Below are 576716 nucleotides of genomic sequence, written 5' to 3'. Positions count from 1 at the left end.
CCCCTAAAGGCGGAAGAGCCACTGGATGGCCAACGGCATAGGATCAGGAAGGCAAGGGGAAACCACCTGATTATCATCCCATGAGCGCATCATGCAGAGTCAAGAAATGAATATTGGTATGCTGCGCGACCCGAGTAGCGATCGGCGTCAGTTTGGGTCCGGGCCGAACGATGTGAAATGTGCGACCGGACGTGCAGAGGTGAACGATCAGGCCTCGCACGGTAAATCTGCTACTGATCGACCAAATACAGACCAACTTCGCAAAGGTAAAGCAATAGCTACATGGAATGTGAGAGGGTTACTTCAGACAGGAAAACTTCGCATTGTAGAAAGAGAACTAAAGAAACACCAAATAGACATTTGTGGACTGTCAGAAACTCACTGGAAAGGATGTGGGCATTTTGAAACAGATGACCATGTAATATACATCGCCGGGGCAAATGATACAGGTCAGAATGGCGTCGCGTTTCTTGTTGATAAGCGGATATCCCAATATGTTGAGGAATACAGACCTATCAATGGAAGAATACTGACCCTCACTCTCAACACTAAACCATATAAACTACACCTGATCCAGGTATATCTACCCACCACCGCTGCAGACGACCAAGAAATCGAAGACTTCTGTGCACACATGGAAAATACAATAGCATCACTTAAACCAAAAGGTATTACCGTCATATTGGGAGACTTCAATGCAAAAGTAGGAACCACCTCGATGGACAACCACTTGCGAGAAACTATAGGATAGTATGGCCTGGGTGCACGTAATGAGCGAGGCAACCGGTTGATACAGTTTGCAAGCGAAAACAATCTTTCCATTATGAATACCATGTTTAAACACCACAAACGCCGTCTCTTTACGTGGACCTCTCCGAATGGGCATGTTAAGAACCAAATTGATTACATCCTTGTCGATAAAAGATGGAGAACCTCCTTCCGTAATATGAAAACAAAACCTAGTGCCGAATGCGGATCGGATCATCGTTTACTCTGGGCCTACCTCAGAATCAAACTGAGCAAACCAGTTGTCAAAATAAACTCGAAAAAGTTAGCGGCCGCTGAGCCAGTTGCTTTCCAAGAAACACTACGAAGCACTGGGCCACCTGACCTAGAGGGAAATTGTGACATGGCTTGGAAGAGAATTGAAGAATGGATCACAGACGCAGCGAGCAAGGTCCCAAAAATGAACACTATAGTGAAGCGACAACACTGGATGACTGACGAAACTTTGGCACTAGTTGAAATGAGACTTAACATCCGGCTCACAGTTACAGATCCAGAACAACAAGGAAGACTAATGAAAAAACTGAACAGTGATATCAAACCTGCTTGTAGAAGAGACAAGAATGAACACATTAAGAAACTGTGTGCAGAACTAGAGGCGCATGCGACCAAAAATCACAGCACAGAACTGTACGACAAGGTAAAATACTTAGCACGAGAGTTTATGCCTAAGACTCAGATTATTAAAGATGACCAAGGGAATATCATCACAAATGCAGCGGGCATCGCCAAAGTATGGAGAGAATACTGCATCAAGCTGTTCACTGATGACCCACAACCAATGCCAGGTCACCAGAACCCAACAGACTTTGAACCAATGATCCTTAGAGAAGAAGTGGAACATGCAATAAAAAAGCTCCGGAACAGGAAAGCACCAGGCCAAGATGGAATCACTGCTGAAATCCTAAAGAACATGGGTGACCTAGGTGTCGACATCCTGCACAAGCTATGTCAGAAGATATGGACATCTGGAAATTGGCCGGACCAGTGGTGCCACTCCGTCTTCGTACCACTGTTCAAGAAAGGTTCTCCGCTTGACTGTGCAAATTATCGAACGATAGCCCTCATCTCCCATGCAAGTAAAATCATGCTCACGGTGCTGAACGAGAGGCTGAAGACCTTCTTACTTCCACAAATCTCAGAGGAACAAACCGGGTTTGTTCCAGGCAAAGGAACTCGTAAGCAGATCCTAAACATCCGGCAGCTCATAGAGAAGACAAGGGAATATAATATCAAGATGTTCCTGTGCTTCGTGGACTACAAGAAAGCCTTCGAGAAGGTAAAATGGTCAAAGCTCTGGGCTATACTCACTGAGATGGGGACGCCAAGACATTTAGTGTACCTGATCCAACAATTGTACTCTTCGAACACTGCGACAGTGAGAGTTAATGGCGACCTCTCAGACGTCTTTCCTACTTGTGCTGGTGTGCGACAAGGTTGCATTCTTTCCCCCCTCTTATTTAATGTATACAGTGAGTATATTATGAGGGAGATCCTCGAGGACTGGAGTGACGGCATCACAGTTGGTGGCAGGAAAATTAACAACCTCAGATATGCAGATGACACCGTGATTATTGCAACAGATGATCATGAATTAGAAACCATCATGCGGAGGCTAGACGAGCGAAGCAGAGAATATGGTCTTGAAATCAACAATAAAAAGACCAAAGTGATGATTGTAGACCGTTTTAATAACAACAGACCTGCCATCACAAGGATTGCGGATTATGAGGTTGTCAGTCGCTTCGAGTATCTAGGATCTAATGTCACAAATACTGGAGACTGTGAACCTGAGATCCGCAAGCGCATTGCAATTGCGAGAAATTCAACAGCAAAACTTACTCGCATCTGGAAGGACACCTTCATCACTTCCAAGACAAAGCTCACCCTCATGCGAACTCTGATCTTCCCTATCGCGACCTATGCAGCAGAAACTTGGACGATGAAGACGGCGGATCGCCGCAGGATTGATGCTCTAGAAATGTGGTGCTATAGGAGATTACTGCGAATACCGTGGACAGCACACCGTACTAATGAATCGATCCTGCAACAGCCTGGCATCAGAACAAGACTGTCGACCCTTATCAACCAAAAACAACTCGGATATTTTGGTCATATTGCCAGAAGGCAGGAGGCAATGGAAATACTTATCATAGAGGGAAAAGTCGAAGGCCGAAGACCTAGAGGACGTGCGCCGTTACGATGGATGGACCAGATCAAGAACTTAACCAGGATGAGCTTACAGCAAGCAAGTCACCATGCCCAATGCAGAGACTCCTGGAGGAAGATCACCAAAAGGATTGTCGCTTGATGCCACTACACCCTTACGAAGGGTTGGACTAAGAGAGAGATTCATATTAAGGTGCTCGCTAAGAGAGGATTTTTGGATATTCCTTCGCTAAGGGGGTGAAAAGGGGGGTGAAATTTTAAAATGAGTGTACCTATATCTCAAAACTTTAAACGTTTACACATGTAAAAATTGGTATTTAGAATCTTCTTTAAAAACAAGGAAACACGTATTTTTCTGTTTTCAGAAAATCCCAATAGGAGGGGTGAAAAAGGGTGAAAATGGGGAAAAATGGGTTGAATGCCTTTAATCAGGATACCGGTACTTATATCTCAGAAACTGAAGGTATTACAGACCTGAAAATTGGTACTTTTGATCTCTTTTAAAAATAAAGAAACACGTATTTTTTGTTCTTGGAAAATCCAATTAATGGGAGGGTTAAAAGGGGGTGAATTTTTAAAATGAGTGAATCTATATCTCCAAACTTTTACAGTTTGCAGATGTAAAAATTGGTATTTAGAATCTTCATTAAAAATAAAGAAACACGCATTTTTTGTTTTCGGAAAATCGCAATAGGAGTGTAAAGGGGTGAAAAAGGGGTTGAATACCTTTAATGAGGCTACTTATATCTCAGAAACTGAAGATATTACAGACCTGAAAATTGGTGTTTGAGATCTCCTTTAAAAATAAAGAAACACGTATTTTTTTTGTTTCTGGAAAATCCAATTAAGGGGGATGAAAAGGGGGTAATCTTTTAAAATGAGTGTATCGATATCTCAAAACTATTAAAGGTTATAGATGTGAAAATTGGTATTTAGAATCTCCTTTAAAAATAAAGAAACACGTATATCGTATATTTTATTTTCGGAAAATCCTAATAGGAAAGGTGGAAAAGTTTGAAAAAGGGGTCCAATGCCTTTCATGAGTCTACTTATATTTCAGAACCTGAAGATATTACAGGCCTGAAAATTGGTGTTTGGGATCTCCTTTAAAAATAAAGAAACGCGTATTTTTTGTTTTTGGAAAATCCAATTAATGGGGGGTTAAAAGGGGGTGATTTTTTAAAATGTGTATCTGTATCTCAAAACTTTTACAGTTTATAGATGTAAAAATTGGTATTTAGAATCTCCTTTAAAAATAAAGAAACACGTATTCTTTTGTTTTCGAAAAATCCCAATAGGAAGTGTGTAAAAGGGTGAATAATGGGTTGAATGCCTTTAATGAGGCTACTTATATTTCAGAACCTGAGGATATTACAGACCTGAAAATTGGTATTTGGGATCTACTTTAAAAACAAAGAAACACGTATTTTTTAGTTTTTGGAAAATCCAATTAATGGCGGTTAAACAGGAGTGACAAACTGGGGTGAATTTTTTGAAAGACTATATCTACAGAATATCTTGGAAACGTAAAATGTTATAGACGTAAAAAGTGGGTGTTTGGAATCTCCTGTAAATGTAAAGAAATATAGGTGATTTGTTTTTGGAAACTCCACTTAAGGGGAACACAAAAGGGGTGAAATTTTAAAATGAGAATTTTTACAGTATATCTAAAAATACTTAACATGTTACAGAAGTGAAAAATGGTATTTTTTCATCTGTATTAAACATAAAGAAACGCGTATTTTTAGTTTTCGGAAATACCACTTGGGTGGAGCGGGGGGGGGGTTTAAAGTGACTGAAAATGGTGTTGAATTTTTTTAGTTAGGCTACTGATATCTCAAAAATGAAGACGTTACAGACGTGAAATTTGATATTTGCAATCTGCTTTAAAAGTAAAGAAACACGTATTCTCGGAAAATCCAATGAAGGGGGGGTGGGGGTGAGAGAATTGAAAAATTAATTGACTTAATTGTATGAGAATACATACATCTAATAAAAACTAAAGTTGTTACAGACGTGAAAATTCGTATTTGGATCTCCTTTCAAAACAAGGAAAAACGCGTTTTTTTGGGGGGGGGAACCATCTTGGAGGGCTGGAGTGTAAAGGAGTTGAATTCCTTTCATGAGGACACATAAATCAAAAACTGAAGAAGTTAGAGTCGTGATAATTGGCATTTAGAAGATCCTTTACTATTAAAGAAACAAGTATTTTTGCGGGAAAATTCACTTGGGGGGGGGGAGTAGTGTGAAATGAAGTGAAAAAAGTAAATTATTTTGATGGGGATACTTATTTCTCAAAACTGAAGGTAATAGACGTGAACATTGGTGTTTGGAATCTCCTTTAAACATAAAGAAACAAGCCTTCTTTTAATTTTTTTGTGGGGGGGGGGGGGGTGGCGGTAAATAAACCTAACGGCGGTGGGGTGTAGAAGGAGGTGAGACCAATTGATTTTACTGTTCTTAATGTACTTATAAGGATCCTCAGTTGCTCAGGCGGCAGCGCGCCGGCCTCTCACAGCTGGGTTCCGTGGTTCAAATCCCGGTCACTCCATGTGACATTCGTGCTGGACAAAACGGAGGCGGGACAGGTTTTTCTCCGGATACTCCGGTTTTCCCTGTCATCAGCCACTCCAGCAACACATAATAGTAATAATAATAATAATAATAATAATAATAATAATAATGTTCCGGACCGTCGTCAAATGTGCGGACCGCGCTGGAAACGGCTCCTGGACGGGTAATGACTAAGAATGCAGTCCGGCCGCGGGTTCAATATGACACCACGCCGGATCTCCTGAAGGATTTTATCCATATTAAAAATGATTATAGGAAAAGATGGCATATATTTACGGACCCAGCTGACCAGGAGGAATACCTGAGCCTAGCTCGGGAAGTACGAAATCCATTGCTGGAAAGGAAGATTGTAAAATGGGAGGAAACGTGCCGTAATCTAATAGAAAACGAGTCAGATCGGGAATTTTGGTGGATTCTCGCAGAAAACGAGTCAGATCGCGAATTTCGGCGGATTATATATCTAAAGCAATAAGCATTCAATTATAAATTTCAGTATAATACCGTAGCGAAGCACGGGTATCTTGCTAGTTAGTATATATGGCATCAATCGCAATCCTATCCGGCAGGTGCGTCGAGTGAAAACAATTTAAAACCTTTACTGCATGGGTTGCCTTCCTTACACTAACGACGTACTGTAGCAGCCTTGACTGCTTACTCCTACATAATTTTCAGCGAAGACAGCTGTGAGGACTGAAGGCATTGCTCCTGTTCTTTTCTTGTGTCTGTAAACGAAAATCAGTTATTGCATTATTGTTCAGCGATAAACCGGTGAGCTGTACAAAAGCACAGTTGCGTAGTTTGTCTTCTTTGTCAAAGATGAAGGCTTTGTCACAGCTTAGAAATAGTATATTGTTTATACGATACTCAACAGACGTCCACTAAACACGCTGCTGCGGCACGGCCTTTGCTGTAAGGTGGGCAGGGAAGGAGTGTAACATTGTTTTCACTATTACTCACCCGCCAGAGAGGGTTGCGAACCATACCATATGTTGTATACTAGGATTTATGAGGTACTTACCAATCAGAGACGTTATTCATTCGAATATGTATATTTGTTCGTAACAAATATTATAAAGAATAAAAATGCCATAAAATTTGCATTGGATAATTTTAAATTTTGGGAACATTATAGGTTGTATGTATTGACGTCCCACACTTGCCTGATACTTCCCGGAACGTTCCTACCTCAGGTCTTACAGAGATGCACTTAGGCCCTACCCGCACGTTCAAGGTGATACTTCCTCTCAGGGTATCATTGGCGGTTTGCAAATTGGGAGGAATATTTCTCTGATGAAGGGGTAATAACTTGTCCGAATTGACTCAAGGACGATTTTTGCTATCTTCCCGGCTACAGCCTCTTTTTATAAATATGTGTAAATTATAGAACCATATGGAAAGGGTTTGCTTTGCTTCTGTACCATTGAAGAGGGACTCGTGTTAAAATCAAGCAGTATTAGAAAAATACTTAACACAATTGAGGAGGGTCTGTTCAAACGGCGCTATTTCCACTGTTTCCAATTAGAGGCATATGGAACGTACCCATGATCGGGTATGGTACTACTATTAAGGAATTACATCTTTCTGGTCTGGATTACTCATGATATTCGATGTATTCAACTTCTGCAATCTATGTGGACGAAATACAAACTTTTTTTTACAATTTGCTTTACGTCGCACCAACACAAATAGATCTTGTGGCGACAATGGGATAGGAAAAGGCTAGGCGTGGAATGGATACGGCTCTGGCCTTAATTAAGGTACAGCCCCAGCATTCCTGGTGTGAAAGTGGGATACCAGGGAAAACCATCTTTAGGGCTGCCGATAGTGGGGTTCGAACCCACTATCTCCCGGATGCAAGTTCACAGCTGCGCGCCACCAACCGCACGGCCAACTCTCCCGGTATGCTAAAAAATAAAATACAAAAATTGAAGAGGATGTAGCACCTTTTGAACAGACACGCCTCAGTTTTAACAATGATTTGACGTGTTATCAGAGTTGCGTACTCATATCGTTTTCAAGGACTGGAAACAATACTTTCTGCGTTGACGTCAGTTGAGAAGAAATATTGAGTATTTCCAGGCTTCACTCCGTGGAACCCAGTGCACGGACGGTGATAAATCATGATGTCGAACACTGTTGGGTCATGTTCTCCATACGAGTGATCACAACCAGCTCTTTCATTAGCGAGCATAATGCATCAAGTGTAGTGAGGTATTCTTGTCCGTCAGCGAACATATCCTGTGAGGAGGCGATCGATGATATAATTTCTGCTAATCGGATAAGTACTTGGAAGGCAAAAGGCCCCCATTTGTAACGCCTTAGTGCCTAGCAGGAACCAGGCTTTTTTTTTACCTCCGGTAAGAACACAAAGATGGATAAAACTGACATTTTAAGGCTAATGATTACCTGTGCCGTGTCAATCGATCAGTGAAAATATTCTGAATTACTTCCGTGAATTTTTAATTGTAAGACAGAAAAAAGCATCAAATGTTCGCCAATATTATGACCCTCTTCCAATGGAGATTCCTTATTATTGTCGATCTCAGTAAAGTTTCCTGCAAGAAAACGGGCTCAGTGATTCTCAAATCACTGATTGTCCATCAGACCCAAAATTCAACATCATGCAACGGAAAAATAACAGTGCTTGGTTTTTCTGAATTATAATACTGTCGAGCGTTAGTGCTACCAATAAGGCGAAACCAGACCCCGTCAAAAACATATATATTTATGGGATGGATAACACTATAATTTACATACTGCAAAAAGAGTTACCACAGAAAACCCTAGGTCCCTGGTTTAGTTTCGCAGTTGTATACATAGTTATGGGTTTGTTTGGTCTGAGCTTAAGTAAATTCGTTATCTTTCCCGCTGATATCTTAGAGAGAGACAATATTTATTGCAGAATTGTCCAAACCAAAAGCTACAAGAAAGTTTCAGTTATTAGATCGAACCTCTGGTCTAATTCTGTAATTATATGCTTATGTAATTATATGTTTTGTACGGTTTTAGCTTATGCACCTACGTTGCTTTCTGGGTTGACATCTTTGATACGCCTAATAGTTCATCTGACTAGGTTAATGATTTCTCGTACAATTATTCAAACCAAACGTCAATATTGACAGCTATTTCTCCACTGACAATGAGATTAATATGCTGCCTATTTTTATTAAAAATATACAGTACGTTTCACTTTTTAAAAGTAAGTGCCTTAGTTGTTGGTTTTCGGTTGACAATATTCACTGCGACATTTTGGAGGAATTTTTCTTCATGTACGTATCGTAGAGAAACATTCTTTGTTATAAACTTCAACGTGCTAAAATTCACCCAAAGTGACTATACTCGATAGATATGAGAAAGAGTAATTTGGCCGGATATGAGCATACATTTCCTTTTATACTTGGGAAGAGTTGTATTGTAAAATTGATTATATCCTGTGCAATCTAAGATAAGCAATAGCAGAGCTTCGTTTTCCGCTATAATTCTGTGGGATTAGTTAAGTCTACTTTAGTGGAGTACATTGTTATGGGTGTTTATGTTGATTTTGCATGCTCCTAATATTATGTTCAGTTTCGTATCGTACAACCATGATGAAAATGAAGAACTCATATTCTTTACAATTAATTAAGAATTTTACTCAAACATATTTAAGGTGCTTTCAAAACCAGAAAAAACATTCAAGACTGGTTGAATCCTCATCAGAATGCCCAGGCGTCACCGAAGAGGCGGACAGGGGAAATGAGTGAGTAAGTTTACCGTTAATTTCTTCGCCGAGCCAGAAGTTGTTGTTGCATATCAGTCTGCCAAGCCCACTAAAATGCATGCAATAACAGACACTATGAGCAACACCTTAGCACCATTCATCACAGGGACTGGCTGCGTGGGAAGTGGCACCGATCATACCTCAGTCGCTTTCCTATTCTCAACGCCAGGGATGAGACTGAGACAGAAAATGAAAGTAACAAACTTCGTATAGCCCATATCAAAAGACACAATACAGCCTGCATACTGTATCTCACCAGAAATGGATCTGGGCTGTGCTGGAGCATAGAGAACACTTATTACATCACTCCACCCAATCCCAACGCTGCTTGGCGTGAGCTGCCGGAGGCCTATGGCAGTCGAAGTTATCAGATAGAGAGTGAATGGGTTATCTTTTCCTACGAGTGCCGTGGAAGTTACCAACTTCACTTAATGTAATAACATATTACGTGTATAAATCGTAATATTACAACATATGTTGTACACTTTCTATTGGATTCTGTTAGGAACAGCTCTCAAGAAAACTTACTTCCTCTCTTTTTTAAATGTTTACCGAACAAACAAAGACATGTTTTGATTTTATATTGTATTTTTGAATAGATTATGAACGTTCCCCTATCACAGAAAACTATTAACATTATGACTCTGAAATAATTCCAAAATATCTGCGAATTCTGTGAATCATCATTTATATATTTAAAACACTAGGCTGATTTGTTCTACCGCGAGGTTGAGAGAACGGTTGAACCGATTGACATCGTAAAGCATTCTAACGAAAGCTCTTGGCCTCTAGATATGCACAGTGCCTTAAAAGCATAAACATTTCTTAGCACGTATTTTTAATTTCTTAAATAAAAGTCTAGCATTCTAATTGGCCAAAACGCTCGCCAGTACGTCAAAGCTGCAGGAACAGTGGAAGCGCTGAGTCATGTGGCACGATAGATGGGGTGGAAGAGGGAAAGCACGCATGCGCACTCTAACGTCTTCCTAGTTAGCTGTACTCCAGCTTCTTCCAGAATCTGTTGCAGCGAGTCGCTTGGCCAAGAAGAACTATTTAGCGCAATTTAATTGTCTCTTCTCTAGTTCTCCCTATATTTGCTACCTTGAAGTAATTCTGGATAAATGTAAACGTTTTCTTCCCCAAGTCGTCTCTCGCTTTATTTGTTCGCTTGAGTGATTTCTGAGAAAATTTAACTTTTTCATGTTGTAATTTTAACACTGAGCCTGTCTTCAATTCCTGTAGTTAGCAAAGTGAGTAGATCCTCGGTGACATACAATGTGATAATTTTCAATTTTGATTTGGCCGACATGGTACTCATAACAAAACAGGAACAACTTTCAGTTGTTAATGAAATCATTGACGTGCTCCAACAAAACAACACAAATGTCAAGAATCCATTTTTCATCCGTGGTCCCGAGGGCACTAGAAAATCATGTACATTACATTTATTACAAAAGTACTTCAATTTAGGGCTTCATGTTATATCAGTAACGTGGACAGGAATAGTCGCTATTTTGCTTCCCAGCGGATGAACAGAGCACATTACATTCAAAATTCCCCTAAAATTTAAATGAGAGTTCGGTATCTGGATTAAAATTAAATTCCAAAGCAGCTGACGATATTCGATTCATACGGCTCAATATGGTATAAAGTCCCAATGGCAAATAGTCATTCATTAATGTGTGTATGTGAACCGTCTTCTAAAATATATAATAGGTAAGGACATTCCGTTGTTTCTGATGGGAAAATTATTGTTCATGGTGGTAGATTTCATAAAGGTTTTGCCACATGCTTATCGCCAAACAATTATGTGTAATTGTATTAGATACTCCCCTCTATAGCCCTTCTTCAAAATACGTCGATTACATAATTATATGCGGGCAAAACCACATAAAGATGGAATTCGCTGATTTTTTCCAAGAAGTCGGTAACAGCAACTACCCCACTGTATATGGTGACGGGTCAAATTCTATTGAACAACCGGCCCGAATTTTAGCACATGATGATATCGTGATTGAAATTTGTAGCCTAACGTCATCATTTTCTCTATAGTTGCCGTCCTTAATTAATTAATTAATTTGAAAGTCATTGTGCTTACACGCGGTAGTTCAAAACCATACACTGGCGTCAACAGATTAATACTGAAGATGAAAGGTAGCTACTTCAATTTCCTACATAATTCTTCAATTCCTTTGAATTAATGGTTTACCTCCACATATTCTTATTCTAAAAATTGGATCTAGAGTTATGCTCCTTAAAAACCTGCACGGGTTCCAATGGCTCCTAAACGGAACCAGATTAGGGCCTAATTGTAAGAAGTATCTACGAATATTGTTTAGATTTTGAAATAATAAGTGGAGATAAACATGGATAGAGAGCTCTAATTCCTCGAATTGACCTATCAACATCCGATAAAACACTTCCATTTTCTATCAAGAGGCATCAATTTCCAACTAGCTTGACATTTTGCATCACGATGAATAAACCTCAAGGGACGTGAAGGTCTCTATTTACCTCAGCCGGTTATTAGCCATCGTAAGTGAAATGTTTCAATGCAAGGGAGCGATATTTTAAAGTTTCATTAGTATCAAAAGGTAATTGGACAAGAAATGCAACGAGCAAATCGCTGCATGGTTTGGGTCATGTAGCTATCAGATTGCATTCGGGAGATAGTGTGTTCGAACTTCACTGTCGGCAGCCCTTAAGGTGGTTTTCCGTGGTTTCATATTTGTACACCAAGCAAATACTGGGGCTGTACCTTAATTAATGCCAAAGTCGCTTCCTTCCCAATTCCAGCCATTTCCTCCCCCATTGTCACCGTATTTCCTATCTATGTCGGTGCGACGTAAAGAAAACTGTAAGAAAATAAGGTACAAGGAATGTCGTATATAAGGAAATTATTCCAAAATATTGACAACAAAGAATGCCTGTAACACGGAAACGAAAGAAAAAATAAACCATATGTTTACAGGACATGTTCTTCTCGTTGTCAGGTCCTCTATCGAATCCCCGGAGCTTTCCCACATATTGAGTTACACCGTGTATACTGTAAATTCTTTTGCATTTATATCCTAACAGATTATTATGTAAACGACAACCTCAAGTGGGTGTACTGAACTGTTTCATTTCTTAATGGGGTGTTGCATCCTTTATTTTGCATGAGAACCTGTGGTGTTGTGTTAGTTTGCACCTGATTTTTTTTATTTTATGTAGTTTTCAAGAATTTTCTGTTCGCTCAGTAACATTTAACGTTTATTACACTTTAATCTATATTCTAAAATAATTCTGTGAATTTCGTGATGCTAACATACTGTATGTACAGCAATAGGTAATATTGTTGTGACCTTGTTTTCTTCATCATCTCGGTTATGGTGCATGGTGCCGTTGCGTTACATCCCCTTGTTCTAATTTTGCTATTGTTGTAGGCAGGAGCGTAGCCAGCTGGAGGAGTGGTGGTTACTGGGGGTTATAACCCTCCCTCCCCCCCCCCCATGGAATGTTTACACAAATAAAGTAAACAGAAGCTAACAATAAACTAAATAATTTGTGGAACCAAAAGATCTGTCGAATCTATTTTCCAAGAAGCCTCGAAAGTTCGATGTTAAATTGTAAATTGAACACACCATTTGATGTAAAATTGTTTAGTTCGATCGAATCGTTCTCTTTCTGTATTTTAATGTAAGATTTTGTAGTGCACTGCAATCTGAATATCAATATAATTCACTTCTAACAGTGTCCTTATACTCATGCATGCGCGCACCACACAAGCTCCTTCGTTGTGTTCTATCATCATTTTGTAACTATAACCCCCATCCCCCCACCTTCATCGGCCCAACATTGACTGCGCTAGTGGTTGTAGGCCTGTTTCCTGGTTCGAGGCGACCTTGGCCAGTGTCGTCTTTATCTTATGATTATTACTGTTGTGGCTTTCGACGTGATAAGTTGTGACGTCGACGTGTTGTGGCTGTTTGTGCCGGCTGGTTATGAAATTGTTTCGTGTTTGCAGTGTTGATTTGGGATGTGGATTTATTTCTCTCGCCTCAATTATTTCTTTCCGTAACTTGTAATTTACGGTATCATGATTTAACCGTGTTTTCGTCTGAATTGGTGACTATTTAATAATTTTATTTCTGATGATGTGCCTTGACATACCCCAAATCGGGCATCATGCTGTTTTTTAGTCAAATGTACCTCACTTAAGGTGAACAGTCTTTCATTACGTTGATTTTGTTTTCATGTTTTCTGTGGGGTTCTTGCGACGTTGTTGTGTTTTTGAGTTCTCATCACTCCGTATTTGGTGAGTTAGGTCTTGATGTGTACCAGTGTACCGAAATCATGGGATGTGGAACTCAAGGTCAAATACATATCGTGTAAAGACTAACATTGTCCCATGTACATATATATAATTATGATTATTGCAAAGTACGTGTAATGGAGTTCAAGGTCAAATTCATCAAGTAATGACAAATGTTTTTATATATGCGTTAATTGTAAAGAAAAGGGTATGTGCAATTTTCTATTAGGTCAACCTAATTAACTAATTACCTATAGACATGATACTGTATAGGATTGTGGGCTTATGCCTTCTCCCTGGCCCTGATGAAATTGTTAGGATTTTTACGTATTTCCGCAGTTTCCCGTATAATCCTGAACCTGAGTGTCTAGTGTGGATAAGAGCTCGAGCATCTTGGAACATGACATCATGACCCGACGATAGAGCGTGCTCGGCTATTGCTGATTCGTCTGTCTGGTTGAGACGAATATTACATTCATGTTCCTTGATACGAGTACCAATGGACCGGCATGTTTGGCCGATGTATACCTTACCGCAAGTACAGAGAATTTCATACACCCCAGGATGTAGAAGTGGGGACAATTTGTCCTTGGCTTTCTCAGACTGTGAGCAATTTTAGTGGCAGTGCCAAACACGGTTTTTATATTGTGTTTGCGGAGGACCTTAGCAATTCAACAGGGACACTGGCTATCAATTAAGTAATACCTGGTTGCCAGCCATTAAGGATTTACGTAGGTAGTTAACTTCCCTGTCCCTTCACTATTGTTATTTCGTTTCGGTGTTTTCCAAATTCGCACGTTCCTCGTCGCCAGATGTTTCATTCCAGGCTTGTGTCAATGTCATATGTTACGTACACATGTTATGTGACCCTCTTAGACTGATGCTGATGGTTCGGTCAGCTTCCGCTTCGAACGCTAGCGCTGTACCACATCCGGGGAGCCATCTGGTGACGAATGAACGTACCATTTTCACTTCTATTATAACGTCTACAATTCAAAAGTCATTGTTTAAGAAGCCTTTCTCGTGGACAGTCGAGATTTTCTTCTGATGACGCAGAACATAGTTCTCTGCGATACGCAAAGAATGCACCTTATTTTCTAGGTACGGCGTAAGCCCAATGGCCTATACAGTATCATGTCTATAAGTACGGGCCTTGAAACCATCAATGGCAACTAATTACCTAATTCATTTATTGATTAATTTGTTTCAAAATATTGTTGTTTTACCTTAAAATATACTTACTAGAGTTTATTTACGTTTAAAGTCTCCTTATTTCAACTTGTATTTATTGTAAAGGTTAATTATTTATTTCCCTTTTACATTCCTTCATTAATCTACAGTACCAGGCCACATTGTTATAATCACACCTCGATTTCATTTATGTCTAATCTTATGAACTAATGCTTGCTCTAGGCACGAATTTATTGCTGAGGAAAGTATATTATCTCCCGTCTACGTTTGTTGGCCCCATTGTTAGGACGTTTGTTGGCCCCATTGTTATGCATTTTTAGCTACTCAGTTGTTCTTGGTGAGTGCTAACAAAAGGCGCGTAACAGTTTCAGTCACGGTGTAACTGTTGTTGATATTCTTGTTCCGGGTGCTTTGTTAAAGAGCAGTGAATTTTTCTTTGTCTGTTGTTACAGACTAGAGATGGGCGAAGTTGTTCTTTTCCTGGAACAGTTCTGGTTGTTCCTCTTCCGAAAAAATACTATGTTCCGAAGAACAGTTCCAAAATAAGAGTCAAATGTTTCGGCAGTGGGGAATTAAAAACATCAATGAACCTCGTAAATGATAATTCGAAAGTTCAGTGTCACGCATACTTACCGCGTATTCGCTGTCTGTTCAATTGCTGACTAAGATGCGCGCCTCTTACAATTTCATATTTCGTTGGTTCCCTTCCCCTCCCTCGATGCTACCTCCTGTCCATTTCAGCCAATGACTAGTATTAAAGAACATTAAAATCAGTGTAGAGAACTAGCACTCACGTTCGCGCGGAACATGCGCGGTTCTCAAATATCTAGACCAGTCAAGACCGTTGGTTTCGCCCTTGGACTAATCCAGTTGAGAGCAGGCGATACGGAACACTGTTTTTCGGAACCGGATATTGCTAGATCTATCTCGCTGGAGTGCTGGCAACATGGAACACTGTCCCTTCGAAACAGGATGTTCCAGCGTGCTGTTTATTTAAAGATCAGTTCCGAGTCCGGAACAGTTATAAAATAACTGTTGTATTACTTTTTGCCCTTCTCTAATACAGACCATTCAATTAATACCATTCTCAGTTACTTCTGATGTAAACAGATACTATTTGTTTGATAATTGTGATGGAAAAAAGAAGAGATCTTACACCCAGGAAGAAGACTGCCATTTCAGCGTTATTTTAGCATTGCGATTGTTCACAGCGGAAATTAGCCCAAAAATGGGTATATCTCAAGTGACTATGAGTCAATTAAAGAAAACATTAGAATCTGTGTAAGAAACTGTGGTGTACATAGGAAGACTTCGCCGTGTGAAGGCAGACAAATAACGAGAGCTTGCGAGGAAAATCGGAAGAAGTACATTAATCAGGTAACTACTGAACTCAATACCAGTCGTGTGACGGTATCTGAAATAAATATGCGTAGGAGATAGTATGAACAGGGCTACAGGCGCCATCGTACATCTAAAAAGCCCTTACTCACCGCTGCCATGATGAAGAAAGCGACTCCTGCGGGCAAGACAACACAAATCATTCACTGTGGAAGACTGGAAAAAGGTAAGTATTACGCAATGTTCAAAAAGTTGTAGTTTTTGACGTCTAGTTCACTTCTATGCCTGTTACAACTTTAAACAGTTTCTCCCTCAGGTGTGCTTTTCTGATGAATCGACTTTCCAATACCTGATGGACCAAACTAATTTCATACGACGAAAGACAGATGAGAAACTGGACTCGTCGTGCATTGTTAGAAGTGTTAAACATCCTACATCTGTTAGGTGTGGTCAGTGATATCAGGGAAGGGTTGTGGTCGCCTTAATATTGTTGATGGAACGATGAAACAAGACCAGTATATCAGTTCGCTATATAAAAGACACATTCCACAGTTAAGAGACTGGTTCCCAAATGGTAAAGACCACATTTTCATGCAAGATGGGGCACTTTGCCATACAGCGTAAAGGGTGCAAAGCGTTCTACTGCAGAAAAACATCAAACTTGTGCCATGGCCGGGAAGGACTCTTGACTAAACTCCACCGAGTACGGATGGGAACTTGTGAAAAGAGAAGTTGCAAAAGAGCAAATAACAAGCAAAATCAGATTAATTGAGAAGCTTATACAGGTGTGGAATCACATTCCAGAATCCAGGAAGTGGTCCAGTCCAGCATTAAAAGTATGCATCAAAGAAATGACCCCGTAATTCGTGTGTGGAGTAACAACATCGTGTTTACTACTACAATAGCTAATCTTTAAGTACGTATCACAACAAAAACCCCTAGATAGCGTGAGGTATTATCTTCAGTCCACCACATCTCCTGCCCAACCCTGGTCAATTTCCAGAAGAACGACCAGCTACACCGTTCGACTGATTCTTGAGCCGTCTGGCTGGCGTATGATGATTTTTCCGATATTTCCATCTATCCGTGGGAGAAGCTCCTATATTCTGGATCGTTTCCATAAGTGTCGTGGTCTAGAGTACTCCTAGAGGGGGACAACGTCTCCAATCTTTGGTGAACCCTGTTGATTGAGCGATCTTTTCACAGCATGGTAGCTTCGCAGCTGGAGAAGGTATTCTGCTTTCCAACGTTTCCAGAAATCTTGAAGAACTCGCTGTCTCGTTTGAAATTCCGGTGCCAACTTTTACCTATGGTGGGTTCTACGCCAAACGGGATGGATATTAACCTTTTCCTGACTAGAAAGTGAGATGGGTTCAGAACATCGCTAGTAATCGTGTCCTTGGTGATCGGTCTGCTTTTAAGGGCGGCTTCTATGCTGACAAGTGTTGTGTACAGGCCTTCCTCGTCCTGCTGCGAGTGTCCTACAACCATCCGCAGGCATCGTTTGGTAGAACCAACCGTCCTTTCCCAGAATTCTCCCAACAAAGCCCCCTGTGGCGCGACGAATTTCCATTGGACTCCTTGGTGAGCAGAACAGTGATGCATACTGGCCTTTACTAAGACTCCTTTGGGGGCCATGAGTTCCTTGTTCGCTGCAGGGGAAGTGCGTGCGTTGACCGAGTATATAGTGTGGGGGTATATCCCGGTGGCTGGTGAATCTTTGCAAGGCCATCAGAAATTTTTCTCTTGACATATCGGTGGATAGTTCTAGGTGGAGTGCGCGAGTGGAGGCACAAGTGAACAGAACTATGCACGATTTCTTGAATTCTCTGCCGCCAACGAATTTCACACCTGTTACAGAAAATGACTGTGCAGGTTGTACGCGATCAAGTAGTAGGGAAGCCTCTATCTCGCTAAAGCGAGTGTTTCTAGCTATCTTTTATGGTAGGTATGAGTGGAGTACATTCTTAATTGTTCGCCCAGCTTGGAGAATCCAGTATTCTTCTCGTAGTTCTCCTAATACGATGCGAACTCCTAAGTGATGGAATCAAATACGGGTGTGTCCAATTATCAGTTTTGTGAAGTGATGTTCACCATGCAGTATTATTGGGTGTTTTTGCTTGTTGGTCAACTCCGCACAAAGGAGTCATTCGCCTAGTCAGATTACACCTTGGTTCATGAAGGGGTTGAAGCGTGCAAGCTTAGATGCATTGGGTAGCTGTGCACATTACTACAGTACGCTTACCTCAACAGGAAATTTTCTTGCTGAGCGTATTTGATCCAATATATTAGGGCGGTTTTTAATTCTGCGGCTCTCAGTGCGTTGGAACGGAATGTTTTATCTTTGAGAGCATGGATAAATCTAAATACCCACGCTGTGACGAGTAGTAGATTCCAATAGGCGCTGAAACTTAATACAATTAGGACAGGTTCAATTGTGATGATCGCGAACACATTTGACAACATTCAGATCTCTGTTAGTGGCAGGTGTTCCGTTGTTATGTCAGTTGGCCAGATGTCACTGTGTGTAAGCTAGCATCTAAATGTAGCTGGTCTTCGTCTATTCCTCGCGTGAGATAATCTGCAGGGATTTGGTCTCCGCGACAGTGCTGCCACTGGTTGAAAGTTGTGTGCCCGAGTACCTCTGTTACACGATTGGCAACGAAGATCTTCCATTTCTTTGGGTCGTTTTTTGTCCATCCTAGCGTCACTGTAGCGTCGACCCACAGAATGGTCCTGTTGAGGTCGAAACCTGTTTTCTCACAAAAGTAGCGCAGGAGGCGTGTGTTTACAAGTGCAGCGAATAGACCTAATTTTGGAAGTGTCACCTTCGTCACTGGTGCTAGTCTGTTTTCACTGCAAACGATGCGAGCGTGTATGGTATAGTCCCGTGTTGACCTCACATAAATAACTGCTTCGTTTGCCCTCTCATAGGCATCACAGAATACGTGCAAATGTGATTCGTTATGTGTCTGCCCCATCCCAATTCATCTGAGGGAGTGCGTAGATAACAGGAAGTGAAGTTTTATAATCCAAGAATGCCAATTCCTTGCTATATCCGGTGGTGGTAACTCCTCACAATTTAAACCTCTGAGCCAGGTATCCTGAAATATTAATTTAGCAAGAATTCCTACTGCTCAAAAAATCCAAATTTATCGTAGAACTGGACGGTGGCACGAAGAATGCTTCTCTTGGTTCCTGGTTTGTGTATGGGATCGCTAGCAATCTTCTCCTTGTCGATGAAGAGACAATCTTCAGCAGCATTCCAGTCTACTCCCAGAACGCTCGTCACTCTCGTTTAATCCAACCTTCCTTTGAGCCATAACGTCTTTAATGGCTCCCAGTTGCTCGCCCACTTGGAGAATGGGAGTTTAATCTGTTGCAAGTGTGCAGTGAGTTCCTGATATATAGCGATTACTTTTGAGACATCATTAACACTTGCAGTGAAGCCATACATAAACATATATTTGTCAACTGTATAACTGTCCGAATAAGTGTGGCGGTTTCCCTTATAGTGGCTGAAGGGAGGAACTGACTAGATTGAAATCCAAAGCGCACGGGTTTAAAACGATAGGATATCAGCTCTTTTTATGTGCCATAGTTTCCGTCTTCCATCAGCTCGGCACGGTACCATAGAAATCTCGTAAGATCTCTATCTTCCTCGTTCAGTGTTAATTTTAGGAATGCTCGTTGGCCGTCGCATACTGCACCTTCCTCCGTCACATACGCCCTAGCTCAGTACAGACGTGCGTGGTTACTGTTCTAAAAGGCAAAATAGTCTAATTAAATTTATCATATAAGATTGGGAGAGGACCTAGAGTACATATTCGTGAATGAGAACTCACTAATATAAACGAGGTAAAATCATAACCTATTATCTCATTAACATAAAGATTAAATCAAACAAAGAGAAAACTATATACCCATAAAACTCCAAATTATGTTACATGCAAATTTACAACGGAAAATTTGACACTAAATGTCGGTCAAATGCCTACGATTTGAGAACCCGGGCATATCATTTTCAGTAACTTTTGAAAACCTGAAACTATTTATTTTTTGAAAGAGATGGAAATAAGTTGAATCTTACTAGCCCACAGGCTGCGATTTAAGGAAACCATCCCTTGCATGAATATGTAATTATCGAAACCATATTGGCCCAATTGCACTAATTCCGAAATTGTAGGATATTTACGCATATAATAGAACAATACGTTTGGGAATGCCCTATATTCAACCCATCGAAAGAACACAGATTCTAACACACGATATTCTTATCGTGGACAAAAGACAGGGATTTAGAGACCTCGCAACACAACTAAAACCAACGGGCTGTGGAACCCTAATCAATGCAAATAGTCGACAACACTATCACGTACATGGTACACACAAAACAATAGAACTCAAAAACGCACATCTGAAAACGAAATACATAAACGATACATGCCCAACATCACATTGAGCGGGAGTCACTCTGACGATCGGCGTAGATTCTCCTGACTTAACTTGTCACATACTTTCCTTTCCTCCTTTAGTAGCTCCAAGCAAGTTCTCAGCTGTTTAACGAGGGAAAAATACAATCACTCTCTGTGTAGCAGGGGCACCCTTCTCAAATAAATAATGGAACTATGCGTAACACTTTCATTCCGGCCTTCACCGTATACTTAGCTCGCAGCCTATCTGTGACACACTGCTCTTGGCTAGCGGAATTAATCTCGTCTAAATACGTCCTTAAATGTATTATTCAATATAATATCTGTTATGGGATACACACTCTCACAAACAAGGCACAACTTATTAATTCGGCTTCTAAGACAATCTCCAATTTCTAGGCCTCAGCAAAATCATCACGACAATAATAGCCTCATATTTCATAGTCCCCGGTTCAACTCAAGAGCACGGTTAGGGTCGCCTGCCACTTCCTATAAATGACACTCTCTAAATACAACGATGTTTCTATAAATATGTACGTTGCCGGTCGAATATCAAGAGGTTCTCTACATTCAATCTGAAAAGATGAACTTGACATCGCGTATACCTCAGTGTCCACATGACACAAGTTTAAAAATATCTAAACACATACAAAAACGTAACTATATATCCTGACACATCCCTCGTGTTCCAATTCGAAATGATACTAAAATAAAAGTAGATTATAGCATGCATTCAGCCCAATACATTATTTGCAATATAAATGAAAAACAAATCATTGCCACTCTGGCTTACATTACAATTACTCTTTACATTTTACGAAAGGATCACATATGACTCTGATCACTACATATGCTTAGTAGAAAAATTTCAACTCATCTGTATCTCCATTACTTCCTTCCGCGGTGGCCTTGTGAGCGCCAGACTTTTACGAGTTAGTACATGACAGCGGCGCTGTCTACAGGTCTATAAATCTTCTGGTTCGGTCCTCTTCGGTCCATGGTTTGATGTCTTCCTTCTCGTACTGCTGTTGGTGCCTGCAACCTGGTAACCTTGATCAATACCAATCGTTTTCTCAGCTTCGTTCTTGCACGCATACACAATCGTATTCTTGGCAAGAATACAATTGACGATACCCTCTATCCAGACATTGGTCCGGTCAACGATACTAACCAAATTAAGGGACATTCCACGGTTACGATCGAGTCTTTAATAACGGTACGTCGTCATCAGCCACACTCAATTTATTTCACAGCGCAAACTCGCACTAAACATTTATAAACTAATCAAGATGTTGTTTGGGTGAGCTTAAAAACAGTTACTATGTCTTGTCTATCACTTACACAATTACTGTATACTTTGTTGATTACATCTCGAATATCACTTTGCTACCGCGACACTGACGTACTGGGAATGAGTGAGAGTGTCTTGTAGAATCCGAATGAGTGCAGAATAGGAATCAGAATGAGAGCTTGCACTGACGCTGTCGGCCTTTTATAGAGGAGGTTAGGACCGCACCCGATATTACTGCCCCGAGATACAACAGCCTTTCTTTTGTGTACGGTCAACTACCTCACAACGGATCTTCCAAAGAAGTCGTAAATAATCAAAAGAGGCACAGTTGCATCGTTTTAATTTCTCACGCTACTACGAAAATATAACAATTGTCCTTATATTGAATCTGTGTGATATGGCTCTGCGAATAAGATACAGGATCGAATTCAAATGATTACAGTCCTGGATATTTCGTGTTGGCTGGCAGACTGGCGTTGTTTGGTAGTTCACCGCTTTCAAATTACTCGCTCTGTCTCTAGCATGCTATGTGCATTCTCTCTCTTCCATTCGCGTACCCACGCCATCAACGGGGTCCACATCGGTAAAATCACGGCATTCTGCCTTGGTTCGTCTCAGGGAATGCGCCACAACGAGCTTGCTACGGGTTCGACGCGCATTACCACACGGTCATCGAGCGTTCATAAGCTCGTTCCTCAGCGGTAAATTCAAAATGCTCCACACTGTTAAATTAATTGAATTGGGCTGTGATCGGGACCACTCAGCTAGAACGAATAAACAGTTAGCGAAGATGGATGAACAATTAACCCATGCGATGCAGGAGGTTGAGGACTGAATGACCGTGGATAGCCGCTAAACAAATGAACAATTAAAACAGGCAGTGCAGGAAACTAACTCACGATTAGACCAAATCGCAATAGATAACCAGAACACTAAGATGACGTTGAGAGAGTTAGATACAAAATTGATCTAGTACAGGAATGTTATATGGGAGGGACGGATAGATTGGAATTTTTTTAAATGAAATACAAAGCATTGCACAGGAAGAGATTAACGCACTTGAGGGCTCATGAATGTAATTTATAAGTGAGGTAACGGAAAAGGCAGAAGATACCGAGAGAATATTCGCAACTCTTACCACAAATATCAATGGCACAGTGCAAGAGATAGATAGAACCGGCTTACGGTACAACAATTAAGCAAAGACACTGAGACGCGTCTTATGCTATGTCTAACGAAGTAAGCGACCGAATAGCACACGCATAGGTGTCGACCGCAGATACATTAACGGACGATATAAAGCTAGTACATTCTGAAACGGCGAACCAGCTTGAAGAAAGGAAATAGCAGTTTGCGCAGGGGGTCGGCGAAGAAATCGCCAAGAAAGGACGGGAAATCACCAATACGATTATGACGGATAGTGCTCTTACCAGAGCAAATAACCAGCAGGTAGACGCGGCAATTCAAGCGCAGGCCTAGCTAGGAGAGAAGACAAGTACCAAAGCATCTATGATAGATAAAGAGCTCGAACGCTTGAGGGACAAAATTGAATTGATAGATCATCGAACCAATAACGATTTTAGTAGGATAAAATGTTCGTTGAAACCGAGTAATATCGAAGAAAATGGAAGAAAAGTGATCAAAGGATATAGACAAGTGAGGCAGCTCAGCTAAGCGAGATTTTAAGTTTACCGCGACCGAATGGCAGGTCATCGACACCAGATGCGCATGGAGAGGTGCCATTTTATGATATTATCAGAACATCAGAAGATGAAGTCAAGAAATATACAGGGACAAATGACAGACCGCCGCGTAAATTTCTGCGAGCAATAGAGAACTACATGGCTGAATATACGATACCACCCGAAAGAAAATTAAGGTTGGTAGAGAAATTTCTATGTGACTGTATTAGAATGTATGACGCCATTTATGTATACGTTTTGTACGTTCGAGGAATTTAAGGACGCATTTCTCAAGAAATATTGGAACTTGGGTATGCAAGAAGGATTGAGAAGTGAGATGTACTCCAGAAAATACGCCGCTACGCTTCCTAAAAAATTCGCAGTATTTTGAATCCCAACTACTTAAACTCCGCGATTTGGATGTCCCACCCCAAGAGATCGAACTTATAGACGCCATTTTAGACAACTACAGGTGATGGTACAGAGAACACTGATGGCAGCTAACGTAAAGACCGCCCCGGAGGCCGAATTAACGCTTAGACAGCTAGACCAGACTACAAGCCAGAGTTATCAGAGTGTACGAAACACTGAAGCGATTACACTGTGGACTTAACAGCAACCCACAACCCATCACCGAGCAAGAGAAGGAATGGGACGTACCAGACATTAGGCACGCAGACAAGACAGAGAGAAACATCGAACGGGGACGAAGTACAGAGGAGAACAGCATTGAGATCAAACCGATGGATAAACGACAGGAGAGGTAGCGATAACCGCCGAAATGGAGGAGCTCGAATATTCAGCGAAATCATACCGTTATCGATACGGAAATTTTGCGGTTCAGTGATGGACATACAATACATGGAATGACATCCACGGTCGAAACGAAGGAATGAGAGGAAATTATCACCCAGATCCTGAAGAGAGAAATCGAGATTCCCAGAGATATGTAGAGGAACTCATCCGCAAGCGTCAGAAGGAAGAACGCTGGAAGGCGGCTTTTGAGGGCCAGAACGATACGGAAAGTCATGGAGCTGAAAATGAACAGTACCGAGCTCATAGGCAGGCAAGCCAAGGGAACGATTTGAACCCACACGCTCCAGAATACTGTGCTAGAGGGGGCGCGTTCAAAAAAAACCGTCAACACTAATTCATGCTGATATTGATTGCGAATCCCGCCAGGAACGAGCAAGGGGAAGGATGGACTATTGATTCTATTGATAGCTGGATCATTCAACCGGAAGACCTGATTGACGACCCGATTGAAGTACATTCTAGCTCAATCAAGGAATTGCCCGTAATTTATTTCAGAATAAACAGTCTTCGTGTTCGTAGACAATGAAATAACCTTCACGTGTCACCGCACCTATCTGGAAAGGCAAGGGTAATGTTACTATCTGTACCACCTACCGCCCAATTCATTTCCTCTACCATATCATGAAAATCTCTGAGCGAATGATTGATACACGCTTCCGGAGCATTGTTACTGCCCCATCAAACCAATGTGGCTTCATTTAAGGGTGGGGAAATACGCTGTCCTGGTGCTGGCAGAAAAACACAGAGGAAGATCAAAACAGTCCATATGACACTTCTATATTTAGAAAAGGCGTTCGGTTCGCGCAAAAACTTGTCTGGTATTCTTTCCATACCCCCGGTTTCCCAGAGGAATATATCCGTTCGGTTCAGCTCTTCTGCCATGACTTTAAAAGCTCTGCCGCCCTGCCGTTGCCATCGCAGCAGCCTTTGACATTCAATCGGGAGTCCATCACGTATCCAGCCCTGTCATCACTCCTTGTTCATCCTATGCATGGACACAGTAACCATGGACCAGCAGACACTCCATCCATGGACTCTTCTCTACGTAGATGATGTGTTTACTAACAGAAAACCTGGAATGTGGCTTACAGACAGATGGCAACATATTGGTCGATGACATCTCCCTACCGAATATATCTGTAGTCCTACCTTGGCTCTCACATTACAGTTGACTGTAGTACACTTTTTACTGTCCAAGACGAGTGAATGACCGCCTGGATGAAGTGGTACTAGGACACGGGCGTCCTTTGTGACCGCAAGTACTTGCTGTGTCTCTGATCGAAGATCTACTGCACAGTTGTCCTCCCAGTGGCACATTATGTATGGGGATGTATATTTGCCTGTGACAAAGAGACAGGACAAGATCTTGCACGTAACAGAGATACTCATGTTCAGATGGACGCTGCAACTCCTGTGACAAGACCATACTAAACACTAAGAGATCAGGAACACTTTTAGATTTGACCCAAGTCGCGACAAAATGAGAGAAGCAAGACTGAGATTGTATGGGTATGTGGCCTAGGCTGACGCAGAGGTCACTTACTCTCGGCTCAAATGAACAGCGGCCTCGAGGCCAACCTGAAAAGCGGTGGATGGACTGCCTGAGGAAAGACACACGATCCGATGGTGTTTAATCTGTGCACGCCGATGACTTGGAAAAAAGGATGGTGAGATGCAAGAAGTCAGAGAAGAATGCCAGGAGGAAGAAGAAAAAGAATCTTAAGTGTTCATAAATCGTAATCTACATTTGTCTGAGAATCAGTAACGGCCACAGCATTCATTGCCCTCTTGTGCCTCTATCTACCAGTTCGTTCCGAACTACGAGATAGTTGCTGGCTTTTCAGGTTGCTTATCAGGTGGTTCGGGGTTTGCTCATACATGCTGTAAACAGCCACTCCTTCTCAGGTGAATATGCTGGACTGAGTGTCTCAGAGGGGAAAGCACTGGCCTACTCAACCCAAGTGGTGGGTTCGGATCTGTCTCTAGTGGGATTTGAAATTCCTCAGCCCCATGTCGGTATATTTACCGGCTCGAAAAATCACTCCTGTTGATAAAATTCTAATACCTCAACGTCGCTGAAAACCGCAGAAGAGGTAATTAAGGAGACGAAAAACCAGTGACATAATTATCTATATAATAAATGCACTTATGCGGTTGTCCACAGCTGCCATGACTCAATCCTTGTGCTTAGCAGCTAACGTTTTCTATACAGAAATAATTGTACATCCTCTATCAGATGTGATGCATCTAATTCGATAACTTGATTCCTCAATTAAGACCGTCCGCTTGTATGTCTTGGTACAACTCTAGAGGACTGGGCTTTGGATGGCTGCATCCATCATTGTGATTTGAGCCTCTAACTTTGAACCATGCACTGTTTCATTCTTGGTTTTGAACATGTATGTATTGTTCACCAACAGACCAACGAAATTCGTTGCGACTCGGATTTGAAACCAATACCATTTACTTTCTAATCTTAGAATTGAGACTACCGGGCGAGTTGGCCGTGCGTGTAGAGGCGCGCGGCTGTGAGCTTGCATCCGGGAGATAGTAGGTTCGAATCCCACTATCGGCAGCCCTGAAAATGGTTTTCCGTGGTTTCCCATTTTCACACCAGGCAAATGCTGGGGCTGTACCTTAATTAAGGCCACGGCCGCTTCCTTCCAACTCCTAGGCCTTTCCTATCCCATCGTCGCCATAAGACCTATCTGTGTCGGTGCGACGTAAAGCCCATAGCAAAAAAAAAAAAAAGAATTGAGACTTCTTCGATCTGTTCAACTACTATTACGTAACTGGCAATCTGTCACCCCAGGCAGCTAAAATCAACTACGAAGCTATGAAGATATCTTAATTATTTAGCAGCTGAAATATCTCAGTGGTCATAGAAATAAATAAACACAAAAACAGTATGAATTCAGATGAAGGTTAACAATTCTTGAATGCGTATTATTTACAAATTACCATTATGCAGGATAAAATATCATAATGCAAGGCACATCCATCCACCCGAAGTTACAGAAGAGTTTCCATCTTACTGCGGGGTAAGAAGCATATTCCACATGCACCAAAGACGTCCATGGGGCCCACGTAAGCATGGGGTTGACACTACATTTTGGGACGAGGCAAAGAGACCAACTTCGTAGTCAGTTTTAGCTACTTTGGGAGAATGATTGTATGATACGGACTAGGGGTATATCAGTCGCCTTGATGAAGAATAACTTACTGTAATCCATTCGATATGTTGATATTGTGCATTGAACAACGACACCCTCCTACTCGGATGAAGAATGTAATACTAGTTTTAAATTCAAGTTCTCATCCGTGTGTTATTATGAGTATACTTTACCGACCATATTTGTGTTCTACTTGCATTCATTTCTGTGGTGTATTCACTATGTTTCGAAATTTAAATATCATTCACAACTCCAACTCCCATCTATATATATATAATAACTTGTCCTGACTGACTGACTGACTGACTGACTGATTCATCATCGCCGAGCCAAAACTACTGGACATAAAGAAATGAAATTTTGGGGATATATTCACATTAAGATGTAAGTGCTCGCTAAGAGAGGATTTTTGGATATTCCTTCGCTAAGGGGGTGAAAAGGGGGGTGAAATTTTAAAATGAGTGTATCTATATCTCAAAACATTAAACGTCTACAGATGTAAAAATTGGTATTTAGAATCTTCTTTAAAAATAAGGAAACACGTATTTTTTTGTTTTCAGAAAATCCCAATAGGAGGGGTGAAAAAGGGTGAAAATGTGGAAAAATGGGTTGAATGCCTTTAATCAGGATACCGGTACTTATATCTCAGAAACTGAAGATATTACAGACCTGAAAATTGGTACTTTTGATCTCTTTTAAAAATGAAGAAACACGTATTTTTTTGTTTTTGGAAAATCCAATTAATGGGACGGTGAAAAGGGGGTGAATTTTTAAAATGAGTGAATCTATATCTCCAAACTTTTAAAGTTTGCAGATGTAAAAATTGGTATTTAGAATCTTCATTAAAAATAAAGAAACATGTATTTTTTGTTTTCGGAAAATCGCAATAGGAATCGTGAAAAGGGGTGAAAAAGTGGTTGAATGCCTTTAATGAGGCTACTTATACCTCAGAACCTGAAGATATTACAGACCTGAAAATTGGTGTTTGGGATCTCTTTCAAAAATAAAGAAACACGTGTTTTTTGTTTTTGGAAAATCCAATTAATGGGGGGTGAAAAGGGGGTGATTTTTTAAAATGAGTTTGTCTATATCTCAAAACTTTTAAAGTGTATGGATGTAAAAATTAGTATTTAGAATCTCCTTTAAAAATAAAGAAACACGTATTCTTTTGTTTTCGGAAAATCCCAATAGGAAAGGTGTAAAAGGGTGAATAATGGGTTGAATGGCTTTAATGAGGCTACTTATATTTCAGAACCTGAAGATATTACAGACCTGAAAATTGGTATTTTGTATCTACTTTAAAAGTAAAGAAACACATATTTTTTCGTTTTTGTAAAATCCAAATATTGGGGGGGGTGAAAAGGGGGGTGAATTTTTTAAAATGAGTGTGTCTACATCTTAAAACTTTAAAATTTACAGATGTAAAAATTGGTAGTTAGAATCTCCTCTAAAAATAAAGGAACACGTATTTTTTTGTTTCCTGTAAATCCTAATAGGAGGGGTGTAAAAGGGTGAAAAATGGGTTGAATGCCTTTAATGAGGATACTTATATTTCAGAACCTGAAGATATTACAGAACTGAAAATTTGTATATGGGACCTCCTTTAAAAATAAAGAAACACGTATTTTTTAGTTTTTGGAAAGTCCAATTAATGGCTGTTAAACAGGTGTGACAAATTGGGGTGAATTTTTTGAAAGACTATATCTACAGAATATCTTGGAAACGTAAAATGTTACAGACGTAAAAATTGGGTGTTTGGAATCTCCTGTAAATGTAAGGAAACATAGTTGATTTGTTTTTGGAAACTCCACTTAAGGGGAACTGAAAAGGGGTGAAATTTTAAAATGAGAATTTTTACAGTATACCTAAAAAAACTTAACATGTTACAGAAGTTAAAAATGGTATTTTTTATCTCTATTAAACATAACGAATCGTGTATTTTTAGTTTTCGGAAATACCACTTGGGTGGTGGGGGGTGGGTAAAAGTGACTGAAAATGGTGTTGAATTCCTTTAATTAGGCTACTGATATCTCAAAAATGAAGATATTACAGACGTGAAATTTTATATTTGCAATCTGCTTTAAAAGTAAAGAAAGACGTATTCTCGGGAAATCCATTGAGGGGGGGGGGTGAAAGAATTGAAAATTTAATTGACTTAATTGTATGAGAATGCATACACCTAATAAAAACTAAAGTTGTTACAGACGTGAAAATTCGTATTTCGATCTCCTTTAAAAACAAAGAAAAACGCGTTTTGGTGGGGAAAACATCTTGGAGGGTGCGAGTGTAAAGGAGTTGAATTCCTTTCATGAGGACGCATAAATCAAAAACTGAAGAAGTTAGAGTCGTGATAATTGGTATTTAGAAGATCTTTTACTATTATAGAAACAAGTATATTTGAGGGAAAATTCACTTGGGGGGGGGGGAGTAGTGTGAAATGAAGTGAAATAAGTAAATTATTTTTATGGGGATACTTATATCTCAAAACTGAAGGCAATAGACGTGAACATTGGTGTTTGGAATCACCTTTAAACATAAAGAAACAAGCCTTTTTTTAATTTTTTTGGGGGGGGTGGCGGTAAATGAACTTAACGGCGGTGTGGTGTAGAAGGAGGTGAGACCTATTAATTTTACTGTTCTTAATGTACTTATAAGTATCCTCCGTTGCTCAGGCGGCAGCGCGCCGGCCTCTCACAGCTGGGTTCCGTGGTTCAAATCCCGGTCACTCCATGTGACATTCGTGCTGGAAAAACGGAGGCGGGGCAGGTTTTTCTCCGGATACTCCGGTTTTCCCTGTCATCAGCCATTCCAGCAACACATAATAGTAATAATAATAATAATAATAATGATAATAATGTTCCGGACCGTCGTCAAATGTGCGGACCGCGCTGGAAACGGCTCCTGGACGGGTAATGAGTAAGAATGCAGTCCGGCCGCGGGTTCAGTGCCGCCAAAGCACCCAATATGACACCACGCCGGAACTTCTGAAGAATTTTATACATATTAAAATGGTTATAGGAAAAGATGGCAAAGATTTACGGACCCAACTGACCGGGAGGAATACCTGAGCCTAGCCCGGGAAGTACGAAATCGATTGCTGGAAAGGAAGATTGAAAAATGGGAGGAAACGTGCCGTAATCTAATAGAAAACGAGTCAGATCGGGAATTTTGGTGGATTCTCGCAGAAAACGAGTCAGATCGCGAATTTCGGCGGATTATATATCTAAAACAATAAGCATTCAATTATAAATTTCAGTATAATACCGTAGCGAAGCACGGGTATCTTGCTAGTCACGAATATATGAAATGTGGTGAGAGTAGCTAGCAAATTAAATACTGCGAGAGGTACAATGCAAGATGTTCCCTCGCTATCTACTGTTCTTTCCACTATGTCTAACGTTTTCTGTCAGTATAGTAGTTGGAACAATCAGCACATTTCTCTTCCAAGAGTGTTTAATCCCACGCTCCGAATTACATAGAAGGAATGGCAAGGAGAGACATAGAGCACAGACACCGAGCCGCTAACTAAAATTGGCGGTTTATCACAGTGTCCCCAATGCGACCACTTGGACATTGTCAGATATATTTTCCAGCTTCCTATTATCGACGAAGGCTAAGCGCATACTATTCAGATTCTAAATCCAATTAGACTCTACTGATATATGTACCACCAATAGAGGCTGTTGGTTCTGTGGGGGAGGATATAAAGAGATCCTGAAGTATGAGATGCAGTGGACCATGTTTTATTTCACAATGAAATCAATATATACACTACAAATGAGTATTTTTGTTAGATATTGATTATGTTCGCACTCAAGAGGAAACTGCTGAATGCCAAAGGACGTTTTAGGTAACTGTTGTATCGCAATGGATGACATTTAATTATGTGACAAAATATGTTATTGTAATCATTTAGAAGTAGCAGATAGGGCATTTCTTTTATTTGAATACTTAGTAATGATATGCAGTCTCTTATGTAGTTTCAATTTTCGCAATGAGATATAGTTGAAGACTCCACGGTTTGTTGGATTATTATTATAAATTTTATTATTATTCTTTCTTGGCCTGGACTGGTTCTGTCGTATTCATATTTACCTTATATACAGATTGCCGACATTTCGAATACATTAGTGTGCAATAGCGGTGTGAGATATTGTCACTAACTCCTCACCAAGGTGGCAAAGGATCAAATTCCGGCTGATGCACGTAGGACTTTTGACATGAAAATTCACGTCCTTGTAGTACATATTTCACGTAAAAGTAGAGGTAGCGTTGTTATGATAACAATATCAAGAACCACGAAAAACTTCAAGCCTGCTTGCTTGCTAATTCGCTTGTTTTCCAATACAATACAGTATTCTGTATCAAGGTGAACAAAATCGATACTATCTGCCTTTTGAGAATGATTACCTTGGTACGAGTAGGTGGGATCGAGTAATAATAATATTAATAATAATAATAATAATAATAATAATCCATCAAACCGTACAATCTTCAACTCTACCTCATTAGTTGTTCACATGTGAAAATTTCAGCAACCTACGGGATTGTATGTCATTACCAAGCTTTCAGATTTAAAAGGAGAAGTGCCATTGTGGCCCTATCTGCTCCTTCTAAATGATTACTATGTAAGATTTTGCCACAAAATTAAATGTCGTCCCATTGAGATATCTTCAGTGGCCTTGATAGAGAATACTGTAATGTATAGGAAACGTCGGCATCCTGCATATAACATACATAGAACAACAGCACAGTCCAACCCGGACGAAGAATGTAACAGTAGACAGCAGTGTAATGATAAAAATCCCAGTTTTAAATACAATTAACATCACTATTGACTTACCAAGCACTCATATTGTTATAATCACTTCCATCAGTCGCGGAGTGGTATCGATTTGGACACCTAATGATATTAAGAATGACGAAGACTTGAATGGTATTGTTGAATATTCAGAGAAACCATGGAGTTACATGTAATGTGGAATGCTACGGCGATCTATCTTTCTTTGGAACCAGGTTCACAATGCGATCATTAAATTTATGTCCTTTCAAATATGTCAGTAACGTTTTCTCAGTTGATGAGCATGGCAGTTTATAAATATTGTTTCGCTCTTGAATAACACTTTTACGTGTATATAGTGGTAGTATAGTAAGTGAGATCGAATCAAGGTGTAACAAATCTAATGCAGTGAGCTCGCAGTTGCGATCAACAGCATTCTGTAAGAAAGAAGTCAGCTCCCGGACGAAACTCATAGGTCTGTTTTCAGACCAACTTTGCTTTACAGGAGTGAAAGCTGTGGGGGGACTCAGGATATCTATAAGTTACAAGCGACAGACATGAAAGTAGCGAAAGTGATTGCTGGTGCAAGTAGGTGGGAACAATAGCTGGAGTGTACATGACATGAGGAGATAAAGGCTTAAGTTGCTAAATAACTTACTTAAGTTACTAATTCGTTGCTGAATTCATTGCATTAGACATAGAGAATTCACAAATAATGGAGTTAGACGATTTCATAATTGCTAATGTAAATCTGACAATCCAGCGCGGGTGCATATATTTGTAGAAAGAGGACAGTTGATCTGGGTAGCTCGGCGTAGGATAAGTATCGGATTGTAAGTGGCATATAGATGGTTTCGGCTAAGAGAGCGTTCGTGGGTGAGGAGTTTATAGCTCCTAAACAGAGGCTCATAGATCGATACTGAAGGATGTCAAGTTCGTGAAGAAGATATTGTGAAGCGTGGCCGAAGAAAATGCTTTCGTAATTCGCTACCGGTCGAAGAAGTTCTCGATAGATGTTTAATATTGTGAATGGTCGGCTCTCCTCAACGTGCTAGAAACAACTTGAACTTTGAACACGCGTCCGAATTTTTTTGTCACACGTTTCACATGTCGACTCCATGTAAGGCATCTGTCTAGAAAGAGTCCCAATAGTTCTGCGGGTATGGAGTGGAAATGAATATGGGCCGATTCGAATGAAATGTTATGCAATTAACAGTTGTTTCCTTGAACATCAGTAAAGATTTAGCTTCCGAGAGACTGAGTCCGATTTCATATGTCCATAATCGAGTAAACCAAATGCAAGATGAGTACGCATAGATGCTGATATCGTCCATATACTGAAGAATCTACATGTTTGGTCGGAGTTTAGCATGTAGGTCGGCCGTACGCGTAGCGTATAGTAACGAACTGTGAATGGGACCTTGTCGTAGGCCTGTGGGAACTCTGGGCGTATCAAATGATGTTGTAACTGGGGAAATGGAATCGGCGAAGTTCAAGCCAGGATCGTAGTGGTTTTAGAGAGGTTAGTTTCTTTTTAAATCGGATTATCATACCATACTTGGATGAGGGAGTATCTTTATTTATCTTTTCATAAGAGCTCTTCCAACTATTCCTCTTCCGTCGTTTGAAGAAACCTTTCACTTCGGCGTCTATTTTCCTGTAGGCAGTGTAGTTATCCTACGCTGGGTAGCGTTTATAGGTCCAAAATGAACGTCGTTGTCTGGCGATGATTTTTAACAGTCTGAAGTCCATCGTGAGACTGGTAACTGCTCTGGAGGGTAAACTGGCTGTCATTGCGGGATGGCTAGTGACGCTGCTAAGTTTATGAGGCGTATAAATACTTCACAATTTTCGTAATGGATCTGGAAATGTAATTACACTATATAATTGACCTCTATATCTATTATTTCTCCATTTTACCCAATATGCTATGCTCTTTGAATATCCACTTCGAAGTAGGTTGATGTAATGCTTGTGTGTGCGGCTTTATAACAGATATTTATACTGGATAATGCTTGGAGCCCATAGTATATTGTAGGATTTTCCATTGATAGTATCTAGCTATTGACGAGCAGATTTCCTTTGGTCTTGGACCTGTGCTAGGGTTAGTAATCCGTCAGTGAGGATAAGTAAATTGTTATCTTCAATTATAATTGTGGAGTGTTCCCTTAGATGCCATTTATTTTTCACCCCCAGACACAGTTATATTCGCTGAAATCCTCATAAAGTACGTAGGGAGGTTTTTGGTTACTAATTTTGTAGTTCCACTTTCTTTCGCTAATTATTGCCCTTTGGAGACATTATAAAGGAGCTACCATGAAATGTCTTTGGAGCACTTCCACTCGAGCTGCAATTTACTGAAAACTTTTATATTTTTATGGTAGTTTGGAATGTTATTACGTGATATTGCAGATTGGAGAATTATTGCTAGGCCTCCGTTTCAGTGTTCTCTGTCGTTCCGTAATATTTTGTTACCTCTATATGTCACTACTACTCCGGCCGAAACAAAGTCTCACTGACAAGAGAAGTTTGGAGATTTCGGGTTTGTAACTCTCGCTGTAAAGACTCTCGATCTGCATTTGCAGATCGTGCATTACGATGTAAAAATTTAAAGACCATCTTCCGAGTTGAAGACGATAGTGATCACTGCATCTGTATTTAAAATACCCAATGCTGATGACTGTACCTGGGATACTATCATTAGGTTATTGTAAAACTTTGTTCAATTAGTTGGGAATGTTTTTAGTTGGGTGGAGAATGATTCAGGTGCGGTGCTGGAGAGCATGGATTGTGAGAGAGAAGAGTTACTGGTAGGTTTTGGGGGCATAAGTACGTTCAGGGATTTGAGGTAATGGTGGATAGAGTACAGAAGTAGGCTGAACGAGAACAAGTCACCGTGATTGTTCGATCGAGTTAACCAGGGTAAGTTGACGTGTTGCTTGCTGTGCTGAGGCAGACACGTTATGTGGTATACCAATACCTGGCACTGATGGTGAATGGCCCGTGGTATCTAAATGCTGTTCTAGGTTGGGTAGAGAAGTATATGTCATTCCAGTCGGTTCAAATGCAGTTGGGTTAGAAGTGGGTAAGGAGCGGAATTCCTCTTGACTTCGCCAACATGGTATAGATTGGTTTACTTTGGACCCGTATGACCTGTTTTAGTACAAGTTAGGAGAGACTCTTGCATGATATCGGCAGCCATGATAAGGCTATAATATTTCACCTTGTTGTTCATAGTTTACATGGATCGCCTGCTGAAAGGTGTAATATGTCACGGAGGGATTCATTTCGGTGGACATGTAATATAATAATAGAATATGCCATCAAAACAACACACGAAGCTACAGAACACATTCCCTCAGTAGTGAACTTTGATTTGTATCATGTGAGTCCTTGTGATAGCATCGTGTGAAGCCCAAGTACACCAAGACCATCGCGTCGAGTGTGCGTACAGCGAATATCTGAGTATTTTAGAGAACAAGCAAAGCTATGACTGAGACGAGTACGCAATAAGCGATTTCGTCGCCTACTATAGGTACAGGAGTTGGTGTTAGGTCGTAAACCAGCCATATCAGAACCATATGGTTGATTTTATGCTCTATTTGCCCCTCTGTTTATCGGACCTTATAGGATAAAGGAAGTGTTGGATAATAATTCCCATAAGACTTACGAGGCTATTTATAATGCGGCGAACCTTCAGCTGTACTGTGCACCAACCAGTCATGATACTGCGCCTGCTAGGCATTTAAATCATATGGCTGTCTTTGATAAGCCATCTGCTGAGATTCAGAAGTACCCGGCAGGTATATGAGAAGAGATCCACTATAATTCTAACCTGCATAAAATTTGTGCAGAATGTAGAGAGAGACATGAGGAGATATTCAATGAAATTCGCACAATGTGCCCTATGGCACGAACTCAGGACTGAAACCTACTACAGGAACAGTACCAGTTTTTAAACGAAACAGGCCGCCCACTTTCACGTTGGAATAAATTGCATGATTTAGTTCATCTGAGTGAACATCCTAGATAAACTTATACTTAGGTAAAGATTTAACCTGTTAGCTAAATTCTTTAATCCATCAAGGGAAATAATGTCCCCGTCACATTGACTACGTGAATTACAGTGGTGGTATGGAGCAGTGAGAATGTCATTGTCTCCACCGCGTGAGTGGAACATCTACAGCCGGTCGTCTTTGATCAAACTAAAGTGATAAACAGTTTTTTATGCAGCAGCGTATCGTTTTTCTTTTATTTACCCCTTCGCAGGGTGACATGTGCCAATCTGTAACAACTGGAGAGTTATTTGAATGTCTTATCAATTGATTGCGGGTGTTATCCTCAAATGTTCCAATCGTGAAACATTAACCAGTAAGGCTTCAGTTAATCATCTGTGATAACCAATATGATACATGCGCTGTATTACGCCTGACGAAAGGGTAAACGCATATTAGCGTGTCGAAGTAATTCTTTCCCCTACTTTTGTTCGGCATGCTCCAAGTTATGTGTCCTACACGTCGCTCTGCGTCGTCAATTAGCACGTGGTTCTGGACATTTTACTCAAACTTTTGTGTTTGTTTGAGCTTCCCAGCAAATAAAATGTGGACTCTACAGTGCTGGTTAGAAATCAGATGAACAATCTTTCAATGGGATTTCAACACAGTGAAGCAAATTTCAACCTGTGAAGACTTCATCAGCATGTTCAGCTAGAATAGAAGCGCATTCCCGATTTTATGAGTGGAACCCCGGAGAAATGAAAACACTAGAGGTCGAACGCCATCACACAAGTACGATTAAAATTTTATGCCATTTCTTTCCAACTCTTAAACTTGTCTCGGTCTTTCCTCATTTGTGTAGTGTAATTTTTTCTAATAGAGTTCTTGTAGTGTTAAATTTTCCATTTCTACTCCTTACTTTGGAAGCCAGAATTCGAAAATATTCTTCTGAAGTAGACAGAGCCCATATGCCCATCTGCAAAAACACAGAGGAACATACAGAAAAGTGTTGCACAGAAATATCTCATCGCACAATTTTGCCACTTAACGTTGTTACAGCCCACGCTTCAGTCATAAATTTGTGTTGCTTATCATCTGGATAATAAATCCATTTAAGGATTGCTGTAGTTCAGACTTTAAATTCTGATGCATACTGCTTATATTCGAAAAAATGTGAAGTTATGTGTTCAATTCATTTTGAATTGTCGGTGGAATTAACGGTCTGGTCGTCGTACCTACTGTAGAATTGTGTAGATTACGGAGCAGATTGTGGAACACATATTTTGCCTTGGTTATTTCCATGTGATGAGGTATACTAATAAAATGTACGGAATTGTAAACTTAACTCAAATTAAGGTTATGTTAACCAACTACAAGTGCACGCCAGACGAGGTGAAGGTTATTCAAGAGCCTTTTATTTGATTTTAAAGTGTAATTAATTCTTGTGTGCACGATTTCTATTATTCGACCAGATAAACATACCTAGTGGCTATATGTTAATTCTGTTACAGATTTAATAACAAACGATGAATTTTAGAAAAAAGAATTTCTAAGGTCCTCAATTAATCGATCTTAGCAGATAATGACCTAATACAAGACCATAAAAGTAATGAAATTTTAACTCATGTAAAGTAAATGAATAAAAATCGTGTGTCTTGGGTGTGTTGATTGTTAATGTGATTTTATGATTTATTTTGTCCAGTTCATCTGCTCGTAGTGGTGATTAATATATTTTGCAATTGTGTAGTTGCTGTGTAATGAGGTATCATTGCGTTGTGATATGAAGTGATATTTCATCGTTGTTTACATTTTCTTTATTTGAAATGGAGAGTTTGTAAATATTTTACTGCTACTAAACCTCAGCGTTACTGATAACTGTGGCAAGATCGTAATGTATTTTATGATTTAGGGAAATTCAACAAATGTTTTGTTACAAATGTAAATATGATTGTGTTATTAGAATTATAAATTAATTCAACGAATCTCACACACATGTAAATTTTCAAGACGGAGAGGACTCTTTTATTTTAAATGCGATAGATTGAAGGTTATTCATTCATTCATTCTTTGTATAATTTTTGCTAAGATTTCAGATTTATCTGATAAGTTATTGTGATCAAAGTATTGTTTCAACGAGTTTATTTACCGCGAAATGAAAAATGAGGTTTCATCGACTACTGCTTAATCGAATTCTGAACAAGTTGATTAAGGTAATACATGAGTGGAAGTCAAAGTAATTAACATTTAAAGCTAACTTTAAATTTATAGTACAGTGAAAAATTAATTGATTCATCGAGTATGTTTTCAATTCATGTTTGTGTTTACCTAACTGATTAACTTTTGCGGTCGAATAATTAGCCGGCCCCGCGGTGTAGGGGTTAGCGTGCCTGCCTCTTACGCGGAGGCCCCAGGTTTAATTACTGGTCAAGTCAGGAATTCTTATCTGTATCTGAGGGCTGCTTCGAAGTCCACTCATTCTAAGTATTTACAGTAAATAGTTTGGCCGCGTGCAGGACGTAATGAAAAGGTTGTGGTAATGCAGCAATGAAACAGGACCAGACTGCAAGTGCCTAAATATAGAGTGTTTTAAAACATAAGTGTAAGTGAAAGAAATTCTATTATTTCAAAGTTTAACCTAGCGAAATCACATGACAAACAGTCTATGTATCTTTGTGGATTGATGATGTGCTCTCCTGTCTTCCTCCATCGGCCTAGGAAACCAGATCTGAAGCTGGTTTTCAGATATTTTCATATTCTTAAAAGGTAAGATTAGTAAGGAATGAACAGGTTCTTGAAATCAGTGTATGTTACAAATCTCTTTGTTACTTCATGGCATTATCACTAAAAACGGTTGCAAAATTTGCAAGAGTCAAAAAACAACAGGTTTAGCGCAATTGGACATGCGAGGAAAGCACAATTCCAGTCAGAACAAGCTTCCTGATTATGTTGTAACTTGTGGAATCGAACATATTCAATCCTTTGAAGCAAAAATCTCACAATAGCTTAGCAAAGTCTAAAAAGCGCTATTTACCTGAGGAAATTAACGTTAGTAAAATGGTTTCTCTCTACAAGAAAGCTTTTTCATACAGAATAATGTCGCTTTAAACGTACAGAGGAATATTTAACACAAAATTTAATTTGTCCTTTGATTATCCGAGGATTGAAACCTGTAGTGCCTGTGACGAATTTACTGTGAAAAGGGGTTCAGTTCAATCAAAGCTAAGCCTACCTACTGTTACTCAATATGAAGCTTCAAAACTTAGCTCTGAACTGAAGATATTATTGGAACAAAACGAAATAAGCTTAACGCAAGCAGATTCATTTTACAACCTTAAGACAGACATTAAGTTTGACGCGCAAAAAGGACCAGACCAGAGAAGCAATCACCATGGACTTCCAAGAAAAACTGCTTCTCCCAAATTATCACAAACGATGCTTACTACCGAAGGCATCTATACTTCTACATGATTAATACACACAAACTATCAAACTCTGAAGCTATTTTCTACACGTATGCTCAAATCTACAGCAAAGAGGTGGAGATAAGGTTTGTTCCATGTTCTGGGATTTCATTTTTAACCATCTTGACTCTCAAGTAAAAGAACTTGCAAATTTTGTGACTCGTGTGGTTGTCAGAACAAAAACTACGCCATGTTTCGAGAGTTCCACTATATCGTTCATTACACCGAAATACTAGAAAAAATAGAAATGGTATTTCGTATTAGATGAAATTCTTATCTATAATGCGACAAAAATGGGTAAGGGCACAGCGTATGAATATTATGTTGCGAAAACAACAGGAAATATACCATGGAATAACAAACGCATCAAGGCTTCAGGACCTGACGGCATATATACAAAACATCTCAAAGAAACTTACAATCTGATGGAAAACTATCGGGCAGAATTATTCAATACATGTGTGAGTACAGGATAAATACCTGAACAATGGAGAACATCAACAATGAAAGTTCTTTTCAAAGCGATTGGGGTAACCTGTAACCCAGACTCATACAGAAGGATAGCCCTCGAAAATACTTCCTACAAAATATTCATGGAAATTTTAAACGGCAGCCTTACTGATGAAGTAGATTACCAAATACCCGAAACCAATTTGTTTTCAGAAAGGGAAGAACTGCGAACTGCTTAGTAGAACATGTTCAAGATATAAGACACCCAGGGAGAAAATATTTTGTAGTCTTGTAAGCGTCCAGGCTTCTCCAGCCATACTTTTACATGATATCACTCGATATCAAGATTATCCGCCATCGGCAATTATTTATATGACATATTTATTTTAACTTCAATCATTTGTAAATAAGGTTTTTGGAATCAGATTGTATACATTAGAACATCATTTATTATTTAAATTATTATATTACGTAGGATAGGAATCCATTATGTATTGTAAATATGGTCAATGTTGAGACAGAGTTGTTGTCATTTCATCTCATACTTGTGTACACGGGAAAGTTATTCTTGAAGCGGGGAAGTTGCATGACTCATGGGTTTAACTCATTAGCAAGGCACTACACAGCTACACGCGTGCAAGGCTAGCAAGCTTGGATTCTACTTCATCGCCACGCCTACTGGTTGCTTGTGAAGAAAGAAGAGGGAGATGATAATGCGATCTACGAATCAGATGCTTCGTTATATTGAGATTTTGTATTGAGCTGTTACCAAGAGTGGGGAGAGCCCGGTGATATATTATCTAGCGCGCGGCAATCCTCGACTCCCACACACACGACTACCAGAACTACAACTACTTTATTGATTTTTGAGACAGTGAGTGGTCGCTTCGAGACATAGTTATTTTCCGTACAGTGTGTTGTCGCTTCAACACAGTACTTAGCTGCTGTGATGCTGTCGGATCTACGTGAGACGAAACAAGCTTACGGCTTGTGAGATATTCAGTAATTATTCTGGTCGAAGAACTACGTTTAGTTCAAGTCCTTGGCATTTGGTACAAGTCTGTATAGTATCAGTAGATTAGCTAAGTTGGATTGAGATTTCTGCTAACATGGAAAAATTCATATCTCTGAATTTTCTCCTCCTACGATCAACGCTGATCAATTTTCATAAATATATGGCCAATGTCTAATTTAAAGACTAGGCAATTAGGGAGTGCTAGTCCAGATAGCACAAATCACATCACAGAAGGAAGGATCTCCATGGAGCCAATTCTACAACGAGAAGAGGGGAATGAGTAACCACGGAAAATAGATGACCTCAACGGAAGCTGCAATTTGTGAGCCTCAATTAGATAAAGCAAGCAACAGTTAATTTCAGTAACGTAAATTCTTAAATCCCTCCACGCTTAAAGGAACTTTTCCGATTCATCTCATTTTTTGTATAATAAATTCATTTGTATTTTATATTGGGTTAATTTTCTTTCTCAAGCGATACTTAATGGTTAATTATTTAAAATCCTACCCCTGTGTTTTAAATATAAGTCTCTATGCTAGTAAATATAAATTTTGCTTTACAGTTTTGTTTTAAACTGTAACGCTGGCGCCCAAACATTACATAGGGAAATGGGAAACCATGGAATGATAATTAATTCTATTTGCCTGGCAATTTGCGGGCAAGCCACATATAGTTTATATTTATATTCATGTGTCCCCAGGTATTAACTTTCGTCTCCTCTAATGAGAACCTTAGGAGGGTGAACAGTTAGAGTCTCCATAGATTTCAGAAAATCCTTCGATTTCGTAAATAGGGAAACATTCATCCGAAAACTCAGTATTTTGATTGGCGAAGCACATCAAATAACGAAAATAATTTCAGACATCTTAAAATACAATTTCATCCAAATATCTGTTGATATCGCCTTATCCAAGAGTTTAACTGAAACTAATGGTGTTCTACAAGGAGTTCCGATTAGCCCATTCCTGGTCAATATCATGACAGCAGACATTACATACATCATTAAGGACAGTTCAGAAATACTTTTACTTTATTCAAATGATATGGTAATAGGTTCAGAAGACATAGAAGCGCTCCAGAAAGTACTAAACAGACTCACTTCATGGGTCCTCGAAAATGATTTACAAATAAATCATGACAAAACTAAACAAATGTTTTTAGAAGAAGTGGTAATATCTCTCCAAAATATACACTAACCCTTCAAATAAACCTATAGAAGTAGTACCAAAATTCATATATCTCGCAGTTACTCTTCAAACAACATTGGCAGATTTTAATAACCATATAACAAAAGAACAACATCAGCAATAAAAGCTATTTACAACATTCAACAATCACAAACCTTTCTACGAAAACAGCAATGATACTATTTAAAACAGCTATAGCACCAATAGCAACTTATGGGATCCATATAATCTGGGATAAACTTAAAATTTACGCCCTGATAACGCTAGAGAAAGTTACATGAAACGAATCATGGGTATCGGGAAGACATCACCAAAAAATAAACTTTCTTTATAGAAGACATCAGGATGCTGATACACCTGCCAAACACTAAGGCCTACGAAAACACATTCCCACGAACCTACTACGGTGGCGTAGCAGGGAGAGAGGTGATACTCCCATGTGGCGTGTGTCAGATGGTGGATAGGACGGTCCTAACCGGCTTTCCGGAGGGCTTGAGGGAAATAAAATACCTCTCTCGGACTAAACACACAACCCTCCTGTGGGTGGGGGACGCAGACGAAGAATACACCCACGGTATCCCCTGCCTGTCGTAAGAGGCGACTAAAAGGGGCGACCAAGCGATGATTATATTAGTACCAAGAAACTCCTTGTGACTAGTACCACCACGTGGGGAACACCATGCGTCGCTTTTACTTGGCCGTAGTACCACTATGTTAGGTACCAAATAGGTTTGTAATCAGTAGCAAACGAGAGCGCTACGGCTTTTACAGCACCTGTCATTAGTAGCACAATAAGAGCGACACCATGGAATGACGGAACCCATGGTTCTGGCTTGCCTATGATTAGTACCCACTATATGAGGAACACCACGGGATAGTACGAGTCCCTGTGGTTAGCACACTTAGGTGATGAACACCATAGGTTTGCGTTGCCTGTCAATGGCGCCGCAATGTGTGAAACACAGTAGGTCTGTAATACGTGTGCGAATTTCATTACCTGTGAGTAGTACCATAATGTGTGGAATACCGCGAGTCTACGCTACTCTTGATGCGCAACATGACAAATACCATGGTTCTACTTTTCTAGCGATAAGTACCATTATGAGGGGCCGATGACTTGAATTTTGGACTCCTTTCGACTAGAAGTATCATCGATTCAGTGTCGTGCTACAGAGGCAGTCCCTTGGTCAGTAATACTATTGTTTTACGCCAGCTTCTGTGCATGTGAGGCACTGTGGGCTGGTACCACTGATCGGTTTAAATTCATACCCATCCATCCATTCATTCTTCGTCCTCACGTTTTAAATTGTGGTCAGTGGAGGATTTTGGGTTTTTAATTTGTCATTTCATTTCGTATCATTTCGTACCATTAGGGGCCGATGATCTAGGTATTAGGTCCCTTTAAACAACAAGCATCAGCATCAGAACACATTCCAAATTCTCGTAGAAAAACGCAGCTATATCTGGAACGACTTTTATTCAACAGACGCCATAATGACGGATCATTGGAACCAAGTAAATTACGAGCTTCGACATGTAATAACGCGATATGCAACACATGGTTTTCATCACAAGTTCTGCTGAAATAAGAGACTTCATCACCAAATGAAAATTGTGTGTGAGAATTGTGCAATGAACAGTGTGAAAGATATCATGCACATATCTGCACTAAGAGACAAATATCTATAACAAAACTAGGACTAGAGTAATGTAATATATCGTTTGTATTTTGAACATTGTGCGCATTTTCGTTAATAATACCCGTAATAAAAGCAAAATTTGATGACATTCAACACTTAAAAAACGTTTGTTCTCTTAAAGTCCAAAAGTTTTATGAAGCACCCCCTCATTTGTAATGTCTGTACAAGTTTACTTCCCCAATCAGATCATAACTTTATGAATAGGCCAACATAGGCCTTTGCAAGTAAAGTTCTTAAAAGATTCGAACTAACCTGCCTGCTTTAATACGCTTCGCCAGAAATGACATAAGGTTAATCCCTTTTGCTTAATTTTTGTGGCTTTAATCATTTAAACTGTATTGTTTGTATACTACATTCGTGTAAATACCCAAGAACGTAATGTGCTTGTACCAGAGAAGTTACTGGTTAAAGTAATATCAAAATGAATAGGATTATTTTATTTTATACTCCACATATTTCCTTTAAAGTTGTAAACGCTGTTTTCTCCAAAGATCGTTTTCTGGACACTCATTGTTTTTCTCCTGTTTTCATTTCTTCGAACTCGTTTCAAAGGCTGTAAATTCCTCATTATCACGAATTTTAATTAACACGTAATAAAACCAAAGAAAGTTCCAAAAACGATACGCTAACATTGGGTTAACCAAGCACATTATTACAAAACAGTCAACAGCTGGTTGAACTGAAAGGCGAGCACTCTGTGGTTGGCACAGCTAACAATAGGTTCCCTCATCCTTGCAACTCACTTAAACTGGAAATCTCATCCTTCTTGCCCGAAACCCTTTTCTTAGCTGTATACCTATACATTCATTATTTTTGCATTTTTGGAGCAGTTTACAATATTCTGTTGGAGACAAACTATACAAATTCACCACCAGCTCATTTTTATAAAAAGTGGACCCGCATCCATTTTTCTTTATGTCTTCTATTGAGGAGCTATCTGACGGCGAGGTGGCGGGCCCGGTCTAGAAAGCCAGGAATAACAGACGGGAGGATACGTCGTGCTGACCACGTAATCTGCAGGCCTTTGGGATGAGCACCTGTAACTTGGTAGGCCATGAACCCTTCGGAGCTGTTGCGCCATAGGATTTGGTTTTGTGGTTTGGTCCATTAATTAACGTCACGTCATTGGTACTTCCTTACTAAATGTTGGTTCCATGTCTGTAGATTGTTATTTGCACCCCGTGATGCCATCGTACGTTAATGCCCCTATATTAACAATTTGGCCACCGAAAGGGTTCACCCCGTGAGATCTTCGTGTCTTCCGCTCAGCTCCAACGGAGGCATTAAAGTGACGCTTACTCTGACTCGATTTGGCTAAAAAGTGCATCGCATACTTTAGGGAATGTCAGTGGCTTTATAGTGAAACTCATTTTTGTAATTTTCTCATTTATGTCTTTGTTCAGTGGTAGCAATAATTCTGTTGATTATTTTAGAACTGATTAATAATGTATTAGTGAGTTATGATGAACGCAGTGGCGTATCCTGGATTCGCCACTGAGGCATGCAACTAGTAGCTATGCAATAGCACAATGTAGTATGTAAGTTCCAATTCTACTCACCCTATTTACATGTAGGTGAACTCGACCCTGCGATTCTCTTTGCAGAATTCCTTGGTGACGTCAGTGCAAAAGTTCTCACGTGATTTCATCTCAACAGAAGGATCGTTTTCTATAGACATCACTCCTAATGCAGAGAGACGACTATGGCTTATAACGCAGTGGAGACCACTGGTCAATACCAATTTCTGGATTTGAGCCTCAGTCTTATCTTTGAAGTGTTCAGAAGTAAACATCGCCCTGAATTCGGATTTAAGTCGTAGTATGTCATAATGTTTTCCATAGACTTTGATCAATTTACTGAAATTTTCTTCAGGAAAATCGCCAAAAATATTTAAAATTCTTACAATCAAGCATTTCAATGAAGGACAAACCTCCTAATGAACAGAAGCGATATTTTAACTGTACCAGAATATCATGTATTTTCAGTTAAACAATCCTATATTCATTTTTAACCGAAAATGAAGATTCTTCCTTTCTTGTTTTCTTTGGTGGATCAAATTTCTCTTCTGCTCTATCCCATATATTAGCAAATCCACTGTTTCGCGTTATTTATACTTTAGTTTCTAATGAATTCACTTCTCTGGCGCAAAATTCAATGTAACATCAGTCATGAAATAATTTCATTAAAAATATTTACATGAAAATTGAACTTAAATTACGTTAACTTAGCAAGAAACCCGCTTGCCTCATTGATTGTAATGTTATCCTAGTTCCCAGGTTCCTCCAAAATATTTTCGTAAAGTTCTTGGAGAGGAACGCGATATTCCCCGATGGTCTGTACTAATCAGCTGGAATAGTTCCACATTGTTGGAGCTAGCTCAGGAAAGCTTTTCTTGAGAACACTGTCCAGCATGTTAATTCTCTTAGAAGAGCTGCTAAAAATGCCTCAAAGCCACTCATCGTTGCGAAGAATATACGACATCCTTTCGTACATGAAATGGCTTGAGAGAGAAATAAATTAAGCTTGTGCACGTAGCTGGGGGTGAATACAGCCTCAGGAACCACTTCTTTTAATTTAGCTTGCGCACCATTCAGCTGACCTGCAAGCACCGCCTCTCCATCGAAAGTCTGCGCAACTAATTTATCGCAGCAGTCAATTTGATCCGGACACTCAATTGCAAGTCTCACCAGTGCATTCATTGTCCTGTCAGAACTCACATGATAGAAACCAACAAATCCTTCAACATTACAATTATGAACGTATCTGGGGACATAGACATCTGTTAAAAGTCCGAAACATCGGAAGTATCATCGATCATAATCCTACGAATTTAGTTTCCCGAACCTGGATCTTTATTTCAGTGCAGATGCTTTATATTCAATCGTTCTTTATGAGCTGAGAAAGTTATGTAAATGCACTCGCTATTGTGAAGTGACAAACTTTCCATCAAACTCTGCTAACAATTTAATTAGTTCAATGTAATTTCCCCTGTTGCTGGGCTCACTAGCCTCATTGTGCCCACGTGATGGCAACACTTCCTTTCCAAAAATGCACGTCACCGCAGTCAGCTGTTTCAGAATTTCCATATTTTTCTTAACGGCTTCGTTGAGCCTTAGAACATTTTCCTGCTTCTACTTATCCAAATGCAAATCTATCCTAGTTCTAAGATACCTAATGATATCCATGCGTGGACATGAGAATCTGTGCCTTGCAATGGAAGTGTGCAGATTGTTTAGATCTTGCTGTTCCAAGGGGAATTTTCCGTAAAAAGAACAATAAGCAAGGCCAACAGAGTAATTTGTTTAGTGACTCAGAGACGCACAGAAGAGCAGAGCCAAGCAGTTTTACTGTAAGTTTCTGGATTGAACGTGCGAACACAATTCTTGTTTTCTGTTTCTAAATTTAAATGTTAAATTTTCATAGAACGAACTGGTTGTACATGGCTTTCAAAGACTCTTCCTTTCTTCCTTCCTTCCTTCCTTCCTTCCTTCCTTCCTTCCTTCCTTCCTTCCTTTCTTTCTTAATCCGTTTGCCCTCCAGGGTTGGTTTTTCTCTCTGTCTCAGTAGGTTCCATCCCGGCATGCCTGAAGGAGAAGTGGTAAATCACAGAAAACCACTTCAAGGATGACAGGTGGGAATCAAACGCAGATGACCTCTCGAGGCTGAGTCGATCCGGTTCCAGTCCTCGTACTACTTTTCAGTTTTCGTGTCAGAGCCGGGAATCGAACCTGTGCTTCCGGACGTGGTAGCTAATCACACAAACCACTACACCACAGAGGTAGACCGTTTTAGACTCATCCATCGTTAATACATAAAACATCGAACACGAGGAGTAGCACAGAAACCACACACAAATAATGAATTCACTAGTCAACAAAACACACCATGAATGAACTCACTAGTCAGCCACTACACAAGCACTGGATGTAGATCACCCCAATGGCACACGTTGGGTTTTCGCTAGGGCGTAATCCGTTTTTCACGCTCGCTATAAGTTTGGACATGCTGACTTTCTCCAAGTTGTTATCAGATGTCAGAGGATGGTGACTAACTTTCAATTGCAGTGACATCTTTCGGAGGTTTTCAGACCTATGACTGCCACCGAATGCAATTTAAAGGTTGAATGCGTTACGTCCTTAGCTTCTCAATTTGCTCTCTCTTTCTATCTACAGTGGATTAAATTCCGAGACTACACAAGCACCACACGCAATCAGGCAACAGAACTAGTGCAGTTGCACGGAACGTTTGAACTTCTGAGAGATGAAATTGTTAATACTTGACATAAAACAACCTCAAATTGTACTTCAGACAGTTCTTCGCACTATCATAACGCATGCAAGGAGAATACGCCCCTGGAAAAATGTGTCTTATTTCAAATCAATATTTCGCATGTTATAAGATAAACACTCATTTATGGTAGGAAACATTATTGGATTTCCTTAGCTGGGATCGATGTCGTGAATTAAGATCTCCGTTAGGCGAAACTTATAGAATTATAGGATACGCGCTAGTGAATCATTGATATGTGCATTGCAACTGATGTTGTTGGACAATAACAGGATGAACGATGACAGTTTAGAAGAAAATCTGAAAAAAATCAGGTAAGTTCAGAAGCTCGCCTAAGTAATAATTAGGGGAGTGTAGAGGAAATTTTGAATAATACTCAGAAGGAAATCAAGGGTAGTCAGGATGAGATCAGAAGTAGTTTAGAAAAAAACCATTAACAATTACAGGAACGCATACACTGAAATCATAAAGAATTAAAATGTGAAACTGACGAGCTGACAGCGAAGGAAAGAAAGTAAAGTTAGTTAACGGTAACATGTCTTCAGTTCGAGCGATCATTACTTCTATTGATGAGGGGTACAATGAATTTACTGAATGGATATCTAATGTCAGGCAAGACATTATCAAAGGATTTAATAACTACCAAGAAAATGTGAACGCATATCTTAAAGAAGTGAAGACGGCAGTAGACGAAGCGAAATCTGAGATATCTGCTGTTAAGTTGACCTGGGGTCGATGGTTTTAAGGAAGTTTGTGAAGATATTATTAGGTAGATAAAGGTAATCGTCCCTAAATGTAACTTTCTCAGGAAGATATAATAGATCGGTTCATGCACATGAAGATTATTACGGAATAGAATAAGGAAAAAAAATGAATCGAAATAGACCTTAGAAGAGGTAACCAAACCTACAGACATCGTGAAGACTGGAAATTAAGGTTAGCAGCTTATGCGAAGAAATAAAAATGAAATGGCGTATGGCTTTTAGTGCCGGGAGTGTCCGAGGACAAGTTCGGCTCGCCAGATGCAGGTCTTTTGATTTGACTCCCGTAGGCAACCTGCGCGTCGTGATGAGAATGAAATTATGGTGAAGAAGACACATACACCCAGTACACCCAGCCCCCGTGCCAGCGAAATTAACCAATTATGGTTAAAATTCCCGACCCTGCGGGGGAATCGAACCCGGGACCCCTGTGACCAAAGGCCAGCACGCTAACCATTTAGCCATGGAGCCGGACTGCGAAGAAATGAAGACTATATAGAAGGATATGAAAACTTTAAAATTGTATGATGAAAGCACTAGACTGTTGACTACTTCTTTGTTAGAGAAACGGAATATGTTGGTAGAGAGTACCGTAGGGAACACAACGTTATTAGTTCTACTCAATCAGATGGAATAATGCACAGTATTATTGGAGATGCTGCAGGTCAAAATTTACGAAACACTTCAGAGACATCTACTTTATCAAGTCAGCCTCAATTTTTGGAACATTTACCTTCTCAACTGGAGAAAGCCCAGAATGCGTAGACCAAGCTACAGAAGAGAGGAAATCATATGCAGAAAATTCAAGTCCCTAGTCCATGAAACATTGTGTAAGCGTTCTTGCTTAAACGTATATACACCTTTATTATAGACTGTTATGTCTTTTAGCGTTCAGTGTTTAAATAAATCTAGATTTGTAAACATTTTAAGGAAATATTTGCGTTGGAAGAGGTCAGTTACTTGATTTATGAACGATTCTAACAAAAGCAAACGACAAGATTTTTTAAAAATTCTGTCGTGGAATGGAGAGCGATAATAATGCATTGAACATCTATGCAATTAGCAATGGGAATACATTAAGTATGATTTGCAGTGATTTATTGATTACTTCAATATGAATCCGAGTAATTCAATTGTTTCAACTTTTATTTTTCTCATGTAATGTTGCTTAATAGCACTTTTATCGGAAATATGATTTCACAACTACTGTAGCGCGTGGAATGTACATTTGCCACCTCCTTGTTAATTTATTTGTTACACTCTACATCCACTGGTGAAGTCATCTATAATTATTCACTATAGATAGAATATATTATGATGTGCATTGCGTAAACATTAACTTAGGCCCTATTTATTGAGATTAGAAACGAGTTTCATGTTTCTTATTGGATATAAAGTCGTGTTGCCATTATAACAGGGAATAAATATCGATAACATTTCTTCAATATATCTTTAATGAATTGTAAAGCCATATTTTTTCGAATAGGAAATCGTGAAATCATAAAAGAATATTTCACATCCAAAAATTAATCTTCATCTTCTAAAAAAATTATCTCATTAACAACGAAACTAATTTTGTAGTCGATATCGAATTTCAGCTTATTTACCGGTTACCGGGTGAGTTGTTCACCCGCCCCTTGCGATCTAGTTTTATGCATTCCAAAGATGGTCTTCCATTTTCACACCAGGCAAATGTTGGGGCTGTACCTTAACTAAGACCACGGCCGCTTACTTGCACTCCTAGCCCCGTCCTATCCCTTCGTCGCCTTAAGTTCTACCTGCGTCGGTGCGTCGTAAAGGAACTTATATAAACAAATCAAATATACGTATTGAAGATTATGACGTCCGCCTCTGTGATGTAGTGGTTAACGTGATTATCTGTCACCCCCCGCCACGGAGGCCCGGGTTCGATTTCCGGCTCTGCCACGAAATTTGAATAGTGGTACGAGGGCTGGAACGGGGTCCACTCAGCCTCGGGAGGTCAACTGAGTAGAGGTGGGTTCGATTCCAACCTCAGCCATCCTGGAAGTGATTTTCCGTGGTTTCCCACTCCTCCTCCAGGCAAATCCTGGGATGGTACCTTAAGGCCACGGCCCCATCCTTCCCTCTTTCTTGTCTATCCCTTCAAAATTTCCCATTCCCCCACAAGGCCCCTGTTCAGCATAGCAGGTGAAGCCGCCTGGGCGATGTACTGGTCCTCCTTCCCAGTTGTATCCCCAGACGCAAAGCCTCACACTCCAGGACATTGCCCCTTGAAGCGGTAGAGGTGGGACCCCTCGCTTAGTCCGAGGGAAAACCCAACCCTGGAGGGTAAACTGATTAAGAAAAAAAGGAAAGACGGAAAACTACTTTATATTCACTGTTAAATATCAATAGGAGATTAAAAGTGAGAATTTGTCGTGCATGTTGGAAAAAATGGCCACTTTCGCTTCACTTACCACTCCCTGACATTGATGACATAAGAATGGCAAGCAGACGGAGCTCTTTGAGTGTTCCACTCTGGGGAAGGAAACCGCACGTAGATTCACTGCGAGGCAAAAGTAACTTAATTAGTAACGACTGCTTTAGAGGTACACTGTGTATGTTGTTTTATATCAGATATAACCAGCGTAAAATATTGGATCCAGAGGCAAACAATAGCAACTCCAGTGTAAAAGGGGAGAGAAGATGTATGAGCAAAAATATGGAATATCCAGTTACTTTAGCGTAAAGCTATAGAGGAAAGGGCAGTGTGGGTCTCTAGGAATGTGCTATGGTGTATTACACGTGGAGAAAATCTGATCAGTCTCCGGGCAGAGAGAATGTTCCTTCAGGCTCTGTTCCATTGTACATTTAAGCAAAGCAAAGCAAAGCAAAGTCATCTCCGTACAGGCCTTGAAGGCCCTTGGAGTGGTGGAAGGTAAAGGTTTCCACTATTCGTAACCTCGGCACGTTGTGGGGTAGAGTGGTTAGCTCTACGCCCAGCCGCCCTTGCCCCCAGGAATTAACCTGGTACTCATTTTTGGTGTAGGCTGAGTGAACCTCAGGGCCATATGCACCTGCGGAAGTGGAAATCTCGTTTCTTAAATTTGACGACTTCCTGACGGGGATTCGAACCCACGACCTTCCGGGCAAACTGGGCACGCCTTTACCGCCTCGGCCAGGCAGCGCCTTACATTGTACTATAAGGTCCTATAAGTTTCTAACAGACACAATTATTCTAGGTAACAAAAACCAGTGTAAACGTTCACAGTTTGTATTTACAAGAGTCTTCTTGTTCGCCGAATCCAGGCAGTGAACGTCCAGAGTTAGTATCTACATACGTGTGAGATTTTTCTAGATAACACAAACCAGACGATGTTAGTGTTTGCGTATGAGAGTCTTCTACGTACCTCAAACCAGACAGAAAAATTTCAAAGTTAGTATCTGCATATATGTGAAAGTCTTCTAGGTAACAAAACACGCAGTGTTGGTATTTGCATAAGCGAGTCTTCTCGGTATTTCTCACCGGACAGTAATATTTCAAAGTTAATATCTGCATAGTCCGCCTCTGTGGTGTAGTGGTTAGTGTGATTAGCTACCACCCCCGGAGGCCCGGGTTCGATTCCCGGCTCTGCCACGAAATTTAAAAAGTGGTACTAGGGCTGGAACGGGATACACTCAGCCTCGAGATGTCAAATGAGTAGAGGTGGGTTCGATTACCACCATCTGTCATCCTGGAAGTGATTTTCCGTGGTTTCCCACTTCTCCTCCAGGCAAATGCCGGGATGGTACCTAACTGAAGTCCACGGCCGCTTCCTTCCCTCTTCCTTGTCTACCCTTCCAATCTTCCCATCCCGCCACAAGGCCTCTGTTCAGCATAGGAGGCGAGGCCGTCTGGGCGAGGTACTGGTCATTCCCTCAGTTGTATCTCCAGACCCAATGTCTCAGGAGGTAGAGGTGTGATCCCTCGCTGAGTCCGAGGGAAAAATCAACCCCGGAGGGTAAACAGATTAAGAAGGAGAAAAATATCTGCATATAATTGAGAGTCTTATAGTAACGCAAACCAAACACTGTTACCATTGATGCTTTCACGGCCCGTGGACATGATATAGGCTTTTTGGGCTTATGACGTGTCACGAAAATAAGGAATAATTATTTACGTTTCGCAGAGTACTTTGCCGCGCGTCTTCAATAGAAAATCTCAATGGTTCACAGGGAAGACTTCTCCAAGAATGAAAGTTTGAATTTAGACGTTAGGTGGTGCGTTCATTCGTCACAAGATGGCTCACCGTACGCGGTACAGTGGGAAAGCTGACAGCACCATCAGAATCAGTATGAGAGGGGGTCACATAAGATGTGTACACACACTTTGAAAGTATGACACTGACACGAGCCTGGAATGAAACATATGGTGATGAGGAATGTACAAATTTGGAGGACATCGATATAAAATTACAATAGTGAAGGGGCGGGGAAGGGAACTACCTACGTAAATTCTTAATGGCTGGCAACCACGTATTACTTAACTGATAGCCAGTGTCCCTGTCGAAATTGTTAGGATTTCTACGTATTTACACAGCTTCCCGTATAATCCTGGACCTGTAGTGTCTAGTGTGAGTAAGAGCTCGAGCATCTCGGAACATGACATCATGACCCGACGGTAGAACGTGCTCAGCTATTGCTGATTTGTCTGGCTGGTTGAGACGAATATTTCGTTCGTGTACCCAACTGTCATAATGAGGTGAGATATTTCTTTATACCGCCAATAAAAGAGCGACATTGTTTTGAAGTGGACAAATGCTATTCCCCGGAAGGACAGAAATCTTACTGTATGTGATCTTCATTTTCATGAGAGGCACATTATTAAGGCTGATATACATTTGTGATTAACGGCAAAGAAAAGGAACTTCTCACAAGCTGGTGACTGAGATGGCTGTCATGGATCAACAGGATAAAATTTAACGACTAGCTTCTGGTGTGGGTGAATACCAAGAATGAATCTACAGTAATAAAGTGTGCATACAATCAAGTTATCTACGCAGTGGAAGTAGAAGTGGGACTGACGCAGGAGTTCGTGCCGTGAAGTGAATTTGTACTTTTGCTATATCGTTTACTAAGCGAGTTGGCTACGTGATATGTGCACTGCCTTATGCATAAGATCGCGTTGTAGGTTCGATAAAGCTATGCCTTGACAGAGCAGGAAGAGGAAAAGGAGGTTATAACAGTCGCTATATTGCGCAAGCTCTTCAGAATTCTTGTCTTATTATTTTTTTCTCTTAGAACTAATGTATCCCCCAGATATGTCGTATCGTGTATCGTGTTCTAAACATATCAGTCAATGTTCTGATCATATGGTGTATTGGGTACAGTGTTCGATTCTATTCTTAATCACTTCTTTTGTAATCTGATCTTCTTAGAACAAAGGTATCCCCTGACATGTTCTAATCACATGTTGTATCGAGTACAGTGTTCTAAACACATCAATCACTGTTCTAATCACATGTTGAAGTTAACGACATCGAGTACAGTGTTCGATTTTAGTCTTGTTATGTTTTACTCACTTATTTAGTAATCTGATCTTCTTAGAACAAAGGTATCCCCAGACATGTTGTATCGTGTATCGTGTTCTGAACACATCAATTAATGTTCTGATCACATGTTGTATCGAGTACAGTGTTCGATTCTATTCTTAATCACTTCTTTTGTAATCTGATCTTCTTAGAACAAAGGTGTCCCCTGACATGTTCTAAACACATGTTGTATCGGGTACAGTGTTCGATTCTAATCTTGTTATGTTTTAATCACTTATTTAGTAATCTGATCTTCTTAGAACAAAGGTACCCCCTGACATGTTGTATCGTGTATCGTGTTCTAAACACATCAATTAATCAATGTTCTGAACACATGTTAAAGTTAACGACATCGAGTACAGTGTTCGATTCTAGTCTTGCTATGTTTCTTTTGTAATCTGATCTTCTTAGAGCAAAGGTATCCCTTGACATGTTCTAAACATATGTTGTATTGAGTACAGTGTTCGATTCTAGTCTTGATCACTTATTTAGTAATCTGAACACCCAAATCAATGTTCTAATCACATGTTGAAGCTAACAACGAGTACAGTGTTCGATTCTAGTCTTAATCACTTCCTTTGTAATCTGATCGTCTTAGAACAAAGGTATCCCTTGACATGTTCTAAACATATGTTGTATCGTGTTCGATTCTAGTCTTGATCACTTATTTAGTGTTCTCAACACATCAATCAATGTTGTAATCACATGTTGAAGTTAACGACATTGAGTACAGTGTTCGACTCTAGTCTTGTTTTGTTTCTTTTGTATTCCACAAGTCTAAACATGCACAATAATGTTATCGCTGCACACTCTTGCCTTCGCGATGCATGTTCGATAGAGCTATGCCTTGACAGAGGATGAGGAGGTGGTAGAGGAGGAGAAGGAGGCAGAGGAGGTAGAGGAGGTAGCCATAGCAGCCACCGCCATTTGTGTAGTAGCCTTTAAGCGCTAATTAGCGTCGGAAAGGGCATCTTGTCGTAAACTAAGGATAGGCTCCTTCAAGATGGTAGATGAGAGGTTAGGTTCGCGTATGCACTAAAGTTTTTCTGTTAAATGATGATAGCTAACGGAATTTTTCAAATTTCCGCCACCACATTTTAAAGGTATGTAGCTAAAGATAGCAGATCGGTGCTCTCTGGATTGAAGATGGCGGATGATAGCTGTCAAAAAGCATATGGAATTTAAATTACCCACCATCACATGTCAAAGGTAGTAGCTAAAGATGGCAGCACGATGCTCTGTTGATTAAAGATGGCTGCTGTCAGCTGTCAAAAAAACACGTGGGTTTGATTCCAAACAAGATCACGTGGAAATTGCCACTACCACATTTCAAAGGTAGTAGCTAAAGATAGCAGCACTGCGGTTTGTGATGCAAGATGGTGGATGACAGCTGTCAAAGAAGCACGTGCAATTTTTCAAATTACCCGCTCGTAAGGTTTAGTTCCGTAAAGAGGGCAGCACTGAGGTTAGCGATGCAAGATGGCGGATGACAGCCGACAAAAAAGTACATGAAATTTAAATTACCTACCACCACATTTCAAAGGTATGTAGCTAAAGATGGCAGCACGATGTACTGTTGATTAAAGATGGCCGCTGTCAGTTGTCAAAAAAGCACGTGGGTTTGTTTCCGAACAAGATCACGTAGAAATTGCCGCCACCACATTTCAAAGGTAGTGCTGTAAAGAGGGCAGCACTAAGGTTAGCGATGCAAGATGATGGATGACAGCTGTCAAAAAGCACGTGGATTTTAAATTACCCACCAACACCACGATAAGGTTTAGTACCATAATGAGGGCAGCACTAAGGTTAGCGATGCAAGATGGTGGATGACAGCTGTCAAAAAAGCACGTGGCTGTAAAAAACGCACGTGGCTTTGTTTACAAACAAGAGCACGTGGATTTTTTCAAATCTGTCACTACCACATGCATAAGGTGGCAACAGTGAGGTTTAGCCCCGTCAAGATAGCAGCACTGAGGTTAGCGATGCGTTGTTGTTTAAAGATAGCCACTTGACAGCTGTCCAAAAGCACGTGACTGTCAAAAAGCACGTGGCTTTGTTTACAAATTCAAATCTCGCACTAGTAAGGTTTAGTGCCGTAAAGATGGCAGCACTGAGGTTTAGGCCCGTCAAGATGGCAGCACTGCGGTTAGCGATGCGTTGTTGTTTAAAGATGACGGATGACAGCTGTCAAAAACCACGTGGCTTTGTTTACAAATTCAAATCTCGTGCCAAAATTCAAATCTCCCGCCAAAATTCAAATTTCCCGCGGGAGGAGGAGGCCTCTGCGGAGGGGCAGTGGAGGTGGAGGCGGCCGAAGTGGCCACTTATACTACTCGTGAGACGTTGGGCCGGGGGATATAACTGGGAAGGAGGACGAGTACCTCGCCCAGGAGGCCTCACCTGCTATACTGAACGCGAGCCTTGTGGGGTGTGGGGAGATTTGAAGGGATAGACAGCGAAGAGGGAAGAAAGTGGCCGTGGCCTCAAGTCACGACGTACCATTCCGCCATTTGCCTGAAGGAAAAGTGGGAAACCACGAAAAACCACTTCGAGGATGGCTGAGGTGGGAATCGAACCCCTCTTTGCTCAGTTGACCTCCTGAGGATCAGTGGACCCTGTTCCAGCCGTTGTACTAGTTTTAAAATTTCGTAGAAGAGTCAGAAATTGAACCCAGGCCTCCGGAGGTGGCAGCTAATCATGCTAACCACTACACTACAGAGGCGGACCGCTGGAATTTCCCATTTATTCTTCCCAATAATACCGATAGCCGTGTTTTAATGTTCTTAGCCGCCAGTTCGTTCACGTAGTCAAGAGAGGTAAGCCAGTTGCCCATAGTTATATTTCAAACAGTGCCTATAATTGGCTAGCCTTTTGATGCTTTTGATGACACATCCAGGTTTTTTCTCTGCAGAAAATGGACCTCCGGGTAGTTTGCCTGCGTAAATCTCCATATTTACAGTGTAACACATGCGCGAATCAGCCACTGACAATGCTTTTAGGCCATATTTCTCTGGCTTTCTCGGCATGAATCACCTCAAACTACAGCGCCCGCGGAAGCTTACCAACATTTCATCCAGAGTTACATATTCTGAAACACTGAACGTGTCCTCGCAATTGTTCACGAACCCCTAAAAAAATCACTTATAGCTGAAAGCTTATCTAGTCTCTTCCTCTTGGCCCTAGTTGCTTTTTCATCGAACCGAAGTACACGCAGTTAAAAGTAAACAAGTAACCACGGTTATACCTCATCAAAGGGCGAAAATATTCACGAGCTGTCCCATTCATGGTCGCCGGACTAAGTAGCTCAGACAGTAGAGCGCTGCGCTTGTAAACCCAACTTCGCTGGTTAGATCCCGGCTCAGTCCGGTGCTATTTGAAGGTACTGAAATACGTCAGCCTAGGGTCGGTAGATTCACTGGCACGTAATAGAACTCACCGGGGAAAAATTCCAACACCTCGGCGTTTCCGAAAACCGTAATAGTAGTTAGTTTGGCTTAAAATCAATATTATTATTATTATTATTATGATGATGATGATTATTATTATTATTATTATTATTATTATTATTATTATTATTATTATTATTATTATTATTATTATTATTATTATTACTCGTGGCCTATAGATCTTGAAGATTCTGATGAGAAGGTACAATAGTCAAAGAAGAGCCTTCACTTCTGCATTTGCCTCTTACACGTCCCTTGTGCGACGGTTAAGTCGTCCTTGTTTTCTGTAGCTGCACATTTGTGAATTTTAGGATACACTCCAGCATTTCACCAGAGAAGAACAACTTCCAGCAATCCATAATGGTACGGACACCCCTCCCTGCATATTTTACACTAGTGGATGGGAAACAACGATGGTTTTTTTCGCCACTTGTTTCTTGGGGAAGCTTGAATTTTCTAAGTACCGGTAGTGTTTTTGTCACGTCCTGTATACTGTGGCCCAGGATTTATATTAAAATCGAAGTCGTCTTCATCCTACGAAACTTCTCTCGTACAGTTTTGGTTATCTTCTTGCGGAGCTTTATTAACGGAGTAATCCGTCTGTATGCCTCATATTTACATGAGATAAATTACACTAAAGAAAAATATAATCATTTTGATGGTGTCTGGAATCTTAAAATTGATTCTACAGTAGGTATATTTGCGCTGCTGGTTCCAAAACTGATGTCCATTTTGTTCTAGCTGCTCTAGTATTTTTAGATATTTTTAATTTTGTGATAATGTATTGTCCGCCTCTGTGGTGTAGTGTTTAGCGTGATTAGCTGCCACCCCCGGAGGCCCGGGTTCGATTCCCGGCTCTACCACGAAATTAGAAAAGTGATACGAGGGCTGGAACGGGGACCATTCAGCCTCGGGAGGTCAACTGAGTACAGGTAGGTTCAATTCCCACCTCAGACATCCTGGAAGTGGTTTTTCCCTGGTTTCCCACTTCTCCTCCAGGCAAATGCCGGGATGGTACCTAACTTACGGCCACGGCCGCTTCCTTCCCTCTTCCTTTTCTATCCCTTCCAATCTTCCCATCCCCCACCACGGCCCCTGTTCAGCATAGCAGGTGAGACCGCCTGGGCGAGGTACTGTTCCTGCTTCCCAGTTGTATCCCCCGACCCAGAGTCTGAAGCGCCAGGACACTGCCCTCGATGCGGTAGAGGTGGGATCCCTCGCTGAGTCCGAGGGAAAACCGACCCTGGAGGGTAATCAGATTAAGAAAGGAAGAAAGATAATATATTAATTTATTTCCCACCAATGTTCTTTTATTATTTCTACACATGATACATCTGAATGTGTAAATTACATTTCTGGAATATTTTATTTCTTTGTCGATATATAAAATAATGTCTTCATCACGGAGAAAATTTATTAACAAGCCAGTTATTTTTGTTTCATTTGTGGGGACTACGCGTTCTCACAGTGGAGACAAGTTATAACGTACGTTATGAAAAGAGCCTATTTTGCTTACTTCAAACAGGAGTAAACTCTTGTCCTCATCCTGAGGTGGTGCAGCTTTTTTCAGCTTTTATTTTCAATCCAAGCCACATACCAGCTCTCCTGCCATTCTTAAATTTCTGGCAATACCGGGAATCGACCCTGGGCTACCAGGGACGGCATCTAACAACGCTAACCGTTACGCTACGTAAGAACACTGCTGCAAGTTGAAACTGGGGGACCAAGTATAAGTCATGGACACCACATTTCATGTACAAAATGTCTGCAAAGTACCTGCGACAGTGGGCAAACGCGCAAAGGAAGAGTATGACATCGCCATTCTGATGGTATGGCGTGAACATTAAATATCAACGGGAAAAACCGACGTCAGTGAAAGTATCTTGATTTAGCCCCTGCGAGACGATGTAGAGCGTATTCAGAAGAGATACCGTGTCCAACTTACTATATTCTTTTTGAGCTGTGGGAAACGACAGAAGAGTCGAATAGTGAGACAGAAGGTTGTGAAGGACAACATGATAGTGATTATCAAAGGACCTTCTTCTTCAAAAGGTTTCAGTTAGATTGAATTCAATGATCTCATTAGTGAACAAGAAATGGATAAAAACTAAGTTAAAATTAAGAAACTTAGTCCCAAAAGTACTTGTTATATTAATGAAGTACTGGTGTTCATTTTTCTATGTTGTAGGATTAATCTAATAACCTAATATGCCATAACGTGAGAAGGATAGCCGATATGCAAAAGCGAATACCATTTTCATAATCTACGGCCAAAGAACACCCCAAAAAGGGACTAATATCTTAGTCCCAAAAATCGTGTTCCCCCGTGTATCATCAGTATTTGGCAAGGTGAAGCCTCCGTGGCTCAGAGGCAGCCGCCGACCTCTCACCGCTGGGTTCCATGGTTCAAATCCCCAGATTTGAGCTGGACAAAGCGTAGACGGGACAGGTATTTGTCTGGGTACTCCGGTTTTCCCAGTCCTCTTTCATTCCAGCAACACTCTCGAATATCATTTTATTTCATCTGTCAGTCATGGCTCCAGAGGAGTTGTGATAGCTAGCGGCAGCCGGCACAGTTCCTATCCTGGCCACTAGACGGGGCTTCATTCATTCCATTACTGACTTGGTTGAAATATGTTTTAAGGGGAATCTTGAAGGATTCTCTTGATATATTGGACAATATCTTTGGCGACTCATTTGGCATTTCATCATCATCATCATCATCATCATCATCATCTGTTTACCCTCCAGGTTCGGTTTTTCCCTCGGACTTAGCGAGGGATCCCACCTCTACCGCCTCAAAGGCAGTGTCCTGCAGCTTCAGACTCTTGGTCGGGGGATACAACTGGGGAGTAAGACCAGTACCTCGCCCAGGCGGCCTCACCTGCTATGCTGAACAGGGGCCTTGTGGAGGGATGGGAAGATTGGAATGGATAGGCAAGGAAGAGGGAAGGAAGCGGCCGTGGCCTTAAGTTAGGTACCATCCCGGCATTCGCCTGGAGGAGAAGTGGGAAACCACGGAAAACCACTTCGAGGATGGCCGAGGTGGGAATCGAACCCACCTCTACTCAGTTGACCTCCCGAGGCTGAGTGGACCCCGTTCCAGCCCTCGTACCACTTTTCAAATTTCGTGGCAGAGCCGGGAATCGAACCCGGGCCTCCGGGGGTGGCAGCTAATCACGTTAACCACTACACCACAGAGGCGGACCATTTGGCATTTACCCGACAAAATTAATTAAATCTCTGCCATATATCGCCCACGAGAGATCTAGTTTACTCTGCAGTACGGTAGAGGCACAGGGAGCCTCGATGATGTCCATTCAAAATGTCTGCACTGCAGATGATGCCATAAGATTAATAATAATAATAATAATAATAATAATAATAATAATAATAATAATAATAATAATAATAATGTTATTGTCTTTACGTCCCACTAACTACTTTTTTTGGAGAAGCCGAGGTGCTGGAATTTAGTCCCTCAGGAGTTCTTTCACGTGCCAGTAAATCTATCGACACGAGCCTGTCGTATTTGAGCACCTTCAAATACCACCGGACTGAGCCGGGATCGAACCTGCCACGCTGGAGTCAGAAGACCAGCACCTCAACCGTCTGAGCCACTCAGCCCGGCAATATTATTATTATTATTATTATTATTATTATTATTATTATTATTATTGTTTTTGTTGTTGTTGTTGGTTCATGGTGTATATTACGGTAGTCACATTAAAGTTCGTGAACCATGGGCAACGGCTGAGTGGCCTAGTATAACAGGATGCCAGTTACCATAGAACAAAAGTGGGCACCTCGGACATATTCTGATTCATGGGTCTCCTTGTGATTTTTCTTGTAAAATCTATTTGAAAGTAAAAAATATTTCTTATTATAGTTTTCGTTTCCGGAAGCATCACACCCCCCCCCCCCCCACCTCAAACCCTAACCCCTCCGAAAAAAATCCTGTGCACGGCCTTGCCCTAAGGAATCGTTTCTTTCAGTATTTCAGTATATATGCGTATTCGATGAACTACGTTTGCCGTCGTCCAGTCCGCACTGCATGATTCATCGGAAAATAATCATCAGCAGGTTCGATGATTTTCATTGATTGGAGTGAATCACATATGGATTTTGACTACACCAAACAAATTTATATTGTCAAGTACAGTTGAGGGGTGTCTGTTTATAAGGTGCTATTTCCACTTTATCAAAGTGGTGTAAGAAGCATATGAAAAGAAAATCAAAATCAAAATCAAATCAAAATCTCTTTATTTGCAAATGAGGTGTCTACCTCGGTGGCAAATGGTACACTAAAATACATTATTGTCAAGCACTAAATTTTAAATTAACAGGAGACGAAGAAAATTTTCCTAGAATACAATATTATACAATTTACGCTAATAATATTTTCTATTAAACACACACATCATCTTTAATAAATTTATATTGTTTACAAAATTCTACTTATAATATCTTACAAACATAGTCAACTCATATACAGTACGGTATGTGAAATTACTTCTAATAATACTGAACCCATAATTCTACGGTGAGAAAAATATTTTTTTTTTCTCCAATATTTATTTGGTATTAAGAAAGTACTTTTATGTTTGAAGGCAGCCATGTTGCGCTCCTAAGAGCCCCGATGTCGCGTGGGAAGGTTCTCACTCACGGCAAGCTCGTGAATTGCCGGGACACCTCGGTGGAACTCGAGTGCCCGACAATTCTTTAAATTCATGGAATTCTATACAACGAGGGATTTTGGCAATATAGTAAATAAAGAAATAAATAAGCAAATTTATTCGTACACCCTCCGTGAAGACAGAGACACCAGGAAAAAATATAAATGTAATTAAGCCTAAGTGCAGGTTAGCGTGAGATCAGCGAACCAGCTACACGTGCCAAGGTCAGGGGAGGAAGAAAACGCGCGAAACGCACGGGCAGAAATAATTTATTTCCCATGTTGTGAGTGTAGAAAATTTATAAATTTAACATCTAAAATAAGTGCAAGTTTGTCCGGAGTTCTGGGACAAGTCTCATCAAAATCCGTCTATTAGACGCAAATTTGGCAGATTACACAATCAAGCCTCATAGAGGGGATAGCGTCCATCCTGAGATTATAAAAGAAACCCCCCACCGTGGATTTTTCAGTGTCGATCTGGAACTTGAAGCCGCGGGAGCTTGTGCCCGTCGTCATTGAAATTTCGCGCCAGACTGACCGACAAATAATTAAATACATGTCCGTGGCTAAGGTCCATATACTTGGTTAAGAAGAGAAAGTGATTGGAAAAGTTCTGAACGTTTGCCGACGAACTAGGAAGGTGTAGGCTGGTTGAAATATACACAGCAAGTTTTATTTATATAATCTCATGTACGCTTGAAAGTGAAGAGGGTCTGGGGGAAGCTATTCAGAGTAGTTCTGCTCCCTTTATCTGCTGAACACCTGTTTTTATTGAAGTAACGGAGAGAAACCACTCTGGGAACGCATCAGACAGTTGTAGTCGACTGCAGAACGAGGGAAGTTCGTGGTGCAAATTACAGAGAAAGTGCCTGATTCATGTGGTAATTTTAATATCGTGTGTGTGAAGGGTAGTGTTTGTATGAGTGAGATTTTGGAAATGAAAATGTTATCTGTGAAAATGAGCGGCTAAGCCCGAGGTCAGCTGGTGATGATGTAACCAGAATGCTGGGAATGTCACCATTGTGCAGGTCTGTCTATTTTATATTATGTTGTAGTTAGTTAGTTATTGTTCTGTCCCAACAAATTTTCCAGATGATTGTCGGGTTGATATTCGTAATTATCAGGCGAAAGGTGTTGTAATTTTTGGTCAGCGTGTGAAAATTTCAGTGTGTAAAGTTCATGTCAAGAACGGTAAAATGCGACGCTTAAAATTTTGTGTTAAATGTTCGATGAGATATCATCCAAAGCGTGGATTTTTGGAACGTTATAAGTGTAAATTAGTCGTGGCGAATATCTTAATCTCAGATGTCAGTTGAATTCATAAATGTTGGTCGATAATAATAATAATAATAATAATAATAATAATAATAATGTCTACCGCGGGATAAGGAAATTTTTCTATGTTAGAGTGCATTTAACCAGTATATTATTACAAGGATCGCAGGCATATTTAGATGATTTCGGTGAAATTTGATAGAGTCACATTAAGTAATGGGAAGGAAAATTTGAGACATCGTGTATATCAGTGATACGAAAGGTCGATGTGTGCTCTTGGACTCTCGAGGTTCGAAAGTCGTAATAATAGTAAAGTAAGAGATGTGTTTAATAATGGTTGTCGTTTTCACCAGGGGATCGAAGTATGAAAAGGGGTCTTGAAGGAAAAGGGATTGAGAGCGACGAATTTATATGTATGTGGAGATGAGAGAGAAGTGATACCGCTGGAATAAAGCGAGGAGAAGGAGTTTGAGACAAGCTATATTTTTGAAGAGGAAGTATTTAGGAAACAGGCTGTGTTGAGGCAGGCTGTATTGTTTTCCGCAATCAATCCGAATTTGAGACGACTATGGTGTGAAGCATCGTAAATTTATAGAAAGATCCCAAGTGAAAACGACTCTGATAAAATGTTAAAGTCTTGGTAGTAAACATCCAGTGATTGTCGTTACGTAAAGCCCGTATGGATAATAAGATAATGAGCGACCTCAAGGATCAAAGAGCACTTTGGACACACGGTTGGTGTTGTAATGAATTTGTTCACTGGATAGGTCATTGATAAAAATAGTGGGAATTGATGATAGGTGATTTGTGAATTTCGAATGCGGTAGTGATGATTATTATTTTGAAGGCATCCACCAAATAGTAAACGTGTGTTGGGAATTTTCATTTGCTTCCCTAACACTTCAGTGCACAGGCTGAGATTGTGTTCGAGGTGGAGAATCGTTCGTCACGTATATTTTTTTTTGAGTTCACGTATTGTAATGATAGAGACTTACTGTATTTTTTTCGACTTGCATTCATTTGATAGTAAGAGACGTGGTTCCGTCGTGTGGTATTAGTCTGACAAGATTTAGTGTCAAATGTCGGAGGTGTTTGAAATTGCTAGTTCGCCTGATATGTTAAGGGAGGCGTAGTACGACCCACTTTGACGCCCGACGATAGATTTAGGACGTCAGATGTTATTCTTGGAGTCACTGATGATGAGACGTCCTAGTTCACACCCGACGATAGAATTTGGAAGGCATCATGTACATAATGATTAGTGTTAGAATGTACAGATTTCAAGTGAGCCCGACGATAGGTCTGGGATGGTAGCTGTACACACTCAAGTCTCAGTTTAGATGTTTCGTTTGTTTTTTTGTTGAAGCGGCCTGGATGAAGGTAGCAGTTACAGTACGATATGATTTTATGAAGAGGGTCAATGCGTAGCTCTCCATTGAGATAACGGGACAGCTGTTGACGAGTGAGGGTTGTCCAAGTGTCGGATATCGGCTCGATATAGATTAAATATTTTACTGATTCTCCGTGCTTGTTAAGCGTTAATGACTTCGAGATGTTAAGTTATTTTTACGGACTTTATTGTTTTCTCGTTTTGACGTCCGTTCTCGTTTGATAGTGTGCATATTGACACTCAGTGTATTAGTGTGAGACTTGAGTTGCGAATGCGGTTTCGATTCGTCAGCCAGTATTTTATTTATTTTCAATCTTGTCGTACTTTCATTTTTATTCATAGTTAAAGTAAGTAAGTAATCACTTTACAAGTAGTGTGTTGGGACAGACAGTAAATAGAGAGATCTGTACTGGTAGCATTGTTTTTTCAAGGGAAAGAATTCCTTAAAGTGTAGTAAATTTTAGCGTGGACTGGTAATTTTATTAAGCATAACAAACCCATTTCTAACCTGAAAATCGGTTCGATAATAATACTTTTCAAGTGACTTTCCACTTTTTAATTGTCTTCAGTGTTTGGCATTTCTTCTAAATGCATGATTAGTAATTGTTTCCTGCATTTCGCAGTTTTGTTCCATTAGAACGACATAACGTAAGACCCTCACGGATCCTGTTGTTGTTGGTTCCTTCCGAACAGCTGTTTGGGGTGATGCACATTTAGCATCGGGATTACCTTATCACTTAAGGGTGTCATGAATGACAAATACATGGTGGGATTTTATTTCAATTGTGAATGATGCTGTTAACTTGTAGTGAACACCATGCTTTCCCATAATATTTCGCAACCTATCCAAAGCAACTGATAGTCAGTTTGGTTCGATTAAGGGTCCATTCGGCGGGTGTTCCGTATCCGTTAAGGGTATTCGACTGGTGGATAACCTTAATTGAGAGAAAATCAGGCGTTCTACTTGTTGAAAGTTAGATTTTCCACGGATCGTGTGGATTAACTCTCAGTTCTCGTTTGGAATAATAGGTGCCCGGTTTTCAGGTCTTCCCCTTTTCAGTTTTTCAGTTTCGCTGTCCACTAACATATTAGCTTCTCCGAAGCAACTCTTCGACATTGTAAGAAACAAAGTGACGGTATGTAATGTGACTGTGTTTGGAACATTCAAAAATCAATAATTTATATTTTTTTTATTTTGCAAGAATGCATATTAAATTAATGATGTTATCGTGCTCTTTCAATTTAATAAAAGTTAGTAAGCACATTTTTGCTCCTCATTTCAAGTAGTTAGGCTCTCTTATGAACCCCATCGTTTGGTTAAGATCGTGACCGAATTTATTCCCGCAACGACCCAGGATTTAAGAGTTCTAAATTGTTCTACTGTAGCAGCCGTGGCCGACCAACGATGGAATGTTAAGTTCAAGGGTTCAATACTATACAACTGGTATAAGATTAAAATTAACATTGAATTTATTTACATATTTATATTTTACCCATTTTGGAACCTAAGTAGCATAACGACCTGCTGCGTCTTAACCAGAGCCCCTTTTGCCACCACTTTTCAGAGTTCCTGAAGGGCCTTCACAGCTACCGTAGCGGTCCCAGGGCCCTCGAAGTCCCCACTGTACTTCACCCCTACAGGCAGTCCCCTACTTGGGCTGTCCAAACACCTTAGACCAGGGGATGGAATTAATTTAATCGCACACATTTATTATTTACAATATCCTGCACTGGTCGAATGCCCTCTAACATTTAATTTATTATCTCTGTTGTTGTTTATTCTCTTCTTGAATATCTGTACAGATTTTGGAAAAGGATCAAACACTACCCCTGGTAAACTGTTCCACTCCTTCACGCCCTTCCCAATGAAAGAAAATTTGCCCCAATCGCTTCTGCTAAAATTCCTTCTAATTTTGTACTTGTGGTCAGTTCTACCAATATAATTATTTTCCAACCGAAGCCTCTCACGGATATCTCCCCATGCTTCTTCTCCTGTATAGGCTCTATATAATCCTATAAGTCTACTTTTCTCCCTTCTCTTACTTAAAGTTTCCCACCCAAGTTCCTTTAACATTTCTGATACACTACTCTTTCTCCTGAAATCCCCTGTTACAAACCTTGCTGCTTTCCTCTGCACACCATCTAGTTCTTTTATTAGGTATTCTTGGTGAGGATCCCAAACACTGTTTGCATATTCCAATAATGGACGAACCATACTTAAGTAACTTTTTTCTTTTAATTCTTTGTTGCATCCTTTAAGTAGCCTCATTATGACATGTAACGATCTGTGTGCTTTCCCAACAACGTCATCAACATGACCCTTCCAGTGCAAATTACTTTCAAATCCCACACCTAAGTATTTGCACTTGCCATCTTTTGGGATAACTACCTCATCCGAAGTATATTCAAATTCAGTTTTAAAGCTCCTGTTTGTAAATGTTGTAACAGTTGATTTGCCTCCATTAATCTTCATATTATTTTCTTCAACCCATTCCTGGATACTGTCAAGGTCCCTTTGTAATTCTGAACAATCCTCAATGTTATTTATTTCCCTATAAACAATTATGTCATCTGCATACAATCTTATTTTCGATGTTATATTGTTCCCTAAGTCATTTGCGTATATTAAGAAAAGTAACGGACCGATTATACTACCCTGTGCAATTCCCTTCCAGACTTTCTCTTCCTGTGATATATTATTTCCTACTTTGACTTTCTGAACCCTTGAATTTAGAAATGTTCTTATCCAACGTATAACCCTTACGTCCAATCCTATTCCCTCCAATTTCTTTAATAATATTCCATGTTCCACTCTATCAAAGGCTTTGGAAAGATCTATGGCTATGCAATCTAACTGGCCTCCTGAATCTAACTGATCTGATATGTCCTGCTGAAATCCCACCAGTTGTGCCTCGCAAGAAAATTTCTTTCTAAATCCATACTGGCTCCTCATGAACCAATTTTTATCATCACATATCCCTCTGATGTACTTTGCTATTAAACTCTCCAGTATTTTACAAACTATACTGGTCAGGCTGATTGGTCTGTAGTTCTCTGGTTTCCTTTTATCACCCTTTCCTTTATAAATTGGTATTATTATAGATTCCTTCCATTCCTTTGGTATCACACTATTATTTATGACATAGTCAAAGAGAAATTTTAAATAAGGCACTATATACCACCCCATTGTCTTTAATACCTCCCCAGTAATTTGATCACTTCCTGCTGATTTTCCTTGCTGAAGCAGTTGGATTTCTCTGAAAATATCTTCATTTGTGAATGAGAAGCTTCTTGTTTCCCTCTGTGTCTCTCCCTCTCTACCTTCTGTTACGGTTTCCAAGTCCTGACAATCTTCTACTGAATCTCGGAATTCCCTACTAAAGAGGTTTGCTTTCTCAGTATCTGTTAAATGGTGTTCACCCCCTTCTCCCACCATTGTAGGAATTTGGTTTCCTTTTCCTTTTTGATTCCTAATATATTGAGCCCTGACAGCAATCCCTGTGACCATTTTGCACATCTTAATTCTGTATCTCAGTGTTGGGTTATGCCGCGGCAAAGCAAAGCAGTCGGAGATCCATGAAGCCTCCACTCTAGGGACGTGCAAGTCCGACGAGTCGGGTCACAGGTTCATATAGTGGACTGTTATCAGTGTGGTTTAAACGTAGAAAGTAATCGTCATTTTCTGCCTAAAAATTACGTGAATATTCCGCAACAGAATGTTAAGAGATCTAGGATATTGGCATATTCATCAAGATACATTAACCATCATTTCATTTTATCCTAAATTAAATAACTATCCTAGTATTCCTACGCTACATCAAATGAGAACTCTGTAAAATGTTTCATTTATGGAAGGATTTTCCGTTTATTGACTCAAAATAACTTCGAATGTCAATTACATAATGAGCAAATTATTAGCAACACAAACGGATATAGAAAGAAAAAAAAATGTTACGTTAAAATTGAAATAAACACCTAACTTCTTGCTCTTGTTACAAAGAAATTATAACATCGTCAATCGAAAACAAAAGAGACAAAGTGTCCCACTGCTGAAGGCTTCCAGTGAAAGATCTATTATCCATCACGCATTTCGAAATAAATAACTGGGAATTATTGAATCGTCCACTTCAGAATGCAGTTCCTACTCAAATATCTCATAATATTCCGTCATTCTAATTTAAATCATCGCATTATTTATCGGTAAACTGTCTACCTAGCAACTTGAAAACACCGTTATTCTAAATTCATAAAATCATCATAAATGCAAGAGAAATGTTTGAAAGACACAGGATCGTAACATAATATGTCATCCATCAAAATCATGCATTTAAAAGACAGACTCGATCCTCTCGAACGTTCATCGAAGACTGCACCTAGATAAAGGACATCAATAGACATTGCAGCATCTACAATAACCTTCTCTAACTACGTTGATTCTGCGCCTCCGGATTCCACTGCGACGTTTGGCCTGAAATAACTACATCAGCACTAGGCGTTAATTCAAATGATCTACAAAATATCCAACTAGCAAAGAAATGATTTACTTACCATAGGAGATCATATTCCCTTTACGACATGACCCAATATCATTACGTTACCGTTTATTTTGTGAAGATCCTAACCATCCCCTTAATACCGTGCGCTCTGGTCAATCTTGTATTTAAATAGGATAAATGTGACGACCATCTATTAGTGTTCGTGAGTGCAAAATCCTATAACATTATTCTAAAATACGGCCTCGTGCCTAATTAAATCATTCATCACAACAACATCAAAATTCACGCATGACCAACACAATTCCTAACGCCAATGCCATCATCAGGACCTTCACATTACATCATCATAAAATACGCAATCCTAATGATACGTCTATAACCATCCACATCTCATTATCCACATACATATTTTCAAAGATCCTACCGTATCAAACACCTTATCACGTCGCACAAATCGTCATGCACAGCGAATTCACAATACCTAGGAACAATCTATTCAGGCAATTACGTCAAAACTACTAAATACGTTGCCGCATTAACACCACATCACCACAATAATATCACACTTCCATTATCAAACACCGTATTTCTGCACAAGCACATAATATTTGAAGACCACAGAATCGCACGCCGCAAATACCGAGCTCCTCCGAGGTATTTTGAGCCCCGAGTTAAGTTAACGTTTATCACAATAACACCATTACGGTACCAATAACATCGATGTCGAAAAACCATTCCGTAAAACCTTGCTAGCAGACATTAAAAGAAAACTTACACGAGCCATCGCATATTATCACAACGTAGATTGACTCACCGCACTAGACGCAACGATCTTAATTAATACAACGCAATGATTAACAAATAACGGTCGCCTTCAAGTTGAAAATTATACATGTCAAGTCGACATTAAAATAAATACTACTCTACATCTAAAATAAGCAACTACATGGCGGAATATATAGACGATATTCAAGTACTCATCCTGGGTTGTTGCTCCACGATGGTGTCACCTTCCGTGTTCAGCTCTCACTTATTAACATTATCCATTAGTGTCCATCACATTCCTGGCCAGATCCTTCGAGGTCCCTTTATTTTAGTTGTTCATGTTAATACGTGCAGTCATCTCATATGTATAACCAATAACTGACGGTTCCATGTTACCTGAAACTCAGAGATATCAATTAGGACAGGGTCATACACCTTGATACAATTTTTACAGTTCAATTGATACACTTGCCTTTGCACTTTCGTTAACAAGATATCTTGTTTTACAATATAATATGTGTTTATAATATGCCAATATCACGCTAATATATCTCTTCAACACAATCTTTTCCCCACGAATTTTTGCTTCCGATCCTTTTAAGATACAGATTGAGAGTCAACTTCCTCAGAGACAAAAAAATTCTACAACAACATAATAATCGCAGACGGTTTGCTTTTTAGAATTCTTCTATGCTTCCAGCTTCCATATGTTCTTGACAATTGGAAACATTTGACACATAATGCGTAACGATCTCATATAAATCAGCTGTACTCGCAAAGGAACTTATTTAATAATTGCTGCCTCGTATTTAGGTTAGTAATCGACAGTTTCATTCTTCATCTCGATCGTCGAATCGTGCGAGACTAGATGTACAAGGTATGGCCCTCTCATATAAACTTATTATTCACACATTTCATGGCCCTCAGTAATATTCTGTCATTGACATTCTGCCGTTCATGCATTTCAGAAACTTTACTTGAGAAATGTGTATTATTCATTTAATCCTGCCCTATGTTCCACGATGTTTTATTGTCTACCAATATTTCCCAGGCACCACGGGGTTTAGAGCTTGTTATCAATCCGCTGATATCTTCAATTCAGCGATGCCGTTCACGTAATTAGACAAGTCAACTGAACTCAAATTCACCTGGAGGTGTGATAACCGGACATAAGATTTCATTGACATTATTTCTCAACATAAACTTCCAATGTGTTCACCAATCTCTTCCTGACATACATTGGAAGGTTATAATATGAATACAGCTTTTTCCATTTCCCTTTGTGGTCATTACCCTCTTGAAGAATGCCATTCATATAATTCTCATTTGCTTCCTTTTTCACTCTATTCAGTTCCCTCATTAGTTGTTTTCTAGTTTCTCTATTCTCCCTACCTTCTTTGATTTTCCTGTTTACTATTCTACATTTTCTTTTTAATTTTCTTATTTCCCTTGTGTAATAAACAGGGTCTGAGGTCATTTTACCCTCCTTAACAGGTACAAATCTCTTCTCTCCTTCCCAAATTATTCCTTTAAATTTAGCCCAAAGTGTATCCACATTATTCCCTTCACTTATCCAACAACTGAATTGTGATTTAAGGTAAGTTCCAAATTCATCAACTTTAGTTTTTCTGTATAATTTCTTGTCTTTTGTGACCCTCTTATTAAGCATTTTTGGTACGAGTCCTACATCCATTATTACAGCCTTATGGTCACCTATTCCTTCAATTACCTCAGTTTTATCAACAATTTCCCATGGTTTAACCAAGAATACATCTAGCAAGTTATTGAGACGAGTTGGTTCTTGTACTACTTGTGTAAATCCTCCCTCCCAAATTAACTTATTTGCCAGTTTCTGTTCGTGGGCTTCACTTGCAGCTCCATTCCATTCATCTTCAGGCAAGTTTAGATCTCCCCCAATTATTACCGTATCATTATTGTTTTTATGAGTATAATCTATTATTTTCTCAAATATTTCCATATCTCTTTCCTCTCTTCCAGGCCTATATGTTCCTATGATTCCCACCTCCTTCATATTATCACAAACTAATTTTATCCCTAATATTTCATCCCTTTCATCAGTAAACCATTCATGCGAACAATAAGTTTCCTTCACCAGAATAAATACCCCTCCTCCCTTTTTATCTCCTCGGTCTCTACGATAGACTGTATACCCTTCTGGAAATACTTCTGTATTACCCACCCCTAAACCAAAAGGCACACGGACCGTACCCATGAGCGGGTTTGGTAGAACTTTTAAGGAATTGCATATTTCTGCTCTGGATTCCTCATGGCATTCGATAATATTCAATTACTGTAATACATGTGGACGACAAAATACCGATTTACTTTTTGGAAGCGGAAATATCACCTTTTGAACAGACACTCCCCAAATATATCTGAACTAATTTAGACTAAGACAAATCAGTATAACCTGGGATAAGTTAATTCGGATTAGATCTCATTAGTTTATCCTAACGCGGTTCATATAAACTAGTTTGATCTAGAAGAAACTACGTTCTCCTAAAATCGGGTGTGGTCGGTACTGCATACAGTACACACATGTGACGAGCATGAGAGTCCAAATACTAAATTGATATCTTTCCGAGAAATGTTCGAATTCTCATCAGTACAGTGAAGTTCTTCAAAACTGGAACTATCTTTGAGATGTGTATGCAGTGTAATAGGTGGGCCACACAACCACACGCGTGCGCGTGAACACAATACTATTACTACTACTAGCTAATGCTTCTTTTGGAGTAGACTGTGACAATTTACGCTGTCAGATACTTCACACAAGCTATATGATGTTGTTATCTGTCTAGCAGCGTAAATAAACAGAGGCGGCGCCCGCACCAGAGGAAATGGTTTTATATATATATATATATTTTTTTTTTTTTTTTTGCTATTTGCTTTACGTCGCACCGACACAGATATGTCTTATGGCGACGATGGGATAGGAAAGGCCTAGGAATTGGAGGGAAGCGGCCGTGGCCTTAATTAAGATACATCCCCGGCATTTGCCTGGTGTGAAACTGGGAAACCACGGAAAACCATCTTCAGGGCTGCCGACAGTGGGGCTCGAACCCACTATCTCCCGGTTACTGGATACTGGCAGCACTTAAGCGACTGCAGCTATCGAGCTCGGTGTGGTTATAATCAACGGCACCGTAAGCCTACCGTGAATTCACACACGCACGCACGTATGTACGCGAACGTAACCCTCTTCGAACATGTCATGACTGGCCGTCGCCATTATTCTTGGCAAAACCTCGACTCTTCATAACTTACATTTTCATTTTTATCATACGGAGTTCTTTCTTCCTTGATATTTTGAGAGATTTCTTTGGCTGGTACTAGAGAAAGATATCAGTGTTTTATGACATATAGACACAGGGAATAAAGGCGGAAGATAAAAAGATGTATGGCTCCACATTGATCATGAATACTATGTACGGCTTTACGAGAAGTAATTCCACAGCGTCACCTACAATTGAATCGCGGACACTTCAAAGAAAAACGACTATTTTACTCCTGTGATACCACCTCCTTTCCAACTCCCGTAGCTGATACTAGAATTTATTACAAGGAATGTATTTATGTGGTTTAGATATAACAGCTATGAATTGCCAGAATTCTCAGTTACGTCAATTTCATTGATCTATCGCTTACAATTTGAGGGCGGTAACAGATTCTAAATCTTGTGTGGAGTCAGCAATGTAGAAAGAGGTGGTTCACAGATCGTGCGTATTTAATCATAAAGCTGTCTCCATGGGTCCGGAGAAAATTATTGTTACTTTATCTGAGTGGCTAAGGACATTTTGGTCAACGCCAACATCAACTCAGTGCGCGTCAAATGTTATCTCTTACTTGTGTGGCTATGGTGTCTATACTGGTGTATGCATGTTACTTGTCATTAATTGGCGCTTGTATTAGGACAGGAAAGGGCTGATTATTATTATTATTATTATTATTATTATTATTATTATTATGATTATGATTATTATTATTATTATTGGCGCTAGCCGAACGTTATGCGCGTGATCCGTTCACTTGGCAGGACGTGGGTTGTATTACCCGTCAGAATGTACAGAACTTTAGGAATAAGACTATTCTCTATCTGGAGATTCACTCAGCTTTCAACAGAAATGAGTTGATAAAGATGTTGATTCCCATCGGGAACCTGAAATACTTGTTCCGAATGAGTAAATTTATAATACCAATATAGTTGGTCTGTTATTGGATATTATAAGTTTTCCTGATAACTCATTCCTAGCCATGCGTCTCGGTGAGTGTGCTATTTACCAACTGATGAGCCCAACTTAGCACACTGGGGCGAAACGCTGGCAACCAGGAATGAGTTAGCTGGAAAATTTATAATGTCCAATAACGGACCAACTATATTGGTACAGAAATGAGTGTCATGCAAGTTTCGGTGGGGCAAAGGTGGTCAGGCATAGACCAGAGCTAACCAACCCATCCCATTTAGTGCTGAGGATAAAATGTCTTTACCTTCCTCGCCTCTAGTGGCCTTCATGACCTTTTATTATTATTATTATTATTATTATTATTATTATTATTATTATTATTATTATTATTATTATTATTATTAATGTCGTAACCCTTAGTAATTTTTCTGAAAAGTCAATGAAAGGACAACATATCTCGAAGGGAATATGGGCAGAGGACAATAATAGTCTATCCTTCTTTATTTCGCTTTTATAGGCTACTTCTTTGGGCATAGTAAATATACCTATGAATAGAGCGTAACATTGTACTATAGCAAGATAACGAAGCCAAACATACTGAAAGTGCAAGGAGGTGATCCCTTTCGGGTAATATGTAGAGCTGTGAACTTGCATTCGCGAGATGGTTTGTTCGAATCCCACCGTTGACAACCCTGAAGATGGTTTTCTATGGTTTTCCATTTTCACAGCAGGCAAATGGAGGGTATGTATCTTAATTGAGGCCACGGCTGGTACTGAATCTTCCCAATTGTAGTTCTTTCCCATATTAATCAATCAATCAATCAATCAATCAATCAATCAATCAATCAATCACTACTGATCTGCATTTAGGGCAGTCGCCCAGGTGGCAGATTCCCTATCTCTTGTTTTCCTACCCTTTTCTTAAATGATTGCAAATAAATTGGAAATTCCTATAAACGAATATTTGCCCCAATTTGTCCTCTTGAATTCCAACTTTTTTCATATTGTGATCTTTCCTACTTTTAAAGACACCATCCAAACTTATTCGTCTACTGATGTCCTCCCGCGCCATCTCTCCACTGACAGCTCGGAACATACCACTTAGTCGAGCAGCTCGTCTCCTTTCTCCCAAGTCTTCCCAGCCCAAACTTTGCAACATTTTTGTAACACTACTCTTTTGTCGGAAATCACCCAGAACAAATCGAGCTGCTTTTCTTTGGATTTTTCCAGTTCCTGAATCAAGTAATCCTGGTAAGGGTCCCATACACTGGAACCATACTCAAGTTGAGGTCTCACCAGAGACAAATATGCTCTCTCCTTTACATCCTTACTACAACCCCTAAATACTCTCATAACCATGTGCAGAGATCTGTACCCTTTATTTACAATCATATTTATGTGATTACACCATTGAAGATCTTTCCTCATATTTATACCGAGGTATTTACAATGATCCCCAAAGGGAACTTTCACCCCATCAACGCAGTAATTAGAACTGAGAGGACTTTTCCTATTTGTGAAACTCACAACCTGACTTTTATCCTCGTTTATCATCATACCATTGCCTACTGTCCATCTCACAACATTATCGAGGTCGCGTTGCAGTTGCTCACAATCTTGTAACTTATTTATTACTCTGTACAGAATAACATCATCTGCGAAAAGCCTTATCTCTGATTCCACTTCTTTACACATATCATTGATATATATATATATATATATATATAAGAAAACATAAAGGTCCAATAATACTGCCTTGAGGAATTCCCCTCTTAATTTTTACAGGGACAGATAAAGCTTCACCTACTCTAATTCTCTGAGTTCTATTTTCTAGAAACAGAGCCACCCATTCAGTCACTCTTTTGTCAAGTCCAATTACACTCATTTTTGACAGTAGTCTCCCATGATCTACCCTATCAAATGCCTTAGATAAGTTAATCGCAATACAGTCCAATTGACCTCCTGAATCCAGGATATCTGCTATACCTTGCTGGAATCCTACAAGTTGAGCTTCAGTGGAATAACCTTTCCTAAACACAAACTGCCTTCTGTCATACCATTTATTAATTTTGCAAACATGTCTTATATAATCAGAAAGAATGCTTTCCCAAAGCTTACATACAATGCATGTCAAACTGACTGGCCTGTAATTTTCAGCTTTATGCCTATCACCCTTTCCTTTATATACAGGGGCTACAATAGCAACTCTCCATTAATTTGGTAAAGTTCCTACATGCAAACAAATATCAAACAAGTACTTCAGATATGGTACTATATCCCAACCCATTGTCTTAGTACATCCCCCGAAACCTTACCAATTCCAGCTGCTTTTCTAGTTTTCAACTTTTGTATCTTATTGTAAATGTCATTGCTGTCATAGGTAAATTTAATACTTCTTTAGTATTAGTCACCTCCTCTATCTGGACATTATCCTTGTAACCAACAATCTTTACATAGTGCTGACTGAATACTTTTGCCTTTTGAAGATCCTTGCATACACACTCCCCTTGTTCATTAATTATTCCTGGAATGTCCTTCTTGGAACCTGCTTCTGCCTTAAAGTACCTATACATACTCTTCCATTTTTCACTAAAATTAGTGTGACCACCAATTATGCTTGCCATCGTGTTATCCTTAGCTGACTTCTTTGCTAGATTCAATTTCCTAGTAAGTTCCTTCAATTTATCCTTATTTCCACAGCCATTTCTAACTCTATTTCTTTCCAACCTGCTTCTCCTTCTTAGTCTCTTTACTTCCCTGTTATAATATAGTGGATCTTTACCATTCCTTACCACCTTTAAAGGTACAAACCTATTTTCACATTCCTCAACAATTGCTTTAAACCCATCCCAGAGTCTGTTTACATTTTTATTTACCGTTTTCCACAGATCATAGTTGCTTATTAAAAACTCCCTCATGCCTGTTTTATCAGCCATATGGTACTGCCTAACAGTCCTAATTGTAATCTCTTCCTTTCTTTCACATTTATTTTTAATTACCACAAAAACAGCTTCGTGATCACTAATACCTTCTATTACTTCGGTTTCTCTATAGAGCTCATCTGGTTTTACAAGCGCCACATCCAGAATAATCTTCCCTCTAGTTGGTTCCATCACTTTCTGAATCAGGTGCCCTTCCCATTTTAACTTATTTGCCATTTGTTGGCAATGCTTCCTGTCGTTTGCATTTCCTTCCCAATTGACATTTGGTAAATTGAGATCACCCGCTACGATCACGTTCCTTTCGTTATCGTTTCCCACATAGCTGATTATCTTATCAAATAATTCTGAATCAGCATCTGCGCTACCCTTTCCTGGTCTGTACACTCCAAAGACATCTAGTTGCCTATTATCTTTAGAAACGAGCCTTGCCCCTAGAATTTCGTGGTTGTCATCTTTAACTTTTCCGTAGCTTACAAATTCTTTTTTCACGAGAATGAATACTCCCCCTCCTACCTTTTCTATCATATTTCTACGATACACCCTCCAGTTCCGTGAGAAAATTTCCAGGTTAGGTGTGTTAAACGATCAAATTCCGTGAATAGCCGGTGATGATAAATGATATGGATAATAGTGTACGAATGCTAAACTAAATAGCAATCTGCCTGTGCGCTCAAGCAGAAATGAAACCCTTGGCCAAAGGACGTGTAAAATAGAGACCACAAGGCAAAATAGTTACGTAGCAGACACAAAATATTGCCAAGCTCCAGCGCCAGACCAAAAAGGGAAAAAAGCGCGAAGCATAATCACAATTCAAAACCTCAACATATCATCAGAATTAACGCAGAGTTCGCTAGCCCATTTGTCCATTAGTTTTGACGTGGTAAGCAGGAGAAAGAAAAGAGCGGAAGCTAGGACAGCTAGGGAAGCTCAAATAACAAAGTTCAAAATCACAAAATGTATAGATAAGACCCAAAGAAGAAAGAGTTTTACAATCAGGGATTTCCCCAAATACCAACATTAAATTGTGATATCATTACTTCAAACCATAAATAAAGAATTTAAAATACGTTATGTTGCTCATTAAAGCCCGGTTCACACTAGATGTGCCGAGCCGTTCTGAGCAAGACTGATCAAAAATCGTTTATATGTAATTTAACGGAATCGTTCTCACTTCATGTTCCGAGCCGTGCAAGGAAAGATCAACTGACCATCTCATCGGTCTCCATCCGATCTGAGACCGGAACGGCTCGGCTGGGATCGTCAATGACCGTCTACAGGGAACGCATGAAAGGCCAAGGGCGAAGAATCAACAGGATGCCGCTCCTCACATGTGCGATAACCATGGAAGACGAAAGATGGAGTGCGTGCGTGATTATCAAGAACTGTATGATTTTTCGCACAAAAAATACAGCAACATCAACCACAAGTTGAAGCTGTGGTCCGAAATCTCCAAGAAAGTTGGACAAGGTAAGTAAACAAGAGAGACAATAATTGTTTTTATTTTATTTTGAAATTGCTGATGGACATACAAATTATGTACAACAAGACGTACGAACATATAATAAAATGCATGTACAGTTCTGTAAAAATGGTATAAACTGAATTAACGTATAAAATTGAAATTTTTATGAGAGTCTGTAAAATAAATTCGGAGCCAAACATACGTTATCAACTGATTAATATTTTCCACTTTGACAATTGACATTGGCTGAAGTTTTTCAATTTGTAATTAATTTAAAATGTTTGTAGTTAAACTAAGAAAAAAATTTCAAATTACACTGACTGACAGTGACAATGCAACACCAAGGAGGAGTGGTTCGAAAGGGATGAAAGTTGGAGAAAAAACAGAGACGGCACGGATGAATAATTGATGTTTATTTCGAACCGATATGCAGGTTACACAATGCGCACGGCATCGACTCAGTAGGATGTAGGACCACCGCGAGCGGCGATGCACGCAGAAACACGTCGAGGTACAGAGTCAATAAGAGTGCGGATGGTGTCCTGAGGGATGGTTCTCCATTCTCTGTCAACCGTTTGCCACAGTTGGTCGTCCGTACGAGGCTGGGGCATAGTTTGCAAACGGCGTCCAATGAGATCCCACACGTGTTCGATTGGTGAGAGATCCGGAGAGTACGCTGGCCACGGAAGCATCTGTACACCTCGTAGAGCCTGTTGGGAGATGCGAGCAGTGTGTGGGCGGGCATTATCCTGCTGAAACAGAGCATTGGGCAGCCCCTGAAGGTACGGGAGTGCCACCGGCCGCAGCACATGCTGCACGTAGCGGTGGGCATTTAACGTGCCTTGAATACGCACTAGAGGTGACGTGGAATCATACGCAATAGCGCCCCAAACCATGATGCCGCGTTGTCTAGCGGTAGGGCGCTCCACAGTTACTGCCGGATTTGACCTTTCTCCACGCCGACGCCACACTCGTCTGCGGTGACTATCACTGACAGAACAGAAGCGTGACTCATCGAAGAACACGACGTTCCGCCATTCCCTCATCCAAGTCGCTCTAGCCCGGCACCATGTCAGGCGTGCACGTCTATGCTGTGGAGTCAATGGTAGTCTTCTGAGCGGACGCCGGGAGTGCAGGCCTCCTTCAACCAATCGACGGGAAATTGTTCTGGTCGATATTGGAACAGCCAGGGTGTCTTGCACATGCTGAAGAATGGCGGTTGACGTGGCGTGCGGGGCTGCCACCGCTTGTCGGCGGATGCGCCGATCCTCGCGTGCTGACGTCACTCGGGCTGCGCCTGGACCCCTCGCACGTGCCACGTGTCCCTGCGCCAACCATCTTCGCCACAGGCGCTGCACCGTGGACACATCCCTATGGGTATCGGCTGCGATTTGACGAAGCGACCAATCTGCCCTTCTCAGCCCGATCACCATACCCCTCGTAAAGTCGTCTGTCTGCCTGAAATGCCTCCGTTGACGGCGGCCTGGCATTCTTAGCTATACACGTGTCCTGTGGCACACGACAACACGTTCTACAATGACTGTCGGCTGAGAAATCACGGTACGAAGTGGGCCATTCGCCAACGCCGTGTCCCATTTATCGTTCCCTACGTGCGCAGCACAGCGGCGCATTTCACATCATGAGCATACCTCAGTGACGTCAGTCTACCCTGCAATTGGCATAAAGTTCTGACCACTCCTTCTTGGTGTTGCATTTGCTCTGTCAGTCAGTGTATTTAGTTAATTAATGCAGTTCGAGGAACTTTACTAATTGTAAGTGAAATGAGAGACTATATTCTGTCATTTTGCCATGGTACACTACCTGCGGCGGAATTGAAGTATGTCTTGAATTTCTCTCTGGTGTTAAAAGTGGCCTGTTGGGCATTTGCACAGAGACGTGGTAAGTTAGTCAAAGCACTTGCAGTTTCTTCATTTGATGGCGCACTTTCCATGAGATGTAGTCGATCATAGCGCAAATAATTATGGAGGATGCAAGTGGTCAGAATTATATTTTCAACATAATCGGGCTTAGAATTAATTTTTCTTAGGTAAATGCGAAACCTCTGAGTTAGAATACCAAACGCGTTTTCCACCACTCTTCTCGCACGACAGTGTCGGTAGTTGAAAATTCGTCTGTCAGTATTATCTTGCACTTGATTCTCGGGGTAGGGCCTCATTAAATAGGTTTTTAGCGGAAATGTAGAATCTCCTAAAATTACGTGAGGTGCTGAAATATCTGATCCGGGCAGTACAGTGTCTTCTGGAATGTTAAAGGTCCCGTTATGAAATGCACTTCCTAATGGAGAAGACAAAAAACTGCCACTGTCACTGTTTTTGCCGTATGATCCTATGTCCACTGCTATGAAATTGTAATCAGCATCTACTAAAGCAAGCAGAACCACAGAAAAGGTCTTCTTGTACTTAAAATAATTGGAACCACTATTAGAAGGGGCCATTATTTCGACATGCTTTCCATCAATGCAGCCAATGCCGTTGGGAAAATCCCAGACATTCCGAAATGTGTTTGCAATCCGCTCCCAGTCACTTCTGCGCGGAGTAGGTATGTAGATTGATAGTAAATTATTTATTATCGCTTGGCACACCTGACGAACAATCGCATGCAATGTTGAGTGCCCAAGACGGTAACTAAACGCAATGGTTCGGAACGAATCTCCAGTTGCAAGAAATCTGAAGCAAAAATAGACCAGAAATTGTAATTTAACCCGATTTTTTTGCTGTTTGTTTTACGTCGTACCGACACAGATAGGACTTATGGCGACGATGGGATAGGAAAGGTCTAGGAATGGGAAGGAAGCGGCCGTGGCCTTAATTAAGGTACAGCCCCAGCATTTGTTTTAACCCGAAATTATAATTGCGTACCTATTAAATTATTCTTTCTTATAACATACATCCATTGCATGATATATTAACAATCTTCAACAATCTTCGACAGCAGCCTATACTAGTAGTTCCGCGTCAAAACTGTACAGCGAATTTCGCGTGCCCAATTTCAACCTGTACCGCGTCACAGACAGAAAGACGAACAGATACATTTCTCTAAAATTCCAGATTTATGCATTGAAATGGCCCCCAATATGAGAAAAAGACAGACTAGTCAAATTTCGTCAGTCTCACTGACATTCGTCCAATATGACGACCTTTTCTTGTTACTTACATCACAAAATGTAATTTTTTGTCAATATCGTCAACAGTCTGAAACGTGATTGTCTTTTATTTGCAGAACCGCACAAATGTAAAGGACGCTGGGAATATCTCAGGGCTCAATACCGGAAACATACACGCAGCGCAAAAGCCACAACTGGACAGGAAGCTAACTCACCATCCAAATGGAAATACGGGGAACTGATGGAGTTTCTACGTCCTAATTTAAGGGACAAAAAAAAGACTAACATCCATCATAAGGGATGATGGTGAACATGAATTTCACCCAGGTGAAGAGGACGAGGGTACCAATCAGTTATCACAGGTGAATGAGGAGCTTGATCACTCTTCAAAAGCAACATCTATAGCTAGGAGCAGCCCATCTACTTCACAGTGTAAAACTCCAGTAACGTTCACTCAAAATAATACAAAACAACGAACACAGCAGACTGCAACTAGTGTGCTGATGAAACATATTCTGGAAAAAGAAAAAAGAAAAGAAAGAGAAGACGATGAGATAGACCACTTTTTTTCGTCTATGAAGGGTACCTTCCGGAAATTTTCCCAATTCGATCAATTGGTAGCTAAGCAGCAAATCTTCAAAATTATAACAGATATTGAAGCACAAAGATGTCAGCCACAACATTTCTCTCAGTATAGCCAACAGCAACCTCAGCATCCTCCTTATTACCATCCCTCTTCAAGAACGCCTTCGGAGCACACATTTTCTACACCATCACCCATTTCACCTCAGGAAAGGCTCACTTCACCATCGATGCCATCATCACCCAATCCACAATTCATACCAGCGAGCTACCCACAGAATCAAAACCAAATTTCTGCCCGTTCGGATTCATCTGTTGGGCAACCACCCGCCCGAGGGGACCTTATCCGTTTTATAGCAGCATTTCAACAGAATGAGTGAAATAGGCTACATTTTTCAACAAGCACTTAATTTCTTTTACTGTATTTTTTCTGTAATGTGTTCATTAATATATTTCAATAAAGTTAATTTTCAGACTTTGCAATGGCATTTACCTGAATTTATCCCTAACCATCCCTATACAAAAAACAAAAATTTGGTTAACTTACCTCAAACATACAACAAGTTTTTCAGCCGGCGTGATGCATTCTCGGAACGAAGTATTCATCTGTTCAATATCTGCTTCTATGAACCCCAAAAACCGCATAAAATCATAATGCGACGTACGGAAGTACTGGTAAAACTGTGATTCATCGTCAACTAACTCTGGAAATAAGGTGAAAAATTATCCTTCTCCTTTTCGCTTTGTCAGCATTTGATGCACCCAGAACCTCCGAATGGGCCTATTCTCCTCTTCTTCGTCCAAAATCAAGGCAATTTCAATTAATGATTTGATTGAAAAAGGCATTTTAATGTGTGGCACTGCTGTTTACTAGCGGACCTTTTGGGATAGACTGAACAGAACAGGGAGACCGAGCGTGGATCGGCTCGACCGCGGAACGTATAGTGTGAATCGGCCTGGCTCGATCGACGCCCGGATCATGACTTGCTCAGAACGGCTCGGCACATCTAGTGTGAACCGGGCTTAAGGGAGACGTTCATTAAGATCGTGACTAGAACTTTACAACATTGCTTTGGCAATACAAAGATGACTACAAAAATAGCTGATCAATAGACCATGACTAGACCTAGGTATAATTAGGTAGATACAAATAACATGGCCATGAAAGGTAATGCTTATGAGATCGTGACTAGACTTCTTTGACAATAGAACACTTTTATCGACATTAAGAAGAGATGAAAATGATTATTTATACACCTTAGGAAAATTTGTACAATAGCTAAACACCGATATTCATAGTAGATGAAACACGAAGGCCACTATTACAAATTTGGAATCACGGAAATTATTGAAAAGAAAAAGATTAGATGGACAGGAAAGGAAAGGGCAGGAAATAATAAGCAATGTTAACAGTGACAAGAACAAGAGAGAAAAATAGGAGTGGCGAGGGTGAGAGATGGTAAAGATAAGGCTGCAATAATTGAAAGTTATTCTATCACACGCACACAGGTCGTATATAAAAGTTCCGTATTAGTCAGTCTTTCACTTGATTCAAGATTAAAACGTTCGCCCAGGCTATGTGTCCTTGTGGCAGAAACGTGCAAAATTTAGTAACTAAGCGTTGATGATAAAAGTTAATGAAATACGTAGTGAGAACTGCCCTACAAAGGACTAAGTTTGAAGTACAAATAAGGCCTGAGGGGCAAAGTTGGAGAAGATTAATCCAGAGTATCAGAGTAACATAATAAATTTCTGCTCACCCAGCATAGTGAAGATAACACAAAGTCACGTTGAAGATGGAAACATTTTAAAATCGCAGCGGAACAACCGTGCGTAACAGTTTCTGCTCGCTCCGCTCGAGTTAACACAGAATGCCTGAATGCCGGTAACAGGACAGCGGCGACTTATATAGCGCAAGTGAAGCGGAGCCGGGAACATGCGAGAACATCGTGACGTAGTAGAATGGAGGCCAGAAAGTAGAGGCAGCAAACAGTCGCAGGGGCCGTGTGAGCAGGCGGTGCAAGATGAGTTGAGTTGCAATATAGGCAGCAGCAAGCCGGCGAAGTAGGCAGAAGGTAAGATCAAACATCAACGTAGTGAATATGATTAGGGAGCTCGTAACATCCCTGATGAGGTTGACTTCAGGAAAGGCATCCGGTCATAACAAATCGATCTTGACATGTTCATCTCACCACAAACCAGACGCCGTAGAGAACCGGAACAAGGAATGGACACACGTTAGGTTATAACGTCATGCACCCTTAGCCAGCAGTCCGCGTTTCAAATCATCCACGCTGTGATGTCACAGCTCTGTCAGGGGACGTCCTGAGCGTTCGGTTATGTAAAGATAGGCAAGCACTTTAAGTCGCCCGCGCTTATTACGTCACAGCCCCGTCAGACCTCCGAGGTGAGACGGGCAAAAAGCCTTTGTGTGAGGTTAGGTTACCGTTCGTGCCCAAGGTCAGGTTAACATACATGTTAACACACCTACAAGTCACCTCACCAGTTCGGCTCCTCCGAGGAGAGCCTGTAAATAGAATGTCTGAGGTCAGGTTGGCGTTCCTCGTAGCGAGGTTAGGTCAACAAGTCATCATGCCGTCATAACCTCAACTACCAGTCACCCAACCGATCAGACTCCTGCATGGGGACCGTGTGTATGAGGTTAGTGCTCAAGGTTCGGTTAACACGTCATAATGACGTCTTGGCCTCATCTGCAGTTCACCTAACTAATTTGTGGTTCCTCCATGGGCACGCGATCGATTCGTCTTCACCAAAGCAGTCCGTGACCTTTCCGACTCGGCTCCTCCAACTTGGCCCGTTCGATTCGGCTCCTCCAAAGTGGCCCGTGAGGTTGGCATTGCCCTCGTACGTAAGTTTCTAGCGATGAAAAACTCTCCAGATTGGCCAGTGAGGTTAGCATTGCCCTCGTACGTATGCATATGGCGTCATAACGTCACCTAGGGGTCAAAAGCACCCTAGATCATTCCCTGACCAATTAGGTCACTCCAATGGAGTCTGTGAGGTTAGGCTTGCTCTCGTACGCAAGGTATGTTTACCTCAGTGGTAGAATCTATATGCCTTACTACTCAACTAGGGGTCAATGACCTCATTCTGTAGTCTACATTGCCTTACTACTCAACTAGCGGTCAATGCCCTCGTGGGAAAATGCTGACTCAGCACCCACTGTCGTAGAAGATACATTGCTCATACTACTGATATGAGTATTTTGTTTTGAACAAGCGGATGGGAAAACAGTCCATGATACACGTGGACAGTTCAGAACTCCGATGACGTGGCGTTGTTATTGACCAGGGACCTGGAAGAAGTTCGGGGTGTGGTCTTGGAGAGGAAAGGAGATCTTCGACTCGTGATTGGATGGCGATCAGTACAAATCTAGACGTACTATGAGATAATGGGAGAAGCTGAGGTCTGCTTAGAAGTGTGGAAAAACAGCGAGAGACTTGAAACTTTCGTGGAGCATGGAGTGGTGTACTGGCCTCAAACTGTGGTATTCGATAAATTTTGGTACTTTGGTGTCCTACGGTAATGTATGTTGGTGAAAACTATGGGCTGCTTTATTTCGTACGTTCCATAATATATGGTCTGGAACAGCAATCGTGTGTTGCTGAAGTCAATGTATCATTAAACCAAGTGTTAGAATCAGTGAACGCAGAATTATAAAGGTACAGTATCGATGTGATATACCATGTGACGTTAGTGAGTGTCTGCAAGTTGTGTTAAGACACAAAACCAGTGAAAGGCAATATATAAACTGTACGTAATTAGTGCTCATCGTGCTAACTACAAATGGTACCTCTGTCCTTGCTTTCGTTAGCTTTCGTTTCCCAGTACTGCTTTTTTGATGCTGGACAATTGTGTAAATAAAGAGTCTTCCAGCAGTGTTTTGAGTGTTTATCTTATATATATATATATATATTTATGCATCGATGAGATGCTCATGCACGAATATTATTCAGAATATAGTAAGTTATTTTATAATCAGTATAGTTTAAAAATACAATGAAAATATTTCATTGGTGAACCTAGCTGAAGTTAATACATATCCGAAGCAGATGTACCAGTATGCAGCTTCATGTACACGCCCTGGGGAGAAAGAATTATTATGCTCTCTTAAAATTCGAGGGATCTTTTTAGGTGAACTCTAGCACCCAATTTCCGGACATTTCGATTAATCATTCTATTAATATATGTTATTTCAGTTAATTATTCAGTTATTTATTTTAGCTATTCATGTGATAATTATATTACATCATATCCTTTACGTACAATATTATTGAAGGTTTCGCACGATTATAATTTTCTTGAATATTTGCCAGAATATGCATTATTATTGAACGTTTCGTACGATTATCATTTTCTTGAAATAAGGCCAGTATATACAGGTATATTATAATTGAGCGTTTCATACGGCAGTCATTTCGTGTGATCCAATTGGATATTGATGGGTTTTCAAAATTTGGTTCCCATATTTTGCGTAAGCACCACATCGCTGAAAGAATGTAACAACTCGAAATTTTTATTTCTTTTAACCATGAGGTTACAAGTATATTGCAAACAGAGTCTAGTAAAAACAAATTTAATTTTTCAAAGTGAAGAATATTTCATGGTTTCTCACCTATATTCTCCTTCAGTTTTTACTTAAATATGACTCCTTTTTGGTTCATTCTCGAGCATTCTGATGAGTTCTACCAAATCGTAATTGATCATCCGTTAAGTTATTGAATATGATGTCAGAATAGCTTTATGCTTCTATTCATTGATCACGACACTGAACAATGCAACTCAAACAACAAACACATGAGAGGTACAGAGAAATATTGCGCACATATGTCACGCCTACTGTTCTGACTGGAGCAAACGACTCTTCAATAAATTGCAAATGTCTAAAACAAACAACTGGAAATATCTGCACGAAAATTGGTACAGAGACGCAAAGGGATGTGATCTACCAAATTAACCTGAATTATTGAAAGGTGTGGATTGTTTTAGTGTATCAAGTTCCTTACTTTATGCCATAGCTGCCACTTTCCCAACCCTGGCCTTTTATTTTTTCCAAGTATCGCCGAAATTCTACCTGAGTTAATACGACGTTAAAGAGTAACAGAATAAAAATTAACTTTACACACGTCTATTGACAACGATGTCCCAAGTCTCGTACATGACGATGACAACAGCGGCAACAACAACATATTAGTGAACCAAGATCTGTGTTCCACCAGGACGCACTCTCATGAAAAGGTGCTTGTTTATCGCATCCAATGTTTTATAACATGGAGGTGTGATCTACAGTTTGTGTCAAATGAGAAGCGTTTTGACTTCAAGAGGCTACTTAGAATTGTTCAATCAAGTGGCTGCTATCTTGTGGCATTATCCCACCCGCACAACGCAATGTGTTCCGGGAAAAATTTCACTGCGTTAAATATTACTTGCGCCAGGCCAAAATATTTTTACTTCATTAAAAAAACCACAATTGATGCAACATCCCATCTGACACGGACTATAAAATATTATCGCTGGTTTTCAACGAGGCGCACAAATTCGAAACTAACAAGAGAAGTATAACACCTCTCATTCCGAAACATATCTTAATATTCCAGTGGCTGAAGAGATGTACTATAAGAAAGCCACATCAAAAATATACCTGCGACTTTAAATTGAAAGGTTCCGAAATCTAGCACCAAACCGCACACATACAGTACAGTAACATGCACTTAAACTTACCGACCGGACTGCACGCCCCTGACTGCTTACCTGAAGGTCTTGCGGTGAAAGCTGGGGAGGCAGCATGGAGATAGACTATGCTGTTCTGTTGACAGAAAAATCAGCTGTTGTTGACATTCAACTTAGAGTTAGCGAAATAATTATAGCACAGATTGTGAGTGTAGTTTAGAAGTAGACAGTAAAAAAGTAATGTGGTTTCACTGATTATGAGAAAGCTTCTAACTCCCGTTAAAATTATTGGGCCAGTATTGAGTTATTCCCAAGAAAACGTTTCTTACACCGGAAATATAAACACAAAAGAGAAGGAAATGGATCAACGTATGATAAAACTAATGGAAAATAGTTGGAGTTGGCCGAACTGAGCAGAACGTTCTGCAGGTACGTGAGGAAGACAATGAAAATTATTCCAATGATACCATTCATGAAGCGGGTGAAGTTGCGGGTTCGAGAGAGTTCCAAGCTAGATTTGGAATCCCCAGAATCCAGTCATACAAGTCAGTCACTCTGAAAATCTTCTAGTCCTAGTCATGTTGCGAGTCCAGTAGAATTTATTAAAGTGAATATCAGTAAAGAATATAAGAGGGAAGTTGTGGGATTTTGGCTGAATGTAGTTTGCAAGAATCGACGTTTGTTGCACATGTCCGGAGAAGCTTTCGTATGGTGTCATAAGAGCGACAACTTTATTTGTGGAACAAAGAGTCTTTGTTAGCCTCTCGGTCATGTAGAATGTAAAAAGTATAGTATGAAAACTGTACTCTCGCTTTGAGGAAGCTACAAGTGTAAAACGGAGTGTGAGGCTCACGACAGTGAATCATTGGAAATTTCACAATACTCAATGACAAAAATATAGATTCCTTGTGTTTGGATAAGCCGATTCACAAAGAAACGTACAATCAAGAGCAAGGAAATTATGAAATTCTTATTCGACATCGGGGCTGCCTGGCCGAGGCGGTAAAGGCGTGCTCGGTTCGCCCGGAAGGACGTGGTTTCGAATCCCCGTCAGGAAGTCGTACAATTTAAGAAACGAGATTTCCACTTCCGGAGGTGCACATGGCCCTGAGGTTCACTCAGTCTACACAAAAAATGAGTACCAGGTTAATTCCTGGGGGCAAAGGCGGCCGGGCGTAGAGCTAACCACTCTACCCCATCAAGTGCCGAGGTTACGGATAGTGGAAGCCTTAACCTCCACCCCTCCAGGGGCCTTCATGGCCTGTATGGAGATCACTTTGCTTTTTTGACTTTTCGACATACATGTCCACGATGAAGCAGGAAAGGATAGGAATGCGGAGGAATTTCTTGAATCGCAGGGAGAGATTTATCCATTGCAAACCCTCCTTCATTTACAGCACAGTCCAAAGTAGATTTGAGCACGAAATGCGATAAAAAGGATTCTTACCTTATGTTGGGAAAACATACATACATGATAGCGCAATCAGTTACAGCGTTAACAAATTCGTGCACTTAAACGCCCACTGTGAGCATAGATGGATCTGTATTTCTTTGAGAACTTACAGAAACCTGTGGTCCAATATCTCCTAAAATAATATTTATATCTGATATTGTAATTGTTACTGCCACAAAATCGGGCAAATGGGAAACAGAAGGTGAAACAATGCTTTGCAGAAGCCCTTATCCCTCCTTCTGAAGAAAATTGGACCATGGAGTTGCTTCATATTCCTCCTGTTATTAAGGTAAACGTTCAACTACTGGATAAGATTTTTTGGCAGTGAAAATCTCTTTATCGCTCCCGAACAGAAATAATATCGTAAGTTGAGATCATTTATGAAGAGGTTTCAACAAAGCATCCTGAAATTATAATCTCTTGTACACTTACCAGTTTTCATCCCAGAGTTTCCCGAACATTGTAAAATATTCCTGGTTTGTAAGAAGATGTTTACTTAACAAATCGACCCCCAGAATTTGTTTTACCTGTGAAATATTGCCTGGAAACAAAAGTAAAGCAGTGCGCAGTACAGTGTGTCAAAAATTCCTTGTACATGGTAAAAAATAATTTCTGTTTTCATGATTCAATTATTATTAATCACTTTTGCTCGGCTCTCAGAGCTAACTGAAACCATAAGGTGGTACCTAGTGTGACACAGAGAATGTCTTATCGCGTCAGGTCTTCGTGCGCAGTGCACTGAAACTCCACGCTGGTCTCCACTTGATGCACAGCTTACTGAGTTGCCGTTGCATGATTCCGGCTTCGATTTCGGGGCCTTACAATTTAAAATAGAAACTCGGAATATATAGCAAGTGGAGATATAATTCTCCTCTAGAACGTCGGAACTGCATTGTGAGGGGATTGCTTGCAGTGGTGTCGCTACCCGCGTGCTTGCCGACCAGTGTCTTGGGAAGGTGCGGTATCCAACTGATGAACCCATGCCGCACTACGGCGAAACACTGGTAACTATTGACGATTGAGTTTCTTGAATGTTACCTATACATCTCATGTGGTTCAAGAACTATTAACATAATTTTATAATTTAATTCAAAAGGGGTGAGCTGAAACAGTGGACATCGTCAGAATTTATGTCTGAGGCTTCCTATTTATAACAATTGATAATGGACACTAGGACATCTTGCCAGAACCTCATATTCCCAACTTGAAAGGAAGGTTTGAAGCATTTTGAGGCCATAGGCGAAATCATTTAACTTTATCAAAAAGGCCAGTACGATCCAAGCATTTTCAGCGTGGAAGCTGAGTAAGTATTTTTCAGTCTTAAACTCATGTTAACCTATACACAGGTGAAAGGAATAGGACTAAAGTGATTAAAACTGGCATACGATTACAGTGATTAAAATTGGTCTGGACTATGTTCTTGAAAAATCTGCAAAAAGTAGTCTGAAGATTCACACACACTAAAGCACAGTCAGTGAAACCTCTTTTATTGGAACGCTGTAATAATAGCACAGCGAAGTGGGGTTATTAAAATGTATATATCGAACTTCCCTTAAAACCAGGCTGCTGGTTATGTGTGAAGTGTGGTTTTCTAAATTTCCTTAAAGGGTCTTTTAAAATGTCTATGCATGCCAGATGTTGCCTGCGGACCACAACTTGGAGCGCACTGCTAGTAAGTTGTTGCTGCATTCCGTCTGGTCATGTTGGAAATCTAACTACGTATCTTCATTAATACTGAACCACACTTCAAGCTATTATACTCTGTCAGTTCGTATTGAAACTCCAACTACGTGCTTTCATTAATGTCGAGCGACACAGCTATTGCACTTTGTCAGTCCGTTTTCGAACCCTACTACATATCTTCGTTAATTTTGAATCCCATAGCAAACTATTCGTGTTGAAACCTAGTAGCGTATCTTCATTAATCTTCAACCACACTGCAAGCTATTGCACTCGGTCAGTTTGTGTTGAAACCCCAACTACGTATTTTCATAAATGTTGAAAAAGACGCAAGTTATTGTACTTGCTCAGTCCGTACTAGACCCCAAACTACGCATCGTCATGAATATTAAACCGCACTGCAAAATATTACAATCTGTCAATGCGTGTTGGAGCCCTAACTATATGTAGTTTTAGAGGAGAGCTTTCCTTGAGGTGGTCGTAAATTAAGCGGGCGGCTATCTTTAACTCATCTTCGTATAAATGAAACCTATTTAACAAACGCCATAATCTAAGGCCTCTTCTGGTATTTTCTAGTCTTTCTATGCACTTGCCTTTGATCTAAACACAGATATTGTATATTGAAAAATTTACGAAATTATCGCAGCACTGTAAATTTTATAAGTGCAAGGATGCAGTTTGATTATAAAAAGAACATTATTATCGGTCCTACATGGGTAGGTAATTTACGGTTTCGAAAAGGAAGACTGAGAACTTGTCGGCGAATATCGCATAGAAATATTCACACAGTGTAACATGTAGGAACATATGAACCCATGACACATCGCAAGTTTTGGCTTATAAACATGCGGGATAATTAACAGGTAAATTGTGGCCCAAGGGCATGGATCGGTCTACATTAATGCCATTTGACTGGCACGAAAAAGAAAGCCAGCTTCACATTTATGTATCTATGATCTATACGAGCAAGGGAAGAACGACAGCTTGGACGGGGAGTAGGAAAGTAAGTGTCAAGGTAATTGTGGTTGTAAGAAGAACTGTTCTTAATGTAGTCGTTGCAATGTAGGCATTGGGGGAAATGACGTTATCACCCTTCAGAGTGAAGAGTAACTGATGAGCTGCCTGCTGTCTGGTCCAGCCTAAGACGAGTACAGGTACGCTACAAGGACGAAGATGGAACCTCTCCTTCTTTTTGTTATTGATCCGGATAAATATATCCTGTCCTCCACAAAAGCAGCTTTGAAAATAGTACATTCAGGATCTACCATATATCGTAAATTCAGCACTATCAGCCTGCGAAACTTAATACATTTCAGGCTTTCAACTCTTCTCTTGAGCAACAAAGTCTGAATTTCAATGAGGTTGTTCGATAGTTCACGACTTTTTCACTACCGATATGCAGTTAGTTGTGACCCCACCAGGCGTTACGAGAGTTTCCCAGGGTTCTTCATTTTCACTCAAGGCAATATAAGTGCTACGTTTCCAGTCCTAGCCCCCTCTTATTCCAGTGTCTCTAGAAACTATCTGTGTTAGAGTGACGATGATGAAACTACATTCTGAAGACGCAAACAAAATTGAAAACGGATTCAGTTATATCTTTGTCCCTTACTTGTACGTAACATTACCAAACTCAGTATTTAAGATGAGAGACAGGCTAATTTCTACTTGGCGTATAATTATTTGATTACTGTAGTGTGGGATCTTAGGTTATGGGAGTTTATCCCGAATATTTATGTTTACGTTAGTTCGATTGAAGTTTGTACATTACGAAAGTATTAATGAATGAATACTCTTCTCTTCCAACAACGAATGACCAACAACTCTTTAATCTTTGCTCATAACATACAGTCAGTTTCTTCTTCTTATTATTATTATCATTATTCTATTACTACTTCTTCTACCGGGCGAGTTGGTAGTGCGGTTAGGGGCTCGCGGTTGTGAGCTCGCATCCGGGAGATAGTGGTTTCGAACACCACTGTCGGCAGCCCTGAAGGTGGTTTTCCGTGGTTTCCAATTTTCACACCAGGCAAATGCTGGGGCTATTCCTTAATTAAGGCCTTCCCATCCCTAAGCCTTTCCTATCCCATCGTCGTCATAAGACCTATCTGTGTCGGAGCGACGTAAAGCAAATAGCAAAAGGAAAACTACTTCTTCTTCCGGTCATTTTCCAGTCCACTTAATGTGGATTTTGCCCAGTCTTACGACTGGATATCGTTCCTGACGCCAACCCAATGAGAAGGTATGTATTCAGTACTGAGCGTTTCTGTGGTGGGTGGTAGTATAGTGTCCTGTTTATAGATGAAGAGAATTGTATTAAGAGGAGCAAAAACACTCAGTCCCTGAGTGAGAGGAATTAACTATATGGAGTTAAAGGGATTCGCTATATGGAATGAAAACTAGGATCCTCTGAACCGTGGACCTTTCGCTGACCGTTCAGCCACGGAGCCAGTTCATTAAACCTAGATTATGTGGTTTATTTTCTAGACTTAAATTAAGTCCTGGAGTCTGGCATACACCCTCCCATGCACATCTTCACTATTCGCTATATACTTGTCGTATTTGTTTTCACCTTCCTTCAGTTTTCTTCCCGCTTACTTTACGACAACCTCAAGGGAAGCTGCCCCTAAGACTACATATAGTTAGGGCTCCAATAAGGACTGACATAATCCAAACTACTAAAATATTCTGAACAATATAAAGTATAACACAAATTGAAATATAATTATATATCTTATTTCCGGACTGTCTACAGTATATTGTAATTAAATCTAGACTTTGTGATTTATTTCCTGGACTTAAACTAACTCCTGGAGCCTGGGATATCTCCATATGCACATCCTCACTGTTTGCTATATTCGTATCGAATTTGTTCTCACCTTGTTTCAATTTTCTTCGCGACAGTCCTCTTGAAATATGACATAATTTTGGTGTTCTTCCCGGATTGTTCAATTCTCTGTTTGATAACTCAAGCATGTAAGGTTCAAGTTCATTTATAATTCTACATTTACCTTTCTCGTCCATTTACGAGTATTTTCTCCGATAATTCTTGTCTCTTGGTAGTATTTTAGTAAGTCAGCCACTCTAATATCTTTATTGCAAAAATGCATTGGTTTTCCATATTGTCTTTTCTTTCATATTCTCTAACTACCAAATTAGCTCTCCCAATTAATTCTTAGTTGACATTTCGGAACTTATTACAAACGTCACGTCATAAACATAGTAGAATATGTAATTTGCGTGCTTTATATTTTATGCTTGCTATCAATTTTATCTTCGACAGTCAGTTGAGTAGGTGGTTAAGGTAAATGGAAGTAGGGAATTTTTACTGGTTCGGGGGAATCCTCTTCCTCCAGGATTCTTCTTCTAAGTTAAGCTAACATCACACCTTGGTTAAGTTAAGCAAAACTAACCTCACATCTTGGCTAAACTAAGCTAACCTCACACTACGGCCTAACCTCGCACTGGGACCTAACCCTACACTAGGGGCCTAACCTCACACACTGGCAGGGGTTTAACCTTTTTTTTTTTTGAAAAAATGTTATTTGTTCGGGGCGTCGACCCATGTGGATCTTTTGCCCCTACTGGCACCATATTGTATGAACCTGCGTGTAAGTGAAATGGCGGTAGTGTGGAATGTTGTGTGCGAGGGAATGAAGATTAAGGACGTCAGAAACACCCAGTCCCCAGGCCAGGGATATTAATCATTTCAATTTAAAAACCCTGACCTGGCCGAGAATTGAACCCGGGGCCTCCGTGTGACACGCGGACACGTTGCTCCCCACACCGCGAGGCCGGACGGCTTTAACCTTACACCCTACCTGAGTTTGAGGGCTTAACCTCACACTTTGCTTAAGTTTAAGACCTTAACTTCACACCTTGGCTGGGGCCTAACCTTACACTTTGACCATGATGAATATAATACGAAGTGTGATCACTCCGCTCTCTTAACATTGTAGTTGGTGGTCCTGCCGGAGCGTGGCGCTGAAGTCTCAATCAACCAGCTGCAACAACACGTGCGTCAAATTGTCGGCGAAGGTATAGCGGGTGTGCGTGAAGTCGTGGTGATAATTTAACGCCTATTTATTTGTTTTAATATTTTCTGAAAGTCCATGATAGTATCTGTGCAGTGCTTTGTGTGTGCAATCAACTTGTTTTCTATTATTTCGAGAAAATTTCGTAATGTTTCGTTCTTGGTTGTAAATCGGGTTACGGAAGGAAGCGTGGTGGTATTCGATTCTTTACAACGCCAATAGTAAATAGTAAAGGGTAAAAACAACCCTAAAATTAAAAATTTAATAACTCCTAAACCGATGGTCCTAGAGAATTGACTTTTAGCTTAAAATTCGTGATAAAATATATTCGCTAACTGGTGATAGTGATCAACTCATCCCCGACACTTTCCTTTCAAAGTTTTGGGGTAAAAACCACTTTTGACGTCAAAAAACTGTTGGAGGATACTATAGGCTAAATGATTTTAGAGTAAAAATTAGGTAGGGGATGAAAACAACACTTAACTTTAAAATTTTAATAACTCCTAAAGCGATTATCCTAAAAAATTAATTTTAGGGTTGTTTTCACCCTTTACATATTTTGTAACTCTAAACTTCATTTTTACTTCAAAACTTTAAAACAGTGTAGAGAAGGGCAACCTGGTCCAAAGAAGGGCAGCCTGGCGTAGAGAATAGCCGGCGAGGTTAACTCCGCACTAACGTTAAGTACTTTTCGAGCAGCCAGTTAGATCAGCATTAACTTCAGACTTAGCCCCCGCCTCAGGCCCCGCCTCAGGCCCCGCCTCAGCTTTAGTCAAGCACTTACCTAGCATGAGCCTACAATCTAGCTCCTCCCAAACTTATGTTGGGGAGGGCAGTCAGGCGTAAAAAGCAGCCGGTAAGTTTAACGCCGAACTGTTAGTTAACGTTAAGTAATTTTCGAATGACTTCGTAGGTGATGCCAGGAGGAGCAGTCAGTGAGGTTAACGCGGCACTCTCAGCTAACGTTAAGTTAGGTTAGGTTGGGTTGGGTTATGTTAGGCTAGGTTAGGTTGGGTTATGACGTGGTCAGCGTGAGGTTAAGACATGCAGTCTTAGTCAAAGCATGACGAATAGAATACTCAGTGAGATCACTCACCGATTTCAAGCGCGCTCCCGCGGAGCGGCGCTAGTGGAGCCTAACACCAACGCCACACGGTCAGTTGATTTAATGGAAGATACATTGATACGCAAATAATCACGTACAACACACGAATAATACTGTCAGAGAGTTATAAGTAATATTCTCAGTCCCACGAAGAAATATCTTTGAATTGTAATAAGAGAACACACGAAATAAAGTGAAACATTACAAAAAGCGAAAGCAATATTTTGCTTTAAATACATAAAGAATACTTTTTAAACAGAGCACATTAAACATACACCAGATTGCAAATAACACTGACTCGTTTCTCAAATAAATTAAATGAAGTAAATTACTCACCAAATCTAGTTTGAGGCCACTTTCGATATTTTAGTAGTAGACTTAGCAGATTGTCGAGCTTGCAGTTCTCTGAGGATTTCACTCTCTCTGAAGAAGAATCGGCACCTTAAATCGTGGCAGACCAGTTTTGGAATAATGTCCAAAGTGTTTTCAATACAACAGCCAGCTCCTGATGGCACAACTCAAATCGCCGCAATCGAGTCAAGACTCTCGTAAAAAGTATCGTCCCACTTCGACCTAGACGAGCTCAGTTTTTCATTAATTTTCCTTTCAGTCTGAAAAAGAAGGTCACTCACACCTTTAGACGGACATGTTAGAAAAGTCATGCCACTGTCGGATCTGTAATCTTTAATTTCCGTAGGAACTGAAAAACTACTTCCAGTTTCGTGACGGAGAGAACGAACACAGGATATACACTTCATAAATTTTGAGGATTGAATAACAACATATCTAACCACAGGATAAACTAAACACTTTTGTATCGAAGGATCGGGGGCGGGGCTCAACTCCGGCACAGCACTTTCACAATCTTCAATATTTAAACTGTCTTGAATAACGATTGTTTTAAGGGAAGTTTCCACTGACGTTGCGCACTTTCACATCCCGGGCCAACATTGGCATTTGGTTTACGAAGGACGTCAGGACTAATTCCCTTTTAGGCTCATAGTTTCCTTCAGGTGATAGTGCCTGCTTTACAGGAACGTAGATACATTGTAGTGAAAACAAATTAAGAATACTCTCGTGGATGGATGGTCATCCGAACTGAGCGAAAGCATGATTCTAAAGTGTCACTCCAAGGGATCTTGAGTGAGTTTTCCTGTCAATACATACGCATAACCTCTCTCTCCCTGAGCTACTCATCTCGAATGTACTTTGAAGTGATACCATTAAGGATTCCATGGCCCTGGATGAGGCAAACGTGTTATCTGTAGATTTTCGTGCTTGAAGAAAAGTGAGGATAGTTGTGTGGGATGATGAGAGTGAGAGCCGTGTTCTGCAGAGGTAAAGGAAATATATATATATATACCGAATTTATCCGACATATGCAGTTAACAGTCGTCATGGTACTTCGAATTCCTTATTGAATTCTACTATGCAATTCGCGAACTTTGTTCGAGAATTGAATCTAACGTAGATACATCTAACATCGCGTAGAACTGTTGTATTTATTTCAACAGTCTCTATATTAGTTATCAGGACGTATGAAACTACATAGTATGCCTGGATATTACAGGTTATTTCAGTAAAGTTTTCCAATTTCTAACAATAAATATTAAGTGTACGTAACCCCATTGGAGGGTACTACACTCGGACAGGGAGTGTAGGTCAACCCTAGGTTACATAAAAAGATAAGATAACAGCAGACGGCTTCCGACTTCAACTCAATAGTTTTTTCCCAGGAATTTCAATTTCAACAGTGGTGTGTGCTGACATCAGGTAATTACAGCATCAGACATCTTATGCTTAAATAATATGAAAGAAGAATTTAATCAGCGGACATCTCATAGTTCGATCCAAGTTCATGCCGATAGCTTTCTTTATTTAGATCAAATTTTCTGTATATGTAATAACAAATCTCATAAGGTATTTTATAGTACTAAATTAAAGTACGGCAATGCTAGTTCATAGCGACGTAATGTATAGTCATGAATTCGGTTTCTTAATAATAAGTGATTCTTTTTCCAAGTACAATCCTCAATTGTGGAAATTCAACCGTAATCTACAGTTGTCCTGATATACATTCCTGTATACTGCCATGTGTGTGAGTTTATCACCTCACGACTTGAGATAATTGAGATAAGAGGCATGCTCTCCGAATTTTGTTGCTTATTACAACAACTGGCGCTCAACCAATTTATAGTATATTGTGTGAAGGAGATTAATAGTAAGAGTAGTGGCAGGAGTAGTCACATCTGACTGAATTTTTTGGGTAAAGAATGTGTTACGATGTTTTGTGGATTTGCAGAGGTGAAAGAAGGTGCTGGGTGGAATAGGTCTCAACTTACGAAATTAAAGTTAATTTAAAACTTTAACAAAGGTTATATTTTCTTTTCAAAATCAACAGATAACAACAACAGAGTAACAGGTACCAAGTAGCAGGAAAATAAGTTAAGAAATTACAATAGTTACAAGATTTGGGCTTCGAGCCCCAAGATTAATTTCTGAGCTCTCAGCTCACCACCACAATAGCTAAAGGGCAGAAAATCCCGAAGTACAAGGAGCACTTGCTCCTAATTACAACGTTAAGAGGGAAAGAGCAGACCTGCTCTCAATTTTACAAGCCTATCCAAGGCTACAACACACTTCATTTCTGTCTGCCCTTAAGGCACATCAAGAAACAGGGGTATTTGATACCCAACCTACAGGGCCTTTACATGAGGAAAATAATACATCAGGTTAAGTTACTGGCCCATAATACAAAATAGAATGGAGGCGAAGCTTGCACTCCTAATACACTTTAGAAACCTACTTGGCACTAGGCCGCTTACGCAAGGGCTAATCCCATACTGAGGAGGTGACACGATAAGAAAACTTTATTACATTACGAAGAGAAGAAAAACGGTTATGAAAACGTAGTCACCTCAAAACAATATGAGTGGGAGCTCGAGAGGGTTAGGCACTCTCTATCCCAATTTGTAGTTAAAGAGACGGAATTTTTACCAAATGTCTATTACATTTTAAAGATAGGTTACATGAGAAAAGTTTCGAACCTGCCCCGAGGGTTAAACTGCTGAGCTAGCAAGAAATAAAGTTATTAAACGGCCATTACCTTGTGGATGAACTGCTGCCCGAAAAAAGAGGCGCTTCCCGCCCCCTGCTACATAATCACACACTAAGCAAGATGTCGGTGAAGTGGCCCCGAGACAAGAAAATCAGCAATTTATATATCCTCGGGGAACCTTCGAGACCTTTCAAGAATGAATACACACACCCCCTCAACTTTATTGGATAGCTTAAAGCAACATCTCCATATCCGAGAAGACATACGTTATTGGTCAAAAATTAATTAGAGAAATTCGGGATTGGCTAAATTCAAAACAAGCGGAAAGAGAAGTGTTATACTGCCAACCCAAAAAATGACTGAAAGAAATTTAACAAAGAACAAACTTATGAATACCAAATTTCTTCAAAAACAGTTCCTTCACTTCGCACTAGGGTGCGCAATTATAGTTCTTAAGTAGTGCCATCTAGAATAGAATGTCCACACTTCTTGCTACAGAGCAAACAAATACAAATCGAAATAGACATCGTTCAGCACACTTCAAAATTTACAGTAGAGACATCTTCCGAGAAACCTTTGATTTAATACAGATTTTAAAGTTCAGAGTTTCTCCTGTAGAGAGGTTTCAACTGGAGCAATATTTGAATTCGCGGCGTGGAGGTGTACCGCCCGGTACAGAATGATTAACGTGCATGCAAATGCATTGAAAATGGATAAAACTATTATTTGATAAATGAAAATTAATACAATGCAGACATTAATAATAACGTTCATTAAGTATCACCTGCTCCTCACCCGATCTACTAAGGATCACCCGTTTTTAGCCTGTGGATTACTTGCTTCCGATTTGGGGGATGAACTGCCCAACTTATTAATGGGAATGCATTGCAGATGAATAAAATAATTTCTTTAGAAGTAAAAATTAATACGATAAAACAATCATCATCATCATCATCTGTTTACCCTCCAGGTTCGGTTTTCCCTCGGACTTAGCGAGGGATCCCACCTCTACCGCCTCAAGGGCAGCGTCCTGGAGTTTCAGACTCTTGGTCGGGGGATACAACTGGGGAGTATGACCAGTACCTCGCCCAGGCGGCCTCACCTGCTATGCTGAACAGGGGCCTTGTGGAGGGATGGGAAGAGTGGAAGGGATAGGCAAGGAAGAGGGAAGGAAGCGGCCGTGGCCTTAAGTTGGGTACCTCCCGGCATTCGCCTGGAGGAGAAGTGGGAAACCACGGAAAACCACTTCCAGGATGGCTGAGGTGGGAATCGAACCCACCTCTACTCAGTTGACCTCCCGAGGCTGAGTGGACCCCGTTCCAGCCCTCGTACCACTTTTCAAATTTCGTGGCAGTGCTGGGAATCGAACCCGGACCTCCGGGGGTGGCAGCTAATCACGCTAACCACTACACCACAGAGGCGACTCACGATAAAACAATAATAATGTTTATTAAGTATCATGTACACTTCAGCTGATCTACTGAGGATTACATGCTTCTGACATGAAGGTCACCTGCATATGCTGAAGATCTTGACTAGGAACGAGACTTGTACTTCGGCTAAAGCTGTTCATCGCTCGGCTACGTGTGTGACAGGAGTTTTCACTACTTTACACCCCAGCTAAGAGAAGGGCTGAGAGTAGGGGCTGCTATGAGTAGGGGGATCAACCCTGTCTAAGAGTGAAACTTTACATCTTAGCTCAGGGACTAAACCTTACTAGACAATCTTCCTTACACAAGGCTGCCTTTCTCTACAAATATCTGGGTAACTTTAGGAACTGAGCTAGTGTATAGGCTTAACTTTACGCTGACCTAACAGGCACAAGACTGGGTGATTGTAGAACTGAGCTAGCGTGTAGGCTTAATCTCACGCTGGCACTCACTTAACTAGGCAATTGGGTTGATATAACTAAACTATAGGTTAGTGTGCATAGGCTTAATTTAGTAGTTTCATCTGGTTAACCCGATGTGGCATTTACTTTACTTCCAGTCAGGCTGAGTGGCTCAGAGATTGAGGTGCTGGCCCTCCAGGTTCAATCCTATCTGAGTAGGGTAGTGCACAGGCGGGCACTTAAAATAAACTTCGGAGGACTAAATAGAAAAATAATACTCAGATTAGCTAGGCACCTTCCTGGCAAGGGCTAGTGTGCTGTGCTAATGAGCATGGTCTAATTAGCAGGGGCTAATAAGCATGGGCTAAGGAGCAGTCACTAATGAGCCTAAGCTAATGAGCAGTGGATAATGAGCAAGGGCTAATGAGCAGTCGCTAATGCGCATGGGCTAATGAGCGGGGGTCAATGAGCATTCGCTAATTAGCAGGGACTAATGAGAACTACTTTGCAAATTTCATTACATTTTGCTCCAAAATTTTCTCACTCCTCGGCAAAATTCTAAGCTTACGATGAAAATCATATTAAAACAGAACTTCAATTTCTACCACTTTGGATTTTTAGATACGATTACTGCTAATGCAGAATTAAATTTTAAATTTCACCCCGTAAACTGTTATTTCAGCTAATATAAATACAATTATTTGTAGTCTACGCGATAGCGCTTTATTTCTATTTTTATATTCTATTAAACCATTTTTTTCACACGTTAGCAAAATTCTACATTTACAATTGTCGGTACAGAATAGCATGTTAATATAAAAATGGTTAGACATTTTAAAGGTTTCGGTTATGAATTTTTAATAGAACCTCTACTAACGTAGAATGACATTAAGAAACTTTCTCCCTAAACTACTATTGAGCTAGTTTACTTTTTAGGGGGTTTCTCTTCTTTAATCCGGAGCTTGAGACCGGGAGGCAGATTTAACACTCTAAAGGAAGGAGTCTGCAACATTATAGTATATTTTGTATGTTTATTTTTCATCCCGAAGTCTGGATAGATCCTCATTAACTCTACCATTAGCTGTCATAAATGGCCTAGGCATCACTGAAGACGGAAATGAGGAGTGATGTAGTTTTCATAGCATTTTTCACTGAGCCTGAAGATGCTATTACGTATTAGTTTGCCAAGCCCACTGAAGTGAATGCACCAACCGACCCTATGAGCAAAATTTTCACTTCATTCATAGCAGGGACTGGCTGCCTAAGGATTGGCATCACTAACATCACTCATACCTCAGTCACTTTCATATTGTTTAAGCCGTGGTTAAGATTGCCACTGATCAATAAAAGTAACCAATTTGCTCTAACCCATACTGCAGGGTCTTTATTTATGCTTGGAAGGGAGTTTATCGCTCGACCTTGGCCGCCGATGACAGGTCGCTACCGGCCGCTGGCGCGCGCGGTTTCCGGCATTCTGCAGTTGTTGGGAGCTGAACTCCGAGATAGTAGGGTGTTCAATGAAACTACTGCGGACTGTATGTCGTACAGTGTTGAGCGTGTTTGGTACGAGGATCATAAGTAAAAATCTGTGGGCCCCCTCGTAGCCCAAATTTAACAGCATGCGATTTTTATTTGTGGACAATGTTAAAAAATGTAGTTTATGGGAACAACCCTCACACATTAGATGAACTTAAAGACAATATACGAGTTGCAATTGCATCCATCAGTGCTGAAGAACTTGGTAGAGTAACCGAAAACTTCATTCGGAGATGACGATTATTTTGGCAGCGCATGGGGAACATTTTCAGCATATTGTAGAAATGGTGAGTAAAATGCATGATAATGATTTTTGAGCATAAACTGTAAGCATGGTGAGTAAAATGCATGATAATGATTTTGAGCACCTTATTCTGCCGTACATTCGCACGCGCTGTAGCCGGCTACTGAATCGTCACTGGCGGCCAAGGTCGAGCGAGAAAGTCCCTTCCAAGCATAAAAAAGACCCTGTAGTAGACACAGTGCACTGTAAACACTAGGCCTCTCCAGCAAAGGCGTATAATACTTAAAATGTATTCGGTCTAGAGGTATGAATGTATTGGACTGTGTTTAGGATACAGAAAAATAGCTTACAAGTAAGGTCTTCACTTTGAAGAGCTATTACTCGATAATACCTCTACGATGTAACTCTTGCTATATTTCTTAAATATATCCTTTACACTCTGCGTAACCAGCATTTTGATAGGCTCTTAGCAGTTGGAGAAGTTCTACGAGTAGTTTAGTTTTTTTACAGTATCTTACATTTACAGTACATACGGTAACAGAGTCTTGGTGTGTATGCAGACAGGCAGTTGACGTATGGGAACTTGTTTTGATGTAGCAGGTGTAGCGTTTATAAGCACAAACGTAACTTCCTTTGATGTAAAGAGACGTTGAAATTTAATTCTTGCTTCTCTACTTATTGAGACGTTTGCATAGCGACAGAACGTGTAGTAAGGTTAGAATTAAAACGCTCTGGTAGTAAAGAAACGTTGAGATCTTCTTTGTATCTTCAATGTGTCTATAGGAACAAGGATAAACAATGAGTAAGAATTACAAATATATTGTAGAGGTGTACTTTTCCCAATAAAATCACTATCTGCTTGAATAAACTTGTTTCTCGATGAAGCTACACTATACGCTCTTTCATGACGTCTGCTGTTGTATGCGTCCTTGAACTAGCTTCTACGGTGTTTGCAATGAAAAACTGTTTTACACGATATCTCCTGAACTTTCTTGTTGTATCCCAGGACGGAAGTTTTTCCACATTCCTTGCAAATGTAGATAGGAATGGGTTGTTCTATGACAGACGATTTCTATAGAGTTAAAAAACATAAACTTAAAGGATGAATACATTATAAGCAAACCTGTTTGCGTAATGAATATGAGTGTTAACACATTTATCTGTCCTTTAAGTCAATCTATCCATTACACTTTTTTCTCTCTCTCCAGTACAAGATATACCATGCTATACAGGTGAGGTTTGTGCACGGATTGATTTCAAAAGACGAACCTCTGTTACAAACAGACTTGGTTACCAAGCGAATACGAGTTGCGTGGCTATGACGTTATTACAACGGTCGGGGCTTAATCACAAAGGGCGTGAGTATGACGTCACAGGGTGTGGCAGGTACGCTGCTATCACGTTAAACACGCGAATTTAAGAAGTTGGAACCCGTAGCTTTCAGCAACGAACTTGTGATACATTTGTAGGCTTAACACCACTGTAACGTCATAGTCACGCTAGCAGGTCTGCTTGTAATAGATTCTCCCTTCGAGTGTTGCTGTTTAACTACAAAAATCGTCTGTCATGGAACAACCCATTCCTGGCTATACTTGCAAATATTGTGGATAAACTTTCTTCCGCGGATACAACAAGAGATGCCATGAGATATTACGTAAAACAGTTTTCAGTTCAAACACTGTGGAAGGTAGTTCAAGAACGTTTACAACAGCCAACGTCATGAAAAAGCTTGTAGTGTAGCTTCATCGAGGAAGGAGTTTATTCAAGCATATAGTGATTTTATTGTGAAAAGTACACCTCTACAATATACTTGTAATTCTTATTCATAGTCTAGCCTTGTTCCTATAGACACATCTCAATATCAAAAGAAGCAAAAGAAAAACAACGCGGCTGTGAGCTTGCATCCGGGAGATAGTAGGTTCGAATCCCACTATCGGCAGCCCTCAAAATGGTTTTCCGTGGTTTCCCATTTTCACGCCAGGCAAATGCTGGGGCTGTACCTTAATTAAGGCCACGGCCGCTTCCTTCCAACTCCTAGGCCTTTCCTATCCCATCGCCGCCATAAGATCTATCTGTGTCGGTGCGACGTAAAGCCCCTAGCAAAAAAAAGAAAAACAACGAAGATCGCAACGTTTCTTTACTGCCAGAGCTTTATAATTCTAAGCCTACTACACGTTCTGTCGCCGTGCAGAAATCTCTAGAAGAATATACGCAAGAAGAAGATTTCAACGTCTCTTTACATCAAAGCTAGTTACGTTTGTGCTTATAAACGCTACACCTGCTACATCAGAAGAATTCCCTACACGTCAACTGTATATTTGCAGACTCAGAAAGCCTATGTTGCTAACCTACTCGTAGATCGCCGGCAACTGCTAAAGAGCCTATCAAGATGCTGATTACGCAGAGTGTAATGGATACATTTTAGAAATAGAGAAGAATTACGTCTTAGATCTATTATCGAGTAATAGCACTTCAAAGTGAAGACCTTAGTTGTAAGCTGTTTTTCTGTACCCTAGACACAGTCCTTACCCCTATACCGAAGACTTCTTATGTAGTATATGACTTTATTGGCGAGACCTAGTGTTTAGAGGGCACTATGTCTTCTAGTATGAGCTTGTAACGTGTTCAAATCGCTTACCTTATTTTTCTTCTACGCTCAACCCAACGCACCGTCTCGCTACACGAACTGTCTGCCTTCACGCCTGCCGCTTGACTGCTTGGAGTGTTTCATCGCTCCACGCGAAGACCTGTGACGTCATCGCTTCTAGCATGTTCCACGGTGACCTCGGTTCCGTATATATACGGGCTGCGTGTGCTTTTTCGATGTTCAGGTTTGGATCAAATGTTGTAATAGACAGTGGAAGCTCTGGAAGTGTGCACGGCTGGCCCGTGTAGATACTGGTTTTAAATTTCTTCGTTCTACGTACTGGGTGAGCAGAATTTATATTTCTCCTTATATTAACATCCATTCTATTTTGCTCTTTTTCTTCGGCTTGTTAATTGGAATCCGAACTTTAGTCCTTTTTTAAGGACATCACGAAATTGACATTGTGGTAAAATTCAAACTACGAACTTGAGGTAGAAAGGTGAATCGAGAATGTGAACTGGACTCGCGATGTGTGATGTGTGAACTTTGCCTTCCATTCATGTGATGTGCGAGCTTCGCGGCCTGATCAGCACTTTGTCTCCTTATCCCTCCTGATTTTTCTTCTTTTTTCGCTTTATTGCCCTCCTTTGCCTTTCCCTTCCTTTATTATTTTTATCCTTTTGTTTACCTTTGTTATTTATGATGGTGTATCGCGGTCTGCTAACCCTTTTATGATGTATCTACCACTGGTGTGTTCGATGTTCATATGTTTCCCTATATTGTCTAAGCTGAACCACGAATCTGGGGAGATTGTGGTAGTATCTTGCAAAGTACTCCTTTTTTCGTGTTGTAAACCTCTTTTCAATTAATATTACTGCCAATTGTTTTTAACTATCTTATTCCGGTTCATCAAATGGGCCTCTTATGGGAGCTTGTATGTAAACAAGAACATTGATTTGCTCAGGTTTAACCTTTTCACTCGAATTTGTACGAGTCAAGATATTTGTAATTCACGGGGTATTTACCCCTCTGGTTGTACCTCAAAGACAGTTGTAATTATCTGGGCCTTAATCCCTTATTTTAACCAAAGATAATGTTGATTTTTAGGGGTCATTTTTACCCTTTGTTGTAACTGTGTGTCCCTATCTAAACTAGATTATTGACCATTGAAATGGTCCCCCGTGATTTGTTTATCTCTCTTTTGTATCTATCTTGTTGTTTTGAAAACTTTATTTAATATATATGTTATCTTTTAAAAAAATTCTGTGTTTTGGGAGTTCTCTTTTCTCGTATTCCTTTCCTACGATTTAACATGTACTTACCACGATAACTCCTCTTGGATATGGCCCACCATTAATGTTTTTTTTAATGTTCCGAAGTACGGCTTCGTGTATATTACCTTCCTCTGCGCTCCGCTCTGCTGAGTTTATTGCCTTGTGAGTCAGAACTTGTCTACTGGAGCATTCTGCCTCTTACGCATCGATATTGAGTTGATACTTGCGAAAGCCGTTTCTATTAACGCTCGGCTATATAGTTGAATCGACCTTCCATTTTTGATCTCTTCTAAAAGGGGATTAGTAAGCTCAGGCCACTAGTGTGTAACTTCATGACATTTTCCAAAATTGTACCTAACAAGCTAGAGCAAATTGGTTACTTTTATTGATCACTGTCAGTCTTAACCATGGCTTTGACAATATGAAAGTGACTGGTGTATGAGTGATGTTAGTAATGTCATTCCTTAAGCAACCACTCCCTGCTATGAATGGTGTGAAAATGTTGCTCATAGGGTTGGTTGGTGCATTCATTTCCGTGGGCTTGGCGAAATGATATGTAATAGCATCTTCAGGCTCAGGAAATGGAAAGCTACATAACTACTCATTCCTCTCTACAGTGATGCCTAGGCCATTTTTGACAGCTAATAAAGATCTATTCAGCCTTTGGGTGAAAACTAAACATACAAAGTAAATTATAATATTGCAGACTCCTTCCTTTAGAGTGTAAATTCAGCCTTCCGTTTTTAAACTACGGATCAAAGAAGACAAAGATCATAAATAGTGAACTAGCTAAATAGTATTTAGGGAGAAAGTTTCTAAATGTCATTCTACGTTAGTAACGATTCTATTTAAAAAGTTCATAACCGAAGTCTTAAACCCTCCGTTCGTCGCGCCTCATTTCTTAACGCCGCTGGTCGCGGGTGAGCGGAGCGCTCACCATTAATGTAATATGATTTTTGAGGCCTTTATTGTTATTATTTTTGGTGTTATTGTTTTAATTTTGATACTTGTTTATTCTTTAATTACTTTTTTGTTGACAGGTTAAGTTAAGTACAATATTCATTGAAACAGAATACACATAATTATGCAAACAGCATGGTGACTTACTCTCCTACGAAATAGCAAACTTTACAGCGCTGTACAAAACCCTCAAATATTTCTCGATTCGCTGTCAATTTATCGACGGATTTCCTTTCATTTCTCGTCTGAGCATCATAAAATCGGAGACATCTCAAAAGTAAGTAAAATCTCCGGTATGACGTCACTAGGCGAAATATTTCTGTAGCTGTCCCATCCGTCGCCCACACTGTCTGCGCATTCTGTGTAACACGTGTGACACCTGGTGGATGAAACACGATGTTTCTTTCCTTCCTACGTTTGTTGGGGCTAGGGGGATGGATATTCCACAGAGTAATGTTGTTACGACCAACGTATTGAGGATCAGGCTCGACTGGCTGACCAGGAACGGCTTCGTCCACAGAAACATCAGATGCGCTGTCGTGATCGCTGTTGGCGGGTTGCTCTGTATCTGAGTACTCAGAATCTTCATTATTGCATTCAGGTAAGAGAACTGCTTCATCATCCGACTCCTCTAATAACCAATTACAAATCATGAAATCTTGATTCATGACTTGTAGGCTAATATGATAGGAATAATGTGGAAGTTGGAAAAATGTAACGCCAATGGTCGCGGGTGAGCGATTAACGATTGCCGGGCTGGTAATGAAAGTCGCGCCGCACCCTGCAACATTGTGGACTTGCTCAGAACATTCCAAAAGTCAGCTACTCCGTGATTAAGAAGTATAGTGCTACTTAGCTTCGCATGGCACATCTTTAAAAAGGAAAATGAGCGCCGCGCTCACCCCGCGACCAACGGAGGGTTAAGATGTCTAAGGAGTTTTATCTTAAGATGCTTTTCATGAACTGACAATCGTTCATTTAGAGTTTTGCTGACGTGTTAAAAACTGGTTGAGCAGAATGTAAACGTAGAAATAAAGCAATATCACGTAGATTACAAATAATTGTATTTATGTTAGCTGAAATAACAGTTTAGGTGGAGAAATTTTAAATTTTATTCTGCATTAGTGTCGGCCATATTGAACATCCTAAGTAGTAGAAAAAACATTTTGTTTTAATACGTTTTTCTGTATAACAGGGACGACCAAAAACTTAGAATTTTTCGGAAGTGTGAGAAAATCGTTGAACAAAATGTTAGAAAACTTTCAATGTACTACTCATTAGCGACTGCACACTAGCCCCTGCTCATTAGACCTTGCTATTTAACCCCTGCTCATTAGCCCAAGCTCGTTAGGCCCTGTTCATTAGCCTCCGCCCATTGGCCCATGCTCATTAGCGACTGCTCACTAGCCCCTGCTCATTAGCCCTTGCTCATTCAGCCGTATCCATTAGCCAATGCTCTTTAGCCCTTGCCAGGAAGGTGCCTAGATACTCTGAGTATGCTATTTCTATTGAGTCCTGCAAGGTTTTTTTTAAATGCCCGCCTCTGCCTACCCTAGTGAGCTAGGATTTGATTTGGAGGGCCAGCACCTCAACCATCTGAGCCACCCAGCCTGTTTTCAAGAGAAGTAAATGTCATAGCCGGTTACAAAGATGAACCTGCTAAATTAAGCCCATGCACACCCTCCTGTAGTTTAGTTAGTCTCATCTATCAACCCTATTGCCTAGTTAAGTGAGTGCCAGCGTGATATTAAGCCTACATTCTAGCTCAGCTCCTTAATCTACCAAGACTTTATAGAGAAATACAGCTTAGTGTAAGAAAGAGTAATTAGTCAGGTTAAGCCCCCTATGCATAGCAACCCCTACTCTCAGCCAAGGTGTAAAGCCATACTCTCAACTCGGGTGTAAAGTCGTGAAAGCTCCTTTCCCACACGTAGCCGAGCGATGAGCAGTCTTAGCCAAATTTAAGTGCCTTTCCTAGCCAAGATCTTCAGCATATACAGGCAATCTTCAGATCGGAAGCATGTAATCCTCAGTCGATCGGCTAAAGAGTAGGTGATACTTAACGAATATTATATTTGTCTGTATCTTATAAATTTTTACATATCAAGCAATTGTTTCCCCATCTTAAATGCAGTTTCATTAATAGTTTAAGCGTGTGAACCCCGAAGCCGGAAAGAAGTAATCCTCAGGCTAAAATCAGGTGATCCTTAGTGGATCGGGTGAGGAGCAGCTGATACTTAATAAACATTACTATTACCGTCTCCATCGTATTCATTTTTAGTTTGTTTACAATTTCTTTTACGTCGCACCGACACAGATAGCGACCATGGGATAGGGGAAATCTAGAAGTGGAAATGAAACGGCCGTGGTCTTAAATGAGGTATAGCCCCAGCATTTGCGTTTTTGCGAAAATGGAAGACCACGGAAAGCCATCTTCGGGCCTGCCGACAGTGGGGCTTAACCCACTATCTCCCGGATGCAAGGTCACAGTTGCGCGCCCCTAACCCAGCGGCCAATTTTAAAATTCTGCTCTGTGTTCGTTGTTCAGTTTTACAGTAAAAAATTCAGTCAGGAGTAAGATGATCTATATCACAACAAAGGAGACACCTTTTATATATTGTAAGCTTAAAATCAGTCTTCCAGAACAAATGATTTAGGAATTATTATTTTTTAAAGATACGGGTTGTTTACATTTTCTACGTAATTTTTACTCTAAAAGTATCCTCCGACACTATTTTAACGCCAAAAACTACATTTATCCCTAAACTTTCGAAGGAAACATTCGGAGGTAGGTTGATCTATATCACCGATTAGATGATAATTTCTAATGAATTTTGAGCCGAAAATCAATTTTCTAGGACATCAGTTTATGAATTATGAATTTAAAATTAAGGATAGTTTTCACCGGCCTACCTAATTTTTACTCTAAAACCCTCGTAGGTGAAGCCAGGAAGAGCTGGCAGTGAGGTTAATCTCTTATATAGCGTGAGTTTAAGCCCCTAGGTAGCATGAGCCTTCAGTCTAGCTGAGCCCAGACTTATGTTGGGAAAGACAGCCAGGCGTAGAAAACAGCCGATAAGGTTAACGCCGAATTCTTAGCTGACATTAGGTTAAATACTTTTCGAATGACCCTCGTAGGTGACGCCAGGAGGAGCAGGAAGTGAAGTTAAGCCCTTATCTAGCGTGAGGTTAAGCCCTTACGCAATGTGAGATTCATTCCAACTCAGCCCAGATTTATGTTGGGAAGAGCAGCCACACGCAAAAGAAACAGCCGGTAAGGTTAACGCCGAACTCTTAGCTAACCATAAGTAGTTTTCGAATGACCCTCCTAGGTGACGCCATGAGGAGCAGGCAGTGAGTTTAAAGCGGTACTCTTAGCTAACGCTAAGTTGGGTTAGGTTGGGTTGGGTTGGGTTAGGTTAGGTTAGGTTGAGTTTGGACGTGGTCAGCGTGAGGTTAAGCATGCTGTCTTAGTCAAGGTGTAACGTTAGGTCCACCCAGAGTGTTAAGTTAAGACCCCAAACTTTAGCAAAATGTGAGGTTAAGCTCTCGAACTTAGGTAGGGTGTAAGGTTAAGCCCCTGCTAGGGTCAGAAGTTAGGCCCCTAGTGAAGGGTTAGGCCACAGTGTGAGATTAGGCCCTAGGTGTGAGGTTAGTTTAGCTTAACTTAGCCAATGCGTGAGGTTAGCTTAGCTTTTCTTAGCCCAGGGATCCTGGAGCAGGACGATTCCACCGAACCCGTCAAAAATGCCCTACTAACGGAGAAAAGGAATTTGATTCGGAGCTGGATTGAAAGTATGGTCGAATCTTACGGCTAAAAGAACATTATGATAAGAAACATTCGCTAAAATGTAAAGCACACAGATTGTTATTTTTCAGGACTGCACTGTGCTTGCGATCTACCAGTATCATGTTCTAGTGCTGGCCGCAATTTGCGTTTAGGATCGCTCCATTGTGTTCCGTTTGGTGTGTAAACTTATTTCTATTAGTGCCTCGATAATACGGTTCAAATATCCCGAATACTACGCTGACTGAAAATAAAATTCCAACACCAAGATGGCATTAAGCTAGAGGAATACAATTTATTTTTAGCAATTGTCTAGGAATTTTTTTTTATTAAAGTGTTCAGGTCACAGTTTCAAATACGCACGAGAAGACATGTGACGTGCTGATACATTGATAACCGCTGTAGTCGCCACGATTTTGAATCCTAGCAGCAAACGTGCATGCATTTTGTCGTGCAGGAGCCGTATGTCATTTTGTTGGATAGCGTTCCATGCCTGTTCACTTGGTCAGTCAAATCAACAATGGTTGATACTGATATTGGATGACTTTGATTTGTCCTCCCATAATATCCCATGCGTGGTCAATAGGCGAAATGTCTGGTAATATTGCAGGCTAGGGCAACTGGTGGACTCTGTTAGAGCACACGCTGGATGACAGCAGCGGTTTGAGGATGAGTTGGAAACACACCCTTGAGTTCTGGGAATGAATGACAGCACAAGAGGTTCTAATCACCACTCTGACGTACAAATTCGCTGTCAAGGTTCTTGCGATAACGACGAGAATGCCTCCGTTGTCAAAGGAAATCTCTCCCCAGACCATAATTTCTTCTACAGGTCTACTGCGTCGACGCCGCAGACATCTTGGTTCTGGTCATCTTACCAAACTTCGGCCACCGCTGGCACCAAATCAGAAACGGCCCTCATCTGAGAACACAATAGATCTCCACTCCACCCTCCAGTGAGCTCTATCTTGACCCCACTGAAGTCACAAGAAGGCAGTGATTGGGAGTTAGTGGCATGAACGCTACAGAACATCTGGCTCCGAGTTGTCCCTCAAGTAATCAATTTATTACAGTCCACTGTATCACTCTGCTGCCAACTGAAGCTCTAATTGCGGCTGGGGTACGGTTCACCACAGCCATGCGGCAATTACGGCTGTCTCCCCTCTCCATAGCGGCCCGTGTACGGCCGGACTCCGATTTTCTTGAGAAAGTTCCTTCCCGTGATCATCGTTGCCAATACCGTTGCACTGTTGATTCATCCCTGGCAAGTCTTCCCGTAGCTCTATTACACGACCTCGTCCAATCTCAGTAAGATAGCGATACTGCCTTCTTCATCTACTTAAAGGCTTGATTGACTCACACCTACCTCACAACGTCAACACCGAACGACGATTAACACTCACGAATTGTACGTCACGTATTTAAAACAAACTTACTTTGCATCTTTGCATGGTCATACTGGCATCACTAGCACCACCCTTCGTCAACTGGTGCGCAAATCTGAATAAGTGTCATCTTTCAGATGTGCAAACACTCCTCTCAAATTTCGTTTATCTAACATAACTCCTTCTTCGTGCTGGGAGTTCATTTTCTGCCAGTGTACAATTGATCAGTGTGTCAAGTACCAGCAGCCGAATATCTATCGTCCAGAGGAATGGCAAGATAAAAGAGAAAATTATCTCAATCCCCAACTCCTTCTCGCCTTATATCACAAAGGTTGTTCCTCTCTTTAAGGTAACTCACCTAAGTCGGGCGTCATGAAAAAGGTGTGCTTAGAGCCCACTTTGGGACAGAATGTAAATTCAAATGTTGGAAACGGTAATCTTTCAACTACGATTAAAGTGTGCGGCATGGATAATCAGGACGTACTGTTCTTCTTCTCTTTGTTACAAAAACGTTAGTAACAATAGGACGCAGAAAATAAATGAGAAATATAATATCGTGGATAGCACTGTTTTATTCGTCGCAGAATGAAATTGTACTGCGCATAATATTTGAAATTTTATTTTCTGCAACTTTCATTACGTTGCATTTGTCGATATGACCAGTATTAACGGAGTTATTTGAGAGTTACATTTTAGACATTCCTCTAACTATTACTTCACCCAGCGTGAATAAAATTATTTATAACCTAGACTGAAATGCTTCCTCTCATAGAATTAAATATTTTGGTTCTATCAAGCAGTAATCAGTGACCTGCATTTATGGCTTTCACCCAGGTCGCAGATACCCTATCAATTATTTACAAAGAACTTGGAAATTTATCGAACATTCGCCTTGAAAATCATTCCAGTCCCTTATTCCTCGTCCTATAAATGAATATTTGCTCCAATTCGTCCTCTTGAATTTCAACTTTTTATTAGGATCGTTCCTACTTTAAAAGCTCGACTCAAGCTAATGTCACTTGACGCCATTACTCCACTGACAGCTCGGAACATACCACTTAATCGAGCAGCTCGTCTCCTAACTTCCAAGTATCTCCAGCCCAAAGTTTGCAAAATTTTCGTAAAATTACTCTTTCATCAGAAATTACCAGTAACAAATCATGCTGCATTTCTTTGGTTATTTTGAGTTCTCGTATCAAGTAATTCTGGTGTTGGTATCATACACTGGAACCATATTCTAACTGGAGTCTTACCAGAGACTTATACGCCCTGTTTTACAATGTTACTGCAATCCTTAAATACCCTCATATCATGTGAAGAGATCTGTATCCTTTCTTTACAACCTCGTTAATGTGATTTCCCCAGTAAAGATCACTCCTTATATGAACACCTATCTAGTCTGCTTCTGTGGCTGAGTTATCAGCGTCTCGGCCTTTGTATCTGAATGCTCCGGGTTCGTTTCCTGGCCGGGTTGAAGGCTTCTTAATCGTAAATGGTTAATTTCCTTGGTTAGGGAACTGGGTGTTTTGCGCTGTCTCCAACATTCTGCAGCTTCCATACCACACACAACACCGTCCTTCACGTCACTAACACACGTTTTCCTATACAATGCAGACGCCCCCCACCCTTGCCATGGGTCGGTCTTAAAGAGCTGCGTGCAACTGGCAAGCAATAATCGAACAAAATTATTATTTATGATGATGATGATTATTGTTTAGGGGGCCTAACATCTAAGGTCAGCGGCCCCAGCAAAATAATAATAATAATAATAATTATAATTATAATTATTATTATTATTATTATTATTATTATTATTATTATTATTATTATTATTATTATTATTATTATTAGCCGTCCCCGTGGTGTAGGGGTACCGTGCCTGCCTCCTACCCGGAGTCTCCGGGTTCAATTTCCGGCAAGGTCAGGGATTCTTTTACCTATATCTGATGGCTGGTTCGAGGTCCACTCGGCCTGCGTGATAACAATTGAGGAGCTCTCTGGCGGTGAGATGGCGGCCCCGGTCTAGAAAGCCAAGAACAACGACCGAGAGTATACCTCATGCTGACCACAAGACAGCTCGTATTCTGCAGGCCTTCTGGCTGAGCCGCGGTCGCATGATAGGTCATGGCCCTTCGGGACTGTTGACCCATGGTGTTTATTATTATTATTATTATTATTATTATTATTATTACATACATACATACATACATTATCATTATAGACTGTTATGCCTTTCAGCGTTCAGTCTGCAAGCCTCTGAGAATTTACTAAACGTCGCCACAATCCTCGATTTGCAACTAGTGTTGTGGCCTCATTTAGTTCTATACCTCTTATCTTTAAATCGTTAGAAACAGAGTCTAACCATCGTCGTCTTGGTCTCCCTCTACTTCTCTTACCCTCCATAACAGAGTCCATTATTCTCCTAATTATTATTATTATTATTATTATTATTATTATTATTAAATAGCGATTTTAATTAATTCTGTTCAGTCAATTTCTCGTGATGCGCGTACGTACTTACATACGTACATATTAAGCACAGTTTTAGCGAAATGAAGTCTGGATTGTAAGCAAAAGTCATCTCCCTCATAAATGCATTATTGAACTGCTCATTTTAAGGAGTACGGTAGAACGACAGTCGAGGATGGCGACAGCTTGGCCAGTCCACGACAGAGCTCTCTTACGTATCTAAATAGCCGCAAGAGAGCTCTCTATAATGCATCTCCCCACAATGGAGCTTTGTCACGATGTGTTTTCTAAATTAAAAATATAGGTCTTAGTGTGTACAGATCAAATAGTAAAGTATCACTTGTATGCATAGTTGCTTTAGAAATGAGTTTCTAGTATCGTATGTTCCTCGCACTCAATATTTTATCAGTTTTAATTAGTTTTCCAAGTATAATTCACCTCTCATATAGATACACACCCTGTGGATGCCCACAACAAACTTTATATAATTGATTTTGAGAAACATGTACCTGCGAGAAACTTATAGAGTACCATACACTCATTATATCTTCAGTGCCTGTGCGTGTAAGCCATCATTCCAGTTTGGTTCTGCATAAACATCATAACTGTGTAAACAGAATTCTCTAAGTTTTCGCTCAAAACCTGAAAGAAACAACTGTTTTGAACATAACTTCCAATGCTGTTTTCTTATCTAGATTTTGAAAAAGAACCCGAATTAAGTCAGTAATGGGTCATCTGCCCTCTGCCTCTGACCTGCTAAACTGTTCAGTATATTATTTGAGTCGATCACAGTGGCCCAGTTGGGCAGTCGTCTTTCTGTGCCCAAGATAGGGGTTTTGATCCCGGATGAGGTCAGTTGCATGTTAGGATACTTAAAATATGACAGCCGGCCCCGTGGTGTAGGGGTAGCGTGCGTGTCTCTCACCCGGAGGCCCCCAGGATCGATTCCCGTCCAGGTCAGGGAATTTTACCTGGACCTGAGGGCTGCTTCGAGGTCCACTCAGCCTACTTGATTAGAATTGAGGAGCTATCTGACGGTGAGATAGCGGCCCCGGTCTAGAAAGCCAAGAATAAAGGCCGAGAGGATTCGTCGTGCCGACCACACGACACCTCATAATCTGCAGGCCTTCAGGATGAACAGCGGTCGCTTGGGAGGTCAAGGTCCTTCGAGGGCTGTAGTGCCATGGGGTTTGGATTGGTTTGGTTTGGTTTGTAAAATATGACAACATCGTGCCATTGGCTTCTAGCATGTTAAAGAAATTCTCTAGGACAACATTCCGACACCGCGTGTTCTCTTGATAGGCCTATCTGTTGTAATCGAAGAGATGTTACACAAATAATATTATTAGCAAAAATAGTTTCAGTATGAATTCTCGGAGCCCAAGGACGACCTGAAGCGTGAAGCATCAGTAGTCTAAGTATGTTCGCGGGACACTTTGATGACTGATCTCCTTACTGAAGCCACCTTGTAAAACATCACGAAAGTTGTGCAAATTTTTCAAGGATAACACATATGTCGACGTTCTTTTTATTTACCACAGCAAGGAGAATTACAACAAAACAGAGACATAAAGAACTCCAAAATCAAAATTGTTAAATTTGCAATTATTACTTTTAAATACGGATACTCCTTACATTCATTGCACGCACCGTCGATTAGATTTCCCTTGATTATCGACTAAAATGAGTCATTTCTTATTAGAGGCCACATCCATCTCTGGTAGGATATAGTGTTATTAGCGCGTCGTGTCTGTTGATGTGGGCTAGAATAGCATTTTACTTTGATCGATCTGTCTCAGTGTGTGTCTGGTTTCGAAAGCTTCGAACGTATATGGACCACCCTGTTGTATTGGTAGTGAAGGCTGGAAATAAGGAAGACAGGAGAAGAATCGCCTTAAAACAGAACAAACAACAGATGGTGCAAAATAATAAGAACGAGCTGGACTGAAAGAAAACAAACCGAGAATAAAGGAGGTAGATTACTGCAAAGAGAAATGGAAAGTACAAAAATTAAATGTATTGAGCAAATCCTTAGATACAACATCTTCGAAGGCGAAGTGTTAGGAAACAAAGGAAAAAATCGACTTAGTGAAGAGCATCTGGAGGACATCAGAAGGCAGATGGATAGTGAACGTTACACGAAGATGAAACGAGCAGTAGAAGAAAGAGAAGAGTCATTGTGTCAACTAGACGTAGCCTTTGGAAGAAAAATAAACAACGGAATGTGTCTTCTTGGAGTGGGACTGACTGTCCAATTAAATCCAATATCCCAAACGTCGTGAAATTCACCATTTACTTAATTGGCTTAAAATTCAGTATGTTGACTGGTATTATTATCTGATTTGCGTGAAGATAATTCTATTTTAATGTCTAATACCACCAATCAAACAGTTTTGGAGAACTATTTGTTTATTATAAGTCACGAAACTCGCTATCTTATCACAAATTTGTGATTACTTATTTTGAAAATCTGACATTCAAATCACTTTGATAGAAAGCTAAGGACGATGCTAATTGTTTATCAGGGCCACTCCATTGAAAATACACCGTCAATTTATTACTACGATACTCTACAAGACTGTTAAATACGTTCAGGACAAGGTGATAAAATTTTCATTCTTGCCCTAAAATGTACTGAACACTGTTCTATTCTATATAACCAATTATTCGAAAAGCGCATATGCAGTTAACACAGGACTGTTCAACCTAAGCACACTGCACGTGTACCAGCCTTGTGTTCAACGCAGTTATGAATCTTCCACCGAAGCGCAGAATGGAGAAACTGTTCTGTTTCTAGCAACCCATGTTCGATTCATTTTTGACGCCATTTCCTGTTACTGCAGAATCTCCTGAACGTTATGCTAGTTTCCCAAAGCCAGCTTTTTCTCCACTCCATCGAGTTACAACCAATGTGTTATTTCATTTCTGTTCCACTAATATGTGTGAATTAATTTACACCGTGTTTAAGAAATACGAAACCATGAATGCGATTGATTGTAATACAAATCTGAAAAATATTCTGAGGCTCTCTTTCAATCGAAAAATGCCCCTAGTGTACCTGCATTAGATCAAACTGACAAAAACAGGAATTAAAAAATAATGATATTATTATGCAGAAGAATCATATGAAGTAGACACCATCCACCGTTGTAGAGACAGCGTATGGCGTTTTCAGCTACCGTGTGCAGGTAATTTGACTTGATGTAATTTAGCCTGCCTGTGTGCCAATTTCGACGCTCCTCTTCACTCTACTGCCCGGCAGAGAAATCGGGACCCTGTTGGGCGTTCCTTGGTTGAGTTTCAATTGATTTAGTCGGGTAAACACTTGATAATACATATATATCACAAGTCCACATTACATTTATTCAGTAAATAAATTTGGTTCACATATTAAGTGCAGAAGCTGGAAGGTCTTTCCTTAGTTGATGGTGTTTGTAAGTACGTATAGTGTACAGTACATCAATCTCAATCACTACTGATCTGCATTTAGAGCAGTCGCCCAGGTGGCAGATTCCCTATCTGTTGTTTTCCTAGACTTTTCTTAAATGATTGCAAAGAAATTGGAACTTTATTGAACATCTCCCTTGGTAAGTTATTCCAATCCCTAACTCCCCTTCCTATAAACGAATAGTTGCCCCAATTTGTCCTCTTGAATTCCAACTTTATCTTCATATTGTGATCTTTCCTACTTTTAAAGATACCGCCCAAACTTATTCGTCTACTGATGTCCTCCCACGCCATCTCTCCACTGACAGCTCGGAACATACCACTTAGTCGAGCAGCTCGTCTCCTTTCTCCCAAGTCTTCCCAACACAAACTTTCCAACATTTTTGTAACACTACTCTTTTGTCGGAAATCACCCAGAAAAAATCGAGCTGATTTTCTTTGGATTTTTTCAGTTCCTGAATCAAGTAATCCTGGCGAGGGTACCATACACTGGAACCATACTCCAGTTGGGGTCTCACTAGAGACAAATATGCTCTCTCCTTTACATCCTTACTACAACCCATAAATACCCTCATAACCATGTGCAGAGATCTGTACCCTTTATTTACAATCATAGGTATTTACAATTTACAATTTACAATGATCCCCAAAGGGAACCTTCACCCCATCAAAGCAGTAATTAAAAATGAGAGGACTTTTCCTATTTGTGAAACTCACAACCTGGCTTTTATCCCCGTTTATCATCATACCATTGCCTACTGTCCATCTCACAACATTATCGAGGCCATTTCTGCAGTTTCTCACAATCTTGTAACTTATTTATTACTCTGTACAGAATAACATCATCTGCGAAAAGCCTTATCTCTGATTCCACTTCTTTACACATATCACTGATATAAAAAGGTGGAAAAAACATGGAAAAATCAGAACTATTGACAGAATACAAAGAATAACATGGGAAGTTTGACTGAGTCACTTCTTAGACGAAGGCTCAGCCAGGATGATTGCATTAGTCCTAAGCAATGGAACCTATGTGCAGTTTCAAGGTGTGGTTTTGCAGGTTGACATCGGTGGACGGTAGCGACCTTTACGCACGGGATATCTCTCTCTCTGTCTCTCTTTCTCTCTCTCTCTCTTCGGATTGAACAGACTTTACAAACGCTGTGCACGCTATGATAAATGGAGGTGGCAAGTGCATGCTTATATTATATCTGTTCAAGGCTTCAGTACATAAATAAATTGTCCTGGTACATGAATATGACATCAGAGTGGAGCACCATTGATGAGAGCTTCGAACTCAGCCCGGCGTCGAAGTCCCATCTCCCCTACTTGAGCAACAACCTAGTTGAGTCGGTGAACATTACGAGTCAATGGTGCGTTCGCTGGGCAAATATTAATTATCTCCATAGTAGGGGAACCTTAATTGTGAGAGGAATACGTCTACTCTAATAAATGAGAAGAATGATTCTATTTTTTGAACACAAGTTTAATAGGTTAAGGAAACACATACTAATATCTGCACGGATATGCCATTCACTATAAATTACAACAAGAAATATATACTCAAACTTATCTCGAGTGTTTTAAATGTCTGTGAGTCTATTCTTCAATTGCATTTACACTCGATAACCCTTTAAATCTCGAGAAGGCACCCCCTCTCTGATTTTTATAATTAAATAAACACTTGTCACACTACGCATAATTTCATTGTACACAGGTATTATTAAATATGGACATATCCTGCGGTGGATCACTCTATTATGATGTTAATTAACACATTCCAAATAATAAGTTACTATATACTAATATCAGGTGAACTGAGGTAAACTTTAAGTTAGGTTGAGTACACTTTCAAACACATGAAGGTCATATCAAGTCATTTACCTGGCAAGCTAATTTAATCTTCTATGAATCTATTGTATCACACAAGGCGATTGTTTAATCGGGATTTTACTAACATATATAACACGACATGATCCAAACAACGTTGTCTCCTGTGAACAACACACATAGTGACTCAACATCCAATACATTACGTGACATAACATTTTAGCACTCCCTGTAAGAAAGGACAAGGAAATATACATCTCACTTTCACAACATGATGACACAATCCATCTGAAGTTGGCAAGAGTGAGCATCATGCTCTCACTGCCTACTGGGAATTAACCCAAGATCTTCTGGCACATGGGGTATATTTTACCTGAAATTCCCTACACGATTTAAATAATTATAAAAAGACAAATGGTGGGATTCTTCATCTAATGAACACTGGAATCTATGCAACGGCGGTAATATTCTAAAATTGTGGCATGTGATCGTTGTATCGAGAAGAGAATAAGCTAGCTGCCTGCATTCTGTCCCCAATACGGTGGAGCGAACTTGCCCCAGGCTCTCCCTTGTCGGGGGCAATAAATCACGAATCAGCTGACAGCCGTCCTTGCTTTCACTATCTGCGAATGGCAGAACACCTCGGCCCCTTTCATTATTCATACTCTCGTGGTAAATCATTTCATCTCTTTATTTCCCCGGCTATCCGTAGCAATATCGCATGTCGGCTCTAATCTGACCTTAATCATCACATTTATAACGCGGTTCCACTTCGCGTTTATCAATTATACACTGGGGAAATTCACATTTCATCTCTCAGTACAACCTTAGGACTACAGCCTGAATAATAAGCTTCGCCTTCCATCTCGGTACCACGAACACGTGCTTTCTTAAGATGACACCCAGCCATTCGGGACAAACTGTACCATTCACTCACGAACTAAATAACACACGAACATACCACAATATCTTCATCCGTTGGTCCAGTAGTCTTAAATTATAGGTAGGAGGACTTTCCTATCTCATGTGTGAAGTGCACAAATAACCTTATTGAGAATCTTTTGATGACTCATGTTAATTTATGAAATGGTGATGATTGGAGTCACTTAATGAAGATTTAAAACCCTTTTACATTACAGCACTTCAAACTTAATTAACTATAAGGCCTTAAAATTACGTCATGCACTACAAAAACCCTTATTTAATTGGAAATAAACAATGGTTATCACAAACCATAAAGAAAATATCCTATAAAAACCATTAAATAAAACACTATCATTCCTCTGAAACAGCGCATTAACAATCTTTGTTCTGAACTATTTACATGCATAATTACTGATTTATGTGATATTAACTTCATGCCAAAGAAATATTAAAAGAGTAGTCAACACTTCTGCATCACGAAACAGCTTCTCAGGTGGGCACAAACATGGATTTACACAGATATCATGATGGCTTCAGCGGCGTGGAGTCCCTGGTTCAGCTGCTGGTGAGTCGCCTGCATGGTGGCTGGATTTTCGTTCGACGTTCGACGATCTGGAAATTCTCCGCCATACACGATTAATATCAGGCAAACGGCTTGATGTCTCGTTCAACCCGACGTCCTCGCTGGTTCAATTATGCAAATGAGAAGAATTGACTTAGGGCAAAATGTGTTAATCTACTCGTATGTTACACATTATAAATCACTTGGATTAGAACGTCATTAGTTCGAGTATTCTAATCTAGCAACGGTATTGTCCAGTCGCCCGTTACTACTCTATCTCATTTGCCTATCTCCTTCATCCACATCAGATTTAGGCCCTGAAGCTACACTTGTTCGTCTAGTTAACGTCACTGGATATACACTGTCGATTTTTCAGCACTTTGTGTGTTAATAGCGGTAACTTGGCCTACTTCACTGCACTAGTCATAGGTAAGAAGAGCTATTCACTGCATTTTGGGACTACTTGGGAGACGCTGATCATTTATAATACCGACAATAAGCCGTCCATTCTTTCACCATGTCTACCTCCTGACTAGTTAATAATTCCTAAATTACTCCCTCGTCGTCTTTGCATACTTGGTTAGAAAATATGCATAATTTACAATAATTAAGCCGCACTCGTTTCAGTCATTTGCGAGGTTTAAAGCACAACCTCCTATCACACAGACAACTATCCGCATAATTTCGTGCCGTTTTATGAATTTTCTAGTCGCAAACTTTAGATACACTATACATGCAAATCACTTCGTTATACTGTGATTAATTTCATAGAAAATCACAACTAATAATTATATCACCGTCCTACACTGTTCAAAGCTTAATTACACTATAACAAAGAACTAAGTCAATTGTAGTAACGCACACAAGTAGCAAGTGGACGTGATCACAGAGAACAGAAAGTAGAAAGCAGAATGAGGTCCGTCTCGGAGCTCTTTCATATATAGGCAAGGAGCCCTAGTACGAAGAGTGAGGGTAAAACCCGCCACATTGCGAAACTTTGCTCCGCTAATCCGCGATCCTCGACATTGATTTAGGTATCAAATTATAGCTTATTCACTCCCATTTTCACTGATCGAATTTCATTACGATCGCATCGTGAGTTTTCGCGTAATCTTGAAAGCGTCATCTGGCCTTTTTCAGTAGGCGGTGCTAAGCTCGTGGGATTCATTGAGCATTCTCGCGTTGTCAGAGTCCAATATCTGTTTCGTATTAAGTCACAGCCTCGTTTACTACGTATTTATTGTTAATTCAATTATGTAGAGCACTTCTTCGTCTCACAATTTGGCGGAAAATTCCCTGATTCAGAAGAATGCTTACTCGTGAATATCCATCAGATACTTCCTGACATCAGTGATGATTAATTTTATTAACAGTTGAAAACAATAAGTTTTACTAGTGCATATGCAGGGGAATTCATGGAGTTATTGTATCTCGTACGTTGGAACGACTATTTGAGTCCTGCGTGGTGATTTAGATTCATAGTCACATGACGCGTGCATCGTCTGATGTTTGTCGCACCAGAGGGAGAACTATTTCAATTGCAGGAGCTTGAACTCGCTTTCTCTTCAAATTACGCGCAATGAGCCTTCGGTCGCCCAAGCCAGCAGAGAGCCACTCGTGTCCCGGAACGGTTGAAAAGTGCTAGTTTGGACACTATATGTCGTAGAATCGCTCGGAAAGTCGCATATTTCATCTTCTGGGTATCATGACATGCTCTTGGTGATGCTGTGAACGGTCACAATATAAAGGTGTGTTTGACGCGGGCCAGTACCCATTGACCAGTATCAAAATTCTATATTCTATTGTCTGGTCTACATGCATATTCGTCCGTCTCGGGACGGTAATCGCTGAATATCATCGTTGCTCTGTTGCTCTTAGTATCAGGTGGTCTGGTGCTATTTGGACTGCTTTCTTCGTGGCTCATCTTGACTGTTTTGGAAGTCTGGTAGTACCTGATGTATCTTGTTTCTACAGCGTGAATACATGAGTAGGCAGTATGTTACCTATCGATGGCACGTACTACATGTTCAAGGATATGTGTGCTTGAAAAGCTAAGCAGCATGAGTTTACTAAAGTGGAAGACTATTTAAACCAAGTGAAAAATCAGTCATAATTATAAGGTAGAGTTTTGAGTGAAATAATTAAATCAGGATAGCATGTGTCAATGGTTAAATTTTGGAGCTTGTGTTTATACGCGAGATAAGTAAAGTACTATGTATTGGTTTGCCGTTGTTCTTGCAACTAACGGTAAATGATCTTTCGTTGTATTTATCAAGGACTATTATTAGAGATCCAGCTTTGTTCACAAATGGGGTGAATGTTCTAGCTTTTCATCAGTGCCTATAAGGGTGATTATTTTTTGTGTTCCTGCAGGGACTATATTAATATCAGAATATACATAGGTTATTTTAAATTAGAGAGGTGGGGTAATTGCATAACCTAGGTGCAGTACCCATCGGTCTAATCGTTTTTAGAGGTTTAGCTAAGACCCGTAGCGGACCCACCAGTATACAGCCTCATGTACACTCTCTGGAAAAGAAGAAAATATGATCGTGCTCTATCTAAATTCGAGGGATCCATTTTGGTGAACTCTGGCTCCCAAACTTCGTACATTTCAAATGATTATGCTTATTATTTCAATTTCAAGTCAAGTAAAGTTGTGGGGCAAATCAGTTAGTTACAAACATCAGATGTGTCCCAGATTTACATTTTGACATTTTACGAAGTGGAGTGCCGAAAGGACATATTTCCGCCCGTCGAATGTATGACTCCCCTACCAGGTCTGAACCCGTGATATTGGGATAAGGAGTCCGACACGATACCAGGGTTCTTCAGATTGTGATAGTACATATATCACACCATCGCACTGTATTCAGAAGTAAGAGATATTATTGTCATTATTCATATTATTATTATTATTATTATTATTATTATTATTATTATTATTATTATTATTTCTTTCTGCTTTCTTTATCTCCTTAAATTCCAGGGTTGGTTTTTCCCTCCGACTCATCGAGGGATCTCACCTCTACCGCCTCAAGGGCAGTGTTCTGGAGCTTCAGACTCTGGGTCGGGGGATACAACTGAGGAGGATGACCAGTACCTCTCCCAGGTGGCCTCACCTGCTATGCTGAACAGGGGACTTGCGGGGGATGGGAATAGTGGAAGGGATAGAGAAGGAAGAGGGGAAGAATAGGCCGTGGCCGTAAGTAAAGTACCATCCCGGCATTTGCTTGGAGGAGAAGTGGGAAACCACGGAAAACCACTTCCAGGATGGCTGAGGTAGGAATCGAACCCACCTCTACTCAGTTAACCACCCGAGGCTGAGTGGATCCGGTTCCAGCCCTCGTACCACTTTTCAAATTTCATGGTAGAGCCGGGAATCGAACCCAGGCCTCCAGGGGTGGCAGCTAATCACACTAACCACTAAACCACAGAGGCGGACATTATTATTTCATTTGTATATTTATTCTATATATTTTAAGCTGGACCGTATCCATATGTGATATGAGTAATTTGTTTTTTACAAGCGGGTGGGAAAACGGTGCGATTTACAACTCGGAAACATTGCGTGAGTCATGTGGAACAGCCCAGAGTCCGATGACGTGGCTTGGTTGTCATTGTATTGGTACCCGGAGAAGGCTCGGGGCGTGGCCTTGGGATGGGAACAGGATCTTCCACTCGGGATTCGATGGCCAGAATCAATCTAAACGTACAATGTGAAAGTAGGGGGAAGCTGAGTTCTATTTAGGCATGTGAGAACACAGCGGAGGACCTGACTTTAAACTTTGGAGGAGATGTAACTTTTGTGGAATGTAAGAGGTGATGTATCTTTTGTGAAACATGCTTGTCTTAAAAACTTTGGCGAAGCGGACTTGCCTCAAAACTTTGGTGGAGCGTACTTGCCTTAAAGCTTTGGTGGAACAGACTTGCGTTAAATCATTTGTGGAATGTGGTTGACATGAGGTTTTGTGGAATGTGAAGTTTGGTACTGACCTACAAACTGTGGAGTGCTTAGGCACTTGGTATTATATCACTTGTGGCAGCTTGGTGTCTTATATGTTGGTGAAAGCTATGGCGTACTGAATCTCAGACTTCTTCTTCTTAATTTGTTTATCCTCAAGGGTTGGTTTTTCCCTCGGACTCAGTGAGGGACCCCACTTCTACCGCCTCAAGGGCAGTGCCCTGGAACGTGAGACATTGGGTCGGTGGATGAAACGGGGGAGAATGACCAGTAACTCGCCCAGGTGGCCTCACCTGCTATGCTGAAGAGGGGCCTTGTGGGGATGGGAAGATTGGAAGGGATAGACAAGGAAGAGGGAAGGAAGCGGCCGTGGTCTTAAGTTAGGTACCATCCTGGCATTTTCCTGGAAGAGAAGTGGAAAACCACGGAAAACCACTTCCAGTATGGCTGAGGTGGAAATTGAACCCCCCTGTACTCATTTGACCTCCCGAGGCTGAGTGGACCCCGTTCCAGCCCTCGTACCACTTTTCAAATTTCGTGGCAGAGCCGGGAATCGAACCCGGGCCTCCGGGGGTGGCAGCTAATCACACGAACCACTATATCACAGAGGTGGACTATCTCAGACTTTCCATAATTTATGTTATGGAACAACAAGCGTGTGTTTCTCAAGTGAAAGTATCTTTAAACCAAGTGTTAGAATCAGTGAACACAGAATTATAATGGCACAGTTCAATGTGATATAACAAGTGCCAATCATGAGAATATGCAAGTTGTTTTGATACACAGAGACAGTGAAGGGTATTTATCAATATACCAGGTGCTTCACCAGCCCCTTATTTTTTCGGAGGTAGGTAACCCAACTAACGCGTATATCAGTCATCCGAAATACATTAGTACCTGCTTCTTTATGGTCTTAGTACAACCATACTGTTTATATAATGCTCGCGAATCTCGTAGAAATCATTAACGGCAGTGCTGTTTCTATTACTTAAACTATAATGAATGTGGAAAACTGTCACAGCTGCGAATAATACTATCTTACGTACGGACTGCAAATGACTCTAAGGACTAAACGTGCTGGTAATACACCGATTCTCGTGAAAGTTAAGGCGGCTAAAGCACGTGACATTGCTGTTGGGTCAGCCAAGCTGTACGGTAGTAGGATCGAAGCGCAGGCTGGTACACTTTTTTTTCGATTAACACCGTTTTTGCTATTTGCTTTACGTCACATCGACACAGATATGTATTATGGCGACGATTGGAAAATAAAGGCCTAGGAATGGGAAGTAAGCGACCGTGGCCTTAATTAAGGTACAGCCCCAGAATGTTCCTGGTGTGAAAATGGGAAACCACGGAAAACCATCTTCAGGACAGCCGACAGTGGGGTTCGAACCCACTATCTCCCGGATGCGAGCTCATAGCTGTGGGCCCCTAACCGCACGGCAAACTCGCCCGGTAACACCGTTTACAGTGACTGTAACATGGCCGCGTATCATCCTTTTCGAAAGGATGAATTTTTATTTGGTCCTGAAAAAGACCGTTTTTATCCGATGTTACGTAACCAGGTCGGACTACGACGTGATGTTCTGTAAGTGGGAAGTCGAGTACCATCCATATTCAGAATAACAAGTGTTCTAAATATTGACCAGTTGTACTGTACAGTGTTCATTGACATTTTACCATTACGGAGCACATGGCATCCATTTAAATTCGACCGTACTTTCTCAGTAAATGAGCAAGAAATAATCGTACTCTTTATAGGAATACATCGTGAGGAAATGAATAACTGCTGTGATGTGTCCCGGTAGATGTGGATTATTATTTGTGTGCGTTGGATTCGATTCCTATGTTGGCAATCCTGAAAACGGTTTTCCTCGATTTCACATTTCTTTTTAAGTCGCTCCGACACAGATTGGTCTTATGGCAACGATGGGAAAGGGAAAGGCTGGGAGTGGGAAGGAAGCGTCCGTGGCCTTAATTTAGGTACAGTCCCAGTATTTGCCTGGTGTGAAAATAGGAAACCACGGAAAACCATTTTCAGGACTGTCGACAGTAGGGTTCCAACCCACTATCTCCCGATACTGGATACCGGCCGCATTTAAGCCACTGCAGCTATCGACCTAGGTGATTTCACATTTTAACCACCAGGCGAATGCCGGGACGGTACCTTAATAAAAGACCAAGGCTGATTTCCTTCCCAATCCTTCCCCCACACATCAATAGGGGAAGGACGCCAAATCAGAGTGTGCCCTATAAAACAATAGCCAAAAATATATTGATTATTATTGTAACCCCGCTGAAATGGAGCACCTCTGTTGTTCAAAAAATTTCCCTTTTGCTGGATTGGAACTACTACTCTGCTGATACTCACACATCATCTGTTCGACACTTTCACCGATTCAGCCACGACGTCAACGTCGATGATGCTTGCTAGAGGTTTAGTACCTACGTACGTCCGTTCCACCTCGAAAGTTATTGCACGTTTTAAATCTTCAATGGAGTTTTACAGTGTTCATTTAACTTCCTTATGTTGCAAAGCACGTAGCATAACCTATTAATTCCATCGTATTGCGGGTACCTGTGTTATTTCAAGGCGCAATAAATCACATGTTTGCAGAATGGTCCTTAGTATTTGGCGCGGAATTGTGCATAGTAATCTTTCCTTTGTCCCACCTCTGTGGTGTAGTGGTTAGTGTGATTAGCTGCCAGCCCCGGAGGCCATGGTTCGATTCCCGGCTCTGCCACTAAATTTGAAAAGTGGTACGAGGGCTGGAACGCGGTCCACTCAGCCTCGGGAGGTCAATTGAATAGAGGAGGGTTCGATTCCCACCTCAGCCATCCTGGAAGTGGTTTTCTGTGGTTTCCCACTTCTCCTCCAGACAAATGCCGGGATGGTACCTAAGTTAAGGCCATGGCCGCTTCCTTCCCACTTCCTTGCATATCCCCTCCAATCATCCCATCCCCCACCAAGGCCCCTGTTAAGCATTGCAGGTGAGGCCACCTGGGCGAGGTACTGGTCATCCTCCCCAGTTGTATCCCCCGACCCAATGTCTCACGCTCCAGGACACTGCCCTTGAGGCGGTAGAGGTGGGATCCCTTGCTGAGTCCGAGGGAAAAGCCAACCCTGGAGGGTAAGCAGATTAAGAAAGAAGAAAAATTTTTCCTTTGCTAGGTCCATGGAACAATTTGCAGTGATGACACACAGGTAGGAGAGAGCCTTTTTGACCATAAGGAGAAATTTCAAGTTATTTGGTGCTCATAAAACTAAATTGTAAGGAACTTAGGTTATACGGGTTATTTGGGTTGCCTGTCTCCAAAAAAATAAGAGGCTGTTCATGGGGCTGACTACAAATGGTAGGTTGGTCCTCGCTTTTAGTTTCCCACGGTTGTTGTTGGTGGACAGTTGTGTAAATATGGAGTCTTCCAGCAGTATATTGTGAGTGTATTTCACGTATGTAAGCCTCCGTGGCTCAGGCGGCAGCGCGCCGGCCTCTCACCGCTGGATACCGTGGTTCAAACCCCGGTCACTCCATGTGAGATTTGTGCTGGACAAAGCGGAGGCGGGGCAGATTTTTCTCCGGGTACTCCGGTTTTCCCTGTCATCTTTCATTCCAGCAACACCCTCCATTCTCATTTCATAGCATCTATCACTCAGTAATAAATCACTTTGGGAGTGGCGACCCCATCGTACTAATAGACTATATCTGCTTCATTCATTACATCCCTGACCCGGTCAATGACTGGAAAAAAGTTGTAGGTTTTCATCTTCAATTTACGTATATTTTGGTGTGTTGATTAGTTGCAGGATATTATTCAGAATACAGTTAGTTATTTTAGAATCAGTGGAAGTGTTGATGAACCTAGGTGCAGTTCCTACCTATTTAGTAGTTTTCAGAAGGTTAGGTAAGGCCTGAAGCAGATGTACCAGTATGCAGCTTTGTGTACACGCCCTGGGAGAGAGAATTACCATGCTCTGTTAAAATTTGAGGAGGGGTCCATTCTGGTGAACTCTGACGCCCATACTACGGACATTTCTAATTATTTTTATTCATTTTTATTATTATTATTTTTATAATTAGATTAGAATATAGTACATTTTATAAAATATCTCTTTGTACTGAATATACTGTAAAAAAACGTTAATTTTTATATTCTACAGGCGTAAAGTTGAAAGCTAGACCTACTGTACCTCAGCGAATTTATGAATCACGAATACCACGAAATTTGAAGCTGCAAAGAAAAAAAGTATTTTACTTGATATGGAAAAATAATTTTTTGATCATGTTTATAAATATGAAGGTTTGGGTCTCGAAATTGTAATCAATCCTTTCTGGAGAAACGTAGCTCTATGGAATCACATTTTTTTGCTATTTGCTTTACGTCGCACCCACACAGATAGGTCTTATGGCGACGATGGGATAGAGAAGACCTAGGAGTTGGAAGGAAGTGGCAGTGGCCTTAATTAAGATACAGCCAGCATTTGCGTGTTGTGAAAATGGGAAACCACGGAAAACCATCTTCATGTCTGCCTACAGTGGGATTCGAAGCCACTATCTCCCGGATGCAGGCTCACAGCTGCGTGACTCTAACCGCACGGCCAACTTGCCCGGTGGAACCACATTTAAGCAAGAAGACTTACTGAACTACCTTGGAGTTAATTTTGTTCTAACTGACCTAAAATCAATCTTAAATCTAAGGGGAAAATCTTTCACAACTGCAGTTAAGATGATATTTGGTAAACTGGAAAGTCCTTGTACGAAGACCTTCAACATTTGAAAGAAAGTTTTATATATTCTTTCATAACACAGTAGGATACTTCAGCAAGTATGTCGTTACTGCTCATAAATTGAAAAAAACAAACAGATTTCCACTCCGCTTAATATTAGCCGCAAAGTGAAGAGATACTATACACCCAAGATTCGCTCCACAAATTATCCCTAGATTTGTTACTTGAGTGGATGATCAGTATGATAAATATGTTTGTGTTAAATTGTATTTAATATTTGAACTGTACACTATAGTCCTTAAAAATAGAACATATGCAAGTGTGAAGTAATGGAAAGCGAGCCTTCCTTTCTAGAGAACGAATAAGAGATATTTGTGCGGGTATATGTGGCTCAGCCAACAGTCAGGTCTGAAATCAACTATTGAAAGGGAGGGGAGTTGGTTTGAAAGCTGAGTAGCATGGTAGCACTACGTTGAACACGAGCCTACACCACAAAATATGTTCAAGCTGAAGAACAGCGCCAGGTTTGTGATCAACAGGTACTGAACAAACAAGTAACAAGTCTGTGATCAGCAAGTACTGAACAAGCAGGTAACAAGTCTGTGATCAGAGAGTACTGAACAAACAATTAACAAGTCTGTAATCACTAGGTACTGAACAAACAAGTAACAGGTCTGTGATCAGAGAGTACTGAACAAACAATTAACAAGTCTGTAATCACTAGGTACTGAACAAATAAGTAACAGGTTTGTGATCATCAGGTACTGAACAAACAAGTAACAGGTCTGTTATCAGCAGATACTGAAAGGAACAAGTAACATACCTGTGATCAGCAGGTGCTGTAAAAACAAGCAACAGGTCTGTTATCAGCAGGTGCTGAAAAGAACCAGTAACATGTCTGATCAGCAGGTACTGTACAAACAATTAACAGGTCTGTTATCAACAGGTGCTCAACAAACAAGTAAAAAGCAGCAGGTAATGAACATACAAGTAACATGTCTGTGATCAGTAGGTACTGAACAAAGAAGTAACAGGTCGAATTCCTGATCGTAGAGTGTTTACCAGACTTTTCATCACATTCCGTGAAATAGGTCTTCTTGAAAGTTTATCTTTTCTTCTGGAGGTGTAGTCAACCACCTGTGCAGGAACAGTAACACATTGTTGAACTGTTGCAGCGTAGTCCTACTACCAGCACACGGGAACTCTCTGCACATATCAGTGTCCCGCGAACACTTGTATGGCGAACATTACATGCGGAATACTTGTACGGTATCCATTTCGAAACGTCGAAAGAGGTTGGGTGGGTAAGACACATACGTGCCCGCCACTAGCCCAAAAACAAATGTACATTAAGTACGTTCTATCTCCAAATCACCACATTGGCGGCGATTAGCCTCACCCCACCCCCACATACACTTTGTGGAGAAAACATAACTGTTTATTCCATTTTAGCCGCCTGAAAGTATGGATTCGAGGAATGATTAAGAAAAGCAATGTGTAAAAGCCGTGTTGTGCTAATTCCTTCCTTTATTTTATTTTATTATTAACACACCGGGTAATTTTTCTTGTATGTACATTTTTGCCCACCCCCACCCCCACTTCTAATTCACATACGAAGATTTTGCTTCAAATGATCGTTCCTGTCAAATCCATGAATATTGACCATTCCTCATGGGACACCCTGTATATTATCATGAAAATGAGAGCTGACAACTGACTTAACATGCTCTTCGATTGATCAATAGATGAAATAGATCGACAGCTAGTATTCAATGCTTGAAGTTTGGAAGATGTATCAACATGAGTTACTGAAGCAAGAGTTAATTTTCTAGGAGATAGACTTACCAGCAGCCAATAAAGAACGTATATATAATTCTCTATTTGCAGTTAACTCTGTCGCATAGTTTAGTTCTATATCACCCATCTTTAAATCATTAATAACTGAGTCTAACAATCGTCTTCTTGGCCGCCTTCTGCTTCTCCTACCCTCCCTGGCTGAGTCAATTATTCTCTTAATTAACCTATCCTCCTACATCTATAATTTTCTTAGGTTCGTTTCAGATCTCAACACCTGAGAATGTGATAATTACAATTCTGATACCCAGAAGAACAATGAGAAGCAATTCTTATTGTAAGTTTGTAAAACCTACTTATCTATATATATAAAATAACTTGTCCTGACTGACTGACTGACTGATTCATCATCGCCGAGCCAAAACTACTGGACATAATGAAATGAAATTTTGGGGATACATTTATATTAAGATGTAGGTACTCGCTAAGAGAGGATTTTTGGATATTCCATCGCTAAGGGGATGAAAAGTGGGTGAAATTTTAAAATAATTGTATCTATTGCGCCCTGGTGGGGGTGTGATAAGCGTCATGCAATTGTGATGAATTATTCAGGAATATATATTTCATTTTCAGAATATAGAATATCTTACTGTACATACAGTAAGAGCAGGCCAGGCCGAGATGGTATGGTGAAACATGCACAGACTATTGTCTCCACTGAGATTAACAAACACAATGAACGGCGGAATTAGAATTCTCAGAAATTGTGACGACGAGGAAAGAGAGAGGATAATTTGTTGCCAAAGTTTTCATAGCCCCGGGCAGAATAGGTAGTGGCAACAACGCAGGGAGCCGTGTGCAACTTTCTGAGAAATGATGGCAGGGTATCTCCATGTACTAGCGGGAGTTGAACGCGGGGTTGGCACTGGAAGAAAAAATATGAGCCTTCCCGGTCCCGTGATTTAGGTGGACCAATGGAAAAATTCACTTGACCAAAGTAAGGCGACTACTTCGTATTGTAAGAAGCACTAGCGAGGCTAACTCCGCGGATTAAACTGATAGAAGGGAAGGAGTTATCAATTCAGAATAAGGTGGAATTTAGGAGTCTTACTATATTATAAAACTTAGAAAAAGTTAATAATTGCGGGAGATTGCATGGTGTAATTCTGAGAATTCATGGACGCTATTCGTTGATTGGCTGGAGGCAAAGGACGCCACAATAGAGCGCGAAGTCCTGAGCCGGGATACGGCAGCTAAATTCGCAAATATATCCATTATCAGCGAACGATAATAGTTGAGAATTGGTATAGAGCATTTGAGAACATAATTACATCATTGGATATCATATTGAAGCCACTGGCAAAGGCGCAAATAGTCATATGAGGATATCGGGACTGCGCGTCCTAAGATAACCTCCCTTGAACTCGGAAGAGAGGGGATACAAGTATAAATATGAAGTCGTGGACAAGGACTGGCGACTACTTTTGACAAAGCGCTCGGGCTGATACCACGCCTGGGGTGCGTGACAACTTCTGATATTTTGTTCGAGCCGTGATTACGCCAGGGGTGCGTGTGTGTACTTACTCGTGGAGTAGGGTTCGAAGTATTATATTGTTACATAATACAGTGATTCATGACGTGATGTAGCTCATATTACAGTCTTGAGCAGTATACTAGTAGGAAGTGTTTCAAATAGACAGGACTCAGTAAAGCATAACTTACGGAGTGTGAGATTCTACCAACAGATTAGGAAGTGCGTTACGTGAGAACGGTCACGAGTGTTTATGTCACCTAGTAAACAGTCGATTCTAAACTGATACCTGGTCAGCTACACGAACGTGAGACGGGAAATTCAAGTGCGCGCACGGGCCGTTGTAAAGGGGATCCCGAGATATCCCATGTTCCTAGTGTCGGGGAAAGGAATGAAGAATGTATATCTACATTAAGTGGGCTAGATACAAGGCCGAGAGTGTAAAATTTGTGAGTAGAATTTAGGGTGGAAATTATTCCGGAGTGCAACAGTTATTTTATTTGTTTTTATTCAAAATGTGTAAAGTTGAAAAGGGTCAAGGATTAATTCTTCAAGCTGGCACGAATACCAGTGGAATGCAGGGCTAAGACTGGACGGGGCCTGTGCTTGTCGTCCGGCTTAGCAGACTACAAAAAAGATATGAGTAACCTTTTCAATTATTTGTAGATTGCTATCGTTAGGGGGAGGAAATCATATTATTTTATCATGGTAACTTGATTGTGAAACGAGCCGTTTCCGGCTCGTATAAATTCAAAGATAGATAGACAAAGGGACAAATGAATATGTACATGATTAAATCGAGCACTCATCATAATTTTGATTATTAAATAGAGTATAGTAGGGTTGAGTTGTTCACTCAAGTGCTTGAGTTGTTTGATATGATATGGAGCACGTTTCACGTAAAGATAATGTTAATATTCATTTAGAAGTGCTTCAAAAGTGTTTTTCCAGTATCGGAACTTTTATAGATATTAAGGCATGTTGTTAAGATAATCCAGAGGTAGGGTTGCCAAGTGATATAAATTGTTGTGGGACGGAATGAAGTCCATTGATTTGTTTGTAAATATCGCGAAGTTCGCCAGTGGACAAAATAATAATAATCTGTAGAAGTGTCGGAGTAATAAAGTAATATTGGATAATGTGTAAAGGCGTGTTTAATAATAATCTCTGAGAATAAAGGCACGGGCCTAGTTGGATAGAATGATTGCAAATCAAAATAATTTAAATGTGGAGATATTAGGTGGCATGAATATTTTATTTGGGCAGTGAATCCGATTTTAACACTAATTGTTGATTTAACGTTTTTGGACTCCATAATAATCATAAATAATTTTGATAGAAACGAGATAGGCATTTTGATAATATGGTCACGCTATGTTTGAGGCCCAGAGGGATTTGAGCCAAAAGTTGAGATTTGGAGTTTTGTGGGACAGAAATCCGGCCCGAAATGAAAGTGAATTGTACTGATGTTGATGAAGAAATAGATGGATCTTAAGGCCTACATAGAGGTTGTATTTCTATACCGGTGTATTGAGTGGCAGAATAGAGTCCACACACCGAGGGTTAATTAGTGAAAATGTTTTGAAGAGTTCCGATGGATAAATGGACTTCAAAATGGAAAAGGAAGGAATAATTTAACACTTGCAGAGATTGGAGGTATTTGCCCAACTGCAAGGTGTTATGGGATTTGAGAATTGTCTTAGGAGCATATGGTCTCCATGAATTAACGACAGTACGAAAATAACGTTGCGGGTTCGAACACTATTATGTCCCGACCGATGTGAATTCGGATCTTTGGTGATTTATGTTTGGGAGAGAACGTATGTGACTAAATTGTAAAGATGGGGAATAAAAATAAAGATCCTCGAGAGCATAAGAATATTAATAATAATAATATTCCAAGTAAATCATGTCTGGATTGATTAGTGCCAAAATAAATCAGAATTGTAAAATGGGTTATGCGTTAAACATATTAAGAGTGGACTAGCGTGTAACAAGCGAAATTAATTTTTCAGTTAATAATAATAATAATAATAATATTTGAAGAATCAGAAGAAGAATTTGTTTTATTTTTATTTATGAACTCAATAATGATGTTGGGAGTTGAAATGAAAAATTTGAGATGTTTAACTAATAATAATAATAATAATGAGAATATATGAAGGAGGAGAAGAAGAATAAAAAGGAAGCTACTTTTTTATGATAATAATAAGCGCGAGAAGTTGAAGTATTATAGCGAGGATGATTACGGGTGACGATAATCACGATTTCCACTATTAATAATAATGTTGATAATAATAATAATAATAATAATAATAATAATAATAATAATAATAATAATAATAATAATAATAATAATAATAACAATAATAATATTTTATATTTTTATTTTATTTTATTATTTCGGATGCTGATGATGATTGATATTAGGGAGGTCAGCTGGCGAATTAACGAAATAATGTCAAGTGTTGTGAATAATAAGTTAAGTTAATAGTTGTAAAATGAAGGGAAATCCCTACATCTGAACCATTAGGTTAGAGTCTCTTTGTCGTTTCCTTCAACTAACGATTAGCATATCTTGGCTAGGAACCCGGGGAGAGTTTGTAGTTTCCCGGGTTGGTCTCATTTCAAAGTGGAGGCGATAACATAGTTCATGTGATCGCGCCCACTTAACCAACAGGTAATTGGTCCATGACCAAAAATGGTCATGGTGTTAACGAAGGTAAATATGATACCTTCAGATATCAACGTTTCCACCACCCAAATGGAAGGGTGGTCAGAAGTGATAAATATTATGTAATCATTTTCAGAAATAATTTGCCAAATTACCGGCAAATCAAGGGTCAACAGATTTTGTTGTGTGTAAAAATTATTTTGTTTACTTAAATAAAATGCTCCTTTAGCATTTGTAGGAAACAGTTCCAGGTTCTTGTTCTTGTAGAATAGTAAACCCTTGGTGACCGTTTAAATATCCGTCCCCATTCCTAGGACAGAGCCTTCATAATTTCCCTTTGATCTGAACAGATATATAATTTGTGTGTTTTATGATGAGCCTTAAAGTTAAAGATTAGAGTGCCCCGTTCAACCCTGTAGTACTGATTGGATGGCGCCCTTACATTTTGTTTGAGATCTTTTATCTCATAATATAATTTTTTATTGTTTATTAGTTGCGATAGATTCGGACCGTAACACTCCCTGAGATAAATGTTGGTTGGGACTCAGGCTTTGAGCGGGTACATCATGGCGCCCAACGTGGGTTGATGGCATCATACTTGAGCAACGTGTGACTATAATTTTGCAAAAAAAACCGGAACTTTGTTGCATTAGCGACGACATCATGTCACACAAGTAAGGGACGGATTGCATAATAGTTAAACCCAATCGTGGGACTTCAACATTTAAGCTGATTACATCATGATTAAACCCAATCGGGGTATTTTAATTAATTATAGACCGCATCACGGTTACGCGTTGTTGGGAAGCACTTATTCAGATCTAGGAAGGTAAATCTAAATAATGATGGCATCATCTAGTGTACGAGATGACCCCATTATTATAATACTTTGTTTATTAAATTTGATGTTTACATTTCATTTGTTTTTAATTTATTTATTCTGTCATTGTGTTCAGAAATTTATTAGCATAGCATAGGCTAGTAGTAATTTCCGAACGGGACTCATTTGATAGGATGATAGAAGTAGGTTGTTGGGCTCATCAGTTAGTAAATAAAAATTTTGTAAATTTTCTGATGCGATTTTATATCTGCGAATGTGGAGGCTCCACACTTTGGTCACCAAAGGGCAGTAGGAAAATATTGTATGTACAAGGAGAAAATGGTAAAATTTATACTGAGTACCAAACTCCAAGTTAATACAGGAATGAGAACTGGAACTGTGTCGACGAGAATTTATTAATTTCAGTTTTAAAGGTACGAGACTGCCGTGTTATGTCAAAATTTCTAGGTGGTGTTTGACATTACAGTTTCAAAATTATTTTCTATATGTGTCTGACACGTATTTATTCTGGATGGAACCAAGCAAGATTTGTTGTCCTTATGCTACTCGTTGTTTGATACGAGCGATTGAATATAAATTGTGGTAAGAAAATAGAAATTTAATTCGAGTAGTGAACCGTTAGATGATAGGACCTTGACCAACTGTCAAACGTAGTGCTGTAGGGCGAGGAGCCGTTTGGCCCTAATTTGTTATTATATAAATTCATAATGTCTGATGTAGAGCGGGAGATATCCCAGGATGGACAGGTAGGAGAGGATGAATCGCTTACGATGGCGGATATGATGAGGGCTATGGCTCTTCAATTTAAGTCGTTAGAAAAGTCTAATGAACAGTCCAATGATTTTTTGAAACAGTCTATCAAACAATCTATAGAACAAAGCAATCAGTCTATCGAGCAAAATAATGATGCCTTAAAACAGTCTATGGAGCAAAATAATAATGCCTTAAAACAGTCTATGGAGCAAAATAATGATTCCTTAAAACAGTCCATCGAACAAACTAATAGGTCTATAGAACAAAGTAATAAGTCTATGGAGCAGAAATTTCAAGAAATGCGGATCACTTGTGATAATAGTAAGATGGAGTTAGTGGAGCAAATAAGTGACGAACGGACCGCGTTTCAAAATTACGAACGTGAATTTACCCGAGGGCTAGACCAGGTACGCGAAGCGTGTCATAAGACGAAGGAGGAAATGAAAGAACATTTCGATTCAAGTCTTATCCGAGTGACCGAGAGGGTAGAGCGATTTAGGTCCGAAGCATTGGAGGATCGAAACGAAATCAGGGAAAGGCTAGTGGCAGGACTCAATGAAATCACGACCCAGATGTCAGCTGATCGTGATGAGTCAAAGGCACAGAATGTCAAAATGCGGGAGTAATGTCGGCAAGGACGCGAGGAGATTAGGTCTCAGATCCAAGGCCATATCATTCAAGCCGCACGGAAAAGTGACGAGATAGTGAAAAACGTGGAAACGCTACGTACTGACCACCAACGTACGGAAGCGAAGGTTTCGGTTCTGGAGTCAGAAGTTGAAACCCTGAAAAACAATCGTGAGGTTTCAACCAAATTAGAGGATGCGGGAGTCCGGATCGAAAGTTTAGATCACAGGTTGGAGGCTTGTGAAGATATAAATGATAAGCTGATCAAAGCGACCGAAGCACTTGAAATACGAGAGCAGGAAACCGAAGAGTTGGAACGAAAATTAGGTAGTAAACTGGAAGAGTGCGTGGAGAGACAGTTTAAGACTAAGTTCATTGCGGATGTCAACGCGGATAAAATAGATGAACTGAGGAAGGAAGTTGAACTTTTAAAGACGCACGAGGACAGGTCTGGTATTCGAGATTTTAACCTAGAGTATAGGGAGTTCGAGACCCCAGAGAACAGACGGCTGAACAGGATGAAGGAGGAAAACGTGGCAGCTGATACGACAGGTTCGAAACTCCACATGGGAGACGGATCATCGTCGGCCTCTGCGAACCATGCGACGTCTCCTATAGTTCATTTTATTAGGATGTCAAATGACAAACCTCCCAAGTTCGATTCTCGAGGGCAAATCACGCCAAAATGGTTCATCAGGGAGATCACGAATTACATCCAAGAGCACAGGATTCCTGCCGAAAAACAACTGCGGACAGTGGAAAAATTTCTGGACGGAGCGCCACCGATTTGTTTCAGGGCATTTCTATATACCTTTGATGACTTCATGGGGATCCGCCAAGCCTTTTTACAGAAGTATTGGAGTATGGAATCGCAGCAGAATCTCAGGTTAGAGTTATACTCGAGACGATACTCTACTTCTGCGCCAACAAAGTACTCCGAGTATTTCACCGCACAATTAAATAAAATGCGCGAGTTAGACAATCCGGTCTTTGAGACCGAGTTCATAAGTGCCATTGCGAAGCAGTTGCCGTTCGAAATTCAGCGAATGCTGATTGCTTCTAATGTACGCACTGCAGTAAAGGCGGAAAGTCTGTTAAGGCAACTTGACCAGACGACCCATCACGGAAATGGTAGGCACCAAAGATCGTCAGAGCCGCAGGTCAATTATATTGAAATGGGACAAGCCCGAAAACAGAGTCCACGAGAGGCCAGAGCACGAACACCAGTCGTGAACTAACAACTTCTAACGGGAGAACGTATGAGCAAAGTTGGCAACATAGACCATGGAACAACCGAGGGACATTTCAGGAGAACGGAAGACCGCAGTACCGAGGAAACTTCCAGAGAGATAGGGGATACCGAGGATATGAGGGAAGAAGGAATGACAGTCGACCTTACCCGTACCCAGGACGGAACCCAGCCGAGCATACAGCTCGTCAGAAGGCCAATAACGAATTGGAGGATCGACATCAGGAGAGCAGACGATATATAGATGAACTAAATAAACGGAAATGGAAAGATGCGATCCAGAATAGAAATCCAGATGAACAGGTTTCCGGAGCTGAGAGCATACAGCTACAGGAAGCCAGGTCGGAGCGCCAATTGAATCCGAACGCAAGCCAATTTGACCCTGAACAAAGGTTCGGGGCTACCAAAAAACGCCAAATTTTAGAGGGGGAACGGACGATCGCGAAGATCAATTCAAGGATCGCGAGCCCGGAGGAATTGATTGACGACCCTCAGCCTCTGATAGCCAAGGGCATCAGACAGTTGCCCATTATCTTTACTAGGATTGGGAACTTAAAGATTCGCTCACTTATTGATACAGGCGCTAGCATCTTCGTAGTTTCACAAAATTTAATGCATGAATTAAAATCAAAATTTAATATCCCTATTATTCCAGTTTCAAGTATCAAAATTCGAGGGATAGTTCCGGACAAAAATATCGTTTGTAAGCAGCAAACTTTATTGGAAGTCGAAATTGGTCAGTCGAGCTTTCCAAACGCGTTCGTGGTGATGGCTATGATTAACTACAATATTATCATTGGGGCCGATTTCATGACTGAGTATCACGCTTTGATTGACATGGGAGACAATACAATCAAGTTCAAATGTGAAGACATTATAGAGGACGCATCAATGGACCCTCAGGAAGCGACAGTAAATAACGAAGAAACTGTCTGGAACACGGAGGTTCAAATTTGGGACAACGAACTAGTGGACGCAGCAGGTATTGTTACACAAGACATTGTCGGAACTATGGGAGAAGATGATGGGGATTGTAAGAAGAACATTGAGGGAAAAATCAATGAAGCAAACATCGATCCAGAGGGAAAGGCGAAATTAGCGGACATTTAAAAAAACATTGGGACACATTTGGCGCGAAACCGGGGAAGATCCAAAATTTTGAATATGAATTAAATGTTAATGACTGGTCCCCGTATAAGAGAAAGTATACCCGGTCGCGGGGAAATTCTATCCGCAAGTCAGGGAGGCTATTCGGGACATGGATAAGGAAGGTCTTATATCTAAGTCCCCGACTCCATTCTTGACCCGTTAGTGGTGGTCAGGAAACCCGATGGTTCCGTGCGCATTTGCCTGGCCGCACGGGCCATAAATGAGAGACTGGTACCAGAATATGAACAAGCGCCAGCCATTAAAGAAATTTTAAAGAAATTTAGGGACATGAGGTTCTTCTCGACGTTTGATCTCACCTCGTCCTTTCATCACATAGTATTAGAAGAGAAATCAAAATTGTTAACTGGATTTTTGTTTGACCAGCAAACATATGTTTTAACAGGCTCCCATTTGGTATTAAGAACGCTGGATCAGTCCTTATCCGCGCTCTTGATCGAAACCTCAGCCCTAAAGTCAGAGATACAACCATTCGGTATGTGGATGATATTTTGATAGCCACAAAAACTCTAGAGGAGCATTTAGGAATCATCGATGAGGTCCTCACAGATTAGGGGAAGAATAACTTCAAAGTAAATCTACCCAAGTCCCATCTGTGTCAAGAAGAAGTTCTGTTTTTGGGTCACTTAGTTGACGGAGAAGGAGTACGACCAAATCCTTTGAAAATAGAGGCAATCAGGTTATTCCCAAAACCTACCAAAATTAAACATATCAGGCAGTTTCTCGGTATGTGCCAGTTCTTCGCGGATCATTGTCCGGAGTATACATCGGTCGTGGCACCATTGCAAGACCTTCTCAGAAAGACCAACCGTTGGAAGAGGGATTCAGCATGCGAAGAGGCTGTCAATCAAACCAAGCAAAGGCTATTGCAGAGCGTAAAATAGGATATCCAGACTACGAAGCAAAATTTATCATACAGACGGACGCTTCCACCATAGGGATCGGAGCGGTACTAGTACAAGAAGAACCAGAAAACTCTAGCAAGAAAACATACATTGCGTTCATGAGCCGAAAATTGCGGAAACATGAGACGAAATACACCGTCACCGAGTTAGAGATGTTGGCCATTGTCAATGCTTTGCAATCTTAGAGGAAGATAATCTATGGTTTCCCGATTATCTTTCGCACAGAGCACAAGGCATTAACGTTCATAATGAAGACAAATATGTCAAGTGAGAGGGTCAGCCGTTGGGCTTTGTTTGTTCAACAGTTTGAACTTACCGTTGAGCACTGCCCAGGGAAATTGAATATCTTGGCGGATACATTAAGCCGTAACCCGAACCCCGATGATTTCGCGATACACCGTTTGGAATTGGTCGATGAGGATCGTGAGGTACAAGAAAAGTTGAGGGAAATCGGAACGCTGCAGAAGAGAGACGATTTTACCAATTTCATGATTGATTTCTTTACCCAGAAACTTCAACCTGGCAGTCCCGAATTTGTTAGAGCAGGAAAAATGGCTCCAAATTACCATTACTACAATGGGACGCTGCACAAGTTCGTGGATGAAAACCATACGAAGCTGAGGATAGTCGTGCCTTCGGAGATCCAAAAGGCATTTGTAAACCATGTTCACCGAGTCATATGCCATGGTGGAATAGGGAAGGTGTTATCCACGATCCAAGAAACCTTCGTATGGAATAGAATGAACAAAATTGTCAGAGATGTATTGATAACATGTGACATTTGTCAGCGAATTAAGCCGAATCCATTCTTGCTCAAACAATCACCGCGACCATTGTTACCAACTGAGCCAAAGGAGATGTTTGCAATGGACCTATATGGCCTTTTGCCAAAGGCCCGCAGGGGAAACAAATTCATTTTAGTAAGCTTAGACGAGTTTTCCAAATTCGTGGCTCTATATCCCATGCAGAAAGCAAACTCTAAACTTGTTTTGAGGGGGATAATATCTTACATAATCCCAACCATGGGAAAGCCAAAATTTATCTTGACAGATCATGGTAGTCAATTCACATCCTTGGCACTTGCAAACGAACTACGCAGGCTAGACATCAAACATGTAATGAACTCGATACGGCATTCTGAAGCCAACCCGTCAGAACGAATCATGAGGGAGATCGCCAAATTCTGTAGGATTTACTGCTCAGAAGCACACTGGCGATGGATTGATGTGGTACCGATAATCACAGAATGTATCATTACCACTATGCACGAAGCTACGGGACGGATACCTGCGGTGGTTCACCATAACCAATTTCCAGCCAGACCATGGCATGAAGTCGTCGATTGCCCGACGGATCCGCGAGAGTCACAAGAAATGTGCGTGACTAAGACGCGTGAACACCTGCAAGCGCAGGCTGATAGAAGGTTGAGGAGGCTGAGGAACAAGCGGATTCATCGCCCATTGAGGATAGGCGAGCTTGTATTAGTCAAGAAGCCGACGCCATCGAATCCAGAGCAAAAGGTATCCCACAAATTTTCTCGACTTGATGTGGGACCATTCAAAATTATTCATACTTACGAGAATAATTCCTAAAAAGTCCAGAGCATGGATGGCACCACAGAAAGTGTGTACAACGCAGCAAACCCTAAATTGTACCACACGCCAGCCGAGGGTATGGTAGAAGGCGGAGAAGACGAAGAAGATGAGGCAGAAGAAGAGGGGGAAGGAGATGCCATAGGAGAAGAAGAAGCCATGGAAGTAGATCTCCAAATGATCCGGCCTACATCAATAGCCAGACCATGTTCAGAAAGTGGAAACCCAGACAGCGACGTCCTGGAGTTCATAGCAATGATTCGTCAGATAGAACAAGAGAACGAAGCACTTCGAAAGGAGAATCATCAACGACGGAACGAGATTGTTGAAGCCAAGGAACTGATTGAGTTTAGAAGGATGTCAGAAAACAATTGATGACGCTATAGTGATTCCAAAGTTATTAAAAATTTCATGTATGCACAAAATTTTTAAACGTAGCGTGGGAAATAATGCGCCCTGGTGGGGGTGTGATAAGCGTCATGCAATAATGGTGAATTATTGAGGAATATACATTTCATTTTCAGAATAAAGAATATCTTACTGTACATACAGTAAGAGCAGGCCAGGCCGAGATGGTATGGTGAAACATGCACAGACTATTGTCTCCACTGAGATTAACAAACACAATGAACGGTGGAATTAGAATTCTCAGAAATTGTGACGACGAGGAAAGAGAGAGGATAATTTGTTTCCAAAGTTTTCATAGCCCCGGGCAGAATAGGTAGTGGCAACAGCGCAGGGAGCCGGGTGCAACTTTCTGAGAAATGATGGCAGGGTATCTCCATGTACTAGCGGGAGTTGAACGCGGGGTTGGCACTGGAAGAAAAAAATATGAGCCTTCCCGGTCCCGTGATTTAGGTGGACCAATGGAAAAATTCACTTGACCAAAGTAAGGCGACAACTTCGTATTGTAAGAAGCACTAGCGAGGCTAACTCCGCGGATTAAACTGATAGAAGGGAATGAGTTATCAATTCAGAATAAGGTGGAATTTAGGAGCCTTACTATATTATAAAACTTACAAAAAGTTAATAATTGCGGGAGATTGCATGGTGTAATTCTGAGAATTCATGGACGCTATTCGTTGATTGGCTGGAAGCAAAGGACGCCACAATAGAGCGCGAAATCCCGAGCCGGGATACGGCAGCTAAATTCGCAAATATATCCATTGCCAGCGAACGATAATAGTTGAGAATTGGTATAGAGCATTTGAGAACACAATTACATCATTGGATATCATATTGAAGCCACTGGCAAAGGCGCAAATAGTCATACGGGGATATCGGGACTGCGCGTCTTAAGATAACCTCCCTTGAACTCGGAAGAGAGGGGATACAAGTATAAATATGAGGTCGTGGACAAGGACTGGCAACTATTTTGACAAAGCGCTCGGGCTGATACCACGCCTGGGGTGCGTGACAAATTCTGATATTTTGTTCGAGCTGTGATTACGCCAGGTGTGCGTGTGTGTACTTACTCGTGGAGTAGGGTTCGAAGTATTATATTGTTACATAATACAGTGATTCATAACGTGATGTAGCTCATATTACAGTCTTGAGCAGTATACTAGTAGGAAGTGTTTCAAATAGACAGGACTCAGTAAAGCATAACTTACGGAGTGTGAGATTCTACCAACAGATTAGGAAGTGCGTTACGTGAGAACGGTCACGAGTGTTTATGTCACCTAGTAAACAGTCGATTCTAAACTGATACCTGGTCAGCTACACGAACGTGAGACGGGAAATTCAAGTGCGCGCACGGGCCGTTTTAAAGGGGATCCCGAGTTATCCCATGTTCCTAGTGTCCGGGAAAGGAATGAAGAATGTATATCTACATTAAGTGGGCTAGATACAAGGCCGAGAGTGTAAAATTTGTGAGTAGAATTTAGGGTGGAAATTATTCCGGAGTGCAACAGTTATTTTATTTGTTTTTATTCAAAATGTGTAAAGTTGAAAAGGGTCAAGGATTAATTCTTCAAGCTGGCACGAATGTGGAATGCAGAGCTAAGACTGGACGGGGCCTGTGCTTCTCGTCCGGCTTAGCAGACTACAAAAAAGAGATGAGTAACCTTTTCAAATATTTGTAGATTGCTATCGTTAGGGGGCGGAAATCATATTATTTTATCATGGTAACTTGATTGTTTCCGGCTCGTATAAATTCAAAGATAGATAGACAAAGGGACAAATTAATATGTACATGATTAGATCGAGCACCATCATAATTTTGATTATTAAATAGAGTATAGTAGGGTTGAGTTGTTCATTCAAGTGCTTGAGTTGTTTGATATGATATGGAGCACGTTTCACGTAAAGATAATGTTAATATTCATTTAGAAGTGCTTCCAAAGTGTTTTTCCAGTATCGGAACTTTTATAGATATTAAGGCATGTTGTTAAGATAATCCAGAGGTAGGGTTGCCAAGTGATATAAATTGTTATAGGACGGAATGAAGTCCATTGATTTGTTTGTAAATATCGCGAAGTTCACCAGTGGACAAAATAATAATAATCTGTAGAAGTGTCGGAGTAATAAAGTAATATTGGGTAATGTGTAAAGGCGTGTTTAATAATAATCTTTGAGAATAAAGGCACGGGCCTAGTTGGATAGAATGATTGCAAACCAAAATAATTTAAATGTGGAGATATTAGGTGGCATGAATATTTTATTTGGGCAGTGAATCCGATTTTAACACTAATTGTTGATTTAACGTTTTTGGACTCCATAATAATCATAAATAATTTTGATAGAAACGAGATAGGCATTTTGATAATATGGTCACGCTATGTTTGAGGCCCAGAGGGATTTGAGCCAAAAGTTGAGATTTGGAGTTTTGTGGGACAGAAATCCGGCCCGAAATGAAAGTGAATTGTACTGATGTTGATGAAGAAATAGATGGATCTTAAGGCCTACATAGAGGTTGTATTTCTATACCGGTGTATTGAGTGGCAGAATAAAGTCCACACACCGAGGGTTAATTAGTGAAAATGTTTTGAAGAGTTCCGATGGATAAATGGACTTCAAAATGGAAAAGGAAGGAATAATTTAACACTTGCAGAGATTGGAGGTATTTGCCCAACTGCGAGGTGTTATGGGATTTGAGAATTGTCTTAGGAGCATATGGTCTCCATGAATTAACGACAGTACGAAAATAACGTTGCGGGTTCGAACACTATTATGTCCCGACCGATGTGAATTCGGATCTTGGTGATTTATGTTTGGGAGAGAACGTATGTGACTAAATTATAAAGATGGGGAATAAAAATAAAGATTCTCGAAAGCATAAGAATATTAATAATAATAATATTCCAAGTGAATCATGTCTGGATTGATTAGTGCCAAAATAAATCAGAATTGTAAAAGGGGTTATGCGTTAAACATATTAAGAGTGGACTACCGTGTAACAAGCGAAATTAATTTTTTTTAATAATAATAATAATAATAATAATAATAATAATAATAATAATAATAATAATAATATTTGAAGAATCAGAAGAAGAATTTGTTTTATTTTTATTTATGAACACAATAATGATGTTGGGAGTTGAAATGAAAAATTTGAGATGTTTAACTAATAATAATAATAATGAGAATATTTGAAGGAGGAGAAGAAGAATAAAAAGAAGCTACTTTTTTGATGAGAATAATAAGAGCGAGAAGTTGAAGTATTATAGCGAGGATGATTACGGGTGACGATAATCACGATTTCCACTATTAATAATAATGTTGATAATAAAAATAATAATAATATTATTAATAATATTTTATATTTTTATTTTATTTTATTATTTCGGATGCTGATGATGAATGATATTAGGGAGGTCAGCTGGCGAATTAACGTAATAATGTCAAGTGTTGTGAATAATAAGTTAAGTTAATAGTTGTAAAATGAAGGCAAATCCCTACATCTGGACCATTAGGTTAGAGTCTCTTTGTCGTTTCCTTCAACTAACGATTAGCATATCTTGGTTAGGAACCCGGGGAGAGTTTGTAGTTTCCCGGGTTGGTCTCATCTCAATCAAAGTGGAGGCGATAACATAGTTCATGTGATCGCGCCCACTTAGCCAACAGGTAATTGGTCCATGACCAAAAATGGTCATGGTGTTAACGAAGGTAAATATGATACCTTCAGATATCAACGGTTCCACCACCCAAATGGAAGGGTGGTCAGAAGTGATAAATATTATGTAATCATTTTCAGAAATAATTTGCCAAATTACCGGCAAATCAAGGGTCAACAGATTTTGTTGTGTGTAAAAATTATTTTGTTTACTTAAATAAAATGCTCCTTTAGCATTTGCAAGGAAACAGTTCCTGGTTCTTGTTCTTGTAGAATAGTAAATCCTTGGTGACCGTTTAAATATCCGTCCCCATTCCTAGGACGGAGACTTCATAATTTCCCATTGATCTGAATAGATATATAATTTGTGTGTTTTATGATGAGCCTTAAAGTTAAAGATTAGAGTGTCCCGTTCAACCCTGTAGTACCGATTGGATGGCGCCCTTACATTTAGTTTGAGATCTTATATCTCAAAATATAATTTTTTATTGTTTATTAGTTGCGATAGATTCGGACCGTAACACTCCCTGAGATAAATGTTGGTTGGGACTCAGGCTTTGAGCTGGTACACTATATCTCAAAACTTTAATGGTTTACAAATATAAAAATTAGTATTTAGAATCTTCTTTAAAAATAAGGAAACACGTATTTTTTTGTTTTCAGAAAATCCCAATAGGAGGGATGAAAAAGGGTGATAAAGGGGTTGAATGTCTTTAATCAGGATACCGGTACTTATATCTCAGAAACAGAACATATTACAGACCTGAAAATTTGTACTTTTGATCACTTTTAAAAATATAGAAACAAGTATTTCTTATTTTCGGAAAAACCAATGAATGGGAGGGTTAAAAGGGTGGTGAATTTTTAAAATGAGTGTATCTATATATCAAAACTTTGCAAGTTTACAGATGTAAAAATTGGTATTTAGAATCTTCATTAAAAATAAAGAAACACGTATTTTTTGTTTTCGGAAAATCCCATTAGGAGGGGTGAAAACGGGGGAAAAACGGGTTGAATGCCTTTAATGAGGATACTTATATCTCATAAACTTAAGATATTACAGACCTGATAATTGGTGTTTGGGATCTCTTTTAAAAATAAAGAAACACGTATTTTTTTGTTTTTGGAAAATCCAATTAATGGGGGAGTGGTGAAAAGGGGGTGAATTTTTAAAATGAGTTTATCTCAAAACTTTTAAAGTTTATAGATGTAAAAATTGGTATTTAGAATCTCCCTTAGAAATAAAGAAACACGTACTTTTTTGTTTTTGGAAATCCCTATAGCAAGGGTGGAAAAGGGTGAAAAATTGGTTGAATGCCTTTAATGAGGCTACTTTTATTTCAGAACCTGAAGATATTACAGACCTGAAAATTGGTATTTGGGATCTACTTTAAAAATAAAGAAACAGGCATTTTTTCGTTTTTGGAAAATCCAAATATGGGGGATGAAAAGGGGGGTGAATTTTTAAAATGAGTGTATCTACATCTTAAAACTTGAAAAGTTTACAGATGTAAAAATTGGTATTTAGAACCTCTTTTAAAAATAAAGAAACATGTATCTTTTGTTTTCGGAAAATCCCAATAGGAGGGGTGTAATAGGGTGAATAATGGGTTGAATGCCATTAATGAGGATGCATATATCTCAGAAACTGAAAATATTACAGAACTGAACATTTGTACATGGGATATCATTTAAAAATAAAGTAACATGTATTTATTTATTTTTTATTTTTTTGAAAATTCATTTACTGGCGGTTAAACAGGAGTGACAGATTGGGGTGAAATTTTTGTAGACTATATCTACAGAATGCCTGAGAATCGTAAAATGTTACAGACGTAAAAAGCGGGATTTGGAATCTCCTGTAAATGTAAAGAAACATAGGTGATTTGTTTTTGGAAACTCCAATTAAGGGGAATTAAAAAGGGGGTTAAATTTTAAAATGAGAATTTCTACAGTATATCTCAAAAACTTAACATGTTACAGAAGTGAAAAATCATATTTTTTATCTCTATTAAAAGTCAATAAAAGTGTATTTTAGTTTTCCGAAATACCACTTGGCTGGAGTGGGGGGAGGGGGTAAAGTGACTGAAAATGGTGTTGAATTATTTTAATTAAGCTACTGATATCTCAAAAATGAAGATGTTACAGACGTGAAATTTGATATTTGGATTCTGCTTTAAAAGTAAAGTAACACGTATTCCCGAAAAATCCAATGAAGGGCGGCGGGGGGGAGGTGAAAGAATTGAATAATTAATAGACTTAATTGTATGAGAATACTTACGTCAAATAAAAACTAAAGTTGTTACAGACGTGAAAATTGGTATTTGGATCTCCTTTAGAAACAAAGAAAAACGCGTTTTTTGGGGGAGGGGAAATCATCTTGGGGGCGGGATTGAAAAGGAGTTGAATTCCTTTCATGAGGTCACACAAATCAAAAACTGAGGAAGTTGGAGTCGTGATAATTGGTATTTAGAAGATCCTTTACTATTAAAGAAACAAGGATTTTTCCGGAAAATTCACTTGGAGGGGGGGGGGAGGAGTGTGAAAGGAAGTGAGAAAATGATTTATTTTTATGGGGATACTTATATCTCAAAACTGAAGGTAATAGACGTGAACATTGGTGCTTGGATTCCCATTTAAACATAAAGAAACATGCCTTTCTGTTATTTTTTGGGGGGGAGGTTAATAAACTTAACGGCGGTGTGGTGTAAAAGGAGGTGAGAATAGTTGATTTTACTGTTCATAATGTACTCTTAAGGAGCCTCCGTTGCTCAGGTGGCAGCGCGCCTGCCTCTCACAGCTGGGTTATGTGGTTCAAACCCCGGTCACTCCATGAGACATTCGTGCTGGACAAAACGGAGGCGGGACAGGGTTTTCTCCTGTTACTCCGGTTTTCCCTGTCATCATTCATTCCAGCAACACTGTCCAATATCATTTCATTTCATTTGTCATTCATTATCCATTGCCCCAGAGGAGTGCGATAGGCTTCGGCAGCCGGCACAATTCCTGTTGGCGCCGCCAGATGGGGGCTTTATTCATTCAATTCCTGACGCTGTCGAATGACTGGAAACAGGCTGTAGATTTCCGATGTACTTATTCTGATCATAAACCGATCATTTTTATCTTTCCCGGGTTCGTTTTCAAGAGCCATCTTTTTCTTCGGAGAACGTTCTTAGATTACAGTAGATTCTCCGGCATAAAAATAAAAATTTAAACACCTTTGAAATAAAAGATAGGAACGAGATTGACCGTCCAATTGTTCACCTCTATAATAAGTTCAATAATGCACGGAAGTATGTCATTCGTATCGCCAGAAATCCCGCACACTAGGCTACGCGCGACAATGGTGCTGGTCACATTGTTAACAATGACAGTGGCAGCAGATTAATTTACCGCCAAGTAGCGGTCTTGCATATTGCTATTGGGTCCAAAACATCTATAATAATAATAATAATAATAATAATAATAATAATAATAATAATAATAATAATAATAATAATAATAATAATGTTCTGGACCGTCGTCAAATGTGCAGACCGCGCTGGAAACGGGTCCTGGACGGGTAATGACTAAGAATGCAGTCCAGCCACGGGTTCAGTTCCGCCAAGGCACCCAAGACGACACCACGCCGGATCTCCTCAAGGATATGATCCATGTTAAAATTTCTTATAGAAAAAGATGGCAAAGATTTAGGGACCCAACTGACCGGGTGGAATACCTGGACCTAGCCCGGGAAGTACGAAATCGATTGCTGGAAATAAAGATTGAAAATAGGAGGAAACGTGCCGTAATCTCTTAGAAAACGAGTCAGATCGCGAGTTTTGGCGGATTCTCTCAGAAAACCAGGTAGATCGCGAATTTCGTCAGATTATATATAAAACAATAAGCATTCAATTATAAATGTCAGTATAATACCGTAGCGAAGCACGGGTATCTTGCTAGTATATATATATATTAGGTAAATACCGGGCTGAGTTGCTGTCGGTAGAGCGTTGCCCCTCTGAGCCCAACTTGGCAGGTTCGATCCTGGCACAGTCCGGTGGTATTTGAAGGTGATCAAGCACGACAGCCTCGCGTTAGTAGATTTACTGGCACATAAAAGAACACCTGGGAGGCAAAATTTCGGCACCTCGGTGTCTCCTGAAAACGTAAAAGTAGTGGTACAGAATGTATAAAGAGTATCCTTATTGCTCGTTTCAGTAATGAAGTGTTGAAAATTAATTTAGACATGGTATACGGATGTTTCAACTAGCGATGTAGAAACCGATCAACTATTTCATACATTTGGCGAATATAATTCCCAGTTCCAAAGTAAAGACTGGATAACAGACAAAGCACAGTCTATAGATTAACAGCTAGAAATTAAGAATAGCCACCATCTGACACCGTGTAATTAATGCACAAGGAGGCGTGGATTTTAATGAAACTACGGATATATAATCTGAACCGTTCTCTACCGCTGATAAAGTTTATCACCAACAATTCAGACCTATCTGTGATGGTAATTTGGGAAATACTCATACAAATAAAATCAGATGTAAAAGAACTTCTAGTATTAATGAATTTGAATTGAATAAGATTGCCCCAAATGTTTTGAGCTAAATTCTACAAAATGAGTTGCAATGGAATCCAGGACGGCCCTATGTTTTGTGTCCTCGACCACGTTCTCTCAATGGATTCTCAATTGCAGGTTTACATATAAAAATAATTGACCTCACGTTAAAATTTAAATTACATGTGGTATTTGAGATACTATGTGATGGAACTGTTGTGATTTCGATGAGTAGAGTTGGATTGAATGTCATCCATGCATTACCCACAATTCTTTAGGATCGTACCATCCATTTTCAAGATAATTTCGAGGTGGCCGATAGATTTAATAATCATTAATAATAATAATAATATTTAAAAAATGTAAGTATGAGACCGGGTTAAACAGTGACATAACGGCCGTGAGCAATAAATAATGTTAGATTATGCTCGAATAACATATTAATGTGCTCTATTAGTGAATTCGCCTGGAATATTGGTGATCCTGAGGGATATAATTATAATAATTGTGTAGCTGGTGTCTTTGGAACACAGTGAGTTAGTATAACTTTGAGCACGTTTTGAATGCATATCTTATGCGTAGGAATTAATAATTAACTCTTTCCGGTCTAACTGCGAGCTCAGCGGCCGAAATTACGTTCAGGGCGCGCTGCGGGCATAGCCCGTAGTAAGGTTTGACAATTCGCTAAAAATCCAGAACGAGCTATGCACGCATTCTGGAGGTTACATCGTGTTTCTTCATGTATTAGTTACGAGAGTATTTAAGCAGATGGCAGTATTATATGTCAAAGTCAGAGAATTTACATCCACATCTACATCAGTAGATGTTGTCACTCAGTGAGCTCTAAGACATGGTTTCTCCCGCCGAACATGTGCTTGACGAAAGTGATATTTTCGATATTTTATGATATATTATAAGTTTATGCGCAAATGAACATATTATTGACATATGAATTCGAAACAACTTCTTGCATTTCATTATGATTGGTGATCGTTTTACGGCCTAGCTCATGTTCCCGCGTATTTCATATTTAGGTGACTACGTAAGATTGTCTACATATTCGTAAAGTTGTCTGTTTAGAAGACTTATTTTCTCCTTCTCAGAAGTATTTTGTGGTAAATGGAACAATAATTTTACATTTGAGTAAGTTTTAACAAAATTTATCAATTAAAATAAAAGTTCATAAGGGCTCCCATTTTAATTATTGTAATTATTACTGTTATTATTATTGAAAAATTATTGTTTTTATTTCGTACTCATTATTGTTGTTGTTTTGTAATTGCAATGCACATTTTATATTAGCGAAATAGGGTAAATATAACTGTATTTCAGAAAACTGTACCTGCTTAGTTATCCGTCAGACTTTTCTTCCATTCGCAAAACATGGTATAATGTATAAACAATTTTAAAATCTCAAGTGATAGTTGACATGATACAAAGAGCGCTTTTGAAAATTAGATTCTCAAACAAGCACAAAGAAAAAATAATCATTCCAATATCTACTACAGGTACAGAGATATAATGTTTTAAAAATCCTAAAAAATGTCCAGTCCAGAACGTTTGTTAGGGATATTAAGGCCCAGACTGGAATGGGTTAACGGAGGCTCACGGTCTCTGTGTTGGCAACCTGATGACCCACCTAATGGTGATGATTATTTCTATCAAATCTTCGAATAATATTCTGAAATTAGGATAGATCGTCGTCGTTCTTAAATAATTTACTCATTGAAAGTGATAACACTAATTCGATCACTGATCGTAGGCTAAGTCGAGTGTGTTAACAGACTTAGGTTCATCTACTTGACTTTACTGACCGACCATGTGTAAAAATAATGAATTGATAAAATTAAGTCAGGATTCGAGTGTAAAATAATGTATATAACAATTCATGTTACCTTTGTGTAAATGAGATGAATGAATGGAGTAGTTAGCTATATTTTCGGATGTTCATATTTCACATTGTGTCGTGCGTTCACCGCGATGACTCAGATTATTCCGGCGTTGTTTTGTCAAAGTGTTGGTCAATGAAGTGCTTAAGGATAATTTATTGAGATTATAACAACGTAAAGACTAGATTTAAATTTCTTTTCTTTTGAAAGTTGATTCAGACGAAAGATCATGTAGTTAAAAGCAAACGGCAAAGGCAAAAATTTCAAATACTGTGCGGATAGAAATTAATTTGCACTAGATTGCAAATCTAAAATGTAAATCCAGGATTGATTAATTAATTAATTAATTAATTCAGTTATCAGGTTAGTCATGACTGAATTATGAATTGATATGTCGTATGGCTTTTAGTGCCGGGATATCCCAGAACGCGTTCGGCTCGCCAGGAGCAGGTCTTTCTATTTGATGCCCATAGGCGACCTGCGCGTCATGATGAGGATGAAATGATGATGAAGACAACACATACACCCAGCCCCCGTGCCATTGGAATTAACCAATTAAGGTTAAAATCTCCGACCCGGCCGGGAATCGAACCCGGGACCCACTGAACGGAAGGCCAGTACGCTGACCGTTCAGCCAACGAGTCGGACAATTAAGAATTTAATAGGTGTAATATGTTAACTTCGTGAACACGATCGTGTGATTATTAAAGAGAAATGTAATTAAATCATTCGATGGAAATTAACAGTAGTGTCAATTAATTAATTCTGACATTGGAAATAGACTCACGATTGACAGGAGGATTTTCACAAATTGAATAAGCTAGCGTTAGCTATCTTGGAATAGTGTAAATAATTAATTAAAATTTCAATCAGAGATTTACCAAGTGGACAAGTGGAACTTTTTAGTTAAACTTTGCTATTATAAAAATAACAGAATGTTAAATGCCAATTGATTTGCAAATGTTACTGTGAATTAGGAGAGGTTCAGTCACATTATTATTCATTTCAATTTTTGAAACCGGTGGAGGCCTAATTTGAGTTTATTATTTTTCAGAGCCTAACTTTTGTCTGCACCGACGAAGATTAATTTAATTTTGCAAACTCACTACTGGAGGAAACTCAACAACATGAAATAATTTTAAAATTTTGTCACAGCAAGAATATTTGTGTGTTTTCTGCAAGTGCTTATATTGAATAAATGTCAGAAATGTTGTTTTAAAGTTGTTATTTTTGCTTGGTCGTCAATCCTATTCCAATAAATGCCTCTAAACATTCGGTCAGCCTTGAACGAACGTTCCCCCTTGGGATCTATCGCTCAGTGGCTGGGTTAGCCAGGTAATAAAGAACACTACGGTGCCGATCTAACAGTCCAAATTTCCAGTGCTGGAATGCTCAGGCCGAAGACAGCCGTGAACACTCCTCTGCCATCATTCTGTTAAATATGCACACTGCTCATTCAAGTCAGTGCCTCAGAATAGGGTTTGAATAGCTCAAATGCTATGATGAACCAGTTTGTTACTTACCAGTAGTATCAGAAAATTTATGAACCAGAGGAATAATGGCATGCTAAAGAAGAAAGTTGTCTAACTCCCAGTTACTTCCCGCCAATATTCAGGCAGGCTGTTATACTCGGTACGACCGGGCGAGTTGGCCGTGCGGTTATGGGTGCACAGCTGTGAGCTTGCATCCGGAAGGTAGTGGGTTCGAACCCCACTGTCGACAGCCATGGAGATGACTCCCCGTGGTCTCCCATTTTCAGACCAGGCAAATGCTGGGGCTGTACCGTAATTAAGGCCAGGGCTGCTTCCTTCGCACTCCTAGCTCTTTCCTCTCCCATCGTCGCCATAAGACCTATCTGTGTCGGTGCGATGTAAAGCAAATACAAAAACAAACTCGGTATACAGCAGTAATACCATCTATCGGAGATGAGGGGCAACATCAGACACAAAGCACATCACAACAAACAATGGTTAATGTAATGTTATTGTTGATCAATGTTATGAGCCTTCTATATTGTAGGCTTTCACATTTAGTTTTCTTTAGACTGTGTGATATTAGGGTGTCTTACAAAATAATTTATAGCGTAGACTGTAGTTCCTTATTCGCCGACTTTTCATACCGATTTTCATTAAATTCCGTTTATCCATTTTCTCGTGACACGGTGCTGATATGGACTTAGCAACAAAAAATCAAAATTCATGAATAACTCAGTTATCATAATTGGTACGGTACAAATGTGTAAGACATAAATGAATGGAAATTTAGTACTATATAGCTTTTGTTATGAAGTATTTGTCGATAGGACCAGTAATAACGCAAATATTTGAGAATTAAATTTTAGGCCTTCCCCTAAACTACCATTTCACTCAGCGTTAATAAAATTATTTATGGCCTGGATTGTATCGAATTATTCCCTGACTTTGCATAACGATTTTCAATAAGATAGGACCGCTGATAACATAAATATCTGATAATTAAATTTCAGGGCTTCCCTTAAACTATCATTTCTCTCAGCGTGAATAAGATTACTTATGGCCTAGACTGTAGCGACTTATTTCCGCACTTACATAACAATTTTGATTAAATTCTCTTCGGCCGTTTTCTCGTGATGCGTGTACATACATACATACATACATACATACATACATACATACATACATACATACATACATACATACATACATACATACATACATACATACATAGTTACATACATACACACAAACATACATACATACATACATATAGAGCGACAGACAGACATTACGGAAATTTAAAAAGTGCATTTCCTTGTTACTGTGGACACGACCGATACAGAAATACCATCCCTTTTAAATTCTGAGCGATGTATAGACAAAACTCTTATTTTATATACCGGTATATAGATTCCATTGATCAGTACACGAGGCAAGGTGTTCAAGGGCATTTTGGAAGGGAGGATGCGATCAGTGGTTGAGAGTTAGATGAAAACCAGACCACAGAGGGGCTGTCAGGGTCAGATTTTCATTTTACGTCAGGTAATTGAAAAATGCTACGTACATGTTTCGTAGAGTACAGGGCGACTATGGCATTAAGGGTGGGTTATTAAGATCAATCAAAGGCATTTTTATGCCGAAAAGAGGACAGCAGTGAGAATTGATGGTAGAATGAGTTCTTCCTTCAAGCTAACTTACAGGGGCTAGACAGGACTGTAATCATTCACCTTTGTTGTTCATAGTTTACATGGATCATTTACTGAAAGGTATAAAGTGGCGAAAAGAGATTCTGTTAGATGGAAATGAATTAAGCAGTCTGGCCTATGTCGAGGATGTGATCTTAATGTTAGATTGTGCTGAACCCTGAAATCTCATATCATGGAACTTGAAAATAGCTGTAACGAGTATGATATAGAAATTAGCCTTTTCAAGACTAAAGAGGTGTCAAGTAGGTAAGAAACCGAAGAGAATTGAATGTCAGATTGAGAATACAAAGCTGGAACCGATAGATAATTATCTATTATAATTTCACGTACTTAGGATGTGTATTCTTCCAGGATTGTAGCATAGCCCTTTCGTGGCTAGTGCGTGATATAAATCCCACTAACATTTTCCCGCTATTGGGCTATTGGGTGACCTGATTTCCACATTGATTTGTGCTGCTATCTGGTTAGACATCAGAAAATCTCGACAAAAATTCTGCTCTTGTATATTTGCAGTTTCTAGGTTGGTGGACGTGTTTGTTTACATGTGTGTAGTGTAATGGCTGCCAGGAGCGCGCATTTTGGGGAAGTGAAGTGGTTTTCTGCACCAGAAAGATGGATGTTAGTAATTCTAAGCTATTTACCTTATCATAAATTATTCTGTAATGCTTCAGACATACATTGAACATATTTTTGTCTCAGTATCGGTAAATAAATATGATATTTGTAAATGTGAAGCACAGGAACATAAGTTCTTCATCTTGCCATCTCCAGAATTCTTTTGTTATTTTATTTTATTTCATTTGATTATGTTACTGAGTTCCAGAATTTCCATGAAAAGTAAAATGTAATGTATTAGTAGCTTGTTTCATGACAAATAAATGTGTTCAGATTACCTTTCCAATATATAATTGGGGATGTATTATTCGTTTGGCTTTCAATTTGTACACCCCATATTCTACCTGAAATTATGGTTGCAGCTGTATTCAGCGTAAATTAGTTATACTTCGGTGTGGTATAAGATGAATGCACATATTCAAATTCTATGCCCTGATTTGTGTGCACCAGCGTTTGGTTACTGGGAAGTGGGCGGTAGAAACGCTGGCCTTCTGAGTGCAAGTTAATGGGTTCGATCCCAGCTCAGTTCGGGGTTATTTGAAAGTGCTCATTTATGCTAGCCTCATGCCGGCAAATTTACTGGTACCTACGTAAAGTTTATTAGAATAAATAGTTCCCACATTTGTGTCACTTATGCATACTGACAGCCATTGCGATATATAGGTCCCACATTTGTGTCACTTAAGCATACTGACAGCCATTGGGATATATAGTTCCCACATTTGTGTCACTTAGGCATACTGACAGCCATTGGGATATATAGTTCCCACATTTGTGTCACTTAGGCATACTGACAGCCATTGGGATATATAGTTCCCACATTTTTTCCCCACAGTTCTACTGTTTGATATTTAAAAATAATCGAATCTTATTTCTTGACATCCCATCACTACAAAAACAGATTTAGTTCCCAAAAAATCATTTCTTAAATAATTTAGCCGGGAAAGGGATAGTAAGTGAGACTGAATGAAGGTGCAGCAAAGCTAATGCATTGAGCTCGCAGTTGCGATATCACTATTCTGTAAGAAAGAAGTCAGCTCCCAAACTAAACAATCTTTACACTGGTCTGTTTTCGGATCAACTTTGCTTTACGGGAGTGAAACCTGGGTGGACTCAGGATATCGGATTCATAGGTTAGATGTAAGAGACATGAAAGTATCGAAAATGATCGCATGTACAAACAGGTGGAAACAATGGTAGGAAGATGAGCTTAGTGTGGCTGGCGTCAGAATGAACTCTAATAATGAAGCTGCATGCATTAACTGGCGCCGATGCTAGGGTCATGTGAGACGAATGAATAAGGGTGGGTTACCCTCAATAGGAGAATAATTGGCTCGACCATGGAAGGTAAGATAAGCGGATGGATCTCTAGACGACGATAGTTAGATTCATTTTCTAATGACTTGAGGTATGGAACTAAACGTGGTCAAAAAAGGTAGACAATTGTGGCAGTTTTGGTAAATTGACAGAGGCTTGCAGACTGAACACTGAAAGGCATAACAGTCTATGATAAGGCGTGTGTATGTAAAAAGGGCCGACTCATTGTTTGAATGGTCAGCGTTGAGGCCTTCGGTTCAGAAGGTTCAGGGTTCAATTCCCGGCCAGGTCGGGGATTTTAATCGCCTCTGATTAATTCTTCTGACCCGTGAACTGGGTGTTTGTGTTTGTCGCAAAACGTTCAACTTCATATTCACACAACACACTACACTACCAACCACCACAGAAAAACGCAATAGTGAATACCTGGCGTCAGGAAGGTCATCCGGTCGAAGAAACATGGCTAAATCCACATGTGCGAAACAGTTCGCACCCGCGACCCCACAGGTGTGAGACAAGCGGTAGAGAAAGAAGAAAAGTATTTATGTAAAAAGGAATTTCCTGTCTAAAATGCGGATTTTCAGAACACCAATAGTGTGTGTTGTGGGTTGTGATATGCCCATTTAGGTGCAACAGGAAGTGAGCCAGGCAGTCAGATGGGTCGCTTGTGTGGGAATACCAGCCAGCCACGCGTGAGCGGTCAGGTTTTAGACGGAAAATCCTGTAAATTGCAGTTTTTTTATGAAACCACTGATTTAGCCTGCTTGGTCCGAGGTAATTAGTCTGTCTACGCTGTTTGTTTGTTTTTTACAATTTTCTTTACGTTGGTAGTGTGTTGTATTGTGTTAGTATGAAGTTGAGTGTTGGGACGAACACAAACACCCAGTCTCCGAGTCAGAGGAATTAACTAGAGCGATTACATTTCCTTTCCTTTTTTGCTAGTGGCTTTACGTCGCACCGACACAGATAGGTCTTATGGCGACGATGGGATAGAAAAGGGCTACGAGTGAAAAGGAAGTGGCCGTGGACTTAATTAAGGTACAGCCCCGGCATTTGCCTGATGTAAGATTGGGAAACCACGGAAAAGCATCTTCAGGGCTGCCGACAGTGGGGTTCGAACACACTATGTGCCGAATGCAATCTCACAGCTGCGCATCCCTAACCGTACGGCCAACTCGCTCAGCTCTAGGCTGCTGGTAGTCATCTGTCAGTGCTGGTAGTCGAGTTTAGTTGCCTGGAGGAACTAATTACCTCGAATCAGTCATTGGAACATCAATTAACTTATTGTCAGTGCCAGGCTGAGTAGCTCCGGCAGTAGAAATGCTGGCCTTCTGAGTGCAAGTTAATGGGTTCGATACCAGCTCAGTTCGGTATTATTTGAAAGTGCTCATTTATGCTAGCCTTATGGCGGCAAATTTACTGGTACCTACGTAAAATAAATTCTGTGGGACAAAATTCCGCCACATCTGCGTCCCCGGAAACGGTAAAAGTTGTTAGTGGGACGTAAGATCAATAACATTATTATTATTATTATTATTATTATTATTATTATTATTATTATTATTATTATTAATGCTGTAATATATAGAAAACATCTTCAAAATTTCATAATGTATATACAACAATGGCACGGTCCAACCCGGAAGAAATCTGGCTCTGGAAGCTTCAAATCTGAAAACATATAGATAATTAAATATAAATTAGCCGATAATAATAATGATGGACACCTTCGAGCATTAATTTTCAAGTAGCTAATGGACAATCTTTAGATGCCAGTATTCTGGAGATAGTGGGTTCGAGCCCAACTGTCGGCAGCCCTGAAGATGGTTTTCCGTGGTTTCACCATTTTCACACCAGGCAAATGCTGGGTCTGTACCTAATTAAGGCCACGGCCGCTTCCTGCTCACTCCTAGCCCTTTCCTATCCCATCGTCGCCATAAGACCTATCTGTGCCGGTGCTACGTAAAGCAACTTGCAAAAAAGAGATATTTGGATGTTATCATAGGTAGATAGGTAGTGTTATCTGCCGTGGACAAAATCCTGAGCATTCCTACATCATTCCAGTGCTCTCTGAGAACTATATAAGAATTCTGATAACAGCATTTTTTCGAAATGGCTCTGGTCGTTATGTCTCTCTTAGTGAATATTTCTGATCATGTATGTGTACTAGTCCTCAGCCCGAAGGATGGTTGGATCCACCATTAGCTGTCATAGATGTCCTGAGCATCACTGAAGGGCATAATAGGGAAATGAGGCGCGTAATTGACGAGTAGTTTCCCGTTGCTTTCTTTACTGACCCAGAAGTTGCTATTACATATGAGTCTACCAAGTCCACTGAAATGCAAGCACAAATCGACCCTATGAGCAACCTTTTCACACCATTCGTAGCAGCGAATGGCTGCATAAGAAATGGCATTACTGGCATCACTCATACCTGAGTCACTTTCATATTGTCAAAGCCAAGAACAAAACTGAGACATATAAATGAAAGTAACAAAATTGCTCCAGATTATTCCAGAAGATATATAGCACTGTAAACACTACGTGTCCCTAGCAAAGGCATTTTCTGAACATATATTTGAAAATATAAACGTGACACGTTTCGCAGTTTTAGCTACAGCGAATCTCATTCATGTACAGCAAAATGCTGTACAAATAAAATTCCGATACCTTTGATGTAATTACGTAGTGCGTGCGGGCTGGTTGGCAGGTTGTCTGGTTAACTATTGATGTACAGTATTCGAGCTATTAATGATGAACCAACAACTGACGTGGAAAAGGATTGAATTATTAACGCTGCTAGATCCAATCCTACCGTACGGATTTTCAAGGGGCAAATTCAGAACTCAAGTTCACACAGAATAGTTTATTAAAGTGGGTATCATACCACAAATGATCGCTGGATTGTGATGCCAAAAGCTATTATGAGTTCAAGACTTTGTAGACGAAACCAAACCCCATGACGCAACGGCCCCGAAGGGCCACGGCCAAACACACGACCGCTGCTCAGCCCGAAGGCCTGCGAATTACGAGGTGTCGTGTGGTCGGTACACGAATCCTCTCGGCCATTATTCTTGGCTTCCTAGACTGGAGTTACTATCTCACAGACAGATAGCCCCTCAATTGTAATAATGTACGCTGAGGGCACCTCGAACCAGCCATCAGCTCCAGGTAAAAATCCCTTTCCTGACCGGGAATCGAACCCGGATTCTCTTCGTAAGAGGTAAGCACACTATCGTTACATCGCGGAGTAACACTTCATAGGTTGTTGGTAAATATATTTACCACTTAGTGTTTTGAATAATAGTAGTAAACTCGTATCCTTGCCCCGACGTGGCGCAACTTTTTTCAGGAAAACCTCCAATGGAGAAGAGCTGCATGTACCATCTTAACCACATACCAGCCCTCCTGCCAGACTTACATCTCTTTCGCTACCGGAAATAGAACCCAGGCCTCCACGGAAGTGGACATTCAAAAAATAACATGCCTAGAGTAGATTTTATGGACTTGTTTCCCTGTCTAGTAACGTTCTTTGGTGAGAATAAATATTACTTTTATTGAAACTCGTGTTTCATGGCAACTAGAATCGCTCCCGTCTCAAATGTGGTAACTATGACTGGAGGAGAGACTAGCCTATTGTATTTTGAGCACTGCCTGTAGTGTTTTTCACACTTTCAAAAGCATAATTCTGAGTGAAATGTTTACGTGGTGCGCTTGTGTTGTTCACTTAGTATAAGGATTAATACTGCACAGAATCTATTGAATTCAGTTATTTCTTGATTTCAGTTCAGAGCTTGAGATTAAAGTATCATTTGTATGTATGTTGGGTATTCAGCCCGAAGGCTGGTTGGATCCTCAACAGGTCCACCATTAGCTGTCATAGATGGCCTAGGTGTCACTGAAGTGGCGTACTAGGGAAATGAGGAGTGAGGTAACTTCCCGTTGCTCTCCTCACTGAGCCAGAAGTTGCTATTACATATCAGTCTGCCAAGCCCAGTGAAATGCGTGCACCAACCGACCCTATGAGTGACAATTTCACACCATCCATAGCAGGGACTGGCTGCATAAAGAATGGCATTACTAGCATCGCTCATACCTCAGCCACTTTCATATTGTCAAAGCCAAAGATAAGACTGAGACAGGTCAAAGAAAGTAACAAATTTAGTCTAGCCCATACCAGAAGACATAGTGTAATATTAACACTACATCTTGCCAGCAAAGGCCTAGAGTATCATTTATGATCCGTAAAATGATAAATAATAGAGAAGAATTACATGATATTCTTTCTTTCTTTCTTTCTTTCTTTCTTTCTTGATCTGTTTACCCTCCAGGGTCGGTTTTTCCTTCGGACCTCTACCACCTCAAGGGCAGTGTCTTGGAGCTTCAGACTCTGGGTCGGGTATACAACTGGAGAGTATGACCAGTATCTCGCCCAGGCGGCCTCACCTGCTACGCTGAATTGGGGCCTTGCGGGGGGATGGGAAGGTGGAAGGGATAGACAAGGAGGAGGGAAGGAGGCGGCCGTAGCGTTAAGTTAGGTACCATCCCGTTCGAATCGAACCCGGATCTCCGGGGGTGGCAGCTAATCACACTAACCACTACACTACAGAGGCGGACATTTCATGATATACATGCGAAATTCTATTATGTTGGACATGATTTTTGACGTATGATAAGACGGATGGGATGTGAACACTCGACATGCAAGAAAATTATTTATTAGGAAACTGCTTGTCCGCCTCTGTGGTGTAGTGGTTAGTGTGATTAGCTGCCACCCCCGAAGGCCCGGGCTCGATTCCCGGCTCTGCCACGAAATTTGAAAAGTGGTACGAGGGCTGTAACGGGGTCCACGGAAAACCACTTCCAGGATGGCTGAGGTGAGAATCGAACCAACTATCCCCCGGATGCGAGCTCACAGCTGCGCGCCCCTAACTGCATGGCCAACTCGCCCGGTAAATTACAAATAAAATGTGTTCATATCCGCTGGTAAGTTCGAGATCACCGCTAAACCAATATGAACTTTTCGCTCGCAGTATATTTCTCCTCGTCAAAGGCTGTACGGAAAAATGTAATTAAGTCCGTTTAGGCACCTCCATCATAGTTGGTCATATTCCACTTGATGGTCGCCGCGATTAACCACAGTATTTTTCATCATTTTGTAACATCACGCAAAAGCAATTCACACCGCACAGTTTCCTCATTTTATAATGTGCCACCAACATGTAGTTTGCGCACTGTATTCACCATCCAAGTCCATGTACAACTGCATCTGTTCCTCCACAGAACCGGCAGATTTCGTCCTCACAAATGTGGTGACAGAACCTCATTCTAGCTAATGGAAGGATGTCGTTGACAACGGATTATAAGTTCGCCACTGTGCTGATAAGGTGGAGTGGCTAATATTTTACCAGATTAATTTCCACTGCCATTGCGGGAATTTATTTTCTATCCTGCATTCTGCATTCTTTGTCCTTGCAACATATATTTTAAAAGCCCTTCGTTATATGGAATTCTTGCTGCTTTTTCCTTTCTTGTGGTAAGGTGTCAATGATACGCATTTTCGCTAGCCAGGCTGAATATGGCAGAATCTCCTAAGATTGAACCAGGTACTAGTGGCTGTAGATATTTAAATATACTCTGATTGGATAGGCCTGTCGTAGGTCTAAGAGTAGTACTTCCCAGCAAGGTACGGCCTTTTAAGACAACGCATGTGAGATTCCGATACCGGCCCTGCGGTGTAGGGGTAGCGTGCCTCCCTCTACAATGAGGCCCAATGTTCGGTTCTCAGCCAGTTCAGGAATTTTTACTTGCATTAGAGCGCTGGTTCGAGATCCACTCAACCTACGAGTTTACAATAGAGGAGCTATCTGACGGTGAGATAGCAGTCATAGTCTAGAAACCCAAGGATAATGGTGGAGAGGATTCTTCGTGCCGACCACACGACTCCTCGTAATCTGCAGGCCTTCGAACTGAGCAGCGGTAGCATGGTAGGCCAAGGTCCTTCAGAGCTGTTGACCCATGGGGCTTGGTTTGGTTTTTATGCGACATTGAAACCTCCTTGGTTGGATGGTAAATAAACTTTTCCCCGATCTACTCTGTACAAACTTCCTCAAAGAAAGTAATAACCGATACAAGATTCCAATCGCTGGCTGGTTATTTTCCTCGTGGGATAGATTTGTGCTAAATGCCATATCTTAGAGAGTGCGAATAAATGTATGCGCTATACCTTTTGGATAAGATTAAGCGAGTGGGTATGTTGTCGTTGTAGAGTGAGGCTTACTTTGTTTGTGAATGTCACCCAATAATCATTAAGCATACGGTGTCTTCAAATATTCTGTGAAGCATGATGCCGAGAATCTTCGCTTTATTTACTATAAGTGTTGAACGTTCAGTTCATCATCATCATCATCATCATCATCTGTTTACCCTCCAGGTTCGGTTTTTCCCTCGGACTGAGAGAGGGATCCCACCTCTACCGCCTCAAGGGCAGTGTCCTGGAGCTTCAGACTCTTGGTCGGGGATACAACTGGGGAGTTTGACCAGTACCTCGCCCAGGCGGCCTCACCTGCTATGCTGAACAGGGGCCTTGTGGAGGGATGGGAAGATTGGAAGGGATAGGCAAGGAAGAGGGAAGGAAGCGGCCGTGGCCTTAAGTTAGGTACCATCCCGGCATTCGCCTGGAGGAGAAGTGGGAAACCACGGAAAACCACTTCCAGGATGGCTGAGGTGGGAATCGAACCTACCTCTACTCAGTTGACCTCCCGAGGCTGAGTGGACCCCGTTCCAGCCCTCGTACCACTTTTCAAATTTCGTGGCAGAGCCGGGAATCGAACCCGGGCCTCCGGGGGTGGCAGCTAATCACGCTAACCACTACACCACAGAGGCGGACTGAACGTTCAGTTACAGATTGAAAATGGTGGCCGTGTAGAAGCATTGCCGATTTTTCACATTAAATTTGGATCCAGATACATCCTGGAATTCGTACCTTGTAATCGGTTCATCAGAGGGAGTTGTAAGGATCACGCAAACATTTCCTCAACGGCTGTTTAGCTATCTTCTGATCAAATTTTTAATAGCAACGTTATGTGAAACAATCCACCAAATTATATTGTCGGTATATCTCGTTCCTTCAGGACGCAATTTTATCCAGAAATCCCGAGAATCATTTCGAATATCTTGATTATGCAACTAAGAATTATTCCGTCCAATATCGCGAACATAGGTAAATTGTACATCAGTGCCATACTTGATTTACCACTCGTCATGAAGCTTAAGTCCCTCTACTGACGCTTTTAAGCTGTGATTACAGTTTGATCTGTTTTATTGAGGACGCGATTGAAATCGCCAGATAAGGTCAGATTATTCTGTGCTTTTTGCACGAAATATCTTATGTCCTCTTTAAATAGGTATTCTCGGTCATGCCGGCCTTCAGAACCAGATGCAGCGTAGAAATTAATGAAGGTTGTATCTTCACATTTTGTTGCTGTCATTCTGCTACTGGGGTGACCTGCAACTTCAGATATGGGGAAATAATCTAGATTAGAGTCATTAATTTCTTGGAGCATGTATTTTTTGGTGGTTTAGTAACCTGATCACTCTTCAGTTATATTTTTTTTATTTACCGGGCGAGTTGGCCGTGCGCGTAGAGGCGCGCGGCTGTGAGCTTGCATCCGGGAGATAGTAGGTTCGAATCCCACTATCGGCAGCCCTGAAGATGGTTTTCCGTGGTTTCCCATTTTCACACCAGGCAAATGCTGGGGCTGTACCTTAATTAAGGCCACGGCCGCTTCCTTCCAACTCCTAGGCCTTTCCTATCCCATCGTCGCCATAAGACCTATCTGTGTCGGTGCGACGTAAAGCCGCTAGCAAAAAAAATATTTTTTATTATTTTGGAGTTCCTATCACTGTTCTAAAGTTTATCAACCAATTAAAATCTGCATTATCAAATTTAATCCCACCAATCAGAAAATACATTTCATCATTGTTCTAGAACTATCAGCCAGACCCTCTATAAAAACTGCGAGTTTTTTGTTCTATGATGGCTATCTGCATTGAATCTTTGAGTTCTACGTAACTGAGGAGGTCTCCCTCGGGAGATGCTGAGGCAAGGGTTGACGCTTAATTGTGGCTTCATAAGGTAAAGACAGAATTTCAGCTAACTAAGTGAACATTAACTGCGTGTGACAAAAAAGAAGATTCCAGTTCCCTCCTTAGCATGTGACTGTTAGGTCGACCTGTGTTTACTTGGAGTTTATTTTATGTATGCTTCTCTTTTTGGTTTAAATTTAAAATGTAGGGTTTTCTAGGCAGTCTTTGAACTTAAAAGTAATCACTCCTAATGAGACTTTGTAGTATGAAAGGACGCACGGGCCTGTACCCTCGTTTCCCTTCCTCAATTTTGACTTTGGGTGATTAAGTTTTTCAGTTTTCTAAATTCACCTACCTTCCTTTCAGACTTTAAATTTGTATCCTTAGTCGAGGAGTAATATTGCTTATCCACTGCGTCAGCGGGCCTTGTGCCTTGTTGGTGTTTCTTTGGTCTAAATGTTGGAATGCTTGAGATATTTCAGCCTCCATTATTCATATTTTGTTCTCGGCCTTTCTTCCTAACCGTTGTCTTTTCTTCCCTGTTTATGACCGTGTAGTATGGGCTTCGGCTCCTGTAGAACTCTGTGGAGCTTTCGATCCACGCTTCGATAGTAGCTTCCCTAACAGATAAGGTGTTTTACTATAAATATTAACGTAATCTACGGGCCCCACATAGGGCTTTTGTAAGGTATAAGCCATTCTCGCTCATGCCGACTTCAGGGTTCGAGACCCGTCCTGTGTAACTTTGTTCCACAAGGTACGGCTTCTTTCTCTGAAATAAATTGATACTCCTTTCTCTCTGTTATGCAAAGGCTAGTCTATCCCTGTAACTTTGTAAATGTTTGTGGCCTATTGATCTGAGTTCTCTAACTGACTCATACGAGATGGGAGCCCTTCCCCCCATATTGTAAATTTACTGAGCTTATAAGCTCCCCTGCATTTATTTTCAAGGAAATAAATAAATAAATAAATAAATAAATAAATAAATAAATAAATGCTTTGTCCAACCATTTATCTCTCACGTTTCTTTCCCTCTTTGCTCCGCGAAAATCACCACAATTATTATTATTATTATTATTATTATTATTATTATTATTATTATTATTATTATTATTATTATTATTATTGGGAAAGCAGGCTCTTTTAACACTAATTGGTGGGAAAGTGGAAAATGCTGGACCTTCGAAGAACGAAAGCGTCGGATAAAGGAAGGGAATGGCCGCGAAAGGATGAAAATTAAAGACTCCCTAAGCCCTGCAAACCTAATTACATTGGAATGGGAAGAGAACAAGAGTTGACCAAGGAATGGTAAAAGTGAGGAGACTGACACAAGTAGGTGGAAACAATGCCGGACTCAGCTCAAAGTCCACCCGGTTCAGTCGCCTCGTACGACAGGCAGAGTTCCCTTGATCTGATTTATGCCAGCACATGTGCCATAAACGTCATCAAATTTTGGGCTGATGCATCTTAAATAAATTTAATTCATATTTTCTTTTTCCTTTTAATTTATATGTAGGATAATACTGGTACGAATAAAGACACATCTGTTAAGCAAGGAGACAACTCCAGTCGAGCGATATCGCCTTTATGGAGATGGGCATTGACGATGTCTGCACGATGGATGCAGAAGTTGTTTTCCATGAAGATCAATTCTTCCTGGAAACGTCGGCAGTATAATTCCACAGTAGGTTGGAGGTTGTCGTTTCGGAAATGAGGAGCCTTGAGGTTGTCTTGGATGATCAGAGGAATTGTTCAGTAACCCATTGCAACGCCAAAACAAAACACCAGCCCACTGTGCTCACTATGCGCCGTGTCTGAGACGTGCGGAGTTTGTAAGTTCTCTCTAATCACGTTGATGACAATTGTCAGGATTAAGACATGTGTCACATTTATTATTAAACTGCACTTTTCCTTGCGTGAGCAATTTGGCCACACGGAGCTGTGAGCTTGTATTCGGGATATAATAGGTTCAAACCTCCCTGTCGGTAGCCCCGAAGATGGATTTCCGTGTCGTCCCATTTTCATACCAGGCTGGGTTTTTACCTTAATTAAGGTCACGGTCGCTTCCTTCCTAATCCTAGCCTTCTGTAATCCCACCGCCCGCGTTGCCATAAGACCTGTCTGTGTTGGTGCAACGCAAAACAATTAGCAAAACCAACTGTACTTGACATCAAAACTGAACAGTCTATCCTGCATGAGGTCATGTTCATATGTAATTTAACTCATGTTGTTATATTGTAAGAGCTGGGTCTCACCGTGGCCACTGAGAATGAAGTTTGACATCAATCATATTGGCCTCTTCGCCGAAGGAGTTTTTCCTTAATTATGGTAAGACTTCAACTGATATTCTTCCCATTCTTTGACTTGGTTTTTCCTTCAAAATGTAGGGCTACATGTTGCTGTTATTTCTTCTTTGTTTACATGACTGCCAGTTTAATGGACTAATCCTTTGACATAACATATCTACTGGGCACCGGAGACTGTTTGCGAGATTTTCAGAGGTGATAGATTGAGCTTCCTCTTCAACTGGCCCAAATTCGTCTCTCAGCCCTATCACGAATATTCGGAGAAGCTAGAATGGCGTACACTCAGTCTCGGGTAACACAATTCAGGAGATACAGTACTGTATGTAGAGTAAAATATTATTCATAACCGCCATAGAAATAGTATTCACTGGTTTCCTCACTTCAACTTGCAGATTAATTCCGATTTTTTTTTTTTTTTTTTTGCTAGTTGCTTTTCGTCGCACCGACACAGATAGGTCTTATGGCGACGATGGGACAGAGAAGGGCTAGGAGTTGGAAGGAAGCGGCCGTGGCCTTAATTAAGGCACAGCCCCAGCATTTGCCTGGTGTGAAAATGGGAAACCACGGAAAACCATTTTCAGGGCTGCCGACAGTGGGGTTCGAACCTACTATCTCCCGAATACTGGATAGTGGCCGCACTTAAGCGACTGCAGCTATCGAGCTCGGTGAGATGGTATTTCTGGCGAAAATAAATTACAAATACCACTTCAATATAGAGACGAAGGTGCTAACCACGATGTCCCATACCCTACAATAAAACAATGAATGATTCTTGTTTCACACAAAACGGTATTACGTAGGTATTCCGGGGAGAAATTTGCAATCATCGATAAAGATTTAGAGCATGAAATTCTGCGTAATTTAATAGCATATAAATATTGTAAGGATCATATTTGCAGCATAGACTATACTCCTACGAATGGAGGAAGCAGTGATAGCGTTTTTAATGATGAAGAAATAAGGGTTACGTTTGGAATTAACATGTTCAATGAAGCGGAATAAAAGCGCATATTTAAGTTGTGATGTCACAGGAAGCGAGGTTACGTGGAACTGTAGTCGAGTCACTAGGAGAACAATATTTGGACCACCTATTAACAAGTTTGTGGTGTGAAGTGTAAAACTGGATGAAACTACTATGCTACGCACGTGGAAGATACCTGAGTTCGTAGAGGCTTAAGAGATCGGATGAATGTCCAGAGAGAACCATAACACATGGGTTGCTAAACAATCTCAGCAAGCTTGTAGTTTCACGTGCCTCTTGAAATCGTAAGCATTGTCACGGAACACTCACCACTTGGAATTCGAATCACAGAGACATGACTTTTAATTTTTTAAATCCTACTTGAATTGGCCGGGATTCGAACTGCGGCGACCATTTTGAGAAGCCATTGGCAATGTCGCTCAGATAGTACGTTAGATGATATTATTATGAAAGTGGGAAACCACGGAAAACCATCTTCAGGGATGCGGGCAGTGGGGTTGGAACCCACTATCTCCCGGATGCAAGCTCACAGCTGTGCGCTCCTAACCGCACGGCCAACTCGCCCGGTATTATTATTATTATTATTATTATTATTATTATTATTATTATTATTATTATTATTATTATTATTATTATTATGCATGAATCTTCAAAATTGCCCTCTGGTGACATTTAGTGTGCTTGATTAATGATGCGAACAACATAGGGATTGCTTGAGTTAAATTATATATCAATATAGCGAAGAGTATTTATTTCAGTTGCAGGGGATCATGTTCTTCGGCAGTCGTAAGATGACAGACAGCGCTTAGTTGCATTCGGGAACTGTCTTTTAAGTCTGTCAGAACCAAACGCTAGATTCTCCTGTACTAAAAGTACGAATTTTGGACAAGGGTATGGATGTGGCTTCAAAATTGCGGAATTGTACGGTCAGGGGTCATTCGCTAACTAAACGCCGACGATGGTAAGCGAAATGTCTCAAAGGGCATTAAAATATGTACAAAAATTTTTGCAGAGGTTTTGACTTATGATACCCTCTACAGCAGTATATAATGAAAGTTAATGAGCGAGTTAGTGTGGAGATCTACAGCGAGGAGAGCCGCTCTAAATACTAGATTTGAATCTCGGACCTCCGGGGAGTACAGCTTCCTCAGTCAGGCTTGGTATTGTTCTGAGCAGCTATTTAATGTCATCCTTACCACAGAATTTAAAAGATGATACATATCTCAGAACCAGGACCATCACGACCTGGCCATACCATCTCCAAAGCATTAACACTTTAGTCTCCATTCCCTGGATCATGGTTAGCGTGCTGGCCTTTGGTCACAGGGGTCCCGCGTTCCATTCCCGGTAGGGTTGGGAATTTTAACCATCATTGGTTAATTTCGCTGGCACGGGGGCTGGGTGTATATGTCGTCTTCATCATCATTTCGTCCTCACGACGAACAGGTCGCCTACGGGCGTCAAATCAAAATACCTGCACCTGGCGAGCCGAACATATCCTCGGACACTCCCAGCACTAAAAGCCATACGCCATTTCACTTACCGGAAAAGTAATTTTCACCAGTTCTTTACAACATTAATTGGTCTTGAACAGGACTTCCTTAAGATTTGCTATGAGCCAGTAGCTCATTCTCTTCTTCTTCCGTGTCTTTGGTTCATTCGATTACTCTCGAAAATAAAATTCTATGCAGGCTGCTCAGTTATCTCCAAAATTCTGTAAGATCATCCTAGGATATCCTTTAGATATCTGCAATTATCTATTCACTTCACTATTCAGCCCGCAAGGGCTGTAGCGCCATGGGACTTTTTCTGCTCACCAGTGCATCCCATGGGGGTGAGCTACATGTACTGCTGTGTGAGGGTGTAGCTTGTAGATAAGTGTTATTGCGTGCGTTAAGACTGATAAGGACCGAAGAGATAGCCGTGCGGGTAGGTTCGAGCAGTTGTGAACTTGCATTCGGGAGATAGTCAGTTCGAATCCCAACGTCGGCAGCCCTGAAAATAGTTTTTCGTGGTTTCTCATGTTCACACCAGGCAAGTGCTGGGGATGTACCTTAATTAAGGCCACAGCCGCTACCTTGCTAGTCCAAGCTCTTTCCCAACTTTCCGTCGCCGAAAACCTTCGATGTGTTCGTGTGGCGTTAAACTAATAGGAAAAAAATGGGAAGAAAGTGGCCCTGGCCTTGAGAAAGGTACCCTCCCGGCATTTTCTTGGTGTTGAAAAAGGGAGCAATGGAAAAACACTTTAAGGATAGCCGACGAGAGATTCGAACCCACCTGTATCTCGTGTAGAAAGCCAGCAAGCGTAAATCTCAGTGCCTCAACGCGATGAGCTAACATCTTAAGTCATTACCGGATCAACTTAGAATCAAACCCACCCTACCATGTAAATAACTGTATATGGCATGCAACAAAATACCACCAAATGATTTATTTAATGGTGAAAATGTGCATAAAATTAAAATTTAGTGAAAACAGCTGATACCCTAAACAAGGGTTCCGTTGTAGGGGTCACTAAATGTTGACAGTGTCTTCTTCTTTATCCCTTTTTCCGCACCTTGGGGAGGTTACGGGAAGGAACTGTGTAGTACAAATAGTCCTGACTCACTTTTACCACCGGAAGCCTGTCCTGACCCCAACCATATCGTTGGCTTACTTCTAATACCTCGTATGTAACAATGCTCTTCCTACCCATTATATTCCTTAAGACTGGTCACGCCTCCCAATCACATGTGTATATGTAGTCCATCAGAACAGTTTTCGTAGTGTTCATTTTCATATGCTATCGCATAAAGGAAACTGGGCCTTACCATACCGTATTGTAGGGGTGTTGTTTTCATAGCGAATTTAAGCACTCCTACGGTTTAAAGTACTTAAAGTTCATTTTCCTTCACACATAAGCATAGGAAAATGAACACTACGAAAATTGTTCTGATGGACTGTACATCCATATGTGGCTGGGAGGCGTGACCAGTCTTAAGGAAGAAAATGGATAGGAAGTGCATGGGGAGATACGAGGTTTTAGAAGTAAGCCATCGTAATGGTACTCTTAAATTGCACATCTTCGTTACCTCCTTTTCCGTTACATGTTCATCCAAGTAGGATCCGAAATAGACCCCTATTCCATATTCCTATCGTGCACCTAACACTCCAGTAACGCTCCATATTCTACCGCCTTCCCACAACAACAAATGGCCTAAACGAAATTGACATCTCAATTTCCTGTCATTTCTTCAAAACCAAACTCAAACATATCCCAAATGAGTAAGCTCTCGATTTTCCGTTGACTACTTGAACAGAACGTTCCTAGTGATACGGACATTATTACTCGGCATATGTGTTTTCTGCTTGATATTTATTTTGTTTGTCATATAATTTCTAGTCCACCTCTGTGATGTAGTGGTTAGTGTGATTAGCTGCACCTCTCCGGAGGTCCGGGTTCGATTCCCGGCTCTGCCACGAAATTTGCAAAGTGGTACGAGGGCTGAAACAGGGTCTACTCACGAGGGAACACATACATGTGTTTCACTCGGATTCGGTTGAAATTTGGTAGGAATAATCGTGGGAGGCAGTAGAATGCTAAGGTGGAAACTGCATGTCCCCAGCGCAAGTTTAAACGCCAAAAGAGAACAAATAAATAGTCGTAAAATTAGAAGTGCCGCGGGAGTATCTGGGTGTGGCGGAGAGGGAGGGAGGAGTGAAGCAGCGGACGTGAGCAGCGTATAGTCGGGCTGCTCGCTCGAGTCGAATGAATGACCACCCACCCCCACCCTCCCGGCCACTGTTCTTTACTACACCGCACTTCGCACATACCTCGAATCTTCCCGATTAGAAACGTCAAAGCAGATCAAGAGGTGCACACTGATTAAGTTGGTCGTCCGATGAGACAACGTTCTTACAATGACAGGTAAAATCTGACGTTCTTATAGTCATTTTTATGAATGGTGACTGTATATTTACTTTAACCATGTATGGTAATAATTTATTTTTTACACCTAGATACAAAAAAACGCCCACTACAGAAGTCATTCAATCCGTGGAATGTAGTAGTGTGCCTTCAGAATTGTTTTGCAGAGTGTGACAAAAAAGACACCCCATTTTCTGAAGATGAAAGGAATTTGGGATTGGAATTAGATCGTAAGTAGATCAATGTATTTATATATATTTACTTTTACGAGAAAAACAAGCGTTCACAGGAATTGCGTTCTTGTCTCCGTTTTACAGGTCTAATTGCCGACAGGGTTTTGGATACCGATATGACAGTGGATCTGGATGGCACATTGGATATGACAGATGATGACTTTGATTTCGAGGAAGACAATATTCAAACACCGTTATTTGACCTCGTCTCCAAAAATGTTGCTCCTAACCCTGCATCCACAACAACGGCTGAACGATGCCTAATCCCAATAACTTATAAGAAGAAGGTCGTCGAATATTGGCGAAACAAAGGTGGGAAACACAGGAGCTTCGCATCAGTGAAACACAGGTTTTGTAAATTAAAGTTTCGGCAAGAGCTTTACAGGTGGGAGCAACAACTGGAAACGGTGGCACAATGGGAGAAAAAATAAATTTGTTACGAAGAAAATTTATCAAACGTTCAAAGAAAGTAGACAACGAAACAAAATTGTTCACGATATAAATATTTAAAAATGGGCCTTAAAGTACGCTCGTCTAGTTAACTACGACACGTTGATCAAGAAAAATGTTACAAGTTCGTATCTAAAAAGTACCAATTTGAACAAGAAGTTACTAATTGTAACGCGACACTGTTTGTTGAAGAAGTGTCGCAATTAATAGAAAGTCACGGCCCAGAGTGCGTGTTTAATACTGATCAGTCTGGTTTTCATGAAGAGTTCCATTCTGGCAGGACCCATAATGAACGAGGAGAAAAGGTCGTATTAGCGGAAGCACAATCTATGAATTCACTAACTCATAGCTACACAATACAGCCAATAATTTCGGCAGATGGACAACTCCTGCCGAAGTTGCTAGTTTGAAAGAAAAAATGGCAAAATTTGTCCTAATATAGAAAAAACTATTTACAGCACCATATGTGTACACTTTGCCTTCAAAGTCTGGAAAACTGACCAAAGAACTTGTACAGAAATGGTTACGGGATGTTTATTGTGAGCTAGTACCAGAGTACAGTGTTTTAGTTCTCGATTCCTGGACCGGACAGAAAGCAGAAAATATTGTAAATGCTAAAATTGGGAGTAAGAAAATCATTAACGTTCAAACAATTCCGAAAGGAGCCACTGGACTTATCCAGCCGTTAGATGTTTTGGGCTTCCGCGTTTGGAAACAATTTATACGTATTTTTTACAATTTATTTTTTTAAACTCGTTAGACATCAGGGTACATTTAAGGAACAACATTTTAAAAGTGCAATCTTTGACGCACAACCAGTTCTCCTCTCGGCGTTTTCGTAGCATGTGGCAGTACAGTTGGTACAAATGCGGCTATGTTAACAAGAAACCTTCTCAATTTGTTAATCCAGTCGATTATTGTTTCAAAGAAGAGCCTTTCTATAGTCAATGTAATACTTGTGAAAGCCACAGCGCTGTAAGATGTGCATGGTGCATACAGTGTCTGTGCCTTGTACACTTTTTTGTGTCCGACACTTTGGCTGAATAGTCAGCGTACTGGCCTTCGGTTCAGAGGGTCCCGGGTTCGATTCTCGGCCGGGTCGGGGATTTTAACCTTAATTGGTTAACTCCACCACAATAACACGCAGTTACCTACACATGGCAGATGCCGCCCACCCTCATCGGAGGGTCTGCCTTATAAGGGCTGCACCCGGCTAGAAATAGCCACACGAAATTATATACACTTTTTTGTAAACAATCACTATTGCACTAATTACAACGAGTAACAAAAACTCGGGCGTGAATTCTTCAAACCTTATTGGCATCGTTGTTCAAACATCGTCCTTTGTACACTTGTTTCATATGCTGTTTTCATATTTACGTTTTGCACATCTAATCGGGAAGTTAAGGGGAAAGCGCTAAGTATGCGCTGCCTGGCTGCTGGCGCAGCTCGACACAGCCGGGTTGGCTCACGTCCGCTGCTTCGCTCCTCCCTACCTCTCCGCCAAACCCCGATACTCGCGCTGCACTTCTAATTTTACGACTATTTATTTGTTCTATTTTGGCGTTTAAACTTGCGCTGGGGACATGCAGTTTTCACCTTAGCATTCTACTGCCTCCCAAGAATATTCCTACCAAATTTCAACCGAATCCGAGTGAAACACATGTATGTGTTCCCTCGTCAGTCTCGGGAGGTCAGCTAAGTAAAGGGGGGAGTCGACTCCCTCCTTAGCCATCCTGGAAGTGGTTTTCCGTGGTTTCCCACTTCTCCTGCAGGCAAATGCCGGGATGGTACTGAACCCATGACCTTTGTGCCCTAAGAATTTTACGTATGGAAGTTACTTCATCAGGCCCCATGTCAATGGTGATGAGGAGCTTGAACATAGTCTTGATATCACGAATGCAGCACGTGGCAAGGGGGTGGTTACCTTCATTCCCACGCTGGGATACGTGACGTCATCCGCTTGTGTCGTATGTGGAAGGATAGAGAAGAAAGTTCAGGGTGAATAAATATATTTAAATGAAAGAATTGGTGGTGAACGCACTATAATGAGGGTCCTGTATTTATCTATAAGACAATTGATCGTTAGCAAGACGGATTTGAGACTGCTAAGCCATTTCGGTGGATTATTTCAGAAGGGCGCGCGTGTTTAGAGTCCCCATGCGAAGTTGACAGAAAATAGTGCCTATCAAATGGGGTCATTTATCCAGTTAATTTAATAAGTATAAATTTTAAATGTTCAGGATCACTACTGCTAGTGAGTTAACAAATATATGGTTATATCCAAAACTATTTTAAATACGGTTCATTTAAGTCAGAAACGTTACGCAAATTTTCTTGGCGGAAAAGGTAAAATGCCTGGAGATAGGGGGTAATGGCTATAAATATAAATGGGAGGTCATTTGAAACCCCTGCATTGTGTTATTGTATCTTGAGCGAGAGAGTTAGACTGTTTTGCCAATCAAGCGACAAAAAGTAGACTAAGTCCAACGAACAGATTTTGGCCGATGTGGCTGGTGACTTAAATCCAAGTGGATTTAGTTTGATAAAATGACGGTCAAGATACCGCAGAAGTATTAGAAAGTTGTAAAACAATGTTTTGTGTTGTAGAAGTAATTCGTGTGCAGGCAGTAAATACATCAGTCGAGTGCGATCAACGGAGACAGGTGTGAAGGGTATTTCTCTTTTTTAATGTTTTATTTCCAGGAAAATAAATAAATATTATGATGTACAGCCAGAAATGTAAAATGGCTAGATAAGCGACGGAAGGACGCGGGTGAGCCGAAAGATGGAATCCGACGTAAACCTAAGGTAGGTGACTTGCCATCTTACCACCTACTATATCTTGTTTTGTGATGTCAAACTTATGTGCATTTGAAATGGGTTTTTATGACGAAGTTGGTCACCCATATATTTTTGGCGAATGTCAGAAATATGACGAAAGGTCATTTGTTTCATTTTCTGCTTGGATATTTTTTTAAAATATTGCGAGTGCCGTGTGACATGTAAAAAGTTATTAGTGAGGGTTTCGAAGTAATATCACGTCTAGAGTAGATCGTCATTTCCGTGAATTTATTGCCTATACTTTTGTGATGTCAAATTAAGATATTTTATCCGACGTAAAAATTGTCTGTTTGAATTTGATGGAATTAATGTAAGAAATCCATGGTTACCCATTTTCAATCGAGTGGAAGCGCTGTCGGGTTGAGAAATGCAGAGTGGTGAAGTTTGTCACGAAGTGAAACGTAATTCTATGACCATTTAAACTGTGTCTGACTGACAATAAATAACAGTAGAATTTTGACAGTCATTTTGTGAAATCCAGTTTTGGAAAATACATGCGAAGTGTTCATTATTAATGTATTTGTGCGTATTATGCATCGTGGATTCTAAGTATTTTTATTCCAGTTTTATGTCAGTGAGAGCCGTCGAGTTGATACAAGAGTTCAGATTTGTCGTATGAGTTGAGATAGGATTTGTGAATCGGGTGATTGGAAGCCTGTAAATGTGCCGGGATATGTATAAACCCGAGGAAGATTTTGTGTAATATTTGGGATGGGAAGTAGAACTAGAGAATCCACGCCGGTATTAATTTGCGACGTGTACAATTATTGTAGGGCATTTTGAAGTATAATCTTTGTACATTTTTTTGGTCAGAAACATCGTATTTCTTTAATTATATCGGCGAAGTGAAAGATTTCATTCTGAGAGGACAGATGTTTCATATCGAAACTGAGAGCGGAGCGAGGGTCGTTTGTGTCTCAATGCCGTCAGCTGATAGGAGTTCGCAGCTCGAGAGTAACGGGATTTGGGTAGTGTGTTAGAATTGAGATCGCATTTCTTGGCAACGGAAATCATTATTTGCGAGAACTTGTTGAAAATATCATCCGGGAATAACGTGCAAGTTGTTGGATACTGTGAATTTGTTTAATTGAGATTGTAATGTACACTTAAAACCACGAACTTAGAGTGTAATGAGTAAGGTTACCCAATTTCATGGTTGTCCAAAATATAGAGCGATGGTAATGATGATTGTTTTGTTTGTGAAGGGTGCACAAAATTTCACGGAAATATTATGACTAAATATGACATCGTAATCGGTTTACATTTTACGGCGAGTTACTTATGGTTTGTACTTAATTATCAGGGTTATCCAAGTAGTAATATGGTTAGTATTAGATTAAATAAAAGGGTGATGTCACGAAACAAGATAAATACTGGAAATAAATGTTGTAAATTTTTTCCAGCTACAGGAATATACAACCAACGATAAACATGATTAAAAATGAATTACGTCAAGACTTGTGTAGGGACTTGTGAAAGAAACCATTCGTCCGCCGAGATAGAATTTGTTATTCATTAAGATTTCATTAAATCATTTAAATTCATTTAATTGTTAAATTCAGTGGAAACCGTATTTTGAAATAACTTTAAATCAAGCGAATAACTTGAAGATGCATTCTAGAAATCTTAGTTTATTTTCTGGGAAATATGTAAATGTTAACGTAACGATTAAGGGGACATATCCGAAGGTAATGGATTTTACTGTCACAAAGTATTGTGAGCATTGTTGTTGTTGCATTATTTGACTTTGATTGATTGAGTAGTAAATGTGCTGGGGTTAGTAAAGTGGAAACCTTGGTTATCAACCCATGTAACTTAATAGTGTTTAGCTTTCAGCTTAGAAACTTGGATGGTCATGGGGTCATCAACCTCAGTGACTTAGAGTAGGGCCATATGCCACCGTAGAATCATTTCCCGTGCGGTCATCATCCACAATCACTTTAAAGTAACTTAGAAGTTTAGACGTCGGTCCATGACATAGTCACAGGTCACATCGATTCAATTAAGGATCCATGCCGTATAACTACTGTGTGGCACACACCGATTGGACTGCCTTAATTATACCCAGAGTCCAGAGTTCGTGTTACGAGGACTGGGGCATAAAGAATCACTATGATGGTACATGTAGTCTCACATGGAAGCCGAATTTAAGGATTTCCAGACTTTCCTTTCTTTAATTAATAATAGAGACAATGCTTTCTAGTAAAGATCCCCATCAGGCAGTTTTGTCGAAGGCTCACACCAGTGTTCTGACCCTCTGTGTAAAATGATTGTGGTGTCCAGTGGACACAATTGGATCACAATGATACCGATGATAAAGTATTAATTCTTCAGAGATTACTTGAATAAATAGGAATATTTTTAAACCGAACTTTCATTTGAGTAGATAGATTAGAATTACTGAACCCTACCTTTTACCTCAGCAAGTGACGAAGAACCCGATACGACCCAAGAGACAGATCTCATGACATTTTGCTGATAGGCAAGGAAGGTAGGCATCCTTCATAGTGGACCAAAGGGTTCAGTACCTAACATAAGGCCACGGCCGCATCCTTCCCTCTTCCTTGTCCATCCCTTCCAATCTTCTCGTCCATGCGCAAGGTCACTGTTCACCACTGCAGGTGAAGCCGCGTGGACGAGGTACTGTTCCTCCTTCATAGTTTCATCACAGAAACGAAGTCTCACGCTCCAGGATACTGCCTTTGAGGCGGTAGAGGTGGGGTCCCTCGCTAAGTCCGAGGGGAAACCAAACCTGGAGGGTAAACGGATTAAGAGTTTTTTTGTCAATTGGCTTTACGTCGCACCGACACAGATAGGTCTTACGGCGACGATCAGATAGGAAAGGTCTAGGAGTGAGAGGGAAGCGGCCGTGGCTTTAATTAAGGTACAGCCCCAGCATTTGCCTGGTGTGAAAATGGGAAACCACGGAAAACCATCTTCAGGGCTGCCGACAGTGGGGTTCAAACCCACTATCTCCCGGATGCAAGCTCACAGCTGCGCGGCCCTAACCGCACGGCCAACTCGTCGGGTGATTAAGAAGGGAAGAAAGATATAATTTCTAAAGAATTTGTTATTGTTAAGCCCCTTCTTTGTTAAATCCTTTCTTACTGTTAATATTTGATATTGTTATACAGACCGTGTATAAAACAAATAAATTTTACAAAATTCCAACATTGAAAAACTAATTGAGATCGCAGTAGAGCAATGCAAGTGTGTTCCTCTTCAAATTTCTCTATTGGGGCATTCAGAAAAGTAATATAAAGAGAAGGAAGATAAAAATTCTTTAAAAATCGTCACTTTCATAATACCTCATTATCAGTATTGGATCTGAGCTTTTGGTTTAGAGAGTCATTCAGCATAGATTTGTACTTTTTAGTCCATTGCCAACACTGTAAGATATATGGAGGGATATTGGAATTAAATATTCGACAAGGAAACAAAGCTGAAATATCCATTCCGTATTCACACTTACTAAGCGCCCGACTCATTGACTGAATGGTCAACATTTGGGCCCTCGGTTAAAAGGGTCCCGGGTTCAATTCCCAGCCTGGTCGCAGAATTTAATCGCGAATAGTTGATTCCCCTGACTCGCGGACTGAGTGTTTGTATTTGCTCCATCACACTCCTCTTCATATCCACACAGCACACGACATCACACTACCAGCAACCACAGAAGCACATAATAATACATACATAGTGTTCGGATCAGGAGTCGGGAAGGGCATTCAGTCGTAAAACAGCGCTAAATCTACACGTGCGACACAGTTCGCATCTGCGACCTCACCAATGTGGAATACGTGGTAGAAGAAGAAGAAGAAAAAAATCGTTATTTGTAAACACTTGAGGGATCCGCGAGTACAAAAAGGTATCTAGCTGACGTACCTGTAAATAGTATTTCGAGGAGTGCTCGTCACTCAGATTCTTACATTGGTTCCTGATGGGATTCCATGTGCTATTTGAAACGAGCTACTGTACTTTTTAATTTACAACTTTGAGGTTTTTATATTGTAATAATAATAATTAATGAAAATTACCGAACCGACTGGCTCACAATGTAGAGCGCTGGTATGCTGAGCCCAATTTGGCGGATTCGATCCCCGTTCAGTTTGATGCTATTTGAAGTTTCTCAAATACGCCATTCTCGTGTCGGTAGATTTCAGGGCAGGTAAAAGAACTCCTGCCGGACAAAATTCCGTCTTATCGACATTTTGTAAAACATTAAAAGTAGTTTATCGGAACTAAAATTATTATTATTATTATTATTATTATTATTATTATTATTATTATCATTATTATTATCATTACCGAGGTTGATTGCTGCAGTCACTTAAGTGCGGCCAGTATCCAGTAGTCGGGAGATAGTGGGTTCGAGCCCCACTGTCGGCAGCCCTGAAGATAGTTTTCCGTGGTTTCCCATTTTCAGACCAGGGAAATGCCGGGACTGTACCTTAATTAAGGCCACGGCCGCTTCCTTCCAATTCCTAGGCCTTTCCTATCCCATCGTCGCCATAAGACCTATCTGTGTCGGTGCGACGTAAAGCAAATAGCAAAAATTATTATTATTATTATTATTATTATTATTATTATTATTATTATTATTATTATTATTATTATTATTATTATTATTATTATTATTATTATTATTATTATTATTATTATTATTTCTCCGTTAGTGTTTTCTAGGGATCACGAGACGTGACAATTTCAATGCTTCATCCTTTGTTGTTGTTCTTTCTTCTTCCTCAACTGCCCACTATGCCTCTTTTCCTCACATCGGACCATTTTGATCCTGTTTTCTTTCCCTCCCGACTTTGGAATCCTTCCATTTTTAACACGTTCTTTCTAAAAACCTCTCTAGCTGTTGCTTCTTCCTCCCATATGTTGTTTCTTTCTAAATCTTTTTTTCACTTCATGAATCCAGGTTGTTGTTAACTCCTTGTTCCAGAGATATTTGAAGATCTGTTTGGTTAACCTGTTGTCATCCATTCGGTATAAATGTCCAAAATAATATTAATCGCCTGTTCCGCATTATATCTGTTATGTTTTCTACGTTCCGGTATATTTCATAATTTCTTCTTGATTTCCAGAGTTCTGTAGTTCTTAGCGGTCCGAGTATTTTCCATATAATTTTACTTTCCAGTACTTCTAATTTATTCAGCTTGTAATTAAGTACTAGACATTCACTCACGTACAGGCATTCCGGTTTGAGTACCGTCCAATTTCTGTTACTAGAAATTCTGGAGCATTTTTTAATACATATTTATCATAAATTTGGTTTATTCTACAGAAATTCTTAAACTTGTTCTGTTGGCTGTTTCTTCCAAGAGATTGACTTGTATTTCTGCAGTTTTCAGATTTTCTGAAAGTATGGCATAATCATCTGCAAATGTTGGACTGTTTATTTCAATACCTCTGTTCTTTCTTCCCGGTGTTATTGGTGATAGCTTGTGTTCTTTCAGTGTTTCATTCCAAGTTCTTACAATTTTCTCCAGGACGAAATTAAATAGAAGTAGAGATAAACCATCATCTTGCCTTACACCTGTATTTATGCTGAATGACTTAGATATTTCACCCATAAATTTTACTTTCCATATAGTGTCTGAAAGGGTTTCACGGATTAGGTTTACCAATTTGGTTGTAACTCCGAACTCTTGGATTATTTTATCTAGAGTTTCCCTATCAATAGAGTCAACAGCCTTATTATTATTATTATTATTATTATTATTATTATTATTATTATTATTATTATTATTATTATTATTATTATTATTATTATTATTATTATATGCCCTTGATGGCGAGATAGGGGCTGCCTGGCCGAGGCAGTAAAGGCGTGCTCGGTTCGCCCGGAAGGGCGTAGAGCTAACCACTCTACCCCATCACGTGAGTGGTTAACAATGGTGGAAGCCTTCACCTTCCACTCCTCCAAGGGCCTCATGGCCTATAGGGAGGTGACTTTGTCTTTTGTTTTTTGCTGGCGAGATGTAGTGTTTACAGTGCAGTGTGTCTTCTGGTATGGGCTAGAATAAATTTGTTACTTTCATTGACGAGTAATACCTTTCCTTTTGCAGTCAGTCCCTGTTATGAACCGTATGAAAATATCACTCATAGAGTTAGTTGTGTACGTGCATTTCAGCGGGCTTGGAAGCCTGATATGTGAGCAACTTCTGCCTCGGTTAGGAAAGCAACGGGAATTACATCACTCCTCATTTCCCTAGTACGCCTTTTCAGTTTTGCCTAGGCCATCTGTGACAGCTGTTGGCATAGCTGTGGAGGATAAATCAGCCTACGGGCTGAATACCCAACATACATTATTATTATTATTATATTATTATTATTATTATTTTCATATTTTTACAAATGTCATGGTGGTAAAATTGTACTCGACAGGAGTTCCTTAACGTGCAAGTGGAATTTAATAAGCAAGCTTGAGTTTTACGTGACTGTTGATATCGAGATCATAGCCACGAGGCCTCCAGTTTTACATGGAATCAAGACCACAGGGTATGAAGTCTTAGGAACTGAAGAACAGCTAAGGTCGACCAATTCCTGATATCTGTCAGTGTTTACATTCATGACCAATTTTAAGTGTTTAAACAAGATTTACCATTTTCCAATAGATATCCCTCAATCAGCTTAATATCGAGATTTTCAATAGCGGAATCTTCTATTTCGATTTCATTCTCATCTGATAAGCCTAATTGGTCAGTAACTATCGCAAGATCTGGGTCTGAGGGGAGCAATGCCAATTTCCACTCAGTGATCCAAAATGAACATCAACATTTTACCAACCGTGAGCCCAACGCCAGCTGCGAAACAACATTTATTTCTCAAATTCTACAAATACAGTTAGATATTTTAATGTAATCTACATGATGAAACAGACTGTTCCCGTCGTCTCTTGATTACATACTACTAAGGCCTGTTCATGAGGGGACCGCTCCCCCTCGTCCCCATCGATCGAGCCTATGGATGAAAAAAGTAACAACGACAACAAGAACCCTCTTTTCGAAACCAACACTCTTTCTTTCTCTGTACATCTGCTTCAGAAATCATTATATGACAAATATGTAGACCGTCATCGCACTGTAATACAGCTAGAAATTATATTTTAGGGAGATTATGTCGTATCGTCCAATACATTAATCTTATCTTTAAAGCTAATCTGTTTCTTTTAAGAATACACACGAAATTCCTTCCCACTACCCCTTACGTATGTTTTGCTGTTTAGACTACCTGAGGACCTCAGTGATCCAGTCGGTGAGTTCTCAAGATAGGCGATTCGATACCGGATCAGGTCGTTGCCGTTTCAGCGTGCTTAAATGCAACAACCTCGTGTTGTTGGCTTCCGGCACGCTAAAGAATTCCTACAGGACAACATTCCGACATCCCGGTCAGTTTTAATCTATATTAATTGAAGAGGCGTTAAGAAAATAATATTAATAATAATAATAATAATAATAATAATAATAATAATAATAATAATAATAATAGAACTATCCTAACCCCATGGCACTACAGCCCTGAAGGGACTTGGCATACCAAGCGGCCGCTGCTCAGCCCGAAGGCCTGAAGATTACGAGGTGTCGTGTGGTCAGCACGACGAATCCTCTCGGCCGTTATTCTTGATTTTCTAGACCGCAATAATCATAATCATAATGTTGATATTCTGAATGTCTTGGTTTATGGTTCCTTCAAATCCATTTTCAGCACTTTCCTCACAATACTGTAAGTTTCTAAAATCACTAGCTTCTGCAACACGGTGTAGATATTCTTGTTAATCTTTAGCTGGAGGAATACATCATACAGATGGCTGGAATTTTTCTAGTGCTTCCACCACTACTGGGACAATGACAACTCTATCCGTTGCCGAATCTCCCTTACTGCATTTACCTTAGACAGGCACTCGTGGCCTTTTCCCCCCTATTACTTGGAAATGTCCTCAGGTACTGAGAATGCAATGTCGATCAGATATGTGACCTTGGATGCTTTGTCTGTCAGTACAATATCAGTGTAGTTGTGACTCGTTGTTTAGTCCGTCCGTACTTGTTCCAGTACCCTTTTAATTCCTCACTCTCGTAAACCAGTTGCGGATGTTTTTTTTTTCCTATTTGCTTTACGTCGCACCGACACAGATATGTCTTATGGCGACGATAGGATAGGAAAGGCCTAGGAATGGGAAAGAAGCGGCCGTGGCCTTAATTAAGGTACAGCCCCAGCATTTGCCTGGTGTGAAAATGGTAAACCACGGGAAACCATCTTCAGGGCTGCCGACAGTGGGGTTCGAGCCCACTGTCTCCTGATTACTGGATACTGGCCGCACTTAAGCGACTGCAGTTGCGGATGGTATCAATGGTGAGGTGTATGATCAGTAATAAGACCGTTGCCCAAACATGTCCGCTGATGAATAAGTTAGGCAACGTTATCATGTCGCTGAGTGTACTCGGCAGAGATTACGATAGAGTAGTCACTTATGATGTGTTCTGTTTTCTCTGCCCACGTTGAAATTACGATAGAGTAGTCACTTATGATGTGTTCTGTTTTCTCTGCCCACGTTGAAATTACGATAGAGCAGTCACTTAAGATGTGTTCTGTTTTCTCTGCCCACGTTGAAATTACGATAGAGTAGTCACTTATGATGTGTTCTGTTTTCTCTGCCCACGTTGAAATTACGATAGAGTAGTCACTTATGATGTGTTCTGTTTTCTCTGCCCACGTTGAAATTACGATAGAGTAGTCACTTATGATGTGTTCTGTTTTCTCTGCCCACGTTGCACACTCCACAGAGATCGTTGGGTAGATCTAGGTCTTTGATTATGTACTTTTGATAGTTGTTTGTGACTACCACTTGATGTTGTGTAGCTATCAGGAGTCGTTCTCTTTTACCAATGCCGGGCTGAGTGGCTCAGACGGTTGAGGCCCTGGCCTTCTGACCCCAACTTGGCAGGTTCGATCCTGGCTCAGTCCGGTGATATTTGAAGGTGCTCAAATACGTCAGCCTCGTGTCGGTAGATTTACTGGCACGTAGAAGTACTCCTGCGGGACTAAATTCCGGTACCTCGGCGTCTCCGAAAACCGTAAAAGAGTAGTTAGTGGGACGTAAAGCAAATAACATTATTATTACTTTTACCAATAATGTCACCCACATGCAATCACTTACATGTTGCATCAAAGTCACTGTCTGGCTGGTTCAAGGAGGGCAGATATCACCCAGGGAGCTGTTAACTTTTTCGCCTCTGTTTTGCAGTGTCGTCGTCGAACTGCTGTCTGACGAAAACTCTCGGTGTGCAAGTCTGAGGGGTAAGGTAAATCCGGGACAGATGCCGCCCCGGTAGAGATGCCGCATACACTGTAGCTAAAGGTTCCCATCGTTACAGCCAGATGGCAATATGTGTGGTTTTTCAGTTTCTAAGGAAGAACTACTGTCTGCGAGTGTGACGAAATTTGCTCGTATATTACGCCAATTATAGCCGATATCATGAGGCGAGTACATGTTTCCTCCTGACAAAGTTTTTGCGTGTGTTAATTTATTGTATATTAAGTTGGCTTCAAATGCTTAAATCAGACGTTTTTAGTACAGTAGATGTCAGAAACATAACTGTAGTTGAGAGTAAGCTAATTTTGGGCCATGATAGCCTTGAGGTATAAAAACAGGAGGGTGCGGCGTCTCTCCCTGATAGTTGGCCTTCGGGCTGAGCAGCGGTCGCTGTACAGGCCAGAGCCATTTCAAGGGTGTTAAGTGCCGTGGGGTTTTATATAACACAGTGAAGAATCCATTGCACATGCACATTTATAGTAAATCGAAATTAAAATATGATTTTAATGTTGTAAATTATCAGATAGATTTTTTCCATTGAATGATTATATTATGTGGATATAATTGTCTTGTAGTACGTTCTAGTGTTCGGTTATATTAAAGTTGAAGAAATTGGCTTAAATTTGAGTTTGTCATTAATTATTTTACTCGCGGCATCTCTCCCGAGCAAAGTCGGCATCTATACCGGGATCCAGGGAGAGACGCCGCAGATGCAACAATTCGTTTGTTCACTCCTTTCTCCCATTTACTTTCAATTGCCAATATTTTGTTCATCCCTGATCAAATGTACATGTTTTCAAATTATGCTCGATGAATTTGCAACAATTTTAAAAGTAAATATACCGAGATATAACAAAAGACATAGAAAGTGCGGCAACTCTCCCGGAATTACCCTATGATGCGCACAACTTTACATAGTGCATTATCAAAAACGCTCTTTCCATGTTTCCACTTCGTTCATGGAAATGCCTCCTCATTGCAGTGATTTACCTATGGTAGAGATTGGCAATGTTAATCACCCTTCTTCAACCTTTCAATTTTTGACAGATGAAACGATTAAGTAAAGCTCTTTCGATGATGGATCCGGTGTCTTGTAGCTAGAACGCGGATTTTGCGATTCATTTCAAGTTCGATATCTATCTACTTCGGGATTACAAAGGAGTAGGTGTGAAATGGCGTATGGCTTTTAGTGCCGGGAGTGTCCGAGGACATGTTCGGCTCGCCAGGTGCAGGTCTTTTGATTTGACTCCCGTAGGAGACATGCGCGTCGTGATGAGGATGAAATGATGATGAAGACGACACATACACCCAGCCCCCGTGCCAGCGAAATTAACCAATTATGGTTAAAATTCCCGACGCAGCCGGGAATCGAACCCGGGACCCCTGTGACCAAAGGCCAGCACGCTAACCATTTAGCCGTGGAGACGGACAAAGGAGTAGGTAAGCACTTGTATGGCATAGGATTTGATTGACTTCACCTTGTTTCTTGTCGACAATTGTGCCTTTAGGACCTCACTGACACGACGAAATAAGACAGACGGGAGATCTTCGCACTTTTTGTAACATATTAAGTTCTCTTGGAAATACGAAAATGTCGACAAGGAAAGGGAAAGCTACAAAGGACGTGAACATAGAAAACTTCCGAGACTTCGCAAAACGTAATACAGCTGGTGTCGGAAGAGAACCAGAGTTGCCTAAGGGTGATCAGAGAGGTAAGATGAAAGTAAGGAGGCCACACAAGTAACTGGAAGTAAGACTAAAAAACTTAAGGTGCCTCGTGGTTGCCAACCCTCGCTCCTTAGGTGAGTGCTCCTGGGGACACAAGCTTATGGGCGTCTTACGACAGGCGGAGAGCAGCATGGATATATTCAATGTCCCTAATCACAGGGGGGCAAGTTCCCTTTGAGGATCCTTCTGTGATTTTTCTTGCCTGAAGTCATGTTCTGTAAATAATCACGGTGGCTGAGTAACCAACTGAGTGGTTCAGTAGTTGGTTGATCTTAATTCATATTAATGACATGGAGCATTAATGACTCGCTAAATGTACTCGAAAATGTAGGAACTATCTGACAACTTGCGTTATCGACAGAATAATGGTAGTGAGCATAACAATTATCATTTAGCGGTGGAATTCTAGTACGTTAGAAGTTAATTGTACCATCTCACCATTTGCCTGTGGTGGGTGCGAGAAGGACTAAGATACTAAGAACCAAGTTTCCAAGAGTTGCTGTCAGCGCCAGGATTTCAACCTTAGAGCTCTACGTGTTGTCCGGAGTAGAGGCTTAGTAATGAGGGAATTGGAATGAGCTCGTTGTATATATTCTAGTCCTGGCCTTTACTATATTCCTACGCCCCTGTCTTGTCCAGCCCCATGGCTACCGTGCTGGTCTTTGGTTCAAGGGGCCCCGGGTTCGATTCTCGGCCGGATTTTAACCTCAATTGGTTAATTCCACTGGCTCGGGAACTAGATGTGTGTGTCATCCTTAAATAGAAAATAAAAGGATAAACTTGGAAAGAATGAGAAAAATAAGGAAACGTCAGATAAAGGGTGTACGGTTGAAAATGAAAAACGACTAATCAACCTACCAAACGACTTCTGAACTGTTGGATGTAACTCTAAATAGATTTAGCCTATGATTGAAAAATTACCAACAAAAGTCCAATATTGTTATAATAGAATAATGATATTCCAAGGAGCATTTTACGGGTTCTTCAGTGCCGATATTGTCATGTAGTGTCTAGGTCGGATTGAACCATTAGTTCCTATGGAATATTCTGTGTCAGTATTGTTATGTAACATCCCAGTCGGTTTGAACAATTGGTTCCACTAGGAATTTTCGTACGGATATTTTTAGGTAACATCTATATCGTGGTGAGCCATAGAATCCCATAGGATCTTTCATGCAGTACTCCTACGTAATGTCTAAGTCGTGTTGAGCCATTTGTTCCGATGGGATCTTCGATACCTATATCGTTATGTTATGCCCATAGTCGTGTTGAACTATGCGATCGCATGAGTTATTCATTACTTATACTGTTATGTATTTCTAAGTCTTGTTGAACCACTGGATCCCATGGGACCTTCTTTCCAATATTCGTACGTTACGGCTAAGTGGCGTTGAACCTTTAGATCAAATGCATCCTCGGTCGAATACTGTTGTAAACGGCTAGAAAGATCTCGATAGCTGTAGTCTCTGAAGTGCGTGCGGCCAGTATCCAGTATTCGGGAGATAGTTGGTTCGAACCCAACTGTCGGCAGCCCTGAAGACGTTTTTCCGTGGTTTCCCATTTTCACACGAGGCAAATGCTAGGGCTGTACCTTAATTAATGCCACGACCCCTTCCTTCCTACTCCTGGCCCTTTTCTGTCCCATCGTTGCCATAGGACCTATCTGTGTCGGTGCGATGTAAAGCAACTTGTAAATTTAAAAAATGTAAGTCGTGTTGAAGTATTGGACCATGTAGGATCTTCGGTATCGATATTATTGTGTAATGGCCACGTACTGTTGAACCACCGGATCCCACGAAATCTTCAATCTGTTATTGTTTCGTGGACACTAACAGCTAAGTCACGTTGAACCACTGGATGATATTGTATTCATGTGGGTAGTCAATGTGTGCAATACCAGATCTTTAGTCCGAGAGTGTCACGTAGAACCTGACAGCTTAGTCGTGTTGAACTACTGGATCAGATGAAATCTTCGGTCTGCTATTATTCTTTAGGCCCTAAGTGCTAACGTTGAAGCATTGGATCACATTAGACCTTCAGCCCGATATAGTTACATAGACCATAACTGGTAAGTAACGTTGAATCATTAGATCCATTAAGATGTTCAGTCTGATGGTAAATTACAGCCAATTCGTGTTGAATCATGGCAATTGTCCGACTCGTTGGCTGAATGGTCAGGGTACTGGCTTTCGGTTCAGAGAGTCCCGGGTTCGATTCCCGTCCGGGTCGGGGATTTTAACTTGCATTGGTTAATTCCATTGGCACCGGGGCTGAGTGTTTGTGCTGTCCCCAACACTCCTGCAACTCACACACAACACATAACACTATCCTCCACCACAATAACACGCAGTTACCTACACATGGCAGATGCCGCCCACCCTCATCGGAGGGTCTGCCTTACAAGGACAGCACTCGGCTAGAAATAGCTGCACGAAATTGTTATTATTATCGCAATTCATAGGATCACCGGTATTATTATTATTATTTTTATCTTTTAACAATTTGCTTTACGTCGCACAGACACAGATAGGTTTTATGGCGACGATGGGACGTTAAAAGCCTATGAGTGGGAAGGAAGCGGCCGTGGCCTTAACTAAGGTACAGCCTGGTGTGAAAATGGGAAACCACGGAAACCATCTTCATGGCTGCCGACAGTGGGGTTCGAACCCGCTATGTCCCGGATGCAAATTATTATTATTATTATTATTATTATTATTATTATTATTATTATTATTATTATTATTATTATTATTACAAGTTATTAGATTTAAACTACATTAGGTGGCTAGCTTGTTTTGGAATATTAGATCCATGCGATCTCTGGTACGATGTCCTTATCTAGCGGGTAAGTTGTGTTAAACCATTCTGGATATCATGGGATCTTCGGTACAGTACATATATTATAGCCTATAGGCACCGTGCAGATAGATCGAAATGGTACTACTAGCGCTTCATAGTGGCCCGTTCCGAAACAAGAGGTGAGGCGTAGTGCGAGAATCTCAGTACAACCTGTGTGACATGCGAACAAGTTACGGGTTTAAAGCGATTCAATTCGGGGATATAAATGAATCATCATGCAATAAAGGAAGAAACCTTGCTGTCAGTGCCCCCGTGAACGGCGCTGAAGAGTTAATTTCGAATGGTTTCGGATACATCACAGGAAAAGTTACCCGACAAACGTCTGTCACTTTGGCGCCTTATATCGTCAAACTTGAGGTAGGCAAGGTGTAGTTAGGTAACAATTTATAAAGTTTACTTAGTAAGGATTACTTAATGCATGTTTGCTAAGTTGTACGCATTTTTATTTGTGTTCAGGTTGACCAGAATCGTAATGTCTCTACCAGCGTATGTTCCTGTCCTGCCGGCACTAGAGGAACTTGCAGACACGCAGCTGCGGTAGTGTATTATATAAATAATGAAAGTGCTGTCTCCAAAACAGACCGTCTGCAACAATGGGGAAAACCGAGCCCGAAAACAATGTCAACAGAAAAATATAAAAAAAGACAAACGCGTAGAAGAACTGTTCGGTAAAAAAGACTTTGGACACATCTCTTCCCCCATTCGAATTAACTGAGAATATTTTAAAACACATCCCTTGCAGTCTTCGTACAACGCTTTGAGCAGAAGCAAGTACTGAAATCGAACAATTGTGCAGGGCCGTAGTCACCTAATTTATAGACAGGGTAGTGAATGATGTGGAGAGAGAGGAATGTGAGGAAATTGTGACACATCTATTACATTTACAAGTCTCTAACGACGTGCACTTGCCAGATAAAATGCACCTTTCGCACTGTGAGTGACGAAATGTTTTTTTTTACTAGCAAAGTGCAGGTTGATACAGATCATATAATTAAAATCTCCCTGGACACTTTATCTCAGTCAGGAAGCCCTCGATGGTTTCAAGGAAGAAAGATAACAATATCTGCTAGCACGAAAACACATCGAATCAAAACTAGGCGACATAACTATGATACTTTAGCTCTCGCATTTGTAACTGAATCTCCAATTGGGAGAGCTGCTTTGAACAATCTTTCTTACGGAAGTGAAATGGAAATTGAAGCAATAGAATGCTATGGAAGTTCATTTGGTGTTCGTGTTATTCGATGTGCGTTAATAATCCACTAGAAACCACATTGGATTTGTGGATCTCCAGATGACATCGTCCTCAAAGGAAATATAGCTGACAGAGTGTTAGATGTTAAGTGTCCATCTTCCTGTAAAGATAAACCAATAGTAGATGAGTCAGGAAATGTGCGAGTACGTTATCTGTACTTTGACGAGCAAAATAACATACAGTAAGGACAAGTCATATGTATTACACACAAATACAGATACCCGTAACTGGCTTGGGAAAATGTGATCCATATGTATTGCACCCTGGTGGGGGTGTGATAAGCGTCATGCAATTGTAATTATGATGAATTATTGAGGAATATATATTTCATGTTCAGAATAAATAGTATCTTACTGTACATACAGTAAGAACAGGCCAGGCCGAGATGGCAGGTTCACCATACCACAGACTGCTGTCTCCAGTGAGATTAACAAACACAATGAGGGACAGAATTAGGTTTCTCAGAAATTGTAACAACGAGGAAAGAGAGAGGATAACTTGTTGCCAAAGTTTTCCTAGCCCCGGGCAGTCTTGGTAGTAGCAACAGCGCAGAGAGCCGAGTGCAAATTTCTGAGAAATGACGTAGGGGTATCTCCATGTAACTAGCGGGAGTTGAAAGCGGGGTTAGCACTAGAAGAAAAAAATATGAGCCTTCCCGGTCACGTGGTTAAGGTGGACCAATGGAAAAATTCACTTGACCAAAGCAAGGCGACAACTTCGTATTGTAAGAAGCACTAGCGAGGCTAACTCCGTGGATTAAACTGATAGAAAGAAGTGAAATATCGATTCAGAATAAAGTGGAATTTAGGAGCCTTACTATACCATAAAACTCATATAAAGTTAATAATTGCGGGAGATTGCATGGTGCAATTCTGAGAATTCATGGACGCTATTCGCTGATTGGCTGAAGTCAAAGGAAGCCACAAAAGAGCGCGAAACCCCGAGCCGGGATACGGCAGCTAAATTCGCGAATATATCCATTACCAGCGAACGATAATAGTTGAGAATTGGTATAGAGCATTTGAGAACATAATTACATCATTGGATCATATATTAAAGCCACGGGCCAAACCGCAAAGGGTCGTATGAAGATATCGGGACTGTGCGTCCCAAGATGACCTCCGTTGAACTCGGAAGAGAGGGGATACAAGTATAAATATGAGGTCGTAGACAAGGACTCGCAAGTACTTCTGACAAAGTGTTCGGGCGGTCACCACGCCAGTGGTGCGTAACTACTTTTGACAAAGCGTTCGAGCCGTGACTACGCCAGGGGTGCGAGTGTGTACTGACTCGTGGAGTAGGGTTCGAAGTATTATATTGTTACATAGTACAGTGATTCATGACGTGATGTAGCTCATATTACAGTCTTGAGCAGTATACTAGTATGAAGTGTTTCGAATAGACAGGACTCAGTAAAGCATAACTTACGGAGTGTGTGATTCTACCAACAGATTAGGAAGTACGTTACGTGAGAACGGTCACGATTGTTTATGTCACCTAGTAAACAGTCGATTCTAAACTGATACCTGGTCAGCTACACGAACGTGAGACGGGAAATTCAAGTGCGCGCACGGGCCGTTTAAAGGGGATCCGGTATCCCATCTTCCTAGTGTCCGGGAAAGGAATGAAGAATGTATATCTACATTAAGGCCGAGAGTGTAAAATTTGTGAGTAAAATTTAGGGTGGAAATTATTCCAGAGTGCAACAGTTATTTTATTTGTTTTTATTCAAAATGTGTAAAGTTGAAAAGGGTCAAGGATTAATTCTTCAAGCTGGCATGAATACCAGTGGAATGCAGGGCTAAGACTGGACGGGGCCTGTGCTTCTCGTCCGGCTTAGCAGACTACAAAAAAGAGATGAGTAACCTTTTCAAATATTTGTAGATTGCTATCGTTAGGGGGAGGAAATCATATTATTTTATCATGGTAACTTGATTGTGAAACGAGCCGTTTCCGACTCGTATAAATTCAAAGATAGATAGACAAAGGGACAAATTAATATGTAGATTAGATCGAGCACTCATCATAATTTTGATTATTAAATAGAGTATAGTAGGGTTGAGTTGTTCATTCAAGTGCTTGAGTTGTTTGCTATGATATGGAGCACGTTTCACGTAAAGATAATGTTAATATTCATTTAGAAGTGCTTCCAAAGTGTTTTTCCAGTATCGGAACTTTTATAGATATTAAGGCATGCTGTTAAGATAATCCAGAGGTAGGATTGCCAAGTGATTTAAATTGTTGTGGGACGGAATGAAGTCCATTGATTTGTTTGTAAATATCGCGAAGTTCGCCAGTGGACAAAATAATAATAATATGTACAAGTGTCGAAGTAATACATTAAAATTTGGTAATGTGTAAAGGCGTGTTTAATAATAATCTTTGAGAATAAAGGCACGGGCTTAGTTGGATAGAATGATTGCAAATTAAAGTAATTTAAATGTGGAGATCACATGTGCCGTGAATAATTATAATTTGGGCAGTGAATCCGGGTTTAACACTAATTGTTGATTTAACGTTTTTGGACTCCATAATAATCATAAATAATTTTGATAGAAACGAGATAGGCACTTTTATAATATGGTCACGCTATGTTTGAGATCCAGAGGGATTTGAGCCAAAAGTTGAGATTTGGAGTTTTGTGGGACAGAAATCCGGCCCGAAATGAAAGTGAATTGTACTGATGTTGATGAAGAAATAGATGGATCTTAAGGCACACATAGAGGTTGTATTTATATACCGGTGTATTGAGTGGCAGAATAGAGTCCACACACCGAGGGTTAATTTGTGAAAATGTTTTGAAGAGTTCCAATGGATAAATGGACTTCAAAATGTAAAGGAAGGAATAATTTAACACTTGCAGAGATTGGAGGTATTTGCCCAACTGCGAGGTGTTATGGGATTTGAGAACTGTCTTAGGAGCATATGGTCTCCATGAATTGACGACAGTACAAAAATAAGGTTGCGGGTTCGAACACTATTATATCCCGACCGATGTGAATTCGGATCTTGGTGATTTCTGTTTGGGAGAGAACGTATGTGACTAAATTATAAAGATGAGGAATAAAAATAAAGATTCTCGAAATAATACTATTAATAATAATAATAATAATAACAATAATAATAATAATAATATTCCAAGTAAATCATATCTGGATTGATTAGTGCCAAAATAAATAGGAATTTTAAAAGGGGTTATGCGTTAAACATATTAAGAGTGGACTACCGTGTAACAGGCGAAATTAATTTTTTTAAATTAATAATAATAATAATAATAATAATATTCCAAGTAAATAATATCTGGATTGATTCGTGCCAAAATAAATCGGAATTGTAAAAGGGGTTATGCGTTTAACATATTAAGAGTGGACTACCGTGTAACAGGCGAAATTAATTTTTTTCAAATTAATAATAATAATAAATATTTAAAAAAACTACTTTTTTTGAAGATTTTTTTTTATATTTTGGACATAATAATGATGTTGGGAGTTGAAATGAAAAATTTGAGATTTTAACTAATAATAATAATAATGAGAATATTTGAAGTAGGAGAAGAAGAATAATCAAAGAAGCTACTTTTATTTATTTCAGATGAAAATAAAAATCGCGAAAAGTTGAAATATTAGTCCGAGGATGATTACGGGTTACGATAATCATGATCTCCACAAATAATAATAATAATAATAATAATAATAATAATAATAATAATAATAATAATAATAATAATAATAATATTTAATAAAATATTTTTTTAATTTATTTTTCTTATTATTTCGGATGCTGATGATGGATGATACTAGGGAAGTCAGCTGGCGAATTAACGTAATAATGTCAATTGGTTTTAAATAATAAGTTAATATGTGTAAAATGAAGGCAAATCCCTACATCTGGACCATTAGGTTAGAGTCCCTTTGTCGTATTCCTTCAACTAACGATTAGCATATCTTGGTTAGGAACCCGGGGAGAGTTTGTAGTTTCCCGGGTTGGTCTCATCTCAATCAAAGTGGAGGCGATAACATGGTCCATGTGATCGCGCCTACTTAGCCAACAGGTATTTGGTCCATGATCAAATATGGTCATGATGTTAACGAAGGTAAATGTGATACCTTCAGATATCAACGGTTCTACCACCAAAATGGAAGGGTGGTCAAAAGTGACAAATATTATGTAACCATTTTCAGGAATAATTTGCCAAATTACCGGCAAATCAAGGGTCAACAGATTTTGATTGTGTGTAAAATTTCATTTGTTTACTTAAATAAAATGCTCCTTTAGCATTTGCAAGGAAACAGTTCCAGGTTCTTGTTCTTGTAGAATAGTAAACCCTTGGTGACCGTTTAAATATCCGTCCCCATCCCTAGGATGGAGCCTTCATAATTTCCCTTTGATCTGAATGTATATAATTTGTGTGTTTTATGATGAGCCTTAAAGTTAAAGATTAGAGTGTCCCGTTCAACCCTGTAGTACTGATTGGATGGCGCCCTTACATTTAGTTTGAGATCTTATATCTCAAAATAATTTTTTTTATTGTTTATGAGTTGCGATAGATTCGGACCGTAACACTCCCTGAGATAAATGCTGGTTGGGACTCAGGCTTTGAGCGGGTACAGTATATAGCAAAGCACAACAGTTGACAATACCTATTTATCAGGACAATAAGTATGTCGAGGAATGTCTCAAAAAAATGACAAAGTTCTATTTCAATAATTACTTGCCAAAAATTAGCGGTATTCTTAAAAATAATTGTTATTATTTATTTGCCAATTCTTGCTTGTTGAACGTTGAACAGATCAAAATGTAAACAAAGAATATATAAAATAAACTGATGGTAGAACAATTCTCAGACTATTCTTTAGTTACTGGAGGTTGCGAATTCGTTAACACGCAACATATATGGATGATGTCATCCACGTGTGGAAAACGTTCTGCTGGCAATTTTTGTAAAATATTGTATATTTTGATTCTTTGAATACACCTTTCTACGCGAATTCTAACACTCGCAATATTTTAAGTACTCTCAGCTTCCTCAGCTGTTAATCTCCCGTCATGTAAGAACGGTGGTGTAACGATTACGACACCGCGGCCAGATAAGTTAGTTCTGATGCCAGGAAATCCTTTATCAGCCATGTCCTCATCGCCAGGTTGAAGGAAAGTTAATAAACCACTGTCGGTTGTTATGACTGAGTCTATAGCTCTTCCACCGTAACATTTAGATTTAAAGGCGATCATACCACTAGGTGTGACTGCAATTAACACCTTTGCAGTGTAGCAACCCTTGTATTGAGAATAGAAATACACTCTCTGGTCTATTTGTGGAGGCTGTTCAACCCTAAATTCCGTGCAGTCAATAATGACTCGACAATTACCGTAATTTTTCTTAAATGCTGGAGGCATTGTTTCTTGAACACTTTCCTTACTAGGCCAGGATATGAAAGGTTTCGTACGCAGTGCCATTTGCATAAGCACGGTCGTAAAAATACGTGAAATTGTTGTCCTGTGATCACCGACTCTCAAAGCAGAATAGGACAGTCCAGTTTTCATTTTCACTGCGAAAATCAATAATCTGCTTTTAGTACATAATTTCGAAACGTTACAGTTTGGTAATAAAGCAAGCAGCAAGGCAAAGACGTTGAAGTTCACACCTGTTAAATCACGCATTTGTTATTGTTTCTTATGGAAATGTAGCCTTGGAAACCTGGACCCTTGATGTCTGCATGATCGTCTTCCGTTCCACACATTTTATCATATTTCGTAATGTCTCCTCCCAGACCGAAATTAAGTGGAATACATGCTCGTGTATTTACGTCGTTTCCATTTATTGAAGAAGAAAACATGAAGTCTGAACAATCAAATGCATCTGTTCCCACGGATGCATCCTTGATTATGTTACTTGGGCAAAGTGTACTTGAAAATTTTCCGTCTGATTCTTACTTTCTTAATCGCTTCAGTTGTCTATAAAAGCGCTGAAGCTGGATCCTGGAGACACATTCCTCTTCTTGTATTCATCCAGAACTATTGCTGGAACATAGGCGGAACTTAGTGGGTGTCCTGATCTTCTCCCGATGAAATGTGCACTACATATTCTTGAGTAAGTCGTAGGTTGCCAAAGTGATCCATCAGTGCTAAAAATTAAAACCAAAATTAAATTAAATCGGATCAGTTGAACTTATTTCAAACATGTGCAGTATGTATGTGTAGGCCTACTTCCTTCGTTCTGTTAACTGCTTGTATCCATCGCCTCCTTAGGTCAACTTCTATCGCTCTTTTTGGAAAACAATAAAATTGTACTTCACTTCCTGTATTTGCGTAAGTATTGGAACATCCGTCTACACAACAATTGCGTTTAATTGATCTCCTTTCCTCTACCATTATCATCGGAGTAACTACACGCTCAGTCATAACAGAACAGCTACTGCGAGTCTGGAGGCTGCCTCACGTGTTGTTCTCCGCGCGGCCGCTAGAGCGACACGCACGGTGCCTCCCGTAGGATCTTCGGTTCAGAAAGAAGTAGGTCCGACTCATTGGATTAATGGTCACTTCGGGGATTTTAACTTTGGTTAATTCCTCTAGCTCAGGGCCAGGATGTTTGTAAGACATGACACACTAAAAACCAGCGCAACAACACGCATTATTTATTTCTTCCGTCCAAATGGAGTTCGTGTCAGGAAGAGCACCTGGCCGTAAAACTGAACTAAATCCATACAGAGAATCGACCCCAAGAAATTGGGAAAGGTCAAGGGAGAAGAGAAAGAAGCCTGGAGGAAAGAGCAAGCTTGTAGTTTTACTCGACTGTTGACATCGTGATCATACCTGCAGTACCTCACGTTTTACGTGGAATCCGTTTGCCACGAGAACGTGAATTTTAATTTCAAAAAATTCACATACATAAGCCTTTGAACCGCGGCCGTCTTGATAAGAATTTTGTGACTATGTCACTCAGCTACCACGTCAGAATTACGTTTTTTTTACAATTTGTTTTATGTCGCACCGACACAGAAAGGTTTTATGGCTACGATGGAATAGGAAAGGCCAAAGGGTCGGAAGGAAGCGGCCATGGCCTTAGTTAAGGTACAGCCCTAGAATTTGCCTGGTGTAAAACTGAGAAACCACGTAAATCCATCTTCAGGGCTGCCGACAGTGAGACTCGAACCCACTATCTCCCAGATGAAAACTCACAGCCGCGCGCCCCAAACCGTCCGGCCAACTCACCGGTTGTCAATTACATAATGGCCGATCTGTGTCGAACCTTTGGGCTACAGAGGATCTTCGGTGTTGGTATTGTTATGTATAGGTCATTCCATGTTTGAGTATTTGCTAGCGTGGTGTCATAGGTACTGGTTTGTTATATAACGGCTAAGTCATGTTGAACTGTCGGATTCCATGGGATCTTCGCTATTGATTTCGTTATCTCCAGGGTAGTCTGCGTTTGGATCAAAGTACCGGTGTTGTTATAATGACGAATAAATCGTGTTGAACCATTGGGTCATATGAAATCTTCACTCCGGTATTGATATGAAACGGCTGTGTTGAGCTATCGGATTCATGGGATCTTCGGTGCCAATGTTCTTACATAACGGGTAAACCATGATGAAACTAGGATTCGTCAGGTTCTTCAAACCTATATTGTTATTTAGCGGCTACGTCATGTTGAACTACTGCAGTCCATTGAATCCTGGGTGCCGATATTGTTCCGTAGCATACAAAAATTTACTTGCTGTTGTTGCTTCATGTAAGGGGTTCTGGTACATTTTGTCAGCCACCTGATGTACTTTAAGTCTAATAACTTGTAATTATTATTATTATTATTATTATTATTACTATTATTATTATTATTATTATTACACTGACTGACAGAGCAAATGCAACACCAAGAAGGAGTGGTCAGAACTTTATGCCAATTGCAGGGTAGACTGACGTCACTGAGGTATGCTCATGATGTGAAATGCGCCGCTGTGCTGCGCACGTAGCGAACGATAAATGGGACACGGCGTTGGCGAATGGCCCACTTCGTACCGTGATTTCTCAGCCGACAGTCATTGTAGAACGTGTTGTCGTGTGCCACAGGACACGTGTATAGCTAAGAATGCCACGCCGCCGTCAACGGAGGCATTTCCAGCAGACAGACGACTTTACGAGGGGTATGGTAATCGGGCTGAGAAGGGCAGGTTGGTCGCTTCGTCAAATCGCAGCCGATACCCATAGGGATGTGTCCACGGTGCAGCGCCTGTGGCGAAGATGGTTGGCGCAGGGACATGTGGCACGTGCGAGGGGTCCAGGCGCAGCCCGAGTGACGTCAGCACGCGAGGATCGGCGCATCCGCCGCCAAGCGGTGGCAGCCCTGCACGCCACGTCAACCGCCATTCTTCAGCATGTGCAAGACACCCTGGCTGTTCCAATATCGACCAGAACAATTTCACGTCGATTGGTTGAAGGAGGCCTGCACTCCCGGCGCCCGCTCAGAAGACTACCATTGACTCCACAGCATAAACGTGCACGCCTGGCATGGTGCCGGACTAGAGCGACTTGGATGAGGGAATGGCGGAACGTCGTGTTCTCCGATGAGTCACGCTTCTGTTCTGTCAGTGATAGTCACCGCAGTCGAGTGTGGCGTCGGCGTGGAGAAAGGTCAAATCCGGCAGTAACTGTGGAGCGCCCTACCGCTAGACAGCGCGGCATCATGGTTTGGGGCGCTATTGCGTATGATTCCACGTCACCTCTAGTGCGTATTCAAGGCACGTTAAATGCCCACCGCTACGTGCAGCATGTGCTGCGGCCGGTGGCACTCCCGTACCTTCAGGGGCTGCCCAATGCTCTGTTTCAGCAGGATAATGCCCGCCCACACACTGCTCGCATCTCCCAACAGGCTCTACGAGGTGTACAGATGCTTCCGTGGCCAGCGTACTCTCCGGATCTCTAACCAATCGAACACGTGTGGGATCTCATTGGACGCCGTTTGCAAACTCTGCCCCAGCCTCGTACGGACGACCAACTGTGGCAAATGGTTGACAGAGAATGGAGAACCATCCCTCAGGACACCATCCGCACTCTTATTGACTCTGCACCTCGACGTGTTTCTGCGTGCATCGCCGCTCGCGGTGGTTCTACATCCTACTGAGTCGATGCCGTGCGCATTGTGTAACCTGCATATCGGTTTGAAATAAACATCAATTATTCGTCCGTGCCGTCTCTGTTTTGTCCCCAACTTTCATCCCTTTCGAACCACTCCTTCTTGGTGTTGCATTTGCTCTGTCAGTCAGTGTATTATTATTATTATTATTATTATTATTATTATTATTATTATTATTATTATTAAAGTAATTCTTGAGATCATCTTTTGCAAGATCGTGCGTTCAAACGTGATAAAGGTAATCGGATTTTAGAAGAGAAGGATAAACTCCACTCGACACTCCAGAACGTAGGCTACTGAACACTTGATTTACCGTTGCATCGTTGGTTATCTACATCGGCTACTTCGGTATAGCAATGTCGATTCTCGTATCTTGGGGTCGCTACGGATTTTTTTTCTGTCACTTCATTGACCAATCGATAGGGTTCAGAGGAGAGCATAACTACTTCAACTGAGGAGAAAAAATGTGCTTACTAAAATTTTATTCAATAAAATCACGATAGTTATTCTACTAAAAGACAAGAAAAAATCAGTTAAGTTTGAAGTTTGTCACAACATGTTATAACGCAGTCACGATGCATAAGGTGAGTGGTAAATGTATCTTGAAGTTGTTTATATTATTGTTTTTCAAAGAATGGAAACGCAATGTAAGATTTGTGGACAACAAAACCAGAAAAAGGATAGAAAACCTGAAAATCGGGCAACATTGATCCAAAAGATAACTGAGAGTTAATCCACACGATCCGTGGAAAATCTGACCTTCAGCAATTAGAATTCCAGATTTACATTTAATTAAGGTTATCCACCAGTCGATTATCCTCTCGGATATTGGAACCCCCACCCGAATGGACCCTTCATCGAACCAAATTGACTATCAGTTGCTTTGGATAGGTTGCGAAATATTACTTGATAGCATGGTGTTTATTACAAGTTAAAAGCGATTATCACAGTAAAAAATATTCCACCATGTATTTTCCTCTCGTGACACCCTTAAGTTACAGAGGAATCCCGATGCTGAAACATGCATCACCCCTATAATAATTTATTTTACAATTTTGCGCCACACCGACACAGATAGGTCCTATGACGACGATGGAATAGGAAAGGGCTAGGAGTGGGAAGGAATCGGCCGTGGCCTTAATTAAGGTAAAGCCCTAGCATTTTCCTGACGTGAAATTGGGAAACCACGGAAAACCATATTCAGGGCTGCCGACTATGGGGTTCGAATCCACTATCTCCCGAATGCAAACTCAGAGCTGCACCACCCCAGCCGCACGGCCAACTCGCTCGGTAATAATAATAATAATAATAATAATAATAATAATAATAATAATAATAATAATAATAATAATAATAATAATAATGACTGCGCGGTTCGGGTCGCTTAGCCGTGAGATTTTATTCGAGAAATACTACTTTTTCCGTTGTTTCCCATTTATACTCCTATCCATCATGAGCATAAGACCTGTTTGAGTCGGTGTGACATAAAATCAATAGTACTACGTTTACGGATTTCTGAGATGCCGAGGTTCTGGAATTTTATCCTACAGGGGTTTGATTTACGTGCCATTAAATCTACCGACACGAAGCTGGCATATTTGAGAACCTTCAAATACCAAGGTCTGAGCCGATATCGAACCCGCCAACATGGAGTCAGGAGGCCAGCTCTTTACCGTCTGAGCCACTCAGCCCAGTAGTTACTTTAGTTCTTGTACCTCTGTGTGCAATTTCAATTAATTGAGCTTTAGATCCAAAAAGTATTGGCTGGCATTAGCTCGATATTGAAGAGCAGAAACCATGGAGACCTACCCATAGGATGATTGAGAGCGACACATTAAATTACTTCACTTCCCAATCATGTTATATAAGGCTCAATGCACCCACCTCCATCACCCCCAAATAGCCTTAAATTCATGACGAAGTCTAAAATCGAGAGAAGGCTATCATAGTGGGAAGCTACTATGCTAGTCTTTACATTATGGTGGAAGATACAGCTAAGCTAAGAGGGATTACCAGATTCTACAAGATTTCCGAACATAGGGCGTGACTAGTAGTTCTTGCATTGATCACCACGATTAGTAACTTTAGCTACTGATCTAACGTGGCCGCGGTCGCGAAAGCCAAGCAATAGGGCTGAACAACTCATTACGCTGACAATGTGGAACTCGAACGTCTGCAGGCCATGTGGCTGGGCGGCAGTTGTCTTGGCAGCCCAAAGCCGTTAAAGAGCCGCGGTGCTATGGGTTTACTTGTTTGTTAATTAGTTATATGGTTAATTATTTTATTAATGTGTTAGTTAATTGATTAGTTTTTCATAGCTGGTTAATGCGTTAATTATTTAGGAAGTTAATTAAGCAATTACTTTATTGATTTATTAAATAATGTATTAGTTTATTAATTAGCTAAATGTTCGTTAAATGTTGGTTTATCATCGCACTAACTCAGAAAGTTTTTCTGTGACGATGAGATATGAAAGGGATGGAATTCGAAAGGAAGTTGCCGTGACCTTGATTAAAGCATAGCCCCAGAATTTACTGGTGTGAACACAGGAAATGAAAAAAACATGTTCAGAACTACCAATGATGGGGATTGAACCCACCACTTTCCGAATGCAAGCTCACAACTACGAGCCCATACTACGCAGAAGACTCGCTCGGTCTATGTTTAGCAGATTGAATGATTAGACGGAGCGCTGTGCTGAAAATATTATCTACGGGCTCGATTTCCGCCCGAGTGGTGGTTTTAACACCGTATGGTTAACTGGGGATCTTTCTGCGTAAGATTAATTCCTGTAGTTCGGGGACTAGGTGTTTGTGTTTGCCTTAGTACACTTCTCTTCATATACACGTTACGCCTCACTACTAACCAGAATGAAATCACGCAATTGTGTATACGAGGGCTGTAAATATATATGGGAGCGGTCAGGTGGCGCTGTTGTCGATGTGTAGTGTGCATTTGACGGGCTTCCAGTTGGGAGTGTTGTTGCCGTGTGGCTTTGAAGTGAAGAGTGTCGATTTTACCGCCCTAAAGCAGGTTTTCGAAAGGTGGTCAGCGTTCGTGGATTACAATCGAGTTTGCACGTGACAAAAAAGCATCAGAATGTTATCGAGGATTATGTGAAGCCTGTGGCGAGAATGCATTACCGTATGAAACGGTTGCACGATGAGTCAAGGAGTTTCGTGCGGGTCGGAGTGAGACTGCGGATTTGCATCGCACAGATCGGCCGTCCATTCCTCAAGATCAGATTGACATCGTGAGTGGTCTCGTTTCCGTAGATCATCGATGGACTGTCCGGGTACTATCCGTAGTGGTTGGTCTCAGTCACCGAACGGTGGGGCACATCAACTCACCGGCGTACAAAAATGGCACCGGTATGCACTTGCTGGCATCCACGTTTATTGCAAGACGATAGCCCTATCATGTTGCATGACAACGCACGCATGTCGCAAATAATGTCCAGCTCTTATTGTAACGGTGGCATTGGGAGGTTTTGGAGCCGCCTCGGTATTCACCAGACACGAGTCCTTGTGACTTCGACCTGTTTCAGAAGTTGAAGGAACCCTTGAGTGGCCGCCGATTTCCTGACATGGCACCTGTACTCCGCGCGCTAGGGCGCTCCTTCACTATCATCAATAGAGAACCCCTTGCCAACGGTCCCCAACGGTTTCCCGACACTTGGAAAAAGGTAATAGACTTTGCGGGTGACTATATTGAAGGAATTTCATGCAATTGTACTTGTTACTTCATTAAATACTGCGTTCTGTCAATATTGACACTACTTTATTTACAGCCTCGTATATTCCTAGCATAGGGTTGGCGTCAGGAAGGGCACTTGATCGTAAAATTGGGCCAAGTTATATGAGGTACCGGCCCCAATAAACTGGGGAAAATGCCAGGAAGGAGAAGCTGAAAATAGTTTCTGCTTCAAATTTGCAATTTTATGATAGTGATTAAACGTCGTACTAACTCATGGAAGATTTACCGACGCAAGAATGGAAAAGGGATGGGGCTGGGAAGGTAGCATACGTAGCTTTAATTAAGCTATAGTCTTAGCATTTGCCCGATGTAAAAATGGGAAACCACGTAAACTATCTCCAGGGCCGCCAAGAGTGGGGTTCCAACTCACCATCCCTCGAATGAAAACTTACAACTACGTGACTCGAATCGTGCAGCAAACTCACTCGATATTATTATTGTTATTATTATTATTATTATTTTTATTATGATTATTAATCTGTTTTCCCTCCAGGTTCGGTTTCACCCTCGGACTCAGCGAGGGATCCCACCTCTATCGCCTCAAGGGCAGTGTCCTGGAGCTTCAGACTCTGGGTCGGGGATACAACTGGGGAGGATGACAAGTACCTCACCTGCTATGCTGAACAGGGGCCCTTGCGGGGGGATGGGAAGATTGGAAGGGATGGAAGAGGGAAGGAAGCGTCCGTGGCTTTAAGTTAGGTACCATCCCGGCATTTGCCTGGAGGAGAAGTAGGAAACCACGGAAAACCGCTTCCAGGATGGCTGAGGTGAGAATCGACCTCCCGAGGCTGAGTAGACCCGTTCCAGCCCTCGTACCACTTTTCAAATTTCGTGGCAATGCCGGGAATCGAACCCGGGCCTCCTTCGGCGGCAGCTAATCACACTAACCACTACACCACAGAGGCGGACATTATTATTATTATTATTATTAGTAGTAGTATTAGTATTAGTAGTAGTAGTAGTAGTAGTAGTAGTAGTAGTAGTAGTAGTATTACGTTACCCGAACTGCGCCGTTAACTCATTCGGTACTTCAAAGTTCTCATCAGATAAACCTTTGTGTTCATGGTGACTGATTTTGCGAAAAGAGAAGCTTCCGTTCATTAGATTACGTTCACGGCTAGAGTATGTGATGTGAAGTCTCAGTCATCCTTCAATCCCGTAGTGCTGCAGCCTTATTTTATGTCACGTCCTGCCTCACGTCCTGTTTCTGAATAGCGTATGACTGTCCCCTCCTACAAACATCATGCGCCACTTCTGGCACTTACAAGTAACGCAGGAACGTAATGTCCAAACATGAATTCACTGTCTATACGTCTGTCTGTCATCGCATGTCTCCGACTGACATGTGTCAGATCTTCCTGCAGTGACAGGCAGACACAGCAGATAGCTTTAGGGGCAACAAGCAACGCTAATGGAGTTCTCTTCCTCGAATTAAACTCTGAATCAGCTACCTGCCATGGAACACAATCATACAATTGAACTACAGTGGGGATAAGCATATTATTTTAATACGTACCCACTAGACCAGTACTATACAGGTTGGTGGGCTTGAGAATTGCATGCCGATTCTGTAACTACTCTCACATTACTATGCCGAATAACAATAAGGAACTTATTGTCCTTCATTTTGTATGCGACGTTAGAAGTAGCCTATACCAACTGTTAACAGAGTAAAAGAGCCCTATGTTCCAATGTAATAATAATAATAATAATAATAATAATAATAATAATAATAATAATAATAATAATAATAATAATTGTGAACGTGCATTCGGTATGTGGTAGGTTCGAAACTCTTCATCGGTAGTCCTGAAGATTTCTCATTTTAGGCCACGGCTGCTACGTTCCCTATCTTCCCCTTCCCAGCAACGCCGAAACTTAAATTTGTTAGTACGGCGTTAAAAGAGTGACAACAATAACAATAATGTCAGCCTGTGTGGTGTAGTGGTTAGTGTGATTAGCTGCCACCTCCGGAGGCCCGGGTTCGATTCGCGGCTCTGCCACGAAATTTGAAAAGTGGTACGAGGACTAGAACGGGGTCCACTCAACCTCGGGAAACCAACTGAGTAGAGGGGTGCTCAATTTCCACCTCAGCCATCCTCGAAGTGGTTTTCCGTTGTTTCCCTACTTCTCTTCCATGCAAATGCCGGACGGTACCTGACTTAAGGCCACGACCGCTTCCATCCTTCTTCGTTGTATAACCCCTTCAGTCTTCCCATCCCCGCACAAGGACCCTGTTTAGAAAATCAGGTGAGGCCATCTGGGCGAGGTAGTGGTCCTCCTCCTCTGTTGTATCCCTGACCCAAAATCTCACGCTCCAGCACACTGCCCATGAGGCGGTAGAGGTGGGATCCCTCGCTGAGTCCGAGGGAAAAACCAACCGTGGACAGTAAACGGATTAATAATAATAATAATAATAATAATAATAATAATAATAATAATAATAATAATAATAATAATAATAATAATAATAATCCACAGCCTGTTTCCAGTCATTCGCCGGGTCAGAAATGGAATGAATGAAGCCCCATCTAGCGGCGAGGATAGGAATTGTGCCGCCTGCCGAAGCCTGTCTCACTCCTCCGGGGCAATGATTAATGCACGACAGATGAAATGAAATGATATTGCAGAGTGTTGCTGGAATGAAATATGACAGGGAAAACCGGAGTACCCGGAGAAAATCGTGTCCCGCCTCCGCTTTGTCCAGCACAAATCTCACATGGAGTGACCGGGATTTGAACCACGGAACCCAGCGGTGAGAGGCCGGCGTGCTGCCGCCTGAGCCACGGAGGCTCAATAATAATAATAATAATAATAATAATAATAATAATAATAATAATAATAATAATAATAATAATAATGCCCGCCTCTGCGTTGTAGTGGTTAGTGTGGTTAACTGCCACACCCCGGATGCTCGGGTTCAATTCCCGGCTCTAACGCCACATTTGAAAAGTTGTACGAGGGCTCGGGATATCAAATGAGTAAAGGGGTGTTCCATTCCCACCTCAGCCATCCTCGAAGTAAATTTATGTGGTTTCCCACTTCTCCTCCAAGCAAATGCCGGGATGGTACCTAACTTAAGGGCACGGCCGCTTTCTTCTCTCTTCCTTGTCTATTCCACCCGAACTTCTCATCCCTCCCCAAGGCTCCTGTTCAGCATAGCAGGTGAGGCCATCTGGGTGAGGCACTGGTCCTCCTGCTTCGTTGTATCCTCCCGACCCAAAGTCTCACACTTCGGGACACTAACCCCTGAGGCGGTAAACTGATTAAGGAATATATATTATTATTATTAATAATAATAATAATAATAATAATAATAATAATAATAATAATAATAACATGACTGACAGCGTAACGTAGTTGGTTAGGCATTCGTTTCCTTCGATCAAGATTTCGGGATCTTATCTCGACAGTTGTTGGCGCTTAAAGGTGCTTAAATGCGAAAGACTTCTGGCGATATGCCCTGGGCAGCTTTGTGAGCTCAAGTTGGTTGATACCCACCAAACTGAGTAGCTAGGACGGTGGAGCGCTTGCCATCTGAGCCCAACTTGGCAAGTTCGAACCTGGCGTAGTCCGGTGGTATCTGAAGGTGCTAAAATACGTCAGCCTCGTGTCGGTAGACCTAGTGGTACGTAAAATGACACGTACGGGACAATATTCAGGCACATCGGCGTCTCCATAAACCGTAAGTGTAGTTGGTGGGATGTAAACCCATTAAAGCCGGGCTGAGTGGCTCAGACGGTTAAGGCGCTGGCCTTCTGACCCCAACTTGGCAGGTTCGATCCTGGCTCAGTCCGGTGGTATTTGAAGGTGCTCAAATACGTCTGCCTCGTGTCGGTAGATCACGTAAAAGAACTCCTGCGGGACTAAATTCTGGCACCTCGGCGTCTCCGAAAACCGTAAAATAGTAGTTAGTGGGCCATAAAACAAATAACATTATTATTATTATAAAAACCATTAACTTTATCGATACCCAACAGTTCCACCATGAGCTGTCCGAGAACACCTAGGCGTTGCTGAAGAAGCGTACCAGAGAATGAAGAATGAAGTAGTTTACCATTACTTTGCTCACTGAGTCAGAAAGTTATATGACATATCAGTCATCTAAGCCCACTGAATTGTATTCATCAACCTTTCCTACTAGCCTTTCTTCACAAGGACAGGCTGTTTAATGGAATAGGCTTCGCTCATACCTTATAGACATTTATGTTACTGCGAAATCAAAAAATTCGAACTAAAATAGGTCGATGAAACCAAGAAATTTATCCTAGCCCACATCAGAAGAAATAGGGCAATATCTCTCACTAGAGATTAATGTAGTACGTAAAATATCCTCGGAATATGATAGGTTGGTATCTGCTCTAATGACTGTCCATGCTACAATGTGTACAATGAGTGGATCAAGATAACAAAGCGCATTGATTTATTTCTAGGCGTTAGCAATATTCAGCGATTAGGTTCAAATATTTATGAAGAATCGGACAATAGGCCTATTGGCTATAACTTCTTTCGCAAGTTGCTTTGCGTCGCACCAACACAGATAGGTCTTACGGCGACGATGGACAGGAAAGGACTAGGAGTGGGAAGGAAGCGGCCGTGGCCTTAATTAATGTACAGCCCCAGCATTTGCCTGGTGTGAAAATGGGAAACCACGTAAATCCATCTTCAGGGCTGCCGACAGTGGGATTCGAACTCACTATCTCCCGAATACTGGATACTGGCCGCAATTAAGCGACTGCAGCTATCGAGCTCGGTATTTGGCTATACCACAGCAAAAATATTTCAGACAATATTCTCTTATCCTAAACATGAACAACCGGGCCATATGGCTCAGGCGGCAGATCACTGGTCTTTTTGACCCAAATTGACGAATTCGTTCCCGGCAGAGTCACGTGGTATTTGAACCTGCTCTAATACGATAGCCTCGTGTCAGTAGCTATGCCGGCACGTGAAAGAACTCCTGTGGGGAAAAATTCCGGCATCTCAGCGTCTTCGAAAACAGTAAACATAGTTAATGGGACGTGAAACTAATAGCATATTACTATGATTATACATTAATATTTTAATATGCACAAGTGTGGTGTCCACAGAACGTAATCTAAACCATTAAAACAACTTTTTCAGGTTTAATGCTTCGTGGAGAGAAGTTTCGCAGCCTCACTGGTACCTAGGCTTGATGACTACGACTAATAACTCACTTTCACGATTCACTACGTAAGGACTGCTAAAGGAGGGTTGCACCAAACGCGGTCTTCTTCGAATCAATACCTATTATATTCAAACCGTATGGTGGTTGGATGCTCCGGGGTGCGCCTTCTTCCCTCCATGCGAGGGGAAGCTTTGTAATTCAATTCATTCTGTTCTAATTGGACTTTACATTTGCCTCTGTATCATTATTGCCAAGCAAACATGACAACGGGAACTCACACATGTGCCTATGAAATACTGCATGTGCTTGGTAAATTACAAAGCTGTGACTTCTCGTGTCACAAGAATGAACGCATCTTATAATGGGTTAGATACCTGGCACTTGATTTACTTTTTACTGGGGTCGTCTCTCGCTTCCCACCCACGCCATGAAGGTAGGCAGCCCGTTTGAACGTTCGGAGGAGCAGCGCGTCATTGCTATCCGTACACCCGATAACCCCCGAGTAGATACCGAGCAACGGCGAGCCTTGCCGAAGAGAGCCGAGTGGTGCGAGTGACCAAACGCGGGCCAGCAGCGACGCGCATAGACTGCTACATGATCCACGGCTAGGCAGTCGCGCCCTGCCGCTGTAGGCTGTGTGTCGTGCGTGCGTTGTCGTGTGCTCGCGGTACGGCTGTATGCATGCGAGCGTTTCTACTTGTCAATTGGATATTTAACCCCAACGGTGAGTGAGTTGTCATATATTAGTGGACTACATGTGCCGGAGTTTGAAGTAGTGGCCGCAGTCCCCATGCGACGCAATAGATAACATGGGATGACATTTCTCAGGAATCGTGTAGAGGCTCATGTCACTCACCAGCCCTAACTAGTAACATCTTCCTAACTTACAAGCTTTCTTTTATTCATCTGTTCGTGAGTTAACGAGTATACATCTTATATTTAATTTATACTGCCATGCACTCAAAATATTAATGTGGATATGCATGTAAGTAAATTGGCATGCATGAAGAGCAGACTCGATTACCCCCTCCCCAAAAAATGGAGCTCAAAGGGAGGGAGAATAAGTAGTCGCCGACGAACTTCTTTCCGCATACAAACCCTTGAACTAGGAACCTTGAATCAGTCTGTCATAACGTGCATTTACCGTAATTACATTTCAAGAACATACAGAATAAATATCCCTAACTCCAAGCATAATGCACTGTTAAACCGAATATGAAATAATGAATAATGTTATGGAAGCCACATAGAATATTTACGTGTAAAAAGAACACAGCGTCTGCCCCCTGTATTACTGTTATAGAATAACTCTTTAAAGAGGAGCGTACGATTTTTAACGGTTAAAATTTCTAGCCTGAAATTTGATACATTGTAAATTATGATGTTTTGAATGTATGTAACTGACCTTGCAGCGCAGTGAACTGTTTACTAGTGATTTTGTGATATCTCCATTAATCAGTCGAGTGATATAGGTACTCCCGATTTTGCACAGTAATAGTGACATAAAACGCATGACAGCTATTACAAGTCTGGGTGGTGTCATGCTAGCGAGCGGAAAGCCGGGCGGGAACACCGGCGAAAGGCAAGCTAGAGTCCGCCGGTTTCCTGCACCGTGCTCTCCCAACCTCCGCGCTATCGCTTTAACACGGCTGGATTCTGCACCCTACCTATACGGGTCTGGAAATTATAAAATAAAATACAAATTATCCCTTATGAATTCATGTTATGTTTTGAATGGATGATTTAGAGTTCTGTTCCTTGTGTGACAATATGTCGAATGACAACTTAAATACATCCGTACGGGAGCACCTCGCATTGTGGGCTAGCCTTTACAAACAGTTCCACGTGTATTTACTGCTCGTAACGTTACAATGTCCGATTATTTACTGAAGTGTTAATGCTGTAGTCAACTTAGTTACTCAGTTATTACAGTCCAATTGTTCTTATGGGGTACAGGAATAGTAATGGTATTTAAGTAAGAGGTGTAATCTCAGGAAAAATGTTTTCCCTGAGAACATAGCAATGCAGTAATACAATGTATCCGCGGGTCTTATTTTGATACGTTCCGACGAGTCAGGTTGTTTTAATAACGTGGGGCCTCAGAACAAACGTTAGAAAGTTCCTCAATCATGTCATCATTTTCCTTTGAAAAACGCGAACTATGAAAGGTACCGGATTTACTAGATTCATGAGATCTACCTTTATGCACCTCATATCTGTTACCTTTAGGAACGATCGAGTATAACTTTGTTCTATTCAACATTGTGTGAATGGGGTTAAAAATTAAACTATATACTTACTGACATTGTACGGACGGATTTTTGCGCGAAACTTCGGCTATAATTGTAACAATCATCTCTAGTTGAATAGACTACAGTATGCCATGTGAATATGAGATCTTTTTTTTTTTTGCTAGTGGCTTTACGTCGCACCGACACAGATAGGTCTTATGGCGACGATGGGATAGGAAAGGCCTAGGAGTTGGAAGGAACAGGCCGTGGCCTTAATATGAGATCTCACAGCTTGATTGGTAGGAAGACTGCTACAGTTCGAACCTACACCATGATTTCTGTCTGTTATCCTATTCCAACTGAATAGTTTATTACTCAGCTCCTTCCTTTTCAAGCGATAATGATGATGACGATGATGATGATCACCCACAAGGAGACGAACTGTGTGTTTATTGACTAGTGATCGCTGTCGAAGTCGAAATATTAAAAAAAAAAAAAACAAGTTTAAGTTCATTCCTATAGACTGTAATGCGGAGCCTTTTCAAGATTGAAAGATGAGAGCATTTTATTATGTCGGAGAAATGCTTTCCATTCATTTATTGGTTAGAAATGAACTCCCACCACACTGGACGTATTCATATATAGACATTGTTCAGTATGAATAGGAGTGATTGGCATTCGTTTATCCGCTCCTAAAGCTGATTTAAGTTAATAGAAAGTGATCTCAGTACCATTGAAGACTGATAATTCTTATTTTCATTCTGGTAGAAGTGAATTGTAAGTGAAGTGAATTGGAGTGTAAAGAGGAGGAGAAGGATGTATTCCCATGTTATGTCATAATTTCAGTGAAATTCTGGATTGCCATCCAGTCAGAGAGTACTCTTCAGTGTAGCTCATTCTACACACATCCCTGGCAGGTTTAATGTGCAGCAGATATCGCAAGTCAATTTGGATCATCCTATGTTAGAAATATGCGAATATTAAACAAAAATTTACTTTCAAATTTATAGGAAGATGTGCTCTGTACATTAGTTCTTATCGCTACTTCGTAAGTCGTAATTTGATACAGAGCATTCGTACGGTGACACATGAAAACATCTTGTCATACACAATATAATTTTATGAACCTTGTTGTGCAGCTTATTTATAAGGAAATGTTGAAAAATGCGGATACTACTGTGACACTGTGTCATTTTATGTTGCATTCACATTTTTCTTCGATGCTAGTACGCTTACTCTGTATCGGCGGAGACTTTTCACCAACGCAGGCGTCATGATTCGTGTATTGGTCATCTTGCTGAAAAAACTCTTTGTATAGCAAGTAATGGACGGAAGTTGATCAGTTTTACTTACCCTCTGTTGCCCATCCCATCAGTACCTATTTAGAACTGGTTGCATAGTGCGATTACTTTCTATCCAAATTTTAACTTTAACATCTTTCAGAATTTTATCAGTGGTACCGCTGCCGAACTCTTATGTTTTTCTATCACAGGCATACGCAATGAATTCCAGAAATATCCTCATTATTCAAAAAGCTTGCCCATTCGCTATGTCTCCATTTGTTTCGTAGTCGCATATCGTTTAGGACAAAGAATACTAATATTATTTCATTGGGTAGGCCTATTTATTTCTAAAAGTAGGCAAATTTCATATAAATCAAATTATTATATTTATATTAAGATCTGTAAAACGACGGGGGTATAAATATATACTTTCGTTTAGAAATGTATATATCCTTCTTAAATAAAGCACTGTAACGGGCACAATAATCGCCAAAACCATCAGATTATAGAAGAGTTGTGATGATTGCCCGGCGAAGTTAAGAGAGAAATTGAAACTTGATGGCAGAGATTGTAGAAGTTCAATAATACTAACTTAATATGAATTTAATGTCTTATTAACGGGTAATAGCTTTCAGAAACGACGGGATGACGAAATATTTCCCGAATTAGATATTTTACGTGTTAGCAAACCTACCGACACTGTGTTGCCGCATTGAAACACGCCGTAAATGTCATGACACATGGGACAGAATGTTTATATATTTCTTTGCATAGCCTTATTTTAACGTCTTGTCCACTCCAAGTGGTAATGGGACACCAATGAGCGATCGCGAGTGTCAGCATTTAAGTCTAATGCTGCCGCTACACATGATTACTTGTATATGTAGCAGCAGTGATATTTTGAATAGTAATGCACACATGTGATGGAAATATTGAAATCTTAATCTCAAGTTCTTCGCTGACTGAACTACCTTGTCAGAGAGTTTGGTATGTTCCACCGCTTGTGGAATGGGATCACTTCCTAGTGTGTGTAAAATGTTTGGCAATGCCCAGAAGTATCGTTTAGTGACATAGGATTAAAGTGGTTTTAATGTATACATTTATATACCGAGTTTTGAAATGCGAGTTAATTAATCGTAGTGCCCGTTAGCTGTGTTTAAAATACAGTTACTCCAGACAATATTTGAACTTATTCTGTGTTAAGTGTGTAATATGTTATCAATATAGCTTGTTATGTCTTTCAACGCACACGCTTGTATTATTATTATTATTATTATTATTATTATTATTATTATTATTATTTAGTATTAAGGATAATTGGAGAAGAATTATCAATGTATTCTCCTTAGTGTTTCAATATGATACGTATGTATTTCGCGAAATGTTGAAGTCTTCAGCGTTCATTGGTCTAGGTCTTTGGCCTTCGGTTCAGAGGGCCCCGGGTTCGATTCCCGGCCTGGTCGGAAACTTTAATCTTTAATTATCATGGCTCGGGGACTGGGTATGTGTGCTATTCCCAACATTCCTGCAATTTATACACCACACACAACACTATCCTCCACCACAACATTACGCAGTTTCCCATACACGGCAGATACCGCCTACCCTCGTCGGAAGGTCTGCGTAAAATATTAGTGATTATTCTCAGAATAATCACTAACGGTAGGAAAAGCGCAATTTCAGGTACTTATTTAAGGTTGTTAATAACCATGTCATTAACAAGCGTAAGTTACATATTTCATTTCTTTGCTTGTAGGGTCATCTTGTAGTCTACTGGATGTCACTTAAATGTGGTGTTTAAATAAACTAAATAATTTACGTAAACTATCGATTTATTTTCATTTTGATCGCCAAGGCGGCTTGGGTTACAGTTTTTATTTATTTCAGGACAATTTTTTAGTTAATCTAATTAATTACTCTAAAACGCCTTGTACTCATAGATACTACCAGGTAGCTGTGACATCATTTCGCAACTACGCGAGTCGTAAGATTTGGTAGAATTCCAGTCGTTAAATGTGATTTTCATTTGACATAGCGACTATGAAATTTTAGATTGTGATATAAACTTAAGATGGAAGGGTTTTAGTGATTAGTATATTTAAACGTTTATAACTGTGACATTATTATTACTATTATTATTCATGGACTTGAACCAAATATCTGGAGTGGCACTATTGTGGATTTATCCGTATTTTACAGCCTTGTGCCTTTCCTGGCACCAAACATATGTGCAGGGATGTATCCATTATTGCATGTTTCTGTGGTGGTTTTTAGTGTGATGTGTTTTTGTTGAATGAAGATGTGTATTAAGACGAACACAAACACCCAGCCCCAAACCAGATAAATTAACCAATCACTGTTAAAATCCCCTACTCGGCTGGGAATTGAACCCAAGATCCTCTAAACCGAAGTCCAGTACGCTAATCATTCGATCAAGGATCAGACATCTATTATTATTATTATTATTATTAGGAATATTTCCAAGAAAAATATTATCGTATAGGCATATATCACGGGATACTCATGCATTCTTTATTGACAACACTGCTTACCATGAGAGGGAAAATATTCCACTTACTTAATTAAATGAATTCTCAATATAATTCCGTTATATGCTTTTATAATGTAACAATGATTTTAAAGTCTGAAGTTTTGTCCCTTGTTGAGAAAACTTTTACAAATATCCGCCATTAGAAAATACAGTAAGTCGAAAACATAATAAAATTAGGTACACCAGTGTTATTAGGTTTCACTGATCTTATTTAGAGGTGGAAATGGTTCTCTACTATTAGTCTTCATGGTACAAAAATATTAAATTCCTCCTGACTTCATAACATAGAGTTAAATTTGCATCACCTGGTTTGACGTAATGCTTTGTACTTTCCAGAACATGGCAGCTGTGTGAGCAGCTGGAAACAGCCTTCATGACTATTTCAACTTCTTTTGAAGTACTGTGAACAAGTGCACAACTTGTCCAGAAACAGCAATCCTAATACTAAAAATAGGTGTTATATAACCGGAAACTTTGCGTTGGATCGTGCGTATGTAATATAGAACTTAGGTCCCACGAATACGGATAGAATTTGAGTAATATATTGTGAGTACCTTCATAATGACAGATAAACACGAAGTTTAAATCTTGTATTTGAGAGGAGTTAGCTGGCTTAAGAAAAGTAGATCACCTGCTTAACACAGAAGTTTTATCGACCTAAAATTTGTTATATATTATATTACTTTTTAATTCAAACAACTGTTCACTAATTTAATGAACAATCTAAATATTCAGATAAAAATATATAAAGATTTTTTCAGAATATACATTTCTGGAAAAATATACATAATCACCGAGCTCGATAGCTGCAGTCGCTTAAGTGCGGCCATTATCCAGTATTCGGGAGATAGTAGGTTCGAACCCCACTGTCGGCAGCCCTGAAAATGGTTTTCCGTGGTTTCCCATTTTCACACCAGGCAAATGCTGGGGCTGTACCTTAATTAAGGCTACGGCCGCTTCCTTCCCACTCCTAGCCCTTTCCTGTCCCATCGTCGCCGTAAGACCTATCTGTGTCGGTGCGACGTAAAACAACTAGCAAAAAAAATATACATATTCATAAACAGTAATCTTCAAACCATCAAACCTAATGGAAAAATATCCTTGTACATCCCAGGAAACGTCGATATCATGATACGCTTTGTCTTTTCTTTTTTCGAAATTGCATTAACAAAAGTAAAAACATTAAATAAAACCATGAGGAATACTGGCACGTTCGTAGTACATCTCAGAATATTCAGTTTAATAATAAAATATTTACCATAGCTGATGAATAGTTAATGGGTTTGGAAAACAGTGACATTTAAGAAGCTGATAAGTGATACAGACACTGAGATTCATCATAAAAACAGTACGTTTAAAAACATGAGACAGGTAAGTTTTGGGTACATTGCTTCTAACATAAAGTTAAATAAACTTAACAATAGGCTTACTTGTTATTGGAGGTGCATCTTGAGGAAGGACAGATGCTCGTAGGATCACTATTCAAATAATAATAATAATAATAATAATAATAATAATAATAATAATAATAATAATAATTCAACATCCTGTTCGTTTCGATCCTACTGCCATATAGGCAGGAGGCGAACGTTTACGTAATCAGTGCGATCGTGGAAGAACTGGTCGCTTTTCGGAGTTGCAACACTTCCAGTTCAGCTATATTTCCAGGAAGTTAGCGTCTCTCTCATTGGATATATACCATAAATACGCAGGCCACAAATAAAGGAGCTTAGTAAGTCTGGAAGGTGCAGGTCTGTGAAAGCTAGAAAGATAAATGCAAAACAGAGTTCGTCGCAAAGTATTAGGGCGAACCGTCACGACACACCAACGTTACTACTTCTAGCACGTATCCCTTGGGCTTTTGGAATAGTACAGAGCACAATTCAGGAATTCTATTCCTTATATCTATAAAATTACAGGAATGTTTATTGTGAAAATGCTCTTTATGTGCAGACAATTAATCTTATTATAATACAGTCGTTTTGTATGATGTAGTCTGCCCAAATACATTGTACACATTGATGCATATATAGCCCGTGGATTTGGAAATTTTTGAGATGAAATAATTTTCTTCCCTGTGGCTTGAATTCCACTTAAAACTGGAGGTTTCAAGGTTATGGATAAGGTATAAAAACTTAATGAATCTGCAAGCTGATTTTTTGCTAATATACACCAAGATGTGAGATATATACTATTATTTTATCGTTAAGCATTATATTTGTCAAACAGATAGCGGTGGTTCGTAAACTGAAAAGCGTGGTTCAAAACAAAACATTAATAATTGGCTTTAACTTCAAGTTTCTTGGAAACATCAACCTTGCTAGCGTTCAAACTGGTGACATAGTGTCTTCATTTTCATAATGATGTTCTAAAATTATATATTTTAAACTACAATTCTCTTAAAAATTAAAGCTGAAGAATCAACATGAAACTTTGCAGCAGTTGAATAATGATGTAGCGATTATTTTTGAGTTGGTAAACGTTTCAGTCTATGAGGCAGCAATATATCGACCTGGATAAAATTACATATGTAGAGTTTCGAAAAATGAAGATTTGGTTTGTGTTACATGATGAAAAAGAACCAACACAAGTTGTATTTTAATACTGATAATTGTCACAGAGTTCTTGCAAGGAAAATAGCAACTTCTTACGAGGACTCTGCTGCCTTCCATTTAAAATGTGGAAATCTCGTACCCATCAATTTTCGAGGACAGTGAAACAATCTTCTGAACTTCTAAGTTTTAAAATGTTAAATTATTTTGTGTCCAATAAACGTTCTTTGGTTTGGGATGAGTAGCTCAGACAGTAGAGCGTTGGCCTTCTGACTCCATCTGGCAGGTTCAATCCTGACTCAGTCTGGTAGTATTTGACAGTGCTCAAATACGCCAGCCTCATGTTGGTAGATTTACTGGTCCGTAAAAGGAATCCTCCAAGGGAAAATTCTGGCACCACGGCGTCTTCGAAAACCGTAAAAAGTAGTTAGCGCGACTTAAAATTATTATTATTATTATTATTATTATTATTATTATTATTATTATTAAACGTTCTACAAATTCAAAATTAGGCAATGATGTCTCCAATTTGATGGCAATCATAATATACAAAGATATGCCACCATCATGGTCTAGGGGATACCATTTTAGTCTCCCTGGTTCGATTTCCAGCTCTACCACCTATTTAAGAAGGCGTGCGACAAGGTGCGTTTACCCTCGTGAGGGCAGTAAAGGTAGAATGTGAGCTCTAATCCCAATTCCGGTCATCCTAAAAATGTTTCCCGACTTAACTCCATGAAAGTGCCTGGATGGAATGTTAACATACAGGGCATAGAATTTCCTAAGCTTCAATTAATGACAAATATACCGTGCAATACTGTAGATATACCACTGTAACAGGCTTTTTGAATTGATAATGGCACAAGTAAGTACGTGGGGTCTCTTGACTTCGATATCACAAGTCCTTAAAGTAAGAAATAACGACAACGTTTTAAGATATGGAGCTTTTAACTACCCATACTTACTTTTACCGTATTGATCTTTACCGATTACTTTTCAAATTGTCTTACGTGGACTGACATACCGATAAAAATAGTATATCTAGACATGCAAAATTTTAAGTGAGGACAGTGGCATACTGAACTAGGGGGAGGGGGGGGGGTGAAGAGAGTTAGCGAGTGTATTCCTTCCCTTGAACATTGAACTTCTATTTCTTAATTGAAAAATAAACTAACATATAATAAACTACATACGTTTAACGTCTGACTAGCAGACCCAGAACGTGGAAATGAACTCGAAGTCTTACACAACCGTGTCACTCAATCCCCAATCATACATTTATACGAATTTACAGGAATCGTACATTTATAAATCGTACATAGATGGTTTTCCGTGGTTTCCCATTTCCACACCAGAGAAATTCTGTACGTGTACCTTAGTTGAGGCCACAGTCGCTACCTTCCCAATCCTAGCCCTTTCCAATCCTTGAATCGCTTAAAACCTTCGATGTTTTAGTGATAAGTTAAACCACTAGCAGAAATATATATACAGTACATTCATAAAGGCCGGAGTCCAGTGAAAAAATATAACTTCGCCACTTAGTGTGCATAATGTATGATTTCCGAGGGATAAATGGGGTAACTTAATTAAGATTGTTGTCCATTTATTGCCCAACGTTTATGTTAGTTGTGTAGTTTATTTTTAACTCGGTGGATCAGCTGACGTTCGGGTAACAGGTATGAGTTTGTGTACTGTAAGAACGTTACTATTACTTCCTTTCAAAACAGTCTGAATCTAGGTATTAGGGTCTTCCTACTCCATAATTTAGAGAGAAATAAAGATACTCAGTCGTAACAGAAATCTCTCTTTTTTACGTGCGCTAAGCAGCGCGCTGTTTTTGGATGCTTTGATACACGCATCTCTATTTACGTTAGATTTGATCAGAAATATCATATCGTGATGACTGTTACCATATATACATAAGTAACTTGTATTTGATTAAAGCTTACCTACACTAATTCGGCGGAGCTTCAATGTTTAACCAGCAAAGTAGAATTAAAATTATATGAGTAGCACTCCATTTGATTGATCTCCTCAAGTCCTTGTATAAGGAAAATACAGCCACTGTGAAGATTCAAAACAAACAGTCTCAGCAGTTTCGTACAAGGGCTGGAGTTCGCCAGGGATGTATCCTGTCACCGTTACTTTTCAATATCTATGGTGAATATGCAATGAGAACTGCATTAGAAGGCTGGGACAAAGGGTTTTCCATTGGGGGATGCAAGATCAACAATTTGAGATTTGCTGATGACACCACCTTGATAGCATCATCTGAAGAGGAGTTGACAGAGCTGATCAAGAGAGTAGAGGAAGCAAGCCTAGAAATTGGATTACGCCTAAATCGACAGAAAACCAAAGTCATGATTGTTGATCGTAAGAACAACAACAGTCCACATATCAAACAGATTGGAGGGTGTGAAGTTGTACATCAGTATGTATACCTAGGCTCCTTACTATCCAATTCTGGTGGTTCCAAGGATGAAATAAAGCGCAGAATTGAAATAGCAAAGGTAGCAATGATCCGTCTGCGGAAGATCTGGAAAGATAACATCACCATTAAGACAAAAAAGGAGCTCGTTGAATCTCTAGTCTTCTCAGTCTTCTTGTATGGCGCAGAGACGTGGACCATCCTCAAACGTGATCGTGAACGGATAGAAAGCTTTGAAATGTGGTGCTGGAGAAAAATGTTAAGGATTCCTTGGACAGCTCATCGCACGAACATATCAATCCTGAACCAAATTCAGATAAAAGTTCGTCTATCGTGTAAGGTCTCTCAACGAATTGTACGCTACTTTGGACATATAATGCGCCGAGATGGTAGTCTACAAAAGCTGATTGTTGAGGGCAAAGTCCAGGGAACCAGACAACGAGGACGAATACCAACGCGATGGATTGACATGGTGAACGGCCCCCTACAGTGTTCTCTCAGAGTAACCACATTGAAAGCTTTACATAGGAAAGAATGGCGGAGTATGGTTCATCGGCTAGAGGGCTGAATATTGTGATAGTCACGACGCTTCAGTCATGAGGCAAAACGAAGAAGAATAAGAAGAATATTTAACACTTTGTTTTTGTAGGCTATTTTGGTACACAACAGTATACAATTTTAATATAGGCCTATTACAATTATTAATGTTTAGCTAAACCAATCCGAAATGTTATCAGATGAGAATGTATAAAATGTTCAAAATTTTTATTGTCTTTCATTTGAATTCTATTTATATATTTACTTTACAATTACTTCACATATATGGAGCGATTCAACTTTCCTTACCGGTAAGTTTTGAAATTTTGGAAAATCAATATTTTTATCGTTTTGGCTGCTCATTTGACTTCAGTTACAGGACATAAATGTATCGGACAATACATTAAAAGCGTCTTAACTCCACTGCCGTGCAGGGATTGACATGTTATCCTTTCCTGGCAATAGACTACTGCAGATCTTCCACTGGTCACTCCTGTGCTCCGAGTTCAAATGTTAGCCTTCGCATGTGAAACTGAACTAGACAGCCTACTTCTCTATGGAGTAATCTTAAATTTATGGCTATAGGATTGTGTTTGTTTATAAACCAGCCCACATTTTTCCTTGTCCTTTTTCTCACAACGTTTATTGGTTGAATGTGTTACGATTGGTAGCGTATTATGCTATTATCTGGTAAATATTTGTTATAGAATGTACATTTATTCACCTACTATTTGTTTAAGGCATTGTGGATTAAAATAAGTTTTATTTTAACATTTTTAAGTATTGTTATATTTTTTTAAACTTTACCCAACATACTCATAAATCTGTAATTTGTTTCGCCACTTATTTTTATGCCCAATCCCGTAGGGCAGGGCGGACCCACAGTTTAGTGATAGTGAGTATACCTATTACCCAAAGGCCCCGGGTTTGATTTCCGGCCAGGTCAGGAGTTTTTACCTCGATTTGATGGCTAGATCGTTTGCCTAAATGAAAACTTCGGGAGCTATCTGAAGGTGAGATAGCAGTCCTCGTCTAGGAAGCCAATAAAATAGCCAAGAAGATCCGTCACGCTGACCACGTGTCACCTCCTAATCTGCAGCCCTTCGGAAAGAGTAACGGTCGCTTTGTAGGCCAAGTCCCATCAGGGCTCTAGCATCAAGTTTTTTAAAGCGTCTCTGCCTATTGCTGGAGGCCTTGGGTTTGATTCTCAGTTCGCAATTCGTCCAAGAATTGTAAGCATTGGCTATGGTTTGGAATGTAGATCTACTTATGGACAGATACCTGATGCGAGATTCAGCGAACCTGTTCACGAAAAACAAGCGATACAGCTGCAACATCTCCACAGTTGCTACACGACTCTCCAATATATTCCGGCTCCATGGCTACATGGTAGCGTGCCGGCCTTTGGTTTAAGTGGCCCTGGGTTCGATTCCTGGCCGGGCCAGGGAATTTAAACTTAATTGGTTATTTCAACTGGCTCGGGGATGGGTGTGTGTATCGTCCTTAAAGATAAAAAAGAATGAGAAAAATAAGAAACGATGTCGGTAATTAAAAAAAGAAAAGTAGTATAAAAATATTTTAAGAAATATATTTAAACAACAATCACCTTGGCAAGCCAAAGGCCTTGAATAACCTGTATGAACCACGGGTCTGTTTTCTTTAGTTGTTTCAACACCATTAGACAACTTTTCTAGAAACTGTTACCATTGTCGTCAAGGACCATTTTCTGATACGGTGTAGGCCCTATATCCTCCACACCGTAGTGTGATTTCAAAGATCACTTTCTGTAGATCCTATATATTTTTTCTCTATATTATTCGACAGCGTTGGCAGAATATTATTACAGTAAGTCATTCCGAACGGAGTATAGTAATTTACGGTGAAACAGGGTAGATGACTTATTCCACCGGCTTAGTTACCGGTTATCGAACAATGTCCATTGTATCTTCTCATTTTTTAAAATTTTTTTTTTGCTATTTGCTTTACGTCGCATCGACACAGATAGGTCTTATGGCGACGATGGGATAGGAAAGGCCTAGGAATTGGAAGGAAGCGGCCGTGGCCTTAATTAAGGTACAGCCCCGGCATTTGCCTGGTGTGAAAATGGGAAACCACGGAAAACCATCTTCAGGGCTGCCGACAGTGGGGCTCGAACCCACTATCTCCCGATTACTGGATACTGACCGCACTTAAGCGACTGCAGCTATCGAGCTCGGTATCTTCTCATTTGAAACAATAAATACCTCCATGGCTAGTCAGGCGTTCATACTCGCCCGCATAGATATCGGTACTGCCGCTGTTTATAATACTCCCTTCAAGTAAACATCGAGTTGCAACTACTCAAAAACTCTCTAAAATACAATTTAAAACGTCTTCTTTAATCCGTGTCTCGAGTACGCTCGGAGGGAAAAGAGAGGAATTTTGTTGTGGTGTTGCAGATCGGATAATATATTCTTTACTGCTTATATTTAGTGGTTCATCGCTTTAGGGCCCATGCAGTGAGTGAGCAACAATCTTTACTGCGGGGGTTGGGATGTATGGTCTTGACTATACGAACATTCTCTTATTAGGCGTAACTCATAGTGTTTACATTATTGTTATTAATATTGTATATACAAGGTGAAGAGTTTGATGCGAATACAACGGACGGTTAAGTGGTTATTATTATTATTATTATTATTATTATTATTATTATTATTATTATTATTATTATTATTATTATTATTATTATTATTATTATTATTCGTTTATGTCATGCACGAACCACGCTTGACATATTTTACTTTGTTTCGCCTTCTTTGCCTTCGCTTGCTAAAAGTATCTTTTCATCCTTCCTGCTACTTCTTTCTTCTGCTATCCTTTGTAGGCTCTTTCCTTCCTTACAGTCTCTTTCCTTTTCTCCTGGAAACCTCTGAACTCCTCGATTTATCTAACCCTATCTCTGTTTCCTATGTATTCTTCTTTCACTCCAGTCTTGGCCAAGTAAAGTCTCACTTTCCGAAACCATTTTGACTTTTTTTCCGTTGGATGAAGAGATCAAAGACCTGGTTCCATGGTTTAGGGGTAATTAGCCTGCCTGTAACCCGAAGGCCTCGGGTTCGAATCCCGACCAGATCAGGTACTTTTACTTTGATCTGAGGGCAGGTTCGGGGTCCAATCAGCCAGCATGAGAACAATTGAGGAGCTATTTGACGGTGAGATAGCAGCCCCGGTCTCGAAAGTCAAGGTTAACGGCTGAGAGGATTCGTTATACTGATCACGCGACACCTCGTAATCCGCAAGTCTTTGGGCTGAGCAGTAGTCACTTGGCAGGCCAAGTTCCAACAGGGGTGTGCTGTAGGGCCATGTTTTTTATGCTCAGTTTCGTCTTTTGAGAACTCAGAGATTCGTTTCGGCAGCCGGTTCGTGTTCATCCTCACTAAGTTTCCATAGAACTGTATTCTTCTTTTCCTTATCAGTACAACCACTGCTATCTTCTTGTACTATTTTTAACTAGGTCCGAGTCTCCGCTTCCCACTTTTCATCTTAGGGCCCAGAAATTTCCTGAGTGTCTTTCTCTCTTTCTATTACCTTATAGATAACCTCTCCCAGTCATATCCAATGTTTTTGCAGCCTACAAGCATTCGGGTTTGTTTAGGTTATTTAATTTTGCCCCCATATGATAGCAGGGGTCCTTCGAGAACTGATAGGCTAGTTCCTTTTTCTCATTCGCTTTTGAATAGTATCTTTACCTGACCCGTTCATTTGTTGTTAAATAAACGCTTATCGCTGCTGTACAGGCCATGTCAAGAGTCATTTCCGGGCACTATAAATGTCCTCCAATTTCTCCGAACATCTTGATAAAATTGGAAAACGTTTCTAAAATTTTCTCACAGGTCATTCTGAATAAAGTCTTAATTCAAAGTTGAATTATATAGATTACGAATGCTGTCGTCCTAGTTTCGAAAATGGACATCAGGCCAGTGTAGATTTTACGTCAGTTGGGCCCAGTCTTTATAGTTATATGGAATGAGAATGGTTTATCAAACTGCGAGTTGTGTGTAACTTCGTGTAAATGAAATTAATTTACGTGTCGAAATTGAGTCTGGAGTCACATTTAACCCAAGACCTTAGATCCGAATTTGAGATAAATAAGCTGCTAACAGAATTTTGCTGGCGTACCGAGCACTGTTACGTTACTTCAACTTCAATCCTTATTTTTAGATTGATTTATTGTCGCTGTTGGGAACTCGCCAAATGTATGTTTGTATCAACGGCCCATCTTAAGTTTGTTTTCACTTTCGTTCTTTTTATATTTATGTTCGTCCCTGTACCGGATGGTCCACAATTATTGCTCGTATGTTTATCCCAAAATCATCATCATCATCATCATCATCATCTGTTTACCCTCCAGGTTCGGTTTTTCCCTCGGACTCAGCGAGGGATCCCACCTCTACCGCCTCAAGGGCAGTGTCCTGGAGCTTCTGACTCTTGGTCGGGGATACAACTGGGGAATATGACCAGTACCTCGCCCAGGCGGCCTCACCTGCTATGCTGAACAGGGGCCTTGTGGAGGGATGGGAAGATTGGAAGGGATAGGCAAGGAAGAGGGAAGGAAGCGGCCGTGGCCTTAAGTTAGGTACCATCCCGGCATTCGCCTGGAGGAGAAGTGGGAAACCACGGAAAACCATTTCCAGGATGGCTGAGGTGGGAATCGAACCCACCTATACTCAGTTGACCTCCCGAGGCTGAGTGGACCCCGTTCCAGCCCTCATACCACTTTTCAAATTTCGTGGCAGAGCCGGGAATCGAACCCGGACCTTCGAGGGTGGCAGCTAATCACGCTAACCACTACACCACAGAGGCGGACTTATCCCAAAATGCCCATACAAAATGAGGAAGCGACGCTGTGGAGGACGTGCAGTACATACAGAGGAAAACTATAGATGTCATCGACAATACGGGGGTCATAGGGTAACCTCATGGGATGCTTGAAAGCGTTGATGAATTAGGAAACACATTCAATGATTATACTGAGCAGAATAGACCAGGTCATTATTAATATCTTAGTTTTCTTAACAGACTTGTTCGAGTCAATCACGCGGTCAGTTTGCAGGTGGAGTTCCGTCTAGAAATTCCAATTCGAGATCGCAAAAGAAGTAGTAGAATTCAGCTTCTATACACACATTATTTTCTTTTCCATTTTCACCGGGCGAGTTGGCCGTGCGCGTAGAGGCGCGCGGCTGTGAGCTTGCATCCGGGAGATAGTAGGTTCGAATCTCACTATCGGCAGCCCTGAAGATGGTTTTCCGTGGTTTCCCATTTTCACACCAGGCAAATGCTGGGTCTGTACCTTAATTAAGGCCACGGCCGCTTCCTTCCAACTCCTAGGCCTTTCCTATCCCATCGTCGCCATAAGACCCATCTGTGTCGTTGCGACGTAAAGCCCCTAGCAAAAAAAAACTTTTCCATTTTCCAGACTTAGGATTGTCTGTAAATTATTACGTAAATTTCTTTTGGAACTACCGAGCGAGTTGGCCGTGCGGTTACGGGCGCACAGCTTCGACCTTGCATACGGGAGAGAGTGGGTTCGAACCCCATTGTTGGTAGCCCTGAAGAAGGTTTTCCGTGGTTGCCCATTTTTCGCACCCGGCAAATGCTGCGGCTGTACCTTATTTAAGGTCACTGCCACGTCCATCCCACTTTCCTATCTCATCGTTGCCATAAGATCTACCCGTGTCGGTGTGACGCAAAGCCAGTTGAAAAAATGGAACTGCTTTCTTCATCATCATCATCATCATCATCTGTTTACCCTCCAGGTTCGGTTTTTCCCTCGGACTTAGCGAGGGATCCCACCTCTACCGCCAGACTCTTGGTCGGGGGATACAACTGGGGAGAATGACCAGTACCTCGCCCAGGCGGCCTCACCTGCTATGCTGAACAGGGGCCTTGCGGGGGATGGGGAAGATTGGAAGGGATAGACAAGGAAGAGGGAAGGAATCGGGCGTGGCCTTAAGTTAGGTACCATCCCGGCATTTGCCTGGAGGAGAAGTGGGAAAGCACGGAAAACCACTTCGAGGATGGCTGAGGTGGGAATCGAACCCACCTCTACTCAGTTGACCTCCCGAGGCTGAGGGGACCCCGTTCCAGCCCTCGTACCACTTTTCAAATTTCGTGGCAGAGCCGGGAATCGAACCCGGACCTCCGGGGGTGGCAGCTAATCACGCTAACCACTACACCACAGAGGCGGCACAACTGCTTTCGTACGAGTAGGAATTATAGAGTATGCTGCAGTGCAAAAATCGATTAGCTTAATCAGAAACAAATTAAGGTAGATATTTAATCGTTTAAATCGACTCGTCACACCGTATTACATTACGTAGTATTTTATATGGCTTAAACATAGCGTATTGTTTGAAAGTATAACTGAGAAATATCCCAGAAAGCTAGAATCATCCAGATATTAGAACTGGACATTATTCGTTTAATTAAGTTTTCCTGCTATGTTATACAATCCAATTCAACGTAAATAGTGTACACAGCTGAAGTACAGGTAGATGGAGACGGAACTACACGTGACCTTCGAAGAACCCCGGATGGAATTCAACCCTCTTGACATTTAACCGCGTTTTTGTAGGGTAGTTCCCATTCCTAAAATTGTGATCAACTTATTCTCATGCCTTTTTAATTCCCTTACCTAACTGCTGAAGGTGATACGGACGACTTCGAGAGACTCGTTGGACGTTTCAGAATATCATGGAAGATTTCAAACGCGTAATATTAACCAACAACTCTGCACTGATATTTGACATCAGTGGTCAGCGGAAGATGTCTACATTCATCTCCTCATTTCTGTACAACAGGGACGCACAGCAGCACTGTACTGGGACGCCAATCCAGAACAATTGACATTCATTCTACTGTTGCTGGATTTTGGGAAACGATGCTACTAACCATATTTCTGCTAAAGTAATAACCAGTAATGCGCGTCGGCGATTGGCATCGGCAGAGGATAACCAGAAGGAATGGGCGGAATTCTGTTGTACTCACTGATGTATGTCGATAATGTTTTCGAGTTGAAGACTGTCGTTTACGTGTCCGATGTCCACTCATTAACGGGAAATCTGCAGTGTATGTTCATGAACGAGAGACAACTCAAATACTCGACATCGTGGCGCGGGGTGCTGTAAGATATATGTGATCAATTATAGGACATTTACTAGCATCAGGCACGTCCAGAACATTGTACAATGGGTTTCTCAGTAATATCTGAGACAAAATGATAGGCTATATCCTTTCAATAGGATAATGGTCGATCGTATACTACCGCTGCAGTAGCGGTTCAGCACGGCGTTCAGTGTCGCATCTCCCTTCCACTGAGCTCGTCTGCGATTGAAACTGACTAAATCTGACTTAATTTCCTACATCATCGTAGGTAATGTGTATGTGTCCATACTGATCAGAAAATTTGTCACCTCTGTGGTCGTTTCCGTGCAAGAGTGAGCCCATATCGCCCCTTAAGTTCTTACCACGTGCTGACAAGGAGTCTGAAAAATTTCCAGACTCTCTGTATTTCTATAATATGGTTTGCTTTGATATACTGGCTGAGGTTTCTGTACTTTTACCTTCAACGCATGCCTTTAAGTCCTCCGTTGGATTACCTTTTCAACTTCCTGAGTGTACATGAAAAAAGCGGATTATTCTATTATCATTCACAGTTGAAAATTAACCTGATAGCCAATGTGTTACGAAGCTTCTTTACACACCCCGTTGTATTTGGAACTAGACGAAGCAATTAGTGGGAGTGTTTTTTATTACTACGAACAATTTTCCTCTCCAACATATTGTGTATATTTCACAGCAGCATTTAGTCGTGTTTCGGCTTTATGTACCATTTAGATTTCCTGTTTTATTTTACATGTATATGATGTATTCTTTCTGTGGAATGTTTTGACTGATTTGCTGCAGTCTTTATGCGCTCTTTTATGGATGCAGAAAAGTATTATAAATTCGCAGTTGTTAAAATAATTTAGTGACTTACCTTCAGCTTTCATTCCTAATTCTTACCTTAATTACTCTCTTAAGACAAAAGAGGTAACGCACTTATGTCCAAGCATCAGAATGTAATGAAGCTTTACAGTCTGATTTTTTTAATGCTATTTTTTCGGGGCGTCGACCTACAGAGATCTTTTGCCCCTACTTGCACCATATGTTATGAACTTGCGTGTATTTGGAAATTGCGGAAGTGTAAAGTGTTGAATGTGAGGAAAGGAACGTTAAAGACGACACAGACATCCAGTTCCCAGGCCAGGGATATTAATCATTTACAATTAAAAACACCTGACCCGACCGGGAATCGAACCCGGGGCCACCGGGTGACAGGCGGTCGCGTTGCCCCCTACACCGCGGGGCCGGACACAGTCTGATGTTAAAATAAATAATTTTTCCGATATGTCAATGTAGGGTAATATGTTCCCTATTGCAGAGTGTCCGCCTTTCAAATGTTGCCTGATAAATGTTTGACGTTTGACCTCTTGCAGGCAATACACAGCAGAGATATGAATTGTAAAGGAAACATAGAGAGCCCTTATCTCTTCTTGTTTTTTTTACAAGTCCTATGGCGACGATGGAACAGGAAAAGTCTGGGAGTGGGAAGGAAGCGACGGTGGCCTTCATTAAGGTACAGCTCTAGCATTTGCCTCGTGTGCAAATGCGAAACCATGCAAAACCATCTTCAGGGCTGCCGACAGTGGGGTTCGAACCCACTATCTCCCGAATACTGGATACCGTACTGTCCGCACTTAAACGACTGCAGCTATCGAGTTCGGTATCTCTTCTTGTGACAGACTGCCCCAAATGTTTGCAGCTGCGACTCGAGAATCCTCTTTCAGTTTTGTGATGAAGGAAGCTGCCGTCGCAGTCTACACCTCAATTTTCTGTTAGATTCATTTTCTAATGATTTAAGGGTAAGAGGTGTGGAACTAAATCAGGCCACAGAGCTAATTACAAACAACAAAAAGTGTTTGTGGAGGTGTTTAGTAAATTCACAAAGGCTTGCAGACTTAAGGCTGAAATGCACAAGTCTATAATGAGTACGTATGAATAATAATAATAATAATAATAATAATAATAATAATAATAATAATAATAATAATAATAATAATACATTTTGAACACGAAAGCAGACATTGAAAATATTGAGAAAAAGGAACGCAAAATTATAAGAAAAAATCTAGGCCTAAAACTCACCGACGGACAATACCAACTTAGAGGCAGACAGGAAACCAAACAATACACAACTATTCACAGTGACATTAGAAATCGCAGGCTAAGATTCTATGGACGTATTAAAAGAATGCATCCAGACAGACATACCAAACGAAGAGTGGAATTATATGAAAAACCAGGAGTAAAGCTAAAACAGACACAATGGAAGGGATTGGCGAAATCAGAACCGACTAGAAACAGGCAGGAATTACACCAGCTGATGTCCAAAACCGGGTAATCCTGAATCCAAAATTCACTAGTGGTCGTTGACCAAGAGGACAGACCAAGGAAGAAGACTGGAACAACCTGGTCTGAAGACATAAAGAAAGCCCACAGTAAAATAATGAAAGAAATAGAGGCACAACGGAAGGTAAATGCACACCTCGTAGTACTGCGCGTAGTCTTAATGGGTTTATTCGCACATATAATAATAATAATAATAATAATAATAATAATAATAATAATAATAATAATAATTATTATTATTATTATTATTATTATTATTATTATTATTATTTTTTTTTTTTTTTGCTAGTTGCTTTACGTCGCACTGACACAGATATGTCTTATGGCGACGATGGGAGAGGAAAGGTCTAGGAAGTGGAAGCAAGCGGCCGTGGCCTTAATTAAGGTACAGCCCCGGCATTTGCCTGATGTGAAAATGGGAAACCACGGAAAACCATCTTCAGGGCTGCCGACAGTGGGGCTCGAACCCACTATCTCCCGATTACTGGATACTGGCCGCACTTAAGCGACTGCAGCTATCGAGCTCGGTAAAAGAGTAGTTAGTGGAACGTAAAGCAAAATAACATTATTATTATCACATCTGTAGCGTCTTCAGTTTTAGAGATATAAGTATCCTCATAAAAGGAATTCAACTCCTTCACTTCTTTTCAGCCCACTTCCTCCTGCCCCTTACGTGGATTTTCACAGGGAAAAAGGTGTTTCTTTATTTTTAAAGGAGATTCCATATACCAGCTTTCAGGCCTGCAACATATTCAGTTTTTGAGATATTGTAGATTTACTCATTTTAAAAATTCACCCATATTTTCACTTCTTTTCACCCCCTTAAGTGGATTTTCCGAAAAAATACACGTTTCTTTATTCTTAAAGGAAATTCCAAAGACCAATTTTCATGTCTGTAATACCTTCAGTTTTTTATATGTAGGCTTAAGCATCCTCATAAAAGGAACTGAAGCCGGTTTTCACCTGTTTTCACCCCCCCCCCCTTAAGAGAATTTTCAGAAAAAGAAAATACACGTGATTTTTAAAAGAGATTCCAAATACCAGTTTTCACGTCTGTAACATCTTAAGTTTTTGAGATATACTGTAAATTTACTCATTTTAAAAATGCACCCATATTTTCACTTATTTTCACCCCCTTAAGTGGAATTTCCGAAAGCCAAAAAAATGTGTTTCTTTATTTTTAAAGGAGATTTTAAAGACCAATTTTCATGTCTGTAATATGTTCGGTTTTTGATATATAATCATCATCATAAAAGGAACTAACCACTTTTTCACCTCCTTTCACCCCCTTAAGAGGATTTTCAGAAAGAGAAAAAACACGTCTTACTTTATTTTTAAAGGAGATTCAAAACCACTTTGTACGTCTCTAAGCTGTCAAGTTTATGAGATATAGATATTCTCATTTAAACAATTCAACTCCCTTTTCACCCCCTTAACGATGGAATATCCAGAAATCCTCTCTTACTGAGAATTTACACCATAATGTATATGTATTGCCAAAATTTCATTTCTTTCTGTCCAGTAGTTTTGGCTCGGCGATAATGAGTCAGTCAGTCAGGACATGTTACTTTATATATAGAGACTCTCAGTTACCCGCGGCTTCACTCGCGTGGATTTCGAAATGTGATAAAAGTAATCGTTCCTTGGTACTGTACTAAGACATTATCTGAAAATCCCTAAAGTATAAAAACTCACCGAAAAATTGAGTTTCATTCAACCCAGAAACTCTTTATAAACCACGTTTAGTTATTGCCCTCTTGGGCTAAGAATAAACCACGCTTAGGTATTGCCCTATTTCCACGTCAATAACATCTTCAGTTTTTGAGATATAAGTATCCTCATAAAAAGAATTTCACCGCTTTATCAGTCCTTCTCCCATTCCCACCCCCACCTAAGTGTATTTTTCGAAAACAAAAGAAGACATGTTTCTTTACTTTAAAATAATATTCCAAATCCCAATTTTCTCGTCAGTAACATCTTCAGTTTTTTAGATATTAGTATCCTTATCAAAAGAATTCAACTCCTTTTTCACCCCCTCCCCCCGTCAAGTGATTCCCCCCCCCAAGCATGTTTATTTATTTTTAAAAGAGGTTCTAAATACCCATTTACAAATCTGTAACCTTTAGGTTTTGAGATATAAGTATCCCCTTAAAAAGATTTCAAATTTTTCACTTTCTTTCACCCTTCCCGTTAAGTGAATTTTCCGAAAACAAAAAAATACTCGTTTATTTATAAAGGAGATTCCAAATACTAATTACCACCACTGTAACATATTCAGTTTTGAGATGTATCCTCACAAAAAGAATTCATCTCATTTTTCACCCCCCCCCCCCCACGACAACAAAGATGATTTCCCCCCAAAATGTGTGTTTCATTATGTTTAAAGGAGTTCCAAATACCAGTTTTCATGTCTGTAACATCATTCGTTTTTGATGCAAATATCCTCATACAAATAATTCAACTAATTTTTCAGTTCTTTCACCTCCCCCCTCCCAAGTGGATTTTCCGAAAAGGAAAGAATACAAGTTTGTTTATTTTTAAAGGAGATTCTAAATTTTCACGTCTGTAACACCTTTAGTTTTTGAGATAAAGTATCCGCATACAAGAATTCAATTAATTTTTCAAATTTTTCACCCCTTAAGTGAATTTTCCGGAAAAAAATGCGCATTTCTTTATTTTTAAGAAGATTCCAAATACCAGTTTTCACGTCTGTACCGTCTTCAGTTTTTGAGGTATCAGTATCGTAATTAAAGTATTCAACCCAATTTTTAGTCCTCCACCCATCTTTAAGTGATTTTTCGCGAAACAAAGAAACTTGTTTCTTAAAAGAGATTAACAATACCAATTTTCAAGTCTTTAACATGTTAAGTTTTGAGATATACTGTAAATATTCTCATTTTAAAAATTCACCCACTTTTTCAGTTGCCCTTAAGTGGATCTTCCGAAAACGAATTATCTATTTTCATTTAGATTTACAGGAGATTCCAAATACCAATTTTCACGTCTGTAACATGTTACGTTTCTGAGATATTCTGTAGATATAGTCTTTTTTTTAAATTCACTCCATTTGTTCACTCCAGTTCATCCCCCCCCCCCCCCATTAATTGGATTTTCCAAAAAATGCGTTTTCTTTATTTTTAAGGGAGATTTCAATTACCAATTTTTCATGTCTGTAACATCTTTAGTTCTTGAGATATAATTATTCTCATAAACGGTATTCAAATACTTTTTCACCTCTTTTCACCCCGTTAATGGGATTTTCCGAAAACAAACGAATACGTGTTTCTTTATTTTTAAGGCAGATTCCAAATACCAATTTTTTCGTCTGTAATCTTTAAAGTTTTTGAGATATAGATAAACTCATTTAAACAATTTAACCCCCTTTTTCACCCACTTAGCGACGGAATATCCAAAAATCCTCCCTTAGTGATCACCTACATTGTAATATAAATGTATCCCCAAACATTCATTTTTTTATGTCCAGTGGTTTTGGCTCGGCGATAATGATTTTGATATGTGATTTTGTTCAGAATATCTGTAGTAGGACAGGAGTTTGCATCAGATATAGGCCTTTGCATAGCCTCTAAGATATTTTCCTATAACCGAGCGAGGTGGCTGCGCAGTTCGAGTCATGTAGCTGTGAGCTTACATTCGCGAGGTTGTGAGTTTTGAATCCCACCGTCAGTAGCCCTCAGGATGGTTTTCCAAAGGTTCCTATTTTCACACCAGACAAATTCTGGAGCTGTACCTTTATTAAGACTGTGGCCGCTACGTACCCAAACATATCCCTTGTTCTCACTTATGTAGGCGAAAGTCTTACGTGTGGGGGAGTACAACGTTAAATCACTAACAAAAATAAACTTAATTTTCCTATAGTGGTATGGCGTCACCCGTTGATTTTGCCTCTTCTACTTCTGATTCCGAGGAGTCTGTACGAAGTATTTAATTTAAACGATGAGATATTGAATATCAAATTTAATGCACTGTAACTACCACAAGTGGTCGCCCTGAAAATCTATCTAGTCTTGACATTTGGTGTATAAGGTATCCTGACTTACCTAGCTCTGACCTCAGACCGAAGCCAAAATTCCTCCCACGTACACGTATTTCTATCTGAGATTTCAAAAGCAGATTTAATGGTGCGACATTTTGCAGATTCGCCAACGGACAGCCAAGAGTTTTTAGAAATCTATGGCCCGACAGCTGACAGTTTAGACAATTACAAGTCCAAATCTCTGGAGTTCGCTCTTACCTACGATGTTCAAATAGCTGGCGACATGCTAACGTATCATATTAATAACTTGGTAGGCCTCTTCCATATCCCGTCCTCTGGTGAATAACACGGTTTAAAAACATACCCGTGTGAATAAGTAATGAATGCTCTGGTTTTAACAGTGAACTGCAATTGGTTTTGATTAAAAATCACCTCTTAGATATCAAATTATATTTGGTAGCGCCTTTATTTTGTTGAGATCTCTGAACATTTTTGACAAGTATACTAGAATGGGTCCTCTATTGCCAACAAAATGCGTGCTAACAGATGTGTCCGTTTAACTGACGTACAGAGGCAGCTGTGATTGGTTTGTGACGGTCCGATCCACTGGTGTACACAGGCAGTATTAGTTAAAGCTTCCCGACAACCTGTTTATTTCTCCTATGTGTTCAATCAATTATTGTCTGTGTTTATTTCTCGCGGCTGCTTGATTGGTTTTATGGCACGGGTGAGGTGAAGCTTTGCACATGGGAATAGAGAGGGAATACGGGGACATATTATCGGGTGTTCTGAAGAGAGGAAAACTACTCATATATTTGCGAATACGACGGAGTCAACCTATCAAATATCGTACTAAACAAATTGACAGCTCTTGAATTTCCTGGTGAATCATGTATCTAACATGTCTGGTTAACGACAATGCATACGAACGCAAAGACTTAATTAAAAATATATTATGGTTAAATGGATAGATTTTCGTCCTGCAAAATGATTTAAAATTTCGTAATATTTGTTCTGTGTCATTTGTTAAGAACCCATTTCTGACGTTTACCGAAGTTAAAATTATTCCATTTTTAATGTTAGTTCTATTGAACATACTCCATTTCCTAAACCAAGGATCCTGTATTCGTTCTTTTATACAAATTTGAAGAGAAAATTTCAATGGCAAAAAGAAATAGGACTATCTCGGGTCTAGTAATTGGTTTGCAATTAAGTGGTTTTTTTTTGTGTGGTTCGAACCCCGTTATCGGCAGCTTTCAAGTTGGTTTAACGTGGCTTCTCATTGTCACTCCAGGCAAATGCTGGCGTTGTACCTTAATTAAGGCCACGGACGCTTCTTTCGCACTCCTAGGATCTTCCTATCCCATCGTCGCCATAAGACCTATCTGTGTCGGTGCGACGTAAAGCCAACTGTAAAAAATATAATCTTCAGCATGCAGGTTGGTGTAGGAAGAGTTTATATTCCTGTGTTCAGTTGTGTAGATTGGCCAGACTGTCATCACTACTCAACCAGGCACCAGCGCGTGGTCACACAACCACTGACTCCGACTAGTGTTGCTTAACTTTGGAGATCTTACAAGACGTTTGATCGATAGAAGTACAAGAATTATTATTAGGAAAAGTCTGATTTGCAAACATTTCGTTAAGGTAGAAAAGTAGATGAAAAATGGAGCTAAATTATACAAAATGTTATAACTCGTGTAGTTACGCCAAGATATTTTTGATGAGCAAACGACTACATGAGGGTGGCCAGAACACTCCAGTACAGTTTGTACTGGAGGATTTTAGAATAGCATGCCTCTCGTACATCCTGACCAACTTTACACGAAGCAAGTAGTTCGTCCGTGCATTATCTCATTAATCTCCTCACTTAAGGCCCTTTTTTATAATTCACAGTTTAACCGGCAACGCTTCTTAAGTCACGCCTGGTAGCCACGAGGCGCATTACATGTATGTGCTTGATTACATACGAAAATATTCACCATTCTAGTTCGTTACGCTTTGCCGTTTTTTATGAGATGTAGCAGTCAGAGAGGGACACAGGTAGTAACAGATTTTTGTTTCTCATTTTACCTTCAATACGTCTGAAATATCTTGAGACTGGTAATAATGCAAAAGGAAAACAGCTTTAAACGTTATTTCTAGATGTTTCCGTTTCCTCGGCAACCGATGACTTCACTATGAAGTGCGATTTCTAGTGTTCACTACATCTTTGTTCCAGAGGAGTTTATTTATTTATTTATTTATTTATTTATTTATTTATTTATTTATTTATTTTTATTTATTCAGGATCCGAGATATGCACAATTGTTATTAATCTAAAATGAAAGATATACAAATATTTACTAAGGGCACAAAAATACACAATAAAAACTGTTCAGTCATTATATATCATTATGCAAAATATGTGAACATCTTGAATCTTCAATTCGCTTTGTAAGTACTCGAAACTCTCGACAGTTCAGTATTATTATCTTCAATTTCTATTGCCCATTTTTTGCTACATGTTTTACGTCGCACCGACACAGATAGGTCTTAGGGTAACGATGGGATAGGACAGGGCTAGTAATGGGAAGGAAGCGACCGTGCCCTTTCTTAACGTACAGCTCAGTGATGAAAACCAACTTCATTATCTGTTTTCATACAGGAATGGCTTATAACCACACAACCAGAATGGCTGCTAGTCTGAACGAAGCTTCAAGCTGTTTCTCAATCTCACCCTTGGCCCTGAAAGCTCCAAGATTTAAAAAAATGGAATTTTGAAAAAATGCATTTGGGTAGATATTCCTTCAGAGTTCGATGAATCAACGCAAGTATGTGAAACTTCCGTCGTCACGGGTGTCAGCCAGGAAGATGTTTCTTATGCACTCCTGCTGTTGTTGACCCACAGCTGGAAACGAACTTACAGAGAATAGTCCTGGCAGTTCATTGTTTTTCTCTTCATCATTCTATTCTTGGAGATGATCCATCTGTAAAAATGTAAAAAGTCTTATCAAAGAAACGCTTAATGTGTACTTTTCTTGCTTAGTAATAATAATCACTTCGTGTGGCTATTTCTAGCCGGGTGCATCAAAAATACCCAGTCCCCGAGCCAAGGGAATTAACCATATAAGGTTAAAATCTTCGACCCTGGACCCTCTGGACCAAAGGCCAGCACGCTAGCCATTTAGCCATGGAGCCGGACTTCATGCTTAGTCATTCAAGCAAGAAAAAGGGCCACCAACATGGTCTAAGTGTTAGTACCTATATTTATTATTTTCTGTTCGACTGACTGGTTTTGGTTCATGGCTCTGCCACAGAATACTTTAATCCTGATGTAGCAGGTGGAACAGGATGAGCGAAACGTCTGTGGAAAGGATTGTGTAAAGAAAAAATACGTCTAATTGTTTAACGTCGAACCAGCACATACAGGATTTAGGGCGACGCGGCAGGGAAATGCCTTGGACTAGCAGGATACCAACTGTGGCACTAATTAAGGTAGAACACTGGTATTTATCTGGTGTGAAAATGGGAAAATTATCTTCAGGGTTACCGAAAGAAAGGTTCGAACAAACCCTCCCTCGAATGGCTGCTCGGCCTATTTTGTGCTAGGTTGTAAAACTTTCATTTCGTACCGGCGGGGAGGGGTTACGGTATACCTCTTAGACGGTAACACCGTTTTTCAGGCCAGATAGATTTGAATCGGTGATGCGATTAGCCAAGAAGGAGAGGTGAGTGCAGCCGTAACCGATTATAGGAACTGTCCCTGCATTCGCCTTAATGCAGGAGAATTTGGTTGCTCTTTCAAGAGTATTCAGGTAGGAGGAACTCGTGACGACAAATATCATGACTTGTTAAAGAACACTTTCGAAGAGAGAAATTCTGGCTCTGTAGTGCCTTTTGAAACCAGTATCAATTGAAAGAACGTGAGATATACTGTTGTTAGACATGATGCATTTTGGGCTTTAACTGTTTAAAACAGACAAACGTCGGGGAAACTTATCATTCCGCAAAGATTCCGGTCCACGTTCTCAGAAATGATTCATAAAAGTTCTAATAATGACGATATGTTAGAATTCAATTGACCGTTCCTCTTTTAATCAACTGGTAATCTTGTTCTTTACCAGATGGCTTCTTTACCTACTGGCTCACCATGAGCTGTTAAAATATATTCCGAGACTGTGTTCATGTCACCATTTTTACTCCATGTCTGAAGTTTTTTCAGTCGTGAGTTAAGGAATAGACATTATTATTATTATTATTATTATTATTATTATTATTATTATTATTATTATTATTATTATTATTATGTCGGGAAACATGCATACAATAAGGGCTGAAAACTGAAAACTGGAGGATATTGTAGAAGAGCTACGTGATGTATCGAAATCAGATCGCTGCAATATTGATCAAGAAGCTAGAGCCCTATCACTCAAATATCAATGAAAGATATAATGCGTTGCCTGACTGGCATTATTATAGTTGTATAAATTCTTTAGTAAGGTTTTACTGCTTTCCGTTTTTCCAAAGATGCAGCTAATCGGATTATAACATGTTTTCTGACTTCTCAGAACGCGAAAGGCCATTTTAGAGTTAAAAGATAAACTTGACTTCGCGTCCCACTGCATGAATTAGAAATGACGATTGTTTTCTCTAATAGAGCCGGCACCACACGCACTTTCTTGCGTTTGGAAGAATTCCCTCGGTGACGGCAATCCTCAGACAGGTTTTCGCTCTGACGTTCTCCTCACTTTCCTTTGTGGAACTTGCACATCGTATTCTTTTCAACGTACCTCCTGTTGTTGAAAGAAGAAATGGTATCGGTTCAGTAACTCTAAGCAGTATTATACATTCATGTTGCACACAAAAGGACATATTCGGTCTCTCAGATATGATCTGTGAAACTGATCTGGGTTTCATTTAGGGCCTAAGAAGATCGACCTCAGTTATGCCAACTTACAGTAAAACTATAAGCAGACTTCCCTAATATGATATTTACAGTAACGATTTCATGGCCTCATAATTGTTATTCAAATTTCTATGTCACCATAGGTCTATCGCTGAAGTTTCTGTGTTATTTGGCATGACTTACTGCTTCTGGTACGTTCCCTGTTACAAAGTGATATTTCAAGGCAAAAGTAGTTCAGTTGTATTTGAACTCTCATCGCTACCACGTCCGGAATCTCCTTCGTAATTAAGTCCCACATGCTGTATTTAAACTTCTAATTCATTTGCCTTCATTTTTCCTTAGTTCCAATTCCTGATAGCTTATAAACAACTTGTTATGCGCGCTTATACTATTTCCCGGGCTATAATGGTGCAATGCGTGAATTACTGTAATATTGTATTAGGAGTATTTTTATGTTAAGGGACAAATTTGCACACTTTTTTAAAGGAATTAGCAATTCGTTTTTCTGATAGTCATAAAGTAATACAATCATCTTGAAAGTACTGATATGTACAATTCATGAGGATTTTTCAGCGACTATTCGTTGACAGGCCCCAGAAAGGAAGATCATTATTGCTAGCTGCACAGTCGATAACACAAACACTAATCAATATTAGACACAGTTAACGATGAATATAGGCCTACAATATGAGTGTCTACGCGGCTCAGCATGGTGAAGTACTCTGTGGTCATTCTAGTTCAACAAGTTAACGGTGCCTGCTCTGTACTGGCGGCTAGTATTTCCACAGAGTACCTTCGAATGCTTTCCAAACGTACAGTCTGCCGTTCTACTGACAGAACGCATTCCAATCCTTAACAGCGGCGCAGTTGTGATCACGTAAAGAAAACGGTAAGTACTTGCTAATGGTGCTGTGGCCAAGCCAGACCCACTCTACCTAAGCCAGAGGCTCAGGTGCAAGCTTCTGGGATTACAAACCCTCTTGCGACATAATATTCCACTTTCCACTTAATGGTAGAATTATATTCCTACTTCACGTTTTGCTGAATTCGTATATCAGCAACTTTATTATCACAGGCTGGTCTTCAAATTTTCCACGCATACAAGAACTTAACGCTGCCGGCACTAAAAGCCATGCGATGAATAAATAAATCTTTCAAATAACACCAACCTCAGCCGAGATTGAACCCACGATCTTGGATACAAAAAGGCAATAACTGTTCCACATACCACTGAGGTCGGAGCTATAAAGACAGTAAGTTTGTGAACAAATCTTAAGCATCATTCATATTATTATTATTATTATTATTATTATTATTATTATTATTATTATTATTATTGTTACGGGGTTACCCGTGGACCAGCAGAGGTGAAAGAAGGTGCCGGGGTGAATGGGTCTAACTACAATGTGCAGAACAATATTTAAAATTCAAACTGAAGGTTATATTTTTTTTTTAAACTTTAACAACCTTTCACTTAGTGAGATAACAATGGCAGTTCAGGTACAAGACTTAGGAAAAATCCAAGATTTCGGAACTTTAACACACTTGGGCTACCAGCCCCTAGTTTTACAATTTTTGTGAGCTCTTAATTCGAATTTACAAATGTACAAATTTACACAAGGACAGAAATCCCTCAATACATGGAGCGCTTGCTCCCAACTCACAATATCAAGCCTCAAAGAGGCATTCATTGATCTTACAAAAACTTTGAAAAAGAGCTAACAGGCTCTCAGTTTTCCAAGCCTATTCAAGGCTGCATTAAATTACAAATTATAGCCCCTGAAGGCACAACTTACAATAGGAAAAATGATTATACAGGGGTATTTGGTACCCAACCTATTGGGCCGTTGCGGAAAGAAACAGGTTAAGTAAATGGCCCGAAACACAAATTGAATGGAGGCGAGTACTTGCACTCCTAAATATGCATCCTCAAAACCTAAAGGGCACTAGGCCGATGAAACAGGGGCTATTCCCAAACTAAGGTTGGTGACTCGTATACGAAAGGAAATTTAAGACATTACGGAAAGGAAGAAAACCAGTTACAAAACGTAGTCACCTCAACCCAATATGAAGGGGAGCTCGAGAGGGTACATCACTCTCTATTCCCGATTTGCAGTTAAAGTTTTATGAAGTTATTACAAGAGCTGGCAGAAGTTACATTTACAGAAAAGTAGGTTACATAATTAAGGTTTCAGACCACTCCCTCGGGTTAAACTGCAGAGCTAGCAAGAAATAAATATGTTAATTGGCCATTACCTTGCTGAAGAACTGCTGCACACACTAAGTTAGATGACGATCAAATGGCCAAGAGCGATGAAAATCCGCAGTTTATAAACCCTCGCGGAAAGTTCGAGGCCTTTCATGAATAAACCAGCCACACCCTCTCACTTTATTGAAGAACTTAAAATCGAGGAAGAAGCCTGTGATAGGCGGAAAATTAATTACAGAAATTCGTGATTGGCTAAATTCAAAACTGGCGGAAAGAAAAGATAAATATTGCCATCCAAAAAATGAATGAACGAAATTTAGTAAAAAAAATTTATGAATACAAAATTTCTTCAAATCAAGGTTCTTCAACTTCGCACCAGGGTGCATGATCATAGTTTATGAGCAGTGACATCTGTTGAAGAAAGTCCAAACTTCTTTATAAAGGGGAAACAAAACAAGTAGAAATTCACAGAGTACTGGAAACTTCACAATAACAAAATTACGTCAAATTTTAGTGGTGCCATCTTCAGAGTAAATTTATAAATTGGTCCAGTTTCAAGTTCACTGTTCCTCCAGTAGAGGAGTTCTATTAGGCGCAAGATTTAAATGTGCGGCGTAGAGGTGTACCTCCCGGTACAATTATTACTATTATTATTATTATTATTATTAATTTTTTGCTGGCGGGACGTAGTGTTTACAGGGCACTATGTCTTCTAGTGTAGGCTAGAGCAGTTTTGTTTCTTTCATTGATCTGTCTCTGTCTCATCCTTGGCTTTGACAATATGAAAGTGACTGAGGTATGAGCGATGCTCGTAATGCCATTCTTTGTGCAGCCAGTCCCTGCTATGAATAGTGTGAAAATATTGCTCATAGGATCGGTTGATGCCTGCATTTCAGTGGGCTTGGAAGACTAATATGTAATAGCAACTTCTGGCTCGGTGAGGAAAGCAACGGGAAACCACATCACCCCTCATTTCCCTAGCACACCTTTCCAGTGATGCCTAGGCCATCCAAAACAGCTGATGGCGGAGCTGTGGAGGATCCAACCAGCCTTAGGGCTGAATATTGAACACACACACACATGTTAGTTTAAATTTTAACTTTATTGTAAATTACTTTGAAGGGTGTAGATGACGTTATGAGCGCAAAATTAGAGACAACCCTGGCGCTAAATGGAAGAGGGTCATGAAGAAAACGTTACTGAGACGAAGGAAATCGTGATATATATGTGAAACTCAAAGCTTTGGGCTTACGATGCGATACGATACGATACTATACTTCTTCTTCTCCTTCTTCGTCGCCATAAGACCTATCTGTGTCGGTGCGACGTAAAGCCCCTAGCAAAAAAAATCTTCTCCTTCTTCTTCAACGACCGCTTTTCCCACACAAGTGGTGTCACGGTACGAACTGTGTCGAACATGTGGATTTGGCCCTGTTTTACGGCTAGATACCCTTCCTGATGCCAACTCTATATGGAGGGATGTAATCACTATTGCATGTTTTCGTGGTATTTGGTAGTGTGGTGTGTTGTATGAATATGATGAGGAATCTGTCGGGTCAAACACAAACGCCCCATCTCCGATCCAGAATAATTACTCAGACGCTATTAAAATCCCCGTCCCGGCTCGGAATCGAACCCGCGTCTCTCTGAACCGAACACTTCAACTTTGACCATTCAGCCAAGGAGTCGGATACGATACGATAATCTTCCTTCAAAAACACCATATCAAAATATAAATTATGAGCGTCGTTTGAAGTCGTAATATATTCGTACCCTACACCTTAACGCCTTTCAACGTGCAGTCTGCAAGCTTCTGTGAATTTACAAATCGCCGCCACAATCCTCTGTTTGTAACTAGTTCTGTAGCCTCGTTTAGTTCTATCCTCTTATCATTAAATCATAACCTGCTGAGTCTAACCATGTCCGTCTTGGTTTCCCTCTACTTCTCTTAACCTCCATGACAGAGTCCATTATTCTCTTAGGTAACTTAACCTCCTGCATTCGCCTCACATGACCCCACAACTGAAGCCAGTTTATGCCTACAGCGTAATCAGTCGAGATCAATCCTAACATAGCCTTCATCTCATCATTCCGAGTACTCTCCTGCGTTCGTTCCTACGATCATTCTCACTACTTTCATGTCGGTTACCTCTAACTTACGAATAGAATATTCTGAGTCCACCGACCTCGATAGCTACAGTCGCTTAAGTGCGGCCAGTATCCAGTATTCAGGAGATAGTGGGTTCGAACCCCACTGTCGGCAGCCCTGAAGATGCTTTTCCGTGGTTTCCCATTTTCATACGAGGTGCCAGAATCCTAAATTAAGGCCACGGCCGCCTCCTTCCCACTTCTAGGCCTTTCTTATCGTCGCCATAAGACCTATCTGTGTCGGTACGACGTAACACAATTCGTAAAAAGAACAAAAGGAGAGCTATTTTGATACGCTTTCTTCTTTTCGTTTACAAGCTGCTCTCACTACACCATTCCACCAAGATATTCGATTTTTCCCATGTTTACACATAATTGTCCCCAATCATTCCCTTGCCTACTCTTTCTACGACAGCATCCATTTATACCACCCATTCTCCTTCTATCTCCTGAACCTGCTTTTTCTCTATTGTTTGGAACTTTTCAGTAATCATATCCTGGTACTTCTGTCTGTTTTTCTCGTCCTGGAGATTTTCTACCCTTATTCGTCTACAGAGAGATTTCACTGTCTCTATCCTGGGCCTAGAGATACTAAGTTCAATACAAATCAGATACTGGTTTGTATTATCAAAAATTATTGTGAATTCCCGCACATTCCTAACATATTTTCGAAGTTCAATGTCGGTTATGATCAAAGAGGATATAACAGAATAGAGATGAAAGTCAATGATAAATTTCGGTTCCAAGACAGATGGCCGCTTGTAGTTTCAGTCCGCAATCAGAGATCGCGCCGCAATGCGCATTGTGTGCAATACCTTACTATTAATATCAATAGATAGCGCAGAGAGGTGACTTCCGCCGTAGTGACGCACATCCGGTTATGCTCACCACCACTTCCACCACCCTCAATCCTATTCCTCCCTCCTTCACCCCTCCTATCAACACCCCCCACCTTCCCACTTCTATGACGATTATCATGCATTTCTACTATTTCGAGTCCCAATACGTTATAATTCATAGGCCTATATTTTTAGTTTCAAGTACTTGCTATGTCCTAAATAATGATCTGTTACCCCCTAGTTCGTACGGCATACTATGTTATTGAGAGCATAGCCTCACACCACAAAATAGCTTTACCTTGAAATGAATGATTGACACATTACCATAAAGCTAATATTATGATAAATAATAAATCCCTTCTAATGCAAGACACCAGAGCACAGCATACGCAAGGTATGGGTGTGACGTCAGTATCCAAGAACCACATGAAAATGAAAATAACAGAATTAAGTGCACTGAGACAGGAAATATATCGTAATACATTAATAGAACCATTCAGCTTCCAGCCCCTGAGGTGTACTCAAACGGGAAATGCAGGATTGCAGTAGGACTGGCGAAGTTATGTTTCTAATAAACAAGCACTAGGGACAAAGATTTACAGAACAATTACATGGGCACTTCAACACAAATACTGTAGCATCATGGGAACTATCGCTTAAAATCGATATCAGTTCGAACAAGGTTAATCGAATGGGTAAAGTCGGATTCAATGTAATCCAGCAATATTATCTCCATAATACTTGACGTTATGCGACTAAATCTTTCTCAGAAGGGGCCACTGATTGAGGTTAGATTTGAAATACTTCACTTCGAGACAAACGGCCTTTAATTATTAAAATCGCTCTTTTCATGTCTATTTGCTGCCATCTACAGAAACTTCCTACAACTATCTACTCGTTGTGAATGACCTCCAGCGCCATCTAAAAATTAGGACTGGAACTACCTGAAGCTAGCTACAGATAGGAACCATAAGTCCCATTAGACTTTCACCGGGGTGGTTATGATAAAATCTAGTATGGACCCTTCCATGTGTAGAGGTAAATAGCCTTGTGCTTGAAGAAGGTATTCGTAACTGTTATTCCCATACTAGCACAGAAGTCCAGAAAACTTTTCACATTCTTTTAGTTTCCATATCTTCCCCACATTACCCATCACCTTCCCATACCTTCAGTTTTATTTCAAACACTCGCATTGAAATCGCCCAATAGCACTATCCTACCCTTGCAGTTGACTCTGACTATCATGACACTCAGTGCTTCATAAAACATGTCAACTTCATCCTTATATGCACCCTCACATGGTGAATACACTGGAACAATTCCCATCTTAATTCCTCCACCTGCCAAATCTGCCCACATCATTCGCTCATTTACGTGCCTAATAGAAACTCTGTTGCGTGCAGTAGTATCCCTGCTGTACAGTCCTACAATACGTATTGAGGACACCTTATAAACCTCCTATCTCTTCCTCGTTACCTCCCCTTACCCGAATATCATTAACTCCTAACACATCCAGGCGCTTCACCTTTGCTGGCTCAGCCAGCTTTACATTCGTTCTTCCATAAGCCCCATTAATACTGATAGTTCCCCATCGAATTCGATTTCGTTCGCCAGGTTGTTTCCATGGATTCGTTTGTCTATCAAATGGAAGTGGGACTCCGTTTTTCCCGTCCGAGACTTGCTTAAAATGATTTGAGCTCTATAAATTCTGTGAAGCTGGATCTACCATTACACGTAGCCCAGCGAGGATCTCTCTTCTAACGTGTTAGGGACAATCGGTGGATTGTATATTCCTAGCCGCCTGAGCACAAGGATGGCCGTGACTCAGAATATGTCCAAGATGCCCACTCCAATTCCATAGCAACTGGTATCCAGACTCTTAGGACTACTTATTAGGCTACTCAGCCGTTGCCCATGGTTCACGAACCAGGACGTGATTACAGTAACCCACATCACGAACTATTATTTATGAGTAATATCTTGGGGATGTTGAGATTTTATTAGTGATAAATTGGAACCTTTCCTGCGTTTATTCTGAAATAAAATACCAGGTTATCTCGCTTCCAGTGGATAATTGGCCGCCTCCTGAACTTGGGAGGGAGGCGCATTCGAACCGCAACGTTGGCCATCCTTGCAAGCTACAAACTTGCATTGCAATTCAGATACACACGCAAAAAGTGTAAGCGAGATTGTACTTGTACTTGACTGCTAATATTGTGATCATTGCCATCAAACGTTAACTTTAATCCTGGGTTGCCACCTGTCCCGCATTTTAGGAAAAAATGACGTGTCCCGTATTATATGTTGTTGTCCTTTATTTTTCAGTCACAAAATTATGAAATAATTGATTCAGAAGGAAGAAAATTTGAAGGAAGTCTCATACATGTTTTGATAAGTTCTGAATTATCTCCACAAGTCCTACAATTTATCTGAAGGAAACGTTGCAACAAAGCTACAGGTGTTTAGTTTGAAGAAAGGCATTCATTTTTCTTGTCTGGAAGGTGCAACCGAATGTCTTCAGTAAACCGAAAAGACTGATATGGAAAAGGTCTTTGAAGAGTTTTGCATTTTTAGAGACCACTTCGGACGTCTGTAAACAGGCGAAGATGCATGCAGAAGTGGATGAAAATGTTTACAAAGTATAACAAAGTGCATTAACCCAAAGAACCTGAAAAATTGGTGTGTTTTGTGCTTAGTGTTTTTAGTTCAATTCTGTTTGTTGAACGCATATTCTCCTTGATGGTAAACAAGTGGACTGGTATAAGAAAAAAACCCTCAGTGTCCCTAATAAAGAGTGAAGTTTGATTCCAAAAAATATTCAATTGTCATGTTAGGAAAGTCATACCATGATAAAATTTGATACTGACATTTCCGAAAGCAGCAAAGAGAAAAAGGAAATACACCTGGCAGAAATTTAATCCTGTTCTCAACTCTGTATTGTCCATTATTTGCATAGAAAATCCTGTTTGGCAGAAAGTGGCAAACCTAGTTTTACATGGAATCCAAACCAAAGGGACGTGGCTTTCTGTTTCAAAAATGGCATAGGCCTTGGCCAGGATTCGAAACTGCAGTCATCTTCATGAAAAAGCAAATAACGATTTCTGTCATATCACTAGACTGAACTGGAGACCCCGTGCTTATGATCACGATACCTACACTCATGTAAAACTACTAACCTGTTTACCAAGCGAGTGGCTTCGCGGTTTGCGGCACGTAGTTGTCAGCTTGCGTTCGGGAGATAGTGGGTTCGAACACCACTGTCGGCAGCCGTGAAGATGGTTTTTCCGTGGTTTACCATTTTCACACCAGGTAAATCCTGGGTCCACTGTATACCTTAATCAAGGCCACGTTCGTTTTCTTCCCCCCCCCCACACACACACACAAACACACTCACTCTCTCTCAAGCACGTGGATCTGATAACCGAAGATGACCCAAGCCCTGAATATGAATCTGCTTTAATAGAACTAATAGGCCTACTCAGTGTTACTAGTCTGGGCTGGGTGCGCCCCGTTGTAGACAGCGGGCAGCATCATATATTCTTAGCCTATGGTGATCATAATGTGCTGTATGGAATGCTTATTATACTGATTACATATATCCTGTCGCGTGCAGCACGGAGAGGTCTCTTTCCTGGACGAGGAAGTGCAATAAACGTATTCTGTTTAATTATAAAACTCTCTGTGACAGTGAAGTCGTGTCTCTCTGAAATTGAGCAGTATTTTACAATCAGGTGGTAAGTCATACGTGTGACGTTTGAAGTTGTTCATAAGCTTCATAAATAAATTCATGATTCCATGAACACATCTCTTGCATACATCATCTTCATCTTGGCTGGAGGAGAGCTATTTTGTACAGCTTAATGTTGCTGTGCTATGTCTTGTTCCTGTGCGTGTTGCAGGTTACGTTAATTGATGACGTAGATTTATCTTTGTTGAGGACCAGACAGCTCGTTATATATTGGCTTTCGTTCTTCTAATAATCAATTACAAACTTCGAGTGGTATTTTTGTAGCGATGAAATTATGCGAAGGCGTAGCGAAGGTAACGAAATATTGGCTTTTATGGGAGGCTTTGGGTGGATCCTCTGTCACGAGAAGGCCTTGGTCAACCTCTGGACTCCAGACCAGTATTTGGGCACTAATTAGCTGGCTCTGGGCAGACAACGCCCTGTGCTGCCTTCATGTTCGTGATACTCTAACTCCCTGCACCAAGAGCTTTAAGTGTTCGCACACATCGTACTTCTCAGTCAATTCTCGTGAGCGTTTCATTTTCATTATTCGTAAAACAGTTAAACTCAGACATCATAAGTTCACTTTATCAAAAATAAAAGTGTGTGTTAAGAGTCCTTTCTTCCCTGAAGACAGATACTTGACGGACGTTTACGTATACTACTCGTATTTCAGGTACTTTTAATCATATTTTACGTGGGTACATTATTATAGATCAGAATGTGAACTAATGAATGGTTAGTCAGTTGGTATTATTGGAGACTAGAATTTTCCGTATATGAAAGCTAGGAACTAAAAGTGACTTTGCCGGGCTGAGTGGCTCAGACGGTTAAGACGCTGGCCTTCTGACCCCAACTTGGCAGGTTCGATCCTGGCTCAGTCCGGTGGTATTTGAAGGTGCTCAAATACGTCAGCCTCGTGTCTGTATATTTACTGGCACGTAAAAGAACTCCTGCGGGACTAAATTCCGGCACCTCGGCGTCTCCGAAAACCGTAAAAGAGTAGTTAGTGGGACATAAAACAAATAACATTATTATTAAAAGTGACTTGCCCATTTGAGAAACGTGTTGCACCCATATAAACAGAATGTTTGCATGTGAAGAAAAACATATTCAAAGTAGTACACTGCAGTCAGATGTCATTCATGTTTTGCAATGTTCGATAAATATTTTCGAAATTAAGAGGGAGTGTATACAAATCTAGCTCTACAGGAAGTGTATTTAAATACTGGAAATTGTTTAGACATAATAGGCCTACATTTCTGCTGCTGTACGACGGGAATAGCCCAATTTGTAAAGTTTTAAGGATTGAGACTTAAGACTGCGAGTTGTTCAAACAGATTCCTGGGAAACTTGACAGGACAGTAACGTAAAACGTTAAGTAATATGTAAGAAATATTGTATCCATTATTATCGGTACATTTATTTTACTTTGTTACATTTAACTGAATATTTCGTTTCACTTTAGCGCAATAATCAACAGAAACAAATACAAGAACAGCATTGCTTTGAATTAACTAAGTTTTGATTATGATGTTGATGCTTGTTGTTTAAAGGGGCCTAACATCTAAGGTCATCGACCCAGCTATGTTTTAATGGCTTACATTTTAACACTTAAAAATAATCTATCACTATGATGTTTTTCAGTCTGCCGAAAATAATTGTTTTTAAAAAATAGAAAACTTGTTGTTGTTAAACGTTTTTCTTTTTCAGGTATTTATTCTTTTGTTTCGACAAACTGATAACCTCACAGTTATAGATTTTACTAAATGGAAACAAACTTAAAAATCATCATCATCATCATCATCATCATCTGTTTACCCTCCAGGTTCGGTTTTTCCCTCGGACTCAGCGAGGGATCCCACCTCTACCGCCTCAAGAGCAGTGTCCTGGAGCTTCAGACTCTTGGTCGGGGGATACAACTGGGGAGAATGACCAGTACCTCGCCCAGGCGGCCTCACCTGCTAAGCTGAACAGGGGCCTTGCGGGGGATGGGGAAGATTGGAAGGGATAGACAAGGAAGACGGAAGGAAGCGGCCGTGGCCTTAAGATAGGTACCATCCCGGCATTCGCCTGGAGGAGAAGTGGGAAACCACGGAAAACCGCTTCCAGGATGGCTGAGGTGGGAATCGAACCCACCTTTACTCAGTTGACCTCCCGAGGCTGAGTGGACCCCGTTCCAGCCCTCGTACCACTTTTCAAATTTCGTGGCATAGCCGGGAATCGAACCCGGACCTCCGGGAGTGGCAGCTAATCACGCTAACCACTACACCACAGAGGCGGACACAAACTTAAAAATAACAATGGAAATAAAAGCTCCTGGAAACATAGCATCATGTACCCTAAGGATACCTGAAGGACATACACTTCTCCCGTCTGTACTTTATTATTTCACCAACGTATAGAACACGTTCAGAAACGTTGCTTGTATTGTCGATAGAAGACATGGCGTTAAAAGAAAAAAATATATTTATTTTCAGTGGACGCAGCACGTTTTGCAATTGGACTATTCTAATGCAACATAAGAGCTCGTCGGTGTCAGCTTCTTCGCAGAACGGAATACCATTCTACAAAATAGATACAGGAAACTCCAAGACAACCACATGTAAAGACGGATGTAGAAACGAAATCTTGACAATGCCATTAGAACATATGGACCTGAAAAGGAGGGGTAATTTTCGAGTGCCGGGCTGAGTGGCTCAGACGGTTGAGATGTTCGCCTTCTGACCCCAACTTGGCAGTTTCGACCCTGGCTCAGTGCGGTAGTATTTGAAGGTGCTCAAGTACGTCAGCCTCGTGTCGGAAAATTTTCTGGCACGTAAAAGAAGTCTTGCGGGACTAAATTCCGGCACCTCGGCACCTCCGAAAACCGTAAAAGTAGTTAGTGGGACGTAAAGCCAACAACATTATTTATGTTAATTCTCGAGTGTGTGTGGAGAAGAGACGGCACACAAACTCTGTCACAATGCGAATACGAAGTGAATGAGCGAATAAGAAATCTAAAACTGAATATTCAGAGTCATGGTCGCAAGTAATGTAAGCAGTCGAGGTCCAGAGGATGTTGAATATTCCTCTTGTTATCTTCGTGGCACTGTGGATTGAGGAAAGAAAAGTGTGCAAGGAAAGAATAAAATAAATCTGTCTGTATATACTATAGAAACCGACTGAAATTATTGTTTTGCAATGACTAGCTTTGTTATCATATTTTCTGTGGGCCGTTTTGTCCTCCTGTGTAATGGCTGCTATTTTGTTAGGGTTGTTGTGCATCCCTGTGCATGTGGCTATTGAAAACAGGTTCCTCTCGAAGGTAACAAAGTGCTAGGAACTAGCTGGGACAGAAATAATAGCAGATTGACGGCATGCATATACCAACTTCGCTCAATTCATTGTACGGATTAATTGCATACATTTCGAATAAGTTTGATTTCAGTAATTCTTTTTCGCTTTCATTGCATAATATGATCAATGCTGATAATATTAACGGAAGTGAAATTCAGATTCAGATTCCAGTAAAATAATAATGCTATTGGTCTAGTAATTACTTCACGGTTTTCGGAGACGCCTCTAGAAACGTCAATTGCATGTAGTTACTTAACTGTTTCTTCTACCACAATACTCATTCCTTTATTTAGTATCGAAGAAGAATTTCAAAATTATCGGCGAGGAAGAACGAACAATTTCGCTGTAGGTTTCCTCTTCAACACATGGCATATACAACTGTAAAAGCTGTTGCCACTCTCTGAACATATATAATGCCAGTGATGTTTCTGGCCTATCGTTCTGTTATTCAGGAGATCGCCACTTCAAATCAACTTGACGAGGAAGATGATGGAATATTTAAGAGAAAGAGTTGCATTATAAAGCTCTCTCGTGCAGTGGGAGGGAAACGCTCTGTTGGACTGGCATAGGAAAATTGTGTTCTCTTTCCTTTTAGGAATAAATCCTATATTCTTGACTGGCAGCAGAGTTGAGATGATATTTATTATTATTAATTATTATTATTATTCCGGCGCTATATTATTTTTCTTCTTGTCTGAATGGCCTTCCGCTCTGAGGACACTAAGTTTGGTTCTTGGCCGGATTGGATATTTCCTCTGACTCGGGGACTGGATGTTTGTGTTTGCTTCGCTATGTTCCTCTCCATATACACAAAACACACCACATTACCGACCACCACAGAAATACGCAATATTAAATACATCCCTTCACAAAGGGTTGGAAGGACATCCGACCATAAATGAGGGACAAAGTCCACATTCACGAGACATTTCGCACTCGTAACCGCACCAAGTTGCGGGAAAGGTGTTGCAAGAACAAGAGATAACCCCGTGTAATACACCAATCCACATCAAGAACTAGACAATAAGGAAGTTACATGAGTACAATCAAAATTTAGTATTTGGTTCCCTTCCGGGGTTCTCCTTACTCTTATGACATGAACTTCGGTCTGACTGTGAAAATCGAGCGAAAATGTCTTGTCCTCAATACAGTGTGTCCACGTCGTAAAACTTACAAAGTATTGTTTTGTATAGTCGCTCAAAAATGAATTAGCGCATTTCATTAGACTTAATTGTTCTTATTATCAAAATAGAATTCACCTCCCATGTAGATACACACCTTGAGGATACCAACAAGAAACATTAAGGGTTCAATTGTTTCTGAGAAAAGTATACCTAAGAGGAACTTACGCAATTCCGCACGCTCATGACTAGTGCGGAATAATCAGCATGTAGCTTTGTATACCTAGTCCCTTTCTGTGGTATTTCGAAATGAAATACTTCTTCTCCGATACGCACTTTTGAACTTGTGTAGTCTATTAGGTCAGGAAAGTGACAGGCAATATTTAGGATAGTTTGTATCTCGTTGTAAATGCATGAATTTCACCTTTTTTATTGATTAAGCGTGGATAAACCTCCTGTGTTAACTAGCTAAAGCATTTCCCTAATAATGCGCTCTTTCCTTTCGATTGTGCTTGTACTCGGGGACATAGCCAGTCCAATTCTGTGACAAGTGTTCACCTTCACCTATATATTTGTTCTGATTTCACAAAGTATGAGAGAATTCTTGGATACACCTCTCATTGGTCACTAAAATACTGTATGGTAACGTCTGATGCAAGTTTCATTGCTTTCCTTTGCATTGTGTATGTATGTATGTATGTATGTATGTATGTATGTATGTATGTATGTGTGTATGTTTAGTCCTCAGCCCGAAGGTTGGTTGGATCCTCAACAGCTCCCGCATCAGCTGTCATAGATGGCCTAGGCATCACTGAAGAGGCGTACTAGGGAAATGAGGTGTGAGGTAGTTTCCCGTTGCTTTCCTCACCGAGCTAGAAGTTGCTATTACATATCAGTCTGCCAAGCCCACTGAAATGCATGCACCAACCGACCCTATGAGCAATATTTTCACACCATTCATAGCAGGGACTGGCTGCAGACGGAATGGCATTACTAACATCGCTCATACCTCAGTCACTTTCATATAGTCAAAGCCAAAGATAAAGCTGAGACAGATCAATGAAAGTAACAAGATTGTTCTGGGCCATACCAGAAGTCATAGTGCACTGTAAACACTAGGTCCAGCCAGCAAAGGCATTTCTTTGCATTATGGGTGTTTATTTAATATGTGATTTTTCTGCCGATATTATATGTTGTAATTAATTTCCCACTGTTCTTATTTGTTAATGTACGACATTATTCAGTCTGTTACAAGTGAATAAAATTATAATATGGCTGTTGTTTGTTTACTTGTCAAACTTCGACGTAGTGTGCAAACAGATATTGGTTTTGTTCGCATTTCGTATGGGAAATGCACCCCAGAGTACTTATAACAATTTAATGGCATTTGGCGGTGAAAATAATCTCTTAAGAACCGGGCTACTTGGCTCAGACAGTAGAATATTTCTGCGCCCAAGTCGGCGGTTTCGAACGCGCTCAGTGCGGGATATTTGGAGGTACTCAAATACGCCTGCTTCGTTTCTGTAGATTTTATGCCCCGTAAAAGAACTCCTGTGGGACAATATTCCAGCACCAGTGTCTTCGAAAACCGTTAAAGTAGTTTGTCGGACGTAAAACCATTAACAATATTATTATAATTTGTTAAGATTTCAGTCTATTTTCGAAAGCCTTTTCATCCCGATTTTGGTATAAAACTAATTCTTTTTATGAGAATGACGTACGTTCACATATTCCCTTTTTCAACTCCTGTGACGTCCGCCACTGTTGCGGAATATGGAACGTATTCCATTGAGCTTTCCCTTGAGCGGTGAAGTTCTGGTAGGAGACTAATAAGGAATACTCCAAAGCTTTAGATAAGTTTCAGCGTTTTTCAAAGGATAAGAAATTGTAGTAAGTTTGAGAAATGCATAAGGAGAATTTCATATCGAATCAGTATTCATCATATCGAAACATCTTACATGTTAGTTAATGATTACTGGCGTATATCTAATCTTGAAATATACTTTCTTTAGGTGAAGACGTAGCTTTTGAGAACATTTAACTCAGTAATCACATATCCACACATAACCAAGTAGCAATTTGAGTAGATAAGGATTACTCCTCAATGATGCTTCAGATATGGATAGGTATTGATTCTGCTTCTAATAGAAATATTGTAAAGAGCCAATAAATAAACATATTCCTGTCTTTCCCCCTCTCCACACGTGCAGCCATTCTCGTATTTCTTCCCAGTTTGTATAGCCTGTTCATACGTCGTTTCCTTCTCACCATTTTCTCCATTGTATAATTATTATTCTAATGAAGAGTTCACCAGGCTGCTTGCTGCCTTCTACCAGCTGGGCGAACATACCAGCCGGACCTCTGTCTGCCATATTTCACACGACCACTGAGATCCCCTTCCATATGTTTGATAAATTACTAGGTGTTGGATTATGTTGAGGTCTAGACAGTATTCGCGGTGTGGTCTTTCTCCCGCGAGGCAACTGGATAGACAGCATGGAGAGAGAGACCTACACTCTGATAGAGTTAAACCGGGCCCATATGCTGTAATATATCAAAGCAGTCTGGAAACATGGTTATCATTGCGGGACTTGGCACATTTTTCTCGGTTTGTTCCGTAATGGAATTATGTGAAGCTTCGCGTAGCCTGACTTAGCTCGAGGAGACATTCATAAAGAGACTCCGTTCGTTCGGGTCCATACTACTGGGAATGAGGCTGTCGAGTCAACGAGCTCTCACTAATCAAGAGGTTCGTCTATCGAACCCTGAAAGGCTCCATGAAGTAACTCTTTCGCGGAACACTTTGTGGCACGCACTGCTCATTGGGATCCAGGGAACCCATTAAAATATTACAAATGCGTGACGGATCACTCGATGCTCGGTGACCCTGTAATACTTCAGCAAGTATCCTACAGGAGTGCGAACTGATTTGAGGGAAGAGGGAGAAAATCATTCAGTCACAGGTTCAGTCCAACAGCTGGGCGAACATGCCAGCCGAACCTCTGTAAGCTCTGTAAATCCCCCACCACCACCGTCATATCGCCGTGGCGAATTTTTCTTAGAAACAGTTGTGTTTGCGAATACTATAGAATAAATGTGAGGATTTCAAACTTCACAAGAGTTCGGTTACTAAAATTGTTACAAAAACTAGGATGTACAGTATGGCTGAAATAAGAATGCAAATTGAAGTGTACAAAATAATTAATAATGTATTAAAGTTACAAATGAGTTAATTCCACTTATGTTAGTTTACCTGAAAATTAAAGAAAAATTGCATTTACTAATTGAAGCTGTGCTTCAGTACATATAGGCTACACTAAGAGACAAAACTGGAAGACACACTTTGGGAGACTCGACAGGAGGATATACATTATCTGTTTGTCTACCTCTTAGCCACGTTTTCCTGATACGGGGTCAAGGATGAGATGAGATGAGATGAATTTATATAGCATGTTTTACGGCCGGATGCCCTTCCGGACGCCAACCTAAGTTGAGGAGTTAATGAAGAATAAGTGAATGATGGTGAATGACATTGGGTAAGGAGGTGGAAGGAATCAGCTGTGGCCCATGAATTGTAACTGTCCTGGCATTTGCCTGGAAGTGAAAGCGGGAAAACCACAATAAACAATTCTTAAGACAGCCAACGGTGGGGTTTGAACCTACGCGTCTCCCGAATGCAGGGTCTGTGTGTGTGTTTGTAAGTGGACACAGACAAACCCAACCTGCATATGGATGGAATTGATTCACAGGAGTTTAGTGAACGTTATATTCTCCATATACTAGAAAGTCTTGGATCAGTTCTAAATTGAATTCTACTCTATTCATACCAGATTGTTGTGACACCTACCACGGTGGGACTATATTTTCGATGTATGCTTACCTTAAACCTTAAATGTATTGTGCAGCGCTGGGCCGAACAAATGCTCTACAGCTGCATGTCTATCCTAACTGAAGTTCAAACGTCTGCTGACCATGATGATGAAATAGTGGGGAGTGTGCAGGGAAAATTTGAGGGAGAGGAGTATAACTAAGAGATAGTTACGTTTTATTACGTTAAATGTACGTACCTATGTTCGATTTCAACGTTTGTACTCGTATGTCCAAAGTTCTACTTTTCCCCCTTTCTGGTATTTTAATATCGCATTAACTTAGATAAAATCCATTTCGGTAATTAAATTAACAAGTCACGGTTGCGAACTAGAATTACGGATGAAGATTTCCAAATTCGCTTGCGTATGTTTGTGACCCGAACATTTACACCGGGCATAACATGATGTAAATTCGGAAATCGTCTAAGAGATAATCTTTTCGTAGTATACTTTCTTCGTAGGTACGCAATTTTTATTCATTTTGTCTTCTTTGATCTCAAATAAAGATTATTTTCTTCACAGTTCGGTGGAAAGTATTATAACGACTATTGTTTCATTCAGTGTTTAGAATGTTCCGACCTTTGAAGAATCAAACGGAAGCTTCGGAATTTTGAACACACATTAATTTGGGACGAATCATGTGTGAATTATCTGTAATATTGCTCTTCATGTTGAGCAAAATGAACATCGATATTGAGAATCTGGTCTAGGGCATAAATACAACATTCAACTCCTTCATGGTCAATGATGACTTCTGCACAGCGTGCAAAATTTTCGGCCATCTCTTATGTAGTAGCCTACATCTGCAAGATGTTTCGAAATTTATTATCGTACCCCTGTGTGGACCGTTGAATTTTTCACATATCTACAAAATGTATATAGAACGCATTTGATTTCACTTGGCCAGTGGCTGACTGCACTGTGGACTTACTGTAACACTAGATGATGAACAGGTGTTAATATTAATGACTTTATGTCCCACTAACTACTTTCATGGTTTTCGGAGACGCCGATGTGCCTGAATTTAGTCATCCAGGAGTTGTTTTACGTGCCAGAAAATCTACCGACATGAAGCTGACGTATTTGAGCACCTTCAAATACCACCGGACTGAGCCAGGATCGAACCTGCCAAGTTGGGTTCAGAAGGTCAGCGCCTCAACCGTCTGAGCCACTCAGCCCAGCTTAATGAGCAGGAATTGGCTGCACGATTTTACAGTGAACTGAAATTTGGAATATGATTTACCATTATTATTAATCATTCATTCACGGCTGTACATTTCATGATGTAACATAGCCTACAGGCAACGTACATAAGGACGTTTCTTCTTTAGCACTGATGTGGGACAATTTTAATTATTTTTTCCCCTTTTCAAAAACCTTCCAGAGAATCTAAACTTAGCATTCAAACACTAAAATAGTAATTACCTAATTTAAAGTTTCATCGAAAATATTATTAATAATACTATTTGCTTTACGTCCCACTAACTAATTTTACTGTTTTCGGAGACGCCGAGATGCCAGAATTTTGTCCCGCAGGAGTTATTTTACGTGCCAGAAAATCTACCGACACGAGGCTGTTGTATTTGAGCACCTTCAAATACCACCGGACTGAGCCAGGATCGAACTTGCCAAATTGGGGTCAGAAGGCCAGTACCTATACGAGAGTACCTGAGAAAATTATACATTCCATGGTGAAATGTTACATCTGTTTCTATTCTACTGTCGAGTACCTGCGTGCTCGTTTCACCCAGAAGGACGTGAGTTCGATTCCTCGTTAGTAAGTCAAAACTTTAAGAAATGAGATTTGCTCTTATGGAGGTGCACATGGCTCTGAAGTTCATTCAGTCGACACCATAAAATAAGTACCATGTTCATTCCCCGGGGGCAAAGGCAGTAGGGCGTAGAGGTAACCACTGTACTCCATCAAGTGCCGAGTTTACGGATACCGGTAGTGGAAGCCTTTATATTCCACCCCTCCCAGGGCCTTCATTGGCTGTACGGAGATGACTTGGCTTTTTTGTTTTTTGTTATCGAGTGCGTTCAAACCGCGGCATGTAGGTATTGTTTCAATTTAGGAACTGGGGACACCATGGTCAACTGGGTGTGAGCCTTTGGTACTTCAGTGTCTCTTATGATGTATTTGTAATTGACTGGGGCTAGGTATGGAAAGGAAATGACCCTGACTTTGAGAAAGGCACTATCCTAATATTTCCTGCAGGCGATAGATAGAAACTATGAGAAGCCCTTCGAAGGAGGGTAAACGGTTAGACTCGAACCAAATCTGTTCCTGAGTGCAGGCTACTCACTATGCTATCCAGCCCTGTATAGTACTGCTCCTCGTTCGTCTTCAATTAATTATAATCCCTCTATTAATATTTTAACTGGAATGATGTATTTCTCAAGGACCCAATCTTATCCCTAATAAGTAACAAAATCTCAGTACAATAGTACGTATAGGTAATCAGACAGCCTCATGACCTGCTGCTAGTTCACCTACCTGATGTTAACCGTCCAAAACCAAACCTCATGGCGCAACAGCCCGGAAGGGCCATGGCCTACCAAGCGACCGCTACTCAGCCCGAAAGCCTACAGATTACGAGGTGTCGTGTGGTGGTCGGCACGACGAATCCTCTCGGCCGTTTTCCTTGACTTCTAGACCGAGGCCGCCATCTCATCGTCAGGTAGCTCCTCAAATGTAATCACGTTGGCTGAGTGGATCTCGAACCAACCCTCACATCCAGGTAAAAATCCCTGACCTAGCCGGGAATCGAACCTGGGGCCTCCTACTGACATGCTATCCATACACCGCGGGGCCGGCAATGACAACTACATAAAGCTCCGAAATAAAACTATAACTTGTCTTCTTTCCCTCTATCGAATAGGGTTTTTTTCTATCTGGTTATTAGTACTTGGTTCGAGATACAAATATTCACTCTCTTAAATTAGGCTATTAAGTATCTTCACTTTTCAGTGATCCCAGGTTTTAATCTCGGTGCTGACAAACACCATCGTAAATGTGGAATATTCCCTGAATTTCATCCCACTTTCGAGGAAACTGGTGGGATGCTTACTGATTTTTAGTCTCGGAGCACTTTTTCCGGATACTTGAACCGAATAATTCAAATTACTCATACCACTACGGACTCAAGAGTAACACATTTACAAGGCAGGAAAAACAACAACAACCACCACATACGTGTCTCCGTTATTTCTGTCCTTGCACACGTAGTAAGTAAAAATAAATAACAATTTCCATAGCACTATGGAACTGCGAGGGCCTGTATGTGCTTGGAAACTCCCACGGTGGCTACATAATCCACCTCTTTTATTTATGTCTTCTCTTTTAACACTAAACTCCTCGGTGCTCCGCGCTTCCTTCCCGTGACTTATTTATCGGCCAGATTTTGCATTCATACAATGCTGTGTTCTATAAAGAATTTCTGAAGAACTTCTTTCTGATTTCTAAGTAAGCAGCTGTTCCTTTTGATAGGAAGCTTTCTTCCGTCTTTGTGCTCTGTGACTTCATATATAATTCTCGTTTCTTCCATCGTTGGTTATTCTGCTCCAAGGTACGCTGACTCATACACTGCTTTTAGTATCTCTCATATACAAGTTCCCGCATCGTTTCCTTTTATCACGTGCCTCTGCCCTTGTATTTGATATCGCGATAAAACTATTTGCAGACACAATTTCCGATTCTTAGCGGTATTCTTATAGAATAATGCCTCTCATTTAGAACGTTTTGTTACAGTAGCTTTTATAGTGAAAATGATATCCGACAAATACTGATGAAATGTTCAAAGGGTAATTTTAATTACTTAATTTTGTAGATGACATAATTATTTCATCCGGTGGGTGGAAGATTTGGAAGATATTCTGAGTTGTATGGGTAGTCTTGTAAACGGAAATCAAGATGAATATCGCCGAAATCCTTTTTGCGTCAGTGCGATATCAAACCACCAACAAGATGACGAAATGTTGAAAATAAGGTAATGAAATAAAGCAGGTTAACATCAGGTGATCTAGGTAATACCTGATTAGAAAAGAAATACCTGACTGAGCAGAGTAATTGGTTAGGAAATCGCCAGCTGTGCTCAGGAACTGTGGGCTGGGTGATGGCACGTTATAGTACCATTTCTCAATGCAAAATTTCCGTTGCTGAAAACCTGTGTATAATAGTTCGACGTTAAACTGCAAGCAGAATAGGGCGAAATTCCGTCATTACTGAGAATTTTAAGATCGATAGTAGTTCAAGTGAATCTAAAATCATCTTCTTCTCCTTCCTCTTCTTTTTCTTCTCCTTCATTATCTGAAGAATATGCGAAGTAAGTTTACTCGCCAGGCTCGCCAGGAATGCACTGTACCAACTGTAAGTTTCCTAACTGCCTGACTAACTTTACAAACATATAAAACTGGATTAAATTGTAAATCTGAATATCTGTATTTAAAATGGAAATTATGAAAATGAACATTCATTAAATAAAATACACACTTGTTGAACCTTGTACTCACACTTACTTGTTACCTGCTTACTTACACATACGTTATTTGAAGGGCGCCAGCTGTCACTCAGTACAGCAATAATAGAATGAGACTCTTGACTATCTCTAGGGTGTGGGGTAATAAGCTTACTTTTGACAACATACCATATAAGTTCTGGGAAAAGGAGATTGGCGTTCGGTTTCCCCATTAATTTTGAGGTTAAGATATTTTACTGTCAAAGAAATGAAACTATGAATTCGTTTGATAGAACAATATATATTCTTTAAAAAATATATCAAAAATAGTGAGTCTTGTTGCGATAAAACAGATGAAAATATGAAATTATGACATTGCAACTGAAAGAAACTAGGCATGAATTTAGATTCTTCTTGACCGGACATTTAACAATTTATACGAAATATTTCCCTCACTGATTCACTTGACTGTACCTTTAACACTTTGAGTGTAATTACGACGTAATCCATTGCTCTGGTGTTTACTGTAGATGTGTCACGCCTAACGTGGTGATACATCCTTGAGACTGCTTCTTCTCCATATCATCTGACTTCTTTGTAAGTCAATATGGTATGACCTCTTGGTAGGTCCAGGGTTGCCCTCTCTGACTCCTTGGTAAGCCTTGCGTCCGCGTCTTCCACTAAGTGACGGACCAACCATTTGGTCTCACTCTCTCAATGACCAATAATGGCTCACTGAGTCTTCACCATCTCTCGTTCACACTGGTTGGCTGACCACCTAAGGCCTCTTGATCTAGTAGACTACTTCACTGTACTGCATCCGTATAAGTAATGACTGACGCTACAATATGGACCCACCTTATATAGACGTTGGTTGACACAGCTACGTAATCTCCAGAAATAACAATGACATACTCCCACCTACGCGACAGATATTACACACAGTGGTGAAATAGCCCCGCGGCGACGAGTCCGTGCGCGCATTGCTAAATAAATACGATGACGTAGCCATGGCTTGGCGATGACTTGGCAGAATCTCCACTGGTATAGCAATATAACAACGTCACTTCCAATCTCTGATATATACAACAATTTTCACTGTACAGGTGTTTAATGATAATCTACACATACGTATATATGCATACATCTAAGTGCAATCTTGCAAGCAACAGGCAATTGCAAAATTGAATAAAACGGATAATTACAATAATAGTAACAATATCACAGATAAAATAATACTGACATAATAATAATAATAATAATAATAATAATAATAATAATAATAATAAAATACAGATAAAATCATACAATAATAAAAATACAGATATCATCTTGTAACGGGATTTGAACCGTTACACAACCAAGGGATGCTTAACAATTTCTCGAAGCTACTATCAGTCAATTATATTATACACTTCATTCAAAGTCTGAATGACAAGAGACATCTTTTCGGATGAAAGTGACTGAAGAGTTTTGTGCTCACTCTTTAGACACAAATGTCTCAATTATTATTTCGTATGAAATCATGCTAATTTCAACATTACGTAAAATATACGTTTAGTATGGCCTTATTCCTTAAGATGTCCGGCTCCATGGCTAAATGGTTAGCGTGCTGGCCTTTGGCCTCAGGGGTCAAGGGTTCGATTCCCGGCAGGGTCGGGAATTTTAATCATAATTGGTTAATTCTGCTGGCACGGGGGCTGGGTGTATGTGTCGTCTTCGTCATCATTTCATCCGCATCACGACGCGCAGGTCGCCTACCGGAGTCAAATCAAAAGACCTGCATCTGGCGAGCCGAACTTGTCGTCGGACACTCCGGGCACTAAAAGCCATTTCATATCATTTCATTTCATTCCTTAAGATGTCAAATTAACTGAACGTAGAACTAACTCACTTTATCGTCAATATTTGGTTTCTCCTGCCACACTCTGGCATATGAACGGTTTTTAATTTAATTTCGTGTGGCTATTTCTAGCCGGGTGCAGCCCTTGTAAGGCAGACCCTCCGATGAGGGTGGGCGGCATCTGCCATATGTAGGTAACTGCGGGTTAGTGTGGTGGAGGATAGTGTTATGTGTGGTGTGTGAGTTGCAGGGATGTTGGGGACAGCACAAACACCCAGCTCCCGAGCCATTGGAATTAACCAATTAAGGTTAAAATCCCCGACCCGGCCGGGAATCGAACCCGGGACCCTCTGAAGCGAAGGCCAGTACGCTGACCATTCAGCCAGCGAGTCGGACATATGAACGGTGGCCAATATTTATAAAATTAACTGGGCTAATTTAATTTGAAGCATATGAGCGCACTTGAGTGCGATGTTTCAAAGGGTACAGACCATTAAAGAATGGATCGGTATTTCCTTAAACCTAAGAAGAAGAAGAAGAAGAAGAAGAAGAATAATTACGTGCCTTAGTTAAACCTGGGCAGTAAAGACCTAGTCATTGTCTCCTGCTAATCCAGCGGTCACTGATCAGACATCCTGAGCAGGAATTTACTTGCGGTAGGTTGGTCGATTCCTCATGCGATCCAGTGTTTCAACGTGGCTACGCCGTTGGCCCGACAGATTAATAATGATACAATAATAATAATAATAATAATAATAATAATAATAAAAATAATAATAATAATAATAATAATAAATACATACATACATACATACATACATACATACATACATACATACATACATACATACATACATACATACATACATACATACATACATACATTATCATTATAGACTGTTGTGCCTTTCAGCGTTCAGTCTGCAAGCCTTTGTGAATTTACTAAACGTCGCCACAATCCTCGATTTGCAGCTAGTGTTGTGGCCTCATTTAGTTCTATACCTCTTATCTTTAAATCGTTAGAAACTGAGTCTAACCATCGTCGTCTTGGTCTACCTCTACTTCTCTTACCCTCCATAACCAGAGTCCATTATTCTCCTAGGTAACCTTTCCTCCTCTATTCGCCTCACATGACCCCACCACCGAAGCTGGTTTATGCGTACAGCTTCATCCATCGATTTCATTCCTAAATTAGCCTTTATCTCCTCATTCCGAGTACCCCCTGCCATTGTTCCCACCTGTTTGTACCCGCAATCATTCTTGCTACTTTCATGTCTGTTACTTCTAACTTATGAATAAGATATCCTTAGTCCACCCAGCTTTCGTACCCGTAAAGCAACGTTGGTCCGAAAACAGACCGATGTAAAGATAGTTTCGTCTGGGAGCTGATTTCCTTCTTACAGAATACTGTTGATCGCGACTGCGAGCTCACTGCATTAGCTTTACGACACATTGATTCAATCTCACTTACTATATTACCATAATGGGAGAACATACAACCTAAATACTTGAAATTATCGACCTGTTCTAGCTTTGTATCACCAATCTGACCTTCAATTCTGTTGAATTTCTTACCTACTGACATCAATTTGGTCTTCGAGAGGCTAATTTTCATACCATACTCATTACACCTATTTTCAAGTTCCAAGATATTACACTGCAGGCTTTCGGCACAATCTGCCATTAAGACCAAGTCGTCAGCATAGGCCAGACTGCTTACTACATTTCCAACTAACTGAATCCCTCCCTGCCATTTTATACCTTTCAGCAGATGACTCATGTAAACTACGAACAGCAAAGGTGAAAGATTACAGCCTTGTCTAACCCCTGTAAGTACCCTGAACCAAGAACTCATTCTACCATCAATACTTACTTACTGAAGCCCAATTATCAACATAAATGCCTTTGATTGATTTTAATAATCTCCCTTTAATGCCATAGTCCCCCAATATAGTGAACACCTTTTCCCTCGGTACCCTGTCATATGCTTTCTCTAGATCTACGAAACAAAAACATTCCTCTCGTAGCATTTTTCAATTACCTGGCGCATACTGAAAATCTGATCCTGACCGCCTCTCTATGGTCTGAAACCATACTGGTTTTCATCCAACTTCCTCTCAACGATTAATCCCACCCTACCTTCCAAGACGCCAGTGAATACCTTGCCTGGTATACTAATCAGTGAGATACCTCGATAGTTGTTGCAATCCTTCCTGTTCCCTCGCTTATAGATAGGTGTAATTACTGCTTTTGTCCAATCTGAAGGTACCTTACCAACACTACATGCTAATCTTACTACTCTATGAAGCCATTTCATCCCTGCCTTCCCACTATACTTTATCATTTCAGGTCTAATTTCATCTATTCCTGCTGCTTTATGAAAATGGAGTTTATTTACCATCCTTTCCACTTCCTCGAGCGTAATTTCACCAACATCATCTTCCTCCTCCCCATGAGCTTGGCTGTTCGCAACACCACCAGAATTATTTCCTTTCACATTGGAGAGGTGGAGGGAATATTTTGAATATCTTCTCAGTGATTCCCTGGGATCTATTATGAGTTCACCTGAATTACTCAAAACACTTCATTTCTATTTTCCCTCCCTTCCTAAGATTCTTTATTACAGTCCAGAAAGGTTTCCCTGCTGTTTGGCCTAGCCTTTCCAGGTTATTACCAAAATCTTCCCATGAATTCTTTTTGGATTCTACAACTATTTGTTTCGCTCTGTTTCTTTCGTCTACGTACAAATCCCTGTCTGCCTCTGCCCTTGTTTGGAGCCATTTCTGATAAGCCTTCTTTTTACGTTTACAAGCTGCTCTCACTTCATCATTCCACCAAGATGTTCGCCTTTTCCCATCTTTACACACAGTTGTTCCTAGGCATTCCCTTGCTGTTTCTAATACAGCATCCCTGTATGCCACCCATTCAATTTCTATATCCTGAACCTGCTTACTCTTTACTGTTCGAAACTTCTCACTAATCATATACATATACTTCTGTCTGATTTCCTCGTCATGGAGATGTTTTACCCTTATTCGTTTGCAGACAGATTTCACTTTATCTACCCTAGGCCAAGAGATAGTTAGTTCACTACAGATCAGATAGTGGTCTGTATCATCGAAAAATCCCTGGAAAACTCTTACATTCCTAACAGATTTCCTGAATTTGAAGTTCGTTAAGATATAGTCTCTTATGGATCTGGTACCCCTAGCCTCCCATGTGTAGCGGTGAAATAGCATTATGCTTGAAGAATGTATTCGTAACTGCTAAACTCATACTAGCTCAGAAGTCCAGCAAACGCTTCCCATTCCCATTAGCTTCCATATCTTCCAAACATTTACTAATCACCCTTTCGTATCCTTCAGCTCTATTCCCAACTCTCGCATTGAAATCGCCCATTAGCACTATTCTATCCATGCTGTTGACCCTGACCACAATGTCACTCAATGATTCATAAAACTTGTCAACTTCATCCTCATCTGCACCCTCACATGGTGAATACACGGAGACAATTCTAGTCCTGATTACTCCAACTGACAAATCTACCCACACCATTCGCTCATTTACGTGCCTAACAGAAACTATGTTGCGTGCAGTGGTATTCCTGATAAAGAGCCCTACCCCAGACTCTGCCCTTCCCTTTCTAACACCCGTCAAGTACACTTTATAATCTCCTATCTCTTCCTCGTTATCTCCTCTTACCCGAATATCACTTACTCCTAGCACATCCAGATGCATCCTCTTTGCTTACTCAGCCAGTTCTACTTTCTTTCTTCCATAAGCCCCATTAATATTGATAGCTCCCCGTCGAGTTCCATTTCGTTCGCCAAGTGGTTTCCAAGGAGTCCCTCGCCTGTCAAATGGGAGTGGGACTCCTTTTTACTCCCATAGGTCCGAGGCTTGCTTAAAATGTTCTGAGCTCGGTAAATTCATGAAGCAGGATGCTACCCTACTTGCACATAGTCGAAGTGAGGATCTCTCCTCTAACGGGTTATGGACCACCGGTGAATTGTATAATAATGATCTTGTAAGCAAAATTCATGCAATCCTAGTAGAAATATGGGAAACGGAAATGATTCCACAGGATTGGAAGTGTGCATTAATACACCCATTGCACAAGAAAGGTGACAAGGCAGATCCAAACAACTATAGAGGCATATCTCTACTGCCAATCGCATACAAAATTCTTTCCAAAGCTCTCTTGAACCGGTTAGCAAAACAGACCGATCATCTGATTGGCGAGTACCAAGCGGGTTTCAGGAAAGGTCGATCATGTGCAGAACAAATATGGAACTTGAAGATGATATTAAGGATTCGCCGAAGTGCCAGCACGATCGTCACCTTTGTGGATTTTAAGAAGGCGTATGACTCTGTGGACAGACAGACAGTATTTGATACTCTAGAAGAACTCAGAGTGGACAAGAAGACCAGAGCACTTATCCAGCAGACCCTCACAAGTACGACCTCTAAAGTGAATTTTTTTTTTTTTTTTTTTTTTGCTAGTTGTTTTACGTCGCACCGACACAGATAGGTCTTACGGCGACGATGGGAAGGAAAGGGCTAGGAGTGGGAAGGAAGCGGCCGTGGCCTTAATTAAGGTACAGCCTTCAGGGCTGCCGACAGTGGGGTTCGAACCGTGAAATTCCTTGGAGAAATCTCTGAGCCTTTTGAAATATGTACGGGCGTTCGTCAAGGTGACAGCATCTCCCCTATTCTGTTTAACTTAGTTCTAGACAAAGTTATTAGAGAGTGGGAAAAGGATATCAAGGGTGTGAACATCGGAAATTTGGGAAGCAAGGTCAATGTGAAATGTTTAGCATTTGCTGATGATCTCGCAATCATTACTAAGACCAAGGATTAAAACAAGGTATGCCATACAGAGACTACACAATATAGCATCAAAAGGCAGGCCTCCAGATATCCTACGAGAAAACCAAGTACATGGAAAATCTACGTCAAAATAGCAAAAGAACTCCGCTAGAGATGGAAAACGGCACAATTTCACAGGTGCCCTCCTTCAAATACCTTGGAGAAATTATACTACCATCAGGATTAGACAGTAGTGCCAATGTAGAAAGAAACACCAAACTACATAAGGCATACAGACTGACGTGGAATTACTACAACAAAAGAGTCATATCGCGTAATGCAAAATTACGACACTACAAGACAGTTGTATTGCCCGAAGCTTTATATGCCTCAGAAACCATATGCTTAAGTGGTCACTCTAAAATTACAGAAATTGAAAAGCAGGAGCGGAAAATTCTCAGGAAAATTTATGGTCCTACGAGAGAAAATGGAATGTGGATTAAGAGGAAAACAGCGGACCTCTACTCCTTCACCGACAGGTTTACTGATGCCGTACGGAAAAGGCGCCTTAATTTCTATGGCCATATCTACAGAATGAACAGCGACAGACTAACTAAAAGATTATTCAAAGTAATCAACTCAAAGAAGGTCAAAATAAAATGGCTAGAAGAAACTAAGGCGGACCTCCAAGAAATAAATATTACAGACGACATCATGGAAAATCGTGGAGCTTTTAGAACCAAAGTAGCCAATCATAAATTTAGGGAGAAACCAAAAAAGACAACTGGTAGGAAGTGGTCGACAGAACGCAAGATGCAACACAGTGCATTCATGAAGAGATTTTGGGAGGATAAGAAGGCACAAACCATCAAACCAACTAACAAGTTCAAACGCGCTCTATGAATGGGCATAACGAAGAAAGAATAATAATAATAATAATAATAATAATAATAATAATAATAATAATAATAATAATAATAATAATAATAATAATAATAATTGTACCAGTGGTACACCTTCGCCGGCTATTTAAACTGCGCGCCTTCTCTGTGGCCCTCTATGTCAGTGAACACGAACTTTAAAAACTTTCTAAAACTTTTTCTCCGTTGTTACAGGGCTCTAGTATCTATTTTCTAGCGATCTCTGGTGGACTACGTCCCAGTTAATCGTCAGGGAAAATTAATTTGTATAGTTGGTAAACCTTTTTTCCGATAATTGTTTTTTTTTTGCGCAAGTTGTCAATACTTCACCTGGTTCGTCCTCTAAGGTAATCTGCCTATCACAAGCCATTAACTAATTTAGCTAGCCAATCAAACCCGGGGGGTGTATGAAAATTTAGCGTATCAGCGCTCTCGGATTTAATTTAATCTGGAACTTACCCCTACGGAGTTATTTGAGGAGAGCTCTACAGGGCCGTCTTGTCTGATCTTCTCCGGTCTTTGAGAGTGCAACTTGACAGAGGTGAGAGAGGGCCAGGAGGCAGGGCGCGGCCGGCGTGAAGTAGATCCAGCGCTAAAAGTTAATGGCAGAATTTACCTAAACATATGATTGTGCCAGCGTATGTTTCGAGGGGAAGATTTCAGCAGTCTTCTTAATGTCTATTCTTTTCATTTGGGCTAAAATGACCTTCTGCACAGTCTTCGGGCTCTATTTATATTCCCCACTGCGAAACATTTAATGTAACGGTGCACGAGTGGTGACCCTCGGAACTCTCCCCTTCTACTTTTGAGCTAGATGACTAAATTTTTCAACCTTTAAATTGGAAATCTTGTCTCGGCCTTTAAATTTTCCCTCTTTAGTTACCCTTTTTAGCATGGGATTAGCCACTGTGTCGTTGGGCCTAAAGCCCACTTAGGTTCTTGTCTCTTCCCGAATGTTCGTTAAAGACTGCTGGTGTTTCGCCTCCTTGCCTTTTGGTTAATGGTCTGTTTTGTGCAATCTTTTCTTTTTAAGGCCTTGTAGTATGGGTAATTATGCCCCTGTATATTCCTTATGGTTGTTCGCGTAACCGTGTCTACGTTTAGGTTCCCTTGAGGAACAGTACTTAACCTGATTGTGAAAACTTGTAATGCATAAGCCAACAATGTGGCAACCTGTGTATTAACAAGACGAAGCTGGAGTCACCGAATTGGTTACTAGTGTAATTAAAAATATAAATAACAACTGATTTCTTGATTGAGGCTGGTCTCTACCTATTTTAGAACTCATACTCTATAATATTGTACCTGTTCGGGGCAACTGTGCTCTTTCATAATATGGTACCTCTCAGGAGCAATTATGCTCTTTCATACGTTGGTTAACCACCGGGAGTTTCTCCCAATTAATCTTGTACCTGATTAAGGACTTCTAAGTCCAATGCATTGTTGGAGCTGACAAGCTCGTTGTTAATGTGAATATCCACAAGCAATATTTCAACTGTTTCTTGTTATGTCATTAAATTACTCTCTCTGAATTTTAATAAAGGAAATAAATAAATTTTCCAATTGTTGTTAAAGTAAATGTTTACTCTAAGTGATCCCCTGTCCAGCCATTCAACCCAGGTGCATCCTAGTCCTCTGTGAGCCACGGAAATACGGTAATAGTAGTAATAATAATAATAATAATAATAATAATAATAATAATAATAATAATAATAATAATAATAATTTTACGTGCTACCAATTATTTTTTATGGTTTTTCTAAGTCGCTGAGATGCCGAAATGTGTCCCGCAGGAGTTCCTTTACATGTCCCTGAATGAGACATGAGACTAGTGTACTTGAGCATTTTCAGACTCATTGTACTGAACTAAGATCGAACCGGCCAACTTGAGCTCAGAAGATCAGTGTTTCTACCGTTTGAGCCACTCAGCCCGGCTATGAATGATTATCAAACTGTTGAAATAAACAGAATGTTTACATTTAAACCTCGAATGCTGCCAAAAGTCAAGAAAATTATGTATCAATATTTTAACGAATTTCAATTTTGATGCTAATCATTTTTCTAGGACACCAGATAATCAAAATTAATGGGCTGCGACGACTCAAATTCATATAAAAACTAGTCTGTTTAACTGAAGGAAACACAAAAAATGTATGCTTGCTCTCAGACGTAACTGAACCTAAAGTCGAGAAAAGCCGTCTCCTTACAGGCTTGGAAGATCCTTGGATGACTGGAAACTAAAAGCTCCCACTGTTCATACACTCGGCCCTAATTGGGGATAGACCGCCTTTGCTCCCAGGATTTAATGTGGTACTCATTTTTTGTGTACGATGGGTGAACCTCAGGCCCATGTTCCTCTACAGAAGTGAAAATCTTGTTTCTGAATCTTTCGTCTTCCTCACGGAGAATGGAACCCACGTCCTTCAAGTTGAACCGAAGACACTTTTGCCGCTTAGGCTAGGCAGCCCCTACGTAAATGAACCAGTTTTTAATGTTATCCGGAAGTTTACGTTCTAGGACTACTGTCCTTCGGAAAAAAGCATAGAAGAAACGTTTGATCCATTTACTATGGACGTTTAATTGCGTGCTTTCAGTGAAGTGGCAGTCACTCGGAAGTAACGTTTAGACCTATGTACGAGTAGCGAGCTGTCCAGCGCGTCACATGAGGGCTCAGATTTCTTCTCATATGCTCCTTATGCAATGTGAGGAGGCATACATTCCTTATATAGATACGATTCAGGCATTAATAGTCTGGGCCTATTACACGAAGTACTTGTAATCTCATTAGTATTCGTAAGGTGAGCTCTGGAGAAACTGGAATATTTGGGAGCTAATGAGCTTCGTAACACATGCTATTATTTATGGGCGTTGTAAAAAATGGAATTAATCATTGGTTTGACAATCGCTGTATCTGGGCGTAAACCTTAATATACCGTAGAACATAAGGCCAAAGCATCATGTGAATATTTTTATGTATTTTTCGCCTGCTATTCATAAAACAATGGATTCCTTAATAATGAGACATTATATGATGAGAAAATTAATGGTTATATTGCGTTTTGCGTAATGGCTGAACATGAGCTTATTGTGATGCGGCAAAATACAAAGTCTATGAACAGCTACAGTAGCTTAGTGTGCGGGTCCAAAGTTTGTAATTGAGGAAATGGCTTTCCATGTTTGACTCTCCGTCTTTGCTGGGCTGAGTGGCTTAGGCGGTTGAGGCGCTGACATTCTGACTCCACCTTGGCAGGTTCGATCCTGGCTCAGTCCGGTGGTATTTGAAGGTGCTCAAATACGTCAGGGTCGTGTCGGTAGATTTACTGGCACGTAAAAGAACTCCTGTGGGACAAAATTCCAGCACCTCGGCGTCTCCGAAAACCGGAAAAGTAGTTAGTGGGATGTAAAAGCCAATAATATTATTATTACTCTCCGTTACGAGTAAAAGCTGGAACAGTGATTCACTTCCGTAGGTCACAATTCCACGCTCAAAATTTCAGATATTCTACTACTACTGTAGTTAAGCGCTGACCTTTGGCCTTCTGAGCCAAAGATGAGACGGGTTCGATTCCAGCTCAGTCTAGAGCTATATTGATAGGAGCCCACATACGGTATCCTCGTATCAGTAGATTCACTTGGATGCAAAAGAATTCCTGCGGGACAAAATTATGTCACCCCGGCGTTTCTTAGAACAGAAAAATGAGTTACTGGGACGTAAATTATTATTATTATTATTATTATTATTATTATTATTATTATTATTATTATTATTATTATTAATCTGTTTATCCTCCGGGGTCGGTTTTTCCCTCGGACTCGGCGAGGGATCCCACCTCTACCACCTCCAGGGCAGTGTCCTGAAGCTTGAGACTCTGGGTCGGGGATACAACTGTGGAGGATGACCAGTACTTCGCCCAGACGGCCTCACATGATATGATGAACAGGAGCCTTGCGGGGGGATGGGAAGTTTGGAAGGGATAGACAACGAAAAGGGAAGGAATCGGCCGTGGCCTTAACTTAGGTACCATCCCGGCATTTGCCTGGAGGAGATGTGGGAAACCACGGAAAACCACTTCCAGGATGGCTGAGGTGGGAATCGAACCCACCTCTACTCAGGTGACCTCCCGAGGCTGAGTGGACCCCGTTCTAGCCCTCGTACCACTTTTCAAATTTCGTGGCAGAGCCGGGAATCGAACTCGGGCCTCTGTGGGTGGCAGCTAATTACACTAACCACTACACCACAGAGGCGGACATTATTATTATTATTATTATTATTATTATTATTATTATTATTATTATTATTATTATTATTATTACCGGGAGAAGTGGCCTCGCGTGTTCAAACAAATGCCAGGATAGTTCTTATTCATAAGCCACAGCTGATTCCTTCCACCTCGTTACCCAGTTTCATACACTAGCATGTATTTAATCTTCTGTACCTCCTCGACTGAGTTTGGCGTCAGGAAGGGCTTCCGATCGTAAAAACGCACCATGCAAATTCATCTCACCTCATCGCCGAACCCGCATCAAGATTATTATCATCATTATTATTATTATTATTATTATTATTATTATTATTATTATTATTATTATTATTATTATTATTATTATTTTCTTCAAAGCCAGTTCTGTGACATAGCTGCATTTTCATAGGAGATCCGGTGGCATATCTGAAATTATTTGAATATTGAGGATAGTAAACCCTTTAACTGCTGAGAAAAATGACCATGTTTATTGACTAGTGGAGAGACAGGTTATGGATACGATTTTTTGGCCTATTGTAATGTAATGTTTTGAACTGAACGCGGGTTCACTGTTCGTTCCGTGTTTTTAAATAATTTCCCAATCTAAAAGCTGCATTCTGCAGTATTACTTGACGTGATAATAAAAAATAAGCTGAGAACAAGATATTTGAATTTGCTATCATAACTCGTTATCTTTAAAGTGGAAATTGTAATTAATGTACGTAAAATGTGTTGCACGTCTGTACATGATTTTCCCATTAAGATTCACAAAGTTTTCATCAGCGAGAACGGGACGTTGTGGTTTTCTCTCCAACTCTCCAACTTCATAGAGGTCTTCACCTCTGGCTCCGAGGATCTGTTACGAGTTTCGCCGTACCACCTCTCCTATAACCTCCAAAGTTTTGCTGCGCATTGGAAGAGAAGTAGAAAAGTGAATCTACTTAACACCCGTGGTACATATTTGATGACAATGGTGATAATCATCGGATAAGATCAAATGTTATCGATGATGATGATAATAATAATATGGCCTCGGCTGCCACGATCAGGCATTTTTATTTGACGCTATTTAGGCTGCCTGCGAGTCAATTTCGACGTTCCATTTTACTCTACCAGGTAGCAGAGAAACGGATCTCTGCTGGGCGATTTATGGGTCCGTTTTATTTAATGTTGTCGGGCAAACACATGCTGATATCGTAAGACATTTTTGTGCCGATCTGCCGTCCTTTCAAAATTAGACTACCTCTGTCGGATTTCGCATCCGGAGGCCTGCACTCCACCACTGATCCCTGGAGGGAACTATATGTTATGGAGTGAGTTACGCAGTTCTTCTTACAAACACCTTTGGTTTGTTGCCAGATCCTGTTAGATGGAGTTTAAATTGGGAACCCATTTCTACGTGATACTATGTATGATGTCAAGTATTCTCTCCACTCTTTCCACCTCGGATTGACTATCATGGAAGATACCTGAAGTCCAGCTGAATTATACTGAAAGTTATTATACGGCACATAAACCCAAAATAAAATTTTGTTTGCAGTATTTGGTGTTCCTTACAAAATGAAAGTGATACGTTGCTGGACATGCGTTTATAATGAACATTGCAATACATCTTGTTTACCACTATATATTAGAACACACTGCGTGGAATTGAGCCAGATGTGAGTTGTTCAAAAATGGACGACGATGACTTCCGGTGGCTACTTTTACAGGAATTGTTCCACGAGATTTTCCACATTCGATCCAGTAAAATGCTACGGATGTGCATTATTTCATGTCCCCGGCAACCTACCGGAATCTTTAGCGCAAATATTGTAGTTTAATAGCGTCAGCATATATCGCAACACGTGGAAATTTACTGACTTGTTCCTCCACTGAAAAAAAAAAAGAAAATCAGATTAAATGGTGGCAAGGGAAGAATTGTCTAACAGCCGAGAACTGTGCTTAGCAGAACACGCTAATTATTCCATCAACCTACTGTTCAACCTAGCACATAATATGTATATATTACAGTATTTTTAGGCGGTAGGACAACGTATTTTATAATTATTTAACCAGCTTTTTTCTTATACAGCATAACAGCAAGTTCGTAATTCGTAAATGCATGTGTTTATAGTACGTGTACATTTTCAGTGTGATTTTACTTTGATTTCATAGGTTTTGTGGAACCTGAAGATGTCCACTGGAGTTGACGAAATAGGTTGCATCATTCTAAGTTATAGTGGAAAAACACTTTGTTAATAACGTTCTTGTTTCAGCGTTTATGACTACTTTTATGCTTGTATGAAATTATGTTCGACTGACAGGATACTTTTTTAACATTCTCACTGTGTTTTTTTATTGTATGGCTTTTAGTGCTGGGAGTGTCCGTGAACATGTTCGTTCGGCTCACCAGTTATGTAGCTGCTTTTCCGGTACACCCCACGGGGGTGAGCTACACGGACCGCTGTGTGAGGGTGTCTGTGTGTGTAGGTGTATTTTTACGTTCTAGGAATGGGAAGAATGTAACCTTGGTCTTGATAACGGTATCATCCCGATTTTTGCCTGGAGTCGAAATAGGAAACCACGGATAACCATTTCGAGGATAGCCGACGGGGGATTGAACTCTCCTGTCTGCCGAGCACAGAGATAGCAACCATAACTGGTCGCGCCGCAATGTACTGAGCTAACTTTTTCCGTATTCACACTGCTAAATAGTCGACACTGACAAACGTGGCACCTAACCAATCAATTCTTCTTCTTCAAAGATTTTTCTAATTTTTAAACAAATCGACGAGAACAACAAGCAGGGCATATACTCCAAAATAAAAGAAGGGTGTCGTCTAATCCTCTAAATACGTACCACAATAAAGCACTTGACGCTGCAATACATTTGCACGTCAGTAGCAATGAGTTGAGATGGACTACACGGCACGTTACATAATACACACGTTGTCAAATTTTATTACCAACATATCAACAATTTACGTGGCATTAGTATTCGTTACGAGTATGCTAAATAACAAATCACAGCCTAGCTTAAGTTTAACTAAAGTTGAATGTATTTACATGGTAATATACAGTATAAATGATGTAATATGTCGTGTATTACCCTGTTAAATTTAATTTATCTTTGAGGCTGATTGTTCCTATATTGCTTGCTGTGAATTATGGTATGATAATGGTAATCAGTTTCTTTCGTTTGTACTATGCATGAATAAAAGTCAAATCACTGCATTTCCTTCAAATGGAATGAGATGGTGAAAACAGCTGTCAAGATTATCCATTCTCGTGTTAGTGAATAACTGCACAATTTTTTCCCATAAAAGTGATAAAAATCCTATGTTCCGTCCAATTGCTGTAAATTTTTAAAATGTGCCAAAGTGTTCGAATTGTTTCCAGAAAAAAACTTACGGGTATTGTAAATATACAGACACGGATCTCTCGTATTTAAGCACACTTAATGCCATCTGATTTCATAGTGGTTTGATCCTTTAACCTTGAGCGTATCAGTCGAGGGCCTAAGAAACTACGCTATACAGACGGACATACTATAATACTGATTGAATTTTAAATATGGTATGTAACGTTGTTCACAGTCAGTTTCAGGTTCCCAATATATTATATAACCTCGCCAGTTATACACTATCGGCCATAAAGTGCGTAACATTGGGATATTTTCATAGAATATGAATTTAATGAACACAAAATTAATGTATACGTTATCATACTTCTTCTTATTGTTATCACTATTCCAGCACATTTCCCACTTCCTGATAAGATCGTGGGTGCGAACTGTGTCGCACAAGTGGCCTTGTCGCTGCTTTACTGCCAGATGGTCTTCCCGAAGCGATCCCCATGTGGAACGTAAAAAAACAATATTATTATTATTAAACCCTATATATGGGATGTATTTTGAGGTGGTTGGTAATGTCGTGTGTTGTATGTATATGAAAAGGTGTGTATTGGGACGAAGCACCCATTCTTGTAGTGGGAGGAGGTAATCAGAAGTGGTAAAAATCGCCGATCCGGTCGGGAAAAGGACCCGAGGCTCTCTGAACCAAAATTATCGCCTCTGATCATTCAGGCAAGTAAGCGACGTCACTTGTCATTAAATAACCCATTACCTCATCCTCATTTTTCTTCTTTACATTTGTCATTGATAGTGCTTCAAACAGCTTCGTTTGTCTAGTTCTCTCACCTAAGAACAACTCATGCCGCCAAGAAACGGAAGCTTGAACATCCTGATTGGCCATTGCAATGTTGAAACATTATTTGACTTGAAAAATGGGAGAAATGTTCAGAAAACAGGTGATAGGATTAGAACGTATTTGACATTCTGATTGATTGATTGATTGATTGATTGATTGATTGATTTCACGTCGTTTTGTACGACTTCCTCAGGTATTGCTATTGTTATGCCCTTTAGAAGCAAAAATCGGTTTACACTATTCACCTCACCGAGCTCGATAGCTGCAGTCGCTTAAGTGCGGCCAGTATCCAGTATTCTAGAGATAGTAGGTTCGAACCCCAGTGTCGGCAGCCCTGAAGATGGTTTTCCGTGGTTTACCATTTTTACACCAGGAAAATGCTGGGGCTGTACCTTAATTAAGGCCACGGCCGCTTCCTTCCCACTCCCAACCCTTTCCTGTCCCATCGTCGCCATAAGACCTATCTGTGTCGGTGCGACGTAAAGCAACTTGCAAAAAAAAAAAAACTAGTCACCTCATTGTTTTCGAAATCCGTAAAAGTAGCTAGTGGTACACAAATCCAGTAACATTATAACTCCTCCTATGAGACCTTATTTTGTGGCAAGTAAGGATGTTATATTGCCTGTGTACCGGATTCTACCGAAATTTATCAAATAACAAGGCCAAGTGAACAGAGTACAGATCTACTTTCCAGAAAAGAGATCTGGATGGGATCGGGAATTGAAATGGAGCCCTCGTGAGAAGCAAGTAAGACACTAGAGCCACTACACTGCCACTTCTTGAGAATATCAAGATACACAACTCCCACCTCCCTCATCCCACACACACACATACACACACACACACACACACTCTCTCTCTCTCTGAAGTCTTGCTCAAACCACTCTCTACATTCACTGGCCAGCCACTTAGCCACGACCACCTCATGTAGAATATTAGATCAACAGAACTTTGAACAATATATGCCAATTATTGTATATTTCATTGAATAATTTACTATTATACACTTTACGTATATCACTAACAATTTTAGCATCATAGATTATTTTTAAAAGAGGACCCATAACAAATGTTAAGAATTTGACAGAGGTTGTAGGATGTAGTAGCATACAGTACCGGTATGTAAAAAACAGTAGCATCTCTTAATCGAAATAGTTTTATTGTAAATATATTCGATATTTTAAAGGAATATAATACGATGTGACAAACTGCATGTTACTACTACCTATGTGTGCATCATGCACTTCCTTCTCCACGCTCGCTGCGATCTTTCCATAGAGATATAATAGAATGCCATCACAACAGCAGAAAACCACATGATTCGGCTCAGCAGCGTTTTCTTCACGCTCTATAAGTATCGGTTCTTCGTTAATGAACATCAAAATAGCATCCACTTTCATTTTAGGTCCATTCAAAAGTAACAACAGGTTTCAGCATACATATTATATCATGTATTGTGCCCAGCAACGAGTTGTTTAGAGATTCATAGCAATGTCGTGACGTCAGCACTCGCAAAACTTCCGAATCTTGAGGATTATACATGTGCTGTATGTACAAATAGTAGACCTAATATCTAATCTTTGTGGTATAAATATCAGAAACAAAGCTCCCATTATCAGTACATATACGTTTAGGTGATCTCCCGTTATGCTTGTCTGGTGTTCCTTCACGTTAATTACAACTGCTATCCTGATACTGAACAAATGTATTTTATTCCAACGTTTGTTATTCAATAAAATGACCTAAGGAGTATGTTGTAAAATATTAATTTAGCACATATTTATTTCACTTTGATTAAGAATTTGGAAATTTCAGAGAGTCTATTGCGTAAGTTTTATGAGGCTACCACATATTCAAATCGCATTCTAAAGAGTATTCCAGGCGTAAAAAGTTCGTACAATTTTCTCTAACGGCTGTTGCCGTACAGAAATTATAAAATTTATATTTACAACTAAGTAGACTTGATCAGCCTAATTACACCTAAAGGAGAATTCAGATATAATTTTATTTTAATCGAAATTTCTAAACAGAAATGTGAGGCACTTGTTGGACAGAATTTCGCCAAACACTTCCCACAGTGTGCAGAAACGGTAATATATCACTAGCCTTCGGTGACTTCAGCCTCATTCTTGTCAGTAATTGATGTTTTATGTCCATTAGCAACTAGTATCACAACATTCAGCCATTGTGTGGCCTACAATTTTAATTAAATATTTGTTGCTTTCTCGTTATGTATGCATAGCCCAATGGTTGGTTAATCACGACTACGTTTTTCCCCACTGGTAGATGGTGGGCCGTAAAAATTGTGTTACAGTTACAGTTTTAATTCGGTGTGTAGGATATCAAGCAGAGCCTCTCATGAAAGAGACTTGCCCGTGTTTTAAGTATAATATCTATTTTTAGCTACTGATGTCACATGGATAGGGTCACCGGCGACGCTGACATAGCAAATAGCTAGAACTGGAAAATGACCACCCCGTTATTTGGCTGGTGTGGAACTGGAGTCATAGACTACTACTACTGCATGTTTCCCTCGTAGAGGGTGACGTTCTTTCTTAGGCCAGGAGATGTGTTTAGGTGATTTTAGGTGTGGAAAAGTGCGAGGGGGTAGCCGTCGCAGCCTATAAAAGGAACTATCCCGGCATTCGCCTTAGTGAGGAGATTGGACACCCCACCGCCTCCCAAATGCAGGACTGTAAAGCCACGGCTTAAAACCAGGGTAAAGCCGTGGCAACTGTTAGCCGACGCTACTCTGCTTTGTTAGACCGCTGTCGATACGGTTCGAACCCATTATCTCCTGAATGTAAGCGCTACATACTGCATAGCTAACTCGCTCATTGATTTCTATTTTACTGAGCTCGATAGCTGCAGTAGCTTAAGTGCGGCCAGTATCCAGTATTCGGGATATAGTTGGTTCGAACCCCACTGACGGCAGTCCTGAAGATGGTTTTTCGCGGTTTCCTATTTTCACACCAGGCAAATATACCTTAATTAGCAGACGCTTCCTTCTCATTTCTAGCCCTTTCCTGTCCCATTGTCGCCATAAGACCTAACTCTGTCCGTGCGACGTACAGCAACTTTCAAAAAAGAAAAAGAAAAGATTTCTATTTAACCCTGGTCACAAAGTGACATCTACAACATCATCATAATGATGGCGGTTGAGATAAGATTTCAAGTAGAATAAATAAATTTCCCATACTACAGTTGCTGCAATTGCCTACGTTTTACAGCTTATATTCAAGATTTAAAGAAATAGCCCGTCTGTTCCACAGGATTCCCTCAACTATTAGAGGGCCGGAGAAGAATCTTCTCAACTACCTGTCAAATTCTTTCAGCGTGCTGGAACTTGGCATCGTACCTTGTGATTGTGATACTAAGGGGTAGTAAGGGTTTTACGTTAACAATGTTGCTCGCTAGCTTCCTTACAGGAAATACTGTAATTAGGATGGTCCCTTATAGAGAATCAACGGCTGCTTCCTTCCCAGTTCTAGTCCAGTGACTGATGCACGTGCATAAACCACATGTACGCAGGTTATGAGAAAGTACGCGAGGCTGTTGTCTGTAACGTTCCTATAACAAAGAAACTATATTTAAAAACGTAAATCGGTCATCTGTGCAGTGAATGAAATTAAGTTCACAATTGGGGATTGAAGTTCTCAATGGTAGCAGGTGTCACAAGTGATTCAGGAATTAATTGGCATGTGTTATATGAATAAAAGCAAGCAGTCTTGTAGTTTTACGTAATTGTTGCTGTCGTTCGATTCCATGGTTGAGTGATCGGTGTCTTGGCCTTCGGGGCCACGAGTTCGATTCCGGGATGGGTCATCGGAATTTAATCAAATGCTGTTAATTCCCTTGACTCGGGGACTGGATGTTTCTGCTATACCTAACATTCCTGCAACTCACACAGCACACACAAACTGTCCTCCACTACAATAACACTCAGTTTTCCATATACGGCAGACGCCGCCCACCCTCATCGCAAGATCTGCCTTACATGAAGTTATTAAATTATTACTGTTTATATCGTGATCGCAGCCAGGAAACCTCTAGTTTCACGTGGAATCACAGGGTACGTGAATTTTCCTTTCAGAAATTCCGCATGCCTTGGCCGGTTTCGAACCTCAGTCGCCTTGGTGAGAAACAAGTCACTCGGCTGCAACGGCCCCTGTACGTTTTGAAATCGAAGTGTAAAGAGCAAATAAAACAAATAAGTAATGTTACTAGTGTAACATCCATTCAGTTGCTGCAGATTTTGGAAGAATCCAGTATGTCGGGATTTCGTTCCACTAGATTTTTTAACGGTCCAGAAGCCAATGACCCGGAATTGTCGCAGTTGGACATCTTCAAAAGTCACCGATCTCAGTCAGGATCGAACTCACTATCTAGGTAACTGGAGTACATCAGCTAACTGACTGCGCGCGGAGGCCGACAAGTAAGCAGTTCCGAGCCTTCATTACCGACACTGTATACACTTTGGATGGAGTTAGCGGGACTGATTGTTTCGGGTTCGATCCCGGCACAGTCCGGTGTTTTTCGAAAGAGCTAAAATACGCCTGCCTCGTATAGGCAGATTTATGGTACGTAAAATAACTCCTGAGGGACAAAAAAGTTGTTAGTGGGACATAAAGCCAATAACAATAACACTCAGTTTTCCATACACGGCAGACGCCGTATAACATATTGGTGTGTGGTGTTTAATAATAATAATAATAATAATAATAATAATAATAATAATAATAAATGGAGCATGGCTTTTAGTGCCGGGAGTGTCCGAGGACAAGTTCGGCTCGCCAGATTCAGGTCTCTTGATTTGACTCCCGTAGGCGACCTGCGCGTCGTGATGAGGATGAAATGATGATGAAGACGACACATACACCCAGCCCTCGTGCCAGCGAAATTAACCAATTATGGTTAAAATTCCCGACCCTGCCGGAAATCGAACCCGGGACCCCTGTGGCCAAAGGCCAGCACGCTAACCATTTAGCCATGGAGCCGGACAATAATAATAATAATAATAATAATAATAATAATAATAATAATAATAATAATAATAATAATAATAATAGTGTTTGACCACTGGAGAGGCCTAATAGAGGTTCTTCTAGTTGACGCCAGTGGGACGCTACCTAGGATGAATTATAATGTTGAAGATGGCATTAATATGCAGTCCCCGTGTCAGAGATTTTAGCCAATGACGGTTAAAATGGACGACCCAGCTGGGAATCGAACCCAGGTCCTCTTGGATCAAAGGCGGGCAAGCTAACCAGTTATCCACGGAGGCGGTCGTCAGCAGAGGTGAGCTGCAAACACAACTTTTTGTCATATAATAGTCCCCTTATCAATTATAAACTTCGAACAGAGCGAGGAATTGAATCCGATTCTCCGAAGATGGTAGCTAATAGCCGTTGTCGTCATTACTGCGGTTTCATCCATTGGTTTCAATTTGCTCTCAAGATGATAGTGATGTATAGTAAGAGATGAAAGAGGGACGATCTACTTTGTGTCACGTGTAACAAGGTCACTTGAGAGAAAAGCCCTTTCAATCGCAGTGAAGCATTTTATCGTTGGGGATGTGATATGAGAGATTGCAAGGAAGTTCCGACGAGGATTGTGTTGTGGACATTTTATTTAATGTGATGGAAAACCGTTTCTTTCATTAAGAGAGCATGGGATACGGTCCCTTTCATTCCTCTTCTTTTTTGTGTGTGTTATGCTTTAGAAATCAATGGGGGAAGAAACAAAATTAATTTTCCCCTGTTGCTTCGGCCTGGCACGAGCGTGGGCTCAGGTGATCCATCATAGCCACGGCAAGGTCACAGACATGTGCATGCTGGAATTGAGAGCAAACCGCATCTCGTCCCTCTGCAATTAATATATGCCAAGCTTAACATTGTGTGTGACTATCTCAACATCTATTTCAAGAGATTTTCGGTGCTTCTAAATTATTAATTACTGTCTTTATCGCTGTGAGGCCTCATTGTGGCCAGTGTTTCATTCTCATCACTTCTTTGTCATGTAATACTCTTGTTGAAACATCGCTTAGAAAACAGCTCTCCACTGTTGGAGATATTCCGGAATGTTTGTTAAAAGTGACGTTTTCAATTCTGTAAGTCACTTTTTCCTTCATTGCATCAATTCTTCTGCATATACGTACTAGTATACAAGGTAGCCAGTCTGTTAAGTCGTCAACCTGGAGACTGTTTGGATCCTCAATTAGTACCACTGAAGATTATGCGATTATAGAGAAACCGTGAAATCAATCGCGGCAATATACATAGGCTTTCTAGGCAAGCTGAGGAGTGAGGTAGTTTGCCATTGCTTTCCTCATTCGACCATAATTATTGCAACATGATTTATCCTATGTGTAGGACGTTTCATAGCATCCAAACGCGGTAGACCTGCTCCGAATGTCATTATCGTTACTCAGCAGCATCTCGGCAGCCATACATAAGACTCAGACTTTAGTGGAAGCTAAGCTACATTTTGCTGTGGTTGGTACCAAGGACAAGGTAGATCAGTGTGTTAAAGGACAAGTCAGTGTGAATGATGATGATGATGATGATGATACTGGTTTTATGACCCACTAACTCATTTTACAGTTTTTGGAGACACCGAGGTGGCAGAATTTTGTATCGCAGGATTTATTTTACATGCCGGTAAAACTCCCGACACGAGGCTGGCGTATCTGAGCACCTACAAACACCACCGGAGTGAACCGGAATCAAACCTGCCACTTGGGCTCAGAAAATCAGCTCTCTATTATCTGAACCCCTCAGTCGTGAAGTTTTGTGCGAGAGCTTGTCTCGATATGTTTTAGAATAACTTCAAACTTACTAGATATGCTTTTCTATATTTTCGTATCACTAGTATGTGAGAATAAGCACCTCAGTAACGAAAGTTATCAGACAAATTCTCAACCACAGTAAGTATACTTGGCTTCAGACTGTGATACCTCGAAACTACACTACATCACAAAGAATAAACTTCTTCTGAGGTCTCGAGTGTTGACAGCGTATTCTTTTTAATTGAGTGTATTTACATTGAATAGGTGGTATGGTAGGCTATAACACATCAAACCCTTTACAAAATAGGAAATGACTTATTTTCTGACAGTGGAATAGCAGGAATTAATTATGCAGTAGCATTCACACTTGATAATTCTTCCCTTTAATTCTTTATTGCGTAATCGTAATTCATCGCGGAACATTTCTTTCACCCATGGGGATTATTATAGGCCTATTGTTAGTTTTTGACAGACGTAATATAAGCAATAATAATAATAATAATAATAATAATAATAATAATAATAAGCCTCCGTGGCTCAGACAGCAGCGCGTCGGCCCCTCACCGCTGGATACCGTGGTTCAAATCCCGGTCTCTCCATGTGAGATTTGTGCTGGACAAAGCGGAGGCGGGGCGGGTTTTTCTCCGGGTACTCCGGTTTTCCCTGTCATCTTTCATTCTAGCAACACTCTCCATTCTCATTTCATAACATCTATCACTCATTAATATAATCACTTTGGGAGTGGCGACCCCATCGTAATAACAGCCCATATACGATTCATTCATCACATCCCTGACCCGGTCAAAGACTGGAAAACAGGTTGTAGGTTTCAATAACAATAATAATAATAATAATAATAATAATAATAATAATAATAATAATATAACAAGTCCAGATAACAACATAATGTTGAATTAAACATGTTATCCTTATATTGTTCGCGTTGTATAAGAAATTTAATGTTAACGCTAACCATTATTCCACAAACCTCGAATTCGGTAGAGAGATGGGTTTGTATATTCACAAGGTCCACCCATGAGGTGATTTCCCATTTCATTTCGAGGAGACTGTAGGTGAGTACCTGTATGAAGGCTGCTTATCAAGTTTCCTTTCCAAACTTAGGTTTAGTACCACACTATAACAGACATTACAGTAACCCAAGACATTACAGAACAGCACGCACTGAGTCTACTTGGACAGTTGAAGGCAAAGTGCCTGGATCTTGAAATGAAACAAGTAACCAAAGAACAGAAGCAATATTGGTAGATAAATTTAGATTCAGTACCTCACCAAGGGATCTATTAAATAAGAAAAAAACGTTTTTTAAAAATTTGCTTTACGTCATACCGACACAGGTACGTAGGTCATATGACGACGATGTGATACGAAAGGACCAGGAGTGATAAGGTAGCGGTAAGGACCCAGCATTTGCCCGGCGTGACAATGGGAAACCACAGACCATATTCAGGGCTGCCGTCAGTTGAGTTCGAATCTAATACCTCCCGAATACAAGCTGGCATCTACGTGACGCGATCTGCGTAGCCACTCGCTCTGTAAGGAGAAAGAACTAATAATGCTATAGGTCTAGTTTTTACGTCCTATTAACTACTTTTAAGATTTTGGGAGACGCCAAGGAGCCTAAATGTTGTCCCGTAGATATACTACGTGCCGGTAAATCTACTGACACGAGGCAGATGTATTCAAATACCCTCAAATACCACTGGACAGAGCTGGGATCGAACCCGCCAACTTAGGCTCAGAAAATCAGCACTGCACCGTCTTTGCTACTCAAGCCCGACTGAAAAGAACAAGAACATTTCATCAGAAGTATTAAGTGAAATGTCAGGTACTTCTTGTTTCAACAAGTCCCATCCCACCGTCTTACTGTAGTTTCCCATTTTAACACCAGGGAAATACTACGGCTGTACCTTAAGGCCACGGCCGCTACCTTCCCTTTGCCAACCGTATGTTGCCGAAAACCGTCAATGTGTTCGTGCGACGTTAAACCACAAGCAAAAAATAAAAGAAAGGGGGAAAAAGGACGAGTCATTTCTTTTGACCGTCATTAATAAAGTTAGTATTTATGATCTACGGACCTATTGTATTCACCGAGAGTTTCTGTAAGATAATACATATTATGTTATGGAATATGGGTTATTAATTTCGAATTATTTTAAAAGCTATCTAGTCAATGTAGATATTTTATGACCATACATGAAATATTAACGTAATCTGTATAATATAAATATACCTAAAATAAAATCCATTCACAAATTTAATAAACAACTTTTCTCGTATTTAAAGGTACATACAATGTTGGTCTACCGGAATAGAATGATACGTGTGCTTATTCATTCCATTAGTATTGTTCTTTCATATTTGGGTTTTGGACAGCTTCAGTATCGATTATGTGTATTGAGAAACAGCCCTAAATTCTATATTATTGTGATGATTGCTATTTTAAGGTGATCATGAGTTTCCTTTGCCAGCCCTGCGGTTTAGGGGTACGTGCCTGTCTCTTAACCGGGGGCCGCGGGTTCGATTCCCGCGGCTAGGTGAGGAATTTACCCGGATCTCAGGGCTGGTTCGAAGTCTACTCAGCCTGTGTGTTACGGCGGCCTCTGTCTAAAAAGCCAACAATAACGGCCGAGAGGATTCGTCGTACCGACCACACGACACCTCGTAATCAGCAGGCCTTCAGGCTGAATAGCTGTCGCCTGCTAGGTCCTGGTCCTTCGGGGCTGTTGCGCCGTTGGCTTTGATTTGGTATTAGCTTCCTTTGCATTGTTTATATCAGTACGTGTTAACATTTCTTATTTGGGCTTAGGTATGATTTTAATAGGTCCTCCTGGATCTGAAATCGGATATTTACCAGCACTTCATGACCTTAGTGGCGCAGTCAGTCGTTTTTCTGTTCCCAGGAAGGTGGGTTCAATTCTGACTATGGTCGGTGGCATTCTCGGGATTTTTAAAGGAGACAAGTCGTGTCGTTGGCTCCCGGCACGTCAAAGAACCGGTGTGGAACAAAATTTCGATTCCTGGCATTTACATAAGAGAACTTATACAAAGAACATTTTTAGAAAAGAATATGGTGAAATCTGATGAAGCCACACTCAGGATAACTGCTGACAGTGACAGGATTCAAACTCCAGATCTCAAGATTTAGTCAAGTTATCATTTTTATTCAGAAAGTGGTGAATTATTTTCAGAGTCCTTTAGCGTGTATATTTGGTCCGTTTTTAGCTTTTCTTTTTCAAGAATGGCGTTCTTTGTTTTCACTGTTTTAAATGGTGTACTTAGCGTTGATGCTGATACTTTGCACGAAGTATGTAATAATAATAATAATAATAATAATAATAATAATAATAATAATAATAATAATAATAATAATAATGGTATTGTTTGCCCGTCTCATTAACTACGTTTTACGATTTTCGGAGACGTCTAGGTGCCGACATTTAGTCCCACAATAGTTATTTTACGTGCTGATAAATCTACAGACAGGAGTATGGCGTATTTGATGACCTTCAGATATCACCAGATTGAACCCGCCAACTTGGGCTCAGCCGTCTGAGTCTCTCAACCCAGTTTGTATCGAGTATCATGCGAGCACTTATTTCTAATGAATGACGTAATGAAACAGATAGTGAATCCCTTTCGGCTGTTCATAAATGCCGAGAAAAGGATTCGAAACATGAACCATATTTTGTTATCTGAACTACAAGTATAGGAGACTGTTGCTAGAAGGAATTGTGGAAAGCCATTCAGTGAGAGAATTTCTACTGGTTTTATTGAAAAGGATGTGCAGTAAATGAAGCCTTGCGAATTGTTAATTTTCTATTTGACGATTGAGTGATTAGATTTGTTAGCTGCAGAGAAGAACGTTGTCAGATATTGTATACATCAGCTCAAAGCGATGTCTGTCAGTTTCCAACAAGAGTATGCCAGAAATACGCCTGAAGGCAAGCACGTTGATCGACGCCAGACGGTTAGTCATAATTTTACCGAGCATTGTGGATAAAGCTCTGTGTGCTGTTCATTAATAATTATGTATCCATAATTCTCTAGAATTTCTCATGTTGTCAGTACGTATGTTTTTATGAGTGAAGGAGCAGATACGGTTTGTAGACTGAAGGGTCTGACAAAATTAGACTGCACACTTTTTTTCTATTTCTGAGCGAGAGAGTGATGTGCAGTGTCGCGATTTAAACACTCCGATGAGGGAGAAGCTCTCGAGAGGTCGTTTTATGTAAATTGCCTCGTACTACGGCTGTCCAACTGGTTCAAACAGTCCAGTTGCAAATCAATGGCCGTCAGCATTCCGGGATTTTGAACAGAGATTCAATTATAGGGGAGCGTTATTCTGGATGATGGCCTGGAAAAGATTAAGAGTGCCTTGTCTGATATGGATGTGGTTTTTAATATTAAGTGGTGAATACAATGAGATGTGAATGATGCCATGGCTATCTCTGAAATTAACTGTGAGATATTAGAAATTGTTCTTTAAAATATAATTTTAAAATAACCTTTGAGAACAAAGTATGGCAAACACTTGAAAATACAATAAATAATAATAATAATAATAATAATAATAATAATAATAATAATAATAATAATAATAATAATAATAACATACAGAATGCCACTTGCAGGAAGGCTCTAGGGGCGGAATTCCGTCATGCTGGAATTTTCTTGCATACTGATAAACCTTCCCACAGGAGACTGTTATAAAATTTATCACCACATAACCTTCGTGAGGGCATAACGCTTGAATGGCATCGTCGCTGGCTTTTCACCGATTTGATAACGATTTGAATCGCAGCCAAAGCATACTTGAATTCTGAAATGAAAACTGTGTCCCGACGGAGCGAGTTGGCCGTTCGGTTAGAGGTGCGCAGCTGTGAGCAGAGATGGTCTTGCGTGGTTTCCCATTTTAACATCAGGCAAATGCTGGGGGTGTACCTTAATTAAGACCACGGCCACTTCCTCCCCACTCCTAGCACTTTCCTATCCCATCGTCGGCGTGTCGGTGCGACGTAAAGTCAATTGTAAAAAAAAATGCGCTATCGTAACTTACTGTACACCCGAACAATAAATCTCGAAGTAAAATAAAAACAATGGAAATAGAAAACGAAAATGCATCGAGCTTGAACGCACCCGGTTAAGTAGTGGAGACCAGGCTCTATTAGCCAGATTACCACATGGGACAACCCTTACATTTAAGCCACTACCGATGCAACGCTATGATAGAAGCACTTTCCAGCTAGTAAATGGCGTATGGCTTTTAGTGCCGAGAGTGTCCGAGGACATGTTCGGCTCGCCAGCTAATAAAGGTTTTGCCGAAACGTGGTCTAAATAGTACCTGCTAATATCTTCCATGCCTGCATTCACTGCTATTGACACTATCATCGTTCAAGTCGATTCGTAAAAATGCCTAACCTATGACTTGGCTATGTACAAACGGCGTCCTGATCCTATCGTTGAGCCAACGCTACAGTGTCTACACACCTCCAACAGTAATCATGTACATGCGGCATCCTGAACCTATCGTTGAGCCAACGCTATGGTATCCGCATATACCCAACAGTAATCATGTACGTGCGGCATCCCGAACCTATCGTTGAACCAACACTATGGTATCTACACATCACTGATACTGTCCGGCGAAATCGAAAATTTAAAACAATGTTCGGATATTTCAGTCTAATTCTCATTGAAATTCAAACATATGAAGTAAAATCCGGTACAGAAATGAACTCGAATCTGGAATAATATTAACTATTTCCATTTCCTGCAATAAATTGTGAAATCGAAATGAATTAACGGGTTTGAATAGTTCAATCTATCACTCATTAAAATTTAAACACATGAAAGTAAACTCAAATCGGGTATGATATTACGTGATATTAATGGAAACAATAATCACAACCACCACGATTTTCGCGGCGTAGCGTAGAATGTGAGGCTCCAAATAACCTGCAATGTGTCCGGCTCCATGGCTAAATGGTTAGCGTGCTGGCCTTTGGCCACCGGGGTTCCGGGTTCGATTCCCGGCAGGGTCGGGAATTTTAACCATAATTGGTTAATTTCGCTGACACAGGAGCTGGATGTATGTGTCGTCTTCATCATCATTTCATCCTCAGCACGACGCGCAGGTCGCTTACGGTAGTCAAATCGAAAGACCTGCATCTGGCGAGCCGAACTTGTCCGCGGACACTCCCGGCACTAAAAGCCATACGCCATTTCATTTTTTTACCTGCAATGTCAACACTCCAGACATGAGCCGTTGTAAACTCTCCAGTGAAGTAAACTCAACATACGCAGGGTAAACCATCAATCTGAAAAATTTATTCTCTCACCCGAAATGTTTCCAATTCGCGATGTTTTTCGCCTCGTAAATATACTGAATAAAATTCAGTTTCCAATAAGCAAGTATTACCTCGATCGTGTGTAAGAATATATTTTGTTCGTGAGGTCGGTTATAACAAAACTCACTTCCCTGGTATCCAAATAGAATCGTCATCTTGACTTAACTGACGTTATCTACAGTCTTACAAAAGTAATAATCATAAAAATAACATCACTTGTACTTAAAATATGCGTTACAACGCACTCACTTCGATTTGACAATACTTACATTTTTCAATCCCTCTGTTTAACAAAATTCAGGATCGCTACAGGTTGTCGCTCCTCTTATACAGCCTGTCTCGGAAATATTCCACATCAACAAATACACCCTGCCACAAACATACCCTCCCTCAAGCAACAGGGCCTTTTCCCTTCGGCATCCTGCTTAGAACTTCCCACTCATAAAGTACAGGGCTTACTCCGCCTCAAACTTTCTTCCTAATTATTCTCATAAATATTTCATTCCTCATTACGATCCATTTCTTCTTGCTTGATCAAATTGTAAGTACTAACTATCCCATAACCAAACTTCATGATGATCACAAAGTAACTTCTCTAAATGTTCCCAGACCTCAGGAGAAAAATAGCATGTCGTGATTATATATCTCAAATACACGATATCATAAAGTTAAATTTCCAAATGCCAAAATTATCTCACTTCATTAGATTTCGATATGAAACTGTAAACCTCGCTCACACAACTGCTGAATGCATTATTATTATTATTATTATTATTATTATTATTATTATTATTATTATTTCATTTAACCCTAACGTGAATATTATCATTGTTATTATTTGACTTCATTTAGAAGGCAGCAACCTCAGACTTAGCGCCTCATAACGGTAGGTGCATTCTGCACTTAAATACTACCTTATCAATCACACTGACTCTGCACCTTTCTTGATGCAACACAAATTAATTCTCTTGAGCGTGAACTAAATAATAGATTTTACTATGAACACAACAGAAAATGGTACGCACCGCTCCGTTCTCGACCAGTCAACTGATGAAATCGTGGAAAGCTCCTACCTCTTTGCCAGGTGTTTACCATACGTGAGTGACCGTGGGACAATGATGCTATCTCTCACAAGAAACCAACTGTTATCCATAACCGATTGTCAACCTAACTGTATTAATAATAATTTAAAAGAGCTATCTGAGACTTCGCTGTCTTTCTCTCAGAAGTTCATAAATCCTACAAATAGCCACTGTGATATTCCCACCTACCAGGTTGAATGTCGTAAATAATTTTTTTTTAAATCAGTGTTGCCTCTGTTCATCATTAATATTTCATAAATTTTCTGTCTCCCAAGCCAATTGGCTTTTGAGATTTCCAAGTCTAGCTCCTAACGCTTTGATTTTTGTAAGTCGATTTCTTAGTGTCGACCGTCGCGGGTTCGCCCTCTCGGACAGATGATTGCTGAGTGCTTCTCTCATTTTCAGAAGAGGTATTTATACGCACTCTAGGGACGTGGTACAACGCGTTATCTCTGTTGTGCAATCATGCCATCTTCTAACCGCTGGACCGATTTCTCTGAGACTGACATCAGAGATTCCGCCTATTTTCTCGACCACAATGGTGTTGTTCGTAAATTCCTCCTGCTTCATTTACGGGCGTAATTATTTAATTCCGTGGGTGATATTCCCGCGTATTTTGTCTGGATGACCTTGCCTCATATCAATTCCACTCTGTCGATAGGCGAACTTCTCTCTGGGAATAATTAAAAATATTTCCCTCTGTGAAGTGAGCTTCATTGAATGATTCCAAAATTCTTAACTAATTACTTCCTCGCTAATGACAGTGCCGAAATCTCTCCCAATAGGGGATATTAGCCAAAATCATATTAATTTCCCGAGGTCTTCCGAAATGTTCCGATCTCGCTCGATGTTTTAGAACACCTCCTCCTGTGAACAAAAAGCAGCGGACATCCGACTAGCTATTTTAGAAATATGGATGCGCGCTTTTCCCCTCTCGCAGCTGGCTCTACATAGCTGTGCAGAGGTTCTTTCAGCAACGTAGAATTATGGGCTCAGTATGTATGTATGTATGTATTGCAAATGAACGGGAAATACAATGTTATATGAAAACAAATGACTTCGTTTTTATGGAACCTGCTGAGGCGAATGTAGGATCTGTATATTACACACAGGCTACGGCCGTTTCCTCCCCCCCCCCCCCCCAGTTAAGAAAGAAACCTCACACTCACTCCAAGTACGTAGGGCTGACAACCAAAAGATCCCAAGTTTCTTATATCAAGTAGTAACAACAACATTTATTAAAATACAATGTTTTACGAAGCTAATATGTCCTAATATTCTTAAAAACCATTTTATTCACTTGAGATATCAAGTAGGACGTCCTTTAGAATTCATAATGGCTTCAGCTGTGGGAAATTAATATTACTACACAACTTAGGTATTCATTTCAGTAGCTGTGTTGGCAGTTATTCCATCCGTTGAATGTACGACATATAGAGGCTTAGGATGCTTTCTATTTCACAGGATGGTATATCAGGCAACTGTTCAATTGTATCAAGATTTACGCAGGTCTGTGCATTGAGGTTCGCTCATGTATAAACTGATCATGTGCTGTAGAGCAGGTTCGTCTAGGTGCATAAACTGTTGACCGAATGTTCTTAGACGGAAAGATTTCTTGGTAAACCTCTGCTCATTGAGACTCCTTGGGAAGGACAGGTTTTCTTAACGGAAAGTTAACTCTTTTCCTTCCTTCAAGACTGTAAACTTTCTCTTACTCAAAGCTAAAATAGAACTTCGCCATTTAATCTGTATTCACGGCCTCAGTTACGAGGAAGATATGTGTTGGAAAATAAAATATCTGGTAAAAACACATCACTGCTAGAGTAACCAAAGTTCTTGATAATTATAGTGTTTAACATTCTTCCAAATACCATCGATCATAGGATTGTTCGAATTTTGCCCTTAAGTGTAGGTCCTATATGCGTTACTAATCTACCGACAAGGATATCTCAATTTTAGTCACTCTTAAATGCCAGTCGACTACATTAGAACTTGATCACGCAGACCCAACTACAAGAGGCGTGTGTTTTATCCACTGGCGTGCCAACGGGGTGGTATACTGATAAGGTTGTAACTACGGTTAAAGTTAACGAAAAATAGTTCAACCGAGCGACCTGAATTTGCGGGTCGTGACGTGTAGCTGTGAGATTGCATTCAGAAGATAGTGGGTTCAAACACTATTGTTGGCAGCCCTGAAGATAATTTTCCGTGGTATCCCATTTTCACAGTAGGCAAATGCTAAGGCTGTATCTTAATTAAGGCCACGGTCGCTTCCTTTCCTGTCCTATACCATTGTCGCTATAAGATCTCTTTGGGTTGGTGCGACGTAAAACGAAATACCAAAAAGTAAGCATAATTAAAAGGTACATAAGTTCATATTAATAGACGGGCGAATTCAGTGTAAAAAGAAATCCCTACAACTTAAACATTTTACCCCTAATGAGAGGTAAAAACGCATTTTGGGTTTATGTGATTCACTCATGACTTGATCTTTCCCTCTGAGATTAAGATATTTACGATATATCAACACAAATCAACTGGCCATAAAGCTGTCCCCTCCATAAAGTTAATAATACTGTTGTTTTTAGTAACGTTCCCTCAATAGCTATACATTTTAAGAGACATCAGCAAATCGGAATTTTGTCCCTCATGGGCTCTCTAACATGCCGGAAGTCGATGACATGGACTTGTCGCATTAATAGGGTCTATACCTTCAAATGCCACTGATCTCAGCTTCGATCAAATCCGCTATCTTGGAAACGAAGAACGACTAACCGACTGGTCACTGAAATTAGTTGAAACATTGATAGATATCAAATAGTCATCTCAAAAGTCCGCACACCGAATCTAACTACGACTCGTCCTGTATTACTCAACAGATAGCATTACCACCGCACGATTCGTACGAATTTAAGTTATTTTACTACTACTGATGCTCTTGGGACTGTTGACCTAGAACGTGTAGCTTTTACTTGCAATAAATATGAAAAATCGTGTGAGGAACTCCCTGAATAACCAGCTATAATCGCCCTGGCTGTGTGAAATCGCTCAGCTTTACTTTCCAGTTCTTCCGCAGAGAGCGCCTTTAATACTCTGCCCTTAAAAGTTCCAATGAGGGGCAAAACATCCTGAGTCCTTGATAGCAGCCGTCATGACCATCTAGCTCATGGCGCTATCCCAGAACTCTCCGTTATAAAACTCGATTTAGTCTTGGCAAGGAAGTGCAGCCGGATAGTTTCCGTTAGTACTACTCCCTGCTCTAGCGCGCTAACATAAACTCTCATCGCGTTGAGGTTAGTGCCGGTGTTATACAAGGTACGTTACAAAATTGGCGACTGGCCTAATTTCGTACTGGATTCGAGTCCAGAAAGCACGCTGATATAGTTCTTATTAATAGACTAGCTACATCCCATCGACGAACCACAACATCGTGTTTCTATGGAGCTCTACAACCACAGCTGGTATAATTTCGCTGGATGTTTCTCTTCGATAGTGGGGGAATGTTTTCCATAAATTCTCGACGAGGAGTTGATACATCGCTCAAAATATAAATTAATATTCCAAAAATATATGGCATGACGGAACGTAACTTTGTCTAACAGGAAAAAAGGAAGGAATGCCAAGAAAGTAGCCTTAGTGCAACGACGGATCCCGTGAATTATACAAAGTTGACCCATTATAGATCACTGGTCTAGTAATTTCACATGCTTGTAAGATATGATTGTCATCACTCAGATGACTTGGATATAAAATAGAAGGTGCTTTCGGAAAGCCATAAGATACAATGGTATTAATCTTGCCAACTTAAGGCACGAGTTCATTTTTTTAAAAGATTATTATTTAAACATGTAGTGTTGAATTATGTCCTAAAATATTTCAAAATTTTCATCTGGAATACATTCACTGGAGTTCTAACGATGTTGTGTTTCATATTTTGAGATACATTGTGAAAATGACCGTGAACATTTCTTAGTTTACGAGTTTAATAAGTAGGCCTGTATAATCTAAACCTGTTGCGTCAGTTTCCAAGAACACCCTCATGACATTTTTCAGATTGTTGGTGAATTAATTAACGTGTGACCTTACAACAAGAATTACTGTTGAACCAAGCTCATAGCATACATGTTATCATTCCGCTGGATAATAGTGTAAATATGAATATTTTGTATCTGTCATTTATGAACAATAATCAACTAAAATAACTTTAGATTATTAAGACACGCGGCATAACGAAACGAAAATTTGTATAACATGAAAAAGGAAGGAATGCCAAGAAAGTAGCCTACCCTACAAATAGTTGAGCAACATTGATTGGAGTCAGGACTTCGGTAGGAAGTGCCATGTTGCTAGCTAATGGAGGAACGATAAGATATGGCCATCCCACCGAACGAAAAGAAACTTGGTTTAGGTGGGGACTTCTATCAGGTCGCCAATATCTAGAAATAATAAGGCACTAAGCCTCTTTATTCGCCAGTCACCTTAGTGTCGCAGAAACGTCTCTGCCTCTTAAATGGAGGCTCCCGTATATGATTCTCAACTCGTCTATGGATTGTTATTTCAATGTTACTGATTTTAGGCCCCGCACTGTTTACTTTTACGGTTTGCGGAGACTCCATGCTGCCGGAATTTTGTCCTATGAGAGTTCTTTTACGTGCTGGAAATCTACCGATACGAGCACCTTCAAATACAACCGGACTGAGCCGGGGTCCAAACCGCCAACTTCAGCTCAGAAGGCCAGTGCTCTGCCGCTTGAGCAACTCAGCCCTGCGATTATCATTTCGGTCTAAGGATTGCACAATAACTTCATGAATAAAACTGATAAGCTGTCGTTGTTAGAGGAAGAGTATTTAGTGGTGAGTACCAAACATCAAGGCTGTGGCATTAGTTACGGTGACCAGTCATCACAGCAATATTTGCAGTCTGACCGTTCGGATAGACTCTCCGAGGGTTGTGCAAGACATGAGTTAATCAAGTTTTACTTTTAGTGAGATTGAATCCTCATTGATGTGTTGGTAACATATTCAGATGTGCCGTGTTGGTTTGACAACCATAAGATTCAGTACATTTCTGAATAAATCTTGAATTAAAATCGTTACACATTTTAGAGACTTATAACAGGCTTTTTCATCATCCCTTTCTATTTGTGTATCTGCATGCAGTTCATAACAACCAGTGTTATTAAAGTGGTCTCGGTTTATTATTATTATTATTATTATTATTATTATTATTATTATTATTATTATTATTATTATTATTATTACTCAACAGCGTCTGTGGTTTTGTTCGTTCAAAAGTAGCTGTTAACTCCACTGTACAATAGAAGGGCCGATGTCCTAGTTATTAGTCCCATTTAAACAACAACCCTCTACAATAGGACTTGGAACCTACATTATTCAAATTTCCTCGGGTGCCTACCCAGTGACTAACTCTTAACAATTACAGCTACACACTCCATCACACATTAAAACAACACTGGTTAGCGGTTAATTTCGACATAAACACACAGACACGCGCGCGCCTGATAACGAAAGAAGTCCCGAGACTATAATTTAACGACAACGATGACAGCTAGCTTTTCACGATAGCTGCGATACACCTCCAATGAACAGATCTGTGATGTCTTTATTACCACACTCAAATATTTCGATTCCTTTCAGAACAGTATAAAACGTATTGATTTTTCTTCATAATTACCTTATCCTATAGTGTAATTAAAACTCGACCTGATCTCATTGCTGAATGAAGTACTAACACCTGCCGCGGGCAGTTATTCAGAGGGCTTTCAAACTTCAGCATCTATATATTCAGTGATGTGCGTTAAGAGTGGTCACGAGCCTGTTAATTTTCTGTGCTTTTGTGAAGAAAGGAAACTCCATACAAATGCCTGTGCTCCCATTGAAACATGCGCGTACTTCTCCCAATGAGCATTATCAGGCTTTTCATTAAAGATGAATTTAACGAGAGCCCTGATTACGTATGACCTAACCAGGATACTATAGCTCGATAGTTGTAAAATAAAAATCATCGGCTTTCGTTAATCTGTATCCATAAGTCTAAATTATTTGAGCAAGTCACTGGCAGCACAACCGAGGATTGGTTTCTTTATACGTTGCCCACGGTAATCATTATCCATGGTCTATGAACATAGGTGAATTCGAATACCACCGATGCATTGGATTCGGTAGTTTCAAATTTTAACTGAAATCTAATGCCAGGATGGTGCCTACCCATTAGCCAGTGCTGTTTGCTTTCAAATTATCTGCTCCTGATTCCCAGCCCAAAAGACTCCCGATCAATGCCATAGATATTTTGGGCTACAGACGTAATTTCCCCTCGTAGTATTCCAGATTCGGAATTACATTGCCGATGTGGTAAAGATTTAAATTCTCCGGCAGGAAGTCGAAACATTTCTAAACGAAATTTCCAGTTCTGGAGAAACACATGACCTAACCTCCCTCTCCTATTTGTCAAGCTTGTGGACAATGGAAACTTTTAATTTCCACTCTTCCACGGGACTTCATGGCTTGCTTTTAGTTTTCCCGATTGAATTCATCAAGTTCCATGATCCTTCCTGAAATGTGGTTGACCGAACGATACGAGTCGTGTAGTTTTAAGAATGCATTCGGGAGATGATAGACGAAACCTCACCACCGGCAGCTGGTTTACCGAGACTTTTATATCTGCACACACACACACACACACACACACACACACACACACACACACACACACACACACACACACACACACACACACACAGAACCGAGAAAAAAGTGAGTTGGGCGTGCGGTTAGGGACGCCCAGCTATGAGCTTGCATCCGGGAGATAGTGGGTTTGAACGCCACTGTCGGCAGCCCTGAAGATGGTTTTCCGTGGTTTACCATTTTCACACTAGGCAAATGCTGAGGTACCTTAATTAAGGCCACGGCCGCTTCCTTCCCACTCCTAGGCCTTTCCTATCTCATCGTAGCCGTAAGACATATCTGTGTCGGTGCGACATAAAGCAAATTGAAAAAAAAAATTGTCTGCACACCGGGTAAAAGCTGAGACTGTTCCTTAACCCTTTAAACTCGTATGTCGGAAATGTTCCGACATAATGTTTGCTGCAAGATAAACGTGTTTTAACGGAAAAATTTAAGTGGCAAGCGATTCTTGGGAGATACCTAGACTCAAGAGAATCCATGGCCTTCTGAATATAATTCTTAGCATAATTTGGGCAGGCAGTCCGCGATTGTGGATGATCTGAATTCGAGTGAAGATAATTGTCTTTCGGAACTTGATCTGGGAAGTGTATATCCGGGTGCCTGAGAAATATTCCGTGAATCTGAAGTTGAAGAGGCTCCATTTCATTAGACACGCTGATTTTATGAAGTTCCCGCATAAATTTTACGAGAAGAGGTGTGACCAGCTAAACAAATTCGAGTGCTAAGGGTTAATAATATTACAGCTACGTCCGTTACTTTCTTGAGTTGGAGAATTATCTGTGTTATTGCGACACTCTCTGTCTGTATGTCTGTCATTCTGTGCGGTTATCAGCACTGAGACTGGTTGGATCCTCAAATAACACCACCAAAGGTGATGTAGTTATAGGAAAACTACAAAAACAAATGGCACTGGCAAGATGAGGAGTGAGGTGAATTGCCATTGCTTTCATCACCGGGCCAGAAAGTGCTATTGCAACACGAGCGGCCTTCTGAGTAGCACCTTTCATAACAACCAAATGCACTAGTCAAAACTCGGAATGTACTCTCAACAACTTCCATACTGCCACGGATATAAATGAGATTGAGATTGAGACTTTAGTGGAGACTACACTTTGCTCTGGCTTTTGCCAGGAGACATGTTAAAAATAATGAATCCATCTAGAAATAGCAACAGGTGATATTGCGACACTTAACATCTAAAAAAAAGTGAGACTTAGTTCGGGAAGACTCTCTTGCAAAATACTAAGAATATTGCCGCACAGGTGAATAAATGGGCAATGAGGAAGTAATGGACATAATCCTGAAATAAACTGATTTATAAGTACAAAATATTTAATAATTTCAATTACAGTAAATTAATAGGCACATCTCCGATGTACAGAGACTCTGCAATTTGAAAGCAAAGCAAAGCCATATCCGTACAGGCCATAAAGGCCCTTGGAGGGGTGGAAGGTAAAGGCTTCCACCATCCGTAACCTCGGCACTTGATGGGGTAGAGTGGTTAGCTCTACGCCCGACCACCTTTGCCCCCAGGAATGAGCCTGGTACTCATTTTTGGTGTAGGCTGAGTGAACCTCAGGGCCATGTGAACCTCGAAAACTGGAAATCTCGTTTCTTAAATTTTACGACTTCATGACGGGGATTCGAACTCAGGTCGTTCCGGGCGAACCGAGCACGCCTTTATCGCCTCGGCCAGGCAGCCCCTATAATTTGAAAGCAAGGAATCAAAAAAGCAAAGCAGTCGGCAAGAACATTAATATCCTCCTGCGTTAATTCGCAAACAGCTGGGCTGTAACGATCGTCTCATACAAACACGCTTTCCTTTATTGTGACATAAATGCGGTTCATGGCGTTCAATCTCATATTTTACGGCACTGTATCACAAATCGACTGCAGTTCACTACGGCAACAGCTAAATGTCTATGTTGATGTGTCTATCCTTCATAATTAACTGAGGATTTATAGACACCTGATAGTATTAAAATTGGAGGTGGAGGACTTATAAGACGAGTTGAATTATCACTTGTTTCTCATTCAGGTGACTGTATTTCGAATCCCGGCTAATGCATGTAGGAGATTTGTAATGAAAACTCACGTCACTCTAGTTCAGATTCCACTCAAAACTGTAGGTACCGTGACTAATCTCCCAATACTAATACGCAAAACTACAAAGTTACTTTTGTTATTTTAGATAATAGTAAGAAGAAGAAGAAGAAGAAGAAGAAGTTATTGGTTTTACGTCCCACTAACTACTTAACGGTTTTCGGAGACGCCAACGTCCCGAATTTTGTCACGCTGGAGTTCCTATACGTGCCAGTAAATCTATCGACACGAGGCATATTTGAGCAAATTCAAACATCACCGGACTGAGCCACGAACGAACCTGAGCTCAGAAGGCCAGCGCTCTGCCGACTGATCTTCTCGGTCCTGTAACAAAAATAACAGTTTCGGTAACAGCAGGAGTACAAGTCATGAGTGTTAATACCAACAATAGGGACTACTGGTCTCGTCTCTCGGGAGTAAAAAGCCACCTCAGCAGAAATTACTTTGTTAGTTTATGGATTCCTTCATTCTAGAGAGAAGGTGTAATATCTGGGGAGCGTTTAGAAAGACAAAGGACAATGTATGAGATGACGCAAGCTAATGTTACTTCGAGATGAACACGAAGACCATTGCTTGGTCCTCTTGAGGTCTTCGAGTGGGCTGAAGGCAGCTTTGACCCTGAAGGCTGGAAAACCAGTTTCTTGTGACTTTCTCATGACCCTTCATGAGGTATGGAGTACGGCGTTGAGTCCCTTGTCACCTGAACGAATAAACTGCCATATTTTAGACTGGTCTTCCATGTCATATAACGAGATCAACTCCTTCTTAATGTTCCGAATGTGAGGTGATGCAGTGGCAGAACTAGCTCCTGTATTGTGTGCTGCTGATAGTATCCTCTGTTGAGGACTAAACGTCATTCTGATTCACGGTAGCAGTGTTCCTTCACATATGAGAGGTTACGACCTTAAAGTGCATACACACGAGAAATGTCAATGGCAGAACTAAATAATCAATGGAAAATGGAACCAACGTAAACATTTTGATTCTGCGGGTTCTTACTCAAAATCCCCGTTCTGAATGTAGTCCATGAGAGTAAATTTGCCCGTCTCAGAACAGGTTCGTGTATTTGAAGAGAATAGAAATGCATTAGCAAAACAAAGCCATCTCTGTACTACAGGCCTCGGAAGTCTCTTGGAAGAGAAGAAGGTGTAGGCTACCACCATCCCTAACCTCAGCACTAAGTGGGATAGAGTGGTGACCTCTATAACAGGTCACCTTTGGCCGTAGAAAGCAACATTTTACTCATTTTTGGTGTAAGCTGAATGAACCTCAGGACTATGTGCCTCACCAAGACTGAAAACCTCATTTCTAAATTTTTCGACTTTCTCACGGGGAATCGAACCCATGCCCTTCCGGGTGAACGGACCACGTCTCTCTAAGCAACTGATGGTAATGCTAAATGATTTATAATTACTTGAATTCATCCGAACTTGATGGATTCTCTGCATCTTAACAGGCTACGGAGAGTTGGCTGGCAATTCGCCCGCTATAGTTAAAATTGCGGGATCGAATGTCGGCACAATCAGTTGATATTTAAGAGTGCTTAAATGCAAGAGATCCATGTCAGTATGTTTACTGGAAATTTTAAAGAACGTATATTCACAGGCTCTCTTTGCATTTTCAAAATATGTAACAGTTGAAGGGATTAAAAGTTATTATTATTATTATTATTATTATTATTATTATTATTATTATTATTATTATTATTATTATTATTATTATTATTATTATTATATCATGCCTTACAGCGTTCAATCTGTTCAAGCCTCTGTGAATTTGCTAAACGCCTCCACAATCGTGCATTTGTAACTGGCTCTGTGGCCTCGTTTAGTCCCATACCTCTTTTCTTTAAATAATTAGAAACTGAGTCTAACTATCGTCGTGTTCGTCTCTTTCTACTTATCTTACTATCCATGACCGAGTCTGTTATTCCATTCGCGTCACATGACCCCACCAAAGAAGCCGGTTTACGCGTGCCGCTTCATCCACTGAGTTCGTTCCTAACTTAACCTTTACCTCTTCATTCCAAGTACCTTCCTGTCATTGTTCCCACTTGTTTGTAGCAACGATCATTCTCGATACTTTCACGCCTGTCACTTCTAACTTATGAATAGCGAGTCCACCGAGCTGTCCCTCTCATACATCAAAGTTGATGATATGGAAAAAAAACAGACCGGTGCTGGGAGCTGACTTCCTTCATACAGAATACAGTTGTTCGCAACTGCGAGCTCACTGCATACCATCCTGGGGGAATACACATCCTAAATACTTGAAATTATTTACCTGTTCCAGTTTAGTATTCCCATCCCGACATTACGTTCTCTTACATTTCTTCCGTAATGATATTCAGGTCGTCATCATCATCATCATCATCATCATCATCATCATCATCATTATTATTATTATTATTATTATTATTATTATTATTATTATTATTATTATTATTATTATACAACTAGTCCTTGTGATGAGTAGTGTGAAAGTGTTGCCCACAGGGTCACTTGCTGTGTGATCTTCAATGGACTTGGCGGACTTTTAAATGTTTTTCACGTTTTGGAATTAGAAATTTAGCATTTTGTGGTGTTTATACATTTTTTATAACTTAGCATGATACAGTACTTCGAAGGAAACCACGGAATTAGGCGTAATTCAAATAAATAGACAACATCTCTTGGTAATATTAATGCGAAATTAAAATCGTATTTACCGGACGAGTTGGGCGTGCGGTTAGAAGCGCACAGCTGTGAGCTCGCATCCGGGAAATAGTGGGTTAGAACCCCACTGTCGGCAGCCCTGAAGATTGTTTTCCGTGGTTTCCCATTTTCACACCAGGCAAATGCTTGGGCTCTACCATCATTAAAGCCACGGCCGCTTCCTTCACATTCCTGGGCCTTTCCTGTCCCATCGTCGCCATAAAACCTATCTGTGTCGGTGCGACGTAAAGCAAATAGAAAAAAATTGTATTTTTTCAGAGTTAATTCTAAAGCAGAAATGTTTTAAGTGTAATAAAATGAATTTTAAAGTTTTAAGTTGATATAGGAATAACATTGAAAAATATATATTGACGCAAACTTAGAAAAATAATAAGAAAATATACCAAAACTAAAGTACTGTTCGTGAATCAGTGACACTTGAAGGAAATCATAGGAAATTAATTGTATTTACTGAAATATCTTCCAGTATCTCTAACCTCAGTAGAACCCCAGATACATTACAGAGATGCTTGGGCAATCTCTGCGTATTTGAGCTTAACAGCCAACAACATGTACAGGCAATCCAAAGGGCACGAATTCTTCGGTTTAAGTTTCTGGAAGGAGAATAAAATATCATAAATAGTAGTAATATTTAAATAATCGTCGGTTTCGAATTTATGTCGCGTTTCAGTACTTGGCTTCATTTCACATTTTGTATAAATTTGGCATTTTGTTGTTTTTTTCAAAACACATAAGGGGTTGATAGATCATGAAAAATTAAAATACAAAAGTACAAGGCTTTATAAGCATTCTCCTTAAATCGCTATTGTGAAAAGTCACGACCCCGAAAATTAGCGCCTTCTGGCTCGCTAAGAAATGCCACAGGAATCTACTTCACTTCTTATTCGTCTGGTACGTCTCGTCAATAACACCTAGGCTATCTGTGACAGCGGATGGAATAGCTGTTGGGAATCTATCCAGCCTTTGGGCTGGAAACTTTACATACATACATCTCCATTATAGACTATTTTGGTTTTCAACGTTCCGTCTGCAAGCCTTCATGAATGAACTATGCGCCTCCACAAGGTCAGCACAATAACTAACTCGTAGGCAGTCAGCGCCTGGAAGACTGATTACCTTGGATTGAATAGGGGTATTTCAGTCGCCTTGACAAAGAATGTGTACTGTACTCGAAACGTCGGCAAACTATCAAAATGTACAGAAAACAACAACACGGTTCGACCCAGGGGAACAAATTAACTCTACATACCGTGGAAGCTTCAAAGTTTACTAACCTTTATACATTCATTGCGAGTGCCCTCCTGCCATTATTCCCACCTGTTAATCCCACAAACCATTCTCGCTATTTTCATGTCGATTTCTTCGAGCTTACCATTAAGATAATCTGAGATCTAGCAAATTTCACTCGCATACAACAAGTCGCCCTTTAAACAGAACAATGGAAGAATACATTTGTATGGGAGCTCAGCTCATTCTTACAGATTACCATTGATCGCAACTGCGATCTCTTAACATTAGCTTTGCTAATCTTGGTTTGATTTCCCTTACTAAGTTACCATTCTGGGAGAATACATGTCGTAAGTACTTAAGATGATCGATAACTTCTAGTTTCGTATTCCCTGCCTGATATTCAGTGCTCGTCGTTACTATTATTTCCACCTCCTTAGTATAACGGTTAGCGCTGTTAGTTGCCGTCCTTGGAGGTCGTAGTTATATTCCCGGTACTGCCAGAAAATTAACATTGACGGGAGGACTGGTATGTGTTTAAAAATGATACGGTACATGCAGCTCAACTCCATTGGCGGTGTACATGACATGAACTGTACGAGGACTGGAATAATTATTATTCCTATTATTCCTATTATTATTATTATATTATTATTATTATTATTACTAGTATTATTACTAGTATTATTATTATTATTATTATTATTATTACTAGTATTATTATTTCCTTCACCATCACTTCTAGTCCGGCTCCATGGCTAAATGGTTAGCGTGCTGGCCTTTGGCCACAGGGGTCCCGGGTTCGATTCCCGGCAGGGTCGGGAATTTTAACCATCATTGGTTAATTTCGCTGACACGGGGGCTGGGTGTATGTGTCGTCTTCATCATCGTTTCATTCTCATCCCGACGCGCAGGTTGCCTATGGGAGTCAACTTGGAAGACCTGCATCTGGCGAGCCGAACTTGTCCTCGGACACTCCCGGCACTAAAAGCCATACGCCATTCCATTACCATCACTTCTAGCAATGAATCAGTGCCGAATCTAAGGCCTGTAATTATTGATACATATTCCACATTCCAATACGGGCAGAGCAGCGAGTAGGGACCCTCTTTTGAGGCAGCTCTATATCAGGGTGTGGTAACCCTGCCCACGCAAGTCCCACAGCACACTGACCCGGTGTGTAACATCTTGTATGGGTCCCAGCTCAGGATTACGAGTGAAGACCTCAGCGGCATTTGCGACCGAGAAGGTGGACTTCGGTACAGCGTAGGTGAGGAACAGCCTCATTATTTGCTGAGAGTAGCTCTAAAATGCCATGGTGTCAGGAAGGGCATCCGGGCATCCACTGTGAGGGGTGAAATCCAAGAAAATCGGATGAAGGCTAGGGCGTACCCCACGAGCGACACCGTCTCACCGCCTAGAGGCTGCGAGAAACGAGCAAAGGCTATTGCATCAAGAGCGGATGTGACTAAAGAAGTTAGCTCATGGTCAAGAACTGAAAAAGTTCAGAATAGTCACACTCAATGTGGGAAGTAGTGTATGCTTGAAAGAGGGAGAGAAATTGCTCATCTGATGAAAAGGAGACGACTAGATGTTCTCTGTGTACAGTAGACAAGGTGGAAGGGTGACAGAACAAGAGGACACAAACTTTCCTACAGTAGTACCAATCAGCAAGAAATGGAACTGGAATCATCCTATCGAGAAACTTAAAAGAAAGTGTCGTGAAAATACATCGTAAAAATGATAGACTAATAAGAATGAAGTTGAATGTAGGCCTTATTTTATAATTCGCCTTACGACCCAGCGTCTTATGGCAACGATGGGATAAGAAAGGGCTAGTAGTGGGAAGAGAGCGGCCTTGGCATTAATTAACGTATAACCCCAGCATTCGCCTGGTGTGAAAAAGGAAAACTACTGAAAACCATCTTCAGCGCTGTCGATCGTGGGATTCGAACGCGCTATCTCCCGAATGCAAGCTCAGAGCTGCGCGATCCTAACAGCTCGCCCAATTGGCTCGGTTTTATATAGGCGTTGAGATTATTGTAATCAGTGCACATGCACCACGGGTAGGATGCACAGAGGGATAAAATGATTTCAGGATCATAATGGAAGGAGAAATGGGAATGGCTGAGGAACAAGAAAGAGTACTGATTGCAGGAGATTTGAATGGGAGGAGGCAGTATCTATGAGCAGAGGGGGTGCATGGAGAACATGGCATAGGAATCAAGAGGGAAAGACGATAGTAGATTTTGCAATATCACTTGACATGGCCATTGTTAATATTCAATCTTTAAGAAACCACAAGAACAACATATAAAAGTGGAGGAAATACGCCCCAGATCAATTATATCCTGTACATAAAAGCGCGGATTAAGGAGGTACGGAACTGTACCGTTATGCTTGGAGACAACATAGCATCGCAGCGCCGTTTATCGTGTCTTGAGAAGCAAATCAAGTCCGCCACTATGGTGTAGAGTTTAGTGTGATCAGCCTCCACTGCGGAGACCCGGGTTCGATTCCCGGCTCTTCCACGAAATTTGAAAAGTGGTACGAGGGCTGGGACGAGGACCACTCAGCCTCGGGAGGTCAACTGAGTAGAGCGGGGTTCGATTCCCACCTCAGTCATCCTCGAAGTGGTTTTTCGTGGTTTTCCACTTCTCCTCCAGGCAAATGCCGAGATGGTACCTAACTTGAGGCCACGGCCGCTTCCTTCCCTCTTCCTTATCTATCCCCCCCCCCCCGATCTTCCCATCCCCTACCCCACACACAAGGCCCTCTGTTCACTTAGCAGGTGAGGCCGCCAGGGCGAGTACTGGTCCTCCTTCCAGTTGTATCCCCTTCCGACCCGAAGTCTCACGCTCCAGGGCACTGTGGGATCCCTCGTTGAGTCCGGGGGAAAAGCCAACCCTGGAGGGTAAACGGATTAAGAAAGTAAGAAAGAAAAATGCAAATGGATGAGATAAAGAAAGCGAATGTGAAAGAAATGTAAAGAAACTAACACAGTGGTTTAAACTAAAATATCCAGAGTGAAGATCCAGATAGAAGGAGCAAGTGTTGCGCGGGAGCTTGGAAATGTCCAGCTATGATGGAAAAAGTTTATTCGATTGGAGATACATCTTGAAAGTTGTGGAAAAATTAAGAAAACTGGTGGTAGAATTCACATGTGCAAGAAGCAGTCCTCACGAAAGAAAAAGGACCAAGAAGAAATGCGATGAAACTTGTCTAGACGAAGATTGTAAACAGTACAGGAATAAGAAGAGAGTAAAACGGTAAGCTCAAGCAAAAGCCCATGAAATGTACCAGGAGCTGAACACAGAGAAAACCAATGGAATGGCTAAGCAAAAGAAGAGAACAACAAAGGATATATCCCAAGTAAAACAAATCAAGGGGGGCAAATGTAGTGGTTGTAATAAGAGAGCAAGATTTTTAAAATAGATGAAAGTGTTATTTCGAAGAATTACAGAATGAATAAAATGGAAGGAGATACAGATAAGATGGGACACCCAATGAAGGTATGACACTAATGTAGACACCAAAATAACACAGAAGTGTTATTCGTTACCTGTCGGGGAATTGCGAAAACGTTTTGTCGTTGGTGCGGGCAGATCGGAAGGTGTCTGGAAGCTCGCCAGAGTTAGAAATAATCACGCTTCCTAACACGTCCTAACTACCACGTCACGTGCGTTATATGACGATTCCTTGATGATCTTCACTGAATACCTTAGTGCACCTGCTGTGCATCCTCGTTTAAAATATACGACTTCTAACGTGCACATAATCATTGTTATAATCATTATTTATTATATTTAATGGCGTGTCATCATGATGGCTGTGGTACAGATCCCAGACTATGCACATGGGACCTTTGAAATTATTAACCGTATCCCTTTGCTTCGGATTACACGTAAACTGAAGATCCACTGCTAAGATCACGGTGACAGTAGTCACGAAGAAGATAAACCAAATAATTTCCACCATTTTGTGGTTTAACATAAATCTCCTAATCTTATAGAAAGCGGGGAAGTGTATGGTCTGGGCAACGGGACTTTCATCCCTTAACTTAGCCTTCACGACCCGGGGTGCTTTCCACACTGTACATTCATTCCTGGATCAACGCCATTCTAGCCCACCTGTGAATCGTAAATCTTGCCAGGCACGGGAATCGATCACGGGGGTAGCATTTTGTAACGCTAACCGCTAGAGGACAGTGTCCGGCGTAATGAATATTTGGCATTTTAAACATTAAAATACAATCTCAAATACCGTGTAATTATTCTCTAAATATTACATTTATACAGGGGTGTACAGTACATGGACATAAGGTTCATATTTTAAAAATGTTTGTACATATTCCAAATAATAATAATAATAATAATAATAATAATAATAATAATAACCGGGCGAGTTGGCCGTGCGCGTAGAGGCGCGCATCTGTGAGCTTGCATCCGGGAGATAGTAGGTTCGAATCCCACTATCGGCAGCCCTGAAGATGGTTTTCCGTGGTTTCCCATTTTCACACCAGGCAAATGCTGGGGCTGTACCTTAATTAAGGCCACGGCCGCTTCCTTCCAACTCCTAGGCCTTTCCTATCCCATCGTCGCCATAAGACCTATCTGTGTCGGTGCGACGTAAAGACCCTAGCAAAAAAAAAATAATAATAATAATAAAAGAAGAAGAAGAAGAAACTCTTGGGATCGATAAAGAGGTGGGTGTGAATGTCAGCATTGATCCTCCGTCGAATAGCTTTCTATGTAAAAATTAAATTCCCAGAAGGTAACTGTAACTTAATTTCATCGATTGCGAATGTTAAATTATTTAAGCTCTTTAGGCCTTTTCAATCGTGAAATTACCAGGGTTTCGCCGCAGTGCGGCAACGGGCTCCTATTGGATTGCTACTGAAGACGTTGGCGGTTAGTGCACCGTTGAGACACAATGGCAAGCCTCCTTTGTAGGACAATGCAGTAACAGTGGAGTAGGGAAGAGATGTGCCTCCACTTCTGTAAACTGCAAGCCTCCTTTGTAGGGCAATGCAGTGACAGCAGACTAGGGAAGAGATGTACCTCCACTTCTGTAAACTGCAAGCCTCCTTTGTAGGGCAATGCAGTGATAGCAGACTAGGGAATAGATGTATCTCCACTTCTGTAAATTGCAAGCCTATTTTGTAGGCCAATGCAGGGACAGTGGACTAGGGAAGAGATGTACCTCCACTTCTGTAAATTGCAAGCCTCCTTTGTAAGGGAATGCTGTGACAGTGGACTAGGGGAGAGATGTACCTCCACTTGTGAAAATTGCAAGCTTCCTTTGTAGAGAAATGCAGTGACAGTGCACTAGGGGAGGGATATACCTCCACTTCTGTAAATTGCAAGACTCCTTTGTCGGCCAATGCAGTGAGAGAGGACTAGGAGAGAGATTTACCTCCACCTGTGAAAATTGCAAACCTCTTTTTTTAGGGAAATGCTGTGACAGTGCACTAGGAAAGGGATGTACCTCATCTTGTGTAAATGACAGTGTAGGCTTGCAGTTGTGTCCCAATGGCGCACTAGCCGCCAGCGTATTGGGAAGTGGCAATACAGCTGACGAGCACAATGCCACACTGGGGTGAAACGCTGGCAGTTTACGATTGAAAAGGCCTAATGAACATGAATACTTAAGCTTTCTCTGGTTCCCATCTCTAAGGAAATGCTTTTTTTTTCTTTTCGCTATTTGCTTTACGTCGCACCGACGCAGATAGGTCTTATGGCGACGATGGGAGAGGAGAGGGCTAGGAGTGGGAAGGAAGCGGCCGTGGCCTTAATTAAGGTACAGCCCCAGCATTTGCCTGGTGTGAAAATGGGAAACCACTGAAAACCATCTTCAAGGTTCGAACCCACTATCTCCCGAATACTGGATACTGGCCACACTTAAGCGCCTGCAGCTATCGAGCTCGGTCTCTAAGGAAATACCGATAGAGTATTCTTCTACTCGCCAATAAATTACGAATATACAAAACAGATAGCATAGCAATACAAGTTATCGGACGTACTCCATACACACTGTGAGCATAGAGGACTCTTGACCGCGATTGTCTAGACCAGGGATGGCAAACCTTTTCCGACTAGTGTGCCAGTTAAGGTTTTATTTATTTATTGCATTTTACTATCTAGTGTGGCATCGATTGTTTTCAATCATCATGAAACCCCCTCAGTTGACGTCGTTTAGATATTAGACTGTATTACATATAAATCAATTCGGCTGAATGTTTCGTGGTTTTGTTTCTGCAAACCTCACTGAAAATTACATTTTTAAAAAGGTATATTTTTGCTTAACCTAATAAAATTTCTAAAACGTATGGCCAAATATTAATTGTGACATTTTTCTTTATAAAGCGTAATATTGAAATATACTATGTTGCAAGATTTTCGGCATTAAAATATGTTAGTATGTTGTATGGCGTGTCATAGAGGTCGTGCTGTGTCATGTAGTGGCACGCGTGCCATAGAAGAAATTAATTTATAGTTGATGATGGTGGTGTAATAAGCTGGACAGTTTACGCATCAGATACATACGTATAACGGTACGTTTCTCGAAAAAAAAGTATCCTTCCTTTAAGAAAATAACTCAGCATTTGTTTATTCAGATATTTTAAGGACGATCAATCTGATAATCTGAGATGACCACACTACTTCAGAATATCAACTACTATTCCGTCCTGGCTACCTAATTCTGTTCCTTCCTGTTAGAGAAGGGTCACTCGCAAATACGCTGATTAACCATAATCCCGTCATACTCGCTTCGCCGACATGTAACACTGTAGAATCACCGGATTGAAGCCATAACGATGCATACTAGTGGATTGCAGTATCAAACATTTAAACCAACCAACCGAGCAGGATGCTGTCTCCAGTAGACATGACCGCACTTGTGGTTGAAGAGGTAAGCGTGTTCGGCCTGAAAGTAAAGAAAAGAAAGTAAAATGCTACTAAATGCGTAGTGCGCAAATAAATAATTCATTCCGTGTAGGCACTTTTGTGGCTTGCAGTATGGTTTCTAATGCGATCGAGAGAGGAATGTGAGAATTTTTCTTTAGTGGGAGAGCCGAATTTGCCTTCTTCGTGACTGTGTTATAGCTTTAGTACCAGCTTTGTCGTGGGAAATTAATTAATTTATTTAATTTATTTATTTATTTATTTATTTATTTATTTATTTATTTATTTATTTATTTATTTATTAATAATGATCTAAAATACAGGAACATATCCTCATAACCTGGCACGTAAACACCTACTCGATAACAGAACTGGGGAGAGGTAAATTCTGAAGTTCATGGTTGAATCCCAGCGGAAATCACAATTATCCTAAGGGTTCGTTTCCATGAAATTTTTGTTTTTCCTACTTACTCTTCTCGTATGTTAGGATGGTAATGTATTTCAAGTTTGGGGGCATTCATTTCAATGATAATAATGATGGAGTGCTGATACTATTTAGGCCTCGACTGAAAATAGATATCTTCCATAATATGCTGCTCGGACTATTCAAGAAAATAATAATTTTCGTAGATTTAAATACCTCTAAATAGTTCGGTTTTCGGGAACGTCGGAATGTTGACTCTCAGTAGTTCTTTTACAGACAGGAGGCTGGTATATTTGAGCGTCTGCAAATACCACCAGATTGAGGCGGGTTCGGACCCGCCGACTTGGGTTCCGAAAGCTAGTGCTCACCGTCTAGGCCACTCAGTCCAGCAGCACCACCACCAGCAGCAGCAGCAGCATCCATTTAAACCAATAGTAGTCTTAAGAGCCCCCAGAGTCCTGGTGAGCCGTGAGGATATCTCAAGCTCCTGCCAAACCCGATAATGAATGAGAAGGCTCCAGCGACCCCTAAAATAAGTGCAGAGAGTTTAGACAAAAGTTCCCTTTATCTTTTAAAATAATTATTTACTATTTATTATTTAAATCACTATTCAAGGTTGGTATCACAGGACAAATTTCTGAATGTCTGCACTGCTTTTAAAAATGAACGTCTTCTTCCTACCATTTGCCGTCCGCTTCCTTTTCCCTCATTCGCAGCACAGAAAGTACCAACAGAAGAGAAGAACCGACATACCTCCCTAGTCATTGTGTTCAACATTATGATCCCATGTGGAGAGGAGCAATTTTGTAATATACCTTCAATATGCAAGGAAAAAATTTAATTATATTTTAATTAAATTTGGTTCGATTATTTACTCACCCTGCGTATGTAGACATCCTTGTTTATGTTACTTAATGATAAGTTTTGAATCCTGGGTGCTGAGAAATTGAATCCTTTTGCTTCACCTTCCAATCCGGGAGGCGTATGGTGGGTGCACTTTGGGTGTACATGGAATTCACCTAATCATCCCCAAGCAATTTCCACCTCCTACCTGAGAGGATGAAATGACTGCTCCCTTCTTGGCACCTGTGACCTCTTCTGTGCTCCTGATCTGGTCGCTCAAGGGTTGACTGCAATGAAACGACGCTGTCTGAATTTCCCTCGTATTACTCCGTTATTATTATTTTTATTATTATTATTGGTTTTATGTCGCGCTGACTCACTGGTTTTATGGTGACGATTGGATAAGACAGAGTTACGACTTGGATGAGGTACAGCTCCAGCAGTTATCTGGTGTGAAAATGGGCCGACGTGGACGGTGGGATTCAAACCCACGATCTCCCGAATATAAGCTCATATCTACATGACCCGTACAGCGCACGCATTACCTGGTTTTTGATTTTTGTGTGCTACAGCACAGTTTCTTTAGAAGAGAAGGCGAAAAGAACACACACCTATTTCACATTATTTAAGTGACACGTGATTGCTCGTCAGTACTAGCAGCTAATCAACCATTACTTGGAGTGGTGATAATATTTTAGCCATAATAAAGGAATAGATAATATTTTCCACAACATTCTGCTCGGAGTATTACAGGACATCATATAATGGAGGGAATTTTAGACGGCTGATAGTAATATTCTGCTATTGAAATCATTATAAATTACACTCCAATAACAGATAGCAAAGAATTTGTTACGTAGGTTACATTTCATGAACTCGAGACCAGGAAATGCTTATGAATCACCACCAAAACTCATACCACGTACAAGACAAGTGCTTCTTCCTTTAATATATTCTGTCTTTAGATTGGAATATTTCCAAAACTATTTCCAACCTCCAACATTTCCGCCATGTGCACATCCGCTCCAAATTGGTGCCGCACTCAATCCCCCGCCTCGTGTCTTGATTTAAGTTAGAACTACACTTGCGACGAGAATTATCGGCATCATATTGTTGCGAATAAAACACAGTCTGTTTAATTGCTCTAATGTATTGCAAGATGACCCAATAAATGCACATACACACACATACGCATATATATAAAGATATCCACAATTCTACTCAAACATGAATGAGCACACTCACTAATTGCTGCCTATTTGCAGGTCTCTGTCCACTACACACAGTAGGTAGTCCGGCTCGTTGGTGTTATCTGAGACGGCTAAAATCCTTATCGACAGACTCGCCTTACTTCGCTTTCGCTCGCAAGTTCAGTCACCCAGCACACTAGCTACAGGTGGACAGATACGAACTGAGGCTGTTGACCCCCACACCACACGATGACTGCGCACACACATGGACACACACAGTACTCCAAGGCAGTACTCACAGTATTCCGCTCCGTATGCGACGATACTCTTGACACTTGAGGGACACTGACGGCATCCAACACTACTACAGCTGTCCCAGTCCAGTTATTCACTCGACACTCCCACGCAACAACCACCCCTCGTTTGCGGCGGCCTTATGTTTATACACTGACTGACAGAGCAAATGCAACACCAAGAAGGAGTGGTCAGAACTTTATGCCAATTGCAGGGTAGACTGACGTCACTGAGGTATGCTCATGATGTGAAATGCGCCGCTGTGCGAACTATAAATGGGACACGGCGTTGGCGAATGGCCCACTTCGTACCGTGATTTCTCAGCCGACAGTCATTGTAGAACGTGTTGTCGTGTGCCACAGGACACGTGTATAGCTAAGAATGCCAGGCCGCCGTCAACGGAGGCATTTCCAGCAGACAGACGACTTTACGAGGGGTATGGTGATCGGGCTGAGAAGGGCAAGTTGGTCGCTTCGTCAAATCGCAGCCGATACCCATAGGGATGTGTCCACGATGAAGGAGTAGTAAAATTTCGGGACTCGGCCAGAGACGGAATATTCCCCATTTCATATTCCAGTAGGTGCAGGTGGAAACCAGACGAGGAGAAATGCTGAAGGGAGTTACGAGAGTGCTGGCACGTAATAATATACACACCGCATGAATGGAAAACCTAATGCCGATGCTTTTATTTCTCAATTTGATCTTTAAACCTTTGCACCAATATTGTGCATCGGTTATTTATATTGATGTAGATTAATATATTCCGGATTTTCATTTTAGATGTTAACTCAAGGACCTATGTTCAGGATTTAATGTCAACGGGCAAACGAAATTAGCGCTGTTCGCTACCATTATCGATGGGCCGGTTTGGATTTCCAATTAATCTCTAATATTTACACTTGCCGACACAGAACGTGAGCATCCCCTGGAAGGTATGATTGCCCGCAAGACGTACAGGTAGGAGGACATTCAATATGCCCTTGCCGAGTTATGTTCTATTTCGGTGTTCTTAGACGGCCACAGAACATGGCTTGTTACGTCTCTCTGCCTGGGACATAATATCTCAATCCAGTGGACAAATTAGTCGTAATATCGTAATGTATGCACTGTATGTTGTCCGGCGGTCGTGTAATACTTTTGTGAAATGTCTCCGAACGTGCAGGCTCTGTTCGCCCCAAAGCGGTTAGCCGTGCGTGCTAAATCGTGAGTTCTGACGCTCTGTTCTGCTGTCAAGTGTTCGAGTCCCGGTAGGATAAAATGTTATCTTCGTTTACATTTGTTCCTACACTGACTTAAACGGCGAGTCACGAAACTTCAGTTGATTCATCTGTAGCCCTGCCATCTCATCCCATGTCGCTCTGACAACATTCCAAAGATCGTCGTTCGTATTTGGCCCAGGGTAGGACCTGACCTCCGCCACTATTCTCTTCTTCTCTTCCCACACTTTCCCGATGAAATTCATGTCTGTCACAAAAGGAGACCAGTCGATAAATTCGACATGGCCTGGTTTTGTGAACCATTTCTGGAATAATCGGGACGTATGGACCGGAGACAGGTCCTGCTGAAATTGTATAACACCGGCGGGATGAAACACCCCCACGGAAGGGACCATAATATTCTCTAAAAAGTGAACATATTGCCCGACAGTGAGATATAACTCGATTCTAATCAACATGCCTATCCAGCGAGAGCTCATCCGACATAGCATGCAACAAATACACGGCCAGAGCGACGATTCTTGGCTACGTATGCTAAATTGTTTCGGGTGCCGAACGGGCGAAACACGCCTACCGGCCCATCGTTCGCCATGAAAAACGTGCTCTCATCAGAGAATATGATATTCGACCAATCACGTAGTACGTTTTCCTCGGCGGTACACTCTGTTCAAAAGCGAGCTTTTGTTTCTTAGCCGCTCACCGGGATTGCAACCCTGTCTCATTCAGGCGTCTCAGGGCCGTCCTCGAGCTGCCGGGAAAACGCGCAGCGTGGCGTAACTGCACGGCGTTCATGAACGGGGTCGAATGGGCCTCAGCGATCAAGAGATCGTTCTGTTCCCGGTTCGAGACACGCCACGAACCCGAGCCAGTATGTCGGCTTACATTTCCCGATTCTCGAAACAGACACGCATAATTCACTTATTAATTTGCCTACTACTTCCACCTCGCTCGTATTTAAGGCTGTTTATAGGAAAATATGCTATATTGTACCCATCTCCCGAGGATCAAAGAATACAATATAATTGCTTCTCACACTCGTAGATACCCCACTTATGATGGAAACTTCTATATGAGTAACGTCTCATTGCCCCTGATTATCGAATAGGAATCACAACATTATGGTTGCATCTGACAATGCTCATCACTGTACAGTTAGCTCCCTCTGTGGAAGAGTGGTGGAGTGTCGGCCTCCGGACCCCAAGATAGCGGGTTTAAACCCGGCAGAGGTAGTCGGATTTTTGTAGGTCTGAAAAAAGTTCATTCGACATACCATGTTGTACGATGTCGGCATGCAAAAGGTCTCTGTTGTTTACCCGATAAAGTTCATTAAAACCCAGCTATAGACGCCACGCGAGACAGATTCACTTTACTCTGCTGTCTAGTAGGCCTGGAGTAAATCGAAATGTTGAAACTGACGAGCAAACAGCCAGATGGCGTCGAAATGAAATGCTTGCACATGGTAGTTGTGGCCATATGTTTTTTTATTATTATTATTATTATTATTATTATTATTATTATTATTATTATTATTATTATTATTATTATTGTAGAGTTGGACTTAGATTTTTCATCGCACTCACTTACTGTGTCGACAAGTATGCATACGACTCGCTTTCTGGGTGAAGTACTCGAAAATAACCAGAGATTGCGATGACACGGAACTCACTCTTCACTCACTCACGCAATCACTCAGTCGTTACAAAATAGGCCTACTACATCATCGCTATTGGCATTTTGTTTTTTTTTGACTGGGATTTGCTCACATTGATTTTACGCAGACAATATTTCTGACGGCAAACTGCCCTCTGTGAGGTGGTAAATGCGCACTAGGATCACCTAGATGAATGTGGATTCAACTCTACTACGCCAAAAAGTATAAATATTTTGAAACAAGGTTTTTCACTTCTGGAGAGGCACATGGCCCTGGAGTTTACTCAGCCTACATCGGAAATGAGCACCAGGTTAATTTCTGGACACAAAGGTGGCTGGGCATAGAACTAACCACTCTCTCCCACCAATTACCGATTTTATAGATAGAGGAAACCTGTAACTTCCATTTCTTCAAGGGCCTTCAGGACCTGTGTGGAGGGGGCTTTGCTTTGCATCTTAGTGTTATTCAGAGGGTGAGGGGGATAAACGAGTTCTAGTGTGGTTGTGAGTGAGGTCTCAACATAAATCACTTTTCAGTTGTGTGTACCCGAAGATTAGTAGACCCAGTTACGGAATTCTCAGACTCACAGTAAGTTCATGGAGAAGCCAGGAATCACAACTGAACCAACTGTATGGAAAGCTACTGTGTTAACCCCTAGATCACACTGGCTGCAGAAACCTGTCAGATTGTGACTACAGTTGAGAGGAATTGTAGTTGATCTAGTCTGAAACACTCTTTACTGAGCTAGCCTAGTATTTTCTTCGAGGGAGAGTACCCACTCACCGGGCGAGTTGGCCGTGCGCGTAGAGGCGTGCGGCTGTGAGCTTGCATCCGGGAGATAGTAGGTTCGAATCCCACTATCGGCAGCCCTGAAAATGGTTTTCCGTGGTTTCCCATGTTCACACCAGGCAAATGCTGGGGCTGTACCTTAATTAAGGCCACGGCCGATTCCTTCCAACTCCTAGGCCTTTCCTATCCCACCGTCGCCATAAGACCTATCTGTGTCGGTGCGACGTAAAGCCCCTAGCAAAAAAAAAAAAAAGTACCCACTCAAATTGTACCTGAATAGAGTCAGCATGACCGAAAACAAACCAGTCATCTTTAGCTATTTGGTCCATTCATCTCCGGTGACTGCCAAGGTGGGCGGGTGTGTTTGAACGGAAAATCAATCGGAGTAAGTTAACTGATCAGTTCGTAATCTATATATATAAAGTAGCTTGTCCTGACTGACTGACTGACTGACTGACTGACTGATTCATCATCGCCGAGCCAAAACTACTGGACATAAAGAAATGAAATTTTGGTTATATATTCATGTTATGATGTAGGTGCTCGCTAAGAGAGAATTTTTGGATATTCCTTCGGTAAGGGGGTGAAAATGGGGGTGAAATTTTAAAATGAGTGTATCTATATCTCAAAACTTTAAAAGTTTACAGATATAAAAATTGGTATTTAGAATCTTCTTTAAAAATAAGGAAACACGTATTTTTTTGATTTCAGAAAATCCCAATATGAGGGATGAAAAAGGGTGAAAATGGGGGAAAATGGGTTGAATGCCTTTAATCAGGATACCGGTACTTATATCTCAGAAACTGAAGATATTACAGACCTGAAAATTGGTACTTTTGATCTCTTTTAAAAATAAAGAAGCACGTATTTTTTTGTTTTTGTAAAATGCAATTAATGGGAGGGTGAAAAGGGGGTGAATTTTTAAAATGAGTGAATATATATCTCCAAACTTTTAAAGTTTGCAGATGTAAAAATTGGTATTTAGAATCTTCATTAAAAATAAAGAAACACGTATTTCTTTGTTTCCGGAAAATCGCAATAGGAGGAGTGAAAAGGGGTGAAAAATGGGTTGAATGCCTTTAATGAGGCTACTTATGTCTCAGAAACTGAAGATATTATAGACCTGAAAATTGGTGTTTGGGATCTCTTTTAAAAATAAAGAAACACGTATTTTTTGTTTTTCTGGAAAACCCAATTAAGGGGGCTGAAAAGGGGGTGAATTTTTAAAATGAGTGAATATATATCTCCAAACTTTTAAAGTTTGCAGGTGTAAAAATTGGTATTTAGAATCTTCATTAAAAATAAAGAAACACGTATATTTTTGTTTTCGGCAAATCCCAATAGGAAGGGTGTAAAAGGGTGAATAATTGGTTGAATGCCTTTCATGAGGCTACTTATATTTCAGAACCTGAAGATATTACAGACCTGAAAATTGGTATTTTGGATCTACTTTAAAAGTAAAGAAACACGTATTTTTTCGTTTTTGGAAAATCCAAATATTGGGGGTGAAAAGGGGGGGTGAATTTTTTAAAATGAGTCTGTCTACATCTTAAAACTTTAAAATTTATAGATGTTAAAATTGGTAGTTAGAATCTCCTCTAAAAATAAAGGAACACGTTTTTTTTGTTTCCTGTAAATCCTAATAGGAGGGGTGTAAAAGGGTGAAAAATGGGTTGAATGCCTTAATTGAGGATACACATATCTCAGAAACGAAAGATATTAGAGAACTGATAATTTGCATATGGGATCTCCTTTAAAAATTAAGAAACACGTATTTTATAGTTTTTGGAAAAGCCTATTAATGGCGGTTAAACAGGAGTGACAAATTGGGGTGAATTTTTTGAAAGACTATATCTACAGAATATCTTGGAAACGCAAAATGTTACAGACGTAAAGAGTGGGTGTAAATCTCCTGTAAATGTAAAGAAATATAGGTGATTTGTTTTTGGAAACTCCACTTAAGGGGAACTTAAAAGGGGTGAAATTTTAAAATGAGAATTTTTACAGTATATCTAAAAAAACTTAACATGTTACAGAAGTAAAAAATGGTATTTTTTTATCTCTATTAAAAGTTAAGAAACGTGTATTTTTAGTTTTCTGCAACACCGCTTGGGTGGAGGGGGGGGGGGAAGTGACTGAAAATGGTGTTGAATTATTTTAATTAGGGTACTGATATCTCAAAAATGAAGATGTTACAGACGTGAAATTTGATATTTGCAATCTGCTTTAAAAGTAAAGAAACACGTATTCTCGGAAAATCCAATGAAGGATGGGGGGATGTGAAAGAATTGAAAAATTAATTGACTGAATTGTATGAGAATACATACATCTAATAAAAACTAAAGTTGTTACAGACTTGAATATTCTTATTTGGACCTCCTTTAAAAACAAAGAAGAACGGGTTTTGGTGGGGAAACCATCTTGGAGGGCGGGAGTGTAAAGGAGTTTAATTCCTTTCATGAGGGCACATAAATCGAAAACTGAAGAAGTTAGAGTCGTGATAATTGGTATTTAGAAGATCCTTTACTATTAAAGAAACAAGTATTAATTGCGGGAAAATTAACTTAAGAGGGGGGGGGGGATTATTGTGAAATGAAGTGAAAAAAGTGAATTATTTTTATGGGGATACTTATATCTCAAAACTGAAGGTAATAGACGTGAACATTGGTGTTTTGAATCTCCCTTAAACATAAAGAAACAAGCATTCTTTTAATTTTTTATGGTTGGGGGGGTGGCGGTAAATAAACTTAACTTCGGTGGGGTGTAGACGGAGGTGAGACCAATTGATTTTACTGTTATTAATGTACTTATAAGGATCCTCCGTTGCTCAGGCGGCAGCGCGCCGGCCTCTCACAGCTGGGTTCCGTGGTTCAAATCCCGGTCACTCCATGTGGCATTCATGCTGGACAAAACGGAGGCGGGACAGGTTTTTCTCCGGATACTCCGGTTTTCCCTGTCATCAGCCATTCCAGCAACACATAATAATAATCATAATAATAATAGTAATAATATTCCGGACCGTCGTCAAATGTGCGGACCGCGCTGGAAACGGATCCTGGACGGGTAATGACTAAGCATGCAGTCCGGCCGCGGTTTCAGTGCCGCCAAGGCACCCAATATGACACCACGCCGGATCTCCTGAAGGATTTTATCCATATTTAAAATATTATAGGAAAAGATGGCAAAGATTTACGGACCCAACTGACCGGAAGGAATACCTGAGCCTAGCCCGGGAAGTACGAAATCGATTGCTGGAAAGGAAGATCTAAAAGTGGGAGGAAACGTGCCGTAAAATCATAGAAAACCAGTCAGATCGGGAATTTTGGTGGATTCTCGCAGAAAACGAGTCAGATCGCGAATTTCGGCGGATTATATATCTAATACAATAAGCATTCAATTATACATTTCAGTATAATACCGTAGCGAAGCACGGGTATCTTGCTAGTCTCTCTATATAAAATAACATCTCTTGACTGACTGACTGGCTGATTCATCATCGCCGAGCCAAAACTAAAGCACATAGAGAAACGAAAGTTTGGGGTCACATTTATATTAGAGAGTAGGTGCTCACTAAGGGAGGATTTTTGGATATTCCATCTCTAAGCGGGTGAAAAGGGGGGCGAATTTTTTAAATGAGTATATCTATATCTCAAAAACTTAGCAGTTTACAGACTTAAAAATTTGTATTTGGAATTTCCTTTAAAAATAAACACATTTCTTAGTTTTCGGAAAATCCCCTTAAGTGGAGGGGGTGAAAAAAGCTAAAAAAAGTGGTTGAATACCTTTCATGAGAATATTTCTCAAAACCTGAAGATTTTACAGACGTGAAAATTGGTATTTGGAATCTTCTTGAAAAATAAAGAAACACGTATTTTTACGTTTATGGAAAATTCGCTTAAGGGGGGGGGGGGTGAACAGGAGTGACAAACGGGGTGCATTTTGAAAATGAGTATATCTACAGTATATCTCAAAAAACGTAGCATGTTACAGACGTGAAAACTGGTATTTGGAATCTCCTGTAAATATAAAGAAACACGTAAAATTTGTTTTCGGAAAATCCACTTAAGAGATAGTGAAAAAGGGGGTGAATATTTAAAATGAACATACCTAGAGAAAATCTAAGAAATATAACATGTTACAGACAGGGCTGAAAAAGGAGTTGAATTATTTTATTAGGATACTGATATCTCAAAAACTGTCCGTCTCGCTGGCTGAATGGTCAGCGTACTCGCCTTCGGTTCAGAGGGTCCCGAGTTCGATTCCCGGCCGGGTCAGGGATTTTAATCGCTTATGATTAATTCTTCTCCTCCTCATATTCAGACAACATACCACACTACCAACCGCCACAGAAACACGCAATAGTGATTACATTCCTCCATATAGGGTTGACGTCTGGAAGGGCATCCGGTCATAAAACATGGCCAAATCCACATGTGCGACGCAGTTCGCACCCGCGACCCCACATGTGTGGGAAAAATCGGTAGGAAAAGAAGAAGAAGACTGATATCTCAAAAACTGAAGATGTGACAGACGTGAAAATTGGTATTTGGAACCTCCTTGAAAAATCAAGAAACGCGAATTTATTTATTTTTGTTTCAGGAAAATCTACTTAACACAGTTGTGAAACGGACTGAAGGAGGGTTGAATTCTCTTTACAATGATGCTGATATGATGTTGCAGGTCCTTTGGATTAAAAGACGACAGCTCTTTTCCCATTTTGTCTTCAACCCTGGTCTAGGAATTAGCATAGTGATTTCCCATCCGTCTCGCCTAGATTCGATTCCCTGCTCTGCTACGAATTTCAGATTGGTTTGTAGTACTGGGATGGGGTACCTTCGGCCTCAGGCGAAGTAACTGAAGAGACAGGTGAATTAAAATCTCATCCTCAGCCGAAGTGTTTCAGGTAGATACCAGGATAGTACGCAACACATCAGTCACAGCCGCTTGCGTCCCAATCTTATTCCCAATAACAAATTCACACGCTAATACAGACATCACCCAATACAGCTTACCAGGCAAGTACACTTCAGGCATACTAAGTACTCCTGGCTGTGATTAGTGTGCCCAAACCCCTTAAATGAAGCCACTGCAACGTATTCTCCCATTCTTAATTAAGGTCGAGAAAGAGATAGTGCCTTTCCTTACCATTGAGCCATTATACTGATTAAATGTCATTGTTCTGAACTGCTAAGTCGTAATGAAATGATACGACAACCCTGAGTTCCTGCAGGAGAAGAATGTGTCTGGATTCTCGTCACGCTCTAGAGAAGGAGATCGCCGTGTCCTCTGTCGCTCGGCACGCACGCAGCTACACACGCACACACGCAAGTAAGCAAGCTAGCGAGCGGTAACAACAGCAGGTGCTCAGCAATTGGCGGTAGGCGTGTCCTTAGGCCTTGTGCTTTAATTGCCGCGGGGAACCGCCTTCTGGTGATTCAAATGTGGTTACTTGCTCATCAGGAGACAGTGATGAAATCGGATATTTTGGAACAAGTTATCACCTTCAGATTTTATTCCAGGCGAATAGAGACGATAGGTTAGAAGAATAATGGACTCGGCTACGGATACTAAGAGAAATAGAGGAACAACCAGGCAACGATAATTACTCAGTTTCTAATGATTAAAGTTAAGTGGTAGGGAACTAAAAGGCGCCACGGAGCTATTTATATATACAGGATTGTGGCGGTGTTTTATATATTCACAGAGCCTTGCAGACTGAACGCTGAAATGCATAACAGTCTATAATGAACATTTACGTATGTATGTACATAGAGATGTATGTATCCAATCAATCAATCAATCAATCAATCAATCAATCAATCACCAGTGATCTGCTTTTATGGCAGTCGCCCAGGTGGCATATTGCCTATCTGTTTTTTACCTAGTCTTTCTTAAATGATTGCAAAGGATTTGGAAATTTATTGAACATCTCCCTTGGTAAATTCTTCCAATACATAACTCCTCTTCCTATGTATGTATGTACGTACTTCTACACTAACTTCTCACACAGGGAACCTGGAACGTGGTAGCCGATTTTTTTTTTGCCTTACGTCTCACCGTCACGGATAGGTTTTATGGCGACGATGGAATAGGAAAGGCCTAGGAATGGGAAGGAAGCAGCCGTGGCCTTAATTAAGGTACAGCCCCGGCATTTGCCTGGTGTGAAAATGGGAAACCACGGAAAACCATCTTCAGGGCTGCCGAGAGTGGGGTTCGAACCCGCTATCTCCCGGATGCAAATTCACAGCCGCGTGCCCCTAACCGCACGGCCAACTCGCTCGGTAGCCGACGGTCTAGTCTCTGGCTTCTCATCAAAGTGGTCGCGGCTCGAATCCCATCCAATGCATGAGGGATTTATTGAAATGAATGTTCACGTCACTGTTGTTTGTATTCCACTTAAAACTGGAGGTCTGTGGCTACGGTCAAGATATCAAGTCACATAAAACTCCAAAGTTGCTTGCTTACTTGCTTGCTTGCTTTATCTACTACCAGTACCTAATATATCAGCCAAGAGGTGGATTAGGTGAAGAAGTGCCTACCAGCGCCGTGGCTTTAGGAACGTCCTGGCTGGCGACGGCAGCCGCACACCTGTGTTACGGTGGCGAATGAATACGGGGTGTTACTGGAATTACATTGACAAAGCCGGGCTGAGTAGCTCGAATGGTAGAGCGCTGGCCTTCTGAGCCAAATTTGGCAGGTTCGATCCTGACTCACTCGCCCTCAGTTCCAACGGTTCGGCGCATACTATGGACATAATCACCTACTGGCACGTAAATGAACTCCTGCGGGTGGGAAATCGGGTACTTCGGCGTCTCCAGAAATCGTAAAAGTGGTAATTGGGACGGAAAAAACCAATAACATACATACAATTTGACAAAGAAAACCAGAGATATCGGAGATAACTTCTACTGTCTCCACTTTGTCCAGCGCAGATTTAAAAGCTCCTGTCCGACGGTCTGAGTCACGAAGGACAATTAAAAAATGTCCCAGTTAACCACGACTGACCAGAGTCCGGCTCCTTGGCTGAATGGTCAGAGTAATGGCCTTCGGTTCAGAGGGCTCTATGTTCGATTCCCAGCTGGGTCGGGGATTCTAACTTAGTCTTGTTAATTCCCCTAGCTCGGGGGCTGTCTATTTGTGTTCGTCTTAATACACATTTTCATTTACACAGAAACATGATATAGTGAATACATCCCTCCACATAAGGTTGGCGTCAGTGAGGTCATCAGGTAGTAAAAATGGACTAAATTCATAAAATATACTGACCGAAGGTAACTGGGTAAATGCCATAAATAATATTAGAAGAATAAGAATTTGAACTTTCATTGGACATAAATGAGTTCATTTGAAAATGGAGTGGCGGGTCTAATGCACTTGAATGCTGATCAACTCTTATCACGAATCCATCCCACAACTTTGAGTAAGAAGCGAACGTTAAACAAACTGCACCCCACAGTTCGGTACGTAAAAGATGAGTGTAACTTAGAAACGAGCCAGTTTTTATGGCTCACATTACTGTTACATCTATTCATGAAACTCTGATTTAAATTTACGAACTCCTGTTGTGATGAATTATCTCTTTTTTTATCGGTACCTATGACCAGGCATGAATCTCGAAGCTGAAGTTTGTCATAACAAGAATATATTGCTGGTCGTCCTTACCTCCTCTTTGCTTTTTCATTACTCGACCATTATAATTCATTTAGGCAGGGGATAATGCTGCATTTCTTTGGAATTCCTCGACATTTATATGGCTGTAAGTAATAAAAATCTTGTTAAAAGACCGCCATAGCTTCTGAGATGATTTGTAAATGACGAAGTAAATCTGATTAGTTGTGACCGATGCACGGATTTTTTTAAAAGTACTGAATAATTTTCCTTGATTCATATACCGTTGATTGTACAAGCTCTCAATTTCCACGAATGCTCATATTTCAAATCGTATCCCCTGTGTCTGTCATTTAGCACTGTAACTCCAGTGAAAGTTGACAAATTGTATCCCTTCTCTCAGCAGATATGATACTTACCGGGAATGTGTCAATTCCATTTTCACGGAACGTCATGAGATTTGGTTATAAGAAACGTTAACCTACTGCGAATCATTTGTTATTGAAATCAACAAAGAACATGGCATATACATAGAAGGAAAATTCCATTAAATGTAGCCTACATTTTATTACAGAGCGCAATGTGTAGAATCTGTCAAAATAAAGCTTGCATGCAAAGTGAGATGTATGGAATTATTTAAATAACAACATTCTAAAATTAAGTTTCCAGAATAACGTCATTTGAATAAGGTAATCAAGAAGCCATCACGACAATCAGATGCCTAATTTGGTCACATAATAATACGAGGCCGTTTCACGATCTTAGAGCTGCTAGCAGAAGATAAAATAGACGAAATTGTGTCAGCAGGAGGAGAACTTAGGGGGATATCTAACATCAATGACTCAAGTTGGCGGGTTCGATCGCAGCTCAGTCCGGTGGTATTTGAACGTTCTCAAATACGCCAGCCTCGTGTCCGTAGATTTGCTTACAAGTTAAAGGACTCCTACGGGGCGAAATTCGGGAAACTCAGCGTCTCCAAAAACCATAAATATAGTTAGTCCGATTTAAAATCATTATTATTATTATTATTATTATTATTATTATTATTATTAATGACTGGACTGGAATTTTTAGCACAGAAACATTGTTTCACTTAGCAGAAGATCCCAGTGCATTCACCGGAAGTTCTCACCAACGTCAGGAGGACCTGAAGGAATGGAAATAAGATATTTGATTGTAATCGTATGATAAGTGCCATTATTGACAAATTTGTGCAAGAAAATCTTAAATCGAGACGGAAATAGCTCTTGTTCCACCCATTCATGATAAAGAGAGGTCTTCCACAATTTCAGTTGTTTAATGTAATTGCCCTGAAACTCACTGATGAAAGACCAGTTGCCTTCCAGAATACGAGCAGATTTTCACTGATGATTGTTCATTTTTATAATTAATTGAATTTTTAGGAATGGGAAGGAGGCAGGCATGGTTCATATGTTAGCCCCATCCCGGAATTCGCCTGAAAGGGAAGCTGGGAACTACGAAATAGCTCTCCTTGGTTGGATGAAAGTGAAAGTACTTCTGTATTCCCGGCGATGATTGCATTCTGAACAACATCCTCACACAACTCTAAAATGCGTGATAATATGAGAATCGAGCCCGAACTGGAATCTACTTGGACAGCTGTCTTAGAGTCCTATCCACAAATCTAGTAATCTCATTACCACAGTATCCCTTTCGGCCCTCATTGTAGGCAGTCTCCGAATGAAATAATTGATTACGCAACAAATGGTTCAAGGACATTTTATTGGCATTACAATGATCAGTTTGAAAATTTGCACCTCTCCACCGGGAAGGTTATTGAAGTGCTGAAAGAAATACAACGCAGAACACAAATGATTCTCAAATGAACACAGCAAACATGATTTCGAAGGATGAAAGAAAACATTTGTTATGTTGAAGGAATGTTTAAGCTGCGTGCAGAAGTCTTGAATGGTCAAGTGTCACTTGCAGACTTCGTAAAATAAGTCGGTCCATTTGGCACAATTTCAGAAATATGGTTCAAGTAGTAACCATCCACTATAAAACATATATTATGAAACGTGACTGCATGGTGTGGCTGAAGACCTCATGCGTGTTGTAGTGATGTGTTTGTTTTGTGAGGAACCATAACGCAGCGATCGTTACCCCTTGGGACTTCGAAAATTTCAGTCCGTCATACTCGTGTGGAAGTGTACTAAGCTACCATGAAAACTCGAAATTTAGCATTTTACTATTATAATGCATCCAATATTGTTTAAAAGAATACCAACGCACATGTAGCATTAGCACATATTCTGTAGAAGGGTGAGGTATGTACAATGAGATCAACTCCTTCCAAAGCCAAGGTGCAAAATCCGTGAAAACTAACATAGACTCATCACCATTGTGCTAAACTTTGTCGTTACCTGTAACAATGACAATTTTAAGTCTACATTGTCTCCTGATAAAAGCAATTAAAGGAGAGGACTCTTTCCTTTTCACTTCAGAACTACCGCCATCCAGTCTGTGACAAGTGGCAAGCTGACAGTTCAGGCTCTCGTGACTGAAGACAGCACAAGAAAAGGCCCTCCAGGGAATAAAAGAGTCCGTCCGTCGTGAATCGACCCTGAGCTGAGTGTTTCAAAAATAAGCAAATTAAACACATGCAATATAACGGAAATCATAGGTATCTACCTTCTGCTTTGAAATATGTTTGCTACTGTCCTTCGAACCCGCAAAAACGTGCCGTATAACCTGTATTATTAACATGACTATAAACTGAATTGTTTGATCCCGAACATGGCAGGAAATTTTGAGTTTTACTCATGGAATGAATAATATTTTCTCTTATTGTTATTATTATTTCAATTTGATTCATGTCTCATCGATACAGATATGTCTTATAGCGGCGATGGGATAGGAGAGATCCAGGAATGGGAAGGAAGCAATCGCGGCCTTAATTAAGGTACAGTTCCAGCATTTGCCTGTTGTGAAAATGGGAAACCATGGAAAATCATCTTCAGGGCTGCCGACAGTGGATTCGAACGCACTATCTCTCGAATGCAAGCTGATAGCTACGAGACCCAAATCACGTAGCCACTTGCTCGGATTGAATTTAATAATAATTATTATTATATTATATTATATTATATTATATTATATTATATTATATTATATTATATTATATTATATTATATTATACGAGAACTATGAAATACTAACAAAACTCTTCGATAAACTCCTGAACTGTGAAGAACCACACCACAAGCTAGAATTTCTAGAGATTCATGAAAACTTAGAAGCAGATTAACCACCTACTGTTGAAGAAATTGAGAAAGCAATTAAAGCCTTTAAAAAAGCTAGTGGAGATAACAGCTGAACATATAAAATGGTCTCAACTAAAAATCATAGATGATCTTCAAATCATGTTTGAATAAATCTGGAAAACGGAGAAGATCCCAGAAGAACGAAAAATGCCTCTTCTACATTCTTTACATAAGAAAAGTAACAAGCAATATGTTAACAACTATAGTGGTATATCCTTTTTGTCAGTTGCTTATAAGATATAATATAATCCGTCACAGATTAATTAACTCCAAAGACATAGTAGCGACATTTATACATTGTAGATCTTAAAAAGTCGTTTCACTATGTTGATAGAGAAACTCGAGATAAAATAATCCGAGGACTCGGAGTTAAAACCAAATTGGCAAACCTAATCCGTGAAACCCTCACGGAAACCACATCAAAAGTAAAATTTTTGGGTGAAATATGTAAACCATAAATACAGATGTAAGGCAAGGTGATGGTTTATCTCCACTCCTATTCAATTGCGTCTTGGAAAACATAGTAAGAATTTGGAATGAAAAACTGAAAGAGTACAAACTATCAACAATAACACTGGGTAGAAAGAACAGAGGTGTTGAAATAAACAGTCTAGCATTTGCAGATGCTTCGCCGTCCTTTCAGAAAACCTGAAAAATACAGCAATACAAGTCAATCTCTTGAAAGAAATAGTTAACAGAACCAAAAATCAAACCAAACCCCATGGCACTACAGCCCTTGAAGGGCCTTGGCCTACCAAGCGACCGCTGCTCAGCCCGAAGGCCTGCAGATTACGAGGTGTCGTGTGGTCAGCACGACGAATCCTCTCGGCCGTTATTCTTGGCTTAGCTAACAGAACAGGTTTAAGAATTTATGTAGGAAAAACCAAATTTATGACAAATATAAAAAAAGCTCCTGAATTTCTAATAACAGAAATTGGTCGAATAAGGGAGGTAAAGAAATTCAAATATCTAGGAGAAACATTTCAAGAAAGTGGTTTGGAAAAATCCGCTGTAGGAGAAAGGGTACACAAAATGGAAAGATCATACGCTATAACTAGGGATATCTACAACAAAATGTGTTTATCTTAAAATCTCAAAATACAACGTTACAACACAGTACTCAAACCGGGATGTATATACGCGAGTGAATGTCTAATACTTAATTACAAGCTGAATATATTTGAAGTACTGGAAAGAAAAATTATACGGAAAATACTTGGCCCGCTAAGAACTGCAGAACTCTGGAAATCAAGAAGTAATGATGAAATATACCGGAATGTATCCATGGCTAAATGGTTAGCGTGCTGGCCCTTGGTCACAGGTGTCCCGGGTTCGATTCCAGGCAGGGTCGGGAATTTTAACCATCATTGGTTAATTTCGCTGACACGGGGACTGTGTATATGTGTCGTCTTCATCATCATTTCATCCTCATCACGACGCGCAGGTCGCCTACGGGTGTCAAATCAAAAACTGCATCTGGCGAGCCGAACATGTCCTCGGACACTCCCGGCACTAAAAGCCATACGCCATTTCATTTTTTTCACCGGAACGTAGAAAACATAACAGATACATTGCGGAAGAGGCGATTAATACTTTTTTGGACATTTATACCGAATGGATTACAACAGGTTAACCAAACAGATCTTCAAATATCTCTGGAACAAGAAGTCAACAACAACCTGGATTCTGAAGTCAAGAAAGATTTGAAAGAAACAACATATGGGAGGAAAAAGCAACAGTTAGAGAGATTTTTAGAAAGAACGTGTTAAAAATTGAAGGATTCCAAAGTCGGGAGGGAAAGAGAACAGGTTCAAAATGATCCGAGGAGAGGAAAACAGGCATAGTGGGCAGTGGAGGAAGAAGAAGGAACAACAAAGGATGAAGCACTGAAATTGTCACGTGGTCCCTAGAAGACCTTAATGGAGAAATAATAATAATAATAATAATAATAATAATAATAATAATAATATCTCTTCAAATGTTCTCTGTTTTATAGAACGCCGGATTGACGATACTTTCATTTTCAACTAAAATGTAATAAGCTCGTGACACATACGGCCTATTTTGTTCCTTGGCCTGTCAAGGTGATTGCTGCCAATGGGATGACCTACAGATGTTGGTGTGTTACGTGGCCAGTTTAACTGCATCCTCACCCATATTTCTTGGCTTTCCTGGCTGGGCCCACTGGCTATCATATCAACAGCACTTCACCTGAATACAAGAGGCTGAGTGAACCAGATTCCAGCCGTTAGCCCAACATTAAAATACCTAAACTAGCAAGGAATCGAACCGGGGTCTTCTGGGTGAAAGGCAGATACACTACTCCCTATATAACGGTGGTGGCAAAAATGGAACCCACTAACTTATCAGTATATCTTCCGTAACATGTCTCTGACGTTCTTAAATGACGACGGACTTCGCATAGAACACACACACCCCTTCGTAGCCAAGAGATTTGCTTACTGTAGAACTGAGGAACTTTACGGTTTGGTGATTTGAGGTGACAGTGGACATCCTGTTTAATTTTATACCAGTAACCCCAACCCCACCTCCACCACATATCAAGTGTTGGACAATATGGTATAGCACTTGGTTCATGTAAAACCCATTCTACTCGCAAGTAATTACAATTATACATTCTACACGGACCCCACAATAAGGGAGGTCATAGATCAATTTCGACAAACCCTGGCATTTGAAGCTGATGACTAAAGAAGTAACAAACCCCCAGTTTAAACGAAGTAAGCGATTACTTTCATTGTTTTCGTTTGGCCGCACTCGGTTGTCGCCATAGCATTTCTCCGAATACTTGATAATCAAAGGGAATTTATGGTGTATAGTTGTAGCACACGGTGAATTGCGATTGTGGAGCCATTTCAATGAAGTACTGTGTTACTATCAACTCCAGCGTTCCCAACTGAATTGCTAATTCAGTCGCAGTCATTAACTGGACTGGGCATTGGAAAAAAAAAAAGAATCGTAAATTACTTTCTGTTCTATCCATTTTAAAAATGACCGCTGGTTGGAAGACACCGTCTCGTGGTTAATTTGATTTGTATTGTAAAATTTTGCGGACTTTTAAAGCACGGGAGAGAGAAAAAATGATTGCGTTCTACTGCTGTGCAGTATCCATAGTAATGGTAATGATGGTGGTTGTTGTTGTTTTAGCATTCTACCAGAGAAGATTCATATTTTCTTCAACTTATTGTTCTTCCCCCGCTTTTCCCGCACCCTGGTGTGGTCGTAGGTGTGAGCTGTGTCGCACACGTTGATTTGGCCGTGTTTTACTGCCGGATTCCAACCCTGAGTGGAGTGATGTATTTACAATTACTTGTTTCTACGACGGTTGGTAGTGTGGTGTGTTGTGAGTGTATTGATATAAACTTAAGCACCCGTCCCCGAGCCATAGATCTTCACCAGACACGGCTAAAATACTCGACCTTGCAGGAAATCGAACCCGAGGCCCTATGAACCTAAGGCCTCGACACAGACAATATAGCCAAGGAGGTGGGCATTGGAGCAGGTATGGCGGTGACCAGGGGAGAGGTCCCTTTCTTCCAATGTTTTGGAGAGGCACAGCAGTGTTACTCCTGGCGTCATTGTGAGGGGAGCCATCGGGAATGACTTCAGGTCACGGCTGGTAGTGATTAAGGGAAGTCTGACGGCACAACGGTACGTCACGGATATCATGTGACAGTATCGTGGTGCCATTTTTCAACAGGACAATGCTCGTCCACAAACGGCACGTGTCTCTATGGACTGTCTGGGTGATATTGAGGTACTCCCGTGACCAGCAAGATCCCCAGATCTGTCCCCGATAGAGCATGTGTGAGACCACATCAGACATCAATTCCGACCAAGTGCCAGTATCCAGGATATCAAGGACCAATTACAACAGTTGTGGGCAAACTTGCCTCAGGAGAGGATACAACGGCTTTATGACACCCTTCCCAACTAAATGTAATACTGACTATTCCACATATACACTGCCTGACAAAAAAATGAAACACCCAGAGGGGAGGAGGAAACGGAATGAAACTTCACGTGTTGAGAGGGTATGTGATGTTTCAGTGATTATAAAATCGAATCACATTTATAAAGAACTTAGCCGTACGAGCCCACGATGTACACCCTCCGGCCTGGATGCATGTACTAATTCGGTTGGGAAGGGTGTCATAAAGCCGTTGTATCCTCTCCTGAGGCAAGATTGCCCACAACTGTTGTAACTGGTCCTTGACATCCTGGATACTGGCACTTGGTCGGAATTGATGTCTGATGTGGTCTTACACATGTTCTATCGGGGACAGATCTGGGGATCTTGCCGGTCACGGGAGTACCTCAATATCACCCAGACCGTTCATAGAGACACGTGCCGTTTGTTGACGAGCATTGTCCTGTTGAAAAATGGCACCACGATACTGTCACATGATATCCGTGACGTACCGTTGTGCCGTCAGACTTCCCTTAATCACTACCAGCCGTGACCTGAAGTCATTCCCGATGGCTCCCCACACAATGACGCCAGGAGTAACACTGCTGTGCCTCTCCAAAACATTGGAAGAAAGGGACCTCTCACCTGGTCGCCGCCATACTCGCAGACGATGGTCATGCGGGATAGTGCGGAACCGCGATTCATCGCTGAACACAATGCGACGCTATTTATCAGCAGCACATGCTTCCAGGTCACGGCACCACTCCAAACGCAGCCGTTTGTGTCGTGGTGTTAACGGCAGCCTACGCATGGGACAGTAATTCCCTGACGAGAACTGACGCTGTTCACGCCCGTTAGACCCCTATATACCATGCGAGGCCTGCTAACAACTCTAAACACGAACAACACTATTGCACGCTGGTGGCCGCTCTACCAGTTACAGAGACTTGCAACTCCAATCATTTGCATACATGCCTATGATGTGTACGTGCACGAAGTTACATTGACATCCGACCATTTCGTCTGGGTGCTTCAGTTCTTTTGTCAGGCAGTTTATTTGATTTAAGCTGCCAAAGAACAAATGACCGTAACAAACAAGGGCGTTTTGTTACATGAACAATTTCCTTACCATATTATTGCTCGAACTTCTTCATGCATGAACAGCGACACTCTTTCCTCACCTGCCGGGCTGAGTGGCTCAGACGGTTAAGGCGCTGGCCTTCTAAATCCAACTTGGCAGGTTCGATCCTGGCTCAGTCCGGTGGTATTTGAAGGTGCTCAAATACGACAGACCCGTGTCGGTAGATTTACTGGCACGTAAAAGAACTCCTGTGGGACTAAATTCCGGCATCTCGGCGTCTCCGAAGACCTTAAAAAGTAGTTAGTGGGACGTAAAACAAATAACATTATTATTATTATTATTACTTTCCTCACCTTTATGTTCGTTTGCTTAACAACTGAAAATTAACATATGGGCATCGCTCTCATGGTTATGTGAAATGATGTGGAGCTATACTATTCGTAAGTTCGCATTTAAAATCCCGACGCCGAGCGTTATTTTCCCCCAAACACACCTAAATACGTTTGGAATGGTATCTTACTTACTTCTACTTCCAGGGCATCATTCAGTGCGTCCAATGTAGCTTTGATCTTTTAAGCAATGGCTATGGTGACAAATATTCTTGGAGTTTGTTGACAGGTGAATGGGTTTGAATTTCCATCAATCATTAGTGATTTATTTTATCGCAAGAAAAACGCTAAATTAACTCTTTAAATTTTGTGCTGGGATATTTTCCGTTTTGAAGATTCACACCATTTTAGGAAAAGTAAGTTAGTCGATTCCAGATTACAGTGACTATAGATGGGTATCCTGAGTCAGGATTCTTTACCTTCTTTCAGTAAAATTCAAGATAGTACTGTACTTGTAGTTCTGGGTACCTCATCCAACTTAGACACAAATAACTGATGTTACTCTAATGCAGATAACACAGTAACATACTGTACGTAGGCAGGTCAATAAGCATCTGTAATTTTGCTCTAATTGTCTTTCGGTTAGCTCTATGGCGTTGCATGCTCACCAACCTCTAGATGGCACCATTGTCTACGTCTGTAGTAGGTTTCAGCGTTATCAGATCAGTACAGCTTGCGCTGTTGCAATGTAAATATGGCCGCGCCAATCTCTGTTTGCACCACGGAAGAACAGCGTTCCGTACTCCGTTTTTCGTGGTCTGAGGATGTACTAGGAGCGGAAATTCACAGAAGACTTTGAGCACAATTCGGGACAATGTTTTGCCACAGCGAAGTGTTTACCAGTGGACTGCACAGTTCAAGAGGGTTGGCGCGAGCCTGAAGGGTGAGGAAAGATCCGGGCGTCCATTTGCAGCCGTAACTGGTTCCAATATTGAATAAGTGCATGATAATCCTGAATAACAGACGAGTGATTCTTGATGATGTGGCAAACCGTATGCACATTAGCCATGTTTCTGCATATCAAATCATGCCTAACAGGCTTAACTTTCATAAAGTCTGTTCGAGATGGGTTCCAAAACAACTCAATGAAGAGCAGAAGCGCAATCGTGTGTGAATCTGTCAGCACCTACTGGACCGTCAAGCTAACGAAGGTGAAACGTTTCTGAAACTAATCATCACTGGAGATGAAACATGGGTTCACCACTTTAACCAGAGAGCAAACGTCAGAGCACGGAATGGAAGCATCCCGGATCCCCAGTAAAAAAAATACAATAGTCAAACTTCTTCAGGAAAGGTGATGTTCTCAGTGCTTTGGGACCCTAAAAGGCTAATCCTGGAACATTACCAGGCAAAGGGGGAAATAGTAAACAGTGAACGTTACAGTGATATGCTGATAAACAAGCTGAAAACTGCAATTCGCAACAAAAACAGAGGTCTATTGTCAGAAGGAGATATTTTGTTGCATGACAGTGCGCGTCTACATACCGCCGTCCACACGGCTCATACTCTTCAGATGCTGCGTTTCGAGGTGTTGGAGCATCCTGCGTACAGTCCCGATTTCGCCCCGTCGGATTACCGTCTGTTTAGTCCACTTAAAAATGCTCTAAGAGGCCGTCGATGCAGCTCCGATCAACAGGTGAAGGAAGCGGTGCATACATGGCTTGCTGCTCAACCAAAATCCTCTTTTGCAGAGGGTATCAGAAAGCTTGTGAAACGGTGGACCTTGTGCATTGAAAAGCATGGTGACTCTGTTGAAAAATGGTATCAATAAAACGTGTGTACTCCTTTTGTAATAAATTATAAAAATTGATTGAAGATACTTATTGACTTGCCGTCGTAGATTAGTATTTGACTTCTTAAGATGATCAAGATATGTACTGGATATTAATGTGGTCCGTACCTTATTCTTATTTAGGATGAAATGTCTCCTTCCTCTTTGTGTGTTCGATTACGTCTTCATTGGGAAGAGTCTCGATTACGGACACAATATTGGGGTTGAGTAATTAATATTTCAGTGTCTCGTTTGCAGACAGTATTTCTTGCACATACGCCTTCGTGAAATAAAGCATCATCGTACTTCTGTTACTAGTGCAAGTGTGTGAAGATTCATTGTAAACGCCAGCCGGGACTGCGTGCCCCTCATTATCTTATTTTATTCGTTGTTTTAAAGCACTTCGCTTATTCCCGCGGTAGGCCTGTCGTGTGGCTCCACACACAAACCTAACGGCAGAGGGTAGGAGGACCCACGGACGCTATGAACCCCCGTACTCGGCCTTTAAAATAATAAAGACCTAGTCCCATCATTAACTTTTATTCGCCTAGTCATAATAAATGTTTGCACCTTTTAAAGAAATTTGTCGTTTTTACCACTAATTATTTACATATTAATTTAGCCTTATAATTATTTCTCATTCTTATTATTCGTCGTATTTTTAAGTATATATAGCTAATGATATACGTATATACTTATTTACAACATAACTTTTTTTGAACGAACGACGCCTAGGCTGTTTTTAAATGCTATTTGTTCGGGGCGTCGACCCATATGGATCTTTTGCCCCTACTGGCACCATATTGTATGAACCTGCGTGTAATTGGAATGGCGGTAGTGTGGAATGTTGTGTGCGAGGAAAGGAAGATTAAGGACGTCACAAACACCCAGTCCCCAGGCAAGGGATATTAATCGTTACAATCAAAAGCCCCTAACCCAGCCGGGAATCGAACCCGGGGCCACCGCGTGACAGGCGGACAGGCTGGACACGCTTAGCCTTACTTCATTCTGAGGACAAATTATATTATATCCAAAGAACGTTTCGTGTTGCCATCTTCATTGCACTGCCTCAGGCTTCGAGCAATGCTTTCATCCAGTTTATCGTACCTTTCTTTCTTTTCAGCTTCTTCCTAATTTAAGTCCATTAGCATAGCTGTATGACCTGAATTCCCTGCTTCCAGCTTTAGACAGGTGATTAGATCTCTTATCCTTGGGTGAGGCCTTCCAATTATACTATTGATTTTGATTCCACACTTCAAAGGCATTGTTTGCTCTGTACCGAGCTCGATAGCTGCAATCGCTATGCGGCCAGTATCCAGTATTCGGGAGATAGTAGGTTCGAATCCCACTGAAGATGGTTCTCCGTGGTTTCCGATTTTCACACCAGGCAAATGCTGGGGCTGTACCTTAGTTAAGTCCACGGTTACTTCCTTCCCACTCCTAGCCCTTCCCTGTCCCATCGTCGCCATAAGACCTATCTGTGTCGGTGCGACGTAAAGCAACTAGCAAAAAAAAAGTTTGCTCTATGTCGAACAATGAAACAGTTCTACATCACCAGCGGGATAGAATCATTATGGAGTCATTGCTGAACAACATAGACGAAGAATTTTATAAACTCCGCACCTGGTGGAGTATGACTGTGAGTACGAATCCACCCACTCTACATACTGAGGCTTCAGGAACGCAAGTGGAGCGTATTTTCTTATATTTCGTGTGATTTCTTTGTTTTACTTGAATCTCAACCTGATGAAATATCTCCCTTGTAACTAAAATAGCACCAGTCTCAAATTCTATTGTGAATTTCTCGGGTTTTCATTCTAGAACAGCTTGCACGATGTTTCCAAACATCCGAATAGGTATGTTTCCATTTTATTGTCAGAAATAAGTGACAATACGATTGGAGCGATGTTGGTTTCTCTTTCACTACTTTCCAGGTCCATATTTGTCCGACTCGTTGGCTGAATGGTCAGCGTACTGGCCTTCGGTTCAGAGGGTCCCGGGTTCGATTCACGGCCGGGTCGGGGATTTTAACCTTAATTGGTTAATTCCAATGGCTCGGGGGCTGGGTGTGTGTGGCGTATTCAACATTAGATATCATCCTAGCTAGGGCCCTTATCTTCATCTTCACAGACATGCGGGTCGCCTAACAGGCCGTCTACTAGGAAAAGACCTGCACCAGGCCTTTCCAGAGGCCATACGCCTTTATATTATAGGTCCATATTTGTCGTGCACACTTGGGCGAACTGGCTGCTTACACTCTTAAATATACCGTCAACGAAGAACTATACTTTTTCTCGCAAATTTCCTTAGCTAAAGAACTGGCAAAAATAAACATTCTATCATCTGAAAGGAGAAAGCTCTTTCCGTCAAATATTTTCAACAATTCTCCATTGAGGAAGATTTGTTCTGCTAACTTCGGTTATCTCTGCACTGCATGCTCCTTATTCCTTCCGCAGTGCATTGAGTTATTAATATTTGCGAACTGAGAGATGTTTGTTACAAGTTCATATAATTTATTATGCAGATTTTGGAATTCTTCAGAATAAATCTGAGGTATGGAGCCATTGTACTAGGCCCTTCTCCAGCCCGTTTCTTTGCACGGAATACTGCTTGTGTTATATCCAGTTGAGCACCATCCGGTATGCAATCATGATTTACAATTTTCACTACTTCATTTCCTATAATAAATAAATAAATACATAACAGTAATAAAAATGTGTAAATACTAGTAATAAATATGTATAAATAATAACAATGAGTTTTCTTGCTAATAAATACAACCAAACTATTCTAAACGTTACAGACGTTTTGAGAATTTGGAGAAAATGAAGGTGGGTCACAAATACAGTAGGACTCAGAGTCCCACTAAATATGATGTATTTCAGTATATTTTCACGTAAAGTTTAAATGAATCAGAGTTGAAACTTAATGGAAAGGTCTATTTATTTAAATTTTTAACATTTGTTAAAATTAGTAAGTTCTGTTACATACCTTCAGTAAATAATTTTCATTTTCACTTCTTCATTTTCTTCCTCAAACAAATCCATGTGTTAACAGTAGTTTTACTCATTCTAAAATGCCTGTAACTATAAACATGCAATAAAGATGTGTGGCCTCCCGGGAGGCCTAGTGCAGGTCTTTCGAGTGTACGGTACGCTCGATAAGCGACCTGCGCGTCTTTGAGAATGGGGCCCTCCCGATGATGTATTGTAATCCTGAAGACGGCACATAAACCCATCCCCCGAGCCGTCGGGATTAACCAGTGAAGATTAAAATCCCCGCCACAGCCGAGAATAGAACCCGCGACGCTTTGGACCAAAGGCCAGCATGCTAACCATTTAGCCATGGAGCCGAACTCCGTCTCACTGTAGTAGAGCTAACGTTCTGTGCGACAATTAGAGCAGAACTGTATTTTTAAGAGGGTTGGAATGGAAATCAAACCTGGCACGAGCTGGCACGCTTACCAAAATATTTTGCGTACGCAATCGGGAAGACACGGTGTGTCCAACACTTGCAAATCGGTAGGTGGGCACTGTCAGTGTATGGTGGGATGACGAACCCTTTGGTGAAGGGCAGTGTGTGGTTGTACCGCAGTACAGCAGTGTAGTAAAGCCATTGGGAGAGAAATCCAGGACTGACGGTTAACAAACTACTCAAAGCTAGAATGCATAAATGGAAACAGATGTACCCCCAAAACGAAATAACTACAATATCAACACAACGAACATTGGAATAATATTAACATAGCTCTCTGGCTGCATTAATTTACAATACCCAACAAAATATTGTGAAACTGTATGTTTGTTTTTATTTGTGGTGTTTTGTAAACTCACTCATTAAAGATTACCTCTGCTTCACTTTCATTCATTCTTGCTGAAACAACACAACGAGAACCCATGAACACGATTCGCTTCCTGCAGTTATTCTGCGAGGTTTTTTAAGATACGAGCCCGTGAAGCTGGCTGCAACCCTCACCGCTACATATAAACCTGTTACTCTATACACCAAAGGCAGTCTGCCTTTCAAGAATGCAGCCCCCGAGACTGCTAAAATCGATTCATCTCCCACGGAGTTCCAGTCCGTATCAGGATACCCGGGGGAAGGTGAGAAAGTCTGCTTCTCACTAATAGACCCATTCAACGACCAGTCACTCGGAAATTCCCCCCTAGACTTCCCTGATGAGGCTTTCCTGCATTAATAAACGGCGAGACATTTGCACTGGTAATGCAGTTAAGAACATTACGATGAGATTCCAAGGGATAAGAGATTACTTTGAATTTTGAGAGAAGTAGTCGGAAGAGTACATGAGGGTTTTCTATAGAATAATTTGCTGTAATATTAACAAATCTCATTTATTTTGTAACCCGGTGAATTTAGGTTGTAAGTTACCGTTTTTCTATAACACGAAAAGTACAGCAGAAGATTTTTGTTAGAAAATAAAATAACTGTCCATTTACTGTAATTTTAGTACGAAATTATAATAGCTTCCTCAGTTTGACTTGAACCACGTCAGACTGCTATGTACGTTACAGTTTTTAAGTTGTAAACATTCACTCACTGAGTGAAATGGAATAATATTACTGTAAACTTCTATTCGGTAGATTGTAGTCGTAGTTTCGAACCCCATTGTCGGCAGCCTTTGAAGATTGTTTACGTGGTTTACAATTTTCTTCTTATTCTTCTTCGTCTTCTTTATCTGTTTACCTTCCAGGGTCGGTTTTTCCCTCGGACTCAGCGAGGGATCCCACCTCTACCGCCTCAAGGGCAGTATCCTGGATCTTCAGACTCTGGGTTGGTGATACAACTGGGGGGATGACCGGTACCTCGCCCAGGCGAACAGGGGCCTTGCGGTGTGATGGGGAGATTGGGAGGGATGGACACGGAAGAGGGAAGGAAGCCGCCGTGGCCTTAAGTTAGATACCATCCCGGCATTTGCATGGAGGAGAAGTGGGAAACCACGGAGAACCACTTCGAGGATGGCTGAGGTAGGAATCGAACCCACCTCTACTCAGTTGACCTCCCGAGGCTGAGTGGACCCCGTTCCAGCCCTCGTACCACTTTTCAAATTTCGAGGCAGAACCGGGAATCGAACCCGGGCCTCCGGGAGGACAGCTAATCACACTAACCACTACATCAGAGAGGCGGACGTTTACAGTTTTCACACCAGACAAATTCTGGGGCTGTATTTTAATTAAGGTCACGGTCGCTTTCTTCCCAGTCCTATCCCATTTCCTATTCCATCATCAAAAACGTCCATATCTTGGTGAGAAGTTAAACCTCTAGCATAATTCCCCACCCCCATGGCACTATCGTCTTTGAAGGACCTTGGCCTACCAAGCGACCGCTACTCAGCCCGAACGTCTGCAGATTACGAGATGTCGTGTGGTCAGCACGACGAACCCCTGCGACCGTTATTCTTGGCTTTCTAGACCGGGGCCGCTATGTCACTGTCAGATAGCTCCTCAATTCTAATCACGTAGGCTGAGTGGACCTCGAACCAGCCCTCAGGTCTAGGTAAAAATCCCTGACCTGGCCAGGAATAGAACCCGGGGCCTCCAGGTAAGAGACACCACGGAGCCGGCCTCTAGCATAATAGTAATACAAAATAGATATTGTGCTTAGCATCTCCTGAAATACTGTTTGTTTTAAAAGATTTCAGAGTGCCAGAATTTTTTTCCTAAAATGGGTTCTTCAACGTGCCAGTGATTCTCCTTCCGCAGAATTTTCAAATTTAAGAACTCTTCAATGGTAATCGACTGCCTCAGGTTTCAATCCCACCCCCATGAGAATAGAAGCCTAACGGAGAACTTGGTAGCTACGAGTATAACTCAAACGAGCGAGTTGATGGGTTTGAATCCCATGTCGCATCGGCAGACCTGAAGATGGTTTTCCATGGTTCCCTACCTTCCCCTTCATTCCCAGTCCTAGCCCTTTTCAATCCTGCGTCGCCCAAAACTTTTTTTAAAGGAGTATAAGTCTCGATTGATCCTAGTACTTTCAGGTATTAAAAGGAAAACCTTTGACCCATACTGTCCATTAAGAGCCTTGGCGTGTCAAGATGACTGCTGCCCAGCCACGCTGTCTGCAGATGTTGTAGTGTCATGGAGTCAGTGCGATGACATTCTCGTCCGTAATTTTTAGCTTTCTTAACTGGGTTTGCTGCCGCGTCTTATTTTAGACAGCTTTTTAGTTTACCTCGTGGGGTTGAGTGACGAGTCGACATTGGGGTCTCCAATAAAGAGGTAAAGACGGCATGATTTCCGACATATTCAAGTGTTGTATTATTAAAGCTTCCCACTGATTTATACTAGCGGATTTGGACATCTGTAGACATGAGCCTCGTATATTTGAATGTGCATTACTGTCAAGTCGCTACCCTCGGATAGCTTCTGTGCCCCTTATCCAGACGCTCTTAAGTAATTAATTCGCTCTCATTATTCTTGATCAACTATGAAAGAATTTTGTAGAGAAATTCACGTTCCTCTCTGGGGGAATATGTCCGAAGCCACGGAGCACACTAAGCTGGAAACTCCTTTTACATCTCCAGGCATACTTGAGTTTTTGCGATGTCGTGGGCAATATTGCTGCTGTAAGTATATCTCAAGAAAACAACAGCCAGAGATGTTTTGAGAGTTTCTTCTGGAAGGAAAGTGTGAAATCATCGGGAAATTGAGAGAAGGGTTGCAAGCGGTGGGGATACATTTTGCTCATACAAACCCATAAGCGGATCGCGAAATTTCTACTTCACATCCCCATCATTGTTTCAGCAATACCGTCTCTTGTATTATCTTGAATTTTATTTTCTACATCATCGATTTTGAGATGGTTCCAGTTTACGAAACGGGCAATCAGTACTGACACACCGTTACCTATTTTATTTTGCGCAACTTTTCTACGAGTTTACTTCCGTATGAATATTTAAAAATACCAAGGATAAGAAAATTATAACTATGTATGGTAGTTATAAATATGAATATTTATAAAAATTGTGTAGTCTAAGCTGCAATTCTTGTATGACAGACATTTAATACAGTATACACTGATGAAGTGGTGAGCAATAGAATTAGAGATAGCTGGCTGGTAGCGTGACATGGGCTAGACAACACATTGGAAGAGTTGGGAAGCCAACCTAATCTACGACCGCTGCACAGCTTCCCATAATACACGGAGATTTGTTGAAACAATATCCAAGGTGTGCACATTTTCTCTCGACAGCATCCCAGATGTGCTCAACAGGATTGGTGTCGGTTGTTGTTGAGGGCTAGACAAGATTAGTCTCTCGTGGGACGGCGGCTTCTCTACCTCATTGTAAGGACATGGTTCTGGATGGTACGGCTGATCACACCTCGCTGTTAGCTAGCATTGAATTCGCGGGTGATGTGTTCCACTGTGACGCGTCTATCCACTCTTAACATTCGAGCTAGCCGACGGCGTCCCCTGAAATCAACATCTTGTACACCATGGAAACTGACTCAGAATACAGTGGTTTTTCCCGAATCCACGTACTCGTTGTGCTCTCTTGACACGGTGACCAGTAGAAAGCCCGGTGCCTGCACGAATTCAGAGATAGAATGATCCATACATCTGGAGCCGACAATCTGGCTGCTATTAAATGCACGGAGATCTCATGTCTTACCCATCCTGTGGCCGAACTCTTCCTCGTATGGCCAGTACGAGGTCTGGCGACATCGCAGTCATGTGTCAGACTATACTCTTACATTCACCGGGCCGACTACAGCGCTATTTCTCCAAAATGGTAGCTATCTCTAATTCAGTTGCTCAACACTGTATATTTCTTCTCAATAAAATAAATCCACAATTATGTTCATTAGAATCCTTTTGTCTAGAAATGAGACTTCTGTGTTAATTGATTACAACACACGAGATTAACGAGAATTCTAGTGTACTCCGTCGTAGAATTCGGAAATTCACACAACACGCTGCGAAAAAATTCTGGAGTATATGGACTGGGAAGCAAAGGAGTAGCAGACGCTGTGTGAAAATAATTCGAGGATTGGTATTTTATTAGTTACTTATAAGGCCGGGCTGAGGGGCTCAGACGGTTGAGGCGCTGGCATTCTGGCCCTAACTTGGCAGGTACGATCCTGGCTCAGCCCGCTGGTATTTGAAGGTGCTAAAATACGTCAGACTCATGTCGGTAGATTTTCTGGCACGCAAAAGAACTCCTGTGGGACTTAATTCCGGCACCTCGGCGTCTCCACAAACCGTTCAAGTAGTTAGTGGGACGTAAAGTTGTGACTTACCCCTCTTGGAGAACAATAATTGAACGTGAAATGCAACTATGCAAGCTAAGGGCGCCAGTCTTTAAGTTGATGACTTAAAAACAAAAATTTATAATAAAGCTTGGACGGACTCTCATCACAGGGATGCATGCACTAATCATTAAGCAGGAGAATTAGAAATCAAAAGGCCAATTAAGGCAGACTGATTAAAGTGAACTAGGAAAATACTATTTATTATATTGAATATAAATGACGACGGTTTGACGAGAACTGAATTTAAAATAGGAAATGAATTTAACAAAAAATTGAATGACTCTACTTCGCGAAAACTTGCAATATTTTTAACTCGCTTGCTCACCATGTAGTCTTGTTCTGCTGGTCCTTGGAAAGCTTCCATCCTTGTAGCTGGAACATCACCGGTCGTCTTTGAGATATCTTCATCTGCAGCTAAGTACCATTCTTGCCTTGCAAATTGCATCAACCACTAATTGGATGATGGCTTTGAAACTATCACTCCCTGTTATGCTCTATCCCATATATTGGAGATGAGCCCTAAATCATAGTTAGAAAAACCTCCTTGGGTTATATGGAGAGGATACTCAATTAACAATCCTTCCAACTTTACTGAAAATGTGCACTGAAGTTTCATTTCTATCTAGTTTAATGCTACCTATTGTCTTAGACTGGTATAAACTGGTCTAATACAGAGCTGTTCGTACTTCCTGATGAGAGTGGCTATACACCCATCATTCAGAAATTCCTAAGTACCACGTCGTGGTAACGAAGTAATGAATGTAGAAGTGATAAACTATCACACTAGTCCACTATGGTACAACAACCATAAGACAAGTTATCAGACCTAAAGCGAAATACAAGATAGAAGAAGATTGATGCCAAGAGCTCCAACACGCCCTTTTATAACCTTTTGTGGCTCTAATTACAGGTCGCTACACGTGGTCCAATCAGTTGACACGTCTCTCCCCACTCCAGATATTAAAGTTGATGGGTCCCAACCATGATATCAACTGTTCTTCTATTAGCTCTTTCACTCAGTATCCATGGCAACATGACGCTGCTTTGAAAATATAGGCGGTGATCAGTTTGAATTACTCTGGTCGAAATACAGTAGCTGTGGTTACAACGCTTGAACACGTGCTCGCTTTTCCCAGAATTTGATGTCTAAATTTGTCCTTCCTTCTTCCTCAGTGATGTGGCAAGATAGAGGAAAATCTACTGCAAGTTAAATTTAAACGAATGTCGCAAGAATCTAAGTTAATATTAGGATATTCAGCCCTCGTTTACAAGTCGTAGTTACAAAGTAATGTAATGATAGTGAGCAAATGATCAAACATGAATTATAATAAAATTACATACGAAGATAAATATCATGACGTAAAATTCCTGAATTAATTACACATAATAAAATTAACATAATTACACTGCGACGTCTGGAACGTTACAAACTATTATTAATAGTTACTTATAATGCGTCATCTTTGATCCAATCAAAATGATTCTGAATTAAGTATCGGACTTTTAGACCCTCAGAAATGTTTCTTTCCGGTGGTCTTTTTATTTTTCGCTGACTGGCAATTCGTGAATTTGACTGCATATTTGAAGCCAATATTGCGCTTTATTTTGCAGCTAGAAATGATGGTTTTTTTAAAGCATTACATTGTTTTACATTCTCAATATATTCTTAGAAAGTAAAATAGTAAAATTATATTTCAAACCATTCTTAATCGAAATTACACATCGTTGGTTTAAAGACCGGAACTTATATCTGCCCATTGATCTGAGTTTATGATGACTTGTTAATATCGTCGCAGCAAACACATTCCACAAAAATTACAATGATGAACACTTAAGATCTTTTCTATGTCCGGACACAAAAATACTAACCCTTTTGTCTCCCAGAGACAGACAAACCATTTGATTAGTAATTCACGAAGTTTGCAAATGGAACTTTGTTCAAAGAGATTAGTTAGCATTTAATTTCCAAGCTATGTTTGCAACGCTCAGACGAGTTCCACATCATGAATAAAAACAAAATTACAGAGATGTTTTCTGAATTGCGCATCTTTTCTAGTTCAAGAGAAATATTGTTTTATCCACTGATTTTTTTGTTTCGGATTACTCGTTATCACACCAAAACGTTCAGTGCCGTTGTATAATCACATCGTAAGGCGAAAGGTGGGGGATATAGAACACGTTCACGAGCAATCAGTGCAGGACTTGGCAGTGTTTGTGGAATTTTAAATGCATTTCTACTCTGTATTAAGTTGCTGATGTGTTTGAAGATCCCTTAATGAAGAAATTAAAATTCCACGAACGTTTCTGAAAGCTATTGTAGAGAGAGAAATGTAATTTAAGGCAGTCACTGTAACAACCTATCTGTTTTGAAGTATTCTTCCTCTAATAATTCTGTAGTAGAAAAGTCTTATCCAAGAACCACTTTCAACCAATTGTACTGTAGTCAAATAATAATAATAATAATAATAATAATAATAATAATAATAATAATAATAATTTCTCTCGAATAAACTTTTACCCCCCATACAAACAGTGTAGTAGAAAAAGTCGGTCGTGGGTACAACAAAATAGACGGTATTTTTACCTTTTTTGTGTTCCTCTGTCAAAATTATAGGGAGGCGATATTTACTCACCAAACAGGAAACAGTTAAGAATACTTCAGATGTTATTTCGAAGTTTATTTTAGCAAATTCCTACGTGGACCTCAAGACCAAAATAACTGAAAATGGCAAAGTCGATTATACAATAAATACATTATTTTACGAAACCATTTGAGGGGGGGAGGGTTCGCCGATTATACAGTAGATAAATGAATTAATTTTTACAATCTGCTCAACGTCGCACCGACACAGATAGGTCTTATGGCGTCGATGGGATAAGAAAGAACTAGGAGTGGGAAGGAAGCGGCGGTGGCCTTAATTGAGGTACAGCCCCAGCATTTGCCTGGTGTGAAAATTGGAAAACACGGAAAACCTTCATGGATGCTGACAGTGGGGTTCGAGCCCACTATCTTCCAAATGGAAGGTCACAGCGGCGCACCCCTAATCGCACGGCCAACTCGCTCAGTAAGTGAATTTAAGAAAGCATGGTTTTGGATACCAACAGTACGTAAAATATTTGTTGCACATTGTTGAGTTTTGTTTTAATTTCACACTTTTTACTTTTAAATGTCCCTGTTTAATTGCTTTTTAATAAAATATTTTGTTCTTCTAAATATCCGGGACAAGGAAGAGGGTGGCACTTCAGTGTTCAGAATAATTAGTTATTTAGACTCATCATTTTGAAGATGATTTTTATGACTTTTTTCTTGTACCGCAGTCTACAATAGGTGCAGCAAGCCTACTTCTTATCTGGAGGTCTCAAGTTCTATTCCCGGCCAGGTCAGCGACTTTTGCCTGGAGCTGAGGGCTGGTGCGAGATCCACTCAGCCTACGTGAAAACAACTGAGGAGCTGCCTGACGGTGTGATAGCGATCCTGGTCTAGAAATGCAAAAATATTGGCTGATAGAATTCGTTGCGCTGATCACGCGTCACCTCGTAATCTGCCAGTCTTCGGACAGAGCAGCGGTCGCTTGACAGGCCAAGGCCCATCTGGGCTGTAGTTCCGTGGGGTTTGTTTTGTTTTGTTCGTGATGCACCTCAAATGATAAGTCATAAAGCAAGTCCGGTCTAAAGCGAATTAACCAAAATTATCATAAATAATATTATATTCATGCGACATTGTCTATTCGTTATTAACATAACTTGAAGCCGAATAATATAATACAATATAAATTGTATGTTCAGTATTCAGCGTAAAGGCGGTTTGGTCCTCAACTGCTCCACCATCAGCTGTCATAGATGGTCTGGTAGTCACTGAACATGCATACTAGGGAAATGAGCCGGCACTATGAACGGCATTTTCACACCATTCATAACAGGGACTGGCTACGTTATTAGTCTCGCTCATACCTCAGTCACTTCCATGCTGTCGAAGCCAATGTTGTAACTGAGAAATGTCAATGAAAGTAACACATTTGTTCTAGTCCATATCAGAAGACATAGTGCACTGTAAACACTAGGTCTCTCCAGTAAGAAGCGTAATAATATAAAGACTCACGCAGGACAACCAGCTGAAGTCCACAACGGTAAATGTATAGCATCTACAACATTACAATTCCTTTCTACAGAGAAAAGTACCAGCTGTCAAATATCAGTAATTGGCCTTATGGTAGATTCTACAGGAACCCATCATTTTGTCCAGATCTACCGACAGTTTGGCCAAGATGATAGCCTAATGAAGGGCATTGCAATCAGCACCCTGAAGAGTTACACAATCATCCTTCCGAACCCCTTATATGGACGGACAATTGTTCATGAAAAATTAATTTACGCTATTATATAACCATTTTGATACACCTAGGAACATCTTAATAAGGATAATTCTTGTAATAAGGCTATAGGTTTAACTAATTTTAAAACTGTATTTTATTTTTATGTAGGCTACCTGTGTTTTTTTAGTATACTGTATCTATCAGAGCAGCGGGGGAGTTTTGTAAATAAACAAAAATGAATGATTTAAAATGGCATAGGGTTTTAAGTAAATTTTATTGCTCTAACTGCTCAGTTAGGTTTTAATAATGTTAGTTGCTTTACGTCCCACTAACTACTTTTACTGTTTTCGGAGACGCCGAGGTGCCGGAATTTAGTCCCGTGGGAGTTCTTTTACATGCCAGTAAATCTACCGACACGAGGCTGACGTATTTGAGCACCTTCAAATACCACCGGACTGAGCCAGGATCGAACCTGCCAAGTTGGAGTCAGAAGGCCAGCGCCTCAACCGTCTGAGCCACTCAGCCTGGCGAATATCAGTTTTACCTGTTGAGCTGCTCTTATGCTACTTACCAATTACCGGCTCCAAAATGTGTCGTAAATTACCATATCACTGGACATTCTTCAAAATTTATAATGTACTGACGACATTGAGAAAAATAAGGAGGGGAGTGTTAGCTGCCGCGTTTGGAATCCCGGCCAATGCTTGCGGATTTTTTGAAATGAAAAGTCATGTCCCTGTGGTTCGGATTCCACGTGAATCAGCAGATATCGTGGCTATGCTCACGATGTAAATCATTCAACTAAAACTACAGCCTTGCTTGCTTGAAAATCGTGATGCTATACGGCAACATTTGGCCGGAAAGGATTAACGTTCTTTCAAATACTGTCAGTGTTAAGAGACTCAGAGTTTTGCCTTAAAATAGGTTTTTTAACATGTCATTGAATTTGCTGTCGTAATTCACTCGCGCTTAAGTTATCTTAATTGTTAACCGACCAGTGTAATTCGAGTCCTCAACCTTGAGCACAGGAGACGAACACATAAACACTTAAACAACCAAGCAGGCTAAAATTTGCTCTCATTCTTTTATGGCCTTCCCGAGCATAGAGAGTCATACCACACTGTTTCTTACAGTGCAGCAGAACACACCGTTTTATATAATCCGATGCTCGCTGTAGCCTACATTTCTTGCTCATCGGTTTGAAATAACCTGCTGTATAGCAGAACGCCTTTCGCAAAGCCATTCCTCCGGAAATTTGAATAATATGCTAGAATTGGTCCACAATATGACAGGTGTTTTTACTGTTAAGTGATTTTACTGGCCGTGCGCTTAGGGGCGCGCAGCTGTGAGCTTGCATCCGAGGGATAGGTTTCGAACCCCACTGTCGGCAGCGCTGAAGATGCTTTTCCGCGGTTTCCCATTTCCACACCAGGCGAATGCTGGGGCTGTACCTTAGTTAAGGCCACGGCCACTTCCTTTCCTATTCCATCGTCGCTATAAGATCTGCATCTGTGTCGGTGCGACGTAAAGCAACTTGTAAAAATAAAGAGGTTTTGCCCTCCAGGTAGAACACCATTTGAGGTTTATGAACGACTAGAATGCTCCAGTTGCGATTACCAGTTATTAAACAACAAGAACAGACTTGGCAGTCTATCGCAGGCACTTAACAAACACAAAAACGGCTTGGAGTACGATACTCAAACATGTCTCATTCTTCATCATAAGTATGAATGATAAATGTAGTAGCCTAATAATAATAATAATAATAATAATAATAATAATAATAATAATAATAATTGTACTGGGTGGTACACCTCCACGCCGCTAATTCAAACTTTGCGCCAGTTAAAACTCCTCTTCTGGAGGAAACCTGAACTTTAACTTCCATATTAATTCAACGATTTCTCAGAAGATGTCATTACTATAAATTTTGAAGTGTTCTGAACTATGTCAGTTTCGATTCATTTTTGTTTTATCTGTAGCAAGAAGTGTGAACATTCTCTTCTAGAGGATACTACTTAAGAACTACAATTGTGCACCCTAGTGCGAAGTGAAGGAACCTTTTTTTTAAGAAATTTAGTACTTATAAGTTTGTTCTTTATTAAATTTCTTTCTGCCATTGTTTAAGTTGGCAATGTTAACCCTTTCTTTCCGCCAGTTTTGAATTTGACCAATAAGGAATTTCTGTAATTAATTTTCCACCAATAAGGTGTTTCTTCTTCATCTGGTGTAGTAGTTTTTGCCATTAACCAATAAAATGCTTGTGGGCGGGTGTTATCATTCACGAAACGCCTCGAACTTTCCACGAGGGTATATAAACTGCTGATTTTCGGGTCTCCGGGCCACTTCAGTAACATCTATCTTTGTGTAAATTATGTAGCAGGGGGCGGGAAGCGCCTCTTTCTTCGGGCAGCAGTTCAACCACCAGGTAATGGCCTTTTAATAACTTCTTTTCTTGCTAGCTCAGCAGTTTAACTCTCGGGGCAGGTCCGAAGCCTTTTACCATGTAACTTTCCTCTAAAATGTAAAGACACTTGGTATCAATTCTATCTTTTTAAACTACAAATTGGGATAGATAGTGCTTAAACCTCTCGAGCTCCCACTCATATTGCTTTGAGGTGAACTTATTTTCACAACCGTTTCTTCCCTTCTAGTGTAATGTAAATCGTTTTCTTATATAAGTCACCTCTTTAGTATGGGATTAGCCCTTGCATTAGCGGCCTAGTGCCAAGTAGGTTTTAGTAAAGTATATTAGGAGTGCAGTTTTGCCTCCTCTCAAGTTGGTATTGTGGAGGCCATGTAATATTTCTGTTTCTTCACTGAATAGGCCTCAGTAGGTTGGGTATTTTTTTACCCCTGTGTGTATGTCCTTGGAGGACAGCTTGAACGTGGAGTTTGGTGTGGCCTTTGATAGGCTTGAACTTTAAGAGCGGGTTGCTCTTTCCTAAAATTTGTTTCTGCGTGCCTCGAGGAGGCTTTACTGTGTGATTGGGAGCAAGAGCTCCTGAGCATGATTGGGGTCTTCTGCCCCTTCGTTGAATCTTGTATATCGTAAGGTTGGGCTTATAGCTCAAGAATTGTGTGTCTGGCTCTCGGAGCCCAAATCCTGTAACACTGTAATTGTACACTCTCGATTCGTTGTTAAGCTACTGAGTACCTGTTATATTTGTTCTTTCTTGATCTTGAAAAGAAAATATAACCTTGTTAAATTAACTTTAATTTCGTATTTTGAGGCCTGTTCACCCCAGCTCCTTCTTTCACCTCTGCACATCCACAATACTCCGTAATAATAATAATAATAATAATAATAATAATAATATAATAATAATAATAATAATAATTATAATAATAATTCACACAAAACTCTTTTCAGGAGCTTGTTTCTCGTGCAGTAGAGTGGAATCGATCGTATTTTGGTATACAATGAAGGAGAAAGATTTATTTCACCTTTAGTTTTCATTATACTCTGGATTAATATTTTATTTTACTGACCCGTCCTTACATGCCATTTGTGTCTTGCCATTCTGCGACATAGCGGTAACCGTATCCTTTTACTTTTGGGCTCTTTAGGGAGATAGCCATTTTATTTACTGCGCGAATCCTTGCCTTTTTCCTTTCGTTTGACACCCGTCCACATTTGACGCAGTTTTGCCCTGCTTTATTTTCTTCTTCTCCTTAAGTCATTTTTGAGGAGCTTTTATTTTTCTGCGGGGTCTGTCCCTTCTCTGTGGTACGTTATATATTATTTTGGAATAATATCGAAAGACATCATCTTCGACGTAAATGGGATGGTTATGCCAATCGTTTTTCTCCAGATGAAAGAATGAGTGCGGACCTTAGCCCATCTTTGGTACTGAAGTACGTAAATTGTATTTTCTCATGAAGGTCGCTAGGAGACCGCTGCATGTTGACAACCTTCACATGCAATCATTTGTGAGTACTCTCCAAAAGAATTTATGATCTGTGTTTTTTTCCTTTTTATGAATTTATTTCTCTTTCATTTGAACATTAGATTTTTTAATAAACTTTTGTTTAAGTCTTATCTCTTTCTTTACTTCGCTGGTAGTAAGGTTGGTTTACTTGGATGTACATTTTACATTGGACAGAAGGAGTCAAACTTCGAACAGTTTCTTGTTTGCTCCGATCAATGATTTATCGGACCTGAATACTTTTCCACCACATTGCCTCTCTGCGTACTAGACTCTGGTATCTTATAATTTATCGCCTTATATTATCGCGATCTCTTCATTTGCGTTTTTCTTCGTGTTTTTTAATGTCGGGTTCGGAGTAATCGAGTAACCAAAAGGGTGGGGGGAGGGGGTGACAACATCTAGGACTTGAAGATTATGATAACGTGTAAAATGAGAGTAATAACCCTACAGATATCTAATTATAGTTTATAATGTAGTGATAGGCACAAAGGGACTGCCTGGCCGAAACGGTAAAGGCGTGCTCGGTTCGGCCGGAAAGATGTGGGTTCGATTCCCTGACAGGAAGCCGAAATATTTATGAAACGAGATTTCAACTTCCGGAGGTGCATATGGTCCTGAGGTTCACTCAACATACACCAAAAATGAGAACCAGGTTAATTCCTCAGGGAGCAAACGCGGCCGGGCGCTAAACTAACCACTCTATCCCATCTCTATCCCATCAAGTGCCGACTTTACGGATAGTGGAAGCCTTTACCTTCCAACCCTCCAAGGGCCTTCATGGGTCGTACGGAGATAACTTTACTTTGCTTGGCTTTGAGTATTATATTCTACTCTGCACTTTTTCTCTCTGTGCTAAATCGTAATTACAAAAGAAACATAAAGAATATATTCAGTAATTGAGGAATGCGGATTTCCGAAATACCGGTACTGTATAAGAAATTTGCGAGTGTAATGGAAAATGTGTGGGGTGTGAATAGGAAGTTCTAAATGCTGAAATTGTTGAAATCCCGATTGCAGTGGTTGTGGATAGAATAGTTCAAGAATGGAAGTATTATTATTCTTCTTCTCCTGATTATTCTTCTTCCTCTTCTTATTTTTCTGCTGCTGCCGATACTGTCCCCTCATAGAAGGTTCGCGACCATCATGGAGTAAGAATATCTATATTATGTTTCCCTTATCAGAGCTGCCGTATCCTGGTTGAAGTTTAGCCACTGCGAAAGTTCCTTGCCCAGGATAACATATTTTTTGTAACCCAAACGAATTCATAGGTCTAGACCGATGCAGCTTACGACTGTAATGTGTTTTTCTTTTTCTACACAGATAACTGGTAGTGCAACCATCGTCAAATCTTGAGATATCTAATGCCTCTGCTTAAAAGAAAACTTGGAGAAGCTGTAATCAAGCTGCCTCTTCTCTCATCGTATGCATATATTTCTTTAAGTGTATTAGAAGCCACCGCACCCCGCCGATGTAGGTATGGAAGTTACGGCTCTCTTATCGGTTTATTGCGGCCATAAGAGGGGAGTGAACAAGATACTAACAAAGAACATGGTTTATGTATTATTCTTCTAACGTAGCTTTTGATGAAACACTCGGCCAGATCTATAACCTCAAGTGACTATTTTCCTCATCACTACATCTTAGTTGAACATCGAGCACTTTGAGGCTATCGAAGCAATGAATGATTGTAAAAGCGAGTCTCCTATATCCGTGTCGAAATTCTCTATTTACAGATTTCCTTTAATATAAATGAGAAGATATCGCCGAGCATGTTACAACTCATTGATATCTACCTGGGGTTATAGGAGTAAATACAAGCTACTTACTGTTTCAAGGCTATCAGCCTATGACATGAAGGTGACATATAAACTTGGATCACCGAATTAAACTAACCTGAAGGTTTCCTTACTCTTCCCTTATACTCTTTGGTGTTGCCTTTATATTGCCAGAATTATTGGTATCCTTCTTCTGTGAATATTCTCCAACCTTAATGGTTACTTCAGTGTCTATTTTTCACACAGCAACGCAACCACTTATGAAGAGTAGATTAGTTCAGAACCGTGACTTGAAATAAGGATGCAAATGTCAAATTAGGATTCACACACACACAAAGCATTTTATTCAGTTTGATATTTACGTACTTATTACCACAAGAACTGGAGCAGTGCTATTGCCAGTAGCGGTTCATTGGCGCTTGCCCAGGGCAGTTATCTTGCTCACAGTAAGTACTCTACATTTCCTCTCTTTGCTTTAATCCAAGATTCTATCATGCAAATACAGGTTTAACTGATCTAAAGATATTCACGCAGCATTTACAAGTGAATTATATTCGTATACCACTTCTTAACACAAATAAGGATTTCGCTGAGTCTTACATCAAGATTGCCATGATTTATTCTCAACGCTTCAGAATTCTATAAAGGATAAGTCATAACTTTCAGAGCTCCTTTTGAGAAAAATTAGCTTTCGCAATGTGACTCGAGGTCCGATTTTTGTCCCTGCACATGGAGGTTTTCACCACGGAAAGTCACGTTCTTGTGATTCGAACTCGACGCTGATTGTGTAACATATGGACATGAAAAATAATTTTAAAAGAATGAACTGGTGCTTCTTAGAGCCATCACAACATCTTTTTGGTCCAATTTAAGCTGCGTGAAATTACTCGGTTACAGAATATTATGAGGTTATTGTTGCACTGCACAGGATTAGGTGAGATTTAACTAGTCCCTTACCAGAACTGACAGATTTTCTCGAATATTGGCGGAGACAAGAATAATTAATTTCGGATAAAGTGTTAGAATATCAGATAATCATTGTGCGCCCAGCTTCAGGGTTGAACAAAGATGTACCTATTTAATTTTAACGACAACAATAAATGAATTATAAAATGAAATGAAATATTAAGATGATCAATTTTGTAAGAGTAATTTTGTTGTAGTGGCATACTGTAAACTCCTCTTATTAAAGTGAAAAATGCATATACTTCATACACCGAGTACGTTTATGGGAGGTTCAACAGAGGACATGCATTTGACCACAGATTTCAATCAGTTTATATCAAATCACTAAAATGACTCGTAGTATAAAGATTCGGTGAAATATACATTTGTATTGTATGTTTATTAGCGTGATCTCACATGAGTTTCCACGCCCAACTCAAAATTGCGCCAGATCTTAGCGGATTTGGCTTTTACTATGGCGCGTGCACCGAACATCAGTTCGATTATCTCTTAGTTTCTGGTCGTACCTTCCTTGTTTATATTGTTTCTGCTACTGCTGTAGCTTCATTAATTGACTTTGGAACACCATGTTCAACAATCTTGTGTGGATTCCATCCATCAACCTGCGTAGTTGTAGTTTTAGTGCCTCTGTCCTTATCTTTATTGTAATAAATTCAGTCCGGGATGAGGAGGTGCAGTAAATGTATCAACATTAATAATTTGTTGACTGCTCGTAAAAAAATAATGAAAGTTATAAAGTGGTCAAAATAAGATAAGTCCGTATTATGTTAGTTCGGGGTTTGTTCCACAGTTTAGTACAAAGTATACACGTAAAAGTGTAATCTATTCGTAGTAAGACACCATGGTTGTTTGAATCCAGATAACCCTGAAATGTTTCATTTTTCATTTCAAAAGTTACAGTTTTTACCACTAGCTACTAAGTTTTACATCGTTTGAACTATTTGTTTGGCTGCAATAGGCGATCCTTCCGTAAGGATGTCAAGGACAATATGACTATATTGACTATACAGTAATTAATGCCATGTGGCATGCAATTTTTTCGGACATTTCATTTAATATGCAAAAAGACAAAATAATCCAAATACAGAGATTGATTATACTTAATGCACATTGTAGTTGACTTCTTGGACCACATTCTGCAATTCACACGTGTGATAGTACATATATCACACCCCCGAATTATATGTAGAAGGTAGAGATATTATTGTCAGTATTCGATTTATTATTATTATTATTATTATTATTATTATTATTATTATTATTATTATTATCGGTATTTCATTTGTATGTTTTGTCATTTATATTTATAAGCTGGAAGATATCCACATATGTAGGTATGAGTAATTTGTTTTGCACGAGTGGGAAAACATTTCTTTAATAACTCTGGTAATTTGAATGAGTCATATGGCTACCCCAGTGTCTGTTGTGATGTACTTGGGTCGGGAAATTCATGAGTCATGTATATATCCCAGCCTGATGAGATGAGCTTGTTGTTGTACCAGGGAAGTTTGGTGATTCATGTAAAACTCCCGAGAGTTTGTTATTGACTTGGGAGAAAGAGGAGGTTTACTCATGATTGGTGGGCAAGCACCAATCAAGACGTCTCATCTGAGAGGAGGGGGATGTTGATGTCTATAAAGGTGGATGATACGGCGGCAACCTGGAGATGGGGAGATTGTAAGGAACATTGTAAGGGTGATTGTAGAGGTGATTGTAAAGGAACGAGAAGGAAGATAACTACAACTACAACTACAACTGAGGCACTGTACGGGAAGGAAGTGGTGCTGATACACGGTACTGGAGTGACACGGCTGCAATGGACTGGACTTCAAACGTTCGTGGAGCGTAGTCTTGTTATGTTTGTGGAAAGTGGCTGATTGTGGAGAGTGCTTGCGCATTAAGTATTGTAGCACTTGTGGCGGCCTAGCATTATATGTTGGTGAAAGCTATCTCAGACTTTCCATAAATTTATATGTTGAGGATCGACAGACGTGTGTATATATCTTTACAACAAGTGTTAAAATATGTGAACACAGTAGTACAAGGTACAGTATCTGTGTGATGTGATAACTGCCGATTATGAGAATCGGTAAGTCGAATTGATATAGAGACAGTGAAGGGTATTTATCTTCATACATGTACATTGTTCATCGGACTATTTACAAATGGTAACTTAGTTCTCGCTTTCGTTTTCCCACGATTTTCATTATTGTTGTTGTAAATATGGAGTCTTCCAGCAATATTTTATGCGTGTATTATATGTATAATGTTGTATGTTGATGAGGTGCTCATGCACGGAATTTGTTAAGAATATAGTCAGCTATTTTAGAATCAGTGTTATTGATGAACCTAGGTGCAGTTCCTACCTAATTAGTCGTTTTCAGGAGGTTGGGTAAGGCCTGCAGCAGATGTACCAGTACGCAGCATTATGTACACGCCCTGGGATATAAAGTTTATCATGCTCTTATCTAAATTCGAGGGATCCATTCTGGTGAACTCTGGCGCCCATACTACGGACATTTTGGTTAATTATGCTTATTAATTTTATTAAGTTTTTGAGTAATTTATTTATATTTTTATTCATGATTTTATTTATTATAATCAACTTGTTACACACGCTTTCTTTTTTCTTTTTTTCTTTTTTGTACACTGGAAGATCAGCAACGTAATGTTCTGTTCCATCATAACGAGAATCTACCCATAGTTTTACTTTCTTAAAAGGCTTATTAAACTCAAGAATTGCAGAAGCAACTCCATGTTGAAACGCTGGGTGGTCTAACTTTCCTTCGTTACGCCTATATAAATCCCAAGCGTTCTTCTCAGCTACATCTGCTAGGTGTGTTGTGATAGGAAAGTAGCATTTCTTTCCTGTAATAGATATTCGGCTCAGAGACATGCATACTCTGGTCGGCACAATCAACATCACCCATATGGCTGCTACATGGATGGAAAAGTTTCGGCTGAGGTCCTGCATACAGTATATATATTTTTGGAAATTACTATTGGTAGGTACCTCCCATTTATGAATTTTCTGCTGCCATGATTTCCGAAATATGGGACCAATGTTTCATCGGTCGAATGGTGCCGTTCATGGGGTGAAAATTCTTGAAACACTAATTGCGCATGCATAGCAGTTCCCTCATTTTCCCAGAACGAGCAGATTAAAGTTCTTCATTGTTACAAACATAATGAATTCCAATCTGACTCTTGATATAGCTGTGGCTATAATTTCAATATAGCCGTCACTTTCTGCTTGCCAGTACATTACTTCCAGGAACCACTACATCGCCGCTAAGGATAAAAACGTTAGTGAGTTCAAGCATTCCATTCTCACTGCAATCACCCAGCCTATTCCACTTTGCAGCATACTGATTGGTACAAACAGTCATCAGTCTGATTACTGTACATCCTCGTCAAGAAATTGCAAATTAGTCTGGGGGAATCCTTTTTTGATCAATAGTGGCTGTATTCAACACAGGCCAATCTAAAGTTGATAGAGCTAAATAATCTTTAGCCCACTCATACGTAACTTCTTTCTTGGTTTCTTCATGTTGCAAACTTTCGTAGGCTGAGAGCGAGCAAGAAATTAGTTTAGTTTCACTCCATTCCTTCGACAGTGAAGACGGTACAACTGCAATTTTGTGGTGATTAATGTGTTTCATTTGAGATAATAGACGTTAAACATCCTACACTTTACCAATACTTTACTACTGAGCAGACTTGCGGGCAGATTATCAACGCATGGATTTTCTTCAGATCCGCAGTCTTCGCTGGTGGAAAAATAGATGTATCTACATCATTATCAGGAATATAATCAGTGCTATCCAATAGTTCATAAAGCTCATGCAGTGTAAGCCAGTTTCTGAAGAAAAAATAATATTGTCATAGAACCCTGACATGTTTGCGTGAATTGTGTAAAATAAATATTTATTATTTTTTACATATACTTCTAATTGTGAGAAATGTGAATGACTAACGGAGATTTAATCTTCAGGATGCTATGACACCAACTGTTAAAAAATATAAATTGTTTCTGCCAAATAACTTATACTTACTCTTTTGAAATTCTGTCCGTCAATTCATCCACTGCTAGAGAACACCGAACTTCATAACACCACTTCACGGAATAAATTGAGATAAAAAGTCTTATTGTCAACAATAGACATTCAAGTCATGTTTCATTGATGAAATTGCCAGTTTAATCATTGGCAATCGAGTTATTTAAAATGTTACAGCACGTGTACAGCATCCTTCCAGGAATATGTTAAGGTTAATATTAGTCAGTTTTAACCATTTTCAGATTTCCTTCGTTTCCAAGTAATTACGTGCATTATTATAACATTTATTTTAAAGTATCCATGACCATGTAATCAATACGTTAACATGAAATTCCTAGAATTAGCATGCTGTTAATATGTGAAGCATAAAATCGTGTATACTGAAAAGTTTTGTATTTTGACTTATATAATATTTCTCGAGCAGCAAAGATTTTCTCGAAGACAGTTAGTACTTTATTCTACTCAGGTACCGTAGGCCTACATCTCTTGTAAATACCTTCTTTGTTACAATTGGCTTTACGTCGCACTGACACAGATAGGTCTTGTGGCGACGATGGGACACGGAAGGGCTAGGAGTGGGAAGGAAGCGTCCGTGGCCTCTACAGCTGTCGAGCTCGGTAAAGACCTTCTTTAATGTTTTACCTAAGAGCATTACAGAAATAAAGGTTTGGCTTGGGGACTGAGTGTTCATGTTTGTCCAAACACTCTCTTCTTCATATTCAGACAACAGACCACACTACCAACCACCAGAGAAACACGCGTGTGGGAAGAGCGGTAGAAGCAGGAGAAGAGTACAGAAATAAAAGTTCACCTCGTTCCAATTACTTTTAAACGATCACTGGATTTCAATCACTGTCGAACACTATGGCATGTTTCATCCCCATCTAACTTCTAATCAAATGTAGGTGAAGTGGGAGTTTCTTCACTACTTCTCTACAAAGACACTGCTGAACTAAACGAAGGCAGAGATAATCGCTTCTGAGCCTCTGTTGTCAAAAGCTATGGTAGGTAAATTCTAAGTCTAGGATGATTAGCTTGACGTCCAAACGTGATTTTAATCCTATTATTAACACGGGCTATGCCAGTAGAAACTCGATAAACCCTCACTCTCCGTACAGTCAAACTGAGACGTGGAAGGAGTCATTCTCAGCTTCAGTGATTCCACTTAACATTCCTCCTTTGGTTTGGAAAAACACTCTCTTTTCAAACGGATACCTATAGTGGACAACTATCTTTAAGACAACAGTTTTAATTAGATTTACTTCAGATGAAGTGAAATACATCTTAAATATTTTACCAAATTTTACAAAATAGATAACCCTTTTATAAATAGCAAGGAGGCATTAAGATGATGATGCCTGGAAGGACACTTTCTTTTCCACTGCAGTTCCATAAAGGGGAGTCTTATAATGAATAGTCAAATCTATAGAAATCCAGGAGTATTAGACTGAATTATTATTATTATTATTATCATTATTATTATTATATTATTATTATTATTATTATTATTATTATTATTATTATTATCCGTCTCCTTAGCTTATGTGGCAAATGTAAATTGTTACCTGAGAAGAATGTGCCTGCGAAATTTAGAAATGAGATATTCACTTCTGCTGAAAGACATAAACGTGGGGTTCACCCAGCCTACAACAGAAATGAGTATTTGATTAATACCTGGATGCAAAGGTGGCTGGACATACAGTTGATACTACTACCCTTCCTACTGTCAAGATTAAGAATCGTGGAAATTTTTACCTTCCACTTATCCAAGGGTCATAGTAGCCCACGCGGAGATTGTTTGTTTATTTAATTATTTATTTATTTATTTATTTATTTTTCCTGCTCATTGGCTGAATGATCGGCGTTGTGTCTTTCGATTCAGAGGACCTTGGGCTCGATTTCAGTTAGGGTCATGGATTTTAGCCTTGTCTGGTTAATTACTCAGGCGTTTGTGTTTATCTCTAATCTCACCGCTTCATGTACCCGGGGATTCACCCGCCCCTTGCGATGTATTTTCATGCAACCCACCACTTTTACAAAAATTCTGAAATACTGTACATCGGTCCCGTTCCCTAAACCGGGGTAATATAACGATATATGTGGTTACGGGCTAGAAGACAGCAGGAATTGTGAGCGCCTCTGTTAATTCACTATGGGTACCCCGAATAAACCCGAAAAAGGAGAACAGATACGAAGAACACTTACCTTACAACAGGAGGAGCACACATAGACCTGGAACAGTTAATGTATAGCCTAAGTTGGGAACTGCCCGTTGATGTCAAGCACTGTTGGAGATGTGATAGTGGACGGTGTTCGAGTGCACGGAGGTTCGAATCTCACATAGTGTTTGTTTTACTGTCAATTGCCTGGGATGTGACAAGGTTGAATGTTAAGAGTTTCTTTTTCTAGTAGTTTAACGTCGCACTAAGACATCAATGGTTTTCGACGACAGAAGGACGGGATGGACTAGGAGTGAGAAGGAAGCGTCTGTAGCCTTGATTAAGGTACAGCCTCAGTACTTGTCTGGTGTGAAATGGGAAACCACGGAAAACCATCTTCAAGGCTGCTGGCAGTGGGGTTCGAACCCGCTATATCCTGAATTCAAGCTGGCAACGACGTGACAAAACCGCGCAGCTGCTCACCCAGTGTGATACCGGTGTTCAGGTACAGTCTGTATATTTAGTCAGCTCACACACCTCAGTCACAGTCCCGAAAGTACCGGTAGTGAATTCGATCTAGGCTGAGGTCGGTGAAATTTGTCGGTTTTGAAATGGGAAACTTCCGTGCCATTGACTTCGGTGTACGCTAATGAATTTCTGCAAGACAAAATTCAAAGAACTGATTCTCTGAAAATCTATAGCAATCGAAGGGACATTTTATGCGGTTATCTGGGACTAGAAATGCGATGAAAGCGAAGGTGGTCATGTACTAGGAACCCTACTGGCGTTTCCGTCAATTGGACATGGTAAATTTATCGAAAATCAATTTCAGGATGTTCGAGAGTGGAGTGCATGATCCATTTCTCTATTAGATACCTGAAGCCGAGTGCTCGCCTCTCCAGTTCCTCAGACTAGTTCTAATTGTCGAACCCGGACCTACGGTACTACACCACTCTGGCTGACGAATCATATTTAGGATGGATTGAGGATCACCTGTGTTTGGGCGGCACAATACTTCAGCCCATGCAAACATCTATGTATATAAAATAACATGTCCTGACAGATTCATCATCGCCGAGCCAAAACTAACAGGGTGAAAATGGGGGTGAATTGTTTAAATGAATATATCTGTATTTTCAAAACTTAAAAGTTTACAGGCTTAAAAATTGGTACTTAGAATCTCCTGTAAAAGTGAAGAAACACAGATAATCTGATTTCGAAGAATCCACTTAAGGAGAACTGAAAAAGGGGTGAATTGTTAAAATGAGCATATCTACAGTATATCTCAAAAATTAACACGGTACAGACGTGAAAATTGGTATTTTAATCTCTTTTAAAAGTAAAGAAACCTGTATAATTTTTATCAGAAAAACACTAAAGGGGGGGGGGGTAAAAGGACTGAACAGGGAGTTGAATTCTCTTTTATGAGGATGCATATATCTCAAAAACTGAATGTTACAGACGTGAAAATTTGTATTTGGAATCGAATCTTCTTTCAAAGTAAAGAAACATGTATTCTTTTGTTTTCTGAAAATCCACTTTAGGGGGGGGGGGTGAATGAACTGAAAAATTACTTGAATTCTTTGTATGAGGATACTTATATCTTAAAAACTGAAGATGTTTCAGAAGTGAAAGTTGGTATTTTGAATCTCCTTTAAAATAAAGGAACACGTATATTTTGTTTTCGGAAAGTTCAGTTAAGGGGGAAGGATGGTGGAATGAAGTGAAGAAAAAGTTGAGTTTTCTTTTTATGAGGATGGTTATATCTCAAAACTGTAGATATTACGGACGTGAAAACTGGTAATCGGAATCTCCTTTAAAAATAACGGAACACGTATTTCTTGTTTTCAGAAAATGTACGCAAGGGGCTGAAAATAATTGAAAAGGTGGATGAAGTTTTAAAATGAGTACCGGTATACCTGCAGTTTATGTCAAAAGCTTAACATGTTACAGACAGGAAACTTGGTATTTGGAAAGTGCTCCAAAATACTGTAACATGAAGATAGTTATATCTCAAAAATTGAAGATGTTACAGGCGTGTAAAGTGGTATTTAGAATGTCCTTTAAAAATGAAGAAGCATGTTGTTTGTTTTGTTTGTGGGGGTCGGGGAAGGACTGATAAAGGGGTTGAATTCGTTTTATGGGGTTACTTATATCTCAAAAACTGAAGATGTTACAGACGTGGAAAAGGGTATTTGGAATCTCCTTTATAAATAAAGAAACATGGATTTTTTGACTTGAGAGAAGACTGCTTCTCACATGTACAGTTCTGTGTCACATGGTCATCTTAGCCCCAAAAGGCCATACCAACAAACTTGGTTTACAAAGAGTTTCTGAGGTGAATGAAATTAAATATTTTGGTGAGTTTTTATATTTTGGTATTTTTCAGATAATGTCTTAGTACAGTACCGAGGAACGATTACTTTTATCAAATTACGAAATCCAACGAGCGAAGGCGCGGGTAACTGCTAGTTTACTATATGTGTTCTCCAGTGGCGTCGTGATCCCACTAGAATGGGGCTTATTCATGAAAACAGTCTTGCACTGTTACCGCCGCCATGTGTATATTAACATGTACCATACCTGGTTATGGAAGTTTAATATGAGTTACTGTTTCTTGTTTCAGGAGGACAATGCGCACCTGTTGGTGATCGCGTGCGCCATGCTCCTGCTGCTGCTCTTGGGGCCAGTCGGAGTGTTGGGGGCGCACTGGGCTCACTCCACTGACCTGGACCCGAACTACTCCGTCTTTTGGACTCCTGGAGAGACTGACATCACTTTTGAGGTTCAAGTCCGGACTCTGGGCTATGTCGGCTTCGGCTTTTCTCAAGATGGAAACATGCCCCAAGCTGATCTAGTCATCGGGTGGGTCTACAAGGATCAAGCGTACTTTCAGGTAAGAATATACATACGATGTTAGTCTTGAGTTTGCTGTCCTATTCAGTAATATTGAATCGTGTTTCATGCAGCATCTTGCCTTAACCACCATCACAATTATGCACTACAATTTGTGTACTGATTCGGTATCTGTCGGTGTTGTGTTTTTGGGTAGAGCACCAACTAGTGACAGATGAGAATTTTTACTCTGCATCCGTAAACTTATGTTCTGAGAAGAGATTATTTCAATGTATTCATCGGGGTGACAGGTCAGTGTCATGATCGTTGCCTTGTCATCAGGGCGGCTGCAATGTGAATCCCTGTATGAAGAAAATATCTGAGCTATATATTTGACAAGATAGAGGAATGTTATCAAAATGTAATTAAAGTTAATGATGTCTACGGCACACCGTTTGCCGCAGAACTAAAGAAGAAGGGACCATATAGGCTAGATTGCTGCAGACTGTTGCTAAAATACAGAGGGTATAGTAAATGAATACCAATACACAGAGGCCAGCTGAGGTTGCTCTTACGCCCATGACAGAACCCACGATGGTGTCTTGCTTACTACAGATCACGGTGCAGAAGCCAGAGGACAGCAAGTTCACATGGAACAACCGTGGGGTGCGTTGAAGTCTCCTGCAATGGAAATACAACCCTTCTGCCGCGAGGCGTGGCTCAGTGCTTTGAAACTGAGCAGTACGTATGTGACGTGCTCGAGTACAGTCTGGGACATAAATCCGTCATGCACATGATTCAACTGCTGTGTTAACAAAGCATTCGTTCCTATTGTTATGCCTGCACTGTGGAATGTAGAGACTCTATAATAAATTTGGTTTCCGTAGCGTATGTTAAAAATGCCCAAAATAATAAATTACACCGAGAAAAATCAGGCTCCATGAAACCTTGGAAAGTCAATGAATCGAACCAGTCAAACTTTCCTTCTCATTCTTGTTGAGAGATGATCTTGAGATAATTACTCCGGTCATCCATTCATATTACGTAGTGCCACATTTCATTCAGGGGTAAAGGACGAAAGGACGTGGGCTGGATTCCTCGTAAGAAAAAAAATTAAGAGACGTGATTTCTACTTCTGGGGAGGCAAAAATCCTGAGGTTCACTCAGCGTACACCAAAACCGTGTCCAAAGGCTTTCAAGGACTGTTTGTAGATGGCTTACTTTTGCTTTGGAGCATGTCAAGCGTCTGAAACTCCTTCAGAATCGTCATTTCTAATTAGCTTTGTGGCCTTGTTTAGTTCCATAACTCTTACATTTAAATAATTAGAAACTGAGTCTATCGCCGCCTTGGTCTCCGTCTACTTTACCCTGCATGACAGTTTATTATTCTCGTAGGTAACCTATTCTTCTCCATTCACATCACCTGACCCCACATTCGAGGCAGGTATATGCCACTTCGTCCATCGAGTTAATTCCTATCATACCTTTTATATCCTCATTCCGAGTACCCTCCTGCCATTTTTCCCACCTGTTTGTACTACTTTACTGTCGGTTACTTCTAACTTATGAATAAGTTAACCTGAGTTCTCCTAGCTTTATTCCCGTACAGAAAATTCGGTCTCCAACTTTGCAGGTTCGATCCTGGCTCAGTCCGGTGGTATTTGAAGGTGCTCGAATTCGTCAGCCTCGTGTCGACATATTTACTGGCACTTAAAGCTCCTGCGGGACAAAATTCCGGCAACTCGGCGTCTCCGAAAACCTTCAAAAGTAGTTAGTGGAACGTAAAAACAATAACATTATTATTATTATTATTATTAATATTATTATTATTTCCGTCTCTGTGGTGTAGTGGTTAGCGTAATCACCTGCCTCCCCCGGAGGCTCGGGTTCGATTCCCAGCTCTGCCACGAAATTTGAAGAGTGGTACGAGAGCTGAAAGGGGCCCAGTCAGCCTCGGGAGGTCAACTGAGTAGAGATGGGTTCGATTCCCACCTCAGCCATCCTCGAAGTGGTTTTCCGTGGTTTCCCACTTCTCCTCCAGGCAAATGCCGGGATGGTACCTAACTTAAGGCCACGGCCACTTCCTTCCCCCTTCGTCGTCTATCTCTTCCAATCTTTCCCTCCCACCACAAGACCACTGTTCAGTATAGCAGGTGAGGCCGCCTGGGCGAGGTACTGGTCTTTCTCCCTAGTTCTATCCCCCGACCCAAAGTCCCACGCTCCAGGACACTGCCCTTGAGGCGGTATCCCTCGCTGAGTCCGAGGGAAAAACTAACCCAGGAGGGTAAACAGATTAAGAAAAATTATTATTATTATTATTATTATTATTATTATTAAAGTCGGTCTGAAAACAGATTGGTGTAACGATAGTTTCGTGTCGGAGCTAATCTTTATTATTACTGAATGCAGTTAATCGCAAAAGCGACCTCACTGCATTAACTTTGCTGCACCTTGATTTAATCTCGCTTACCATACTTCTGTCCGGCTCCATGGCTAAATGGTTAGCGTGCTGGCCTTTGTTCTCAGGGGCCCCAGGTTCGATTTCCGGCAGGGCCGGGAATTTTAACCATAACTGGTTAATTTCGCTGGCACGGGAGCTGGGTGTATGTGTCGTCGTCATCATCATCATCATCATCATCATCATCATCATTTCATCCTCATCACGACGCGCAGGTCACCTACTGGCATCAAATTAAAATACCTGCATCTGGGGAGCCGAACTTGTCTTCGGATACTCCCGGCCCTAAAAGCCATACTTCATTTCATTTCACCACACTTCCATCCAGGGAGAATACACATCCTAAAGACTTGAAATGTTCTACCTGATCTGAAATTTAGCATTTCCAAGACTAAAATATGGAAGAAACCTAAGAGAATTGAATGTCAGTTTGGGGATACTGTACCTATTTTCAAGTTCTAAGATATTAGATTGCAGACTTTCAGCACAGTCTGCTATTTAGACTAAGTCTTCGGCGTAGGCCAAACTGCTTACTACATTTCCACCTAACTGAATCGCTCCCTCCCACTGTGTACTAAACCTTTCAGTTGAAGATCCATATAAACTATGAACAACAAAGGTGGACGATTACAACCTTGTTTAATCCCTGTTAAATAGCTTGAACCAGAAACTCATTCAACCATCATTTCTCACTTCAGCCCAATTGTCAACATAAATGTCTTTAATTGCTTGCAATAATCTACCCTCAGTCCCATAATACAATACAATACAATACAATACAATATAGCTAACATATTTTCTCTCGGTACTCGGTTATATGCCTTCTCTAGATATATGAAACTCAAAAATAACTATTTATTCCTCTCGTCGGATTTTCCAATTAAAAGCCGCTTGCTGAAAATCTCGACCGAACAATTGGTCGCGTGGTTTGAGTCACGTAGCTGCCAACTTGCATTCGGGGGATAGCGGGTTCGAAACCCACTGCCGGCAGCCCTGAAAATGGTTTTCCATGATTTCCCATTTCCACACCAGGTAAATTCGGGGGCTGTAACTTAATTAAGGCTACGGCTGCTTCCTTCCCACTCCTCTCTGTGTCCTATCCTATCGTCGCCATAAGACAAATCTCTGTCGGTGCGACGTAAGGCAAATTATTTTTGTTAAACCAACCTGAAAGTCTTGTACTAACAAACCTTCTGTGGTCTGAAACCTCACTGGTTTTCAACCAATCTCTCAACCATTGATCACCCCCTCCCTTCTAAAGTTCCTGTGAACACCTTGCCTGGTGCATTGTTAAATGGAAAACCTTGAAAGTTGTTGAAATAGAGATAGGTGCAATTACTGCTTTCACCCAATCAGGAGGTACATCACTAATATTCCATCTCGATCCCATTACTGTATGAAGCCGCTTCAGCCCTGCCTTCCCTCTATATTTCATTCTTTCAGGTCTAATTTCATTTATTCCTGTTACCTTGAGGCAATGACTAGTTTATTTATCTTCGTTTCCACTTAAATTTTGTAATTTTAATCAAATGATAATTTAACATAACGTCTTTTTTCTCGGAAATACTTTTTATGAACAGCTATCCGATCTAGCCTCATGATTTTAGGTCGCTTTTGTAGACTGTCTCTAATAACATGAGAATAATCATATTAATGCACCATATAATTTAGGAGTTACAAGGAAAACGGATTTGAAAAACACAGTTTTGAGAAAATGAGCTGCCAAGTTATCTGATCCCTATGGAGACAGAGCATATTTCCACTCGCTTTTCAAATAATAACTCCTAAACTAGTGCTGCCATTTTAATAAAATATTTCACCAAAATAAACTATAAGAGTGGGATTAAAATAAATTCTTTAAAAAATGGAACTTTTTAAAACCTACCATGTAAGTGAAATACAGAGGAAATAATGATGAATTGTTGAGTTACGTCTTACTTGAGTTCCTAATAGCATACAATGTGTGTTGTGTCCTTTCAGCTACCAATGGTTTTGAGAGGCAGATGCGTTCATGAATGAAAAGGAAGGGAATTGGAAATGTATGGTTTCAAGGAACTACGGTTTGCTCTTTAATACAGAGAGCTGGTAGCAGAAGATTTATATTTATTTAAGAATTTTCTGGGGATAGTGACTGAAAAATATGAATCTGTTATCCCTTACACATGTACAGTGGAAGTTAGTGAAAGAGTTCAGCTGTATGAACTACTTGACATTTGTTTTTGCCAGAGGGAATTGCGTGTTACCTGAGTGCCCACTGGTACGGTTACGATGATCGTATCAGAAAACTACGAAGCTATACTTTATGGGTTCAAGGCAGATAGCTGAAGATAATAGAAGTGTTGGGGCGTTATTCACAGAGCACAGTTTATCATCAAGAGGATTCGATTTCGATTAATCAGGTCACTGCTTTTAAACTCAAGTACAGGTTATTAGAAATATTATTGCCTTTAATTGAATAATGGACGGTTTGGCTTGGAGGATATCATGTATGGTTACCGCAATATCTTTGAGAAATACTTAATGTGAAGTGATAACGTCCATGTCTGGAAGAACATCATTCTATACTAATTCTGTGTGTGATATGGTTAATATTTGTAAATTATCGTTATAGATAAGGAGAAAGTTGCGATTCGGCACGATATTTGCATGCAGAGCATAGACTTGAAAATTTTCCAGTTGTTTTCCAGTTATTTTCCAGTTGTATTTATGTTGCTTGCTTAGAATTTAAACATGTCTCAGTTTCTACATATTCTTGATTTTCTACGAGATCTTTCTTCCATCATAATTTTTGAAACACGTGAATACATGAACTGGGAACATGTTTAGATTTATCTATATTAAGTACTAAACTACTTCCTAAGATTTGACCCTCCAAACATACCTTATATGTTTCAACAAGTTGAAAAGTAACAGTGTTTGAAAGTGCGCATTGGATTCCAAAAGTGTCGCTTTATCCATTGTATGTTAGATTTGTGTATCTTGCTATTATCTACTTGATTCTAGTAATTTGTTTTCTTGCGCGGTATGACGTTCTGTCCCTTGATGTACAGTACTAAAACTGTACCGAAGGAAAGAACAGTTTACTTATGATCCACAAGAGCGTGAACAATAAGTCCTGTTTTCTTTCTCACTCAGTGAAAAAGCCGGTTGCTAGGAGGTAACTCATCAAATCCGGTGATTGGATGGGATTGAGAAATCTTGTAAGAAGTCTCTCTTTATCAACTTCGTATTCCCATTCACTCACACAATGGCCCATTGTTAGACAGAAAGTCTAGGAGAACAATGATACGAAGCTCTACCTTATGTACACTGACTGAGGCTTTTCGGTTTAAATTGTATTTCCTCGCTTGAACATGGCCTCTTTATTAACGAGTCTCCGATTATGGTACGTGATTACAAGAAAGGAAAGGTAGTTAAAGCAAAAGTGTAAATAGGCCAGAGTGGACCATCAATTTTGTCAAAAAAAAAAAAAAAAAAAGTTTAAGTATAGATCATTGTCCACCTTTTGCGCCAGAGGTCTAAGTATCCCTGGGGGATATTATGTGTTTATTAATTAACTTATTCTAAGTTATAAGTTCTAATTAACTTAGAATACGTTTTTACGGAGGACTTACTTGGTCAAAAGCGACGCACATATAGGGTTATCAATAGGGTACGGATGTTTATGCAGTAATAGGTTAGAATGCAAACTTACTGAAGCGGGTAATAAGTAGAGTGTACCCGCACGACAGTAATGCTATGAGGGTTGTATAAACATTAGGGATTCGACCCATTAGAACCCCTAGAATTTATGTTACACCCACTACATTAAGTTCGAGCGGGCTATTCGACATTTTCTACTAGGTAATTTTGTTACTAAATAATTTTATTAGTAGGAAATGTCGACTAGCCCACTCTAACGTAATGTAGTGGGAGTAACATAAATTCTATAGGTTCTAATGGGCCGAACCCCTAATGTATAAGCAAACCTCATAGCATTACCGTCGTGCGGGTACACTCTACTTATTACTCGCTTCAGTAAGTTTGCATTCTAACTTATTACTGCATAAACATCCGGGCCCCAGTAATCAATAACCGAAGATCTGCGGTGGTCAGAGTTACCATAAACAATTGATAACTTTAACATAGAACGTGGAAGATAAGTTAAACTGTATATGTATTGAATTTTTCATTTATCAATTCGCACATCTTAAAAATTATTAGGGCGAATAATAACTGTATGTTAGAATAAAAACGTAATAATAGTAATGATTAGTTATAAAAATACTGCAAATAGTTATGTAATATTAACAAAACAATAATGTCCTTGGTTGTTGATACTTGGGATAAGTGAAAGTTCCTTTCTATTTTGTCACTTATTTTACGTCGCACCGACACAGACAGGTCTTATGGTGACGATGGGACAGGACAGGGCTAGGAGTGGGAAGGAAGCGACCTTGGTTTTAATTAAGGTACTGCTCCACTATTTGTCTGGTATGAAAATGGGAAACCACGGAAATACATATTCAGGGCTGCTGACAGTGGAGATCGAACCCACTATCTACCCAAACCGAATGGCCAGCTCGCTCGGTGCTTTTCATTGCTCCGAAAGATCCATTTCACTCATGGCTTTTTCGTGGAAACTGGTTTATTTTAAATTTGATGTTAATTTCTTTATTTGCTGGGAATGTAACGGGCCACAAGTCCCAATTACAATGCTTACGACTATTATTGTTTTTAATAAGATTATAATATATGTAATATGATTAACAAATATATTCTTTGAATGAGTTATCAGTGACATACAACAAGGTTACAAGCAACAATAAACACAACTCCTAATATCACACACCACGATACCAAGTGCTACTCATAACTAATAAGAGCAGCCAAGATGATTTTTAATATTTAAATCATTAAACAGGTCATTTCACTTACAATGTTATTGAGAAATATGATTTGGGAAATTTATACTGGAGTATTATTATAGTTTCTATTAAATTACGTAGATAAGTACAGAGTTACAGGAAGAAATAATGTAACTTCTAAAATTACTAAAATTATCAATGTGTGAATTGAATATATTTTATATTAATTGTCCTTTTAATTGGGATGATGGTTACTATCGTCAAAATATTTTCTCTGATTTGCTCTGATTTGGACTGACGAAAGGGAGTACGATATTTTAGTAGTTATAAGATTCAACGAGCGACCAATGTTGCAGAACGTTGTAGGTGCGATGAATCACAACTTCTGTTGTTGTCATCGTACGTTAAATCTGACAGATCTTCAATGATCAGTGCAGAAATGAGTATTGTGTCTAATTTCTTGTTATTTTCAGGAAATATTCGCCTGATGGCACATCTGACAGTTATATGCAGATTTGTTTCTTTCTGTTGACGCTTTATGGAAGTTTGTAAAGTTCACAGGCTTCTATATGTAACTTTGCACTCAACTTCGTTGTTGTTATTATTACTGTATGTGTGTGTCTTAGAACTACATATATTGAGGGTTCAGTGTGAAGTGAGAGAAGAAGTTTGCTATCATACTGAGGTGAGATTGCTCTGTTATCTTACTGTTCTGAGGGGCCCGATTATCAATATAGTGATAGTGAGGGAGTTCAGAAATAATAGATACCCTCAGCTATCGTCGTAGGTACATACGAAGCAGAGATAAAATAGTATACAATATTAGTTGATAGCTCAAACATATACGTGGTAGAAGAAGCAACACGATATAATAATCATAATAATAAGAATAATAATTTACAGCAGAATTTGCGCAGTGAGAAGGAATAGGACCAAAAGAAGGTGACAGGAACAAGAAAATCTCGAATTTAACAAAGCAAACAGGATATGTATTTAACAGATAATAAAAATAGTAAACATTTTTCAACAAGTTTAGTAAATCGCAGACAAGAGTTTGCTAGACTGAAATATATAGAGGAAACCTTGAAAGACAAGGAAAATGTGCCACATTTACAACATAAAACATCAAAACCGTATGAATAAGTATAAAGGGTACAATGAAGAATAATATAAGTCGATATAGAGGAAGCAACCTGAAAGAAAAAGTGAAAAGGAAAAAGGATAAAAATGAAGTAGGGATTGAACTGGGAAAGGGATTCTGTTCGCCGGGTGAAGTTACGCTGCAGAATGTGTTAAATAAACAGTATACCAAAAGGTGTGATTTCAAAATTCCATTGTCCGTAGTACAGTTCGTGTTTGAAAGGTTTTAGTCGAAATAATGTCTTGCATATATATATTTGATGCCGTAATAAGCTGGCCAAAGTAAAGTTCAAGTGGGGCAGATGGCACAATGAAGAATTTAATGTCCAAATAACATTATGATAAAAACTTGCTCACCGGATAACCTGAAGAAAATAACAGTCCAGATGGTAAATGACAATATCGAACGTAGCAGTAGTATGGCTGCTTCCACCACTCCGTAACGAAGCCAGACTCAATATTTTGAGCTGTGGAGCAAGATTATATAATCGTACAGAAACATCGAGAAGAATAGAGAAGTTGAAAACCAGCGTATTCCAGAAACGTCATAATCACGTGTCCAATAGAGGTTAGCGCAAGCACACACACAGGTAGAGGAGGCGGTGCGTGGAGAAGATGACGTCAGGATCACGTGATGAACAGAGTAGGCAGGCGACAGGTGAGCATAGCAGAAGAGTGAATGAAGCAGTGGCGGCGTGATCGGCGAAAACCAGCATGCGAAGGTAGGATGTATACGTAGCGGTAGCGGAGATCGTAACAAGTGTTCTACATGTTATGGCTGAGTAGCTCAGACGGTAGAGCGCTGAGCTCAAGTTGGCGGGTTCGATCGCGGCTCAATCTGGTGTATATCACTGTATTGGAAAAAGATATAGAACAAAAATTCGCTATGAGCTCTTTTCGTGTAAAACCGACCGTAAGAGATACATCGAGCTTTATGCTTTGGGTCCCTTCTGAAGAATCTTCTCCTGGTGATTTTTTTGAAAACTTACAGGTAAGATCCTACTCGACCTTTTCTAAACTGAAATACCAAGTTTAATTAAAATCCAGTCATCCATTTTCCCGTGATGCCCTAACAAAGACAAACAAATATTATTAAACTGAACGCGACATAGGTCATTACAATGACGTCATTATTCTTGTCAGAATACAATCATAACTGACTGGAATATCGTAGTTAAAAGCAATGCTATCCTATGAAATGCTCGATCAAATGAGAAACGGCCCAGTTTCTAACTTCTCATCAACATCAGTACGCCCACTTACGTGCCTCAGAATCTGGGAAACAGTATGAGGGGTGGACAAAAATAGCATCATGCACATGTTAGGTGATTGTCGCGTCAACGACGTGTACTACAGGTAGTAGCATAGATTTTTATACAGTAAAATAATGAGACGAATTACTGGTTATATGTTCCTTTTCTTTCTTATCGTATGACATTCAGAGAACAGTGTTGGAGGAACAGTTGGATATTTCATCCTAGTTGCTTCGTAGGAAACAATAACATTCCACACTTCTTATAATTCTGAGTGAGTGACGGCTCCTGGTTATTTACCGGTATTCGCCGAAGTTGGAGTGAACTAAAACAATGATCCACGCAGCATTAAACATTTTTCTTTCTTTCTTTTTTTAAAGTTTTGGGCAGTTAAATAATTTCGTGCAAGACTAGGGCGGGCCAAGTAAAGTTGAGCAGCTGGTAGGGCTGAGGGTCATTGCCTCCTGTCATTACAGCAGGTGCTTCGTACAGTATGCTTATGACGCGACCAGAAGTGACTTTATTTCTTCTGATAAGTCTTTGTAACGTTAACTCTTAATTTAGAACTCAAACTTATTGCAGGGTTCGCGATGATTGACTATACGTAGACATACAACAGTTACGATGAGACAGCGAACAGCCAAGTTCAAACCTTGTTTTCTTCAAGTGTAACACCTCACTTCAGTTCCACATTATGATATTAAGACGCGTTTAAATGTGATAGTAGTGGGTCTTCAGATTTCTTACTAAATATTTTTTTGTTATATCCCCTCCGTAGCGTAACGTTTAGCACTATTAGCTGCCATCCTGGGTGTGCTGGATTCGATTTCCAGTACTGACACAGATTTTACAATGACAAGATGGCTGGTATGTACTTAAATGGTACAATAAAAAAATCAAACGAAAATTATAACTTAAACTAGGAGAACAGTGGAGTTGACCGTCGACTGTAAGATAAGTAGTGGCAGATCTTAAAGACGATAGTTGAACTGGGTATTTAATCAGGGTTAGAAAACGGCTTCGTTAATGAACCGACTGCAGGCTTTTGATATATGGACGTGTCACAGAACGTTGTCGATGCGACGTGAAGCAAATTGAAAAAATAAAAAATAAAAAATCCCTTATGAGATCTAAACCCAGAACTCTTCACGCAACATCATTAAAACCAAGAGTTCTAATATATACTTCGAAATAACCATTAACATAACCGAGCTCGATAGCTGCAGTTGCTTAAGTGCGGCCAGTATCCAGTATTCGAGAGATAGTAGGTTCGAACTCCACTGTCGGCAGCCCTGAAGATGGTTTTCCGTGGTTTCCCTTTTTCACACCAGACAACTGCTGGGGGCTGTACCTTAATTAAGGCCACGGCCGCTTCCTTCGCAGTCCTAGCCCTTCACCTTCCCCTTCCCATCGTCGCCATAAGACCTATCTGTGTCGGTGCGACGTAAAGCAACTAGCAAAAAAAGAAAACATTAACTTAATCGAAATAACCGTAAATTTTACATTGTGTTGTATAGGAATGTCAAGGAACCGCGAGAAAAGTTCGAATTATTAACGAATTCGAATTAGAAACGCTCGAATTAACCGAGTTCTACTGTACTTTGGTTCGAGTAGGGATACTGCCAAATGCATTCCAAACGTCCTCAACCTGTACATAATGTACAGGGAACAACGATACGATTCAGCACGGACATAGAATGTAATACCCATTAACTCTCTCTCAAATAATGTACTGTTTTCTTCACAGTTGTAAAATAATTTGTATTTCTCTGGTAGGCATGGGATAATTAAGGGTTGTTTAAATTTACGACTTTATCAACAAACACACATGTGATAAATGCAACACCAGTAATATGGCCAGGTTTATCTTTCCAAGCAAATTTGTATTCGAAATGAATGGATATTTTTTTTTTCATATTGCTATAGGGTAACATCATCGTGACAATTTGAACCATATCGTACCTAACAAACATAGGTATTATTATTTCCCAGAGGATGGGCTAGATAAAAATGAGTGCACATACGGTGACTAACAGGACAAAATAATGCCTTCAAGCATGGATATTACAGACAGGATTTCTTAATTATATTTTTATGTAATGTAATAGTACTCTATCTCTACTTTAATTGAATTGTCCTTGCATTATGAGCGATCGTTCACAAATCGCTGTATAATAGTTTAATCTAGTGAACTGTACAGCGTAAGTACATTAGCTTACTTTCCATTCCCTTGATTTATGTAGTAAACAGAATTTATGGATTAGGGAACTATAGTGCTATTAAAACAATGTGCGTGTTCTGACAGCTCTCGGCGTGGTAGTAGGAGGTGGCAGTTACTATGGCAACCAGTACACGCCTCCCATTTCAGCCAATCCCAGCTCGGCATGCACTCTCCCTTTTCCTACCCCCGCTGTCAGGAAGCTTCGTGAGGCGGTCGGTCCGAGTTCCATGTTGCCAATATAGTATACCGTAGCACATGTGGCTGGGCTAACAATGTCTACTTTGAGAGATATCATTGTCTGTATAGTGTGTTTTTTAAATCAACTAAATATTATACTGCTATTGTGTTCGTGTTAATAAGTGTATCGTTATCGAGGCTGGCATTCTAGTGTAGTGTAAATTATAGTATTGTGTAGTATAGTGTAATTTTAACACCGTCTCATTTACTGAACTCAAAATGTTGCAACCCGTTCAGAGCGCCGTTAAACAACGAGGGCGACCTAGAATGCATTCACCTAGAAAAAAGGCAAGCGTAATGGGGAGGTATGGCTTCGCTATTCGTGGTCAAGCTCGCGATATGGTATATGCCTTACGGGAATATTTTGAGGCTGAAGGGAAAAATGGAGGCCCACTGACAGACGTTAACAAAGTTGTAGAAAGAACAGCAGCAGCATTAAAATTTCTCAAGCTACAGTAATTAGAATAGGGAAAGAAAAAGAAAAGAAATAAAAGGAGCCTTGGGAAGAAGGGGAAAGAGAGGGAGTGGATGTAATTGGACCATCACATGACAGGTTATCAACACCGGGCAAAACCCGACTCATTAAAGCCTATGAGGAAGGGGAATGAGGAGTTTGTCTTACGATATTTGAGCTGATAAAATCACTGCTGAGCCATCTTGGAATAATAGCAACGATATTTAACGTTTTTCTAACTCTTTCATGATCGCCGTTAATGGATATTATTTTCCGCAGAGCCTAGCGCAGAACGAGAGCTGTTGACTGTGATGTAGTAACTCGTGCCGGATCATATGGCAACACAGCGCTCCCACTCCTTTGTGCGGCGCCACGTGCTGCGAACTGTCAGAACACGCACATTGTTTTAATAGCACTATAATATTCTAGATAATATTAGTATTTTAATTTCGTGGGATGAAATAGGATATCTCCCTCCATGAAGCGCTTCCCGCACTGGAAGAGGTGATTGGCGATTAAAAGAGCCTCATTAGTCACATTTGACAATATTACACCGTGAAAAAGTATAATTAACTGATATTTTATTTATCTTATTTTTATTTATCCCGTTGTATCTACCTTGACCTTTGCCTCTCGTTGTTGGGTCTATATGTATATTAATTGTAAGAGAAGAAGAATTTTGTGTGGCTAGTTTTAGCTCGGTGCAACCCTTCTAAGGCATCTTCCATGAAATAATGAACTGCTTGTTATTGTTTTAGAGGATAGTGTTGGGTGTGGGTTGCAGATATGTTTGCGACGACACAATGGCCCATTTCCCAAGTGAAGGGAATTAATCGCTTTGTAGATTGAAATATCTCGATCCGGCCGGGAATGGAACCTGGAGCTCCACGGACAACTCAGCCATGGGGCTGTATCTATGAAAGAGTGTAGGAGTATATTCTAATATTTGGTATAAATGGACCAGTCCCGTAGTGTAGGGGCAGCGTGCCTGTCTCTTACAGGCTCGATTCCTGACCTGTTCTAGGTTTTAAATTCTGGGTTGAAGCCTGGAACTGTGTTCTCCTATCCTCATGAAGCCTACCAAGGAGCTGCCTGATATGAGAGGCTGCGGACCGGGTCGCGGTAGCCAAGCAATAGGCTTACGGCTGAGGATGACGTCATGCTGACTACGTAGCACTCCAGTATCTGCAGACCATCACCTGGCTGGGTGGCAGTCGCCTTGGCCGGCCTTATTGGGCTGTTGTGTCAGTGGTTTTTTGTTTGTTTGTGAATTAATGACCCAATGGGAGGAGCTTAGGAACGAAAATACAAGAGCCTGACTCCATGGTCTAGAGATTCGTCTACCTTAGGAGCTTCTGTCCGACTAACCCTGTTCTATTCTCTCACTTACCATGAATTGAAGGGACTGGAACCATTCTTCCAATTAATTCAAAATACACCAAAAAATTCCAGCTCCTTGGCTGAATGGTCAGCGTACTGTCCTTCTGTTCAGAGGGTCCCGGGTTCGATTCACGACCGGACTGAGGATTTTTAGCTGCGTGTGGTTAATTCCTGTGTTTCGGGGACTGGGTGTTTGTGTTCGTCTAATACACTTTTCTTCGTATATATTCAACACGCCACACTACCAACCACCACAGAAACACGCAATAGCAAATAAATCCCTCCACGTAGGTTTGGCGTCAGGAATGGTATATGACCGTAAAACTGGGCCACATTATGTCGAAAATGCCTACCTCAATTAATTGGGAATAAGGCCAGGAGAAGTAAGAAGAAGAAGAAGAAGAAGAAGAAGAAGAAGAAGAAGAAGAAGAAGGAGAAGACGACACAATCCAAAATAAACAGCTCACCAATACAAGTTACCAGTTACAAGTTCGCGCCGTATAGCTGTTATTTTGCATTTGGTTTCGAATTGCACTGTCTGCATATCTGAAGGTAGATTTCCATCTTTTCCCATTTTCACACCAGGGAAATGCACGTTAATGAAAGCCACGATCGGTCCCTTCTCACTCCTATTCCATTGACGCTATAATACCTGTCTGAGACGGTGCGACGTAAATCCAATAGAAAAATGAAAGCAAATTTCACTCTCACTCTTGACGGTTATGCTCCAACCAAGAACAGCAACAGCATTTTTTTTTTTAAATGCCAGGTCTGGAAATCAAGATATTGCCCCGACATTTACGTGGTGTGAAAATAGGAAGTTACCGCTTACCATCTTGAGGGCTGACGAGGGTGAGGGTCGAAGCTACCATCTTCCGAGTACATGAACCGTCATGCTAACCCAACTCGCTTGACACGGTTTGTTCTGAAAAATTATTTTCTACATTCAAGTCGATATTTAAATAAGTTAATCATTAAAAGTATATTTTCAACTTGAGAACATTACGACTTTCGTGTGTTTTTAGAACAGAACAGTGGCAAATAAAAGTATAATGAGAGGTCCAATAGATAGTAATGAGTCTGACGTAGCAGATTATTTGGCACTATAGAATACAAATACCGTATATCTGCCTCGTTGGTTTGTAAACCTGAAAAATGGGAATTGGAAATTTCGCTTTCGGGCCACAAAAAATCAGCTTGGTCACCCACATGCAACCTGAGAGCTGTGGTTTGAATACGCCTACTCGAAACAATACACGCAGTCGAAGTTATTAATACCACTAAACCTCAGCATCCAACGGCTTACATTGTTACAATCAAATAAAAAGATACTTCAGCCACATTTGTAAAACCCAGTCCCACCTAACAGATAAAAATCCCTACCAGTTATGGTGATACATTTTACCAAAAAACTTAAACAAACTCCATGGTGCTGCAGCTATTATTGGTCTTGGCTTCTTAAGTGACGCTGATCAGCCCGAAGACCTGCAGATTACGAGGTGATGGGTGGCCAGCGGGCCGAATCTTCTTGGCCATTATTCTTGGCTTTCTAGACCTGGGCCGCTAAATCACCGTCAAGTAACTCCTCAATTATTCTCACGTGGACCATGAACCAGCCTTCAGATCCAGGTAAATATATCTGACCTGGCCAGGAATCTAATTCGGGGCCTCCAAGTAAGAGACAGCCTCGCTACCTTAGACCGCAGGGAGGTTTGATTCATTCTACAGGCTGAAATATAGATAATCAGTTGACACATGCCATGTTTTCCAGTACACAACTTCTAACATATTTTTTGTGTCTGTAGTAGTTTCCGAAATGGGGTGGTAAGGATGTGTTCGGGTGCTCGGAAAGACGTGGGCTCGATTCCGTGGCAGGAAGTCGAAATGTAGAAACGAAAGCACCAATTCTAGTGAGACACATGGCTCTGGGATTCACTCAGCCTACATTGAAGATGAATATTAAAGAAATTTTTGGGACCAAAGTTGGCCGAGAATACGGCTGTCCAAAATATCCCACCTAGAGACATGGTTACGAATAGTGGAAGCAATTACCTCCCACTCCTCCAAGTGTCTTCATGGTCTGTACGAAGATAGCATTACAAATTGCAACCATATCACCCACGCCACTGCCCCATAGAACCATACGACAGCATCATTGCCCCCAAAACCGGGCTACCGCCATATAGCACCTTACGCCAAGGCGTTCGATGATATAGGACCTTTTCAGTCTAGAGTCAAATGCCACCTCATCTGGAAAGCGAAGAAAAGTAAACTTCAAAGTGATGGGTGATATGGTTGCCCCACGTTGGCCGCCAAATGCAACCATATCACCCACGCGAACGGCCATACCATGTTGAATACACCGGTTCTCGTCCGATCACTGCAGTTAAGCAATAGTGGGCATGGTGGGCGTGGGTGATATGGTTGCAATATACAGGTTGGTCGGAGAAACGTGAACTGAGTATATGAGCGTTAGAAGTTTGGTCATGCTGACAAATCATTTGAAAAATGTAATTCGATATCTCGCACCGTTGTCATTTTAACAGCTGCTCAAGTTAACCAATCAGATCGCTTCGCTGACGAATTCAAATGGACTTTGCGCGGCGGTGTTGCTAAATCTGTACATAACTTAAGAATGGCTTGAGAGCCATGCCAAGAAATCAGCATCAAACTAAACATGTCGTTGGTTTCAGCCAGTGTCACCGTAGTGTACTTGCTTTGGTGCGATCCTGTCATCTTGGAGGTCTGTATTCAAACCCCTCCCCTGACGAAGTTTCATTCTTCGACTGGTGCTCTCAATCAGGTCTCAAGCCGCGTACAGATTTAGCAACACCGCCTCGCAAAGCCAATTTGAATTCGCCCGCGAAGTGATCTGATTGGCGAACTGCAGAAGCTGATAAAATGGCAATGGTGTGAGATATCGAATTATTTATTTCAAATTATTTTCAGAATGACCAACCCTCTAACACTCATATACAAGGTTCACGTTGTATCGGACCATCCTGTATACAGTATATACTAGATGAGTGCCAAGAATTGTGCAATGACTCTCAGGCTTGTAATTATAGAGACTGCTATTTCAGGATTTGCCTGAACAGTGCAGTGTATAACCACACTTGGTTTAGCCGCCGATGTTCACCGTGGTCTTATATTTGTCAGACAAACTATCGTCGTGTGCTCAACTGTTTCCGTACAGCAGTGGAGTATGGTCCTAATCGTGGCCCGCGGGTCACATCCGACACACGTAGGCATTTAATTGCCGTCAAAGATATTTAGAACATTCTTAAAATGTTTAATGAAATGTCTGCGCTTCGCATGTAACGGACTGCTCGGTTTTAGCTGAAAGTCATATTGTTCACCGTCTCATTATATTGAACCCGTATTAAATGTATTAGCTCCTCAATTTTAAACGCGCTTTGTACAATTTGTGAAGGATTTAAGTGAAATATTCAAGGTTCATTTGTAGCATAATGAAAGATGATCAACATTTAATGTGGATAAATTCAGGTACCGGTATACTTTTAATCTCTATTTAATAGAAGGATTTCTTTGACTTGGATTTAAAGTATGGAGCAAAGCTAAACTTAGTTCCGTCAGAGAAATCATATTTCTTCCTTACGTACAGAGTTTATTTACTATTGGTTTTACGTCGTACCGAAACAGATAGGTCTTATGGCGACGACAGGATGGGAAGGAAGCGACCAAATAAAGCACAGCCCTAGCAGTTGCCTGGTGTGGAAATAGCAAACTACGGAAAACCATCTTCAGGTCTGCTGACAGTGGGATTCCAACCTACTATTTCCCGAATGCAAGCTCTCCAGCTGCGTCACCCAAACCGCGCAGCCACTTGCTCAGTAAATATACAGGATGTTTCAAGAGGAAAAGTAAATACGTCGTGAGGCAGTAGGATCGACTTTTTCGAGTGAGATGTCACATAAATCTGTGTCCAATTTGCAACGTGTTTGAAATTACAGCTGTTTGCAACGACCAAGCTTAGAAACAAATATTAAATCCTGACTTATTGGTCATTTACTGATGCACAAAACATGTCCTTTGGAACCATTTTCAATGGATGGGAAGTTAGAGCTGTTAACACTGGGTGCTTACACTTCCGTTATGGACGGAATTCGGAAACAGATTACAAGCACGCAGGACAGTTTCGTTGAACTGCACATTTTTGCATCAGTAAATACATTTATATTGAACTGTTGCACATTATGTAAAGTTTTTGCGTCGGGAAGTAATTTGGAATGGAATCTTTACACGTTATCTAGGAATATTTCTGCAACAAATACGTTTATAAGTAATTTGTGTGTCTTTAATTACTTTTGTGAGATCGTTCCTAGCGTACCAAACAAACAGGTGTAATTGGATAAATATTGCACACATATTTATATTATGTTTTGTACTCGAAAGAGCCCACACTACTGCCGGCAAAATTATTTAGTATTCCTCGTGAAACATCCTCTGTTTGAGTTTGGGACTGAGTGATATTTACATCCTGTTCCAGGAGCCTACACTTGTTTCTAAGGTACAGTCATAGGAAAAAGTATTCGTACACTTAATACTGAAACAAAAAATACTTTATTTAGTACACTTATTGCCATGTACGTTATATAACATAAATAGGTTAGCTTTCTGTACACTATGTAAAGACATATACACCATAAAACATACAATTGATGGACGTCCCTGCCAGTAATGCATAAATAAATGAAAATGCCTTGATTTCATACTCATAAAAAGTATTCGTACAGTCCGGTTTTACTTTCATTCCCCACTGATTTTAGTGCATATTTAGTATTTGTTGGCAATCCTTTTGATTTTACAATGGCCTCAAGCCGCCTAGGCATTGAATGAACTAGCTTGGGGGTGAAGGTGGGGTCAATCTTACCCCATTCTTCCAAGAGAGCCATTTTCAAAGCTGGCTTTGATGAAATATTTCTTGTGCCCAGTCTCTCTTTACGATAATCCCGCACATCTTCAATCGGATTCAGATTCGGGGATTGGTAGGGGGGTGTTCCATATATGTGGGTGTGTTTTATAAAATCGACAGTCGTGTATCCAGGGCCGTATGGTTTGGATCATTATCCTGCATGACTACATAATCACCCAGAAGTCCCATTTTTTCGGCACTAGATACTAGACGTTTCTTCAAAACTTCAGTACAATATTTAGGGTCCACCTTTCCATCTATGAATTCTAAGGAACCTACTTCAGCTTAGCTCATGCACCCCAAAAACCATTAAACAACCTCCACCATGCTTCACTGAAGGAAGCAGATTTTTTCTTCGAGTTCTGTTCTTTTTCCTCCGCCCCTTTTTGCAATGTTCTTGAAAAGTAGTGAATTTTTCTTTCATCCGTAAATATAACTGGATACCATAATTCTAGAGAAGCATGTTTATAGTCTGCAGCATATTGTAGTCTTTTCTTCCTGTTTGCTGGGGTAATTAAAGGTTTTCGCCTGGCATTTCTACAATGAGAGTCATTCGTATATAAAACCTTTTGAATTATGGAAGCACAGATATGAAGTTTTAAAATCATTTCCTAGTTCAGACCTCAGTTTTGCAGCACTGTTTCTAGGATTTTTCTTAAGTTTCCTGATGTATAGTCTTTCAGTTCGTTCGTCTAGTGTGCATGGACGTCCACATCTACGTGCATTTTTGAAAGATTTTCTCTCACTATACCTGTCAATAATTCCCTGAATTGTAGATCTTGGTCTCTTCACAAATTTAGATATTTCCGAGAGAGATTTACAGGAATTATGAGCCCGAGTTATAATAATTCTCCCTTCTTCTGTTCTTTCTTTCATTTTGCTGCCCATCTTACTGATAGACTGTATCACTTGTTGTTTACAACGATTGAAGCACAACTGACTTGGTAAAAGACGTGACCTTTACTGCTTACCTGCGTTGCAAGTGATGTCATCAAGGTTTTAGATCTGAATATTTTACACCTGTACGAATACTTTTTATACGTCTATATTTCGAAATCATTGGATGATATGCTTGTTAAAACAAGCATTTCCAAAGTACTATTGTTATTTCCGGTACGTATTCATAGTCATGTTTCGTGAAATACCGAAATACAGGAAAGTGATGAAATTTCTAGCGGCCTATGGACAACGCGTCGATTACAAACGACAATATTGCTTAACGTTTAAGGTGTACGTATACTTTTTCCCATGACTGTATAGTGAGCTGTATGGTACCCAAGCAGATAGCGATTTGATCACACTGGTGTACAGAATCAGTGACATGTCATAATACAGCGGAACCTAGATATGTCGAATCACCTCGGGAACTAAGTTTTATTTCGAGTTATCGAAATTTCGAGATATAGAAAATACCGTTTTTGAGCATGTACGGCACATAATTGAATCATATGTATCTACGGTTGATATGGTTGCCCCACTTTGGGCGTCAAATGCAACCAAATGCAACAATATAAAAACAATCTCTATTTTACGCATCGCTTTAAATATAACCCTTATTATAGTAAATTGTTAAGAGACAGGATACAGTACATACTGTACAGTAGTGAAAAAAGAAACATACGTAGAAAAAAATCTGTTAGTCTCTTCTGTTTGTTACTGTTAACCTTTCCTCCCTTCACGTTGAAACTTCTCGTCAATACCACGTAGCCGAGATTCGTAAATGGAGCTTGTCATCTGCGACTTCGGGGGTTGCTCTCGTTCGTGACCGGTAATTAATTCACACCCGAGAAATAGCAAGGCTTCGCCGATTTACCGATCATTGAAAGTTTTAGTTTTTCGGTTCCCGTCATGTTAGCTCCCAGCATCACTGTAAACCTTTCTTTACTTGTCAGCTGTTCCTCATAAGCCACAAATACCGCATTGCACAGTTAATGCTGCACAAAATTCGAGTTTCAGGGTATTTTTTGCTTCAAGGGGGGAAATGATTTTTTTTTTCGATAAATCGAGAAATTCGTGTAACCGACTTTCGAGTAATAGGGAAATAAATACACGTGAAGTATAGGACAAACGGCCAGGAAATGTAAGTTACTTCGAGATACTGAAAATTCGAATAATGGAGATTCGAGATATCGAATTTCGACTGTACTACATTCTTAGTTACAATGTTTAATATTCCAGTTTTGTTAACACTACGGCTACACCGTCTGAAGTACAGCAGGCCTCGTTTGTGTATGTGCCAGCTAACCACAAGACGTACCGAACTTGGGAGGATTACGTAGTAGAAGTGCATAAGCCAACTAATTGCTTCCCAATCTCCAACAGCCCATTTTGGCTCAATTTGTAATCTTACGCTCGTATTAATTACACAGCTAAGAAGTTTCTAACGTTAATTGGAAATATTTCACGCTTATTCATTAATCAAAGCGGTTTTCTTCTCCACCCGCAACTTGGAAGTTCAAGCTTGAAAGAGTCCGGGGTCTGGAAATAAATAAATATAATTACTATTTTTTGTACGGGAGCAGGACCTGAAGTTTTCGAAGTCACAGCATAGAATCTTGGCGACTATGAGCCTCGTGTTCTTGTGCCTGTAGTAATGGTAATCGTGTCGGAACTTGACATAATAAAGTTTATCTTGTTTGTTGAGTCTTCGACCTGAAGGCTGATTGAATGACCGACAGTTCCACATGAGCTGTCTTAACGATATGAAGAAGTGTCTTAGTAAAATGAGTACTGAGGTATTCTCCTGTTGCATTCCTCAGAAATAACTTTATTACTTTCCTAGAGTATCTCGATTATTTCTTAGCACACACTTGCACATTTTCGGTTTTAATAGACAAATGCATTTTAAATCCGTAAATAAGACGTCGTTCAGTATTTGGTAAGTTATGTAGTGCATATATCAAACCTCGATCGTTGTCCAACTAATCTTGTGGTTCTCCTGGCCATATTCTTCTGAGTTAATGAATTCAGGATGCGTTACTGATAGTTTATGACCTGCTTACTAAATTCAGTTCTTGCAGGACCTTCTGATAGTAAAGGGAAGTAGGAAATTATATCATAGTCAACTTGAGGCACCGAATTTCGTTTGAATGCGAAGTTAAGAAACATTTGGTTGTGGTCAAAATATGGATAGGTGAGGACATACTTTGGATTTTGACAAAAATGGGAAAAATGGCCATCATGTAGAAAGCTAGATTTTACTTTGTTTAGTCGGTTAGAGATTAATTTACTTCACCAAGAGTCCTCCAGGCAATTTATAAGACATTTGTTCTGTTGTACAAGTAAAGATTTGAATTGTATGTTCTCGGAAAACTAATACTGTAAGTAAGAAACGAAGTGTACCGCTTACTGAGCGAGTTGCTACGTGGTTTGCGTCACGTAGCTGTCAACTTGCATTCGGGAGATAATGAGTTCGAACCCCACTGTCGGCAGCTCTGAAGTTTGTTTTCTGTGGTTTTCCATTTTCCCATCACATTAACTAAGGCCATGATCTCTCCCTTCCCAGTCCTAGCCCTTTCCTATTCCATCGTTGCCGTAAGACCTGTCTGTGTCGGTGCGACGTAAAGCAAATAATTGAAAAGCTAGGCTATATCGCTCGAGTCCCAGGTCGGAAATCATCTAACATCCGCTCCATAGATAAACAAATAGAAATGTAATTGAGTTGCATAACAGTACATTGATGGATATTACCACGACCTTGGCTACTGACACTCAAAAACTAACTTAACAGTTCTGCGTTTGTTCGATTAATTGGCAAGTACAAGAAAGCTACCACCTTGTTCCTCGCTGCAAGAAGCTACCTAACTCTGTCTTCACAAGTTTCCGTGCATGTAGACAGTAGCGCATGTAAACTAGGGCGTGCAGTTGAAGACCTAGCTCAGAATTTAACCACGTCTCCACTTAGTTCATCACTTTCTCCTCTAACTTTGAAATATTGGACCTACGCTTCCAGAATTTTATGGCGCAGATTCATTTCCACTTTCCTCTTCCTTTCTTAGACATCTCGCACACAGATTTAAAGGTGGTGATGTGAGAACGTTAGGACGTTTCGTTTATTTATTTTTTATATTTTTTATATTATTTTTTATATTAGAAAGATAATACCTTTATGAAAAAACTGCAATTTATATTTATATTAGAAAAGAGCAATCTTTTAGTTTTATTGACTGCTAATCTTGTCATCAATGGTATTTACAGTTCCACGTGGAATCTAAACCGAAAGGAGGTGAGATTCCCTTCAAGAATCTCACATATATCGGTCGAAACCAGAACCTCAGCCACCTTCGTGAGAGGCTAGCGACTTGTCGTTAAGAAAACAAACCCATTTGAATCACAGGCGTAATGGACACTTCAAGTACTTCCCGACGGCTGCCTACCTTGTGGTTAACACGTCGTCGTCATCGTTATTTAGTGTTTAACATCCTCGCGAATAACATGAAGAAACCCGTCATTAGTGCCTGCTCAGAAGACCAGGCTCGCTACCATTTATAAACATTTCTAATTGTCTTTCCTAGATTTTTTATTATGTTTATATTTATTTGTGTATGGCTTATAGTGCCATGAGTGTCCGAGGACATGTTCGGCTTGCCAGTTCTGTAGCTGCTTTTCCTGATACACGCCAGCTTTTCCCGCAGTTTTCCATTTTAATCCCGGGCTAGCACGTATTTGATTGTTTCTTTCTCGCTGACTACGCCAGTTTCCATTCTATCGCCTGCGTAGATTAGTTACACATAACACATACACAGTCCATGACTAAACTTTCCACTTTTTCTGTAACAAGTTTTCAAATGAAACTACAATATTTTTCAGGAAAACTTTCAGCAACTAATTGCTTGGCACTGTGGCGGGTATCTGTGGACTTCGGAGATAGTTTCTCTCCGGATAAAGGACAATTTATTCTCAAACCTAGCCTCATTTATTTTTTAAATTTCATTTAATTTCCTTTTTTTGACACCACATTTCAACTTTTATGTGGGACTGGCACAGCACGCTGGTTTAATTTAGGACTTATTCAGGGGTTCAAAGCTGGATGCCCTTCCTGTTGCCACGCATTAGTCCTAGAGAAACTTTTACCTGAAGTTCATTGGATTCGAACCTGGGACACTCAGGTTACAAGCCGCTAACCCACAGTTATTACAATTAATTTTAAATTGATTAAGTGTTCTGAAATAATGAATGAATCTTCATAAAATTATTACAAGTACCTATATCACAACAGACACTAAATTAACGCAAGTAATTGTATTAAATACGCACCATTAAAAGAAAGCCTACAAGATTGTTACAAATCCCAAGTAACACAGCAGAAGCAACAACAACAGTAACAACTCTCGATTATTATTGACGTGATTTCACAGTGTGTTTCTCAGATATCTGGGGATACAAGGTGAAATTAGTCCTAACATTGTAGATGTAGGCCTACTTGGTATTGTACCTAGAATGTTCAATGAAAATGAAAACCTACAACTTGTTTTCCAGTCAGTGACCGGGTCAGGGATGTAATGAATGAATCATATATAAGCTATTTGTACGATGGGGTCGCCACTCCCAAAGTGATTGATTAATGACTGATAGATGCTATGAAATGAGAATGGAGAGTGTTGCTGGAATGAAACATGACAGGGAAAACCGGAGTACCCGGAGAAAAACCTGTCCCGCCTCCGCTTTGTCCAGCACCCCCGTCTAAAATCAGACATGTCCTATTGACCTCACGAATGTAAGGCCCTATCTGTAACGAATGTAAATATGTAAAAACTACTACATGTAGTTTAATAATGTCAATTATTTAAGGAGATTTCATTTTATTTATTTATTTATTTATTTATTTATTTTTTATTTATTTATTTATTTATTTTATTTAAGGTTTTGCAAATATGCATATAGAAAGGTCTCTAGATTTAGTTTGAACTTGGTTATTATTTTAGGAAATTAGTTATATTTACTTAAGGTGTTCCTTTGCTGGCGGGACCTAGTGTTTACAGTGCACTATGTCTTCTGATATGGGCTAGAGCAATCTTGTTACTTGCATTGATCTGTCTCAGCTTTATCCTTGGCTTTGACAAAATGAAAGTGACTGAGGTATGAGTGATGCTAGTAATGCCAATGCTTCTGCAGCCAGTCCCTGCTATGAATAGTGTGAAAATATTGCTCATAGCGTCAGTTGGTGCATGCACTTCAGTGGGCTTGGCAGACTGATATGTAATAGCAACTTCTGGCTCAGTGAGGAAAGCAACGGGAAACTACCTCACTCCTCATTTCTCTAGTACGCCTCTTCAGTGATGCATAGGCCATCTATGACAGCTGATGGCGGAAAAGTTGAGGATCCAACCAGCCTTCGGGCTGAGGACTAAACATACATACACATACTTATGGTGTATTTGTTGTATATTATGTTTTATTGAATCATCTTTAATTGGGAAAATAACCTGTTGATGATAAGTAAATCTATTCTATTCTATTCTATTCTATTCTATTCTATTCTACTCTATGAACCACGGGGCGGTGAGAGGCCGACGCGCTGCCGTCTGAGCCACGGAGGCTCTCAGAATGTTCAATATAAAACAAAATTATGAATTTTAGTGACACTTATAGACTCTCCTTCTTCTTCTTCGTCTTCGCTTCTACTTTCCCCACCCGCTGCGATCTGTGGGCTTGGCCCAGTTTTACGGCCAGATGCCCATTCTCATACAACCCTTAGCTGAGGGATATATTCTACTTTTACGTATTTCTGTGGGGAGTGGTAGTGTAGAGTGTCATGCGTAAATGAAGAAGTGTATGTTATCACTTACACGATCATCTAGCCCCAAACCAGAGAAATTAATCAGACGAAGCTAAAATTCCCTGCGGCCTAGCAGGGAATAGAACACAGGATTCTCTGAACCAAAGCCCACTACGGTGACGATCATGACAATTGATAGTGAAGAATATTTCGTTCAAACTGGAATTATTTCGAAGGTAAAGGTTTAACAGTGACAGTATTGCTTTTATTGTAAGTGTAATTTTCGTCTTGATATCAACATCAACTTTGTAAGAAACACTGCATGCAGCCTACTACTAATAATAACAAATAACACCGAAGGAATGGCTGACTGCGGACTTTATCTGCTACTCCTACTTCCCACCAATAAATTTCCGTTGATGGCCGCAGTGTTTCCCTCTCTACCCATCGCCACCATCATTCCCCCTTCCTCTTTCCTCTATATCCGTTAAGTATGGATGGCCCTCCCCTGCTTCCTGCAGCCCATATATTCCACCGTAGATAGGTCCTTATGAAGCTCATCATAATCCATAGGTGTGTCCAATGTACCCAAATTTTCAGTTCTCCTGGCAGGTCATTTCCCTTCGCGATTCATTGGATATTACTCTGCGTTACTAAATCTTCAACGGTTAACTGTGTGGGTGAAATACCTTTGGAGTGTTGTTCGCCATGTGCCGCTGGTAGCGAGCCCTCTAGATCTACAAATTTACGTTACTCAGCCCTACTCCCTGGTGATGTAAACTTGAGTAATGTTTGCTGCTCATCTTCATCGGAGTTTAGCAACGGGGAATGGAAAGTCAGTCTTGGACATCACGTATCCATCTCTGAACGTCAGTATCCTTATTAGCTGTAGGTCGCCTGCAAAGGACAGTTTATTCGGCGCTTGCATCCTGTGTTCAACGTTGACTCGGTGGTGTCTCGAAATACCACCCATTCACTCACTCAATCACGATATCTGAGGAATCAACACCATAATTAAAGTAAAATCGTCAATTGTTTGATATGAAAATGATTAACCATCTTGAGGGTTGTTTTAAAGTGGAGATGTCACCCAGGTTATAGATACTGCATAGCCAACTTGCTCGGTATCGGTCGAGCCACTTCGGCTTACATGTTGAATTAGGGGTAAAAAGAAAGTTCAATCAACTTGAGTTCCAGAGGATAGGAGATAACTACAACATATTTAAACTACAACATATTTAACGCAGTCCGTATTTTATGACAGTCTGCGTATCCTAGGTTTGAGTTCTGTACATTATGAGTTTACTATACCAGTCGAAATTTCATCTCCTTTGGATTTACAAGTAGTCGTATTTCATTTCTACTTGTACGATCCATTTTTCTCTACCGGAACATAGTAAATTGCTGGCGCAGACACAAATATGACCTTCTCATTCGTTGATCATATTCCTTTAAATAATAATGGTCTGTATTAACCGTCCGACTCATTAGCTGAATGGTCAACGTTGAGGCCTTCGGTTCAGAGGGTCCCGGGTTCGATTCCCGGCAGGGTCGGAGATTTTAATCACCTCTGATTAATTCTTCCGCCCGGGGGACTGGGCGTTTGTGTTTGTCCCAACACTTTCCTCTTCATATTCAGACAACACACTATACTACCAACCACCACAAAAACACGCAATAATGATTACATCCCTCCATATAGAGTTGGCTTCAGGAAGGGCATCTTGCGGTAAAACAGAGCCAAATCCACTTGTGCGACACAGTTTGCACCCGCGACTCCACAGGTGCGAGAAAAGCGGTAGAAAAACATATATTCACCTTGCTATTCGTCGCTGTTCGAGCAAAATCTCGTACTCACAATGCTCTTCCTAGGCCATTATTTTCCTTAAGACGGGCCACGCCTTTCAGGCACATATGGATATGCTGGACATCAGAACAATTTTCGTTGTGTTCACTTTCCTATGCCAACTTGTTAAGGAAAATTAACCTTAAGTACATTATTAAGTACATTATACTCTAAGAGTACGTAAATAAGTCATGCAAACATACACTCCTAGACGAATATTGTTCTGAAGGACTAAATATCCATATGTGGCTGGGCGGCGTGACCAGTCTTAAGGAAAATAATTGATAGGAAGAACATTGGGAGATATGACCTTTTTCCTAAACAACGACATATTATTTGTATGGATAGACGCGGGATTTCCATAATGCTCATCTGAGAAGCATCCTTTTAAATCGCAGCAAAGCTATCGACACGAGTATTGAATTTAAGGGGAAATACCAAATGATTGCGTCGAGATTCATTCGCCAAACTTCAGAACAGCAGGAGTGTGCCTTCACAGCTGCGCAGTTGATAATATTTCATGTTACTGTGTTGCTGTAGAGGATCTGTATTTCAGTTGTTCCGCAGACAACCGTGAACTTCGTAGATATGTCGGGTAGGAATGAAACCGAGAAAAACAAAGCAAACTTGCAGTTTTACGTGACTGTTGGTATCGTAAACATATGTGTGGCTCCTTGGCTGAATGAATCAGCGTACTGGTACTGGCCTTCGATTCAGCAGCCCCAGGTTCGATTCCTGGCGGAGGTTTTTAACTTGCGTATAGTTAATTCCTCTGGTTGAGGCAGGGTGTTACTGTTGGTCTTAATACACTTCTCTTCATCTACACTCAACACACCACATCGCACTATCGCCACCACAGAAAACAGCCTAATAGTGATTACATAACTTTACAGTACGGCTGCATAGCTAAATGGTTAGCGTGCTGGCCTTTAGTCACAGGGAACCCGGGTTCGATTCCCGGCAGGGGCGGGAATTTTAACCATAATTGGTTAATTCCGCTGGCTCGGGGGCTGGGTGTATGTGCCGTCTTCATCACCATTTCATCCTCATCACGACGGACAGGTCGCCTACGGGAGTCAAATCGAAAGACCTGCATCTGGCAAGCCGAACTTGTCCTCGGACACTCCCGGCACTAAAAGCCATACACCATTTCATTTTTCTTCACTGGTTAATTCCAGTCGCTCGGGAGCTGGGTGTTTGTGCCGCAATAGTGACGATTGGGAATTAGCAATCAATCAGTAAATATCGATCTGCATTTAGGGCAGTCGCCCAGGTGGCAGATTCCCTATCTGTTGTTTTCCTACCCTTTTCTTAAATGATTTCAAAGAAATTGGAAATTTATTGAACATCTCCTTTGGTAAGTTATTCCAATCCCTAACTCCCCTTCCTATAAATGAATGTTTGCCCCAATTCGTCCTCTTGGATTCCAACTTTATCTTCATATTGTGATCTTCCCTGCTTTTAAAGACGCCACTCAAACTTATTCGTCTACTAATGTCATGCCACGCCATCTCTTCGCTGACAGCTCGGAACATACCACTTGGTCGAGCAGCTCGTCTCCTTTCTCCCAATTCTTCCCAGCACAAACTATGCAACATTGTTGTAGCGCTACTCTTTTGTCGGAAATCACCCAAAACAAATCGAGCCGCTTTTCTTTGGATTTTTCAAGTGGGGGTGGGGAGCAAGAAATTGTACAGGCAACGTAAAGTTAACTTAGAAAATAAAGTAACGAATTAGCAGATAAGACAACAGGGCTTGTACATTTTTAATTGTTCCTGTAATTGTTAGTTTCGGGCGCTAAAATGGAACAAGAATGTACTTTTTCTCCACAAACTGGGACGGGGGGTGGCGAGGAGGGCCGTCTTCAGCATTAGAATTCATCATAGGCCCGCATCCGCATAGACGTGCAGGTCGCCTATACGGCATCAGATCGAAAGACCTGCACCAGACCTCTTCGGAGACCACACGCTATTAAATGATTATCCCTCCAAATAGAATCGGGGTCAAGAAGGTCATCCGTCCGTGAGACTGGAGGCTGGGCAAATCCGACCCTAATTAATTGGGAAAAGGCAAGAAAGTAGTTAGTATTGTAATTATAGCCACGAGATCAGATAATTAATAATCATAATGGAAGTGGCAGTGTTCTATCATGAAGGAACCATCCTGGGATTCACCTGGAGTTTTGAATGAGGAACCCCCAGAATAGCACTTCTTAAACAGCCGACGGTAGAGTTCGAACCAATCTCTAAATGACTCTCAAATACCGCATGTTGTCCAGCGAATTTTGTGTTCTCAAGCTTACGGAACTACGACCAAGGCATCCATTTCCCTAATGAAAGCAGCAGCAAGACGTGCAAGTACCATCTTGGAAAGTTGGCCGGTGAGAAAAGAGGGCGTGAAGCGTCTGCGGCTGGTAGGAGTTCCACCACGCCCGCGTCGCGCCGGTCCCGTTCTGCTCAGTGGACAGCTGCTGGCTTCCATTGACAGGCTTCCCCTTTTCTAATCACCCGGGTGTATCGGGGAGATTAAGATCACAAGCTCTACTCTGAATTATGCATTATACTTCTTAAAAGACGGAGACGAGCCGATCTCCGAACACAATGCAATTCACCTACTTATTCCTATTAGATGGCGTATTTCAGAGAAGCTGTGGACTGATTTCTGAACTCCTTTCTCTCAACTCATCGCCGGAACAAAACTATACGTTATTTCTATTCTTATTCTTAGAATAAAATATCCAATTCTAGGCCGTCATTATTGAATCTAATGGCATTGGGGAAGAGCTGAGGCCCGGATAAATTTATAATAGATCTCTTATATAATCGTTTTTTACGCTGGGATTGTAATATTCTTGGCTTCTGTCACTCGCTCTCAAAACAGAAATGCTGAACTTGTATTCTCACCCGTAGAGCTTCTTCGCGTAAGCATAATGAACAAAAAAGCTACATAAAAGTGATACATCCTTTCTGTAGTCACTCATTCTATATTGCTCACTTAAAGTTTTTATCGTTCTTTTATTAATGGGTTCATTGTAGAAAATTGTTTGAAATTTAGACAGTGACTGACTTGAAAAGGAAACCTTTTCTGGGCCCTGGATAAAATATTCCCTGGGTTGTTGAAGGAGTGAAGAACTGAGGCTGTGCTGTTTGAATACACTGTTGACATAACCATGATCTCCGTAGTCTGCGACTTGGTTTCCTAGCAAATATTTCCAGAGCTCTCCTCCTTCATCTTTCTTTCTCCTTTCTTAATCTGCTTACCCTCCAGGGTTGGCTTTTCCCTCGGACTCAGCGAGGGATCCCACCTCTACCGCCTCAAGGGCAGTGTCCTGGAGCTTCAGACTCTGGGTCGGGGGATACAACGGGGGGATGACCAGTACCTCGCCCAGGCGGCCTCACTTGCTATGCTGAACAGGGGCCTTGGTGGGGGATGGGAAGATTGGAAGGGATAGACAAGGAAGAGGGAGGGAAGCGGCCGTGGCCTTAAGTTAGGTACCATCCCGGCATTTGGCTGGAGGAGAAATGGGAAACCACGGAAAACCACTTCGAGGATTGCTGAGGTGGGAATCAAATCCACCTCTACTCAGTTGACCTCCCGAGGCTGAGTGGACCCCGTACCAGCCCTCGTACCACTTTTCAAATTTCGTGGCAGAGCCGGGAATCGAACCCGGGCCTCCGGGGGTGGCAGCTAATCACACTAACCACTACACCACAGAGGCGGACCTCCTCCTTCATACATTTTATTACTTTCTTTTTTCCTCCTGACCTTTTCCTAATTTCTTTCGGTTGGCACTATATGTGGATTGAGCTCAATTTTACGGCCGGATGCCCTTCTTGGCTGATACAATCCTATGTTTGCATTTTTCTGTGGTGCGTTTTGTACGGATGAAAATTTGTGTATTAAGACGAACACAAACACCCAGCCACCGAGCCAGAGAAATTAACCAGACGAGACTAAAATCCCCATCCCAACTGAAAATCGAAACCTGCCCCTCTGAACCAACGACCACTTCGCTGACCATTCAGCTAAGTTGTCGAACCGTTCATGACTATTTAAAATGCAAACATTGTCAGCATGTAGTCAGCAAATGATATTCACACAATTACGTACGTGTATATCGAGTCTTCAGTCCGAAGGTTTTGTTAAGATTTCCAACGGCTCCACCATCAAGCCTTAATATCTCTGAACAGGCGAACTAGGGAAAAGAGCAGCGATGTAGTTTCCCTTTGTTTCCTCGCCAAGCCAGAAAGTGACGTTATATATCGGTCTGCCAAAGCCACTGAAATCAAATATATTCACTCACTGACCTTGCAAGCGAAACTTTCGAATGGTGTTACTTGCATCTCACATAACTCAAACCACTTTCACATTGCCAAAGCCAACGATGAGACTGAGACACAGACAATAATAATAATTTCGTGTGGCTCAGACCGTCCGATGAGGGTGGGCGGCATCTGCCATGTGTAGGTAACTGCGTGTTATTGTGATGGAGGATAGTGTTATGTGTGGTGTGTGAGTTGCAGGGATGTTGGGGACAGCACAAACACCCATCCCCCGGGCCATTGGAATTAACCAATGAAGGTTAAAATTGCCGACCCGGGCGGGAATCGAACCCGAGACTCTCCGAACCGAAGGCCGGTACGCTGACCATTCAGCCAACGAGTCGGACGAGAAGCACGTGAAAACAACAAAATTGTTCTAGCCCCTACCAGAAGATGCAGTATAATGTAAACACTATATCTCCCCAGAAATGGGTCCGCATAGTAGGCCTATATATTCGCATGTAATTAATTTCGTTAATATTTTCTAGAGCAGAATACTTTAGTGCAAACTGACCTATTTGTTCATCCCACTGCATTGCTGACTATCGGAGTTACAAAGTAGTCAACATGTAATGGCTTCTGTCATGAAATTACCTTTTTCGTTGAAAGAATATGAAGTAGAACGTTCGTTTACGATCGTCAGTTGATGGTTATTTATCCTGTAGCCGCACTCAGTGGAAAGAATCTCTCGGCTGTAAAAGAGAGAATTTGTTGTCTTGTCCATTACTGGTGTTGATTGTACAGAAGATCTCATATCAAATCGCATTACATACATATTTCAGGTATTCGCTCGTTACAAGATGACATTAAAATGTGCTTCGAACCACGTATGTACTATAAGAAGCACAGCATTCTGATTCCCTGATAACGAGACTTACGGTGGCTATTGGAGGAATGACTTTACCTTCCCTTCCCTCCCCCTCACTTCCCCCGTCGTGAATTCACAATATTAAAAAAATACAATCTCGTGCCCCATACTGCGCATTAAGGACTTCGGGCTTACTAAGGTGACTGCTGTCCATCCAGATGGCCTATAGATAATTCGGTGTCACATGGTTAACATTACGACTTCCTCCAATTTATTCATTCGATCGTTGTCCCTCGTATTAGATAGCTCCTCAGTTGACCTCACGATGCTGAGTGAACCCTGTTTCAATTCTCAGGCTTTGAACAAGCTGGAAGTCGAACCGGGGGCTTTCGAGCAAGAGATAGAGATATTACTACAAAGCTGCCGTATTTAATAGCACCCCGAAATTATAAGCTGCAAAGTAGAGAGTTCTGATAACATAGGTTTTAAAACGTGTGCTAACACAAATGTAACCAAAATGGATTATTCTTGTTTCTCATTTACCGCAACACTAACAATGAAATGTAAATGAAATCAGTACACTGGAAATCTCCCTCTTCATTTCTCATTGAAAGAATGAGCACTTTTAATCTATCCTTAAGCTTTGCAACCTGTCCTTATTTACTTTTATTCACAAAAAATATAAGTTCTCTACCTTTATATAATTAGTACAGAAATAGACTTTAACATTGTCCTATTCCAAGTTTAGCATGTCAAAACTTGAACTTGACTCATGTTATTTATTATAACAAGGCTTTAACAATCACTGACATAGCTAAACTACGTAGTAAATTGATCACTTGAATGAGGAGCTCGAGTTATAAGCGAGTTCCTTGGCTTGAATTTCGACATTATTAACACTAGACAGTCAATCTGAACGTGCGTTTCTTCTGTTTTTCCCCTCACTAATTCTATAAACATGTATTTTTTCGTCCGCCTCTGTGGTGTAGTGGTTAGCGTGATTAGCTGCCACCCCCGGAGGCCCGGGTTCGATTCCCGGCTCTGCCACGAAATTTGAAAAGTGGTACGAGGGCTGGAACGGGGTCCACTCAGCCTCGGGAGGTCAACTGAGTAGAGGTGGGTTCGATTCCCACCTCAGCCATCCTGGAAGTGGTTTTCCGTGGTTTCCCACTTCTCCTCCAGGCGAATGCCGGGATGGTACCTAACTGAAGGCCACGGCCGCTTCCTTCCCTCTTCCTTGCCTATCCCTTCCAATCTTCCCATCCCTCCACAAGGCCCCTGTTCAGCATAGCAGGTGAGGCCGCCTGGGCGAGGTACTGGTCATACTCCCCAGTTGTATCCCAAGACCAAGAGTCTGAAGCTCCAGGACACTGCCCTTGAGGCGGTTGAGGTGGGATCTCTCGCTAAGTCCGAGGGAAAAACCGAACCTGGAGGGTAAACAGATGATGATGATGATGATGATGATGATGTATTTTTTCTTTATTTCTGAAGTCTCTCTCTCTCTTCCCACAAACATAACCTTATGTTCAAACTCTACAAATTAATTCACCCTACTATAGAGTCTGCCTAAAACCAGAGATAGAGTTCGCCTCATAAATGAAAATCCGCCCCTTACGGCTGCTTTCATTGTATAATAGGCTGGGTTTCTGGAATTAGGATGGATAAAACTGAGCCGTATATTATTAAATCCACTGAAAATGTGCCGACCTCAATGGCGCAGTTGATTAGTCACTGTCCTATTCCCATGCCAGCAAGTCGATGCTGGCTGAAGTCAGTGGCACTGGAGGGTGGTGATTTTATTTATCCTATGATGTTAACAAGACAGTTGACAAAGTGTGAAATACTGCATATAGATGATAAAAGTAACTAATGATTTCAAATGGACGGAGTATTTAACTTTGGCACATTACTGCAGGGCAAACTTCTGACACCCTGGAGTCTCTGAAAATCAGTCAGATTATTAGCTTGGAGGCTGGTTGGTTATTAAAATAATTGCATCAAAAGTATAATAAGGCGCACTAGGCAAAATGAGGACTGTGAGAGAAAGTGCTATTGCAGCAAGACTGGCCCTACGAGTAGCCCTTTCCTAGCAACCAGACGCACTAGTCGTTCTCTGTATTATATTTCTCAGAACCACCGATACCTCAGCAGCTGCCATACTATCACCTCCGTAAATGAGACTGAGACTTCGGTGGAAGCTACATTTTGCTCTGGCCTGAGCCAAGAAGCTGGTATAAAAATACTGCATCTATTAAAAAATAGCTACAGATTGATCTTAAAATCTATAGCAGTTGAATAGACGTTAACAAATTAACGTAAATAATTATTGAAACAAAACGCTTTCGTCTGGGCTTGAATTCAACTTGCAATCTTTTCATCAGTAGACTGGATCATAACGACGCGATTCATAGCATAGTTAGGCAATCGTCTCCTATGCTCCAGTTCCGGGATTGAATACTGATTCAGTTTCTCGGCATTTGCGAATTCTTAAGTGCGAGAGAACTTTGTCAGCAGATTAAATAGCATCTTAATGGACTTCTTTCCAGAACAAAATTTCGATAATCAGGCGCCTTCTCAGACGGCACACAATAACCACATTAATAAATTTGTTACCCACGACTGCTGCTAATTGCCGTTAAAATTAAATTCTCCACTCTATTATTCCCCACCCCCAAACACCACCACCACAATCATCATCATCATCATCTTAACTTTCACTGAGCATTGAGACCCTGTGATGTTCCCGATACTTAATTTGTTATTGTTGTACACGGTCATGAAATGCATTTCTTCATAGTAAAGGGTAGTCCAACTATGTCTTACAGTCGAAAGTTAGTCCACGCTTCATTTATTTGGTCATTACTTCATCCAGCATAATTTATGGAGATGAAGTTCGCTGCTACCTGTCACGTAGAATTTGGCTGATGGCGGAATTCCCCGTCCGAGAAACTTGAAATGATGAGGTGAAACACTAGTAATATTCTCTCTCGGCTGCTGCAAGGTGGAGTCTAGCTGGAGGAGGGTATCCTCTAGCCCAGAGATATGATTGACTTTCATCCGTGTAATTCCCAAAACAATAGGTAATAATGATTAGCTACTTTAAATGCTGTAGGTGGTCGAGAATAGTATGGGCGGGTCAGATACATTTTTAGTTATTAAAGCATGTATGAAGTTATGTATCCTGTCCTTAAGGAGTTCAAGAAGTACGGCCCTTCCATGACTCAGCTATGACGCTGCTCTTCGAGTTCATGCCCATGTTCATGCATTTATAAGTAATGGATTTTATTATTACTATTCATTAATAACGGATTGACCGGGCGAGTTGGCCGTGCGCGTAGAGGCGCGCGGCTGTGAGCTTGCATCCGAGAGATACAGTAGTAGGTTCGAATCCCACTATCGGCAGCCGTGAAAATGGTTTTCCTTGGTTTCCCATTTTCACACCAGGCAAATGCTGGGGCTGTACCTTAATTAAGGCCACGGCCGCTTCCTTCCAACTCCTAGGCCTTTCCTATCCCATCGTCGCCATAAGACCTATCTGTGTCGGCGCGACGTAAAGCCCCTAGCAAAAAAAATAACGGATTGGAGTGGCCGCGTGTGTTTAACGCGCTACGGCTATGAAGCAAAACACGGCATTCGTGAGACGAGTGGGTTCGAACTCCAATATCGGCTATCCTGAGAATTGTTTTCTGTGATTTCCCTTTTCCATTTCCAGGGATCTGCCTGGGCAGTTCCTATTCATAGACCACAGCTGATTCCTTCCACCTCTTTGCCCAGTTTCATTCACAATCATTCATTTCATCTTCATCAGGCCCTCAACTGAGGTTGGTGTCAGGAAAGGTATCCAGCCGTAAAATCATGCCATATGCTTTCATCTCGCCTCATTCCCGACCCCGTATCAGGAAGCGGGACTAAGGGGTAAACATGCATACAAATAAACAAACAAAAACTAAATACATTTAGATCGGGAAAAAGGCTGCCTGGCCGAGGCGGTAAAGGCGTGCTCGGTTCTCCCGAAAGGACGTGGGTTCGAATCCTCATCAGGAAGTCGTAAAATTTAAGAAACGAGATTTCCACTTCCGGAGGTGCACATGGCCCTCAGGTTCACTCAGCCTACACCAAAAATGAGGACCAGGTTAATTCCTGGGGGCAAAGGCGGCCGAGCGTAGAGCTAACCACTCTACCCCATGAAGTACCGAGGTTGCGGATAGTGGAAGCCTTTATCTTCCACCCCTACAAGGGCCTTCATGGCCTGTACGGGGATGACTTTGCTTTTGCTAGATCAGGAAGAAAGTGAAGCAATGGGGGAAATTTTGGAGATTCCCCTCAACCCTAGGTTATCTCCATCCAGCTTATGATTTTGTACATTTTGGTCGATGCGTTATCATGCCAACGACATCCTTCTTCCGCTAACTGTGTCTCGTTCAGAAGTGCTTTATCTTTTGTCAAGCAGCTTCCCTGTTGTTCTCACGAGGCGGTGTTGTCACTCTTTAAACAAAGTGAACTCGTAAATCATACAGCCCATTAAAGGCCTGCTGCTCAGCAGATGGTTAGCAAATAATATTGGAGTGCCACGTCTTCATTTTGACATCTTCGGTCGTATTGCTAACCGGGTCCACTGCATCTGAGTTTATTTCACGAAGCTGAGTGTTCCCTGTTTCAGCACTCAGTTCAGAATTTGAAATCTTTGTACAAACCGAGGATAAAACCTGGGATATCCGGGTAAGAGGCAGATACGCTACCCCTACAACGTAGTCCGCGGACTGATTTTAAATCACGGTCAGTGCTAGGAATCGAATCCATGTTCTTTTCTTTTTTTGCTAGTTGCTTTACGTCGCACCGACACAGATAGGTCTTATGGCGACGATGGGACAGAAAAGGACTAGGAGTGGGAAGGAAGCGGCCGTGGCTTTAATTAAGGTACAGCCCCAGCATTTGCCTGGTGTGAAAATGGGAAACCACAGAAAACCATTTTCAGGGCTGCCGACAGTGGGTTTCGATACTATCTCCCGAATACTGGATACTGGCCGCACTTAAGCTACTGCAGCTATCGAGCTCGGTCAATCCATGTTTATGCGTACTGCATGCAGCGACGCTAATCGCTATACCATCATAAGAGTAAAAATAACTAACTAAAAAGAAAACCAAACCAAACCCCATGGCGCAACAGCCTCGAAGGGTCATGGCCTACCAAGCGATCGCTGCTCAGCCCGAAGGCCTGCAGGTTACGAGGTGTCGTATGGTTGGCACGACGAATCCTCTCGGCCGTTATTCTTGCCTTTCTAGACCGGGGCCGCCATCTCACCGTCAGATAGCTCCTCAGTTGTAATCACATAGACTGAGTGAAGCAGCCCTCAGATCCCGGTAAAAATTCTTGACCTGGCCGGGAATCGAACGCGGGGCCTCCGTGTAAGAGGCCAGCACGCTGCCTCTACAGCGCGGAGCCGGCAAATAAATAAATAAATAAACAAATAAATAAATAAACAGAATATATACGAGTGGGGTAAGTTATATCATCAAGAGGGCAAGTTTCGTACAGTTCAGTGAGAAATAATGAATAAAGAATGTAAACACTAGGAAATGAATATATTTTACTTGAATACCGATGAGTAATCCGTACATGACTTTTTTGAGAACAGTCAAAAAGTATTGGGAAGGAATATAATGGATGTAATCTAATTAAACTTAGAAAATATTCAAAGCAGTAATAATGTAACATCTCCTAAACTGTTATAAATGTTAAAGGATACTGAGTTATATATTTCGTCCCGCAGGTGTTCTTTCTAACGTGCTAGAAGCCAGCGACACATAGTTTTCGCATTCAAACACCCGACTATGCCACCGACCTAAGCCGGGCTCGAAGCCTCTGTCACGGGAACAGAAAGACAACGGCTAACCGACTGCTGAAGATGAATCGCTCTCTTTAGAGGGCACTGAGCATGTGGTTGTGTGGTATGGGTTACGCAGCTTTCAGCTTGCATTCGGGAGATAGTGTGTCCGAACCACACTGTCGGCTTTCCGTGGTTTCCCACTTTCACCTAAATTAAGGCCACGGTCGCTTCTTTCCCGCTCCTAGCCCTCTCCTATACCATCGTCGCCAAAAGAGCTGTCTGTGTCGATGCGACGTAAAGCAAATTGTCAACTTGAATAGAGGTCACCATTTGGAGGTGGGCAACAGCTCTCGGAGAGAGATGTAGCGGTAAGTAGAGGTAATTTGAAATGAGAATGGATCACTTAAAAGAAATATCACCGAGCTCGATAGCTGCAGTTGCTTAAGTGTGGCCAGTATCCAGTATTCGGGAGATAGTAGGTTCGAACCCCACTATCGGCAGCCCTGAAGATAGTTTTTCGTGGTTTCCCACTTTCACACCAGGCAAATGCTTGTGCTGTACCTTAATTAAGACCACGGCCGCTTCCTTCCCACTCCCATCGTCGCCATAAGACCTATCTGTGTCGGTGCGACGTAAAAAAAAGGAAAGAAATATCCGACCTCATCCGATGAGTCCGTAGAGGATTCAGTTTCCTGATGAGTTCAGATTCACAGTGGCATTTGAGTGATATCTCCCATTTTGACATGGATGAAAAGAACATAACTTTGTGAGCCACAAGCTTTTTATGAAAGACATTAAAGGATGTAAATTATGGATGGATGTCATTAGAAGTCCGTGTGGAAATAGCTTTCAAATAGATATTACAGACGCATTCACCTTACTTGGAAATACTGTGGAATGGAAACACAAGATCTGAAAGAAGTTAGACTATAGAGAACACATCTCAAACCTGTACTTATTGCTAAAACTCGGAAACCAGAAATTAAATAGATCTGGAGATGCTACATACTACGTTCTATTATGTTCATTTATTCAACTTAAAACCACAAGTACATGGAGGAGCAAGTATTCCCGAATGCAAAGAAGACAAAATTTCATAAATTATTTCAGACTTGTAATGAAACGGAGTCCTCGTTATTACTTACTAGAGACTAAAGAGACTTGCTCTCCTACAGCTGTGATCACAAATCCATAGAACAAGAAACGAGACAGTAAATTGCACTTCAAATGAAACTTGAATCGGTGCGAGGGAAAATTTATTCTAGCCTATGTAATAACGATAAATTAGAAAATGGCTTACCTATAGAGACTTCGAGAAACTGTGTCTTTTCTATCAAGAGGACAGGTTTATTATTTTGCTATGTGTTTAGCGTCACACTAACTCATGTGGATAGGGCAAAGACTGAGAAGGTAGCGACAGTAGCCTTAAATGAAGTACAGTCCCGGCCTTTGCCAAATTAATTTTGGGAAGATGATCAATTTAATCATTAACGAACGGTCGTTAGATTTTATTTTCGTAATTTATAATTTGTTTCTAACACAGAAGTGTTCGGTGGTAATTGTGCAGGAGGGGAGGCTAAGACTGGGAAGGGAGTGGGCAAGTCTGTAGCTAAGATGTAACCCCCAATAACTGATGTGAAAACTGGGAACCACGCAAAACCATTTTCAAACCTGCTGATGGAGAGGTTGGAACCCTCCATCTCCCGAATGCAAATTTACTGCTAAACGACCAGTACCGTGCCAACAACTCGCTCGTCTGGAAGCTTCGTAAAGTATTTGCGAGGAACAATGAAGGAAGCAATGAATGAAATTGTACATCCTACAAATACATATTTGGGGACGTGATAGCTAAGTAATATTGTCACTGGCTCCTCACAAAGTGGGCCGCAGTTCGAATCACGGCCAAACCATGTGGTATTTTCAAAATAAGACGTCATATCTCTGTAGCTGGGATTCCATCTGAAACTGGAGATCCAGTGATTTTCCTGTCGTTTGCCCGGTGAACGTACACTTTTTTTGCAGGTTGAAATACACATATTTTGATTAGATATTCGCTCTTTTGTGAATTATCAAAATGTGTCACGAAAGAATGTAATTTAAACCACGAAATGGATGTGAGACTGTTAACATGAGGGAAAATTTAAACGAAGAAATTTGCTGATACCCTATTTACCCAGCAGTCTCAGTACAAAGACGGATAAACAACAGAATGTGGAGTGATGTACAGTAATTGAGGGGACGGCTATTGCACGAATTCGTTTAATTAATAGATATGTATATCGATATACTTTGTTCCATGTTCCCTGAAAGTGCCCATCTGGAGAACGTTATATGTACTGTCAGTGCAGAATAGTGATAAAAAAATGAAATGGCGTATGGCTTTTAGTGCCGGGATGTCCCAGGACGGGTTCGGCTCGCCAGGTGCAGGTCTTTCTATTTGACTCCCGTAGGCGACCTGCGCGTCGTGATGAGGATGAAATGATGATGAAGACAACACATACACCCAGCTCCCGTGCCATTGGAATTAACCAATTGAGGTTAAAATCCCCGACCCGGCTGGGAATCGAACCCTGGACCCTCTGAACCGAAGGTCAGTACGCTGACCGTTCAGCCAACGAGTCGGACAGAGTAGTGATAATATGAAAGGAATAACAATGCCATCTGTTAGCACCGTGCTCCCTCTTCTTTAGTTCCACCATGCCACTTAAGTAGTGATAGTAATAGAAGTAATGTTATTGCTTTTATGTCCCACTAATTACTTTCACGGTTTTCGGAGGCGGCGAGGTGCCGGAATTTTGTCCTGTAGGATTTCCTTAACGTGCCAGTAAATCTACCGACACGAAGATGGCGTATCCTAACACCTTCAAATACCACTGGACTGAGCCAGGATCGAACCTGCTAACTAGTGCCCAGAAGGTCATAGCTCTATCGACTGAGCTACTCAGCCCGGCAGCAGCAGCAGTAGTAGTAGTAGTAGTAGTAGTAATAGTAGTAGTAGTAGTAGTAGTAGTAGTAAGAATTCATTGAATTTTGCATTTCCTTAGAGTTGAAGCTTCCACGGTGTGTTACGTTACAATTACGTTATTATTCGTGTGGAGTGGAGTGTGGGGCGGGAGGGGGGGGGGGGGTTGATGGGTTGAACTGTGTGATTGTTCTGTGTAAAGTTTTCCGACGTTTGAAAACATTACAATATTAATCAAGATGACTGATGCGTGTTTCTTTGTTTGAATGCTGTGATTATCCAATCAGAAACAGAAAAAATGTTAGCAGAGATGGATTATATGAAATTATTTGTTTTGGATATTTACCCACAATTTGTAATATTTCATGAGGAAGGAGAATAAGGGCCGTTATTATAATGAAGGTTTTTTAACAATTTGTTTTATGTCGCACCGACACAGATAGGTCTTATGGCGACGACAGGATAGGAAAGACGCAGGAGTGGGAAGAAAGTGGTCGTGGACTTAATTAAGGTACATCCCCAGCATTTGCTTGGTGTGAAAATAGGAAACCACGGAAAGCCATCTTCAGGGCTGCTGCCAGTGGGCCTCGAACACACTATCTCCCGGATGCAAGCTCACAGTTGCGTGCCCCTAACCGCAGGCCAACTCGCCCGGTAATAAAGATTTAAACTGAGGATTGAGTTAAACTGCTATTGGTGTTTAAACCCATGTTGAGTCTAAGTTAAAATCGAGGTGAACCACGAAAGATACGATATTGGTAGGAGTGACTTCTGAGAAAAGATGACTATCGATTACGTTTTGTTTACTTCTGGAAGCGAAAATGGTGGATAGAAACAATAAATAATGTCCTGATTTTACCTCCAAGGAAATAGAATTGAGTGTGCAATTAATACGAACATACAGTGCAAAAAGACAGACGCTACAATATGGAAAGAAGAAGAATCAAGGAAAATGTTCGATAAACTTCCAAGTTCTTAGAAAACATTAAAGAAAAGGCTAGATAAACATCTGGTAGGAAATCTGCCACCTGGGTGACAGTGGTAAATGCGGATCATTCATGATGATGACTGGGATAAATATTTGAGAATGAAATATGAAAATGTTGAAGATGTCTCCAAAGAGAAAGTTCGCTTATGAAGAGCAGGAAGTGTACAACACTAGAGGTGGCACAACTCCATCCATTAAAATAACATCAGTATAAACGCTGTGAAAAAACTAATGGATGAAAGCCGTACCGGACCGAATCTGTGCATGATAGTAAGACTATGGTCTCAGTTTCCACTCCTCAAGGTAGTGACTTGCAGTGGAAAACCGGGAACCTCACAATGTTTCGGCAAGCAGTGTCCAGTTCCCTGGTTCCTGATGTGATCGAAGAAGTTGAACTAATGGAGACTACAGACAATACAGAGAGAGCCTCTGGAGAAGCTGATGGAAGATGCAGGAAGAGGAAGAATGATTTGACAATGGACTGTCGTGTAAAATGTAGCAAACTGTCTGCTGTTAGAGGTGAACTGGTTTCGCATTTTCACACCAGGCAAATTCCGCCTCCGGAGCGTAACAGTTAGTATTATTAACTGCCTTACTCGAACGCCAGGGTTCGATTCCCGGAACTGCCAGAAATGTGAGAATGGCAGGAGGGCTGGTATGTGGTTAAAATGGTACATGCAGCTCACCTCCATTGGAGGTGTGCCTGAAACGAGCTGCACCACCTCGGGATGAGGACACGAGTTTACTTTTACACTAGGGAAATGCTGGGACTGTACCTTAATTAAGGCGACGGTCGCTACCGTCACAATCCTATGATATTCCCATATTGTGTCGCCGAAAACCTTCGATGTGTTAGTGTGACGTTAAACCACTAGCAAACAAAAAAGTAAATAGGAAAGAAAAAAATGCACATACATTATAATGCCGGCCCCACGTAACTGGGAAAAGGCCAGTAAGAAACACAAAATAACGTCACTCACCCTGCATAAATTCACCGAAGGATTCAGATGATGAATGTGGAGCATATTCTTCACCACAAGATACAGTACAATATCATTAGGCCTACTCACTACTTGATTCAGTGCTACCTTTTCATGGCCCTTTGCGACTTTCATTGCTTCCTATACCCTTACCACCATAATGAGGCTGTGCGATCATAAGGGAGAGGATGGGCATTGGTTCGATACATTTTCAGGTTGGCAATGTGCGAAGAGAACTTTCCTAAATTTCTTGTTTCATTCCATGTTAATGACGCGATTAGAATAGAGAATCCTCCATCCATGAGATAAACAGTGTTTTAACCGATATCTAATCCTGTTTGTTGACTGTGATACGAAGTGCGGCAGTGTACTATTATCAATAGACAGTGCACATGCTGGACCTCTATAAGCTATGAGCACTGAGTTCATATCCCCGCATCGCGAATGATATTGATCGCTACCCCAGCTCTAGAGGTTTGAGGTCATAACAGACGACGTTCGCAGGACCATTACGAAATTGTGACTTCGATACTGAACTTGTGGTTTACACGAATGTATTTACATTCTTAATTCAGAGAACGTTGGCCGAGCATAATCTATGGTTGTAACTCCTCAGAACATTTCTTCTGTTTTCTTTTGTAGTTTAATTCTGCGTCACCGAATCCTTCTTTTCGTGTAGACGAAGTATCTGTTAGTCGTGAAACGTCCCTTCAGTCCCGCCTGACTTAGTACTCTGGCGGATCTTCCATCCAAGGATGTTAATTCCTGTCTTTTAGTTTTATTTCTGTTGATTTTTCCGTTTTTTCTTTGAAACGGGAAATTGTACTCTCAAACTTACAAACCTTATCGACATATTACGATAAACTACTGGCTATAAATCGAAATAATATTCATTACCTATATATTGTACAGCTGTAAAATTGTATTTATGTTTATATCGTCATGGATCATAATTATTTCTTGATTCTTGTTTCATTATATAGACGATTTAAGGCATATAGAGTTGTTTGTCTGAGTAAAATCTATATTAGGCAGTAGATCATCGGCGACAGCGAACGACGCAATTTCAGGAAACGCTGTCACTTTGGGGCTAGAACGTATCTATTAATGCCATTCCTCGTAAAAGTGTCCAGTAGTACATGCTCTTTAAGCTGTGTGTCAGGGAACTTATTATTATTATTATTATTATTATTATTATTATTATCCTACCGCCTTTTCCCACGCCTGCGGGGTCGCGAGTGCGAACTGCGTCGCACATGTGGATTTGGCCCTGTTTTACGGCCGGATGCCCTTCCTGACCAACCCTATATGGAAGGATGTAATCACAATTGCATGTTTCTGTGGTGGTTGGTAGTGTAGTGTGTTGTCTGAATATGAAGGGGGGAGTGTTGGGACGGACATAAATATCCAGTCCCCGAGCCAGAATAATTAATCGGAAGTGATTGAAATCCCCGACCCGGCCGGGAATCGAACCCGGGACCCTCTGAACCGAAGGCCAGTACGCTGACCATTCAGTCAACGAGTCGGACATGTGTGTCAAGGAACATGACTCATGAAATGTCATGGTCTTATTATTCTACAACTATATGAACTGTTAATGATTTTGACAGTCGACGGTATGATAATTTTTCGACTTGGACAGGTCCTTTGGAGTCAATGACCTGGAGTAGACTCATTCAAACACCTATAAATGCAATCGATCTCAATTGGGATGGAACCCGCAGTCTTGGAATAAGAAGGTGGAAGACTAACCTACTGCACTATAGGTTCGATAGTTATACAGAATGTAACAGAAATACAGGGCAAAATTGTAGGACTAGTTACCTGATACACAATATAGAAAAGGAGAAAAATAGTTGGTTCGAACAATATTGTTGGCAGACCTGAAGTTGGTTTTCCGTAGTTTCCCCGTTTTCACACCAGGCAAAAGCTGGGGCTGTACCTTAATTAAGGCCACGGCCGCTTCCTTTCCACTTCTAGCACTTTCCTTTCCCCTCGTGTCCATAAAACCTATCTGTGTCGGTGCGACGTAAAGCAACTTGGAAAAAGAAAAAATAGTTTATAACAACATAGATCCGGAATTTTTTAATTTCTGAGTTACTCGTATGATATTAGTGTCCATCGATACGGTTACTAAACCAGAAACACTGCTAGGCCTATGGAATAATGTGTATCTATCTTGGCTGAATTTAATAATGATCCAGCAACTCTCCGAGAACTGTCACCTATATTATTTGTATTATTTATTAATGATATCTTCCAGTAGAAAGACCTTGTGACAGTAGCTTCTCTATGTCTCGTGAATCAAGATATTCCAGGCCTAATCATCGCTAACGACATACTTCCACTTGCATTAACAGCTGTCAATAGTATTAATCAGATAGAAAACTATTGAAATGAAATGGCGTATGGCTTTTAGTGCCGGAAGTGTCCGAGGACAAGTTCGGCTCGCCAGGTGCAGGTCTTTCGATTTGACTCCCGTAGGCGACCTGCGCTTCGTGATGAGGATGAAGTGATTATGAAGACGACACATACACCCAGCCTTCGTGCCGGCGAAATTAACCAATTTTGGTTAAAATTCCCGACCCTGCACGGAATCGAACCCAGGACCCCTGTGACTAAAGGCCAGCACGCTAACCATTCAGCCATGATGCCGGAGAGAATACTATTGTAAAGTGTGGAATTTAAAGGTTAATCCACAGAAAACAAGATAAATGTTTTGTAAAAAGGGTCACGCGTTTTCAAAGAATGAACATTGATGGGTGGGTAAGACAAAGCTAGAAGTTGTTACAATATTGAATACTCGGGGACTGGGTATTTGTTTTCGACCAAATACACTCTTCATATACGGACAACACATCACACAAACCACTACGGGAACATTCAATAGTGAATACGTTCATCGATACACGGTTGGCGTTGGGATGGGCCTCCGGCATTAAAAGTGAGTTAAATCCACATTAAGAGTCGACTCCGAATAATCGGAAAAATACCAGGAAAAAGAAGTAGCAGTGACATTGGCTTCCTTGTTTGGTATTCGATGGCAGTGAGGTCTCTTATTGTGTTATTGTTGTTGTTGTTGCTTCATATAAGGGGCAACAGACATCTAGCATTATAAAGATTTGAAATTTCCAACTAGAATCAGAAATAAGGCTTTCTGCGGATCATGATTTACTGTTTAGAGCAGGGCCTCTCAGGGTGCATGCACCTTGTGCATACACTACGCACGGTGCAAAAGACAGTTTGGTTGACCAGAGTGCAGACCCCCACTCTTCGATTTGGATCAATAGCGCTGTCTCTCCCTTTCCCCACGCCTGTCTTCCTCTTCCTCACTTGCTCCGTAGCGCTCCAAATCCGAGCCGAGTTGAGCCGAGCTTAGCCGAGTAGCCCAGAAACGAAACGTTGGTCCGAGCCGAGCCGAGTGCGACCGATGCACTGTGCACAGAAACTCTGCGCCTCAGTTTGCACGCGTGAGATTTTGGGCGTTTTAGAGGCCCTGGTTTAGAGTAATAAATAAGTTGCAAAATTGTGAGCGACTGCAAAATTCCTGGACAATGCTGTGAGATGGACAGGTGAAAAAACGGGATAAAAAGTCAGGTTGTGAATTTCACAGTTTTAATTACTGGGTTGAAGGGGTGAAAGTTCCTGGTGGGGAGGATTACTGTAAAAATATAGGTGTTATTATAAGGAAGGATCTTCACTGGGGTAATCACATAAACGGAATTGTAAATAAAGGTTACAAATAACTTCACATGGTTATGAGAGTATTTAGGAGTTGTAGTAAGGCTGTAAAGGAGAGGGCGTACCAGCCTCTGGCATATAAGAGTATGGTTCCAGTGTATTTGACCCACACCAGCATTACTTGATTCGAGAAAGTGATAAAATCCAAAGAAAAGCAGCTCGATTTTTTCTGAGTGATTTCCGAAAAAAAAGAGTAGCGTTACGATACTGTTGCATAGTTAGGGCTGGAAAGATTTGGGAGAAAGGAGATGAGCTGTTCTTCTAAGCGGTATGCGCCGAGCTGTCGGTGGAGAGATGGCCTGGACTGACATTAGTAGATGAATAAATTTGAGTGGTGTTTTCAAAAGTAGGAGAGAACATATTATGAAAATAAAGTTGGAAATCAAGAGGACAATTTGCGGCAAATATTCGTATGTAGGAAGAAGAGCTAGGGATTGCAATAATTTACCACAGGAGATGTTTGATAAATTTCCAAATTATTGGAAATTATTTAAGAAATGAGTAGACAGTCAGTAAATAGGGATTTGCCACTTGGATGACTGCCCTAAATCCAGATCAATGGTTTGAATGGAACCTCACTGGTTTATTTATTTTCAATAACGAATGCAGTAAGTCTTGGCTGTGATGGGGAAATAACTGACTCAATATCTCTAAGTAGGAACGCTACAAAGATTCTCGTTGGGTTGAAGTGCTGAATGCGCTGAAATCTACTACTTGGATGTTGAAGCAAGATTTTTGCCCATACTCTTCTCAATGGTGTTTCCTTAATTTTACGTCCATGTCCCTTAATCCGCCCTTCAATGCTTGGAAGAACGAGAAATTAATACCGCAATAATTAAGCTGGAAACTACTATGTTGGATCTCGGCGGCCGACGGACGATGGTGTTTCTCTATTGGTACTGAATCATAACAAATAAATCTCATGTTGCACGTGACTATAAATAATAATAATTATTATTATCTTTAATATTTCTTATTATTTTGTATTATTATTGTGTTGTCACTATTATTGATCCCTCCTTAGATCAGATGTTTAGACGTTAGCCTTTCAGCCCTGTACACTGGGTTCAAATTTTGTGGGATTCCGTGCGAAATTTAACCCAAAAAGTGTAGGTGGGGTAGGCTTAATTAAGGATATCTGGTTTTCTACTTAATTTATTTCTAGTAAAACTCCATAATAATTTATCTGTAGGAACCGGTGACCTCAGTGTTTGGTCCCTTGAAACAACAATAATTATTATTCGTGTATCATCGTCTCGGATATCTCACCAGGAGTCACGTTTTCATTACCCAGTATTGTATGGTGCTAATCCGAAATTCATCGCCTTTCCCAGCGCTTGAGGGAAATCAGACTGATTATTATTATTATTATTATTATTATTATTATTATTATTATTATTATTATTAGTATATAATTCGCTGGGGCCATCAAGGACGACGCTAAGTCTTGTTGCATTTGACACTGAACTTGGCCTTCTTTAGGGCCCAAATTTCCCTCATTCTTTGTTATTATATTATTGTTACTTTTTATTTATTTATTTATTTATTTATTTATTTATTTATTTATTTATTTATTTATAGCGAATAATGGAAGCCATTACTTTCTACTCCTCATGGGGCCTTCATGATTTGTTAATAATAATAATAGTAATAATAATAATAATGATAATAATAATAATAATAATAATAAGGTTATTAATTTTACGTCCGAGGAACTACTTGCACGGTTTACGGAGACGCCGAGGTGTCGGAATTTTTTCCCTCAGTTGTTGTTTTACGTGCTAGTAAATCTACCGACACGAGACTGGCGTAATTGACCATCTTCAAATAACACCAGACTGAACTGGGATCGAACCCGTGAACTTAGGTTCAGAAGGCCAGCGCTTCTACCGCCAGAGCCGGCTTCTTGTTAATACTGCATCATTAGAGATCTGTTTTCTAGTACCCCTTTTATATGATGGAGACACGGACAGGTCTTATGGCGACGATGAGATAGGAAAGGTCTAGGACCGGTTAGGAAACGACCGTGACCTTAATTAATGTACATACCTAGCATTTGCCTCGTGTGAAAATGGGAAAACACGGAAAAACTTTTTCAGGGCTGCCGACAGTGGGGTTCGAACCACTATCTCCCAAATACAAGCTGACAGCTACGCGATGCGGACCGCGCAGCCACTCTTTCAGCTATTGGTGATCTTGACGTCTGTCTGCAATGATTAGTAAACAAACTTGAAATTTGTGATGAATACTCACTGAATCTTTACTTTGGCGCTCTGTACGGGACATGGGAACGTGACTTAGATGTTCGAAAATCTCCTTTTTACGGCTGGTAAGAGAACCCGTGTCACCGGGTTGGTAAGCACAGACGGTGTCACTGAGCTTTTTATGCCCGTCGATAAATAGAAAACTGTTCTATTAATAATTGTAGAAGTTAGTCTGTTATAAAATGTTTTACTTCGTCGTTCTGGTTTGAAGGAAAGATTGAAAGACGTCCTTGAGATAAAGCTAGCAGCATGATAACTTCATGTAGTCTACTCCTGCTTGATAGCCGGAAATTAAACGTTCCATGCAAACGTTGTAGATCCTACAGGACCAGCTCCTTCTCCTACCAGCAACTGTAATTTCCTTAAATCATAAACTTCAAGTTTTATTTTAAGCAAAACACTTTCTTCAAAATGTTTAGCCTGGGCCTTATATACTGAGCGAAAAAACTTACTTCTGTCGCCAGCTTCGTTTTCCTTCCTTCATAATAATTGTGCTAGTTAATTACTTTGCACGATTAATTATCCTGTCACTGGTCTTGCGTCTTCCACAGTGCAACTAAATAGCATAGGTATATGTTGGTGTTCAGTTCGGGTGACGACAGGCCAGAAAGTATACACATAATGAGTGAATGAATTCATCATCATCATCATCATCTGTTTACCCTCCAGGTTCGGCTTTTCCCTCGGACTTAGCGAGGGATCCCACCTCTACCGCCTCAAGGGCAGTGTCCTGGAGCTTCAGACTCTTGGTCGGGGGATACAACTGGGGAGTATGACCAGTACCTCGCCCAGGCGGCCTCACCTGCTATGCTGAACAGGGGCCTTGTGGAGGGATGGGAAGATTGGAAAGGATAGGCAAGGAAGAGGGAAGGAAGCGGCCGTGGCCTTAAGTTAGGTACCATCCCGGCATTCGCCTGGAGGAGAAGGGGGAAACCACGGAAAACCACTTCCAGGATGGCTGAGGTGGGAATCGAACCCACCTCTACTCAGTTGACCTCCCGAGGCTGAGTGGACCCCGTTCCAGCCCTCGTACCACTTTTCAAATTTCGTACCAGAGCCGGGAATCGAACCCGGGCCTCCGGGGGTGGCGGCTAATCACGCTAACCACTACACCACAGAGGCGGACGAGTGAATGAATTCTAAAACCATTTTCCTGAAAAACATAATGAGAATACATTTTCTTGGTAACAATGAAACGATTCAAACACTTAGATGAAAAAATAATATTGTAGTATTTTATGATCCCACTTTACTAACTCCTTTTTAGGGGAATATTCATACTCACCTCCAGGGTATTAAGGTCGGATACCATTGTTCTATTGTCCGCCTCCTTAGCGTAACGGTTAGTGTTATTAGCTGCCGTCATCGGGGGCCCGGGTTCGATTCCCGGTACTGCCAGAAATTTAAGAATGGCAGGAGGGCTGGTAAGTGGTTGAAATTGTACATGCAGCTCACCTCCAATGGGGGTGTGCCTGAAAAGAGCTGCACCACCTCGGGATGAGGACACGAGTTTACTTTATTGTTCCATTAATACTGCAAAACGATTTACTGTGTTTGTTATAATTATCTTTATTAAAAATGCATTCTAATAGTCCAGTATTATTTACCCTAACTGTGCATAAGGTGAACAAAAGGATGAACGAAAAATGTTATATAAGTTATAAATAGACACATTTTTCACTCTCTGAAGTTACACCCAACAATGGTTTACGGTCCTATGACCACGGCAGAGTACACAGATATACTCATGATGAGGCTGTCCGGCGTCGCTTTTTCGAAGTAGGCCCTCCGAAGAAATATACGAGTATATTCTTTGTTAATAAGGAAATAAATAAAATTACCCCTTTCATAGATTGAACTGCAGGATGAAATGATATTCGAGAAAGGTTTATCAACGATTTGGCATTAATAACTTGTAAGTTAAGTGATGAGTCTTTCTGGATCTTGCTTGCGGTGTTGGTCGTGATGTTAAGGGCGTGTAGCTGCGAGCCTGAATTCGGGAAATAGTGGGTTCAAATCCCACTGTCGACAGCCCTGAAGATGGTTTTGCGTGGTTGCCCATTTTCACACCACGCATATGCTGGGACTGTACCTTAATTAAGGCCACGGCCGCTTCCTTCTCACTCCTAACCATTTCCTATCCCATCGTCGCCATAAGGCCTATCTGTGTCGGTGCGACGTAAAGCATATTGAAAAGAGAAAAAAAGTGCGTTCGAGGATAACCAGACCGAATCATAATTTAATAGCGTATTCTATAGAAATTTGATGTGCAGTAATTACGCTTGGGAGATGGTTATTTTAAAATTCTGCGTGAAGTGCTGTACACAGTACATCACTGTCAGATGGATAATTTTTAGCGAATTTACATTTAAAACTCAGTGAATGTATATTTGTGGCTAATGTCAGTTAGTTATATTTGGCGTGTTGTCTTCTATGACTAAAAAAATTACATTAATTTTAAGAAAACGTAATTTTTCATTAAAAAATAATCATTTTTACTAAGAGTTTGTAGAACGCAATTATTCAGTAATCTCTTCACTAACTTCTCACCCAGTGCCTATAACATTTATAAAATTACTCTGTCTCCACGTAAAGCAATAGATCCAGTGATTCATAAGTTACAAGATTAGTCATGCAAAACTGTTTGGTGACTAGTTGACTAGTTGACTTCATGATGCGGGTCTTAGCTTCCCGTGGTTTCTCTTTTTCAGACCAGTGCCTTCATTAAAGCCATGGCCCATTTTCGAGACTAGTACTAGTCTATTTCAGAATTCTTGAAAATCTGTATGAGTCACTGCGACGTGAAACTGCTAGCAAGAGAGAAAATAGGGGATATTTTCGATATTGAATTGTTCAAAGTTATTCTGTCCGTACAACGAACATGCCTCCCGGAAACCACTTCAAAGCCGTGATTCGTGGAAACGAACTTTACTCTGTACGAACGTTTGTAATTCATCCAGTTGAAATAATCCATAGCCGGTGACCTCCGCGGAGGTTGGACGCATCCATTGACTGAGGTTCTGCCTGTAGTTGTGGAGGAGGAATCTCTTGTGTGTGTTGTGTGTGAATGATAGTGAAGTGTAGAACAGTACATACACCCAGCCCCCGAATCATTAGTTAACCATCCGCGGTTAAAATTCACAGCCCTGCCGGGAATCGAGTCCGGAACCCTCGGACCAAATGCTAGCGTGCTACCACTCAGCCGAGGAGGTGGACACCTGTGCTACACACAGAGAATGAGAGCTGTTTGATTGCATGAAGTTCCCGTCAGGTTGTGTTACAAGGAGATTACTTCTAGCACATATGAAGCCCTATTCTCATTGACCGTTACCACCCCTGTAATACTTCCCAAAAACGTATTACTAGAAGTCCAATGTGGGAGTGTAAAAGTCACCTGTGAACTTTCTTTATTCCGTCATAACAGCATTGGGCAGAAGGGAATTACGGTGGTGATGAACTGAAATCTAAGGTGCAATCAATAAGAAAGTAATTGCTTTCAACAGGGACACCGTCGCCAGCCAAACGACCAACGGTCAAATGGGAGAGGTAGTGATAGAGCGCAGAACATTTCCGTAAATCAGGCAGGCAGCTTGCTTCGAGTACATTTTGTGAGCATTATTATGTTTTAGCCTGCCCTTGCAATCTGCTGCACCAACCTATCGTTAGAAAGTTAGGCTCCATTACAGTGTGGTCCCGTCGCATTGAGCAGCGCACCACTTAAACGTATCATTAAGGAAGAAGCAGAGGCGAGCGGATACCCTCCAATTGAAGTACCGGTCTCTAACCCGTGCTTATTGGAATCACTGCCTTCCCCCACTCCTGACCGCCTCGTGGCCTCCAGCTCGCCAAAACTTATACCACTCTTTTCTCTTTACTGGTTGATGGCCCATTCCTACAACCCTCGATCTACTGTGTGCAGGGGCACTGCTTCTAGTTTATACCCTTTCCTACCTTCTGATTGATTCTCATTTCTGTGTTGCACAGTATATCTCAATAATGAGCGTAATAAAATGTTGGCTTTGAAGATATGAACAAATAAAATTTAAAAAAAATAATAATAATAATTGGCCAAATGATCATCGTAGTGGCTTTCGGTTCAGAGGGCTCCGAGTTCGATTCCCGGTCAGGTCGGGGATTTTAACTGCACATAGTTAATTCCACTAGCTCGGGGCTGTGTGGTTGTGTTCGTCCTAATATACATCTTCATTTACATACAGTACATCACACTACAAACCACTACAGAAATACGCTGTAGCGAATACACATAGTATTGGCGTCAGGAAAGGCATCCGGGCTAAATCCATACAAAATGCCGACTTCAAATAATTGGGTAAGGGCTTTGAAGAGGAAGAAGAAAATAAGATTTATTTAACGTCCCTTCATTTCCTGCAAATTTTTAGAGAATCCTGTGTGCCAGAATTTTTCCCTGAAAGAAGGTTCTTTGATATGCCAGAAATCTACTGGCATGGATTTCTCACATTTAAGCACTCTTAAATGCCTACCTACTGCCTAGAAATTCGAACACGCAACAATGAGAATAGAAGGCGTGCACCCCCCAACAACTAAACTACGCAACGCTTCTTATATTAGTGAATCTTTTGTTATAATATAATTTTATTGGCTGTACATCCCACTAACTACTTTTACGGTTTTCGGAGACAGCGAAGTGCCGGAATTTAGTCCGGAATTTTACGTGTCGGTAAATTAACCGACACGAGGCTGACGTATTTGAGGACCTTCAAATACTACCGGACTGAGCCACGATCGAACCTGCCAAGTTGTAATCAGGTCAGCGCCTCAACCGTCTGAGCCACTCAGCCCGGTAGTGAATGTTTTGGAGGCTGAGGCACGACACAGTATAATGCATTGTTTGTTAATAAAAATCGGTAAACCGAGCTCGATAGCTGCAGTCGCTTATGTGCGGCCAGTATCCAGTATTCGGGAGATAGTGGGTTCGAACCCCACTGTCGGCAGCCCTGAAGATGGTTTTCCGTGGTTTCCCATCTTCATACCACGCAAATGCTGGGGCTGTATCCTTATTAAGGCCACGGCCGCTTCCTTCCCATTATTAGCCCTTTCCTGTCCCATCGTCGCCATAAGACCTAGCTGTGTCGGTGCGACGTAAAGCAACTTGCAAGAAAAGATCGTTAAAGGAGTGCTTGGTGGTGAGAATGGGATAACAGAATGACATCATTATTGTCTTCTCACCAAAGGGGCCATATCTTGAATTCCAGCCAATGCTTGTGGAATTTTTGAAATGAAAATTCACTTAGTCTATCTGCGGTTGGATTCCGCATAACATTTGAAGTTCAGTGCCTATAATTACGATATCAACAGTCAAGTAAAACTGCAAGCTTGTTTCCTGTTTCAAGGTACTCTTTGTCATAGAGAAGAACTCTGTTTTCTTTGAGTTAGTTTACAAATTATATCATTCACTGTATGATAGTTACGTGCTATTTATTTAACTCGTAATGATATGGCACAAGTAGTTCATCCGAGTAGAATCATTCAAAAAGCTTTAATGAACTAATCTTTGTTTTTCATGAAAATATTTCTTTAGAGATATCATTGTCAAAATACCTCGTGTCGTGACTTTGTTTCCCCATCAGAAAGGTCGGACATTTAGAAACGAGACTTTAACTTCTGGAGACATCTGACTGAGGTTCACTCTGCTTTAAATAGATATGAACGCCAGGTTAATTCCTGGTGACTGAGATCTAACCACTATACCTTACATAGATCATCATCCTTGCGCCTTTATTATTGAGGGATGTAGATCAAAACCGTGTCTGTTTAAGGCAAAAATTCACGGTTCAGCATGCAGTCGCATCATTCCCATTACCATAATAATTTACTCTGTACTTAATTAAGGTACGTTGCTCGTACGTGAAAAAATTACATTTGTTAATGGAGCATAGCTTCAAGGCTTTAATCCCTCACCACCAGCTCATTAGTTTCCTGAGGAATACCTAACAAATGATTATGTATATCTGTGTGTAAGTTTTCAGTCCAGAGACTGGTTGGATCCTCAAAAATGTAAGGCGGTTATCAGGAAACAGCAAAAATCGATGGCCTATGAGATTTGCCTTTCATAGCATTCAGACACATCAATCACACTCTGAATGTTATTACTCAGCACGACCCACACCACAGCAGTTTCCATATTGTCACACCCATAAATTTGCTCTGACCTGTGTCAAAAGACAGATGAAGATTACGAAAAGAAATAGCGACAGACTAAAATGATACACACAACTGGAAATTCAGAGAAGACGGGAGGATATAATTCCAGCATGGCCTTCATCATTCACTCTTGATGATTGAGAGTGCACCAACAAGGGTAAGGTCTCATTTCCTGCGCTCCTTTCGACAGGAGTCACCCTGCCTCATTAGAGTTTGGCTGGAAATTTTGAGACTGGGTGGTAATACTGGTGCTAGGTGAATTTAACATCAAAATGATAGTTTGCTGTTATCGTGATTCGAACTAGACCGTGAATGTGAAAGGCTAAGCCACTGGCCCATCACGTCGCTCAACCTGACATTAACAATGTCATTGCAAACTTCGATATCAGGGAGATGATGTGCAGGTAATCCTCGCTATGGCTCGATAGTAGTCAGTGGTGCTCGCTCACTTTCACACAATTACGTCTCAATTTTAAGCTTCGCTTGCCAAGAATGCAACAAGAAATTTACCACCCTTTCACCGACGTACTCTGATATAGTATTTCTATACCAGTTCTTGGCTAGAAATTGCGTTCGCTAACTGGGTTGACTTGTGAAAATAATTATAATTCCGTGTATCTATTGCTAGCCTGGTGCAGCCCTTGTACGGAAGACGAGGGTGGGTGGCATCTGCGTGTTGTTGCGCTGGAGGGTATTGCTGCATGAGTTGGACGGATGTTAGGGACAGCACAAATACCCAGTCTCCGAGGCAAAGGAATTAACCATTTAAGGTTGAAATCTCCGATCCGGGCGTGAACGAAAGACACTAAGCTTACCATTGGCCATGGAGGCAGCCAGACACTTGTGGGAAGTGATAAGTATGTTCAAGAGGATCCCAGCAACCAGAATGACGGTGACCTATTTTGGTTGTTAATTTACTCTCTGTCCGCCTCTGTGGTGTAGTGGTTAGTGTGATTAGCTGCCACCCCCAGAGGTCCGGGTTCGATTCCCGAATCTGCCACGAAATTTGAAAAGTGGTACGAGGGCTGGAACGGGGTACACTCAGCCTCGGGAGGTCAACTGAGAAGAGGTGGGTTCGATTCCCACCTCAGCCATCCTGGAAGTGGTTTTCCATGGTTTCCCACTTCTCCTTCAGGCAAATGCCGGGATGGTACCTAACTTAAGGCCACGGCTGCTTCCTTTCCTCTTCATTGCCTGTCCCATCCAATCTTCCGGTCCCTCCACAAGGCCCGTGTTCAGCATAGCAGGTGAGGCCACCTGGGCGAGGTACTGGTCATTCTCCCCAGTTGTATCTCCCGACCCAAAGTCTGAAACTCCAGGACACTGCCCTTGAGGCGGTAGAGGTGGGATCCTTCGCTGAGTCGGAGGGAAATACCTACCCTCGAGGGTAAACAGATTAAGAAGATGATGATGAAGAAGAAGAAGAATTTACTATTGCAAGATGACAGGCTTGATAACATCACTAAATTATTTCCATTCAAATGTATTAATTAGCACAAGGTGAAGATTTGAATGTACACCCCGCTTTATCGAATTTCAGCTTCAATATAAGCTAGCACAAATGAATAATTAATATTATTGGTTTTACGTCGCACTGACTACTTTTACGGACGTTTGGAGACGTTGAGGTGCAAGAATTTTATCTAGCAGAAGTTCTTTTATAAGTCGGAAAATCTACCGACACGAAGCTGGAGTATTTGAGCACTTTCAAATGCCACCGTACTGAGCCGGGACCAAACCCGTTAAAATGGGCTTTCTGCCGTGTGAGTCATTCAGTTCGAGCAGCTGAAATTAGCCATACAAGGATGAAGACCGCAGTTTGTGTTATCTAGTTTATGCACTGATCAGTTAGTTTGTCATACTGAAATACTGAAAATCACTATCGTTTTGTCGCAATTGTTACTTACAAAGTATCTAATCCCATTAAAATACTAATATTTTCTGGATATCAGGCAGAAAATAATTAGTGATTATTGTCGTAATATCAACGGCCGTAGCCGTGTTGAAGCACCCGATCCCGTGAGATCTCCGAAGTTAAGCAACATTGGGCGTGGTCAGACTTGGATGGGTTGCCACGCGCTGTTGGCGGGGGTAAGGGAATGGAGGTGCGAAAAGGAACTGGCCACCCTACCGTACGTAAACTCGGGCTCAGGCACACCTCTGCGGAGGTTCGGACCTGCCTTCGGGCAGATACACCCTTACCTTATTGGTGTAATAACAAGCAAGCAAGCAAACAAACAAACAAACAAACAAACAAACAAACAAACAAACAAACTCGTTGCACCACAGCCCTTATCGGCCTACCAAGCTACGCCTTCTAAGCTCAAAGGCTGCAGATGACGAAATGACGCATGCTCTCAACTGTTATTCTTAGTTTTTTACGCCGGGGTCGCCATCTCACTGTCAGATAGCTTCTCAGTACGAACTGTAACTTTGTAGACTGAGTGAACCACGAATCAACATGTATTTATTTATTTATTTATTTATTTATTTATTTATTTATTTATTTATTTATTTATTTATTTATTTATTTATTTATTTATTTATTTATTTATTCGCGGCCTCTTCCCATTTACTTGGGTCGACATCACGAAGGTTTAGTTGAAATTGACCACTGAATGCCCTTCACGATGCCAACCCTGAATGAAGAGATGTATTCACTGTTGTGTGTTTCTGTGGGAACTGATAGTGTGATGTGCTGTATGTACAGTATATGAAAAGGTGTGCGGTAAAACGAACCCAAACACAAGTCTCCGACACAGAGGAATTAACCAGATGCGGCTAAAATCCCCGGCCCGACCAGGAATCAAAACCCGGACCCTCCGAACCGAAGGCTACTACGCTGACCATTCAGCCAAGAAGCCGGACTGTTATTATTATTATTATTATTATTATTATTATTATTATTATTATTATTATTATTATTATTATTCGCTGACACAATATATTGGCCAAAAATCAACATATATAAACTGGTGAAATGTTTGAAAATAACGTAATTTTTAGAACTACGAAAATAGGTGAAGAATATCGAGTTCAGTGCTTAATTTTATCAACGGGAAATCTTACGCACATAACAAGGTACTTGATGTCGTTTCTTGTTAATTCAACTATGTCAATTGTTGCACTCCTTGTATACAGAAGTTGAAAACGCTTCTTGGTGCAGGGTTGAATGGCGAGCTTTATGTAGCCTTTTTGATCTCTATTTCCGTTCACCCAATATTAGCTTGTATTTGTACAGAGGTAGCAATGCGTTTAATGCAAGTACTTGGTTGAGTGCTGTGAAACTGCCCACAAAGGTTGCCGAACAGAGCACTGACTGCATGTTGGCGGATTGCATTAAATGAAATAAAACTAAAATGCGAATTAATGTTTTTGCTCCTTCTGTATTGCCATATTCCAAACCTTGGATGAGATACCAGATTGGTTAAAAAATGATATATGCATTATGAGCAACAATATGCACTTATGCCTTATTGCATTTGTTTGTGGTATAAATTAATGCATTTTGGTTACAAATAATTAGAAACAATTTTATATAGCAACAATTTTGAACAAAATTGTTATTTTAAAAATGTATCCTCAATTATTATTATTATTATTATTATTATTATTATTATTATTATTATTATTATTATTATTATTATTATTAAGGTGTAGAGTACGGCACACTCTCTACAGATCAGTTTCGACGCTTCACCTCCTCTGTCACCACGTAGCGGAAATGACAACTCCTGCTGGATGGAAATAATACTCCCCGACTTCCTTTATATAATGAAATACGTTATTGTTGTTTTTGCTTTATCGCTAAACTGACGATACGCCTATATTATTTAGATGTAACCCTCCATGCCACCCTGTCATGTGCTAACTTCTTAATTTCTACACAACACCACCACCTACACCTAGTGTAATCTGTTTGCCATAATGGTGTCTTGACCTCCCTTTAATATTCTTACCCCTTACACTTCACTCTGAAACCAACAGAATAACAAGTCCTGAGTGTCTTAAGATATTTCCGATTACTACCTGTCTTTTCCTGGTCAAATTCATTGAGGTGTTTTCATCTCATTAACGCGATTGTCTTTTGATCTGCGATCAAATCTACCCATCTTACCAACATTGTTCTATAACACCACGTTGCAACAATCTTCTATTCTCTTTCTTTCTACGCCAATCATTGACCTTGTTTCACTTCCATACAGTTCCCAACTCCATACAAATGATGACTTATAAGGCAGATGAAAGCCAATGACTCTTCTTCAAAGTAGACTACCGAGATGAAGCCCAATGTCTCTGGAACATGTAAACCTACTTGGCTTTTCTTTTTAACTTCGCTTTTGCTAGCAATTTAACGTCGCACTAACGCTTGAAGTATTTCCGCGAGGCTAGGATGGGAAATGGCTAGTCTGGGAAGTTTGTGGCCATGGCTTTTATGAAGACAGATTATGTTAAAATGGGGAGCTACGGAAAATCATCCTCAATGCTTCCAACGGTGGGATTCGAACCCAGCATCGCCTGAATGAAAGCTTACAGCAACGCGACTCGTTCCGCTGTGTACCTGTGTCTTGTGGTGGGTGGGTGTTGGTCGCCATGAGCGCCGACATTCAAATCCCGGACTTCTGGACAGAACTGCTACCCAACCTGAATCTCTTACTTTCTGAACTAGGTGGTTGTATTTTATAACATACCAGTTTTTTTTTCCTTTTAATAATCATGTTAATGTAACGATAACTGTGTTTGTGTAATATATTGTAGGCAAAAACCAAGAGTCTTCGACAGAGTGCGTTAGAAAGTACGGCACTTGTTACACAGAAGCTAGTCTGACGTTCGCCTCCGATGAATAAGTACGCCCACTCCCCTGTCTTCCCGTGCTGTAGTTACTCGGGAACAGATGGGGACTAATCGATTGCAGGGGATGACAATAGGACATTGTCATTAGTGGAAAGGAGCCGTTGAAGAAGGAAATACTGTATTATGATAATGGAACTGGGCGAGTGGACGTAAAGATTTCCACTTCCCGTGCTCACGAACTGTGAGGTCTCGGCGACCGTTACAGGTGTGGTGGTTCTTCTTTACTCTCTCATGCTACAGTGCTTGACAGAATTCTTGATGGGGAGGTAAAGCTGTCAGACTAGGAGAGGTCACGGGGAAGGAATGTGGACATGAAGCTGCTCCGCAACTCGCTAGCCAGGTAAGGTTCGAGATAACTATGGCTGGGTTGTCAACAACATTCCCGTCACCATTCTATCCTCTTTGCACTACCAATATTGCAATCTTCGCCTAGTTACTTACCGTCATTCTTGGTCCAGTTCCTCTCTTCCAAGGCTTGTATACAGTAGTTGAGAACGCTTCTTGGCGCAGGGTTGAATGGCGATTGGGGGATTGTCATCAATTTCCACCTATCCCCCCCCCCCCCCCCGGAGAAAATACATATATTGACAGATCCCCGTGGAATATAATGAAATAACTGAAAGTGTTACAGCTAGAAGGAAACACGATTGTGGCGAGGAAAGCGCCAAGATTTTCCACGTGTAATCTGAGATTGCTGAAAGCTAGGACTAGATTTATTTAGCTAGCGTTTTTAAAATTTCTCATGAGAGATATTGCGTTTAAGGTTAAAAATCTGCTTAGCAATATCGCAAAGAATTCGGTATTTTGCAAACTGTAACATAATGCAATACCATACACATACTTCAGTCAGCAGCAGCCTTACACATCGTCGGTGAAGAAACAATACCTCGCAGCTTATCTCTAGAAACTGCCGACCTGATAGGTGATCATTTTCATGTGTCTACACTGCGTGAACGTGGACACCCGGACGTACATCCTGATTACTGGTGTGAAGAGGGACTAATTGTGAAGAAACTATCAGACAGTAAGTAACGGTGGGAATACTCAGCAACGATTGCTGTACAGCCTGTGGAGATGATTACGTCACATCCTCCAGCAATTGAACTCGCTCCTAGTCAACAGGTACGAAGCAGCTCTCATCTTGTGTCATACTTCTATAAGCTACATGATTAAGGTCCGTTCATAGTGTATGCAGAACTTAAACTAGATTTAATAATAATAATAATAATAATAATAATAATAATAATAATAATAATAATGATGATGATTTTACGCCCTACCAATTGCTTTTTGGCGGTTTTCGGAGACGCCGACGTGCCCGACACGGAGCTGACGTATTTGAGCACACTCAAATACCACCGGACGGAGCCAGGACTGAACCTCCCAAGTTGGGATAGGAAGGCCAGCTCCTCAACCGTTGAGCCACTCAGCCCTGCTAAACCAGATTTGAAAGGTGTGGTAACTGAACATATCGGCCAGTTACATCCTATATCTGTAGAAAGCATTAATATCATACATGTGATTTGAAATAATGAACATTACGGCGAAGGGATGAGTCTAAATGGAACTTTTTCCGCGATCTGTGCGAACAGGCTTGCTCAGTTACAATCGCGCTCACTCAGTCTCTACGTAACGGTGAAGACAGGTGTAATAAATTCGTGTGCTAGAGACGTTTTGGGAGGAAGAATTTATTTCAGAAACACAGTCATATAAGAAAAAATTAGTACATCGCTTCCACCTCAAAATCGTGCAAGAGCGACAAACTGTACTAGTGCCTCCACAACTGTTGTGTGTTTTATATGACGGTCGTTCTTTACCCTCTTTTATGTATATAATTTTAACGCTGGATGCAGTGTAGAGCCGTATATCCAGAACGCAACACTTGTTACCAATGTCTAAAATACGGACACGTAAACAGTGTCGTAGCAAACCACACGGTGCCTGCTGTAGTGGCAGTAACGTAATTGAAGACTGCTTTATTCAAGATCCGCCTAGTATTGCTCTGGTCCTTATCGCACAGATGACCAATCTTGTCCAGAATACGAACGACAGCGTAGGATTAAATATATTATGGCACATTTTAATATTACTATTGAGCAAGCACTAGAAGTGGAAACCAAGTACACATATGCTAATACTGTAAAGCAGAGTAACATTCCACCAGCAAGTAAAATATACAACATAGAAATACCTCTCATTCTTCCCCTGCACTTGCGCCAATTCCCACAATTATTTATTACAATCTACCCTCACTAGTACTTGAGGTGTCCTCTCGTTTTATAACTAAACGTTCTCCCACACCAAAGACTAGAGTTCGAATTCACAACCAGTGGAAGACGTACTACAACGGACAGTGTTCTCCTGTCAACTCCACTAGACCTATCTATACTCCACAACAATGTCAACCAGCACGGGCTCAATCAAAACCTCAGGGTAAAACTGCAACTCGGTTGCTTGAAAACATTGTACAGTTTATCTTGACGCTTTAAAAAACTACCTCCTCGGAAATCGACCCCTTTTAAGTACTTGGCATTATCTCACTACTTCAGAATCAAGATAACTATGGATGCCGCACCTCAACTTAATACACTGGCGGAAAATAAAATCCAAACTCCAAGAATACATTAGTTTAGAGGAATGCAATTTAGGCTAAGCAATAGTCTAGGTAACAAGTTTATTTGATTAAAGTTTCCAAGTCACAGGTTCAATTGTGCGCGAGAAGAAATCTGATACATTAATAACCGCTGTAGTTGCCACGATTTTGAATGCAAGCGTGTAAACGAGCATGTATTGTGTCGTACGGGTGCCGTATATCATTTTGTGGGATGGAGTTCCACGCCTGTTGCACTTGCTACAGTCAAATCAGCGCCGGTTAATGCAGGTATTGGGTGACGCTGGATTTGTCGTCCCATAATGTGTCATACGTACTCAATGGGCGAAAGGTCTGGTGACCTCGCAGGCCAAAGCAATTGGTCGACACTACGTAGAGCACGTTGGGTGACAGCAGCAGTATGAGGACGAGCGTTATCCTGTTGGAAAACATTCCTCCTGAATACTGCGATTGAATGACAACACAACCTGTTCAGTCATCAATCTGAAGTACAAATCCGCTGTCAAGATTCTTGGGTTAACAACGAGAATGCTCTTATCATTAAAGGAAATCGCTTCCAAGATCATAACTCCTCGTGTAAGTCCGGTGTGTCGACGCCTCAGACAGCTTGGTTCAATGCGCTCATCTGGCCTCCTGCTTACCAACCTACGGCCATGACTGGCACCAGGACAGAAACGGATGTAATCTGAGAACACAACAGATCTCCACTTTGCCCTCCACTGAGCTGTAGTTTGACACCACTGAAGTCGTAGATGGCAGTGATTCGGTGTTAGTGGCATGAACGCTACAGGACTTCTAGCTCGGAGCTGCCTCTCAAGTAATCATTTTTTACAGTTCGTTGTCTCACTTTGGTGCCAGCGGAAGCTCTAATGGCGGCTGCAGGTGCAGTAATATCCACCACAGCCATCGGTATTACAACTGTTCCATTCCCAACTCCTTTTGTACCATGGCCTAATCATTTGTACCACTGAAAGTCATAAAGGGCCGTATGACGAGAAGATGAACCCATCTCTCCTGTATCTTATCCTATCTTTATGTGAACATGAAACATTCTTAACTCGTCTAGATATAAAGTAAGGTCAGAGTTATTTTTAAATGCGGTCGTTTTAGTAACAACTTTCTTACATACTGTATTTCACTTGCTGAGTGGACTTTGTCCAGTGCCACGACAGAGAAGCTTGCATTGAGTGCTTAGGGAGCAACCATGTGCATGGTTTTTGTACTCCCGTGAAATGAAGTGTTGGAAAATCCCGGGTTACACCAGTATAATACTACGAATATTGCGCCGGTTTCATTCAAATCATTTTGGGACAGGTAGGGCGGGGAGCAGTGACCAAATATTATCGTAATCTCAAAATATGAAGAAGTAGATATAGTTATATTGCCTATAAGGAATTATTCCCCACAAATTAGAATGTTCCCGATATGGTCCGTATGGTTAGTGTGCCGAAATCAAACCTTGAGTATCTTAGAACTCTCTTAATGACAAGTACATAGTGTCTTGGTAGCAAGTGCTATGCATATTTGGTCTCTGTTGGTGGCGAATTGTATGTATCTTTGATATTTGTTAGTAGCAAACAGTATACATATTAGGACTCTGTGGCAAGCAATCGATATTCTACAATTTTCTTGAAGCAGGTTATCTTGCTTCTTATCTTTATATGAACATGAAACATTAACTCGCCTAGATATAAAGTGAGGGCAGAGGTATTTTTAAATGCGGTCGTTTTAGTAACAAGCGCATACTAAGTGAATGAGTGAATAAATGGACGGAATTCTCACATGTAATAATGCAAGCTTTTCACTGGAAATCAACAGCCATGCTCTGTCTTGTTAGCCGACTTGGAGATGTCTTTCTGTAGCACAAAAGCAAATGCTACGTTTCTTTTTCTTCTTTTTGCTCTCATTCTGACCGTTGCTCTTTCTTTATTCTCTTCCCCGGTCTCTCTTTAGTTTTCTTTCACTCCACTTACTTCCGTCACCAGTTCTGTAGTTTTAAGATCGTTCAAGCATTAGTTACGGCAAATTTGTTCGTATTTCATGTTCATGTGTAGTCTTCAAATAACCTACTCGCAATTCCATAATACTCGTGTCTCTCACATCATTATGTAGTAAGGTGTAGCGGTAAGCATTATTTATTTATTTATTTATTTATGTATTTATTTATTTATTTATTTATTTATTTATTTATTTATTTATTTATTTATTTATTTATTTATTTATTTATTATATTTTCCTGTGCTGCCTGGTTATTGTTCTAAATATCTGCCCTTTCCAGCTGTCAGCTCGTTAATTGCAATGTTGCATTGCCTTCGAATGGTGCAATTAAATAAATACACTGTCAAAATGAACTATGACGTTAATACAATAATCAAACTTCAGTGGTGCAACCAGTTACTCGTCTTTCAGTCTCCAAGGTAGCAGGTTATCCAGGCTGATGTCAGTGGCATCTAAGGGTGTTTAAAATGCGACCATTCTGTATTGCACGTGAGGGAATTCCTGCTGGACACAGTTCCGTTAACTCAGTATCTCTTACAATCCAATAGGAATTTAAGGCGACGTTAAGTAAATAACATCATTTCAACATTACAAATGCATAACATTATTAAACAGTACCAATAATATTTACATTTGTTGAAGATCGTAAATTAGATCGGTAATCACTACGTATTTCACTGTAGTAAGACAGAATTTAAAGTCGAAAAATAGTAAATTTTCTTCTTTTTTAGCAGCAACGATATTATATTTACTCACAGTTCTTTCTAGGAAGAGATTTCTTTTCACGTTAAAAGATATTCCTTTAACACTTTATCAATTATTTTATATAAATAATAACGGTCTAGAAAGCCAAGAATAACGGCCGAGAGGATTCGTCGTGCTGACCACACGACCCCTCGTAATCTGCAGGCCTTCGGGCTGAGCAGCGGTCGCTTGGTAGGCCAAGGCCCTTCAAGGGCTGTAGTGCCATGGGGTTTGGTTTGGTTTTTAAATAATAATTCATTGCAGTTGAGTCGTCATGTACTAACTGGGTGTAAATGACGTGTACTATTGTTTGCAGTTTTCCCATTCTCGGACACAAACTGTTATAAGATGTAACAAAATGTAGTTTCTCATCGCTGTTGCCTAAAAGTTCTCTGTATCTTTCACTTCCAACGGCTATCCTTACAGTTTAAACTCTAGTATCTTCACTCAGATTTCTAGCAGTACATGTTCCCAATTGTTTACACTTCATCATCTGTCCTCTGCATTCTAGCAGTAGATATTCCCAGTAGCTTCCACTTCAACATCTATCGTCAACATTCGAGAATTACATTACGAGGTCTCGTCGCCATAAGACATATATGTGTCGGCGCGACGTAAAAGCAATAGCAAAAAAAAAATTAACCATTACGAGGTGTCGTGTGGTTGGCAAGACGAATCCTCTCTTCTTGGCTTTCTAAGTCGGGGCCGCTATCTCACATATTCCCTATAGTTAATTCTTCAATATCTGCCGTCAACATTCCAGCAGTACATATTTCCAACAATTTACACTTAAACATCTGTCCTTAACAATCCAGTAGTACGGTAAAGGTACTTAAGTTGATGATATTTTCAGTTTGAAAACCCCGTAATTTATGTATATACTTAATACGAGATTTGCCCTACAGGATGTAATCAATGAAAATAGTTAAAGTACACTCCAAAATAGGTTTATTAAAATTTAATTCCCTAACAACTAAGCAACCTTATTTGGTGATAAGGGACCCAGTTTGTTGATAAGCCACACCTAATTTGGTGACAGTACAATATTAACATGATAAAGTAGAAAACATTAATTTACATATCATGTTTGCGCTGTACTTCATGTTTAGCGTGAATTTTTATCAGTACAACATTGATCACATATGAAAACAAGATCAAATTGTGTTTCATTCTGGCAAAGTTCATGGTAAAGTATTTTACGAAAAGAGCACGGATCCATTTTCTTCCATTCTGTTTCTTGCTGTCTTCGGAAAATGTCCCTCCACATATACCACAAATTCAGTCTTCTTCCTGACTTTCACGATGTTTTGATGTAGTCTTTTTCTTTGTTTCTCTTCCTCGAGGTAGGCCTACCAGCTTTTTGGACGACCAAGATGGGCTGTTTCCCATGTGCTCTTTGTTTTGGAAGTGACACTCCTGTCGAAGATGGAACTTCGCCTACTTCCGCATGTGATTTGGATAGTGTTTTTAATGTGGTCAGAAGTTTTGCTTGAGGGCTCTTTTTGGGGTAGAAGGATTTTTGAGAAGGTGGTCAATGGTTAGAGTTGGGAAAGAATTGATCTCAGATGCTGGAAGTGGGCTTAACTGGTCATTCTGCTAACAAGGATGGAGCAATATTTTCTTGAGAAATTACATTTTTCATTAAATGGTACTACACCACACCCTTTAAAAACATGTTTTATGATTTTGGAAGACATGGCCTTAATAAACGGAGGCTTGAATATTGTATAAAAATACGATAAGTCTTTGCATTTTGTTCCCCTTTTTTAGATGTCGGTTTGTGAATCGAAGCCATCGTACTGAAAGAAAATTAAAATGTCCAAATCTGGTAACCTTGTTTGGTGATAGGCAGTGTGATCTGGGTCTACCTTATTTGGTGATAGTGTAGATTTTGAAAATAACTACAAAATAAAATTATCCATTCCCTAATACATTTACCCAATTTATCTACAAGCTTAAAGTTTGGTCATTCACCTGCACAGGAAATGAGACATGGAAATCCTTAATTTAAATGGCCTATTCCTAAGGCTCTGTAATGTATCCAGGTTATTATTTCGATATTTCACATAATTGATATGGAACTGTACACTTCGCTGAAATCATTGATATACAAATCGAATAAGCAGCATTAACATTGCTCTGATTATCTTGAAACGCGTTGCCCAGTGTCAACAAGCAGCTAAAAGAAGATTTAAAAAACCTCTGATTTTAGTTTTAAGTTTCCTGCAGCTGACACGTGCAGAGATAAATTATTCTGGGAATTCCTAGCATAAAGCTCACATCCTGCGCTATCTATGAGCAAAATATGCAACCATTTGGAAGTAATCTAACGTGGTGATGGAATAAATAAAAACTATCACCAAATAAGGTGTATCACCAAATAAGGGACCTTTATATATTCCTAAGAGTTTAGACTTCAACATCTATCTTTAATAATCCAGGAGTCATATTACCAATAATATCCACTTCATGATCTGTCCTTAACAGTCCAGCAGTACAGTACATATACCCAATAGTTTCCACCTGAAGACCTGTTGCCATATTGTATGTAGAACTACATATTTGAGACAGTGCTGCCTTCACTATAACTATCCTTTACAATATCCTGTTTCTTGACCAACTGCTCAAGAGGAATCCTGTGTAAAATATACCGTAGTTTGATACTGAAACTTGAAAATCTCGTCCACTTCTGTCACATTCTCTCGTAAAATGTTGAAATCCTAGTCTCTCCTCCCCTCACCATTGTTAAGCCATTCTAACAATATTTCCTAAGCAATCATTCCTGAGACTGGAATTAAACTGTACCGAGATGCACTCGTGCATTGTAAGCGGATTAGAAGCCTTTATCGGTTCACGATCATTGGATAGAAAGTAATCGGAGTTCCATATTGCATATGTGAAATTCGTAAAATTAATGTATGAATATTAAACAGACTGCACGGGGGTAGGTGGTGGGAGGGGATCACTGCGGTTCGTTGAAATTGCATGTGAATAGGATTTATTTGCTGAGATTAACGACAGATCCTCAAAACCAAAAGTGAAGGTATTTCCGTTATTAGACCCCCTATTTGTTTCGTATTTTGGACATGTTATTAAGTTCTTGATGATAAAAAATATGCTGTATTGAGTTTAGAAAATACTAAAATAAACCAAGCATTGAAGATGATCCTTTTTTGTTACCAAGCATATATGGACGTAACGTTTGTTCGTTTGCTTTGTGACACATAAATCATCGAAGTGTCGTGCGACGGAAATCTGATGCAAGTAACGGGGAAGAGATGAGGCACAGGATTGGAAATCGTGGATATTTTATCGACCTGTAGGTTCGTAAAAATTATATACAGCCAGAATGAAGAGTTTACACGTTTAATAGTAATACAGTATTAATAAATTGAATTAGTTGAACAGATATTTTTGAGCTATGGAGAATAGAGAAATGGTCTAACTTGAAGGATCCAATGACATGATTATAAACATAGTGCACATTATTATGTGAATGATATCTGACTACTACGTATTGTTGCGCGGGTGGGGGAAGGGAGTGAGTTAGATTGTGGCGCATTACGATTACTCAGCGGTGCAAAATAGAAAATATTCTCCCAATTTAAGGTGTGATAAACGAGTAATATCATCACTGGATCCTCGTAAAGAAGGCTGCGATTCGAATGCCGGCCAGTATACGTGGGATATTTTGAAATAAAAAGTTGCATCTCTGTGGTTCGGATTCCACGTAAAATGCAGATTTCCTGGCTAAGAGGACGATGTCAACAGTCGCGTCAAATTACAAGCTTGTTCTTTCTTTCTTATCCCGAATATTGTCCTATTTGTACAGTCAAATTCTGATATTTGACTGACGTGAGTATGAAAGGATATTTAAGCCGCCAGAAATTGAATCATCATACATATCTCGGAACACCTGACCATAGAGCTGGATTTATCATTTATTTCACTTCGTTTTCTTAATTTATGTAAACATTGACGACTTCCTCACAGAGTTGTGGTAAAAAGCATTCTCTCCAATTTAAATATTTTTAATACAATGATTCTTCTGTACAAGCTCACATAATAAACGTACTGGATGTAATATCGTATCAGTCAGATTTCCGTATCCAAATTAGCGACTCGTTTTGTAGAAGACAATGAAGATACGACATGGGGGAAGCCCTGACCTATGAGAAACCCTTGGGCTGTTTGCGAAATACGGCAGCTTTATCGCTTCTAGTACATAATGGCGTCTACGAATTTAATTAACGGCCATTGTATGGCCTATAATTTATAGTCACTTTCGAGTCCTGAATGGACTACATACCTCCACTCAAGTGGCTTACCGAATAACCTGTGTAATCGATAGGTCCAGTGCAACCCGAACAGCCCAGCTCTCTTAAACTCCTTGGTCTCTATTTACGGAACCGTTCCGTACACGCTGTAGTTGACCAGAAGCCGAAATACGTAAATGGTTTTTGAACACATGCAGTTCACGGGACAAGCGAGAGATAGGTTATGGGGCAGTTCTGATTTATTCCAAATAGTCTTTTTTTTTGCTAGTTGCTTTACGTCGCACCGACACAGATAGGTCTTACGGCGACGATGGGACAGGAAAGGGCTAGGAGTGTGAAGGAAGCGGCCGTGGCCTTAATTAAGGTACAGCCCCAGCATTTGCCTGGTGTGAAAATGGGAAACCACGGAAAACCATTTTCAGGGCTGCCGACAGTGGGGTTCGAACCTACTATCTCCCGAATACTGGATACTGGCCGCACTTAAGCGACTGCAGCTATCGAGCTCGGTCCAAATAGTCTAACAAACATCCTAACTGCAATGAACTCTTTCAAGTTCAAAGTAATCTGTATAATTAAAAAGAATATGATCGGCATCTATCATTTTTTAAACAGCAGCCAATGAGGGGGATTAAGTACAGTAGCTTGAATGTGATGGTGGCGAAATGTTCATGTCAGGGAAAAGAGATTTTGGGTGTCCGGACATTTCGTACCATGGACATTCCGTACCATTTGATGTTTGAGGACATTTCGTACCACCTAGGTCGTTATCTACCTGCGAACAGTGTTCCCGTAATCCACAGATATTTACGCTAGAACAATCCGTACCACTTGATGACAAATTGAAAATCCATTTACACGCCAGCGGGAGCAATGAGCATGACTGACACACTTTAGAAATCAGAAACAAAAATAATTTACAACATTTACTGAAGAAAACTTCTATATTATTGTAATTATTACCCTTTAAACATGTTTACGTAAATATTATCATAAGAAAGTCGATTTTTTAAGTAAAAATTCTGAAGTAAAACAATACAATAGAAATATACGTCGTGTTCGGGCGCAATGTGCCTGACGAGCAAAAGGATGGATAAGAATTGCTATTATTGTGAATATTTATAAACTACTGCATCATTTCATTATCAAGTAAGTAAAATAAAATATTCTGATGAGCTGGCCGATATGGGATTGAAGGTCACGCGAAAACCGGAAACCACTGAAAGGTGGAAGTAGCTACGTCCCAGAGAATGACGAATTCGAGATATGAATTAACACGTGCGCCATTCAGGTCAGTTGCGCCCGACAGAAGTAGTGGTCACACCGTGCGGAGGTTTCTGAGCTAGTAGTGGACAATGGATTGTACAGTATAAATGAATACATTAATTAGGATATCGGTTTTACTTCGCAATACTTCTCACTCTTTCGAGTGGTACGGAATGTCCTCTCCTAAATATTTTAGTCATTAGCCGACACTTCGCAGTCAAACAGCCGGTCAAGTGGTACGAAATGTCCGGTGGTACAAATGCCCGTGATACGACAGGTCCTAGAACCGAGATTTTGCTGGAGAAAGGGATTTTAGTGATGGTGAGTGTTCACCAGAAAATAATGTACACTGACTGACAGAGCAAATGCAACACCAAGGAGGAGTGGTTCGAAAGGGATGAAAGTTGGGGAAAAAACAGAGACGGCACGGATGAATAATTGATGTTTATTTCAAACCGATATGCAGGTTACACAATGCGCACGGCATCGACTCAGTAGGATGTAGGACCACCGCGAGCGGCGATGTACGCAGAAACACGTCGAGGTACAGAGTCAATAAGAGTGCGGATGGTGTCCTGAGGGATGGTTCTCCATTCTCTGTCAACCATTTGCCACAGTTGGTCGTCCGTACGAGGCTGGGGCAGAGTTTGCAAACGGCGTCCAATGAGATCCCACACGTGTTCGATTGGTGAGAGATCCGGAGAGTACGCTGACCACGGAAGCATCTGTACACCTCGTAGAGCCTGTTGGGAGATGCGAGCAGTGTGTGGGCGGGCATTATCCTGCTGAAACAGAGCATTGGGCAGCCCCTGAAGGTACGGGAGTGCCACCGGCCGCAGCACATGCTGCACGTAGCGGTGGGCATTTAACGTGCCTTGAATATGCACTAGAGGTGACGTGGAATCATACGCAATAGCGCCCCAAACCATGATGCCGCGTTGTCTAGCGGTAGGGCGCTCCACAGTTACTGCCGGATTTGACCTTTCTCCACGCCGACGCCACACTCGTCTGCGGTGACTATCACTGACAGAACAGAAGCGTGACTCATCGGAGAACACGACGTTCCGCCATTCCCTCATCCAAGTCGCTCTAGCCCGGCACCATGCCAGGCGTGCACGTCTATGCTGTGGAGTCAATGGTAGTCTTCTGAGCGGGCGCCGGGAGTGCAGGCCTCCTTCAACCAATCGACGGGAAATTGTTCTGGTCGATATTGGAACAGGCAGGGTGTCTTGCACATGCTGAAGAATGGCGGTTGACGTGGCGTGCGGGGCTGCCACCGCTTGGCGGCGGATGCGCCGATCCTCGCGTGCTGACGTCACTCGGGCTGCGCCTGGACCCCTCGCACGTGCCACATGTCCCTGCGCCAACCATCTTCGCCACAGGCGCTGCACCGTGCACACATCCCTATGGGTATCGGCTACGATTTGACGAAGCGACCAACCTGCCCTTCTCAGCCCGATCACCATACCCCTCGTAAAGTCGTCTGTCTGCTGGAAATGCCTCCGTTGACGGCGGCCTGGCATTCTTAGCTATACACGTGTCCTGTGGCACACGACAACACGTTCTACAATGACTGTCGGCTGAGAAATCACGGTCCGAAGTGGGCCATTCGCCAACGCCGTGTCCCATTTATCGTTCGCTACGTGCGCAGCACAGCGGCGCATTTCACATCATGAGCATACCTCAGTGACGTCAGTCTACCCTGCAATTGGCATAAAGTTCTGACCACTCCTTCTTGGTGTTGCATTTGCTCTGTCAGTCAGTGTAAATAACAACCAAGCATGCGGGGATGGCATACAACCAGAAATTTTGGAGTGTAAATAGTCAAATATTTCGATAATCCCAGAAATATACAATTTCCCACACTCCAATTCACCATTAGGACAGAATCACTTTTGCTATATATTGATACATTTATCAGTTCAAAAGTAGCCTTTTAAACACAGAGGATTTTGATTTGTAACCAGCATATGAATTTACTCCATTTTCTAAGAAATTTATAGATTTCTGTATCTGCGTACGAATAATTTATTAAGGGTCCAATGGGTTGAAGGGAAGATGCTGCTGTCGTTTCATTCGTAGATTAGAGACACTGTCTTCAAGTGTTTAATTTGTCAGCAATTTCTCATTGATGATTTGTGTTTCTGTTGTGTCTGAAATGGTGTACCTGGATCACACGGTCAGGTCACCCCAGCACCATAATATTACAATTGAATATACGGGAAGACCTTTCTAAAATGGATATTACTTGAAGTTGTCTTGTCCCATTCCAAGAAATTCGTAATCCAAGAATTTCGAAAGGTTCCTCTCTTCCTCTCCGTCTGCAATACTGGTTATAAGGAGATACTTTGCACCGAGATATAATTTGACAATGATCCACCACTTATTACGGTGAAGAAATCATTATGGATCTTTGTTTAGCATTGCTAATGGCTACTATGGGATGGGCTGCAATAGATGGTTTCTCGCGTGGCATTACACAACCTCTTTGGCGCTCACATGAATTGCAGGGGACTCTCTCGTTTTAGTGCAGTTGTAATGCGAGTAGTGTTCTATTTCTCTCTCTGTACATGTGTGCTGAAGCCGTTCTTAAGAACCACTAGGTGTAGGGGGGGGGGGGCTTGTCCATTTCCCCTGGCCTTCAATATATACTGTAAAGGTTTATGGTAAATAAATAAAGCTTGTGTTGATGATGCTTGTTGTTTAAAGGGCCTAACATCGTAGGTCATCGGCCCAAAAATAAATAATGAGTGAATGAATGAACTAATGAACATGCATTACTATAATATCAGAACTGCACAAGAAATCAAACTAGGAGTTTTAACTGAAATATTGCTACTTTTTAGCAAAAAATCGAATTTTCAGTTTTAACTTCAAAAAATTCCCCAATCCTTCCTCTTTCAAATCCTGTTACCCATTTTTCCGTAACCCTATTTTTAAATCTCTAAGTGCCGAATTTAAAATGTAGAACTTCGGCGTGTGTAGAGCAATCCCACGCCTCCGGTCTAAAACCACCGGTCAAATCCAAAATGAGCCTGGGTGGCTCCAGCGACCCCAGATAAAAATGGGATAAGCTGAAGAAATTTATGTCCCGAAAACTTATTCTGCAAGAAAATTTTCCTTGTTTGAATGAGGCAACTTATATTCGTCCGTGTGACGTAAATATCCTTTCCAGCTTTACATTATCTAAATTATTTCTGTAGAATGTATTTTCGAAATGATTATTGCACCCAAGGCAGCTATGAAAGATTTATACTGTATAGTTAATTGGATAAAGACGAAGAGCAATATAGGCCTACTGTATCTTCCAATACACAAAGGAAAGCGCATATTCTATTCATACCTAGTTACTGGAGTTGCATGTTACTGATTGCGCCAACTTCAGTACTCTGCAGTCCGGGTCCATGGCTAAATGGTTAGCGTGCTGGCCTTTAGTCACAGGGGTCCCGGGTTCGATTCCCGGCAGGGTCGGGAATTTTAACCATCATTGGTTAATTTCGCTGGCACGGCGGCTGGGTGTGTTTGTCGTCTTCATCATCATTTCATCCTCATCACGACGCGCAAGTCGCCTACGGGAGACAAATCAAAAGCCCTGCATTTGGCGAGCCGAACTTGTCCTCGGACACTTCCGGCACTAAAAGCCATACGCCATTTCATTTCAGTAATCTGCAGTCGTTTAGAAGACGTCCTTCTGTTCCCGAGATAGTGGATTCGGTACCGGACGAAGTCAGTGGCATTTGAGTATGCAACAACTCCATGTCGTTGGCTTTTGCTACGTTAACGAACTCCTTTGGTAAGATATTCCGACAATGTATGTTGTTTAGCGTAGTAAATGAAGACTTGTTTTACAGACGATAAATTGCTATTCTCAGTAGGTACATTACTCGAATTCTCTTGCCAGTGGGTGAGTTCATTGCACTCACCCCACCTGCTGTTGCTACGCAGCGGACTGGTAACTCAACCCTCTCCTTTCCCCAGCCGCGCCTCGCACTCGACATTGACCAAGAAACAACGTTCCTCAGTTGCGTTGCAATCTTGGTTTTTTTTCTATTGGTTTTACGTCGCACCGACACAGATATGTCTTGTGGCGACGATGGGACAGGAAAGGGCTAGGAGTGGGAAGGAAGCGGCCGTGGCCTTAATTAAGGTACAGCCCCAGCATTTGCCTGGTGTGAAAATGGGAAACCACCGAAAACCATCTTCAGGGCTGCCGACAGTGGGATTCGAACCTACTATCTCCCGAATACTGGATACTGGCCGCACTTAAGCGACTGCAGCTATCGAGCTCGGTTGCAATCTTTGTAGTGTTCGAGAGATTCCCTAGCGTCACGGTTGAGGTGCAGTATCGTTGTGCTGTTTCGTTTGCTCGTTGTCCGCGATGGCAACGAAACGTAAAAACATTGTTTTGACTATGGAGCAAAGAATGGAAGCATTGACAAGAACTGATAAGGGAGAATCGATAAAGAACATTGCTGCTGAATTTGGAGTAGGAACATCGACCGTATCTGATTGGAAAAAGAACAGAAAACGCATTGAAGACTTTTGTTTCAAGATGATTTTTAAGGACAGTTTGCATAATCGGTGTAAAGCAAAAGCTGCTAAACTAGAAACTCTGCATGAAGCATTGTTTGCATGGTTTTGAACTGAATTTGTCGATTTCTGGACCCATCACCCAGCAGAAAGCATTGCGTTTGAACAAACAGTTGACCCATGGGATCCAAGTTTTACAGCTAGCCAACGATGGTTGGACAGATGGAAAAATGGCATGTAGTGCGTCAACTTACAATCACTGGGGAAAGCTTGTCGGGTGACGTTGAAGCGGCAGAAACTTTTAAAAATGAGTTTGAAGACTTCATTAAAAGGAAGAATTGACGGCAGATCAAGTTTACAATGCCGATGAATCCGGTCTATTTTACCGGATGTCGCCGAGTAAAACGCTAGCCTCAAAAGTAGAAGATTCAGCGAAAGCGTATAGAAAAGAGAAGGACCGCCTCACCATAATGGCTTCCAGTAATGCGTTAGGAAAGCACAAACTTCCTCTCCTTATAATAGGGAAGTCTAAAAAACCCCGTGCATTGAAAGATATGAAACCAGATTCATTGCCTGCGGTTTACAGCTCACAAAAAAGTGCTTGTATGGTTAGTGATATTTTCAAACAATGGCTTTGCCAGAATTTTGTGCCGTCAGTAAAACGATATTGGACGAAGTGCGGCCTTCCCAACAAGGCGGTTTTGCTGATTGAGAATGCCTTCACATCCGCCTGTCAATGACCTAGTCAAAGATGATATTCCAGTGACTTTTTTACCACCTAATGTAACTTCTCTTCTTCAACCGATGGACCAAAGAGTTCTACAAAAAGTAAAAAGTGTACAAAAAGCAAATGATAAGTCAACTGATAGAGAACGAAGGAGAGCATGGCGTGGTAGAGGTGCTGAAGTCTTTTAACTTAAAGACTGTTATTTATATTATTGCGGAAGCTTGGGACCAGGTTGGAAGAGGAACTTTGATGAAGTCATGGAAAAAAGTTGTGGCCTGGTGTGTGTGACTTGTCAGAAAACAAGATTGAAGAAGAGGAAAAAATAAGGGTGGAAGAAGATTTTATAGACATTTTAAAAATGATCGATGGCTGTTCCGATACTGATAAAGAAGACATTGACAATTGGTTGCAGATCGACAATGACGGAGGTTATAAACCGATTACAGAGGAAGACATTATTGCATCGTGCAGTGTTACTGAAAATGAAAGTGAAGGGGATTCAGATTCAGACAGTGTTGATAAACCAGCTATGGTTATGAACCACGCAGAAACAGTAAGAAACATAGAGAAATTGATGGTTTATTTCGAGAGTCAAGCCGAAACTTTGCCAAATGAACGTCTAATATTAAAGCGGATGCGAGATCGCGCTGCTCGTAAGCGATACACTAAACTAAGACGACAGAAGCTCACCACCTATTTTACTGCCGACTAGTTTGTAGCTATATTGTGTACAGTGCAAATACATAGGCTATTACAGTACATACAGTGTATGTGTTTTGGGGTGAAAGTGTGCCGATAATAATTTCTAAACTGCATTAAAAATATTTTGGTGATGTACATGTTTTCTTATCGCTTCTCCATCATTCTCTGGATAACCCGGATTTTCCTTAACTCGGATCGGCCCTGGTTCCAGTTGATCCGAGTAAACGAGGTTCTACTGTATTATTATTATTATTATTATTATTATTATTATTATTATTATTATTATTATTATTATTATTATTATTATTATTATTAATTCCAAAATCATTTCCTCTTACTACGAGAAGAATCTGGTAATACATTACAGATTAATGGTGTGCCTGAGTATTACTGAAAAAACGTCTTCAAGGCAGTTTTGAAATTAGATCCTATGGTACGATTCTAATCATTTACAGGTACTGTACAGTATATGGAAGTGATAAAAAACACGTGAATATGGTGGAGGTCATGATTTGTTTGATCGACCAATATTCAATCGACATGTTTCAGTTTTTGTTTTCCTGAACTTTAATCTAAAAAACTGAACGTTAATTTATTCCATTGATTTGTTTTCTCCGTCAAATTACTGAAAGAACGACAGCTTGAATTGAAGCTGACGTCCAGAATCTCGAAAATGTACTTAGTTCCATCTTCTATTATTACGGAGCTCTTTGTGAAATTCCATTGGTAGAACAAATATATATATGTCACAATTCCCCAATCTTAAAGTTTCTTTACTTTTATGCATAATGAAGTTTTCTATCAGAAAAGTTCTTGTGTAATTTCCACATGGAAGTATTTTTCTTTCCTATAATATTTTACTTGAGTCTCATCACGGACGGAACACCCAATGCTACACCACGTCGCCTGAATGAAGTCGATATTTTCCCCCTTGGCAGTGCTGCCCTGCATGCCCTACGTTCCCAAAGTTTGACACTTTAAGAAGTGAGGAAGAGAGAGCTCGAGGAGGAAAGGGAGGCTTTTATTCGCGGGGAACTCGGCGCATCGCATTTAAGAGATCCTCGTTATTTGGCTGGCGAGGGAGGCAGAGGGTCGGGGCAAGATTAACAGTAGCAATCGGAGTGAGACAAGTCGGCTTAATTTCGTTTAACATTCGTAGCCACCATGTGAGAGGTCTCCAGTACAGGCTATATATCAGCAGCTCGTGTTCGTCTAGCGATCCGCTTTTGTCATCTGAAGAGAATATTTGCTCGTTTAAAGAGACTGTTCCACAATATTTCTCTTCCATTACTCGTCTCTGTCAGTGAGCAGGTTCCAAGCGCGTCCTTCTTAACTGCTGAATTTCCTTTATTTAAAAGTTATCATTCTGAAGGTTCTGAGTCTTTTTTTAAATGTTTTAAGTGCTAGAGTCATCAGTGACTGAAGGAGGAGATTTCTGTGCACGGTTCATAACGTACTAGACTGCGAGTTCTTTAAAGAGGTAAAATCTGAGAAGCTTTTTTGCTACCTCCATAAATATGTATGGACCATAGAATCAAAGTTGATTTTGGATGATAATAATAATAATAATAATAATAATAATAATAATAATATACGTCTTTTTAAAGTTCTTTCATTTGTTATAGATTTTATGCAACGTCAGGTTTTCGGAATACTTCTAGTCTTTTCCTACGGAAGTTCTTGAACGTATCAGATGCCAATGGGAATCCAGTCGCCCTGAAATGACACGGACTTCATCTGGAGTTGATATTTTGGTAAAAAATGAATAGCGTATGGCATTTAGTGCCGGGAGTGTCCGAGGAAAAGTTCGGCTCGCCAGATGCAGGTCTTTTTTATTTGACACCCGTAGGCGACGTGCGCGTCGTGATGACGAAATGATAATGAAGACAATACATACACCCAGCCCCCGTCCCAGCGAAATTAACCAATCATGGTTAAAATTCCCGACCCTGTCGGGAATCAAACCCGGGACCCCTGTGACCAAAGGCCAGCACGCTAACCATTTAGCCATGGAGCCGGACGATTTTTTGGTTACTGATTTCATGTCCCACTATCTGCTTTACAGATTTCTGGGACGCTCAGGAATTAGAATTTCGTCCCGAAGGAGTTCATGAAAGTGCTGGTAAGTCTACCGACACGGGACTTGCATATTTCAACACCACCAAACACCATCGGACTGAGACAGGATTGAACCCATCAACCTGGGGTCAGAAAGCCACCACTAAACCGTCTGAGCCACTCAGCCCGATGTAATGGTAATTGATTAGGTCTACGATTTTGAAAATATCTGGCAGTAGTAGGTAATATACCACCATTTTGCTACAGAGAGTGTGTATAAAATTCTGGTTACATTTCACACTCCGAATAGCCACCATGAAGTCTGACCTAATCGATTAATATTTGCTTCCCAGAAAGACGAAGAAGAAATAGTCGCTGGACAACCAAATGCGGAGGAGACACTGACTTCCCTTGAGAAAGTGTAGCATACCTACAGGATGGCAATACGCTGCAGTCAGGGACATTAAAGAAATGCAGCCCTTCACTTAAGAGCCTATTGTTAATAGGAAAGAATCGACAAACCAATAAACCTATCCGGTCCGTAGTCTAGACCTCTCCGGCGACACTGGCAAGGACTAACATGGCAGACAGTTAAGTACAACTTTATTGCTTCAGAGGCAAGGTATTCTTAAAAGCCGTGCGCTATTGAACTAGCAAGTGCTGCAAGTAACACTGTTGAGGGGTGAAGGGGGGCAACAACAACAACAACAACAATAACAACCGAGGTCTAGTTTCCCATTCCTCTCTTTTACGATTCATTTCTCCTTCATTCTTCGAGTGATCGTTTCTTCTCCTCATTTCAATAGTCATTTTCATTATCTTCTTGGTCAGTAGATGCTAATGAACACGCCATTTTAGCTTATTGAAACAGCCACCACAACCACAACCACCACCACCACCACCATTGCCAGCTTAGTTCACTACGATGAATATATCCACGTCAGCGATGCTGGTCATTTATGGACTTACCGATAAAAATCTTACAAAAGTAAATACGTGAATATCTCCATTTTTTAGCTCGTACAGCAATATGTTTTCAGTTGGAAAAGAATGAAGAGCAGATTTTCTGTCGTTGTTGTCATGTAGACCAGCATTTTTTAGTTAGAACTAATATTTCCGGAGATATTCGCAACTTACTGAAAAATGCAAAAAAAATCGTGAATATCTCCATTATTATTTTTGCAATGGTACAAAGGCATAGATAATGCAATATTAGAAATAACATTTTACGCAACTTTTATTTGTAATTTTTTGCTGCAGCTAATATTAATGGAAAAAATTAACATTTCCACTTTTGATACGCTTAATATTGTTACGTAACTGCATATTAATCAAATGATATATGGCCTTCGGCATATCCTGGCTGTACACGAACTTACATACCCAGTTTTGAGTAATTATGCTATGCCGTTTTCCCGTGATATAGACACAAACAAACAAACAAACAAACAAACAAACAAACAAACAAACAAACAAACAAACAAACAAACAAACAAACAAATAAACAGATAAAAATTGAACTGAGCCTGTTGTCGATCTTTGTACACCTAATCCGTGAAAAAGACGAAAGTATGAGGCACAAATTTGAACTATACAGACAAAATTAAAATTGTATTTATATAGGTAATTATGGGACGTTTTCAAAACTACACGTGACTCACGAGTCTGGATAGTATTTATCCAAGTTCCTTATGGAAGAAGGGTTTTTGAGTCCCTTGGTTTTAATAGTTAGATTCTGTCAGACTCATACTGCTTCTGCCTAGACCACTGAGTTTCCCACGAACGACTCCTAACTTAATCATTAATGAGCTCAGTTTCTCGTCTGTTGGAACAGGTCTGTTCTGTCACCAACATTCAATGTACTAAAAAGAATGTAATGTTGTGTTAATAGTTATCCGTAAAACAGTGCTTATAAGCGACCGGTATCTGCATAATATATTCAGAACATTTCTATTAGCTTACACATAGATAATGTAAGTAATAAATGTACTCTAAAATTGTCCACGTAGTCTACAAACAAAGTAAATATTCCCGTTAACCAAGTGACTGGAGGGGATTTCTATTTACTTGCGAAATAACAGCCATGTAATTTTATAATCGATAACCGGAGTTTTTTGCAACTTCATTAAATTCCTATGAGCGGTGCTCGACTCGTAATAGGATATCGATAGCTTATGTATGGAACATTGCTATCTCGATAGGTTCGTTAGTGAGATCTAGTGTCATAACTGACTGTCACAAAACCATCTCTGATTTTCGTAAGAGTTCTTTGTCTTTTTTCCAATAGAGTGTATTTTGAACTGTCCTAAAAGTTATATTTTCACGCTTTTATGCGAAGAGTAGATGCGCGCTCTTATAAAAGAGTTTCGTAAAGCTGGCCTACCCTTGTTAACAATGCGCCGTCACGCTCCTTATGGGGACAAATCGATTATATTCGAATATCGCACTCTAGTAGTGTGCGCACATTCCCTTGCAACCGGTAGCGGATCTACAGGGCGGCTCCGACACAACCTTTCCCAGTAACATCCGTCCTAACCGAAAATGTTCACGAATCCAGAAATGAAACACTATGGACAATGATTGTAATTTATGTGATTCCGAAAAAAAATACATCATTAATATTTTATGCAGTATAACTAATGCCATAAAAATGAACAATATAGTTTAAATTGTTTTAATTACAGTTGGCACTACCGACTCAATTTTTAATCATTTTCGATCAGATGTTTTTATCGATTAACCCGTGTCATATTGATTCGATGAAAATTAACCTTGTGTCATGGTATTCCTCGTGGTTGTGCAGATCTTTTTAGGCACATCCTCAATGGAGGTGAGCTGCATGTACTTTTTTAACACTTACTAGCCTTCCTGCCAATCTTGAATGGTTTATGGTAAAGGGTATCGAAACCTGACTTCCGAGGATGGCACCTAACAGTGCTAGCTGTTACGCTATGGAGGTGGACAAGGTTTAAGTAAAGTACTGCTATTTATTTATTTATTTATTTATTTATTTATTTATTTATTTATTTATTTATTTATTTATTTTTCAACACCGCCGTTCCACGTTTATATGTTTCGTGAAGCAACCTGATTCAGTTTAGGAGTCAGCCAAGGTTTTATGAGCAGATGACCTTCCTGCTACCAAACACTCGCCCAAGTGAAAATCCTGCCCGAAATCGCCGGGATTCGAACATAGGATACTCTGATTGGGAGTCCAGTGGCTAGACTACTGTACCAACAGGCCCGCTATCTATCTACGGTATATGTTTGATGTGCTTCTCCCAGTAAGATTGTTAAGAAGGAAGCCATACCAGTTCATAATCATCGACTAGTGTAGGCAACATAAACAGTGTGGTAGCCTATATGTATGCGCATGATTTAAAGTGATATGATAGAATCTGAGGATGTTCTTGTAGAACGAAACATTTCATTCTTTGTCTAATAGTGTGCATTTTTTACAGGTATATTAGCGTGTTATATATTATATTTTGAACTCGTGTGTTCGACAGACTGGGAAGCGTAAGTTACAAAGAAAGTGTATCGAGGTATAGGCTACCTTACAACCATTGAAATGTCCATACTTTCTTCTTCTCAGATATACAACTAGACTTGCTACGATGTAAGATCAATCTTCCAGTTGCTACTATATAAGATTAATCTTCCAACAACTAATGAGAATTAATTATCTGGTAGAGCATGAACTTAGGGAATTGAAGAAAAAACATGTTAATATTATAGTGTTTATGCTGTTACGTAGGAGAATTTAGGAAGTGCTATAGTGTTGGTTTTCATGTAGAGTTAAATAAGTTTAGTGTCTAGACAGGGGGAACTTCTCTTCTAAGAAGCCATTACGGAGTGAGTGACACGTATCAAACGCGGATCGTTGCGCCCGAGTCACGTCTGTCACGGGTCAGTATTGCTGTACGGCTATATATTGTGATTAATATTAGCTGATCTCTGAATATGTCCTCTGTATCGGCGTACCTTCAAAGAAATCTAGTCGCTGATGGAAACTTTGGAGTGTGAATAATCTCCCGTCAGCGAAAACATTCGCACAGTCCCATCAGGTTTCTGAAATCATAACGGCTGTGTAATACACTTGCTCGAACACCTAAAGTAGGAGGCACAAAAATACATTTGCTCTCTTTCATTTGTTACTTAACCTTCACTCTGATCTGTTCTTTGGCATAAAGTACACATCGTCAACTGGCCTACAGTTTTGTTTTGTGCAGCTTGTCGACGGCACAGCAACGGAGTTAGCGCGTGCCAGTGGAGGTAGCTCATTCACTGCAGTACACAGTACAAAAAGTAAAGAATTAGGTTTGTTACTGGGACAAAAACTATAATTATTAGTGTTAACTAGCGGCTTTTTTTAAATTTATGTCTGCCTTTTAATACAATAATTTAGTTCGCTGTTGAAAGAAGACTACTTTTCTATGTTATACAGGTACCAAGGTGAAAAATGTATTTTATTTTGTGTAGTAGAGGTTGTCTATAAAATGTATTATTAATGATTTCATTTTTATTAGGCATGTATTAAACACACCAAAAACATAATTATGGGCTCCACTTAAAATATTTGCCAAATAAAGAAATAGGTGTTTTCATGTGCACAAATACTTTAAAACAAAAACAGCAATTTCGCCCCCGGCGTTTTTAATAAGGATAATAGTATTAAGATTTCTGCCCAAAAATGAAAAAGAAAAGAACAATATCTTATAAACTTTCAAAATTAGACATATTTGCTTTAATTACGCCTGTTGCAATTGCGGTACGGCTTCAGTGGTTGACTGCCTAGCAGGGCGCCACTGGTTTATCACGTGATTCATTCCCTGTTACCCCTACTGCAATACGACAGGCCATGCAGGCGAGCAACTCCAGCCTACACGGTAGTGCACTGAGTGGTAACTCTTAGTATTTCAGCACTAGAACACCGTATGTCTTAAATCATTGCTTCTCCTCAGTTTCTTAGGACTCATGTTCCTTCAGTGTAAAACTGAACAAAATATTTTAATATGAATTAACTCGTGGTGGTGTACTTACGACTACCACCTAGTTAGAGGTCTCAGAGTTAAACTAAATAAAATTTTGTAACAGACGACCGGAATAAAGTAAATAACTTTTCTAACAAAAACAAGTCTATTGAATACGAAACATTAACTTGGGCTGCCGAGATCCTTTGAGATGTTTGTTGAAAGAGTACAGTTATGCCAATCAATTCAGAATGAGATTTAAAAATAAAATCTGTATTTCACAGCCCAACTTGGTATCTGAAAATATTGTGACACACTGACTTTTCGAATAAGCTTTATGAAATTCCTCTCATTAAAAAATCAGCAACGAAAACAACAACAAAGGGACTGAGCGCGTTGGTTACGTGGTTTTAATCACGTGGCTGTGAGCTTGTATTCTAGAGACGTCTATTCGAACTCCACCGTCGGCAGCCTTGAAATTTTTTTTCTCAAACCAGACAAATGTGTAAAGGAAAATTATCCTTACCGTACCGTACTGTAAAAATGTATGTTTTCATGACTTATTTACGCACTATCGTCGCCATAAGACCTATCTGTGTCGGTGGGATGTAAAAGCCAATTGTAAAAAAATAAAACTTTACGCACTCCGTCAGTATAATGTGTATTAGGTTCATTCTCTTTCACGCGTTTCTTAGTAAATACCACGACAGCTAACTTCCCAATCCTAGCCTTTTCCAATCCTAGTAAAAACCTTATAATTTAAATTGAGCAAAATTAACTATGTGCCTATTGTCTACGTAACTACAGTACAAATGCTACGTACTTAAAAAATTCGCATGTCCCTATTTTTAAGTTGTTACATGAAGTTTAAATCAAATATTTGTATTACTCTTTTGGAGCTAAATGTGTTTTGCGCTATAAATGCTACATTTAAATGAATGTTTCATTTTCTTATTACTACAACACACTCTAAAATCTTTTGAATATCCCTTCAGAAAATAGTTTCGTAATTTGTTCCCATGTTTACACTTCTAATTCATGTCGCGTATGAAAAACAGTGTGTGAAATATTTCATGTTAGAATTCTGATCGGTAAGGTTCTGCCATGTAAGGTTCAACATTGCGGGAGTTTAATCAAAGAATTCTCGTTTTTAATGTCGAATATGCTGCGGTTAAGTATTTATTCGATAGCAATTTCACATAGCTGTTTTTCCAGATGCAACGACGAATTATTTCTTGAAATTTTAATTACTTGCGACAAAGGAAAGAGCCGAGAGCATGTTTTATATATATATATATATATATATATATATATATATATATATATATAGAGAGAGAGAGAGAGAGAGAGAGAGAGAGAGAGTCGATTAAGAAGCAGTACCGCGTATCTGAAATTCTCTTCCTATCCATTATTTTCCTTAAAACTGGTCCCGTCTCCCAAATACATCTTGATAAATGCAGTCAGTCAGAACAATTTTCGTTGTGTTCATTTCCCTATCTTGACGTGTGAAGGAGAATGAACGTAATATACATTATACTGCAGGAGTGCGTAAATTTTTATTTTTTTACAATTGGCTTTTATATCGCACCGACAAAGATAGGTCTTGTGGCGACGATAATGCTTAAATAAGTCATAAAAACCTACATTTTTACAGTACGGTACGGTAAGGATCATTTTCCTTTACACATATGCATAGGAAAATTAACACAACGAAAATTGTTCTGATGGACTGCATAGTCTCATGTGGCTCCGTGACGAGTTCTACGAAAAAATTTTGGATAGCAAGAGCATCGTCAGATACGCGGTATTGTTTCTTAAGCGAAGATTTACAGTATAAATAAAATAAAACTTTCAGGGAAATATCTCCAATAGTTTTTGAATTTATGAAGACCATGTGTAAAGAAGATGAGTAAGAAATATAAGACCGAGTGGGATGCAACAAGTGGCATACATGGACATGGAGATAATTAGTTTTTCATCAGATTAAAAAGAAAAAGTAAATTTATTTACCCCTATAGGTATACCTCCCCCTTAACATCCGACCAATTGATATAAATTTTAAGACACACCAGCGAGTTTACATTTTTTTCATGGGACTTTTTCAACGTACCGAAGCCAAGACACTGAGTTGTCACCTTTAAACTTTTTCAAATGCCACTGACTTCAATTGGTATTGTACCAGCTAACTTGGAAATAGTAGAACGACGCCTAACCGATTGCACTAGTGAGGTCAGTACATCCCGGTGAACCGACAAAAATGATTAAATAGCGATTCTCAATTTAAATCAGCGGGGAAACTGAATATAACGTAGACAATTTCTGCGTCTCTGGACTCACCATGCAATAGCCAAAATATTCACCCGGAAGCCGACGTCTATCAGATAAGCAAGAGGGTCAGGCAGGGATGGGGATCAGATTTCACTACGCCACATCGACTTAATTACAATTGATTGTGTAATATCCTTTCTGAAGTTCGGTTGTGGTACTACCTCCCTTGTGCATTAATTGATACTCGTCGCGTGCATAGGGGTTTAGCTGCCCCACCCCCCTTACCAACCCTTCAGAAAGGGGTCGGTAACATGTGACAAAGCCGTGTAGTGTTCATTACACCCGTGTTCCTGGGCTCTCCACCTGGATCATGTGAGCATGTGTGATTTAACCAAGGCCAGTTTAAATACGTTTCCAGATGAGTGGCGGAGGATTGTGGTGCCAACTGCGAGGAGAGAGAGCGGCTTTGTGCCAGCATAATACAATTGGAGGAAGAGCGGCCACACAGCGCAGCACAGGCGTGGTCCCAAACCAGTCTTGTGATCAGGGAAGCGAGAGAACTGTCTGAAGACGACTCCATCACAGATACTTCCTTTGTCTTGTGACGCGAAGGGGTTCTGCTTGGAGGAAACTTGGTCCCAAATTGCGTGAACCCAGATAACTCCTCTCTACCCCCCAATGTTGGAAAACACGAGTCACTGGAAGGCCGTCATTAACCTTGTCTAAACACAGGCTGCGTAATTCAGTGACATGTCCTGTAATGGGACCAAGTGGGGGTTATTACAGGGAAATGAAACCAGAGATAAGCCGTAAAATAAAATAAATCAAAATATTCGATCAAATATCTTGACACAACCATTAATCTAAACCTTTAAAAAGGATACTTTTTAAGAAATTAAAATGAATAATAATAATAAGAAGAAGGCATGCGTTTGATTTGACGTCATTTAGGTTGCCTGCATGTCAATTTTGACGTGACGTTTTATTCAATCAGATCACTACCAGATCTCTGTTGGGTTATGTATGACTCAGTTTTAATTAAGTTTGTCCGGCAAACACAACTGTGTTACCCGAAATCTTTTATATGCCTACTTCTTGCGTCATGGAGTGCCGAATGGACCTTTTTCCGCCCTTCATAATTCCGACTGCCTCTGCCGGGTTTGAACACGCGACCTTGATTCGGAGGCCGGCACACCACCACTGATCAAGAGAGGGAATTATGAAAGTACAAATAATTCGTGATACAGACAAGTGTTTGTGAACTTTTGTTAAAATTATAACACCGTATTTTTGTAGCAAGAATATTTATGGTAGGCCTTTTATGAAACAGAATCGGGAGTTGTCCACGTGGTAAAGGTCGTGCATTCGGAAGATGACACATTCGAACGCCACCGTCGGAAACCCTGAAAATGGTCCTCTATGGTTTCTCAATATTCACACTATGCAAAAGCTGGAACTGTACATTAGTTAAAGCCATGTCTACTTCCTTCCCTGATAACCCTTCCCCATCCCAGCGTCCTCGGAAACCTAAATATGTTTGTGTGACGAAAATGACATTTTTTGAAGTTTTACTGTAATTTCATTTTCTTATGTCACTTATGACGTGTGCATTTGAGACCTGCGCAGTGACCATGAAGGACGAAAATCGAATACGACTAGCAGGAAAGACATTTCGGAGATGTACTGTATATTACAGAAGTCGACGATATAAATGAGAATTGAAGACGTATGGAAAGATTTAAAGGTGAGACGGATGGGTGATAAAGAGGAGTAAGATAGACTGAGAGCCGGACTGAGTGGCTCAGACGACAGAATGCTGGCTTTCGGAGCCCAAGTTTGCGGGTTGTTCCGGGTGGATCAATCGCGTCTATTTTTCTTGAAGATATCCAACCTGCTAGGAATTAAATGTCTCCAGTCGTATCTTACGCAATATCTTATATCAAATTTATGTACATATAGGCTGATATAGGCTTTCCTGTGCAATGCAAAAACCGTACAAATGGCACTAAATGGGACCCATTTCGAAAACGCTGTAGACCTGCTCCAATAGGCCTACTCTAATAACTTTTACGAAATGTTACTGCACTGAACAAATCATTTCCACCTCTGTACAATCATATCCACCCCTAAAGTTGTCACTAGAGAATTGTGTGTCTGATTGGTCCAAGAGACCATATTCTTTTGACAGAGAAGTGCGCTCGCGTTACTGTATCATACAATAAGTAATAGGTTAGAACCAATTACATACATGTCAATTCACCGCCGTTTTGTACAGTCACGTTACATCGAAACTGATAGAAACGTGTTTTTCACATTATTTTATCATTTATGGCACGTAAATGTTGTACAGCAAATGTAATAGCTCGGGTTGTAATTACTACCGTTAGGGCGTTTAGTAAAGGCTTAAAACTAGGCCATAAGTCTGTAAAAAAAATCAGCAATTTTTCCAAGCGTAAACTTCCTGTTCCCTCGTAAATATTGAGTTAGAATGTTGAAATTTGCATGGTTTAAGTAACTGCATGGAATGATGCACGATAGGTATACCTCACTGAGGGCTCAAACCCTCTTTCACAAATGCCTTCTTTTATTTTTATTTCGTACTCGGGTAGGCATCCTTTTAGAGCCTCTATAAATTTACTAAACGTCGCCACAATCCTCTATTTGCAACTAGTGCTGTGGCCTCATTTAGTTCTATACGTTTTATCTTTAAATCATTAGAAACTGAGTCTAACCATCGTCGTCTTGGTCTCCCTCTACTTCTCTTACCCTCGATAACAGAGTTCATTATTCTCCTAGGTAACCTATTCGCCTCCATTCGCCTCCATTCGCCTCCATTCGCCTCATATGATCCCACCATCGAAGCCGGTTTATGCGTACAACTTCATCCGTCGAGTTCACTCCTAACTTAGCCTTTACCTCCTCATTCCGAGCACCCTCCTGCCATTGTTCCCACCTTTTTTGTACCAGCAATCATTATCGCTACTTCCATCATATCTGTAACTTGTAACTTATCAATAAGATATCTTGAGTCCACCCAGCTCTCGCTCCCGTAAAGCAAAGTTGGCCTGAAAACAGACCACTATAAAGATAGTTTCATCCAGAAGCTCACTGCATTTGCTTTACTGCACCTTGATTCAATCTCGCTTACTATCTTACCGTTTTGGGATAACACACATCCTTAATACTTGAAATTATCTACCTGTTCCTGATTTGTATCACGAATCTGACATTCAATTCTGTTGAATTTCTTACCTACTGACATCAATTTAGTCTTCGAAAGGTTAATTGTCATACCATACTCATTGCACCTATTTTCAAGTGGCAAGATACAGACTGCAGGTTTTCCGCACAATCTGCCATTAAGACCAAGTCGTCAGCATAGGCCCGACTACTTACTACATTTCCTCCTAACTGAATCCCTCGCTGCCACTTTATACCTTTGAGCAGATGATCCATGCCTGCTACGAACAGCAAAGGTAAGTACCCTGAAACAAGAACTCATTCTCCCATCAATTCTCACTGCAGCCCTATTGTCAACCTAAATGCCTTTGATTGATTTAATACTCTTAATCCCATAGTCACCGGGCAAGTTGGCCGTGCGCGTAGAGGCGCGCGGCTGTGAGCTTGCATCCGGGGGATAGTAGGTTCGAATCCCACTATCGGCAGCCCTGAAAATGGTTTTCCGTGGTTTCCCATTTTCACACCAGGCAAATGCTGGGGCTGTACCTTAATTAAGGCCACGGCCGCTTCCTTCCAACTCCTAGGCCTTTCCTATCCCATCGTCGCCATAAGACCTTTCTGTGTCGGTGCGACGTAAAGCACATAACAAAAAAAAAATCCCATAGTCCTCCAGTATATCAAACATCTTTTCTCTCGGTACCCTATCATATGCTTTCTCGAGATCTACGAAACATAAACACAACTGTCTATTCCCCATGGAGCATTTTCATTTACCTAGCACATACTGAAAATATGACGCTGACAGCTCCTCTGTGGTCTGAAACCACGCTGGTCTTCATCCAACTTCCTCTCAACTACTGATCGCACCCTCCCTTCCAAGATGCAAGTGAATACTTTGCCTGGTATACTAATCAATGAGATACCTCGATCCAAACCAAACCAAACCCCATGGCACTACAGCCCTTGAAGGGCCTTGGCCTACCAAGCGACCGCTACTCAGCCCGAAGGCCTGTAGATTACGAGGTGTCGTGTGGTCAGCACGAGTCCTCTCGGCCGTTATTCTTGGTTTTCGAGACCGGGGCCGCTATCTCACCGTCAGAGAGCTTCTCAATTCTAATCACGTAGGCTGAGTGGACCTCGAACCAGCCCTCAGGTCCAGGTAAAAATCCCTGACCTGACCGGGAATCGAACCCGGGGCCTCCGGGTAAGAGGCAGGGATGCTACCCCTACACCACGGGGCCGGCTGAGATACCTCGATAGTTGTTACAATTCTTCCTGTTCCCTTGCTTATAGATAGGTGCAATTACTGGTTAATTTATAATAAAGAAAGTAGACATTACAAGTATCGCCACCTAAGTACCGACTACGGACAAACACATTTTGAACACCATTCTGAACATTATGCTGGACTCATTCAACCAAGTAACAGGTGCATACTCCACGCGTAGGGAATTGCAACTATCTGGGCTTGAGAGAGACATGATTCTTCAGCGCACTGTGGTGTTTCGAGCAAGGGAAACCAATCTTGTATATACAACTACTATATATTCGAGTGATGAATTCGAACATATAATATTACTCTTCGGAGAAGAAAGACGTAATACATGGGAAGGATGATGCTTGTACCAAGAAATATTTCCTGGACGAACACTACCAGTTGCGGATACGTTTCGAAGGACTGAATGACGTCCGAGGTGGAACTATATCTGTCCAGTGATAACGTAGCAGCTGGGGATAATGCAATTGAGAGCAACCCGTATACCACCTTACAAGTCATTGCACATTATTTGAACAGACAAACATCGAAACGTACGTCGAATAAGATACGTGATCAAATTTATACGGGATAGAAATAAATAAACCAAATATTCCGACAGCACTGGGGTTGACCCTCCGATCACAAAACTCAGCACTGGCCGTTAAATACAGCAGCCACGGGGAGACGTCTGAGGCGATTGTTTCTGTACGGTACTGAAACATGTCAGTGGCAACCTAGTTTCCTGATCAGCACGGAGTGTTTCTTTTAAACGAGTAACACGGTTCTATGCGTTCATTAATTAATTATTATCTCCTTATTGCTGGTTTTTAAGCAACGAATGCATGTATTTCAAGACGTTTACCTACCCAATAGCCTATTCTCAGGCGACAGAGGAGATGTTTTTACATTACGTTATAAACTGCGGGTTGCATAAATCCTAAGATATAGGGGAAGCTGATCCACCTGGTATAGCGACTCAGTCCAGTGGTAGGGCTATTCGAAGGTGCTTAAATACGTCACTCTCGCGACCGTAGGTTTACCGATAGGTAAAAGAACTTCTGCGGAACGAAATTCCGGCACCTTGGTTTATCCGAAAATCGTAAATGTAGTTAATGTGGCATAAAACATATCATATTATTATTATTATTATTATTATTATTATTATTATTATTATTATTATTATTATTATTATTAATGAATACCCTTATTCAGTCCATTATCCGTGTTTTTCGATATTCGTTCTTTCAGTCGATTAACCAGGAGGATTGGGAGTTTATTATACTGCCGGTTCGTATCCATCGTCCAGCGTATGGCATTTTATACGTCGTATGTTTGTATCATACTTCACTGGCTGAGTGGATACTGAACCGACTGTCAAATAAAGAAAAGAATAAAATAGAGCCGCCAAAACCTGCTTCTACGTAAGTCCCCTATTGAAACTCTTTCGGGTCTACTGTTTTCGATTGCTCGCTGGAGTTGCAATTCCCAATGATTTATTTAATTGGACTTGTCTGGTGTAGAGAGCAATAGTTCATCCCCCACAACTTGAACCAACAATTAACAGTTATAATTTTTCTTCTTGCTGTCCTTCGTGCGCGCGCGTTTTCTCTCTCACTCTCTCTCTTTCTCTGCTGAACTCTCACGAGCAGTAGAGTGATAGTGAGAAAGATGTAATGTTATCTTATCGACCAACGTTATAAAAGAGAAACTGTGCTATTTCCACCAGAAACGTGAAGTGCAATTACGAAAAAAAAAAACTGTAATAAACGACTTCTGTAACCGACTGACTCAGATCTTATTCCTCAGCGAAAATTATTTTCTGGAGACTGTTACCGTGCAATAGACACTGTTCCGTATTTAGAAGACCGAATTGGTGTGGAGAAAACTCAATTCACAAACCAGCAATCGAAGTCCCATCGCCCATAGGCTGCAGATGATACGACACGCTTCTCCCTTTTCTTTAACGAGATACCGGAACTGGCAGTCGCTTTGCGATTGGCTCTGCCGAGTGGGAAATGATGGTCATTACTTTGCAGACTCGCCGCAACCTATCATTGAACTCTTTGCAGTTATTTTCAGCTTCAGTATTCATTATTCTAGATTTTATTTTTATAGGCGAGATGAAGAAGACAGAGAGAGTGAGGCCTCTCGCTGTTTGAAAGTGAATTGATTCCTTCGAGCAAGCTGTGAAGGATGACTGCTTGGTGTAGGGGAAATGATAAGGACATATCCACCCTCCAAGAATGGACTCCAGTTTGTTCACCCACGCTAAATATTTGTTTAAAAGAACTTCACCGAGCTGAGAGGGTCACAGTGTAGATCGCTAGCATTGTAAGCCCAGTTTGGCGGATTCGATTTTGGCTCAGTCTGGTGGTATTTTGAAGGTGCTGAAATACACCAGCCTCCTGTCGTAGGCTTACTGGCACGGAAAGGAACTCTTGCTGGACAAATATTCCACCACTCTGGCGTCTCCGAAGAGCGTAAAATTAGTTTTTGGAAAGTAAAACCTATAAACTGAAAGAAGAAACTGAAACTTTTAATTTGAATAAGAAAGTAAAATATTTACTCTAGAAACAATGAGGTCTGTTAAGTTTGGCAAGGACCTTCTTGCGAGGCATACTGTAGATGGGTATTGAGAAAGCCCCGCTGCTTGAGTTAACGGCATGAGAGCGGAAAGTGCCGAGGGCAGCACACTTCTAATAGTTTGTGCTGTAAAGACTACATGGTGATCTGCGGAGTCAAGGCGCAAGCAAAGCCACAGCAGTGTACCTGGCTGAGTATATTATGTTTACGCAATGCAGTCGTACTATTCGCTTGTCGTTCATTGTTTATGCAGTATTCCTAAACAATTTTTGTGTATACCAACAGTATTTCCATGAGTAGAAGTAGTAGTTGAAGTATTTAGTTATATGTCAAAATAATTCATTTTGTTTTCTACGCATAACCTAATGAAATGAATATAATTAAACGTATTTAATTAGCACATGGCGTTTCTATACAAACTAATTTTGTTTCCTCTCCATAATCTAATGCACTAAATAGAACAAGACATTAGGCACAATAAAACTGTTAAATGTTAAAATAGATACGCGCCACTTACCTAATTGTAGCTAAGAGCCGTGCATGAAGCTTCTAGGCTGTACCTTCCGTCAGAGCGCATACTCTGCTCCTTTACCTGCCTGAGATGGAGCGCTGTTCATTGAGCTCAAATTGTTCCCGCCTTTGTTGTAGAGACTGTAGTATAAGTGCTCCATAATATTGTAAATATCATTGAAGCAATAACAATGTCAAAAGTACCTAAACAGCTGGGTTATTACTTCGTCAGAATGTAACACTGAAGGTTCCCAGCTAGCTGACCCGAGTTTGATTTCAGACCTCACTACAAATTTAGGATTTGCTTGAGGAATCGAAATAGGATGATTTCAGCCACTTTCGGCCTTCGTAAAACGGGACTTCCCTCTTAATTTTCACTTTCACGGCCCAGATGACTAGGCATATTTGTCTCTTGGGTTTATGCTGTTTGTAACGCGACGTACTGCAGTAAAATGATCGTTTCAAGAAGATCCTTGCTTTGCTCCACCAATTAAATCGTGTTTTCTCCTACAGTTTTTTTCTGGTTTTACTCGGTGTATAGCCAAAGGACCGTTATGTCTTCATTTTTGTTTATTTGCGGCTTTCGGCGTCAACACCAACCAAATACCGGGATGGTATCTATGCCCCTCCCTTATCGGTTCTAGTGTAGTTTAATAAAAATCATACAGGTATTACATCGACAGAGGTATTGAAATTTTTGTTTGGATTGTCACACCGCTTCAGGCAGACATAGGACAGGCTAGGACTGAGAAGTAAGGGACTGTGGCCTTAAGATACTGTCCTAGCATTTGCCAGATGTGGATATCGGAAATAACGGAAAATCATATTCAGGGCTGCCGATAGTGGGGTTCGACCCACCAACTCCCGAATGCAAGCTAACATCTACAGGACCCAACCCGCGCAGCCAACTGGCTCAGTACTGAAACAAATCTTTACACATATTAAGAACACGAGGCTGGTAGCCAGAATGTCCCTAGTCCCTTCCATGTATCACGATTAGCAACAACACGTCCGACTGTCTACTATTTTTTGTTTTGCTATTGGCTTTACGTCGCACCGACACAGATATGTCTTATGGCAACGATGGGAGAGGAAAGGGCTAGGACTGGGAAGGAAGCGGCCGTGGCCTTAATTAAGGTACAGCCCCAGCATTTGCCTGGTCTGAAAATAGGAAACCACGGAAAACTATCTTCAGGGCTGTCGACAGTGGGGTTCGAACGTACTATCTCCCGAATACTGGATACTGGCTGCACTTAAGCGACTGCAGCTATCGAGCTCGGTGACTATATATCTTTGACTATACTGTACATTCAGACATTGGCTGATGTGAGTGGCTCAGGCTATAAAAGCGCTGATCCTCTGAGCTTATCTTGGCAGGTACAGCCCCGGCTCGTTGTTAGTTCAGTGGCATTTGAAGGTGTCCAAATATGGCTCTTCGTACCGGTAGATTTACCGTATGTAAACGAACTCTTGCGGGACTTATTTCCAGTACCTCAGAGTAAAAGTCGTTAGTTGGACGTAAAGCCAATAACATTACTTTTATTCTCTTCATTCAGGAATCAGGATTACGTTGCGCCATTTGTTCTCTTCATTTTGAAACCAACAAATATAATAAAGTAGGATGGGCCTATTCTGGGTAGAAATTACATTTATATACAAGAACTAGCAGCTGAATTCCTATCTTCCAAGTATTTACTCAAATGTATGCAGTGTACCGGATATTGGGTGGAACAGAAGCGTTTACTATCCTCTTCCGTAGCATTGTTTCCCTTTATTGCTGGCAATGAGATAAGAACTTATTTGATGAGGGCAATGCAATATGGAATGCTCTTTATATTACTTTACCTCTCCGTCTCGTTACTACATTCGGCTGACACAATTGAATTCAACAGTTTCTCTTCATACATCGTATTAAATGGAACATAAAAGTATAGAATATTTACCCAGAAAACCCTGTTCATAAATGAAATTTTAAGATTCGCATGTGGTTAGAAGTAGAGTTCTTGGCTGAATGATCAGAAGTGAGGCCTTGGGTTCAGAGGGTCCAAGCTTCGATTAGTGGAAGGGGTAGGTAGTGTTAATCACCGGGCGAGTTGACCGTGCGGTTAGGGGCGCGCTGCTGTGAGCGGGAGATAGTGGGTTCGAATCCCACTGTCAGCAGCCCTGAAGATGGTTTTCCGTGGTTTCCCATTTTCACAAACAGGCAAATGCTGGGGCTGTACCTTAATTAAGGCCACGGCCGCTTCCTTCCAACTCCTAGACCTTTCCTATCCCATCGTCGCAATAAGACCTATCTGTGTCTGTGTGACGTAAAGCCACTAGCAAGAAAGGAAAGGAAATGTAATCGCTCTAGTTAATTCCTCTGACTCGGAGACTGGGTGTTTGTGTTCGTCCCAACACTCAACTTCATACTAACACAATACAACACACTACCAACCACCACGTAATCATGCACATAGGGTTGGCTTCATGAAGGCCATCCTGCCGTCAAACAGGGCCAAATCCTTATGTGCAACACTGATCACACCCACGATCCCACCAGGGTTTGAGAAAAGCGGAAGAAGAAAAATAAGAAGGGTTGTTCCTGTAAGTTTTTGCTAGTTTTTTTAACATCGTACTAACACATCGAAGGATTTCGGCGTCGCAAGAATGGGGAACGGATAGGATTGGGAAGGAAGCCTCAATTAAGGTACAGTCCCAGCATTTGCCTGGTGTGAAAATTGGAAACTACTGAAAACCATCTTCAGGACTGCCGACAGTGGGGTTCGAAACCACCATCTCCCGAATGCAAGCTCACAGCTGCGCGACCGTAAGCGCACGGTCAACTCGCTCGTTATTATAAAATAATTCAAACGTTAACGTAGGCTATACTCATCTTACTGGATGCATTTTACTTTTCAATTTCAGGCTCGTCTCTTTATTAATACAGTATTATGATGTAACAATAGTATGCACTTATCACTGACTATTTGTCTTAAAACTCATAGCGATTTATGAGAGCAGCGGAGTGCAGGAGTACCTCTGACAGCTAGAAAGTCAGCGTAAGGAAAATAAGATTGTTAGATGGTTCATTATGGGGTCGCAGGAGTGCCAGTATGGTGGGATTGCACGCTCGTTGGAAATCTGAAGTGATCTTCAGGAAGGAGGAGTGAGTGTCGTCAGAACAATCTAAGTGCTGATACAGGGAAAGCAGGAATTTTCACACGTGCCAGCCTCGTTGAGAGAAAACCTCTTCTCTCTTCTCCCCGCATTGTTCTCGGCACCCCACATGCACTTTGCAAATGAACTCCCTGATGTCATTTTTTGTCCATGTAGATGTGAGCTCCGAGTACAATAACAACCACATGCTAGTATTTTCAGGGTTGAACTTCGCTCATAGTTACCTGCGTTCTTTGTGTGGGGCGCTGCTCGCATTATTGTAGCTCCGTCATGTACTTAGTCTACGTCTGTCTGTCTGTTAGGTCATCAGCCCAGAGGCTGGTTGGATCCTCAAATAGCATCACCAAAGGTTATGGGGTTATAAGGAAGCCGCAAAAACCAATGGCAGCACCAAAATGAGACGTACTAGGCAAGACGAGGAGTGAGGTAGATTGCCATTGCTTTCCTCACTGGGTCAGAAAGTGCTATTGCAGCACGACTGATCCTATGAGCAACACCTTTCATAACACTCAGATGCACTAGTCGTGTTCTCAATGTCATTACTCAGCACCACCCATACCCCAGCAGCTTCCATATTGTCACAGCCATGGATGAGACTGGGACTTCGGTGGAAGCTACACTTTACTCTGGCCTGTGCCAAGAGATGGATACAAAAGTACTGTATCCATCAAGAAATGGCAGCAGGCAATTAGTCTACATATATGTATAGAAGTACATGCTGAGTAGAATAGCAGTACGAGTTGCTGACTAATATACATATGTGGTTTATTTGGTTTTACCGTCGGTCAAAGTATCAGGTACTGGGCTGAGCGCTCCCTTGAGCCCAAGTAGTGGCCGTGCGGTTAGGGGCGCGCAGCTGTGAGCTTGCATCTGGGAGACAGTGGGTTCGAACCTCACTGTTGGCAGCTCTGAAGATGGTTTTCTGTGGTTTCCCATTTCCACACCAGGCGAATGCTGGGGCTGTACCTTAAGGCCACGGCCGCTTCCCTCCCACTTCTAGCTCTTTCCTATTCCATAAGACCTTTCTGTATCGGTGTGGCGTAAAACAAATTGTAAAATTTGTAAAAAGAGCCCAAGTAGGCGGGTTCGATCCAACTCGGTCTGGTGGCATGTGAAGGTACCCGCCTTGTGTCAGTAGGTTTACTGGCACGAAAATGAACTCCTGCAGGACAAATACTCCAGCACTTTGGCGTCCCAGAAAAACAGAAAACTAGTTAGCGGGACACAGAACCATCATCAAAAGTATTATTATTATTATTATTATTATTATTATTATTATTATTATTATTATTATTATTATTAGAAGAAAAAATGAAATGGCGTATGGCTTTTAGTGCCGGGATGTGTCCGAGGACTTCAGCTCGCCTGGTGCTGGTTTTATGATTTGACGTCCGTAGGCGACCTGCGCGTCGTGATGAGGATGAAATGATGATGAAGACGACTCACACACCCAGCCCCTGTGCCAGCGGAATTAACCAATAATGGTTAAAATTTCCGACCCTGCCGGGGATCGAACTCGGGACCCCTGTGACCAAAGGCCAGCACGCTAACAATTTAGCCATGGAGACAGACATTATTATTAGAAGGAGAAGACGAAGAAGAAAAGAAGAAGAAGATTGGTTTGTCATCTTTCAAAGTACTTTTTCGCCTTTCGGGGACACCTAGATGTTGGAAATTTTGACATACAGGACTTCTTTGATGAGCTGGTAAATTTACCGACAGGAAGCTGGAGTATTTGAGCGCACTGAATAATCACTGGACTAATACCGGATTGAATCTGTTATGTTGGGCTTAGAAAGCATGCTCCCCAACGTCTGAGTCATTCAGCCTGGTATTATTATTATTATTATTATTATTATTATTATTATTATTATTATTATTATTATTATTATAGTACGTGAAACGTTCAAAAAATTGTTTTATGTCTCACCGACGTAGAGAAGTCTTACGGCGACGAAGAGATAGGACAGGGCTGGACTGGAAAGGAAGCGACCGTAGTTTTAATCAAGGCACAGCCCCAGCATTCGCCTGGTGTGAAAATGGGAAATCACGGAAAACGTTCTTCAGGACTGCTGAGAGTGGGGGTTCGAACCTGCTGTGTCCCGAATGCAAGCTCACAGTTAAGTGACGTGAACAGCATAGCTTGAGCCCTTGATGTAGACCCGTATTAATTGGGACATCATACCTACAGCTCCGTTTACTGCGCGCATGAATGGGTGGGTGTGTGCGTAGTTTCTGTTGTTGCTGATAAATTATTTGACTACGGTTATTTGTGCTGGTGTGTATTTCTGAAGTTAATAAGGGTTAGACTTGTGAAGGTAGTAGTCATGGCCTGTAGTTTAAGTACTAAAACAGTAGACGCCTCGAAATGAAGTGGAAAGTGGATAGGAGTAGAACGGAACATTGAAGCTGAGGGCAACTCGTTTTACTCCCTCCGTTTATAACTAGGAAGCTGTTCCAAAGTTGCAGTGTTCGATACTCCCGATACCGACATTGGAATCATGAAGTTGCATTGTCTGATTTCCACTTTTACTCGTGACAAATAATTTCCTTGTTTCACATTCCAGGGCTTCTTTTTCAAAGCTGATGACAAATAGTCTCGCCCTCACATACAATAGTACCGTACAAACATAACAACAGTACATGTTATTACTTAGACAAGGTTTCGATTCGATTCACCGTAAGGAAGTCGAAGTCTTTAGGAACGAGATTTCCGCTTCTGATGGGGCACATTACCCCGAGGTTCACTCAGCTTATACCAAAAACGTACATCGGGTTAATTCCTGTGAGCGAAGGTGTAGCCAGACATAGACCTATCCACTCTATCCCGCTGAATGCCAAGGTCAAGGTCACTCCACTAGGGGCTTTCACGGCTGGTACTGAGATGTCTCTGTCAGATCTGCGTCTGGGGTGCTAATCAACAAATTTCAAAAGAATCGTATCGTTTCATGTTGCTAAGTGGACACATTTGTGTCTGAGGATTTTTCCTACAATGTCCATTTATCCCTGTAACTGGTGCACATTCCCGGGAATGTTAAGAATCAGTTTTTGGTCCAATTATCGTCGTTGCGCCTGCGGACACCGCTTTGTGAAATATTTTGTCTGAGAATTTTGGCTGGTAAAGATCACTTCAGGTTCAATACTGTGCGTGAAAGGTCAAAGAATTATCGCTCTTTGATGATATATGTGCTGCGGGTCAGTATTTTTCACACAGTATTATCACATAGCGGTTTTCGCAGGCGCAACAACGTTTTAACGAACAATAGGCATCTGTTATTGACTAAAAATGCCTATTTTAACTGTTAGGGCCTATTTTGCAATAAATGCTTTTTTAAGAGCCTAGAATGTTACTTTATATAATGTTATTTTAGTTTCTGTTTACATTTCGATAGCCTATATCTCGTTGTTTGGCGGAGAGTATAGGGCGAGGCTGAAAGGACAATTTCTCATATCAGAAATATCCTGACTTAAATGCGGCATACATTTACACCCGAAAACCTTGCAAAATATACGTTAGTCAACTGTAATGTAGGTGGAGAGTAAGTTGTTTCATTAGTTTCGGTATAGTTTTATTCCGTCTTCAAAAAACTGAGATTAATAAAAAACTGGCACTTCCAAATACATTAAAGCCCCTGTTTAATATTGATAATGATATAATTTAAATTTTTAATAGTTGAGTAGTTAATATGAAGTCCGGCTCCTGGGCTAAGTGGTCAGCGTCGAGACCTTCGGTTTATAGGGTCCTAGGTTTAATTAATACTTTGATTCGGGGACTGGGTGTTTACCCCAATACATTCCCTTTCATATACACATATCATACATTACATATCACCTAACACCAAGGTACGATACATCCCTCCTCATAGGATTGTCGTAAAACAGGTCCAAGTCTTTATGTGCATCACAATTTGCACTCGAGACCCCGTCAGAGTTAATACAAATGTACACAAATTTTGATTGTGCCTATTTTAAGTGCCTAGTTTATCCCTTTTAATGACTATTTAGACTGCCTAAAACAACGTTTTTAATGCCAACATGTCCTCCGCTTAATTAAAATACACCGGAAACAATACTTACTTCGATAGAAATGTTGAATCTTTCTCATTACATACAACAATAATAAAGGGAGTCTGAATGGACTAGAGGTATTAGAGTCGCAATTGAGTAACTCGCATTATAGTGAACCGGCTGCTTGTTCTACAAGGCTGCTTTCATAATCTTACTGAAGCCGAAATTGGATGGTTCAGTCCTACTATACTCATGTATCTTTTTCAAATATTTTTATTTGCACATTCACTCTGCATAAATGCTGTCTACATCTGATCAATCTTACGAGTCACACGAAATACAAAATATCGTCTTGAATAATGGTCTTTTCAGCGTGTCAGTAAACCTACTGATACAGGTCCAAGCACACTTGAACGCTAACCGTAGCCTCCTGCACCATAGACGAGGGCCTAAGCAACTGTTCCGCTCAGTCGGCCCGTCACTTAAGAATACCTCACTTTCAAGCTGGATAGCTGCAACAATAACCAACCCATGATTCGACTGTTTTTCTCTCGGTTATTGATAAGTTTATTACGCTAGAATGAAATACTGTATAGTGTACACATATCCTTTCTGTCGTATTTATTTATTTATTTATTTATTTATTTATTTATTTATTAATTTATTTATTTATTTATTTATTTATTTATTTATTTATTTATTTATTTATTGTGTGATGTTCCAGAATGGACTGCGTCCTGTACGTTATTGCACTTCACACACACAAAACGTTCGCCTTGTTTGGTACGTTATCTTATTTCGAGTACAGCTGACTGTATTGCACAGTTACATGTTGTCCAGTCCGGTTCCATAGCTAAGTGGTTAGCGTGCTGGCCTTTGGTCACCGGAGTCCCGGGTTCGATTCCTGGCAGGGTCGGGAATTTAAACCATCATTGGTTAATTTCGCTGGCACGGGGGCTTGGTGTATGTGTCGTCTTCATCATCATTTTATCCTCATCACGACGCGCAGGTCGCCTACGATATTCAAATCAAAACAGACCTGCACCTGGCGAGCCGAACATGTCCTCGGACACTCCCGGCACTAAAAGCCGTACGCCATTTCATTTCATTTCATTTCATTTCATTTCATTTCATTTCATTCACTTGTTGTCCATTTGCACCCCACATAGCGGTTTCGATTTCGATTTAGGTCGGCGGCATTTGAGAGTGTTTAAATGCAGCAACACTTTTTCACTGGCTCGTTGAATTCCTGCCACTGGCAATTGAAGGGACGTTAAAAGCAAAATATTAATATTATCATTTTTTACTTTTACGTCGCACCGACACAGGTAGGTCTTATGGCGGCGAAGGGGTAGGAAAGGCCTAGGAGTGGGAAGGAAGCGGCCGTGGCCTTAAATAAGGTACAGCCCCGGCATTTGCCTGTTGTGAAAATGGGATACCACGGCAAACCACCCTCAGGGCTGCCGTCAGTGGGGTTCGAACCAACCATCTCCAGGATGAAAGCTCACAGCTGTGCGCTCCCTAATCGCATGGCCAACTTCCCCGGTATTATTATTATTATTATTATTATTATTATTATTATTATTATTATTATGTACAATTCTGTACGTCGCACCGACACAGATAGGTCTTGTGGCGAAGATGGGACAGGAAAGGGCTAGGAGTGGGAAGGAAGCGGCCGTGGCCTTAATTAAGGTACAGCCCCAGCATTTGCCTGATTTGAAAATGGGAAACCACACGAAACCATTTCCAGGGCTGCCGGCAGTGGCTTTCGAACCCACTATCTCTCGAATGCAAATTTACAGATGTGTACCCCTAACCGCACGGCCAACTCGCTCGATATATTATTGATATTATTATTATTATTATTATTATTATTATTATTATTATTATTATTATTATTAATATGTCGAGATATGTTTATCTTATTCAAATTTCAAACCTCAGTAATAAGACCTTTACACTCTTACAGACACCAGGATAGCTCATATATCAGAGAAATTTCGCACACGATGTTCATACCTATGCTTTACTTAGCTGCTAATAATATTAAGGGTATGAATAAGAGCAGAATGAAGCGTGGACAGATAACATATAACTCCTGACCTACTAGAATGTGGTGGCTAATACGGGTAATATGATGGAATCTGTCCTACGTCTCCATTGGGCTTCATCCCCACAGAAAATAGAACAATCCTATAGTTTGTCATCTTTCCAATGGAATGAGTTGACCAGGAATCGCATATAAATAAATATCTCTGCCTCTTCCGAGGATCGAATCTCGGCCATTCAGATCATACAGGTTACACCTTATCCGTTAAAGCCTTTCAGTTAATCTAAACTAGTATACAGTTATGCGTACTTTTTTGGCGAAACACACTATACCACACTTTTTCTGTTGTTATCCGTTCTAGCAAGAATGATGTTTCTCTGTTTATATCCATTTCTAAAGTGAGTCTTCCTAATGTTCTGCTGGGTTTGGAGACATTAACTTTGCAGAAACTGAACGATGAAGCACAGAGTTTTTCAACATCTGTTCGAGATCGTACGGCGCTGTTTGCTAAGTGCACTGTTGGCACAACCGCAGAAAAGTTTCTAGGGACAAGTGCTATTGATCCGCGGAGAAGTTTTGAGAACACCTCATGGCGACTCATATCCCATGCTCTCTGTGCTAATTCTCGAACGTATGGCAGTGTGGTCTACGATGTAATTTTAACTGCACCAGGACCTAGGATAGTCTGTTAGGACCACCATTCTACTTCCCACACTTAAAAGCTAATAACAACAACAACAATGCCATATCCCTACATGCAATTAGGATCCTTGCAGGCACCGGGCGAGTTGGCCGTGTGCGTAGAGGCGCACGGCTGTGAGCTTGCGTCCGGGAGATACTAGGTTCGAATCCCACTATCGGCAGCCCTGAAGATGGTTTTCCGTGGTTTCCCATTTTCACACCAGGCTAATGCTGGGGCTGTACCTTAATTAAGGCCACGGCCGCTTCCTTCCAACTCCTAGGCTTTTCCTATCCCATCGTCGCCATAAGACCTATCTGTGTCGGTGCGACGTAAAGCCCCTAGCAAAAAAAAAAAAAAGATCCTTGCAGGAGTGGAAGGTAAAGGCTTCCATAATTTGTAACCTCAGCACTTTGCTCTATGTGCCACCGTCTTTGCCCCCAGGAATTAACCTGATACTCTTTTTTGGTGTAGGCTGGGTGAACCTTAGTCAAGTGCCTTTCCAGAGGTGGATATCTCGTTTCTAAATCTTTCGACTTCCTGACAGAGAATCGAACCCACTTCCTTCTGGTTGAACCGTGCACGCATTTGCTACCTGCTACCCTGAAAGCTATTAATTCGTTATGACGAAAATTGAGACTGATAAACATTAATGAGGATCACCTGTGAGAATTGTTTGCATCACTTGCATAATGAATCTGAAGGGCTGCCTCACCGTGACGCTTAAGTTTGTGCTAGGTTCAACTGGATGGACGTAGGTTTACGTTCGACTCCCCTTTAGGAAATTCTGAAATTTAGAAATGGAACTTAAATCTAAAGTATTCCATGACCGTACTCAGTCTACACTGGAAATGAGCCTGGCCTAAAGCTGACCATTCCATCTCACTTAGTGCTGAAGTTACGAAGGGACTTCATTACATCCGTGGAGACTGTATTTGCTTTCTTAATGTTTAAATACTGAAAATCCTCGATTAATTTCAGTTACGTTTGTGAAAATACAATGAAAGAAGAAACAGTAGGCCTACAGCTTAATTATGTCAAGCACTTCTCATGCAGATTACCTTCGGCTCCTCCTGTACATATTTCCTCCCTTGACAGGGCCGATGACCAGAGTCGGATCCGGGATTCCCTAAAGGGGTGGAGGCTATTTTTTTGGTAAACATATCACAAAGCCAAAGCAACGAGTTTGCATTTTGTAGTAAAGCGAGAAGAGAGAACTGTACTAAGTGACTACATATCCCCGTCAACAAAGCAAATTTTATAGCTCCATACATTTTCATGAATATTGCAGCGTTTAGAGTTCTGATTACTATATGACTGTCAAAATTACACTAATAATTCGATATTAAACATTTTCATACATAACTAATATGAAGCAAATTCTTCAAAGAATTTAATGAGTTCCTATCATATATAAATATGGAAAATGTACTAAGCATGCAAATACATCCAAGCCACCACCAGCAACTACGTTATTCCCCTGTTTTGGTCATGTTTACCTTTTGTTTTGAATTAATAATAATTTAATATAATGAGTCTTTCAAAAATTACACTTGGGTAACTTCATTAATTAATTTTATAGCAAGTTTTTGCTCATCACTGATTAACCGCTTAGCGCTAATTGAAAAGTTATTTACTAGTAAACATTGCTCCTTTTAAATTCGCCTATCTGTTTTCATGCGACTATTTCAACATGAATATGGCGCAAATATATTAACTATTTCCACTGAAATGAAATGGCGTATGGCTTTTAGTGCCGGAAGTGTCCGAGGACAAGTTCGGTTCGCCAGATGCAGGTCTTTTGATTTGACACCCGTAGGCGACCTGCGCTTCGTGATGGGGATGAAATGATGATGAAGACGACAAATACACCCAGACCCCGTGCCGGCGAAATTAACCAATTATGGTTAAAATTCCCGACCCTGCCGAGAATCGAACCCGGGTCCCCGATGACCGAAGGCCAGCACGCTAACCATTTAGCCATGGAGCCGGACGCTATTTCCACTGAAGGATTAGGACTTATCGTTATTTCATGATCTGAAGACCCTTTCTCTTTGTTTAGTAGAAATCATGTCCGGCTCCATGGCTAAATGGTTAGCGTGCTGGCCTTTGGCCACAGGGGTCCCGGGTTCGATTCCCGGCAGGGTCGGGAATTTTAACCATCATTGGTTAATTTCGCTGGCAAGGGGGCTGGGTGTATGTGTTGTCTTCATCATCATTTCATCCTCATCACGACGCGCAGGTTGCCTACGAGCGTCAATTCAAAAGACCTGCACCTGGCGAGCCGAACATGTCCTCGGACACTCCCGGCACTAAAAAGCCATACGCCATTTCATTTCAGTAGAAATCATGTCAACGCCACTAGAAGAAACCTTAACTGCAGAATTTTGACATGTTTTATCTTCTGCTTCATTTTTTGGCTGTTTATAAAATGATAAAATTGAAACCCTAGAAAATTTACGTTTGGTACCTATTGCAGAGGAAATAGTAAACTTTCAGCTAGTATTCCAAGTACTACTTGTAAACTACTTTCGAAACACATTCACTGTGTGTTCTAATGCACCGCAAATCGCGAATTCCTCGTAACTAGTGAAACACTGTACTCGTATGGTCGCCGAGGTAAACGGTACATGCCGACAGGCAACCTTTTTTTTCCCCTATTGTTGTCAGTCCGCCAGCCACTGCTAGGACGAGTCCAATACTTACTATTCCATGCGTACTATTTGGACATAAGGTGGAGACAAATTCTTCAAATAGTTGGAATAAACTTTGTGTAAAACCTTGATTTTACTGTAATATGTGTTTTAAGTTTCCTCTATCGCTCTTTGTGTGTTGTCTTATATTGACGTCTGTGATGACCAAATGGTAATTTAGCCAAAGGTAAATAAAACATTAAAATATTTACTATTCAGGGTATGTATGCTCATCCCTAGCGAACTCTTTTCTCTCAGCGCCAATTCTGAACTTTCTCCTCTGGGTGTAAAATTCGATTTTTTCCTTCTTTCTTTTACCTTCGATATGATAAAAAGCAAAGCAAAGGAAAGTCATCTCCGTATAGGCCATGAAGGCCCTTGGAGTAGTGGAAGGTAAAGGCTTCCACTATCTGTAACCTCGGCACTTGATGGGGTAGAGTGGTTAGCTCTACGCCCGGCCGCCTTTGCCCCAGGAATTAACCTTTACTCGTTTTTGGTGTAGGCTGAGTGAACCTCACGGCCATATGCACCTCCGGAACTGGAAATCTCGTTTCTTAAATTTTAGGACTTCCTGACGGGGAATCGAACCCACGTCCTTCCTGACGGGGAATCGAACCCACGTCCTTCCGGGCGAGCCGAGCATGCCTTTACCGCCTCGGCGAGGCAGCCCCTCCTTCGATATGATAGCCTTTCCAATATTATCAATTTCGCTAAGGATCCACGTTCTCCCTCTGAAAGGCTCGAATATTCCAATATTAATCTCAATGGCTAACACTTTGTTTCCTTTTCGAAGATGAAAATGGGGCATTGCAAAGCCATCTCCGTCACAGATCGTCAAGTCCTTGGGGGAGTGGAAGATAAGGCTTCCATCAACTATAACCTCGGAAGTGAGGTGGCATAGAGTAGTTCGCCCCTAAGAATTAACCTGGTACTTATTTTTGGCATAGACGAGTGAACTTCATAGAAATGTGCCTCTCGAAGAGTAGAAATATTTTTTCTAAAACTTTGGACTCCCTGGCGGGGAAATGAACACTCATTGCGAGGATGAAGAGCAGAATATAATCGTAGGCCTACAAGGTCTGTAAAAACACGCAAAACACTGCACAGTCACTCAGATAATGTACTAGCATTGTGGTAAAAGTTGGTTAAACCAGATTCACTCTCTTTGATTTTACGTCACTGTTTTGGTGTTTTCTCAAGCTAATAAAAGTACATATAGGTAGATACCTGTAGTTAGCAGTCCATATGACTATACTTTTACGGACATCGACGTGGTATTATTAAGACCTCCTGTATTACCATATTTCGTCATCAGGGGAAGAAAGAAAGGGTCTTCCATCGGATAATTCACGTACGGATCACCGACGTTAGAGTGTACTTATTGTTAATAATAACAATTTAGAATCTCAGGACTCAGTAGTAGTAGTAGTAGTAGTAGTAGTAGTAGTAGTAGTAGTATTAGTAGTATCCGGCCCCGCGGTGTGGGGGTAACGCGTCCGCCTGTCAGCCGGCGGCCCCGGGTTCGATTCCCGGCTGGGTCAGGGGTTTTTAATTGTAAATGATTAATATCGCTGTTCTGGGGACATTCCTCACATTCAACACTCTACACTTCCGCAATTACAATTACACGCAGGTTCACATCATATGGTGCAAGTAGTGACAAAAGATGTACAGAGGTCGACGCCACGAACAAATCTTTAAAAAAAGTAGTTTAGTAGTAATTGTAGTATGAAGATGATTTGGCATGCCAGCTGGCTTCATAGCCTGACCCGCACCATGAAATGGAAATAATAATAAATGATGTTCGCCAGTATGGGTTTCTCAGACGGTGGAAGCGCTGGCCTTTTAAACCAAAGTTGATGAGTTCCATCCGAGCTCGGTCCTATGGTATTTGAAGCTGCTCGGATATGCCAGCCTCTTGTCGGAACATTTACCGGCGCGTAAAATAACTCCTGCGTGACAAAATTCCGGCACCTTGGCGTTTCTAAAATAAGTTAGTTAATACCATTATTATTAAATTAGATGTAACATGAAACATGAAGTTGTATAGGCTAGAGTATCTTCTAAATACAGATATTCAGTGGATTGCTGTGCGTTGTTATCTTCTATATACCTTCAACGTTGTTTACCTCTAATTCTGGAATGACGCGATTAGTGAAAGTCTAAATCCTCTGCTAATGTGTCGTCATCTGGCAGTTAATAGTTGATGAGTTGTATTGCATGCAGAATATACGGATGGGAGTTATCGCCTTGCTCCCACAATTTAAGAAGCTATGAATATTTTATGCACAAGGATGTGCACTGTTGACCTTGAAGGAAGCCAAATGACAGTTAATAGCCGCACCTACCGTAGAGCGAGGTGGAAGAGTTAAGGCATGCAGCGTGCCTCGCTGCGACTTCGTGCATGACGTATGTGGTATCAATAAACGTGCACTTGACAAATGACCAATTCATTGTGTCTTACATACACGAAAATCTAATTTTGAAATTTCTGAAGACCCGTTCCCTTCTGGCTCTCAAGTTGGGAGCGTAGAATGACAACCATGGGGACCCTAGCTCAGTCTGGCGTTACCTCAACTTACTCCTACGTGGATCCATACTTTTTGACCTTTAGTATAAGCTTGTAGTTTTACGTAATAGTTGATTCCTAATTATAACCACGAGATATGAAGTCTTACATGACACGTTATTAAGTAACTACGGCTGGGCTGAGTGACTCAGATGGTTGAGGCGCTGGCCTTCTGACTCTAACTTGGCAGGTTCGATCCTGGATCAGTCCGGTGGTATTTGTAGGTGATCAAATACATAAGCCTCGTGTCGGTAGATTTACTGGCACGTAAAAAGAACTCTTGCGAGACTAAATTCCGGCACCACGGCGTCTCCGAAAACCATAAAAGTTGTTAGTAGGATGTAAGAACAAATAACATTACATTATTATTATTATTATTATTATTATTATTACCGTGTTTTGGTGGTAGTTATGCATGAAAGAAGGTGCTGGGTGGTGAAGGGGTCTCAAGCTACTAAAGTGAAATTAATTTTAAAATTTAACAAGGTTATATTTTCTTTTCAAAATTAGGTAACAACAAATAGAACAGGTACTTAGTAGCCGAAACACGATTGACAAATACATTTACATAGGTTCCCCATTTGGGGCTTCAAAAAGTCAGAAACATAATTCTTGAGCCATGAGCCCAACCTTACAATGAACACCATACAACAAAGGGGCCGAAAACCCCCAAACATGCCAGAAACACCGGCTTCCAATTACATCCAAAAGCCTCCTTGAGGCAGAAACACAATTTTCAAAAAGGGCAACTTCCCCTTAAAATACAAGCCTATCATAGGCCACTCCGAACTCCACCTTTAAGCCGTCCTCAAAGGACATATACACAGGGGCAAAATACCCAATCTACTGAGGTCTGTTAAATGACAAGAAAGTTAATATATGACCTCTAAAATCACAATTTGAGAGGAGGCGAACTTGCACTCCTAATACACTTTGTCTTTAAGACCTATTTTGGCTCTAAGGCCACTGATGCAAGGGCTAATCCCATACTACAGAGGTGACTTAAGAAACTACTAACTTACATTACTGAAGAATAGGTTGCGAAAAATAAGTTCACCTCAAACAATGTGAGTGGGAGCTCGAGAGGGTTAACACTCTCTATCCCAGTATGTCGCTTTACAAGAGAATAGAAGAAAAGAGAAGTTACATTTTAGGAAAAGGTTACATAGGGGAACGCCTAGAACCTGCCCCGAAAGTTAAACTGCTGAGCTGGCAAAGAAAAAATTTATTAATCGGCCATTACCTTATTGTTGACCGCTGCCGAGGAAAGAGGCGCTTCCCGCCTCCTGCTATGTACTTAATACACTGAAAGATGGAACAGAAGTGCCCGGAGACCCTAAAATCAGCAGTTTAAATACTCTCGCAGAAAGTTCTAGGCGTTAGGGGAAAGAAAACACCCTCCCACAAAGATTTTATTGGGTAGGACCCCGCAACAGATTCAAGTTGGGGAAAGATACACCAGATTGGTCAGAAATTAATTGAAAAAATTCGTGATTGGATACATTCAAAACAAGGGGAAGAAAGGGGTAAATATTGCCAACTTAAACAATGACAGAAAGAAATTTAACAAAGAACAAACTCCTGAAATTAAATTTTCTCCAACAAAATAGTTCTTTGACTCCGCACTAGGGTGCACTATTGTTGATCTTCAGTAGTGTCCTCTAGAAGAGAAAGTTCACACTTCTTAATACAAGCAAGACAACAGTACGTCGGAAATGACACAGTTCACAAACTCAAAAATTTCCAGGTAGTGACATCTTCTGAGAAATTTGGAAATTAAGACCGTAGATAAAGTTCAGACTTCCTCCAGAAGAGGAGTTTCAACTGGCGCAACTTTTAAATAAACGGTGTGGAGGTGTACCGCCCGGTACAATTATTATTATTATTATTATTATTATTATTATTATTATTATTATTATTATTATTATTATTATTATTATTATTATTAAGTAACTGCGTCTTTTTTGTTGTTGTTGTTGTTGACGTTATTGGGGGGAAAACAGCCGAGAATGATGAGTTGACGAAAAATAAACATAACCTTGGTTTCAGATATGTATATTTAGCAAAAACTGAGATATGTATTGAACCCTTGAACTTATCGTTCCATCGTTGGTCGTCTACCTCGGCTGCTTCAGTAGAGCAAGATTGTACCCTTAGATCTTGGGGTCGTTGCGAGTTTTTTCTGTCACTTCATCGACCAAACGATAGGGTTCAGAGGAGAGCATAACTACTTCAAATGATGAACAACAGTGTGCTTACTACAATATTTATTCACTTTAAATCACAATTATTTTTCTATCAACTTGGCAAGAAAAATTATTTTAAATGTTCACAACGTGTTTTAACGCAGTCACAATGCATAACGTGAGTGGTAAAGTTTCATTAAAATTGTTTATTATTGTTCTTCAAAGAATGAAAACGTAGTATAAAATTCGTGGACAGCGAAAACCAGAAAACGAGAATAAATCCTGAAAACCGGGCACCATTGATCCAAACGATAACTGAGAGTTAATCCACACGATCCGTGGAAAATCTGACCTGCAACAAGTAGAATTCCAGATTTACATTTAATTGAGATTATCCACCAGTCGACTATCCTATCGGATATTGGAACACCCCCCGAATGGATCCTTAATCGAACCAAATCGACTGTCAGTTGATTTTGATAGGTTGCGAAATATTACTAGAAAGCATGGTGTTCATTACGAATTAACAGCAATTGTCACAATCAAAAAATAAAATTCCACCGTTTATAGTCATCTCGTGACACCCTTAAGTTACAGAAGAATCCCGATGGGATCTTACGTTACATCGTCCTGAAGGAACAAAACTGCGAAAACCGAGCTCGATAGCTGCAGTCGCTTAAGTGCGGCCAGTATCCAGTATTCGGGAGATAGTAGGTTCGAACCCCACTGTCGGCAGCCCTAAAAATGGTTTTCCGTGGTTTCCCATTTTCACACCAGGCAAATGCTGGGGCTGTACCTTAATTAAGACCACGGCCGCTTCCTTCCAACTCCTAGCCCTTTCCCGTCCCATCGTCGCCATAAAACCTATCTGTGTCGGTGCGACGTAAAGCAACTAGCAAAAAAAAGAAAAACTGCGAAATGCAGGAAAACATTAACTCATTATGCATTTAGAAGAAATGCCAAACACTGAAGTTTAGCGAGCTTAAGTTATTAAGTTATATAATGCACGCAGCATCCTAAATCTATCGTTGAGCCAACGTTATGGTATCTACACATCACTCGTACTGCCAGGCGAAATCAAAACTTTAACACAATGCCCGGATATTTAAACCTGATCCTCGTTGAAACTCCAACACATGAAGTAAAATTCGCTACCAAAAAATATTGTTAAGTCACTTGAAGTCACTTCTTACGATCCAAATTTCAGGTTATGAAACAATTACGTCGTTAAGTGTGTTAAAATTCAAGTCCACAGTATAACAAAAAAATAAAGGAAATCTTTCCAATATTTTATAACTACGACTACCATTACAAATATGTCTACCCACACTTGTCCCATTAAACTAACCTACAAGTGATCGGTAGAGCAACGTATCACATAAATAATATGAATAACAAAAAATGAAAATAAAATATATTAACTGCTGAAGAATCAAAACCTCATTCGTAGTGTAAATGATGCAACGCTATTATGGGAACACCTTCTGGCTAGTAAGAATTACACCGAAACATGGCCTAAATAGTACCTGCTAATACCTCTCACATTCGTATCCACTACTGCAAACACTAACATCGTTCAAGTCGATTCGCAAAAATGCCTAACCTATCACTTGACTATGTACAGATGACATCCTAATTCTGTCGTCGAGCCTACTTTATGGTATCTACACATCCATAAGTTATATAATACACGCAGCAACCTAAATCTATCGTTGAGCCAACGCTATGGTATCTACACATCATTCAGTTATATAAAGCACGCGGCATCCTAAATCTATCGTTGAGCCAACGTTATGGTATCTACACATCACTCATACTGCCAGGCGGAATCAAAACTTTAACACAATGTCCAGATATTTAAACCTGATCCTCGTTGAAACTCCAACACATGAAGTAAAATTCGCTACAAAAAAATTGAACTCGAACCTGAATGTATTACTGTGTCTATTTCCTATCATAAAGCGTGAAATCAAATTAAATAACATGTCCGAATAGTTTAATCTATTCCTCAATAGAATCTCAACACATGCAGTGAAGTTCGCTAAATAAAAATAAACTCAACTCTCGTTTGATATTACGTAATATCACTGAAAACAATAACCATTACCATCACTTTATTCATGGCACAACTCGAGTGTGAGGCTCCAACTGACCTTCCATGTTTACACTCCAAACAGGTATCACCGTGAACTGTCCAGTGAAGTAAGTTCTCATCAGTCTACTCAAGCTAAACTATCATTCTAATAAAATTCATCTTTCACACCCGCATTGTTTCTAGTCAGCGATTATTTCGTCTCGTAAAAAAACAGAATAGAATTCAATTTACGATAATCAAGTATTATCTTGACCGTGTGTTAGAATGTATTTTATTCGTGAGGTCGGCTATCACATAATGCACTTCACTGGTATCAAATAGAACCGTCACTTAGACTTAATTACCGTTAGCTACGGTCTTACATAAAATAGTAATCATGGGAGAAACATCAACTTGTACTTAAAATAGGCGTTACAACGCGCAACGAATAAGGAACTCATGGCCCTCGAAGAAGACTTGGTAGACCCCATTATGCATCAGTACTGTGCTCACCAAGGAGTCCAATCGAAATTCATCGCGCCACGGGCGGCTTGGTTGGGAGGATTCTGGGAGAGGATCGTCGGTTCTACCCAACGATGCCTGCGGATGGTCCTAGGACGCTAGCAGAAGGACGAGGAAGGCTTGTACACAACACTTGTCAGCACAGAAGCCGCCCTTAACAGCAGACCGATCACCGATGACACAAATACTGCCGATGTTCTGACCCCATCTTACTTTCTAGTCAGAAAAAGGTTAACAGCCATCCCGTTTGGAGTAGAACCCACCATAGCGAAAAATTTGACATCGGAATTCAAAACGAGACAGCGAGTTCTTCAAGATTTCTTGAAGCGTTGGGAAGCAGAGTATCTTCTCCAGCTGCGAAGCTACCACGAGATGAAACGACCACACAATCAACAGGGTTCACCAAGGATCGGAGACGTTGCCCTCCTCCAGAAGGACTCTAGACCACGACACGTATGGACACGAGCGAGAATAGGGGAGCTTCTCCCAGGGAGAGATAGAAAGATCCGAACAATTATCCTACGCCAGCCAGACGGCTCCAGAGTCAGTCGACCGGTGCAGCTGGTCGTTCCTCTGGAAATAGACCAGGGTGGGGAGAGATGTAACGGACACAAGGCGATACCGCACGCTATCTATTTGTTGTTGTAAAGTATGTGTATGTGTTTATGTAGAGTCTGGGGAATGTTAATAAAAGGATTAGCTGGTTTTTCATTTCATCGAGTATTTCATATAAAACCAAACCAAACCCCGTGGCACTACAGCCCGTGAAAGGCCTTGGCCTACCAAGCGACCGCTGCTTAGCCCGAAAGGCCTGCAGATTACGAGGTGTCGTGTGGTCAGCACGACGAATCCTCTCGGCCGTTATTCTTGGCTTTTTAGACCGGGGCCGCTATCTCACCGTCAGATAGCTCCTCAATTCTAATCACGTAGGCTGAGTGGACCTCGAACCAGCCCTCAGGTCCAGTTAACAATCCCTGACCTGGCCGGGAATCGAACCCGGGGCCTCCGGGTAAGATGCAGGCACGCTACCCCTACACCACGGGGCCAGCATTTCATATAAAAGCATTGCTTTTAATCGCGCCATTCCTATCCACGTCATTGTAATGAGCTACGTTCATTTCAGTTAGAAAAACCACGAAGACAGTCTTTCTGAGGGTGTAAAAAGGCAGGTGGAGAGTGAGTGTCTGCCATTATAATGAAAACTCCCCAACCTGATTGTGATGATGGTAGCAAGCGGGCCAACCGTTACAATAAATTCCCTAACCCAGTCTTCTTATTACAAAAGACATTGGTGACTTCCCCGTCGCATTTACAATAAATTCCCTAACCCAGTCTTCTTATTACAAAAGACATTGGTGACTTCCCCGTCGCATTTTTGGGTAACGTTAAGAGCTATGCAGTTTAATACAATCTTGCTCACAACGTGTACACTACCTAACTTAGAATTCTGTATACAATGTAGAATTCCGTAGCAAAGCCCGGGTACATCAGCTAGTACAGAATATGACGTATACAGTGGTGTATAATCGCCACTCACTACCCTTGTAAACATGTAAACAATACTGTATTGATTTGATTTCTCTACCCTCTAATCATATCTACGAGTGGAATATTCGTCTGAAATATCATAATGTATTTGAAGTGACATAGTGGCCATCCTCCATCCCAACAAGAGCTCGAAATTTGAGAGACCTGTGTGGTAACGACGGGATGCCAGCCGCGTCGGACATTGCTTCCACTTAATGCCAGGCTATTGCTGTCTCTTGACCTGACGGACTGAGTATCTCATCTCGTAGACCGCGAGATTTCTGAATCCAAATTGGTTGGTTCGATCCCGGCTCAGTCCGGTGGTATTTGAAAATACTCAACACAACAGCCTCGTGTGGAAAGATTTATCGGCACATAAATGAACTCCTACGGGACAAAATCCCGGTACCGTAGCTTCTCCGAAAACCGAAAAAACAATCACATTAAAAATTATATTTTCCTTTCCCAATCCCAGCGGCGTTGGTTTACAAGATACCGCATACGAAGTGTTTTATTTTCACACCAACAGTTTTTAGTTTCTTTAGCCGGTACTATTATTCCACGAGGGGTTAGAACTCTTGCTTTTCCTTCTTTTGTAACTGGGACTGATGATCTCGTTGTTTTAGATAATTTTTAATTCATTAATTAATTCATTTTGATTAACGATTAGCACAACTATTTAACCCAAAGTTCGCAATGTGACGTGGGATCCAGCGTCCACGGAAATAGTTGACTTGAGCTCAAAAAATACAGTACACAATAGTAATTTTATCAGAAAGGTTTCGCTTCAGGTTTATGGCGATGATAACCTACGGAGCAATCTTCTGGTTCACGTATATTTGAGGACTTTTTGTTTTTGTTACCGAGATGGACGAATAGTATCTTGTCTTATCTGCGACGTATTATTCATGTCATGATTGCTGTACTGCCTTGTCCACATTCACCTGAAAATTCGCCCCACTATTGTTCACAACGATGCTCCTTCGAGCTAGAGAATAGCTGTTGATTACTAGGGAGTTGCCATTAAAACACACTTCGCTCGAGGAATATTAATGTTGAGCTCCTCCCAGACTAATAGCGATACACGCTTCTTCTTCTCCCTCCTCTAGAAACAAACGTATGGGAATTGTCTTTTATCGTCTGGAACAAAATGCGAAGGCATTCCTCTTTACTCTCTCCCTCTCCCTCTCTCTCTCTCTCTCTCTCTTTTCTCTCTCCCACTATCAAGCAGATAAATCTATCTTTGATAGAATGGTCCTTGGTTCCTCTCTGATCTAACTACCTAAAGAGGGGATTTTCCTCTCGAAGGGGAAGAGAATTTCAACCGTGGAGTTATTCTCATTTCTCATCCTCATATGGGAAGACAGTCTTTCTTGTTATTGTTATTGTTGCTGCTGTTTTTGTTTCACGACATCGTGGTTGCACGTGTGTGTGTGTTTTGATTGGGGGGGGGGGGGTAATGAAATCGGTCGTGACCAACATTCTACGAGCAACCCATACCACTGCCCAAAAATATATCATACATAAGTACAATATTAGCTCTTAATTAAAAACTGTGTCCACAGAAGAATGATGGAAATTTTATCTTTGGGTGATGCGGAAAGCATCTAACTCTGAATACAATGATGATCTGTAGGACATGGGTGTTACGTTTCACAAAGTGGTCTTCGTTAGGGTTCACAGAGTGATCAAACCAGACATTAACTTGTACTATGAGCAGCGAGTTAAGACAAAGTTGCTGCATTGATTTTTTAAAAATTTCGTGTGGTTATTACTAGCCGAGTGCAGCTATTGTAAGGCAGACCCTCCGATGAGGGTGGGCGGCATCCGCAATGCGTAGATAACTGCGTGTTATCGTGGTGGGGGATAGTGTTATGTGTGGTGTGTGAGTTGCAGGGATGTTGGAGACGGCACAAACACCCAGCCCCCGGGCAATTGGAATTAACCAATGAAGGTTAAAATCCCCGACCTGGACGGGAATCGAACCCGGGATCCTCTGAACCGAAGGCCAGTACGCTGACCCTTCAGCCAACGAGTCGGACGCTGCATTGATTACAAAAGTTCACGCCGTCTAATTGAATGTTAGATATAACATATATTACATTGATAAAATTTATGTCATTCTTCGATGTTGTCAACCGTTCAGGAAAATCAGTTGTGTTAGAACTTTTGAAGAACGCATATTGAGTCACTAGGCCGCACTTACCGTCTACAACAGGACTTGAATGGGGCACCATTCGACAGTCACAGGTTCAATGTCTGGTAGTGACTACACAGGATGTTATTTCCTACGAATGTTCCCACACTTGCTCGAGATGAAGCTCGGATAGGGTTTCGTGGTAGATGCGCCGATGGGTACTTGCGCCGCAGAGATTACCTGCAGCGGGCATGACACGTTCGAGGGTTGAGCGTCCTTACAGACTGAGTGGTACTTGCGCCGCAGAGGACCAGCACTAGCTCGCAAACTGAAAACGTCAATAGTTAGTTGTATGATTGAACATCTATTGCACTGGAATCATAAATTTATCTTGCCATTTTTATTCACCTAATCAGTGTTGATTCATTATACTGTATATTTTTAAAAAGGTCTTTAATGAATTCACTACACCCGCGTTTATATCACTAGAAATGATTTGGCTTTGTTTAAATAATCAGGTTTGACAATACAGAAAGTGGCCTTTCGGCCTTGTAATCCTAATAATAACCACTATTTACAAACATTATTTCAACATTCGTAATATTGTTATAACCTTGTCAAAATCTTAATAATATTTTCAAAATATTCACCGTCCTCAAAACAGTATGTCAAAGATGGGCTGTTCATACTATATGTCTAGTCCAGCTTGAGAATGTAAAACATATTGCTTACAAATGTCTTTATGTCGCCACTTTGTAAATAATTCACTGTTGCTCTCAGGATTCTTCCACCAAGTTTCGTGTAACATTTTTTCCTCCGTTTCCGTTCAAGATTGAGTTCATTCCTGACGATCTTCAAATTTGAACTTACCGATTCCGACTTCAGATAGTGAATGAGGTATTTCTCTTGGGTGAGGTCCCCCTGAAAGATTGTTTTTCTTTGTGGTGCCATCCTTCAACAGCATTTGTTGTTTGGTGGCGTATTACATGGCAGTTGCATATTTCTCTTGGAACTGCAGAATTTTCAAGCCATTGCTCAAAAACAATAATCCAATAACTCGTCAATTTTCGGATTCTCTGAAAGCCTCTTCGTGGATGCAGTCATCCTTCGTCCACATTTTCAGGCTTCGAGAAGGCAAGTACTCCGCACTTCCTGACGTTCTTTGTACAATGTCGCCAGTTCGATTGCCTGTACCTTTCTCCATTGGCATTGGAGAAAATTAAGAAAAAACAACATGCTTGGATATAGGCTTCTGGAAACCACTGTTGCAGTGCTCGGAACACACGCGTGCTGTGTCACACGAGTGTCGTGATCACTTTAATTCACCACCATTACTTCACACCAGGGCCTCTCACGGTGCATGCGCTTGGTGCATGCACTGTGCAAAAGACGACTTCGCTTGGTTGACCAGAGTGCAGACCCCCCACTCCTCTATTTGGAGCAATAACGCTTACTCTCTCTTTCCTCACGCCTGTCTCGCTCGCTCCCCCTGTCTCCCTCTGCCGCACTTGCTTCGTAGCGCTCCAAATCCGAGCTGAGTTGCGCCGAGTAGAGCCGAGCTGAGCCGAGCTTAACCGAGTAGCCCAGAGACGAAGCGTTGGTCCGAACCAAGCCGAGCGGCACCGATGCACAGTGCACAGAGCTCTTGCGCCTCGATTTGCACGCGTGAGATTTTGGGCGTTTGAGAGGCCCTGATTTACACCTTTATATTTCTCGTGAATACACTGCCATACAACGAAGTTGTCTTTATTTCCCCTTAGTTTCTGGTAACAAAAAGCCTGGAAAACTAAGCAGAATTTACCCCCTGCTTTCTCAATGAACTCCGTCACTTCCAGCAAGCAGAAGACACTGTCAAGATCCAGACACGAAGTAGCAAATAGGGTCTGTGTGCGTGGGGTGAGAGAAAGGATTAAGGAAAGTAGACAATAGCGTGACATTAAAAACCCTTGGACCAAAGTTTTTTGGTTTGTAAAATACACTGTTGAAAATTAAACTATTCTTCTAATTAGATTGCTCAGATTTCATTATTAAACAACTTGTAGACACTAGACTGACCCAAAGTTCATTCCGGTTTAAAAGTAAGAAAACGAAGAGTTATTAAATATATAAAGAAAAGGAAAACAGCAGCTAAGAGCAATTTAAACACTTTTAATGCATAATTTAAAAATACGTATATTTCTAATCAATTGCACAGCCTAAACATAACTATTTAATAACAATAGAATCGCTCGTATGTATATCGAATTGTGAATTTATATTTACCCACACACAAAGAAGTACGCGTAAATGCATATGAAGTAGGTAAATGGGGTAAAGTTATTTAAAAATTCAAAACCTGGGGATATTACGAGGGTATTTGATTTTTTAAATAAGGCAGAGCAGAAAAACATCCCACTGTATCAATTAATACATTTCTTCAAATTAATAAAACCTAGGGAAACAGCACGGAACCCTTAGGCTTATCCAGGGGAAGATGTCGGGATACAATCCCCCTAGAAATATTAGATTGCAATTTCGGTATACATTGGAAAATATGTGTGTGTATCCGCGGCACAAGTAACTCTCATCTGTTCTGTCTCGGTAATCAGAACCTACAATAGTTTATGGCCTCGGCGCAAATACACTCCTGCTGATTCTATGACGGCGCAAGTACCACTCGGCGCCTGTAACACGACACCTCAGATAGTACTTAGCTTCACTTACTGAGGCACTTAATAGATTGTTATTATTATTGCTAGCATTTTTACGACACATTGAGGTATACATATTTTCGGCAACGATGGAATAGAAAGGAATTATGGACCGAGCCCACCATCTCCTGAATACTAGCTTACTGTCAGAGAGGGTCCCTGAAAAAATTAAACATCATCTGCCATGTAGGTTTGTGTATGAGTAAATTTGCGGGCAAGGCTCCATTGCCGTTGGGAGATGAGTAGCTCTCTAGGCTTTTGTGTTGTCCAGGTGCTTCTTAACACAGGCTGTCGACCTTGTTTTCGGTCATCCTACGTCTAGTTTACCATTTAGTACATCCCTCTCGACTTTATAAGCCACATTTTCCTCCGGCCGTTATTGAAGGTGATCACACCTTCTTAAACAGGGTTCTCAATTTCTCTGAGATTGCTGTTACTCTCAGATATTTCCGAATGGTGTCATTTTGAATTTTGTCTAGCCTGATCACTCCACTGGCCCATCTTAGCATCCTCATCTCAGGTGCAAATTTTTATTCGTTCGTTTTCTTTGTAGCCCAGCATTCTGCAATCTTATTAACGGTGTTAATGATTACCTGATGCTTTAATGCTCCTAAAGAGAACTAGACTCTCATTCGTGATAACCTTGACGAGGAAGAGGCAGGTCGGGTGTGTTCACAGTGGAGCACGAAGAAATAGGCGGAGAAGCGCCTAACATACAATGTTAAAGCTGTTAAAGGACATTTATTCCTTATATCTACTATAGCAACTCGGAAGACAGAATAATTCCACATAGGCCTACAGGAGGAAAGGTGCAGTAATATTGAACTCCGTCGCGAACGTAATAACAAACAAAACTTTACTTGGGAGATACTTTCCCATGCATTTGAAACGCTAAATACTTCCTGCGAGTTAGTCGACATGTCCTTGAGGGTGACATGTTGATATCAAGCTATGAGATCCATGGAAAGGTAGAGGTTAGGAAGGAGTAGTGTTCTTTCTCAGCAGAAGAGCTATGAGCAGTGCTGCCAAGGGTGGAATTTAAAACACATGAATTAAACATTCTTCATCTAAACATTCAAATGTCTCATCTCCATATTTATATGAAGCTACTGATGGCACGCAGCAGCAATCATAGCATTTAGTCATAGCAATCATGCAGACGTGCATGATTCTGTAGGTGTCCTGTACGCTCATTAGCGGAGTAATGAGTCCATAAAGAAGCCCATGAATTAAACATCACTTGCTGAATTATAGAGCAGTATGATGAATGTCCGCTTAAGTTTAAAAATTAATTCTGCTCAACGTGATAAATTCTGACTAGTATGCAATGAAAAAAGATAAATTCAATATTCTGCAATGCCTTGTACGCTATGGCGTGGAGTAAAATAAAAAAGTATGTTTGAGTAGGAATTTATTAAGTTAATACAACGTATTGCGGCATTTTTTAACTTATGTACGGCACAGGTATGTTCTTCACATTGCATCAAGAAGGTGCACAGGTGATTCAACTCATCTATATATATATAAAATAAGAGTTTTGTCTGTACATTGCTCAGAATTTGAAAAGAATTGTGTTTTTATATCGGTCATGTTGTTGTCTTCTGGTACATTAAAGAACTCTTATGAGACAACATTTCGACACCTTGCCGTCTTTTAAAATCTATAACAATTGAAGGGGAAAGAAATCACATTATTATTGACAATGAAATCGATACATCACTTTCTCTTACCAGAGTGTTGAAGATTTTTTGTTGGATGTAAATATCCCTACATATTTAACTCTGTTAGGGAAGCAAGGAAAGAAGTTAAGCGGAAATCCTGGAGAACAAGGAGGATGAGGTCGACCGAGAACCAGGTGACTGAATGGAGGCAAGGGAGATTTACGGAAAATGGGATACAGGAACTGGACGTTACTGTCACAAGATCGGTGTAACTGGCAGGAAATAGTTGAGAAATCCAAGTTTCACTAAGGAATTTAGACCCAGAGAATAAGAATAAGAATAATTTATTCCACGGTAAACTGTGTGCTTTAACCTGCTTAAATGTGACTCTATAGTCAAAATAAATGAGGAATTTTAAACTGTAGCTGAGGCGTGCATTCTGTTATTAGTAACACAAGTGCTATGTCTGAAGTAATAAAATTCTTACTGTCGGTGAAACGATGCTTGCACTTGTACCTTTCAGTACAAGAAACACAATACGGGATATTGAAAGAGTGTACAAGTGGATGATCTAAATTCTTTACTAATTACAGATTAGGTAGTGACTTATTTGAGACTTCGGTGGTGTCGGTATCTCTTGAGAGCACTCAATCCCCGACGGTTCCGAGAAGTCAAGCCGTTATATACCTACCGACCGGAATCCACACTTGATATATTCCATCTTCAAGAACGTGCATCGTTTACAGATTCAGATGAAAGTGCATTTGAGTGGGTCGAAGTACATATTAGATATTCAGAGGGTGAATAAGTGGACTGGAGAACTGAACCTTGAGATTACGTGTCACTGAAAGGCCTCGGTCCATCTTCTCTGGGTGGAACACAACATAAGGTAGAAGTTATGTTTTGGGTTCCATTTTGTGAACCCCTTTGTGCTGTGATACTTGGACTGAAAGAAAAAGAATAAAAGAATCAATCAATCAATCAATCAATCAATCAATCAATCAATCAATCAATCAATCAAAAATAAACAAACTACCGTGTACTCCCGGTGTTGAAATGATGATGATGATGATAATAATAATAATCATAACAATAATAATAATAGTAGCAGTAAGTATATTCTTACTGTTTATCTGTACACGTGGTGAAACAGGATCAGGTTTTGTATTTTCAGTGCGAGGTGTTAAGTCACATAAATACGAATAAGATGGAAATTATATATATTTTGCGAGTGGCTTAACATCGCACTAACACATCGTACATTTTCAGCCAGAGCATTTGCCTGGTGTGAAAATGAGAAACTAAGATAAACCATTTTCAGGGCTGTCGATGATGGGATTCGAACCCACCACCTCCCGAACGCAAGCTCACAGCTACGCAACCCTACCCACACGTCCAATTCTCCCGTTAAAAAATATACTTTGCACAACTGTTTTTCCACAACATTTTCCGATACAGGGAATATTGACTGAGAAATTTGAAATTCCCTTTGTTGGCCCCCTTAATATTGTTATGTCATTATATACTACTGAAACAATATGTAGCCTAGTGCACAATCCGGCTATCGCTTAATTTAAATACCGAGTTTGGAGAAATTCTACTGAGCCGTTTTCCGGTGATGCCGTAACAAACAAACAAACAAACAAACAAACAAACAAACAAACAAACAAACAAACAAACAAACAAACAAACAAACAAACAAACAGACTATTACTTACAGCGTCTTCATTCCGTACCCTGAAGGGCTACGGCGGACCTCTTAGAGCTTTACGCTCTCTCTCTCTCTCAGGTCAAGGAGACTCAAAACGATGATTTTAGGTGGGAAAAGCATGAGAAGTTGAGCGCACCCTATAAATGGATCTGTCGCGGCATTCGTCTTAGTGCAGGAGAATTGTGAAACCACGGGAAACCATTCTCAGGATAGTCGACTGTGGGGACTAGCCCCTCCGCCTCCCGAATGTAGAGTTGGGGTTCCATTTTGTGAACCCCTTTGTGCTGTGATACTTAGACTGAAAGAAAGAACGAAAGAAAAAATGGATGAATGAATGAATAATTCAATCAATGTGATGATGATGATAACTTTTTTCCACAACATTTTCTTATACAGGGAATATTAACTGAGAAATTTGAAACTCCCCTTATTGGCCCCCTTAATATTGTTATGCCATTATGTACTACTGAAACACCGGGCGAGTTGGCCGTGCGCGTAGAGGCGCGCGGCTGTGAGCTTGCATCCGGGAGATAGTAGGTTCGAATCCCACTATCGGCAGCCCTGAAGATGGTTTTCCGTGGTTTCCCATTTTCACACCAGGAAAATGCTGGGGCTGTACCTTAATTAAGGCCACGGCCGCTTCCTTCCAACTCCTAGGCCTTTCCCATCCCATCGTCGCCATAAGACCTATTTGTGTCGGTGCGACGTAAAGCCCCTAGCAAAAAAAAAAATGTACTACTGAAACAGTATACATATACATAGGCCCTATTAGATATTCAGAGGGTGAATAAGTGGACTGGAGAACTGAACCTTGAGATTACGTGTGGCTGCAAGGCCTCGGTCCATCTTCGTTGGGTGGAACACAACATAAGGTAGGATTTATGCTTTTGGGTTCCATTTTGTGCATCTACAGCTAAAAACTGAACTGAACCTACTTTTGACTTTTGAATACCTGGTGTTAGATGTAAACTAAGCAAGTGGCAACAATCTGACGTGTGTAAACAAAATTACGTTTTTATTTATATAGATATTTTCGTAATCATATGAACAGATGCTTTTCTATTTGTTTCTGACAAATTTCTTGGAGGTTACTGAGCATCATCATAGCAGGCAGAGCCACAGAGTAAATTCGTATAAGAACAGAATACAGCTCGAACCTTTTATTTACTTTTGGCGATTTCCTTCGTACATTCTGTTGTAACACACCGAGCTGAGTGGCCGCGTTTGTCACATGCAAGCAGCGAAACAGCGCTCTTTTAATTTTTGTACACTGCACACGCTGCATTCCTATACGGTCGGAATGAAGTCGCTTCAGTCATTCGCCGTGAATCCCATGGACGAATAAGTTCACATGCTCCTTATCTATGAGGTAACATCTGACTGCAAAGACTTTCCGCCGTGTTGAAAGGCGGAGACGATGTCACCTGCCCTATAGAAGACTGAAACATTTGGTGAAAATTAGGAGGCTGATCTGGACACAGCTCGCAATAACCCACACTCGAGTACACGGGCAATTGCACAACAGAGGAACATTAGCCAGGCTCGAATACTGCATGCGCATTAATATCATCTCTACAATCTACAACTGAACCAGGAGCTCCACTGGCGGCATTTCGAAGCTCAAATCCATTTCTGTCAGTGGCTGTTAGGAAATTTGCAAAATGATGCAGCATTCCTGTCGAAAATCTTGTCTCGGACGAATTGCGATTCCACAACGATTGTACCGATAACCGCCACAACTTGCGCTATAGGAGTGCTGACAATCCCCACTGGGTGGGACAGGCAGTCTATTAAGTGCAATGGGGAGTGATTGTATGGTATGGAATCTTGGATGATTGTCTTATTGGGCGGTATTTCTTTGAGGGTCATTTAACAGGCGCACGCTACCGGCATTTTATACTCCATGAACTCCTACTTCTGCTGGAGGATGTGCCACTTGGAGAACGTTCAACGATGTGGTTTCAACAGGATGGAGCTCCCCCCGCATTGGACGTAGCCATCCGTAACGATCTGAATGAGGCATATCCAGGAAAATGGGTAGGAGGAGAAGGACATGCCTCTTGGAATAATAATGTTATTTGTTTTACGTCCCTCTAACTACTCTTTTACGGTTTTCGGAGATGCCGGAATTTTGTCCCTCAGGAGTTCTTTTACGTGCCAGTAAATCTACCGACACGAGGCTGACGTATACGTATTTGAGCACCTTCAAATACCACCGGACTGAGCTAGGATCAAACCTGCCAAGTTGGGGTCAGAAGGCCAGCGCCTCAACCGTCTGAGCCACTCAGCCCGGCCCTGCCTCTTGGCCCACCATGTCAGCAGATCTAACGCCGTTAGACTTCTTCCTGTGGGGGCATTTGAAACAAACAATTTACACCCGAGAGCCAGAAAATCCCGAACGCCTTCGACAACTCATCGCAGAAACCTTCAGATCAATAACACCGCCTACGTTACAGAACACTAGAATATTCGTTCAGTGGCGTGCCCAGATGTACGTAAACAAAGTGTGCCAAGTCTTCGAGCACTTTCTAACGTATCTAACTATTGGAAGTGTAGGTTGGTCCCCCAACACCTATCCCGTCTTCGTTCGGCGCTGATGACATACCGGCCCTTCTTAGGGCCACAACACTTTCTTTCACTGAGCACAGCGTTAGGTGCTAAAGAAGACTTCGCTAGGTTGACCACAGAGCAAACCCCCTCTCCTCGATTTTAAGGAATGTTACTGTCTCTCTCCTTCCCCACGCCTGTCCCTCTCGCTCCGCCTGTCTCACTCTTCCACACTTTTCCCATTGTTTCTTCCTCACAGCGAAATGTTTACTACAGTAGGCGGAGAGGCTCAGTTCAATGGGACAAGGTTACCGGTAAAAAAGAGGATTAAATAAACAGCTCATATTTAAATTTTCGTTTGAATAGGCAGTTTATCCTCTCTATATTCTTTTTCCCTTCTTATTTGCAATTATACCAGTAATTTGTTGAACAAGGGATCGGCTAACAGTAATTCTGAGAGCGATTTTTAAATTACAATTAGAAATGCTCACACGCAATCTACTATTGATTTAGTAAAATTCAAACCAGAAAAAAAAACTTTCACATATGCATATAGAACCAAACATAAACATATCAGCTGCTTCTCGATGCAGCTTAGGAAAATCTTCCTTCTACAAATTGTGGTAGAATTCGAGCAAACGTTATGTATTATAAAGTATATATTTTTGTGATCATCTTTTTGCAAATCTATTAGTTCGAAATGCAAATGAGGAGGTACACTTTCAACTGCTATCAAAAAGTGCTTTACAAACACATCAAGTATTGGCTGCAGGTCAGTAATATCCCGTAACGAAAAAAAAACCAGTTTTTAATTAATAACAGTTTTTTGCTGGACCCGTAACAAAAACAAAAATACTAAAGTGCTGGTACAAACTTCATTAGTATATAAGGAATGCTTTTTGTTCTATTCAAACCAGAAATTCTACCTGGCAGACTGGTTCGTCAAAATGCAGGCACATTTTCTTTTACTGAAACAGTAATAACAAAATATTTAATTCAAGGTAAGGTTGTAGTTGCGACACATTTATAAACATAACATAAGCATAACTGTAATATTGTAACAACTGACTGTCTTGTGTCCGTGCACCAAAGCACGTCAAACGAAAAGTTATTTCACTCTGTTAGATTTCTGCAAGAGGACAGAACGTTAAATTCCTCCCACAAGATTTTTCAACTTCCTTAAGGCTTCCTTTCTGGCGTCCCCTGTGATTGCACTATACTTTTCCGAATGTAATCTGTTGCAGTGCCTTTCAATAGACGATTTTCTTACGCACGACATTATTATCCCCAGATTAGGCATCTGGATTCATTGTTACGATTGACAAAAAAAAAGGTAAGTTTCCACTTCGATTATAATGGACTTTTGGGAGTTTTTTTTTTCTTCGGAAAAGGTTGCCCCATTATTATGCAGATGACCTGCGCTTATCTGTTTCACTAAAAATAAGCAGGCCGGGCTGAGTAGCTCAGACGGTTAAGGCGTTGGCCTTCTGACCCCAACTTGGCAGGTTCGATCCTGGCTCAGTCCGGTGGTATTTGAAGGTGCTCAAATACGTCAGCCTCGTGTCGGTAGATTTACTGGCACGTTAAAGAACTCCTGCGGGACTAAATTCCGGCACCTCGGCGTCTCCGAAAACCGTAAAAGAGTAGTTAGTGGGACGTAAAACAAATAACATCATCATCAAAAATAAGCAGTCTAACAACGCAGGCTTCGTCGCTGTGAAGCGCGCTACAACATCCGATCCGAGTTGAGCGGAGCTTAGCCGAGTCACCCCGAGACAAAACGCTCTCCCGAGCCGAGTCGAACCGAGACGATTCGGACCGATGTACGGTGCACAGAACCTCTGCGCTTGGGTTTGCACGCGTGTGATTTTGTGCATTCCACAGCGCATATTTCGGCGGACACTGCTGCGCGTGGGACTATGTATTCGGAGACCCAGTCGTACTCTAATGATGACAGCACTCCACCAGCAGCAGCGCTTGAGGTGGGCACAAAATGATCAACATTGGACTGAGGATGATTGGATAAGGGTCTCCTGGTTCGATTAATCCAGATTTCTTGTTCATTACATCGACGGCCGAGCAGGATTACAATAGAAGACTAAGGCACCTCTTTGCACTGTTGGGCGGACTCAGGCCTGTGGAGGAAGTGTGATGGACTGGGCCAGGTTTTCATGGGACACTCTGGACCCCTCTATTCGGTACACCAAACCCTGACAGTTGTCTGGTATTGGGACGTTATTGGGAACCAAGTACATCAACAGTGTTCCCTGATGGTGACGGCCCCTTCCAACAGGACAATGCGCCATGCCACACTGCCCGGATTGGGAAGGACTGGTTCGAGAACACGAGTGTGAACTTAACTGAATGTTGTGGCCCCCATATAGTCCGTGTGTGGTTCAACTTGGAGAAGTAGGTTTGTGCTACATCATTACTAACCCATAGTGTACACCAATTAAAGACCTGCTGTTGCACTTGGTATGAGATATCAAAGGATACCTTTCACCACATCGTTGATTCGTGTCTCGCAGGGTGGCAGTGGTTCTGCAGGCTTAAGGTGGTCCTATTCTGCGTTAAGTAGGTGATCACTGATCATTGATGTAAACATGTAGCTCTAAATATAGTGCAGAAATTCTTCCTATTATTGATAACGTAAAACTAATTTGAAACATTTCTTAAAACTGCATTTCATTTCCAGTATTTTATGTCTAACTAAGGATCTATTTTTTATAATTTGTAGTTTCAAATTACATTTTTGTCGTTCTATTTTCTTTCTTCTAATGGAAGCCTTATTTTTCATATTTTGAAATGCCGTTGTTTCTGAGTGATAACTTCTGAAGGTCAAATAGCAGAGCTGAACAAATACAGCAAACGTGTATCTTTTACAAAATTCTTCATCTGGCGTTTACGGCGAGTCTGAATTTAAGCAGATGTACATTACGTTGTTATGTTTACCCGTAGCCCGGGAGACTGCACCTTCCACCGGATTATATTAGAAGTTGAGAAAACTGGCAAGGTAACTCAATTTTGTAATTGGCTGCGTGTAGGGGGAGTGGGGTAGATGTGCAGAGCCACTGGCTATCTGCTTTACTCCACGGTCTGTTTGTTTTCAGCCGAGCAATCATATCTCAGTTGCTTTCAGGATTAACCCTATAAATTCCTCCTGTCCTCCGCAGACCATTACTGTAACAGCATCATTTACTCTTAATTCTAAACATGTACTTCCAGAAAATTATATAGAAGCTGTACATAGCTCTTTGTCCTTTAATTTCTACATGCAAAAGTGTAACTGTATAATCGTTAATTATCAGATTTATGTTTCATAAAATGCCGCAAAACCATTTATAAAGGAATCAAAAGCTCCCAGATTTTTTTCCACATAGCACAGTCCGTTCAGTAAAAGTAATGATAATTTAAGGCACAATTCCTTCGTGATTTGTAGTTCCGCGGAGTACTGAAACTTGTTCTCCTATTGAATCTCGTAGTTGTCACAGCTTCTCCACTTACATTTTGTGCAGTGCTGCACAAGTATCTTCCGGGCGAGTTGGCCGTGCGGTTAAGGGCGCGCAACTGTGAGCTTGTATCCGGGAGATAGTGGGTTCGAACCCCACTGTCGGCAGCCCTGAAGATGGTTTTCCGTGGTTTCCCATGTTCACACCAGGCAAATGCTGGGCTGTACCTTACTTAAGGCCACGGCCGCTTCCTTCCCACTCCTTGCCCTTTCCTATCCTATCGACGCCATAAGACCTGTCTGTGTCTCTGCGACATAAAGCAACTAGCAAAGCAAGCACAAGTATCTCATACGCCTTATGTTTCACACTGTTTCCTTAAAATACAAAACTACTTGAAGACTTTGGATCTATGAAAGGCAGATATTTATAAATGTTTAAAACAATACTATTTATGGAACGTACGTTTAACGCTGTTGTGCTGGAATTCTGCGCCGAAAGAAGATTTATGAGGGCTGTAAATAAAGTAGGAGGAATATTGACAGAAAGCAATATTTAATAAACTAACAAGTAGCCTACAATTGCATTCAATTCCTTCAATGCAGTCACCCGCAAAGTCTATTACCTTTTGCCAGATGTCAAGAAGCCGTTGGGGACCGTTGGCAAGGCGTTCTCTTTTGATGACGGAGCGCCCTACAGATGCCCTGTCAGGAAATCGGCAGCCTCGGAGGGGTTACTTCAACTTCGGAAACAGGTCAAAGTCACAAGGACTCATGTCTGGTGAGTACGGAGGGTGATCCAAGACATCATTCCGACCCACACAAAACGCCTTGACCCATCGTGTAACCGTCGTATACGGTAAAGAATTCTCGCCACAGACTTCACATATTCCTCGATAACGTTCTGATGCAGTTTGGCACGGGCAACCTCGATTTGAATCCACGGACGCTGATCATTTTTAGAAAACATGCTTTATAGCGGTGAAACCGACACTCTTCGCTTCAACGCCACACAGCAACTGGGTGCCCGTCATATGCACACTACACATCGACAATAGCGCCACCTGACCACTCCCATATCCTGTTTGCACATGCCCGACCTCCTGCGAGTGTCTGGACTACGTTACCACTACATTTTTGTTGCTATTTGCTTTACGTCGCACTGACACAGATAGGTCTTATAGCGACGATGGGGCAGGCAAAGGCCTAGGAATGGGAAGGAAGCGGCCGTGGCCTTAATTAAGGTACAGCCCCAGCATTTGCCTGGTGTGAAAATGGGTAACCACGGAAAACCATCTTCAGGGCTGCCGACAGTGGGACTCGAACCCACTATCTCCCGGATGCGAGCTCACAGCTGCGCGCCCCTAACCGCACGGCCAACTCGCCCGGTCCACTACTTTATTTACAGCTCTCGAATAATGTATACGAATGAATCTACTGATATGGACCTTTAGTACTTAAGTGCTCTTAAGTACTAATGGAATGTGCCGGGATTCAACACCACAACTTTGATAAAGAACAGTGGAAAACTAAAATCTTAAAAATGAATGGGTGCCAAGGCTCAGTCACTACGTTTATTTTTCATATCAATTAGCTCACGATTCGAATCTTGATCAACATAGGCCTATCACAGTTTTGGAAATAGACAGTCACATCACTCTGTAAAACTGTTGGTCCAATGGCTTGTGACTACAAGATTTCAATTTCCTAAAAGAAAAATTTGAGGGAATATATATAGTCTATGAATCCTCCGCGCGCCAGGCTTCGGCAGCCTGCACAATTCCTATCCTCGCCTCTAGATTGGGCATCATTCATTCTATTCCTGACCCGGTCAAATTACTGGAAACAGGCTGTGGATTTCGTTTCATATGATTCCTCCCATTACTTTGCACTATTTTTCCGTGAATGAAAATGCTATCTTCACGATCCTTTACGAGATAAATCGTGGAATATTGTGGCCCAACTCCATTCATGCCCTGAAATAGCCTAAACCAGGCGAGGTGTTTGTTAATTTGTCTAGAAAGTCCATCATCTACGTTGGCTGTCACACAGGAACTCCTGAAAGGCTGCGACGCTCCCTCTATTCTCCCTAATGTCACTGTCATGCGCTGTTATAGGCAGAGGGTAAGCGAGTTATCCTTCACTTGGCAACGCTAATGCACCTCCAAGCGGCAACACTTCACCTTATTTATTGAATTATTTACTTGTTGTTAGCGTATTACTTTCCGACAGCTTGAGCTTGAGTGGAGTTAATGCCTGCCAGTGTGTCTACAAGAATTATGAAAGAGATAATAGAGATGAAACGTAGCGACAAGTGAGTGTGCGAAGATTTTTTTACCTGACTGAACGCTAATACCCTTGAGCGTTATACATATATAAGGAGCTCCCTACAGACTAGTCGCAGCCTATTTCCACGCTACCTCCAGTAATACATCATGTATTTGAAGTCTCTAACTAAACACGATATAAAAATTGAGTTGTTCAACCAAAATTCAAAGTGAGGACGATTCGCGAAATAATTGGCTACTTCCAGCGTTAGTGAGCTGAGTTACGTTTCCTTTTTATTTTATTTTTTTTGCTGTTTGTTTTTGGTCGCACCGACACAGATAGGTCTTATGACGGCGATGGAATAGCAAAGGTCTAGGACTGGGAAGGAAGCGACCGTGGCCTTAATTAAGGCACAGCCCCAGCATTTACCACTGTGAAAATGGGAAATAACGGAAAACCATCTTCAGCGCCGTCGAAAGTGGGGCACGAACCCACTATCTCCCGAAGGCAAGCTCACAGTTATGTGACACAAACCCTGTACCCATCTTACTCGGTGAGTTGAGTTAGATAATGCTCCAATTTGTTATTGAATGTCCCTTAACATTTACTGTTCACATGTGGTTGTAATCATTACTCTGGGTGTTAGAGTAGACTTAACTGTTTCAGTGCTTAATTTAAATTATTATTGTAATGACAGATTATATTCAGTTCTGGGTAAGGCATATTCTTGAAGTCTTACTCAGCATGCGTCGGAAACTGATCACACTTTCGTAGTCGCATCGCGATTTGACTGGACAGAGTACTAAGTTATATCCTGACCGAAAACAAATACCAGCACATTAACTAATTAAGGTCATTGAATAGTCTTGGACGAATCAGAGACTTAAAGGCTGGTATGTGTAAATATTAGGCAGCTTACTGTTGATCGTAATTTGCGAGGCCTAAACATGAATTCAAGATTATTCAAGAACCATTCCTTCCACTGCTGATGAAACTTCCACCTCTTATTCTCATCCCCGCAGTGTCGCAGCTACACTAACGGCTCATTCTCTCTCTCTCTCTCTCTCTCTCTCTCTCTCTCTCTTTTTCATCAAGTGCAGGTTTTTCTTTTTAACACTCTAAATTGAGATTCTGTTGAGAAGAATGTATGGGAGGCCAAAACCAAGGCATGTCACCTGTCGTGATCACGGCCCACTCAACTAGCCTTGAATATGTAATCAACTCATAGAATAGCTGTGTTTTATTTTTTTAATACAAGGTCTCTATAAAAGTTATTTTCTGTCGGTCTAGAATTCTATAACATCGAAACTATGAAAGCCGAATGTGAACGGTGAATTGTATGCATGCATGTGACCCGATCGCGAATAAACCTTTCATGCTGTGTCATCAAGAATAAACCTGCTTGGCGGTGGAGAAAAGAGGTCGTGAGGGGCTGTTCTCACCACTAAAAACAGTAAAGGGCTTGGATTGGGGTTAACTAATCCTAAAGCTAAGGGTGAGGTGTGAAGACTTATCACACAATTTTGCTATCTATATTCGGCATTGTTTAGACTATATCGAAATAAATATACTTCGAAATGTGTAGCTATGTGAAATACATACAGAAGATTTTGAGCTTTAAAGTATTTGACTGTGTGTAATGACAAGAAAGGAAACTGTTTTCATATTGATTAGCCTATTTACTTAACATGTAAATGACTTCAATATGGACGGAATGTAGTATATATATTATACAGTACATCACCTGTTATGTGTTCAATGTAACATGATGAAGGTCGACAATTGAAGAGTCATCGTTCAAACATTTCACGTATAAGGCATATCATGTGGTACAGTTCTGAAGTTGTTCGATATACTGTAGATATGAATGCACGTTGGAAAATACACTTTTCAAGAAAAAGTACGATAACCTTATTGACTATTGCTAGAAATATGCAACTTTACTAATGTCTGAATACGATGGGAACTGTCTCTATGCCACACTTAAGAGTGTGTACCTTTTGTATCTCGTCTTCCCTCCCGAAAGACATGAATCGCTATCTATCGTCCATAGCATCTCAACTTAGTATTTCTTTACGTAAATCACGTAAAACATAAAAACCGAAATGGAACAGGAATGAAAATAAGAGACTTTTAAATATTCTAAGAACTCCATGTCTAGACTTAAGAAGTGGGGAAAGATAATTGAAATGTCTCCGTAGATACCTGGATGAAAATTGAGTCATCACAGATAATAAAACTCTATCATTCTGACCACTGAGACAAATAGTTAGATAGCGTGTAATGTTTTCTGAAGGACGACCCTTTGGTATTGGAGATTAAGTCATTCATACCTTTCATCCTACACGTATTTAGGCCACTGTACTCCAAATCCACCAGAATCTGAATAAACCGTTCCATAAAAGTCAAAATAAGGAGCATAAATACAATATTGGACAGGATACAGTGCAACGTTACACATTTCGTTCGTAGTACGACCTAGGTTGTATTTCAAGTATTGTTCACTTCAGAGGATTAATGAAACAAGTTTAAAGTACCACCGACAATGTCCTAGCTGTTGCAGAACATCGCAAACATAATGGAGGGAGAAAGTATTTTAACATTTTATAGATATAGTCAGCCCTGCGATCTGGGGAAAACAAGTCTTCCTCTCACCTGGACGCCCCTGTTCCAAATCCCAGCCGGGTCAGGGAATTTGACCTGGATCTGTAGGCTGGTTTGAGGTCTACTCAGCCTACATGAGAACAGTCCAGGAGCCATCTGACGGTAAGAAAGCGGCCCCAGTCTAGAAAGCCAAGAATAATGGCTGAGATGATTTGTCTCGCTGACCACGCTCCACCTCGTAATATACAGGCCCATCGATCAGAGCAGCGGTCCCTTGGTAGTCTTCTGACGTCATGGTTTTTTTTTGTTTTATACATCACTCGTAGAATAATTTGCCATCGTTGTAAACTGTTTATTTATTTATTTATTTATTTATTTATTTATTTATTTATTTATTTATTTATTTATTTATTTATTTATTTATTTATCATATACGAACTCTGTTATGACTCAGACGGATTTAATCAAGAACAGGTGAATATTAGGATGCTGCAAAACACAATGGCATTGATTTTGTCAATAGTAAGAACGATTTCCTTTTTTATAGAAAATCGTTGCTGCTGTGCCAAAACCACGAATGTGACAATGCTCTTCCTATCCATTCTTCGGACTAAACGAAAGGGTGACTTAATGGGTGGCTATATTTCTAGAAAACAAAACTTAGAGAATTAGAGTAGGCGAAGTTTATCCGACCATGTAATAATTAAGAATGGAATTCTCAAGGCAGTGTTATAGGATCTTTACGTTTTCTTATGTATATAAATGGTATGAGTAAAGAAGTGGAATCAGAGATTAGGCTTTTTGCGGATGATGTTATTCTGTATAGAGTACACTGGCTTAGCAAATGTCATGGGATAGTCACCTAATAGCGTGTGGGGCCTCCTCTGGCCCTGCGAACTGCAGTGAGACGCCGTGGAAGTGAGTCGACAAGTCCGTGGTAGTCCTCTGGACGCAGCTGACACCAAATTGTTTGCAGAGCGGCCGCCAATGCTGGTCTGTTCGTGGGTGCAGGATCCATTTTCCTGGTATGCAATGGGCCCCCTAGTTGTTCTGGAAGAGACTTTGAATGGTACGCGGTTCCAGAACATCCCAGATATGCTCGATAGGGTTCATATCGGGCCTCCTGCGTGGCCATGGCAGTCGTTGGACCTCCGCTGCATGTTCCTGGAACCATTCCCGGGCGACGTGGGAGTGATGTGACGACGCGTTATCATCTTGAAACACCGCAGAACCGTCTGGGCGCTGGAAGGCCAAAAATTGGTGGAGATGGTCTCCGAGCAGCTCAACATACCGCGTACCATTCAAAGTCTCTTCCAGAACAACTAGGGGACCCATTCCATACCAGGAAAATGCACCCCAGACCATAACAGAGACACCAGCGCCCTGGATCACACCTTCGAGACAGGCGGGATTCATCGCTTCATGTGGTTTGCGCCATACACGGTGCCTGCCATCGGCATGGTGCAGTTGAAATCGTGATTCGTCCGACCATATCACGTTACGCCATTGTTCCAGTGTCCATCCCTGGTGACTGGTGACAAATGCGCGTCGTTGTGCCCGATGACGTTGGGTTAACAGTGGCACCCGTGTGCGGCGCCGGCTCCCATACCCCATAGAACCCATGTTCCTACGGATTGTCTACTGCGAGACGTGTCTAGCACGGCCCGTGTTGAATTGAGCCGTGATTTGTTGCATGGTTGCCCGTCTGTCACTATTGACAATCCGTCTCAGATGTCGCCGGTCACGGTCATCGAGGGTGGCTGGACGGCCGGTCGTTCGTCTGTTGTTGACGGTGACACCAGCATACACCCTGGACACGGTTGATCGTGTGAAGCCGAATTCCCGCACCACTTCCGAAATCGCACTTCCCATCCGTCGGGCACCGACCACCATACCTCGTTCGAACGGTGTCAGCTCACGACGACGTTCCATGTTACACCTGTCACATGCACAGCCACTGCTCCCAAGATCTCCTATACAACTGCCGCTGGCACAGGGGGCGTGTGGTGCGCATCAGTGCTCCGCTATCCCATGACATTTGCTCAGTCAGTGTTACAAGATTGTGAGCAAGTGCAAAATGTTGTGAGATGGATAGCAGGCAATGGTAGGCGTATGGTGATAAACGGGGTTAAACGTCAGGTTGTGCGTTTCACAAATAGGAAAAGTCCCCTCAGATTGAATTACTGCGTTGATGGGGTGAAAGTTCCTTATGTGGATCATTGTAAGTACCCAGGTGTTAATGTAAGGAAAGATCTTCATTAGCGTAATCACCTAAATGGGGTTGTAAATAAAGGGTACAGATCTCTGCGGATGGTTATGAAGGTATTTAGTGGTTGTAGTAATGATGTAAAGTAGAGGGCATATAAGTCTCTGGTAAGACTGCAACTAGAGTATGGTTCCAGTGTATTGGACCCTCACGCGGATTACATGATTCAAGAACTGGAAAAAATCCAAAGAAAAGCAGCTCGATTTGTTCTGGGTGATTTCCGACTAAAAAGCAGCGTTTCAAAAATGTTGCGAAGTTTGGGCTGGGAAGACTTGGGATAAAGTAGACGAGCTGGTCGAGTAAGTGGTATGTTCCGAGCTGTCAGTGGAGAGATGGCGTGGAATGACATTAGCAGACGAATAAATTTGAATGGTGTCCTTAATAGTAGGAAAGATCACATGTAAAGATAATGTTGGAATTCAAGACGACAAATTGGGGCAAATATTCGTTTATAGGAAGGGACGTTAGGGACTGGATATAACTTACCAAGGGAGATGTTCAATACATTTCCAATTTCCTTGCAATCTTTTAAGAAAAGGCTAGGGTAACAACAGATAGGGAATCTGCCACCTGGGCGACTGCTCTAAATGCAGATCAGGTAGTGATTGATTGATTGATTGATTGATTGATTGATTGATTGATTGATTGATTGATTGATTGATTGATTGATTGATTGATTGATTGATTGATTGATTGATTGATTGATTGATATTTCCCTTAGGACTGGTCACGCCTCACAACCACATATTGATATGCAGTCCTATGCGCTGTGTGATGGAAAATGAACCTGAAATGCATCATACTCTAGGATACAGTGATAAGAATGTGACGCAACTGAAAGTTCGCTTATGTCCAGTTTCTGTCGAACATGGCTCCCATGGAATAAAAATCCGGCCAAATTCTCATGCAACGTTCCTTTAAACTTAGCATATGTTGCTGTGTTGCGTTGGTTGATGGGAGGACAAAGGTTATTTTAATTCCTCCGTGAGAAATGTGTCTCTGTATAGTAAATGCACTAAACGAGATTTTGTTGACTTTTAATGCCGCTAAAGCATTTTTAAAGAGGGTTTTAGGTCTTTCAAGAGTAGCTAGGTAGCAGTATGGAGAGTAGTAAAGGAAACATATTCTTCAGAACTTTTAGAAACCTGTTTGCTCTGTAAATGATTCTTTTCTTAATCCGTTTACCCTCCAGAGTTGGTTTTTCCTTCGGACTCAGCGAGGGATCCCACCTCTACCCTACCACCTCAGGGGCAGTGTCCTGGAGCCCGAGACTCTGGGTCGGGGGATATAGCTGGGGAGGGGGAGCAGTACCTCTCCCAGGCGGCCTCACCTGCTATGCTGAGGAGGGGCCTTGTGGGAGGATGGGAAGATTGGAAGAGATAGACAAGGAATAGGGAAGGAAGCGGCCGTGGCCTTAAATTAGGTACCATCTCGGCATTTGCCTTGAGAAGTGGGAAACAATGGAAAACCACGGCTGGCTGAGGTGGGAATGGAACTCCCCTCTACTCAGTTTACCACCCGAGGCTGAGCGGATCACGTTCCAGCCCTCGCACCCCTTTTCAAATTTCGTGGCAGAGCCGGTAATCAAACCCGGACCTCCGAGGGTGGCAGCTAATCACATTAACCACTACACCACAGAGGCGGATCCTGTAAATGGTTAAATTTTGAAGAGTTGCTATCTAAAAATATATTTTCCATTTTGCTGTGTTAGTGTGAGATCTCACTCTTCCACCGAAATACCCAGTTACTTCTACCGTGGTATTTTGAATTTGATAAAATTACTTTTACTAAACGTAGCGAAACCAATCGTGGGATACCATTTTAGTTGCAGTGTAGAGAACCTGCTGGAATTCAAGTGGACTGGCTGATGTCTTATGGTAATATGTTAAGAACATGGCACGTTAACATCGTTAGACGTCTTTGTTTTATTGTTTTCTTCTTCCTCCGCTGAAAATTGAGTAACCGATGAAATTATAGGGATTGAACATGCATTGAAATAAAAGTGTAATTTCGTAGACTGCAGATCCCGAGACAGTTTACCCCGTGGGCCGTTTGTAATATGACGAAATCAGCGAAACAGGAGCGCGGGGATCGCTATCTGGCGAGAGAGCGGTGAAACCTGACCACGCGAGAGGAGGAGGGGAACCGATTGGAGTGCCCCCTTCTTTCTCATCCCCGCCCCTCTCATAAGCTTGAATAATAAGATGAGGGAATGGGAGAGAACAATGCACGCCACCGGTCGAATTGTAGGCATCCTTGAAGAGGCGTAGCGCTAAAGGATATTGTGTTCCTCATTGAATGACGATGAAGCGTAGCGAATTTGCAGCATGGCTGACATGACAAACCTTTACAACACTCCAAGTTCCGCTGGCTTTCAACTTAACACTCGCTTTTGACGTGTTGTGTATGACATTTTGTAATTAATTTACGAATGTACTTGAGTGTTCGAAACGCAGCATGAATCCGACGCTCTGTGCTCAAGTGAAGAATGTAAAACAATTTACCTTCAGTAGACCTCTTTACCACAACTCCTGCATATCAACGAAATGGTCCTGCGATTCGTGCTTTAGATATTAGTTGATCCGTGGATCAGTGGAATCTCTCACGGTTAGAATGAAAATACTTTGTACGGAATTGTTAATTTTGAAAATGAAATCGAACCTGTACCGCGGGTATTTGAGAAAAATCACCAACGGAGATTCAACTTTCGTATTTCCACTTTCTCATAATTTCGCGCATTAGGCTGTATTGTATTGCGTTCCGTACCATGTTATTGAATATTAACAAAATTACAATATAACTTGCATGTTTTTTTCAGTCCGTAGAATACGAATATTAACACTATAAAATACCTGTAAAATGCTCGGCGCCATGGCTAAATGGTTAGCTTTCTGGCCTTTGGTCACAGGGGTCCGGGTTCGATTCCCGGCAGGGTCGGGAATTTTAACAATAATTGTTAATTCCGCTGGCAGGGGGGCTTGGTGTAGGTGTCGTCTTTATCATCATTTCATCCTCAAGACGCGCAGGTCGCCTACGGGAGTCAATTCAAAAGACTTGCACCTGGCGAGCCGAACATGTCCTCGGACACTCCCGGCATTAAGAGTCATACGCCATTTCATTTCATACCTGTAAAAATGAATAGTTATAATTATAAGCGGAATGAAATGTTTCGTTCTACAAAAACATCCTCAGATTTTAACAACTCGCTTTTAACCGTGCATATTATAACAAAATTGCTTACGTTGCGTAAACTTGTCAATAATTGTGAATTATTATTATTATTATTATTATTATTATTATTATTATTATTAATAATAATAATCTAGCCCTTTGGTTGGCACTTCAGTTTTTACAGGTAGTTTATAGTGTTCTAAGTGTTATATTCGTATTGGACACACTGAAAAGCTTATCTTATAAGTTACATTAAGTGAGTCAACACTGAAAAAGAATGGTTTCATTCATAACATATTAACAAAAGTATTAACATTTGTAGGAATCCATTGGCACCCGAATACGCGCCGCATCCGTTTCAGTTTCATCAGCTATCCAGCCACGGCTCACCTTCAGTTCCATACGTCTAAATACGCTGTTTGTCACTATTTCACGTGTTCAAAATTGTAGCATTTCGCGAGAAACACCATATCCATCCTAACGTAAATGCATGTATGTACATATTTAGAGTTGACAGCTCGAAGAATGATTTGATTCCCAATAGCTTCAGAATCATAGAGAGAGCATGAAGAGGCGTACTAGGGAACTGAGGATTGCGGTTGCTTCCGTTTGCTTTCCTCTCCGAGCCAGAATGTGCTATTACATATCAGTATGCCAGGCCCACTGACAATGCCAGACCAACACTTTCACACCACTTAGAACGGGGACTGGTTACATAAGGAATGGTATTACTGCCATCGTTTGTACCTCGGCCACGGTCATATTGTAGGCGCAAGGGATGAGGGCGATTGTGAGACAGGGTCAGTGGAAGTAATTCATTTGTTGTAGCACATACCAGAACGCATAGCGTGCTGTATACAATATATCTTACCAGGAAAGTATCTGGGCTTATATATAGTTTTTACTCACTTCCGGTGACACTGTGTCCGCATGCGATTCTTCCAGGAAATGCTCTACAATTTACGTATGAATAAGAAGCAACCTGAAGCTATTCGATTAAAATCTAAATGCGCTCTAGGTTGCTTGTAATACTCGTGGAAAGTGAGCACTCATGAGGGCTACGTGGTGCTCAATGCCAGATTTAAACTCATGACTCCATACCCCTTCAGCTTCTTTCTAAATGCTCTCTTCTTCTTCTTACAGTGATGCATATCCTTCAGCCGTGCATAGAGAATGGTACAAAGACTAATTCAATTTTTAACAGGTCATTACTCCTTCTCTGCCTTTTTTCAAAGACACCAGCTTAACCATACTATCTGAACTACTACATGCAGCCTCATTATCAGTCCGAGTGAGGTGTCTACGCACTACATGTCGTGTAACTGTAGGCTTGCATTTGTGCGATGGTGGATTTGAACCCCACGTCGAAAGCTCTGAAAATTATTTTTCGAGTTTCCCCTTTTTCACGCCAGGCAAATGATGGGGCTGTACCTGAAGTAAGGCCACGGCTACTTTCATCCCAATCATAGCCCTTTTTTATCCCACCGTCACCGAAAACCGATCTAAGTTGAGTTGTCAGAATGTTATTCCTTCACAAAAAGCGATCGGCTGAAAATATCCTAGTCCACGAGTACAAGCAGGACCGAAAGGGAAGAGCACATTATCACAGAGATTTCATGGGTCGTTCATATACGGAGGTTTATCCACTCTTCGCCAATAAAAGGGTACACTTCTATACATTTGAAAGAGTTAAAACATCTCATTCGCCACAAATTGCCCTAAACGCTGTTCAGTCTCCTGATATTTATTGACAACGAGGCGGAAATCGAACCGAAGCCGCTGGATAAGAGGCAGAGGTGCTCCATGACTATGCTGACCACCGCATTAGCTCTATAACATCTTCCTTGCCCAGCAGAAGAATACTCTCTTGTCACTTCAGCTAAGTCGGGAAACAAGAGATTCCGGACTCATTTCCAACTCGATCCTCCTCCGCCATGAAGCTGACACAAGTCTACACAGTACAACTCAACTTGTTTTTACTTATTACGTCACATCAACTAAACGAGATACAGATGTTTAGCGGAAATTTAATATGACACAGTTGGTCGAGAATGGAGCACAGAATCTTTTGCTTTCCGTGGAATTGTTCCTTTCTTGATCCCAGTTCTCACAGTAAAATCGTGATGTTATATTCATTACTGAATACGTGATTATTTCACATATTCGATTAAAATTATAATAGCGTCGGCAAACTACAGATAGATTCTATGGCTTTGTTGACCACACCGTCTAATATATAACAAGTAGGTTCACAAATACAAAAGGAAATGCCTTGTCATGATAGCCAAGTGGTCAGAACAATTCAATTATTTTCTTCTATTATCATACACCGTCAGCTATTCTTCAGAGACTAGAACGTCGGTCTGAGAAACTGAAACAACTGGAACTTCGAAGTTCTTGTCCATTTGGATACCATGCCGTTAGCCTTTCGTAGCCAGCAGTAAATAGTACTTTCTGTCTTCCTTCACGCATAACAACTTTAACTTTAAACACTTCCTCGACCTAGAGTTCGTCTTACAAATGCAGCCTTTCTCGTTTAAAATAGCAAACACTTAGGTAGAAACAACAAACGACTGGTGGATAGAATCTCTGTAGTATACCAGTGTTGATGGATTATAGGATTACTTGTCCTTAGAATTCACCAGAAATGAAGATAAACACAACATGCGTAGACTAAGCAGAATATAAATATTTGTGACACATTCATTAGATTAGACCGAGTGAGAACACATACTCTGGGGACGTCCTATTTTTACCTCTCAGAGCAAATAAATTGTGTTGAAATACATCACTGTTTTCTGACAAAAAGTAGAATGTGTAAATTTCTGCTATAATGTTACAGACCTGTGTTTAAATTTCGTCCTACTTTTAGGTTCCTTCTTCCTCAGTCACAGAGTGGTGGGAATTCGGACTGCAGTAATTTACAAATAGGAATCTCTTTCTATCACATTTAGAGACTTAAAATAGCAATGCAAGCTTGCCAGATTGCCTCTCTTGCGCACGAAGACCAAGCCATACGCGCTGTGTCGTAGCAGTAAGCCAACTTACAACATTGTCACTGTACTGTACATATTTTAACAGGCTTAAAAGGTGTATCAAATAGAGTGAATTAGAACCATTAGTGCACACGAAATATGACTTGCTGCACAGTAATGTACTCAGTTGTTTGAATGGAGCTGTAAAATGAGTACCGTTGAGACTAAAAACTGAACTGATGTAAATATTCAGAGATTTGCCGCCTGAGAGCATTTTAGCTCAATTAATGCGAACAAATAATATTTCGACCTGACAGGAGTGACATTAACATCAGTGATACCTCCATAGAACATTGTGCACTGCCTACGGCAGAACCCATGGTCAGCGTTGCAAGCCGTTGTGAACTCTAGATTGCTTAGAGTTCGGCAAATATATAAGTGACGAATAGCTTCCCACCTGGACACAACAACATCTGCTATACTTTCGGAATATTTACGTTATCTTTATTTATTTATTTATTTATTTATTTATTTATTTATTTATTTATTTATTTATTTATTTATTTATTTATTTTCTTCTTTATCTGTTTACCCTCCAGGGTCGGTTTTTCTCTCGGACTCAGTGAGGGATCCCACCTCTACCGCCTCAAGTGCAGTGACCTGGAGCTTTAGACTCTGGGTTGGGGGATACAACTGGGGAGGATGACTAGGACCTCGCCCAGGCGGCCTCACCTGCTTTGCTGAACAGGGACCTTGCGAGGGGATGGGAAGATTGGAAGGGATAGACAAGGAAGAGGGAAGGAACCGGGTCGTGGCCTTAAGTTAGGTACCATCCCGGCATTTGCCTGGAGGAGAAGTTGGAAACCACGGAAAACCACTTCTAGGGTGGCTGAGGTGGGAATTGAACCCACCTCTACTCAGTTGACGTCCCGAGGCTGAGTGGACCCCGTTCCAACACTCGTACCACTTTTCAAATTTCGTGACAGAGCCGGGAATCGAACCCGGGCCTCCGGGGGTGTCAGCTAATGACACTAACCACTACACGACAGAGGCGGCGTATATTTATTTATTTATTTAGTTAGTTAGTTAGTTAGTTAGTTAGTTAGTTAGTTAGTTAGTTAGTTAGTTAGTTAGTTAGTTAGTTAGTTAGTTAGTTAGTTAGTTATCCTTCCTTGCAGCAATATTAATTAAATTTAGTGGGGAAGATGGGCCCATGTGACTGAAAAGTGGTAGGGCAATAATGTGTATGCAGGAGAGAAAGGGTAAGATTGTGACACATGAACTACCGAGATCGATAGCTGCAGTCGCTTAAGTGCGGCCAGTATCCAGTATTCGGGAGATAGTAGGTTCGAAACCCACTGTCGGCAGCCCTGAAGATGGTTTTCCGTGGTTTCCCATTTACACACTAGGCAAATGCTGGGGCTGTACCTTAATTAAGGCCACGCCCTCTTCCTTCCCACTACTAGTTCTTTCCTATCACATCGTCGCCATAAGACCTATCTATGTCGGTTCGACGTAAGCAAATTATAAATTATAATATGACTATTCAGCCAAGGAGCTGGAGAGACCGCAGGGATTGAGTTAGAAATGGTCCCTTTATATCTCTCTCTCTGCTTGTCTGTGTCTACCTTCACCTATGTGGGGCAGATGGGTGAAGAAGCGCATGAAATGTTACTCACAGGTTTGAGCGCACGTTGGAGCACAATTTATTACACGCTCGTTTGAAGTGTACTTGGACTTCGTGCAAGAGCTCACTTTGTAAAACTATGGCTGAAATTTTGCTGGAAAGTAGTTCTGAATCCGATTCAAATATCACGATGAGACCGAGATATAATTGTGCATGGCTTTAGTGAGTGAAAAGTGAACGAGATGTGCTTACTTACTGGAAAAGAGGACCAAGCGAGTTGGGCGAGCGGTTAGGAGCGCGCAAATGTGAGCTTGCATACGGGAAATACTGGGATCGAACCCCACTGTCGGCAGCCCCGAAGATGGTTTTCCGTGGTTTCCCATTTTCACACCAGGCAAATGCTTGGGCTGTGCCTTAATTAAGGCCACGGCCGCTTCCTTCCCACTCGTAGACCTTTCCTGTTCCATCGTCGCCATAAGACCTATTTGCGTCGGCGCGACGTAAAGCAAATAGCAAAAAAAAAGAGCCAATTGTAAAAAAGAAAAGAAAAGGACTCATGGAGAAGTTTCTTTAACTAAGGTCCTGACGGTATATTTACTATTTTCATTTAAACGCTGAACAACAGAAATAACTGCCCTTCATCAGAAACGAATCGATCTCCTTGGCGACATCATTTCACATCTGCCTTTAATTTACACTTCATGTAATCAGAATTTTTATGCCATACATAACTTTTCTTGAAAGGACAGCCTCAATAAACTTTCCATCCTTGTTCACGTTGAAATTCACGGATACACCTCGCAGAAAACTATGGCATGAAAACAGCGACTCATCGGGTCATGAGTCGCAGGAACTGCTCCACGTCATGTTGTGGTTCATACTGCGCTATTGTATTAATTCCTGTTGTTTGAAAAAAAAATCGGTTGTGACTCATCTGCGTCAATCTGCACCTAAACTTATGCCTGGCCTGAAAGTATAGTTAGTGATACGTGAAACCAACAGCCACTCTGGAATTTGAACCTCAGACCTCTGGTAATGTATGATCTGAACAAGAAATAGGCTGCCTGGAACTTTGATATTCAAAATGCTTGGGTGTATATCAAATAGGCTAGCGATATGTAGTTTTACGTTACTGTTGGTATCGTGATCTCCAGTGTTGTGAAGAATCCGAAACAGGAGTGTTATGTTTCATTCAAACATTCTCTCATGCATTGACCAGGATTCGAATCAAGGTCGCCTTCGTGGGAACCTAGTGACTTTAATACACACCCTGTAACGGTTCAAATCCCGTTACAAGGTAATATCTGTATTTTATTATTATTATTATTGAATCATTATTATTATTATTATTATTATTATTATTATTATTATTATTATTATTATTATTATTATTATTATTATTATTATGTCCGTATTATTATTATTTTACCTGTGAGATTACTATTTTGTTATAATTATTATTTAATTCCATTATACAATGCTTGTCGCTTGCGTATTTGTAACTGAGTGTATGCATATATATACGTATATGTAGATTAACATTAAATACCTGTACAGTGAGAGTTTCGATGTATCAGATGTGGATGTGACGTTGTTCAATTGCTATACTACTGGCGATTCTGCCAAGTCATTGCCACGTCATGGCTACGTCATCGTGGGCTTTTAGCAATTCGCTCAGAGACTCAGCCGCCCCAGGGCATTTCACCATTACATGCAACAGTTTGAGGCGTTGTGGGAGTATGTCATTGTTATTTCTGGAGATTGCGTAGGTGTGTCAACCAACGTCTATAAAAGGGGGATGCATATTGTAGCGTCAGTCATTATTTAAACGGAAGCAGTACAGTGAAGAAGTCAAAATGGATAAGTGAACAGTCATTAGTTAAACGGAAGCTGAACAGTGAAGAAGTCTACGAGATGAAGAGGCCTCAGTCGGTCAGTCAACGAGTGTGAACGAGAGATGGAAAAGACTCAGTGAGCCATTAATCATTGGTCATTGAGAGAGTGAGGCCAAAGTTAGTTGGTCACTTAGTTGAAGGCACGGACGCAAGGGCTTACCATGGAGTCAGAGAGGGCAACCCTGGACCTGCCATGAGGTGATACCATATTGACTTACAAAGAAGTCAGATGATATGGAGAAGAAGCAGTCACAAGGATGTATCACTAAGTTAGGCGTGACACATCTACAGCAAACACTAGATCAAAGGATTACGTCGTAATTACACTCAAAGTGTTGAAGGTACAGTCAAGTGAATCAGTGAGGGAAATATTTCGTATAAATTGTTAAATGTCCGGTCAAGAAGAATTCAAATTCATGCTTAGTTTCTTTCAGTTGCAATGTCATAATTTCATATTCTCATCTGCTTTATCGCAACCAGACTCACTATTTTTTATATACAATTTCAAGAATATATTTTGTTCTATCAAACGAATTCATAGTTTCATTTCAATGACAGTAAAATATCTTAACCTCAAAATTAATGGGGAAACCGAACGCCAATCTCCTTTTCCCAGAACTTATATGGTATGCTGTCAAAAGTAAGCTTATTACCCCACACCCTAGAGATAGTCAAGATTCTCATTCTATTATTGCTGCACTGAGTGGTAGCTGGCGCCCTTCAAATAACGTATGTGTAAGTAAGCAGGTAACAAGTAAGTGTGAGTACAAGGTCCGACGAGTGTGTATTTTATTTAATGAATATTAATTTTCAGATTTTCCATTCTAAATGCAAATATTCAGATTTTTCAAGTTAAATGCAGTTTTATAATATTTGTAAAATTAGTCAGCGACTTAGGAAAGTTATAACCCCACCCCCTCTCCAGTAATAAGAATTAATATTGTAATTTAGAACCTTTTCAATGCAACAGTCGAATGTTGGAGCGGAACTGTTGGCAGTCAAATATAAGTGTGTTTCAAGCAGCTCTTTTTGAAGCATCTCTCTCATTTCTAATTCCATTTTATTCTGACATTATGGGTTAAGTACGTATAACTTTCAGATCTGAGGCATGCTATTAAATTGGGAATCTTAATGGCTAATTAGTGGAAGATGTCGCAGAACGCTAACGTGGCAGGTCATGAGGTTCCAAATACTCCACCGAGAAGAATTCAGTTGAAAAGACGATGATAGCCAGGATAGTGTGACACAGCCTAGAAGGATACTGATAAATCAGAGAACGTGACAGTAAATATGGTACTGAGCTATCTCCTTCTTTGGCACTGAAGATCATGAAACGCGAAGTACTAGATGTCAGGGGGCGGCATTTCACTATTTGATTTGACATCATAACTTTGTGCTCTCTGTAGTTGAGTAAGAAATGATCTCTCTATATCGGTCACTCTGCTTTTCGGTGTCTGCCTTCGTCTGAGTGGTGCAGCTGGATATATCCCGCACCTACAGTTGCGAAATCCGGTCGCAGGGTTGTCGGTGCGAACTACAGTATGACACAAATGTGGGCATGTCCCTGTTTTACGACCGGATACACTTTCTAATAATAATGTTATTTGCTTTACGTCCCACTTACTACCTTCACGATTTTCGGAGACGCGAGGTGCCGGAATTTAGTCCCTCAGGAGTTCTTTTGCGTAAATCTACCGACACGAGGCTGGCGTATTTGAGCACCTTCATATACCACCGGACTGAGACAGGATCAAACCTGCCAAGTTGGGATCAGAAGGCCAACGCCTCAACCGTCTGAGCCACTCAGCCCAGCAATATACACTTTCTGACACCAACCCTATGTAGAGGAATGTATTCATTATTGCGTGTATCTGTGGTAACTGGTGGTGTGGTGTGTGTATGAAGAGATGTGTATTGAGATAAACACAAACACCTAGTCCCCGAGTCAGAAGTCGCTGACCAGGCCGGGAATTGAAACCTGAGCCCTGTAAACCGAAAGCCGTAACGCTGACCATTGAGACAAATATCTGAACGTGCCTAGGTCATGGAAATAAGTTAATCTTATTGAAAATTTACTTTTTTCTACATTGAAAACGTAGTAACTAATAAAAGTTAATGCATTTTAGAACTGCAAGGACGTTTGGAATTTTTTCGTGACAGTTAACTTTAAGTCATATGCCTAGCAGAGGCCAAAGACCTTCAGGACCAGTGCAGGGATGGTCTTGCTTAGCTTTTGCACACATCTCAGAACTACAGTTATATTTAGAATGTGAACCATTGGGGTGTTACGTTTGGTTTCGAAAAACACCACTTCCATTTTTTGGACTCGATTCATGCCTTACAAATTGTATATTAAAGAAAAATGTTCATATTTCTGTATCAGTAGGATATGCCATTATCTTATTGGTACCCTGTCCGGCTCCGTGGCTAAATGGTTAGCGTGCTGGCCTTTGTCACAGGGGTCCCGGGTTCGATTCCCGGCAGGGTCGGGAATTTTAACCTTAATTGGTTAATTTCGCTGGCTCGGGGGCTGGGTGTATGTGTCGCCTTCATCATTTCATCCTCATCACGACGCAAAGGTCGCCTTTCGGGAGTCAAACCAAAAGACCTGCATCTGGCGAGCCGAACTTGTCCTCGGACACTCCCTGCACTGAAAGCCATACGCCATTTCCATTTCATTTTTTTATCGGTATCCTGTACTTCACTAATCTTTTCGGTGTATTTTTACACTCATTTGTATGGGTGCAGATTTCCCTAATTTTTGAACTGCGCTTTGCAGGTTAGTTGTGAATTAGAGCAGAACGCACGTGACCTGAAGACTAAGCGTATGTTTCCTGGACTGAGTGTGAGACGAGAAGAGACAGGATAGGCCAGAAGTTACGTGAGATTTGTGGGGAATGGTTTACTCCGAGAACGCTGCTGCTAACACTGTTTTAATCCTAAAACAAGCAGTTCAACTTTCATCCAGCTTTTGAATGCGGCAAGCCAGCCAGCAGCAAACACTCAATGAAGAGAAGGGCTGGAAGGTAGGCAGGAAGGGTTGCTGGCAGGGTGGGGGAAGGGGGTAGGAGAGAGCGCGAGTAGTCCAAGCTGACAAAACAAAAGGGCGGCCAAGCAAAGACGCACAGCGGGAGCAATTAATAAGTCACAACACTGGTGAAACTAAAAGCACATCTCCGCAACACGAGATGGAGATAGGGAGGAAAAACGCAGTGGGAGACAAGTAAGAAATCCTGCAGGAAGTTTGGTAGAATTCAGATGCAGTCGTTAGGTTTAGACATCTGCTATTCCGAGGACAACGTGCATGTGTCTTGACAGGCGCAGCGAGTGTCAAACCGGGGCTCCGCGACCCTAAAAGCAAAACAGATGGCGAAGAGCAAGGGAACAGTGGGAATGGAACTGACTGCGACAGTAATGGCATGTCTCAGCTGCCTGTTCATAGCAAACCTCTCCTCTTCCTCTGCACACTGTAGGCCAGGGATCCTTAACCTTCATTGTGCTCAAAGACCACTACTACATATCTCGAATGAAAATTTGTTGGCCGCATGACAGTTGCACGCATTTTTGCAACATATAACAATTAGCCTTTACTAACCAATAGAGCTCTGTTGTATTTTGTATCCCACAGAGCTTGAAACATGTAGAAGTAAGGAATAGGGCTTTTGCCGCTAAAATACTTACCCCTTCTAGTCAAAAGATAAACAGATCAGTTTTATAATAATAATTTCGTGTGGCTATTTCTAGCCGAGTGCAGCCCTTGTAAGGCAGACCCTCCGATGAGGGTGGGCGGCATCTGCCATGTGTAGGTAACTGCGTGTGATTGTGGTGGAGGATATTGTTATGTGCGGTGTGTGAGTTGCAGGGATGTTGGGGACAGCACAAACACCCAGCCCCCGGGCCATTGGAATTAACCAATGAAGGTTAAAATCCCCGACCCAGCCGGGAATCGAACCCGGGACCCTCTGAACCGAAGGCCAGTACGCTGACCATTCAACCAACGAGTCGGACATCAGTTTTATGATAGTGTAGTAGGTACCGAGTGCACATAACGTACACAAAAATATATTTTCGTTAGGAATGATCATGTTATATTTATTTAAATCAGTACGTGTTCATGAAGAAATTTGTTGCAAAAACTTCGAAGCTGGAAAAGATGGGACTATGTTAACGAGGTGGAACAGCCCCGGTCCTAGCCGCGCATCATTTCCCCATGAGTGGTTCAGTCGTGACTGATCTGTTTGTGTGCGGATATAGTCGCTCAGAAACAATTTAGTGTATGGTATTGTATTGTACAAGTTCCTGCTTGTGGGTATCCACAGAGTTTGTATGTACAGTACATGGGAAGTGAATTATATTTTGGTAATAATTAAAGTTAAGCCTGATTAAATATTAAATGCGAGGGACATTACATATCATGTACTCATTTTTTGAAGCGATTGTAGACCGTTGATTTCTCCATGAAACTAACAAAAGATAGCGTTCCCGGCGTTTCTCCCAGCTCATTGGGGTCGGCATTTGACGTAGATTTGGTCCACTCCAACGATCCTAGGCCCTTCCTGACGCCGACCGTATATCGAGGGTTGTGTTTCTCCGTGGTGGTAGATGAAGAGAAGTGCATTAAGACGAACACAAATACCCACTTCTCGAGCCAGAAGAAATTAATCGTACACATTTAAAATCCCCGGTCCGGGCGGGGGTACTCTGAACAGACTGCTAGTATGCTGACCATTCAGTCAAAGAGCCTCACTAGTGTTAGATAGTATATTTTTGTTATTTTTTTCAAATGAATCTTGCTGAATGTTGTAAATATGGTGTAGGGTAGTGAACCGAGCGAGCTGGCCATGCGGTTGGGGTCGTGTAGCAGTGAGCTTGTATTCGGGAGATGGCGGGTTTGAATCCCACCGTCGGCAGCCCTGAAGATGGTTTTCCGTGGTATCCCATTTTCACGCCAGGAAAATGCTGGGGCTGTATCTTAATTAAGGCTAACATTCAATGCGTTAGTGCGACGTTAAACCACTACAAAAAAAAGGCAGTGAAGGTTGAAGTAGCGGAAATTTGCGCAAAAACTAGCTGCACTATACGGACGTGATAAGGCTGTGTTCCCGTTGTGTCTCTTTCTTAAATCTTCAGCCTGGAGGCTGTTTGGCTCTTCAAAAGACACCACCAAAGGCCGTGCGCTTGTAAGAAAGCTCTAAAAGCCAATGGAGGCGTCTTAATGAGGCACGCAAACCAAGGTAAGGGGTGAGGTAATTTCCTATTGCTTTCCTCATTGGGCCAGAAATTGCCATTGCAGCTTGACCGGCCCGATTAGTAACATATTTCATAATATCCAGACTCGAGCTCGGTACGAATATTTTCTCGAGGTGTGAGTATTCTAGACAGCTGTCAAATATCACCAAAGGCCCAGCTTTGAATTGAACTACTCTTTACATACTTCCTAATCCTTTCATGCAGTGAGTTCACGTGCGTAAGGTTACGAAACTGGACAACACAACAAGAAAATAAGTAGGACATTCATAGCAGACCGTTATCATTGGTAATATACAAAGCCTGCATATCTATATATATAAAATAACTTGTCCTGACTGACTGACTGACTGACTGACTGACTGATTCATCATCGCCGAGCCAAAACTACTGGACATAAATGAATGAAATTTTATGGATATATTCATATTAAGATGTAGGTGCTCACTAAGAGAGGATTTTTTGATATTCCGTCGCTAAGGGGGTGAAAAGGGGGGTGAAATTTTAAAAAGAGTGTATCTATATCTCAAAACTTTGAAAGTTTACAGATGTAAAAATTGGTATTTAGAATCTTCTTTTAAAATAAGGATACATGTATTTTTTTGTTTTCTGAAAACCCCAATAGGAGGGGTGAAAAAGGGTGAAATGGGGAAAAATGGGTTGAATGCCTTCAATCACGATACCGGTACTTATATCTCAGAAACTGAAGATATTACAGACCTGAAAATTGGTACTTTTGATCTCTTTTAAAAATAAAGAAACACGTATTTTTTTGTTTTTGGAAAATCCAATTAATGGGAGGGTGAAAAGCGGGTGAATTTTTAAAATGAGTGAATCTATATCTCCAAACTTTTAAAGTTTGCAGATGTAAAAATTGGTATTTAGAATCTTCATTAAAAATAAAGAAACACGTATTTTTTTGTTTTCGGAAAATCGCGATAGGAGGAGTGAAAAGGGGTGGAAAAAGGGTTGAATGGCTTTAATGAGGCTACTTATATCTCAGAAACTGAAGATATTACAGACCTGAAAATCGGTGTTTGGGATCTCCTTTAAAAATAAAGAAACACGTATTTTTTTGTTTCTGGAAAATCCAATTAAGGGAGGGGGTGAAAAGGGGGTAATATTTTAAAATGAGTGTATCTATATCTCAAAACTTTTAAAAGTTATAGATGTGAAAATTGGTATTTAGAATCTCCTTTAAAAATAAAGAAACACGTATATTTTGTTTTCGGAAAATCCTAATAAGAAGGGAAGAAAAGGTTGAAGAAGGGGTCGAATGCTTTTCATGAGTCTACCTATATTTCAGAACCTGAAGATATTACAGACTTGAAAATTGGTATTTGGGATCTACTTTAAAAGTAAGGAAACACGTATTTTTTCGTTTTTGGAAAATCCAAATATTGGGGGTGAAAAGGGGGGGGTGAATTTTTAAAATGAGTGTGTCTACATCTTAAAACTTTAAAATTTACAGATGTAAAAATTGGTAGTTAGAATCTCCTCTAAAAATAAAGGAACACATATTTTTTTTGTTTCCTGTAATTCCCAATAGGAGGGGTGTAAAAGGGGGAAAAATAGGTTGAATGCCTTTAATGAGGATACATATATCTCAGAAACGAAAGATATTACAGAACTGAAAATTTGTATATGGGATCTCCTTTAAAAATAAAGAAACACGTATTTTTTAGTTTTTGGAAAATCCAATTAATGGCGGTTAAACAGGAGTGACAAATTGGGGTGAATTTTTTGAAAGACTATATCTACAGAATATCTTGGAATCGTAAAATGTTACAGACGTAAAAAGTGGGTGTTTGGAATCTCCTGTAAATGTAAAGAAACATAGGTGATTTGTTTTTGGAAACTCCACTTAAGGGGAACTCAAAAGGGGTGAAATTTTGAAATGAGAATTTTTACAGTATATCTAAAAAACTTAACATGTTACAGAAGTGAAAAATGGTATTTTTTATCTCTATTAAACATAAAGAAACGTGTATTTTTAGTTTTCGGAAATATCACCTGGGTGGAGGGGGGGGGGGTAAAAGTGACTGAAAATGGTGTTGAATTCCTTTAATTAGGCTACTGATATATCAAAAATGCAGATTTTACAGACGTGAAATTTGATATTTTCAATCTCCTTTAAAAGTAGAAATACACGTATTCTCTAAAAATCCAATGAAGCGGTGTGTGTGTGTGTGTGTGTGTGTGTGTGTGTGTGTGTGTGTGTGTGTGTGTGTGTGTGTGTGTGTGAAAGAATTGAAATATTAATTGGCTTAATTGTATGAGAATACATACATCTAATAAAAACTTAAGTTATTACAGATGTGAAAATTCGTATTTGGATCTCCTTTAAAAACAAAGAAAAACGCGTTTTGGGCGGGAAACCATCTTGGAGGGCGGGAGTGTAAAGGAGTTGAATTCCTTTCATGAGGACACATAAATGAAAAACTGAAGAAGTTAGAGTCGATATAATTGGTATTTAGAAGATCCTTTACTATTAAAGAAACAAGTATTTTTTTCGGGAAAGTTCACTTAGGGGGGGGGGGGAGTAGTGTGAAATGAAGTGAAAAAAGTAAATTACTTTTATGGGGATACTTATATCTCAAAACTGAAGGTAATAGACGTGAACATTGGTGTTTGGAATCTCCCTTAAACATAAAGAAACAAGCCTTTTAATATTTCTTTTTTTTGGGGGGGGGGGGTGGCGGTAAATGAACTTAACGGCGGTGGGGTGTAGAAGGAGGTGAGACCAATTGATTTTACTGTTATGAATGTACTTATAAGGATCCTCCGTTGCTCAGGCGGCACCGCTCCGGCCTCTCAAAGCTGGGTTCCGTGGTTCAAATCCCGGTCACTCCATGTGACATTCGTGCTGGACAAAACGGAGGCGGGATAGGTTTTTCTCCGGATACTCCGGTTTTCCCTGTCATCAGCCATTCCAGCAACACATAATAATAATAATAATAATAATAATAATAATAATAATAATGTTCCGCACCGTCGTCAAATGTGCCGACCGCGCTGGCAACGGCTCCTGGACGGGTAATGACTAAGAATGCAGTCCGGCCGCGGGTTCAGTGCCGCCAAATCACCCAGTATGACACCACGCCGGATCTCCTGAAGGATTTTATCCATATTAAAAATGATTAAAGGAAAAGATGGCAAAGATTTACGGACCCAACTGACCAGGAGGAATACCTGAGCCTAGCCCGGGAAGTACGAAATCGATTGTTGGAAAGGAATATTGAAAAATGGGAGGAAACGTGCTGTAAAATAGTAGAAAACGAGTCAGATCGCGAATTTCGGCGGATTATATATCTAAAACAATAAGCATTCAATTATAAATTTCAGTATAATACCGTAGCGAAGCACGGGTATCTTGCTAGTATATATATATATATATCAGTGGTGTGATACTGGTATTTTATACTCAGTCTCTGCTACTCTCGTACTTAAAGGGTGAATTGCCACTTTTCTAATAACAGCGGCTGTCGTTCAGCGTTTACTTCCCCACTAAACTATCCCTGCCCTTAGTTTAATACGGGGGTTTCGGGTAAGTTTGTGTGTAAATATGTGTTTGATACATGGCTTTGGTGGTAGATTTAATCACTGTTAGCTGGTGTGACCGAAAGGCCTTCTTTGTAGCGATGCAACCATCTTTAGGCACCGTACACCGACAAGGGAGGTGTAAGCTATTGTCGCGTAGCGAGCCGTGACACTTTAATCAATTTTGATACTGTTGGCGAAAATGGTTACTTGGGTTCGGACCTGAGCCTTAACTCGAGTCCAAAGAAGATATTAAATTCGAAGTCGTAGAGAAGATAGATTATTTAAGGCTGCCAAGTGTAGGCTACCTAACGTAGTCGCAGTTCTTCAGACACATGGAGAAGCTTTAAATAAGAAGTCGAAGAGTTGAAGTTTCAAAGTAGATAGGTTTATTAAAGATGTGAAGTTAAGTCCTCCAGTGCAAAGCTACAAGTACACAGCAGATATTATGATGGTGCACTGACAAATCATATACAGTACATTTCCTTAAGTTTAAATACTCCCTCAAAGGAGAATTACTGGCCTCTGACCTGTCCTAATGACCTGTTAATTGTGAAGTTCCTTTTAGAAAGGAAGGACCGCAATGGCCATTACTCATTATGATAAGTGAAATAACCACTTAGGGTCGTTATGCTAACATCCTATAGTGCCTGTCGGCTACTAACCAGTACAAATATAAATACATTCCAATACAGAGTTGAGTACATTTGACATAGATAATTATATTTACTTCATTTACTTCCTCTGTGAAAGGAAGGCTGACTCAAGTCATAACAGATAAGAGATAACGAAATGGAGCCTGGTGAATGTCAGAATATTTCTAAGTAATTATACTTGAGTGGAAATGCTACTTGTGTGATTATGCCACACTATCTTTTTAACTATGAATCACAGCCCGACCGATCTGAAATCTCTGACACTGCCGAGAATCAAACTAGTATAGCGCTGAACGTTACGGCACGAGGTGGTCGCGATTACCAATCATTATTGAGCTATGTCCAGTACAAAATGTACATGGACTCTATGCGATTTCAACCTTTCACAAGGCGGAAAGTGATAATGTTATTACTCATCACCACGCATGCCCAAGCAGCTTTCACACTGTCACAGCCATAGCCTAAATGTTACTGAAACTTCGGTGGAGTCTGCCTTTTGCTCTGGTCTGTGCCTGGAGAGTGAAGGAAAAATACTGCATCCATCAAGAAGTAGCAACAGGCAGTTCTTTTAAGTAATGTGACCGGGTGCAATGCGTTTGTGCCGGCGTTGCAGTTTACTCTTTTGGTCACAAGTGCAAATGAAGTCAGTGCTTTACGGCAGGGCCAGCTGTGGTTGTTAACCTTGTACTCTGCCATCCTCGAGATAGCTACCCATTTCAACTCCAGACAAATGTGATGATTAGAGCCCGGATTTCCTTGCAAATTCACGTTCTTAAATAAGTTGGTTACATTTCTCAAACTTTGCAAATATTCGTTTTATGGCTTAACGATGCCAAATAACCGATATTTTTCCGTGCACGTTTGCATGGACTTTTTAGGAGGAAATTCACGCATAATGCATATTTTGAAGATTTTGGATTTAATAGCGAATATTTGGTTATTTGTATTGCATAGTATGACTTTCCTTGTGACTTTGGCGCATAAATAGTGTTAGCTATCATGATGGTGCTTATGAATGTTGGTTTGCAGAATTAGGGACATTTTTTCCACGTTATGGGCCTACAATATGTCTATTACTGAGAGACGGAGAGAATGTACTCCTGGCATCCTGTGAGACAACCAAAGTTAGTACATACCGTACTGTAGAGGTTCTATAATCCAATTAATCAAGCACTTTCTTTCCTGCTGCTTGAGTGAACATTGACGTACGCCGGAAGGCCCAACGTCGATCTCTGTAATTCTTAGGAATAAGTTATACATTGCTATGATTTGAACCGTAAATTGTGCATTACTCATTGACGGCTCATTTCTTCGCCTATGTTAGACGAACAAAACAAAACTTGTATCTCACTTCTGCGAGACCGCGTTGATGAGATAGCGACTTAAAACCTTGATTTTGCACTGAACCTTCTTCCGTTGTTGTCCTGGAATTTCCTAGCCGGAACTCTCACTCGCCACACGTCTTTGTTATCGCTGCAGGCAGTCGTTACCAGATATTGGGGACGATTCAAATGTGTCTGCAATCATCGCACGGAGAAGTACCTGCAGGAGATAGAGATAGGTTGAACAAATCCTTATTTTGAATTCGTCAAGCTTATAAAAGACGCATTGTAGTGAAAATGCAAGTGAAGTACAATTTGACCTCATTTTATCCCAAATGTCTTCATTTAAGTATGCACCTGTAACTTCTTGTGACGTAGAAAGATAATTGTCTGTGCTTGAGGATGTGCGCTGACAGATAAACGGATGAGCTTCAATCAAGACAGTTTTGAGAAATTACGGTAATTGTTGTAAAAAGTTTCAGAAGGAACTGAATTTTGATAATGCATATTTTCAGTTTACTTTGCATGTTTTGCCATATGATAGTGCATGCATGCATATTTTTAGATTTGATAGTGCATGGAAATCCGGGCTCTAGTGATGATGCTTTTCTCAAGTCCGCCGCTTCCGTCCGATTGCTACCCTGTTCAATTACACAGACAACACCCTCACGCAGCTGTACATGTAGCTCACTCCCAGGGATGTACCGGGAAAAGTAGCGACAAAACTGGTGAGCCGAACATATCCTCTCACACTCCCGACACTAAAAGCCATACGCCAAGAAAAAATAGACAGTGAAATAGTGCGAGCGAATGCATCTGTGTCTGCGTCATTCTGCCTTCATGGATTTGTTTTTGTAATGTTGGTATGGCCCAAGCAGACAATACGAGACTATTGGTGGCGTAAAATACACAGTCTTGGCCTAGGAAGGGACTGCTGGTAAGCGACTAACACTGTTTTGGTTTATCCTGTTTATCTCCAGGAGAAGTAGGCGACTGTTTTTTATTTGATATGGTTCAGGATAAGACAAATTGTCCAAAAATCACTCTGTTCTAACTTGTAGATTATGTTCGTTCTTCTTCTCCATCTTCTACTGCTTTCCCACACCTGATAGGGTCGTGTGTGCGAATTGTGTTGCACATGTAGATTTGTTACAGTTTTACTGACGGATGCCCTTCCTGACACAACCCTCTGTGGAGGGGTATGCTCACTATACCGTGTTTCTATTGGTTGTTAGTAGTGCGGTGCTTTGTTTGAATATGAAGAGGTGAGTGGTGGGACAAACACAAACACCCAGTCCCTGAAACAAAGGAACTATAATAATTTCGTGTGGCTATTTCTAGCCGAGCGCAGCCCTTGTAAGGCAGACCCTCCGACGAGGGTGGGCGGCATCTGCCATGTGTAGGTAGCTGCATGTTATTGTGGTGGAGAACAGTGTTATGTGTGGTGTGTGAGTTGCAGGGATGTTGGGGACAGCACAAACACCCAGCCCCCGGGCCATTGGAATTAACCAATGAAGGTTAAAATCCCCGACCAGGCCGGGAATCGAACCCGGGACCCTCTGTACCGAAGGCCAGTACGCTGACCATTCAACCAACGAGTCGAACACAAAGGAACTAATCAGGCGTGATTAAAATCCCCGAGCCGGCGGGAATCGAGCCGAAGACCTCAGCGCTGACTATTCAGCCAAGGAGTCGGAGAGATTATGTTCGACCACAATTCTCAACCACACCTGATAGGAATGTCATTCCTTATTTGTCAGTCCGCAGTCTGGAAAAGTGGGACTAGAAATTGTCCTTTGATGTTTTTATATGATGCTAACATACAAGCAAAACATCGTACTTGATTGACTGGTGCTAATACATTGTGGTGCTGAATTGAAACTAATTCTCAAAGGCGTTATAACATTGTCCTACTGAGGCAAGTGGCGCAAACGTGGTGGGCCGGTGTGACACTATCTATGGAGTCGTCGGAAAGGAGAGGGAGCTGCTTTTGTTGTGGTTTCCAGATCTAATACCAGGGAAATAAACTTTCAGTATACTGTAATAAATAATGTCACAAAGCCCTCCATGTCTGGTTCGGATGGTTTAACATCTTATCACTTTCCGCCTTGTGAAATGTTAAAATCGCATACAGTCCATGTACATTTTGTACTGGACATAGCTCAATAATGATTGGTAATCGCGACCAACTCGTGCCGTAACGATTAGCGCTATACTAGTTTGATTCTCAGCACTGTCAGATATTTAAGATCGGTCGGGCTGTGATTCATATTAAAAGGCTAGCTTACACCTCCCTTGTCGGTGTACGGTGCCTAAAGATGGTTGCATCACTTCAATAAAGGCCTCTCGGTCACACCAGCTAACAGTGATTAAATCTACCAGCAAAGCCATGTATCAAACACATATTTTCACACAAACTTACCCGAAACCCCCGTATTAAACTAAGGGCAGGGATAGTTTAGTGGGGAAATAAACGTCGAATGACAGCCGCTGTTATTAGAAAAGTGGCAATTCACCCTTTAAGTATGAGAGTAGCAGTCCAGTTTCGTAAACTTACTCACGTGAAGTCACTGCATGAAAGGATTAGGAAGTAAGGAGTATAGTAATTGCCACGTAAGGAAATACCCCAGAAGGTAAATATCGCCGCCCGATGCTCTTCTTTTCTCTTTTTTGTAATGGCTGATCACTGCTGCCAACCTGCCTGGTTACATATTAAAATCATCAGACATAACCATAACAAACTAACCTCAATGTAAACACCGATAATGAATGTTTCTCTACCCTAGTAAATGATAAAAGATGAAATAAATCAAGATAATTATGAATATCTCCTCAATGAGGAATTAAGGAAATAAACACACTTTCTCACTTAAATTATCTGTCTTTATTTTGATATACAGTAGGTGTACTATAACCATATTCTTGAAAAGAGGGGCGTGTTAAACGATGCAATTTATTTAATAAGTCTTTGCAGTCTGATTTTCGAAAGTTCCAGACATCCAATGACTTCCCTTTCTTTTGCGCGAATATTTCCTTCTCTCTTCAATACCGGTAACCAGTAAGGAGAGAGATTATTGGGCATATTTTCAGCCTGCAGGCTGGTTATATCTTCAAGCTTATCAGAAAACATATAGGAATACTAATGTGCCAAGCTCCGTGAACGGAATTTAGGTCAGCTTTCAAGTTCACTGCGGATTTGAAAATAATAATGTTATAAGTTCTACTGTAAAATTTCGTCCCGCAAGAGTTATTTCATGTACCGGTAGATCTAGACATGAGACTGACGTATTTGAGCATTTTCATCATTTCACACAAACTATGTTATTAAATGCATTATCCGAACATGCCACAATCCTACTTACCTGGTATTAGCCAAATAGATTTACAATCCCACAGAAAAAGAAAATATGCTTTAAATATTCTCGCAAATGTATCACTAGTGACTTTAACGGCGATGCGGTGGCAACACGCACTTCACGCTAGAGCAGTGATTGAACGTTGCCAACGTGCCAGATTAACGGTAAATGTAAGACGTCGTATCGGCAAGTAGGGTCCCTAAACTGTATGGTTACCGACACTGAAAAAGACCCAACAGCGAGAAAAGTAACCATAAATCAATATCTTAATATTACAGGGGAGAAAGGGTAAGGTTGCACCCTTAGGGTACGTCCTTACACGGAGAGGACTATAGTTCAAGTAGTTGGTGATATATGACAGCTGTCTAGAATACTCACACCTCGAGAAAATATACGTACCAAGCTCTACAGCTGCAGTAGCTTACGGCCAGTATCCAGTATTCGGGAGATAGCGGGTTCGAACCAAACTGTCGGCAGCCCTGTCGTTTCATCTCACAGGGCATCCCTCTTGTCCCGCAGGATTTATATTACGTGCCAGTAAAACGAACGACATGAGGCTGGCAAATATGGTACTTTGAAATACCACCGAAGTAAGCCGAGATCGAACCCACCTACTTGATTTCAGAAGGCTGGTGTTCTACTGCCTGAACTACTCAGCGCATCGTAACAAATTACATCATTGTTTAACTTAGGCATTCACATTCGTATTGTTGTTTCTGAAGGTTTGTTTCCCTATTGCAAATTGGCCAAAGTGCTCAGCTATATTACTTCTCAGGCTCTGTTGGTGCTCTTTTATATCGTCCCACACACCTGCAATTATTTTTCATGACATAGGTTGTCAGTTGTCCGCCTCTGTGGTGTGTGATTAGTTGCCACCACCGGAGGCCCGGGTTCGATTCCCGGCCCTGCCACGAAATTTGAAAAGTGGTACGAGGGCTGGAACGGAGTCCACTCAGCCTCGGGAGGTCAACTGAGTACAGGTGGGTTCGATTCCCACCTCAGCCATCCTGGAAGTGGTTTTCCGTGGTTTCCCACTTCTCCTCCAGGCAAATGCCGGGATGGTACCTAACTTAAGGCCACGGCCGCTTCCTTCCCTCTTCCTTGTCTATCCCTTCCAATCTTCTCATCCCCCCGCAAGGCCCCTGTTCAGCATAGCAGGTGAGGCCTCCTGGACGAGGTACTGGTCATTCTCCCCAGTTGTATCCCCCCACCCAGAGTCTGAAGCTCCAGCACACTGCCCTTGAGGCGGTAGAGGTCGGATCCCTCGCTGAGTCCGAGGGAGAAACCAACCCTGGAGGTTAAGCAGATTAAGAAAGAAAGAAAGAAAGGTTGTCAGTTTCGAAAGAAAGAAAAATGTATTCAACTTATTCTTTACTGTGAGCAGGAAGTTATTAGTTTTCGTAATAATCATTCTACATAGGTCGCGATAGTGCTAGTTCTGTAATAATAATTATAATTATAATTTCGTGTGGCTATTTCTAGCAGAGTGCAGCCCTTGTAAGGCAGACCCTCCAATGAGGGTGGGTGGCATCTGCCATGTGTAGGTAACTGCGTGTTATTGTGGTGCAGGATAGTGTTGTGTGGTGTGTGAGTTGCAGGGATGTTGGGCACAGCACAAACACCCAGCCCCCGGGCCAATGGAACTAACCAATGAAGGTTAAAATCCCCCAGCCGGCCGGGAATCGAACCCGGCACCCTCTGAACCGAAGGCCAGTACGCTGACCATTCAGCCAACGAGTCGGACAGCTTCTGTAATAAAGGAGGCGCGATAACCAAGTGATGTCGTCACCGAATTCACACCAAGGCTACTGTTGTTCGAATTCCGTCCAGTTCATGTAAAATTTCTAAAATGAAGGTTATTTTCCCTTTGATCCGGATTTCACGTGGCTATAATCATGACACCGGCAGTATCATACGTTCTTACAGTGTTTGTCGTCTGTGTTCATTTAGAACGTGTACCGACTGGTCGAGTTAATTTGTTTACTGAACAAAAAATAAAAGAAGCATTTCTTACCTGCGTGACGGGACGAAGTTTGAAAGTGTATCGGGAAACTTAGGTTGTTGTGGTCGCCTCAACTTGACACTCGTCATTAGCTAAAGCACTGTGTTATCAAGTCTTGCACTTAATTTACGGCGTAATTACATGTCGTGTTGTGGAGAAAAAAGGCGTAAGGCAACGCGGCATGCCTGGAGACTAGCTAATCAAGAATTTTACCTGGCAGCTGGCTACGTCCTCCCTGCTAAACATCAGTCATCCACGTGCAAGCATTGTAAGAATATCTAATGGATAGAAGAAAATTAGACGCTTCTCCAGTTTATCAACAGTCTGTGTCTCACATTAAAGAATATTATTTTGTCAATTTGAGGATACACTTATTATTAAATAATAATGTTATTCTTTTACGTCCCACTAACTACTCTTTTGAAGGTTTTCGGAGATGCAGAGGTGCCGGAATTTTGTCCCGCAGGAGTTCTTCTAGGTGCCAGTAAATCTACCGACACGAGGATGACGTATTTTAACACCTTCAAATATCACCGGACTGAGCTAGGATTGAACCTGCGAGACTGAGGTCAGAAGGCCAGCGCCTCAACCGTCTGAGCCACTCAGCCCGGCACATTTATAAGTTATTCATATGTTAACATTTTAATGTCTTAAATTTAGTAGCCTGTGGGAGAAAAATAATTTTATGAATTCGTTTTCTCACATTTTTTTACAATTGGCTTTACGCCGCACGGACACAGATAGGTGTTATGGCGACGATGGGAGAGGAAAAGCCTAGATATTGGAAGGAAGCGGCCGTGGCCTCAATTTAGGTACAACCCCAGCATTTGCCTGGTGTGAAAATGGGAAACAACGGAAAACTATCTTCAATGCTGGCAACAGTGGGGTTCGAACCCACTAAATCCCGGATGCAAGCTCACAGCTGCGTGTCTCTAACCGCACGGCCAACTCGCCCTGTGAATTTGTTTTCTGTAAATGTTTAATTTCATGTTTATGATTTTCTTTTTAAACTTTATGAAGGTATATGAATCCTTAAAAATTCTAGCCCGTTGGCAAATGAAACTGCCTTCGATTCAGAGTGTCCGACAGTGCACATTGATGACGATAACATATCTAAAATTCCTATAACGAACACACAAACTTCTCCGTTAGCGTATAGGCAGAACGGAAGGCGCTAATATAATAGACATTGTGACACATAACAAATGTGAACACTTAATGATCTCAGCAACACGAATATAGTAGTAACTTAACCCTACCTAAATCTGATTCGGTTCACAAAGAAAACATCAACAATAAGCTTATATCAAACAATCATCAGCTATTAATAAAGTACACTCAAGCACATATACACTCCTTCATGCACAGGTAAATGAACAATTAATGAAAGTATTAACAAGAACAACAACAACTGATTTTCGCTTGTTATCTGCTTACTTCGATTCTATTAATCAGCAAATATTTCACTCACTGTAATCCTGTCGATAAGATGTTTTCGGCCATTATCGGCAACGTATCTTACTCTCTGATGTGACGACTAAATAAATACGAAATAAAAAATGAAGTGACACGATTTCTAAATGAAATGAAATGGCGTATGGCTTTTAGTACTGGGATATCCCAGGACGGGTTCGGCTCGCCAGGTGCAGGTCTTTTGATTTGACACCCGTAGGCGACGTGCGCATCTTGATGAGGATGAAATGATGATGAAGACAACACATACACCCAGCCCCCGTGCCAGGGAAATTAACCAATGATGGTTAAAATTACCGAGCCTGCAGGGAATCGAACCCGGGACCTCTGTGACCAAAGGCCAGCACGCTAACCATTTAGCCATGGAGCCGGACTACGATTTCTAAACAAACAAACAAACAAACACACAAACAAACAAACAAACAAACAAACAAAGGAAACACACCCCACTGTGTGCAATTGAACTCGAAGAGCGAAGTCATACTACACTTTACCAAACTTGCTCGCAGCATTGTAAAAGTTGAATTACGTCATTACATTGAAAATATTCCCAAATACAAACATTGTCAAAATTATGGGCGCACGGAAAATTATTCCTTAATGGAAACGAGGAGTGTAAGATGCATAGGTAAATAGAGTTCTACTCAGAATTTGATATTCCGAAAACCGTACCCCCGCAATGTGTTAATTGCAACCAAAATCACGCTGCTAACTACAAAGGCTGACCTCATTATTTAAAATTAAAACAACTTGCGTCGTACCAAAACCACCAAAATTCCTCTGACTGGCATCTGTTACAATAGAATCTATCACAGCGATCAGAACTACCAGCACCAATACATAGCCGCCAAGAACAGTCACAAATTAAACCCCTTCTCCACCCCTAAATACTGTAATTTCTTCCATTGTCCTTCCCTACCCCTTTCCTCATCATCACCACAGTCCAATCTCTTACCTCCAGAAACAATTATTACGCTTCTGCCATAAACTCACAACTATTTTAGTCCAACATCAACATATGCAACCTGAACACAACACAAATATTCCATGTCCTGTACATTCTTCACATGGTGTTTTCTCCCGGCTTACCAGAATCCTCCAATCATTAATCCTACCTTACTTTTCACAAATTCGAGAATATATCCTGTCTAGTATATCATCAATCTTCCATCATGGACAATAACATTCAGTGACCAGTTACTCAGTCTACTCTCCTAAATTGAAATTCGAATGGTATTCGACCAAAACGAGCAGCATTCACTAACTTTTTGCGCACAATATATTGATGCAGCCTGTATTACAGAGAGGCATCTCTTTCCGAATGAAGTCATCAAAATCTCTGCCTACTCAGTTTATCGCACGGACAGAGTAGGCAAAATTGCCATCCAGATGGTCACCATTAACTCTGATGTTCAAAAACACGATTCTTTAAAGTGAATAGCTTTCCATTCCTCCCGCGGAGTGGATTTAATCGTTCGGCCAAAAAGTAGGCTGTGAATGATGCAGCTTTTAAGGAAGGAAACAATATCAGGGCAGGTTTAACTCGCTTTTACATTTGATGTAAGTTATTCTATTGTACCGTATTGAACGTGATTGTTATAATAATAATTTCGTGTGGCTATTACTAGCCGATTGCAGCCCTTGTAAAGCAGACCCTCCGGTGAGGGTGGGCGGCATCTGCCATGAGTAGGTAACTGCGTGTTATTGTGGTGGAGGATAGTGTTATGTGTGGTGTGTGAGTTGCAGGGATGTTGGGGACATCACAAACACCCAGCCCCCGGGCCAATGGAATTAACCAATTAAGGTTAAAATCCCCGACCCGGCCGGGAATCGAACCCGGGACCCTCTGAACCAAAGGCCAGTACGCTGACCATTCAGCCAACGAGTCGGAACGTGATTGTTTTTGGAAGTATATAATCGAATGTTTGGCGTATTTTACCACGGTATGTGGTGTAAGCACTGACATATCTACAATGGCACGAGCAGCTGCCTGGAGTGAAAGTAACAACATGTGAGAAGCAGGGAATACAAGGTTAAATTTAGATTTGCTCCAAAGTCATATTCTTCTCACTCTACTCCTCGACTCCAACCAAACTTTAACCAGCCACGCCCATTCATTCCTTTCACTGAAATTCCGGACAATGAGAGAATAATTTTCATGGTAGGAACAAGAGTTGAAATGAACTAGACTTTTTATGCAGTTCCCTATCTGTTATTATTCCTCTCTTCTAACTCTTGGGTTAAACAGATGTAGACTAACACTACAAAATATATTTAGATACATTAGATAGTAGAAGTGGTAGTTTGCAATGGAGCTAACTCAAGGAGGAGTTGTAACAGTTGTACCCATGGACTCAGGAGATCGGCTCATGCCTTACAACTTGACAAGACTGTAAAGGAAACACTATCCCGAAGAATTTCATGAAGCAATACGTCTCCTATTCCCAAGATAGCTTAAGGAGACGGTGGCGTTTAAGGGTGTTAACATACATCAATTCCCAGAAGTGTTAATAAACTTCTGCGTGAACAAAATTCCGATGCCGTGCGCGTAGAGGCGCGCGGCTGTGAGCTTGCATCCGGGAGATAGTAGGTTCGAATCCCACTATCGGCAGCCCTGAAAATGGTTTTCCGTGGTTTCCCATTTTCACACCAGGCAAATGCTGGGGCTGTACCTTAATTAAGGCCACGGCCGCTTCCTTCCAACTCCCAGGCCTTTCCTATCCCATCGTCGACATAAGACCTATCTGTGTCGGTGCGACGTAAAGCCCCTAGCAAAAAAAAAAAAAAAAAAAAAATTCCGATGTCTGTAAAGCAGCTTAACATATATTATTATTATTATTATTTATTATTGTATTTCAAGAAGCAAGTTTTACAGTTAACTAGATAATAATTGTAAGTTGGAAGGCAGTCCCACCGACGAACGTGGATGGCGTCTGCGTGCATGGGAAGCTACGTGTTATTGTGTTATAAGAAAGTGTGGTGTGAGAGTTGCAGGAATGTTACGGGCTCACAAGCACCCATAACTTGGAGCCAAGCGAATTAACCGTTTAGGATTGAGATCCCATAAAACAGTCGGGAATCGAACTTGGGACCCCGAAGCCCGGACGCCAATGCACTAAACACCCAACCACGGAAACGGACTTCACTAAAATATACCGTAGCTAATACTTTCTATTGACAGCATTGAGTCTGTCTAGATATTTAATGTCTACTGTGCGAGTTGAGTACGTGGTACGAGTCGTACAGCTGTAAGCTTGCACTCGGGAGATGAAGGGTTCGAATCCCACCGTCAGAATCCTTCAAGATTGTCTTCCATATTTTAACATTTTCTCACCAAAAATGCCGAGGCTGTACCTCAATCAAGCCCATGGCTGCTACTTTTCTGCCCCTAGCCGTGTCTCCTATTATCGTCGCCGGAGTCCTAGGCGTGTAATTACGACGTTAAACTGTCAGAAAGAAGCCAACAACAATCGTCCCTTGCATTCATGTGCTAGCTCTATGCTAATTTAATAGAAACATGGAGGGCACATGTTCAACGTGACGATTTTCTCACCCGTATTACTTAGATTTTTTATATAGTTCGCCATGTCCAATAATAATAATAATAATAATAATAATAATAATAATAATAATAATAATAATAATAATAATAATATAATAATAATAGTAATAATAATGGTTTTAGTCCCAATAACTTATTTCACTGTTTTCAGAGACCTTTACTCTATATAGTTGATTTTGACCCCCCCCCCCCAGGAGTTCTTTTACTTGCCGGTCAATTTGAGAATCTTTAAATACCACCGAACAAAGCTGGGATCGAACCCGCCATCTTGGGTCCAGAAGGATAGCCTTCTACTGTCTGTCTGCCTGACTGAGCGAGTTGGCTGCGATACCCACACCGTGTGGCTGTGAGCTTGCATGCGGGAGATGATTGGTTGGAACTCCACGGTCAGGAGCAATGAGGATGTTTTTCCATGTTCCTCAGGTGGCATAATTACGACTACGGTCGCTCCTTTAGCAGTCCTAGCACTGTCCTATACCATCGTTGCCATTAAACTGTCTGAGTTGGGGCGTCGTAACGCCAATTGCACAAAATTTGTCTGAGTCACTTAGCCTGGCCCAGTCATATCAGATAGCGCCTCAGTCGACCTCACGATGCTGAAAAGACTATAGTCGAATCCCCATAGAAGGATAAAAATACCTGGACGAGCCAGATATCGAACTCGGGAACTTTGATTAAGAAGCAGTTACGTTGCCCCTGTACCACGGGCCTGAACCAGAATTGCGATCACAAAATATAATATATATTTTTATTTACCAGTCTGAGAAGAATTGATGGAGTGAATTGGTTCCTTGTTCTGTCAGATCCCTAATGCCACTGTCAAAGAATCGACTTCTTTTCGAACGTAAGCAACCAGTACAGTGATGCTCTGGGAGGGCAAGCACTTGGAATGAAATGGATGTCTGAGGTGTCAGAGTTTCAATGAAATTTATTTTCAGCTATGTCTAACCTTTACTCTATATAGTCAGATACTTCACCGTTTGGTTTGATTTATAGGCTATGCCATTTTGGTTTACCCCGCTGCGAGCAAGAACAATAGGATGCCGTAGCTGTCATATATCATTTACGGGCAATGTACAAACTCCCACGTCAGCCCGTGAATCCCTCTCGAAACTAACATCATTCTCGCAGACGACTAGGAGGGATTCATACACCCGTCTGCTGGAAACAAAATACTACCGATTTTCTTTTATTTTCAATATTATTTTTCTTTGGTGAATTATGAGATCACGAGATTAAAAGTGAAATTTCTCTTCATATTTTCAAAGTGGAAAAATGGCATTTGAATTTGTAAGAACTGTCTTTCAGTAGGCGTCTTGCTGTATAGGTACTGTAAAAATGTAGGATTTACCGCAAAACCCCGTGGTAGGTGCTGTCATTGCTGTTACCTCACGCGCCCCGTCATTAGTCTGGTTATGGAGTTGTTTCTAGCTCGTCGTCAGTACGCTATACTTTCCCTTTACCAACTGCCACAGCACAGAATGAAGGTATTGCCGAAAGAAAGGGAAAGACCACGAAATACGTGAAAATAGACTATCTTGGCCTCACCAACCTAATACCATCGAGATCGGGTGAAAAGAAGAGTTGACCAGCGAAGGTTGGTAGTCGCCGCCTACGACTAACAAGGTATACAGAAGATATTTTCTACCCCACACTCACCAGGGTTAGGCCTAAGTGGTGATATTACACTGCAAGTACCGAGCGAACTGGCCGTGCTCTTAAGGTCGCGCAGCTGTGAGCTCGCATTCGGGAGATACTGGGTTCGAATCCCACCGGTGGCAGCTCTCAAGATGGTTTTCCGTGTTTTCCCGTGGTTTCCCATATATACCCCAGGCAAATGTACATTAACTAAGGCCACGGTCGTTACCTTCCCAATCCTAGCCCTCTTTCAACCTTGCGTCGCCGAAAACCTTTGATGTGTTGCGACGCTGAACCACTAGCAAATAAGCAAATAAACAAAAACACAATACAAACCAATTAGACCTCTTAAAACGAAACTTGCAGTTTAATTATCATCGTCATCCTACTCAATTACTAGGCACCAATTGCAGACACTTAATATGCGAGAATCGACTGAATTGGCTGCGCTGCTCTGGCCGTGTAGCTCTAGCTCTTTTTCAAGAAATTGTTGGTTCGCTCCCCACTATCGGCAGTGTAAACTATGGTTTTCCGTGGTTTCCCATTTCCAGACCAAGCAAATGATGAAAGTGTACCTTTATTAACGCCACGGTCGCATCCTTCCCATCGTCGCCGAAAATCTGGTTGAGTTGGTGCGACATTAATCAACTAGCAAAAACTGTGGATGATGAACACGTTGTCCCCATCTCAAAGAATTAGAAACTCGAGCAAATTATTTTTTCCCATATCCTGTTGACTGTTAACCGTTTGCGACTGAGGACATTCAGAGTTTGGGCAACGCTAGGAGACCGAGCGCCTAATTGGACCTGTTTTGCGTTACCCGCCTGCCGACAGAATGTTGTAAGATTGTCAAGATATCATTAATGAGTTTTTAATAAAAAATGAATTTTCAATCTTTCAGGTAATCTGTAATGCATTATGTAAATTATTCCACACCTCGTACACGACCTTCATTATATTATACCGAAAGTAAAAGGAGAAGTTTTTCTATATTGAGTTCGTGTTTGTTTTATATTCCCTCCTCCCCTAACTAGTCTTTTCTTATTTTGAATTCTTTTGTCTCATTAACTTTGTATAGCCTGAGGTCTGAGAATGTCGTGGCGTGGCTCTGATGAGCTTGCCTGATAATGGCCAATATGAATCTGAATAATATTAATATTGGCTTTGATGGTTCTACAGCGTTGTGAAGAATTTAATTGGTTCTAAGGAGGATTACTATTACGATGCAGAATCACTGAGCACAATAGATTACTGGCGACGTATTCACTTGATAGTAATCTATCGGCTATTTCCTGGTTTGATGGATTCTCCCACTCAAAATTCCTTACTAGAGACTGATTTCACATGTAATGCGAGATTCTCTAATGTATTGTACTTTCATGCACATTTCACTTTCTTTAATTTACTTCATGTGCGAGCAGAGCCTTAGACTCCTCTAGCAAGTACGGGGGCTCTGGATCTAAAATTATACAGGTGCCCTTGACACAGTTTTATAAATGTATATATATATATATAAAATGCGGGTGGTACTTTTTAATAAGAAGCAGAAGATTTGTTTACATTGTTTATACTGTATATTATACCTATATAGTAAAAGTACATGAAAAATATACATACATACATACATTATCATTATAGACTGTTATGCCTTTCAGCGTTCAGTCTGCAAGCCTCTGCGAATTTATTAAACGTCGCCACAATCGTCGATTTTCAACTAGTGTTGTGGCCTCATTTAGTTCGATACCTCTTATCTTTAAATCGTTAGAAACCGAGTCTAACCATCGTCGTCTTGGTCTACCTCTACTTCTTTTACCCTCCATAACAGAGTCCATTATTCTCCTAGGTAACCTATCCTCCTCCATTCGCTTCACATGACCCCACCACCGAAGCCGGTTTATGCGTACAGCTTCATCCATAGAGTTAATTCCTAAATTAGCCTTTATCTCCTCATTCCGAGTACCCTCCTGCCATTGTTCCCACCTGTTTGTACCAGCAATCATTCTTGCTACTTTCATGTCTGTTACTTCTAACTTATGAATAAGATATCCTGAATCCACCCAGCTTTCGCTCCCGTAAAGCAAAGTTGGTCTGAAAACAGACCGATGTAAAGATAGTTTCGTCTGGGAGCTGACTTCCTTCTTACAGAATACTGTTGATCGCAGCTGCGAGCTCACTGCATTAGCTTTACGACACCTTGATTCAATCTCACTTACTATATTACCATCCTGGGAGAACACACAACCTAAATACTTGAAATTATCGACCTGTTCTAGCTTTGTATCACCAATCTGACATTCAATTCTGTTGAATTTCTTACCTACTGACATCAATTTAGTCTTCGAGAGGCTAATTTTCATACCATACTCATTGCACCTATTTTCAAGTTCCACGATATTAGACTGCAGGCTTTCGGCACAGTCTGCCATTAAGACCAAGTCGTCAGCTTAGGCCAGACTGCTTACTACATTTCCACCTAACTGAATCCCTCCCTGCCATTTTATACCTTTCAGCAGATGATCCATGTATACTACAAACAGCAAAGGTGAAAGATTACAGCCTTGTCTAACCCCTGTAAGTACCCTGAACCAAGAACTCATTCTACCATCAATTCTCACTGAAGCCCAATTGTCAACATAAATGCCTTTGATTGCTTTTAATAATCTGCCTTTAATTCCATATTCCCCCAGTATGGCGAACATCTTTTCCCTCGGTACCCTGTCATATGCTTTCTCTAGATCTACGAAACATAAACACAACTGCTTGTTCCTCTCGTAGCATTTTTCAATTACCTGGCGCATACTGAAAATCTGATCCTGACAACCTCTCTGTGGCCTGAAACCACACTGGTTTTCATCCAACTTCCTCTCAACGACTGATCTCACCCTCCCTTCCAAGATGCCAGTGAATACTTTGCCTGGTATACTAATCAGTGAGATACCTCGATAGTTGTTGCAATCCTTCCTGTTCCCTTGCTTATAGATAGGTGCAATTACTGCTTTTGTCCAATCTGAAGGTACCTTACCAACACTCCATGCTAATTTCACTACTCTATGAAGCCATTTCATCCCTGCATTCCCACTATACTTCACCATTTCAGGTCTAATTTCATCTATTCCTGCTGCCTTATGACAATGGAGTTTATTTACCATCCTTTCCACTTCCTCAAGCATAATTTCACCAACATCATTTTCCTCCTCCCCATGAGCTTGGCTGTTCACAACACCACCAGGATGATTTCCTTTTACATTGAGAAGATGTTCAAAATATTCCCTCCGCCTCTCCAGTGATTCCCTGGGATCTATTATGAGTTCACCTGAATTACTCAAAACACTGTTCATTTCCTTTTTACCTCCCTTCCTAAGATTCTTTATTACTGTCCAGTAAGGTTTCCCTGCTGCTTGACCCAGCCTTTCCAGGTTGTTACCAAAATCTTCCCATGACTTCTTTTTGGATTCAACAACTATTTGTTTCGCTCTGTTTCTTTCATCTACGTACAACTCCCTGTCTGCCTCGGCCCTTGTTTGGAGCCATTTCTGATAAGCCTTCTTTTTACGTTTACAAGCTGCTCTCACTTCATCATTCCACCAAGATGTTCGCCTTTTCCCATCTTTACACACAGTTGTTCCTAGGCATTCTTATTTACCAAATTGTAAAACACCGAACGAGTTGGAAGTGCGGTTAGTGTGCACAGCAGTGAGTTTGCATCCGGTTGATAGTGGGTTCGAACCCCACTGTCGGCAGCCCTGAAAATGGTTTTCCGTAGTTTCCCAGTTTCACACCAGGCAAATACTGGGGCTGTACCTTAATTAAGGCCACGGCCGCTTCCTTCCCACTCCTAGACCTTTCCTATCCCATCGTCGCTATAAGACCTATCTGTCTCGGTGCGACGTAAGGCAACTAGCAAAAACAAAAACAAATTGTAAATCTAATCGTTGATTTTTTTTCCTTTCTTCTAGTAAGTTCAATAAGTTAAATTACCACATCATCAAAATTCATAAGTGCGTGAGAATTAAGCTTTTCCTAATCCAGTATGCTTCGAAGTTATTTTCTATATATTTTAATTTATAAAAGGGTATCAACCCTACCATCCACTTCGAAATTTCGAGAGCTCAACCAGTCGAGGTGGACAAGGAAAGAACTGACATTTATGAACGTTTTGTACCATAATGTCTGGGAAAGTACCATCTACGTTTCATCTGATACGCAGACTATATTTCCATATGTAATACGTTATTATTATTATTATTATTATTATTATTATTATTATTATTATTATTATTATTATTATTATTATTATTATTATTATTATTATTATTATTATTATAGTAAAGTAAACTCGTGTCCTCATCCCGAGGTGATACAGCTCTTTTCAGGCACACCCCCAATGGAGGTGAGCTGCATGTACATTTCAACCACATACCAGCCCTCATGCCATTCTTAAATTTCTGGCGGTACCGGGAATCTGAACCCGGGCTCCTGAGGACGGCAGCTAATAACACTAACCATTACGCTACGGAGGCAGATTATTATTATTATTATTATTATTATTATTATTGTACCGGGCGGTACACCTCTACACCGTTTATTTAAAAGTTGCGCCAGTTGAAACTCCTCTTCTGGAGGAAGGTTGAACTTTATCTATTCTATTAATTCTCTACTTTCTCAGAAGATGTCACCACGTGGAAAATTTTGAGTTTTTGAACTGTGTCACCTTTGATGTGTTTTTGTTTCACTTGAAGTAAGAAGTGTGAACTTTCTCTTCTAGAGGACACTACTGAAGATCAACAATAGCGCACCCTAGTGCGGAGTCAAAGAACTATTTTGTTGGAGAAATTTTTATTTCAAAAGTTTGTTTCTTGTTAAATTTCTTTCTGTTATTGTTTAAGTTGGCTGTATACCCCTCTTTTTCCCCTTGTTTTAGATTTATCCAATCCCGAATTTCTTTTAGTAATTTCTGACCAATCTGGTGTATCTTCCCCCAACTTGTATCTGTTGCGGGGTCCTATCCAATAAAAACATTGTGGGCGGGTGTTTTCATTCCCCTAACGCCTAGAAACTTCCGCGAGAGTATATAAACTGCTGATTTTGGGGTCTCCGGGCCACTTCTGTTCCATCTTTCAGTGTATTAAGTACATAGCAGGAGGCGGGAAGCGCCTCTTTCTTCTTCAGCCGTTCAACACCAGGTAATGGCCTATTAATAACTTCTTTTCTTGCTAGGTCGGCAGTTTAACACTCGCGGCGGGTTCGAAGCATTTCCATCATGTAACCTTCTCCTAAAATGTAATTACTCTTTTCATCTTTTTCTTGTAAAGCTACATATTGGGATAGAGAGTGCTAACCCTCTCGAGCTCCCACTCACATTTGTTTTGAGGTGAACTTATTTTCTCAAACTATTCTTCGTTTATGTAATGTAAAGTGTTCTTCTCTAAGTCACCTCTGTAGTATGGGATTAGCCCTTGCGTTAGTGGCCCAGAGCCAGATTAGGTTTTAAAAACAAAGTGTATTAGGAGTGCAAGTTCGCCTCCTCTCAAATTGTTATTTTAGAGGTCATGTAATCAACCTTCTTTTCATGTAATAGACCTCAGTAGGTTGGGTATTTTACCCCTGTGAAAACGTCCTTAGAGGACAGCTTGAAGGTAGAGTTTGGTGTGGCCTTGTGATAGGCTTACAATTTTGAGAGCGGATCGCTCTTTGAAATTTGTTTCTGTATGCCTCGTGCAGGCTTTATGTGTAATGTTTGGAGCCAGTGCTCCTGGGCATGAATGGGGCTTTCTGCCCCTTGGCTAAAATTTTTTTGGAGTAAGGCGGGGCTGATTGCCCAAGAGTTATGAAGTAAGGGCACTGAGCCCGAATCCAGTAATATTGTACCTACATTTTTGCTACTCTGTACCTGTTATGATTGTTATCTCTTGTTTTTGAAAAGAAAATATAACCTAGTTAAATTTTAATTAATTTTACATTGCACGTTAAATTCGTAGCTTGAAACCCATTCACACCCGCACCTTCTTTCACCTCTACCTACCACGGATATCTCCGTAACAAGTGGTAGCAGAGCGTGGTTGAATGGGTCTCAATTTAGCCCCTTTTGACGGCTAAACATTGCTTTAATTCGAACTCTAACAATTTTCTCAGTTGCTGGAATTTTTTGAGTTTTTTTTTAAATTGTTCTGTCATCATGTCCGGCCCTCGCGATGTTCTCCTCCTTAACTATTTGCGCAAAGAGGAGTTGATATACGAGTTAACTATCAGAAACGTTCAATCTGGAGGCACGGTTGCAATAGACACTAACAAGCTTAGAGAGTCCCTTGATTTGCCCATTTCCATCCCCAATTTGGGAGAGAAAGAAATTGACGACTCTCTTTCCACGATCACGGAGAATATTACTGGGCTAGCTTCCGTAGTTAGTTTTTTTGATGAAAATGATCCGTCTCCTAACCAAATTAAGCGTGTGCAAGGCAGATTATATCACTTTTCAAATAGAGTTAATGATCTGTTGTCTCTGAAGGTGAATGACGTTCAGAGGAAGCAAGCTAATACGCTCCTTGAAACTATCTCTGAATTGTCTAGTAAAGTCACTCAATTGTTAACTGGGGAAGTTCCTCCCAAATCTGATCAGCCCACCATAGTGAATGTAAGTAGTGAGGAAGAACCTGCTAAGGGAGAAGGCAATAGGATAACCGTTGCTGCTCAAACTATCTCTGCCCCATTGGACAACGAGTCTGAACGCCGCACATCGTTGAACAATGTACGTGCTGAATTAACTTCCTTGCCATTGAAACCTTTAACGACTATGTCACCTGGGTTCAGTAGCTTGCCTCATCCATTGGCAATGTTGCTTAGAGGTATCTCTAAGTTTTCCGTCAACACCACCAGTGATGTAATTTCATTTTTAAGATTTCTAGTGGAATTTCAGGATCATGCTCTTGTTTTTTCTCTTTCGCCATGTCAAATTTTGCAAATTATCTATCCGTATGCTATTGGTATTCTCTCTGATAAAATCGTAAGAGCCATTGCCGAGCAATCATCTATTGAGGATTTCCATGCCCATTTGCTAGCTAACTTCATCCCGGCTAGGGCCAGGTCCTCCCTGATTCAGAAGTACTATTACCGTGTACAGCGCTTGGATGAAAACTTGGCTGATTTCATTCAAGATATCAAATTCTACACTAGGGTGTTTGCTCTGCACTTTCCTGAAGATCAGATTGTGCAGGCTATTGTAGAAGGTATTTCGCCATCCTACAGGTCATATTTGTGTTTCGCGGCGTGTCCGCAAACCTTCTCTGAACTTGAAGCATTGGCCGTCTCAGCGGAAGGAGTTAGATACGCCGATTCTTTGCGTGTCGCGAAAGAACCCCCGCCTTCCTTTAGTAACACTCGGCCTCCACCTCGCCGACCAGTCAATCCCCGTAAATGTTATGCTTGCGGGTCGCCTGACCATCTGCGGAATAAGTGTCCTCTGATCAAGGCAAGTGGGACAAGGAATGGAGCAGGGTCATCACAAGGCTGTTTTAAGTGTGGGGCCTTCTCACATATCGCCAAGAATTGCCCAAACTCAAATAGCACCCCCTCCTGCTCAACTTCTGGTGCAAATTCCAGCTATGCCAATAATAAAAAGTGACTAGTGGCGTCGGCTGAGCCGACTAATCCATCTTCCCGAGACTTAGCCCCTAGTAAACAGGTTGTAAATGCAGAGAACGACCAGCCTTCAAATTCATCTTTTGAATGCCCTAAAGAGTGTCTTAGGATTGCGGCGGATACCCCCGCACCTGTTCCTTTTCTTAAGATTGAGTTAAATAACGAGCCTATAACAGCTCTCTTAGATTCAGGCAGTGTTTGTTCCATTATTTCGGCTGATTGGTATTCTAAATTGAAATCTGTTTGTAAACTCCCTGACTATGACTCATCTCCTGTTAAATATGTTTCGGCTAATTCATCTCCATTAGAAATTCTAGGTTCCTTACATGTCAAAATTCGGGTTTTTAAATTTACATGGAAGATCAAATTGTTTGTGGCCAAGCGTTTGTCTTGCCCCATCATATTGGGAGCGGACTTCATTTCTCACACTGGTCTTGTGCTCGATCTCCAGAGTAGGTCGTGCACATTCAAATTTGCGTCCAATTGTAGAATTCCCTTGTTAAAGTGTAATTCTGTATCATGTTCATCTATTTCGCCTACCCAGGATGAGATGTTGTTAGACCTTAGACATCTTCCTGAGGAGCAGGCTGATAGTATTCGGAAACTGTGTCAGTCGTTTCCCGAGGTGTTCTCTGATACTCTTGGTGTTACTGACCTTATTGAATACAAAATTGAGGTCACGGATTCGATTCCTGTCCGTTTTCCACCGTATAGGCTATCTCCACCTAAAATGAAGGCTCTGAAAGAAATCATCGATCAGATGTTGAAGGATGGTATTATTAGGCCCTCTAAGTCAGCGTATTCTTCGCCTATTTTTCTAGTCCCGAAACCCCAAGGCTTCAGGCCTGTCATTGATTACAGGGCTCTCAATCGGAAGGTGGTGTTGCAATCTGTGCCCCTTCCCGACCTTCATTCTTGCTTTTCATGGTTTCGTAAGGCCAAGTTCTTCACCATCTTGGACTTGAATCAGGCCTATAATCAAATTCCCCTTGCCGAAGAGTCTAAACATCTTACAGCGTTTGCCACGGACTGGAATTTATATGAATACAACCGCGTGCCTTTCGGGCTCCCCACGGGGGCAGCTGTGCTCACTAGGCTACTAGATAGGGTCTTTTCCGACATCAAATTTGAGTACTTATATCACTACTTGGATGATGTCGTCGTATTTTCCGAAACCTTTGAAGAACATCTAGATCATTTGCGAGAAGTTCTCAATCGCCTTCGTAAGGCTGGGTTAACTGTTAAGTTGTCCAAGGTTGCCTTTGCTAAGCCCTCTATGTCATTCCTAGGGCATATTGTGTCACCTGATGGTGTAGCAGTCGATCATTCTAGAACACAGGCCATCCGTGATTTTAAACCTCCCAAGGACATTAAAGGTATCGCCAGGTTCATTGGCATGGTGAATTTCTTCAGGAAGTTCATTCCTAATTTTGCTAATAGAGCGGCGCCCTTAAACCTTCTCCGTAGGAAAGGCATCAAATTCGAGTGGGGACCGTCTCAACAAGCCGCTTTTGAAGACCTTAAATTAGCTCTCTGTAATGCCCCTGTACTTGCTATGCCTGATTTCTCGAAGAAATTCATCGTCCAAACCGACGCGTCGTCGTCGGCGGTAGCTGCAGTCCTTCTTCAAGAGACTGAACTAGGGAGGCGCCCCATCGCCTATGCATCTAGGACTCTCTCGGCTCAAGAAGCAAAGTACTCCATATATGAGCTTGAAGGTTTGGCAGTTTTATTTGCCTTAGAAAAGTTCCGTCTCTATCTGGAACATGTCAAATTCGACTTGGAGACAGATAATCAAGCCTTAAGCTGGGTCTTAGGTAGGCCGCGTCGTACTGGTCGTATAGCCCGTTGGGCCATCCGTATTTCTGCCTTCCAATTCGATGTACGACATATCAGAGGTACTGAAAATGTTGTTGCTGATGGACTCAGCCGTATGTTTTCTAACGACGTCGAGACCCATGAACCTGTCGACAGTTCATCACCTTCCGAGTCCATACTATCTGAGGTTAATGCCATCCTAACAGATGCTCCCATGCTCTTTAGGGATATCGAGAAATACCAACGTGAAGATCCGACGCTGGGTCCGATAATGGAAACCCTTTCTTCTGGGGAACATGTCGTCCCTTATGTTCTGAGGAATGGTGTTTTATGTTGCCCATCGAGGCATGATAAGATGATGAAGGTTGTCGTGCCAGCGGTTCTTGTGCCTATGATCTTCAAGTATTATCATGAGACCCCATTAGGAGGGCATCTTGGAATCTTTAAAACCCGTGAAAAAATTCGTGAAATGTTCATTTGGAAAGGTATGGACGGTGAAATCCGTGAACTTGTAAAAGCTTGTAAATCTTGTTTGCTTAGTAAACCCACCATGTCCACCAAGGTAGGCCTTTTGTCTTCGCATCAAGCGTCGCGCCCCATGGAACGCCTGTATATCGATTATGTAGGACCCTTCCCCCAGTCAAAGGGTAATGCCAACAAGTTCATCCTTGTGTGTGTAGATGGTTTTACAAGATTTTCCTGGTTATTTCCGACTAAGCTGGCTACCGCTCAGTCAACCATTACTTGCTTAAATTCTATTTTCGCTTCTTTTGGTCCGTGCCAATACATTGTATCTGATAATGCTAAGGCTTTTACATCTAATTTATTTCGTAAATTCTGTTTTGACTTGTCCATCTCTCATGTAACTACTTCCGCTTATTACCCTCAACCATCTCTGGCTGAACGGGTTAACCGTAATCTCAGGTCCGCACTTATTGCCTATCATCATGAAGATCATTCTAGGTGGGACACGTCCCTGCATTGGTTAGCTTTTGCTTTGAATTCGGCGGTTCATGAATCACACAAATTTACTCCAGCTTCTTTGATGTTTAAGTTCGTTCCCAACACGCCGCTCTCTAACCTCTGGTCTCTGAATGACATTCTGCCCGAGACAATAGATCCGGACAACATTAAAGATCTTTGGAAGAAGGCTAAAGCTAATCTTAAAGTGTCTCATGAAAAGGTTAGGGAAAGGTATGATCGTGGACGGAGACCCACCACTTTGAAGGTAGGTGACCAGGTTATGGTCAAAAATTTTGTTCCCGCGGGCAAGCTTGCCCCCAGATTTCATGGGCCTTGTATCATTCTCGATTTTCTTACGCCGGTTACCTTATTGCTAAGTAATCCAGCCACCGAGAGGATATTTAGAGTTCACCTGTCCCAGGTGAAACCGGTGTAATTTCTGTGTTAACTTGCTTCATATTATTTTGAAAGGATATGAAGTTTATATTTTTTTGAGTTTCACTTTTAAGGCATTCTGCCCCTTCTGTAATATTTTGGTTTTAGATGTAAGCCTTGTGTAAAACCTGCCCCGACCCGTCAAACTGCCATCCTGTTCTTGCCACGGCCATTACCACGCTCCCGTCTCCTGCTCCACCTTACACTGTGGCTTCATAATAGTAAATGCCATGGATATCTACACGCCGCTGGCCCCTCAACCTCTCCACAAGCCTGTACCCTCAAAGAAGATGATAGTCCAACACAATTCTGCCGCCTAGCTTTAATGTTTCAGCGCCCCCGCAACCGCGCAGCGCCGTGCAGCGACTGGGGAGGGGGATGGGCCCCCTCCTCTCCAGCGAGGACGACATGTGCACGGCGAGCCGAAGCTCTCCTCCCGGCCAAGGCTGATGTGCGGCGCACGACCTGCTACATGCCCGCAGCCTGTATCTGTTCACCGCGGGCGCGGCGTACTTCAACACCTCTGCTCCCCTCATTGTGCGGGCGAGCGGTATCTCAGGGTACTTGAGGGGTCCGAGTGGCCTCCGTTGGACGCAAGCTGCAACGGCCGGTCTGGCCATCCGACTCAATCTACATCAACTACATGGACAGTCACCATCAGCAATAACTACACTTGGGAATTCAACAACAATATTTGGTGGACATTGCAAAATTTTTCTTCACCTTTAAGTATTAAACGTTTATCTTGAGAAATTCAAATTCTACAAACATAAAGACTTTCATTCACCTGCAACAACAACATTTTGAAACTGAATTAAGAAATCTTGTAAATGCTTCTGCTATCTATCTTCGTATCAACATCATTACTTGGACTTTGTTTCAAACTGATTTCATGTGTCACCCCTGGAGGAACTTTTGGGGGGGGAGGTCTGTACCGGGCGGTACACCTCTACACCGTTTATTTAAAAGTTGCGCCAGTTGAAACTCCTCTTCTGGAGGAAGGTTGAACTTTATCTATTCTATTAATTCTCTACTTTCTCAGAAGATGTCACCACGTGGAAAATTTTGAGTTTTTGAACTGTGTCACCTTTGATGTGTTTTTGTTTCGCTTGAAGTAAGAAGTGTGAACTTTCTCTTCTAGAGGACATTACTGAAGATCAACAATAGCGCACCCTAGTGCGGAGTCAAAGAACTATTTTGTTGGAGAAATTTTTATTTCAAAAGTTTGTTTCTTGTTAAATTTCTTTCTGTTATTGTTTAAGTTGGCTGTATACCCCTCTTTTTCCCCTTGTTTTAGATTTATCCAATCCCGAATTTCTTTTAGTAATTTCTGACCAATCTGGTGTATCTTCCCCCAACTTGTATCTGTTGCGGGGTCCTATCCAATAAAAACATTGTGGGCGGGTGTTTTCATTCCCCTAACGCCTAGAAACTTCCGCGAGAGTATATAAACTGCTGATTTTGGGGTCTCCGGGCCACTTCTGTTCCATCTTTCAGTGTATTAAGTACATAGCAGGAGGCGGGAAGCGCCTCTTTCTTCTTCAGCCGTTCAACACCAGGTAATGGCCTATTAATAACTTCTTTTCTTGCTAGGTCGGCAGTTTAACACTCGCGGCGGGTTCGAAGCATTTCCATCATGTAACCTTCTCCTAAAATGTAATTACTCTTTTCATCTTTTTCTTGTAAAGCTACATATTGGGATAGAGAGTGCTAACCCTCTCGAGCTCCCACTCACATTTGTTTTGAGGTGAACTTATTTTCTCAAACTATTCTTCGTTTATGTAATGTAAAGTGTTCTTCTCTAAGTCACCTCTGTAGTATGGGATTAGCCCTTGCGTTAGTGGCCCAGAGCCAGATTAGGTTTTAAAAACAAAGTGTATTAGGAGTGCAAGTTCGCCTCCTCTCAAATTGTTATTTTAGAGGTCATGTAATCAACCTTCTTTTCATGTAATAGACCTCAGTAGGTTGGGTATTTTACCCCTGTGAAAACGTCCTTAGAGGACAGCTTGAAGGTAGAGTTTGGTGTGGCCTTGTGATAGGCTTACAATTTTGAGAGCGGATCGCTCTTTGAAATTTGTTTCTGTATGCCTCGTGCAGGCTTTATGTGTAATGTTTGGAGCCAGTGCTCCTGGGCATGAATGGGGCTTTCTGCCCCTTGGCTAAAATTTTTTTGGAGTAAGGCGGGGCTGATTGCCCAAGAGTTATGAAGTAAGGGCACTGAGCCCGAATCCAGTAATATTGTACCTACATTTTTGCTACTCTGTACCTGTTATGATTGTTATCTCTTGTTTTTGAAAAGAAAATATAACCTAGTTAAATTTTAATTAATTTTACATTGCACGTTAAATTCGTAGCTTGAAACCCATTCACACCCGCACCTTCTTTCACCTCTACCTACCACGGATATCTCCGTAACAATTATTATTATTATTATTATTATTATTATTATTATTATTATTATTATTATTATTATTATTATTATTATTATTATTATTAAGTTATTATTATTATTGTTTTTGTTGTTGTTGTGAATTGCAAACGTACCACGAAAATAACATACAGTATTCTTACTATTGCTAGTTTAAAAAATGACGTTAAATATCACTGGGAGGGGAATGAAATGGGGGCTTTCGCCCGTGCTCAGCGAAACCATGCTTAAGGATGGCACTGTACACGGATACAAACCGTCTACTTCCACCTTCATGGACATGCATACAGTAATAAGCGATGGAGCCAAATTTGATTGGTTGATCCCAGGTCACACAATGTCATTTTAAGAGCTCTGGTAGAAGAGGAGGTGTTTGATAATACAGTCATTTTATATTACACGAACTGACCCACCCGTCACTGAGAGGTTATTGGCGTTTCCATGTCAGCGACGCCCGCCGTTCATGGACTTAACTGTAAAAGTCCAAGTTCCTTAATATCTCCAGTATCATAAGTTAAGCGGTAAAATGTAGGCCTATACGATATAAAGCATTATAAATGCCATTTTCTTCAACGTTTGTTTTGTACAGGTATTGGATAGAACTATCATTTGTGGATCGAGTGAGTTCGTCGTGCGGTTGGGGGCGTGCTGCTATGAGCTTGCATTCGGGAGATTGCGGGTCTGTCTGTCTGTGACGGTACGACGTAAAGCAATTTGTAAATATGAAAATCCACAGCCTGTTTCCAGTCATTCGACCGGGTCAGGAATGGGATGAATGAATCTAGCGGCGAGGATAGGAATTGTGCCGGCTGCCGAAGACTGTCGCACTCCTCTGGGTCAATGATTAATGACTGACAGATGTGTTTCTGGAATGAAAGATGACAGGGAAAACCGGAGTACCCGGAGAAAAACTAGTCCCGCCATGGAGTAACCGGGATTTGAAGCACGGAACCCAGGGGTGAAAGGCCGGCGTGCTGCCGCCTAAGCCACAGAGGCTTTTCTTTGTGGAGACAATTTGACGTTCGCGAAGAATATTATAATCGTGAATATCTCCGCTAATATTTATCGTGCGATAAAGACACATAAAATATAAAAGATCGGTGCCATGTTCCGTACAACCTGGGCTGGAATCTCCATCAGAAGGTCGAGCAACTTAGAAACAAGATTTCAAACTGTGAAGAAGCTCATGGCCCTGAGATCACTCAGCCTACAACAGGAATAAGAATCAGTTTAATTACTAGCGGCAAATGTGGCTGCGTTTAGAGCTAACTACTCTATCCCATGGTTACTGATTGTGATTATTGACTGGGAGTTCCATGGCCCTTAATGGAGGCGATTTTGCGTTTAAGAAGAAGTGGTGTGGCAGAATTAAAGTACTTACCAGAATGGGCTTGGTAGTACTGTTGATTAGCCCCCCCCCCCAGCAGTGAAGAAGGTCGAGGAATCGTATCCCAGCACAGTCGGTTGGCTTTTATGGGGGCGTAAAAGGGAAAGATCCAGATCAGTATACTTACAAGCATGTTATTATTTTACAAAATTTCATAGATTGGTAACTGTTGAACAGTTGATGGTAATAACAATAATTTTCTTGCACTGTAATGATATATGTTGAAGTGGTTGACGAGTGCAATATGCGAATAGATTTTGCAGAGTAGAACACTGTATTATCTGTGTCTTAACATTCTTGAAGCAGTTAAACTGATCGAACAGCACTGGCATGTTTGAACACCTTCAGATATCAGCGGACTGAGCCGGAATCGAATCTACCAATCTACCATTTTTGGCACCTTTGTGAAGACGCTTAGTTCGAATTGATTTTAACCACCATGCGACCCAACCTAGATGTACCGCAGGATGAAACTACTCGCTCCGTCAATATCATCTTCTTCTTCTTTATCTGTTTACCCTCCAGGGTCGGTTTTTCCCTCGGACTCAGCGAGGGATCACACCTCTACCGCATCAAGGGTAGTGTCCTGGAGCTTCAGACTCTGGGTCGGGGGATACAACTGGGGAGGATGACCAGTACCTCACCCAGGCGGCCTCACCAGCTATGCTGAACAGGGGCCTCGCGGGGGGATAGAAAGATTGGAAGGGATATACAAGGAAGAGGGAAGGAAGCGGCCGTGGCCTTAAGTTAGGCATTTGCCTGGAGAAGTGGGAAACCACGGAAAACCACTTCCAGGATATCTGAGGTGGGAATCGAACCCATCGCTAATAAGTTGACCTCCTGAGGCTGAATGGACCCGTTCCAGCCCTCGTACCACTTTTCAAATTGTGTGGCAGAGCCGGGAATCGAACCCGGGCTTTCGGGGGATGGCAGCTAATGACACTAACCACTACACCACAGAGGCGAACTCCGTCGATATAATGAAGGAAAAAGTTATTTAATGTTATAGCGTATGATTACGTTTTTCATATCGTAGTTTTTGTGAAAGTTTGTGTTGCGTTAATTTGGTACTCGCCGGGCTGAGTGGCACAGACGGTTGTGGCGCTGGCCTTCTGACCCCAACATGGCAGGTTCGATCCTGGCTCAGCCCGGTGGTATTTGAAGGTGCTCAAATACGTCAGTCTCGTATCGGTAGATTTGCTGGTAGGTAAAAGAACTCCTGCGGGACTAAATTCCGGCACCTCGGCGTCTCCGAAAACCGTAAAAGTAGTTAGTGGGACGTAAAGCGGATAGCATTATTATTAATTTGGTGCTCCCGGTGTGAAAGTGTATAAAACTGAATTTATATACTTTGGCAGTGTTGTAACTATCAATCACATGCCACTTAAAGCACCTTGGTAAACTTATTATAACAATTGACTAATTGTAATTATATATCTCCTTGAATACAGGAAATGAATTGTAATTCTGGATGAGAGTTTCGCATCCGAAAGGTACACAGTCATAACTTAACATCGTGGCTTGATAATTATACTTATCATAACACACTTCCATGTTTCCCTAGAAATTATCATTGCCTGTTCTCTCCAACAAGGACAACCGTGCGCGGGAGTAACAATACCTTCGTGGTGAGAGATACTACAATACTCATTCTCTGCTTGATAATTGTGAACAGGCATTCAAAGGAATGTGTTTTCTGGCAGAAACTGCGGGAATGTACAGTCGAAATGCAGATAAACAAGAGTAGAATGATGGCGAGAGTTTGATAGCATAATAAAGCACAGGAAATTTGCTCAAGGGAACTGAGAGTAGAATACAATGAAGAGCCATCCTAATAAGGGCAACAGTATAATACTTGAGATATGTGTAGAGGGTATAAGGAATTTGTTGTCCAGTAATCACTGGCTGTGATAAAAGGGGCCAGGACAATTAACTTGAGGTTAACAACCAACCCTTTAACTGGCAATTTTCATCCAGTGTCAACTGGGGCGAAAGGAAGGAACGTTGTTTTGCAAGTTTGTATCATGGCGATCGTTCTACATGATCTCAGTTCGACTTTTACTTTCGAACGACTGTGAGTGTGAAGAGAGTATTACATTCGTACAAAAATTCGACGTCTCTTTATTAACGTATCTGGAGGTTTCATGACCGAAAATGTGGATTTTGCAACGTAACTGTGATTCAAAACTTCGTGTCGTGCGGGCTCGCGTCGAGACATTTAGGGCCTAAAATCTCGTCTAAACGACATTATCAGAGTGAAGCATATACTTTTCAAGCTATTATGAATTGGAAACGGGCCATTGCTCAGCGCAGTGAATGTAAAATATCAATTGATTATCTATATTGGGAGGAGTAGTCAGAGTAAGATACCCATGCGTATGGTGTTGGTTCTGAAAAGTAGATAGATACAAACATTTATCATGATGAAATAGAAGAACGACCATCCCTTATTGCACAGATACTGCGACACAAATCTCAGCTGGCATTGTATCAATAGGGACAGTACCGGTACCAACATTTCACAAGGTTTGGTTACAGACAGAGCAACCATGACCAATTATAATAATATAATAGCTCCCATTAGTGCCAACAGAGAATCACCTAGGTCGGGGAGTACAGGTCCATCACGTCCAGTGACAAGTTTTCATCCTGTTATCAGCAAGTTGTGCATCACAGAGTACGTTTCCCACATGTTGTCAACTCGTCGTATGTTTAAACAGTAAATTATGTTGCACTCATCCTCATCACATCAAGACTTTCTCCTTATAAACTTTTTTTTTATAAGAGCCATAGATGAAAGCTATTAAGAAACACACAGTATTCGTTTCCTTCTATTTTCTCATAAGTATCGGCACGATTAGTCTGCACACGTTCTATAGTATATTTTCCAACGATGGTGATGCACTATAAGAAATTCAAGGTAGGCCTATAGGAAATCTGATTTAATGAGTTCCTAATTACGATCTACAGTTTGTAAGTAGGACATCAGTTAGCTGACCAACAGGGGCGGCTGATCACCATCAGACTGGGAGGGCTGCAAGTATGAGTAATAGAAGATAAATGTTGGGAGATCAGAAGAATGGACATGCCCGGTGAGGCACGGGGCGAAGTGGTTTTCACCAGCAGAGCCAGTGACGCGATGGTTACCATAGCAACTCCGCTACTATCCAGGCTACTTTATATTATCTTCTACTGGCAGCTCTTCGCTCTTGTCAGTTGTAATCCAGCAAAGTGCAATGTGTGAGTCAATGTTTTCGTGAAGCAGATACGAGAAGATAAGAGCCGATCTGTCTGGGAAGAACAGGAAGTTCGTGCTTGCAGGCCACATTCCTCATTCTTGCATTCTTCTCATCCCTACACAGTACCTAGACTGATGTTTCTTAAAACCACACTTTGACAAGAAAAAGCCTACGTTAGCCTTCACTACTGTATAATTGTAAACACCTTCCATGCAGTCCTTCCTGCCTCATTTGAACCGACCGCCTATGCTGACGAATTCATCCTCACATCGTTCTGTTTTCAGTCCGACTTTATCTGTACAAAAGTGAAAGCTAGATGAAATCAAGGTATCTTATGCTTAAACTCCAGGTATCAGACACAAATAGAACAAGAATGATTCCGGGTGCGAAGAGGGAGGAGCAATAGCAGGGGTGTTATGACTGATTACCTATCTAAATACCTGGCGAGTTGGCCGTGCGGTTAGGGGCATCCGGAAGATAGTGGGTTCGAGCCTCACTGTTGGCATCCCTGAGTATGGTTTTCCGTGCTTTCCCGTTTTCACACCAGTCAAATGCTGTTGCTGTTCCTTAATTGAGGCCACGGCCGCTTCCTTCCCACTACTAGTCATTTCACCGAGCTCGATAGCTGCAGTCGCTTAAGTGCGGCCAGTATCCAGTATTCGGGAGATAGTAGGTTCGAACCCCACTGTCGGCAGCCCTGAAAATGGTTTTCCGTGGTTTCCCATTTTCACACCAGGAAAATGCTGGGGCTGTACATTAATTAAGGCCACGGCCGCTTCCTTCTCACTCCTAGGCCTTTCCTGTCCCATCGTTGCCGTAAGACTTATCTGTGTCGGTGCGACGTAAAACAACTAGCAAAAAAAAAACTAGTCATTTCCTATCCCATCGTCGCTATAAGACCTATCTGTGTCGGTGTGACGTAAAACAAAATTGTAAAAAAGCGATCTAAATAAACTGAGATATGCCTATAATTAGATCAGAATTTTAAAAGCTGGTATTTATGTATCGGTCATGTAAAATATAAGAAGGAAATACAATGGCTAAATTTCTGACATGTACGTATGTTTATTTATTTATTTATTTATTTATTTATTTATTTATTTATTTATTTATTTATTTATTTATTTATTTATTTATTTATTTATTTATTTATTTATTTATCTTATGATAATGCAAAGGTATATACAAGTCGTGTACATAATAAAAGAGAGATACTAAGAGATCACAAGATCGGTATATTGGTTACAAATCCAAATCCAGACTGGAAATCCACTGGACGGTTTCACTGGATGTGAGATGAAGGTCGGTCAAAGTGCCCTGGAAAGCTCACAGTGGGCACACATTCGCAATTCGGTGAAGTCCGCCATCCTCATCTGGTGAGCGTAGCACCACATCTGCTTTGATCAACCCTTATTCGATTGAGAATTCTCCACTGACGTCTGGGAAGGTGGACCCCAGCTGACGGAACACAAGGGTCTGGAACAATTTCACGGTGTGACAGAGATTAACATTCTTTCCACTGACATTTCCAGGCATCTAAGATGATAAAGGGAGAGCTCCGAAGAAGGTTCTTTGCCGTGCGTCATGATGGTTGCTGAGATTTCAGTCTCATTCTTGTAGTTCTTAACGTATCTGCGTTGGTCGGCACTGATTGCTTATAACTTTCATCTATGTCTTCATTAGCGATTTTGATCTTCTTAGTGATGGTGGTGGTATATCTCTTAAGACTGGTAGGTAATGTGTGTTGGAAGGACGAATACAACCAGTAATTGGGCGCATTGTCTGATTTAGTTGGGTAACTATTATTTTGGTATGAGCACTATTTAGCCAGGTTGAAGAGCAGCATTCAGCAACGGAATTACAAAGAGCCAGCGCAGTGGATCGAAGGACGAAAGCATTAGCTGCCCCGAGTGGTGTCTGTTAGTTTCTGGAGTGTGTTATTGCGTGTTTTAATTTTGGTAGCAACATTTGAGAAAGGAGTTTTTTTTCGCTAGTTGCTTTACGTCGTACCGACACAGATTGTTCTTATGACGACGTTGGGATAGGAAGAGGCTAGGCTTGGGAAGAAAACGGCAGTGGCCTTAATAAAGGCATAGCCCCAGTATTTCCCTGGTGTGAAAATAGGAAACCACGGAAAAGCATCTTCAGGGCTGCCGACAGTGGGGTTCGAACCCAGTATCTTCTGAATGCCAGCTCAAGCTGCGCGCCCCTAACCGCACGGCCAACTCGTTCGGTAGCAACATTTGAAATGTGGGTCTAGTATGTCGGTGATCTGTCTAATGTTACTTCTAGGTATTTGGGTGTGCTGCAGTAATAGGAAGTCTGTCCTCTGAATACGATGGTTGGCTTAAAATCTGCATGTCTGTTGTGGAGGTGGAACGTAAATACAACTATTTTGGGTTAAGTCAGAGACAGGATCGTTGGAAGTAACTATCCACCTTCTTCAGTTCTGACATAAGGGCTGATTCCGCTTCAGAGAATCTTTGATCTTGACATCCCAAGCAATGTCATGTATGGGGATCGTCAGAAAACAATTGCATTTAATGACATCAGTATTTTAGGTCATGTGAGAAGTTCCACAATGAAGGCTGTGAACTATTTTATTCACACTGGGTGAAATTGTAATTTAGGGGATGGTCTAAGAATTAATTCTGAATTATCTCAGTTAATATTGGTCCTGTCCATAAATGCTACATAAGAAAGGTATAGAATATGAAACTTCCGTTATGCGCATTAAAAATTGATCCTACGACGAATAAGGGAAATGTATTACGATTTTGTATTTTTTATTAATTTCCTGCGTCCTACTGGTGTTACTTTTAATCTCCATCATCCATATTCTGATGATTACTGGTACTTCACACACTGATCCATCATAGTATTAGTTTTTCGAGCTATTTGATCCGTGCTGTGGAGGCGCTGATAGGAATGGATAAGTTACAGCCCCGAATCAGATTGCTTTCTTCCATTTATCTGAACCACCTACATGGACGACCTGTCGAGGACTTATACTGTAGCTAGCGAAGAGATTAGAGTAATTTATGAATGAATGCAGTGATTGAAACAGTTTGTACAATCTGGCTTTAGTGATGGGGTCATGTACGGTTACCTTTTATGTTAACAGACTTGGTAATGGGGGGTAAAGTAAGCAGATTGAGACTAAGAAGGCATGATTACTAGGTAAGTGGCACAGAAGCGGCTGATGCCATACTCCTACTTATATATGCATATGCAGATAAACAAGGAAAAAAATGTTCATTTATAGAGGCTGAGAAGCAATGATAGTGCATCGAACTTCACCGAACCCTATGTGTGTATGATAAGACCACAGCAATGACCACTGAATTAAGCAAGCCCGTCTTCTCAATTACATAAATATTTTTTAATGACTGGGGGTCATCTGAAAGTTTGCGTCAAGAAATTAGCGAGGCAAAATGTGACGGGATGTTATGTAGCAACCGTGCAGGCTGTAGTGTGAAGTATTGATGGAGATGATGACTGACATATAGAAGGCTCTTTTATCAAAGAGGCCTCATCTCATCAAACTCCAGAGAACTGATTTTTTCATTCGTGGTAGTGTCATACGCCCTGAGCTATTTTCCACATTTCGATGCGCTGAATCCTACACTTGTCGATGCCTCATTCCAAATTCTCGAAAAACATCATTAGATGCAAATAAATTGAAAATTGAAATAATGTTTATGACGATTTCATTTTCCCAAATAGGAATATGACACCATTTTTTTAATTTCCTGGCCTAACTTCCCAATTAGGGTCGGCACTACATGTGAAGAAGAAGGAAAAAGTAATCTCACTACAGGCCATGAAGGTCCTTGGAGGGGTGGAAGGTAAAGGCTTCCACTATCCGTAAGTACTACGCCCGGCCGCCTTTGCCCCCAGGAATTAACCTGGTACTCATTTTTAGTGTAGGCTGAGTGAACCTCCGGAAGTAGAAATCTCGTTTCTTAAATTTTGCGAGTTCCTGACGGGGATCGAACCCACGTCCTTCCGGGCGAGCCGAGCACGCCTTTACCGCCTTGCCCAGGCAGCCCCTATTACATGTGAACTAAGCCAAATTTTACACTGGGATACCATTCCTAACGCCGACCCTATATGGAGGGATGTCTTCACTACTGAGTGTTTCCGTCGTGGTTGGCTGTGTAGTGCGGTGTATGTAAATGGAGAAGTGTGTATTAAGATAAATAATAATACCCAATCCCTGAGGAAGAAGTATTTAACCATACGTGGCTAAATTCTCCGGTTTGGCCGAAAATCGAACCAAGGGCTCTTTGAACCGTAGACGACGGTGATCATTCAGGTAAACATGAAATGTCGTATGGCTTTTAGTGCCGGCATATCCCAGGACGGGCCCGGCTCGCCAGATGCAGGTCTTTCTATTTGACTCCCGTAGGCGACCTGCGCGTCGTGATGAGGATGAAATGATGATGAAGACAACACATACACCCAGCCCCCATACCATTGGAATTAACCAATTAAGGTTAAATCCCCGACCCGGCCGGGAATCGAACCCGGGACCCTCTGAACCGAAGGTCAGTGCTCTGACCGTTCAGCCAACGAGTCGGATATCATTCAAGTAAAGACTTGTAAGAGCAAAATTATCTTCTACAACGGGCTAAATTATTTGCAAGGGGAGGAGCAGCAGTCCCGCTTTATGAGGAATGACACGATTTGCTTTCCGGCTAGTTACAATAATCTTCAAATTTCTGGAACGAAATTACTTGATTTAGATCACCTTCAGATCGAATGCTGGAAAACTAAGTTCTCCTGAGATTTCCTTCAGCGTTAATAATGTGCTACCGAGCAAGTGGCCGTGCGTTTAGGGTCACGCAGATGTAAGCTTGCATTCGGGAGTTTGTGGGTTCGAACCCCGCTGTCGGTAGCCCTGAAGATGGTTTTCCGTCGTTTCAAATTTTGACACCAGGCAAATGCTGGGGTTGTACCTTAATTAAGGCCACGGCCACTTCCTTCCCACTCCTCGCTCTTTCCTATACCATCGTCGCAATAAGACCTATCTGTGTCAGTGTGACGTAAAGCAAATTAAAAGAATTAAAAAATAAAACATGTGCTAGGAACTAACTCAGAGAGTGCTTGCAGTGGTGAGAGGCGCAAGGAAGCGTTGAACTCAGCGTGGTCTGTTCTCCGTGACACGGAGCAACCTGCGTACGATCCCGAAATGAATAATCAAAGGGAATGGGAAATATAGGTGTGCCTTTACAAAGTTTAAATCCGTTAAAAATAAATAAAGCTTTTCATTTTTCCGTAGAATCATGGGGATTTCATGAGTGACCAATTAAACTGACATCCCACTGAGCGCAACTAATTTTGAACAGCAGTGGTAAATGTGTAATGGAAGGTAACACACCAACTTCAACGCTTGTTCACCAGAACCACAATATTAAATATTAGAGAACAAACGTCTCTTTATTACAACATGAATATATTTTCGCGTGGGTGGATAATTTAGTTTTGCGGTTTGAATACCGATGCTTAGTATGAATTTCAACATATGAATAAGTGTTAAATCACAATCGAGCTTGATTGTCTAATGCTGTAGAGGCAGAAAGTATAATTAGACACCTGCCAAAAAAATATTCACCGATCTGTAGAAGAGCGCAGAATTGAATCATATATCGCTTCATGTGAGGATCATCCAAAACAGGAAAATTTCAGTTGAATGTAATACTGTATACGATTTATGTATGTATGTATGTATGTATGTATGTATGTATGTATGTATGTATGTATGTATGCCCATTAGTCCCATTTACTGATAAGGGGCCGGGGATGAGGTTAAATTAAATTATGTATTATGTTTTAACGACCGGTTGCCCTTCCTGTCTTCAACCTCAGTCGAGGAGCTAATGAAGATGAAATGAATTTGGTAAGGAGGTGGAAGGAAACGGCTGCGACCTATTAATAGGAACTGCCGTGGCATTTGCCTGGAAGTAAAAATGGGCAATAACAGAAAAGCCATTCTCAGGGCAGCCGCGGTGGAGTTCGAACTCAGAGTGTAATATGCAAGGGATGAAATGTGAATATGTAGGTTGAAAGGAGTTCATAACATCGTGAACACAGTGAGTAAAAAAGGAAAATATAACCACACACCAGCGTTGATATTTGAGGGATACATTGAATTTAGTTAAACAGGATAAACAATATAAAATTCTCTAAATTCAGGCTACCGAGCTCGATATCTGCAGTCGCTTAAGTGCGGCCAGTATCCAGTATTCGGGAGATAGTAGGTTCGAACCCCACTGTCGGCAGCCGTGAAGATGGTTTTCCGTGGTTTCCTATTTTCACAGCAGGCAAATGCTGGGGCTGTACCTTAATTAAGACCACGGCCGCTTCCTTCCCACTCCTAGCCTTTTCCTGTCCCATCGTCGCCATAAGACCTATCTGTGTCGGTGCGACGTAAAGCAACTAGAAAAAAAAATCAGGCTATTGGAATGCATTGTAACATCTAAGCCCTCTAATAAGCTTAAGGCTGCAGGATCGAATGCCCGCACAGTCGGTTGTCATTTGGGATTGCGTAAGTGCGATAAATTCGTTATTATACTTTTACTGGCACGGTGAAGGACAAATGTTTTCAAGACAAAATACCGGCAGTCTGATGTCTATAAAGTCGCTTGGTAGGCCGTGGTCCTTCGGGGCTGTTGCGCCATGGGGTTTGGTTTGATTGATGTCTCTAAAAATGTATAGTTATCGAAGAAATGTTAAGCATAATAATAATAATAATAATAATAATAATAATAATAATAATAATAATAATAATAATAATAATCCGACTCGGCTGAATGGTCAGCGTTGAGGCCTTCGCTTCAGAGAGACCCGGCTTCGATTCCCGACCGGGTCGGAGATTTTAATTGCGTCTGATTAATTATTTTGACCCGGGGACTGGGTGTTTTTGTTTGTTCCAACACTTCCCTCTTCATATTCAGACAGCACACTATACTACCAACCACCACAAAAACACGCAATAGTGATTACATCCCTCCATATAGGGTTGGCGTCAGGAAGGGCATCCGGCCGTAAAAACTTGGTCAAATCCATTTCTGTGACACAGTTCGCACCCGCGACCTCACTGGTGTGGGAAAGCGGTAGAATAATAATAATAACAAAAAATTAATAATAATAAAATGAATAATAATAATAATAATAATAATAATAATAATAATAATAATAATAATAATAATAATAATGCGTCAGCTACTTGATAGCCGAGTGGCATCATCACCCGCTTCCCACCAAGGTGGTTGTGGTTCGGTTCCCGGCCAATGCAGGCGTGGTATTTGACATGAGAATTAACTTCCTTGTCGTTTGAATTCCGCGTAAAAGGAGGTCCCGCAGCTATGACTGCGATATCAACAGTCACCTTAAGCTGAAAGCTTGCTTTTTAATAATAGTGTTAATAATATTAATAACAATAGTAATAATATCCGCCACTGTGGTGTGGTAGTTAGCGAGATTAGCTGCCATCCCCTGAGGCCCGGGTTCGATTCCCGGCTCTGCCACGAAATTCGAGAAGTGGTACGTGGACTGGAAAGGGGTCCACTCAGCCTCGTGCAGTCAACTGAATAGAGGGAGGTTTCGATTCCCGCCTCAACCGTCCTCGGAAGTAGTTTTCCGTGGTTTTCCACTCCTCCTCCAGGCAAATGCTGGGAATGGTACCTAACTTAAGGTCACGGCCCCTTTCTTCCCTTTTCCTTGTCCATGCGTTCCGGTCTTCCCATCCCCCCACAAGGCCTCTGTTCAGCATAGCAGGCGAAGCTGCCAGGGCGAGGTACTGGTCTTCCTTCCAGGTGTATCCCCGGACCAACATCTCACGCTCCAAAACATTGCCCTTGAGGCGGTAGAGTTGGGATTTCTCGCTATGTCCGAGGGAAAAACCAACCCTGGATGATAAACAGATTAAGAAAGAAAGAAAGAAAGAAAGAAAGAAAGAAAGAAACAAACAAACAAACAAATAAAGAAAGTAATAATAAACTCATATACTGTCCGGCTCCATGGCTTAATGGTTAGCATGGTGGTCTTTGGTCACAGGGGTCCCGGGTTCGATTCCCAGCAGGGTCGGGAATTTTAACCATCAATGGTTAATTCCGCTGGCACGGGAGCTGGGTGCGTCTTCATCATCATTTCATCCTCATCATGACGCGCAAGTCGCCTATGGGTGTCAAATCAACAACCTGCACCTGGCGAGCCGAAGTCCTCGGACACATGTCGGCACTAAATACCACACGCCATTTCATTTCATCTCATATACTAACAAATTATTGGTCAGATTTGCAGTAAATACAAAGTTACTCATGTCCAGGACGCTCGCACAATCCAAATTATGCCTCATTAATTATTAGAGTATTAAACATTAAAACCCCGTTAGTCTTTTAAGTGCTTCTAGTTTAAAATATTGTAAATACTACTGTATATTGTTACGAATAAAGCACTGACTGTTTTATGGGGCTAATTTAATGTAGGATGACCCAATCAATACAGACATAATTATAACTTACTTGACGATGAATGGAAACACTTCACTTATTAGTGGCTATATGCAAAAGTCTCTTGTCCTCACATCGGGTCTCTAGCTGGCAGCATTTACCTGGAATGATGATAACTCGTAATCTTGATTGGCAAGTCTCATCCTACACTTCGCTTCCCAGGCAGCAACGTCACTTCGCACAGTAGTTTCATGCAGCCAGATTCGAACGTACATTCGTTGGTTAGACGACTGGTGTACACTTGGCTTGACTCCAGACAAGGCCGATTACTCGCGCAATCATCTCACGAGACTACGACAGACACTGAACTACTCAACACATATCACTCGACAAGGCAATAATACGACACAACACAACCAACAAATCAGCACTACGATCCAATCCTTTTTTTGCTATGTGCTTTACGTCGCACCGACACAGATATGTCTTATGGCGACGATGGGATAGGAAAGGCCTAGGAAGTGGAAGGAAGCGGCTATGGCCTTAATTAAGGTACAGCCCCGGCATTTGCCTGGTGTGAAAATGGGAAACCACGGTAAACCATCTTCAGGGCTGCCGACAGTGGGGCTCGAACCCACTATCTCCCGATTACTACATACTGGCCCGATCCAATCTGAACAACATCACACTCCAACACCCTTCAGCGGCAACACACTACACTCCAACGCAACTCTAATACTTCACCACACCGAGTGAATTGGCCGTGTGGTTAGGGGCGCGCAAATGTGAGCTTGAATTCGGGAGATGGTGAGTTCGAACCCCACTGCCGGTAGCCCTGAAGATGATTTTCCGTGGTTTCCCATTTTTACACCAGGAAAATGCTGGGACTGTCCCTTAATTAAGGTTACGGCCGTTTCCTTTCCACTCCTAGCCCTTTCCTATCACATAGTAGCCATAAGACCTATCTGTGTCGCTGCGACATAAAGCCAGTTGTAAATGCTCCACCATGACGACACTCTCTCAATACTCACTACTCTGTTCGCGGCGAGCCTATTTTTATACACCTGCTGATGAAGTTTTATTATATTCAGCGTGCGTCCGGGATGGGAACGTTCTAGCTTCGTCCTCCAGAAAATCCTTGGAACCACCAGACGAAAAGCATTAGGACCTATCAATCAATCAATCAATCAATCAATCAATCAATCAATCAATCAATCAATCAATCAATCAATCAATCAATCAATCAATCAATCAATCAATCAATCAATCAATCAATCAATCAATCCCTACTGATCTGCATTTAGGGCAGTCGCGCAGGTGGCAGATTCCCTATCTGTTGTTTTCCTAGCCTTTTCTTAAATGAAAAAATGGAAATTTATTGTACATCTCCCTTGATAAGTTATTCCAATCCCTAACTCCCTATAAACGAATATTTGCCCCAATTAGTCCTCTTGAATTCCAGCTTTATCTTCATTTTATGATCTTTCCTACTTTCAAAGACACCACTCAAACTTATTTGTATACTAATATCACTCCACGCCATCTCTCCACTGACAGCTCGGAACATACCACTTAGTCGAGCAGCTCGTCTCCTTTCTCCCAAGTCTTCCCAGCCCAAACTTTGCAACATTTTTGTAACGCAACTCTTTTGTCGGAAATCACCCAAAACAAATCGAGCTGCTTTTCTTTGATCTTTTGCACTTCTTGAATCAAGTAATCCTGGTGAAGGTCCCATACACTGGAACCATATTCCAGTTTGGGTCGCACCAGAGAAATATATGCCCTCTCCTTTACATGCTTACTACAACCCCTAAATACCCTCATAACCATGTGCAGAGATCTGTACCCTAAATTTACAATCATATTTATGTGATTACCCCAAATAAGATCTTTCCTTATATTACGACCTAGGTACTGACAATGATCCCCAAAAGGAACTTTCACTCCATCAACGCAGTAATTTAAACTGAGATGACTTTTATATTTGTGAAACTCACAACCTGACTTTTAACCCCGTTTATCATCAACCACTGCCTACTGTCCGTCTCACAACGTTATCGAGGTCATTTTGCAGTTGCTCACAATATTGTAACTTATTTATTACCCTTTACAGAATAACATCATCTGCAAAAATCCTTATCTTTGGTTCCACTTCTTTACACATATCATTGATAGGCCTATATATATATCAGAAATATAAAGGTCCAATTATACTGCCTTGAGGAATTCCCCTCTTAATTATTACATGGACAGATAAAGCTTCGCCTTCTCTAATTCTCTGAGTTCTAATTTCTAGAAACATAGCCACCCATTCAGTCACTCTTTTGTCAAGTCGAATTGCACTCATTTTTGCTAGTAGTCTCCCATGATCTACCCTACCAAATGCCTTAGATAGGTTACTCGCGATACAGTCCATTTGACCTCCTGAATCCAGGATATCTGCTATACCTTGCTGGAATCCTACAAGTTGAGCTTCAGTGGAATAACCTTTCGTAAACCCAAACTGCCTTCTATCAAACCAGTTATTAATTTCACAAACATGTCTAATATAATCAGAAAGAATGCTTTCCCAAAGCTTACATGCAATGCATGTCAAACTGACTGGCCTGTAATTTTCAGCTTTATGTCTATTACCCTTTCCTTTGTCCGACTCGTTGGCTGAATGATCAGCGTACTGGCCTTCGGTTCAGAGGGTCCCGGGTTCGATTACCGGTCAGTCGGGAATCTTAATCTTCATTGGTTAATTCCAATGGCTCGGGGGCTGGGTATTTGTGCTGTCCCCAACATCCCTGCAACTCACACACCACACCCAACACTATCCTCCACCACAATAACACACAGTTACCTACACATGGCAGATGCCGCCCACCCTCGTCCGAGGGTCTGCTTACAAGGGCTGCACTCGGCTAGAAATAGCCACACGAAATTATTATACACTTTCTTTTATACACAGTGGCTACTATAGCAACTCTCCATTCATTTGGTATAGCTCCTTCACGCAAAAAATAATCAGATAAGTACTTCAGATATGGTTGTGTTCGAGCCCCACTGTGGGCAACCTCGAAGATGGTTTTCCGTTGTTTCCCATTTTCACACCTGCTTGGGCTGTACCTTGATTAAGGCCAAAGTCGCTTCCTTCCCACTCTCAGCCCTTTCCTATCACATCGCCACCATAAGACTACCTTTGGCTGTGCGACGTGAAGCCAATTGTAAAAAAGAAAACAGAAAAGAAAAACAAAGAAACACGATAGCTTACTTCACTGTATCGTTAACCACGCATTACCGCCACTCTCTTAAATGACTATTATAAGGTTAGCATTTTCCCCTAGGAACTTTGATTCATGAAATGTTTGGAGTTCGGATCTCCTTGCCTGTACCAAGGAACTCTCCGAACAAATACTGTGCTTTACGGGCGTGAAGAGACACGCCATTCGCCCCTGGATTGATGTGAATATGCGTACAATTTGTTCATCATTGCTGACTATTGAATTTGTGCTAATAAACTTAGGAAAAGGGATGAAGAGAATGTGGGCAGTGAGATCAGGAAACAATATGTTACTTACTAGAAGGAGTGAGGCGTAGTAATTGTTTGACCGGACAAGCTCGGACAGGCCCTAATGAGCAGGGCTGACTCAGGGCTGACTAAGAGCTGACAGGCACAAGCTGGTCTTCCTACACTTGATTTATTTACCCTAATTACACACCAGCTTCCTGCAGTCGGGTGGACAAAATGTGTGTAAAACATCAGGCTAAATTACTTCCTTGGCTGCATGGGCGTGATCTCGGCAAGAAACTTTTTTTCAAAAAATCCGAATTGCTGAAGATCGATAGCACAGTCCTCAGCTTTAACGACAATGGTCATCACGACTGGATTCTCGAAACATCAGCCACGAGGAATCTCATCCTGCAGAGCTGATGGCGTGCGAAGTAAAACACGAGAAGGCTCTAAAAACGTGCAAGAATTAGCTGTTCCACGTTTATATAATGGTATTTATTTTTTATTATTTTTGTTCTGGAGGTAATGTGTATAACTGGCTCAGAAACACTTCTTTTGCCATCAGTATTCACTCTGGTACTTTTGTTGTAATGGAGAAGACGGAGTAACAACCCAGACAAATAGCGTATATTTCGACTTATTACCAATTTATTTTACATAGCAAAATTTGTTAAATTTTGCAATTGCGTTAAAGGTACTGGAAATACAGTATTTACCCATTTACCAAGTTGGCAACCCCAAGTGAGGTTTAATATACGTAATGTGTATGAATGAGATCGCTTGTCTTTATATTCTCCTTTTTCTACCGCTTTTACCCACACTTGTGGGTGCGAACTGTGTCGCACATGAGGATTTGGCAATGCTTTACGGTCGGATGCCCTTCCCGACGCCAACCCTATATGGAGGGACGTAATCACTATTGCGTGTTTCTGTGGTGGTTGGTAATGTAGTATGTTGTATTAATATGAAGAGGAAAGTGTTGGGGACAAACACAAACACACAGTCCCCGAGGCAGAAAAATGAATCACACGCGATTAAAATCCCCGACGTACCGGGCGAGTTGGCCGTGCGGTCAGGGGCACGCAGTTGTGAGCTTGCATCCGGGAGATAGTGGATTCGAATCCCACTGTCGGCAGCCTTGAAGATGGTTTTCCGTGGTTTCCCATTTTCACACCAGGCAAATGCTGGGGCTGTACCTTAATTAAGGCCACGGCCGCTTCCTTCCAACTCCTGGGCCTTTCCTATCCCATCGTCAACATAAGACCTATCTATGTCGGTGCGACGTAAAGCATCTAGCAAAAAAATCCCCGACCCCACTGGAAATCGAACCCGGGACACTCTGAACCAAAGGCCTCAACGCTGACAATTCAGCCAAGAAGTCGGGCCGTGTCTTTATATTGATAGATCTCACCTTGGGAATAACAGACTCACGCAAGGTATAAAAGTATGCTGAAGATTGATGTACATCCAGATTAACAAAACTCTTCTTATTCGGCTCCATGGCTAAATGATTAGCGTGCTGACGTTTGGTCACAGGGGTCACGGGTTCGATTCCCGGCAGGGTCGGGAATTTTAACCATAATTGGTTAATTCCGCTGGCATGGGGGCTGGGTGTATGTGACGTCTTCATCATCATTTCATCCTCATCACGGCGCGCTGGTCGCTTACGGGCGTCAAATCAAAAGATCTGCATCTGGCAAGCCGAATATGTCCTCAGACACTTCCGGCACAAAGGCCATGCGCCATTTCATTTCTTTCCAGATCTAGGTTTTAGTATACCCTCGTCTCTGACCTTTCGGGATGAGAGTCTCAGACGGATGAGTGCTGGCTTTCTGGCCCAAAGTTGGCGAGTTCAGTCCCTGCTCAGTTTGATAGTATTTAAAGATCCTTATATATGCCTACCGAGTGAGTGACTGCACGGTTTGGCTCACGTAGCTTTCAGCTCTCATTCGGCAGATAGTGGGTTCAAACCCCCTGTTCGCAGCCCTGAAGATGGTTTTCTTGGTTTCCCATTTTAATATCATGAAAATGCTGGGGCTGTACCTTAATCAAGGCCATGAGCACTTCCGTCCCGCTCGTAGCCCTTTCCCATCCCATCGTCGCCATAAGACCTATCCGTGTCGGTGCGACGTAAAGCAAATTGTAAAATATAATATAAAAATGCTTCCCGCATGTCGATAGATCTACTATCACGTGAAAGAACTCCTTCATGACAAAATTCCGGTACCTCGGCGTTTCCGAAAACAGTCAAAATTAGTTAGGGGGACGTAAAAACAATAACATTAAAAATTATTCAGCTATGTGGAGATGACGATTTTATGTGTATGATTCGTACGTCTATGTACGGTAAGGAATACAAGAAGTTAATTTAATTAATGCTTTCATAATTTAGAAGCATCAGAAAGCTGTACTGTACTTGTAATGTAAACATATCATTACATTAAGTGAATGAACGCACTGAGTTCAAGTAATGGATTATGAGTAAAATGCGCTGGACCTTATGAGAGTATACACATTGACATGACTTCTCCACTTTTTGAAGGGGACATGTACTGTATTTAACTAAGTAACTAAATGGAATCCGGTAGCATTCAAACAAACCGCTTGTGAATGAAGATCAGAAGAACTTCGAATTCAATAATGGTTTCCTCGGAGAAAGTATTGAATTATAATGACGTTTATTCAGAAAGCTGCCTTTCTTAGTCGGATGAGTAATAGGACATTATTCAGTTTTACCTAACACGGAAATCAGTTCACTGCCTACCTGCTTCAGTTCGCCTTTACTCCTGTCAAAAATATTTTGCACGAACTTTCTTCAACTTAACTACAGGTATTTCTGGGATTTTGGCTGAGAGTTTATCGCCGGACGCCCTTCATGGTGTCATGTGACTTTCCAGGTGAATATTCCATCGTAGGATGAACCGGAATTTGGCACCCGACAAGTAGTTGCCGGAGCCAAGAGCTAAACCACAAAAACGAAATTTTGTATTTTAAAGAATTTTGTCTTTTATGGGGGCAAAATGGTGACTGATATTTGTACCTTTCCTTAATACCATTGCAAAACATAAGTAAATTTAAATATAGGATACTTAAGCAATTTGTTTTCTAATTTTCAACTAAAATATCTAAAAGATATGATTTGGGAAAGCAAAATGACGTTGCCATCTGAATTAAATCCGTAACCTTCGTAACCGCCGTAGACTCTCTTGCATCCGTCAAAAAATAGTGAAATAGTCTACAAGTTGTCTTGTAGTCAGTACTGTTCCTGTAAATCTGTTATCAAATCGATGGTGTTGGAGCATTGGCTCTTTCAAGAATGGATTAGGATTTCTTCTCAATTCATTACATATGAGGGCAATGCACTCCATTGTACGAATAGGCCGATGACCTATATGTCAGGCCCCCTTTAAACAACAAGCAAGCACCATTGTATGAATTCCACGCCCTTCCGAGAAAAAATCCACATGAACGGCACTATGGAGTCTGTCATTGTCATTCTCTCTAAAAAAAATTCGAACTTCAGAAAATTCACTGGCAGTGGGAGTTTCGTCGACGGCCATTTGCTCTAGATGTGTTGAGAGTTATCGTCACTGGCTTTCCATCAAGGGGTCAGGCTTTCGAATCTCGACAGGTGTATATGGGAGTTTTGGAACGAAATATCATATTCCTCTGATTTGAATTTCAAGTAACACCGGAGGTCCCATCGCGATATCAAAAGTCAACGTAAAACGCAATTTTGCTTCTCTGTTGAGAAGAGTGTTGTCAATCTAGATGTACATCAATCTTTAGGATATTTTTATACCATGCGTGAGTCCGTTATTCCCAAGGTGAGATCTATCCTAGACAATGTGGTCTGTAACTTAGACTCTGTAATTTCAGTGGTCATCGAGGCCGTAGCCATGCATTGTGCGGCCGATCTCGAACTGTTTGAGAACCCTATGATCCTTCGGTGCTGGCCAGTCGAAGCTGTAGCGGTGCAGAAAGATAGAAATTCGGTCCCATGCAGCAATAAGTTCAGCGTTCTCTGGGTATATCTGCTATGAAAGGTTTCCGTTGAAACTCTTTTCCCACTCTATAAGAGGTCACTGCAATTTCAGAGTATAATGTGTTCTGTCTTCACTTATGACACATTCCTCTCGTAAATTCAACTCCAAAGTCATGGAAGCCGGGCTGAGTTGCTCAGACGGTTGAAGCGCTGGCCTTCTGGAACCACATTGGAAGGTTTGATCCTGGCTCATTCCGGTGGTATTTGAAGGTTCTCAAATACGTCAGCCTCGTGTCGGTAAATTTACTGGCACGTAAAATAACTCCTGCGGGATTAAATTCCGGCACCTCGGCGTCTCCGAAATCCGAAAAAGTAATTGGTCGTACGTAAAACAAATAACATTCTTGTTATTATCAAAGTTATGAAATTGACGTATGTGTACAGGTGGAATTTGGGACTGATGTCTGATGCTTTTTCAAAGTCTAATTAATATTAAGATAGTTCCAGTTCCTTTCATCATTTCATTATGTACATTAATGTATACATTTTCTTTCCATGGAAAGAAAACTTACGTTGATTATTTGATTCTTTCTAGGTGAGTGTCGGTGCTTGATGACTGGTGATCGAAGAAATTTGTGTACTGTCTGTAAGTAACTCAAAGTTACCTTGTTAAATTAGTCCAGTTTGGGGGTTGGACAAGGCTGCAATCTTTTACCTTTGCTGTTCATAGTTTACATGGATCATCTACTGAAATGTATAAAGTGCCAGGGAGGGATCAAGTTAGGTGGAATTGTAGCAAGCGATCTGGCCTATACCATCGACTAGATCTTAATTGTTGATTGTGCTGGAAGCCTGTAGTCTAATATCTTGGAACTTGAGAATAGGTGCAATGAGTGTGATATGAGCATTATTATTTCCAAGACTAAAGAGTTGTCAGTAGGTAAGAAACCTAAGAGAACTGAACGTCAGGTTGGGAGTCCAAAGCTGGAACAGGTAGATCATTTCAAGAATTTAGGATGTCCATTCTCCCAGGATGGTAGTATAGTAAGGGAGGAAGGTGCAGGAAAGCTAATGCAGTGAGCTCGCAGTTCCGATCAAAGGTATTCTGTAAGGAAGAAGTCAGTTCCCGGGCGAAAGGAGCTTTATACCGATTTGTTCTCAGACCGAATTTGCTTTATGTGAGAGAAAGCTAGGGGGAATCAGGATATCTTATTCGTAAGTTACTGTAGAAGTAAAATAGATACGAAATTAGAGAGAATGATCACTGATACAAATTGGTGGAAACAAAGGCAGGAGGGTACTGGGAATAGGGAAATAAAGGCTAAGTTAGGAATGAATTCGATTGACGAAGCTGTATACATTAACCGGCTTCGGTGGTGGGGTCATGTGAGGCGAATGGAGGAGGATAGGTTACCTAAGAGAATAATGGAATCGACCGTGAATGTTAAGACAAGTTGTTGTTTTGTTTTTTTGCTACTGGCTTTACGTCGCACCAACACAGATAGGTCTTATGGCGACGATGGGGCAGGGAAGGGCTAGGAGTAGGTAGGAAGCGGCCATGGCCTTAATTAAGGTACAGCCCCAGCATTTGCCTGGTGTGAAAATGGGAAACCATGGAAAACCATTTTCAGGGGTGCCGACAGTGGGGTTCGAACCTACCACTATCCCCCGAATACTGGATAGTGGCCGCACTTAAGCGACTGCAGCTGTCGAGCTCGGTGTTAAGACAAGTAGAGGGAGACCAAAACAACGGTGGTTATACTCAGTTCCTAATGATTTAAAGATACGAGATATAGAACTAAACGAGGCTACAGAGCTAGCTACAAATGGAGGATTGTGGCGACGTTTAGAAAATTCACTGAGTCTGGAGACTGAACGCTGAAAGGCGTAACAATCTATAATGAAGGTGTATGCATGCATGTATGTATGTATGTATGTATGTATGTATGTATGTATGTATGTATGTATGTATGTATGTATGTATGTATGGGAAATGCGTGAATTCAAAGTGAAATTTGGTTGTAATTAATTTCTAGTGCATACTTAAGAAAAGGCATCGATTGTTGGTAATTACCCGTATGTGCGCCTACACATGCTGGTATTCAAATACATGCAGAGTTTGTAAACCCCGAGAAAGTCAGCATTTGCCTTACTGTAATTGTTCGATAATAACCTGCAACTATCCCCGCCAATCTTTTTACATGTCTCCTGAAAGTGCCAACGTGAACCGTTAGATCTGTGTGATTATAATGACAAAGTAAAATACTCTTTCATGTTGTTCTGGATGCTCTTTATCGCAAATATAATCCACAAAGACACAATCATTCGCACATTGGTGCTTCGTTCCGCAATCAAACGTTTATCAATTCCATCTGTATAATGGCTGTTCGACTTCCCTGATGTCCTCCACGGATTTCGAACAAGGCACATTATGTTTTGCTGACAGTTTCACTGTAATGATTCTGTATTTTTGAGACACAGTTCTGGTCAAATTATCACTGTCCGTATACTTCTGTTGCTTTATGAACACCCTAAATTTTCCGTGTTGTGGTTACAGATTTTACAGTTAAACAGACACTAGCGATATGTTCGTTCTAAAAGTATGATCTCACATTGTAGTGGATGCTCTACACAATGTGTAGCCTAATACTCTGCCATAAATGCTAGAAATAGACATATAAAGGATAAATAAAAGACAGTGGTAGTTCCTTTTCTCTTGGATTTCTGCCAGCAAAAATACAACTGCCCCTTTGGAAAGCTGGAGTTTACATTCTCTCCATACTTAGTATAAGGCCTAATAAATCGGAAGGGAAAATCAAAAGGGTTTGTTTCATCAGGACTTTAGGCTACTGCAAAGTTGTTCCAGACGTTGCTACTGTATTAATGGTTTAAAACGTGATTATTAAGGTAGCCAGGGAATGTCACTGGTTACATAGAACGTACAACTGAGTAAAGGATCACTTTCTTCAGGCCAGAGAGGTTTTCATGTTTTGAACTGCAAAACCATGGAAGGACAAATGTGGAGACAAGAGACGTTTTAAGATATAATGAGTGAACATTAGAGACTATTATGACAAGTAAAAGACTTGCAAGTCAGTCGTATAATAAAAGTTCATTGGTTAGATGATATTCTTATGCACAAGCAGTTGTGGAGTCCTTAAATTTGTTGAGCGATTGATAAAATATTATGTTCCATTTCACTACAACTTGTATACTGCAGAACCATCTCGAAAAACGTGAAGGTTGGTCATATGGAATTTTCTGGATAAAATCTTCTATGTCTTAGGCCTATGAGGTGGAAACATTAAAGTAGTTTCTTGTGATGTTAGTGAAACCAATGTTTCCTGGTTCAATGCGGAACCTGTAAATATATTAAAACGCGGTTAACGATCCAATGTTGAATGTGTTGTGGCTCTAATCAGCAAAATGATGAAGTGATTGTATGTAGGACTCACCTCAAACTGCCGTGAGACAATGCTATTACTAGCCGCGCTCAATGAACAATGAAAGCTCTGAGCAGGTTTGCTTGATCGGACGTAGCTAAAGAGGGGAAGTAGGGGTGGGTTGAGACGATGTATGAACATTAGAGTACAAATAGTTTAAATGGATAGAAAACTCTCGGTTTAATCACAGAGCTTCCATTTTGTTTCCTCACGTTTTTCGTCGATTAAAGATCAATTACCATTTAATATTTAACTACGACCGTTCAATAAAAGCGTAGACGTGTGTGCAATTTTCCAACCCTTGAAAGGCAGAAAGAAGGCAGAAATGTATACAAATTCAATTACCAAGATACATACATGCTTGTTAAAAACATTGATGGCAATTAACGTAAAATGTAAGTCTTGAGAAGAAGCGGTGATAACTGCAAACTTAGGGACTGTAATTTGTATAAACTTTCAAGCATTTCTTGAATAATTTATTAGTCAAAACATCGTTTCTCTCGGGATTTCGTGAATTAAAAACATAACTTTTTGAAAAAGTATGTCTCTTCAAGCATTGACAAGTCAGCTAAATTGTTATGTTGCCTCATAGAATTTCAAGGGGTAGAAAAAGGCTCTCTTGACGGTAAGGGATTTGCAGTATAAATAAGAGATGAAACAGCTGAACAGCACTAACACCGAATAGCTCGAGTGAAGTTACTTTTACAAACTACAAACAATAATCATTGTTTCATACCTAATTACTGATGAAAATATCAGGAAGTCTGTTAAATGTGTGTATTGGTTTGAAGGAAGTGAAAACGACAAGACATCTGTTAAAACATCAGCTATCGTGTTGCTTTACTTCAAATAACGTGATTTAATCCACAGAACAGTTTTGTGAACAGGGGAAGCTTCAGCAAGTGCAAAAGTATCCTAATATATGTTGGCGATACGATCAACTTCAGCCTTCAGATTTTGATTACTCTACTAAACACAGCAACTCTCAACATGGAGATTTACCGAGCTCGATAGCTGCAGTCGCTTAAGTGCGGCCAGTATCCAGTAATCTGGAGATAGTGGGTTCGAGCCCCACTGTCGGCAGCCCTGAAAATGGTTTTCCGTGGTTTCCCATTTTCACACCAGGCAAATGCCGGGGCTGTACCTTAATTAAGGCCACGGCCACTTCCTTCCCATTCCTGGGCCTTTCCTATCCCATCGTCGCCATAAGACCTGCCTGTGTCGGTGCGACGTAAAGCAAATAGAAAAAAAAACATGGAGATTTCGCATCGTTTGTTTTTTCGTGTTTGGATCATTTTGTAATTTATGCTTGCCTAGCACTGGTTGAGTATTCTTCAAAACTATAAAATAATAATAATAATAATAATAATAATAATAATAATAATAATAATAATAATTTGTGATTATAAATAGTGAATTATTATGTTCAGTTTTTAAAACTGAAATTTTACTACGTTAATTCCTTAATGGAATGGTGGAAAAATGACTTTTCTTTTATCGTGGTAGCCAGAGTTAGTGCATAAGTGCACTAACCATCTTAGCATTATTTCTTCGGAGGTAACTGATGCAAGTGTTGCCCTCAGAAGTCATCTCCGTGTCCTAAAATATCTCGCAACCAGTATTTCAGGTCATAATGGAGCGTAACAAAACATCTAGAATAGAATTGTGGTTATTACAGAAGCAATTGGATCCCATTGTTCGGCGGGAGGGGGAATGGGATTTTGTTTGAAAGAGAAAATTAATTTCCTTCAAGAGCTGTATTCCTTCATTGATTTGAATATTTCGGCTTCTTGTCTGTCGGATTTCTATTTGTGAATTGTTCGGCGCACGAGGGAGAAAATCACCTCTGTTTGTTTGGCAGGCAGGTTAACAAGCGGTCCCTGCAGTCGTTGTTGTCTCGGTGTCTGGCATATGATTGTGACCCCCGACAGTCAGATGTTAACAAGATGATGTCAGTTAGCTGCTCATATATTAAGGGCTGTGGTTTGAATTCTGGTTCTAAGGTGTTGAAGGTAACATTTTCCTTACCAACGAGACTGTAGGGCTATGTGCACAGGAACTTGAAACGGAAGGATGTAATTATAACGTGACAATCGATATTGTGGTCATAGGCTAAACTACCAGCAGATTTACGTGAAATCCGAACCATGTGGACGTGACTTTTAGTTTATAATCACAAATGCATTGGCGGATATTCGAATCTCAGCTTCCTTGGTGAAAAGCAACCGTCGATTCTACACAGCTATTGTGTTCGCACGAAACGATGAAGTAATCAAGTATGATATCTCGCCAACATGCTATACTAGTCAGCACTTCCTCAGACATTACTTTTCACAACATATTCCCCACGGCCTGTACGAAAACTACACTCACTGCCCTGTGTTCGAATTTGTAAAGGATGAAGCAAAACTTCTCATTATGTAAATTTGCGGAACACCTGCGTACTCGTGTGATGCATAATTTGGACTTCATACGAGTTCGTAAGATCCTTACACATGGTTCCCATTCTTCAGTAAGCGTTTTTGGCATTTTACGTCACGCCGACACAGATGGGTCTTATGGCGACGATGGGACGGGAAAGGCCTAGGAATGGGAAGGAAGCGTCCTTGGCCTTAATTAAGGTACAGCCCCAGCATTTGCCTGGTGTGAAAATGGGAAACCACGGAAAACCATTTTCAGGGTTGCCCACAGTGGAGTTCGAACCCACTATCTCCCGGATGCGAGCTCACAGCTGCGCGCTTCTAACCACACGGCCAACTCGCCCGGTGTGTTTTTTGTAACGACATAAATAGCACCTCTCTAGAAATAGCCGGACTGAGTGTCTCAGATGGTTACGGCGCTGGCTTCCTGAGCCCCAGTTGGCAGGTTCGATCCAGGCTCAGTCCGGTGGTATTAGAAGGTAGTCAAACATGTCACCCCCGTGTCGGTAGATTTAGCGGCACGTAAAAACTCCCGCAAGAAAAATTCCGGCACCTCGGCGTCTCCAAAAACAGTAAAAGTAGTTAGTGGGGTGTAAAACCATTAACATAATTCTTATTTTGTATGAATAGAAGAAGTCAGAGGCAAATACCTGGCATCAATGCATGAGCCCAGTTGAACTTCACCGTGGGTTCCTAATCTTCCTCCGCCTAGATGTTTCTACAGTGGTCCAAAAAGATGGATATTTTAGTCGGTGCCCTGGTGTTATCGCCTAGTAATTCGACGCCAGTTCACACCAACTCAGATCGTTTCCTATGGCATTTTTTGGTGCTGATTTTCCTTTATACCCAAAAAATACCCCTTAATTTTTACCCTGTTCCACGGCAGCTCCATCATCTTAGAGCTGATGTTGAGATGGTATAATTGATACGAAGTGCACTCGAATGGCTGACACTATCGTCGCTGGAAAACTTATCTGGTTT

At 40.8% G+C, this 576716-nt stretch overlaps 1 protein-coding gene across 1 annotated transcript; it reads left to right on the top strand.

The window, feature by feature from the left end:
- Window positions 1-212927: 212927 nt before the first annotated feature.
- LOC137498385 (MOXD1 homolog 2-like) lies at window positions 212928-570517 on the top strand. Its single transcript, XM_068225848.1, has 3 exons — window positions 212928-213045; window positions 366457-366726; window positions 570468-570517. The coding sequence occupies exons 2-3, from the start codon at window positions 366493-366495 to the stop codon at window positions 570483-570485; spliced, it is 252 nt and encodes an 83-aa protein (XP_068081949.1). The 5' UTR covers window positions 212928-213045; window positions 366457-366492; the 3' UTR covers window positions 570486-570517.
- Window positions 570518-576716: the final 6199 nt, after the last annotated feature.

This window comes from Anabrus simplex, chromosome 2 (genome assembly GCF_040414725.1).
Source record: "Anabrus simplex isolate iqAnaSimp1 chromosome 2, ASM4041472v1, whole genome shotgun sequence".
Lineage (NCBI taxonomy): Eukaryota > Metazoa > Arthropoda > Insecta > Orthoptera > Tettigoniidae > Anabrus > Anabrus simplex.
This window is presented reverse-complemented; position numbering and strand designations above follow the sequence as displayed.

Bases quoted from the DNA above. Each gene is read 5' to 3' on its own strand.
- LOC137498385 (XM_068225848.1), top strand. From the start codon at position 366,493: ATGCTCCTGCTGCTGCTCTTGGGGCCAGTCGGAGTGTTGGGGGCGCAC.